We start from the raw sequence: 572,500 nt of genomic DNA, 5'->3' as shown, positions 1-572,500 counted from the left end.
TCGAGACCTGGGGATAAGTCATGGTGAGCCTAGGAGGAGAAGGACTAAACATTCATTCCCCTTGGATATCCAGAACCTGGACTATACTGAAGCCCTGCCAGAAGCCCTATAATGGTGAGCCCCTTGTTTCCCAGGACTCCTGCTCTTGCTCAGAAGGGGCTCTTATAAACGCTGGGCCAAACTCTGATCCAGAGATTGTTAAACTTACCTTCTCCTGAGAGCTTTAGTCATATATCAGTGCTATATGCCTTTCTTTGTTCAACTAATTTTGTGCTTGCTACCTAGTTTAACAATTTACTTAAGGATCATATACAAGTGGGAAACTTAAAAAAAAAAAAGTAATGATTAACACAGGAGTCAAGGGAAAGTTACTTTTTGGTGGGGGGAGGGAGAGCAATGCAATTAGGAAGGGACACACATTGCTTTCATTTTAAGGTTTGGTTAATGTTCTGTTTCTAATCTGGGTGGTTTGTTATTTATTTTATTATTCTTTAAAAGAACATATTTCACATACTCTTCTGTATGATAGTACTAATCTGTTGGTTTTGTTTGTTTTTTTTTGGTAAAATAGATCATCTATACAGACAAGAGCATAATAGCACTTACATAAGATATGTTCCATAATTAAAATTTATTTTTTTAGGGATGCCTGGGTGGCTCAGTTGGCTAAGCGCCTGACTTCGGCTCAGGTCATGATCTCATGGTTAATGGGTTTGAGCCCTGCGTCAGGCTTTGTGCTGAGAGCTCAGAGCCTGGAGCCTGCTTCGGATTCTGTATCTCTCTCTCTCTCTCTCTGCCCCTCCCCTACTTGTTCTCTGTCTCTCAAAAATAAATATTAAAAATTATTTTTTAAAAAATTTATTTATTTATTTTGAAAGAGACAGAGCAAGTGAGCAGGGGAGGGGCAAAGAGAGGGAGAGAGAGAATCCCAAGCAGGCTCTGCACTGTCAGCACAGAGCCTGATACAGGACTCAATCTCATGAACTGTGAGATCATGACCTGAGCCAAAATGAAGAGTCAGACGCTTAACTGAGCCACCCAGGCGCCCCTCATAATTAAAATTTAGAAGAGCCATCTTAGATCATAACTTCTTACAACGTGGTATTATCAATAGTATTTATGCCTAGACTTTCTTACGCCTAGGAGTTTCAACTTGTGAGCTCCTGAAAGGCAGTATTCAAAAGAATATACTTATTCATTCTGCTTTAGTATCACTCATGATGTTAATAAGCAAAGAACAACATTCAATATATACATACATAAATATAATGAAAGTGAATGCTGCAATTTTTGTCTGCCTATGCAACATTCTATAAAAGCTATTCCAAAGCCCGGCATACCTGCAATTTGGGACCTTAGGAATTTAGGATTGGTTGACAGCTTGGGTCCCAACTGAGGTCTATTCTGAAGGCAAAGCATTTGAAAAGGGTTCACAAAAGAAATCCTTCAGCATTTTTCACATACAAATGGGTTTAATAAAGCAGAGATGTAGAGAAATTAGCTGCAATATAATATCAAATATAGAAACCATTTAGAAGCTGCAATTCTAGAAGAGATACAGTATTAGTCATGTAAAAACACCTTTGACCAAAAGTGACATTTGAGGAACATATTCAAATGAAAACAAGTTGCCAGACACCAGATTTCAATACTATACTCTCATACAGTTTCTACTTTTGGGACCAACCTTGTTTTGTTTTGTTTTGTTTTTAAATAAACACTCTTACAAGAATCCTTTGGAAAGACTTTAAAATCTTTTCACCCATCCTCATGTTAAAGGCTTTCTCCACAACACTAAGCCTCACCACTTTCTGTCATCATTTCTCTCACCAAGGTTGGTATCAGAAGGTTCTGAGAAAAGAAGGGGAGCTGGCCATGTACTTCCGGCTGGGCTGCTTGAGGCCACTGCCCCACTGTGGTCCTGTGGGAAGGGAGGGTGCCATGGGCTCCAGGGCTCTCTGAAGAAGCTGGGCAGTGGCACCACTAGCTAGTGGCACCTAGTGAATCTGTCTTGTGGATGTAGGCATACTCCCTCTCCAGTACTCTCCTGAGCACTGGAGAACTGTCTAGAAAAAAAAAACAGCAACAACAAGGGCTTACTCTTTGTTCATTTTAAAGACTTCTAAAGCCCCTTGGGTTGCTCACTTTTTAAACTGTTCACATTTAAGTGGAATAATTCTAAAATTGTTTAACATTAAGTTTCACAGAGAAAAAAAGCTGTCAGATACTTTATTGTCCATACACGTTTGGTTTCCTAGTGTCTCATAATCAGTACCTTACTGGAATAATCCCTTTGTCTTTATGATTTTACTCTCTCTTAGTTCTTTTATCATGGCTCATTCACCTGCACATCAAAAATGCTGATATTAAAGTTCAATTTATCTACTCTTCATAGAACTAAGCCCTACCTGTGATGAAGATCCTTCTCAAGCCTATGATTATCCTACTTCAGAAATGTTCTTGCTTCCTGTCTCCTCCTGTGAAACATCCTCATTGAGCGCTGATACTGTATTAACATTCAGTCAGACCCTTTGTTATAATGTAGCATATAAATAATCCACAAATGCAGTTACACCTTCCAAATAGATAACAGTTCAACTGGAGAAAGTTGAGGAGTCAGACAAACCCAGATTTCCATCCCGATTCCCCCATGTGCTAGCTGTATGCCACAGTTCAATCTCTCAGCCTCTGTCTTGGGTTCCTCATCTGTGGGATGACAACGGTCTAAGGATCTACCGTTCATCCCCCGTAGGGGGTGGAGCAAGGTGATGAAATCAGATATCTAGAAAAAGACTTTCCTATCGTGCCTTAATACTCACTGTATTCTTCTTTTTACAAATTTTATCTCAGAATTTAGACTTCTTTTATTTTTATCATGTCTTTAATTCACAGGTTACTTAAATAACAGATAAAATATTTAAAATGTAGTTTTTTAAAGATCTATGAATAATGTTTTGTAAACATAAATGGAATCTATTAAGTGAATATGGAAAAAAAGAGCCTTAAATGTACTTTCCTTATAGTTTCCAAATAGAATAATTTCAGCATATTTAAGCTTAATCAACAAACAGCTGGTCAGATCGCTTTTTATTTTAAAATTAGAATGTCTTTAACATCTCTTAGGATTCATCATGGCATACTTACTATACTCTTTTAGTGCCTCTCTCTACTCCCAAGACCCCGCTGAAATTACAACTTAGTTATTTAAAAAATTTAAGCAGATGCGTATTCTGAAGAACAAAGAAAACTTGGAGGACAGATATATCGTGAGAGGAGCATTTAATTTCAAACAAGCTTTGGAAAGAGAATGGGGATGGTGGTGTACTAAACTGCCTCAGCATCCCAGAGGCTGCCACATAGAGCCACTAGGAGGTGGCCCCCACATTGCCCACAGGACCCATGAAGTTTAGGGGCGAGAGGCCCCAAGTGCCACAGAAAGTGGCAATGAGGCACAGGGCGGAAAATGAGGGTGGTTCAAAGTCTGTGGACAGAATATCTAGACCCCTGGGGAACTTTTTCCCACCCAAAGTAGAGAACCACTGTTCTAGGCAAGATTTCTTCTCTGAACAGATCCATCAGAAAAGCTGAAAATAGGGGATAAGGTGAGAGTCTATGGGCTGAACAGTGGAATCCCCAGATCTCACTCAGCCCTGCTAGCAGGAGACTAGAAGCCAGGAAAAAGAAGTAAAAAAGCACTGGGTCTTAGAATTATGAGCCCTATTAAAAATACCTGTTGATAAATGAAGCAATTCAAATAACTGCATTCGCCCCTCAGACACCCACTCCAAATGGAAATAGAAAGTTACCTGAAAACGTTATTCAAAATTTCAGACTTCACTTATGTCTTTTCTCTCCCTGGATGAATTTTTTGTCAGCCAGCTGTCAGCTCCTCCTGAAGGAAATCAAAGCTATTCAGAGTTACATAAATACCAATAATTTGTTCCACGCGTCTCTCCCATTTGGAGTCTAGGTTTTTAATTCCTTCTTAAGACAGCCCTACAGTGTTTGTTCAGTTAATTATATTTCAGTGATTAGGAGTCTGTAAAAGTGTCTGGAGTGGATCCCAGGCACCGCCATCCTGCGTGTGCAGGCCGAAGCTTGGCCTGTAAGGGCGCTGGGGTTGAAAGGGCCATAGCATTCACCTGGCCTAGCACCCTATCACCCTGTTCCATACAGATGAGGAAGCCAAGGGAGGCAGGGTGGGACACCTCCCAGTCACTCCTCTTACTCCCCTGCTTACCAGGACTTAATTAGATCTTCCTGTGTCCTTTCTCTTGCTTTCTTATTTCCTTGCTTCTTGGATACCAGCTTCCCATAGAGTAGAGTTGTTTTGAGTACCTGATTTGGGTGGTACCAACCATGGCCAGTACCACATGGGCTGAGGTATTTAAAAAGCCATCTTGCAGATGATAGGCTTGGCCTTCCTTATGGCTCTTTTCCTGCAAGCCACCCCCATTTTCCTTGCATTCAGAGAGAGCTGTTCTTTTCCTTTGAGACTCTTACTCTACCTCCAAATAGGATTGGTGTTCCCGCCCATAAAGGGCAAGGGGGCTGGAAATTAACAAGGGCTTCAAGTTGGATTTTCAGCCCTTCACCCTTGCTCCAGGTTGTCATGTCTTTGTGCTGCCCGCAAGGGGATCAGAGCATGCTCACAAGGGGCAGCAGTCTATGTATTAGAGACTGGGGCTCTGTCTCTTCCCAAGTTATCAACCCTTGGGAAGCTGATCCTCTGAGATTCAGTTTCCTCATCCTAAAATTGAGATAATATCTACAGAAGATGATCATAAGAATTTTAAAAAGATCATTTGTGATTTAGGAATTAAAAAAAAAAAACCAGTTTCTACACATGCATCACTAAATGTATATCCTGGGCTAAGGGGTCTGACAGTGGGAGGCCAAAGTACCTACACCAATGGGGTTTCCACTTTCCATGGGCATAATCACATGGAGAGCTTATTAAAAATAAGATTTCTGGCTCCACTCCCACATATTCAATAGGGGGTGCTTCCTATGTACACTTGGAGAAAATATGTGACAAACTCTTCCTCATCCAGTCCCACTTCCTACTTGTCAGCCCGCCCGCCCCCCTCAGGCTCCTACCAGGCTGTCTCCATCATCTGTCTCCTGGAGGAGGCAAAGGGCAAAGATGACTGCCATAGCCTAGAGACGGATGAAGGAGCCCAGGGGTCTAGAGAAGAGTACAGCCCTGAGTTTGAATGGGCCAGGCGCTGTAGGTCTGCTGTTCTGCCCTTCCCAGACAGGTCTGAAAAATCCAGAAGTGTAGTGGGCAGCCCAAGGCCGGGATGTGGGAGCTAGTGGCCCTTAGACTGAACCAAGTCTGCCTGCCACAAGCAAAACGTGTGTCCTCTTGCCATGCAAGGAAAGGGGCAGAGCCAGAACAAAAGATGCATCTAAGACTGTCCCAGGAAATGTAATGACTTGCCAGGAAAAGTGTTCTTCTCTGGCACCGGCTTGTAGGAAATATTTGGAAACTGCCCAAGGGAAGGAGTAGCTGGTAAGGTTTGCTTTGTTTCCCACACAAAGCCAAAAAGGACTGGTGTCTTCTAGTTACTTGTATGTCCCCTAGGCCTCGGGGCTGGGTCCCCGGGGCAGCTACACTCCCACTTGTCTCCGTAGACACCACTCCCAGAGACAAACACACACAGACACACAAACCTATACCTGCAAGTTTCAGGGAACCAAGGTGATAGGATTTCCAAGCTGTTGAGGATTCTAGCTGTGTCTCCACAGTCCCCGCTGGCTCCGGGAACCAAGCTTGTTCCCTCAGTTTTTCCTGAGAGCGAGAGCGAGCAAGCCTTTGGTGCTGTCAGAGAAGGGCAAAGGAAGGTGACTGGGGCGACAGCGCCGGGGCACCGGTGGGGGCGGAGTGTGCGTTGTGTCGCCTCGTCTCTGAGACAAGACAGGTAGCTGGCGAGCTGAGGTGATCGCCATCCACGTGAAGGGGCTCCTGCCCAGAGCGGCTGCGGAGCGGTCCCCGCAGCGCCAGTCCGGAGGACACGGCCCTCCCTTGGGAAATGGCGCGCGGGAGGGGAGCAGCCATTGCCCCCATCCTGGGGCAGGCGGACCTCTGGATCCCGGACCTCCCGTAAAGGGGTGCGGGGTCCAGGTGCCAAGGCTGTGAGTGCCCGAGATGCGCCGGGACTGGACTGCCCGCCCCCGTGTGGCTCCCATTTGTCAAGCCAGTGGCTGTAAACGGCTCCGCAGCCCCCAGCCCGCCTCCTGCTCCCAGCCAGTACCTCCCGCCTCCCGGCCGCCCGAGGCACCTGCGGAGACGCGCGCCAGTCGGACCCCCAGACCCGCGCGCTCCTGCGGCCTCGCACGCGCCGTTCCCGCTGCGGCGCCAACACGCGCCCGCGAGCCCCTGCCCGGATGCTCCCCGACATCCTGCAGCCGCTGGCTGCCCCTATCCACCCTCCGGCGCTGCAAGGCCGAGAAGGAGGCGAAACCTGTATTTTGCCGGGGTTCAAAACCGAGCCGCTGCAAAGCCCGAGCTGAAAACAGGCAGGGTTTGCGGGAGGCGTGAGAGTGGGCTTGAGTGGAGTCTGGACAGGCTCCTGCCCTCCAGCAGCCTTCCGTCGGCTCCGGGTCTCGGTCCTCGCTCAGGGCATCGCAATGTCAGGTTGCGCGGGAGCTGCTGGCTCCCAGGGCCTGGGCGTACCGGCCGGGGCTCACGGAGGCCGCGGCCCTCGGGTAGCTCCCTCGATGCCCTCCTCCCGGCAGCCAACACGGCGATCCAAAGTTTCTCCAAGTGTAGCCTGCAGAGACCGCGTCGCAAGCTAACCTGGGACGCGCTGTCAAGTCGGCGTCGGCGCCTCCCACCCTCGGCTCTGCGCGGACCCTCAGCGCGGGAGGCTCCAGGGTGCCGTCTGGGCTGGCTTGGCTTCGAAAGCTCCTCGGCGGCTGGAGTCGCGGATTCCGGTAGGTGCTACCCTGTCCCCGCCCCTGTTCTGCCGAGCGAGGAAGGCGGCGGGCCCGAAGCCGCGAAGCGTCGGAGCGGGGGCCGGGAGGCGCGCACCTCGCCAGACGCCCGGGCGGTGCGGCGTTTCCGCTGGGAGTGACGCGCTGGCTCCTCGCTGCACGGCAGGTGGGGGCGGCGGGGCCAAACTCTGCACGGACCCCGGGGCCAAGGTTTGTCTCTGAAGCTCCGCCCTTTGTCCCCACGAGTAGCCCCACCACATACACCCACCTCAACGCAGCCACCGCGCTGTGGCGGGGACGACTTGGCCCAGAGTAGGGGCGGCAGGGTCTTCCCCACTGCGAGGAGATCGCCACCCCTACCGGCCTCTGATTTCCCCTGTCATACCTGCATCTCTCCCTCCAATTCATTATCCACCGGGCTGGTCCGTGTGTCTGTCTCCCGCGGCTCCTTCTTCCCCCTTCCTGTCCCTGGACCCGCTTTGGGTAAAGCCCCGGTCTCACTTCAGGTTGGGGTATTGGTGGGAGCAACCGTTCGTGTTTTGTTTTTATGAGTTTATAACTTTATTACGCTATTATTAAAACAGTAATATAACACTTCAATAAAATTTAACAAAATGTGTCTTTTATATGTCAAACTCTGCTGCAGCGGTTTTAACTCTTCGTTTATCAGGGATCGTCTGGTGGAGAAAAAAACTATGACCATTTTTTGTTGCTGAGTTAATGTCAATCAAAACTAGTTTAGTTTTGAGCCCTCAAAGGGGGAAAGTAAACTTATCTCTGGACAGCCTTCTTTTATTTAGAAAAATAACCCGTTGAAATGGGCCCTTTAGTAATAATATATAAAGCAAGTTCACAGGAGATCTTAACCCAGAGTTGGGCTCTGGGGAGTTGGAATCCTGGATCTGGGTTGCCCTGTACCCCACCCGATTTTGATGGGAGATTGGAGGGTCCCAAGGTGGCAAATTTGGATGAAGGCACAGATCTCCTATCCTCTATTAAAAAAAAAAAAAAGTTTTTATTAAAGTATAGTACATACTAAAAGGTGCACATTACACAAGTTCAATGATTTCGCACAAAATGAAGCATCTTAAAGATCAAGAGACAGAACATTAGCAGCTTCCCAGAATGCTCCCTTATATTCTCTCTTTGGAGGGGGCAGGGTACTGCCTTCACTCAGCATAGATTATTTTTGCTTATATTTGAACTTTACAGCAATTGAATCGTACAGAATGTACTCTGTTGTCTGACTTTCTTTCACTGGACATTGTGTTGAAGATGCTAACTGTCCATGGTCATAGTTTGTTCATTCTTTTTGCTGTATAGTATTCCACCGTGTAAATTTACCTAAATTTATTCATTTTGCTACTGATAATCATTTGGTAATTCTCAGGTTTGAGACTTTATAAATCATGCTGCTAGGAACATTAAAGTCAATGTCTTTGGTGAACATTATATACATTTTTGTTGGGTACATACCTAGGAAACATACATACAGACATACATATATGTTCAGCTTCTATAGATATTATGAAATAGGTTTTCAAAGTAGATGATCTAATTTTCACTGTTTAATTAGTTTCTTTTTGCTGCTTGTAACAAATTACCACAAACATAGTGACTTAAAACAACAGAAATTTTTTATTTTAGAATTTTGGAGGTCAGATGTGCAAATTGAGTTTCCTTTTCCAGTTTCTAGAGGCTGCCTACATTTTTTGGCTGGTGGCCCCTTACTCCAACCTCCAATCTCAATTTCTCTTTCAACTTGGCTGCTGTTGTCACATCTTTTTCTCTCCCTGCTTCCTTCTCTCCCCTAGACCTTCTTGCCTTACCCTTATAAGGACCTTTGTGATTATATTGGGCCCACTCAGATAATCCCATCTGAAGATCCTTAGTTTAATCACATATGCAAAGTTCCTTTTGCCATGTAAGGTAACATATTCATAGATTCCAGAGACAAGAATGTGAACCTTTTTGGGGGCCATTATTCAGCCTACTACACATAGCAGGTTATTGAAACCTGCTATATTGGATGGATAGAGAGAGGCTGGACTGCAACGAAAGAGAGTGAGGGAAAGAGGGAAAGGAAGGAGGGAAGGAGGAAAGAGAGTGAAAGAAAGGAAAGAGGAAAGAAAGAAAGAAAGAAAGAAAGAAAGAAAGAAAGAAAGAAAGAAAGAAAAGAAAGAAAGAAAGAAAGAAAGAAAGAAAGAAAGAAAGAAAGAAAGAAAGAAAGAAAAGGAAGAAAGGAAGAAAAAAGAAAAAAAGAAAGAAAAGAAAGATAAGGAAGAAAAAAGGAAGAAAAAAGAAAAAAGAAACAAAGAAAGAAGAAAAGGAAGGAAGGAAGGAAGGAAGGAAGGAAGAAAGAAAGAAAGAAAGAAAGAAAGAAAGAAAGAAAGAAAGAAAGAAAGAAAGAAAGAAAGAAAGAAAGAAAGAAAGAAAAGGAAGAAAGAAAAAAAGAAAGAAAGATGCAGGGAAGAAGGAAGGGAAAGAAAGGCAGAAAGAAAAAAGGATGATGAAGCCTAGAGATTCAATTCACCTGGAGGATTGGCTCTGTTGCCCTAGGGGCTGTGCCAGGACTCATAAGCAGGAGAGGGAGGCTGATGCTGGAATATTACCTCTGGCCACCACTATCCTAGCATCACCAACATGTCTGGGGCCAACGGCTTTCATTGTAGAGAATGAGAGTCTAGGTCAATTTGGGCCTGGGCACCCTGCCAAGTGAAATGTTTGGGAAGGCAGACTTTTCTCTGTGAGTGTTGGTAGCAGCAAGAAACCAATGGTGAACAGATCACATTATGCACTGTGGGTAAGACCCCATGGTCAGCAGACAGTGCCCCCACCCCACCCATGTTGCTGTCCATCTTCCAGGCTCTGGGGACTGATCTGTTTCAGGGTTGATGGTGGAATTGTGGGGACTGACTTCCCACCGTAGGTGAGGTAAGGTGAGGATGTGATGGGGTGGCAGAGCCTGCCAATCTAGGCAGGCATGCCCATGCCTTCATTGTAATTTGAATGTTAAAGGAAGATGGTTGGCTTTAACTCTCTAGACTTAAGGATCAGGACATATAGTTTCTACCTACTTCTGAATCTAATTTTGGTCCAGCAACCACACCCTCGAAGGAGATAGATGTTATTATCCCCATTGAAGGAGGTAGATGTTATTATCCCTGTTGAAAGAGATTAGATGTTATTATCCCCATTGTACCAATGAGATCACCAGGGCTCCAAGCAGCTTTCTGATTTACTGGAGGAGTCTCAGGAATGGAACCAAGAGCAGAGCAATCCTCATAGCTCTTCTTGCTGCCCTTGGCACTGTCCCACTTCCCTGGTGTGTGAGATCCACTGACACCTGAAGTGATGGGAGCTGAGAGGCAGAGCTGACCCAACATGTGCAAACCAAACTGAACACATCCTACTTTGTTGGTGATTCAGTGGGATTACCTGGTTTAATGCCTTAAAAAATATGTTTTGATGGGGTTTTAGGAACAAGTAATGATAGATGCATGTGTTTGATAGGCATCTTGATCCGAAATCCCTCTACCAACTTTCTGCCTTCCAGAAACGAGCTGAACACTTTGGTCTATTGATGGAACTCCTCCATTTCTCTTCAGAATGGTTGTTTGTACTACAATTCATTTACTACCTCTTTAATTCAGATCTCAAGACAGAGAAGAGATGTATGGTTAGTCTGTCATTTTGAATTAAAAATCCCTTGTTGGGGCACTGGGTGGCTCAGTCAGTTAAGCATCCAACTTCGGCTCAGGTCGCGATCTCACAGTTCATGGGTTCAAGCCCTGGGTCTGGCTCTGTGCTGACAGCTCAGAGCCTGGAGCCTGCTTCGGACTCTGTGTCTCCCTCTCTCTCTGCCCCTCCCCCACTCACGCTCTCTCTGTCTCTCAAAAATGAATAAACGTTAAAAAAAAAAACGTTTTTTTAAAATCCCTTCTTGATCATCCTCCTGGTCATAATCATTATTAATTATTGTTCTCCTGGGGACGCCTGGGTGGTTCAGATGGGGGTTAAGCTCCAACTCTTGATTTTGGCTCAGGTTATGATCTCACAGTTTGTGAATCTGAACCGCGAGTTGGAGTGTGCTTGGGATTCTATCTGCACCCCCTCCCACCCCCGCTCACATGCTCTCTCTTCCAAAAAAAAATTTTTTTTAATTAAAAAATAAAATAATTGCTCCCTTGTGTTAAACAGCTTCCCTCTGTCCCAGCCTCTTTGTCTTTCTTTCTATTCCTCCCCCACCCTCCAACTTAGGTTTCTCTGCCTTGACTGCTTACTTAAGTTCTTCAAGTTCCCAAGGATGGTGTCAAATCTTTGGAATCTCCTTTTACCTCACCCTTTTCAAACTTGGGTCAAGTACTTGCTGGGATCCCACAGCTCTGCTGTGACCCTGGGACCTTTTTCTGTGATTCTCCTGGATGGACCCTATTTTATAGATCCTGTGTCTTTGTCTTCCTTAATTCACTTCCTCTATTTGTTGGTACATCTCTACAGTAACTTCCTAGGAAGGGTATGTGAAAGCTAAATTTTGGAGTCCTTGCATAGCTGAAAAAGTCTTTATTTTACCCTCACACTGTTTGTTTATCTGAGTATAAAATTCTAAGATGAAAATAATTGTCCTTCAGAAATCTGAAGGCGTTCCTCCTCTATCTTCTAGATCCCAGAGTTATGGAGAGAAAATCTGAAGACATTAAGATTCCTTATCTTTTATTTGGGACATGCCCACCCCCACTCCCACTCTGCCTTTTAGAAACAGGTAGGACTTACTTTTTTTCTACTGTGCTCTAAAATTTCACTTTTATTCACCTTGGTCTGGGTTTATTTTTATGTAATCTTTTAGGAATTTAGGAATCCCTTTGCATCTGTAAACTCATGTAGTTTAGTTCTGGGTAATTTTCTTGGAAATCAGTTATTAAATAGTGCAGTAAACAATATATAGACAGAGTGGTATAAAGCACTTGATTTTTAACTTTGAAGACAAAGCACAGAAGACTTCATTATAATCGCAGGAGAGATTAACCTTTTTATCAATCTCACTGATATAGAGATAAAATTATAGATGGCAGGGGGAATGAGTGGTGCAGTTGGTTAAGTGTCTGACTTCGGCTCAGGTCATGATCTCACGGTTCCTGGGTTCGAGCCCTGCGTCAGGGTCTGTGCTGACAGCTCAGAGCCTGGAAACTGCTTTGGATTCTGTGTCTCCCTCTTTCTCTGCCCCTTCCCAGCTCACACTCTGTCTCTGTCTCTGTCTCTCTCTCAAAAATAAATGAACATTAAAAAAAAAGTATACATGGCAGAGCAGGGCGTTAGGAGAAAGGAAGTGAGTGAGGGGAGAGTGGGGTCTTTGATAGCCTCATCTTACAAAGTAGGGGGTGGTGGTGAAAAGGTGCTACCTACATTTAATTGAATAGAAATGACAGATGTTAACTACTAGAGACACTGGAATAGTGACACAGCTATCTCTATGGAGGGAAGCAATGGTGTGGTGAGGCTTTTTTTTTTTTTTTTAATTTTTTTTTAACGTTTATTTATTTTTGAGACAGAGAGAGACAGAGCATGAACGGGGGAGGGTCAGAGAGAGGGAGACACAGAATCCGAAACAGGCTCCGGGCTCTGAGCTGTCAGCACAGGGGCCCGATGCGGGGCTCGAACTCACGGACCGCGAGATCGTGACCTGAGCCGAAGTCGGCGCTCAACCGACTGAGCCACCCAGGCGCCCCTGTGGTGAGGCTTTAATACTAGGGGAGCAAGCCAGGTTTGGGAGAGGGAATGACCTGTGCTGGGAAAGCAGGGAGGGGGTTAGGGTACAGCATTTAAACAGGCAACTTCTCTTGACCAGTTTTTCTGCCCTGTCTCTCATAAACTTCTTCTGACATGTTTTTGAGAGAGAGAGAGCAAGCAGGGGAGGAATAGAGAGAGGGGGACAGAAGATCCAAAGCTGGCTCCACACTGACAGCACAGAGCCCTACACAAGGCTGGAACTCATGAACCATGAGATCATGACCTGAGCTGAAGTCAGAGGTTTAACCAACTGAGCCACCCAGGTGCCCCTGATATATATTTCTAAAGAAAAAAAATTTTGAGGTAAAATTCGCACAACAAAATAAACCCTTTTATATATTTATTTTTTCAAAATAAACCATTTTATTTATTTTTTTATTTTTTTATTTTTTAATATATGAAATTTACTGTCAAATTGGTTTCCATACAACACCCAGTGCTCATCCCAAAAGGTGCCCTCCTCAATACCCATCACCCACCCTGCCCTCCCTCCCACCCCCCATCAACCCTCAGTTTGTTCTCAGCCTTTAACAGTCTCTTATGCTTTGGCTCTCTCCCACTCTGATCTCTTTTTTTTTTCCCTTCCCCTCCCCCATGGGTTTCCGTTACGTTTCTCAGGATCCACATAAGAGTGAAACCATATGGTATCTGTCTTTCTCTGTATGGCTTATTTCACTTAGCATCACACTCTCCAGTTCCATCCACGTTGCTACAAAAGGCCATATTTCATTCTTTCTCATTGCCACGTAGTATTCCATTGTGTATATAAACCACAATTTCTTTATCCATTCATCAGTTGATGGACATTTAGGCTCTTTCCATAATTTGGCGATTGTTGAGAGTGCTGCTATAAACATTGGGGTACAAGTGCCCCTATGCATCAGTACTCCTGTATCCCTTGGATAAATTCCTAGCAGTGCTATTGCTGGGTCATAGGGTAGGTCTCAAAATAAACCATTTTAAAGTTAACAATTCAGAAGTTTCAGAGACAGTATATATATATATATATATATATATATATATATATATATATATATAATTTTTTTTTTCTGAGAGAGAAAGAGTGTGAGTGAGGGAGGGGCAGAGAGAGAATTCCAAGCAGGTTCCCGGCCCCATGTCAAGCAAGACATGGGGCTCTATCCCATGATCCTGAAATCTGGACCTGAGCCGAAATCAAGAGTCAGATGATTAAGTGACTGACCCACCCAGGCACCCCAGCGACAGTTTTTGACAGCCTTAAGTGGTGGGTCCCGGAGCTGGTGTGGCCAAGGGATAACTGTCTCCTCCTTTCCTCCACTGTCAGTGGCCCTTAATCTCCTCATCCATTCAGGAAAATAATTTAGTTTCAGCTCTTGAGATGCAAATACATTTTTCAAGGCCTTTTTCATTTAAGAAAAGATCCAAATACAATGAATATTATCCTTTAGAGAGAGTCCTCTATAGGAGAACCTATAGGCTAAAGGCCATAGGAAAACGTTAAACACTAAGTTCCTTGTCACACTGAGCAAAACAGAGCATATTTTGCTTCCTATATTCATAATTTTCTTCCCCCTGGTTCCTTTCTGGTCATTTCTTTATATCTCCCTCTTTCTCCATACTGTCCTAGCATAAGTAGAAGTCCTGTGGCTGAGCCTTCCCCCAACATTTTTTTTTTTTTTTTGAGAGAGAGAGGGCGCAAGTGAGTGAGGGGGCAGAGAGAGGGAGGCGGGAAGAATCCCACAATCCCCAGCATTTTCTAAACCTTAACATCTTAGAGTGGAGATGGGCTACTTGCTATTTCCAAGCTGCCAGCGTTTTTCTGATTCATCTTTGGGAGAACATTGCTCTCCTGATCTGGGAAGAAAAAAAAAAATGCTTTGATATGCTAGAAAGATGGTAAGTGAGGTTTAACATCTCCATTTAAGAGTCCATGCTTAAAATCTGTCAGCCTTAGACTTGGATGTGCCCAGTCTCCCAAAACTCTTAGCTGTTCACAGAGGTCCCATGCATCAGGCCTTCCTAATAGGAGGAAAGTTGCCATTAAAGAATCGCTTCATAATGGCCTTTAAAAGTTACCAATAAAGGGGTGCCTGGGTGGCTCAGTTGGTTAAGCGTCCGACTTCAGCTCAGGTCACGATCTCACGGTCCGTGAGTTTGAGCCCTGCATCAGGCTCTGGGCTGATGGCTCAGAGCCTGGAGCCTGCTTCCGATTCTGTGTCTCCCTCTCTCTCTGCCCCTCCCCCATTCATGCTCTGTCTCTCTCTGTCTCAAAAATAAATAAACATTAAAAAAAAATTCAAAAGTTACCAATAAAATAATTAGCAATAAAATCTGTTTTATGTTCAACCCTTGGTCCTTAGGCTACAATCCATAGGCCAGGCCATCTTTTCCCTTGGGGGTTGGAGGTAGGCCTCTGTATCTGCTCTGTATCCTAGCAGATGAATATTTAAGTGGTTCTCTTGGATTGGAGACTGAACCCTTCAGAGTTGAGAGGCCAAATTTTTTGGTCCCTCTGCACATTGACTTCTGTGATATTACAAAAAGGCTGGAATTTTCTAAAATTTAGGAGATGCCTAGGATTCTTTTCTTGGACTTTGTAAATGGCTTAACAAATACAACTGCAGGGGCAGCAGTGATACTGGGTTATCCAGTTTTAGGACCGCTTCCTCAGAACCTAAGTGGGTAGATCCAAATCCTTTTGTGGAATTCAGAATTTCAAGACCATGAGGAACTGCTGTGTATTATGATAAGAAAGATGGACTTTGTTGAGGGTAGAGTTGGCATGGGGGCCTGAACATAGAGAAAATAAGTACTGCACTCTGAGAAGACACAGAACAGGCCTAATGGAGAGGCCAGTTGGGATACCCTGACTTACAGACTTACCCTGACTTACAGGGCAGTCAGGACCAGGATCTAGATTTAAGTATCAGCAAAGATGGTTTGGGCCCGGTTCAAGTGTTTTTACTAAATGGGTCTCTCTCTGTAAATGTATGTGTACATATATACATGCATACACACACAAACACACATGTACACACACACACACATGTAGTATCTCTCTCTTTCTCCCCCTGTCTCTCTATTCACATAACAAAGAAATCTGTGTTCACCTCATGGTCACAAAATGGCTGCTTAACTTCCAGGCATCATGTCCACATTCCAAAGCCAAAGAAGGGTAAGGGTTAAAGGGCAAAAGATGTACACTATCTGTATCTCTCCTGTTTTTTGTTTTTTGTTCTTGTTTTTTTTTCTTTTTTTTTTTTTTTTTCAGTAAAACAATAGTTTTCCTTGGTACCTGACTCAATGATTTCCCCTTAAATTCACTGACCTGAACTGGGTCATATGGCTACCTCTGCTTGCCAGGGAAGCATGATTTTTTAGTGAATTCATTGAAATTATAATAAAATCAAGGTTATGTTGGTAAAAAAAGACTAACATAAGTTTTCTCCCTGTGACCCTGGACAATTACTTAACCTCTCGGTTTCCAGGTTTCCTCCTCTGGAAACTGGAAAACTGGTCCATAACTGTGCCTATCTCAGAGGATTATTATGAAGATTAAATGAGTTAATTTTTATAAATCACACAAAATATAACACTATAAAAGTGTCTGTTAAATGCATTGATAAAGGGAAGAGTGTTCACTGGATGGGGATGAGTAGGGCCTCCCATTAAGCATGGCTTTTCTGCATGGTAATTCTCTTCTGCAGTAACAGTCTCTTGACTGTTACAAGCTAATGGTAGCTCTACCTCAGGGATTATGGGGAGGGCTGCTGCCCTCACTTGGCGCAGGCAGTTGGCAGCAGCCTGGAAAAGCATTGCAAGGTGGTCTGTAGAGAGTGAGCCGGGGGCTAAACTCCTTAACGTCACAAGGCACAAGAGTAGTGGCACAGCTGGAGCGGGGATACCGCTACCTTCCCCAGCATCCCTTACAGCTACTGTGACCATGTGACTCGGCTTTTGCCAATAGAGTGAGTGGAAGTGAAATGTGTGGAAAGGAAAACCCCTGGCCTTTGCCTTCTGCTCCTCTCCCATCCAATGACAGTGATGGCCATGCTGGAGCTCCTCTGTGAAACTGCCAGGAAGCCTGTATCCCCGAATGACTGAGTGATACAGGCCCACCGGTTGATCCAGAACACCTACACTGAACTATTATATGAGAAAGAAAGAAATTTCTATTTTTGTTTGAGCCACTGCACTTGGGACTTATTCATTCCAGCCTTTTACCTCAACTAATACAATTACTATCATAATTTAAACTATTTAGGAAACAACAAAGACTACCTATGCAGAGGGGAATTGAGAGGTTGGGGTATAGTGATGGGAGGGAGTTTTGTTTTATTTTTACTCCATCTCTACAGTTGCTGAAATTTGAACCATATAAATGTAATACTCAAAATCTTAAAAAATTTCGGGGGTGCCTGGCTGGCTCAGCAGGTTAAGCATCTGACTTCGGCTGGGGTCACGATCTTGTGGGTTCATGGGTTTGGGCCGGGCGTGGACTCTGTGCTGACAGCTCAGAGCCTGGAGCCTGCTTCGGATTCTGTGTCTCCCTCTCTCTCTGCCCCTCCCCTGCTCACACTCTGTCTCACACTCTCAAAAATCAATAAACATTAAAAAAAAAATTTAATAAAAAAGTAAAAAATTTCAACCCAACTTCAATTGAAACAGCTTAAAAAAACATTTAGTTAACTAGAGATGTCGATCCTTCACCACAGTGGTTTGTCGTTGATTGGCACTCAACCAGCACTTGATTCCCCTATCCATGAATCCTGTGAGCAGGGAGAGGAGAAAGGTGGGGGGGTAAATCTGGCAGAAAGGAGCAGCCAGGTGAATTGGTGAGTGGGAGGCAGACTTGCCTGTCTCCACCCAAGACCTCTCAGCTGGGTGCCGGCGATTGGACTCCTCATCCCCCAGTTGGACTGGGCATCAGCATGAAGGAGGTGATCCCTGCATGCAGATTAATGCCACTTCCATTTCCTGAGCATCCTATGTGCCAAGATGGTATCTTTTAATAGGAGGCACTCCGAGAGGCTTGTCCTGAATTTTTGCTTGGATGAGCAAGGTGATATTTTATACCATTTGAAGGAGCATTCAGTTTTCATCTCTGTGACCTGAGTTGACTTTTCCTGCCTCCTATGTTTTATGTTGGCCTGAAAGAATGGCTTATTATTTTTCCAATTGATGATTTCCAACAAAACTCCCATTTAAGAGACAAAAGGAAAGGGGCAGTATAATATTGAGTGACTTTCTCCTTTGGGACAAAACAGAAGTTTCTTATTTAATGTGGAGCTAGGGAGGGCATTGTGTGATTGATAGTTCAGAATTTTCTCAAAATCTAATGAATATTTGAAATGATCATTTTATTCTTGCTTTTTGTTTTCTTTTACCATACAATGGGTCCTTTTATAAGCACTGCCCCTGGGAAAACACTGATGGCATTTTCCCCTCCTAGGTGCCCTTGAACTCAGTGTATTTTTCCCAGGAGAGTTTCTCAGTTGAAATAGTTGGTAAATTAGTAACAGAAAAAGGAATCAAATACTTTCAGAAATCACTTTTTAATAGTTTGAAAGTTAAAACATTAAAAAACTAATATACTGTTAGTACCAATTTAATGATCTCAGTTTAATCCTCCCCTTTGGTTCTCAGTTGCCCACCAGACTCAGCTTCATGCTGGTCCCTGAGGGTCCCTCATACATCGGCCACAGGCCTTCCTAGCCTTACTACCCGGCATTCCTTGTGGGATTCATCCAGAGCCACAGCCAGACTGGGTGCTGCTGGTTCCTGGGTGCATGCGGCCCACTTCTCTCCCCTCAGATGCCATCTTGTCATGCAGTAACTTTCCCCTTCAACCAGAGGCTGCAACCACACTTTGTGGATTTGGGTTCATGTCACGTGGAGTTAGTGGCACAGGGCTGATCTTAACCATCTTTGCAGTTCTGCAGCCTCTGACCTGGCCCTGGCACATAGTAGATGCTTATGAGTGTGAACCTCACTGAGGGGCTAAAGAAACAACCCAAGGCCAGACACATCTCTGTCAAAAAATGTGCGCTCTGACAGGGCTGACAAACCACAACCCATGGGCCAAGTCTAGCTGCTGCTTTTTTTTTTTTTTTTTTTACAAGGCTCATGAAATAAGAATGCTTTCATATTTTTACATGGTTGAAAACAATCAAAAGAAGTAGAATATTTCATGACATTTGAGAATGACACAAAATTGAAATTTTAGTACTCATAAATCAAGTTTTATTGGAACCCAGCCACACCATTAGTTTACATCTTGGTTGTTTCTGTCTTCCCACTTTCACAGCAGAGTTGAGCCGTTGCAACAGTGATCATATGGCCAACAAAACTTGAAATATTCACTGTCACTTTACAGAAAGTTTGCCAGCCCCTGCTTTATAGGCAGAGGTCTTTGAAATGGAAATGTTTGTTTTTGCTCTCTTCCAAATCTATGGTTGTGCTAGAAGCATAAATGGCTATTATTTCTCTGGTTTTAAAATACTATTTACCATTTCAAAATTTTCTGAGTAACTGCCCTGTGTATAATAAACCAGAAGTATTCATTTCCTGTCACCCTCAAGAACATTCAATAGAGGTACATTCAGTACAGGTGGGAGGTGGCTCTCTGGAGATATGGTGACAAGCAAGATAAACAGAGTCTCTCCCCTTGTGCTGTTGACTCTAATGTGTGGAAAATTCAACAATCCATAATATAAAGTATGATCATTGTTTTGATAGAGAAGTTAGAAGGCACTCAGAAAACAGAAGGCAAGAATACCTTAGCTTGTTTAGGTAGCATCAGGGGAGACTTCTCAGAGGTGACATTTTCAGTGAGACCCGAAGGATAAGTAGGTATCATATCAGTGAAGAGTCTTTTACACGGGGGGGGGGGGGGGGGGGGGGGGGGGGAGAAAAGCTTCAATCTTATTTAAGCTACTGTTATTTGAGGGTCTCTGTTATATGCATGCAAACCTGTATCATAATGAATACATCTTTTTTTTTTTTTAAAGATTTTATTTTTAAGTAATCTCTACACCCAATGTGGGGCTCGAGCTCACCCCAAGACTGAGAGTGGCATGCTCTACTGACGGAGCCGGGCAGGCGCCCCCATTCTTCATACCAGAACAGACACTTCCTTAAGCAGTTGGCAGGACCTGCTTCTCCTGTGGGAAAGGGAGTCAGAGCCCCTGGGTCGCCCAGTGCAGGGAGGAACTTTGCGTTCCAGGATATGGGACTCTGGGATGCTGGCTGCTTATTTCTCTTTAGGGAGGTTTTCTTTGTTTGGCCTCTGAATATCTTAAAAACGTAACAAAAGCAGAAGGCCTCTTATGTGCTGATACCACTGCATTTTGTCAGACAAGTTTCTCTCTGAGTTCACTGTTCATTCTGGAAGACTGTCTCAATCCTTGAGCTCCTTGGCAAAACTGTCTTCCCATCTCTTTTCTACACCGCCCTTCCACATTGGCCGTGGAAGGGGTCCCACCTAATGGCAGCAATCTCGTGGAAGCCTGCTTGCCACTTTGTTTTCAGGGTGGAAGAATTGTTTCTGAGGCTTAATGGATTTACTTTGGAAGGAGGCTGAGAGGACTTAGCTCTAGTGTCTCTGCTGACATTTGTCACCGAAATTTCAGGTCACTCAGCCATCCCAGCTGATCTATAAAGCCAGGACAATGCAACATCTTAGGGAAATTAACACCATCTCTGTGAAGAACTTTAGACCAGGACTAAATGCCAGATATTATTTTTTACTTTAAAAATCAATGACAGTGTGTGCTCAGAATGAAGATGTGCTTGCTTTTTCCTTCCAGTGATTCATTGTTCATTCCAAGTACTCACTTTGTCATCCAGAGGAGCCATGTAAATAGGAAAAGGCAGCTCAATAAATTAGTATCCTGATGAATATTGTTTCATTAACTGGACCAATCACTGATTCACATAAATCAATGAAGTGATCAAATAATGATGGAATAATCTATCAGCTGTAAACCTCTCCAGAACATAATCAACCTCTTACAAATGCCTCCAAGATGTGTTAAATTTATAATCACAAGTGAGAAAAGTGTGTAGTTAACATTTGTCATTTTGGTTGTCCGGCATCCCAAAACTCCTCCTATTTGGGTGAGTGCAAGATAAATGGAGCCCAGGATCAGGTGTACCACTCTGGAAGCTGAAGAGGAGCAGATAATCCTGCTTTCGACTCCCTGGACCTGTGTATAGACATTTGGCCAAGGCTCAGCCAATCAGAGACTCTTCCCAAGACTTTGGCCCTTCAGGGAGTGATAACAAAGCCAGTGATAGTCAAATATCATTCAGAGTGACTGGATGGAATTAAGACTTCAGTGAATGGTGACAAGTATCCAGGGCTGATGGTGCCAGTGCCAGCACCCTATACTGACTGAACCTCTGGTGGGGTATTGACTGAGCCACATCGCCCCGAATTCCTGTTTCCAAGATGAACTGTCCAATCTTCCAGTATCTTTCCAATAAATTTCTTTTTTGCATCAGTTAGCCAACATTGGTTTTATTATTTGCAAAACACTGGCTGTTTCATATGCTATGTGAGAATAATATACATGCCATTATTCTGTACCTGGTCCAGTTCTAGACCAGGAAGAATTAATTTTAAAACAACAGTTACTTTAAGGGTCCAACTGACAGGAAAGCATGTATTTTACAAAGAATGTTGAGTTGTAACATGTTTGTTCAGTGCACTTAATTGCTGCTCACTCTTTGAAAGGACAAAGGACCAATCAGAGACAGGCCACAGTCTCCAAGAGCCTGACAGAATGGCAGTGGTATTTTAGAATTCAAAGGGACCTTTGAAACCATCTCAGCCAAACCCTTCATTTTACAAATAAGAAAATTGAGATTCAGGCTGGCCAAATGATTTACCCCAAATTGCATAGCCAATTATGGAAGAGCAGGGATTGTAATCAGTCACCCACTCCTGGAGAATTGTTTTATTTGGCAGGAAAGACAGGCAGGGTGAAGAAGGGAGTGGCAGAGAGAGGTATCTAGTTTGCAGAACTGGGATCACAAAGTGTGTTTGGTCGCAAGGCCAGGGCAGTCACAGGACCGGATGGTGAGGTCAGAGGGTTCCCACATAGAAAAGCTGGCTGCATGTTGAGATGCCGCTGGAATGCAGGGTTGGCTAACAGCATAGTCTCAGAGCTAGAGCCAAACATGAATCTCTCCTCTCATCCCTGAAATGTGTAGACAAGGAGTCTAAGTGTTTAAACACTTAAAAAAAAAAAAAAAGAAAAGAAAAGAAAAGAAAAGAAAACCCTATTGGAACTTGTCACTTTTTCTGAAACTCTGATGAATATAGCTGTCACTCCTGAAACTTTGATTCCCTCTTTTTTTGGTCTTTATTCTGACATGCCTAGTAGAATCTCATTGCAATTGGACCTGTCACCAGTCGGTGACACTATCTAGTTCTTAGGTAGATTTATCACTTCAGTTTGAGGTGTTTGCTTTACTTGTTGTGGGGCAGATATTAGTTATATGGACACTCCCACTCCCCAAAAGAACTAATAAACCATTTGGGAGGACGGTATTTGACTCATTTAGGCTTGAAAATCAACATGTAAAATAAATGTGCTTTCTCAAGCATCACTGCATGATACAGCATGCTTTCATGTTACGTTATTGACAGATGGGATGTCGATAAAAAAGGTACATCAAAGCACTGATGTACCTCAGGATAACTCATCTCTTCTGTATGCTATAGCCATTTAGAATTGCTTTTTGTTAAAAAAAAAAAGAAAAAAAAAGAATTGCTTTTTGTTTATCATTTGATATATGCCCAATACAGATCTTCTTACTCTGTTTTAAACTTACATTGCTGCATGAGCAAAGGATCTGCAATGAAAAACAAAAAACTGTTTCCAAACCAAGCTGGTGATCCTGCAGGGAATGGGGGTGTTCCAGAACAGAGAAAACTAGAGAATGCATGCAAAACTGGGACAAGCCTTAGTGGGAAAAGTCCAGCCCATGTTATGCCAGGACAAAGGAGAGTTGAAACAAGAACCATTTCTGCAAGGCTGAGGTTGTAGCTCCTAGTTAACAAATATGGAAGGAAGAAAGAAAACTAAGAAGTGATCACCTGGTTAATATATAATATTAAAAAAACTTTTTTTAAACTTTGAAAATATTTGGTGAGCATTTTTACAATGTAAAATAGTAGTGTGGTGAAAATAACCAATTGTTACATTCTGCATTAAAGTAATGTTTAGGTGATAATAACTAATCATGGGACAATAGGATTATTTGATGGTTTGTGGATTTAAGTTAAGGATGTTCTATTTCTTTTTGTTTTTTAATTAAATTTACATTGGGTTGAAGGTAGAAATATGAGGCTCTTTCTTTAAAGTTTATTCATTTTGAGAAAGAGAGAGTGACAGTGTGCATGAACATAGGGCAGAGAGAGAGAGAGAGAGAGAGAGAATCCCAAGCAGGCTCCGTGCTATCAGTGCAGAGCCTGATGTGAGGCTCAATCTCATGAACCGTGAAATCATGACCCGAGCCAAAACCAAGAGTTGGAGGCTTAACTGACTGAGCTCAGTGCTCCAAGGATGTTCTATTTCTTAAAGAATGGGGAGATTAAGAACTAGAAAATTACTAAGAATTAATATCCCTTTCAGTTTTGCTTCCAACTCAAAGGAAATCATTTTAAGGCAGGAAATGTTAAAATGAACTATGAGGCATTCATACCAATGTCATAGAATCCGTATCTTCAAATTCTGTGGAAAAATACCTGTTTGTCAAGGCTCCTTGAAAAAGAATACGTTGTTGTTGTTGTTGTTGTTGTTGTTGTTGTTGTTAGAACCCTTTCTAGTGGCTGAGTTTTAAGTGTTCCTTGACCCCAGTTAAGATTGATTATGTTTGTGACTAGGTAAGAGAGTTCACCCAGAATATTACCAAAGCCATACTTGGTGCAGTTTTCAAGATCTTATGCAAAGTAAGACAGGGATTGAATTCTAATTTTAAAAGAATAGGAAGATGTTTCCAAGATCCTAATAGATTCTGGTTTGCCATCTTGACTAGCATTCTGTAAGGAGTTCCTTAGTGTGGATGCAGTTGCCCCTGGGCAGGTCATTTCTTGGAAACGGACTGGACGCATTCCTTCTTCTAATCCCTTGCTTGCCTATTTTGTCCTTGCCTGCCCCCTCTTCTCCACTCCACATTTCTAAATCTTACAGCTCCTTGGAAACCCAGGGGACCTCCTCCATGGAACCTGTGCTGACCATCTTAACCACTATGGCATACTCCTTTTGTGAGCTCCTATAATATTTGTAAGTAGTAGTCATTTGATCCTTAGTTTGCATGTGGACTACTCTTTATGTGCCTTCTTAGTAAAATGCCAGGCTCTTTAATGTTCAGGGTCATATCTCCCACCTCTCAATTGCCAACAGTGCCACCTCAGTGTAGGCAATGAGCACTGGATGACTGATTGACAGCCCTACTCATCATGGTGGCTTATTTTAAATTCTGCAGAGAGAAAAAAAACCCAGCGTGCAGAGAAAGAGGGCTGCCTTCAGATTTCCAAATCCAAACTCAGCCTGAGGCTCATGTTGGGATTCCCTGTTAGCTTACGTTGACATGAGAAGGCATCTATTACTTGTCTTACAAAGACACGTGGACCTGACAGAACGACATAACGTTCTGGAATGTGGTTGTAAAAGGCAATGTATAACTTCTCAGGTGATCACTGATTTGAACAGGAAGCCTTGGGAGCACTGCAATTGACTAAATGACTCAGAAAGCTTTTACTGAGAGTCTTAAATGTAGGGCAAGGTATGGGAATATAGCAGATGCTTTCAGTACTGATGTCACATCCCCTTGAGCCACCTCTAATTTCAGTCAGGCCCCATAACCTAATAGTGACGTTGAGAATGTATCCTTTAAAGAATTTTCATCCTTTCCTGCTTTATTCTCTCATTTCTGCTTCTTAGGATCACATCCCAAATAAATTACTTGTTTCTAGACCTTGTTTAGGCTTTGTGTTAGGGGGAACTTGAGCTAAGAGAGAGAGATATATAGGATATGGTACTTGCCCTTAGGGATCTTATAAGTTTAGATGGAGTATTTGGACACATATTCTTGGATACAATAACATGAAAATAAAAGGCAGATTTCAATTTAATGACACACAAGTAGTACAGAGTCTAGTCCATTATGACTGATACAGATTTTATGAAATTTAGTAATAATTCTTCCAGCTCTGATAGTTCTAACTAGGAAGACTTGGTTCTTCCAGAATTATTATCTTTTGATATTTTATTAATCTCATATCTTACTAAAGCATTCTGTTCTTAGCTGAATATGAAGACGTGGGATTGGGTACATTTTGTACTATATCCTTGGTGATCTGTAATTATATCCTGTCATTCAAATGCTAGTCTATTCAACTTTACAGAGCTTAAACATCCCTTAACATTTTACTTCTCCTAATACTAAATGGAACACTTAGGTGTTCACAAAATTATCTTGGAACATGTCATGAGAATAAACAAAATGAATTGAAGTTATCATTTTGTACTTGGGGCCAATTATTTTAAAGGAAAAAGACAGGGAACTTAATTTTTTCACTGCAAGACTAATATAGCACTATTTTTAAAAATTGGGAGGTGAATAAATACATCATTGATAGAAATATATATAGAATATATCAAAGCTTGTTATTGTAATTTTGTAAATTTTTATGATTGGCCATATTATAGATACATTTTTAACACAATTGTAGCACTCGTAAATTTTGTATTAAATTCTATATGGAGCCAATTTTGGAGCTTTAAGAAGTCATTTTGAGAAATTTTCTGGTCACATATACTACTCTGGGATTATAGGCTGTCACTATCTACCAGACAGAGTTCGGTCCCCTTTCTTGAGCCACCTATGTTTTCTAGCCTCTTTTAGATAAGGGAATCTTGGTTGCCATGTTTATAAAGGAAGTCATAAAATTTCTTAAGATAATCAAGCTTTTAAAATATTGCAATGATTTTTTTTAAAGCTTTGTTGAAGAGAAATATGTGTCCTGAAAGCAGGGCATTGCTTGGATTTGCATTTCAGAGTCCGGGCAAGACCTTTCTTTCCTGCTAGATTTTAATTTTTTTCCAAGCCTTATGATAATAAGCATTTGTCTTCAGAGATGATGGTAGGCCTTAGTTTTGGTCTTTTACATTTATTTTTCCTATGCTTTCAGTGAATTTTTACTATGAATACTCTTGTCCTTCAATTCTAGGGACTTTCACGATTTCTTTGATACTTTATTTGTTTCCATTTTCTCTATTCTACTTTTTGGATCTTGTATTTTTGGCATATTAATCCTCTTGGATTAATCATGTGTATAATTTCTCTCCTATTATGCAACTTTTTGTCTTTTCTGCTTTTGGCAGGATTTTCTCAGACTTATCTTTGAACTTTATAAGAGATTTCTTTCATTACTAACATCATATTTAAATTTTTTATTTATTAGTTAATTTTTAACAACTGAGACTTACTGAAAATATCAAAAGAAAGCACTTCATACACACAGTTGCCAACAGAAATAGGCAGCTCAGTAGAATAATAAAAAGTGGCTTATCAGGCTGTTTGTTGAATGGAGTATGCCACTAAGGACGCTTAAGTGTAGCCATGATACCTTTTTTGTTGTTGTTGAGAACTAACATATTTTTTAACTTCTGAGAACTCTTTTTTGGCATCTGAATATTCTTTTTCTATAGCATCACTCTTTTATTTCACAGATACATTATCTAGTTTAACCTAAGGCTATTATTAATAAGATCATTTTGAAATTCTCTTCTTTTCATTTTCTCTGAGTTCATATTTTCCACCTCACACTCTCACAACTTTACACTTGATCTTAGCCAAAAGGCCGAGAAGCGATCACACAACTTTAAATCTAATGGAAGAGAGTCTTCAAAAATATAAGCAAAATTCCCAGAGTTTGATTTTATGGCCTCTGATTGGCACAACTTGGGCTACTTGCTCATTATTGAACAAGTTATTGTGTAGGGCAATGCAGCTTTTTTTTAAGTTTATTTATTTATTTTCAGAGAGAGAGAGAGAGAGAGAGAGAGAGCGAGCAGGCTCCCTGCTGCCAGCACTGAGCCCGATGCAGGGCTCAAACCCAGGAACTGTGAGATCATGACTTGAGCTAAAATCAGCAGTCAGTAGCTTAACAGACTGTGCCACTCAGGCAACATTTGGAGATGTCATTTTCATGGTTGGTTGGGAGCGGATCAATGTTCTTCCCCTAGAACTAGACAGAGAGTCAGCTCTGTTACAACTAAAAGTGAGAGATGAGTAATTTTCAAAGAAAACGAGGAGGTTGTTTCTAGGAAGAGAGTCCATGGATATCAGATGGCCAAAAAATAAGACACATTCAGTAAAGCTCCTGGCAGAGGGGTTTCCTCACAACAACTTGGCCCAGAGCTCAAAAAGCCAGTGTCTGAATTCCTGCAGTGACCAGTTACTCACAATTTCAAGGAATCCAGTTAATATCCAGACGATACTACTTTTTAAGGAAGTCTTACATTATGCCAAACCCTAGCTTCCTTCAGCTGTCATCTGTGATGGCTGCACCTTGGAGTTATGTGAAGGCAGCACTTACATTCTCAGGTCTTTCTTTTCAGACTCAGCATCTCATGTTGCTATAGCTCTTCCTCACCTGACAGCATTTTGAATCCTTTTTCTATCTTAGATCTTCTCTTTTTTCCTCTAGTTTTGTGCATTTTGCTGTAGCATGAGCAGTCTAGAGTACAGAGTACCATCAGGCAGTACAATTGATTCAAATTGGTTTCTGAATGTAATCTAAGATCAAGTAAAGAATTTCATTTATTCACTTAATATGTATTGAGCTATCACTATAATGATTCTTAAACCTCTGATGCACACTAGAGCCACTAAAGAAACTTGAAAATCCTTGCAGTGGAGCTCACAGGTCCGCACCCTGCCCTTGCTGCGGTCCCCATCCAGGGCCCTCACTGTCAGAGTAATTTATTGTGGCGCTTGAGGCTACAAGTGTAAGTATCTTAAGCTCAAGAAGAAGTTAGAAGATGATGTCCCCAAATGCCTGGACATCTGCGGCGAGGGGACTCCCCAGACCACATGCTTCTTTGAAGTGATGGTACCAAGGAAGTTGGTTCACTCCAAGAAGAGAGGTGATGGCTACGTGGACAAGGAGAGCAAATTTCTGAAGCTGGTGGCTGCCATGAAAACCAGCTTGGCTCAGGGCTAATGTGCCCTGAAGGCAGAGTCCAGTGCCCTTGGGCCAGCCCCTTGTGGCAGACACTTCAAGATGGGAAGGACTGAAATGTCTTGTGGGTGCATGGTCTCTTTCCCTGATGTCCCTGTGGCTGCTGGGTGGGGGCAGAGACAAACCCTGGTCCTTGTGTGTGTGTGTGTGTGTGTGTGTGTGTGTGTGTCCCTGGGAGTGTAGCTCTGCACCCTCCCTTCCTTGCTTCTTCCTCTCCCTGCTTTTCCCCTTCTCCTGGCATCTCCCAGGCCCTGGCTACTCTCTGGCATTCGGGGTGGTCCTGCTTGGGGCTTCCGTCTCAGGGGGTGGCCAAGAGAGGGATCTGGATGAGTGACTTGCAGATTTCAGCAGTGTTGGCAACAGTTTACTATTCAATAAGCATTGGATGAGTTAAACAAAAAAAAAAAAAAGAGGAGAAGGAGGGGGAGGAGGAAGGGAAGAAGGAAGGAAGGGAGGAGCTTAAAATTCCTGATGCCCAGACCACACACCAGACCAAAATTGGGCTCTCTGGGATGAGGGGATGAGAACTCAAGTATCACTACTTTTTTAAGCTCCCCAGGGGATTGTGATGTGCAGCTAGAGTGGAGAATCACTTCTCTACTATGTGGCAGACCTCCTTAAAAATATAATCTCCATTCTTACGGGTTCCTTTAATGTATGTTTTTCAGAAAATGAATTAAAAAAATTTTTAATGTTTATTTATTTTTGAGACAGAGAGACAGAGCTCGAGTGGGGGAGGGGCAGAGAGAGAGGGAGACACGGAATCCGAAACAGGCTCCAGGCTCTGAGTTGTCAGCAGAGAGCCCGATGTAATGCTGGAACCCCTCGAACCACGAGATCATGACCTGAGCCAAAGTCACATGTTTAACTGACTGAGCCACCCAGGAGCCCCATTTCAGAAAATGAATTTGAGGCTTATTTGCATCATTTGCCTCTAAGCTTATTCACTTTCTGCATGGGACTGTTCATCAAGTCACATCAGGGAAAGCAACCTGGGGCAAGATAAGCCATTCGGCCAATGTGTAATTATTGAGGTTTCTGAAAAAAGTGATTATGTTAATACTAGGTAAAATCTTACTTTTACATAATTTTCTCAGTTTGGCTGATAACTCCTAGAGGATAGTGTCTGAGTTTATTTAATTGACCTCACACTGCATCAAGGGTAACGTTATGTTCTGGTGAAAACTTAAGAGCTTTTGGAATTATTTTCAACCAAAAAAAAAAAAAATGTAGTGAATTAGAAACCATCTGTGAAGCTGCTGAATTTTATAGAAAAGGCTTCATTTAGACTGACATTTATCTTGTAATGTGGCAGTAGAAAAAAATTCTGAAACATTTTCAGAACAAAGGTTAAGGCCAAACTTACTCAGTGTGATGTTTATAAAGCATAAATCTGCACAGAAGAGGGTAGATGTATTATTTATGTTTAAGTACGTGTCTATTGTGTGTTTTAAAATCTCATATTAAATAAAGTAGATTCACTGAGGAAAAAGGGAAAGGAGGGAGGTTGAGAATAGGGAATGAAGCAGGTCTCCTTTCATTTCCTGACTTTAGTTTTATTTATTTATTTATTTATTTAAAAAAAATTTTTTTTTTCAACGTTTTTTATTTATTTTTGGGACAGAGAGAGACAGAGCATGAACGGGGGAGGGGCAGAGAGAGAGGGAGACACAGAATCGGAAGCAGGCTCCAGGCTCTGAGCCATCAGCCCAGAGCCCGTCGCGGGGCTCGAACTCACGGACCGCGAGATCGTGACCTGGCTGAAGTCGGATGCTTAACCGACTGCGCCACCCAGGCGCCCCTTATTTATTTATTTTTAAAGTTCATGTATTTATTATGAGAGAGAGAGACAGCATGAGCAGACAAGCAGCAGAGAGAGAGAATCTCAAGCAGACACTGCATGAAGCCCAATGGCAGGGCTTGAATTCATCATGAACTGTGAGATAACGACCTGATCTGAAATCAAGAGTCGGACGCTTAACTGACTGAGCCACCCAGGTGCCCCACACATTTCCTGACTTTAGAACACTTCTGCCCATTTTTATTTTGAATATTTTCAAACATGTAGAAAAGCTGAAAAGAATATTGCAGTAACATCTGTGTATCCTTATGTATTCCAAAGGCTCGAGAACCAGGAGAGCTGATGGTGTAGCCCTTGTTCAAAGGCCAGCAGCCTTGAGATCCAGGAAGAACCAAAATTTTAGTTCAAGTTCGAAGGCAGGAAGTGAAGCTGATATCTTACTTCGAAGGCAGTCAGGCAGGAAGAATTTTCTCTTAATAATGTGTGGCAAGATCAACCTTTTGTTCTATGAGGCCTTCAACTGAATGGATGAGACCCAGTCATGTAAGTGAGGACAGACTGTCTACCTATTTAAATGTGAATCTCATCCAAAAACACCCTCCCAGAAACTTTCAGAATAATGTTTGACCAAATACATCTGGACACTCTGTGGCCCAGTTAAGTCGACACATAAAATTATTAATTGTATTGGTTTTCTATTGGCGCAAACTTACATCACAAATTTAGCAGCATAAAACAACACCAATTTGTTATCTCACAGTTTCTGTGAGTCAGGATCCTGGGCATGGCTTAGCGGGGTCCTGTTCTTAGGGTCTCACAAGGCTGCACAAGGTGTCCCACAGGGCTGTGTTCTCATCTGAGACTTGACTGGGAAAGGATTTGCTTCTAAGTTCACTCAGGTTGTTGGCAGACTTCAGTTCTTTGAGGGCTCTGATTTCTTGCTGGCTGTCAGCTGGGGGCCATCCTCAGCTCCCAGAGGACACGACAGTTCCTTGCCATGTGGGATCCCCGACATGGCCAGTTACTTCCTCGAAGATAGCAAGCAAGGGAGAGGGGGACTCCACTCAGAAGCCACAGTCTTGCATAATTTAATTACATAATCATGTGGTTAAACATGTACATCCTGTCACCTTTGCCTTTTTTTATTTTGTAGAAGCAAGTCACAGGTCCTGGTCACACTCAAGGATAAGAAGTCACATAAGAGGATGAACACCAGGAGGTGGGGATCGTGGGAGCCACTCTAACTTTGCGTACCCAAGTCTCTATTTAGATATAAGAATTGCTAACATTTTGGGGCTCCTGGGTGGCTCAGTTGGTTAAGCATCCAACTCTTGATTTCAGCTCAGGTCATAATCTTATGGTTCATGAGTTCAAGCCCCTTCTTGGGCTTTGCACCGACAGCCTGCTTGGGATTTTCTCTCTCCATCTCTCTCTCTGTCCCTCTTCCACTTGTGCTCCCTCTCTCTCAAAAAAACTTAGAAAAAAAGAATTAACATTTTGCCACATCTGCCTTCTTTCTCTCTCTCTCCACACACACACAGACACACAGATACCACATATACACACACTCCCACATTTTTGTTGAACTACTTATAAATGTCATGATTAACGTTACCCTCTAAATACTCATTCATCTCCTAAGGGTAGTGCATTTCTACATAACTATGATGGTGTTATCAAGCTATTTTCGCCATTTATTTATTTATTTATTTATTTATTTATTTATTTATTTTTGCCCTCTTTAGCCATTAAATCTCAGCTCAGGTGTCACTGCCTCTGAGAAGCCTTCTTTGACTTCCTCAGCCAAAGTGAAGTTTCCTTTCCCACATCTCCTACTTTACCTGCTATTTTGTGCTTTTGCACACCACTGTTTGCTTACATGTTTGTTTCTCAAATGAACCATGGGTTCCTTGAGATCAGAAACCATGTGTTATTGTCTTTGGATTCCATGTGCTGATGTGACTTACGTAGATGCTTAAGAATTTTTTGATGAAGGAAGGAATCTTAAAATTGAGTCTGCAGTGGGGCTGCAGGTGGGACAGTGGGGGCTGTGTTTTCACAGATAGGATCTTGTTTGATCCTGGACCATCAATTCCATGGGGGCAGATCTGCATCAGTTTTGTTCCCTCCTGTATCCCCATTGCTGAGCACGGTGCCTGGAAAGTGTGCAATAGAAGTGTTTTATATAAAAGCTCAATAAATGATTTTTAAAGTTTATTTATTTATTTTGAGAGAGAGACAGGACGAGCAGGGGAGGGGAGAGAGAGGGAAAGAGAGAATCCCAAGAGGCTCCACACCTCTAGCATGGAGCCCGATGTGGGGCCCAGACCCACTAACCGAGAGATCATGACCTGAGCTGAAACCAAGAGTTGGAGGCTCAACCGCCTGAGCCACCCAGGTGCCCCTCAATAAATCATTTTTGTGTGCATGAGTGATAACTCTGTGGGCTGAGACAGGTGCTGCCATCATAATTTAGTGGAAGAACCAGCATCTTGGGGAGGTCAAATAACCAGCCCACGTGTTTTGGACAAGCCAAGCCTCAGAGTACCTGGCCTGCCACACCCCTTTTAGAGAGGGAGGGAAGACAGCTGCTCAACACACTTGGTTGACCAGGGAGGGAACTTTGTCCCACAAGCAGCCAGTCCTTATTGGGCTGACTTTAAAAGGTAAGTTCAGGGGCACCTGTGTAGCTCAGTCGGTTGAGTGTCCGACTTTGGCTTAGGTCATGATGTCATGGTTTGTGAGTTCGAGCCCCACATCAAGCTCTGTGCTGACAGCTCAGAGCCTGGGGCCTGCTTCAGATTCTGTGTCTCCTTCTCTCTCTGCCCCTCCCCAACTAGTGCTCTGTCTCTCTATGTCTCTCAAAAAATAAATAAGTGTAAAAAAAATTTTTTTTTTTTAAATTTTTTTTTTTTAACGTTTATTTATTTTTGAGCCAGAGAGAGACACAGCATGAACGGGGGAGGGGCAGAGAGAGAGGGAGACACAGAATCGGAAGCAGGCTCCAGGCTCTGAGCCATCAGCCCAGAGCCCGACACGGGGCTCGAACTCGCAGACCGTGAGATCGTGACCTGAGCTGAAGTCGGACGCTCAACCGACTGAGCCACCCAGGTGCCCCAAAAAAATTTTTTTAAAGGTAAGTTCAAACAATCATATTACTGCTTGAGAATCTGAATTAAGTAACAGAAGAGGGGTACCTGGCTGGCTCAGTCAGAGGAGTAGGTGAGTCTTGATCTCAGAGTATTCAGTTCGAGCCCCACATTGGGTGCAGAGATACCTAAAAATAAAATATATTAAAAAAGGAAACAGAGAAGATGAGGACTCAGTAGTAGGAGGTGATAGGCTGGAGTTATGAGGGGCACACAATGCAAATCATACACAGCAGGAAAGAGACCACACCTGGCAACCAGCAGAGCCACCCCCTCCCGCCCCCTTTCCGAGTAGCCTTCACATTCCCATTTCAATGTGTGTATGTCTTTATAGTCAACACTCTGTCCCACCCAATCACCCAAGGTAATTCCAGGAGGGTTACTTATGCCTTGCAACTAAGGTTTTTAATAAATGTTCCTACATGGACCCAGAATTGAAACCCAGGCTTCTGAGTCCAGTGCTCTTTCTACTTTTCCAGGGCTTAGGGACATTATCTTTGTGCAAATTTTAGAAGAGCGCAATGCAAAAATGGTGTATATTAAATGTATTTTAATGACAATGAAAAAAGCTATCTTCGTGACTGTGAGTGGGAGGAAACAGCCATTGAGGCAAACCAAATCCCCTCTCAATTTAAGCTAGACCAGTTCGAGGGTCCCAAGAAACCGAAAACAGGCCTTTAACGGAGTACTTATTTGTTCAAGGCGTCTGCCTTCTCTGGTCTTTCAACACAGATCCCCAGGAGTTCTGGTCGCCCCCTCCCACCACCTGCCACCAGGCTTGCTGGGCAGGTGGGGCCAAAAGAGGAAGACAGGTGGCCACTTGAGCACGTGGCTTCTGCCCTTCAAGTTTCAAGGCTGCCTGCAAAGAATGCCAAGATTTTGGTTTCTATCGATGTGTGGCTTTTGACACGCGAGCTAATGAATATATTCCAGGTGCAAATCGTTCTTTCCCACGAGCTGTTTCTGCGGGTCTCCAGTGAGACAATTACCCGGTTCGACTTAACAGAATGACTCAAGGATGGATCTAAGGGCTGGCTCGTGACAAAGCCTGTATGTTTTCCTGCCCTCTTCCCTGGCTTTAGAAATTGCATTGAAAAGTTAACGTACACAATGTTGCAGCTCCCCTCGTTGTCCCCCACGCAGCTGCTTGTGAGGGCAGCCGGCTCTCCAGTGCTCCCGGCAGGCACTGCTTTTCAAGCGCTGAATGGGTAGGTTCACAACTCCCCGCAATGACAACGGTGGACCCAGAGGGGCTGGCTCACTCCCTCATTTCTCTGCAGAGATGCCTCTACTTAACGATTACCTACCTGGGCGTCACCTTTTGAAACTGACTGAAAAGAGCTTATCTTATAATCAACATTTCCCAGAAATCACTCGCAAGCCACAGGCTATGAAAAGAAACAGATTTTGAGAAATTGCACTTAATGTACGTTGTCAAAAGTCTGCAGAGCTGAAGGCCAGCACTTCGAATATTTTCAGATTTGATTTTCCAAAGAAAGGCTGTTTGAAGCTGCAGATATCTGGAGACGCTGATAAAAAACAAGAGGGAGATGTCCTATTGGAGCTGTATTTTCAGGAGCATGAGGGAGACCATTTTAAAGGTTAGACTTCACCCTTCAGTGGTTTTTTTTTTTATTATTATTAAAATTTATTGTCAAATTGGCTTACGTACAACACCCAGTGCTCATCCCAACATTCACCTTTCAGTTTTAATCTAAGCTTGAAAAATCATTAACTATGGAGAAGGAGACAATTAGGATTCAATTATAAATAAAAAAAACTACCACTAGGGTTGACATTCGGCTTAGACTGAACTACAGATTCTTTAAAAAAAGCATCCTGATAGACCCCCAAATGTGACATTTAGTGCTTAAGAGACCGTTGCCTTTTTTCAAAAAACTTTCTGATGTGAAAAGGAAACAACTCCTAGGAGGCATATAGCACAATATCTTTTTCGGTCACTTTCATTACTGTGAGGGTTTGTTTTCTGTGTTAACTTGGCCAGGCTATAGTACATGGTGATTTAATCAAACACAGATCTAGGTGTTGCTGTGAAGGTATTTTATAGATATAGTCAACACCTACAATCAGTTGACCTTAAGTAAAGGATATCACCCTTGACAACTGGCCTAATCTAATCAAAAGCAAGGCTTTTCCAGAAAAGAAATGGTCTCAAGATTTCAATATCAACTTCTGGCCGAATTTCCAGCCTGCTGGCCTGCCCTCACAACTGCATGAGTCAATTCTCTAAAATTAATCTCTTAGTATGTATTTCTTATTGTTTCTCTAGGGAAAATCCGGACCAATACTCAATGACATGTATGCACTTGATGTAATAGCTGAAGTTTTTAAGCTGGAAATTCAGTACCAATCAATATGGATGAGCCTGCTTTCTGCCCCCCTGAGTCTATACTAAGTGAATTGATAACATTCTTGATTTCAACCCAAATGTCACAAAGTGCTGTAGAGGTAGGAAGTGAGAAAGATGGGTGGTCAGGCTCCCTGGGGATGTACACCAGCGAACTCTGGGTGGCGTGAGGGCCAGCAAGAAGCAGTCACCAGCTGAAGGCCTGTGGGCATCAGACCCCCTTCCCACTCACAGTTAGGAACAAAGACCTTCATGGAGTACATTTTGAGGAGAGAATATAGACAAGTCTGTGCCACTTATGGCCTATTGGGGAAGGACAGGCTTCCTATTCTAGATGGAAAAGCCAAATAAGAATATACCTCTTAACAGAAGAACATTTTTTACTAAATATAATGACATAGGCAATGAGAATATAGGTAATTTAAAAACTAAAATCCAAGCCCAATGTGTAATGTTAAAAAAAGCCTGTAAATAATAAAATTATATACCTGTGCAAAGGGTGGTCTTATTTGTTCCATTCTTGACAAGAGACATTTAGTCTCTGCCCATGAATGAGTCACTTTCCTAAAATAAGGAGTTCTTTTCTAAGACCTGAACCCTGCTTATATTTCTCACAACCATTAAAGAACAATTAGCCTTAATGCCTTTTAGTCTTCTGGGTTCAAACACTTCAGGGAGCCTCACTAGAAGCAAGATGCATTTCCAAACCATCCACCCAAATCTCTTAACCTCAGAACAAAGATTCAAAAAATAGAAAACTCAGAAAGATATATGTACCTCATGTGTATTACATTATTTATAATAGCCAAGATATGGAAGCAACCCAAGCGTCCATCTGTAGACGAATGGATAAACAAGAGTGGTGCACGCACACACACACACACACACACACACACACACAGACGGGGGGGGGGGGAGAGAGATAGAGAGAGAGAGAAATATTACTCAGCCGTAAAAAATGAGATCTTGTCATTTGAGACAACATGGATGGACCTAGAAGCTTTTATGCTAAGTGAAATAAGTAAAAAAACACAAATACTATATGATGTCACTTATATATGGAATCTAAACAAAACAAAATAAATGAATAAATAATAAGCAAAAACAGACCTGTAAATACAGAAAACAAACTGATGGTTGCCAGAGGGGAAGGATGTAGGGGAGTGGGCAAAATGGGTGAAGAAGACTGGGAGATCAGGCTTCCAGTTATGGAATGAGTAAGTCACGGGGATAAAAGGTGCAGCATAGGGAACATAGTCACCGGTATCGTAGTAGCGTTTTATAGTGACAGATGGTAACTACACTTGTGGTGAGCAAAGCATAATATATAAACTTGTGGAATCACTATGTGGTACACCTGGAACTAATGTAACATTGGGTGTCAACTATACTTCAATTAAAAAAAAGGAATTAACTAGATCCTTTACAAGGGAAAAAAGGAAAGAAAGAGAAGAAATAGAAAAAAAGAACAATCAGGAGAAGCAGCAGTTGTGAGTCTGGTATCTGTCTCTTTCCCTTTACAGATGTGGCGGAGTCTGGTGCTAGGTTCACTGAACCTGTTTCCTCTTCCCTCTGGTCCACAGCTAGCCTACATTTTGCAGCCTCCTGGCATTAGGGTGTGATTATGTGACAAAGTTTTGGCCGGAGGACTGTGGGGGAAAGTGGTATGTGTCCCTTCAAAGCTTGCCCTGCCAGACCTCCCACATGTGATCTTCTGTGCTCTTTCCTTTTTAGCAACAACCTTGGAAATCCCTAGTTGAAGATAGAATCTCCAAGGTGGAGGGAGTGTGAATCCCTGAATCTCCACCTGGAGAGCTGCCTACTGGTCAGAAACACCTCTGTTGCACTTTATTTGAGCAAGAAATAAGCTTCCATGGTGTTAAGTCATTGAGATTTGGGGTTTATCTGCTAAGGTAGTAAATCCTTAACCAACACAGTAAGTAGCTAGCATTGCTTTTCACTTTTCATGTACTGTAGGGAAAGCTCACATCAAGTTTGTTTTCGTCTATTGACTGGGAATGTAATTTATAGCCATGTGGCTAATACAATGAAATGCCAAATCAACCCCAAATGCGGATGCCACATAGAATTTATTATAATGAGATTGACTATATGAGAGAAATTAAATGTGACATTTCAATTCCAGATTGCAAGATTCTATCTATCGACATTTTGAAGATGCTAGACATCTTGAGGGGAGACAAAGGTAAGGTAGTTTCTGCCTGGAAACAGCTGGCAGTCTGGCATAGCTGAACGAGCAAACACTATTAATTGTATTCTCATGTTCATCCTCCTTTCTTCCTTGCCAGGAGAACTTTGATTTTGTTGGGGTGGCGGGGAACAAAATGATAGGTGTTGGTCAAGATTCGTTTTAAGGCAGAGATCCTGAATTCTGATGTGCATTAGTAGAATTAGACTCAAGTGCTAGGAGTATGTGGGACAGGTTTTGCTTTCCTGATGAAAGGGAAATATGTGCCTGACATTTCTCACTTCCTCTCTTCCTCCTGCTGTGAACATGGCTTAATTTCTGAAGCAGCAGTAGTCATTTTGAAATCTTGAGGGAAAACCCCAGAGAATCACAGAGCCAGTAAATCCAAATTTGTTTACCCCACTGTTAACTGGACTTGCTGGTACTTGCAGCTGAAGACACTCCTAATTGATAAAAGAGAGATGAGAATAACAAACAGCTGTTAGGCAAGCTGCGGGTAAGTGCTATAACAGAGATAGGTAGCACTGGGTGATTCAGAGGAGGGTGAGAAGGAAGGCTTCATGAAAGAGGGAGCCCTCTGAATTTGGACAGGACTCTGAGGAACACATATGATTTACACTCGACGATACAGGGATGGAGCCATTATACGGAGAGAGAACTGCATAAGGAAGGGGATGTGTGTGGCAAAGCTTGGCTCTATGTGGGGACTTGTGAGGAGCTGGGGGTGGCTTGTGTGTGACATGGAGGGAGTAGAAATTTTAGACAGTAAGTCTGGGAAGATTGGTCATTGCCATCTGGAGAAGGCCATAAAGGCCAAGGTGGAGTTTGGTCTTAGTTGGGTCAGCATGAAGGGGAGACGGTGGCATAATAAGAGGTGCAGTTCAGAGACTATTTGTTGGCCATGTTTATCATAGTTTATTTGGATTGAAAACCACCAATTTAGATTACCCCAACAGTCCAAGTGAGAGCAAATAAAGACCTGAACTAGATATGGTTATGAAAGAGAACAGATTGGCAAAGTGAGGTGAAGCAGGTGAAGTAGGTGCTTGCCGCTGGATGGACCTGGGGCCTGATGACACCTGCCCTTCCTTGGTAAGGCCTTGTGCTGGGTTTTGGAATCTGGAGATGAAGTTTCTTCATGGTTTTTCCTCTGCCGGGAGCATATATCTGACTTCCTCCTGACCGTCAGTCTCCATCTCTCTAGATCCTTCAATACCAAGCTCAAATCCCACTTCAGAAGAGTCCACATGTCTATCAATAGGAAAAAGGATAAACAAATGGTGGTGTGGCCATACAGTGGACACTACAAAGTTATAAAAAGGAACAAACCAGTGACACATGTAACAGCAAGGCTGACTCTCACATAAATGATGCTGAGTGAAATAAGTCAGACATCCTGTATGATTCCATTCATACGAAGTTCAGAAACAGGCAAAAATAATCTAAAATGAGGAAAAAAACCCCAGAATAGCGCTTGCTATTGAAAAGGGGTATGAAGGAGTTTTCCGGGGTGATGGACAGAGGTTTGGGTCATGAAGACACATGGATTTACTAAAACCTGTAAAATGCTACACTTAAGATCTGCATTTCTCCATGTAGATCTTACCCTTCCCCCCAAAAGTAAACAAATTTTGAACTGTAGTTAATGACATACAAGCTTAAGAATCTAAGGATGAAACATCCTGAGATCTAAACTTACTTGGAAATGTATCAAAATATAAGAATGACTGATGGATGGATGGCTGGCTAAATATGTGGTAAAGCAGAGATAGCAGTGTTAACAATGACAGAATCTAGGTGATGGATAAGAATGGGTGCTTAATGTATAATTCAGCTTCTCTGTGTGCTTGAAATAGTTCATAATAAAATACTACGGGGAAAACCCTCGAGCTTAAGATTTGATAATTCACCTATCAAAGAGGACTGGCAATAAAAAAACCTGCGGGCAAACATTGGCCCTTTGCAGGTGCTATGACCAGGGGCTCTAAAAAAGGCGTCATTCAGGATGCCTTCCCAAATAATTTTGTCTAGTAGGTGCAGCAGAAATTCTCTTCTCTATTTTCTACACTTTTTCCTGAGCTCCGGCATCATTAAGTCTTCCCCCCTTACAGACTAACCCTCTATTCCTTCAGGGTTTGTGTGTCCGATGGTCCTGGGGCAAAGAAGTACAGACCACCTAAAACATGTCCTCCAGTACTAAGTTTCACATCTAGTTTAATTACTGACTGCAAAGTTATTTGAAAATACCACACAACAGGGGTGCCTGGGTGGCTCAGTTAGTTGAGCATCGGCTCAGATCATGATCTCAGGGCTCTTGAGATCAAGTCCCACGTCAAGGTTTGTGCTGTCAGCACGGAGTCTACTTGGGATTCCCTCTCTCTCGAAATTATACAAACTTAAAACACACACACACACACACACACACACACACACACACACCACACACACCAGTGTGGTTTGTTCCTTTGTTCCAAGAGTAAAGAGATTTAGAGAATAAAGAAATGTCAATGTACAGACAGAAAAACTTCCCAGTCCCCTTGAGGTCTCCTGGGGAACAGAAAGGGCAGGACCAAATAATTAGAAATGGTCGGCAATGCAATTTCATTTTTGCGCCAGGAAAAGCCCAACTTCACATAGATTGTAGGGCTTCTTTCCTCTGTGTTTAGCCAGAAGCTCTATCCCTTTTATGACCAATACCTTTTCGTTAAGAGTCTCTAATTCTACTCCTGATACTCATTTGATGATGTATTTCTTTTTTGTCCTAACTGGAACATCCTTGTTCACAAGTTTCAATCTTTCAGAAATCACTATTTTTCGGAACCCTTTCGGCAGCTGGCCAGCTGACTTTTCCCTCACAAAGTCATGTTGCCTATAGGTCATTTGCTGCAGTTTTTAGTTTACCAAATACATATAAAGCTTCTTGTTAAAGGGACATCTGTTCCTGTTTACTTACTATGTATCTCTTTGAGCTACTGATGTTACTTTTGTATCTATTTTTATTACATATTTAATGAAAATCTAGTTCTTTTTTTTTTTTTTTTTAATTTTTTTTTCAACGTTTTTTATTTATTTTTGGGACAGAGAGAGACAGAGCATGAACAGGGGAGGTGCAGAGAGAGGGAGACACAGAATCGGAAACAGCCTCCAGGCTCCGAGCCATCAGCCCAGAGCCTGACGCGGGGCTCAAACTCACGGACCGCGAGATCGTGACCTGGCTGAAGTCGGACGCTTAACCGACTGCGCCACCCAGGCGCCCCGAAAATCTAGTTCTTAATATAGATCAGCAACACATCGTTCTAACCTTTACAATTTTACTTTCTCCAATCTCATACATGTTGATTTACAATTTGCTCATTTTTCTATTTTGCTTTATTCAGATGTCCTAGAGATAGGAAATAAAGTTTCAGGGTTTTTTTGTTTTCTTTTTTTCCCCTTGGAGGGCCAGAAGCACTCTAACTCAGTGATTTACATCCTTGGATACGCTTTAGAATCATCTGGGGGTGTTGTTTACTCTGCAGATTCTGGGACCCATCCCTCATACAGGTGTACTAGGGAGGACATTTTGAGAAACATTTATTAGGACATGGGTATGTTACATAATTTCAACCTCACAGAAACATAAAATGGGCTAACCTGAATATTTAGAACATATGTTCATGTTTTATTATTTACATTTTAGCCTCCAATTATCAACACTTGACAGTGCTGTTTTATAAATCAATGTGGAAAAAGGAAGACTTGCATTTGTCTTGAAAATGAACAAACCAGGCACCACGAGAGAAAGCCTGATGGTTTTCTAGCAATCGGTCTTAGGAATTTTGTGTGACCCTTGGCTAATTATGTTTTCTTCTTTACATTTTTAAGCAGACTCTGGGGATAAATTGCCATTAAGAGTCTGAAATTTTACGTGAGGTGTTCGAGTATCAGGAGGTCAGCACTTACAAACTAGCAACTTATTAAGGAAGAATTTTTACTAAATACACGAAAATGGTTAAATAAAATCAAGATCCCTAAAGTTTTGCAGTGAAAACAGTAGTCTCCTGCTCTCTCCCCCCAACCTCAAATGTCCTTTTCATTGGCAAGCATTTTCATCCTCTTAGCTTTTCCTTCTGGTAGTTACGTTCATGTTGGTTTCTTTCCTCCAGTTAACTATTTTGGTCATTTTTCAAATGAATGTATTAAGGTATATTATTTTTAGCCTCTTAAAGTTTATAAAAAACCTGAGCAGTCTCCTGCCCCACACCCTCCCAACTCTCCAGATTAATGGCTCTTAACAGTTTCTTCTGTTGTTTTTTCTCAAATAATTGATTACATCTTGATTTGTTACTTTACATATTAGTGATTTCCTGATATGTCAATGAGGATTTAGCAGTTAGACAGCTATCCCCACTTTTCCTCTCATATTGTCCCCAAATAGTTACCAGACTTAAGTCCTTTAGTCCATTTGGGTTGCTGCTACATTCTTTTGCAAATTTCTAGATAGCAACATAGAAGGATTTCTCTTGGTATTTATCCATGAGTACAAATGTTAGGTCGAAGGGTATGTGCTTCTTCATCCTGAATAAATATTGCCAACAAACATGGTAAAAGGCTGACAATGTCAAGTGTTGGTGAGAATGCCACATCTGAGTATGTGGGATGGTACCTTACTGCAGTTTTAATTTCCATTTCCTCAGTTACTAGTGGGAATATTTATCTTTGAATGTATTTATTGGCTATTTGGGTTTCCTCTTCTCTAGATGGCTTGCTTCTAAGTATCTGAGTCCTAAAAATTCTAGATACCTGTACTAATAGTTTGCTGATTATGTTCCTTGCAGAAAGCTCCACTGTTTTCTTAAGGATTGTAAGTCTCATGCAGGATTGATTCCTTTTCTTGTCTGTGATCTGTTTGGTTGTTTTTTTTTTCCCCCTCTTTGGAAGATTTTAGTAAATTCCTTTATACTCTTGATTTCTATATTCTAATTTTACTGCTCAACATAAGGGGCTCAATTATTATGTTAATTGTTCATGAAATCCAGCACATAATACTTAAAAAAATCTAATTACAATAGGCATACCTAATTCATAAAATAACATGCTCAACTCTGATACTGTCGACAGTTTCAGCATACATTTTCCTACACATACTATATACCATCAGTAAATTTTTTAGGTATGATACACAATTCGCTTCTTTTATTTAACAGTCTTTGGCATTTTTCTGTCAGTACCTCATTCTTTTTAACTGTTACAGACAATATTAAATTCTACAGACATTGGTTGGTTATTTCTTTATTGATTGTCATTTGGGCTGTTTCCAAGTTTTATTTTTTAAGGTTTTTTTTTTTTTAAGTTTATTTATTTTGAGAGAGAGAGTGCACGCGTGTGAGTTGGGAAGGGGAGCAGTGCAGAGGAGAGAGAGAATCTTAAGCAGGCTCTGTGCTGTCGGTGCAGAATCCGATGTGGCTTGATCTCATGAACTGTGAGATCATGACCTGAGTTGAGATCAAGAGTCTGACGCTTACCAGAATGAGCCACCCAGGTAGCCCTGTTTCCAAGTTGAAAAAAATTCTCAGTGCAACAAATTCTCTTGGGTCTATCTCTTTGTTGTTCAGGATTAATATTTAGAAGTAGAAACTCAGCTCTGGGTCCAAACCCAGAATATTTTTAATTTTAATTGATATTGTTAACTTAAACTCTAAAAAAGTTGTATTAATTTACAAGGCAAAAAATGCCCTTTCTTTGGATACCTAACAAATCCAAATCTTTGCTAACATGGTAGGAAAACATGTTTTAATTTTCACTTTTTAATTCAGTGAAGTTTAATTTTGTTTCCAACTTCATAATTTTGGTTTCTTGCATTATCTAGTTTCATTTCACTACCTTTTTAATTTCTAATTTTAGCCATATGCTTGTTTTAAATCACTCTTTTTTGTAAAGAACAACTTTATTCTTCTATCATTGTAACATCCATGGAATCCCACAGAAGATCAGAAGCAGAGTTTTTAGAGGTCTCAGACCTTTTCTTTTAACCTTCAAAAAGACAGTGTCCTACCTGCCTCTTTACTATCCCAATGGAATATACCAGAGTCCCCTCAACTTACTGATTGCCTGAGTGAACAGAACCTTTTTTGAGAAGAGTGAATGAAATGCATGGAGAATTCAAAGTCTCTATTTTGATTTAATTTTCTTTTAATATCTGAGTTCTATCTCTTCTGTTTATAATCCATGTCTGACCTTTGGACAAATCTGCCTAGTTCTATCTCTATAGGTCCTGGTTTCAACTCATGCTCTTGGGGAATTTTTTCAACTTTGGTTTTTGAAAGATATGCTACCGTAGGCAGGTGCTGGTCCTTGATGGGCATCATACAGCTATAGCAAAAAAGGTTTCATAAATGGTTATCTGATATGGAATAGTTAAGACTAATCTTAACTATAGTCTACTTAAGATTAATTTATAAAATCTCATTGCTTACAAATAATTAGCCGTTGACCTAAAGTCACAAAAGTCTTTTTTTCTAATATTAAAAAATATGTAATTGGAGGGGAGGGGGAACAACTAACTTGAAATAAACCAGAAAACACCTTCACATTAATTGTTCTTCTCATATACTTCAAATTTGTACTTAATGCTTTTCTCCTCCTGGATATCAGAAAGAACACCTGGGTATCTGTAAAAGAAAAATATGTGGAATAATTTGTCAATTAAAAAAAAGATATATACTGTGTCAATTAAAAAGAGATAGCTCAGCCAAAAGGCATCAATAAAGTAAATAAAAGTTTCGTCTTCATTTTTTTTTCCACAATGGTAAGTCACGGTGAAACTGGGTATCATACAAATACACTATGGAACAGTGTAGGAAACAGAAAGAAAAACTTGCAAACTGTACAGAAAGTTAGGAAACAAAAAGTGCAATTTATCCTTTCCTTCTGACTCCTAATTCTTCTGTCTCAAACTAGCCACTGTCAGCAGTTTCTCTTTTACCTTTCCACTATCACCCAGCTAGTATGAAATGTAGTAACATTTTGCAAATCTTACACTTGATATCAAATTTCTTACGTGAGCAAATGAAAAACAAGATACAACCTTTAGCTGCTTAGAGTAGAACTGAAGTTATGTGTCCTGTATGGTGAAAGATTCTGCTGTTTAATCAGTGGACACCACGCTGCTCTAATTTCCCAGAGTGTTCCTCACGGCAGTTCTTTTATGGACATCACTGTTTATCTGAAATTTTCTCTCACTTAGATCTGTGTTCCCGCCACCTCCAATTCAAAACCCAAGCCCTCCTTTGCGTATATACCAAGAGGCAGAGTTGCTAGATCATGTGGTAGTTCTATTTTTAATTTTTTTGAGGAGCCTCCATACTGTTTCCACAGTGGCTGCTACCAGTTTGCATTCCCACCAACAGTGCACAAGAGTTTCTCTACATCCTCACCAACACCAACACTTGTTATCTCGTTTTTTGTTTTTGATAACAAATCAGGACCTCAAAGAAATATATATCCTCCCATGTTCACTGCAGCCTAGTTTACAGTAGCTAAGCAACCTAAATGCCCATCAACAGATGAACGATTAAACAAAAGTGCTGTATTTACATACAATGGAATATTGTTCAACTTCAAGAAAGAAGGAAATCCTGCCATATGCAGCAACATGGATGAACCTGGAGGTCATTATGCTAAGTGAAATAAGCCAGTCACAGAAGGACAAATACTGCATTATCTAAAATGGTCAGACTCGGGGCGCCTGGGTGGCGCAGTCGGTTAAGCGTCCGACTTCAGCCAGGTCACGATCTCGCGGTCCGTGAGTTCGAGCCCCGCGTCAGGCTCTGGGCTGATGGCTCGGAGCCTGGAGCCTGCTTCCGATTCTGTGTCTCCCTCTCTCTCTGCCTCTCCCCCGTTCATGCTCTGTCTCTCTCTGTCCCCAAAATAAATAAAAAACGTTGAAAAAAAAATTTTTAAATGGTCAGACTCATAAGAACAGAGAGTAGAAGGGTGGTTGACAGGTGTTGGGGGAAAGGGGAAACACAGTTGTTCAAAGGGAATAAAGTTTGTTGTGTAAGATGATTAAATTCCAGAGATGTGCTGTGCAATGCTGTGTCTACAGTTAACAACACTGAATTGGAAAACTAAAATTTTGTTGAGAGGAGGTCTCATATTGTATTCTTACAATAAAATTTTTTTCCCACTGAAAAACCTACCACCAACAAAAAATCCCCTCAGGTCCTCCACTGAGGACTGTACTGACCACTGAAAAACCCACCACCAACAAAAAATCCCCTCAGGTCCTCCACTGAGGACTGTACTGACCACTCTCGTCTCCAACCCAAATCTTATACTTCCTCAGTATTGTGCGAGCTGCACCCCCATGTGCTCCAGGTGGGGATGAGGAACACCTGCTTTGATCAGACTTGTGTTTGACTCTGGTTCTGTTGTCTTCATCCTTATGAATAATCTGGCCCTGAGTTCATTACATTAAGTGCTCTATAAATGTTATTCTTTAGTATTATGAGTTTCTTTCACCCCGTTTTTTTTTTTTTTAAAGAATTTTTTTCAACGTTTTTTATTTATTTTTGGGACAGAGAGAGACAGAGCATGAATGGGGGAGGGGCAGAGAGAGAGGGAGACACAGAATCGGAAACAGGCTCCAGGCTCCGAGCCATCAGCCCAGAGCCTGACGCGGGGCTCGAACTCACGGACCGTGAGATCGTGACCTGGCTGAAGTCGGACGTCTAACCGACTGCGCCACCCAGGCGCCCCTCACCCCGTATTTTCTAAACTCATTGTAGCAGGGTTAAGATAGGAAAAGATTTAAACCTTTTATGATACCCAGTGCAATGCTGAGTAATAACAGGTATTAACCTTTTGTTGACTAATCAGAGGTATGCCATTTGATAAAAAACATAAACATATAAAGTAACAATAGTATAATAACATATAAAGAAAATAAAATCTATGTTTCTATTTACTAACCATTTCCTGAGCTGTTTCTGTTCAACTGTTTTAGTAGCAATATAGCATTTTTCTTTTTTTAAAGCAGTGATTTTTCGAGGCCAACTTTTAACCATAATTTTAGTTTCTTTGGAATGAGTCACCAAAAAGTAACATTTACATTTTTGTGTGTTTGTAAAATTCTCAAGAGTATCAAGATTCTCAGTTAAAAGATAAAAGCAAAATATCAAAATTATTTCTAAAACCACAAATAATACTTAGAAATACTATGTTATTGGCTGGGTATAGTCAGCAGCCACGGTATTAATGTTAATCTGCTCTGTGAAACTGAAATTCAACTCTGCTTCGGATTAATTTTACTTTTCACAATATTTATATATTCAGTCTATTATTCGTTCAAGAGAGAGAGCATGCCTACACATAGAGAGGGAGGGAGAGAATCCCAAGCAGACTCCATGCCCAGCGCAGAGCCTGACACAGGGCTCAATCTCACCACTGTGAGATCATGACCTGAGCCGAAATCAAGACTCAGACACTTAACTGATTAAGTGACCCAGGTGCCTCCATATTCAGTCTGTTTAATAATGACAGAACTACCCCAACCATCATAATTCCAAACTTTTCTGAAGAGCAAACTGCTTAGGAGCCACATATGAACTCTGAGTTTAAGCCTAACAGGATGTGGAAATGCCTCCTATTTGTTATGAACCACCCAGATAGAGATCCCCCTCTAGAATCTTCAGGCAGTAAGGAATCCAGTAGCTATGAAGAAACATAAGATTCGAACTGACAAAGCATGAGAATACTGAGATGATGTAATGTAAAGTCTAAGAAAGAGGTAAATAGTTATCTCTAAGAAACAACTCACAACTAAATTTAAATGAAGACTATAGCAAGCACAGGCTCAGGAGGAGTCATACAAATAGAATGAATAAGGATCCTGTTGGCTAGTCAGGAACTAATGGGAATAGAAGAGGAACTGTTAGCCCATCAAAAACTTTCTTAAATTTGTCTATTGAAAAGGGGCATCTGTCCCAGCTCTGGAGCCAACTACGGCCTCAAAGGCCTCTTCTGGCCTTTATCCTCTTTGCATAGTTACATGGAACGCTGTTAACTACAAGGAAAAACCTGTTTGGGGCTCATTAAGCAGAAAACTGCTGGTATAAAACATTTAGGCCTGCTGGTTTGGCTGGAGCCTAGTGTGAAATAGTTTGAGATGGGAAAGATTTCTTATAGGTAAGATGAATGAGGGCACAGCCTTAGAGGACAGGCTGGAATGCTGCTGTCAAAAAAAAAAAAAAAAAAAAAAAAAAAGAAAAGAAGAAAAAAAAGAATTATGCAGACAATGACCCATGGGGGAAAAAGGCAGACGCAAAGTAAAACCTAACTTTGTTAAGATTTTTTTTCTGCTTTTAGGTTTCTACCACTTGTGGCTTCACCCACATTCTAATTTTATTCCCTTTGCACTTCACAATAGTCCTCTCATCTTTATTTCATTTTACTAGTGCTTTTATTACCAGGAAGTATGGTGTTAATAAAAGATAACTGTTTGAACTGAAACTTATGTCACTACAAGAGGGCCACTAATAGGGAGAATGGGGGGGGGGGTCTAACCTCTGTGTAGCTGTGGGAAAAGAAAAAGGGGAAGTAGAGAACAATCAGAGCTCATTTCTGGACAGTACGGAGCAATTCTAAGTTCCCCAGTGTACAGACATTTGGAGAGAATGCAGCTCAAGAATTGAGCAACATTACGGATTTTCAGGGACAAAGTATATTCTCTTTGTCTTTCCAGGTTTCTCTTTTTTCTACCTCAGGAAAGACTGACCTACTCCAGATCTCCCCTTAGGGGATTCCCTCCACTCTGCGTTCAGGAGGTTGTTACTATGTTGGTACAACTTCAAAGTAAGACAACCATCAAATGATGTAAGAGGAAAAAAACAAACAAAAAGACTCCATTTTCTTTCATAGCCTTGTCTAGAATGTCCATTTTTGAGCAATTTCCTTGGAATTTGGTTTTGGATAGAAATTTCCTATCTGAAGCTTCCCACTATTAAAATCTTCTAAGACATTTAAAGAACTGGGGAGCCTGGGTGACTCAGTCACTTAAGTATCCGACTCTCGGTTTCGGCTCAGGTCATGATCTCACAGTTCATGGGTTTGAGCACCGCATCGGGCTCTGTGCTCTCAGTGAAGAGCCTGCTTGGGATTCTCTCTCAATCCCTTTTCTGTGCCCTTCCCTCATTCTCTCTCTCTCTTAAAATAAATAAACTTAAAAAAATAAGTAAGAACTAACACCAATCCTTCACAAACTCTTCCAAAAAAATAGAAGAGGAAAGAGACCATTTCCTGACTCATTCTGTGAGGCTGGTACTCTCCTGACACCAAAACAAGGTGAACACATTATTAAAAAATGAAACTACAGACCAATATCCATTATGAATATAAATGCAAAAATCCTCAACAAAATATAAGCAAATTAAATCCAGGAACATATAAAAAGGACTACACATTACTACCAAGTGGATTTATTCCAGAAATGCTAGAATAGTTTAACACGAAAATCACTGAATATAATACACCGTATTTATTAATATTTATTAATATTAGAAGGATGTGTTAAAACCTAGTCTGAAAGCATTGATACGATTAATCTTCTACTTTTACTCTTCACAGCCAATAGCTGAGAAGTACTTAAAAAAACTTTTTTTTAAAGTTGAAGTATGAAAAGTGCTTTTAAACTAAAATGCTGTGAGTTTTCAAAATCAGGCAGTTTCATGCTGAAATCTTAACTCCATCTTTTCTTCCATCACCACCACTGCTATCCAAGTCCCTTGTTCTTTCACCTCAACTCCTGCAGCTAACTGGTCTCCCAGCTTCACTCTTGTCCCTTCTGTTCTCCACAAACAGCTGGAACAATGTCACCCTCTCTTCAAACCCTCTAAACTTGTGTCTGGTCTGACCCCTCTGGCCTCCCCCTTGCTTATAATGCTCAGAGTAGTCAGTCCCTGCTCAGGGTCAGGGAGCACAACCAAGCTTGTTCCTGCCCTCTGGTCTCTACACGAGCTATTTCTCTGGTTTCTGGAATGCTCTTCTCTTTGCATGGTTGGCTTCTTGACATTTAGATCTCAGCGTAGACACCACCTCTTCAGAGAGGACTTCTCAGACAATATGGTATTTACCACATCACAATATTTCAGTTCTCCATATAGCAACTCTCTTAATGTTTACCTTTCATTTACCACTCTCCTTTTCTACTACAAATACTCTAATCTTAGAGAGCAGTGACATCTTGGTAAGCACGGCTTCCCCAGTGCCTAGGACAGTGTCTGATGCTAAGCAGAGACCTCATAGAATGAGCTAATGACTACTCTCTAGATTTCAGTCAAATTATTAAAACTTAAACATCCCAAGTTTGTTAAAGCAGATTTCCCAAAATTCCTAGTTTTTTTTTTTTCATTTTTTAATGTTTATTTATTTTTGAGACAGAGAGAGACAGAGCATGAACGGGGGAGGGGCAGAGAGAGAGGGAGACACAGATTCGGAAGCAGGCTCCATCCAGGCTCTGAGCCATCAGCCCAGAGCCCAATGTGGGGCTCAAACTCACAGACCGCGAGATCGTGACCTGAGCTGAAGTCAGACGCTTAACCGACTGAGCCACCCAGGTGCCCCTCAAAATTCCTAGTTTTTGTCTGCAAAACACATTTCTACTCCAAATTCAATATGAAGAGATATACTGTTTCTCTGATTCTTAAGCAGGAAATCCAAAAGTACTTCAGACAAATTAATAACATTTTACTTACTCTGGGAGAAGTTTATATTTCTCCAAATCAATTTCTGGAAAAAATGTGTCACTTTCAAACTCCTGCATAATCCTTGTCACAAATAGTCTAACGTGGCCTGGCCTGTTCATGGCTTCCTTTGAAAAAACACAAGAGGCATCAATTTCTTTATTTATCTGTCAAAAGAAACAAACTCTTAAGATTTGTTTGTTTTAATTACATAGTCAAGTTTGTATCTGGTATTAAGAGACACGCTCCATAACTTGTCACCTCCAAAGCATGCTATTTAAATATCCTATTATTAAGTTTGGGGTCCTGCAAAGTATGTCTTAGTTATTTTGAGAATGGCACTAATAATTAACACTAATTATGAGAGTGAGTTTAAATATATTCTGGCCGCTAGTTTGCTTACATGAATTCTTATTTCATTTAAGCATTCAGTATTATCTTCTTTCTTTGGTGGTTGTTTAAGAATTAAGAACCCTAGGGGCGCCTGGGTGGCGCAGTCGGTTAAGCGTCCGACTTCAGCCAGGTCACGATCTCGCGGTCTGTGAGTTCGAGCCCCGCGTCAGGCTCTGGGCTGATGGCTCGGAGCCTGGAGCCTGTTTCCGATTCTGTGTCTCCCTCTCTCTCTGCCCCTCCCCCGTTCATGCTCTGTCTCTCTCTGTCCCAAAAATAAATAAAAAACGTTGGAAAAAAAAATTAAAAAAAAAAAAAAAAAGAATTAAGAACCCTAAATTATCTAGTTGCTCTCCACAGAAAAATTTGCATATGTATATATATGGATAAGATAGTATATAATTTTATGAGATTTTGATTACTAAAAATCCCAAGGGCATACTTAATTAGTACATTTACACAGAATTTAATAACGCTTCCATTTCTTAGGAGATAGCTACAATGCTAGCAGGTAATTTACTTTCTTAGCCTCTGTTGCTAATGATTGTATTGGCCTTATATTGTTAATGACTTTTCTAACTATAGCCTATGCTACAGTTGATAGTTTCTATAGAAAAAACTGGGCTTGAATGAATATCTTAAAACTCTAATAAAAAGTCATGAGTCCTAATTGCATCTCCAAGAAAGTAATAACCCTTGATTTTCAAATAACTTATGGAAGAAAAAAATATAAAATTTCAAGTGTGTGTTATCCTTGGAATTCCAAATAAGGGCATAGAACAAATGTTACTTTTTATTTTTGGCTTTTTACTACAGCAAATATAAACTCACTTATTCTCTTGCCCCAATCAAATAAATATCCTACCAATTCTTAATGTTATCAAAAATTAGAAAAACTGAATAGGACGAACCACAGCAGCATCTGAAAGTCTGTATCCAAGGAAATACTATATGGCACAACCTTTTCTGTAAAGGGTCATATGTAAATACTTTAGGCTTTGTGGACCATGTGGTTTCCTTCTTTCCTTTGTGGGCAACAGCAGCTGTAGACAATACTAAACCAATGGGCATGGCTGTGTTCCAATGAAACTGTGTTTACAAAAACAGGCTGGCCCCAGGGAAGATGAGCCTAAAAGTTCTACAAGTTATGGTGATGAGAGGCAGGTGCATAATACAAAATTACCAGTTGGAGATTCTACTTCCTTATGTGAGTTCGAGCCCCACGTCAGGCTCTGTGCTGACAGCTCAGGGCCTGGAGCCTGCTTTGGATTCTGTGTCTCCCTCTCTCTCTGCTCCTCCCCTGCTCACACTTTGTCTCACTGTTTTTCAAAAATAAATAAACGTAAAAAAAAAAAAAAAAATTAAATATTTATAAAAAGTAGATTTTCAAGTGAATGTGGTATTAAATCATTCAAAATGCATATTGAACAAAATAAAGAAATGACTTGTTTTCCTAAAAATTCATGCCTGGCTGAAAGATCAAAGGAAAATGTCCATTTCCTCATAAAACAAATAAAGCAAACCAAAGGTTGTAGAAACAGGTCTGGGATCCTGGTATATCTTTTCTTTTAAAACAAATTCAGTGTATATATGTTATAACAAGACACCAAAGTGTAGGGGCTGGCTTTTTTCCTTCCCATAAACTTTAATTTTTTATTAGTGTTTTAAGAGTCCAAAAATTCTATTTATTATCCTCAAAAATTTTGAAAGCTGAAAGTCATTTGGTATTCAAAAGAAGAAATATTTTGGAGCACCTGGCTGTCTCAGTCTGTGGAATGTGACACTCCTGATGTGAGGGTTGTGGGTTTAAGCCCCATGTTGGGTATAGCGATTACTTAAAAAAATAAAATCTTATGGGGTGCCTGCGTGGCTCAGCCAGTTGAGCATCAGACTTCAGCTCAGGTCATGATCTTGCAATTTTTGAGTTTGAGCCCCGTGTCAGGCTCTGTGCTGACAGCTCGGAGCCTGGAGCTTGCTTCAGATTCTGTCTGTCTGTCTGTCTGTCTCTCTCTCTCTCAAAAGTAAATAAACATTAAAAAATAAAATTAAATTAAATTAAAAAAAAAAAAATACGAAGTTTTCAGCCGGAGCCTCCATCTTCCAGTAATTCACCAAGGGAAAGAGGAGAGGCACCTGCTGAATGTGCTCTAGGTGTTCTAGGAAACATGGAGTTGTTCTGTTGGCTACATACCTGTGAATCTACAAGAAAGTTTTATTTTGGACATCAAGGGAATAGGCACTGTTCAACAAGAAATGTTTCACAAATGTTACCACTGCAAAACTGGAAGAGTCTACAATGTTACCCAGCATGCTACTTGCATTGCTGTAAGCAAACAAGGGCAGATTTTTGCCAGGAGAGTTAATGTATGTATTGAGCAAATGCACTCAAAAGAGCCGAGATAGCTTCCTGAAGTGTGTAAAAGAAAATGATCTGAAAAAGAAGGAAGCCAAAGAGAAAGGTACATGGGTTCAACTGAAAAGCCAGCCTGCTCCACCCAGAGTAGTACATTTTGGGAGAACCAATGGAAAAGAGCCTGAACTGTTGGAACCCCTTCCCTATGAATTCCTGGCATGATAAGTGTAAAAAAAAAAAACAAAACAGACCTCAAGACTGGGAAAAAAAAAAAAAAAGGACTATTTTCTCTTTTACTCGTTTTTTCTATTATTATGAAACATGTAATAGTTTTCCTATGCTTTCATATTATACAAAATTGTTAAGTTTTAACAAATTCGTATACATTTAGTCAGTGTATAGTAACTGAGAGCCCCATTCCTTTCTCAGTAAGGACCTATATATTCTTGGAAAAAGGGGATAATTCAGTATATCAGGGCACATCTAGGGAGTAGAAAACAGTGCAATGCAAGTACAATTCTAAGGGAAGGATTTAGAATGTTTTTATCAATTTTTTTAGTGTTTATTTATCTTGAGAGAGGGAGAGACAGGGTGGGGAAGGGGCAAAGAGAGAGGGAGACACAGAATCTGAAGCAGGCTCCAGGCTCCAGCTGTAGGCAGAGAGCCTGACACAGGGCTTGAACCCATGAACCGTGAGATCATGACCCAGTCCGAAGTTGGTTGCTTAGCCAACTGAGCTACCCAGGAGCCCCTAGAATATTTTTAAATTAGAAACATCAACTATTTGGAATTGAAAATCAACTGGAACAGGCTTAAAAACTCGCTTTTATATTTTTATTTACTTTTCATGATAGTATCTAAAACGAGTAAATCAAATTGACAATGTGTCTAGTTTATAGTAGGGATAATGTACTTCCTTTGCTCATGGCCTAATTTTTTAAAAGGTCAGATGGCAGGGAATCTGAAGGCAAGTGGGGTAGAACATTTCTTTATGATTTTACTTACCTTATAAACAGAACTGCCTCCCACTACCCAAACCATGTCCACTTTGTGTGCTAATTCTGGTTGCTCAGTAAGTTCTAAGGCATCATCCAGACTTTTGGCAAGAAAATGAGCTCCTTGTGGAGGTTCCCTGAATTTAAAAAAATTACAAATAATGTCTATAAAACCCATTCATACCAGTCAAGTAATCTGAATTGGAATAAATAATTATAAAACCAAAATCATCATAAATATGACTTCTTTCAATAATAAACACTTAACATCAATATGGCCTATGACCAAAAATTCAAACCATATTTGTGTATGTACGGTCCACAATGAATCAAAAAACAGAAACACTTCTGGTATCTTGTGATATTTATGGTTGAAAAAAATCAGAAGAGTAGTGGTCTCTGGAGGGATGGGGTAAAGATTCACTGGGAAGAGGCATAAGGGAACTTAGGAGGGGTCATGGTAAAATTCTCCATCTTTGATATGGGGTTACATAGGTGCCTACATTTGTCAAAATTTAGCAAAAGTACATTTAAGACTTGTACATTTCATTGTATGTAATATTTATCTCAAAAGATGGGGCACCTGGGAGGCTCAGTTGGTTAAGCGTCTGACTCTTGATTTCAGCTTATGTCATGATCTCAGGATTCCTGAGATGAAGTCCTGCATTGGGCTCTGCGCTGTCAGCTTGGGATTCTTGCTCTCCCTCTCTCTGCCCCTCCTGAACTTGTGTGTGGGCGTGCTTGTGTGTTTGCTCTCCTTCAAAATAAATAAACTTAAAAAAAAAAATTGTAAAGAAATATTGAACTCTAGTTAATGATATATATGCTGAAGTATTTAAGGGAAAACATAATGACGTTTCCGTGTTACTCTGAAATGCTTAAAAAAAAAAAGACCAGTGGATGCATGGATGGATGGTAAAACAAGCATAATAAATTGTTAATGGTGGAATCTATGTGTTAGGTATACAGGTGTTTAAGGTTCTTTATGTTTGAAAGATTCATAAAAAATGTTGGAGAGAGAGTAGTATGTTTGAATGACTGTAGTTTGGAATGATGTTTGAACTGTTAATATGTGATGAATGGGGAGTAAAAGACTTTTCATGTTTCAAATATAGAAGTGGATGAAGTATTAATAAGCATGTATATTTTTTAAATTAAAATCCAAAGGAGAAAGAATTAATTTCAGTGTTACATCTTCAGTTTAATTTCTCCCTATCTCCACAACTGTTTATTTTTTCCTGGGGGGGGGGGGAGGGGGCGGGTGGAGAGTGATAATTCCCTTTATAATTGAAGAAACATAGAATTTGACTTTCATTGTAATTAGAGAACAGAAATTATAATTCAAAGTCAAGTTCTCATAGTGATGCTTTAAAAAATTATGTAACTGCCTTTGAACTAGTGCTTGTAACAATGATTAATCAACAGCTAATGGAGATTATTAATTCTCTTCACTGCCTCCTCCCTCACCTCCTTCATAGATATTTTACTTATTTCACCCTTTGTCATCTCTAAAGGAGTAAGATAGCACAAAGAATGTATTTTGACTAAAAGCTGAAAAAAGACTCGCACACCAGGGTGAGGTTAAATGAGCCAAGGAAGTCTCTAAGGTGTCAGGGAGGCTGCAGCGAGTAGGCTGGACAAGGCTGTGTAGGGGGAGAACTGAGTCTAGATTTGAGCTTGGGGAGAAGGTAGTCTACCTAAAGTCTAGAATGACAAACAGAGTCCAGGTGGTTTTAGTAACTGAGGATGTTGAAGTCAGAAATGATGACAGGTGTCAGGGAAGAATGAAAAATGGTGGTTTAGGATCTGACATAGTGACTTAGGATCTGACATAAGAGGAGAATTAGAAATTGGTGGGTTGTAGCAAAATAATTTAGAAGGTGGTATAAATGTTTGGTGTGGATTCAAAGAAAGGGGGCAATCATTCTGTGTAGATTGTGGAACAATGGCTTGAAATGCTTCCAGGGCTTAAGGTGAAGACTACTTTTTTGCCCTTTTGTAATGAGTCTGTTAAAGGAAAACAAAGACTAGATTAAGGATTTGTTTCAGATTTTAATTATCATAAAGACATGGAGGAAATGCTTCTGCAAAATGTTATTCCTTAGCAGTTTAGGAATGTTTGAAACACTTGACCCAAGATGGGTATAAAAATATAAGCAAAAAGTTGAGCTAATGTTTCAGCTAATTAGGCCACTGTGTTCACTGTGTAAAAGCACAAATCCTAGGAACACAGTGAATAGTATATAGCAAACACTCAATACTGTGACTTATTTCATTGCCCACTTTACTTCCTCTATTTATCTCAGACTAAGAGAGATTGCATTCCCTGACAAGAGAGTTGGTATGTGGTTCCATATGTAGTCAAGCATGTGGACATCTTTGATATCTTGTTTCAAACTTAGAATCTTAGCTCCTGAAGAGGGCTGGCATGAGGACTAAGAGATAATGCAAAACAGTAGGCACACCAGTGATACTTCCATCCTTCTCCCTTCTCCAGAGAGGCTGCTTTTTACCTGGATAGTTACATTAGAAAGAAAATATCTAACATTTGAGGACCCATTTGCTCTCCGAAGTAGTGGGAACAGGTAGTACTTTATATGCATCAGACTAGCAGTCCTATGTAAGTACTTTTATTCCTTTTTATAGATGATATTGAGGCTGAGGGATTCAGTGGCCAGTGGCTATAGATCTAGGAAATGGTGGACCTGAGATTTCAACTCCAGCAGCCTGACATTGGGAGTCTGTGTGTTACAACTCCCAACATAGACAAGGGATTCAACTGGTGGCCATAGGCTACAAAGGTGTCAAATTCTCGTCCCCTCAGACCTCAGGATGGTGTGGCCTAGTTTAGCAGAGCCTTAAGACCAGTGTCCTCTGGCCTTGAGCAGCCTCATTTGATTACCTCAGGGTACCATATAAACATTATCCTTTCTCACTGTGCCTGATGTGAAAGATGATGTGGCAGATGGAATTCTGGCTCAATTTCCGAGACTGTTGGGAAAGCATTTAAAAAACAAAAAACCCTAGGCTAGAATCATATCTTAACCAGAATTCAAAAATATGTTCAATTTAAGATCTTTCAAACTCAGTCTCTGAAACAGAATTTCCAACTAAAATTAAAATTGGTTCAAGCATGCTCCATCCTCATAATCGAATACTATGTAGCCACTAAAAATATTCATAGAAATTAATCTTTCCATATATCAAATGGGGAAAAAAAGACAGGTTACAAAGTGATATTATGTGGGATCATCCTATTTTTATAAATCACCTAAAGACCATCCATTCTGTAAAAATTTCTGAACCCCTGCTTTGCTAGGGGATATACTAAGTGCTGGGATATACTAAGTGCCACTGTACCAGTGGCAGGCAGAGCTCTATCTCAGCAGTGGCCATAATATGAAAAGGATATGCGATGGGGATGTGTGGAGGATGCCAGGTAGGCAGAGGTGGTACATCATCTGGGTGGGGTGATGAAGGAGAATACTCCTTGGAGAATGATCCCTTAGCTGACAGTCTCAAAGGAGATAAAAACATGTGCAAGACACGGAAGTGATGGATGACCATAGAGGATACTGAGGTTTATACTGAAGTTACAGAAGTTATTTATTTAACACAAGAAAGCTCCAAGAAAGTTGAAGGTAGTAGTATGTAGTGAAGTTTAAAACAGTAAAGGGTAGCACAACAGAGCAAGGTCTTGAGACCAGGAGAAAACGGGAGTTTAGGATAAAGTGGTGGGGGCAGACGGAGGATTCTGGTTGACAGGAGGGGATTTTTGACTCAAGACTGTGGGAAGGAAGAACAAAGTGATAGATTAGGGCAAAAAATGAGATCACAAACCTGCTCATTGTGCTCCCGTTAATATTTTCTATTAGAGACCAAAGGTAATTCTGCCAAAATAGAAAAGCTGGGACAGTAGGATCTGATATTGATAGGGTACTTTCTGTGTGCCATAAATTTAACATAAAAAATTTCAATTAATCCTCAAAATCACCCTAAGAAGTTCTCATTATTAATCCCATTTAGTAGATAAGGAAACTGTCATTCAGCAAGGCATCAAGTTAATAGGTACCAGACCAGGTAGTAGAAGCCAGGTTGGTAACTCTTTGCTGTACCAAGTATGTGAATAGTGAGGACAGAAGAGAGAAAGCTTTAATCACTGTGGAGAATATGACAGACCGTAAAAAATTATTATACTATGAGATATCAAATAGCTTTCATGAGTTGAAGACAATTTACAACAACTTATATCATGAAGGAAATTTTGGATTTACTAAAGATGCTCTCAAAGCTATAGCAATGTGGTAAAATTTATTTAATTTTTGGTTCCAAAGCCTTAAAAAATTACTTTATTGAGCTATAAGTTATATACAATTCAATTTATCCTTGAGGATTCAACTTCTTACATTGGAGGGTGGTGGTGAAAAACTGAGTATTTCTAAAAGCTTGCCTGAGCAATAGCGATTACATGGGTAAATCTCTCCCCTTTAATTCAGAATCTAGCACTGTATGGCATACAGCAGGTGCCCAGGTTATGTGTGTAACTGACCCCCAAGTAGGGAAGCAGAAGGAAGCACAAAAAATAAACTCTAAAATGTTTTCCTAACTGGTATGTTTATTTCCTCAGAATAACTGATAATAAAAACTCTGAAATTTTCTGTCTTAAAAAAAAAACAAGTGAAATATAGCAACAAATGTTATATAAGAAACAACCAAAGCCAATTACATGCACAACAGTGGGGGGGGGGGGGTCATAAAGAAGAAATTAGACTCATCATTTGCAGAGATTTGCTGGCTCAATTGAATATCCCCCCCACTGAGATTTGTTTATATCTGTTGTAGCTCAAGCTAGCCATAAATAAACTTGAGTAGTATTCAAGAAGATGTTATCAAAGAGTCTCTGGGAATGGCTATACAGTCTGTGAATTTGGATTCTACCAAGTAAAAAAGATAATCAGAATATCCTAGCAACCAGAATAAAGAGAACAGTATAAAGACTGAGGCAGATGGCAAGATGCACATCAACTTTTTCCTCATCATCCAAGGCGATCAATGCAAATACTCTGGTATACTTTCTTTCATGTTTTTACCTGTGCCATTCTAGAAGGGATTTGGGAAAAAAATCTATATAAGCCTGAACCCCCTTGGCCTACAGTTGTATAATGTTTTTTTCCTGCTCATAGTGTGATGGTCTTTGATGTGTTCACTGGGCTGGGCTATAGTCCTTGGTTATTGAGACACTAACCTAAGTATTACTGTAAAGGTATTTTGTAGAAGTGATTAAAGTTGATAAATTGACTTCAATCTGGGTAGGCAGGATTGAATCAGTTGAAAGGCCTTAAGAGCAGCTCCTCCAGCTTCCCTGAAGAAAAAATTTCACCTGCAGATAGCAGTTTCAGGCCCTGGTGAAGAGTTCCAGCATGCCCTTTCTGATGGTGTGCCCTACAGAGTTTTGGACTTGCCTAGCCAGCACCACAAATGTGTAGGCCAATTCCTTGTAATAAAGTCCCCAGGGCATTTCCAGGCATCAGGAACTATCTACTCCAATGTTAGATTGGAGGACAGGAAAATTCCTAGCAGAAGGCAACTGGAGACACTTCTCTTTCTTCAGGATCCCTAAGTCAATTCCAATACTTTCATTTTTTTCACCTGTAGACATTGCATAAAGAATACAAGTACCAAATATTATTTGGGTGTTGTGGTAAACTAGGAATAATCGGGCACAAGGTTATGACTGATTTTTAGCCCATCCTAAAATTTCTATCTTACTGTATCCAGGGCAGGGTATGGAGAGGGGATAAACCACTTAATCTTGGTAAACCCCAAAACATATGTGAAACTAGAAAAAAGTTATTAACTGTATTGTATACATGATAATTGAGCCTATTGAGTGACAGTTCAAGGAAACTGGCAAAACTGTTACCCCAGTGAGATTTAATGTAACTTTTCAGAGTGGTGAAATCAATCACTTAAGTAGCAGAGTGAAATTATTGTCATGTGGCATAAATAACTGCTTATTCATTTTCTGTAATCACCTTGATGACATTAAGCAGCGTGATCAATAGTGCTATATTTATACAATTTTGTTTTGTCATACACAGACCTCTACCATAAGAAACGGGACATGATTTTCATGTGGTGAATTTGTGATAATACTTACTTGAGGTCTCTACTGAGAACTATATTAATTCTGTCCTTTAAAGGTCGATTCTTCTCCGGAATAGAGAACCATGTCTTTCTACCCATAATCACCAAATTCTGTTTACCTAGAAAATCACATAAAAATAAGTATATTCTGGGAGTATACATTTATATTTTCATATATTCACTTACATGTGCAGAGATAGGACTGTCACAGTGACACCTAGTGGATCTGCTTTAAAAATTAAAACTTAAAACAGGCTTACAAAATTTACATTTATCACCCATTTCCTAAATATACTATTTTTCTCTTTGGTGTTATCTGATTTATATCCAATGTTTAGTTTTAATCAATTGCAATTATGTATAATAGTGAAGAGCCAAGATTCTGGGGCAAAGTGCTGAAACTGAATGTATTCAGTCATCTACTAGGCAAGTCATGAATCTTCTGTGCCTTATGTTAATGGAGATAACAGTAGTAGTTCCTAGTTCTAGGGTTATTGTGGGGATTGAGATTTAGAACATCTAGTAAGTACTGTTTAACTGTTTGATGTAATAGTATTATTCATTTGTATACTTTGTATTTATATTAGTAGCCATACTTTTAAAGATAGCTGTTTAGTATTCCACTCAATTAAAAAGCCAAAATGCTTTCAATTGTGCCTCTATTTTTTAAGTAAAATGCTTCCATAGAAACTTTATACACATAACTTCCATTTTTCATATAATTACGTGGAAGAAAAATCTTGGGAGTCAGATATCTGGATCAAAGGAATACACACATTTCTATAACTCTGGGTATGTTCTGGCAGGCTATCAAAAGAAGTGCACGTGTCTGTTTTAAAGAATCATCATTAGTTTGAATTTCTTTAAACAAAAATACTAACATTTACAAAATACAAGTACACTATGCATTTTTCTGTATTTTACATCATTACTCATAACCAAATTATCACCTCCAAATGTGGAGACAAATTTTTTTCCTTTAAGAATTAAAACCCCAATAATTCATGATGCCCCCTGTAGAATATGCACTGCATTTTCAAGGACAGAGCTTTAAGTGTTAATAAGGAGATATCAGTGATCAAAAATAACAGAGGCAAAAGGTGAGGAATTCTGATGAGAAATGGTACAGACTTGGCCTAACAACAAAGGTGGAGATGAGTGAAGAGCATAGAAAGACATTGGAAAAAAATTTTAAAAAAAAGAAAGAAAAAGAAAAAAGAACAAAAAGCCAAGTCGACCTTGGTATCCTTTCATCCACTCATCAAAGAAACACTGTGTTTACTGAAAGCAAGTGAATAGGCCAGGTGTTGGATGCTTTTCCTATTACTAGATCATACACTGGATTCTAGAGTGGTTCATGTCAATTCTTTAGCTTCAAGCTCCTGCTATCTTGTCTCTACCGATGACCCAAGTGCAAGATCCAAGGACCTTGTACCTGTCCTGTTAAAGTTATGCTGCATCTGCTTTCTGATTGACTGTTTGTCTTTTACTCTACTATTTCTTCTCCTATGACCAAATACATATCTCTTAGGTTTTCAACGGGCATCTCACCACTATATTCTCTTCCATGGTTGTCCTCTCCAGTGGCTCAATTCACCCACTTTGCTGTACCTGAAATTATCCTGGAGATCCCACAAATTCCTCAAACCTCAAAATTATCATTACACCTGCACACTCTTCACTTCTTTATTCTCCATGTCACCCAGACTCTCAAACTGAAGATCTGAGAGTTCATCCTTGATTCTTTCCTGCATCACCTTCACCCTTTCTCATCTCCACATCGAGTTCATGTAACTGTTTCTTTTTGTTGTTGTTTTTTTACTTTTATCTTCTTCACTGCCTTCCAGGCCCTACCATCGCTGTTAGCAGCTATGCCAAAGGCCTCCTCTGGTCTCCTTCCCTGCTCTTTCCCTAAAGCCTGTACCTAGCTGCTAATTCTGCCCAGTACCTCAATTTACGCGTGCCCACATAAAATTTCAAAGAACTTTTTTTTAAAAAACGTGACAAACCTTGGGAACTGCGTATAAATCACTGGTAAGACAAAAGGTCCCAGATTAACATGGAAAACTTTTTATTTAAGTAAAATTTGCACTGATAAGCTTACTCAAGCAAGATATTTCCCAAACCTCAATCACTTAAAAATCCCACATTACCTTCTACGGATGAGGTTGTGGTCATCCTTTGGAAATACTTGAATTCATTCCTGTAAATTAGACAAACAGTGTTACTCAGAACATTATCTGGTAGGCTCAAGCCGTAACCCTCCCGACAGACGCTGCACTGGGGGTGGGGGGGTGGGGGTGGGGAAAAGTCCTCGCCGGGCAACCGGAGCAGGACGGAAATCGAGAACTTGGCCGGCTGGCTCCAGATGGCGGAAGGAAGCCCTGGTCCAGCTCCTGCCTGCTCAAGTGAAAAGTCCGATCCCATCCTCCCAACCGAGAGTGTCTGTTAGGCCCCGCCCTGGTGCCGCGATCAAAAGCAACCCGCGCCAGTTCTCCCCGTCCCCCAACACCCAATCCAGTTCCGGGCCCGTAGGTACCTGAGCGGCGGCCAGGGCAGGTCCCCGTTCTTGCCGATGCCCATGTTCTGGGACACAGCGACGATACAGTTTAGCGGACGAACCATGACAGCCACTGTGAACACCACACCGCTTGCTCACAACCCTGGGAATCCCGGCCGAGCTTGGCGCGAAATTGCAGCCATCCCGCCCCCTCGGTCCTATTTGTGCAGCCGAGACCCCGCCCCCTGCCCCGGCGCACGGCAGGGTCGTGACGTGCTCGCGCACGCAGACTAGGGGAGCTGCGGTGGCGTGCTCGCGCTCCCGCTTGGGCCCTGCCCCAGTGGCGTCAATCTGTGCCCTGCGATGTCGGGTCGGAAGCCTGCCTCTAGTCGCGCCGCTGCCGCCGGCCCAGCCCCTGCAAGGCAAGAGGTTTTGAGCAGATTCTTCCAGTCTACGGGAAACCTGAAATCCACTACGTCCCCCACGGGTGCAGTCCCGAAGGCCGGCCCTGACTCTGATTCCGCAGCGCCCCTAGCGTCCACTCTCCCGCCTCAGTTGCCGCCACACGTGGTGGGTTCGGTCCAGGACGGGGCGGGGCCAGCGGGGTAGATGGGGCGGGACTAGATGGGCGGGGACGGTGCTTGTGGGTGGAGCAGGAGGAGATGGGAGCAGTACGCGAGAATCGACGAGATGAGCAGACACGATGAGATAGGGGCGGGGCTCAAAAGGGAGAAGGCGGGAAAAGCCCGGCTGGTCTCCTTTAAAAATGTAGTTCAAAGATTGTACTTTCCACTTGGAGTAATAGACTCGAGGCCAAGATCACACAAGTTCTTAATGGCAGAACTGAGAGAGGAACAGAGGGCTCCTGACTTCCATTCTGATTTGCCTGTGGGCAAAGGATACATCTTTTAACCTCTATTCTGCCTCCTTTTCTAAAAAAAAAATCTGGATTGAAAATTGAAGAGGAGCTTTATTTACCTTATTTATATGTACTTGGTTAGGTGACTGGAAGAAAATTGCCACTGAATCTCTAGTTTTTAAGGGTGCAACAGTGGTGCTAATATTCTCAAGCGACTGGGGTATAAAGGCAGTCATATTGTGCAGTTCCTCAGTGACTATACTTCTTATAGGTAAGATTATAAAGTCTGATAGACAATTTGGGTTAAGTTCCTTAAGGTGGTGCAGATGTGAATGGTTAGTCATTGGTTCCTTTCTGTTGCTTGCCACCTTTCAACTGAGTCAAGTAAGTTAAGTTTGCTTTGTTTTTACCAGGGACACTGCCACCAGGGAAAACCTCAGGGTGAGCCCCTCACTGGGTCTCCCTGGTACAGTATTTTTAAACTGAGAATATGGAAAGGGATTGCAGACTGGCTTTAAGCCACCTTCCAAGTTTGTTTTGTTTGGTTGTTTTATTTATTTTGAGAGAGAATGAGAGCAATTGGGAAAGGGGCAGAGACAGAGGGAGACAGAATCCTAAGTAGGCTCTGCACTGCCAGGGCTCGTCAAACTCACAAACCCATTAGATCATAACCTGAGCCCCTCCAATGCGCCTACTGAGCCACCCAGGTGCCCACACCTTCCAAGTTTTAATACGGATGGGATGACAGCTACTTCAAAGTCTTCCTTTCATTTATATTTCTTCCAAAGAGTGATTGCTCCTTTCTTGTCTTTGATTTTTGATGATAGTCTACATTTTCATGAATACACCAAGATTTTATTTTATACCTACCGTTTAGAGGTTATTTGGTGAAGATCTTAATTTTTGACAGGTTTCCTACCAGCACATAGGTCATAATCTTACGGTATTTTTGGTAGTGAACATGAGCCACGTTTGGATATGAAACAGTTACATTACAATTCACAATTCGAAAATGACAGTGTTCTTTTATTAGCTACTTAATTTCACCTTTCCTAAATTGATATTTTTTAAAAGGTATTTTATTTAACATAGGTAAGTAGGATGTTTCAGGTTTTATAATCAGTGATAGGTGAAGGCTGACTGAGTACATAAAGCTATCAGTCTTAGTTCTAATTAATTGTAGCAGGGCTTGAGGTGCTGAGGTTCATGACCTGCCAGTCTTTACATTGTCTTTCATGATGGTAAAGACAGTTCACCCACAGTTCTTTCTAGAGCTGAAAGTATTTGATTCTGTGAAGAATGGAAGGCAAAGACCTTGTCATTCAGAAGTAAGGTTTAAATTATTTTGCATACATCAAGTTTTGAGATTAGACATAACACATCACTTTCCAATATAGGTTGTGGAAATCAGCAGAAGTAAAAAGAGACCACTGGAGAATGATGGGCCTGTTCAAAAGAAAGCAAAGAGAGTCCAAGAAAAGGAAGGAAGGAGTGATTCAGTAATGTCTGGGAATGTTGGTGAGTCTTGGGGTGAGGAGTCTTCATTCTCAGGAGTCATGACACTGACACTGTATTCTCCAAAGAGCAGAGGAGGTTATTGGAGAGTTGTGCCATTTTTTCCCTTTGTGGAAAAAAGATCTCCATTGCGCTTGAGTAGTGTGGCCCCTTCATATGTGGTGGTGTGAGTAGGAGGTTGGGGGAGTGGAGGTAGAGCTGGAATTCTGGAATTTGCTGTGGTTCTTCCCATTTTCTCTTTTATTTCTCCTACCTAATTTTTTGTCCTGATTTTTAAAAATGTTTATTTATTTTGAGAGAAAGAGAGAGAGTGAGCGAGAGAGAATCCCAAGCAGGCTCCATGCCCAGTGCAGAGCCTGATGTGGGACTTGATCCCACGACCATGAGATCATGACCTGAGCTGAAATCAAGAGTTGGATGCTTAATCGACTAAGCCACCCAGGTGCTTCTGTCCTGATTTTAAAAGTTTTATAAAAATTTCAAACATAGAAATGTACAAGGTAGACCATGAAAGGACACTATAGTCACTCCCTTTTAGTGAGGCCTTATGGTAACACATATTTTGTATGTTATGTATATTATATGCTGTATTTTTAGACCAAAGTAAGCCAGAGGAAACAAAATGTTATTAAGAAAATCATAGGAGAAAATATATTGACAGTAGTGTACTGTTATTTATTGAAAAAAATCCCCAGTAAGTGGACCTGTGTAGTTCAAACCATGTTGTTTAAGGGTCAACTGTATTTTATAAATTGTATTATACTGTATGTACTAATTTACAGCTATCATTTTCCACTTAACAGAACACTTCAAACAGTTTTCAATGTCAAGGACATGTAAATCTACCCTGTGCTTTTTTAGCATGGCAGTGTTCTTTCTGTATGCTAAAAGTCTTTGGATAAAACCACCATTCTTGAGCTCGTGTACTTCTGGGGGTGGTGTTGGATTTATAATGGCTGAGCAATGTTTCTTTAGTTTTTGGCCTCAGAGAGCTTGTTATGAGATGACAGAAAATGCTTCTTTCTTTATTATCCCTCAAAATGAGGTAGAGAATGAGACAAAAGAAAAGCCAAAAAAGTCTCATTTTAGTGGGTCAGCATTAAGGTATCTATCCTTCCTCAGAAGGTAAAATTTGGATTTGGGGTCAGCATGAAAGCCTTAGTATGAAATAACTATAGAGATGGGAAGGTATACTTAAAGAGAAAGATAAATCTGATAATACTCTTTCTGTTGTCAGTAAGGCAGTCGACTTAGGATGTTTTGAAATAAGACCTTTGCTACTTGTTAAAAATGGCGCTCAGGAAAAAGGGAAAGGAACATCTACCAGTCAAGCTCTTCCATTTGGTTTCCAGTCTTATTAGACCTTGTGCTTCATTTTCGATCAGTTCTCCTGCTGTGTTTTCAAATTCAGTAATCTTCTGTGGTGTCTAATTTGCCATAAATCTCATTCAGTGAAATGTTCGTTTCAGATATTATACTTTTCACCCTTAGAATTTCTACTTCTTTTAAAAAACACTCCTGTTTGTCTGTGTGAATTATATCTCAGTAGAGCTGTTACCAAAAAAAAAAAAAAAACCCCAACAAAAACAAACAAACAAAAAAACCAAAAAAACCCACAAAACAAAAAACAAATTCAAAGAAACAAAACTTCCCTTTTGTTCTTTATTTTTTTTTATTTATTTTGTTCTTGTTTTTTTTCTTTACTTTTTTGATTATGTGGAATATATTTATAATATCATGTCTCTATATGGTAATTCTGTCATCGCTGTCATTTTTGGGTCTGTAACCCTTGACTGTTATTTCCTTCTTTTTTCATGTCTAGAAATTGTTTGGATCACAGATACTTTGGACTCTCTGTTAATTACATGTTAGGTTTTGTGTTTCTTTAACGAATGTTGGATATTGTTCTTGCAAGCAGTTAAATTCTTCGTGGATTTGTTTGATCTTTTTAAGAATTGCTTTTAAATTTTGGAAGAGAAGATTTAGAGTAGTTCTTAAAGTTTGATTTCCTAGAGTTAGAAAGGAGTGCTCGGTAGCAGTAGCACATTATTGTATAGTATTTCTACTACCGGGAGATGACAGACATTAATAACCTTTAGAACATAGGTAATAGTGAAGGATAGTAACACTTCTAAAAGATGATGAGGTTTGAGTATTTATTATCTTTGTTTTTAATATAATTTAATTGTAAGTTTATATAATCTAATTTGTAATAATGGCTGTGTTTGACAACTGGTTCACAAAATTCTTAAAGATTTAACAGTTGCCTCTAGTAAGTAAGCCAATATCAACTGGCCACATCCAATACACCACTAGTATGTAAGCTAGTTTGAGTTTTCTCATAGCTTGAGTCTCCAAGGATGACCACCCGGAGAGTCAGACAGAAGCTGTATTGATTTTAAGATCTAGCTCCAGAATTTACATAGTGTTGCATCTGCCTTACTGTGTTGGTTGAGTTAGTTACAAAGATCTGTCTTCGTTCAATGGGAGAGAACATATAGATCCTGTCTCTCAGTACAGGAGCATTAGCATCACATTGTAGGAAGAGCGAATGGGATGGGATATATATGTTTGGCCATTTTTGATAAATACAATCTCCTACATTGCTCAAAATTCAGACTTGACATTTTTTGTTATTAATATTCTTATGTGAATTACATAAACATAGAACTCTATCTCAGAAGCATTTTGATAAATACAAATATCTGTTATCTTAATGCTGTATAAATAAATTCACACTTTTATGAATACAATCCAAAGACTTGTAACCCACCCCCATCCTGGGAAAGTTACATTACATCTGTAGAAGGGAAGTCCTTGTATAATATACACACTCATAGTATAGAGTGATTCATGTATACATTTTATTTTTCTATTTATTTATTTATTTACATCCAAGTTAGTTAGCATATAGTGCAATAATTTCAGGAGTAGATTCCATTGATTCATCCCCTACGTATAACATGCAGTGCCCATCCCAACAAGTGTCTTCTTTAATGCCCTTTACCCATTTAGCCCATCCCCCTGCAGCAACCCTCAGTTTGTTCTCTGTATTTAAAACTCCTCCAGCAACCCTCAGTTTGTTCTCTGTATTTAAAAGTTTTGGATGTTTTGTTGCCCTCCTTGTTTTTATATTATTTTTGCTTTCCTTCCCTTATGTTCATCTGTTTATGTCTTAAATTCCTCATATGAGTGAAGTCAACCATATTTGTCTTTCTGTGGCTAATTTGGCTTAACATAATACCCTTTAGTTCTATCCACATAGTTGCAAATGGCAAGATTTCATTCTTTTTTGATTGCTGAGTAATACTGCATGTATATATATATATATATATACATATACATATACATATACATATACATATACATATACATATACATATACATATACATATATACATACATACATACATACATATACACCATATCTTCGTTATCCATTCATCTGTTAGTGGACATTTGGGCTCTTTCCATACTTCAATTATTGTCGATAGCACTGCTATAAACATTGGAGTGCATGTGCCCCTTTGAAACAGGACACCTATATCCCTTGGATAAATACCTAGTAGTGCGACTGCTGGGTCCTAGGTAGTTGTATTTTTAGTTTTTTGAGGGACCTCCATACTGTTTTCCAGACTGGCTGCACCATATTGCATTCTCACCAGCAGTGCAAAAGAGATCCTCTTTCTCTGTATCCTTGCCAACGTCTGTTGTTGCCTGAGTTGTTAATTTTAGCCATTCTGAGGGCGCCTGGGTGGCTCAGTCGGTTAAACGTCCGACTTCAGCTCAGGTCATGATCTCTTGGTTTGTGAGTTCAAGCCCCACGTCAGGCTCTGTGCTGACAGCTCAGAGCCTGGAGCCTCTTTCGGATTCTGTGTCTCCTCCTCTCTCTGCCCCTCCCCTGCTCATGCTCTGTCTCTCTCTGTCTCTTAATAATAAATAAATGTTTAAAAAAAATTTTAGCCATTCTGATAGGTGTGAGGTGGCATCTCATTGTGATTTTGATTTGTATTTCCCTGATGATGAGAGATGTGTCGGCCATCTGGAGTCTTCTTTTGGAGAAGTGTCTATTCATGTCTTTTGCCCATTTCTTCATTGAATTATTATTTTTGGGGGGCATTGAGTTTGGTAAGTTCTTTATAGATTTTGGATGCTAACCCTTTATCTGATATGTCATTTGCAAATATCTTCTCCCATTCCGTTGGTTGCCTTTTAGTTTTGCTGATTGTTTCCTTTGCTGTGCAGAAGCTTTTTATCTTGATGAAGTCCCATTCATTCGTTTTTGCTTTTGTTTCCCTTGACTCCAGAGACCTCTTGACTAAGAAGTTGCTATGGCCAAGGTTAAAGGGTCTTTTGCCTGCTTTCTCCTCTAGGATTTTGATGGCTTCTTGTCTTACATTTAGGTCTTTCATCCATTTTGAGTTTATTTTTGTGCATGGTGTAAGAAAATGGTCCAGGTTCATTCTTCTGCATGTTGCTGTCCAGTTTTCCCAGCACCTCTTGCTGAAGAGACTGTCTTTATTCCGTTGGATATTCTTTTTTGCTTTGTCAAAGATTAGTTGGCCATATGTTTGTGGGTCCATTTCTGGGTTCTCTATCCTGTTCCATTGATCTGAGTGTCTGTTTTTGTGCCAGTACGATACTGTCTTGATGATTACAGCTTTGTAATACAGCTTGAAATCTGGGATTGTGATACCTCCAGCTTTGGTTTTCTTTTTCAGGGTTGCTTTGGCTATTTGGGGTCTTGTCTGGTTCCATACAAATTTTAGGATTGTTTGTTCTACCTCTGTGAAGAATGCTGGTGTTATTTTGATAGAAATTGCATTGAATATGTAGATTTCTTTGAGCTGTATCTACATTTTAACAATATTTTTTCTTCCAATCCAGGAACATAGAATATTTTTCCATTTTTTTTGTCTTCTTTAATTTCTTTCATAAGCTTTCGCTAGTTTTCAGTGTATAGATTTTTCACCTCTTTGGTTAGATTTATTTCTAGATATTTTATGGTTTTTGGTATAATTGTAAATGGGATCGATTTCTTGATTTCTCTTTCCATTGCTTCATTATTGGTGTGTAGGAATGCAACTGATTTCTGTGCATTGATTTTATATCCTGCGACTTTGATGAATTCATGGATAAGTTCTAGAAGTTTTTTCATGGAATCTTTTGGGTTTTCCATATAGAGTATCATGTCTGCGAAGAGTGACTTCCTCCTTGCTGACTTGGATGCCTTTATTCATTTGTGTTGTCTGATTGCTGAGGCTAGGACTTCTTATACTAGGTTGAATAACAGTGGTGAGAGTGGACATCCCTGTTGTGTTTCTGACCTTCGGGGGAAAGCTCTCAGTTTTTCCCCATTGAAGATGATATTAGCGATGAGTCTTTTCTATATGAGTTTTATGATCTTGAGGTATGATCCTTCTATCCTTGCTTTCTTGAGGCTTTTTATCAAGAAATGATACTGTATTTTGTCAAAAGCTTTCTCTGCATCTATTGAGAGAATCATGTGGTTCTTGTCCTTTCTTTTATTGATGTGATGTATCACATTGATTGTTTTGTGGTTATTGAACCATCCCTGCATCCCAGGTATAAATCCCACTTGGCCATGGTGAATAATTATTTTAATGTATTGTTGGATCCGGTTGGCTAGTTGTTGAGGATTTTTGCATCCATGTTCATCAGGGAGATTGGTCTGTAGTTCTCCTTTTTAGTGGGGTATTTAGTTTTGGAATCAAGGTAATGCTGGCTTCATAGAAAGAGTTGAAAGTTTTCCTTCCATTTCTATTTTTTGGAACAGCTTCAAAAAATAGGTGTTAACTCTTCTTTAAACGTTGGTAGAATTTCCTTGGAAAGGCTTCTGGTCCTGGACTTTTGTTTTTTGGGGGATTTTTGATTACTGATTTGATATCTTTACTGGTTATGGATCTGTTCAAATTTTCTATTCTTGTTTCAGTTTTGGTAGTTGAAATGTTTTTGGGAACTTGTCCATTTTTTCCAAATTGCCCAATTTATTGGCATATAATTGCTCATAATATTCTCTTATTTGTATTTCTGCAGTGTTGGTTGTGATCTCTCCTCTTTCATTCTTGCTTCTGTTTATTTAGGTCCTTTTTTTTTTTTTTCTTTTTGATCAAACTCCTAGGGGTTTATCAATTTTGTTAATTCTTTCAAAGAACCAGCTCCTGGCTTCATTGATCTGTTGTACTGTTTGTTGTTGTTGTTGTTGTTGTTGTTGTTGTTGTTGTTTCAATAGCGTTGATTTCTGCTGTTCATTCTTTAATAGGATGTGCTTTTGTCTCCCAAGTATTGATTGTCTTTCCAAATTTTTTCTTGTGGTTGATTTTGAGTTTCATAGTGTTGTGGTCTGAAAATATGCACAGTATGATCTCAATCTTTTTATACTTGTTGAGGTTTGATTTGTGTCCCAGTATGTGATCTATTCTGGAGAGTGTTCCATGTGCACTTGAGAAGAATGTGTATTCTGCTGCTTTAGGATGAAATGTTCTGAATATACCTATTAAGTCCATCTGGTCCAGTGTGTCATTCAAAGCCATTGTTTCCTTGTTGATTTTCTGTTTAGATGATCTGTCCATTGCTGTTAAGTGGGGTGTTGAAGTCCCCTACTATTATAGTATTAGTATCAGTGAGTTTCTTTATATTTGTGATTAATTGATTTATATATTTGGGTGCTTTCACATTTGGAGCATAAATGTTTACAATTGTTATATCTTGGTGGATAGACCCCATAATTATGATGTAATGCCCTTCTTCATCTCTTGTTACAGTCTTTATTTTAAAATCTACATATACGGCTACTCCAGTTTTCTTTTGTCGACCATTAGCATAATAGATGGTTCTCCATCCCCTTACTTTCAATCTGAAGGTGTCTTTAGGTCTAAAATGGGTCTCTTGTAAACAGCTCATAGATGAATCTTATTTTCTTATCCATTCTGTTACCCTCTATCTCTTGATTGGAGCATTTAGTCTATTGATGTTTAGAGTGAGTACTGAAAGTTATGAATTTATTGCCATTATGTTGCCTGTAGAGTTGGAGTTTCTGGTGGTGTTCTCTGGTCCTTTCTAGTCTTTGTTGCTTTTGGTCTTTCTTGTTTGTTTGTTTGTTTCATATTTTCTGCTCTCAGAAAGTCTCTCCTAAAATTTCTCACAGGGCTGGTTTAATGGCCACAAACTCCTTTAGTTTTTGTCTGGGAAACTTTTTCTCTCTCCTTCTGTTTTAAATGACAGCCTTGCTGGATAAAGAATTCTTGGCTGCATATTTTTCCAATTCAGCACATTGAATATATCCTGCCACTCCTTTCTGGCCTGCCAAGTTTCTTTGGATAGGTCTGCTGCAAACCTGATATGTCTTTCCTTGTAGGTTAAGATCTGTTTTTCCCTTGCTGCTTTCATGATTCTTTCCTTGCCTGAGCATTTTGTGAATTTGACTATCATATGGCTTGTTGATGGTTGGTTTTATTGAATCTAATGGGAGTTCTCCATGCTTCCTGGATTTTGAGGTCTGTGTCTTTGCCCAGGTTAGGAAGTTTTCTGCTATGATTTGTTCATATAAACTTTCTACCCCTTTTTCCTCTCTTTTCATCTTCTGGGGCTCCTGTGATTCTGAAGTTATTCCTTTTTAATGAACCACTGATTTCTCTAATTCTTAAGTCATGCTCTTTTGCCTTAGTTTCCCTCTTTTTTCTGCTTCATTATTCTCCATAAGTTTGTCCTCTATATCGGTGATTCGCTGCTCTGCTTCATCAGTCCTTACCGCTGTGGCATCCATTTGAGATTGCATTTCGGTTATAGCATTTTTAATTTCGTCCTGACTAGCTTTTACTTCTTTTATCTCCATATTAAGGGATTCTATGCTTTTTTCAACCCCAGCTCGTATTCTTATTATCATGATTCTAAATTCTTGTTTAGATTTCTTGCTTGCTGTGTCTTTGTTAAGTCCCTGGCTGTCACTTCTTCCTGTTCCTTATTTTGGGGTCAGTTCCTTCGTTTCATCGTTTTGGAGGAGGAAAAAGAATTAATAAAATAAAAAAACATAAAAATTAAAAAATTAGAAACAACACAAAAGAATCAAATAAATGGTACTAGATCCTAGGTGTGTTTTTGTTCTGGTTGTGAAAGAAGCTTGATGGAGTAGTGAAAAAAGGGAGAGAAAAGAAAAGGAAAAAAGGGGGGATAAGGGAAAACGTTTGACGATTAAAAAAAATGAATACAGTAAAATAGAATAAAATGAAAGTAAAATAGAATTTAAAAAACTTACAAGAAAGTAAAAAAAAAGTAAAAAAGAATTAAAAATACTTTTTATAATAACAGAAAATATAAACTTTTTCTTTCTGTATTTAAGAACCAGAAAAGAAAAAGAAAAAAATTTGAGTAGATGGACCAGCAAACAGAATGAAATAAGATGGAAATTACATCCAGTTTCCCCTAGAAGTCAAACTATGAAGCGCTTTATAGTCCATAAACTAAGCAGGCATAGAGACTGGTGGTGTTCCTCTAGAGTGTGGTTGGCCCAGTTGGTGTAACAGCTCCATTCTCCACTAGGTGGTGTTGCTTAGTTTACTGGGGTGGATCATTGTGGTGCTTATAGGCGTGTATACCCAGGAGCGGGAGGAGTGAAAATGGTGTCACCCAGCTAACCAGCCTCTACTATCAGAACTCTGTGCTCTCGCCCATTGGCAATCAAGCACCCTTCCTTTGTCTCCAGCTTCCATCCACTCCCCACTTCTACACTGTCGGTGACCAAGCCAGGTGACTTCCAGGCGGCACCTCCCTCCCAAGTTTTATCTCAGATGGGGCTGTATTTCCAAATCCCGCACTTCTGAGGGCCCTGCAGCTTTGACCTGCTCAGACCCTCTGGGGGAGGGTCTCGCAGATCAATGGCCCATTGCCAACCTGCCCCCAGGAATGTTCCAGAGACCGCGCTGCTGCCGAGGCCCAGAGACTGTGGTGGGGTGCCAGCCTGTCCCAGAAAAAGTTTGCACGATTGTGTAGCAGCAGTGTTTCAGGGATTATGGTAAATCACAACACACATCTGGCTCCAGGCTTTATCCTTAACTTCTTTGTTCTGACACCAGCAAACATGGCTGTTCTCTGGGGTCTGATGAGACCTTTGTATGTGGGGAGGCCCCACAGCCTACCAAATATCCTCCCAGCAGGGGAACTGCCTTTCGCCATGTGGCCCGAGGACCCCTTGGACCTCACTGTCTGCTTCTGGGGATTTTGCCCTTACCACCAGAACTCTGCCAGGTATTGAGCTGCAGAGTTTTAGACTCTGTGCTCCCCCTGTTTATAGAATCTTAATGGTATTTAAACCCTCTCCTTTCTCCTTTCTCCCTTTCTTGTTCATTCCTTTGCAGCTGTTTCCACTCTTCTACTTTCTCTCCAGCTGCTTTCGGGGAGGGGTGCTTTACTCGTACTCTTCCTGTCTCCATCCTCTCTCTGCAAGCAAAAACAGCTCCCTCCCCTCCATGGTTTCTCTCTCCCCCAGTTCACCTCTTCACGCTTAGTACCTGCTGACTTCTCTAGTTCAAGTTGTGCAGATTGTTGTGTTAATCCTCACATCAGTTTTCTAGGTGTGCAAGATGGTTTGGTGTTGATCTAGCTGCATTTCAGGGATGAGAGACACAAAACAAACTTCCATGTTACTCTGCCATCTTGGCCCCTGATTCATGTATACATTTTGAAAAGGGGAGAATAATTTGAAAGATTCAAGTGTACATTATCCTAGTTACAAGATTAGCAGGAGACAAGGTAAAATATACATCTGAAGAGAGCTTTAAATATAAATATAAAATATATGTATATGTATAATTAAATATAAATATGAAAAGTTTTAAACTCTTAGGAATAGGCAAAACACAAGTTTGCCCTCAGAGTGTTTTTGCTTTAATAGGAAAGGTAAGAGATGATATGCAATCCCTTTTTCATCATATTTAGTAGTAGGAAAAATAATGTATTCTGGCATATGGTAGATAGTAGACAGTAAATGATAGTTTTCCTTCTTTTTTATGGGTTGCTTGCCTATGAGTAACTGCTAGGTGGCAGATTGTGGTAAATGCTATGGCGAAATGTGATCTTGTTATAGGGACATGGACAAAAGATGATTTTAAGCTAGGGGAGTTACCAAAGAGTTTCATGGAAAAAGTAGTTTTGAGAGGGATCTTGAAGAATGAGTATGATTTTGACACATAGAAATTGGGGTCAGGGCATTCCAGGGAGAAAGAGTAGCATGAGCAAAGCTGTGCAGGTGGGATAGCAGGTGTGTTGGGAAAGGGTGGTGATCTTCCTTCCTTGGTGAACCCCCTGGTGTTGGTATCTCTAGGTCTTTCCCATTAAGATGATCAGTTCCGATAGACCAGTCTTCCCTGCTCTTGGCCTGGAGTGGGGAGCTCTGGCTGCCTATCTTATGAGAGCTGATGAAGAAGAGGCTGGGGTCTTAGCTTACAGTAAACCCATCTTCTCATTATTCCTCTGGCTTGGACCTATTACTCCATCTTTGCCGTGCCTGTTTTACCTTCTCCAGAGGAACTTTCAGTCTTCTGCCCAGGTGGAGGAAGCACAGCTGCCCTTGAGCTTGGAGTAGGGTAGGGGTTTAGGATCAACTTGCTTTGAGCCAGTCTTTATTTTAGAAACTCCCTTTATTACATATTCTGTTGCCCCGATTCCTGAGCCTTTTAATTTTTTCGTGTTATAAATGGTATTGGTTCTTAGTTTTCTTCACTACTGGTTTTGGATTTAGCTTTCAGGTGTGCTAAATTGGTTATTGTTTATTCATTTTTCCTTCTAGCTTCAGATATTTTATTTGCACCTGTCACCTCTCCTTTTCTCTCTGTCCTTATCTGCTCATATATTAAAAAAAAAAAAAAAAGGCAAAACCCTACTGTAGTTTGTAATGGAGTTTCATGGCCAAGGGAAATTATATGTATGTTTCAGCATGTTATCTTTACCCTGAATCTAAACGTTTCTTTATTTCCTTATCATGTTGTAGTTAGATTTATTGCTTTAATGAGAAGCTCCCTCAAAAATCTTACACTGGTTATGAATTGATATGTGAGAACAAAATACTATTGTTATATTTTCTTCTAATTTGCTAACTAAGAGCCAAAGAAAGGTCTGAGGATGAAGACTGTTTTAAAGTCTCTGGAAAAATTGAAAGAATTCTGCTGCGATTCTGCCCTTCCTCAAAATAGAGTCCAGACAGAGCCTCCTCAGGAGAGATACGCAGTTCTGCCAAAATGTACTGATTTTGACGATATCAGTCGTCTCCGTGCAAAGAATGCAGTTTCTTCTGAAGATTCCAAATCTCAAATTAGTCAAAAGGTATGTGTTATATAGATGAATACCGATTACTCAGATCAATAGGTTCTTTTTTTTTTTTTTTATTAATTTCTTTTCTTTTAAGTTTATATGTTTATCTTGAGCGAGAGATTCCCAAGCACTGTCATTGCCGAGGCTGATGCGGGGCTCCAGCTCATGAGCCCTGAGATCATGACCTGAGCCAAAACCAAGAGTCAGCTGCTTAAATGACTCAGCCACCCAGGTGCCCCAGTAGGTTCTGAGGTGCCATTAGGTTCTCTGAGTTCACACAAGGCAGTTGTTCCCAAACTTGGATAATCACCTGAATTAGCTGAGGCTGCTTTTGCATTTTAGTTTATTTTTTCAGTCCCTGGAGATTCTGATTTACTTTGTCTTAATGAGGGATGAATTGGTTTGTATTAAAATGTAATAAGAGCCAGGTGATTCTAATGTACAGCCTGGATTATGAGCCCCTGACTTGGGGAGCTTCTTGATAATAAATACTAGCACAGTGTTTTATAGTCCTTAGAGTTACCATCATTAGCCTGGAAAATCACAGGCAACATATATTGTTTCTGTGGTTTTTAGTTGAAAGCTTGGTGATATAAATTCAAAGGCAAACTAAATATATATTGATCTTTACTTCCACTGTTATATGATACATTAATGTTTTTTTCATCGTTGCCAAATTAGGAATTTAACTTTTGCTCCATCACTAACATCTCCAATTCAGAACAGTGCTTCTCAGCCCAGCTTTAAATTAGAATCACCTGGAGGACTTTAAAAACAGATAAAAAAAGACTTTTCTTCAGAATCATATTGGTCTTCACTAAGAACCGACTTTGCATGTTGTTTAAAGCTTTCATTTTATTTTATTTTATTTATTTTTTTGAAAGTTTTTATTTTTATTTTTGAAGGAGAGAGAGACAGAGCATGAGTGGGGGAAGAGCAGAGAGAGGGAGACACAGAATCCGAAGCAGGCTCCAGGCTTTGAGCTGTCAGCACAGAGCCTGATATAGGGCTCGAACTCATGAACTGTGAGATCATGACCTGAATTGAAGCTGGACGCTTGACCAACTGAGCCACCCAGATGCCCCTAAAACTTTCGTTTTAATGTGTAGCAATGGTTGAGAGCCAATGAATTAGAGAAATAGTTCCTTTTATTTTTTTGAGTCATTTAAATGAAAAACTATGGATTTTTGAAAAGTTATGGATTGAAAGCTATGGATTCTTTACTCAGAAAAATACTCACACCAACACAGTTTTGTATATATTATTAAGAAGTTTACACTTCTTCCCACCAAGTCCAGATTTATGAGCTCCTCCTTCAACTAAGCTGAGATACATTGACTTATCTTAGGTCATCAGGAAAAAAAAAAGGGTTTTTTGTTTTTGTGGGTTTGTTTGTTTAATTTACACTTTCTTTTAATACTTAGAAGCAGTTCACCTGAGTGTAGTGGTCATAAAGTATAGATATCAAAAAGTTTGTCTATTAAATCTCATTTTATTAATTGGAGAATTTATCCTAGGGCTTCATGAGAGCTTGTTAACTAATTATACATAAAACAACCAGCTTGTTGTTTCTGATTCACTGCACATTAGAAGTCACCAGTTAGAAGGGACACCTAGAAGTAGTACATGGACGTCATTACAGGAGATACCTGACTGTTTGGTGTTATGGAAGGACACACATGAATGGTAAAAAGCTACCAATTGCAGTTAAGTGCCCAGGGTCTACAGCCATTAGTGTGGGGATCATCTGCCCCGTAAGTCTTGGTAGGTTTTAAAATTCCCATTTTATTGCGCTGATCATCCTGTATTGTCAAGACAAAGTTAAATTGAGTTCAGAATGCTGTCCCTGAGAATATAAAAAAGAGTATAGTGTATCATAAGTTTTTCCACCCAAATGATGAAAAACAACTTGCTTAATACTCAAGTATTCAGAGAGACTTGTTGGTATACTATATGGATAAAAGTTTCTGCATGCCTACTCTTCATTCCATATATGAATAAAGTATAAAGAACTTTTTTTTTTCTGTAGGAGATATATTTTCTTAAAGTTTTAAGTTTTACAATATGTAGTATTCCTGGATTTTACATAAAAGATATGGAAACGAAATAGAAAATCCATCAAAATTAAAAGCAGATGACATTCTCTCATCTGATACATTGACCCACTTTTCTGTTGCCACAACTCCCCACACTTCGCCATACCTCACCATCTCATTGCTGATCTTTGGAGATTTGCTTGGCTACACTACTCAGATAAATTACAACTCTACCTACTCTTGCAGCTAAGATGAATTTTTTAAACAGTTAGCAACTGTAGAGTACATGTTCCTGGACTTCCTCTTTGACCAGAGTCCCCTTGCTGGGCCATATAGGACATTTTTCTTTTTCTCTTCTCTTCCCCTGCTGATCACTCTGTTTTCAATACATACATACATATATATATATCTATATCTATATATATATATAGATATATATATATATATACACCTATATATGTATATATATCTATATATATCTATATATGTACATATATAGATACATATAGATAAATATACATATATATTTATTTATAGAGAATGCATGGGAGAGGCAGAGAGAGAGGGAGAGAGAGAGAATCCTAAACAGTCTCCTGCTGACAGTGCTGAGCCCCACACGGGCTCAAACTCACAAACTGTGAGATCGTGACCTGAGTTGAAATCAAGAATCAGATGCTTAACCGACTGAGCCACCCAGGTGCCCCTAGGCTATATTTTTAATTCCAAGTGTAGCTGATAAAATTTTCAGATGATAGCAGTGATACAGTGACAGTTAGTTAGAAGGCAGATTTATGCTACAAATTTGTGTCATTTTACCTTTTATATAAATAAATCCCATAAAAAGGAATTTGCCTTAAGCTCTAAACTGGAATTATGGTTTTCACACATGAAGGTAAGGATAGCAGGAATACTAATGTTGAATTGTGACTTTGTGTTTTGTATTTTCCAAAAGCTCTGTGTCATATTTCTTTACCAAAAAAATCGTGCTTCTTTCTTGGAATCAAGATTAATGGAATATACTTTCAGACTGTGCTTGGAAATTTGAAGCATTAAGTGCAGCTATAACAGATAGCATATGCTTATTGAAAGTGGTTTTACTTACTGTTGAGAGACAGATATTCATGTCTGCTCACTTTTTGTGCCTTATGCATCTGGGAATAAATAAGGAAAAGAAGAATGTTAATTACAGTAGATTTAATGAAATAAAACTTAAAAAGAGGTATATAACTCTTTAAAATATGTAGGTTTTTAAAATTTCCTTAAATAGTTGTACAGAGTTTAGTTTGGCTCATTTTTTAAAAGTCTTTTACTCTGAAAAAATTTCAAACTTGCAAAAATGTTTATCTGAATATACTATGTGCCTCCTACAAACTTTCACTTAGATAAACTATTAGGTTTGTGCTGAATTTGCATTCTCTCTCTTTCTGAAAACGATTACTATGGTTAATACTTTGTAAACTATAAAAATCTTTTTGGTTGCCAGGACAAGACACTTTTCGATCTCAGTCCTTCTGGATCTTCACAAAAGGGTAATGACAATTTACAGACAACTTCTGATCCTAAACCATCTAACAAAAGGACCAAAAGCATCTACACACCTTTAGAATTACAGTACATTGAATTGAAGCAGCAGCAGAAAGATGCAATTTTGTGTGTGGAATGTGGATATAAGTATAGATTCTTTGGGGAAGATGCAGAGGTAAGTTACTTTTGCAAATACTGTTCCATGTTTTCCTTATCCAGCCTTAAGTATTTTGCAATATTTTTGTTTCCATTTCTGACCTTATGAGAGAGCTAACGTAATCAGTTGCCCTTGAAAAATGCTGTCATTTAAAGTAAAAACTATAAATAAACACGGGCAAACTTGGTGGATGCTAGGCTTTTAGGGGAGGAAGTGAGGAACCCCTTTTGGAATGTCGTGTCTGTTCTCCATGGTGCTCACCCAGTACCTTTCATCCATTGCACGGTGATTGGATGAATCACTTAGTGAATGAACCATAATCGTGTGAATATTTACGTTTCCTGATGAAGACTCAAGCAGAAAAAATTTTGAGATGACCCATTTACTCTTAATTTATAAATTTTGATAGCCAGGAACATAGTTCCATGTCAGTGGAAGAGCACATTAACAGCCAGCCATCCACAGAAGGTGTTTGGAGTGTTACAGTGTCTTTGTATGTCCATCATCTTTTTATGCTAGTCTGAGTTGATTTTGTATTTGATTTTGAGGTATTTGATATAGGCCGAAGTTAATGAACATCAGAAGTGAATTTGAGTATTTAGTGGGCAGGCTTAGGGAAAGCATTGCTGGTGACGTCCTGTTGGAGTCATGCGTGATTGTGATCCTTCCACACTTTTAAGTCTCTGGCATCATGCATCATATGTCCTCAGAGAGTGATGAGGTGGAAGTACAGACTTGGCCAACTTTTTTCTTCCAGTTTTTAAAATCCTATTGTGGCACAAAAGTGATGTTCTTTAGTTCAGGTAGCATCATGTGTTTGGTGTCATGAAGTAAAAGTTTGAAATAGCATGTTTTCTGGGGACACAAACAGTTATGTAGTTGTCATTGTATAGGTAAAGGGTGAAAGAAAATGCTGTTTTCTCCCCTTCTCTCCAGGTTGAGTAGTAGATTTAGTCTTACCACCCAGTAAAGGCTGGTGTTTTCTAGCCTTGCAATGAGGAACTACTGTTCAGAGATGGGTGGGGCAGGGAATGAGAATGTTGGGATGAGCATTCCATGGCTCCAGTGGACAGTGTCTGAGCCGTGGTGTTCTCCAGTAGAAAGCGGGGAGTTAGGTGGTGCTGCCTGATTCTGCACTCCTCTCATTTATGCATCTGATTAGCTAACCATACCAGGGGTTTCTCTTCTCACTTCCTCAAAGATGCCCACTGTCTGAATAGCTTCAGAATTTATGTTTTATAGTATCTCCTAATTTTCAGTTAGTTGCATATGCTATGTAGCAAATTCTTACTCTCTTATAGTGTTTTGTTCTGCATTGAATATCATTGTGCAGGCTTTTAGGGGAGGCTCAGCACTTTAAGGTTTTGTTAGATCTAATCAGCATAGAAGACATGGCATATTTTTCCACGACATTGATATTACAGATGTTGGCTCTGAGGTTAGGTCATGGGAACTGCCAAAAAATAGATTAAACTATAGGCTTCTGTATGGGGACTGTCTTTAAAATTTTGTATTGATAGGCCATTCACGTAGAGAAGAAGTGCACAAATCCTAAGTGTATACCTTGATGGATTTTTAGCAAAGGGAGCGAACACCACGTGGGGATTCTTGAAATAGACATTTATTGATACTCTCTTTTTTAATTTTTTAGGTTGCAGCCCGGGAGCTCAATATTTATTGCCATTTAGATCACAACTTTATGACAGCAAGCATACCTACTCACAGACTATTTGTTCATGTACGCCGTCTCGTGGCCAAGGGATATAAGGTCAGCCTTGTCTTTGATTTGAGGGAACAGGGTGATTGGATTCCCTTCCAGAGAGTGAAAGCATGTTTCATAAGATGGTATTATAATGGGAATTTGGCATTTGGGAAACAAAAGTGTGTCACAGTTATTAGCATTATATCTTTGTGAGTTTTTAGCTTATTAGATTTTTAAGGTAATTTTTTTTTAAGTTTACTCATTTATTTTGTGAGATAGAGAGAGAGCACGAGTAGGGAAAGAGCAGGGAGAAAGGGAGAGAGAGAATCCCAAGCAGGCTCTGTGTTGTTAGTGTGGAACTTGATGTGGGGCTCAGTCTCACGAATTGTGGGATCATGACCTGAGCTGAAATCAGTAATTGGGCACTTAACCATTGAGCCACCCAGGGGCCTCTAAAATAAATTTAAAAAAAATGTGTGTGTGTGTGTATATATATATCTATATCTATCTATCTATCTATCTATCTATCTATATAGATATATATATATCTATATATATCTGTGGTAGAGTGTTTCTTAGTGGTTCACTTGAAAGCTCCTTGTAGTGTTTACTTCTTAAGCCCGACATGTGGACATTGTGGACTAAGGTGTTTATTTTTAAATGTTTCAGAATTAACCTTTTAAGTCTTGAAGTGTGTTTCTTTAAAAGAAATTTCCATCAGATTTTATATTCAGTATTTCTTATTTTTGTTGAAGGTGGGAGTCGTGAAGCAGACTGAAACTGCGGCATTAAAGGCCATTGGGGATAACAAAAGTTCACTTTTTTCCCGGAAATTGACTGCTCTTTATACAAAATCTACACTTATTGGAGAAGATATCCTTTTCAAATAGTAATTTTTCTCTTAAATATTACAATGGCTTTGTTTAAATAACATTTTTACTTAACTGTTCTTTGAATGGGTACCTTTTTGGTGAGATAAGGTAATCTAGTTACTTTGACCTTTGATTAGTGCACTACTGAAGAGGGAGGGATTGGGAATGGCTGGAAACAAGCATTTTCAAATGCCATAGTAAAAGGGGAGTTTGTCATACTTTAAGAGCAAAGAAGAGAGCCCGATGAAAGATGATAGCAAGTTAGCAACTGATTTGAATTGCATCTTCCCTACACTGTATGGGTGGTAGTTAGGTGCTTAGGGCCTATAGGCCCCTCGAGATCCTCCCTAAGACAAGACCTAAAAAACAGCTTGTTAACTTCAGAATGTGAAAAGAAAACTACGAAGTTAACACACAGTTAATTGCTTATGAAAGGTAATAGTAGGCCATCCTCATTAATTGTTAGCTTCATAAGAATTTTATTATTTTAAAAAATAGATTGCGGGTGAACCTTTCTCACTTTGTGAGAACCCTCGGTGTGCACAGTGATTGCCCCCAATTTTATAGTCATTCATTAATTTAGTGAATTACTTGAAGCAAAATGATTCTAATAGCACAATCATAAAATTCTATTTTTTAAAAACCCAGTAACTATATATGAAATGGGACAGAGATGCATTTTAAAATGTTTACTGTGGAAAAAAAAAACAAAAAAAAATGTTTACTGTGGGATGGGGTCAGGTCTCAAAAAAAATGTAGAGATAAGGTCTTAAAAGATACAGTGTGAAAACATTTCTTTTATGATTTAATACAAACCTACTTATTTAGAAACCTGCTTCTACCCAAATCAGCAAGACCATTTTGTTCCAATAAGATTACGAATAGGTACAACTCAGAATAGACCCAAAACCATGAACAATTCTGTACTGTTCTAAGCTGATCAGGCTGTAAGAACCTGGTAATTTTATTGTTTCTTTTACCTGAACTTGCGTCTCTTATTAAAGCCTGCTCCTAAAATGGTACACCTCCCTGCTTCTCTTTTGGTGTTGTTATAGCTCTTGCCTGCTGTTGCCTAAGTTGGGTTGTTTCCAGACTGACTTCATCCCAACTCAACACTTATCCCTGAGAATTTAATTAATGGACTCATTAAACACACACACACACAAACATACACATGTACACATACTATGTTTCTGTTTTCTTTTTTGGTTTTCTTTTTCATGTCTTTTAAAACTTCTCTTGCTATTTCTGAAAGCTTTAGGCACTTTAAAGGAGGAAAGTAATTTACATTTTTTTAGTGTATTCATGCTTTGGAATTAAGCATCATGGGATTCAAGTCTCAACGTTATCCAAGTAAAGGAGAGGGTTAATATTTGAGCTTCCCCAAGGGGTATTCTCCTAGGCTCTTTGGGAAGTGAGAACATAATAGCTGTCTATCCTCATGAGTCGCATATCTCAGGGGAGTTAAGACATGTAACTATAATCAGAGTAAATCAGAACAATGAAGCCTGTGTGGAAGATTTTGCATAGAGCAAAAATGTCTGGGACAATGAACCATTGTTTTAAAGGAGAAAGCAGTTAATGGGAATGTAGCATATAATTTTCTTTAATAATTACTACATGTGAATCCTTTAGTCAAGCTGGATGATGCTATAAATGTCGATGAGATAGTGACTGATAATTCTACCAACTTTCTTCTGTGTATCTGTGAAGATCAGGAAAATGTTAAGGACAAAAAAAAGGGGAACATTTTCATTGGAATGGTGGTAAGTACTTTGTAGGTGAAGAATGAATGATAGATGTTCATGGTATCTCTGTGAGTAATCTTGTATGGTTTATAATGAGACTGATCAAGTGTGCCCTCAAGTAACTTACTAGAAAAATATTTTCCTCATAATTTGATATGTTAAATCACTAGTTATAAGTTTTCTCATATGGCTACTTGGCACTTTGTACTATGGAGACATCCAGGTAGTTTTTGTCCATGTGCTCTATGCATTTAGGGTTCAGGATGGACACAGTGACAGGTATAGATATAGGTAAGAAACAGAGCAGAATAAAACACTAAGCCAACACTATGTATGGATAGCAAAGGGTTTTACAAATTTCCTCTAGGGATTTGAAATTAAACGCATGATTTTGTGATTGTTGTATATAGATTTGGAGTAAAGGGGATAGTTAAGGGGAAACAATAGTTGGCCAATGCAAAACTCCACGTTTAATTAACGTTAGGAATACTTACAGTCAGTTTTCTAGAGAAATATAATTTGTGAATCATGGTTTTATTGATTTTACCCTCTGGCAGTTTGTGAGTAAATTTGCCCATTTACAGACCCACATGGACTTGGCTCAAAACCTTAGAATTTTTAGTGCCCTTCAGAACTATTAGATTTTCTTTTTCTCTTGTTGTTAAAGCAAAAGTAGGACTCCTTGCCTAAGTAATAACTAATTCTCTTTGGTTTTTATTTTCTAATTTTTGCAATCAGCTGCAATATCAACACAGTTCTTTTTTTTTCCAGCAAAAATTCTTAACAACCCAAATGTCTCCAAAGTACCTTTTTAAAAAAATTAAAAAAAATTTTTTTTTCAATGTTTATTTATTTTTGAGAGAGAGAGAGAGAGAGAGAGAGAGAGAGAGACATAGAACACGAGTGGGGAAGGGGCAGAGAGAGGAGACACAGAATCTGAAGCAGGCTCCAGGCTCTGAGCCATCAGCACAGAGCCCGATGTGGGGCTCGAACTCTCACAAACTGTGAGATCATGACCTGAGCTGAAGTCGGATGCTCGACCGACTGAGCCACCCAGACGCCCCTAAAAAAAATTTTTTTTAATCAAGTGTTTATTTCTGAGAGAGATAGAAGGGGGTGGCAGAGTGAGAGGGGGGTAGAGGATTCGAAGCAGTCTGTGTGCTGACAGCAGAGAGCCCGATACAGGGCTAGAACCCATGAACCATGAGATTATGACCTGAGCTAAAGTCAGATGCTTAACTGCTGAGCCACTCAGGGGCCCCTCCAAAGTGCCTTCTAATACCTTATTTTGGGGGGATAACTCTCTGCTAACTTGACCTTTGCTTAACCAATAAACTTTCAGAGAGTGTGCATTACTGTTGGGTGGCTCTGAATGATTTTTTTTTTCTAAATTTTTTTTTTATCTTTGAGAAGCACTTTTTATCTAGTCACAGGCAATTGGATTTATTTACAAATAGTAAGGTTATTTGCTTTTAAGCTCTAACATATGTAATTTGCTAATTTATATTTACCTGAAACTCAGCCTAAAGAATAGAGTTGAATGTATATGATTCCTCTTTAGTGCTGAGTGGTTGCCACCAGAATTAACCGTTGTGTATGAACTGTGATGTGAAAAAATGAGAAATGATAGTTTGCCTCGCAAGTGTTTTCTTGGGTCTTGTCCTTGTTCTCAATGACCACTTTTGGGCTGATGACATCCAAAGCTCTGGGTCCAGGCTGCACCTCTCTCCTGACCTCTAGCCTCTTATATCTATCTTTTTGCTGGGCACGGCACTCAGAATTTGTCCTGACTCCTCAAACTCAGTGTGGCTACAATAGATCTGTTCTTTTTTTACCCTCAGTACTATTCTTGTTGGCTTTTGCCCTGTTGTGATGAGTGTCACTACCTAGGAGCTATCTTTTGGGTATTGGCAGTTAGTCTAAAATCAAAGTCTTTAGCATTGATAGTATCACTGCAGTTAGGCCCTCTGCCTTCATTCTGGGCAGTGTATGGTTTTATACAGACTAACTTTGTGTTTCTTAGTGTCACATAGTAATAGATGTTGCAGGCATTATTTTTTTGTTTTGTGGAAATGCATTTCTTTTTTTTTTTATTTTTTTATTTTTTTATTTTTTAATATATGAAATTTACTGTCAAATTGGTTTCCATACAACACCCAGTGCTCATCCCAAAAGGTGCCCTCCTCAACACCCATCACCAACCCTGCCCTCCCTCCCACCCCGCCCTCCCTCCCACCCCCCATCAACCCTCAGTTTGTTCTCAGTTTTTAATAGTCTCTTATGCTTTGGCTCTCTCCCACTCTAACCTCTTTTTTTTTTTTTTTTTTTTTTCCTTCCCCTCCCCCATGGGTTTCTGTTACGTTTCTCAGGATCCACATAAGAGTGAAACCATATGGTATCTGTCTTTCTCTGTATGGCTTATTTCACTTAGCATCACACTCTCCAGTTCCATCCACGTTGCTACAAAAGGGCAGGCATTATAATATAGACCATTTCTCTAATTAAAAAAAAAAAGCAGGGAGCTGGCGCCTGGGTGGTTCAGTCAGTTAAGTGTCTGACTTCAGCCCAGGTCATGATCTCATGGTGCCTGAGTTCAAGCCCCCACATCAGGCTCACTGCTATCAGTGCAGAGCCCACTTGGGATCCTCATTCTCCCTCTCTCTCTATCCCTCCCCTACTCATATTCTTTCAAAAATAAACATTAAAAAAATAGTTAAAAAGGCAGAGGGGAATTTGTCTGATAAATTTGTTACTTGAACTTCTATAAATAGCTTTTGTAAATGCTAGATAGATTGGGAGATACATTTACTTATGTATACTAACATACTTACAGTCCAGCTATCTGGGCACTAGAGAAGGCCTCTCAGCTATCATTAAGGAGGTACTTTGAGTCAAAAATGAGGGACTTCAAAAAATTATAAAATATTCAAAAGAAAAATTAATAAAACAGAGTGCTTAATTCCGGTAATATGAGACAGCGCTCTAGGGGTTAGGAAATATTTCCTCTGGGAAATAGAACATTGCCTTGAGAAGGGCCCCCTTCCTTCAGCAGAGGTTAACTCTAATCCAGACTTGTATGATAATAATTTCCTTGCTTTTAGTTCTAGTTTTACCTCCTTAAACTATATACAAATGTAAACATATTGTGTCTTTTGGAGTCTTGCTTCCTTTGCTTGCAAACTACTCTCGTATAGTATTTGTATATGAGATTTATTTGTGTTACTGTAGTAGTTCTTACATTGTCATTGCCATATTATATTTTATGATTTTCAGTTCATTCATTCTTCTCTTGATGGACATGTGGGTTCTTCTCGGTTTTGGTTGTACAGAGAATGCTGTTATAAACTTTTTTGTGCACGTTTTGTGGTATACCTATGGTATACCCTGAGTATATACCTAGGAAGGATTTGAGTTAGGAGTATGGAGTTTATGACTTTGCTAGGAAATATGACGCTGTTTTCCAAAGAAGCCATGCCAGTTGACCTTCTGTCAGCCATGTTTGAGTATGGGGGTGAGTATAGCTTATACCATCTGTCACTAGTGCCATGCATTTCTTCTTTCTTTTTTTTTTTTAATTTTTAAAAAAATGTTTATTTTGACAGAGAGAGACAGATCATGAGCAGGGGAGAGGCAGAGAGAGAGGGAGACACAAAATCGCAAGCAGGCTACAGACTCTGAGCTGTGAGCACAGAGCCCAATGCGGGGCTTGAACTCACAAACTGTGGGATCATGACCTGAGCCGAAGTCAGATGCTTAACTGATTGAGCCACCCAGGTGCCCCACTTTTTTTTTATGTTTATTTATTTATTTTGAGAGAGAGAGTGCAAATGGGGAAGAGGCAGAGAGAGAGAGGGAGACACAGAGTTCAAAGCAGGCTCCAGGCTCTGAGCTGTCAGCACAGAGCCTGACGCGGGGCGAGAACTCATGAACCGGGAGATCATGACCTGAGCCAAAGTTGGCCACTTAACCGACTGAGTCACCCAAGTGCCCCAGTGCCATGCATTTCTTTTCTCTTTTCTTTCTTTTTAATTTTTATTTATTTCTGAGAGACAGAGGGTGAGCAGGGCAGGGGCAGAGAGAGAGGGAGACACAGAATCCGGAGCACGCTCCAGTCTCTGAGCTGTCAGGACAGAGCCTGATGTGGGGCTCAAACTCACAAACCATGAGATCATGACCTGAGCCGAAATCAGACGCTTAACTGACTGGGCCACCCAGGCGCCCCCATGCATTTATTTACCATCAGCAGAGGACATGAGAGTGGCCTGTGGAGTGAGATCACCTGGATCTTGTTTCCACCACTTTATCACTCTGCAACCTTGGCTAGGTTTCTTACCTTTTTTCTCCTTTCTCAAACCATGAGTTTTTCCAGTTTATCTTTGCTATATTGGCTTGGGATGCTAGGGGGTAGCTTTTAGTTTTTATGGTTATTTCCCTAGATAAACTCTCTACTTGGGATTCATTCAGAGTTTGCTATATTTGTGTTAGTTTTTGGAAAAATTATACTTTTATTGATTAATTTTATAAAATGAAATAGAAATTTACTACTGCTCTGGTGGCCATGTTACTAGGAACTTATTACTGTTTAGTGATGACAACTGTTATTTGTACAGTACTATATAGTTTATAAAGCATTCGTGTTTGTTTTATGATCTGACCATTGCAGCGACCTGAAGATGAAAGTCGGCTGGTTTATTCCCACTTAGAGGAGGAAACTGAGGGTTTGGTGACTTGTCAGAGTCATTCTGTCAGGTTCGTTGGATCCAAAACTTGGCTCAGGCTGTTTCTCGCATAGTGTAGATATTGGTGAATCTGACTTCTTACATAAGAATCTTGGAAAGTACACAGGTTTTCAAACACTTTAGAACTGGACTACACACTAGAGAGTGTATCCTCTTTACTGTTTCCATGTGTGTTTATAATGTGTCAAGGTTATATTTGGGAAAAATATGTTTTCTGTGATGTTGCATTTTTGTTTTCAGGGAGTGCAGCCTGCCACAGGTGAGGTCGTGTTTGATAGTTTCCAGGACTCTGCTTCCCGTTTGGAGCTCGAAACTCGGATATTGTGCCTGCAGCCCGTGGAGCTACTGCTCCCCTCACACTTGTCAGAGCAAACAGAGATGCTTATCCACAGAGCCACAGCTGCTCGGTGAGTTGGCACATCATTGGAAAATACTACTGATTTTGAAACTCAGGTTTAATTCCCAGACTGGGAATTAAACTCATTAAATTTAAACTCAATGAAGTTGTTAACAAGTTTTTACTTACAGAAGTATTTTAACAGTAGTGGTGGAAATTAAAAAAAAAAGAAAGAAAAAGGAAATTACTCATAATATCACCTTAATGTAGGACTGTTAGAGCGGTTTAATGATACTATTCAGTAATTTATCTTCAGTTTTTAGAGGTAATTTAGAGTTCATTTCTTAGAAAGGTTATTTAATTTTAAAAATGCTGAAAGTTTTAATTTGTGGCTGTGTCCAGGAGTTTTATTGATTAGATCTAATGTCATACGTCTTACTTATGCAGCAGTGTACTAGGCACTGTGGCATCCAGAGGAAGAGGATGTGTTTGTTGTCCATGTTTGGCAGAGTTTATAATCCATCAGGAGAGGCAGACGTATACATATCTAACAAGATTCACAAAGCATGATGTTAAGTGACAACATGAAGGCACCTTGTTGGGACCATTCCATACTGCCACCTGGAGGAGTATATGGGGAGAAAAGACACTGGAAAGGCGGGCAATGGCTCCAGGGGACAGGACTATGTACTGAGGAATTTGGACTTTAGACTAAGCAGGAAAGCCCATAAAGATTTTTATTTAGTAGATTGACAAATCAGGAAGTCAAATTGATGGGTAAGTGAAGTTCCAACTATTTTTTTGTTCTTAGAGTTAAGAGTGTCACGTTTTCATTTAAATTGAACTTCTAAGTAGCTTTCATAATAAATATTTTTTATTATAACACTAATCCATGACCATTTAGGAAAAATTGGGAGTTACCAAAAAAATGAAGAGCTAAAAATAAGTCAAATCCTATAACCCGGAGATAGTTATTCTTAAATGTTTTGGTGTGTTAATTCTATGCATAGATACCACATTTTTTTGATTTATGAAGTTGGATTCATGTTGCAAAATCAGTTTTGTGTCCTGTATTTTTACTTAAAATTCCCATAGTTAAAAAAAATTTTTTTTAATCTTTATTTATTTTTGAGAGAGAGAGAGAGAGAGAGAGAGATTGCGACCTGGGGGGGAACAGAGAGAGAGGGAGACACAGAATCCGAAGCAGGCTCCAGGCTCCAAGCTGTCAGCACAGAGCCTGACGTGGGGCTGGAACCCACAAACCTTGAGATCATGACCTGAGCTCAAGTTGGATGCTTAATTGACTGAACCACCCACAGGCACCCTCCATACTTTTTAAAGGGAAATTTATCTTATTTTATTATGGAAAACATATAAAATTATACCGAATAGTGTAGTGAACCACATGAATTCATCAGCCAGCTTCAACATTGCTCAACTCAGACAATTTCATTTCATCTATATCCCTACTCCCTCTCTTCTTAGATTATTTACTTGAAGCAAATTCTAGAGAACATCATTTCATCTGCTGATATTTCAGCAGGTACTCAATGGAAACAAAATGACTGCATCTCATTCAGTCATGTAAATGGATAATTTATCTATTCCCCTTTTGTTATGCTATGTTCATTTTTTTAACTTCCACAAATATTACTGTGATGAGTATCCATGCACAGAAATATTTGTGTGCATTTCTGATTATTTCCTTAAGCTAAATTCCTCCAAGTGGAATTACTGGGTCACAGGGTATAAACATTTATAAAGCTTTAGAATTGGTAATAGCAATTTATACTTCTGTTGCTACAGTACAGGAGAGTTGCTTGAACCTTGCTTACAATGGATCATGTAAACAATCTCTGCCAACTGGATAGGTGAAAAATTCTCTATCAAGTCCCCTTATTTGGTTTATAATCCTTTTCTGACAATGAGTTAAAACCTGAATAATTAAAACTGACACAGTAGACTGATTAATTAAAAAAATTAATAAAATTTCTAAAAATTTTTAAAAGTCTTCTAAAACTTTATTTCCAATATTTTGTGGCTTTAGTTTTGTTCATTTTTCTTTATAACTGTGTATATTCAGTTGACTTAGATATAACAGAGACTAAAGTTGATCAATTAAATGAATACTTCCATTTTTCTGATTTCTAATTTTTAAAAACAAAATAATAAAGGCAAAAATTCAATAAAAGGTGAAAATATTCTACAAAAACATTGCCAAAAATGAGTTTTTTTTGGCTGGCGGCAGCATTGCCTATGATATTGCTAAATGTTTATTCATCAAATGAAATTCAGAAGGCATTTGGCATACTAAAAGATAGTTCTGGTGTCATATGTGGGCTTTCCCAAATTTGATGCTGCCTTTGTTTTGTTTTTATTTGTATTTCTTTAGTTAGCATTGAGAGTGTACAACTTTTCCTATTTTCCTGCGCTCATGTAATTTTTGTTTTATTCGCATTTTAGACTAAGCAAAGTCAAAAGTTAATCCCCGTTTCTGTGAGTGTCTAAAGCTGACTTATATCCATGGACACATGGAGTGCTAGAGATTCACAAGTTGAGCAAATATTGTAGCTCTTGTGATGTAGGGTTTGGGTTGGAAAATTGGCTTTTCACCTTACCGACTTTCAGTACTCACTCAACTGTGTTGTGTTGTCCTTCAGTTTCCTTTCCTTTCCTTTTTTTTTTTTTTTCTTCCTCCTTTTCTTTAATATAGGGATAATAAGAGTGCTTACCTCATAGGATTATTCTGAGTATTAAATAAGTTAATACAAGTAAAATGTTTGCAATAGTGGCTGGCATAGAAAGCCTTCTATAGATTGCAAGCTGTCTGTTAACTGTATGATTATTATTTATTATTATTTGCCATTGTGTTTTTAAATTTTTTTTTTTTTCAACGTTTTTTATTTATTTTTGGGACAGAGAGAGACAGAGCATGAACGGGGGAGGGGCAGAGAGAGAGGGAGACACAGAATTGGAAACAGGCTCCAGGCTCCGAGCCATCGGCCCAGAGCCTGACGCGGGGCTCGAACTCACGGACCGTGAGATCGTGACCTGGCTGAAGTCGGACGCTTAACCGACTGCGCCACCCAGGCGCCCCATCCATTGTGTTTTTAAATATTGCCTCTTCCCTGTTCTTTTCTGGAATGCCTTCTTATTCTGCTCTCTACGCATGGCCCTTTATGGTGTTATCTCCCATCTCCAGCCTTCTTTTAAAATTTTTTAAAAATGTTTTTATTTCTTTTTGAAGGAGAGAGAGAGACAGAGCATGAGCAGGGGAGGGGCAGAGAGAGAGGGAGACACAGAATCCGAAGGAGGCTCCAGGCTCTGAGCTGTCAGCACAGAGCCCGACGTGGGGCTCGAACTCATGAACACTGAGATCATGACCTGAGCCGAAGTCAGATGGTTAATCTACTGAGCCCCCCAGGTGCCCCTCCCACTTCCAGCCTTCTGAAACAAATGTCTCTCCTGTTATTTTTGGCTCTTGGGGATTTCCTCTTTTTTGTTGTTGGTTTTTGACTCTGTTTAAGAAACATTTTTGATTATATTTTAATTCACTGTTTCTATGGGTTTTTAAAATTTTTTTTTTTTAAAGTTTATTTATTTTTGAGACAGAGAGAGACAGAGCATGAACGGGGGGGGGGGAGGGTCAGAGAGAGGGAGACACAGAATCTGAAACAGGCTCCAGGCTCTGAGCTGTCAGCACAGAGCCCGATGCGGGGCTCGAACTCACGGACCGCAGAATCATGACCTGAGTCGAAGTTGGCCGCTTAACCGACTGAGCCACCCAGGTGCCCCTCTATGGGTTGTTTAGTATACTGTCTGGACCAAGTAAGTTTTTCATGCTTACAGTAGCATTCTCTTATTTTTGTACTTGGATCTCTCCCCATTTTGAAACTACTTCAATAATCATCTGTATTTTAGTCCATTTTGATTTTCTTTAAAATTTAATCTAATTTTTAGCATTTAACACTTAATTCACTTTTTTTAATTTTATTTTTACTGTGTCAGGTGTGGTCCTGCCTTAATTTCCCCATGAGTGCTCGTGAGTCCATTTTACATTCATAACTTAGCTTTTATCAATCTGAGATAAAATTCCATCCATATTTTTTTAAGAAAGAACAAAAATCAGCAACAAGAATAGGGAATAGTTTTAATGTATGAACAACATAGCCTGTCAAAATTCTGTTCCATATTTACTACCAGTAAACCATATAGCCTTGAATTTTCAAGAAGAAATTTTTTTTTAATGTTTATATATTTTTTAGAGAGAAATGAGCAGGGGAGGGGAAAAGAGAGAGGGGGCAGAGGGTCCAACGTGGGCTCTGCACTGATAGCACAGACCCCGATGCTGGGCTCCGACTCAAGAACTGTGAGATCATGACCTGAGCTGACCTTGGATGCTTAACCGATTGAACCACCCAGATGCCCATTTTGTTTTTGTTGGACTTTTGCCTGTTTTAAACAGTGATAGGTAGATTCTGGTGTCTCAGACTTAGAATCCACTCTTTTTCTTCTGTAAATCTGAAGGTAAAAATAGCAGTTTTTGTCAGTTACCAGTTAATATATATTGATATTGAAGAACAAATAAAGCTGTGTGAGAAAAGGAAGAATGGCTTGGAATTAATGGAATATGCATTTTAAAGTATTAGCGTTTTTTTATAATCTTTGGCCACAAGGGGTCTCCAAAGGATTTTCTATTCTGTGAATTATCATTTAAAGAGTACCAGAACCTTCACATTTATTTTTATATCTCCAGGTAGACTTAGTTACTTTGTATCACATGGTAATTAAGAATAACTACATATTAGTGAAAGGTGACGCTAAGATAAAATTGTTTCTAAGTAATGATAAATAGATTTTCTTAGGTTATTTTTATTTATGTAAAATATGTTCATGAAGTTTTGGTTTGGATCTTAGGAAATCATTTTTACTATTTTTTGTTACCTTTCCCATTTGTTGTGAGAATATATAGAGAGAAACAAAGGGAGAAGGATGATTTTCAACCCTATATTAGTTGCACTTGAGGTCGCTTTAGCTTAGAGATGTTATATGTCTATAAAACTGGTTGAGAGGAAAACTATCGAAAACAATAGACAAATATTAGGCTGTGTTTAATAGTTCTCAAAGAAAGTGATATTTGAAGCAAATCAGAAGAACAGAGCATATGGTGCCCAATTTTGTGTTCGGAGAGGTGAGGGCTTCCTGGGCCCTGGCACAGCCAAAGAAGGCTTTATGTAGGAGGTGGGCTGGGCTGGCAACATTTGCGGGACGGGAGGCTTTGAATTGGTAGTGGGGAGGAGGGAAGGGTGTGCTGTGTGTGTGCACACGTGTACGTATTCGTAAACAGTATGAGCTCTGAGGCACACAGGCTGGAAATACTAGAGGAGGTGTGAGGACGGAGGTGACACTTTTTCTAATTGGAGGTGAACTTTCATGTTGAGTAATGGGGAAGAAAGCGTTGAGGACCATAAAATCCAGCCACGGCGACTGGAATCTGATGGAAGTCAGTAAGGCTTCTGAGCAAAAGAATGGCATGACAAAAGGGAAGAGGCAAGTCTATTACCTAAATGGGAGAATTGAACTTAAAACGAAACAAAACAAAACAAAACCCGTTTCCCTGAGGGGCAACAAGAATAAGTACAGGGAGTCTGGAGAATGTCATAGCTGGGAGTAGGAGGAAGGAAAATAGAAAGAAATGGAAAGGAAGGGGATAAAAGAGCTGGGTTTAGAGCCAGGGCAAAGCAGGGATATGTGGTCATTATTTATCTGTTGCAAATGATATGGCCAATGGTATGTGTCAATTTTTTAGAGTATTGACTGTTAAAATTTTCTGAAGCTGCATGATATTGACAAAGATAGTTGGTTATAAATTAACCCTAACCAGTTCAGATCACTTATGAAGTATCTATAGAAGAATGACCTTCAGTACTACAGTGATCTAAGCAATTTGGCTTAGGAAATCCATGCTTGAACACATTAGGATTTACTCAAAGGTAGATGTGTATGCTGCCTATTTGAAGAAAACACTCAAATCTTGATGTTGGGGAATAAGAATAACTCCTACTGTGGATACTTCCAGTGTTAGAAAGAGAAATACATTATTATGTTTTTGTGTCCACAGACAGCCTTACATCTTCAAAAGTTTAGTCAAAACCATTATCTGACGTGATTGTTTATAACGGAGATTTGTACCATCTGAGTGTCTTTTATAGATATTTGAAATTGCCATTGCTATGTTTTAATTTTGTGTTTCTCTTTTATTAAATTGTATTGGAGATTAAGTACTACTTTGTCATGCTTTGATTTTCAAATTTTTAATGGAAAATGTTTTATAGTTTCAGTATTAAAGTGAGATTATTACTTTGAGACCATGTGCATAAATTATCAGAACAATTGTTATGTAAATTAGGTATCTGTGTTATGGCTAAAGTCCAACTTCTTGCTAAGGTCATTAGTTGAATTTAGCATTAGTTAAAAAGTATCAAATATTTTTGAAGGATGAGAGGAAAAAAATAGACAGATATTACTGATTAACTTGGTTAAGAGGAAGTGTTCCACACGTATGAAATGTTAAGTGGCTAGTACTTGATGGTCTGAATTTAGTGATTGCACTCTTCTGTTTTGTCAAAGCTTAGTAAGTTTCGTGCCTTGGGCTTATATGAAGTCATTTCAGTATGATTCTTATTAGGAGTTGTTGGGAACCAAGTAAATGTGGCATGTATCAAACACTGGGTGGCAGGCAGATACAAGCCAAAAAGTCCCTAAATTTGGTGGGAAGATGAATCTGGGTAAGGTGAGGGCATTCAAGGGAGTGTGAACACAGGATGGGGTAAGGGAATTGTGAACAGTGAGTTGAATGGGGTGTTGGGTGTGTATGGGCAAAGAGTGGCCTGGGACAGAATCTAGCACTTAACTGCTTAGCGAACATTTGCTATATGCCAGTGTGTTTATGGACAGAGGGGAGGACTGTACCTGTTTCATGGAGGATGCTGGGCACTAGCGGGAAGAATTTGTGCTTTATTTTGATGTTTTATCTACTTTGGCCTACTGACTCCTTTTATTTAGTATTTTGTGTTAGAATTTTCTTCTTGTAAATTTGGCAAATTACTGGGGTAGTACATGTCTTTTGTAAAAGTAAAAATAATCTATTTTTTTAAAGTTTATTTATTTTTTTTAGTAATCTCTATACACAACATTTGGGGCTCAAACTCATGACCCCAAGATCAAGAGTTGGATACTCTACCAACCAAATCAGCCAGGTGCCCCCAAAATACCTGTTGTAAAGAAAACAATTCTTGCTAACCTTCCCACCCAATTTGATTTAAAGTATTTGTGTTAGAATGTGACTTTAATATTTATAAAACTTAGAATTTAGTGCTTTAACTTTATATCTTCTTTTTTTGTAGCAGTAGTCAAAATAAAAGTTGAAATTAAAATCAGGCAAATGTATAAAACTAGTAAACGGAAGTGAACGGTATTTTGGTACAAAGGATGATGTTCTTGTCTGAAAATAAATTGTTCTTCCTAATTTGAGTGGGATGTGTCCCCCATTAAGGACCAGGTTCTTTGCAGTAGTTTATTTTTTCTATACTGTGATGTGCTTTGTAGACTCAGCTTTTTACCACAGTTTTTCTTTTTGAACCACAGTGTAACTTAAGTGATTTGCCCTCTACTTTCATTTGAAGACTGCCTCTTTTTTTTTTTTCTGATTACACCTCAACAACGCAAGTGCTCTTTATTGCTAATGTGATGTTAAGCATAAACAGAAATGCAGGAACTGAAGCATGTGGCAAAATTCATTAAAAAAATTTTTTTTAATGTTTATATTTGAGAGAGAGAGAGAGAGAGACAGACAGAGTGTGAGGGGAGAGAGGGGCAGAGAGAGAGGGAGACACAGAATCTGAAGCGGACTCCAGGCTCTGAGCTGTCAGCACAGAGGCAGGCGCAGGGCAGGGCTTGAGCTCACAAACCGTGAGATCATGGCCTGAGCTGAAGTCAGATGCCTAATTGACTGATCCACCCAGGCGCCCCTTAAAAGGTGGTAATCTAGTTGATTTAGGACAGGTTTGTTTCAAACCAAAGTTCATAAAGTCAGTGTGGTAGGTTGCACCTAACAGTGAAAAAAAATAAAATAGAATTTATCAAAGTGCTTCACATGTAGTAAAGGTTAAGTGTTTCATAAAAGGCTTTCTTTTCAGTTTTATTTGTCTATGCATTATTTCTGTCTATAGGTATGCCTTCTGATCCTCTTTGCAATTCCTATCATGTTTGTAATTCTCCAAGAAGGGGATTAAACTCCTCATATAATATATTAATTAAATGTTATCTTAAATGATCTCATATATACATTCTTATTACCTAAAACTGATCAGATACTACTGAGAAGTATATTTTTAAATAGTACAAATGAGAGGCAGTTAACATTTAAGGACTGTATATTGAAAACTCTAAAGTTGATTTGCATACCATATATTGCCTACATAGAAAATGCAGAAGTGACAGATTTTTAGAAGTAATAAGGGTTCATCAAGATTGTTAAGTGAAATCAGTAAATGAAAATGAATAGTGTCTTAATACAGCAGCAACAAATAGTAAATATCTTAAAAGAAGGTACTACTTGGAATAGAAGCAAAAGCAGTATTATTTAGGACTGTATTCACCAAAAGAAAAATAAGACCTTAAAGAAAGTTTCAAAACTTTACTGAACAAAGAAGAACTAAATCATGGAAGGAGGTGTATTAAAAATGTGTAATTAGTAAAGTAAACCTGTGATTTTACAAATATTTATGGTGTAGAATACAGATTCTTAAGTTGGTATTTGAGTTTAAAAAAATGTGGATTGATTTAACAGAAACTTGGATTGTAGTGGTGATATGCTCATAGATGTGGTAACATCTTAAAAAACTTTGTTTTAATGCTTTTATTTTTATTTTTGAGAGAGAGACAGAGCTTGAGCGGGGAAAGGGCAGAGAGTGAGGGAGACACAGTCTCAGCTGAGCTGTCTCCCTAGTGGTCTAGTGGTTAGGATTCAGTGCTCTCAGCTGAGCTGTGAGCACAGAACCTGATGTGGGGCTCTAACTCAAGAACTGTGAGATCGTGACTTGAGCCGAAGTCGGATGCTTTAACCCACTGAGCTACCCAGATGCCCCTAGATGTGGTAACATTTTTGAAGATGCAGGGGATAACTTAAGTTAGGGAATTGTGCTGGAGCACATAGTAAGGGCAGTGTATGTCATGTTTTTCTGTTTCTTGTCATTTAGATTTTGTATGTGTGTTTGAGCTAAATCTAATATAAATGGGAACATTGCTTGCATGGAAAAAAATTTCAGACCAGAGGTTTAGGGAAGTACAGATGATGATGAATTTGAAGCTTAGGTCACTTAAACTCCATGAAGATGGGTTACTCTCCATTTTTCAAAATAGTTTGCCTTTCTAAGTAAGATACTTTATTCTGCCTTCAAGTTCATGTTATTAATTTAGATAGCAGTAAATTCTAATTGATTATTTTGTTTTAAGTTTATTTTTGAGAGAGAGAGAAAGTACAAATTGGGGAGGAGCAGAGAGAGAGAGGGAGAGAGAGAATCCCAAGGAGAGGCTTGGGAATCCCCCATCAAGGGGCTTTACCTCAAGAACCATGAGATCATGACCTGAGCCAAAATCAAGAGCCAAATGCTTAACTGACTGAGCCAGCCAGGCACCCTGATTATTTTTTTCTTATCACTAAAACTATCCATAATGATAGATATTCCTAGGATATTCTCAATTTATTGATACATCTTCTGAGTTATGCATTATAATACATTCATTTATTCTTAAAAACGTTTATTGGGTGCTTACTGGGTACCAAGTTCATTATTAGATAGTGAAGATGCAAAAATGAATAGGATCCCTATTCTCCCAATTCTTATGGTCTAGGGGATTGGTATTCATGGAAGTAAATAAACAATGATAACAAAAGCACTGATTGTTAAGGTTCCAGAAAGTGACTGGTAGCATGAGGACATCAAGCTTTGCTAGAAGGAGTTAGGTGAGGCTTCCCAGAAGAATAGTCCAGCACTGAGACTAGAAAAATGATAGCCAGGCAGATGGAGGTGTAGGAGAGCATGGTTTTCTTAGGGAACAGAAGCTAGTTTGGTCTGCCCGGGCAGGCATGGCAGCGTGAGACAGGACAGATGTGGGGTTTGGAGAGAAAGGTTGTGTAAAGTGAAAGTGAAAAAGAACCACGAGAGAAAGCAATGTAATGGAGGGGTTGGACAAAAAGTTTCCTGTGAAAAAGATGGAGAAGGAATGACTGGTGGCAAAAACTATATCATAATGATCCTTTGTGTCCCCAGTACCTATTATATATGGCTTGCATATACTAGGTACTTAATAAATGATCAATGAATGATTAAACAAGTGACTTTTGGAATAGGGAAGAAATGGGTATTTCCTATTTGTTTTTCTTAAGAAAAATGATTTAGGTTTTATAAAATGGAGGGATTGTTGTAGTTGGATATTCATACATGCAATATATATGATGATAAAGGTACATTTAAATGGTATAGATGTGGCCAACTCATTTACTTCTTTTGGGAAGACCATATTAATTCCTTATCATTTGGAAATTAAATAAAAACTTAACAAAAAAAATTCCATATCATTTTTGCCTATGGTTTCTAGTCTTTAAAAAAAATAGTGTCACTTTAAATTAATTTATTTAAGCTTCTTGACATTTCCATGGATATTCCCTTACAGTAAATACTAATGGAATCTACGTGGCTAAGTTTTCCTGTACAGGGAATTATATAATTATTTTAAAGATTGATATTGATGGGGAAAACAAGGTCCCAACCTCATTTCTGGTACTTGAAACCTTTCCTGTGTGGTACTCATAGGAAATCTCCCCCCCCCCCCCGCCCCGTGTTTGTTTGTTTTTTTTTTTATCTTCCTCATTTCCTTAATTCTAGAGTAAGAGATAAATATAAAATTAACTCCTTTGTTACTGCATTTCATTGTTTATTTTATGGTAATTTCACTTTACTATTTAGAAAATTCAGAATAAAAAAAGTTGCTCATGATAATGGATTAAATAGCAGAAAAAATCTCATACACAGGAAGGAAATATCTTTAAGAAAACATTTAAAGAAAAAGTCTTCTTAATATAAAAATCTGTTTTATATTGGTTTTTTTAAAAAATATTAATTCCTTTCCTGCTGGAAATGCCATTGTATTTTCAGTAGTTCTTTTTTTTTTTTTCTTTTTAATAACCAAATACAGAAGAAACATTCATAAGATTTTTTCCTTGTGGTCTTAACAAGAAAACAATTGTTTTTGTATTTAAGATTTGTATTGTGTTATTTTTATTGAGGTATAATTGACATAAAACATATTAGATTCAGATGTACAACGTAATGGTTTAATATTTATATTGTGAAATGATCAAAATAAGTTAACATCTAGTTAACATCCATCACCATGCATAGTTACCAATTTTTTTCTTATGATGAAAACTTTTAAGATCTACTCTCTTGGAAACTTTCAATATACAAGACAGTATTATTAACTGTAGTCACCATGCTGTACATTACATCCCCAACTAATAGTTTTTAATATATGTAGTCAGCACTTTTAATGGGTATGCTTAATATATATCAAACGGGCGTGTTCTTATATATGAAAATGCAGATTTTAATGTTCATTTATTTTTGCGAGAGAGGGAGGGAGGGAGGAAGAAAGAGAGAGAGAGAGAGAGAGAGAGAGAGAGAAAAATAATGAGTGGGGGAGGGGCAGAGAGAGAGGGAGACAAGGAACCTGAAGCAGGTTCCCGGCTCTGAGCTGTCAGCACAGAGGTCAGTGCAGGGCTCAAACTCATGAACTGCAAGATCATGACCTGAGAGCTGAAGTTGGATGCTTAACTGACTTGAGCCACCTGGGCGCCCCAAAATCCAGATTTTAAAACATGGTAAATAAATACATGATAGTTACTGTACAACAGTGTTTGCTATAGGGTTTATCTAAATTCTGAGCCCTTGTGTACTTTCATTGAGTATAACTCCTCAGGGGTGTCTTTACTTGGAAAGTATAAATGGAGTGTACATGTAATAGGTTTACTGAGAGCAGCTGAATAGGAAGAAACAGCATTTGAAGAGTCTGGAGGAATGACTTAACTGATTAATACAGAGAACCCCCAAGATGGGGCAAGACTGCTTAAACAGAAGGTTCGAAAAGCATTGCGTGAGGTATACACAATTGTTTTACTGCTTCTGCTTGATTTTTGTAAATACACCTATTCATTTGGGGTTGGACATTTAATTGCATAAAGTCCCCCAATTAAAGCATTTTATTCTGAAGTTACAAGGTCACTGAGGTAGTAAGTGGCAAAGTCCACTAGGACTAGATCCCCAGTCCTAATTGATGCTGGTAAGTCCACTTTTTACTGTCATTAAGATATAACCTAGTGGCAATCTAGAATACAAATATCTCCATAATTGAACTCTTAATATAGGTAGCCATCTGTCTATAATCTCTCTTCAGTTACTTCTTTCTTCCCTTTCCCTCTTCATAGTTCAGGAAGAGATTCCGTCTCCTTTCTTCCCTTGTAGCAAAACTTCCTTTCACTATCTATTTTAAATAAAATCTTGAGGCTAGCTTGATTTGAGAGCTTCTCTGGGCTTGCTTATGGTCTAAGTCTTGTCTAAGCCTATGTCTAAGTGGACTTAGACTTTTCATTTAGTCTTTGCAATGACTCCTACCTGTCAAATCTTCCCACTGAAGAGAGATTTCTAATTTCCTTTATTTTTCTTGATTACTCTGAGATTATTCTCTTATCTCTTGTTTTCAGGCCAGAAATTTCTTCTCTCTCCCATCTTTTTTGGTGGGTTATTTTTAACTGCTAGCCTGAGTTTTGATTTCTAGAGCAATAAAAGTCTGTGAAGTCCTGCTGTGTTTTTTTCCCCTCTACCATTTTGCTTTCCACTCTGTTCCTTCCTTACTCTCTTATCCCTGTTTTTGTCTTCTGTTTGGTGTTTGATTTAATAAATAATTTGACTTAATATACATAATACTGAGGTTGATGATGTTTCTCCAGGTTTACTTGGGAGCTCCTGCACACCCCAACAATTTAGAAAACTCTGACAAGTTCTTGGGACTGTTTCCTTCAGTGTCATCTTGAACTCTTTCTTTTTGTACCTTCAGCTGTGACACACTCTTCTTGGCCAGGCTGAGCTGGGCTCTGCCTCTCATAGGAGTGCTTGTGAATCCTAAACACACAATGTGGTTATACTAGATTGTTTCCAACCCTAATAGGAAGGCTGGGAGAGAGGGGAATGCATGAGTGGATCTGCATTCCTTCCTTGATGGCCTTGTTGGATCATGACCATCCACAGGTTTAGTCTTTACCTGGTAGGAACATTGAGATCAGGGGAGTGTCTTTAGGGTGCTTTGTGTCTAGTCAGGAAGGCCTGCACCTGAGCCATCATGGCAGTGCTTTTTTAACTGTGGTCCCAAGTCATTAATGACTCATGAAAACAATTTTATGGATGGCAATTACCATTTTAAAAAATGCATTAGAATAGTATAGAGTTGAAGATAGATAAGTACATTGTATGTAATAATCTAAGTATTGTTTAATGAAGCTTTTTCCATTTGCTATATATCCTAATCCTGTCTAACCCAAGAAAAAGTTGCTTCAAAGAATGACATATTGACTTCTGGTCATTCCTGTTAATGATGTATATACAATTAACACATTAACTGAATGTTTCCCTTTTCATTCAGCTTCACAAACATTTATTATACAATTGTCATGAATCTCATTGAGATTAGATTACTACCTTTGGGGTGCCTGGGTGGCTCAGTCGGTTAAGTGTCTGACTCTTGGTTTTGGCTCAGGTCATGATCTCATGGTTTGTGAGTTCAGGCTCCTTCTCGGGCTCCGTGCTGACAGTGGAGAGCCTGCTTAGGATTCTCTCTTTGCCTCTCCCCTGCTTGGTCTTTCTGTCTCTCTCTCAAAAATAAATAAACCTAAAAAAATTTTTGAAAAAAAAAAAGGAAATTATTACTTTTGCCCAGTGAGGGCTACTAGTCTATTTGGAGAGCCAGCACATATACTTATTGCTCTGGGTACAAAGCAGGTTAATACAGTGTGATAGGAAAGCAAACTGAATACTAAGAGTACATGAGAAGGAGAGAATGGAGCAGTATTCCTTAGTAGAAATATGATGTCATCCACAAATGCAAGTCACATGTTATTTTGTTTATTTTTAAATGTTTTATTTATTTTTCAGAGAGAGAGACACACACAGTGCCACGGGCAGAGAGAGAGGGAGACACAGAATCCGAAGCAGGCTCTGACATGGGGCCTGAACTCACAAGCTGTGAGATCATGACCTGAGCCGAAGTCAGAGGCTTAACTGACTGAGCCACCCAGGCGCCCCCTTGTTTATTTTTTATTAAAGTATAGTTGACACACAATGTTACATTAGTTTCAGGTGTACCACACAGTGAATGATTCCCCAAGTCTGTACATTATGCCTATGCTCACCACAAGTGTAGTACCTACTATCTGTCACTGTGCAACACTGACTGTTCTTATGATACCATTGAACACATAAGCAATTTTAAATTTTCTGGTAGCCAGGGGTGGTGCCTGAGTGGCTTAGTCGGGTAAGTGTCTGACTCTTTGGTTTTGACTCTGGTCATGATCTCACGGTTTGTGAGATGGAGCCCTGTGTTGGGCTCTGTGCTGACAGCCTGGAGCCTGTTTGGGATTCTGTCTCCCTCTCTCTTTGCCCCTCCCTTACTTGTGTTCTCTCTCTCTCTCTCAGTAAATAAACTAAATTTTCTGGTATCCACAATGAAAAATAAAAGGAAACAAGTGAATTTAATTTTGAGGGTACGTTTAATTTAACATATCCCAAACAATCATTTCAACATGTTCTTCTTTTGCATTCTTTTTTATACACTAATTCTTTACATTCCTTTTTACACACTCAGTTTTTAAAATCCAGTATGTGTTTTACACTTAAAGCACATCTCGGTTCTGACTAGCCACTAGCCACATTTCAAGGGCTCAGTAGCCAGCCACATGTGATGAGTAGCTACTATGTCAGGCAATGGAGTTTTACAGAATGTAGGGAAACTTTATGTAAGAGAGGGCCTGGAATGATAGGTAGCACTTAACTAGACAGGTGCTGGGAAAAGCATTCCACGGTGAGAGAAAAGTTTAAACAGAGATGAAATAAGAATTTGTTAAAAAAAAAAAAAAGTTAATGAAGCTCTTAGTATATACCAGGCATATTCTTTTACTAACATATAAACAACAGTTCTTTGAAGTAGTAACCATGTAATTTATAAACTATACATTTTTATAAATGAGGAAACAGGCTTAAGTAGTCGAGTAGCTCTGCACACAGGTGTGTGTGTGTCTTTCTGTCTGTAGAAGGCAGAAGGATGGCCCTCCAGAGATAGTCACGTCCCAGTTCCTGGAACCTGTGAATACGTCAGATTACATGGTAAGGGGGAATTAAGGTTGCTGCTCAGATGACTTTAAGATGGGGAGATAGTCCTGAATTATCTAGATGGGCCCAGTTAATCACAGGAGTCCTTTAAATGTGGAAGAGGGAAGTAGAGGAGGTCAGAGTGATATGATGTACTTAATTTGACCCACAATGCGGGCTTTGAGGCAGAGAAGACAGCATGAACCAGAGAATGTAGCCTGCCTCTAGAAACTGGAATAAACAAGGTAGGAATCCCCCGGGCCTACACCAATGGGTTAACAAGGCATAAAGAAACACAAAGTCATAAAATGCTCACACCTGAGTTTGGGTAACCAGATTGGCACTCCAAGAATAGGGAGGCACAAAGGTGCCATGAATAGGGAAGTGCAAAGGCACCCCAAAATAGGGAGGGGTTGCTGAACCCCCCCCAAATAAAGGCAAAGGCCTGAAATAGAATTGGCGCAAAGGTGCCCAATACATAGGAATAACAAGACTAGATATTCAGGATGAAAGCATCCCAAGTTTATTTAGCACTATAGCAGAAAGCTGCTTTCATAGGAGAATAGGGCCAGGTCAGGTAAATTGGTGAATTGGACTTTGGACAGCTGAGCTGTAGGCAAAGCAGCTAGGAGCAGAGATGGTTAACAAAAGAAAAGGTGTCTCGTTAGCCCTGAGGTTATTCCCCCTATCTGTCTCATCCCCCTAGGCTGGCAAAGATAAACAGGCACAGCACCTCCTGTCTGCTGTTAACAACTACCTACCCATCTGCCCACCGCCTGGATTTTGTTTTCTATTGACCCAAACCCCAAACACTGTGTATCTTCAAAATCCCCTTTCCCCCCTCACATCCACAAGTTAATGTTCCTAGTTTCTTTGTCTCTTTGTACACGCGCATCACGTTTGCAAGCCTTCTGATGTGAATAAATACAGGGCAAGGACCCTTATGCGGGCTCTTCCCCCCCCCCCCCCCCCCCCCCCGCCCTCCGACATTAGCCATCTCTTGTTTTAATCCTGCATCCACTCTTTTGCTAGACAAAAAGAGAACTTTAGACAAAGTCTATGACAACAAGGAACCCCATTCTCACCTGGAGCATCCAGAAAGGAACATAGCCCTGCCCAGTGAGACCAGTGTCAGACTTCTGACCTAAGTAACTATGATAATAAATGACTGTTGTTTTAAGTTTGTAGTAATTTGTTACAGTGGCAATAGCAGAGTAATACACTCAATATCTGTGGGTTCTGGCTAATGATGTAAAATGTTTTTCTTAACCTTTTGTTCATCAATAGCTATTTACTGGAATTAAGTCAGACCACTGTCTCTCTTTCTTGGATGCTGAGTTTATTCTTACCTCATTTTTCCCAGTAGCTGGAAAATGACAGGTGTTTAATACTGTTTAAGTAGACATAACTTTTCTTGCAAATAGGAATATAAATACTAGCTGTGGTTCTGACTGAAATATTGGGAGTTTGGAAGTACTTGATAAAGTGGTGACTGCCATTTTCAAGTCTGAACAGTTTCTAATTGCTAAGTCAGGGTATCATTTATGTATGAATTACCTTATAGGTAAGTATACTTTACAGTTTTTTATGTAACTCTTATCTATCAGCCCCCAGATGTCACAAAGTTTATCTGTGGGTGATTAAATTGAGTAAGACAAGAGATTGCCCACCCATACATAATGAAATCCTCTTTCTTCTACCTTCCAGAGAACAGTGAGAACAGCTTGGCCTGTGGGTTGATTGTCATATTCTGCTTCCTTCCCACCTACTTTTTGCTACAGAGAGACAGAGCTTAGACTCTCCTCACATTCTGTGAAGAAAGGGCTTCCTTAGGTTAGTTCCATGGCCCTGTGTACAGAGAAGGAGAGAAGCTTCTGTCTTGCTTCCTGCTTGCATATTTCCTTCCACTTTATATTTCCTTCTATGCTAACAGCGCAAAGATTTCACTTCAGAGATATGTATTTTATCCACTCCTATCGTTATCCCATATGCTAAAATACTACCTTTGTCAAAGTGCTGATCTATGACAATGCTGTGCAAACACGTAAATATACGGTGATTTTTTTTAAAAGTACAATTCTAGAGTTAAATGCTGGCTAAATGTAGCAGACAACAGTGGAATTCCTTAGTCCCCTGGGGCTGTGGTGATGTGAAGTGTTTGTGGGTGTCTCTATTCTAACTTCAGAAGTGGAAAATTTTCCTGCTTGCCTGTGCTCCGGGTGCTTATTGTGTGCAGCCTCATCTTCTGGAATTGTCTTTGTGGCTTGGAGAATCTGTATGCTTTTTCCTGCTTTTATTCCCAGAGGCTCTAAGCCATGCTGATTGCTCCTGAGTGACTACAGGTGCTTTTTTACCTTCTAAGCAATCCTTCCACGTAAAAACTGAGAATTAGACATGCAACAGATAAGGAGACGGTGATTTTGTTTTATGGAGAGATTTTCTCTTGCAGACTTCTAGGCATTTTCAGATTCTAATTTGATTTGGTGCATTTAAATAACAAGTCATGCAAGAAGGTTAAATTAATCCACTTTCGAAGAGTTTGATTTGCAAACCCATTATTTGTGTAAGGTAACCTATACCTGAGGCCAGAAGAATGGCACCCTTTCTCCCACCTCGTCTCTTATCCTTGTCCCTGGGCCCTAGCTGCACCAGACTATTGGCATGTTCAGAACATGTCATGTACAGTGAGAAATGGCAAGAACAGTGGTCTGAGTACAGCGTCTAGGGCCAGACACCCTGCGTTTGAATCCTAGCTTCCTCACTTTTTAGCTGTGGATCTTAACATTTTTTGTGGCTCTGTTTTCCTTACTCAAGAACAGGTATGTAATAATACAACTATCTCATGAAATTGTAGTGAGGATTAAGTTAGTTAATACTCGTAAGGGCTTAAAACAGTGCCTAGAACATAGTGAGCACTGAGTAAATATTAGCTCTTATTTTTCTTTCATCATTTATTTTCTATCATTCTTAAGCTATTCTTAGGTTGCACATTGTGTTTTTCCCACATCTATCTTTTAAAATACTCTATATCCTAATAGTCTTATTGCTTTTATGAAGCTGTCCTACACTTTTTAGGTATGATTCCAACCTTGGCTATAATTGGAATCGCATGTGGATATTAAATCCTGATGCTTGCATTTTTGGTCTGTGCCACAGCTGGCTTGTAGAAGCTTTGTGAATGGATTGTTATGTTTCCAGGAGTTTTCTGTCATGTTGTTAATGCAGGGGTAGCTTAAAGTCAGCCATAGCGGGTATGTTTACACACTTGGAATTGGCAGATACCACCATAGCATTCTTCTCAATCTGTTTGGTATTCTAGTGATTTGTTTATAAGCCTCTCTAAATACATGTTCAGCCTGTTGCAGAGTATATTAATTTGCTAGGGCTACTGTAACAAAGTATCACAGATTGGGTGGCTTAAAGACCAGAAATGTATCGTCTCCCAGTTCCGGAGGCCAGGAGTCCCAAGATCAAGGTATCAACAGGGTCGATTCCTTCTAAGGGCAGTGATGGAAGGATCCTTCAGGCTTCTTTCTGTGGCTCACAGAGAGTTATCTCCTTCCTTTATTTCTTTATATTGTCTTCCCTTCTGTGTGGGTCTTTACGTGCATATTTCCCTTTGTCATAAGGGCCCCTGTCATACCGGCCTAGAGCCCACCCTAAGAACCTCACTTTAACATGATTACCTTTGTAAGGACCCTGTCTCCAAATAAAGTCATATTCTGAGATACTGGGGGTTAGGACTTCCACATAATGGTTTTAGGGGGACACAGTTCAACCTATAACACAGGCAGGGACCTTCCTTTTTCTTTTTCTCTGTTTGTTCCTGTAGTATTTACACAGTGAAGATGTGTTGACTTGAATGAAAAAGGAAACACCAGTTAACTGGTGTGTTGTGTATAATTTTTTTAATTGTACTATGAATTTCAGATAGTCAATTTGTTGAATTTTTTTGAAGCATGCATGTCTTTCTGGGCATAATATAAGAGTCAGTATTTATAGAGAAAAGCATTAGTTTAGGAAGATTTGTTATTTTAGGTTGTCTGAGGCAGGTGTGAGCTTGTTAGTCAACTCAAAAGGCATGTGATCAGAGTGAAATAGTCTTGATTTTGTGTCTTGCTGAGAAAATGCTTTTAATCATGCATGAAAAAAATGAGATGAATTTGCAGTGATCTGAGAATGTTTTAATGCTGATAGTCATCTTTAGGATTACATAAGATGATAGTTCTCAAAAAAGTAGGTTTTATTTTCTTCTTTTTCTCAAAGGCAAATATGTCATGTAACGATTTTGTGATACTTGTGATTGAAAAAATATCTTTGGAAGCACAGGAAGCATAAATTATTTTTTAAAAAATTTACCTTGTGTTGAATGATTATATGTATATAAAACAGTGGATAACATTTAAACTGTGATCATCTCAAATTTGGAGCAGACTTTTTGAAGTTAAATATTTTTCTTCAAAATCATACACTTCTCCACACCACTGCTTTTTGCTGAATAAATATTGGAATTAGAACCTTATTCCAAAAATGTACTTGAAATACACATGTGCACAGGAATTTGTGTAATTGTTCAGTTTTTGTTTAATAGAAAAATTTCAGTTATAAATTATATCTCACAAATATCAAAGGCTTTATTTTTAATCTGCTTTAATCAAGTATAATTTACATGCAATAAAATTTCCACATTTTAAATGTATGAATCAAATCAATCTTGACAAATGGGTACATCAGTATAAACAACCCCCCAATTAGGATGTAGAACATTTCCATCTTACCAGAAGGTTCCCTGTGCCTCTTTGCAGCCATTTTCTCCCTGCCTCTGCCTCCTACTCTAAGCAAATACTGGTCTTATTAGACTGTTTTAGAATTTCACATCAATGTAATCATATACTTTTATGTCCAGCTTCTTTTAGCATAATGCCTATGAAATTCACCCATGTTTCTGTGTATCAGTAAGTTTTTTTAAATTGTTTGGTAATACTGCATTGTAGGAATGTACCAAAATGTGTTCATGCATTCACTTGCTGAACATTTGGCTTTTGCCTTTTTTCAGTAAAGCTGCTAAGAACATTTGTATACTAGTTTCTTTTTTTAATGTTTATTTATTTTTGAGAGAGAGAGAGCGAGACAGAGTACAAGTTGGGGAGGGACAGAGAGAGAGGGAGACAAAGAATCTGAAGCAGGCTCCAGGCTCTGAGCTGTCAGCACAGAGCCTGATGCGTGGCCTGAACCCACAAACTGTGAGATCATGACCTGAGCCGAACTCGGACGCTTAACCAACTGAGCCACCCGGGCACCCCCGTATACTAGTTTTTTTTAATGGACATATGTTTTTATTTGGGGTAAATACCTAGGGGTAGTGGAAGTGGAATTGCTGGGTTGGGTAAATATGTACTTAACTGTGTAAGAAACAACCAAACTATTTTTCAAAGTAGTTCCCCTGTTAAATACTCCCACCAGTAGGGTATGAGAGTCGTAGTTGCCCTATGTCTGCATTGCCAGCTCTTGGTATTGCTAGTCTTATAATTTTAGCCCTTACAGTGAGTGTGAAGTGGTGACTCATTTTGGTTTAACTTCCTTTTTGGGGGGTTGGCCAGTGATATTTTCATGTACTTACTGGCTATTTTGGGTTATATTGGGTTACTTGCCTGATTGAGCTATAAGAATTAGAATACTTTCTACCTTCTGAATAAAAATGCTTTGTGAGGTATATGTATTGTGACTATTTCCTCCCAGCCTCTGGCTTGCCTTTTAATTTTCTTGATGACCTTGGAATACCAGAAGGATTTTTTTATTTGTTTGTTTTGTTATTTTTTAGAGAGAGAGAGAGAGAGAGAGAGAGAGAGAGTGAGTGTGTAAATGCAAGCTGGGGAGAGGGAGAGGAAGAGAGAATCTTAAGCAGATTGCACACCCCTTGTGGAACCAGGTACAGGACAGAAGGTTTTGTTTTTGGTGGTTTTGTCGATTTCTTCTTTTATGGTTAGTGCTTTTTGTGACCTAAGAAATCTTTGCCTACTTGAAGGTCATGAAGATTTTTCTCTTATGTTTTCTTCTAGAAGTTTTATAGTTTTAACTTTAACTTTTGGCTCTCTTACATATTTGGATTAAATTTTTTGGGCATAGTAGGAGCATGGGGATTGAAGTTCCTTTTTCTCCATGTAATTACTAGTTGTTTTCACTTTGGTAGTTGAAAAGACGCTTCTAGCCACATTGAATTATGGTTAGGCTTTACTTTGAGCTTAACTTTGAAAAGTAACCTGGATTTTTATGTTCTTCTAGTAGCTATTTTAGACACTGAGTTTCTAGGATGTCATTTTAAAAAGTTTGGTCTCAAATGTTATTTATGTATTAGAAACATAGAGTGAATGGGACAGGAGCTCTAGACGCCCACTGTGCCGATTTGTCCCTACTAGACCCAATTAGAGATGAGTATAAAATCGATGACTGTGTGTGTGTGTGTGTGTGTGTGTGTGTGAAAAATTAAGCTAAAGCGTTGGTGGATCATCCAGGAAAACACAAAAATAAAGACTACACAATAAGTACAGTCTTAAGTAGTCAATTTTAGAGCTTAGCTGCTTTTGTTTTTAATTTTCCTTGTGTTTAAAAAATGATGTTACTATAGGTTAGCCTTTCTATATCTTTTTGTTCTCTAATGTTTTTTTGAAGACTGCTATTTAAGTGACTACTGAGTAACTTTTGTTTCTACTTGTGAAATGAAAATGCTTTGTGTCTGTTTAAGGAGCTTTCAAGTATCAGAAATAGGTGAGATGGTATGGAAGGGGTGCAGTGATTTCTGAAATCACCTGTTAGCTTTTCCTCCCTTCACCCTTGTTCCGTTGGGGTGAAAAAGGTGCTATTGGAGACCTATCTTGGTAGCTACTGGAAATATTCCTTATTGCTGACATGTCTTTTTCCTTTTCCTGTCTCCTCCAGTTACACCTATTCTAAAGCTCTCTCTCTTTTTCCCCTTTTCTTTTGAGTATGTGACTACTTTCTTTTATTCTTAAGTAGTGGTAATAATAGTAATAATAATAGCAATAGCTAACAATATGTTTTAGACACTATTCTAAGTGCTTTCTATTTACTGACAGATTTAATCTTCACAAATACCCTGTGAAAGAGCTACTGTTCTTTTAACACTGATTTTATAGATGAGGCAACTGAGCAGAGAGATGTTGAGTCTAGGGTTGTATAACTGGTAAATGGCAGAACTGGCATTTGGTCCAGACTTCCTGGCTCTGAAGCACATGCTTTCAACCACAATGTTACATGACCTTTCAGGAAAAACACACAAGGAAGTAACCATTCCCTTCCTTCACCTCTGTTTCTGGACTTAAAAAGGAGTAATGTTTTATAGCATAGTTGACCTATTATTTTGGTTAATATTTCATGAAATTTTCATTCCGTTATAATGCATATTACAGTTTGTATTTCTGTCTCTGGCAATAAAGTTTCTAACAAAAAGCATGTGTGCTTAAAACAAGGTAGCTTTATTTCTAAAGCTATTACTTTACAAACCACAGTCCCACGTGTCTAGTAGAAAGCACACGCCTTCCTAGCATGTGGTTCTTCTTCTGGGAAAGCGTCTTAGAGAAGGTGAGTCTTGGCCCAACTTTTAAATAAGAATGTGCACAGAGGTCTGGGGTATGGTCTGTGGAGATTGTAATGGGCAGACAGTTAAGAAAGGATGGAGGCTTTAAAATGTTGTTGAAGAGAATTCATTGTAAGAGATTTCCAGGGTCAGGGAAGAAAAGCTGGAAAGTCATGACCCTGGGCAGAAATGAATGGCTTCTTGAGGCCCTTGGGCTTTTTCTGCCTCCATTTCCTCCCCTTCACGTTTCCCCTTTCCCTTCGGTTTCCCACGTTCGAGTATTGTAATCCTCTTATTTTCCTCACTTCATTGCAGAGAAGTAGTTTCATGTCAGGTTTGCCAAGACAGATTGGAGATTTTTTTAATGTATGTATTTTTAAAATTCATTTTATTTTATCTATTTTTTTAAAGTTCATTTATTCATTTTGAGAGAGAGATCACACCCGAGTAGGGGAAGGGGAGCAAGAGAGAGAGAGAGAGAGAGAGAGAGAGAGAGAGAGAATCCTAAGCAGCTCAGTGCTGAGTGGCTTTCCATCTCATGACCATGAGATGGTGATCATGACCTGACCTGAAATCAAGAGTTGCATGCTCAACTGACTGAGCCACCCAGGCACCCCAGATTGGAGATTTTTTGATGCATCTTTTCCTTAACAACAACAAAATAAGTAGCAATCACTATAGAAGAAGAAAAAGTAAAACCAAAAGTTTAGAGAAAGCTAGAGAAAGTTTTAGAAAGACATGAATTTTCTTAGTACAGACTTCTTACATTAATGTAAAACTTACCTCTTCTTCTTTCAAAGATCACAGCAGCCCTGCATGCTGGCCTTGAATAGTTCCTGGGGTTTGGCCCTCTGTCCTGAGGCCTCATGGAGCTTGCATAGTGAGTGAGGAACTTCTCAGTCCTCCCTTCTATTCCCCATCAGGCCTGTCCTTTGTGGATGGGCCTGGTGTGTTTACTTCCACTCTCTAATCCAGCAGAGGATCTAAATCTGCTTTTAGTTTTTAGTCCCCAGTGGCACCTTGGCTAAGATTCTATCTCCTCCGCTTGGTCAGGAAGGCTGGGAGGAGGGTCCTTCTAGTCTCCAGAATCTCCAGGTACTCTGCCTGCCTGTTGGTTTGATCTAAAGCAGACTTAACCAGCTAAAATCAAACTTTAGGTCTTCCTTGCCTCAGTTCACTGTTGGCCATGTGGACTTGGGTAGAACTTGCCAACTTTCTTAGAAGCTGTGTTATAGTGTCTAACTTCCTTCTCTGAGTAGCAAAAGATTCCGTTTCTCAGTTTGAAATCTCTTATTTTGTAGTGAGTTCTTACCAAAAATTTTTAAAGTTGAATGTGAACATATCAGCACGTATAAGTGAAAAGCTTGAAAGTAGGCTAGAATCAGGCCTGGCTGCATTTAGGAGCTCTTCTCCTTTGTCTCACCTCCTTGTGTTCACCTTCCTCTCATGTTCCACAAGGTGGCAGGATGGCTCCAGCGACTCTGTCCCTGGACTCAGACTCCAGGGTTCAAGTCCAGGGAAGTGGATGAACATCTCCTGGGAGTTTCTGTATAAATTCTGTAATCCATTCTTTCCTTTTCTTTCGCTTTTCTAATCAACAGTTTTATTTTTTGAAGAGGTAGTATATTGTAGTGGCTCAAAAATCTAAAAGAATTTGAAAGATAATGGGGTGAAAAGTCTTTCTTTCATCTCCTTTTTGTCAGTATGGAGCACCTGTCTTTGTCTTATTTAGTGCTTTTTGTCCTGAATTCTGTCTTGCCTGATAATAAAATCTTGTCCCATCTTTTCTTTTTAATTTGCATTTGACTAGTCTATTCATCTAGGCAAGTTTTTTCCGGTGATCCCTTTATTTTTAACCTTTCTGAATTACTTTCTTGTAAGTTTTACTCCTGATTATAGCAGAATTTTTTTTCCCCTTTGTAATCCAATCTGAGATCACTTCTATTTTAATAAGTGAGTTCATCCTATTTACATTTGTTGTTTTGGCAGATATATTTGATATTAGGTTTTTATTCTTTTTTTGTGTATTTTAAAGACTTTCACCATGTGGCCTATTGTCCTTGTTTTTGTGGGATGATTCTGATATTTGTGGTTGTCTTTATAATTTTAATTTCACATAATGCCCTTAGCCTTCCTATAGTTCCCTACTATAAATGGTGATAAGACTAATGAATTTCATACTAATTCTCATACAGAGACATCGTAACTCTGTTACATGGTCTGTTTTATTCATTCTGGATCTGTGTTACATGCTATCCTCAGAGGAGAGAATTAATCATTCAGCCAGGATGCTTGGAACTCCATCAGTATTTTTATTATCAGTAAGAATACTGTCAGTAGAGGCTTTGTGAGTTTTCCTATAACAGATTGTCAGCCTTTAACAAGGCTCTTTTTGTCTATAAAAATTATAGTTTCTAAAGTTAGCATAGATCATAAAATTGGTAAGCTGACATTTGTTTGGTCACAGTTGAACATTAGATCAAGATCTTTGTAGGTGGTCTATTATTCAACACCAGAGAGTCATCAGTTTTATGTTCAAGTTGACATTAAAAGATATTATTGGATCTGAAGTTACTTTTTTTTTTTTTTTTTTTAGTGTGGGTTCCACACTCATTGAGAGTTTTATCACCATTTAATTTTTCAAAAACAATACATTTGGCAACAGAGAGGCATGTTGCATATGAAAAGGATTTTTTTTTTTAATTAGAAATCTTAATTTAAAACAGTCCAGCTTGGCATACCCCATGTAATGACTGAGACTGCTATTTTGACCATAGTCCTCCGATCCAGCATAGAAGGGGAGTCACCACCCTGGGCCCAGGGAGGAGCACAGCCTCTGTTTAGCTTCCTTTCCATTCAGGAGGCTTATGCCCTGGCCACAAACAGCCTCTGTAAAGGATGGGAAAGGGAGAGTGTCTTTATAATTTTTTAGACTCAGGTCAGTTACATGACCATAGTTTATTTCTTTAAAATTTTTTTGGTGGAAGGATACTTACTACCCACCTGTAAAAGAGCAGCTGAAACCTAGACTGTTGTTGGAAAAGATTTACACTTCCTCTTTGTGTTCTAGTCTTGCAGTGACTGCCAGTGTGGCTCATGTAGATGACTGTTTCCAGTCTGCAGATTGCCTGTGAATCATCCTGAAAACTCTGTTGAAAATGAAAATACCCCTTCTCCTCTAACTTCCTGCTGAATTCAGATCCAACACATTTGGAGTATGGGATCTGTGCCTTTAATGTGTGTTGCAGGTGATTCTCATGCAGGTATTCCACAGACTGTAGTTTGAGGACATCCAGATCAAGAGTTCTCTGCTTAATGTAGAAGTTTTACTAAAATCTAGTTTGGCAAAATTCTGGTTGGATATTACTCATTATGTACACAGTGTTTAAAGTAGACATTTGTTTTAAAGATAGTGATTTAAATTTACCATAACTTTCTTCAATTAAGAAATCTGACAAAACAGATTTTATAACTCCAACCAGTTTGTGGAAAAATGTTTGCATGAAGATGTTCAATATACAGATTGCAGAATGATGAATTTAACACTCTTGTAATACTTCCATGAAAGCCTTAAGGATAACTAACAAGTCCATTTTTATCAAATTTAATGGGTTTCTAAATCCTTATCTGCTTATCAAACAAAACGTTAATTAGAACAGTAATTGAGTAACCAGCTGCCTCTTGCGTTCATTCTAGGAATTTGTACAAAATCACTGTGGAGCTCATGTAAGGTCATTCACTGTTTTTTGAGTTCCTAAATAATACCTTTACTACAGGCTTCTAAAAATCCAGGTATTAAGGGAGTCTACAGGAAGATAAAAATTGATAAGAGATTTGTTAAAGTTAGTCTGATACTCTCTATCCAGTGGATTAAGGTGAAAAAAATCCTTCTTCAGCACCACAGATGGGAGAAAATCCTCCCTCTTAGATTTCTTCCTGGATCAGCTTATGCTTGCCTAGTCTTGTAGTAGGCAGAACAGAAAAAGCTTTTGGAGCTAGGTATGCTGGCACAGATTTTCTGGGGGAAAAAAAACCCAGTAAGAAATCAGGTTTATAACTTTACTTAAGTAGCACAGAACATCATGACAAGGATTATTCAGCATTAGAAAATATGAATAATATATTAAGAAATTAAGCGAGATAAGCCATGTGATTATTTTAACACATGTAGAAAGAGCATTAGGTTAAGACTCAATAATCCTTTATGATGAAACATTTTTTCCCAAAACTGGGAAACTTACCAAATCTTAAGCCAATAAGTCATTTATTCAAAAACTTGTAGCAAGTATTGTACTTAAGAGTGAAACTTTAGAAGGATTCCTATTATTGTCAGCAAGAAGACAAAGGATGCCTGTTAGCATTACCTTTGTTCAACACAGCCTGAAGGTCTTAGCCAGTAGTGTAATGCGACAGGAAAAAGAAAAGAAGATTAGAAATTATAAGGGAGAGATTAAAAAAAAAAACGTTTTTTTTCCAGGTGATATTGATGCATACATAGACAATACAAGAAAATAAATTGGAGTATTCAGTAGTTACTATGTACAAAAATTGATAGGTTCTGTATACCATCATAGCTCTCTAGTAAATATGTTTCCCTTCACAGTAGTATTAATCTGTAACATACCTAGGAGCACAACCAAAGAATATAAAACATGGAGAAAATTACATAACATTATTGTTATGTATAAAAGAGATAGAGAAATTGTACTGTCTTTAACAGTGGGATATCTCGATTTGTTAAGATACTTCTAAATTAATTCATTGTGTATCCATTCAAAATCCTAGTAAGGTTTTTGTGAAACTTGGCAAGATGAACCTGAAATTTATAAAGAAAATCAGAGGCCTATGAGTAGTCAAGGCAATCTTGAAAAGCAAGGTCTAGGGGCAGTGCCACAGATACTGATACCACGCCATGGAAATAAAGGTACTGTGGTCCTGATACAGAGATATATTAAAAGAATGGTGGAACAGGATAGAGAAGCCAGTAACAGGGTCACACGTATATAGAAATATGATATTTATTGGATGCAACATTATGAAGTGGTAGAAAAAGACAGAATGCTTTATAAACAGTGCTTTGAACATTAATGAATGATCATATGGAAAATCAAACTGTATTTCTAACTTTATACCATCCCCCCAAATAAATTCAGGTGAACTTAATTTGAAAAGCAAACCTTAAAAATTCACTAGAAAATATAAGAAATAATGGAATACTTAGAAGTAGTTAAAAATTAAGAGAGGTTTATCTGGCTTCATGTATAAATTTTCTAATGCTGAATGTAAAAGCAATTTATAGAAGGATAGGTGAAATAAAGTACCACTTAAGTAAAATTTACCACATGAAATAAAACAACATATTGTATAAAAATGCTAAGGTATATTGCAAAGTCTAAAAACCTATGTGGTACTAATATACACCAAATTAAAGATAGTGTTTACTTTTTCAGATGGTAGTGAGATGAATGTGACTGAGGAGGAGTGTGTGCTGTTTGTTTGCTTATTTATTTAACGTAGTGTTTTCTTATTTTTTTTAAAGTCAAAATGGGTGTTTTATTTATTTATTTATTTATTTATTTATTGGGCTCATGGAATATTTATTTTGTACTTTGGGCTAAAATCTTATAGTACATTATTTATTAAGCTGCTCAAAGATTTCAGCTTTGGCCATTGGTAGTTCTTTCAATTGACTCCTGGTGCCCCTTTGACATACCCATCAATGTGAATTTACATTTTTTTATTACTTAAATTTTTAATTTTATTTTATTATTTTTATTTTTTATTTTTTGTTTTTTTTCTGTTTTATTTCCTATTTTATTTTATTTATTTTTTAATATTTAATTTATTGTCAAATTGGTCTTCATACAACGCCATCCCAACAGGTGCCTTTCTCAATGCCTGTCACCCATTTTCCCCTCTTCCCCACCCCCCATCAACCCTCAGTTCTCAGTATTTAAGAGTCTCCTATGGTTTGCCTCCTTCCCTCTCTGTAACTTTCTTTTTCCCCCTTTCCCCCCCTTCCCCTCCTCCCTGGTCTTCTCTTGAGTTTTCCAGGATCCACATATGAGTGAAAACATAATGGTATCTGTCTCTCTCTGCCTGACTTATTTCACTTAGCATAACACTCTCCAGTTCCATCCACATTGCTGCAAAGAGCCATATTTCATTCTTTCTCATTGCCAAGTAGTATTCCATTGTATATATAAACCACATCTTCTTTATCCATTCATCAGTTGTTGGACATTTAGGCTCTTTCCATCATTTGGCTATTGTTGAAAGTGCTGCTATAAACATTGGGGTACAAATGCCCCTATGCATTAGCACTCCTGTATCTCTTGGGTAAGTTTTTAGCAGTGCTATTGCTGGGTCATAGGATAGATCTACTTTTAATTTTTTGAGGAACCTCCACACTGTTTTCCAGAGCGGCTGCACCATTTTAGATAAAATGTTCTAAAGCAACATGTGACAAATGTTAACATCAAGTGAATATCCAATAATAAAAGAAATCGGTGAATAAGTTATGACTTTTACATACTATGAAGTATTTTTCAGGCATTACAAACAATTAGCTGTTGCTAGGTCACTTTATGTGGAGAAATTTCCAAGAGTTACTGCTTATGAAATAATACACAGAGCTAGTGTGAAGTCATCCCATTTTTATAAAACAAGGACACGTTTGAGTATGAATGTATATGATATATGCTTGTGTTTGAGCATATGAACATGAAATAAAATTAAGTTTCACTCTAGGCTGTTAACATTGGTTGGTAGTGAGGTGACAAGGGAAGGAGGGGAGGAGGGGGGGAATGGGGAGCTCTGTGCCACAGAAGATGAGAAAGAAAATGTACTAGTCAGCTTGGATGATATGGTTTTCTGTACTCACATAATCTTAGACACGCATGCGTGCACAGAATTTTACAGAGACTATAGAAGCACTTTAAATGAAGACAGAGTTGACCTAGGGAGAATTTACTGTGTTTGAATGGTGAGTGTGGTAGAAACAGACTTAGCAAAAAGCCAACCAGACAAAGATGCCATTTCAGAGAAAGAATTACTTGATGATGTATTTAATTGGTAGAGTATTTAAACAAATGGTGCAATTAAATTAAAATGATGCTTTTCCATTTTTCTCCCTTTTGTATTTATTAAAGTAATTGACCTCAAATTCAATGGGTTCTTGATAATCCCAGTGTACTACTTGATATAAAATACCAGTGGTAAAAGTGGTAATTATATTTTATGAAATGAGACCTTTTAACAGGGAAACTTCAGATCTTTCTCTTTTTTTCAACTTAGGAAGGAATAAAGAATGAATTTCTTTTTTTGGTCAGGCCAAGGCCTAAATACAGATAGTTCCAGTTATGAATAATTATCTTTGAAGTTTTCATTTTTTTCTTTCAGTGTGCGGGATGACAGAATTCGAGTAGAAAGGATGGATAACGTGTATTTTGAATACAGCCATGCTTTCCAGGCAGTTACAGAGTTTTATGCAAAAGATGTAGTTGACATCCAAGGTAAATATTGTATATGTGTTAGCCTTAATGTCCTCAAATACAACTGAGTTGAGATTTGGATAAAGGTACGAGTTTGATTTTCAACTTAATGAAAACTAGGCAGTTACCGCTAAATAACTGGCAAGAGTAGAGGCAGGTGTTCACTGTTCTTGCACTCATCAAAACACCCCCTGCAGCTTCTTCCTTTGTAGTTAATGACTGTTTAGTAACTTCATGTTTTTGACAGATTCATTGGAGTGTAAGGTATTACTGATCACTCTTCCTTTTTGCTTCTCTTAAAAAATAGCCCGTTATTTTCCTTGCAGTTTTGCAGAGTATTTGGTTAAATCTCCTGATAAAGGCCAGTGTTTTGTTAGACTGATTGCCAGAATTTAAATACCAGAACATTAATGACAGGGTCTTAATATGTTAAGTAACCATTATTTGTTTAATTCACCTGTCCTCGCCAGGTATCATTGCTTGATTTGGTCTGTACCTCTCCTTTCTGCTAGTCCAACTTCTGTTAAGTTTCATTTTTATATCCTATCACATGCTATAGGACTGTTACCATTAGACCATAGATAGACCAGTCTCCCCTTGGCCCTCCTACAGGCACCAGTGTCTTGTTAGCATTTCTCTGCCCATCTCCTTTAATCTCTTGGTGCCAGATTGAATTGAGTGTCTGTGAGGGTAACCCATTTCTGACACAGTCTGTATTATCACAAGGGATTGTTGTCTTATGCTCAAGTAAAGACAGGACTAAGTCCCAGGCCTACCATAAGCCACTTTTGGCATCAGATTCACTTGGAAGGGTGGGGGAGAGGAAACCCAGCTTGCTAATAGGGCACTTGCTCCTCTTAGTGGGAATAGCCCCGCACAGGGTTTATAGCTGTGCATAGGGTCACTGAGGGCTGAAGTCGTGCTACTGGCCCATCCCTCCGAGTGACAGCTCAGCTGCAGAGGCAGGAGACACTCATCAGGATCTGCCCAGGTTTAGAAGCCTCATACAGTGCCAACTTCAGAGTCAGTATACTCAGAGAGGACCCAAATTGTAGAATCAGTAATTCTTCTTAGTCCAGGTGCCATTTACTGGTTTCAGGCCATTCTTAACTTTCTTTTTATTTTTTTTTTAAATTTTTTTTTTTTTTAACGTTTTATTTATTTTTGAGACAGAGACAGAGCATGAACGGGGGAGGGGCAGAGAGAGAGGGAGACACAGAATCGGAAGCAGGCTCCAGGCTCTGAGCCATCAGCCCAGAGCCCGACGCGGGGCTCGAGCTCACGGACTGCAAGATCGTGACCTGAGCTGAAGTCGGCCGCCTAACCGACTGAGCCACCCAGGCGCCCCTAGGTCATTCTTAACCACATGCAGTGTTACCTCAGAACACACTGGCACGTCATCTAATTTATCAGATATCCTGGGGACTAGAGATAGAAAGTTAAAAGATGAAATTCTCAGAAGGTGGAAGAGTTTCGTTAACTCTTTATTTATACCTTGGTTTTATAAAAAGCCACAATTGGAATTAATGTATTTGGTATTACTGATTTATAGAGGATATTTTGTAATGTTTTTTATTTCTGAAAGTAGCAAATGGCTATTGCAAAAAAAGTCCAAACATAGTTGTGCATAAACAAAAAAGTAAAAGTCCCTCCCCTCAAATCTTTAAGAATTTTTCTATGTACAAATCTACACATATAACTATATGTGCATAATTCTGTATATTTAATCTAACCTGGATTTATTCTTTTAACTAATTTTTATTGATGGCCTATTTTGTGAAGCATCACACATACAATAAGGAATAAAACAGACAAAAATTCCTGCCCTTCTGGAGTTCACATTCTAAGGGCGGATACATACAATAAATTTAGTGTGTTTGAAGGTGGTAAGTGTTAACAAAGAAAATAACGCATGGAGGAGGGTGAACTTGAATAGGGTGATGAAGTAAGGCCTCACTGAGAAAATGACACTTAAAGATTTGAGCAAAGATTGAAGGAGTTTAGGGGTAAAGCCATATGGACATGTGAAGGAACAGTGTTTCAGGCAGAGACAACAGTAAGTACAGCATATCTCAGATACCCGTTATGTTTAAGGAATAAGACGGAGCCTGGGTGCTAGAACAGAGTAACTAAGGAAGAGAATAAAGGAGGTGGAAGGCAAGTTGTGGGGAGTTACTCACCTCCAGACCTCTGTAAGGGGTTGAGCTGCTTCTCTCATGTTGGAGGATTTTTATAAGCAAAGGAGTCTAATGGTCTGCTGTACATTTTAAAAAGGATTCTTTTGGCTACTCTGTTGAGAATAATACCCTGTAAGGCACAGGGATGAAGCTGGGAGACCAGATGGTAAGCAGTATTCCTGCTGAGAGATGAGAATAATTGTACTTTTCCCCCCTTCACTCAGCAATATATTATGGATAGTTTTCTGTGCCTTTATAGATAGTTGTAAGTCACTCTTATTGGTAGATGCATAATAATCTGGACTTACCAAATTTATTTAACTATTACCTTATTGATGTTCAGTTAAGTTGTCTCTAGATTTCACTATTACAAAAGATTTTTCAGCTCACTTCCTTGTAAATACATCTCTGACATGCATTTTAGAGTATTTCTGGGTCAAAGGGGATGGGCATTTTAATATTTTGAAAAAGTTGCTCAATTGCTCAGTTGCTCAGAAAAGGCTTATTTCACTATCAAAATGCCTGTTTTTCCATGACCTAGGTATTTGTAATCTTCTAACATTTTTCCAAAGGGCAGTTTTAGGAAGTATTGTCTAAATTATCATTTCAGTAACCATAAGCTGAATTTCACTTAACTTAAAGTTTATTTCTAACAATGGTGAACAATAATTTTAATGAAAGTCTATATTCTGTTTTTTTTTAGGTTCTCAAAGTTTTTCTGGCATCATTAACTTGGAGAAGACTGTGATTTGCTCTTTGGCTGCTATAATAAGATACCTCAAAGAATTTAACTTGGAAAAGGTGCTTTCCAAACCCAAGTAAGTAATTTTTAAAACAAAACAAAACAAAACAAAAAAACAAAGGGGGTAGAGTTTTATTAAAAACATTTTCTTTAAGAAAAATTCCTTTTTAAAATTCTTTTGGCTTGAAGTTCATGTGGATTCATTTGGAAGTAAGAGCATCTGGGAAGTTTTACATTATTGACTTTTCTTTGATTATTGACTGACGAAAAGTCATCTTCTGTTTTTTCCTGTATGTCGTCATTAAACCATAATACGTCCGGCTTTAGAGTGTGATTCAGTCTCTCCGTATTTCAGTGTATAAAAGTATTTCTTAAATTGAATTTGGTAAGTATGGTACTCAGAGAAGTTTAGCTACTATTGATAGAATATTCTGTTTAGGGGCAAGGATGACCCATATGGGTACTATTGGTGAAACATTTTAATTAATATAAAAATATCCATAAGAATTTTGTCAATTTGTATTCATGTAGCTTTTTAATATACTGAATTCTAAAGCACAGTTAATTGGTAAGTAGTATTAAGTAGAATTAAGAAGTGGTATTAAAAAACATTCATAAAACTTCACTGCCTTTCTTATTCTTAGTTTCAGTTCTCCATAGATCATAAAGTTGGAGATAAAGAGGATAGATACTAACATAGCTTTTTAAAAGAGTGATTAACTTTGTAGAGTTCAGAGATTTAAAAACTGGCAGTTGACATGCTAGGAAGATAATAGTCTAAAAACCAGTGGAATAAAAAAAGGTAGTGGGATCATTTTTTTGCCTTTCTGTATTTCACTTTCAGCAGCCCCTTGTTTTTGGCTTTGTGAAGAATTACCCTTTATCATTTTGACCTTGATAAGTAAGCTTCTTCCTGTTCTGCAGAGGTGGGTGGGCAAATAGGAGCTACCTCAATAAAATGGCCGAGTATGAAGTGGGGTACAAAGAGGTCGTCCTGATTTGGTTGTTGGGGAGGATGGGAGAAAGGTATGTCCCTTGGGAATCTTTTTGTAATGTCTTTTTTGGTGTGTGTTCTACGTAGTATTTAGGATAGAACAGAATATCATTTCTCTGAAAGCGTTTTGTCCTTTTTAAAATCAGTCTAAATGTCCATCAACAGGAGAGTGGATTTATTATGTTAAATCCATGCAGTGTGGTGTTACACAGCAATGAAAATAAATGGACTGGAGTTACACATACCAGTATTCAAAAAATTGTGTTACCATTATATTGAGCCAAAAATCAAATTGCTGAAGGACATATAGTACATACTATTATATGAAGTTAGAAACATGTAAAAAAGTCACAACTGAAGTAGTGCTTAGGAATATTAGTTAAGAATACATGCATGTGTATGGGGGTGCCTGCGTGGCTCAGTTGGTTAAGCATCTGACTTGATTTTGGCTCAGATCACGATCTCACCATTTGTGAGATCGAGCTGCACATCAGGCTTCCTGCTTGGGATTCTCTCTCTCCATGGCTCTCTGCTCCTTCTCTGCTTGTGCACGCACTCATTCCCTCTCAAAAAAAAAAAAAAAAAAAAAAAAAAAAAAAAAAAAAAATTAAAAAGTATACACAGGTATATAGGGAAGGTACAAAGACATACATGGAAGTGATGAACAACAAATTCAGAAGAGTGATTTCTTCTTCTATTGGGGAAGGAGGGGAAGCAATAAAGGTTGGTGGGGGAAATGGCACAGGGGAGTTCTAATTGGTGTTTTATTTTTTAACCTGAGTACTGTATTATTAATCTGTATACCTTTTACTATGGCTGAACTGTTTTGTTAAAGAGTATGAACCTGGTAATAACACCTCATTGGGTTCCACATTAAGCTCAGTGATAGGATTATGGCAGAGATTGATCCATACGGTTGACTGTGCTGGATCCCTGTAATGAAAGGATGGCAAACTACCTACCGTTTGACTTCCTCAAGATAGAGAGCCCCTCTAAATGAGGTAGAATTAGTGACTGATAACTTGCCCATTAAGACTTGTTTCTATTCCTATATCACCAAGCAATGAAGTATTAATTTTGGAATAAAGAAACTGACTTTAAAAACAATTTTTTTTAATGTTTATTATTAATTTTTGAGAGAGAGAGAGAGAGAGACAGAGACAGAGCATGAACAAGGGAGGGGCAGAGAGAGAGGGAGACACAGAATCTGAAGCAGGCTCCAGGCTCTCGGCTGTCAGCACAGAGTCCAACTCAGGGCTCGAACTCAAGAACCGTGAGATCATGACCTGAGCCGAAGTGGGACGCTAAACCGACTGAGCCACTCAGCCACCACCTCCCTGCCTTTCTATTTATTTATTTATTTAAAAAATGTTTTTAATGTTTTTATTTATTTTTGAGACAGAGAGAGACAGATCATGAGCAAGGGAAGGGCAAGAGGGGGAGACACAGAATCTGAAGCGGGCTCCAGGCTCTGAGCTGTCAGCACAGAGCCGGACCTGGGACTCAAACCCACGAACCATAGGATCATGACCTGAGCTGGAGTCGGACGCTTAACCAACTGAGCCACCCGGGCACCCCTCTGTGCCTTTTTAAAATTAAATTAAATTAAATTAAGTCAGGCTCTGATGTATTTAGAAGTAGATATATTTGGGTCTAAAAACATTATCGTGTCCTCTTTAGTTTTAAGTCAAAGTAAAAATAATACTAAATAGTAAAACGTGTTTATTTATATTGAAGTTAAATTAGTTTTTTTTTAAATCATCTAACTTGATAAATTACATGAAGCTGAATTCTTCTCATTTTGTATTTGTTGGTGGTGTTGGGCCTGGGTCAGGAAACTGAATCTGCTGATGACTTAGTATGTGTCTAATCTGGTAGTTGGGTGATCCCCTCCTCTCAATGCCATAGAGCCAAAAACAAGAAGAATGGAGATCCACAATGTTAAGCCCTCATATGGTATATATCACTCAGAATATGCCCAGCACCAATCAGGCAATCAGTAAATACAGGATTAATGGAAGAAAAAGAAAGAAGGAAGGAATTCATCCTGTGAGTGTGGTTTTGATTGGAAATTGCCAAAATGTCATTGGCAAACTGGTACTATTGTTTTGCTTAAATGTGAAATATGAATGATGATGTTATATAGATGGCATGTGATTGAACTTTGAAGATAATTCCAGAAGAGTGATTCCACACTTCTATTTTGGAAAAAGAATGTAACCTCTCAAGGTAATTACTTTGGAAAACATGAATGTTCTTGTGTATTGAGAATTCAGTTATATTACTTTAAAAGTTCAGCAGCATAATGGGGGAGGCCTGGGTGGCTCAGTCAGTTAAGCGTCCGATCCCAGCTCAGGTCATGATCCCACAGTTCATGGGTTCGAGCCCCGGGTTGGGCTCTGTGCTGACAGCTCAGAACCTGGAGCCTGCTTCGGATTCTGTGTTTACCTCTTTCTGTCCCTCCCTCACTCACACTCTCATTCTCTTTCAAAATTAAATAAACATTTACAAAAAATTTAAAAAACAGTTCAGCAGCATAAGATACTATTATATTTACTTCAAGAGCTGTGTTAATGGGGAAGTTTTTATTTTCCTTGTATTGCAAATGCTTTAATAAAAACTGGCATATTTCATAAAAATCTTGATATGCATTTATTTTGTGACTTTACAATAGAAAATTTAGGATATTAGAGAAAATATGTCATTTTAGGTATTCTTAAAATTGGATTAAGTGAGGTTTTATTAGATAGGTTAAATTTGGAGCTTCCCGGGGTGGCTGGGTGGCTCAGTCGGTTGGGTGTCCGGCTTCGGCTTAGGTCATGATGTTGCGGTTTGTGAGTTTGAGCCCACATTGGGCTCTGTGTTGACAGCTTAAAGACTGGAGCCTGCTTCGGATTCTGTGTCTCCCTCTCTCTCCGCCCCTCCCCAACTCACACTGTGTCTCTCTCTCTCAAAAATAAAGAAACATTAAAAAGATTAAAAAAAATTTTTTTTGAGGTTCCAGTTTGTTTTGAGAGTTTAAATAGCTTTGTCCAGAGCAAAATAGTATAATAGAATAAATAGAATATGAGGGATATTAGTCATTATGACAGACTCCCATGTTGGATTCCCAAATTGATGAAATTGTAAAGGAATTGGCATTTTTGTTAATGTTGGAAATGAGTGCTTTTGTCTTTTCAGATGACTTTTATTAAGATTGGTATGGTCAGAACTTCACATGGTTTTTGGAAATTTAGGAAAGAATGAGAAAATCCACCCCAGGTGAACTGTAACAGCTTTTTCTTAGAAAACTTCTTATAACAGAATGGTAATGTAGAGTGTTTACTTTTACTAGTGAAAATGAATTTTACAATTATTTTAATGACCTCTAATGGGTAGAGGCCAGAGATGTGGCTGAATATCCTAAAATGGACAGGATATTCCTCTGTAGAAAATACTTATTTAGCCCTAAATTCAATAGTCCAAAAACCAGATAAAGATACCATAAAAGAAGAAACTATAGACCAACATGAATATGGACATGAAAATCTTCAAAAAAATACAAGCAAATGGAATCCAGCAAAATAAAGGATTATACATCATGACTATGGGATTTATTCTAGGACTATAGGTTTGGTCTAACAAATGGAAAATTAACGTTCTGTACCGTGTCAGTATAATAAGAGATAAAAACTACAGGATCATCTCAACAGACAATTAAAACTCCCCTTCATGAATAGAAACATCCAACAAACTAGAACTAGAAAGGAACTTCCTCAAGCTGAATGAAAAGCTCAGAACCTCATATCATACTTAATGGGAGAAAGAATGAATGCTAACCCCCACCCCGCCCCAAGAACAGGAATAGGAAGAGGCAGTATTTTCTCACTTTTATTGAGTATTGTCCTAGAAAGTGTAGCCATGGCAATTAGACAAGAAAATGAAATAAAAGGCATCCAAATTGTACAGGAAGAAGTAAAACTGTCTGCTATTGCAGTTAACATGAAATTCTGTATAGAAATCCTAAAGAATCCACAAAAAATATTAAAGCGTATAAAATGAGTTCATGAGGTTGCAGGATATGATGATCAATATACCAAAATTAACTGTATACCTGTATAACTGTATATCTGTAACTGTGCAATGAAGAATCTAAAAATGAAGTAATTTCATTTATAATAGCATAAAAAAAGAATAAAATACTTAATGCACTTAACAAATGCATTATGAAATTACATAATGATGATGGTTGCGCAATCTAACTGTTAATATACTTAACCATTCAATTGCATACTCCAAATAAATGGTGTGGTATGTGAATTATATCTCAGTGTAACACATATACACATATATATTTAAATGTTATTAGTACCAAAATTGGGAAATCCTTGTCTGTGTCTATTTTATTCCCACTCCTAAAGCAGTACTCTTCTGAGGCTTCCACCCAGTGCCTCAGGTATTTTGAGGTATTTCCACCCTAGTTGGTCAGAGAGCAAACTATTGTAAGCCCTGTGTAAACCCTGGTCAATGTTTGACCTAGTGTTTTCTTGTGGTTCTTTCCTTGACCTCATGGAGGTCCCCCCACACATTTAAGGATGAGTACTTGGGCAGAGACCTAAGCGGACCCTTTTGCAGATCTTAGGAGCTCTTTCTGTGTGCATCTCTATCATCTCTGGCTTTCTGTCTTACAAATTCTAGTTCTCTTGTTGTCTGCAAAAAGTCACTCATAATGTTTACCTCATTTGTTTTTCTTGTCTCTGGGATCACGGTTCTGTGCTGATGTCTAATAGCTGAAAACAGTCTTTTAAAACTATAAAATTGTCCAGTTTTTTAATTGTTTAAGGTTAAAGGATAATTCTCACGCATTTAATCTTTTTGAATGAAAGCAAAAGTCAGGTGCCATTATTGAACATCACACATTAACGACAGAAGAGGGAGATGTGTGAAATTGCACAGCTATCCTAAACGATTCCTCTGTTCTAAAACTTCCAGAAAAATGATTTCACTTAAAAAATAAAAATAGTGGCGTGCTGGGTGGCTCAATCAGTTAAGTGTCCGATTTCGGCTCAGGTCATGATCTCACAGTTCATGAATTCGAACCCCTTGTTGGGCTCTGCACTGACAGCTGAGAGCCTGGAGCCTGCTTCAGATTCTGTGTCTCCCTCTCTCTCTGTCCCTCCCCCGCTCGTGCTTGGACTCTCTCAAAAATAAACATTAAAAAGATAACCAACTTAAAAATTAAAAATAGAAAAAGAACCGAATTCAAATCTTAAAATGTTTATAATAAGAAACAGAATAAAGAGCCACATAGCATCCTTACAGAAAATGAATGTGTGCCAGAAAGATGCCCACAAATGAAATAAAAACTATAACCTGCTACTTCAAAATACAATGATACTAGATACTAGATAAGAAAATGATACTGGATGTGAAAGAACAAATGAGAAATAGGAAAGCTTTGAAATGAGATGATAGGATTTAAGAATGATCTGTGTATTAAAGAATAAGATCAATTTAGGAGTGAAGAGTAAACTAGAAGGAACACTAAAGTGAATAAACATAACACATATACTTGAAGAGAATTAGAACTTGAAAAGAGAGATGTGCACATAATGGTTAACATAGCAGACCTGATGAGACAACTTGGAAAGACCTACTTGCGAGCTTGACCCTTAACTGGCATCTGGGAAATTTTCCAGCGTTCTCTGATATGAATGGCTCACTCTCCCTAAACTGTGAAAAGAACTTGGTTTATGCTAACTACTTGCTTGTTTCTGGGAGCTGGAATTTTGGTACATGTAAGGGAAAAGATGCCTATGTGACCAGCTTCCAGTGTAAACCCCAGGTGCTGAGTCTCTAATGTGCTTCTCTGGTGGCCATTTCACACATATCATCATAACTCAGTGCTGGGGAAATTAAACACATCCTGTATGACTCCACCAGGAGAAGACTTTTGGAAGCTTGCCCTTAGTTTCCTCCAGACTTTGTCTTATGTGTCTTTAACTTTTTTAAATTTTGCTTTGTGTCCTTTCACTGTTATTATTAATAGCTGTGAATATGGCTATATTCAGTGTCCTCTGTGTATTATCCTAAAGAATCACTTGGGCCCTTTTATATACCTTTCTTATTATTTTCCTCTCTAATGTACTTGGCATCTTTTAGGAATGTAAAGATACTCATTTTGTTAATTACAAATCAACTTGAAGTGATTCTACAATAAAACTGAAGTTTTATAATAAGTAAGTTAATGAAAAGATTAGACACATGGTGAATGTATGAACTATGAAAACTATACATAGAGAACTATTTTCCACTATTCCACCATTTTATAGGTAATGGTAGGGGTTGGTTGTTTTTGTTTGTTTCAAGTTTCAAATTATATTTGAATAGGATCTTTGTAAGGGATTGGGCTTTGAGATAATATGTGTACCTTTAACTTCCTCTAAATCAGAAAGATTGGTTTTCATTTTTTAAAAAACTGGGGTAGGGGTGACACAGAATCTTAAATTACTCTGGCAAATTTTCAGCAAGGACATTTTCCTCCCATTATAAAACTTCAGGGGGAAAGAAGCATCCTTTGTTTTTTTTGTTGTCTGAAATATTAATGAAGTATTTTCCCATGTTACTTACCTGGATTTTTATCCAGGTTCACACAACATGAATTCTAGCCAGACAGTGTTGATGGGGTTCATTTCAAAGCACATAAAATTTGACTTTTTCCAAAAGGATAAATAATTTAGAATTGCTTGTTTATTTCATATTGATGATCATATCGATGATCGATGTTGAATTCCTAAGGATGCTGGTAGATAAAACCCTGAGTTCAAAAATATATATAATTCTAGTGGAAATAGGCACTGACAGGAGGAAATTTCTTTTGTATTTGGAAAGAAGAGCCCCACCTCCAAAATACATTATCAAACAAACATATGGGAAACCCAAAAGCCTATTAGGTTTTTATGTTGCTTAATAATTACTGTTTCATAGGAATCATTCCAATTTAATATTGCCCAGTGGTTGATCTCTTTTATTAGAATAAATACAGACGTGAGTTTCAAATAAACTCCTTGCTTCTCACTGTGTCTACTTTGAAATTTAGGGGACTTGTTCAATAAGGGGAAAAAACTAAAGCAAAACAAAAAACTATGCACAACTCATTAATACTGCCAATTAATAAAAGAACATATACTGTTTCTCTAAAGGTCTGGTTTTGTGAGCTAAATTAAGTTGCTTTAGTTCAGTTTATTGGGTTCATTTTGGTATTATGAGTATCCAGTAATTATATCCAGTAAAAATATAGGTGAGGACTCTAAGCCTCCTCCCCCAGTGCTCTTTGTACTAGGCTGTGTGTTAGTCCAAACCCAATTCTCTCATGCATATAGATACTTTTTAGCAATAGGGCACAAAAGCAGTCCTGTATTGGCGCCTGGGTGGCTCAGTCAGTTAAGCGTCTGACTCTTGGTTTCACCTCAGGTCATGATCTCATGGTTCAGGAAGATTGGGCCCCACGTTAGGCTCCATGCTGAGCATGGAGCCTGCTTGGGATTCTCTCTTTCCCACTCTTTCTGCCCCTCCCCTGCTTACTGTCTCTCTCCCTCAAAATAAATCAGTAAACATTAAAAAAAAAATTTTTTTTAAGCGCTGTAAACTCCTCTGTGAGCTCCATGAAATTCTTTTTTTTTTTTTTTTTTTAAAGGTTCTGACAGTGCCTTGCTTCAGAGGTTCATTGGAGGCATAGTAGGAGTAGGATTTCACTTTTAGTTGGAGTTAGGTGACAAAACTCTCAACTAATTGGTGGAACAGGGATTCTTTCAGAATCCTAAACCTAAGACTTCATTCTTCAGGGTATGGACTGTTGAGTTTACTAGTTTTTGTTGAGGGTGAAGCTAGCTGAACAGTGTTTCTGGACAGTCCACAGATCTTAAATGTCACTTATTTATCTTACAGCTCTGGTGTTCATGGGCGATGAAGACAGCTAGCTGAGATGTTTTAGAAAAGGCTGTTGGATTATGGGTTCTTGATTAGTCTTTCAAACCAGATGAGCATCCCTGTAGTCTGTATTTGATGAAGGTACTCAAGTGTTAATCACTTCTAGTTAATCAACTTGTCAGGAACAGGGGAAGGAAATGACTTCTGTCCAAACACATGGGAACTGGCTAGATATTAACTCAAGTTCAGGCTATCAACTCTTCCAACTTGGATCTTTGACCATGGAGGTGTGTGAACACCTGTCAGCTACCCAGTAAATCACTGCCTAATTGTTTCTTTCTGAAAATAATGTTTTACATTTTATTATTGTCCCTGGGTGTTTTATGGACCTTTGTGAGCTTTATTCAAAGGAAACCAACCAACCAAGCCAAACTGGTTTTCCCATAAGAAAATGGCAGACATTTGTTGAACATCTGTGTTCTGCTAGGCTCAGCAGGTGCTGCAAAATGTATGACATAAATAACTCTTGCCTTCAAGGAACTTAGATCTATTAATGAGGGTAGCAAAAGAACATGTAATTGCTGTAATACAAAGCAAAGTAAGTTAAGTGCTCTAAGAAGGAGTGAAAGAGCTACACACACTTGCTGTCTATCAGTGGTAGAGTTTCTTCCTTCTAAAAATCATTAACAGGTTTTCACAGAAGGTATGTCAAACCTGTCAGAGAAATCATGCTGCTGAAGGACAGTTCTTACTAGGCAATATTCCTAATAAGCAGTAAGGTATTTCCTTTTCAGAGCTCTGGAGCTTTAGTTGGGAGAGTCGTCTACAAGTGAAGGCATCTCTCTGAGCACAGGCTCTGATTTTAGGTTTTAGACTCCTGGATGGAACCTTCTTTCCATAACTGGCTTAGGAACCTGGGTTGTATTTAAATCTTATCACAGCCGTGAGAGGTACAGTAGGTTTATAATGCAAACACTCATGCTTTTCCTCCAAATAGTTCAGTGACTTGCCATTTTTTCTTGCCTTTAAGAATAAGCTCTAAAATCTGGAGTACTGATGCATAGGGGCACTTGTACCCCAATGTTTATAGTGGCACTCTCAACAATAGCCAAATTATGGAAAGAGCCTAAATGTCCATCAACTGATGAATGGATAAAGAAATTGTGGTTTATATACACAATGGAGTTCTACATGGCAATGAGAAAGAATGAAATATGGCCCTTTGTAGCAATGTGGATGGAACTGGAGAGTGTTCTGCTAAGTGAAATAAGCCATACAGAGAAAGAAAGATACCATGTGTTTTCACTCTTATGTGGGTCCTGAGAAACTTAACAGAAACCCATGGGGGAGGGGAAGGAAAAAAGAAAAAAAGAGATCAGAGTGGGAGAGAGCCAAAGCATAAGAGACTCTTAAAAACTGAAAACAAACTGAGGGTTGATGCGGGGTGGGAGGGAGGGGAGGGTGGGTGATGGGTATTGAGGAGGGCACCTTTTGGGATGAGCACTGGGTGTTGTATGGAAACCAATTTGACAATAAATTTCATATATTGAAAAAAAAAGAATAAGCTGTAAAATCTGTAAGTGCTGTTGATAAAAACATAAGGGAATTGAATTACTGTATTAGGAATGCATTGATTAATATACTTTTTAACATGAAAGACTGCTAAGGACAAAATTGGAATTGTGCATACACTTGTTAATCATCACAGCTCAGGGTGCCTGGGTGGCTCAGTTGGTTAAGCATCCAGCTCTTGATTTTGTCTCAGGTCATGATCTCACAGTTCATGAGATTGAGCCACATGTCGGGCTCCATGTTGAGTGCGGAGCCTGCTTGGGATTATTTTCTCTTCCTCTTCTGCCCCTCCCCTGCTTGTGCACACTGTCTCAAAATTAATAAATAAACATTAAAAAAATCATCACAACTCAATACTCAAGTCTATTTGCAAGTTAGTTGAACTTTAAGCTCATTTGGGATAGTTGTACAGACATAAGGAAAATGTTAATTCTTTGAGCTTAAGGAAGTAATTTTTGCCACTTGGTTTTATACTCCACTAAAACATTAGTCCTATTAATTTGTGTTGTTAATTACAGAGTATATGACATTTGTTGCACCTATCAGAATGTTGATTAAAAGCTGTTAAAGGGTTTATCAAGATGACCTCATGCTAAAGAATAAGAGATGTTTTTAAATACTTTCACATATTTTTCTAACTAATTTCATAGCTTTTCCTGAAGATACCACCACATGCTCTGCTGATGATAAAAGACTGTGTTTGGTTTTATTCCTGGAAATGTAAAAAAGAGATGTTAGTACCATTTATTTCCCTGTGCTTGTTTATGGTGTGAGACAACTATCCTTTTGCATCAGTCTGTTTAATGGCACCAGCATCAATGAAAGACAATATCCCAAAGAATACTCGTTTGCTGCTTTTGGTTTGATTTTCTGTCAAAGAGCTCATTTTTGTCATAATGGTATTGGAATTATCTTTAGTGCCTAAATTAGTTTTTCAAACTCCTTTATGCACTTATATCATGGCTCATGTTTCATTCTTTTATAGGAATTTTAAGCAGTTGTCTGGTGAAATGGAATTCATGACAATTAATGGAACAACATTAAGGAATCTTGAAATCCTACAGAATCAGGTCAGGTAAACATAAAGGGTAACTGATTCAAAATCCCTTTGAAAAAAAACTTGGAATAAAGTAGCAGTCTGTTCTTAAGAGTGCAGGTGAGAACAAGAATATTGTGTTCAACTGATTACTCTGCCTGTACTCTTTAGTAGTTGATAACTGCAGCATCCATTTTTTTGAGAATCAGATATATGAACTATTTCCCTAGGGGTTACTCTGAGAGCTATAGAACTTCTTTTTTACTTATTGAAGTGACATGCCCATCCTGATAATTTCTGTATCATACATTTCTTTGGAAAGACATCATCTTTGGAAATTAATATAAAGTGGATATTTTGTCTCCTTGATTATATCTTTTCTATATACCTTAACTTTTCATTGAAATGTTTTGTCTTATTCATTCAGCATTTGAAACAAGTTACTGTGATATTCACTTAGATTGTAAGATGCATAAATTTCATTTCACAAGCTTCTGTCATCATTTATTTGCCCTTTATTGATGAATTATGAAGATAATGGAGACATTAAATTGATTATTTTAATTTATTGAATTACAACTTAGAAATAAGATATTATATAATGTTAACATAAAGTCACAGAAATAAAAGCAATTCCAAATCATTTGATATGTAGTTGTAAAGCTGAATCATCTGAGTTAAATGGTTTAAAGCTCTTCAGAAATATTTATTACTGGGGCACCTGGGTGGCTCTGTTGGTTGAGCACTCAACTCTTGATATCGGCTCAGGTTATGATCTCATGGTTCATTAGTTCGAGCCCCAAGTTGGGTTCTGAGCTGACAGCACAGAACCTGCTGGGGATTCTCTCTCTCCCTCTCTCTCCTGCCCCTCCTCTGCTGTCTCTCTCTCTCAAAATAAGTAAATAAACATTAGAAATGTTTCTTACTATTGTGAATTAAAGTAAATGCTGAATTTATTCTCCTGACTCCTAGATTTATGTATTACTAACTAGTTTCTCTTGTTTAGTTTCTTCATCTTCTAAGGTATCCTTGTATACTAGTCAGTCTTACTTTCATACTGTAACATTTGTTTCTTGTCATTACATTATCCAGAAATTGAGAATTATTCCTGCAAATTTTTTTCATCTACTCTGTATACATTCTCATGATAGCAAATGAGCAGAAGGAAGAAAAGGACATTTCTTGGATGAAGAAGAGCTCAGAGTCAGAGTATTCAGCTGAATACTTTGTTCCAGTCCTGGCATTCCAAACTTTCTTTATTCTGCCACATCCTTCCTATTCAAATTCTGCTGTGGAGTCAGTTCTGAAATTAAATTCCTAAGGGAAAAATCACTTACCATTAAGGTACCCTTATCAGGACTTGGGCCATTATAGAAACAGAGGCTAAGAATTCACATCTTCGACTTGTCTTTGCACTTGACTTTGGCCTCCATTACCATGGAGGTAATGAGGCGGGTAATGAGGAGGGGGCTGGGTATCAGGGAGAGCAAACGAGTAATAGAGCTGTTTCTCTCCCACCCCTCCCTTTCTTGTCTGAGAGGGTTCTTCAGTGATGCAATAAATACTTGGAAAGTTATTCTTGTCCACTTTCCTCTTCCTGGGACCCTTTACTGTACTCAGGCCATTGGGGCTGTTGTTTCAGAAGGAATGGTGCTGTTGTTGATGTGGATTGCCCTGGTTAGTCAGCTCTGTCTGTCCAACTCATTCTCAGGCAGGCCTTCTGTGACCTGTGGCTTTCGTGTGTGCTTTGTTTTAAACTCCTAAGGCCTGGCCGCTTTTGTCATCCCTTTCATAGTTAATTTCTGCCATCATGTGTTAATTATGAGTCATTTCTCCTATACTTGGAAAGAAGTACCCTAAGGGAGGGACTGTATCTTAATACACCTTTGCTGGCCATGCAACTGAGTACATAAGAGGTATTCTGTAAGTACCTGCTTGATGAATTGAAGGAAAAGGAAAAAGTTACAAAAAACTTAGGTGAAAACTGCAATCTTATGTTCCAAATGAGTCTACTGTTAATAGACTTTTTGAAATACCATGTAACCTTGGTTAAAATTAACTATCATCTCTAGTTAATTGTAAATTGTTTTTTTAGTGGTTCAACTTTCAAGTAGCAAAGCATAGATAGATAATTTTTTACTAAGGATTTAATAGAGCAGACTAAAATAAAATCCTTCCAGGGCGAATTCCTAGAGTGCAGTGCATTTTCACTTCGATCTCCAGTACCTTCTGCTTGTTCGGTGTTTTCATGACAGCATCAGTCCTTAGAATGAGAACTCTGAGGTGGTGGAAGATACTGAATTGCTGAAGGAAATTAAATTATTTTCACTGTACTTGCCAAGGGAGAAAAGTATGTATTTTTAAGAAGCTTAGGACAAGCCTGTATTTTAAAAGATTTCTACATTAAAAAAGGGAGAGGGGTGGCGCCTGGGTGGCTCAGTCAACAGGTTAAGTGTCTAACTTTGGCTCAGGTCATGATCTCATGGTTTGTGAGTTTGTGCCCACTTTGGGCTCCCTGAGCCTGCCTCAGATCCTCTGTCCCCCTCTCTCTCTGCCCCTCCCCCACCTCTTTCTATCAAACATAATCATTAAAAAGAATATTTCTGAATATTTTTAGTTAACAAAACTACACAGACTGTCCCTTTTTGTGAAGATATCAATACTTTATATAGTGCATGTGTGTTCATATGTACATGCATTCGTCAAACATTAAACACCTGTTATGAGCTGCACTTTATGATAGGCATGTGTAACATTTAAAATTGAGGTATATGGAGGGGTGCCTGGGTGGCTCAGTTGGTTAAGCATCCGACTTGGGCTCAGGTCATGATCTCATGGTTCGTGAGTTGAGCCCTGCGTTGGGCTCTGTGCTAGAAGCTCAGAGCCTGGACCCTGCTTCGGACTCCGTGTCTCCCTCTCTCTCTGCCCCTCCCCCACTCATGCTCTGTCTATCCGAAACGAATAAATCTTAAAAAAAAATTAAAATTGGGGTATATGGAATAATTAAGGCACATGAACAATTAGCAGTTTGGGTATAAATACAATGTCTAGTTAATAAAACTTTTCTTCTGGTCTTTCTTAGACTGACATGAAAACCAAAGGAAGTTTACTTTGGGTTTTAGACCATACTAAAACCTCATTTGGGAAACGGAAGTTAAAGAAGTGGGTGACCCAGCCACTCCTTAAACTAAGGTAAAGGGAATTCTTTTTTGTGTGTTTAATCTGAAATTGTATAAAGTTGTGAAATTAAGTGTGTCTTAGCTTCCTCAAAACCAAAGTTACCATGGCTTAAAGAACAGAATTTTAGGGGTGCCTGGCTGGCTCAGTCAGAGGAGCATGTGATGCTTGATCTCAGGGTCATGAGTTCAAACCCTATGTTTGATGTAGAGATTACTAAAAAAAATAAATAAACTTAAAAAAAAAAGAACAGGAGAACCTGCATGGCTCAGTTGGTTAAGCGTCCGACTTGGGTTCAGGTCCTGACTTCACAGTTTGTGAGAATGAGTCCTGCTTCAGGCTTTACGTTGACAGCTCAGAGCCTGGAGCCTGCTTCAGATTCTGTGTCTCCCCCCTCTCTCTGCCCCTCCCCTGCTCATGCTCTGTCTCTCTCTGTCTCTCAGTCATAAACAAATGTTAAAAAAAAAAAGAACAGAATTTTAAATTGGGGAAGATTTTATTTTGTATCTGGCCATATGCTGTCTAATATTGTGAGGATCTGTTCCTTGTCCCAAGAATGAGTCCGCTTACAGGGTGAGTCAAAGGAAAGTGGGTTACCCAGTTAATATGGGTCATCAGTAGTATAAGAGAGTTGGGAGGACGGGGCTGAAGAGATGGGGCACTGCCTTTCATAGAAGGCTTTGAAGGCTAGATGGAGTTGGTAGCCAGGGGAAGTTAATCCAGTGATTCTGAGCATGGGATGATAGGATCAGATCTGGGCTTGTTTTGTCCTTAGCAGTCTTTTATGTTAAAAAGTATATTAATCAATGCATTCCTAATACAGTAATTCAATTTCCCTTATGTTTCTATCAACAGCACTTACAGATTTTAAGTGGGGGAGGGAACAAACTTGTGGTGAGGTAAATTGGCAAGTTCACAGGAAGGTTCTGAGGTACCTGAGCTAACGCAGGAACAGTAGGGAATCTGAAAGAGGAGCCAGGTGTGACATATTTGGGAAAGTAAATGAGTAAACTAGGAGCCCCTTCAAGGAAGATCACTGAATCTGATGCTTAAAACACAGCTGTTTCCAAGCTTGTCTGCACCTTGCGGTCACTTGGGAAGCTTCACAGATACTGAGGTCTATGTCCAGACCCCCACAAATTGTGATTTAATTGGTCTCCATTGTGGCCTGAGAGTTGGAGGGTTTGAAAGTTTCCCAGATGATTTCGATATGCAGATAAATTTGGGGACTCTGACCTAGAACAGTGTCTGTCACTTAGTAGGAGCTAAGTAGGAGCTTAGTAGGAACTAACATTCAGTAATGTTTATTGAATGAATGAATGCTGTTATTTATTTCACTTTTACTATGTACCACTATTTAGTACTCAAAATCATCTTCTGAGGTAGGTCCTTGAGCTGAGTAAACAAATTCAGAGCTTCAGTAACTTGTTCAATGATTCATAGCTGGTAGGGCCCAGATTTTAAAAGAGCATTGACTCCAGAGCCGAGCAGGCTCTTAACCATTCTGAACAGCTTCCTGAATACATAGACCAGAACGAGTGTGGTGAGGTGTTAGAACTGCTGTGTATCAGCTCTGTCAACTGAGTGAGTCAGTCTAGGAAGTCCTTGGGTCCCACGTCATGTCCCAGGTGCCCACCTCCCCATGCCATATTCTCACCTTTGAAATGGTAAACTCCCTCCTCACAGGGTTGAGGTAAGGAATACAATGAGACAGTAACCCTAACTACCACATTTGAGCTCTTTATTACATGACAAGTGCTATGCTGGGGCCTTTATATACATGTGCTGCACAGCCGCCTCACTACTGGCTGCATTTTACGTTCAGCTTAGAAAGTAGTCTTCGGTAAAGATATCAGTGCTGGTGATAAGCTTTAGGACACTTACGTTGATAATGGTTACCAAATCACTTCACTTTAATTTTTCTTCTTGAGCATAAAGATTTGCAGATGAGGGAACCTGGGTAAAGAAAACATGCTACGAATGAAAGTAAAGTTGATCCTTGAACAGCACGGCTTTGAACTGTGCAGGTCCACTTATATGTGGATTTTTTCTGATGCAGTACAGTGCTATCAGTGTGTTTTTCTTAACGATTTTCTTAGCATTTTCTTTCCTATAGCTTATTTTATTATGAGAATACAGAATGTGATACATATATGAAATATATGTTAATCAACTATGTTAATAAGGTTTCTGGTCAACAGTAGGCTATTAGTAGTTAAGTTTTTGGGGAGCCAAAAGCTGTACTAGGATTTTTGACTGTGGGAGGGTCATTGCCCCTAATCCCCACATTGTTCAAGGGTCAACTTATCTACTTTGGTTCAGTACTGAAATGAGGTAAGAGTACCTTGTGGAGCAAAAGCAGACCAGATGGCTTTCTGCAGAGAGTGTGGAAAGACATCTACCTGAGCATCCACAGCACTTCTTACATTCTTCTTCGCTTGGTTGAAATATTCAGCAGAAAGAGTCAGTAGCAGACTTTTTCATGTAAATTAAAACTTTTATTTCTGTTGTTAAATTTGTTTTCTATAACCAGGATTAATTTGAGATAAATTCAGCAGACCATGTTGTATGCTCTCTAAGAGCTGAATTATGTATCTCTTGGGAGTCTACTTTCCCAGGAAGCATGAAAGAAAATATGCCATGTGTTGAACACTGATGCTTTCCAAGTATGAACTTTAGACCAGCCTAACACTTACATAGTTGATAACAAACACACAAAACTTTTTCCTTTTAATTTTAGATCACAATTTTAAAACTTTTATCTTTCTAATCTAAAAATAATTTCAAAAATCATTTGTTAAATCCTAGGTGCCCTTTCATCCTGTTCCCAGTACCTAGAGAAAATTGTCAGCTGATTAGTCAGTGGTTCAGCTGTGTATTTATTATTGTTTACACTGACTTAGGTGTCATGCAGATCACAGATCATATCAGTATGATTATCCAGGCTAATATTCTGACTCGGGATGTTGGCAGCCTTTTAAAAGTTCATTCAGATCCTGATTTTCTTCTATAGCGAGATCATAGAACAAGAAATTGGTGACAAGTGTATTTAGCAAGATAAGGAAGGTCTTCCAAAGTTCTCCAGGAGCCCATTGTTTGTCAGTTATCCATGAATTCTCCCTCAAGAACTTCTTCGTATTTTCAGCCCATTTTAGTTCCAGGGCAATCACACAGATCATAAATCCAGGACCAACTGTTTTTTAAGTTTTAGAGGATTTTCCACTCCCATCACCACTTTTTTTTTTTTTTTTTTTGTATGAAATGGCCTCTTCAGTGTAGAATTTTACTAGTGACTTTTAGAAAGTATACATGACTTTTATCCTATACTTACTGTTTCAAAGACTACTTAGATTATTGACACTGGATTATACTTTATTGAAACCAAATTAGCTTCCCCCCCTTTTATTTATTTTTTTCAGAAGCTGAAAGCCATTTTATTTTTTTATAATTTTTTTATTCAGGTATAATTAACATACAGTGTTATATTGATTTCAGGTGTACAATATACTGATTAAACAATTCTATACATTACTCAGTACTCATCATGATAAATCTGTTCTTAATTCCCTTCACCTCTTTCACCCATCCCCCCTCCCACCTCTCCTCTGGCAACCACCAATTTGTTCTCTGTATTTAAGAGTCTGTTTCTTATAAATAGGTTATGCTTTCTTATATGTTGTGACCTATACTTTTTATTAGTTCTCTAAGTTTAGGCAAGAAGATGCTTCATTGTAGTTCTCTGGCTTCTTCTTCTTCTTCTTCTTCTTTTTTTTTGGGGGGGTATTTATTTATTTATTTATTTAAATGTTTATTTATTATGGAGAGACAGAGCATGAGCATGGGAGGGGCAGAGAGAGGGGGAGACACAGAATCTGAAACAGGCTCCAGGCTCTAAGCTGTCAGCACAGAGCCCGACACAGGGGTTGAACTCACAAACCGCAAGATCATGACCTGAGCCGAAGTCCGACGCTTAACCGACTGAGCCACCTGGGCTCCCCTTTTATGTTTATTTTTGAGAGAGAGAGAAAACACAAGCAGAATATGGGCAGAGAGAGAAAGGGAGACACAGAATCCGAAGCAGGCTCCAGGCTCTGAGCTGTCAGCACAGAGCCCGACGTGGGGCTTGAACCCACGAACTGTGAGATCATGACTTGAGCCGAAGTTGGACACTTAACCGACTGAGCCACCCAGGTGGCCCTCTGGCTTCTTCTTATAAATGAATGTCACATTGGCAAGTCATTAGTCCTAAAACCTTTTAATATTAAATTATGTTGAATTCATGTTTTGAGGTTCGATCTCTGAATTTCTTCTGCTTCTTTGAGTTGATACGATCTTGTCAATTTTTTATATATACACCATAGGCACTTGGTTGGTTTTGTCAAAAAACTTTGAAACATAAATTGTTTGTTAATATTGATAGAGAGGGGAAAAGAAAACTTTGGAAAGTATGGGATGAGTCTCTAAAATGTTGTTTTAGGCAAAATATTAATTTTGAAGGCAGATTTGTTCATCTTAAAAGAAGGATTGAAGATTTGGTAGCTTACTGTAAATTTGAACATATTAAACAAAAACAAGTTGTGGATTTCCTTTTTGGATACCTCTTCTGCCTGCACCTTAAATGTTGATGTCACCCAGGGCTCTCTCCTGAGATCTCTTCTTACTTTCAGCCCTGCTTGAGATCTTATCTGGGGTCATCGTTTCTGTAGCTCACATGCTGATGACTTTGTCACATTATTTCCAGCAGCTCCATATTCACACATCTAGGACATCTCTGCCTCAGAAAACATTCAGTTTGAATGCCGAATGAAACAGATTGGAAACAAAGCATTTCCTTCAATGAGACAGTGATTTCCATGAGGCAGAATCTGAGAAATCAGTTCCTTCCCTTCTAGTGGATGGATTATTTTGTTCAACAGTGAAGATACTGGATTTCTGGCAAGTGGTAGTATTATATCATCTTGCCTTTTTGTAAAGTCACTTTTTATGAAAGGCAGTCAGATGAAAGGCTTTTTATGAAAGGCTTTTTGTTTATTGAGGAAACTGAGCATCTCCATGCCTCTGGCCTTGCCCTTCTCTGTTTCTGCTCTGCACTACTGATGGATTACTTTTAAAAGTGCATATCTGATGATGCTGTTCCCTACTGTTTACAGTTCCTACAATACACTGAGGTGTATTTCTGGACCTTTGTACAGTCTTTTTCCTTTTTCTAAAGTGGAAACTTGTACTCATCTTTGTTTCCCTTCTAGTTTGCTGCCTGCTTCTTCAAAGCATCCTTTGCTATTTTCTCATCTTCTAGGTATCATTTCAATGTTGGCGTTTCAGAGGCCTGACCCTTAGGAGCTGAGCTTTCTTCCTTCCCTAAACCTCCTGAACCTAAACCCCTAAACCTCCCCTCACAACCTCTTCTCACTATCTCCTACCCCTACCCCTATGAACATTTCTCTTCCCATGACTGTAATTGTCAAAATGTCAGTGATTCCCAGATTTCTCTCTCTCCTATTCTCCAGGCTTATATATTCAGCTTAGATTCATACACACGTCGGTGCATCACAGAAGCTTAATGTATTCAACCCTGTTCCTCCTCCTGGTTTCTCCATTCCAGGAACCAGCACTTACACTGAATGAGTTACTTAGACCAAAAATGGAAGTTATCCTGGACATTTCCTTTCTGACAGCCATGTCCAATCTAATACTAAGCCCTGTTGCCTTTAGCTCTAAAATATGTCTAGAGTCTGTGTATGTCTTGCCATCTCCACTGCCATCAGCCTGATCTAAAGTATACCAGTTCTCACTTGGACAGCTGCAGTATCCGCCTAACTGATCTCTTTTTCAATATAAAGACGGAATCATGCCACTCCCCTGTTTTAAACTCTTCATTGGCTTTCCACTTGCTTCAAATAAAATTAAAATTCTTTAGGGGCGCATGGGTGACTCGGTTACTTAGGCATCTGGCTCTTGGGTCCAGCTCTGCTCGTCATCTATGGTTCGTGGGATCAAGCCCCATATTGGTCTCCACGCTGACAGCACAGAACCTGCTTGGGATTCTCTCACTTCTTCCCTCTCTCTTTTCTCCTCTCTCTCTCTGTTTCTCTCTCTGTCCGTCTTCTACTTGAACTCTCTCTCAAAATAAACTTAAAAAAAAGTTAAAATTCTTGGGGCACCTGGGTGACTCAGTTGGTTAATGTCCAATGCTTGGTTTTGGCTCAGGTTGTGATCTCACAGTTTCTTGGGTTTGAGACCCCCATCAGGCTCTGTGCTGACAGCACTGGTCCTGCTTGGGATTCTCTTGCTCTTCCTGTCTCTCTGCCCCTTCTTCACTTGCACTGTCTCTGTCTCTTTCAAAATGAATAAACCTAAAAAAAAAATTCTTTAGCATGGCTCTTCCCTGCATTCACACATTCATCATCTTCTGGTCACTCTGGCCTTTTGGTTTCTGAGCTTCTAAAAGTTTTTTCTCATTCTGTGGTCTTTGCATTTGTTGGGCTCTCTACATAGAGTGTTTTTCTTTTTCTCTTTAATCCTCAAATGACTGATTCCTTTTAAGCCTCACCTTTAAAGTGTCATTCTTCACAGGTTTTCTCTGACCACCTAATCTAAATTGTGTTCCCTGTGTCATTCTTCGGTAGCATATAGGACTATGTATCATGGTTGATATTTGTTTTTTCTGTTTATTTAATATCTAGCTCTTACTAAATTGTGTGACAAGCATTTGATAAATATTTATTAAGTGAATTATTAAAATAGTGAGTCATTCAAGACCAAACTCAGCTCCTTTGAAAAGTCCTCCTTTTCCTCCTTTCTTCCTCTGTAGAAAGTTAATTGGTCTCAATTTTGTCCAGCCCCTACCCCTTCATCACTAACTGATACAGAATGCATGGGGGGCTCATAGTGCTTTGAATTTATAGATGATCAAGAAATATGAACAAATGAATCCATTTGAAAATGAATTCATTTGAAAATCATAGGGTGAAAATGTTGTGACATTTTGACAATGTCAAATTCATTTTTTTTTAATATATGAAATTTATTGTCAAATTGGTTTCCATACAACACCCAGTGCTCATCCCAAAAGGTGCCCTCCTCAAAACCCATCACCCACCCTCCCCTCCCTCCCACCCCCCGTCAACCCTCAGTTTGTTCTCAGTTTTTAAGAGTCTCTTATGCTTTGGCTCTCTCCCACTCTAACCTCTTTTTTTTTCTTTTTTCCTTCCCCTCCCCCATGGGTTTCTGTTAAGTTTCTCAGGATCCACATAAGAGTGAAAACATATGGTATCTGTCTTTCTCTGTATGGCTTATTTCACTTAGCATCACACTCTCCAGTTCCATCCACGTTGCTATAAAAGGCCATATTTCATTCTTTCTCATTGCCATGTAGTATTCCATTGTGTATATAAACCACAATTTCTTTATCTATTCATCATTTGATGGACATTTAGGCTCTTTCCATAATTTGGCTATTGTTGAGAGTGCTGCTGTAAACATTGGGGTACAAGTGCCCCTATGCATCAGTACTCCTGTATCCCTTGGATAAATTCCTAGCAGTGCTATTGCTGGTTCATAGGGTAGGTCTATTTTTAATTTTCTGAGGAACCTCCACACTGCTTTCCAGAGCGGCTGCACCAATTTGCATTCCCACCAACAGTGCAAGAGGGTTCCCGTTTCTCCACATCCTCTCCAGCATCTAGAGTCTCCTGATTTGTTCATTTTGGCCACTCTGACTGGCGTGAGGTGATATCTGAGTGTGGTTTTGATTTGTATTTCCCTGATAAGGAGTGACGTTGAACATCTTTTCATGTGCCTGTTGGCCATCTGGATGTCTTCTTTAGAGAAGTGTCTATTCATGTTTTCTGCCCATTTCTTCACTGGGTTATTTGTTTTTCGGGTGTGGAGTTTGGTGAGCTCTTTATAGATTTCGGATACTAGCCCTTTGTCCCATATGTCATTTGCAAATATCTTTCCCCATTCTCTTGGTTGCCTTTTAGTTTTGTTGGTTGTTTCCTTTGCTGTGCAGAAGCAAGGGAATTAAAAACAAAAGTGAATTACTGGGACCTTATGAAGATCAAATTCATTTGAACAAATGAATCCATTTGAAAATCATAGGGTTCTCATTAGACTTTGCAAATAAAGGCACACCTATGTGAGAGAGGTTTCTTTTTCTAAGAAAAACAACTTGATTTTAAAAGAACCTTAGAAGCAGGTTTCCTTCATAGGATTCCCTGTTTTCGTGCAACAATCGCTTAATTAGGTCTGAAAACATTAACACTTAACAGTGGAAAATATGGTTTGCCCACATCTTGCATTCTTGTCAATTGTTAGTGGAATTAGAGTAAATAGAAGTTCCTTGGTGAAAGTCAAGTGACTCAGTAAGGAAGCCAGGTTGGGTGATGGGAAGGGGCCATCTTCCCACCTTTGGCACAGCTGGTTTTAAGTATCGTGTAAAAGGTTTGACTCATAACTCAGACCACGTCTAAATAGGAATTTTTTTGTGTAGAGTTATTTGGGTGCACTCTAATTTTCCTTTGGTTCTTTAAGGCCATACCTGTGGAATTTGAATTCCATAATGGATGATTTAGATAGTGTATTAGTTCGCTAGGGGTAACAAAGTATCACAAAGTGGGTAGCATCAACAACACACATTTGTCTCACAGTTCTTTCTGAGGCCTCTGAAGGAGAAGCTGTTCCATACCTGTGTCCTGGCTTTTGGTGGTTTGCTGGCGATCTTTGGTGTCATTTGGCTTGTAGATGCACCTCTTTTCTGTCTGCCTTCACATTCACAGGGTGTTCTTGCAGCGTGCTTATCTCTTAACATGACATTCTTTCAGTAAGGATGTAATCTTACTGGATTAGGGGCCTACCATATTCCAGTATGACCTCATGTTAACTAATTACATCTACAGTTACCCTATTTCTAACTAAGGTCACATTGCGAGGCACTGGTGATTAGCTCTTCAATGTGTATTTTTTTGTTGACACAATTTAGCCCATTACAGGTAGGCTCAGTAATTTCATATCTTTTCTTCTTTGGGCACAAGCAGATTGAATATATTCATCTCTTGAATGGAAACAAGTGTTTTGATTCTCATTTAAATATATTGCACATGTATTCAACATCTGAAGTGACATTGTAAAGAACCATCGAATTTTGTAAGTTGTGAACATTGTGCACTTTTGTGCCTGCAGTACAGTATTGTGGAAAATCATTCATCTAGCCTATCTTTGAAAAACGTTCTATTCTGCGTCTATCCAGGTGAAGGTATTTACACAAAATGTTAGATTGATTTAGGGATCAGAAAGAGACATTTATATGTGAAAAAAAAATAAGGGAAATGTTTGGGTAGAAAGGAACAGAGGTCCAAATCTAGGGGTTGAGGAGAGAAGGGTAGCCAAGGTGGGAAGGGAGAGAGCTGAGGGCTAAGAGGTAAGATGTGTTACTCTGTCAGGGGGTCTTGTGTGGGAGTGGAAATAAGATGGCAGGGCAGGAAACTTAACGTCTGACTGTGTTGTGTTATTTTAGTCTGTGATATGTCTATTCTTTCAAATAGTTATTCCATCATTTTATAGAGGGGTAAAACTGAGACTCAGGTTAATTATCCAAGATCATCCAGGTAGCACATAGGGCTCATCTAGAATCATACTTCAGGAGTTATTGAGACTTTACCTTCAGTTCTGACGCCCTCACTCAGTTGTGTCACTTTGTACAAGTTATGAATTTTCATATACCTCTGTTTCTTCACCTGTAAAATGGGAATTATAATACCTTCCTCACTCACAGTGTTGTTGTGAGGACCAAATGAGACAGTATATGCAAAGAATTCCTGTGGTTCTTAGCATCAGTTATGTGGTTAAGAAAATAGCTGTTGTCTTTAGAATTGGTTATAATTTATAACCAAAAAACTGGAGGCAACCTAGCTATTAGTAGGGGAATAGAAAAATAAATTGTAACCAGTCTTACATTAGAATAATGATGCAGCGGTTAAAATAAAGACAGTCGTATGATGACCCAGCTGGAGGCTTCCAGGGATGACTGGGCAGAGGCCGTACACTGTTGTCAGCTGTCTAGCATCTGTCTGGTTGGTTCTGTATCTGGTTCTTGCCTGTGTTTTATCTTTTGCTTGTAGCTACAGTCAGGATTGTGAGGAGAGTTTGCAAGGAGCACTGGTGAGTAAGTCGTGTCTTTATCAGTCCCCTCTCAGAATGGTGCCACCATTGGTAATTGAGCTCTTTCATTTTATGTGGCTGGGCTTGGATCACAGCCTTTCTCTTTTACTTAGTGCTCTGAACCTGAGTCCTGGGAACTTAGGAAGCTCAGTCTAATGTTCTGATTGAGTACACGTTAATGTGTTTGTTAACACTAAAGGTAGTACATTGGCTGGAGAAACTAAGTGCTTAACAGCAGCAACAAAAAACACCACACGGTTTGATAGTTCTAATAGTGGAAATTTTTATTATTGTTTTTTTTAATGTTTATTTTTGGAGAGATAGAGACAGAGTGTGAGTGCAGGAAGGGGCAGAGAGAGAAGGAGACGCAGAATCTGAAGCAGGATCCAGGTTCTGAGCTGTCAGCACAGAGCCCGACACAGGGCTTGAATCCATGAACGAACGGCAAGATCATGACCTGAGCCGAAGTCGGACACTTAACCGACTGAGCCACCCAGGCACCCCTAACAGTGGAAACTGGTTTCTTCTTTATCTTTGCATAAACAAACCGTGGCCTTTCCCTGGGTGGGCTCGGTTGAGCGTGGGCTGGAACTCTTTACATAGGCATTTAGGAACTCCACAGCCTATTCAATCTTAAACATGTGATTTCTGAGGTCAACCTGGGTATTGACATCCAGCCAGAGGAAGGGGACAGGGTATGGAGGACATATTTTTGGTTCACCAAGTCTCGCGATGAGTGGTAAATTTCTGCTCACATGTCATTGGGTAGAACTCATTCTAATGGAATCAGAATGATACCCCTTAACTGCAAGGCAAGTTAACAGATGTTTGTCAAGGACAAAGAAGACATGTTTGATGACTGCCTAGCAGTCTATTGCCAGAGATGGGCTATCCTTTTTTTACCTGTGTATAGTTGTGTTTCAACTGTGTAGTACTCTTTTTTAAAAGCATTTTAATGATTAACTTATTTAAATTTCTTTTTTTTTTTCAACTTTTTTTTTTAAATTTTTTTTTATTTTTTTATTTTTGGGACAGAGAGAGACAGAGCATGAACGGGGGAGGGGCAGAGAGAGAGGGAGTCACAGAATCGGAAACAGGCTCCAGGCTCCGAGCCATCAGCCCAGAGCCTGACGCGGAGCTCGAACTCACGGACCGCGAGATCGTGACCTGGCTGAAGTCGGACGCTTAACCGACTGCGCCACCCAGGCGCCCCTAACTTATTTAAATTTCTAAATAGGCAATACCTTCACATAGTTGCAGAGTTTAAAAATGTAAAAAGATAATATAGTGAAGTATTTGTCTTTTATCTCTGCCCCACATCTGTCCAGTTCCTATTGGATAATCATGGTGGTTATTTTCTTGTCTATCTTTCCAGAGACTTTTTGTTTTAAAAGCAAATAAATAAATATGAATATGTATATTCCTGCCTCCCTTTTTCTATGTGGATGGGGGTGTAATATACACAGAACTCTTTGCTTCTTTCCCTTAGTGATATAAGATAGTTATTTTAAATTTTGTGTTAGTCTTTCTCCATTACAAGATGTTGTTCCTACTCTTAAGGAGTTTCTAATCTAATTTGGTCAAGGTCTAATCTAGTGAGGAGGATATGCAGGTAGGGAAAGCTTTTGTACCTAAGATAAAATACTTATCTGATACACACTGTACAGTTCAATGCTATAATTAGAGCAAATGAAGAATCCTTTTTTAATTCGAATTAGATTTTTAGAGAACTTCATAAGAGAATTAAGTGTGCTAAGTTTATTCTTGGCATTTAAATCACATAAACCATTGAAATTAGCAAAACTGAAAATTGTCGGTATTAGGAAATAGGTCTCTGACTATTGGCTACATTTTTGTGTAATTATCGAAAGCACTAAGTACATTCTAGTGATAGTTAATTCTCTTGAATAATTAAATGACTTTTATTTTGGTAAACTCATATGTTTAGAGTATTAACGGTGTTTTTCTAATTCATGGCTCTGGCCTAAGTGACAAAGTAATAAAATGTTATGTATTTCCTTCATTTACCATTTAATTTATATTAACAAAACTAAATGCCATTTTTAAAATGTTTATTCATTTTTATGAGTGATAGAGAGTAGGGGAAGTGGGAGAATGAGAGAGAGAGAGAGAGAGAGAGAGAGAGAGAGAGAGAGAGAGAACAGAGGATGTGATGCAGGCTCTGCACTGACAGCAGAGAGCCTTATGCAGGACTTGAACCCATGAACTGTGAGATCGTGACCTGAACCCAAGCCAGATGTTCAAGTGACTGAGGTACCCAGGCACCCCCAAATACCATTTTAAACTCTCTGGAACTTGTTGCACTGAACTGCATTATGAGGCCCAGTTTATTCTTTGTGATTTCCCATTTTCCATGACCTTGCCTAGGACCTTTCCAGGACCATGCCAGCATTCAGCTTTGGTGACTGTGAATTTCCTCAGCCCAGTGAGACACACAGTACTGCTTATAAATGGAAAGGAAGATTAGTAGGTTGTGCATAGCTGAGAGCTGAGATTGATTGGTGTTGACCCCTGCGTCTTTGCCTTTGCTATGTGACTGTATGAGCAGAAAGTGCTGCTACCAAGAAAAAAGTGACCCCATGTGCCTCTTATCTGAATGTCTGCCCTGACTTAGTGCATATAGAGGAACTAGTGTCTCTTGGGATGCTTATCTTGGGAGCCTGTAGCTGGTCTCTGCTTTGTTGTGTAGTAATAGGCCTCCATGGAAGTCTAAACTGGTTCATGTGACCAGCAGTAAATGGAAGCTTTCATTTGTGCTGAGGAAGAGACGTACAGGAGAGAAGGAGGAGGAAGAATTGGAGACCTTTTCCTTCTTGGCTCTTCCAGCTTTATTTTTCTTTGTGCCTTTACTAGGAGGGATTTTCAGAGTATATCCCCTCAAAATGTTGTGGGAGGACTTCATTTCCTGTGGCTGTAATGTCATAAACATTGTAGAGCTTTTTAAATAATAATACTAACAACAACAACAACAACAACAACAATAATAATAATGGGAAAACCTAAGGGAAGAGATTGAAGAAGGAGCTAGAAATGAAAGTGAGTTGACTTTGTTGCTACCACAAACAACAACAATAATGGGAAAACCTAAGGGATCAGATTGAAGAAGGAGCTAGAAATGGAAGTGAGTTGACTTTGCTGTTGCCATTGTCCCCTAGCCTCTGCAGGTGTTGGTAATCAAAAGGATTGGGTTTTTAAGAGCCTTGTGGGAAACTGCAGGGAAGGCCTTGTGTCAGTCTTAAGTTAGGGAGGCCAGAGTAATGTGAGACCCTCAAAGGATCATAATCTCACTGAAGAGAGGGAACAAAGAAATATGTCTGTCTTGGCCTAGTCTTTACAAAGGGAAAATTTTCCAAGAACTCTTAACCCAGGTCCACCCTCACTCAGGTTTGCTATTCCAATTTGTACGATCTGTGTGGTCTGACAATTTCCAGCTTGTGAAAGTTGTTTTAAATGGTCCCATGCTGGGGCTCTTGAGTGGCTCAGTTGGTTGAGCATCCAACTCTTGATTTCGGCTCAGGTCATGATCCCAACATCATGGGATCAAGCCCCACATTGGTCTTCACATTGAGCATGGAGCCCACTTAAGATTCTTTCTCTCTCTCCCTCTCTCTCTCTGTCTCTCTCTCCCTCTGCCTCTCTTCCTGCTGTCTCTCTCTCTCTCTCTAAAGACAAAAGAAAAAAAAATGATCCCACACCTCAGGTTCCTAGCAGAAGCAAATGTAAAGCTTCCCCGAAGGGATACACTCTCAGTCCAGGCTTCCTAGGAATCCCAAAAAGAAAGCTCTACGATAAGCTCAGAAGCCACAATTACAACAGTCACGGAGAAACAAGTAACCATGGCTGTGAGCAGAAATTATAAACAGCAGAATTAGAATCCAAGATATTCAGATAATGAGATTATGAAAGATAAATATCAAACTACCAAGTTGAAAGAAATACAAAAGAAAATGAAAAATATGAGCACAGAACAAAAATGCCATCAAAGGAGAGTAGGTTGTTTTTTAAGAAGAACCGCATACAACTTTTAGAAACAGCAGATGGGTTAAACAGGAATAGATGCATTTTAGTTAAAATGCAGGGTAGTATCTGAAAAACTTACCTGGCATGTAGCACAGAGAGACAGTATGATAAAATGTACAAGAGATTGAAAGAGAATTAGGTGGTCAAACATAATGCTCATTAGCTTTCCAGAGGAAAATTGGAATAGGGAGAGAGACATTATGCAAAGAGATTGTCCTTTGACAATTCTTTATTAGGATGAGAATTTCTTATATTTCATGCAAGATATAGATGCTTAGGTTTTGAAAGCACATGGACCCAAAGTGCATTTGAGAACACAAAAACCCACATTTCAATAGGTCACACTGAAACTATGACACTAAAATCAAATGTAAAAATATTAGAGCAGAGAGCAAAGAAAGATCACTTGTAATGCCCTAAAAATTATATAACTGATTTGATTTCTAATTCCTGTGCTTCATTTGCTTTCTTTCAGTGATTTCTTTTGGATTTGTTGAATTTTTTTTTTTTTTTTTCATTTATTACCACCCATTCCCTGCCCAAAGCTCCGTGGTTTGTATTGCCTTTTCCTGTTGTCTCTTGTTTCTGTTGATTTTTACTCATTTAGTTGCTTTTTATACTTGATTGTCTTTGTGCACTGGTTCTATTCTTTGAACATTTATTTTAAGAATAATGTGAAGGCTAGGATGAAGGTGGCTTTTCTTCTTCTTTGCTTCTGCCAGGTTCTTGGTGGCATGGCCAGTCTGGGACCATCTTAATTTGAGTTCAGTGTTTGATATGTTCTAGTCCATCCAAATGATGCTAACCGAGGCTGTGAGTTCATCTTTCCTATGAGGCCAGTTGACTTTCTGGCAGAATCTTCTGGTATATCTCTTTAGTACAAAAGTGGCTTTGACTGCTGGATTACTTCTCTGGGTTCTTGTTTTTTTAGATTTTGGTGTAGTTATTCCTTACCATTTTGTTAGTTCTTGGATACTTTTATGAACATGTTTTTTATGTCTCATGTGGCTTTTTAAATTGTCCTCATTAGAAGGATGGTCTGAAAGTACTGGTTCCCACCATTACCAAAAGCAAAAATCATATTATGCTCTTTTCAGAGACTCAAGTTTATGTCTTAAATTGGTAATGGATGTTAGCTGTCAGAGAATTGTTCTGCTTAATATTCTGAAAAGAGTGAACTGTGGTCTGTTACTAAAATGATGCATCATTAGAACAGGAGTAATAAAAATCCTTAAAAGCTTGTTGGGTGATTTATAATTTGCAACAGGGTACATATTCACAATAGCACTTTAGAATGTAATTTCATAAGTAAAATAAAAACTTACTTTCGTGGTGTGTAAGGTTCTGAGCCTGATGTTTGTGGATGACTCATACTCCATCTCTTTACATGTTCCTTCTTCCCTCTCCTTCCCTGCCTTATCTATCACAACTCCTGCTAGTTTGACCTCTTTAATGTCTCTTAAAATATGTGCCTTTTCATCCTTCTATTCTCTACCCAAGTTCAGATCATCAAAATCACTCCCCTGGATTTACTGAAACAGCCCTCCTGCCACCATCCTTATGTCCTTTCACACATTAACCGTTGGCCCTCACTGTTCTCAGGATAAAGTCAAAGCTCCTGTGTGGCCCGTGCCCCTCACATGACCATTCGCTACCCAGCTGCCTGCTGCTGTCACACTCTCACACTGTCACCCTCCATCTTCCTGTACATCTGCCTGTGCTCCTTCTACAATTGACACTTTTGTAAGCACACAGTAATTGTTCATTAAGTGAAGGACTGAATGACGTGTGTGAAGCTAAGGAAATTCAAGTAATCATAAGCCCTCTTACGTTTCTGTTAGAAAGCTGTGTAGGTAGTTGGTTTAGCCATATTGCATGAGTACTATATTAATGTCTGAATTTAATTTATTAATTATATATCATCTGTCTTTAGAGCAAACTTTACAGTGAAAAGTCAAAGCAGAAACAAACAACAAAAAACTACCTCTCTTCAGTAGTTTGTATTTGAGCTTTCCTCCCCCATATAACGTTATGTTAGAATTATAGAGGCTTCTCCACAGAGAGCAACCAGGAGGTAAAAACTTCATCACATGTCCTTACAGTGGCAACAGCTGTAGGTTACACACTGTATTTCTGACTGATGACCACACACAACAGATAATAGCATCATTACCCAGTTCATCTTCAAATGTGAAGGACTCCAGTGCCACTCACTTTTAGTCCTTGGGTCTTTTGTGCTAAAGAAGAATCTTTGTCATCCCCAGGACCTCAAGGGTGTGGTTTTTTGTCACATGGAATGAAATGACTCAGGTGCCTTATTTTATTTTGTTTAGGATGTGTCATGCTGTGAGGTCAAATGTAGACTACTATAGGGCATCTTGAAATAAGCATTTTTATCATCATAGTTGACAGTTACTACTTCCTGTTTTGTTGACTGTCACAATCACTGAATGTTTCTTATTGATTACACCAAAATAATTTTTCTCTCTTTTGGTGATCTCACATATTATTTTATTAGGGTTATTTGGAAAGTCTTGTTACTGCTCCTAATTAAAGAACAGTTCCAAGATATACAGACTCTTTAAAAAACTTGATTAGAAGTCAGTTTATTAATTTGCATTGTGATCTGCATATAGGAGCTAAAAGTAGCTCCCCCAGTGGTGAGAAATTTGTGGTAAACAGTGCCACACACCCTGTCTCCCTCTTCCTGCCTGTTTTAGACACCTGGAAATGGTATGGCATTCTTTCTCAGTATAGCCTAGTAACCAGTCTCAACACAGTATTTCAGGTCCCCACGACCAGTCAGATTTGGCCCTTGAGATCCCAGGGCTAGCTTTTCTTGTGTATTTCTTCCTTGTTCACTTTGCACAGAATATATATTTTTGCATGTTTGCGCCTTATGGCTCTACACACAGTTATTTTCAAACTTACATTTTGGGTGCTGTTTCTTCCTCCTCCATTATGTTCTTTGTGGTACCTACCAAACAAATTGTCTAAGCAAATAAAGATCACTGTAATAACAGTGATGATAACTAATGTGTATTGAGTGTTTACTATGTACCAGGCACTGTACTAAGTGCTTAACATGCATTATTTCATTGTAATCTTGTAACAACTCTGAGTTAGAGACCACTATTCTTCCCATTTTAAAGATGGAGAAACCAGGGCAAGGCTAAATAACTGGTAAATGGCAGAGCCTAGATTTTCACCAAAGTCACCTGCCTTCTCAACCCCAGTTTTTAACCTCTGAGCTGTTACCTCCTTAACCAATGAAGGCTGGGTTAAAACCAGAATGATCATAGTAAATATGCTTTTGTCTGTGCTGTCATTGGGCTAAAATAAAAATTCAGTACCTTTGTATTTTCCCAGATTGCAAACCAACTTAGCACAACATTTTTTGTCTCTTTCTAAGAAATTTATAGTTTTATATCTATTTTTAAAAAAATCTTCTGGAAGATTTCATAAATATGACTTAGGTTTTTATTAACCTCTTTTGCTTTTATCTTTCCATATCTCCAACAACCTTTATAATTTTTGAGAGAGTAGCTATCTTTGTAGGCTGTCTTATACGTTCACAGATGGTATTATTCTATCTGTCCTCATGCCATCTGCAGCATCAACCTAGTCTATTCCAATTGGTGTTATCTTTCATTTATGCAGGAGTGAGTTATTAAAATAAAACTTTATATTTGTATAGCATTTTGGGTAAACGTTAGGGTAAAACATGGATTTATTTTATCACAACAATCTTATGCAAAGAAAATTTAATTTTTTATTTTTTTCACCTCTTCCTGAATTACTTTATATGTAGTCTTTGGAATTGAATTGAATTGAATTCAACAACTATTTATTGAACACATATTATGATCCCAGACCTGTGAGAATGAAGAAATGATCCCTGTTTTCACTGAGCTTATAGTCCAACAGAAAAGACAGAGAAGTAAATATAATTACAATTTCCACTATGGAAAGACTGTAGAGGGTCATGTGGAAAAGGATGGCAAAGGATTAAATTTGGTCTAGTGAGCCCAGAAAGCCCTTTCAGAAGAAGGGTACGTAGGAGTTTGCCAAACCAAGTAGAGCTGGTAGGCAGTAGGGAAGAGGAAGAGAGTCTTCAAGGCAGATTGGGCAGCAAATGAGGAGGCTCCGATGTCAGAGAACTTGGACGAAGATATTGGATCAAGTTCATTCTGACTGAGACTTACAGAGAGAGGAGGAGTGGCAGTGGTCAAGGTGAGACTTGAGAGGTAAGGTAGGCAGGGGTACTGGTTACCACAAGGTAACCAGTTGTCTTGTGGGTCAGTGAAGGAATCTAGATTACTGGCAAGTCATTGATGAGCTGAAAGCAGAGGTAAGACATGAACAGATTTGGGTTTTAGGAAGACTGCTCAGACTTCTCAGTATGGAGAATGGATTGGAAAAAGGGACAGAATTAGATAGATCTGGGGAGGAAAGTTAGGAGGCTCTTTTTGTAGTCTGTGTGAGACATGATTTTTACTTACACGAGGGTAATGGCAGTAGAGATGAAAGAAATAGACCGATTTAAGGGACCACTTCACTGAGAATGGAGGAACCAGTCTGTATGTTTACAAAGCTCTGGCGTGTTCTGTATCATGCTGAACCAAATGCCTGTTCTACATAGTAGAGCATGAGCCAGAGAAAAATGGAACAAAAATGAAACCAAGTTAGTATGCATTTTGTAAATAGGCATGACCTCACAGAGTAGTTTGAAGGGTAATAAGGAGAAAAGAAATTAATTAGCTGCCAAGTAACATACTCAATTTAACAGTCATCTGGGCAGGATTTGATGTAAGGCTTGCCATTCACATCAGCATGTGTGATATCAACAGGATTTTGATAGACAAATGTGTATTCAGTAGCTGATGTTTCCCTTTGCCCCTAAATGTCAGTTCCTTCTTTCATTTGCTTGCTTGCTCATTCTTTTATTCATTCAAAAAAACATTTACTGAGGGCCCACTAAGATACGTTTCTTATCTCAGTCTTTAATACCACATTATGGTGATTGTAACTAGTATAGGCCTTTAGTGTTTATAGGTACTAGATGGGCCACATCTCATTTAGGACACAGTTAGTTAATCAGGTTTCCATTTTAAGTTGACAGTTATGCCATTTCCTCCCAAGCGGCCCACCTGTCACTTAGGGTGCAGCCACTGGTGAAATCCTGCAACGCTGTCTGATATCATTTCTTCTGTATTTTCTGTTGCTGTTCTGAGTCTTTGCTCAGGTTCTGTATGCCTAATCCCATTTTGGTCAAACAGTCAATCAGTTCAGCCACCACCACCAAGTCTTCTATCAAAGTAGTTGGCTGAGTGAGGTGTTTTTTTTGACGGAGGTGATCAGTCGTTACAGTCAGAATGGCAAATTCTCACTTGCCCATTGTAGACTGTTACATTAGTCAAAGGAAAACAAGCGGTTGTGAGAAATGAATCCTCAATCTCGGTGGTTTAAATACTATAAAAGTTTATTTCTTGCTAATGTGAAGTCCAGCTGGTGGCAAATGTGGGAGCAATGGGTTTTCTGCTACAGTAAAGGGACCCAGGCTGAGAGAGTCTTCAGGTGGCTCACAAGATTGTTCTGGTCCCAGCATTCAGCTGGGAAAGAGCAAATGTGGAAGATCACACAGGAGGTTTTTATGAGCCAGAGCTAGCCTTGGCTTAATCCTTCCTGCTTGCAGTTTATTGTCTACAACTTGAGTACTTGGCCATACCTAATTGCAGAGGGAAACTGGGAAATGTCTGTGTGTTTGCCCCGGAGGAATGGAAAACCTAATGAGCCAGGTTCTGCTCCACAGAGCTAATGTCTTTCCTTTTGTGATACTTGCTCTTTTATTCAAATGAAAGGGGCAGGGAAGGGCCAGAGGTGTGGAGGAGGAGTCTCTTTTGTGTTTTCTAAGTAGCTGTTGTCTCAGTGCTTGGACAGGAGAGTGGGAAATGTATCTGTTCTGAATTCCTAATATAACTTATAATTGTTATTACTCTGTTCTCACAGGGAGATAAATGCTCGACTAGATGCTGTATCGGAAGTACTCCATTCAGAATCCAGTGTGTTTGGTCAGATAGAAAATCATCTACGTAAATTGCCTGATATAGAGAGAGGACTCTGTAGCATTTATCACAAAAAAGTAAGTGTGATAGACAGCAGTTCTATTAAAACTGGCAATGTTCTTCAGCATGAGGATCCCAGATATTAAAACATCTCAGAGTTTTATTTTTGTTATTATTTTGTGAAATCTTAGAGATCATGACAGAATTCTTAAGAGAATTAAATTATACAAGTTGAAGGTATTCCAGTTTTTGCATTGTAGAAAATAAAGTTTGCCCATTTCTGTTAACTACAACAACAGATAGAAGCCTTTCTGGTATAATACAGGATGTTCTTATGTTGCATCCTAAAAATGTGGACCATCATCACAATAGGAAATTTCTTAGACTAGTCAGTTTTAAAAAGAGATGCCTTATTTCTTTTGACCCCAGAACAACTTCTTATTTCACTTTTCCAAAGGAAAGATCTGCTATTATGTTTGTGGTGGTATCGCTATACAAATAAGTTTGGGTATGGAAGGTAAGCAAAAAGCATTATTGTGACTTTCATCACTTAAGCTTTACAGTTTGTTATAACAATCAATAACAAAAGAGGTTTTCCCCATGAGGCTAGCAGGAGATTTTTCAACAGAAACCTTGTAAGCCAGAAGGGAGTGGCACGATATATTAAAAGCGCTGAATGGGAAAAATCTGCAGCCAAGAATTTTCTATCCAGCGTGGCTATCATTCAGAATACAAGAAGAGATAGAGTTTCCCCAGACAAACAAAAACTAAAGGAGTTCGTGACCACTCAGCCAACTCTGCAGGAGATATTAAAGGGACTTTGAGTAGAAAGGAGAGACCAAAAGTGAAGTCTAAAGGTAGGAAACCCAAAAGCAATAAAAATGAATATTTCAGTAAAAATCAGTCAAGGAACTCACCCACAAAAAAGGATATAAAATATAATAACATATACCTAAAATGTGGGGAGGAGAGAAAAACGGTTTCAAACTTGAATGACTGTCAACTTAATATACACTGCTACATGCAGATTACATAGTAATCATATATGAAAAACCACTAATAAACTTGTAAAGAATAAAGAGAAAGAAATCTAAATAAATCACTGAAGAAAATCAGCAAAATGAAGTAGAAAGACAAGAAAGGATCAGAGAAAGTCTTCAGAAACTACCACAAAATAAGTAATAAAATGGCAATAAATACATATCTATCAATAGTTACTTTAAATGTAAATGGACTAAACACTCTAATCAAAAGACATAGGGTGACAGAAAGAATAACAAAACAAAACCCATCCATATGCTGCCCACTAGAGACTCATTTTAAACCTAATGACACCTGCTGATTGAAAGTCAGGGGATGGGGAAACATCGACCATGCAAATGGATGTCAAAAGAAAGCCAGAGTAGCAATACTTACATCGGACAAACTAGACTTTTAGGCCAAGACTGTAGCAAGAAGGGCACTATATAATAATAAGGGTGACAATCCAGCAAGATGAAAAAAACAATTGTAAATATTTATGTACTCAAATACATAAACAGTTAATAACAAACATAAATGAACTAATCAATAATAATAATACACAGGACACCATCAAAACCCTAGAGGAGAAAGCAGGAAAAAACCTCTTTGACCTCAGCCGCAGCAATTTCTTACTCGAACATCTCCAAAGGCAAGGGGATTAAAAAACAAAAATGAACTATTGGGACCTCATCAAGATAAAAAGCTTCTGCACTGCCAAGGAAACAATCAACAAAACTAAAAGGCAATCCATGGAATGGGAAAGATATTTGCAAATGACGTAAAGGGTAAAGGGCTAGTATCTAAAATCTATAAAGAACTCACCTAACTCCACACCCGAAAAACAAATAATCCAGTGAAGAAATGGGCAGAAGACATGAATAGACACTTTTCCAAAGAAGACGTCCAGATGGCCAACAGACACATGAAAAGATGCTCAACGTCACTCCTCATCAGGGAAATACAAATCAAAACCACACTGAGATACCACCTCATGCCAGTCAGAGTGGCTAAAATGGACAAATCAGGAGACTATAGATGCTGGAGAGGATGTGGAGAAATGGGAACCCTCTTGCAATGTTGATGGAAATGCAAACTGGTGCAACCGCTCTGGAAAACAGCGTGGAGGTTCCTCAAAAAATTAAAAATAGACCTACCCTATGACCCAGCAGTAGCACTGCTAGGAATTTAGCCAAGGGATACAGGAGTGCTGATGCATAGGGGCACTTGTATCCCAATGTTTACAGCAGCATTTTCAACAATAGCCAAATGATGGAAAGAGCCTAAATGTCCATCAACTGACGAATGGATAAAGAAGATGTGGTTTATATATACAATGGAATACTACTTGGCAATGAGAAGGAATGAAATCTGGCCATTTGCACCAACGTGGATGGAACTGGAGGGTATGCTAAGTGAAATAAGTCAGGCAGAGAAAGACAGATACCATATGTTTTCACTCATATGTGGATCTTGAGAAACTTAACAGAAGACCATGAGGGAGGGGAAGGGGGAAAAATTACAGAGAGGGAGGGAGGCAAACCATGAGAGACTCTTAAGGACTGAGAATAAACTGAGGGTTGATGGGGAGGTGGGGGAGAGGGGAAAGTGGGTGATGGGCATGGAGGAAGGCATTTGTTGGGATGAGCACTGTGTGTTGTATGGAAACCAATTTGACAATAAATTATATTAAAAAATAAAATAAAATAATAGTACAATACCAGTAGGGGACTTTAACACCCCACTTACATCAATGGACAGATCATCTAAACAAAACCCAGCAACGGCTTTGAATGATACACTGGAACAGATGGATTTAATAGATATATTCAGAACATTCCATCCTAAAACAGCACACTACACATTCTTTTCAAGTGTGTACAGAACATTCTCCAGAATAGATCACATATTAGCCTGTAAAACAAACCTCAACAGATTCTAGAAGATCCAAGCCCTCAGCAAAGTAGTATTAGAGGCCACATACCTCAACATAATAGAGGGCAGATATGAAAAACCTACAGCTAACATCATCCTTTTTGTTTAATGTGTATTTATTTTGAGAGGAAGAGAGTGTGTGAGCAGGGGAGGGGCAGAGAGAGGGAGGGAGAAAATCCCAAGTAGGCTCTGCACTGACAGCATGGGGCCTGATGCAGGGCTTGATCTCACAAACTGTAAGATCATGACGTGAGCCAAAATCAGGAGTCAGATGCTTAAACGACTGAGCCATCCAGGCGCCATTAACATCATCCTTACTGGTGAAAAACTAACTTGTTTTGAGTAAGACAAGGATGTCCACTCTCATCACTTTTTTTGTTTTTCTTTTTTTTTTTTTAATGTTTTCATTTATCTTTGAGACAGAGAGAGACAGAGCATGAGCAGGGGAGGGGCAGAGAGAGGGGGAGACACAGAATCCAAAGCAGGCTCCAGGCTCTGAGCTGTCAGCACAGAGCCTGATGCGAGGCTCGAACTCACGGAGTGTGAGATCATGACCTGAGCTGAAGTCGGACGCTCAACCGAATGAGCCACCCAGGCGCCCCTCATCACTTTTTTTCAACATAGTTCTGGAAGTCCTAGACACAGCATTCAGACGACAAAAAGAAATGAAAGACATCCAAAGGGGTAAGGAAGAAGTGTAACTTTCACTATTTGCAGATGGCATGACACTCTGTGTAGAAAACCCTAAACTCTACCAAAAAACTGCTAGAACTGATAAATTCAGTAAAGTCTCAGGATACAAAATCAGAGTACAGAAATCTGTTGCATTTGTATACACCAATAATGAAGCAACAGAAAGAGAAATTAGGAAAACAATCCCATTTACAGTAGCACCAAAAATAATAAGATACATAGTAATAAATGTAACCTGTACTCCGAAACTATAAAGCTCTGATGAAATGTCCATTGACCAATGAACGGATAAAGATATGGTATATGTATATACATTTATATATACACATTTGTATATACACACATATACACAATGGAATATTACTCAGCCATAAAAGGAATGTGAAATCCTGACATTTGCAATGACGTGGATGGAACTAGAGAGTATTATGCTAAGTGAAATAAGTCAGAGAAAGACAAATACTTTGTGATTTCACTCATATGTGAAATTTAAGAAACAAATGAGCATAGGGATAAAAAGAGAGATACTCAGTAAAGCAAGAAACGGACTCTTAAATATAGAGAACAAACTGATGGTCACCAGAGGGGAGGTGGGGGTTGGGTGGGTGGGTGAAATAAATGATGGAGATTAAGGAGTATACTTGTGATGAACACCAGGTATTGTGGGTAAGTGTTGAGTCACTGAATTGTGTACTTGAAGTACACTGGTAGTACACTGTATATTGACTAGCTGGAGTTTAAATAAAAACTTAAAAAAAAAAAGATGAGCTATAGGAATATTACACAATGGAATAATACTCAGCCGTAAAAAGTATGAGATCTTGCCATTTGCAACAACATCGGTGGACCTAGAGGATTTTATGCTATGTGAAATAAGTCAGACTGAGAAAAATAAAATAAATAAACAAAAAAGCATAATCAGACATGTAAATACAGAGAACAAACTGATGGTTGCCAGAAGGAAGGAGGTGGAGAGATGGGCAAAATGGATAAAGGGGAGTGGGAGGTACATGCTTTCTGTTACTGAATAAATAAATCATGAGAATAAAAGGCGCTGTACAGGGAATATAGTCAATGATATTGTAATGACATTGTAAGGTCACTTGTGGGAGCATACTTTTGTTGTGGGAGCAACAAAAACACTGATGAAATTGAAGATGACACAAAAGAAATGGAAAGACATTCCGTGCTCCAGTATTTGGAAGAACAAATATTACTGATACTGCCCAAAGCAATCTACAGCTTTAATGCAATCCCTATCAAAATACCAACAGCTTTTTTCACAAAACTAGAACAAGTAATCCTAAAATTTGTATGGAATCTCAAAAGACACCAAATAGCTAAAGCAGCCTTGAAAAAGAAAAAGCTAGAGGCATCACATTTCCAGACTTCAAGTTATATTACAAAGGGGTAGTAATTAAAGCCATGTGATACTGGCACAAAAATAGACATGTAGATCAATAGAATAGAATAGGAAATCCAGAAGTAACCCATAATTTGGTCAATTAATGTTTGACACAACAGGAAAGAATATCCAATGGGAAAAAGACAATGTCTTCAACAAATGGTGTTGGTTAAACTGGACACTGATGTGCAAAAGAATGAATCTGTACCACTTTCTTACACCATACACGAAAATAAATTCAAAATTGATTAGAGACCTAAATGTGAGACCTGAAACCATAAAAATCCTAGCTACACAGGCAATAACTTCTCTGACATCGGCTGTAGCAGCTTCTTTCTAAATATGTCTCCTAAAGGCAAGGGAGATCAAAGCAAAAATAAACAATTGGGACCATATCAAAATAAAAAGCTTCTGTACGGTGAAGGAAACAATCAACAAAAGTAAAAGGCAGCCAACAGAATGGGAGAAGATATTTGCAAATGACATACTGATAAAGGGCTAGTATCCAAAATATGTAAAGAACTTATACAGCTCAACACCCAAAAAACAAATAATCCAATTCAAAAATGGGCAAAAGACATGAACAGACATTTCTCCAAAGAAGACATCCAGATGGCCAACAGACAAATGAAAAGATGGTCATCATCACTTATCACAACTGAAAACTACAGTAAGATATCACCACACACCTGTCAGAATGGATAAAATCAACAACATAAGAAACAAAAGGTGTTGGTGAGGATGTGGAGAAAAAGAAACCCTCTTGCACTGTTGGTAGCAATGCAAACTACTGTAGCTAGTGTGGGAAAACAGTATGGAGGTTCCTCAAAAAGTTAAAAATAGAATTACCTTATAATCCAGCAATCACACTACTGGGTATTCACCCAAAGAATACAAAAACACTAATTCAAAGGGATACGTGCACCCTTACATTTATAGCAGCATTATTTATAATAGTCCAGATATGGAAGCAGCCCAACTGTCTGTCAATTGATGAATGGATAAAGAGACTGTGGTATAGGGGCTCCTAGGTGGCTCAGTCAGTTAAATGTCCTACTCTTTTTTTTTTAATTTTTTTTTTAACGTTTATTTATTTTTGAGACAGAGAGAGACAGAGCGTGAACGGGGGAGGGTCAGAGAGAGAGGGAAACACAGAATCTGAAATAGGCTCAGGCTCTGAGCAGGTCAGCACAGAGCCCGACGTGGGGCTCAAACTCACAGACCGCGAGATCATGACCTGAGCCGAAGTCGGCCGCCCAACCGACTGAGCCACCCAGGCGCCCCAAATGTCCTACTCTTGATTGCAGTTCAGGTCATGATCTTGAGGTTCAGGAGATAAGACCCACGTCAGGCGAGCCTGCTTGGAATTCCATCCCTGCCCCTCCCCCTTCAAAATAAATAAACATTAAAAAAAAAGATGTGATATATATATATATATATATATGTGTGTGTGTGTGTGTGTGTGTGTGTGTGTGTGTACACATATACATATATAGTGGAATATTATTCAGCCGTAAAAAAGGAATGAAATCTTGCCATTTGCAATGACATGGATAGAGGTAAAGATTATAATGTAAGTGAAATAAGTGAGAAAGACAAATACCATATGATTTCACTCATGTGAAATTTAAGAAACAAAACAAACAAGAAGAGGGAAAAAATAGTTGAGAGAGACAAATAAAGAAACAGACTCTTAACTATAGAGAACAAACTGATGGTTACCAGATGGAAGGTAGGTAGGGGGATGGGTTAAATAAGTGTTGGGGTTTAAGGAGTGCAGTTGTCATCATGAACACCATGTGATGTATTGTTGAATCATTATATTGTACACCTGAAACTAATAGTCTTTTAAATATACTGGCATTAAAACAAAAAATTAATGATAATTAAATGAAATAAATGAGAAATTTTCCACACTTAGGGAAATCATTTACCTTCAAAATATGTTTCAAAATAGTTATATTTATAATTGCTAATAAACTTTCTATAGTGTTTTACCTTTTGTTAAATTAATTCACATACATTAGACCCTTTGTCCCTTGTAAAAACTTTATGAAATTGATGAGGGGACACTGTGTTTTTTACCTTCTTACTAATGGGAGGCTATATATACTGCTATCTCTACGTAATGCTACCACAGCTTGCATTACCTTGTATAAATGATGATTCTGAGAAGAGAGTTAGTAGCGCGTTAGTAAATGACAGCTAGTATTTAAACCAGGGTCCTTGACTGGGTTTTTAGTGGATACACTTTCGGACATTACCATTTTTGATGTAGTAGTTACTACCATTGCATTTTTTTTTTTTTTTGGTTATCCCTACATAAGCCATCTTTATTTTCCGCCCCGATGTAAATCCTTGCCAATGTAATAATTTTTTGTAGGATAATTTTTATGTGCCCACATTTTAGTTGTGACCAATTTTTCATTAGTCTTTACTTTTTTTAGTCCTTTCCCCCACAAAGTTTTACTGGAACGATAAGTGCTGCTTCTGAGAATACTTGCAGTGCCCAAGAGGACTTATGTAACTGTTCCATATGCTTCAGCTAAATTTGAAAACAAAGAACAAACCAGAATTGGGAAATACTAATCCCCAGGAAAAAATGCCCGAGTTGGTTATGGGGTCAGTAGAGTCTGTTGTACCATTACTTGGTACACTTGTGTTGTGGTTTTGCTGACAGTGGCAGAGGTTGTCCCGATACATTACTCCCCCGTTATCCGCCATCAACAGCAGGCCAGAAGCAGATCATCCTTCTGATGTTTCGTCAGTTGTACAGCCTAGCACTATGTCACAGTGCTTCATTTTATCACGTGGGCATTATACCATCTCACACCATGACAAGAAAGGTGAGTGGAGTACGATGTATTTTGACAGAGAGACCATATTCATATAAGTTTTATTACAGTATATTAAAAATGTCTTATTTTATTGTGCATCTCTTACTGTGCCTAATTTATCAATTAAACTTTATCATAGGTATGTACATAGGAAAGACAGTACATATGAGATTAGGTACTTACTATCTGTGGTTTCAGATACCAGTGGGCATCTTGGAACATATCTCTTGTAGATAAGGGGGGAACTACTGTAGTTGAAAATTTTATGGTTGACATTTTGAGGTTACAGTGGATGTCATACCATTTGTTATGTTGTATCATTGGTCCAGTGCCTGACAATCAGAGCATATTACTACCCTTCGTCAAGCAACAGATCTCCAAGCACCTTGCCTTCACTGCTTGAAAGGATTCACTGACAGTTGTTAAAGATTTTTGTTTTTCTCGAGAAAAAATAGGGACAAAGCTGAGAAAATTGTTAATTGCTAATTAAAAGAGCTGAGTCAAGGGGCGCCTGGGTGTCTCCGTCTATTGAGTGTCTGATTCTTGATTTTGGCTAAGCTCATGATCTCAAGTTTGAGTCCCACATGCATCAGGCTCTGCACTGACAGTGGGGAGACTGCTTGGGATTCTCTCCCTCTGTCTGCCCCCCCCCCCAAGTACATAGATAGACTTAAAATAAATATATATATATATATATATAAATATATTATATCATTTTATATATATATATATATATATATATATATATATATATATATATATATGAGCTGAGTCAAAGAATCCATGGCATCAAGACGGAAGCATCTTTCCATGCTACTGTGATTTCTATTCTTTGCTTCCTCTCTTTAAACTTTGATGTTTGCATTTCATGAGGTTTGTGTATTTACAAAAGTTTAAAAAACTCTGATAAAAGTCAGAGTCTAATTCTGTTTTTAAATTGAGATTTAATTAACATAGCATTGTATTACTTTCAGGTTTATCACATTATAAATGGCTTGATATGTGTATATATTGAGAAGTGATCACCACAATAATTCTAACTAACATCCATCACCACTTGTAGTTACAAAGTTGTCTTCTTCTTATGATGAGAACTTTTAAGATATACTCTCTTAGCCACCTTCAAACATACGATACAGTATTATTAACTATAGTTACTGTGTTATACATTACATCTCCAGGACTTAATTTATTTTATAATTGGAAGTTTGTACCTTTTGATCATCTTCACTCATTTCATCAACCTGCCTTCCATGCCCCACCTCTGGCAACCACAGATCTATTTTTTGTATCTATGGATTTGCCTTTTTAAAAAATTTCACATAAAATTATATGGTATCGAATCAAATTCATTTTAAAAGTAACCAAGAATGACTTTTGTTTTAGAGTTTCAAACTAGACTTTAGTGAAGGAACTTATGACTCACTCAGAGGTTGTTCGTTGTTGCTGTTTTAATGTTTGCACAAGAGCGTGCCCAAAGATTGATTTGAAAAGTGAGAATTAGAAATGACTTGGTAACAGACCAACTTTAGTAAGCCTAAATGCTTGAAACCAATTTTTTATAGATTAGTTAGCTGGCTCTTGGAACACACCATCAAACACATGTCTGTTCTTTATCATTAGATTACTCTAAATAAACTTCTGCTGTATGCACCAAATGGTGAGTGATATCCTGGGTACAGACTGTGCCAATTATGTAAAATTCATAAAATGGTTAGGAACACTGTTTGGATGTTGTGGAAGTGGTGAGCCTAGGCCATATGGCTGTGTGGAAAGTGCCATGGAATAGTCACAAATAGGTGTTTTCATATTGATATTAGGGGATACCAAGTGGGCCGGCCCTGAAACAAAATAAACATTTCTTTTGATAGTAAAATTTCAAATCCAAATCTTAGATAATGGTGCTAGTCTTAGAAACCCATATTAACTGTGCTTAAGACCTGTTTTGTAAGAAAATGATACATGACTGCTAAGGTTGGTGAATACATTTAAAGGATTATAGCACTTAGTAAATGTTAGAGGAGAGTGTTTCCAGAATTTTGTAGGCGAGAATGGTTTCTTGGCCAGACTGGTATAAGCCTATAGCCACCTTTCAGTATGGAACTTAGGCTGGAGTTCTTACAGTCTCATGATGACCTGTTTCCACACTTATGATGTGTTCTAAAGCTCTTCCACAGGGAAATTTGCTGCTGGAAATGGGATTGAACATGAGTGACTCCAGGAGCAACTACTTCACTCTTATCCTCAGCTTTCTGGCAGTTCTACTGAGGTGTTTTATTTAAGAACCTGGAGAACGCCTGGGTGGCTCAGTCAGTTAAGCATCGGACTTTGGCCCCAGGTCATGATCTTGTGGTTTGTGAGTTTGAGCCCTGCGTCTGGCCCTGTGCTGACAGCTCAGAGCCTGGAGCCTGCTTTGTGTTCTATGTCTCCCTCTCTCTTTGCCCCTCCCCTGCTCGCATTCTGTCTGTATTTCTTTCTTAAAAATAAACATTAAAAAAATAATAAAAAAGAAACTGGAGAACAACCTGCCTTGGGCACTTAAAACTTGATTGCAAAGTACTTTTGGTTGTCAGTTTGCTTCTGTTGCTGATTTACACTTTATATCTAAGGGTGAAAAATCAATCTCTTCTAGTCTCTCAAATTACAAAAGTTACAAGAGATTATTATTCAAAAATTGTATTGAAAATGTTTACTTTTAGTTCTTCACTTTTGTTAGAATGTATCTATTTAATAATTAACTATAATAGTATTGGCCAGAATACGTCTAGGCTCCACGTTACAAGAATCCAGCTTCCTATGTGTATCTTTCCCATCATACAGTGGCCTATCTGAGGACGAGATGCTTTATGATACACTTTGGATTCAGTTGTTATTCACTTGGGCCTAACTTCTTATTTTTTTGCATAATTTGCCTCATTCCTTTTAGTTTAAAATTCTTTCCAAATATGTTCTGTGCATTAATTCATTTTATGCATATTACCTATTATGTTTACTTATAATTAACCCTAAATCATCCTCTCATCTCAAGATACTTATTTCCATCACATATTTTATTTCATTTTCTTAAACTTTCTGACCTGATTCACCCTAGACTAGTTGCCCTGTATACTAGTTGTATAGCTATAGTTCATTTCCCTTGAATTGAATCTTCTGTTCAGTCTTTCTGTATTCCATGTCTTCCTCTTGGTTTATTGCTTTCTTCTGATGGAGTACATTCTCTAGAAGCATCCTGGAGAAAAGGTATTGGAAATACAGTTGACCCCTGAACAATGAGGGAATTAAGGGCATCAATCCCTGTGCAGTTGAAAATCCATGTGTAACTTTTGACCCTCCCCCAGCACTTAACTACTAATAGCCTACTTTTGATCTGAAGCTTTAATGACATTTGATTAACAGTATGTTTTGTATATGTACATTATATACTGTATTATTACATTGAGGTAAGTTAGAGATGTGAAGAAAATCATAATGTTAAGAAAATTTCTTTTAAGAGAGAAAACACATTTACAGTACTATAGTATTTATCCAAAAGAATTTGTGTAGAAGTAGACCTATATGTTTCCAACCTGTGTTGTTCGAGTTAACAGTAAACGTTTTGAGATATTGATGTCTGGAAATGTCCTTTTTTTTCTACTCACATTTGATTGGTAGTTTTACTGGGTATAAAATTCTAGGCTATACATTACTTGGTGTGATTTTTTTCTCCCCTTCTAAACATTTTCTTTTTTTCTCAAGTGTTATAAAATTTCATGTTGATTTTCCATGATTTAGTTCTATTTTCAACCATTGTATTGAGCCCTTCAATCTGGCAACCAAGTTCTGGGAAATTGTCCTGAATTATTTTTTGGTTCTTTCTTTTTTGCAACTATTTTATTTGAATTGATTGAATTCCATTCTTGGAATGTTCTTTTAAGAAAAAAAAATAGTATCCTGTTCTTGTTTCATGTTTGCATTATTCTCTGATTAACTGAGTGTATTGGTTGTTTTTTTTTTAAAGACATTTTCTTCTATTTATATATGCTGTGTATATCTATGTAAGTAGAAGAAAATGAATGTCTTAAAAAATTTATTTGTTGATTCATTGTTTATTTTTTTTCATTTCACATTAGAATTTTTTATCTGATGTCTGATCATTTTTAAAGAGTGGAGGGCTAAAATGCTGATAGGAAGTGCTCTGTAGTTGAATATGGTTTGCAAAATATGAGGTGAACTGTACAATATACTAGCTGATCCATTTATGGGGAGAACTCCTGCTTTAGTATCTTCAGAGTTTTCGTCTTGGGCTCATGAGATTCTCCAGGGTCTCTTCTAGCCTTCTAAATGGCTAACAGTGTTCTGGGAGCTAGATGGGGACAACTGGGAATCTCAGCATTCAGTTTGCAACTGTTTTCTTAATCCCTTGCTTTTGGTGGTACTGTCATCCTTCCCTGTGCTTGAAGATGGCTCAAATATCCTATGTTTTCCCTTCTCGAGAGGATAAAACTAGTCTTTTGTCGGGTAGGAGAATGGTCGTTGCTCAGTGGTGTGGAGACAAATAGAGTATTGAGGGATAATTGCTTCTTAATTCATTTTCAAACAGTCATTTTCAACCCACCCCCGGCTTCCTCTTCCAAAGATAATTTGTGCCACCAGTTCCTCAGAATTTTAGGATTCTTGGTGTAACTTAAGTTAGGTCCTAGCTTACCTCACATCTACCTTAAGATTCTAGTATCATGAGTCTTCTAAATCAGTGACCACTTGTCCATTTACTTTATAGCTTCTAAGTTGTTGTTGCTGGTGTCTTTTCTTCTAGTTATTTTTGAGGTTTTATGTCTTTTTAAACAACATTTGACTGTGGTTTCAAGATAGAGTGAAATGAGATACACATGTTCATCTTATTCTTTTATCAAAAGCTCCAAAAGTAAAAACTATTCATGTTCATGTTAAAAAATTGTCAGTGTGTACAGGAGTATAAGATAAAGTGTAAAAACTTTTCCTCTACTTTCCCCTGCATACACACTACCCAGGGGTAACTAAAGTAAGTTAACAAGTGTACCCTCCAGAAATTTTTTTGTTTATATTTTTATTTATATAGAATAATGTATGTAGTATAATCAAAAGTGAAATTTTACTGTATAAATACATATGTGGTATATAGTATAAACATATACAATGTTTGTTTAATATGTAGAAATTAGGGAGTTCCATATTGATGTGTACATTAATATGTACAGATGTCTTAATTTTTTAACTGTTTAACAGTATTATATTGTATGAGTTTTTCCTAATAAAATCTCAATTGTTAGGTACTTGTTTCTTATTCATCTTTTTAATATTATTACCAACAGTGCTACTATAAATATTCAGAGCCACATATCTTTTTCACTTCTTGTTATAGTTTTAGTTTAATTGTTAAAAGTGGAATTTAGTCAAACAATCCTCCTCAAAGAGGATATGCCTCTGCTAATGGTATATCAAAGTGTCTTTCTTTATATCCTGTGTGACTCATCTCTTATCAGCCTTTTAAATCTTTGGCATTCTGATAAGTGACAAATACTATCTTGTCATTTTAATATGCTTGTTCTAATTATATGTGAGGTTAATCAAGTGCTTATTGGACATTTCTTTTTTTATGAGCTGCATATTTAGTTCATTTAGCCATTATTGTTTGGATTATTCCTTTTCCAGGTCGATTTGTAAGAGCTTATTATTCTAGGGATAGCTTTGCCCTTTATCATATGTCTTGCAGATATTTCCCCAGGATTGTCCTTTATATTTTTGACATTGTTTACTGTATTTTTGCTATATGGTCAATATATTTTAAAATGAGAAAATATTGAGCAAATATTGGCTTTACTATCCCTGACCCACATTGTTTCCTTGAGAGCTTTAAAATGTTATAAAGTATTTAAACTATTGATTTAACATTTGGAAGGTATCAGCAGTATTTTATTTCAATTAACTAGTTTATAGAGTAAATTAAAATTTTCTTATATTCTAACTTTAAAAAGACTATTAATTAAAAGACCACTAATTAAACATCATGTTCATATATCTTGTATTATTTAGCTAAAAAATATTTCTATTTTCAGTGTTCTACACAAGAGTTCTTCTTGATTGTCAAAACCCTGTATCACCTGAAGTCAGAATTTCAAGCATTAATACCTGCTGTTAATTCCCACGTTCGGTCAGACTTGCTCCAGACATTTATTTTAGAAATTCCTGAACTCCTCAGTCCAGTGGAACGTTTCTTAAAGCTACTTAATGAACAAGCTGCCAAGTAAGTAGTAGATTCGTAGATTATTGTCACTGCTGGAAATAAAGAACTCATGTATTTGCCCTTTGGTGAATGGATTCCTAAGCTTCCTTAGCAGTAATGGTAGGAATTGCCTGTGAAATTAGAAATGTGATTGGATGCTAAAAGCTGTCAATTACAGCTGGAAGTAACCCTCTGCCATCTAAAACTTAGTTCATTATTTAGGACAATACAGTACTTCTCCAGGTATTGGATGATGAAAAGATAAAGTCCAGGCAGAGCAACTGGTAGCATTTATTAATTTAAAATTGGGTGGCAGATGGCATCTTACACTCATTTGCTAGATATCCAGTGGTCTGCCTTATATTTAGAAATTACAGAAGCAAAGTTATTCTTTAAGAGGTAGTCATTTCACAGTTCATCCCACAAAGAACTCTGTATAAAGGGGGGGAAAAGACAGTATTTTCATTTGTGCTTATTTTCTGAATAGGCAAACAACAAAAAATTTCATTTTATCTCTCACACCATGGAAATCATGAACTTGCAAAATGAAAATGTCTTTAGGATAATTTTGTCTATCTTCAAAGAAATTAAGAAACCTACCTGTAAATACTTAGTGGCAGAACTGGGATTAGAGCCTCGTTTCCTGGCTCCCAACCCTTTGGTCTTTTATCATGCTGTGAAAAATAATTGATGATCGGTATAAGTAGTATGCTTCAATATATATATTTGCTTTTTTTTCCCATTTTTTAGAAGTGGGGATAAAACAGAATTATTCAAAGATCTTTCTGACTTCCCTTTAATAAAAAAGAGGAAGGATGAAATTCAAGAAGTTACTCACAGGATCCAAATACATTTGCAAGATATACGAAAAATACTAAAAAATCCTTCCGCACAGTATGTGACAGTATCAGGACAGGAGGTAATGTCAGACATAATTTTATTTTGCATTAGTTTATCTCAAGCAGAAAAGCTACTTTAAAATGTGAACAAAAATCCGAGGACAGGATGAAAGTTTGTTTTGTTTAGTTTTCATATTTTTTCTTTTGTTCCTTGGAAATAAGATGTAATGCCTTGTTTTGATAAGAATGATTTTAGTAACAGTATTTTGTGTGTATTTACTTTAGTCCCTGGTGAAATCATGCAACGTAATGCTACATGTGTTTTAATGTTATTTCTTGAAATGTATTATAGAAAACCATGATTATTGTAAATAGTAATTTAGAGGATTCATTTACCCTAAATCCAGGAGAGAGAAGTTAGTCTTTGATGTCTGGCCAGCAGATAATGAAATGATATGAAGAGAACCACCTGTGTTGATTGGATCATAGTGATTAAAAGGCAGGGTTTCCTTCTGATGTTAGTATAGCTGCTAAAAAACAAAAAGAAAAAAAAAGAAACAAAACTATAGTGAAAACCTACAGTTAGTGAGTCTTCCATAAGATTATGTAAGTGCCGTTTAGAATGTATTTTGGGTTTTTTTTTTTTTTTGGCATGTGTACCACTGTTTAAAGTTTGGTATTATAAATATCTGAGTGAGAACCAGGAAGAAGTATGCCTTTTAAATGTAGTTGTATCCTTCGGTCTTATTCTGAGTCTTAGGGCATGCTACTTCTATATCTTATGTTTAATAGAATATAAAGATTCTGAGGGAATTTGAGAAATCCTACTTTGTTAAGATAGCAAATTAGGAAATGTGTGAATAATTTCCAGAGCATGAACATTTTATTCAGAATTTTTAAAAACAGGTATTTGTCTAGTAGGGAAGACCTTAATTTCAAATAAAATTTTTAAATATTTGCATTCCTTTACATATTTAGTGAGAAGATTGTTGATTTGTATGATCATTTGAAATAAGAAATCCTACAGTAAATTATAATCTTTACTGAAACGTTTATTAATCTTGTGCCATTTAATAGACCATTGATTAAGTCAGCCTGTCTTTTGGACTAAAATTAAATCTTTTGGACTCAGGCAGACATTTTGCAGTATATTCCACATAGAACTCCGTATAACAGAAAAATAATTTGACAATCTTTATACTTGGTTGCCCTCCCATAACCAAATATTTAATTGCATCACTTGGTTTCACTATGCAATCAAGACCTTGCAAAGTAACATATGACCTTACCACCACTATTCTGAGCTATTGTTGAAAATGAGATGATCAAAACTGTTTAATAACATTAATAAAAGATAGGTAGTAGAAAAGTGGTGACCTGGTGTTACAGTGGGGAAAAGCTGTGTGTGTAAGTACCCCTTCCCCCACTTACATGCTCTGTGACCAGAGCAGAATCACCTGTGTCATGAGACTACTTTAAAAACCAGTTGAGTTAAAATACATGAAAAGTGCTTTTTAATCCTAAAGCACTATGTAAATGTTCTTCATATACTACTACTACTACTACTATAGTTACCATTTATCAAGCACTTGTTCAGAATGGTGCTAAGTGCTGTACATGTATTTTTTAACCCTTATAATAACACAAAAAGGGGCTGTTGTCATTTTGCAGCAAAGAAAACTGAGGTTTGGAGTAGTTAGGTAAGTTACCCGAGTCAGAAGCCCAGTCCTGCCTGACTCCAGTCTTTCTACCATGTCCTTATTTCACTTTACTCACAAATATTAACATTTTATTTTATAAAACCAGACATCTTAGGGCTCATAATACACAAACTAAAATAAAGCTGAAGTCTTGGGAGGACAGTCCTGTATCCAGCTGGCGGTTTTACAGTGAAAATGGGGAAAACTGATCAGGAATTCATAAGCAATAGTAGACTAGTGTGTTTTGTTTTGTTTTATTGTTTTTTATATCAGTGTGGTAATGAAGTTTAAGAAAAAGCACAGTATGGAGATGAAGTAATTGGATTACAAATAATTAGGGAGATGAAAATTATCTTATTCTTTACTTAACCTTCAGGTTAAGGTGATGAGTTTGAGGCAAGAAATTTCTTAGTTATTAACTGTGGGATGGATTCTTAATGGTTTTTAAAAAAACGTACAGAATTTTAATAGTACATCAGTACAGAATCACTTTTATAACATTTTTTGAGAATTAGTGATTCTATTCAAACACCAAATGAATTCTAGATTTGCAGCATTGTTATCAAATTCTGTTTTAAAAACTTACAAATTATTCAGAAATACTTAAAGTACAGAGAACCGACTCTGTCAAATATGATTACCTCTGAGAAATGAAAGAGGATAGCAGGAAAGTCCTTAATTTATATATGCTCTTCTTTTATACCCTTCTCTTCTAAAATTTTATTCTGTACATATAACATGTGTAACAATTTTTAAAAAACCTGTTTTAGCAGCCCCATGTAGTACATGGATTTTGTTATTATTGGTAAAAATAAGTAGATTGTCAAGCCAGTATTAACTTTTGAGAACATTCATTTTTCACCTTTGTTTCCAGTTTTTATGTACTTATTAGAATACTGTAAGCCTTACTGACTATTCACATTATTATCTCTGACTCTGATAGTATTTGTAAGAAAATAGTGAAAGCAGAAACTTAGTTCACTGCTTCTATGATAGTCTTTATCATATTTTAGATATACAGAGAATTATCTTTTTTTTAATGTTTATTTATTTATTTGAAAGAGACCAGAGACAGAAACAGAGTGTGCACATGTGTGAGTGGGCGAGGGGCAGAGAGAGAGGGAGAGAGAATCCCAAGCAGGCAGGGCTTGATCCCACAACCATGAGATCATGACCTGAACCAAAATCAAGAGTCAGATAACTGACTGAGCCACCCAGGTGCCCCTAGAGAATTACCTTTTAATCTTGAATCAAATATGGAATGGATATGGGGTGATATTTAGATTTGGAGTAGTACTGGTAAGTATTATTCCTAGGGGAAAGGGAAGAAATATTAGGCAGAAATCTTTAGGAAAAAACATTAGTTCACAACATGCAGCATATCCAGATTCTGCTTGGTATGTTTAAGATATGAAAAGCATTCTCCATTAAATCTTACTTCTGAATAAAAAAAAATATTTGAAGATTCTTGAGGAGAAGAAAGAAAAGGGGGATAGAAGGAATGGGTTAAGTGTGGTATTGAAGAAAACAGAGAGCAGTTTCTGGAGTGAATTAAGCAAACTTAGCCATGATGCCAGCCCAGTGATATGACAGACTGTAGTTGAGTAATGGTATCTGACATTTAAGCAACAAAGAATTGGATCCTAGGAGTATGAGAGAAATTGCTAGAACAAATCATGGCACACTTAGCATCAACACCTAAGAAACAGGGACTGTAGAGCAGGGAGAGTGGTTGTGAGAATACTCTAAGCTTTCTGAAATATTTGTTAATTTCCAATTTTAGTTGGTTTCCATTTTTGTAGCAATAAAATTCTTAAAAGGCCTGTCTGCTCATTCTTAGAATATTTGTGGAAGGAAACAGAGAGAAACTTTCCTATTTCTTAGGTAGTATAGAAGAGAACAAAACCCTGCTAGTCTGTTTTTGGAGAAACCCCAGCTGAGAAGAAGACATATAGGACCAGCACCAACTTGAGGAAGTAATCCCAGGGGTGTAACAAGCAGAAGGTCCATAAGGTCCATGTGGGCTTTTCCACCTCTCACCCTGCTTTCCATCCAGTATTGGCTCTGCATTTGGCTTCTTTGAGGATCTGTAGTCCTTAGAGTAGACCCTTGATACTTACAGATTGAACCATATGGTGCACACTATTCCCAGCATGCTTCAAAGGGCCATGACTAGTAGCAAGGCACAGATATGAATCCGGTGCCCCATGTTGCCCTGTTACGGCAAATTACTTAAGTAAGCCAGCCTCCCTGGCTGCCCAGGGAGACAGTTTTAACTAATTTTCAAAATTTCCGCCTTCCTTTCCTTAGTAATTCCTGTTGAGCTCTGTGTTAGTTATTACAGTTCTAGATGTATTCTTCCCAAGTATTAGTGAGCCACTGTGGTCCTGCATTTTGCAGTTTACCGCAGGCATAGCTCTTCCCAGAATTATTTTATAAAAGGATCAATATACCTTCTTGTTGGGCATTTAAAAATAATACTTAGGCAGTTTTTTTTAGCATAATCTTAAAGTGCTTTTATCTTTCTTGTCAATGATATTTATTTTGTGGGTTTTTTTCCTCAGTTACTTTTTGTAGCCAAAGGCTAGTTTTTAGACTCTTCACTCTTAATTGTTTAACTGGGTGTAGCAGGTTTGAAATTGTATTGTCTCCATATAAGAAGGCCTCATTAGTTGCAAAATTTTTTCTCAGAATGAAAATTCCTAAAATTAACCAATAATTTCTATATTATTTTTTTAAGCAGAATCTTTTTTTTAATGTTTATTTACTTATTTTGAGAGAGAGAGTGTGCACGAGCAAGGGAGAGAGAGAGAAAAGGAGAGAGAGAATCCCAAGCAGGCTGTATGCTGTCAGCACAGAGCCCGATGTGGGGCTTGAACTCATGAACCATGAGAGCATGACCTGAGCTGAAACCAAGAGTCGGACACTAAACTGACTGAACCACCCAGGCACTCCAATAATTTCTGTGTTGTTTCTATGAAATATAATTTCTATGAAAAACTGCACAGAAAAATAAACTCAAAAGATAGGCCAACACTACTAATAATACGCATATTGTGAATACCTAAAATGTTATAAAACTGGTATACGTAAAGAAGTTCCTGCCGCCATCTCAAAATTAGTGGTAGCCACATAGCTTCTGGGTTCCCTCCTGTACAAAATAAATGTTTGTGTGTTTATTCACTTAAATAAAACATTGAATTTCATTGCAATAATACAGGAGAGTAAGCAGGAGGAAGAGATGAGCTACAACTAATGCTAAAAATGAAAGGCATGATAGTAGAAGTTGATTTCACTTGCTTCCTGGCCGATTTCAGAAAAGCTTGCTTGCAGAACGCAGTTGGCTTAATAAAGATATAGTTCATATAAGTGAAAACTTAAAGAAAACACCCTTGGGATAAAATATCTTCTGATAGCTGAAGAAATCTGTGCTTTTTCATGAGGATACTTTTAGATATTGGGCTCTTTGTGTAACAGCCGTGACAATAAATCCTCTTCTGTTCAGAATAAGGGATGGACCATATCTCAAACTGGTATAGCACTTCATAACTGATATTTTAAAATTGTATGTACTTAGAAATTCAATCGTATTACTGAGTAATAGAATTCTTAAGTAAGTGGGTACTAATAAATGAAAGAGACCGTTAAAGAAAAATCACCATTTGTAGTATGCACATGATAATGTTATAAACATTAAGTTGTGAAGTTATATGCTTATTACAAACTTTTGTTGAATGCAAGTTGTACTTTATTGCAAGTATTACAACCTTAATTATTAATATTTGGTTGTATACATGAACATATATTTGGACATACATGAACTTCCCTTTTAACAGTATTGGATATATTTTGAATGTTTAGAATAGTATTTACTAAACTGATAGAAATTTTGAGGAAGCTTTAAAAATATAATGGCTAATCATTTAAATATGTAATTTTTATTTATATTTCTTTTAGTTTATGATTGAAATAAAGAATTCTGCTGTATCTTGTATACCAACTGATTGGGTTAAGGTTGGAAGGTAGGTTTAAAAATACATTTTTTTCTTAATGTGAATTATAATGACACATTATGAGCATGTACACCTGTATGTTTTTGGAATGATAATAACCATATTCATGACATTAAATGTGATTCTTCCCCTTTGGTTTTCTTACGGAACTTTTAACCAAAGAAATAATTATTTTAAACTCTTTCTATCATTGATTTTAAAATATTTGTTCCAAAGAGTATCTTATTTGTATATATTTGTTTTCTTGTTTTATTATTGTTTTATTTTTACACCTTAGAGTACACTTTAAACACATGAAAAAATGTTGGAGGATCTTCAGTTATAAAATTAATTTGGTTGCTTGAATTTTCTGATGAATGCCATACCTGAAATTTCATTTTCTGCTTCACTGAGCTCTCTCTGCATTTCTTTATTGTTGATGCTTTCCATGCCACATAATTATAATAGTTGTTTACATCTTCTTTTTTGTAAGTTGTATCATGAATTGATGAAAACAAATTTAATAAAAAACAAAATTAGAAAACCACATTGAGACTGCCTTTTCTCCTTGGTTAGGCATTAATTCCCAAGAGGGGACTCATTTAAAGAAGTGGTGTTAGAGAAGTATATACTCCTGTGAATCGTATTCTTTGTGAAATATTTATTACTACTGTTATTAATATGTTTGCATGAACTTTAGATGAAAATGTTAGATTTGCCTGAGTAAGCAGAAGAGAGCCTAGTAGCTGGTGATTGTATGAAGGAACTATGTTAAGGATGGGAGAAAATTTTGACATGTATGAACGATTATTATAATTTTAACTTTAATTCAAAAAGAAAATGAGTATCTATTGCCACTATCAAAGAATCCTGAAGGTACAATCATGGGTTTCTTTAGCTTGTTTTTCTTACATGTTACTAGAAGCCATAATTGAGATTTGAGTATTTTGTTTTTAGGGGATGTTTTCTCTCCTTGCAAGTATTCTTTCGTTTTCTGTCCTATACTATAGCTAATGAATCAAAATATGCTTTATGAAGAGAAGTTATTTAAAATTGTGCATCTAATTATCTAAGAAACTGAAATGTTTCACTGAATGAATTTTGTCGGAGGAGAAAGCTATGACAAATAGGTTTGCATAGAAGTCTAGATGACAATTCAGAAGCAATAAGGAAGGCATAAATCAGTGTCAGCATCTTGTGAACATTCAATGATGTAAATTGAAAGAATAAATAAGATAGTTTGGGGGAAGCTCATTGTTATATTTTATATGTTACTTGGCCATCAGAACCTTGACAGGGATAGGTTAGATTATCAGTCAGGTTTTGCATGTGAAAGTCTCACCCCTGTTCCAATAACTTGCCAAATTAAACATACTTGTGACAGGAGTAGGGGAGCAAGCAAAGAACAGAGTGCAGTCTGTCATCACCTGCCTGTCACTTAACTCCAACCTTCTCTTCTCAAGGTTCAAACATAATAACATCAACAGTGGTAATAATCACCACATCCACAAAACAATGCTTAACATTGGGTGCTAATGTCATGGGACATTGGCACCTTGCTAAGCACTATCTTATCCTGTTAACAGTACCTATGACATATATACTGTCATTATCCCCATTTTATAGATGAAGAAAGTGATGTTGAGAGAAGATCAGTTATATTTGCCCAAAGTCACACAGCAAGTAAGTGGCAGGCAGAGTTAGAGCCTTAGGCCAGACTTTTTGACTGGGGACCTGTGGCAGGCCCTCTTGTGCTCTGCAGTTTCTTGATGAAGAAGCAGAGATTATACACAAGCTCAGATGAGGAGCATGTGGTATTTCTTCCCTTCTGGAGCCGCTGTGAATCTACAGTTAGATAACGAAGCATTCTTCTTTGATTGCCTCCTGAATTAATGCATTGCTATTCTTTGTAATTCTTTATAGTTTTCTCTTTTTCACTGAAATACTGTAGTCATACAGAAAAGTATAAAACTTAAAGAATATTATGACCGTCATCAGTGTATCCAGCTTTGTCAGGACTTACTTGCTTCTGATCTTTTTTTTAATAAGCAAGAATTTTCATTTAGTGTAGCTTAAAGAAAAAAGCTTTCTGCTTATGAAATGGAAACTCTAAACTTTGAACTTGTCATATGGGTATAATTTAAAATGCATTTTAGAGCTTCCTGAACAAAGTCCTATGAACTCCAAGTACTTTATTTACAACAGAGATCTTTGGAATCAATAGAATTCAGGACCATAATTAAAGAATGTTCTCTGTTTACAGCTATTTACTTTCAAGGTTCATCAGAGAATAATAAATAACTACTTTAATTTTCTGAAGTGAAGGTATTAGTGGTTTCTTAGTAACCTTGATTTCCTATTTATGTTTCTTCCCCTCTTCTAGCACAAAAGCTGTGAGCCGCTTTCACTCTCCTTTTATTGTAGAAAATTACAGACGTCTGAATCAGCTCCGGGAGCAGCTAGTCCTTGACTGCAGTGCTGAATGGCTTGATTTTCTAGAGTGAGTTTACAATGAAAAATATACTCTGACTTTTTGCTATGAGAAATAGACCGGAAAATCTTTCTATCAAAAAGAAAAGTAGAGATTACTGCTTGTGACCTGCCATAAAATAGTTGAGTACATGTGTTCTCTCATTTTATTTTTAGTCCATTGAAATGTAAGCTCATCTTAGTCCGTAATGAGAGACCTAATATAGTTTATTGTTACTGTACCTACATTTAGTTGCTAAGGATGGTTGGTAGAGTCACGTTTTGAAATTCCACTTTGGACATCATTTACTTATAAAAAAGGCCTAATATTTTCAGAGTTGGACACATATGGGTTAGTTGTTCTGTTTTTATTATCTCCATTTAATTTTTTTTCTTATTTTACATCCTATGTATTTCCTAACTTTTTATTTTAAAGAATTTTAAACATGGGAAAGTTGAAATGAACGCTGACACTCTCTTCACTTACATTTATCAGGTGTTAACATTTTGCCACTTTTTTTTTATATCTCTCATAGACTTTTTTTTCTGAACCATTTGAAAGTACCTTTTAGACATTATAACACTTCACCCCTCCCCCTAAATCTTAATTAAGCATACATCTAAAACTAAGGACTTTATACTATATAATCTTAACACCATTATCACATCTAAAAAATTGATATTAATTTAAGGAATATTGAGTTTCTTTAATTCTGCCCCCTCCCCGATTTTTAAGTGAAAGCTCAAATCAACTTTCACATGTTGCATTTTGTTACTATGTTTCTTTTCTAATTGAATCTAGAATAATCTCCCACATTTTTTTGTTTTTTATGAGATTTTCTTTTGAAGAGCCCTTGCCATTGCCTCAAAGAATGTTTCATAGCTGGATTTATTCATAGCTGTGTGTTCATACGGACAGGGTTAAGTCTGGGGTGTGCTGGTAAATAAATGATAAACAGCCAGCTCTCTGGAAGAATAGTAGTGTTTGTGGTGTTTGTTGATTTCTGTAGTGTAAACACTCCTACCTGGGCTGATTTCAAGCTGCTGCTGGATTGGAGTTGGGAAAAGAGATGTACAGTTGACCTTCATGAGTCCACAGCTATGAACCGCTCATCCAAGCACTTTATTATTCTTCAGATGATATCTTTGAGTGAGATATTATCACCCCCTATTTACAAATGAATTAATTGAGATACAGAAATAAGGAGTAAGTTGCCTACATTGGTTGGAGCCGAGATTCAACTCCGGGTATCTAGTGGTAGGTTGTGCCCTTTACCATCAGGTTGTAGAGGCTGCCTATGGTAAATACGTAGGCATCACTCTGAACAGAAATCTCTCTGGTAGTCTTTGTCTTTAAAACCTTAAACAGTAAGTATTCAGTGAGGTTCTCCAGGAGCTAAGTAACCAGTCTGGTGAGTGAAAAAAAAAAGATTCTGTGTGACAGTTTTTAAAAGGTAGCTGTTTGCCCAGAGGAGTCTTGGATTATAGCATCAGGAAGACATTCCACTTTACTTGTCCTGAATCTCCTGAGGTTATCTTACTCCTAGTTGTGGACCCAGGGATAGAAACTTAGTGGTGTATTCATTTCCTTTTCCACTTCACTTTCAATTTTCCATTTTAAGGGTTTTCAGGGCCTTTGAGTCTCTAGTTCTCCTGTTTTGCCCATAGAAGTATCACTAAGACATGAAAATTAGATTCCTTTCAGGCTTCAGGGACCACATTCTAGGATCCTGCAATTTGGTGAGTTGATACATATTCACTCTATTCACAGTATACACAATTTTATACATCTGGTTTATCTTCTCATTGCTAATATTCTAGGCTAAAGGAAGTTCAGATCTCCCATTGCAAACACTTTGGCTTTATTCTTGATTCTGTCTTCCTTTTTGTCCCTTTATCTGTTATCCTGTTTGTCTTTTTTGCCTTTGAAATGTCTCTTTGATTTGTCCCTTCTTTTGTTCCCTTGTAGCACCCCACCATTTCTGCATACTGTTCTTACTGTTTCAGCCCTCTGCCTGGGCCCTTCTACCAAATTAACCCAGGAGAATTTTACTTTCATCATACCACCACTTTGAGAATTGCTATGAGTAAGCTGACATTAAATACAATATCACAAAGGATATGATATTCATGTTGCATTGCTAAGTGCAGAAAGGATGCAAAACAGTAATGTGTAAATTCATATACACACACGGCATACAAACCTTTTATCTTAAAAGATTAAATATATGTATGCCATTATTATATTATCAATATGCTTATTGGCCATTTATGTATCTTCTTTGAAGAAATGTATTTATATATATCCTCGAGTATTAACTGATTATTTCTGGATGGTGAGGTTACTGGAGATTTTAATTTACTTTGCAAAGACATGATATCAAATGTATCTTTAATGTACTTACATTACTTTCAAAATAAGAAAAATACATTGTATTTTTATCAAAAAAAATATTGGCTCCATTTTAGCTACAGCTTTTGCAACTAGAGCCCCCACTTGAGAACAATATTGTTAAGCACAGTACTTATTAAGGTGCCAGATGGTGTGAATATGATGTCATTTTAAAAAAATGATTAACCTCAATGAACCTGACGTCAGAGGATTGAATACCAGCTATACACGTGTATGTCTCTTATTGAGATACCGTTATGCATTAGTCATACTAGTTTGGATCAAAATATTGCAAGAAATCAAGACTGAAAGAAAGTTCTTTCAAAAGTAAATGGAAACTTCTCTCAAAAAATGTGTCTCTTCTTCTGTATTCTAGAAGATGGGCTGTGGATGTTGAATAATCTTGATTACAGATTTTTAAAAAATTAAGTTATAATGCCTCCTGTACAGTAGTTAAATATTTTAGAAATAAATTTGTAAATAAAAAATAAGATAACTTTCTTTTTGTTAACTTCAGATGTCATTGGGCAACATCTGATGGTAAACTGTCATAACAGCTTTAGAACCCAAGTGTCTTAATCTTTTTCCTGTGGACCTAGCAATATCTTTTGACCAGAGATTAATGGCTTCATTCTTAAATTTGTTGGTGGCTTAGTGATAAAGTTTCATGTTATGTTGTAATCCCAGTCTATCAGATTGTTACTTGAGTTGCCCGTTTTTTAGCTTGTCATTTTTCTAGGTATGGGTAATCTCTTTGAAATTTGGGGAAGTGTAGCAAATGGACAAAGATCAAGAAGTCAAACAAGACTTTGTAAGAGTTATAATGGTGATATTAAAGGTTTATGACGGTTTTTTATTTTATTCACATGTCTTATTTATGTAATTGACATGAGAAACAACATAATAGGCTATATCAAAATAATTCCCTTATCTCTCTCTGCCTTTTCTTTTTTCTTTTTCTTTCTTTCTTTTTTTTTTTTTTAACTGAAATGGTACCCCCTGAGAGCTGTGTCACTCATTTCAATTCCATATACTAGAATATCATCAAGGACAGTTACCCTCAACCGAAGTCTCCTAGATAAGTAGCAAATTAAATTAGGGTCTTGCTGGCCTGGACAAGACCTGAGAAGGAGGGAGTGAGAGTATGAAAAAAATGACTGATGTTTAAAGCTGAAGGTACTTTGATACTCACATCGAGGGAGTTAAGAGCAGAAATATCAAATGTAGCTGCTCTCTGGCAAAACAGAGTGCCAGGATAGGAAGACCAGATGGGTCAGTGATGAGAACAGGGACAGAATAGGACACAGCCCAAGAGGTAAACCAGTGGTTAGATCTAAATTGAAGTTACACCGGGAATAACAAGGCATGATCACTGAGCAGTCACTCAGGAATGTAAGGTCTGTGTACCATGTGACATCTTCAAAACTGAGTCATTTTGTTTGTTTATTTTTTATTTTGAGAAAGACATAGTGTGAGTGGGGGAGGGGCAGAGAGAGAAGGGGAGAGAATCCCAAGGAGGCTCTGCACTGCCAGCACAGAGCCTGATGTGGGGCTCAAACTCATGACCGTGAGATCATGACCTGACCTGAAACCAGAAGTCAGATGCTTAACCAACTGAGCCACCCAGGAGCTTCCATACGGAGTCATTTTTAAGGTGACAACAGAACATTATCTACCTGATGCCAGGGTCCAATCTCCTTTTTGCTTGGGATTTCTTAGCACTGTTAGTGGAATTCTTGCTTGTTTTAATGAACATTAATTCAGTGAGAAATAGGTAAATTATATTTGTTATACTGTGTTCAGACAAAGAGGTATAAAATATACTGTAAATATACTTTTCAGTTCATAAAGTTAACACAAAAGTAAAACTGGATACTTAAAATGTTGCCTCTATTTGGAAAAGTCATGTATATACAATACCTTTATAATATTACTGGAAAAATCATATTACAGATTCTAAAAACTCAATATAGTGATAATATAGGAATAACTGATTACATAGTAGCTTAATCGGGATATCCTTTTCAAGCTAGGAAGTACTCTAAAACTTTTGGATTTAAGAAGTAAACAGATTAAATCTCAAAGTTTCTGAAACACATTGTACAACAGAGAAATCTTTTTTAAGGGAAGCATTCAGCATAATACTCTCATTTTGGGGGGAATCTTCTTTGAAAGGTTGTAAAGGATACCTGTGATATGAGATAATGGAATAATTTAAGTAAAAAAAAAAAAGAAGGAAAACACTTGCATACATTCCTATATATTTTTAAATACATCTTTCAATAACAGTTTTCTAAGCTTTTAATCACCAGCTATTTGGTTAGCCAAAGATTTGAGACAATGATTGTTATCTTTTTAAAAATAAATCTAAAATTTAATTTATATATGCATTTTTAATAATGTAACTGAAGATCACTGAATAAAAGTACTTTTCTTGCTTGCCTTTAACAAAATTTATTATAATGGCTACTGTATACCAAAGTTATGGGCGGTATGTTAGGGCTTGATAATGATAAGCAAATCAGACAGACATGGACTCTACCATCAAGAAGCTTCCAATTCAGCGTGAGAAAAAGATATTGAAACTGTTAATCCTAGTTTGTATGATGCTATCAAGGAGAAGCACAAAGGGAAGCTGACCCATCAGGGTAGTTCATGTTATTTAAGTTGAATGAAAATGATCACATTTGTGTTAACTATATCTAAGTTGACTTGTCATGGTCAAATGAAATGTGTAATATGGTGTTAATAGTACACATCTTTTTATAGAAGTTATTTTAAATATATGTAGTTCTATCCAAATGAAACAAAAGAAGCCTCAGTAATCAAATTATTATATCAAACTGAAAAGTATTTCAGTGTAATTTCCATGTTTCTTAGGTATCCCTGGTTATTTTGTTTATGCTCATCTTAACTAATAAAGTGATTACTTATTGTACAGCTTTTATAGCTCTAAGAAATCAGTGTCCTCACCTTTTTGTTGTTGCTTCTGTAGGGATTTTAGTGAACATTATCACTCCTTGTGTAAAGCAGTACATCACCTAGCAACTGTTGACTGCATTTTCTCCCTGGCCAAGGTCGCTAAGCAAGGAAATTACTGCAGGTAATGTATTTTTTAACACTCCCCCCCCCTTCAGTGCTTTAGATTAGATGGTATTATTCCACTAATTTTAGCATTTTTATTATAAAATATTAAAATATGCAAATATTTTGCACCCTTTGTAAAGCTGAATGTCAACACGTATAGCTTGATTTGAAATTAACACATTCCTTTCTTGCTTGCTCTGTCATTTAGTACAGTGAAAGCAGATGTGACTCCAGAAGTGATTGTTATATATTTCAGTTTTTAAGTTTATGTGGGTGACATTTAAAAAAAATTTTTTTTAGTGTTTATTCATTTTTGAGAGACAGAGGCAGAGTGTGAGTGGGGGAGGGGCAGAGAGAGAGGGGGACACAGAATCCAAAGCAGGCTTCAGGCTCCAGGCTGTCTGCACAGAGCCCGACATGGGGCTCAAACCCACGAATCTGCGAGATCATGACCTTAGCCGAAGTCAGATGCTTAACCAACTGAGCCACCCAGGCGCTCTGGTGACATTTTTTAAAAAGCATAATCCTTTCATTTGTTAGCTTTGACTTAAACACTTTGTAATATGTTTCACTTCATGATTATAAATACCATCTAAATCAGATATGGCCGGGACTCATTGTATGATCCATTTTGAGGAAGTGTTCTCTATTGCTCTCCAAATTGTTCTTCCTTAAATTTAAAACCTTAAGCTTGAGCCAAATCTTTGGTTCAGTGCTGTGCCCTCCAGGCCCACTGGGTGAGGATCCTACCTTCCAGACCCACTGGGGCAACATTTCTGTTCCTGTAGTTTTGCTGGGCAAAGATTGGGCCCCCAGAGCTCCAGGTCATGTTGCCCCTTTGGTGGCTCTATGCCTGGGCCCCACCCCTGAAGTGTTTCTTTGTGATATTCCCATGTCTGCTGGTGCTCTGTGCCTGGCTCCCTCCTGTGGCTCCCCCCAGGCTAGAATTTTGTGCTGGTGGCTCTCTGGGTCTGGAGACCATTGCCCTATTGGGGGCTCTCTGGGCTATCTATTTCATAAAAGCATAGCCCACTCATGAGGGCTCTTACGAACCAATCGCCTTCCAAAGGCCTCACCTCCTAATACCATCGCATTAGGTTTCATATGAATTTTGGGGAGGACACAAACATTCAGTTTGTAGCACAAAGCCTATTTTTTCATATACTTAAGGAAATTTAAGGGAATGTTTACCTCACTGGCTATGGTGAGGAATAAAAAGAAAACATAGATGTCTTACTGCCTGTCAGTGCTTGTGACATACAGAATTCATTGTGTTTGATAGATATGTTTTGCTGTTCATACGTCTTTCGTATCTTGGTTTCTCTTTAGTTTGAGCCAAATAGCTTTTTTTTTGAACATTTCAATGTTCTTTATACCTAGCATAATACCCACAGTGGATGTTAAAAAATTGGTTGTTGTAAAGTATTTATTTATTTATTTATTTATTTATTTATTTATTTAGGGGAGGAGAATTGCAGGAATTGGCTATACCAGTTTTAGATTAAAAATGTACTTTGCTATTTCATTTCATTTTGTTTTGCCATCTATTTATGTGTGGAGACCAACAGTGTTGGGCACAATAGTTTTGTTTAAAATAGGTTATTTGCATTTTCACTATTGCCCAATTTCTTCTCACATCAGAGGGCTTCAAAAATTTTATCCCATTTATCATCCATAAAAATGAGATCTGTAAATTTACTGTAGTTGAATGTAGTTCTGGGAGAATAAGAATCTACTCTCCATTGACTTGATTTCTTCCTTATGTACTATGATCTTAGTAGGACTTCTTTCTTGCTGTACAAGGTTTGTGAAGCTAACTTTTCCTAAAGGATTCTTTTGGTGAATTAAGTAGAGGATCGGCTACAACCTATGCCCTTACTGTGTCTTCCTGCAAAGCTCTTCCCACTGAAAAATACTTGTGCCTGGCTTACCTCTTCTTATACTTCTTCAAGTGGCCTTTTGCCATTTGTTACTGCTGATGCTGCAGCTAGTAAGACCAGAAGAACCATGTCTATGGTATGTGGTTTATATTATACCAAATTTAAATATTTGTATCTGTATGTGTTTATATATCTATTTGTAAACTTAAACATATATATATATATTACACATCGTATATAAGTTTTTTTCTTTCATTTTTTTGTTATGTTCATTTATTTTGAGAAAGAGTGTGCATGCACACAGTGGGGAAGGGCTGAGAGAGTGGGGAAGAAAGAATCTCAAGCAGGCTCTGTACTGTCAGCACATACAGCCTGACGCGGGGCTCGACCGTATAAACTGTGAGATCGTGACCTGAGCTGAAACCAAGAGTCAGACGCTTAACTGACTGAGCCACTCGGGCACCCCAGGAATTCTTTATGGAGATGTAGGTTTGGCAAAATCTCTGAGGAGTGAAAATACATCCCTTATTACATCACTATAAAACTCTGATTAATTTGTAGACTCATCAGAGATTTAACAAACATTTTAAGTATATACACTAGACAGGTTTGGTCCTAGATTTTTCATTTAGGGACTTCTCCTTTTTTTGGCATCTTCTAGTCCATATATCAAGAGACTTCTTGATTTGCATAAGTAAAATTTGAACTCTTTTAAAAAGCATATCTTTCAGAGTGTAGACTTTGGATCAGACAGACATGGTTTTGAATACTTGCTTGGTTATTTAACAGCTGACCTTAAGCAAGTTACTTAACCTCTTTGATCCTCAGGTTCTGCATTGCCATAATACCTACCTCTCAAGAGATGTGCAGATTAAGTGAGGTAAATCTATATTAACTTTTTAAGCAGGACCAGACATGATAAGTACTTAGTAAATAGCAGATAATATTTTTCAAAGATGCTTATTTTAAAAATCAGAAGGATTAAGTATTTTAAAAATTACTTGTCTTTAATAAAAATATGGGGTATGTTAGTATGTTTCATACCCATTCAATTTATTTTTTAAAAATCATTTTTGGTTCTCTATCTTATCTGTCTCTTTGAACATGATAAGCATCGTTATCTTAAAGTCTTTGTCTGATAATTCAAATATCTGGAGTCCTTATGGGTCCTTGTTGCCTTGTTTCTCTTGCCTTGTTTTTGTTCGTTTTTGTTCTTATATCTTTTTGATGCCTGGTTGTTTTGATTATGTTATAGGCATTATATTTGTAGAATCATTATAGAAATAACTTGATGTTATATTTCCTCTGAAAGAGTCACATTTGCTTCTACTAGACACCTCAAGACGCTGAAAATACTCTGGCATCACTTAATCTAAATAATCTGTCATCTTATCTGGGCTTGAGATGACTCAAAGGTTCAAAAGCTGCCATTATTGCTTCAAATGTATTTCTTATGCCTGGTGTGCAGCCTATTGGTGTCTCAGTCCAGAGCCAGGCTATCCCTCATCTTTACCCTCAGCTGTTTCCTCAGGAATCTACACACTCCCTGGGACTCTGTCCTGCCCCAGGTCTTGGCTTGATAATTCCTTGATGTCTTGTTAGTTATCAGGTACCATCAAGTAACTATTTTCTATACTTTATCTAATTTTTCTTTTTGTCCTCAGTAGGATTGTTCCAAATGACATATTCTATCAGGAAAATGAGTTCAGGAAATATTTCATATGCTAAAATACTTTCCAAATTGGATACTATATATTTTGTATTAAGAAAAATTCACTGGGGTGCCTGGATGGCTCAATCGGTTAAGCATCTGACCTTGGTTCAGGTCATGATCTCACAGCTTGTGAGTTTGAGCCCCACCTCAGGCTCTGTGCTGACAGCATGGAGCCGGGAGCCTGCTTCAGATTCTGTGTCTGCCTCTCTCTCTGCCCCTCCCCACCGCTCGCTCACGCTCTCTCTCTCTGTCTCAAAAGTAAATAAACATGTAAAAAAATTTTTTTTTAATTTTTCTTAAAAGAAAAATCCACCTGAATATTTTTAAATGAAAAATCATACCATAAACTTTAGGAAATAAAATCAACTTCTCTTTTTTTAGCAGAAATAAAATTGAGTGTAAATAGCCACCAAATAGGAAACTTTCATCTAAAATGCATTTTAAGCTAGTATTTAAGTATCTGAAGTTTATACTTTTTCCCCCTTAGATTTCCAGCTTGCTCAAAGATATTAGTGCCTTTGAACTATTGATGTTAGTTCAGATTGATTATTGGCTTTATAATCACGATCTTTTTTTTTTTTTTTTCTAAATACTCTTAGGACATTTTATTCACTATAGCCTAACCTTGAGGCAAAAGTTCTTATTCTTTCTAACCAATTTGTATTTTGGATATTATATTGTTTTACTAATTGTATTGTTTCCCTGAGGCATTTAAAGGAGAAAGATGCCGTTTCAAAAATATAAAATAAATTTGTTCAAGTTCAGTGTTTCATTCTTTCCAGGCAGCATCCAGATTTCCTTAGTTCTTCTTAAGTGCCGTGTCATCAACATGTTTTTCATATCCTTCTTGCTCTATCTTAATGTAGTGTATCGTCTCATTTCTCCAAATTATCATTTGCTTCTCATTCTACCAGAAAGTGTTTTGTCTTTGTATAATTTTGATAGTGACAGAGTAAGTCAGTCACTTATTTTCACAGATTTTCGAGCAGAACAAATCATTCGAAATTTTATTCTAAAGTGAAGACCTTCCTCAGAAATCCTATCAGTGTCATGAATAATGATCTATTGATTTCACTTGGGAGAACACCTAGGATTTTATTTTAAAACTGATATTACTTACAGAAGCTTTCATTTTTTTTTAGTAGTAAATTTATAATGCACCTAGGTAAAAATCCTGTCTTTAGAATTGTACTTTGAAATCCAAGAAATGTCCTTTTCCTGTCATTTTAAATGTCTCTTTCCAAAGAATAATTTCAAATTTTTACTCAGAAGATACTGTAGTTACTTTCTTTGAGAAATGTGAGGGTATATACTTGGGGTTTTGTTAGCCAGATATATTTAAGGAAAAGGATTTAAGTATTTAGGAAAGTACTATTTCTTAGTATTATGAGTAAGTTCAGAAATGTGTTTTATGCTAAAGTTCTGAGTCATAGAACTTAATAATCAGTGAGTATAAGTTAACACAATACGAGGACACTGTTCACCCAGCACATTGTCAGAAATTAGAAAATTTGGTAATACCTCCTTTAGGTGAAGTTGTGAAAAAACAAGTCAACTTGCATATCCTGCTGGTGGGAAGATAAACTGATACAGATATTTCTTTTTTTTTTTAAGTGTTTATTTATTTGAAAGAGAGTAAGTGCACACATGTGTGTGTGAATAAGCAAGCGGGAGAAGGGAAGAAAGAGAGGGAAAGAGAGAATCCCAAGCAGGCCCTGTGCTATCAGCATAGAGCCCGATGTGGGCCTCAATCTCATGAACTATGAGATCATGACCTGAGCTGAAATCAAGAGTTGGGCACTTAACTGAGCCACGCAGGCATCTGATATAGATGTTTCTGTATGTTAAAATAAAAAATAAGCAAACTCTATGACTTAGAAAGCATACTTCAGGAATTTACTCTAGCTCAGACAAACACTTGTCTATATGTAATGGGTATGTGAGTGTGTGTGGGTGTGTGTGGGTGTGTATAGTGTGTATATATACATGGTTGTTCATTGCACTGTTGTTTGAAAATCTAAACACAGTCTAAAATATTTAACAACAGAGAACAGCTAACTCATTTATGCGGCAGCTTCCAAAGGATGTTAAAGATATGACAGGAAATTATCCTAAATCTTCAATATACCATACCATCAGTATCCACTGGACCTAATTTCAGCTTTTGAGTTTCTTAAATGTCTTTCCAAGAACAAAGAGAAAATTCATGTTTTTTTAAAAAGAAGAATAAAACTCATTCTGTCTTGCATTTACACTATGGGTCCATTGGACCCTTTTATAAATATGAGATGTATTTTGGATCTTTAATGATTTTATTTTTTCTATATCTGGAATATCTTGCTATTTCATCATCCCAGGAATTACTTAATTATTGTTTATTGATTATTTCTACTAAAAAGTCTAAGAAAACTAGAGAATGGTAATGCAAAGGTGAGATAGAACTCACTATCACACCATCCTTCAGGGTTCTAATTGTGTTGCCTGAAGTGCTGCATCATCCTTCAGGAAGTTACAAGAAGAATGGAGATAACACCATTATAGTTGGCTTCTAACTTTCTTTGAACATAGCTGAGAACTTGCAATTTTTTATTTTTCGCCCATAATAGCAAAAAAAAAGTGACAGAAGACATTTCACAATTATTAATCAAACGATGAATGTGAAGAGAAAGATAGTGCTCTAGATACTAATGATGATAATGAAATTTCTTGTATAAACCCAATCTCAGATTATGAGTGTTCAGATGACAGTATCCTGGATAAATTTTCCCAAACTCAAGAATCATTATGTGAATATATTTTTCTAAGGGCAAAGTGAAATGTGTTCTTTTCCAGTCAGTTATTCCATAGGCAGCACACATCATGCAATATTTGGTGACAAGAACCTGATCCATCCTGTTTTGCCAAAAGGACATGTAGTAGTTTCTTTTGTCTTTTATGAAATTTGTGCCCTGAAGTTTACTTGATACTGTTTGTAGGTGGACAGGTGCTTAAGGTAGAAGACTGAAAGAAAATAGAAGATGTGAAATAAAAATATTGACTTGATTGACTATTCTGATTTGATATTTATAAATATAAAACTGAAAGTTTGTTACAGTTGTGGAGCAAAGAAGATGCCTGGCCTCTCCTCAACAAAACTATAAGCTTTAAAAGATTTCAAAAAATTCAAGTATTACATTTTCGTCCATGCAAGTTGGGGAAGAACCAAAAATAATGATAAGCCAGAACATTTTAGAAACGTATTGAAATCAAAAATTAGTATTTATGAATGTCTGTTGTCCTAGGTACATGCATGATGGTTGGTGAGCAATTAATTACATTGAGAGTGTATTGTCCGTTCCAAGTATATATGCCTTTATGAGCAGGAAAATGTGGAATAAAAATATGAGATTTGCTCTGTTTAAGTTCTTACTAAAATTCCCCCTTCTGCAAATTATTTGTAAAATGACTGTATTTGTAATGACTGTACATTTTGAAATGTACTTTCATTTGTAAAATGAAAGTATTAAAAAAAAAATAGAAGAGTCCATTGGTGAATAGTGAAGCCAACGTTTTTAGTGTATATTGAGTGTTAAGGGGGGAAATGTAGTTGTAGAAATACACATAACAGTATGATCCTGATTTGTTCTGCTTTTTTTTTTTTTAAAAGAAATCGCAAACAAATGCAATGAGTGTATAAAAACCTAAATGCAGAGAAGAAAGTTGGGAAGGATAGATACCACACTGATCTCAGTGGTAATCTCTGGGAAGGAGAATGAGAGTAGGGCAGTGCTCACGGGGGATATGATAAATAGATAAAGCTATAGATAAAAACAAAGTCTAAAAGCTTAAAAAATAAGACCAGCAAGGCAAAAAAATAAGTTTTATATCAAAAAAAAGTGAAAGATACCAATGACCCTAGAAAGATGTTTCAGTTGAATAGAATATAAAAAGTTTAGGTCTCCCAAGTCCAGCACATAATATAATTTCAATTAACGTAATAATTAAATCTGGACTAATTTTCAGGGATAGCCTTTATTATGCGTATTACTAAAAATGATTTAAATAACACTAATCTGAACTGTAACTTTTAGTAATGAAAATATTGGTCTTAGATAATATTAAGAAAATAAAAATTAAAAAAGATCTTGTAAAGTAGACTTCAGCATTAGAGCTACTGTAGGACTCTGCTGAAGTTTGTCCTTCAAACACTGCTACAATAATTGTCCTCCTAATTCTTATAGTTAAAATTTAACTTTAATACTCAAAACCTTATTCCGGATGTGTTCTTAAAGTCTGTTTTGTAAGCGAGAACTTAGAGATTTTTTTAAAAGGCAGTTTTCATGCCTAGTAAGTTGAAACATGCTTCTTTTTGCAGACCAACTCTACAAGAAGAAAGGAAGATCATGATTAAAAATGGCCGGCACCCTGTGATTGACGTGTTGCTGGGAGAACAGGATCAATATGTTCCCAACAGTACGAATTTATCAGTAAGTACCATGTGATGCCAAATGAGTAAAAGATGATAACACGGATCCAAACTTTTAAATACAAAATAAGTATTTTTCTGATTTACACAGATTTTAACTGGTTTTCAGCGTTAAGTGTGGTAATCTTGGGCTCTACTTTTATATTCATCACCACATATGGAATTGGTGACATTTTCAATGAAGGATTATCCTTAAGTGGAAAGATGTAGCAACTAACTGGTTAATCTTAAGTTGTTATCCTAGGTAACTCCTAAAAATATTTTTCAGTTATGAATGCCTAAATATGCTAATAGAGTGGAATCATACCATGGTTTTGCAAATTCCTGTTTGTGTTTATCATTGTATGCTTTGACCTATGTTTCACCATTTTAAAATGTTCTGTGAAAGAATTAGAGATGTTTCAGCTCATTTCAGTGATGAGAACTTTTGTCATATGGGCTAGAGTTCTCTCACAGAACGTTAATGATCCTAAAGATTTCTTCATTTAATACATACTTACTGCATTCCTATTTAGCTTCAGTAGCAAAGCAAGTGTTAGGACAGAGAGTAGTAAGCCAGACAGAGATACACACTGCTCTAAGGGAGCTTGTGACCAAGCCAGAAGGTTGTCCTGCTGTTATAATAGATGATCTAGGAAACCAGGTGGTCCCAGGAGCATGTAGCAGGTCAGCCTAACTTATTATAGGGGGAACATTGAGCAAGGTTTCCCGGGGATGAGATACTAACTGAAGAGGGAGTCAGCATAGGCCAGAGAAGTAGAGAGGAGTATACCAGGTCAAGGAACCAACATGGGAGAGGCCAAGAGTGAGGCAGAGCAGGGTGAATTCAGGGAAGTGAAAGATGTTGAGTAACCTGGAAAAGTGAGTATGAAGAAAGAAGGGTTCAGAAATAAGGAAGAGGCCAGTTTGCTTGCATGTCATATTAAGGAATTTGAATTTATTCCTAAAGGATTTAGAATACTAGCAAGAGAGTGATTAAAACTGGGGAAAAAAAGCAAACTTATGGGAGGGAGGGTGTGCATGTGTGCCTTGCCTTTGTGTGTGTGTTACATAGAGTACACTGTCAAAGGTAAAGCCATACACTAATTAAAGTGGTAAGGGTAGAATCACATTACTGTGATTGCAGTAGGGAAAAGAGGATAGTGTGGACTGAACTCAACTTCAGTTTGTACAGAGATGACTGCGTGTTTTAAAGGGAGAGTGAGGGACTAGGAAAGAGGAATGGGGTGGGTAGTGGAGGGGGTGTCCTGCAGATTAAAGGGAGTAGAAATTGGAACAAGCAGGGAAGGGGATTGGTTAATGTGAAACCTATCTGGGTTTATTAACTGGCAGTTGGAGCTTCTACCCTCATACGTGGAGTGGAAAGAAAGGGAGAGTTGTCTTCTTGAATGTTTGCATTTCAAAGAGATGACTCACCTTGAGAAGACATTTCTAGGTGGTAGAAGATTTACATCTCAAAGGGGCAGAGAATGGATTTCTAACTAAGCTTTCTGAAGGAATTGCTCTCAGAGGAGGTACAGGGGCCTCTCTGCTGGTCATCACCTTTTGGCTGGAAGAAGCAGTAAATTCTCCTGGCAGTCTTGTACTTTTTCAGGTAGGAACTTTAAGAGGGTTGGGGTCATCCTAAGAACATGGCCTTCAGCTGCAAGAAACTGTGCTAGTGTTTATTCTGGTGTCTTAGTGGGGTGAGTAAACAAAATCATTTGTGCTGAAAGTGCGCAATTTTTAGAGGCCATGGTTGAAGCCTAGTGGAGAAGAGGGCCCAGGAGGAGCCTGACTACAAGTTGTTCAAAGTGAGAGTCTTGGTCAGCATAGAGTGAAATAATCTGGTGATGAGATCAGTGAATTACTGTAGGGAAGAGTTCAGTGAGAGAGGTTGTATCAAGGAATGAAATGCCTGACTTTAAGATTTCAGAGATAGTGCTCTTCTGGGAGATGGCAAGCCCTAGGTTTGGCCGTGGAAGGTGGGTAGCAGAAGTGGAGGTCTTTGGAGATGAGATCAAGGAACAGAGTTTGGGAAAAAGTCATCCACATGAGTGTTGAAATCATCTAAGAGAACAGCAGCATTTGTAGGGAAAGCCAAAGGTGTTCCAGGTGCCAAAGATTCCAAGGGATGGAGACTGGTGACAGGGAAGTTTGTAGATGCCTGCAGTGAGGACAAGCAGAGGTGGTCAAGTTCTAAAGAAACACATAAGAACACATAAGGGAGAACCTCTGAACTCTGAGATGTGTGTGGCAGGATGTGGCCGAAAGCGCAGCCTCCAAACGAAGTGAACAACAGCCAGGTTTCAGTTTAAGCCTTTTTGAAGGAGGTATTAAACAAGAAGGTTAGAACCACAGAAGGGCTTGGGAATTTTTCAGAGTTCATTGGGAAAATTGGAATGTAGCAGAGCAGTTAGAAATTAGGTCAGAGAAAGGAAGTCCAGAACAGCAAGGGAGTTGGGAATATAACAGAGTATTCCCTCTTGGGCTGTGAGCAAGGGTGACAGAGATATGCACATGGTGAATTTGGCTGGCCCCAAGTGTGGTAAGTGAAAGGAAATGCTTTGAATTACATTAAGTTTAATATTACAGTTTGATATAACACACAGACTTGTTGGTAGTGTATAATCTGGTCCGCAAAGTCTGTAAACTTGTTCGTTCTCATCAGGGAATTTGTAAATTGCTTAAGTTATCAAGCCAAGTTAATACGTACTGATGCTTTATTGACTTTTAAAAGAAGAATGAACGTAAGAATTTCTTTTTCAGTTCCCATAATACCAGTGGGGGTATAGCTTTTCTTGAGAAAGTAATATAGTTGTAACATTTAATACCTTGGTTTATATTTTACTTATAAATCTCTTAAACATTACTTCCTGTTACTGTCCTCATCCCCCAGCACGCCAGCCAACTCAAACGCAATCCCAAGTATGTTATCTTCGACATTGATTTTTTTTGTTTTTTTCTCTTTTTCATTCTTTTTTTTTTTTCTCTTTCACATTATTTTAAAAGTATTATACTGGGGCACCTGGGTGGCTCAGTCGGTTAAGCGTCTGACTTCAGTTTAGGTCATGATCTCATGGTTTGTGAGTTCGAGCCCTGCATCGGGCTCTGTGCTGACAGCTCAGAGCCTGGAGCCTGCTTCAGATTCTGTGTCTCCCTCTCTCTCTGTCTGTACCCCGCTCACACTCTGTCTCTCTCTCTCAAAAACTGAATAAACGGGAAAAAAATTGTTTTTAATGAATAAAAAATGTATTATACTGTTTAATAAAGCAAGATTTGAGAAACTAAAGTAGCCTTTTACCTAATTACAAAAATGTTTTAAGGAAACATTAAAATTTTATATTTAAATTTTTACAAAATAAATGGAGAGATTTTTTTCCAGTAGGCACTTTAGAATATTCCAGAATATTCATTTCTTTTACATATGCTTTTTCTAACTTGAGTAGGAGTTGATATAGAACTGTTGCTATGGTGAAGTGCATTCTATTTTGCAGGGTATAAATTTATATATAGGGATAGTGTTGAAAAAGAACTTACTATGTAAAACTCAATTTAAAATAATTTATAGGTGTTAATTATAAAATATAGCCTGAAAATAATTTCCTGAAAGTCAAATGACATTGTTGCTTTTGATAATCATGTAATTTTAAGAAATGGTCTTTTGTACATGTGATTATAATATACTTTTCTGGATTCTGTCTTATGTGAACTTATTATAGTTCTTCTGAACAAGCCAACTTTCTGCCTACTTCTCCTCTGCCAGTTTGAAGAATACTCTTTTTTTCACATTTCACAATTTTGCATTTATTTATGAATTTTTATTAGCATTATTTTGTGAATATTTTGTTCTTAGCGATTTTGACGTACTTTGTGTCAGTATTGTGCATGATATCAGGCTTATAAAGAAGAAAGAGACAGACTACCTCCCTAATGTGGTGGGAGACATACTCAATTACATTAACACTAATAGAATATTTAACACAAACCATGAGGGAACTAACAGACTACCTGGTAGGAACATTGGCCCCAAACTTGTACAGGCATTTCAAAGTAAACGGTATCCCAATGGTCATTCAACAGACTATCATTTATTTTCTTGACCTGCTGTATATTAGCTTTTATAGAATACAAAAATATAGCAAAGAATTAAATAGAGAGGAACTGTGACTCTGAGGTGTTTGGGTAACATTGGGTGAAGATCCTAATGTGAAGGTGAATATGAAGACCAAGAGAAAGGTCTGAGCTGGAGTTAGGGATTTTAGGATGATCATGATGTATGCACAGGAGTTTAGATTCTGGATCTCTCAGGGAAATTATGTAACAATGTAAAGAAGGCTGATGAAAAAAAAAGCCCTCTCAGGAGCTAACACTGAAGGAGTAGTTTCACTAAAAGCAGGTTTAAGTGAGGACTTTCTAAGAATCTTTTAAACATATTTCCCCTACCTTACTTTCAGAATTCAGAGTTCTAGTTTAGTCACACTTGCTCCAGTGGTAACCAGATGCTACTGTGTATTTCTTCCTATCCTGTGACACCTATCTCTGCCACATCTTCTAGGAAACCTTGGTTTGACTTCTCCAAGCAGAATTGAAAGGAATACTCTTTTAAATCCTCTTTTTGTTTCCCTTCCCGATTCACTGCATAATCTGAGTGTTTGTGGACTTAGCAGCGCTGGATTTCCCCATGTCCATCTTGCCCATCTCCAGTTCAGTTCTCCATTCTGCAGCTGCAGGGCTTTTCCTAACCTGTCCTGTCACTCTCACACTTAAAATCATGCTTAAAATTCCAGCCATGTAGTTCCCAAGTTACCATGCCTCTGGGACTTGGCAGATGGCATTCCCTCTGCCTAGAATGTCATCTTTCCCCAACACCATCCACTCCTGCCTCACACACACCCACAACCCACCCCATCCCGCCCTCCAGCTCCTGCTGTTCTTGAAGTCTTGTCTTGGATGTCACTTTCTGCACTGAGCCTTTCCTAACCACTGCTGGGTTGGGTATCTCATCACTTGCCCGTTACACTCTTATTTCTCCCCATTTTAGTACTTACCCAGTTAATTATAAGTGCTTTTGTATGTGGTTCCTAGTATACTGTAAGCTTCATGAGAAGGGAATAGGCTTCTCTGGCTAGTTGTAATGCTGCTGTCAGTCACAGTTCTCTGGCATTTAGCGGGCATCTAATCATATTTGTTAAATAAACAAGGATTAGCTATAAGCCTTGAGCAGTCTCCAAATCTCACTCTCAATTTTTGCCCTTTTTTCCCACAAAATGTTATTTTTTAGGATGTTGTATGGGAATATCACAATTTCCTGAATAATTATACTGTAGAACTAGAAGGAATGTTAGGGATCATTTCGTGTAACCACCTCTTCTTACTTAGGAGGAAACCAAAGCCCAGAAAGGGGAAGTTGACTTGCCAGAGGTTACCCAAGTTGAGTACTCTTGAACTATTTCCCAGAACACAAAGTATTGTCAGGCAAGCCAATGCTTTTTAATCTTCTTTACTTTTTCACTGTCTTGAAAATGATAAGGGTATGGTGATAAACTGGAATGAAAGGAAAAGGAAAATGTTGCTCAGAGCCAAAGGACGTTGGCCCAAGGCTCTGGCAACCCCAGCCCCAACTGCCACCTTGAGGATTAGGAGGTCAGCTTCTTAGCATACCTGTGACCCATGAGGCAGACCAAGACATAATGTGCCAAGATAATTCTGCTTGGGAAATGCCACTGCAATCCCGTGCAGTCTCAGCACTGTTTATTTATTAAACCAAATGACTTTCTAATAGATCGATTTTTGACAGCAACTGAAGTTGGAGTTTTAGTTGGTTGTTGGGTTTTTTTTGTTTGTTTGTTTTTAATGTAAGTAATATAAATTCCCCTTATTGGGAGAGGGAAAGGGAAAATTGTGGTTCAGTGTTTCTCAGTTTGTGGAAGGGAAGAAAATGAGTTGAATGTGCAAAGCAGGAAGGTTCCCAGGAAATACTTGAACCCTGTGGATCTCTGTAACCCCAAGGGAAGTCCACAGCCCAGCGGTGGTGGGTGGACACTGAATTCCCAGTGACAATCCCTTCTCCTGAAATCAAGAAGGGGCTTTAAGCACCTCAGCCCCTAGCACTGTGTGGCACATAGTAAGTGCTCACACATTTGTTACATGAATGATGCTTGAAAACAGTAAAGATGAGGGTGTACTGGAGGGGAACAAGATCACCAACTTCCCATTTCCTTCCTTCTCCCAAGATAAATACTTCTAGGTACCCTAGAAATACTTGCTTTGACTATATAAAAGACTGATTATACTAATTTCATAAGCTATTTATTGACTCTTTGTACCTAATTACCAAGCAGAGTAGCAGTAATGCATACCATAAAAATATGTCTGAGCACTAAGCTTAATTTAATTCTGTGCCTGAATTATTCTCATAGATTTTGCTATAAATGTGATTTTTGTATAGTATAATCATGGGATCATACTGTTAAAAAAAGTAAGTAGAGGAAACATTAATGGCACTTGAACGTTTTTTTCTGTTACTTCTCACCCCTGGTACCCATTTCTTCCTGCTTCTGAACCACTGAGTTAAAGAAGGATATTTTATATAACTGATGACTTTTTAATGGGTTCTGACCTGGGCTTCTCTCTTCCTGTCCATAACCCATCTCCATTGATTGAATAAGTACTCATTCCTTATGACCCAAAAGATACTACTGCCTCCTCAGAGCTTTCATCATTACTCTGGTCAGAAATAATCTCTTTTAAAAAACTGAGAACAAACTGAGGGTTGATGGGGGGTGGGAAGGAGGGGAGGGTGGGTGATGGGTATTGAGGAGGGCACCTTTTGGGATGAGCACTGGGTGTTGTATGGAAACCAATTTGACAATAAACTTCATATATTGAAAAAAAAAGAAATAATCTCTTTTATCCAGGCATTTTCTTTGTTTTGTTTTTAAAACTCTTACCACGTACCACTTGTTGGTACATAGAGGTAGTGGGAGAGTGCCTAACAGTGATTGGAGAGGTAAATTCCAGTCCTGTTCTGCCGATGTTTTGCTATCAGCTTGGATAGCTGATAGCAAATGAGGGGATTAGGTTGAGTAACAACTAGCTCTTAGTGGAATATAAATTGGGCAGCATCCAGGCATCAGAAGGATTTGGACCCTTTCCTCAGCATCTCAGCTTATAGTCTGTACTCCTCTCCAGCCTCATTATCCCCTTCTGTTTGTAGTTCACCTTGGGTTAAAAGTGCAAGGATTTGGCTAAGAGTTTGTCTGGAGGAGGCTTTCGCTAGGGAGTCTCTTACTGTAACCTGTTATTGATTGACATTTTCAAGGAATAAAACACTTTGAAACTGCCAAACTTTTTCAGCAGTTTGCAACTATTATAAAAATAGTTCTACCATGAGCCTTTCTTGAAGATAGATGTCGATATCGGTACCTGTCAAGGAAAGAAGGCTTTTTTGTAAAAAGCAGCTAATGCCCAAGTCTTGGAAATTAACATGTGACACTTTTGCTGTTTTATTTATTTAATTTTTTTTGCTATACACCTCCTGACTTTAGCACTGTTCTGACCATCATTTTAGTGTACCCAGTGATGGACCCATGGATGCTGGCCCTGCACCAGAGTAGCCCTTGTCCTGTTTAGCAGTGACTGTGACTCTCTGTCATTGAGTAGGGATCCCCTATGAGACATTTGTCCAGAGATGATCTTTACTTAACATCCCAGTTCTGCTACTTAGTAGCTGCGTGTTACTGGACAAGGTACTTAGAGTCTCCTGGCCTGTGTTTCCTTGCTGTAACATGGAAATACAGTAGTACTATCGTTATCCTGTGAGGCTGTTTGTTGTAAGAGCTAAATGAGATGGTGCACATCAGGTCATCAGCACAGTTATCTGTGGCACTTGTTAGCTGCAGTGTTCTTATGGTACCTTAAAACCTTTTATGTTTTCATCTCTGCTTCGCTTCTCTTTCCACAGAAGACAGAATTCAGTGTGGAAGTTGACTAGTTATCTCAAAACTTACTGGTTTAGATTCAGTGTTTGATTCTTGATATCCACTGCTAGGCTCTTACTGACTGATGCTATCCAGACAGACATCACCAGTACCAAGGTAAAAACTTGAGAGATTGAACTTTAGTCTCCCCAAAGGTTCATCGAGGCAGTAGATGCCATCCAGAAACATAGTCCCCATGGTGGAGTACTTCCGTGTTTGTTTACTGTCTTTTATTCATTCAGCCATCCATCTGTGATTTTCTGAGAGCTTGCTCTGTGTGCAGCATCACGCTCAGTACCTGGCATAGGTCTGGGCACCATCTAGGCTGTCCAGTTTGATGTGTTCTTGGTAACTTCAGTAGGTTCCGAAAAGGGTAAAGAGTTTTTGCCAATTTTCAGCTTCTCGCTATTCTCTTGCAATGTTTCCTCATCCTGACTGGTTTTCCAGATAGATTTAAGGTGTTTTTCATATCTAGGACCTTTTGATGTGTGGACATCAAAGGACATATGATCCTTGCTGAAAGGTAGATGCATAAAATACATGTGTGAGATTTCTTTTTTCTTTTTTTAATATTTATTCATTTTGGGGAGAAGGTAGGGGAAGGGCAAAAAGAGGGATAGAGGACCTGAAGCGGGTTCCCTACTGAGGCTGACAGCCGCGAGCCTGATGTGGGGTTCAAACTCACTAAGCACAAGATCATAACCTGAACCAAAGTCAGACACTCAACCAATTGAGCCACCCTGGTGCTCCAGGTGTGAGATTTCTTGATCATTTCCTCACTAACTAGGTTATCTTGGGAACTGTAGAGGACAGGGAGTTCCATATTCCTGACTAGTTTCCAGAGAGAATGCACATGATTTTTTGATATGTCAGGGTGGTGAATATCCCTGTTGCAGTGCCTTTCACACAATAAATTCATATATTTGACCAGTACTTATTAAGTGCCTTCTTTGTAGCAGGCCATGTTGTATTTATTGGGGATGAGCAAGATAACCTAGTTCCTCTCATGGGAACTAACTTTCTAGCAGTGACGCTGGTAATAAGTAAACAAGAAAATTAAGGAAATTTCAGAGAAGAGTAAAAGATATAAAGAAAATCAAATGGGTGTCATGATAGAGTGTGACAGGGCAGAGGGGCTTAAGTAGATTGAGTGGTCAGAAAAGGTCTCTCCTGGGAGTTGATGTTTGAGTTTGGACTTGAATGACAAAAAGGATCTAATCAGGGAAGAGCACCCCAGATGCAAGGAACTATGGAAAGGCCTGGACAGCTTGGCACCTTCCAGCAGGTGGAAGAAGAGCATAAACCCAGCCTGGCTAGTAGTAAGTGAACGTGTGGAGGGTGGGAGGAGACTGGGCCAGAGAGGCAGGCATGGCCTTTTGGCAGTGGTGTGGAATCCAGGCTTTATTATTAGAACACTGGGGAGCTGTGTGAGGGCTTTTTAGCAGGAGACCAATTCTGTTTTCATTTTTTAATTTTTTTATTCATTTTTGAGAGACAGAAAGACAGAATGTGAGCAGGGCAGGGGCAGAGAGAGAGGGAAACACAGATCCGAAGCAGGCTCCAGGCTCTGAGCTGTGAGATCAGGTGAGATCATGACCTGAGCCGAAGTCGGACGCTTAGCTGACTGAGCCACGCAGGTGCCCCTGTTTTCATTTTTAAGACCATCACTCTGACTGTTATGTGGAGAATGGACTGTGGGCAGAGAAGCAAGAAGACCAGTTGGGATCTACTGCAGTGGTCCACCAGGATGGTGGCAGTAGAGAGGGGACAGGCAGTATTTATGCATCTCAAAGTCCCTCCTGATTCTCCACAGTGTCTTTTTTACATTAGTGTTTACTAGAGTGTGCCCAGTGTATAATTTAGCTCCCATTGGAGGTATAAATATTAGTGCTTATTGGGAAGGCAGCCACTTTGTCACCTAAAAATAGTTAAGTGAGTTGAAAGCATTTCATTCCTTAAAGCCTCCAAGTTAGTTCTCACCTGAAATCTTCAAATCCTGGATAGGCCTGGAAAGTTCACTTTCACAGAAGTGACCGCAAGTCTGGGGCGCCTGGGTGGCTTAGTCAGTTAGTCATCTGACTTCAGCTCAGGTCATGATCTCACGGTTTGTGAGTTTGAGCCCTGCATTGGGCTCTGTGCAGGCAGCTCAGAACCTGGAGCTTCTGATTTTCTGTCTTCCTCTCTCTCTGCCCCTCCCTCTACCCCTCCCCCACTCGCATTCTGCCTCTATCTCAAAAATAAATAAACACGAAAAAAAAAAAAAAGAAGTGACCGCAAGTCTCACTGCGGTCCCTGTGCACCATTTCCCCCAAGCACTTCGGACAAGTGAATTCCAGTTTCCCCTCTTCAGTTGAACACAAAGCCACATCTCCAATGTCATATGCCTGAATTTGGACCTACTATTTTTCAGAGAATCATAGAACTTGAAGGTGAGAGATCATTTAATTCACCCTCATTTAAAAAAAAAATTTTTTTTAACGTTTATTTATTTTTGAGACAGAGAGAGACAGAGCATGAACAGGGGAGGGGCAGAGAGAGAGGGAGACACAGAATCTGAAACAGGCTCCAGGCTCTGAGCTGTCAGCACAGAGCCCGACGCGGGGCTCCAACCCACGGACCGTGAGATCATGACCTGAGCCGAAGTTGGACGCTTAACTGACCAAGCCACCCAGGCGCCCCAAATTCACCCTCATTTTAGACACTAGGGGACTGAGAGCTACACAGTTGCACTGACCTGTCACTACCCTGTCAAATTTTTTATTCTCATTGGATGAGAAAACTGAATCAAGCACTAAGTGTAAATGCTCTTTTCTTTCAAGGCTTTGGAAGGAGTACGGTGTCTACAAATAAAAGGTGTGTAGGAGTACCTGGGTGGCTCAGTTGGTTAAGCGTCTGACTTTGGCTCTGGTCATGATGTCACGGGTTCGTGAGTTTGAGCCCTTCCTTGGTCTCTGAGCTGACAGTGTGGAGCCTGCTTGGGATTCTCTCTCTCCCTCTACCCCTCCCACAGTAGCGCGCTCTCTCTTTCTTTCTCAAAATAAAGAAACAAAAACTTTAAAAAATTACCTTAAAAGTCTTTAAAAAGATAAAAGGTATATATTTTTATTGTTCTTACAGCTTTCCTAAATTATTAAAAGAATTTTTTTTTCTTTTTTTTTTTTTTTTCCTGTGCACGTCCATCAGCCCCCTTCATTGTTCATTGAGTTTGGTAATTGCACTTCAGGCAGCTCCACCAACAATGCCTTCATGGTTCGGGACCTCATCATGGTGCATGTAACCCATCTGTGGGTCATTTCCCTTGTGTTACAGTCTTTTACTTTCTATTATATGTTTCTCTTCTGCTGTTCTATTTTTATGTAACTGTGCTGGAGGTCCAAATAACAAAATGTCATTTGGAAGTTACATAAATTTTTCCTGAATCTATAAATCAGTTTATAAGAGCTATTTGATGATTCATGATGATTATTCATGAAATGAATAATTAAATCTTAAGATTATTCATTTAAATAATTTTTAGCTAATATTTCAAACAAATGAAAAAGTGTAGAAAACAGTATAATAGACACCTGTTTACCTTTCACTCAAATATCATAGAGAATGAACTTTCGTAATATGAACTTGAGATTTATTTAAAGTAAAATGTTACAGATATAGCTAAGGCTTCACATAATTGCTATTTCTTTTTCTCCCCCTTCACCTCCTCTTATTGGTAACCATTATCCTGATGTTATTTATTATCCTTGTGCAAGGTTTGTATTTTTTATATATTTGTATTTTAACTGTATATAATTTTGTGTTTTTAAAATGTACATAAATATGGCACATTGCACCTATCCTGTTGTATACTGTTTTGTAAATGATTGTTTAATAATTGTATAGAATACATCTCATTTTCCTGATGATACATTCTTTCCATTTTTTGTCTATTATGAATACAAACAGTACTAGAGTGAACAGTCATAGAAATATCTTTCTGAGTACTTGTGTATCTTTCTAGGGTAGATTATTAAGAGAGGAATTGCTGGGTCATGTAGACCAGTATACGCAATCTTTAAGCATTTCCAAATTGTTCTCCGTATCCTTGCCAACATTCTGCATAAATAGACTTTTAAGCCTTTTGATGATCTGATGAATGTGAAAGCTGTCTTTTAAAAAATATTCCTTCAAAAATTTTCACCGTTAGTATTTCTTTATTCCTTCATTTGAATGTTAAGAATAGCTTGTAGATCCCTTGAAAAATCCTGCTGATTTCGTTTTCCTTTTCCTGATTAAGAAAAGTTTTCGGCTTTGAGTGTTTCTTTTTCTGTAAATATCCTGTCTGTGTCCTTTGCCCATTTTTTCATTGTTTTGGTGTTATTACTGTGTAGAAGTACTACTTCTTTATGCCTTTTTATTTTGTGTTTGGTGGCTTAATATAATTTTTTTAAAAAGTTGCTTTTCCTATTTCTTTCAGTAAATCATTCTCTATCTTGATGCTATTAAGCTGTTTTTCTATGTTTTCATCTAAAAGTTTAAGGTTTGCTTTTCACAGTTAATTCCCTCATCTAGATTTGATTTGGGGCCACTGTGTGAGTTTCAGGCCTACATCTATTTTTTTTCACATGGGTACCCAGTTGTCCCACCGTTGTTTGTTGAACATAGCATACATTGTTTTTGCTGATTTATAGTCCTATTTCTGACCTATACCAACTCATTTGTATTTTTTTTGTCATTTTCTTTTAAAGTTTTGTTGACAATTTTTCTTGGGGTTGTCTTTCTTTTGATTTGAAGTTTATTTTCTTTATTCTGAGAGAGAGAGAGAGAGAGAGAGAGAGAGAGAGAGAGCATGTGGCAGTGGGGGGCGGGTGGTGAGAGAGAGAGGGAGGGAGGGAGGGAGGGAATCTCAAGCAGGCTCTGCGATGTCTGCACAGAGCCTGAAGCAGGGCTCAATCTCATGAATCGTGAGATCATGAAAACCAAGAGTTGGACACTTAAACACCTGAGCTACCCAGGCACCCCTGATTTGTAGAAGTTCTTTATGTATACTGGATTTGAGTCTTTGGGCAATATATAATCTATACATGTAATCTGTGTTGTAGCTTTTCATTTCCTTAATGGCATCTTTTGGTTAATAGTATTTAGTTTTGTTTTTTCTAATTTTTTTTTACCTTTTATTTACTTTTGAGACAGAGAAAGAGACAGAGCATGAATGGGGGAGGGGCAGAGAGAGAGGGAGACACAGAATCGGAAGCAGGCTCCAGGCTCTGAGCCATCAGCCCAGAGCCTGACGCGGGGCTTGAACTCACGGACTGCGAGATCGTGACCTGAGCTGAACTCAAACGCTCAACCACCTGAGCCACCCAGGTGCCCCTAATAGTATTTAGTTTTAATGTACTCCAATTTTTAAATCTTTCTTTAGAGTTAATTATGATTTATGCCTATTAAAGAAATCTTTCTCTACCCCAAGGTCGTATATTATTGTCCAGTTATTGTATTGTATTGTATTGTATTGTATTGTATTGTATTGTATTGTATTGTTTTTTTGGCTGTCAAAGCTATAATCTACCTGACATTGATTTTTGTTTATGTATGATGGAAGTTAGGAATCAGGATTTCTTATTTTTCTATATGGACATCCTTTTGACCAAACCCCAGTTATTGAAAAGACCATCCTTTGTGTACTTTGTTACAATGTCACTTTTGTCACAAATCAAGTAACTGTGTACGCATCAGTCTGTTTCTGGACTTTGATATATTCCACTGTATGTCTTTGTGCCAGAATCACACTAATTTATTTATTTATTGTAGCATTATAATATTGAGCCTTTCAGTCCATGAACATAGTATATTCTTTCATTTAATTAGGTCTTCCTAAATTTCTCTCAAAAATGATTTATAGTTCGCTGTGTAGAGGTCTTGGTCATTTTGTTAGACTTATTCCTAAGTATTTGATTTCTTTTGATATTGTGGTAAATTGTATCATTAAATTTCTTATTTTCGGGGTGCCTGGGTGGCCCAGTCGGTTAAGCGTCTGTCTTCGGCTCAGGTCATGATTTCACCGTTCGTGAGTTCAAGCCCCACGTCATGCTCTGTGCTGACAGCTCAGAGCCTGGAGCCTGCTTCAGATTCTGTGTCTCCCTCTCTGCCCCTCCCCCGCTCACACTATGTCTGTCTTTCTCTCTCTCACAAGTAAATAAACTTTAAAAAAAATTTAAATTTCTTATTTTCAATTACTTACTGCTGAAATCTAGAGATAAAGTTTTATATTTATTTTATATAAAGATCTTGTTTAATTCATTTATTGACTATAATAATTTTTATAGATTTCTTTAACTTTTCTGGTAACATAATCATGACATATAGGAATAATGAGATTTATTATTTCCTTTCTAATAATTATACTTTTTATTTCCTTTTCCTGCACCTGCCCTTTTTTTAATGAGTAGATACTGAATTTTATCAAATGCTTTGGAGATCGTCATCTGATTTGTCTCCTCTGTTTTCTTAATGTGGTGAATTATATTGATTGGCCTTTGATTATTAAACCAACCTTATACTCCTTAAAAACTCTAAATTGTTTATATAATATAGCTTTGGATTGGTTTAATGTATATTCATCCATATATACATAATAGATGAAATTGGTCTGTAATTTTTCTTTTTTATTATGTTCTTGACAGGTTTTTGGTATCAAGATTGTGTTGGGGGGTGCCTGTGTGGCTGACTCGGTTAAGCATTCGACTCTGATCTTGGCTTAGGTCATGTGAAGCCTGCTTGGGATTCTCTTTCTGTCTCTCTCTGCCCTTCCTTCTCTCTCTCCTTCAAAATAAGTAAATAAACTTAAAAAAAAAAAGATTCTGTTGAACTTTTGGAATGTTTTGGTAAGAGTTACTTTTGTTTGGTTTTGTAGAAGAGTTTTTGTATAAGATTAGTGCTGTTTCTTATATGTTTGCAAGAATTAGTGGGAAAATTATCTGGGTTTGGAGTTTTTTTATGGAAGGGCTTTTAATTACAGATGTAATTTCTTTAATAGATACAAGCTTATTCAGATTGTATTTCTTGTGTTATTTTTGCCAATTTTAAAACAATCAGTTCATTTTATTTAAATTTTTTAAATATTTGGTTATGCCAGATGTTTGGTTATTTATAACAGGTTGATTATTTTTAAGGCTCTGTAAGAGAAATAATTTTATTTTAATCATTATTTTCATCATTCTACTCATGCAAAGTTTCTTTTCTTGTTCTTACTGTGCTAGGCTCTTTCTGTTCCAAGAAACACAGATTCACTCAAGTTCTTTCAAATAATGGAGTTTTATGACACTCATTATAAAACCACATGTAACCATGAGAGAAAGGAATCACAGGAAGAACAAGATCTCTAGTACAGTTTGGCTTTAGCGAGACTGGAAATGTCTGGTTAATTAGGGTATAAGACAGCTTTAGAGATGGAACAGATTTTCTTTTTATCCCCTGAATAGTAAGACTTTATAATATTTTACTTTGAGACTCTCATTATTTGCATGTGCATGAAGTTTCTCAACTCCTTTAGGCTCCTTTGCTTCTTCTTAACCTTTTATTGCTAACTACCCTCTTTACCCCTTGTTCTGTATAATTTTTCTTCATACTTTGTTTCCTCATAAGTTAATACTTATGGTCCCCAGTGCTTTGTGGTCTTGTTCTGTGTTTCTTTTCAACCTCTACTCCAGATACCAACTGATTGAATCTCTCCATGGTTCTCAGTTTAAACTCCCAAGAGATTATATGGTTAGTTTCAGAAGACCATTTATGTGAGGCCATGTCTTGGGCTCTTGGTCAGGTACAGAGTGGCCACTCTTGACCAGGCAGGTATTGCCCAGAGTGGTGGGTTCACATAGCACAGCACATGGATGTCTCGGGCTCACTCTCTCTACAAAGGGCTACAGTTGGACAGTTTCCCTTAGGATGAGTCTATATATGGCAAGTACTATAACTGGTTAATAGAGGCAAATTCTAGAAATTAAATTAGTTCAAGTGTTTGAGCTTTGCTGCCTCCTTTACATCCTCTGGTGAAATGCCAGTGAAAAATGCTGATAAAAATGATATCTAGAATTTGGTATTGTAAATCTCTTTAGTAGTCATCTGTCTATACCTGAAAAAATTCCTGTGCTACCAACCCAAATTAAGGCCTTGGGCAATTAGCTGTATAATACCTGTAAGGTTTTTGTTTTTTTTTTAATGTTTATTTATTTTTGAGAGACGCAGAGAGAGACAGAGCTTGAGCAGGGGAGGAGCAGAGAGAGAGAGGGAGACACAGGATCTAAAACAGGCTCCAGGCTTTAAGCTGTCAGCACAGAGCCCGACCTGGGGCTTGAACCCAAGAACCGGGAAATCATGACCTGAGCTGAAGTCAGACGCTTAACCGACTGAGCCACCCAGGCGCCCTATAAATACCGGTAGTTTTAAGATAGACACATTGATTGGTTTTAAATGTAAGCAATATAAAAAACACACAAAGAGGCAGGTAAATGAATATTTAATGAGAAAGCCATAGTAGTTATCTCATTTAGGTTGCTTCTTGTTTTTTCCTTATTTATACACAGAAACAGTCATGTACATTGCTAAAAATTCACTGTTCTGCAATATCATGGTTCAGGTTTAAGACAAAAAGCCCCTCTTTCCATTTGTAATACTTAATTGGTAACATATTTAAATATCATAAAGCCATCTTTTACTTAAGGCATTCCCACTTATGGAATAAATTATAGCTGTTATGTAAAAGCCCTTTGGGTACAATAAGTGAAATTGCTTTTTAATTTTCTAGGGGGACTCAGAGAGAGTAATGATAATTACTGGACCAAACATGGGTGGAAAGAGCTCCTACATAAAACAAGTTGCATTGATTACTATCATGGCTCAGATTGGCTCCTATGTTCCTGCAGAGGAAGCAACAATTGGAATTGTGGATGGCATTTTCACGAGGTAAAAACATTAGTTCTATTTGAATGTATTTCTGAAAATAAGTCAGGCCCACATTGTCACATGAATTTTCTGTGTACATATTTAGATGAATAGATTTGCTCTTAAAATATTTAGAGCTTAGGAGCTTAAAGAGAGCATTTCATCATGAATATTAATACCAGAGGAGTCCAAGGAGAGCATTTTGTCCACTAGTTTTCAAGTTATTTTTGGTTACTAAGTTCTTACTTTAAAGAAAATCTTATATAAAAGATGAATATTTAAACAGATAAAAGCAGATCTGCTCTGCCTGAGTCAGAGTGGAAGGCTTACAGACTTGACTGGATGGGCTCTGCAGAGTACAGTCTGAAAACCAGCCCACCCTCCTCATTTTATAGGTGGGGAACTGACATGGAGAAGGGCACTGCCCAAGATTATGTATGTATGTATGTATGTATGTATGTATGTATTTTTAATGCTAAGAACATTACCCGTAACTAAGTCTTACCCTTCATTTATAAACCTAAATTGCATGTCATGTTAGGAATAGAAGTGAAATATCCTGGTCTCACTAATAGGAAAATCATAGTTCAATCTATTTATTCAGATTTATCAGTTCCTTATCAGTATAAGAAGTATCTTATACTTCTTAAGAGCATGGGCATTTTTGGAAAAATTAAATATAGTCCATATGTATGTAGTCAGATTATGTGTATAAGTGTCTGATTGGTTGTGCAGCTGCATATTTCTATAACACTTGACTTTGGAATCACATCAGAATATATCACATACTGAGGCGCCTGAGTAGCTCAGTCGGTTGAGCATCTGACTCTTGATTTTGGCTCAGGTCATGATCCCAGAGTTGTGAGATTGAGCCCCACGTCAGGTTTTGTGCTAAGTGTGGAGCCTGCTTGGGATTCTCTCTCTTTATCCCTCTGCCCCTACTCCACCTGTGCGTGTACTTTCTCTCGTGCTCTCTCTCTAAAATAAAAGAAAAAAAAATACACGCTGATATTGATGCATTTAAGTAGACATTAAAATACTTTATCTTAGGGACGCTTGGGTGGCTCAGTCGGTTGAACATCTGACTTCGGCTCAGGTCATGATCTCGCGGTCTGTGAGTTCAAGCCCCGTGTCGGGCTCTGTGCTGACAGCTCAGAGCCTGGAGCTGCTTCAGATTCTGTGTCTCCCTCTCTCTCTGCCCCTCCCCCGCTCATGCTCCCTCCCTCTCTCAAAAATAAATAAACATTAAAAAAAACTTTTAATAAAAAAAATACTTTATCTTAGAGCTTGGTTTTTAACCTGAGAGTAAGCAGGGACACCTAAATTCTGTTTGATACCATATCACCAAACAGATGTTATTTTTTTTTTTTTTAATTTTTTTTTCAACGTTTTTTATTTATTTTTGGGACAGAGAGAGACAGAGCATGAATGGGGGAGGGGCAGAGAGAGAGGGAGACACAGAATCGGAAACAGGCTCCAGGCTCCGAGCCATCAGCCCAGAGCCTGACGCGGGGCTCGAACTCACAGACCGCGAGATCGTGACCTGGCTGAAGTCGGACGCTTAACCGACTGCGCCACCCAGGCGCCCCAAACAGATGTTATTTTGATCTTTATATATTTGTAGATAAATTCAGTATAAGAAATTTAAGGACTCTTTCTTTACTTTTTAAATTGTAATTAGTCTTCTATCTTGTAAAAATAAATATACTAGGTATTTTATTTTGGTTACCTTAGTAGGGAGAGTGACAGAAATTTAACCAAGGGAAAAAAGATTAAAAGGAGAAGAGGGAAAGAGAGAAAGACTTCTTGGGCAAAGTAAGATGGTTTGACTGGAAGAGAATCTTGTTAGTGAGCAGAATATCAGTTATGGATATTTTTAGATATATATGTATTTTAGATATAAGTAATAGAAAAAAAATAAGAGTTTACTTTTCTCATACAATAAGAATGCTTGAGGTGCGCTGTTGTTTCCGCTGTTGTGGTGGTTCTGCAATATTTTTGCCTTTCCCTCATAGCTGCTAGATAGTTGCTGTGACTCCAGGCATCACATTCATGTTCGCATGTGGGAACAGGAAGAGAGAATGCCACAGGCTCCCCGGCCTCTCCACCCGCCCCCCCCCTCCTTCTTTTTTCAGGAAATCAGTGCCTTTTCAGAAGCCTCCCAGAAGACTTCCACATATATTTCATTAACCAGAATTGTGTCTCATGGCCATAATTGCAAGGGAAACAGTAAGAATTTGGTTTTGTCCAGCTTTTCTTATGAAGTTAGGCACATATTTAGGAATGGATTCAGAGATAATCAGAAAATAGTTTTTGCCTATAAGAAATGAATTCAGTGATAATAATAAAAAGTTAAACTTTATAATAGTAATATATTTAAAATACCAGAAATAACATTCTTACCAATGTATAGTGACTGTTTTATGCCCCTTATATTAAATGCTTTTATAAAGTGCATTCAGGGATAGCAAGTATAAGCCTTCTGAAAAAGGACAAACCACACTAATTTCAAGAAATTTAGGTATTTATTCATTTTAATTTATTCTTTTATCCAGCATATATTAGCATCTAATATATAACAAACAGTGGGACTGCCAAACAACCATATTTTCTGTTCTAGTGAAACTTACCTGGTGGAGATGATCAATATTAACCAAAAAAATTACATAAAAAATGTGAAATTGCAGCAGTGACAAACATATAAAGGCTGTGTACAAGATGCTCTGACAGTCTGCGAGCAGGGTATGAGCTGGACAGGGAAGGCTTCCCTTAGCAAGCAACTCTTGAGGCCTATCTGAAGGGTGAGCTGACTAATCAAAGGAAGAAAGACAATTTCAGACGGGGTATGTGTGCAGAGTCTCTTAGCATTAAAAAAAAATCATAGATAAGGGACTGAAGAGTGACTCTCTAGGAGAACATTATTCTAGATGAAGTTGAAGAATAGGTAAGGGCAAGTGACACAGAGTTTAGAGGGTTGGGACTTTTTCCTCAGCCATGAGAAACCATTGAAGAGTTCTAAGCAAGGCTTGGCATGATCACATCTACGTTGGCTATAATGCAGGAAACGTTTGGAGAAAGGACCCAGTAGTAACCTTATCAATAGACTCCTGCAGTGGTCTCGGTGAGAGGTATCAGTACTTTGGATGAGGTTTGTAATGTTAGTTTGAGTGGAAAGGAGTCTCATTTGAAAGGTGTTCAGGAAATAAATCAACAGGGGTTGGTGATAGAAGGGATATGCAGCTGAGATGAATGGAGTGTCAGAGATGACAGTGGTTTATGCATCTGGTTTGGACAGTGCTAACATTTACTGGAAGAGTGTGATTTTCTTTTTGCCATAGATCCTGACTTTTATTTTTATACATAGTAAGGAGAAATACTCAGACATTCTAGGGGAGCTGTCATATAGGCAGTTGGATATAGAGTCCAGAGGAAAAGATGAAAAGTAATGATATAAATTGGCTGTGAGACATCTCTGTATAAGTGGTAAGTGAAGACCTGGGTGTGGCTGAGATCATGTTAGCAGAGAGTATAGTGGAGAAAATAAGGTCCTAAGACTGAGTCTTAGGACTACCAACATGTCATAGGTGAGTAACATGATAAGCTAGAAAAACCAACAAAGGACAAGTAGCCAGAAAGGGAGGACAAAACCAGGATGTTACAGTGTCAGGGAAAGACTCCTCCAAGGAGAAAGTGGCCAGCAGCACAGAGAGGTCAGGTGAAAGGAAGCCTGAAAAGTCAACTTCGATCTTAACAAGGTGGCTGTCACTATTGACCTTAGCAGGAGCTGTTTTGGTGGAATGGTGGGACCATACTCCGGTTAAAAAGGGTTAAAGAGTGAGTGAGAGGTCAAGAAATAGAATGTTAGTACAGGTGTCACCAGGGCAGCTTGGCCAGGGGGAGACGGTGAGAGATCCAGTGAGGGACTTGTTTTGTTTTTGAATGGTAGACTTGAACATGTTCCAGAGGGATATGTTATATCCATAAATTTCTGATTTAAAAAATGCCTTGATTACCTTGGGGAATATTAGAACAAGTTAGTAATGATACTTCTAACAAAAAATCATTAGTCACTTTGTAGAATGAAAATTGAAAAATAGAGAATCAAGCAGCCAGTCTGTCTTTCCACCCAGGTGAGAGAAAGTTTCTCATGATGGAAGTGTTCCAGCTAATAAGCAAAGAAGGAACGACAGAATTAGTGTGTCACCCTTTTTTTGCAACCCCTCCAGGGTGGAGTTTTTCCAGAGAAGTGAATGGAAGGGCAGAGGGAGTTTAAGAGTTGGCCAGTGTATGTTGGGAATGGTGGACCATGGAACTTTAAGAAGAGGGCTGACAGCACCAGGGAAGGCACGTGGTAGGTGGGCTAGAGTCCTGAGAGGTTTCAACAACAGTCATGGTGGAGGTGCTGTGTGAGCTGGAATGGGCAGCTTTTGAGATGAAACAGTTCATGTCTCTGATGAAGTCCAGGATGTGAGTCTGGTGATGGATGGCTGAGATAGAGTAGAGAAGGAGATGGGCAAAGAGGAGATCTAGGATTGAGCTGGATGGTGTTGGCTGGTTTAGCCACGTGGACCTGAAGGGCTACTGGAAGCAATGGTGGGGCTCTTGGTGGAGACAAGATACACGCCAAGTATTAACAGCTTTGATGAATGAAGGGGAGTGATTTGAAACTGAATAGCTGCAGCATGGACAAAAGGAGGATGTTACGGTCTGGTGGTATAACCTCAAAGGAGCTATTTTTATTACAAGAAGGTAGAGCCTGGAAGGAAGAGCGGTGAGCCTGAGAATCCTTGCAGTATCAGGTGAGGCAAGGAAGCGAATAGCTGGTTCTCCTGAGAGGGCTGCAGGGGAGGGACTGGAGAGGAAAAAGGAGGGAGTGCACTTGTGGAGAAGAGAGCAAGGACACAAGAGAGCTGGCTGGTTATTTGGCAGCTATTCCGAAGTACCTAATGTTTAGGTTTAGGAGGTGAGTGAGGCAGAGAGTTGGATAAAACGTGAGAAGTGTAGAGCCATATGGACTTGATGTTGGTGCCAAAAACCACGGAGGAGGACACACAGTGTTCCGACTGATCAAAATAAGGAAAGTAGAAGAATGGGGTCTGGAGACTAGTCTGACCCAGCTTGGGCAGTGATGGATCCACAAGCTGTAGGTGCTACACACTGCAGCCTAACTGGGTCAGCCGACTGTAGCCCTGAAACGAGACACACACTGTGTCCTCTGGACTCAGAAGCTCATCAATCAAACAGGAAAGAAATAGATAAAAACATGTGCGAGGGTCTGATTGCAGTGTCCCCACCAGATATTACTGAGTGCCCTCTTAGCCAGTCATGCATCTTTTAATGCTTTAGGCCTAATCTTGGCACCCATTGCTTACTACAGATTATTGCAGAAACTGGTTCCCTGCTCTCTGAGTCTTCCTTTTTTCCTTCTCCAGTCAGTTTTCAAGCCCCTGTGAGGTCCTTTCAGAACACAGCTATGATCAAATCATTCTGGTGCTAAACTACAAGTCTCTGAACAAATCAGTCAAGAACAACCAGATGAACCCCAATCTTTTCAGTCTTGTTTTCTGTTTCTTTCCCTCACCTACCTATGTGTCAACCCAACTCTTCTTTCTGAATTCTAGGAAGCTAGTATGTATTTTCCCATTTGTCTTTTTTCAGTTTATACTATATCCTGGACAAGATATACCTCTCTTGCTATTTTTCTTGTTAAGATTCCACCTCCTTCACGAAGTCTTCCTGGAGCCCCATAGCCACAGTTAATGTTTCTCATCTCTATACTGTGTGTTTTGCCTTTTTTAAAAAAATGTGTATTTGTGTGTGTGTGTGTGTGTGTGTGAGAGAGAGAGAGAGAGAGAGCACACAAGTTGGGGAGAAGCAGAGAGAGAGAAGGAGACACAGAATCTGAAGCAGGCTCTAAGCTCTGAGCTGTCAGCACAGAGCCCGATGTGGGGCTCAAACTCACAAATGGTTAGATCATGATCTGAGCCAAAGTTGGACGTTTAACTGACTGAGCCACCCAGGCGCCCCTGTTTTGCCTTTTTTTTTTTTAGCCAATAATAATATTCCCATTTATTTATTTATTAATCTACAAAAGGAATTGCTACATTGTATGGTAGTTCTTATTTTGATTTTTTTAAATATGAAATTTATTGTCAAATTGGTTTCCATACAACACCCAGTGCTCATCCCAACAGGTGCCCTCCTCAATGCCCATCACCCACTTTTCCCTCTCCCCCACCCCCCATCAACCCTCAGTTTATTCTCAGTTTTTAAGAGTCTCTTATGGTTTGCCTCTCTCCCTCTCTTTTTTTTTTTTCCTTCCCCTCCCCCATGGTCTTCTGTTAAGTTTCTCAGGATCCACATAAGAGTGAAAACATATGGTATTTGTCTTTCTCTGTATGACTTATTTCACTTAGCATAACAGTCTCCAGTTCCATCCACGTTGCTACAAAAGGCCAGATTTTATTCTTTCTCATTGTCAAGTAGTACTCCATTGTGTATATAAACCACAATTTCTTCATCCATTCATCAGTTGATGGACATTTAGGCTCTTTCCATAATTTGGCTATTGTTGAAAGTGCTGCTATAAATATTGGGGTACAAGTGTTTTGCCTTTTTAAAAAAGTTCTTACCACTTTTTGTTTTATAGTTATTGGTGTAAACCTCTGCCTCTCCTGTTGCGTAGTCCATTCCCAGAAGATGATTTTCATGTTTTGTACATTTCCCTTCCCCCTCCCCGAACCTGGAACTCTGCTTTGTACATATATAACAGACACTCAACAACAGGGCTATCGAATGAACTGATCTTTAGGTCAAGATCAGGCCAATAGAAGCTAATCCCATGGGCAGTGGAGAGTTGTTGAAGACTTATGAGTAGGAAGATGATGTGATCAGAGTTACTTACAGTTGAGGTTTCAGGAAGATTAATTTGGCCACACTTTGAAAGATGGATTATACAAAGGGATGATGTAATGCAGTTATTCTTGGGGAGATCCTGAGCATCTTAATTAGACTGACAGAAATGGAAGTGGACAAGGGACAGAGGAGAGATGTTACAGGGTTAGAACTGACAGGCTTTGGTAACTACAGTGGATGAAGAGTGATAGATAAAGAACTAGAGACAAGAAGGCATCAAACCTCGGTGACCAAGAGAAGTGAATGGTGGTGTTTGTCAGTGACCCTAAGAAATTCAGGAAGGGGATCTGTTTTCAGAAGTGATCTTAACTTGTAACATGCAGCACAACTAGGAGGCTGCGTGATAAGATCGCCATTAAATTTCCGTGTCTTAAGCAGAAACTATAGACTGTTAGGAGACACTGGCTCAATAACAAGATCAAAACTCCAGTGTACTAAACACGCATTTTTCTTAAAACCTTACAGTGTACCTGAGTTTTATGCTAGGCCTTAGGGATACAAAGCCGAATGAGACCACGTTACCTGCCCTCAAGAAACTCAGGTGTGATAAGGACAATCCATGGAGGCACAAGGCATTCCATTGCTGTAAGATCATGCAGTGCTTGAGAGGTGTTTGTATATGTGTATTTATTTGCTTGCTCGTTCATTAATATTTATCCTGCCATCTTCCAGAAAGTAGTTAAGTCAGTTTACAAAAGATTCCAAATAGCGTGAGTAAAAATGAGGGTAAGGGCTTAAGATGGAGCCAGAAATGAAGCTTACAGTATTTATCACATAATGACCAACACTGCTGTGGGGAAGCTGTAGATTTGTCTCAAAGGTTTCCATGAAGGTAAACTTGTTCGGTTAAAATAGTTCATAGTACCTAGAAAAACAAATGAATTGCCTAAGAAAACAGCTTTAAAAAACCTGTGTATTTTGTTAGACAACAATTTTTAGTGAAAAGACCAGCTAGTGGCTGACCTAGAAGGTACTCACATGGACCGTGAGCTTTTTCCTCCATGCTGCTGCTATGATAGCATGCATTTATCTTGTGAGCCAGGAGCAGCCTTGAGGAGCTGGACTGGTTACTAGTCACTGCATAAGGGAGAAACTAAGCTGTAAACCTTGCGAACACCAAAGTCATTGTTTCAGTATAGTGGTTTTCATTCTGAATTAACTTCCTTAAACACACCCATTTTTTTCAGCTACTTGGGAATACATTTTACCATTACCTGGTACTGGTGGGCCCATCCAGAGGTAGTATTACATGAAAGAAAGAATATTCTTGTTACAATAACAAAAAAGAGCTGGTTACAAAACCTGGCATTCTGTTTGATTCCACTTTTGTAGGAGAAATTATATATGTAAATATATGCAGAGAAAATCATCTAAATAGAAGGCTATATTCCAAAATATCATGAGGGAGATGGGATTGTGGTGAATGTTCTTTTCTTCTGCTTATTAATATTTTTAAAATTCTAAAATAAACGTAAGAGAGATACAACCTCAGATTAAAGGCAGTATCAGTCAAAATAAGATGTTTTATAGGAGTCTTGTGAAATGCTTATATGGTCACTGTCTGAGAACACTTTTTTCCAGGGCAAATTTCTCTTCCCTACTCAGTAGCATGGCATTTGGACTTCTAAGCCTGAACATTCCCAGGTACTTCAGCATATCAGAGCTTACTTTTCCAAAAAGTTTCTAACCCAGCCTGTATGTAACCTTATTTCTTCCTCCTTTAGTGATGGTTTTCTTGTCTGGATCAATATAGAAGATTGGTGTCTTTAATTTTCATAACACACATATTATCATTTACACACCGAACATCTAGAAACAGTGAGTTTTAACCCTTAATGTACATTGGACTTTTTTTCAATGGAGCTTTAAAAAATACTGATACTTGGACCCTAAACTCAGTAGTTCTAAGTTGGACTGGGGTCTGGAAGTTGACACTTTTGTAAGTGTCCAGACAACTTTGGAGTGCAGCCGAGAAGCATTTCCACTGCCCTTGCTGGAGAGCTCAGTTGTTTAATTATAAAAATAATAGATCCTATTATGAAAACAATTGAACAGTATGATAGGGTATAAACTAACTTTTACCTTCTCCCCAGGTCAACAACTATTGATGATTCTTTGTATAATTTTCCACCAATTTACAGGTATACATAAATCTTCTCTTATATAAATGGTATTATATTAAACATTATGCTATGCAGCTTGCTTTAATTTCCTAATATGTGGGAGACATATTTCTCGATCACTTCATGCAGATTACTCTCACATGTTTTTTTTAATGTTTTATTTATTTTTTGAGAAAGAGAGAGAGAGAAAGGGAGGGGAGGGGCAGAGAGGGAGACACAGCATCCGAAGCAGGCTCTAGGCTCTGAGCTGTCAGCACAGAGCCTGATGGTGGGCTTGAACCCACGAACTATGAGATCATGACCTGAGCTGAAGACAGACACTTAACCGACTGAGCCACTCAGGTACCCCTCGCATGTTTATTTTTTTTAATGTTTGTTTATTTATTTTAAGAGACAAAGAGCACACACAAATGGGAGAGGCAGAGAGAGAACAGGCTGCATGCTGTTAGCACAGAGCCCTATGTGGCACTCAAACTCACAAACTGTGAGATCATTACCTGAGCCAAAATTAGGAGTTGGACACTCAACCTACTGAGCCACCCAGGTGCCCCAGTCTTGCATGTTTTAATGGCTGCACTGGATATGCTGTGCAGAGATTCCTTGTTTCTTTAACCTCAGAGACCTCCATCTGGGATGCACTGCTTTAGTGTAAGGACCCTGTTCCCTGTCTTTTCTTCTGTTCTTATTCTCTTTCCTGTTATAATTGAAGGAGTCTGCATGGACCACATTCATTTATATCCTAGATCCTTACTAGAATATGGTCTAATATTATGCCGTTACAGTTTTCATTCATTTATTGTGAAATAATTCAGACATAGGACAGTCCCATAGGTAAATACCACCCTAGTAAAGTAATAGAACATTTTGCCAATACTATTGAACCCGTAATCCTCCCTGATTCTTTTCCCCTCACCCCATCTAGAGGAACTGCCCTTTTGTCTTTTTTTTAATGTTTATTTAATTTGAGAGAAAAAGAGAGCACATGCTTTTTTAATGTTTATTTAATTTGAGAGAAAAAGAGAGCGGGGGAGGGGCAGAGAGGTTCAGACCTTGAACCTGAGCCAAAATCAAGAGTTGGGCCCTTAACCAACTGAGTCACCCACGTGCCCTGGAACTACCTTTCTTGACTAGTTTTCATCCCATGCATTTCTCTATATTTTTACTCCCTGGGTATGTTTTTTGAGGAACACTTTCTACGTATCACACCACACTGTATATTCTTTTGCACTTGGCTTCCCCCTCCCATGTTATATTTATGAAATTCACCCATATGGATATGTATAATTCTAGTTTACTCATTTTTCTATAATTATGGTATTCTATTGTATGCATCTACCACAGTTTATCCATTTTCCTTGATTGGTATTTAACATGATTCAAATTTGTTGCAAATGCAAACAATACTGATACTTGTCTTACATGTGTTTTCTGGTGCGTATGAACGAGTTTTCTGAATTGAGGCTATCATTTAGGAGTGGGACTGTGGAGTGTAAGGAATGTGCATCTTTCTTGTTCTTCAAGGGGGCTGGAGCAGTTTAGAATCCTGCTGGCCGTGGGTAAAAGTTTGTACTTGTGCTTTAAAATTAAAGTAGACATACCCATTTGATGATGTTTCTATATAGTCTCCAGAATTGCTCATAAGGAAATTTTCATTTTTATTTACTGACCTTTACGTGGAGTGCCATCTGATAAGTCATTTTTTGTTCATGCTAGGAAATTGTTTTCCCTCCATGTGCATGCTGTGCCTGTTTACAAAAAGACTTGAAGCGATTTATTGGCCTTCTCTGACAAACTGCCAGGCCTCCTGTCATCAGCCAATGGCTGCTTCCTCTTTAATTCCTTTTTGTCTTGCCTGCCAAGAAAGCAAGAGCTAAATTCAAGGCTCAGGTGCAGAAACAAATTTGGTTTAATTTTCCCCCTTCTCTTCTTGCATGGGAGTATTTCTCTAACATGGTTCTTATAACAGCTGCATGAGAACCATAGAGATGCTTGTTTATGATTAATGTTTAAAACTTTCTAAGACCTGTATCAGAGACCTATTAAATTGGAATTGCAAGGATGAGACCGCAAAATTAGCATTTTCAGAGCTCATGCACAAATATGCTGTCTCAAATGTGAGGACCTACTGTATGGCTTAAAATCTTAGTTTCATATTCATTGTAATTCTTCCACCATAAATATGTTGTTATTGTAAATCACTTCAAATTTTTTTTGTACTCAATGTAAGAAATATTGGAAGTCTAGCAGAGTGAGACATATGCATAAAATTTGTCTCCAAATTTTATCTTTAAATTGGTTATTTTCATATTAATGATTGAACATTTACAGCACTGGGTTTAAATTCATTAATTGCATAAATACTCATCGAATGCCTACTATGTGCTGTGCACTGTGCCATGAGAAGAATAAATAAATTTTTGAAAAGCTGCAAACAGACAGGATGCTTTAGGAATATTTTTTCTGAATGTTGTAATCTTGTATAATCCTTACCCTAAGAACATTACTTTTAAAAGTCAAATTATGGGCTCTTTCCATAATTTGGCTATTGTTGTAAGTGCTGCTATAAACATTGGGGTACAAGTGCCCCTATGCATCAGCACTCCTGTATCCCTTGGGTAAATTCCTAGCAGTGCTGTTGCTGGGTCATAGGGTAGGTCTATTTTTAATTTTTTGAGGAACCTCTCCACACTGTTTTCCAGAGAGGCTGCACCAATTTGCATTCCCACCAACAGTGCAAGTGGGTTCCTGTTTCTCCACATCCTCTCCAGCATTTATGTCTCCTGATTTGTTCATCAACTGATGAATGGATAAAGAAATTGTGGTTCATATACACAATGGAATACCACGTGGCAATGAGAAAGAATGAAATATAGCCTTTTGTAACAATAGGGATGGAACTGGAGAGTGTTATGCTAAGTGAAATAAGTCATACAGAGAAAGACAGATACTGTATGTTTTCACTCTTATGTATATCCTGAGAAACTTAACAGAAGACCATGGGGGAGGGGAAGGAAAAAAAAAAGTTAGGGAGGGAGGCAAACCATAAGAGACTCTTAAAAACTGAGAATAAACTGAGGATTGATGGGGAGTGGGAGGGAGGGGAGGGTGGGTGATGGGCATTGAGGAGGGCACCTGTTGGGATGAGCACAGGGTTTTGTATGGAACCAATTTGACAATAAATTTCATATTTAAAAAAAAAAGGTGGAATTTTAGCAAACATATACACTTGGCTCTAATTAGTATTTATGTATTAGTGTTTGTATATATATTTATCAGTGAAATATTTTAGACACTTATTTCTAAGGATCATTAACATCTTTGAGTGCATCCCTGGAATAAGATCTCTTGTTTGTTATCCTGATAAATGTAGGCTTAAACCTTATTCACCTTTTTAGACTCAGTAATTAAGTTTTAGAAAAGCAATGAATTATTAAGTCTGGCTTGAAAAAAAAAAAAGCAAAACACTTGGCTTCTCTCAGCATAATTTATTGCCATTTATGTCACTTAAATTAAATGTTGGTAGAAAGGGATATTTACATTAAGTGGTCCTTGGTTAATAAGTTGCATGCCATGCTACCCATGTAAACCCTCTTATGGCCCCTCAGTTCAGGAATGCTGTGTACTCACCAGTGTGTTTATTTTGAGAGAGAATTAGAGTGTAATAGGCGTTTGAATGCTTAACTTATTTCAGGTATTTGCATTTGTGAGGATGATAACTGATTTGTTTGTCCAGTCGAGTTTAAGTCCACGAATATTGATTGAGCACCTACTGTGGAGTACTTGCACTCTATTAAATATGTATATAATGTATATTTATGTATATTTAATAGATATTTAACATGTATATATATCCTAATGTGTGTGTGTGTCTGTCTGTCCTCCTTAAACAGAAAGAAAACCCCTTGAATCAGTGCATGTCTTCTAGTTGCTAGTAAATACTAGCATTAAAAATCACACGATAAATGATAACAGCCTAAATGAGTAGGCTGTTATGAATTCTATTGGCATCAAAAGTGTTGCCTGTGAGTATCTCTGTGGTTTATTTAGTTCCCGCAGCTGTGTTTGGCAAACAGGAGATGCCTCACTTCATCTTTTTGCTAGGAAGTGGTTGTATGAATTTAATACTTCAGAGTCACCTGAGGATTTGGTTGGTTTGAAATCCATATCCCAGGCAGTTCTCCTAAAGGCAGATCTCCTGGAGATAGTGCTGTAATTAATTGGTATGATGAGGGGGCTCTTAGACAGAGTCTGTCCATACTTAAGAACCTCTGCAAGTGACTCTAAAACATATCCAGATTTAGGAGCCATTGTTCAGTTTACAGAAGGGACAACAGAATCTGAGAGATGGTGATTTGCCTGAGTTCTTAATGTGTATTTAATTATAAGGGGGCATCCTTTGGTTGTGTCAGGTTCCCCTTTATTAATGTTATTAATTAATCTGATTAATCTTACCATGATGACTGATGAATCTTACCTTTCTTTTTATGGCCTTAATCATTTGTGGCTTTCACAGATATGGTTACAGTTGGGAAATAAGATTTTCTCTGTTAATTATTTTGCTCTGAAATTCTTGGGACTTTCCCAAGACTTGAAGATGTGTTAGAGAGTAATTTGTCCAGTCAGCACTTCCTGGGGTCTCTTTGATAGGAAAATGCCTGTGCCCTTCCTAAGTGGCCTGCATGTGTTTGTAGATGTTTTCAGTGAACGTGGTTTCCTGAGAACCAACACAAGTTTGGCATTTTCCTGGATTGCCATCTCGATTCTCAGCAATGTTTCCATTGAAATCGAAAGATTGCTGCAGTGTTCTGTGTTTGGCTATATTTGCAGTTCAGTGTTACAACTTGTATAAATTAATTTTAAATACTATAATGTGAACTGATTGCAACTGTTAGTAGAAACAATTATATTAAATTTTCTTCTTTTATAATAATTTCATTGTTGCTAATAAAGTGATTGCTAAAAGAAAGCTGGTTTTTTAACCTGATAATTACCATCTTTTTGCCTTGTCTCAACATAATGATACAGTAAAGTATTTATCATTATCATTTGTGATTTTTAAAAATAAAATTTGTTTTCTAATTGCACTGTAAAGCTTGTTTGTTGTGCAAAATATAAATATAGAAAAGCTCAAAAATTAGAAATTTAAATCACCTGTAATTCTATTGCGTCGAAATCATTGTTGTTTAGGTATATGGCTTTCCAGACTCTTAAAATGAATCCATGTAGTGATAAAGCATTTGTGATTTCATTCCATTTCTGGGTTAATGTTTATGTTTAAATGTAACACAGATCTGCTTCTTCATATTTTTATGACTTTTAAGAACTACGCAATATCTACACATCTTGTAATAATTGGTATCTTTTTGTAGCTTTTTCCTTGGACTGTATTTTTTTATTTCTACTTCTTATACTGCCCTTCTCAAAAGTTAGAATACTTTGTTATTTAGGAGATTATTTCCCTTTTATAAATTTGCAAAATATGGAAAAAATAAAAGCTTAGACATGTAGACAGTACAGAATTCTGTTAACTCTTTAGCAAAGTGAAGTAAAGAGGAACATCTTCAATTTCAAAAAGAAGGCAAAATAAGCTAACGTAAAAGTCCTCCTCTGTAGAGCACTTAGAAGACAAGTAAGGTATTCCCCTTACATGAGGAAGCTGGAATAGGCAAACTCATAGGGACAAAAGGTAGAATAGAGATTACCACGGGCCTCATGGGAAGGAGAGCATAGGGAGTTTGTTTTTTAATGAGTATAGAATTTCTGTTTTGGGGTATTGAAAAGGATCTGGTAATGGATAGTGGTGATGGCTGCACAACATTCGAATGTGCTTAATGCCACTGACTTGTATACCTGAAAAATGTCAACTGGTTGTGTGTGTGTGTGTGTGTGTGTGTGTGTGTGTGTGCGCGCGCGCATGCATATAACCACAATCTTGGAAGCACTCAAATGTGTCAAAAAGTCCTAATACAATATAGTAATTGTTGCCTCTATGTAATAATTTTGATATTTAAGCTCTAGTACTGATCATTCAATATGAAAAATTCTTTTTCTTTGTTTATTGCAGTACTTCTCCCTTATGCTAGCATTTTCCTTGTGTAAGACCCAGAAATTGTGATTTGAGGGGACAGAGGTCCAGCCCATTAGCTACCATTGAAAAACATCTAGAATGTTATCTCAAAATATCAAGATCTCATAAAAACAAACTCTTGCTCAAATTTTCATGTAAGTGTTCTTTATTTTAGAAACTGATTCAAAAAAGTATTAATTTCTTTTCTCCATTAATGCTTTATTAAGCTTTGTTGACCTATATAAGGGTAATAGGCGAGGAGGGAGTAGGGGATTAGAAAGATTAGTCAGCAGCCACTCCTAAAAATATCAGAGTGATTTTTTTTTTCTTAATCACATAACTGTAACCTGTGTACTTGGAGCAAAATAACTCTAAGATGAAGTCTAAAGAATGTGTTTTCCATTTTTTACTACTTTGAATATATAGACAGAATTATACTAATTGCATGTTCTAGAATTCCTTAAATCTCTAACATATTTTAACATTTGGAGAATTTCAGAATCATTATCCAGTATTATGTTTTGTGAAATGCTTGTTGAATTAATAAAACATTATAAAAACTTCTTTAATTTATACTATCTTCAAAAGTGTATTTTTGGTAATTTACTGGTATATATACAATATAGCAGGATAATAAGAGATAGAATGGTATCTAAAGACACTGGAACCAAGAGAAAATGAGTATAGAAACATAATATAAAGTGCGAGTTGTTATTTGTTATTATAAGGTGTTATTCAGTTATTAGTAATCACGATGAAAAGGAAAATGTGTTTAGTTATAAAATTCTGTGTCCATAAGAATTATATAAAGTCATTATACTGCTGAAATTTATTGGAAAAATAAATGGTATTTCTTAAGGGAAGTTAGCAGAAAATATTTTTATCAGTAAACCTTCCCCATAGTTTTAAACGTACACTTTGCGTGGTAGCCTCAGTTACTGGTTAACAAGCTAGCATTTCTTCAGTGTCTGCTGGGCAGCATTGTTACTTGATCATCATGTGCTGAGGAAAAATAGAATTGTAATAGACAATTTGTTGCCTCCTAAGGCAGTGACTTTCAAACTGTTGTACAGGGTGTTTAGAGTCCCCCAGAGCCCCCTCTGGATGAGGAAAGATGGCCTAATAGTGCTGTGTCTTGACCAAATCAGCACTCCTTTTATCTAATCTGTAGTGAGTTTCTTTGTGAAATTTAATTTGAGCTAGGGATTTAATGGATAAAAAGATATTTGAAAATCACTGGCCTAACAGTAGAGTTAGGACTGTTGCATAATAAAAATACATCTAAGAGCCCCTGAAATCTGGTCTCCTCTCCTTAAGGACAGAAATACCATGAGGCACGCTGGGTAATTCAGCTCCAAGCCAGAAACCTGAAGGCCTGTGTATTTTTTTCTTCTCTGTCACAAATTCACTATGTCACCTTGGGAAAGTCACTTGATATCCGAAGTGTTTTCCCTCATGTGTTAAATGGCGGTGTAAAATGATTACTACCAATTTGGCCAGCAGCACGACTTTTTTGACTCTTGGCTTGCTGATAGGAAATGCTTTGCTATCATACAGGCTATTCCTCTTCTGTCAAAGTGGAAGGGACCATTGGAAAAAGAAGTGGCCCAGTTCTCTGTAGGGAATGTGAACATAAGAAAAAAACATTAGTGGAAAGGAGAGTAAATCTGTCTGTACCAATCTTATTTTGGTGTGTACAGCCCTTCTAGTCAGACTGGTCCCATAGGACAGATTCAGTGAGAGCAAAGGCTTTGGATAAAAGGTGACTGAGAGGTTATCTGGGCCCTGATGCTAAGGTCAATAGAGAACAATTTGTGGTCATCAGTGATAAAATCTGAGAGGGTCAGGATGGAGAATGGGTGATCTGTTAGTTTTGTCAGTTAGAAAGGCCTTGAAGACCTTAGCAAGGGTAAAGGGTAGTTTGGATAAGCACAAAGTAAATAACATTTTAAAAAATTAATCTTCACCAGCATGGCTTGACTTTACCACTAAAAATTTAGCATAGCTTAAGCATTTGTACATCATATAGGTTATAATGAACAGTAAAATTTGGACTTACTCTTGTATTTATTAATTTTCAAATATTTTATTTGGGGGGGAGGGGCAGATAGAGAGTGGGACAGAGGATCCAAAGTGGGCTCTGTGCTGACAGCAATAAGCTCGACGTGGGGCTCAAACTCACGAATTTTGAGATCATGACATGAGCTGAAGTCAGATGCTCAGCTGACTGAGCCACCCAGGTGCCCCTGGAGTTACTGTTTTAAATGCAGTGTTTTAAAATTGAGTGGAAAATACAAGTGAATACTATCAAGATTGTGTGCTAATTTTTAATTACTGGGTACCATATAATTGTAATAAACATTCCATGAAAATATTAGAAGTTAATTTTTTATGTCCTTTAAACACTTATGCTCCTTAGAAGTTGTACATTGTGATGTTAGAATAAACTCTGTGACAATGTGCAAAGATAACCCTAATTTATACTGAAGCACAAAGGAAAACAGATGTTTAAATCCTTTCACTCCTTGAGACTTCTCCCACAAATGGTTAGTCAGCACTTCTCTTTTTTGACTTGAAGTTTAGACATTCACATAATTTGTTTACTCTTGAGTCATTTTGGCTGGGTAAGTTGTGTTACAAGCCTCGGAACAAATAATTTCAGCAGTTGAACATGACTGAGTCAGTTCATGTACAGGATGTATTGAAGATCCTGGTCCAAGACACTATGCTTAGCATTTGAGGGGAATGCAAAAGTAAGTGTAGCTTGTAGAAAACAAGGCCGTCAGTTTGTAGAAAAGAGAAGAGGGAAGATTATTCCAGGCTAAGGAAATAATGAGGGAAAACATTGAGGGATAAAGGTGTGTCGTATCAACTTTCTGAATATATACTAAGCACCACTGAATTATAAATACATTTTAAAGGGTGAGTTTTGTGATGTGTGAATTAAATGTTGATAGAGTTGTTCTGCTTTAAAAGGTATGTGGCATATATCAGGGAGCAAGTATGAATTAAGGTGACAACATGGGGTCTAGGGACAGAAGGAGATGAGATTGGAGAGAGGTGACAGGTTTGGGGCCAGAGTACTCAGAGGCCTTGGAAACCATGCTAGGAATTTAGGGTTTTATTTTCCAGACGTTAGGAAACCATTGTAAGTTTGTTTTCTTAAAAATTTATAAATATTAACTTATTTATTTCTCCTAACCATCATAAGAAGTAGGAAAGCAGGCACTATTGTTGTTACTGTTTACAGATAGGGGAACCGAAGTGTCCTAGCTGGGATTTGTATACTTAGCTATTATCGTCCTGCCGCCTCTTGGATAGTACTGACTCAGTTGGTATGTATGTGAAGCCGTTGTCAGCAATTTACTCAGCAATTAGTAATAAGATTTTTTTTAAAGTACATACGAGCTTTTACAGTCATTCATGTTAACATGAACTCTTAACTAACATTGCATAAAAAGCTCTTGTCCAATTTGAGACACCTTGTTTTTCTTATACATTTCCAAAAATTCTTTTACTGTGGTAAGAACAGTTTGGGGCACCTGGGTGGCTCAGTCAGTTGGCCATATGGCTTCAGCTCAGGTCATGATCTTGCAGTCCAGTCCATGGGTTCAAGCCCCACGTCAGGCAGAGCCTGGAGCCTGCTTTTAGATTCTATGTCTTCCTCCCTCTCTCTCTCTCCCTCTCTCTCTCTCTCTCTCTCTCTCTCTCTCTGCCCCTCCCCCACTTATGCTCTGTCCTCTCTCAAAAATAAATAAACGATAAAAAAATTTTAGGAAAAATAAAAGAAGAGGGTGGGCCCTTAGAGGTTTACTATTCCAACTTACCCGTTTTATGGATGAGGAAGCTAGGACCACACAGAAAAGGTACCTAACTTGGCTAAGATGACACAGTACTTAATGACCAAGCCAGGACAAGAGTGCTGGTCTCTTCACTCAAGGTATTACTCTTCTACCCTATTTAGCTACCTTACATAATTTATAAATTGCATGACTTTTTAAAAGTTTTCACTCCATCTTATAGACTAGAACTTCCTTTTTCAGTATGACAGTTAATTTTTTAATGCCAAGAAACAGATATATAGAAAGTTCAAGTTCAAGGCCTAAGGCCTAAAATAAGAATTCACATATCTCTAGTGACTAAAACTCAGCCTTTCAGAACATCTCCGTTGTGTAAAATGTGATTTGCTTCTTTAAATGTAAATTTAAGTGACCTTATGTATATACATATATCTATATTTATTGACTCTGTATTTTATTTTGAACTGATTCCTAAAGGCACCTCAGTGATAGTAATGAAATGAACACTTACACAGCCATGTTAGGCCAGTATTTCCTACATGTCTTAATCCACTGGAATTGGGAAAGAAGACTTTATTCAATAATCTTTTATTCTCTAGTTTTGTATCAGATGTTTTGCTAGGTGCTTAGAAGAAGAGAAAGGGTCACTAACTGACCAGTAATCCCCCACCCTGAGACAATAACTCTAAACATGTAATAACTTTCTATATTTTATTCTGCACAGGCAGTTTTTAATAAAAATGACCTAATATAACATTATTTTTAAGTTTACTTATTTATTTTGAGAGAAAGAGAGAGAGTGAGCAAGCATGCATGTGTGCAAGCAGAGAGATAGAATCCCAAGCAGGCTCTGCACTGTCGGCATGGAGCCCAATGCAGGGTTCGATCCTACAACCCTGAGATCATGACCTGAGCTGAAATCAAGAGTTGAACGCTTACCCAACGAAGCCACCCAGGTGCCCCATAGTATAACATTTTTTAAAAAGTATAATTACGGGGGCACCTGGGTGGCTCAGTTGGTTGAGTGTCCAACTTCAGCTAAGGTTATGATCTCATTGTGAATTCGAGCCCCATATAGGGCTTGCTGCTGTCAGCACTCATTCTGACCCTCCCCCACCCTCACTCTCTCTTTCTCTCTTTCTCAGAAATAAGTAAATACACGTGTGTGTGTGTGTGTGTGTGTGTGTGTGTGTGTGTGTGTGTATGTATGTAATTGTAGAAGCAATGCCTGTTATGGTAGAAAACAAACAGTACAGAGGGCACACAATTGAAAACTAAAAGGCTCTCCCCCTACTCCCCATCATCTCTGGCACAGAACCCTAGCCCTGTGCAGTAGGCAGTCACTCTGAGGGTTCCTTATTTTGTTCTGCTGGTAGTTAACATTACAATGTCTGTAAAATATTCTTCCCTCTAATTTTAGGTTTATTTACTTTAGACAATATCTGTTGAACTTCTGGCAACAAATACAAAGAAATCATTTATCAATCCAAGACCCTTCCAGTTGTTAAAACTGTTCTTACTTTTACCTTTCCAAAAGGTCCCAACATCTGCCCTGCTGTAATTATCTTGTTCTCTTTCATAGGCTAGTTTACAAATAGAAGGACCCAATAATCAACATTTGTATTATTAGGATTCATGTATATGTTACATCCACATTGACTGGAGAGCTTAAGAAGTATGTAATCCTTAAGGCGTTAGACTATCATAGGGGCTCCTCTTAAGCATCCCTCCTTTAAAGTTCTCATTTCTTCCCAGCTTTTTTCACTTCTGTTATTCCCTATAGTTCATGTTTTTCTCTTGAATGCTATTTTCTCTTCAGAGCAGTTTTGAGCATGAGGACTCTCTCTTTGAGCAGTTTTTTCATGAGGACTCATGGTGGCTACTTTTCTGAGTTCTTCAGAGTCTAAGATAAGCTTTATTTTGTCTTCATATCTGTTTTGGAAGTTTAAATGAATATAAACTTTCAGATTTTAAATGTAAAGGAATTGTTCCCTTCTAGTTTGGCATTCATTGTAGGTAAGGAGTTTGATAGCATCTTATTTTCATCCCTTTGTTAGTAATGTTTTTCTTCTCTTCTCTTCTCTTCTCTTCTCTTCTCTTCTCTTCTCTTCTCTTCTCTTCTCTCTCTCTCTCTCTCTCTCTCTCTCTCTCTCTCTCTCTGTCTCTCTGAAGTGTTCAGGATTTTTAATTTATTTTTATTGGTTTTTTTAAATGTTTACTTATTTATTTTTGAGAGAGAGCACAAGCAGGAGAGGGGCAGAAAGAGAGGAAGACACAGAATCTGAAGCAGGCTGCAGGCTCTCAGCTGTCAGTGCAGAGTATGATGCAGGGCTTAAACCCACAAACTGTGAGATCATGACCTGAGCCAAAGTCCGATGCTTAACCGACTGAGCCACCCAGGTACCCCTGAAGTGTTCGGGATTTTTAAAAAATTCCTGTCGTTTCTTAAATTTTACCAGTGTGTTTCTAGGTTTAAGTCTTTTATTAATCTTATTCAGCATTTTGTGGAAACTTTCCACTTGAAGATGCATGCCTTATTTCAGTTTAGCAGTAATTTCTTCTATGATATTACTACTTTAGTTGTGTCTGCCTTCTGTACTTCCTATTGGGTGGACTTTAAGCCCTTAGGAACTGGCCTCCATGTTAAAATTATTTGTGTGTATTTTTCATTCCTTGATCTATTCACTGTGCTGAGATATTTCTTTGAATTTATCTTTCAGATTAAAATCTTCGTCCTCCACGGTATCTAATTTTAATCCCGCCTATACAGTGAATTTTTTCAGTTGATCATATTTTTAATTTACAAGATTTTTTTGTTCTCCAGCTGTTCCTTTTTTGGTGGGCTGTTTTATTTTAAGGCTGCGGTTTCTTAATCTTTCTGAGGCTACCAAATAGAGGTTTTGTTTGTTTTAATTCTGTTCTTTGAATTGTATTTTTATTCATTTCCTTTGTGGTAGTTGTTTTGTTGGTTGTTCTCAGCCCTCGTCTTTCCTACCATTCGTTTTCTTCAACTGTCCTCAAATTTTTCTTTAATTTTGGATGCTGTCCATCTCTCTGAACGGAACACTGCTTCAGGTGCTGTAAACACTGACGTGGCTCAGCAGTTGGGTAGGTCTCTTTGCCTAGCAGATCCCTCCACGGAATCTAAACACTTTCTGGTGACCTAGTGTTTTCACATATGTTGTGACCATTTTTCAGTGTCTAGTTTCTAAGTGTACCAGTTCTGCTGGTTGCATAGCTTTCCACCCAAGTATTATTGCTCTTTCTCTTTTCCTTAGGCATTTGCTTTTTCCAGTTTTTCACTAGATAACATTAAGAAACATATTTGTACACACATTTTTCATACCTCTGTGATCATTTCCACAGCATTAATTCCTAGAGTGAAATTTATGGGTCATGAAAAACTTCTGACAGACGTTGCTAAATTGTGTTTTGGGAGATTGTAACAACTATCAGTCTCACATAAGAATATCCTTTTCCCTACACTCTTGACAGTGGTAGATGTTATCATTCTTGTTACTCTCTTTGCTAATTGTATATGTAAGACAGCATTTTATTCCTGTTTGAATTTGCATAATATGTGAGTATTTTCATTAGTTGTTGTATGTGTGAATTGACTCTTATCCTTTGCCTATCTCTCTGTTGGAATGTTTACCATTTTGTTTAGCTTTATGAAAGTCATTTTTTTAGGAATATTAACCCTTTGTTATATGTGTTGCAAATATGTTTGTCAGTTTGTGGTGTTTGCTGTACACGTTTTGGTGCTAAGTTTATAACGCCACCTACCTACCTATCCAGAGATTAAATTTCACCTGTATCTGTTGGTATGGTTTCTTTTTTTTTACATTAAACTTTTAAATTCATGTAAATTTATTTTGGAATATGGTTTGAGTAGTGGCATACCTGTTGTTGTTTTTTTTTTTCCTGAAACAACCAGTTAGCTAGCATGTTTTTTATTGACTGATCATTCATTCTTTCCTCCCTTCCTGATTTGAAATCTCTTCCTTATCATATACTAAATGTTTTATGTGTGTATGTGTGTATCTGCCTAAAAATATCTTCCCAAGAGCACCCTATGGTTCATGAAATTTCTAACCAGACCACTCTGTTACCATACTGTTTCTAGAAAGCACTGAAACGTAATACTTAAACTATTACATTACATTTTTTTAATGTTTATTTATTTATTGTTGAGGGAGAAAGGACAGAAGCAGGGGAGGGGCAGAGAGAGAAAAGGAGACACAGAATCTGAAGTGGGCTCCAGGCTCTGAGCTGTCAGCATAGAGCCTGCTGTGGGGCTTGAACTCACAAACCATGAGATCATGAACGAACCTGAAATCAGACGATTAACTGACTCAGCCACCCAGGCACCTCATAAACTATTATATTAAAATCTTATTCAGTGCTTGCCTGTTATTCTAATTCTTGAGAACCGAAGACCTTCCCCCCAATATTTGCCTTATCAGAGCATTTTGTTATCAGTTAAAGATTTATTCTTTTTGTCAGCTTGCAACCTGTCAGGAACAAAAGCAACCATGTTAAATGAGGGTTAAACATGATTCTGAAGAATTCAGAGTGGTTTCAGAGATAGGAAACTTTAATCTTGCTTTTTGGTGGGGAGAAATACCAATAAACATTGACAATTGAGATAAATAACAGTATTTGAACTTTGAGGAAATAGCCAAAATGCTCATAAGTTAGCAACATTTCAGAAATTATGTTTTATAGTTACTGATTTTAAAATGGATAAAATTAAAACAATTTCAGTAAAACTAAATGCCACTAATTTCTAAATTCCACTGATTCCTGGAGCAGTTCTCCTAAGGCTCTACATATCTGTGGGGAAAACATTATACTTCATTCTCCCTGCCCAGAACAAGACTCAAGCCCAGAGATGGGTAAGGCTGGATTTCACCATGAATTTCCCCAGCAAGAAAAGGTACCATTATGCTGCTGTATGTAGGTGACATGTGAACTGCTGTAGCAAAACTACATTGATGAAGGTGTTTTGCTGAGAAAATAGTTACCAGAATTCACAAAGCTGGTTAGCGGGTCAAACACCTGAAATCTAGGTTTTGCTATTAACTGTATGACCTGGAGTGGCTATTGCTTAATGATTCTCCCCCCTTCCCCCACCTTTTTTAAAGAATCCTTTTGGACTAAATAGACATTTTCCCAAATGTGTTCTATAGACCATTGTTGCCACAGTTGCCTTGGGAGTGGTGGGTGTCCACAGTTAAGAGAGTTAGACAAATGCTAAATAGTAGATACTTTTCTAGAAACTGCACAATGTGTGGTAGAATATTAAAGGATCACACAAGTCTTACAGGAAAGAAACTCTTACATCTTTTGCACCCATTTCATGACATCCCTAAGAACTATGTTCCATGAAGTCTACTTTAGGAACCTGTATTAGGTGTCAGAGGTTACTAAACATTTGTGATTCTAATAAAAAGTTTTAGCTTGTATAGATAAATTATTTCAACATGGTACTTCAATTTGTAGTACCAAATCTTCTTGAGATACTAGGAAAAAGTCTTTAATTCTAGTACTCATAGATATTTAAACACAGCAACACGGAGAAGCATTATTTTCCCTTGTGAGTACCAAAATTCTGGTTTGGAGTGACTGCTCAGAAGGTAGGGTCATAGGTTTCCCTATTTTGGGGGACCTCTGTCCAGTACCTCAGACTCTATCCACAGTGCTTCTAAAAGGTGCAGTTTAATGTTAGGCACACAGTGTTTCTAGAAGGTACCATTTGATGTTAGGCACTCTTTTATATCCAACACATGTTTTCTTTTGTTTAGTATGATTTCAGTTATTATTGGCTCAAAGTATATAGACCCTTAGGGATCATTTATGTTTATTGTTCACAAAGTAATACTTGGCTTCCTAAAAATGAAATTCAGAGGAAAAATCAAGGTGTTTTTATTTTATTTGTAGGATGGGTGCTGCAGATAATATATATAAAGGGCAGAGTACCTTTATGGAAGAACTGACTGACACAGCAGAAATAATAAGACAGGCCACATCCCAGTCCTTGGTTATCTTGGATGAATTGGGAAGAGGAACAAGCACCCATGATGGAATCGCCATCGCTTATGCTACACTGGAGCATTTTATTAAAGATGTGAGTATCTTGTACACCTTTTTGTATGTGAATGGTACATAGTATCCAAATTGTTTTTCTGACCTCAGCTTCTAAATATTCAAAGTTATCTTTAATTATTATAATTGACTCTATACCTGTAATTCACCATTAAATCACTATACATTGAATTTAGATAGATTAGCACTGCATAATGTCTGTAATTCTTTGATGTGTCTTCTTTTGCTGAAGCAAAATAAATCTGGTCAGTAGGATAATGGTCTCCTTGGCAATACTTCCACCCAGAACTGTTTCTTATTATCCTTGGCGAACTAAATCAAGAGCAGAGACTCTGCCTGTCCCCCATCCACCTGCAACCCAATCCTTGAAGAAGACAAAAAGGAGATAGAGACATTTTTACCTGTGAAGTAAATTTTTCAGCAATATCCTACAGGATCTTGAGAGAAGGCCTTTGATCTCTTATCTTTGTATCTTTCTGCTTCACTCCTTCAGTCCATGTCTGTGTTTTCCATAGTGCAGTTCTGAGCATCTCAGTGTGAAATTTTGTTTGTGTTGAATTCTCTATCCCTGTCATCTCCCTCAAACCCTCCCCCCACTTTTTTAAGTTTATTTATTTATTTTGAGAGAGAGAGAGAGAGCAGGGGAGGAGGAGAGAAAGAGGGGAAGAGAGACCAAAGCAGGCTCTGAGCTGTGCAGAGCCCAACATAGGACTCAAACTCATGAACCGGGAGATCATGACCTGAGCCGAGATGGATGCTTAACCGACTGAGCCAGCCAGGCACCCCTTCCCTTTATCATTGCTCTCTCTTTCTCTCTCTGTTTGTTTTGGTCTCTCCCTATCTGTCTTCTTTTGACACCTGCCCTGTACCTAGTCTGTTCTAAGATTTTTCTATCTCTGTTTTGTTCTCCACTTTTTAAACACTTTTGTGTCTTTCCTCCATCTTCATCTTTTCCTCTCTTCCTTACATGACCAATACAAGCATATTTTTTATTCCTATTTCTTTGCAAAACATATAATGCAAAAATAAACCCCCCTTTTCTTTAAACTTCTGTGGTCCTCAGTTTTTTGTTTGAACATTCAGTTGGATTACATAATTAATGATGGCATGTTTTCCACTTTAAAATAAGTACTTTTAACTTTTCTTTACAAAAATTCTTTATTTGCAAAAAGAGCTCAAGAACGTTTCTTTAATCATTTTAGAAACTGCATATCACACAGTAAAGTCCTATCATTGTCTCCAAAACACATTTTATTTATTTATTTCTGAAACATTAAAAGAAATTTTTTTTCTTAATGTTTATTTATTTATTTTTGAGAGAGGGCATAAGCAGGGAAGAAGCAGAGAGAGGGAGGGAGACATGGAATCTGAAGCAGGCTACAGGCTCTGGGCTGTCAGCACAGACCCCAATGCGGGGCTTGAACCCACAAAGTGTGAGATCGTGACCTGAGCTGAAGTCAGTCGCTCAACCGACTGAGCCACCCAGGCGCCCCTTATTTTGAAACATATTTTAAACCTTCATTTAAGAGCCTTTAGGAATGAATTATGACAGAGTGGATTTGCCACCTCTGAGTTTCATTGTTCCTGCTGTATGGCTGCATATCAGTTAGTAGGACTATATAACAAATTACCCCAAGACTAAATGCCCTAAAAACAATAATAATCATCTGTTATTTCTCATGATGTCTGGAAGTAAGGAATTTGAGAGTAGGTTAGCTGGGGGGTTATGGCCCAGGGTCTCTCCTGAGGTTGCAGTCAAGTTGTCAGGCAAGGCTGGCATCATCTGAAGGCCTGACTAATGATGGAGGACCTTCTTCCATTGTGGCTCACTCGTTGCTGGCAAACTGGTGCTGGCGGTTCACAAGCGTGAACATTGGGAGGTGAAGAACTTGGTGGCTGTTTTAGGGGCTAACTACCAAAAGCAGTTTGGCAATATCTTAAAGATCCGTTTAAGAACCCTTGGGAACAAATTATGACAGAATTAAATTTGTCACGTCTCTTCTCATTGCTTTTATAGCAATTATTTGACATCTTAAATATTAATGAAGAAAGTGTTATTTTTAGATAAAATTTATGTTAGAGGTAAGTCATTGAAGAGGATTCTTCTGGAGCAAGAATCTCTATGCTTTTTATGGATGAAAATCCTTATTTTCATAGTATCTTTTGATTGCCGACAGTGGGAACAGAGATCAGAGAGGAGGAATTAAGAAGCTGTGTGTTTCGGCTGCAAGCTGAAAACGGCCTTGAGGAGAGCTGTGTTGTGACCCAAACCCTTAAGTCTTCTGGTTAGAAATGCCTATCAGCTCAGGGAATGGACATCCTTGAGACAGCTGGTCTGAAGACCCTTCAGGGCAGATTTTAAGAGCAGTTCATCAAAGAAATGCTGCCTTAATAGATTTTTTCGGGGGTGGGGGTTGTTTTTTTTTGTAATTGTTATAAGAGAGAAGGCACATGTTCTGACTTTTAATGAGGTGATTGGCAGATGAATCAGACCTGGAGTTCTTTGATTTAATTACCCTCTTCTGCTAATATTTAGACCAAGATTTGGTGTTAGCTTCTTTTAAGATTTAAGAACTTTGGGATTTCTAGAATACATAATATGTGTGCTTTAAAATAATGCTTATTAAAAATCCACAAATCCATATTAATACTAACAAAACAAAAGTAAACTTTAAAATGATGGGATTAGGGTGAGGAGAAGGAAAAGCTCCTCATTATAGAATACCAACTAATAAATACAGAGAGAATTTTTTTAAATCAGCATTTACGAGTCACTGCAATAATAACTCATTCAGGCAGTGATGAGCAATGGATGGTAAAACTTTTGGATGAAAGATTGTTGAGGAAAAGAATATTCACACAATCTCAAAGTACTACTCCACAAGTTATTTATTAATTACAAAGGAGAGAGGTGTTAGTATAGTGAAGAAATTTTCTGGGCACTTACTTAAACCAAATAAGCAAATTTATCATCCCCGATAATGGGTCAAATTGACATCATATGCCTCCTGATATGATGTACTGAAAAGAGTACATCACCCACATAAATATGTGTAATATTTCTGGCAGTAAGGTTTAATCTTATTAGGAGGAAACAATCAGCCAAATCCAAATTGAGAGACATTATGCAAAACAACTCCTGGATATTTCAAAAACATTAATGTCATAAAGATGAAAAAGAAAGGCTGGGAACTCTTCTAGATTGATGGAGACTATAGAGACATGACTAAGTGCATGGCATGATCCTTGATTTTTTTTTTTTTAATACAAAGAACATTTATAAAGAATATTACTGGGACAGTTAGGGAAATTTGTGGACTCATGTTAGATAATAATGATATACCTGTGTTAAATTTCTTGATTGTAATAATGCTGATTAAATCAGTAGGAGAATGTTTTTGTTCTTAGAAGACAGAATTCTAAGTACAGTAAAACCTTGTTTGCAAGCATAATTCATTCCAGAAACATGCTTGTAATCCAAAGCACTTGTATATCAAAGTGAATTTCCCATAAGAAATAATGGAAACTCAGATGATTCGTTCCACAACCCAAAAATATTCATATAAAAATGATTATAATACTGTAATATAATATAAAATAATAAAGAAAATACAAAATATAAAGAAAAATAAGCCAATTAACCTGCACTTATCTTTGAAAACAAGAGAGAGGAGGGTTATTGTGTAGGACGACTTTCACTATCACTAACGAATGTTGACTACGGTGCAGTATTAATAAACTCTTATCATATACTATATTTAATGTAACTGGCAATAAGACAACAGAGGAGAGAGTCTATATCTGCAGACAACCTGACCTAGAATGAAGCAGAGCGTTCCTAAGCTTACTCTTATATGGAAAAACAAGAGTGTCCATAGGTGCTTTGAAGTGACAAAAAATAAACTGGTTGTGGGCACTTTCCAGGGTTCTGAAAAATCACTGTGCCAAACACAGTGTCTTGGGACCAAGCATTTGAGCATGGGAGACGATCACCCACAATCATGTAGCAAGAGAGAGAGAGAGAAGATGCACTGGCTCCATGTGATCATGTAACATTGAGTGTCACGTACTACTCATGTTGTAAGGCATGGCTCATTGATCAAGTCAGAATTTATTAGAAATGTTTGCTTGTCTTGCAGAACATGTTACTCGCAGTCCAAGATTTTACTGTATGTAGGTAGGGATGAAGTGTCATGTCTGCAGTTCTCACATGGTTCAGGAAAGAATGTGTGTGTGTGTGTGTGTGTGTGTGTGTGTGTGTGTGTGTGTGTGTGTGTGTTATGGCAAAATATTAACAGGTGGTTGTCTAGCTAAAGAAAAACGAACATTCATTGCAATGTTCATGAAGTTTTGAACTTTTTCAAAACTAAATTGAAGAAAAGTTTGAAATAAAATTTAAAAATAAAATAACATTTATTATGTCTTACTGCTTTAGGTGAAATCCTTAACCTTGTTTGTCACCCATTATCCACCAGTTTGTGAATTAGAAAAAAGTTACTTACAACAGGTGGGAAATTATCACATGGGATTCTTGGTCAATGAGGATGAAAGCAAAGAGGATCCAGGTATGAAATAATGCTTGCAGTAAGTAAAACTGGAATGTTTTTGGTTTTCGTATTTGATAACTCGAAAAGCATATGTACATGAACTTCTTATTAAGTAAAAGCTGTGAATGTTGATTATAAATGACATTTGTCCAAATTCATTTTCTCTAAGCTTCGGGTCAAGGAGAATGTACTTTTATCTTCACAACCTCTGAGTGCTTCTCTGGTCTTTCTTACCTCATTTTACTACAAGAAGAAGATAGGGTCAGGGGCAACGTGTAGGTTTTACTCTTAGATGCATCTCAGGAAAGATACCCTAACCGTCAAGGGTATTAGTCACCTTTAGAAATGTCCATTGTGTTTCCCCAAATACCATCCCCAGTATTCTATACTGGACATATGTTTTATCTTAACTTGACAAGGAAACTGAATCTCAGGTAAAGTGGCCAGCCCCTGTGGGCCACTTGGGTGAACTGAGCCTAGAATCAAAAATCTGCTTGCAGGTTCTTTTCTACTCTGTGAAAATGGTATGTGGGGCCTACAGTATTTTACCTACCCTTTCCACTATGTACTAGTGTCGCACGACTGAGACATTTCATGAAAAAGAACATCATTAGCCAATAGAAATAAATTCAAGTGCTGTTAAGTAATGTAGTCAATTTTAGTATAATTTTATTTTCCTGTTCAGTAGTAATTTTTTTAAGCTCCCAACTTTTGGGCCAGTGATGGTTTACACAGTTGCTGCGCTATAATGGAAAATTCATTATCCAAGACACTCCAGAGTCCAAATTTTATTTTGGAAAAGTAATAAAGATGGACCTGAAAAAGAAATCAGGCAGCTGGCCCAAATAAAACAAAGCCCTCGACCTGAGATAAATGTAATGTTAGGCAATCCTTGCCTTTCACCACTACGCAGCCTTGAAAAACACATCATAAATTCTCTCATGGAAGCAGTTTCATGTCTATTAATCTGCATCCAAAATGACAGGAGGAGCTTATAAGCTAAAACCCAGTGGGATAAATAAGAGTTCACCATCAGGGAAGGGTCATTGATAAGCGTTTATGTGAACAGACTACTAAGCCATAAGTGTTTTGGCATTTTATCCTGTTGATTTAAATGTTTATTCATGAGCATAATTTTAAGCATTAAATAATGCTAAAAGGCTCTGGCTAACAGGCGGTAGACCTCTGCTTCTGGCCTTCACCCATGCCCCCTCCCCATCCATTGCCAAGACTGCTGCTTCCAACTCTTTTTTTCTTTTCTTCCATTTCTCTAAATAATAGGCTGATCTTCCTATCTCTGGGTTCATCACCTTGACACATTACTATTTGGCTTCCCATCATGCTGGATGGGAGTCTGCAGCCTTCCCTGCTTTGACCTTCCACTGTACTCATTCCAGGTGCCTTTGGTCTCATTCCTTTTCATAGTTTTCACTGTTGTTGCCAGTAAGGATTGCTTACTCATGAGCCACGTATGAGGACAAGTGCATTCTCTTTGTCTTGCAGCTTTTTTGTTTTTTGTATTTTTGAAGGTAATAATTGCCTTGTTTTCAGTTCATTCTTCTGTTTGAGTCTGTATCTGACTCTTCCTGAACCGTCCAATAGCTTTGTAAAATGCCTCTCCAGGCACTTTTCCAGATGTCAGAACTATTGGTTCCACCATTCCTCCTGGAGCCCTTTGTCCTGCTCATCTGAACTGTTTGCTCCCTAGCCCTACTGCACAGCTGTTGTTCTGAGACCTGCCTTTACCAGCATCCTAGGAATTCTCTTATCCCACCTTCTGTGCATTTGATTGCCAGTAAAAGAACACTTGGATTCACAAGGGCTCCACTCACAAGAATGTAAATAATCTCACATTACAGGAACTTCAGAGGAAGAGTGGGCTTCAGCTCCTCTTCTTTGCAATTCTCTAGGCTCTGTTTTCCTGCCTTGTTGGCTTTATCATCAGGCTAGTGACAGGGTGGCTGTGGCTCTTTCATGTATCAAACCCAGAACTGACACTGTCCAAATGACAAAAAGGGACCAGCATTTCCTGTGACTCTTAGGAGCAAGAGAACTTTTCTCATATGCTCACTGGCTTCTCATCATTGTCCCATCTCCTTTTCAGAATTGAATCACATGCTCATTCTTAAACCAGTTCCTAGAAGTGAGAATGGCAAGGATGACTTTGATTAGCCTAGATTAACCAGGATCAATTTTTGGAGCTTGGTATGAGGACATTATCCCTTGAATTAATTCCATATAAAATCAGGGTTTTCTTGGGGTTGGAAAAGATTTTGGATGCCCTACTAATAATACAACTTAAGGAGGTAAATGGAGATTTTGCAGGAATGAAAATGTCTTCAGTATCCCTTCATACTTGATTTATTATTTAGCTAGGAATTTGGGGTTGAAAGTAGCTTTCACTCAAAATGTTGAAGCATTACTCCACTGTCTGATTACTTCCAGTGTTGTTCCTGCTACATTTGTGTTTCATCCATTACCTCTAACCTAACCCCTCTGCTGTCTAAATTAGAGGCCATTGCATAGGTCATCAGTCAAGTGCCCCAAAGGCCTTTTGGGTGGCTTCTAAGATACTGTGTTCTAATTTCCCATAGTGAGGTAGATGAAGCAATTAACTGGTAGTAAGAAACGTGTATTTTTATTCCAGTCTATAAATTCTTGGAAAAGTTACCTAACTTCATCCACCTCTAAATTTTATGAATCTGTCCCAAAAGTGACTTCAGAAACTATTTGATCAGCACACATCTCTTTAATAACGGCCTAGAGAAATTTGGCTTTCAAACAAATTTTAAGTTCCCTTGTAATAAGCAGGGACATGAATTATTACTTTCACTGACTCTAAGCAATGTCACATAAACTTCTCATAGTATCCTTTTAGGAAATGGTTATAGCTTATAAGTGAAGTCCCCACCAAGCAGTTTTATCTTTTTGAATTTTTTTTAATATATGAGATTTATTGTCAAAATGGTTTCCATACAACACCCAGTGCTCATCCCAAAAGATGCCCTCTTCAATACCCATCACCCACCCTCCATCAAACTTCAGTTTGTTCTCAGTTTTTAAGAGTCTCTTATGCTTTGGCTCTCTCCCACTCTAACCTCTTTTTTTTTTTTCCCCTTCCCCTCCCCCATGGGTTCCTGTTAAGTTTCTCAGGATCCACATAAGAGTGAAAACATATGGTATCTGTCTTTCTCTGTATGGCTTATTTCACTTAGCATCACACTCTCCAGTTCCATCCACGTTGCTACAAAAAGCTATATTTCATTCTTTCTCATTGCCACGTAGTACTCCATTGTGTATATAAACCACAATTTCTTTATCCATTCATCAGTTGATGGACATTTAGGCTCTTTCCATAGTTTGGCTAATGTTGAGAGTGCTGCTGTAAACATTGGGGTACAAGTGCCCCTATGCATCAGTACTCCTGTATCCCTTGGGTAAATTCCTAGCAGCCAAGCACTTTTATTTTTTGTCTTCTCTCCCATCTAGCTCTCTTGCCTCCATATTGCCATCACACACACACACACACACACACACACACACACACACACACACTCTTTCTCCTTCTCCTAAGAGGCGTGAAGGACAGTATTGATGTACAACATAACTATAAAAACTCCCTAATGTGATTATGGAAGAGTGGTCACATTATTTACCTTGATGGTGTGAAAACTACCATAATGAGTACTACGGTAGAGACCAGTATATGATGACAAATTCAGCACCTATTTGTACTGAGATATGTTAACTTATTTAGAGCAATATAATATTTTATATAATATAGCTATAAAATATATTTTTATTTAAATGTGTTTATATATTTATATATTATTTGTAAATCTTTATCTTATTCTAATTTATATATAAACATTAATATATAATCAATTAATATATAATTAATATTTTATATATTTAATATATATTAATATATAATATAGCTATAAAATGTATAGCTATATTAGATATAAAAAGCATTGTATAGCCATATATATGAAGAAAAAAGCCATCAGCAAAGCAAATTTTAACTATGGGGGTTTTGTGACATTTAGTAGGCTTTCAGGAAAGGATAGGATGGATGGACGGATGGATGGATGGATGGATGGATGGATGGATGGATGGATAATGAATGGACAGACAGATGAATGACAAGGACTAGCATGGAGGCTAGGTTATGGAGTAGAGGCTGGAGGTAGGGACTTTAGTTAGCACTAAGCCAGTGGAAGTGATAAAGACTTTTTTGTCTTAAGGATGAGAAGAGTTTGCTTTTTTGAATGCCTGCTGCTGTTTACTTCACTTGTGGTCATGTGAGCAGTAAAGAGTAACAAAAAAGTACTCAGGTTAGCAGGCACTGGTTTCTTCATGTTTCTTTCCTAGTCTATTTCCACCCACCTCCTCACCTGCTCTTAGTGTTCCTTGAGTTTTATTTGGAGTCAAAAGGTATTCTTAGTGCTTTGTAATGAGAATTTTAGTCTGTATTCCTGAGAGTGCCAGCATTCTTTCCACCTCCCACTTTCAGCCTTAGAACAGTGTTATTTGTTGCTGAATTCTTCCAGGAGGTTAAAGAATATTCCATTATCCTTTTTCTTGGTTATGCTTTTTAGTTGTTAGCTGATAAAAGAATAAAGCATACACATTTCTCAAATGACATAATGTATGAGAAAAAGCTCTTGATAAACTTACAATAAGTTTTACTAAACATAGGGTCTCAGAAATCATTAAAAATCTGGTTCATTTTGGGCATTTTGGCAACACAGTGCAAATTAGATTGAATTTCATAATAAAAGCTGCATAATCTTGAGGTGCTTTAGAGTTATCAAAGATTAAACTGTGCAGCTTTATCTTTATATTATTGTACTTTATTATATCCCAGTTCTTTAGAAGTTTTTAATTTATGTGCATGTATTTGTGTGGTAGACTGGGTTCCTCAGGGAGCAGATTCTGAGATTTCTGTGCCAGGTGTTGATTGGGAGTGCTCTCATGATCAACACCTGAGGGCTGGATTGGGTAGGACCGGGCTGGCTTCAGCCACCCTTATAGAGAGCTGTGAGATGGGATTGGTCCATCAGAGTTACCTCAACCTGGGGAGAGGGAGTGTGACCTTTCTACTCCTTATTAGTTAGCTGTTGTCACGTAACAAACATATTGTCATGGGTTACCCCACAGCATAGCTTAAAACAGTAAACATTTATCATCTGATCATTTCTCTGGGTCAGGAATCCAGGGACAGCTTAGATGGACACTTCAACCTCATGGTTTCTCACAAGACTATTATCAAGGTTGGCTAGGTCACTCATCACTTCAAGGTTTGACTGGGGGAGTTTACTTCCCAGACCTCTTACATGACTGCTGGCAAGCATAGAAAATCTACTTTCAAGTTTACTCATGTGGCTCTTGGTCAGAGACATCAGTTTCTTTCCACGTGGGCTTCTTCATAAGGCAGCCCACCATATGGCAATTGGCTTCTCTCAGAGCAAATAAGCAAGAAACTGAAAGTGCCCAGGACAGAGGCCACACGGTCTTTTGTAATCTAATCTTAGAAATGACAACACATGGGGCGCCTGGGTGGCTCAGTCAGTTAAGCGTCCAACTTTGGCTCAGGTCATGATCTCACAGTTCATGGGTTCGAGCCCCACGTTGGGCTCTGTGCTGATAGCTCGGAGCCTGGAGCCTGCTTTGGATTCTGTGTCTCCCTCTCTGTCTGCCCCTCCCTTGCTCATGCTCTGTGTCTGTCTCTCAATAATAAACAAGAGTTAAAAAAAAAAAAAAGAAATGACAACACATCATTTTTACCATGTTTTGTTCATTAGAAGTAAGTCATTAGGTTCTGCCCACCCTCAAGGGCATAGAATGACACAAGGGCATGAGCACCAGGAGGCAGGGTTCTTTGGTGGCCACCTTAGAAGCTGTCTGCCAACCCCCATAGCTACCTATTGAGGTGCAGGCTACCCTAGAAAGGACATGAGCTCAGGTGAAGCAGGTCTGGGACTGAGCTGAGGTGACTCCCAAAAAGGGGATATAGCTGAAGATTGTGGGCTAACAAGTTCCCTGACAGCTGGGGCAATAAACCCTTTAGTCCTAAGTGTGAGCTGAGTGGTACTGAATAATATTCACTTGAATATAGAACTCTTAGTTAATCCAGTATATTTAATAAACCGGAATTTCTCAGTCTTGTAATTAAACTGTGTAACATGTTGTATTTCTTTATGTGTTTTTTGCTGTTTTGTTTTTAGCATTCTTAGAAATATCTCTTATGTATTTTACTTTGCAGAGTGTATTACATACAAGACCATTTAGCGAGCACATTCTTTTACTGAAAAAACTTTTTTTCGTCTCTTTTAAAGGAGAAATTATATTGTACTATGTATCAGAATTATTCTCTTTCTGATAATAGCAGTAGAGTCAAATTTTTTAGCCAGCAGCGTAAAATGAAATAAATCTTTACCCCAAAGCATTGTTAAAAACCCTTTTAGGTGGGGGCACGTGACTGGCTTAGTTGGTAGAGCATGTGACTCTTGACCTCCAGTTTGTAAACTCGAGACCCATGATGAGTGTAGAGATCACTTAAAAACAAAATCTTAAAAAAAAAAAAAAAAAAAAAAGACAAAAAACAAAAACGCTTTTAGGTGAGCTTTTGGGTGTTTCTTTTTCAGATTGCAAATTTTAATTGAAGTTGTAAGAACTTATAGGTCTTATTTAATCTTCTACTTTCAACTTACAGGCATGGTTTCCTTTATCTCTCTATTTTTTTTTTTTTTTTTTTTAATTTGTAGGTGAAGAACAAGTCCCTGATTTTGTCACATTTCTTTATCAAATAACCAGAGGAATTGCAGCAAGGAGTTATGGACTAAATGTGGCTAAACTAGCAGATGTTCCTGAAGAAATTTTAAAGAAAGCAGCTAGCAAGTCAAAAGAATTAGAAGGATTAGTAAATATGAAAAGGTCAGAATGATTGTGTTACAGTTTTTGGTTCATAAACCTTCCAAATTGTCCAGCAGGAAGAGGATTGTCCTGTAAATGAATATAAGGTTTACCTTTAAACATCTCTTCAAATATTCTGAAACATTTAATTACAATAAAATGAAAACAGATCTTTGAAAAGCTCATGTGAATTTAGTCCGCCTTCTCTGCTCAGATCTTTATCTGTTGAGTTGCTAAATTGGTTTTTCAGTGATTTTTCTAAAGAACTAAGTTAACTCCTTACTGTGTGCCAACATGTTAGTTGCTTAAAACATTCAGTTACACAGCAAATTACTAAAAGAAACGACATTTAAAACCTTTAGAGTACTTCTTCTATTCTTATATTGCATTCAGAAATTAAGAATTCTGTCAGGACATGAATGAAAATAATAGTATCATAGAACTACGTAATTGTAGTCAGTATCCCCATGTCACTTCTTTTGTGACAAGATTTTCATTCTAAACTGCCTTCTTTCTGTCACCTAGACTGTTTATGTGAATGTATTCTACTTTTTACCCTTGATATCCAGCCAGTATATAGTCAGTGTATTAACTAATCTTAATATAAATAAATATACTTTGGAAAGAAGATATTCCTAGGAAAATATCCTATTAAAAATAATAAATTGTACCTTTTTTCCCCCAAATACAAGATTTTGTTATAAAAGGACATAAGCTCTTTCTTCATCCATCTCCTTCCCCAGCCCTGTACTAGGTGGAGAGTCTGATCTGCCCAGGACAAGACATTACTGCCCTGGCATGAGGGAACAGACTGTTGGCCAAATAGAAAATCTTGTCTGGTCACCATACTATAAGAAACATTTTTAGTCCTGGAAATCATAACCAAATTTAAATATTGAAATAGTAATACCTAATATTAGTTAAACAGTTGCCAACTTGTGTACTACAGTGTTGTTGTGCAGCCAACTCCTCCAGGTCCTTTCTCTTGTGGTTCTGCCGTGGCACTCTACGCTTTGCAATGGTAAATGGTGGTTGACCAAGTCCAAAGTGCTGGAATAGTATAAATGACATGCAGCTTCTTCTGTTGACACTCTCTTTTGGATCATTTCCACAATGCCCAATTAGAACAGTAATTATTTATTATGAGAGTTTAAAGATAAGCCCTTAGTTCTCTGCAAAGTCCAAGAAAAATTATTTTATTATCTTTTATTATTTTTTCTTTTTCCCTGGAGAAACTAGAATAAAACTTTACTACAAAGGGATATATATGCAAGGAGGCAATAAAATATGATAGTTTATACTTACTGCTGCTATATATCCTAGATAATAGCAAGAGCAATAAAATTCACAGACTATAATAGTTTAACTCTTCCAACTACTGTGTAATATTTTGAAATCTATAATCTGGACAAGATAGAGAATTGTCAGAAGAGGTTGCATTGGGGTGGAATCATTTATTAGGGTGCATTGGGGGGATCATTTATTAGGACACTATTTTCATTATTTTACCTTTTACTGAAAGTGTTTATCACATCACTTCCATTGGCAAGATCAAAGAAACCAAAGGGAATCTTGTGCATTTGTGTAGCTTTGTTAGAGTAGCTAATATTTATTGAATGCTTGCCATGCACAGAAACAAGTCTAAGCAGTCATTTGCAGCAGCCTAGACACAGTGCCAGTTACTATTCTTACTGCTTTACATACCTTAACTGAATCCTTACGACAGCCTTGTGAGGTAGGTACTGTCATTATTCCCATACGGTAGTTTGGGAAAATGAGGCCAAGCAAGGGTAGGAAATCAACCAGGAAACCAGGGTCCCATAACTATTCAGTGGCGGAGCAGTGACTGGAACTCAGGTACTCTGGCTCCAGACCCTAAACACTTACCTGGTAGTTCTTCTACAGAAAAATTATGTCTGTGTTCTGTTGGCATTCTCTTTTTTTTTTTTTTTTAATTTTTTTTTTTAACGTTTTATTTATTTTTGAGACAGACAGAGACAGAGCATGAACGGGGGAGGGGCAGAGAGAGAGGGAGACACAGAATCGGAAGCAGGCTCCAGGCTCTGAGCCATCAGCCCAGAGCCCGACTCGGGGCTCGAACTCACGGACCGCGAGATCGTGACCTGAGCTGAAGTCGGACGCTTAACCGACTGAGCCAACCAGGCGCCCCGGCATTCTCCTCTTTCAGTAGCTAGCTTTACGTTATAAAATCGGTTTTACTTTTCATCCTGTGAGCATAGCCTGTGGCCTGAGTTAGAACAAGCTGGGCTCTCCCCTCCTTGGAGGCAGTAGTGGCAGTCAGCAGCCTGAGTCCTTGATTATAACAGCGTCACTAGAAGGCTGGCGCTGGCACAACTTCCTAACCCCAGAGCCCTGCCTGGTATTCCAAAGGCATAGACCTTTTATAGCTTGCAGTGAGATGTATTGTCCCCCAACAAGTTCATTTATAAAATAAATCATGTTTTATTTTCTCTCCAGGAAAAGGCTAAAGTGTTTTGCAAAGTTATGGGTGATAAATGATGCAAAAGGCCTGCAAAAGTGGAGAGACGAGTTTGACGTGGAAGAAATTTCAGGCTTCTCATCTTGATGAAAACGAAGACTACACTTGTGAACAAAACATGGAGAGTTAAAAATGCCATCTGTACAAAACAACCGTCCAGTAACAGCCTATCTTTGTGTGATGTGAGCATAAAATCAGAACTATGGTATATTCCCATTGGAAATAGGCCTTTTGTGTAGAAAGTCTGTGCCAGGTTCTTGTCATGCTGTCTTACAAAAGTATAAACAGTTTTGAATATTAAGACTTCTGTTCTATCATTAGAAAACTTCATGAACAGTAAGCTTCGCATAAAATCACACCTCCTAAATGAAACCTAACATGGTAAAATACAGTTCACGAACTTTCAGAGAGTGACATAAAAATTTAATTCATATTTTTCTTTGTTCCAGTTCAGATTAATTTGCAGCTGAGTGAGATGTCTAGCAGAAGTGTACCTTTCCATTTGAACTAAAATAATTTTATAATGCTACCAGTTTATTCACTATGAGCGTAAGAATTTTTGATAAGAAATAGAAAAGATCATCAGGCTTTTAGAAAGTAGAGCACAGAAGGAATAAGATGATATGAAATTTGAAAAGTTAAATACTGTCACAGTTTTAAGCAATTTAGAAATTGTTGGATGAAATTATTTGTCATGCATTCAGGTAATAAACATTTAATGAATACTTGCTATAAATTTTGATTTTTTGTTTGTTGAATTTTGGGGTTCTCCACTGTTTGGCAGTTGGTACTTTTTAGGTTTAGTTACGGAACGAAGGTTGCTTCTCCCACCATATACACAGAACTGAACTTAGTGATTTGGGATCTCTCTGTTAATCAGTATAGAAAGTGTATCATCTCCCCAGAATCAAAGTATTTAGCTTTGTTGATACTTGACAACACTGCCTCTCTGCACGTTTAGGGTGACATGTGTTCGACTGAGTCCCTGAGTTTTTCACTTAACAACCAGGTTCACTTAACAACCTGGCTTCTCATATCCATGTGTTTTTTGTTTCTAAGTATATGATCTTGCACGAAGGCTCTCCGTTCTGTTTCCCACCCATTTATTATTCCTACTTGTTAAATGTCTTCCCCGCATTTGGCAGACATATTTCTAATTCCTTCTTTAGTTTATTTCTTACAGTGGCCCTCACAATGACCCCTGGACCCAGAAGTCATTATAGTCTCCCCAAGCTGAGGAGTGGTTGGTTGCTACACTTTTGAGTCACTCACATTTTAGCCCCCTGGTTCCCAGCCTTTTTGAAGTTAGAATATGATACCATTTGATTGATTCCATAATCCCTTCAGAAATATTAACACAGTGAAATTCTCAAGAATGTCTCAAAACAGAGTTTATTGGAATTTACTATCTAAATTTTAAAAAGAACAATACTTTTTAAATAGTATTTGACTACTCAATAGGATTTTGAATGTTTCATAATTTTTCTAACAAGATTTTCAAGGTAGTGCTATAACCTTACTGGCAGGCCAGCAAGAAAAGGAGATGGATCCAGGAAGATCCCATGCCTGAGGGAGCTGCAGGGACCACCAATCACTGGTAATGTCCAGATGGATATTTCGGGCCATCTCTGGCTTGGCCAGACCAGCATCAGCATTTAAGCAGGTATGGGCTCCAGGAGCAGTGTGTCCCAGGCAGTGGCAGTACACAGGGTCTAGAAGGTGACAATGTGGATTATTGCAAGGTAGATTCTTGATATCAGCTGGCCAGCCAGTTTGCAAGAGGCCTGCTCCAAGTTTGGGAGAAGGCCAGCACTGCTGAACCGCATTTCCAGATGAGGCCCATTCCTAATCAGGTTACTGAAGGGAAAGCTGTGGCAGAGTCCCAGTCATACAGACTGTACAGATGCCATGAAGATTGTCAGGAAAAATGCAATTGATTGGGTACATACTCCAGATACCAGACTTACGGGTACAATTCTAATGTCCTCCAGAAACTAGCTTCATTTCCTTTCGATACATACCCAGCACTAGAATTGCTGGAGCATGTGGTAGTTCTGTTTTTAATTTTTTTTTTTTAAGTTGATTTATTTGCTTTGGGAGAGAGCATGTGAGTGCAGGCTTGAGTGGGGAAGGGGCAGAGAGAGGGGGAGAGAGAGAATCCCAAGCAGACTCTGTACTGTCCGCATGGAGCTGGGCTCAAAATCATGAAGTATGAGATCATGACCTGAGCTGAAATCAAGACTCAGATGCCTAACTGATTGAGTTACCCAGGCGTCCCTCTGTTTTTAATATTTTGAGAAACCTCAGTACTGTTTTGCATAATGGCTGTACCAGCTTATATTCCTACCAATAGTGTACAAGAGTTCACTTTTCCCTACGTCCTCACCAATGCTTGTTATTGCTCATCTTTTTTATAATAACCATTTTAACAGGTATAAAGTGATACCTTATTGTAGTTTTCATTTCTCTTTCCCTGATGATTCCAGTCAATTTTAGAACATTATCATTACTCTAAAAAAGAAACCTGTACCCATTAGCAGTCTCTCTTCTTTCCTCCCCAAAATCCTTAGTTCTAGAGAGCCATTAATCTGCTTTCTGTCACTACAGATTTTCCTCTTTTGGACATTTAATATGAAATGGAATCATACCATATATGGAATCTTTTGTATCTGGCTTTCATTTAGCATATTGTTTTCAACGTTCATTCATGTGGTAGCATGCAACAGTATCTTATTCTTTTTTATTATTGAAAACTGTTTTGCTTTATACTGCATTTTATTTATTCATCACCTGATGCATATTTTGGTCGTTTCCATTCTTTGGCTTTATGAGTAATTCTGCTATGAATGTTCATGTACAGTTTTTATGTAGTAAGACAGAATTTTTTAATGTAATTTTTTTTTTACTTTTTTATTTTTTTTGTAAGAGAGAGAGAGCCCGAAAGCCCATGTAGGCAGGGGAGGAGCAGAAAGGGAGGGAGAATCCCAAGCAAGCTCCATGCTCAGCATAGAGCTCAACACAGGGCTCAGTCCCAGGAACCATGAGATCATGACCTGAGCCGAAATCAGAAGTCGGACACTCAACCTAGTGAGCCACCCAGGTGCCCCAACACAGGATTGTCTTTTTAAAGCACCCCCCCCCCCACCGCCACCAGAAAATTCTCATGTGCAGTCAGGTTGGCGAGCCACTAGTCTCGGTGATTACAGTTGACTAAATGATATTTTTCATTGGATTGACAAGTATATGCTCCCTCTCTCCTTGTGGCATATACTGTAGACTCCCCAATAAGTGTTTGTTGAAAGAGAAGGAAAAACCAAACCCTTCCAGATTAGAAACTCAAGGAAAAGACTCTTTTCACAATCGAGGCACCATTTTACTAAGGGGTCAAGATCCATTAGAAAGTATACTATATCTTAATATCTTAAAAAAAAAAAATTATTCTGGCAGTTCATTTAAGTTTGAGCCTGTTGTCATGGTTGTAGTGGTAATGGGGCTGGTGAAACAGTGCCCACTGCATGAATTCCAGAGTAAAGGCTAGATTGAAATCCAATGTGGTACACAAATTAATGTTGACCTTTACTAAGTTCCGAGATCAATATTAATTACTGCTGGGCTATGTAATTATAAAAGTGCTGTTTGATGTTTCACACCAAGGATATGGGTAGAGAAAGAAAGGAGCTTGAATTAATACCATCTGTGGTTTCTAACTTTATAATTAAGGTGAATTCCTCTTTGGAACATTGTGCAGTTAGTATATATGATTATTGTTAGGTTTATTATGCCCCGAGACATATTACCATTACAAGGATATCCTTTCTGGTTTGGTTCGGACAGTATTGGTCTATACCTTTTTCCTGGCATAGTTATTAAAAGTCTCTTTCACTCAAAAATGTCCTGTTTGGGATAATACGTTATATGGTTATCCTAGTTATAGATCTTGCTTCAGGGGCACACTTACTGACTTGATAGATTTTGATTATCATCTTTAAAAAATCCACTTTTTTCTTACCCATTGTATGAACTGATGTTTTATCCCAAAGGCCCTGCAATTTTTTTTTCTGTTCGTAATAAATGATTTGTATTGTGGCATTTAGAAAATGTGACTGTCTGCTAATTGGCATGTTAGATATTTGTTCCCTAATCTGTTTTGGGACTACATTCCTGAAGATAACTTGTCATCTGCCTTGTGTCCATGAAATCATGGTGAAGAATGTGCACCTACATGACTTCATAAGACACACAGCAGGGCTCTCTTCTTGCAGAAATAATTATTGAGCTTGGAAGGAAGAATCCTTTCTCTGGTTGTTTTGTCCTTTGCTCAGATTCTCCCTTCATTGCCTTTGACTATATTGTTTTTTTCTGGACATTCAGAACAGTTTATTTCTGTATCAGAAATATTACATAACAACCAGTACAACCACTCTGGAAAACAGTATGGAGGTTCCTCAAAAAATTAAAAATTGAACTACCCTATGACCCAGCAATTGCACTAGTGGGTATTTATCCAAGGGATACAGGTATGCTGTTTCCAAGGGACCCCAGTGTTTATGCACCCCAGTATTTATAGCAACATTATCAACAATAGCCAAATTATGGAAAGAGCCCAAATGTCCATCGATGGATGAATGGATAAAGAAGATGTGGTGTGTATATATGTGTGTGTGTGTGTGTGTGTGTGTGTATATATATATATATGTATATATATATATATATATATATATATATATATATATATATATAAAATGGAGTATTACTCAGCAATCAAAAAGAATGAAATCTTGCCATTTGCAACTACGTGGATGGAACTAGAGGGTGTTATGCTAAGCAAAATTAGTCAGAGAAAGACAAATATCATATGATTTCACTCATATGAGGACTTTAAGATACAGATGAACATAAAGGAAGGGAAGCAAAAATAATATAGAAACAGGGAGGGAGACAGAACATAAGAGACTCTTAAATATAGAGAACAAACAGGATTGCTGGATGGGTTGTTGGAGAGGAATGGGCTAAATGGGTAAGGGGCAATAATGAATCTACTCCTGAAATCATTGTTGCACCATGTGGTAACTAACTTGGATATTAATTAAAAAAAATAAATTACAGAAAAAAAAAAAGAAATATTGCATAGTATTTTGCTTCCTTTATCTTAAACCTTCCTTCCCTGAAGCTCCCTCACTGGATCACGGCTGTCCCTCCCTTTATGAGAATCACCTCAGGAACTTTTCAAATGCATATTTCTAGGCTCCACTCTCCTTGTACTGAATCTGAATCTCTAAGGTTGGGACACGGATTGGTCAGTCATTGTTAATTTCCGCCTCCTGTCTTCTCCATTTTCTGTCCCCTTTTCCTTTCTCACCTCTCCCCACACATTAGTAATCTTGTCTCCAAAGCCATTTGCTAAAATTCTTATTCCTTAGATCACAATCCCTTTCCAAGTTTCTGTCTGATTTGGTAGGTGTGGCTTAGGGCCCAGGGAATGTAATTATTTTTTAAATAAACTTTATTTTTTAGAGCAGTTTTAGGCTCACAGCAAAATTGAGCAGATAGTACAGAGTTCCTCTATACTCTGTGCCCCCACACAAGCACTGCCTCCCCCATTATCAACATCCCCCACCAGAATGGCATATGTGTTATAATCGATGACCCTACATTGGCACTTCATTTTCACTTAAACCTCATGTGTATACATTAGGGTTCGCTCTTGGTGTTGTATACTCTGTATGTTTGGACCAATGCATAATGACGTGTATCTAGCATGGTAGTATCATGCACGACAGTTTCACTGCCCTAAAAATCCTCTGTGCTTTGCCTATTCTACCCTTCCTCACCTCCAGTCCCTAGAAACCACTAATCTTTTTACTGTATTTATAAGTTGTGCCTTTCCCAGAATGTTACATAGTTGAGATCATATAGCCTTTACAGATAGGCTTTTCTTAGTAATATGTATTTAAGTTTTTCCATGTTTTTCACAGCTTGACAATTCATTTCTTTTTAGCACCAAATAATATTCCAGTATCTGGGTATGCCATAGTTTTTATCCATTCACCTGCTGAAGGATACCATGTTTCCAAACTTTGCCAACTATGAATAAAGCTGCTATAAACATCCACATCCAGGGTTTTGTGTGGACATAGTTTTAAGTTCATTTGGATAACTACCACAGTGCAATTGCTGGATTGGATGGTAAGAGTATATTTAGTTTCAACTGCCAAACTGTCTTCCAAAGCGGTGGAGCTATTTTGCATTCCTCCCAGAATTGAATTGGAGTTCCTCTTAGTTCCCGTCCTCACTGACAGTTGATGTTGTCACTATTTTGGATCTGGGCTATTCTGATAAGCATTTAGTAGTATCTCATTGGGGTTTTTTTTGTTTGTTTTTAAGTTTATTTTTGAGAGAGAGAGTGCACGCATGAGTTGGGGAGGGGCAGATAGAGAGATGGAGAGAGAGAATCCCAAGCATGGCTCAAACCTGACCTGAGCCAAAATCTGGAGTCTGGGACGCTTAACAGCCTAAACCACCAGATGCCCCTCATTGTTTAATTTGCAGTTTTCCTGATGACAGGATGCTGCTCATCTTTTCGTATGCTTATATGCCACGTGTATATCTTTGGGGAGGTATCTGCTCAGTCCTTCTGCTCATTTTTTAATTGGGTTGTTCGTTTTTTTGTTGAGTTTTAAGTGTTCTTTGCATGTTTTAGATAATAGCCCTTTATCAGATTTGTCTTTTGCAAATACGCTGTCCCAGTCTATGACTTGTCTTCTCGTTCTCTTGATTATGGCTTTTGCAGAGCAGGAGTTTTTAATTTTAATGAAGTCCAGCTTATCAGTTGTTTTTCTCATGGATGGTGCCTTTGGTGTTAGGTCTGAAAAGTCATTGGCATACTAAGATCATCTAGATTTTCTCTTATTTTCTGGCAGATTTATAGCTTTGCCTTTACATCACGTTTATGATCCCTCTGAGTTAATTTTTGTAAAGGGTGTAAGACCTATATCTAGATTCATTTAAAAAACATTTTTTTAATGTTTATTTATTTTTGGGATAGAGCACGTGCAAGTGAGGGAGGGTCAGAGAGAGAGGGAGACACAGAATCCAAAGCAGGCTCCAGGCTTGGAGCTGTCAGCACAGAGCCCAACACGGGGCTCGAACCCACAAACCATGAGATCATGACCTGATCCAAAGTCAGATAATTAACCAACTGAGCCACTCGGGCACCCCTAGATTCATTTTTTTAGATAGACTTTATTTTTAGGCAGTTTTTGTTTCACAGAAAAATTAAGCAGAAAGTACATAGAGAAAACTTTAAAGAAAAAGAATTGAGTTCTGAGAAGCATGGCCATAATGCCTTCAAATTCTTATCAGAAGAAGCCACTTCTGCAGATAACAGTGAACCTTTAATTTCTCCAAACTCTTTGTATTTCTTTTTAACAGACTATCAGGCAAAAGAAGACATTTAAAGTTGTATTTTTGTATTGTGAGACTTAAAAGAATATCTATAAAGAGCATGTGCAATACCTCAAACTGTCCTTAAGCTTTTTGTCATAATGGTATTTTAATAATATTCTAAATATTTTATTCAAATAATAATAACAGTTAATAATATTCTAAATAATCAAACCAATGTATAGCATAATTAGAAAAGGAGATAATGAAAATATTCCCAAGCACCATCTCTGTTTCAAGACCTTGAGCGCTACGGTTTTCCAGCAATCAGTGGCTTTGGTATTAGTACACAAGCTAGGTTCTCAAATGTTCTTTTTTTGCAGGTACAAAAAACCATGATGGCCTTAGTCAGAAATTAACCTAAGAATTAATGGACACTTTTTAAACAACAGATAAACTGGTCCCTATGTGAATTAATGCTGGTCACTTGTTGGCCGTAGTGTAACTTATACTTGCAGTGTTAATGCTCCTAGAACAGTCACTCCTATGTCAGGTAGAGACCTTAGAGTGAGGTCTGAATCAAAAAGTTTTTGAGTTCATGTTCTCTCTCAGTGACAAAACGCAATTCCTTATTTATAGGAAGGAGCAAGTTGAAAATTTTAACTTTAATACAGAGGTAAGTACCAGGGATTGCAAGGCATCTGATTTAAATATAGACATATAAACATATATTTATTAGTGGTAGGTGAGTATAGGTAGCCAATTTTAAAGCACCTCATTATATTCAGGTAATTCAGTTACTAGCACCAAAACAGAAGAAATAAAATGTTACATAAATGCCCAACCACAGTTAAGACCTTTTGAAATTAAAATGATCCCTTCAGAATAGCAGTGTTTCATAGACTTACTGATCTGTGCATAAATGAATAAATGTAATTTAGTTAATAGTGGTAGACTCAAGTTGCAAGAGCAGAAAGACACTTGAGGAAACATTGAAACTGCAACAGAAACAGCGTAACCTGAGCTAACAGAAGATGATAAGTTGGAATAATTTTCAGAACACAGCATATACAGTTCTCTTTTGTTTATCATTTCATCAGCTGTGGGCTTTTGTTTTTCCCTACTTGGCGGCTGTTCCACCATTACAGGGAATCAGCTTCTTTCTGTCTTTGTTTCTGTTACTTTTGACTTCCTTTCTGTTCTGTTTTCTCTCTGTTCCCTGGCCTCTGATTTTCCATCACTTATACTTATTGCCTTCTCTCCAGGGATGTCCTCATTTCTGTCCCCACTACCAATTTCTTCCTTTGTTCTTCAGCTGTCCCAAGGAGGCTGACCTGATTGGCTCAGTTTGTCATGATTATTCCTGTTGGGTAGTTCTTGTCTTGGACCACCTCATAGGCTGCTGACTAGCCTGAAAAGTAGCAACCCTTGGATCAAGCAACTACTCTGTGCAGTCATTTCTGTCTGGGATGGCAGCTTCACTTTACTCAGAAGGAGCTACGAGCTTGGTGGCAACTTTGATGGCAGTACAGGTGATTGATCTGGTTTCATGAAAGTGCTGAAGGTTTGTACAATATATAAATATGTGGGGCTTCCTAGAAATAAAGGACTTTACTGGTTCATCCTAGCTGGAGCAGTATATTCACATGTGCATCTGAATTAGTGAAATACCTGAATTACATACAGAACATTTTTCACAATCTATAGATTCAGTAACATCATAAATTTGAAAGGGAGATTGTTAACTGAAACAAAGATAAAAAATTTGGGTTGGTAAAGAGAAATAAGAGAAGTGCTTTCTCATTACCATGTTATAAACTTGATGAAATCTTAGTGTTTACATGAATAAAGTCTTTCAATGATGAATCCAGAGTTAGTGTTAAAATGTGTATAAAGTGATACGGAAATTTTTACAGTTTTGGGGGAATGAAATAAAACCAGATACTACTGGGGATAAGTATACTAATGATAATGACAGATCCTTATAATCCCAAATCGTTTAGGATTAAATCTGTTGAGTTGTTAAAGAAATCCTGATGGGACACAAATAGGTGAGTCTTTACTCCTTAGCGAATAAAAATTCTCTTAAATCCCACAACTGGGAAAATGTTATAATGGTCCAGTACTTTTTGGTTTTTAGCTGGGTTCTAAATTCCCTTGTTAAAACATAGATGTGCAAGTTGATCTAGAAGATGTGGCATATAGTTTATTTGTTGGCTACATTAAACAGATGGAGCAGATTATCCTTGAACTTTTAACTAAATGTCTAGATGAAAAAGAATATATTCCTGTCGTAGGGATGGAAGCACTTGCTGGTGTTCATATTCCCCCACAGTAAAGAAGTGAGAAGATTTAATCAACTCTGGACGATCACACTTAATGAACCAAGATTCTTGTACACATGGCTGTGTGAATTAATGATTAAAATGTCCATTGAATGTGTCTATCCTTTCTTTCTCCATTTCCTCATGTGTTTCCCTTTTTTCTCTTTTAGCGAATAATTCATAACTACTTAAGTGATGTCCTTTGCTCCTGCCTGTACTTATCACCCTTACATGCCACCTACCATTCCTCTACCTTTTCTTATTATCTCAGATCTGTGATGTTTACTTTCCTAAAATACCTTTCTTCATGGCTTGCCAGTGACTGAACATGCTGAGTGACTTACAGATTTGGGGTTGAAAGGGGATTTTGGAATTCACCCACTGAATCTTGGTTGCCTCGGCGTGTGGTGTGTGTGTTTTATCACTGAGTATCATTTTTGCCAAGAGGAATATCCAAATGGGAACAGAAAGGGCCATCATTGTTCGTGACATCTAGTATTCATTGTAGTAGGAGGAAAGGATAATTGTTCACTCAGCTCAAGATTTCTTGATGCTGCAATGATGATATGCAGAAATAGCACTAAAAAGCCTTCACTTTGGCTCCAAAGGCAATCTTCTAATTATGACTTGCCTGATCATTAATTGAAATATGAATGTGATGTGCATACAATTAAGGCTCCATGGGTCACTTCAAAGAGCACTGGACAGAGTTAACGACTAGTTCTGGTGCTGGCCCTACCATTTAATATCTTTTAAAAAGTCACGTACAATATAAAAATCTCAACAACTCGCAAGAAAAACAAACCTCAATATGGCTCAAGTGTTAGACTTATCAGACAATGACTTTAAAACAGCTATTATAGTCCAGCTTCAAGAAGTAAGAGAGAAGACTCTTGAAATGAATGGAAAGGTAGAAATTCTCTGTAGAGAAATAGAAGCTATAAGAAAGAACCATGGGGGCAGTAGGGAATGGGGAGTTGTTTAATGGGTATAGAGTTTCAGTTTTGCAAGATGAAAAGAGTTCTGAAGATTGATTGCACAACAATGTGAATGTATTTAACACTGCTCACCTGTACACTTAAAAATGCATATTTCTAAGTAAAAATAAAGCATATTTCAGAGGAGAGGGGACCAAATGGATATGTGCAAACTGAAAACTGCAATAATTGTGAAAAAATTCAGTAGATGGGCTCAGTTGTAGAATGGAAATGATAGAGGAAAGAGTCAGTGAACTTAACCAATATCAACATGTATTATCCAATTTGAGCAACAGAGAAAAAAATTATCAGAGTCTCATGTACTTATGGAACAGTATCAAAAGGTATAACATACCTGAGGTCAAAAAATTAAAAACAGAACTATCATGTGCAATCCAGGAATCGCACTACTGGATATTTACCCAAACAATAGGAAAACACTAGTTCAAAGCAATATATGCATCTCTGTGTTTATTGCAGCATTATTTGCAATCGCCAAACTATGGAAACAGTCCAACTGTCCATCAACAGATGAATGGACAAAGTATATGTGGTGTATATATACAATGGAGTATTATTCAGCCATAAAAAAGAATGAAATCTTGCCATTTGCAACAACACGGATGGATCTAGAGAGTATAATGCTAAGTGAAATGAGTCAATCAGAGAAAGACATACCATATGATTTCATTCATGTGGAATTTAAGAAACAAAACCAACAAAGGTGGGGGGAAAAGAACCCCCCAAAAAGACTGAACTATAGAGAACAAACAGATGGTTACCAGAGGGGAGATGGGCTGGCGGGGATGGGTGAAATAGGTGAAGGGAATTAAGAGTATACTTATCCTGATGAGCACTGAGTAATATATAGAACTGTTGAATTACTGTATTGTACACCTGAAACTAATATAACACTGTGTGTTAACTACACTGGAATTTAAAAAAAGAGAAAAAGGTATAACGTACATGTGTTTGGAGTCCCAGAAAGAGAGGAGAAAGAGATTGGTGCAGATAAATATTGTGAGAAATATAGGATGACCTGTCAAAAACATGATTATAAAGATTCAAGAAGTTCCATAAATCCCAAAGAAAGTAAACTGAAATAAACAAAAAACTGTCCAGATGCATCGTAATCAAACTGCTTCAAATTAAAGAAAAACTTGGAAAAAGAAAAATGGCACACTACGTATAGAAGCAAAATGATCAAAATATCATGAGTTGCTCAGCAGAAATCACGGAGATAGAAAGCAATGGAACAACTTAGAAAATGTTTTAAATGCTGAAAGAGAAGAAACATCAACCCTGATTTCTATATTCTGTGAAAATATTCAATGATGAAGGCAAAATAAAGTCTCAGATAAAGGGAAATTAAGAGAATTTATTGCCAATACACCTGCCCTAAAAGAAATGCTAGAGGAAGTTCTTCAGGTCTAAGGGAAATAATACCAGAGGGAAACTTGAAACTTTAGGAGTAAAGGAAGAGCACCAGAAATAAGAAATATATGGGTAAATATAACACTGTACTACTCCTCTTGAGTAGAACTTTAAGTAGTTCTACTCTTGTGTAGTTCTTTAAAATATGTACAACAGTTGGAGCGCCTGAGTGACTCGGTTAAGCATCCGACTTCAGCTCAGGTCATGATCTCACGGTTTGTGAGTTTGAGCCCCACATCAAGCTCTGTGCTGACAGCACTGAGCCTGCATCGTATTCTCTATCTCCCTCTCTATCTCCCTGCTCACGTGGTCTCTCAAATAAATAAATGTTTAAAATATGTATAATGGTTGCAATAAACAATATGACATTAAATGGTAGGATTTTCAGTGTACATAAATGTAATACATTTATGTATAATTACATAATGTAATTATATAATGTAAATAGATAATTACAACATAAAGTGTGTAATGTAGCCTATAAGATTGAAAGTTTCCTAGATTTTATTTAGAATAATAAAATATTAATAAGTGGATTATCAAAGTTAAGTATATTTTAATCCTTAGAGCAATCATTACAAATATTATGCAAAGTATATAGTATAAAAAGCCAAAAGATAAGTTAAAATAGTAAACTAAAAGATACTCAAATAATCCAGAAGAAACCAGAAAAGGAGAAACTGAGATACGAAGAAAAAGGGACAAACTGAAAAAAATAATAAACTGTTAAGTCCAACCATATCAGCAATTACATTAAATGGAAATGTTCTGTAAACACCAGTTAAAATACAGTGTCATTTTAGTTAAAAATAAAGATCCAATTATATGCTATCTGTAAGAAGTCCACTTTGACTAATACAAATAGGTAGAAAGTAGAAGGATGGAAGAAGATACATATGCAAAAACTAATAACCAAAATAAATCTGGAGTGGCCATATTAATTAGACAAAATAGTCTTCAGAACAAGGAAAATGAACAAGTATAAAGAAGTAAATTACATAATAACAAAATTGTCAATTCACTAAGAAGACATAACAATCCTGAACTGTATACAGCTAGCAACAGAGCTTCAAAATATATAAAACAAAAACTGATAGAATTGAAAGGAGAAAATAGATAAATCCACAATTACAAATGGAGACTTCAACATTCTCTTTCAACCATAGCCAAATTATGGAAAGAGCCTAAATGTCCATCAACTGGTGAATGGATAAAGAAATTGTGGTTTATATACACAATGGAATACTATGTGGCAATGAGAAAGAATGAAATATGGCCCTTTGTAGCAACGTGGATGGAACTTGAGAGTGTTATGCTAAGTGAAATAAGTCCTACAGAGAAAGAGAGATGCCATATGTTTTCACTCTTATGTGGATCCTGAGAAACTTAACAGAAGACCATGGGGGAGGGGAAGGGGGAAAAAAAAAGTTAGGAAGGGAGCCAAACGATAAGAGACTCTTAAAAACTGAGAATAAACTGAGGGTTGATGGGGGGGTGGGAGGGAGAAAAGGGTGGGTGATGGGCATTGAGGAGGGCACCTGTTGGGATGAGCACTGGGTGTTGTATGGAAACCAATTTGACAATTTCATATTAAAAAAATAGATTAATAAACTTTAAAAATAATAAAAATAAAAAATAAAACACATTATCAAGTACATCAGTTTACAGATTAATAGACTTAAAACCAGGAAATTCTGAACAGGAGGCAGCATGGATGAACCTTGGGGACATTATGTTAAATGATATAAGCCAGTTCAAAAGAAAAATACTCTATGATTCCACTTACGTGAGTTACCTAAAGCATTCACATTCATAGAGAAGGTAGAATGGTGTTTTGACAGATGGGAGTAATGGCAAATTGATACATTATGTGTGCCCTATTCAAACTCATTTTGAGTTCTTTAGAGAACAAAAAAAGTTTACTAACTTTCAAAAAGGTCATATATGATTTCTTTAAAATATGTTGCCATAGAAGTTTATTAATCACGAAGTAAATTACAGTAAGCTCTAAGTGCAAAAGCTTGCTTTAAATGCTTCTGCAAAGTCGTAGGCAACAATGAAAGCAATGTTTCTTCCCATAATTAATCGCAGAGAAGTCACAGTTACGTAATTGTCCCGTTTTTTATCCTCAAGATACAGGAGTGGAATGTGAAAGAAAGAATGCTCTGAGAGGATTGCTTTGCAAGGACTTTATCAGGCAGGCTGTGTCCTGGAAGGACTAAGGAGAGCTTTAGGTAGGGTTTTCCCCCAGTATAAATGAGCTTCTCAACAACAAAATGTATCCTTTTTTCAACTAGGCCATGAACTATGAAAGATTAGGCTATTGTGCTTGTGTCAGAACTATCCCTTGAGCCAGCCTAATTCTAGATTAGAAAAAGGACATGAGGGGTTGTAAGGCAGTTAAAAATCCTTTCTGTACCCAGAAGGGCTTAGAGCTGAAGGGAAAAGGGGATGGAGCCCAGGAAATGGGATTTTTTATGGCTGTTTTAAGTTGTTTTTAATATGGTTGCATTGTTTATTGAAAAAAATTTTAAGAAGAAAACAGTAAATGCTATTATACATTTCCTGGTTCTTCAGGTGGCTTATCATAGCATAAATGGTAAGATCTGGCTGCTATGCTTTAATGGCAACAGAAAGACTCAAGCAAGTTTTACAAAAGCTTAATGGTGAGTCACGAATGTGCAGGACCATATTGAAGTGAATAATGGCTAAGTGACACATTCATCTTTTTTAAAAAATACTTATTTTTGAGAGAGAGAGAGAGCACACAAGCAGGGAAGGGGCAGAGAGAGACGGGGAGAGAGAATCCCAATCAGGCTCCATGCTGTCAACGTAGAACCTGATGCAGGGCTCCATCCCAGGAACAGTGAGATCATGACCTGAGCCAAAATCAAGAGTTAGACGCTCAACCAACTGAGCCACCCAGGCGCCCCACACATTCATCTTGATAGATTGCATTTTCATTCAAGATATTTGTTGCCCCACCATGAGCTCACCTTCCTGCAGGAGGATAATACACCTGGCTGTTGAACCCAGGCATGGCCAAATGACTTGCTTTAGGCAATAAACTGGGGGTATAAGTGACAGGTATCATTTTGGAGCAAACGTTAAGAACCAGCATCTAGTTCACCATGGTCTTAGTCCTCTGCTGTGAGACCAGCAACATCCCATATAGGAGCTACTCTGTGAGCCTGGGTCTGTGAGTAGAGTTGCAGTGAACCCATTATGGACATGTTAATTGGGCAGGAAATAAACCTCTTTTTACTTGGAGTTGTTTGTTTCTGCAGCATTACTTAGCCTATCCATGCCACAGCAGCATCATAAACATTTATATAGTCTGTATTATATCTCACTTAGACTTCTTATTTACCTACTTACGCTTTCCCAAAGGCCAAGTTTGCACAGTTTCTTCTCCATTCCTTAATAGCAGAATCCCAACTTCACTCTAGCTACACACTGTTGCCCAACTAATAGTCAGCCAATTATAACAACTTGGTTCCTTCTTGAAAGTAATGGCCCAGGAGTGAGCATGTGATGACTAAGTTCTAAACAATTGATTTAAGAGGAATCCACCAGAGAATTCAGGAGAAATGCTTCCTTTCTGATAAGAACAACATAATGCAAAGAAAAAGTATTTGTTTACTTTCCTCCACTTTTAGCTTTGAAAGCTGTAATATAAATATGTCATGCCTGGAACTGTGACCACAAGGATTAACACTAACGCCCTGAGAGGAGTGGACTCAAGCATACAAAGAGCTGGGGCACTGGGGCACCTGGGTGGCTCAGTTAGTTGGGCATCCAACTTTGGCTCAGGTCATGATCTCATGGTTTGTGAGTTCAAGCCCTGCACCTGGCCTGGAGCCTACTTCTCAACCTCTGTTCCCCTCTCTCTCTGTACCTTCCCAACTTGCTGCCTTCTCTCTCTCTCTCTCAAAAATAAATAAACATTTAGAAAGAGTTGGAGTCCTTGGTGACATAACTGAACAACAAAATCAACCTTAGGACTGATTACCTGGACTTCTTAGTGAACTATTAATGTCCTTGTAATTAAGCCATAAGTGTGATTTTTTTTTGTTGTTGCTTGTTGCCAAAATCATCCTAACTGATGCAGCACGTGTAGACAAAGCATTGTTGCTTTGGCCAATTTCACAAGGGGTTCATCTTTATGACTGGCTCCAGATAGGCTTAGATTTACCAGTTCTTAAAAAAAGTACAGTGGAAGTCAAAGGAATTTGGAAACTTTACTGAATTTGGCCACCATAGTAACGGTTCTCACCTTTTAAAAATTTGTTTTAAATGTTTATTTTTGATAGAGAGAGAGACAGACAGAGACAATGAACAGGGGAGGGGCAGAGAGAGTTGGAGACACAGAATCCGAAGCAGGCCCCAGGCTCCTAGCTGTCAGCACAGAGCCTGACACGGGGCTTGAGCTCATGAACCACAAGATCATGACCTGAGCTGAAGTAGGCACTTAACTGACTGAGCCACCCAGGTGCCCCCATACAGTTCTAACCTTGATGAAATCCTCTTTGGTGTATGCGCTGAATGAAGCTCTCTGCTCTCTATGGCCATTTGCTTGGAGTAGGGTCATGTATCTTTAGGCAGGCCTAGAGCTACCTGGACCTCATCTTTTCCCCAATGGGGAAATAAGTCATTTGACCACCAAACCCCAGTATGAGATTTCTCCAGCAAAAGATAGTCAAGCTACAGGGCTGCCAGTGCTATTGTCTTTAGCTCTTTCTGTTATGTTGTATCCTAAAGCTGCAGCATAAATGAGGGCAGAGGGACCTCATGGCTTAAGTCTGAAGGAGTGCTGTGTGTGTGTCCCTCCTGTAAGGCAAGGCTCTTTCCCCACTGGTCCCAGTAGCTGTCATGAGCAGCAGCACCAACACAGAGTAGATCATGGATTTAGGCAAGTAGGCCTGCATCTAAATGCTCAACGTTAAGTTTGATCTTTTCATAATTTCTTGGAACAACATCCACTTTGGCATTCTGTTACCATCCATTATTTCCAGATGTTCCTTGTTTTCCTTTTACTTTTCTATTTCACAAACCAGGTTTTGTTATTTTTAATCTTTGTCTTTTGTCTGTGTTTGTGGATCCCAGAAAAGGTCTCAGAAATGTGATCCTTCTTTGATTTTTCTAGGTATCTTTTTTCTTTGTTGTCATAGCTGAGTGTGGCTTCTGGACGTCATAGAGGAGTGTTACTTCAAGGTTTCTGGAAACATAACAACTTTCTTAATTGTTCTAGGTCTACTTTCCATTTATTTCCATTTTACATGTATTGCCCAGTTGCCAAAAATGTTGTTTTAATAGTTGGTGGCCCTTTTGTATTGTCTATGCTACCATATACTTCTTTTCATCCTGTAAATAAGTGAGAAATATACAAAACTTTTCTAATACAGTTATTTAAATCAATATTGTAACTTTTGGAAAATTCCATTAAGAGCAGTTAAGTTGCTATTAAACTAATATAGTCCCCCCGCTCCCAGTCCTGAATGGTCCAAATTCATATCCGTCAAAATAACTTCCTATTTTAAATTTGTATTATCTTTTTTTTAATGCTTATTTATTTTTGAGACAGAGAGAGACAGAGCATGAACGGGGGAGGGTCAGAGAGAGAGGAAGACACAGAATCTGAAACAGGCCCCAGGCTCTGAGCTGTCAGCACAGAGCCCGACGCGGGGCTCGAACTCACGGATCGCAAGATCATGACCTGAGCCGAAGTTTGACGCTCAACTGACTGAGCCACCCAGGCGCCCCTGTATTATCTTATTTTAATTTGTTTAGTGTAAGGTAGATAATAATTGGCTATATTTGCTATTTTTCTCCACTCTCTATATTCTCCATTTTATACTTAGCCTGCCCTTTGGTCAAGTTTTGTTGCTAGTGGGTGCCTGTGAGTTCTTAGCATTCTTTCTTAGATTTATGCCTTGAATCAAAAAAGCCTTTTTAAGAAATCTGTTTCTGCACGCTGTCTCATAAAATTTTCTTTTTCTTTGGATGGACTGATGTGCCAAGCTCATAAGGAGTTTAATGGCTATCTCGCCTTGTTGATTTATTGTGTATTTTGTTGTTGTTGCTAGAGAACTTCTGTTCTCCCCTCAGCTCGCAGAAACCTTGAAACATCTGTGCTTGGGAGAAGGATGATCACATAGAAGTGAAGACACACATGTAACTGCTTTGTTGCTGCATATCGTGTGGCAGTAAAAATCACAGGTCCTGACGTTCCAGACAGTCAGTGACGTACGAACAGCTTGTGTTCTAACCATCTGTATGTCAGCTGCTTACCTGCAATGCATTTCCCTATGGAAACAAGGTTAAGAGGGGCACTTATGTTTTTAGGTTAGTTCAGAAAAGCCTATTTCACCCAGAATATAGCTGAAATTTTATACATTGCAGTGAATAAGAGCAGAGTATTGTTATAATACTAGTAAGTCTTAAATAGCCAAAAAAGCAATACAACTGAATAAGAAATACCTTTAAAAAACATACAGTGGGTGCCGATAGTGAAGGAAAAAGAAATTTAATCTGATGGGCCTATAGAGGAATATACTTTTAGGAAAATTCCAACAGGGGCAATGGAAGGACAAATGGCACTAGTTTTCTTCCTTCTTTCCTTCCTTTCCTTTCCTTTTCTTTCCTTCCCCACCTCCCTCCCTCCCTTTCTTACTTCCTGAGCATCTCATAGCACAGAAAGCTTTATTCATCCACACTGTACCAGAGAAAGGCAGGCTCACTTTAGCATGCTATCATCCTGGGCTTCTGCCAGTTCTCCCTCATTCCGTTTCTTTTCATCCTTCTTCTCTCTCTCCTCAGCTGCCATCCTCCTTTCCTCTTCTGCCCGAGGTTTCAGTAACTATAGCGCTTGTCTCTGTAGGCCATGCCGAGGAACAGGACGGAGTAGTGGCAGAGCTTGATGAAAGGCCTATACCTGTACCATCGGCCCCATTTTGTCTGTATGACCCTCACACCCACTAGTTTTCTTTATTATGTTTCTCTTTAAAATAAACGCCTTGATATAATTTCAAAATATTCTTCAATAAGCATTACTTTTTATAACCAGATCAAAGGTGCTGAATGTTAATTTAATAAGAAATTTTTAAGAAATGTAAAACATGATGGTTTTCTTCTTATTTGAGACAGTTGTTCCAAAGACAATTTTGATGTAATCAAGTGGTCATAACTTTAATCTCCTTTGGTTGTTCATGACTGTCCAGTGAGTGACAGGCGCTGCTCTAGGCTCTGAGGATACAGTAGCCAACAAGAGAGATGGAAGTCTGCTTGGCTGGTTTATAGAGAGAATGAATAACTTCTGTGTGAGAGATTTTCCAATGGAAATGGGGCAAGGAAGAAAAAGGTGAAGAGGAAGGGAATTACTGATGTAGATGGGAGTTGGAGATTTCTTGAGAAGAAATGAATTCACCTGGGAATAGGAGAGGACAGAGGGAGAAGGTAACTGCAGAATGTTGGACTCACTGGGGAGAAGAAGAGAAAGTATGAAAGAGGGAACCTGATTAGTAATCAGTCCAAGTCATGGGGTGACTTGTCTACCCCAAGACAACTTGTGTGACCCAAGGTGGGAGAGAGAAGTGAAGAAAAGCAGTTTTGGCACAAGCAGAAAGAAGGGGCTGTTTTGCAAGATGGATGTTAGAAACTACAGGAAGTGAATCACAGGAAAAGGGTAGACTGGCAGAGACTTTGCTCAAATATATTCCATGATTTAAAAGAGTAAATCATAAAGAATAATTTGAGAAATTTCCAGAGGTTTCAATTCAGATCTTCTTTTGTTTTAATTTTTTCCTAAATATTGTTTTAATTAATTTCTTAAAGTGTTTAGTTTAATTCCAGTTAGTTAACATACAGTAAGATATTAGCTTCAGGTGTACAATATATTGATTCAACACTTCCATACATCACCATGTGTTCATCCTGACAAGTGCACCTAAATCCCCATCATCTATTTAACCCATCCCCCTACCCACCTCCCCTATGGTAGCCATCAGTTCTCTATAATTAAGAGTTTGTTTCTTGATTTCTCTCTCTCTCTTATTTTTTTCCCTTTGCTTGTTTGTTTTGTTTCTTAAATACCACATAGGAGTGAAATCATATGATGTTTGTCTTTCTTTGATCAACTTATTTCACTTAGCATTACACTTTCTAGATCCATCCATGTGATTGCAAATGGCAAGATTTCATTCTTTTTGATGGCTGAATAATATTCCATTGGATTTATCCAACACGTCTTCTTTATCCATGGACATTTAGGCTGCTTTCATATCTTTCCCTATTGTAAATAACGCTACTATAAACATAGGGGTGCATGTATCCTTTTGAATTAGTGTTTTTGTATTCTTTCGGTAAATGCCCATTAATTAGTATGATTGCTGGATCAGAAGGTCATTATACTTTTAATTCTTTGAGGAGCCTCCATACAGTTTTCCATAGTGGCTATATGTGTTTGTATTCCTACCAACAGTGCACTAGCTTCCTGTTTCTCCACATCCTTGCCAACACCTGTTATTACTAGAGTTGTAAGTTTTAGTCATTCTAACATGTGTAAGGTGATATCTCACTGTAGTTTTTTTCACAATAAAATGCTATTTTATATTTGTTATAATGTGGTAATTTGTGGTTGCAAATTGTCTAGTATATTTGGAGGGACAGAGGTGGAGAGTGCTAGTTAGGTAACTAGGACTCCACAACAGTGAGTACATAAGAAAGTGGCTCCCTTACTTGTGAGTAAGAACGAGCTCACAAACTGTGACTACTTGCTCACCTGGTTTGCAGCTTCATCCAATTGCATTTATTTTTACTGATATTTCCTCATTTTCACTTTAAGGAGTCCTTGACATTTGTTTTAAATGCATTTAAAGCAATGCAGATTCACCCAGTTCCTACACCATTCACCCAGTTTCTACACCCCACCCCACCCCACATAGTTTCCTAAAAGGGTCAGAAGAATACGATGGTTAAGAACATAGACTCTGGAGTCAGAACGTCTCATTTTGAATTGTGACTCTAAGGACACAGTCATTTCCTAGCTGTGTTATGTGACTTTGGGCAAGTTATTTAACTTCTCTGGTCCCCACTTCTTCATATGTAAACTGGTATAATAATAGCACATAGATCATTGGTTACTTTGGAAATTGAATGAGTTAATGTATGGGAAGCTCTTAGAAAAATGCCTGCCTCCAAGTAGTGCTAGTTTTAAAAAGCAAAACAAAACAAATAAAACTAAAAAATAACTACACCAGTTACTCACATTAACTAAAACAATAGCAAATGTTGGTGCATGCATATTAATTTGCATATTAATTTACTAGAAACATTCTAGTAAATACTTGTGATCATGCAAATGGTTAGAAGCTGGCTCAGCTTTTTAGTCTCAGCGCACCCTCAACACTGATGATCAGAAGAACTCTAAGTCTGTGACATCTGAATCTGGGTCACTTCAGTTCCTTGCACAGGCCAAATTTGTTGGTTGTTCTTTGTTACAGCTGTGTTAGGAGCTGCAAATGTAAGTGCTGTCAGTCTTCCTACTCAAAGATGGGGATGATTTTTTATTTGTATGTAGACGTAGCACAATTTCTTTTAAGTGGGTTCGTGAGGGAAAAAACCTTAGAACGTTCCCTTTTGTCTTTGGATGCCCTCCTTCTAGCAGAGCTTCTCTGGAAAACAAAAATAAAAACAAAACTGTCTCTCTCACCAAATCTGGTCCACACGAGCCAGTGATTTAACCAGAATTCATCCTTGGGGAATCTCCACCGTTTTATCCCCCATCCAAGCTTTGTCACAGAGACTCCATAACCACCCTCATCCTCATCTCTGTCTTAAAGAAAACCTATATTTGAACTTGAAACAGGTGAATGTTAGAAGTCAAACATACAGCTCTCTACCTCTGAAAAGCCTGCCTGCCTCTTGCTCTCCTCCCATACTACCTGTGTCTGCATTTAGAGAAAATATGCCACTGATTCCAAAGAGATTTTTGGGAGAAAGGTCACCAGTAAAGAAGTGGACACCAAATAAAATATTTTTCATCATACTTGGAGGAAGGAGGTAAAGGTAGAGAAAAGCAAGAGCAACAAAGTAGTGGGGGAATGAAAACAAGAAAGGAATTCAAGAAAGAGAGGGAAGGTAGAGAAAAATGCTAGCTGCTTTTGTGGTTGGTGTCATGAGGAGGAAGCTGAACAAGGTAGGATTTAGGAGATGGTCCACTAGCCTTATTTAGGAAGTCAGGTAGGGAGAGTTACTAAAAAGCCTTAGTCTTCAGCACATTGAGGTGATAGCATGCTCAGTCAGATTAGGGGTGCAGCAGAGATATTAGGTTAACAGAAGATATGTCCCAAATTGTTGAGGCGGGCTCTGGCTACATAAGTCCTTGTAGCCATTGGGCTGACCTTGGGCAAAGGTCAGCACCATGGATAGTCCCAAAAGGTGATTACTACATGGACCAGAAAGAAGCAAAATGAACCCTAGGTATTCGGAGATAGGCTTAAGTGTGTGATTTTTGTTTTGTTTTTGTTTTTTTTTGGTTTTGCCCCTGTTTAAAAACCTTGTTCTGCCTATATTCAAAAACAATGACAAAATATTTGTTGGGTGCCTACTGTGTGTCTGGAACACTTACTCGTCCCAGAGAATGACAAGGGAATAAGATAAAGTTCTCTGTCCCTAAGAAGTTTCCTACACCCTGGATAAACTAGAGATTCAAGCAACAACAATAATTATAGGTGAAATTTATTGATCAATTACTATGCACCAAACATATAATACTAACTGCCATAGATCAATTATTTTATTCTCTCAACAGCTTTATGTGAGAGGGGTTATTATTATTATTATTATTATTTTAGATGAGGACACTGAGGCACACAAAATTTAAGAAACTTTCTTTATAAGAAATAAAGCCAGAATGTAAACCTAGACATTCTGACTCCAGTGTCCATTACCACACTCTATTGTCGACTCAACATTAATAAATGCCACCTGTGACAGAGATATACATAAAGTACAGGAGGAACATATGAGAGATCCACCTGAATCAAAACTGGGTTTGGGAACAGGGGGCACATTCTGGGAAGTCATCCAGCAGAGTTGGCATCCGACTTAAATTTTGAAGAAGTCAGTCATGGAGAATATATGGGAGAAGGCATGGCATGCTTAATCTTACAGTCACAGGCCTATTGACAGTATGAGGAGCCAATCCATTGTCCCCTCCATTCCTCAATTTCTCAACAGTGGGGGATGGACTCAAGGAACTAAATGAGGACCAAAGTGTGAGGTCTACCTAATTCCTTCCAAAGTACAAGACTCCCTAGTGGAGGTTTGGAAAATACAGAGAACAGAGAGATTGGGAGATGGGCCATTCCTTCTTTGCATCCTTGTACTTCAATCAGAAAAGAATTGAGATTTCAGTATAGATTCTGGACAAGACGGGTCATGAGGTAGAGATTCTGAGTATCTTTTCATGTGCTTATTGGCCATTTATGTAACTCCTTTGGAAAACTGTTGATTCAGATCCTTTGCCTGCTTTGTAATTGAGTTGTTTTATTGTTCAGTTGTAAGTGTTTTTTATATATTCTGAACACTAGACCCTTATCAGGGTCTTAAATAATTTTGTATGATAAAGAATTGTACCGACCTTGGGGCGCCTGGGTGGCGCAGTCGGTGAAGCGTCCGACTTCAACCAGGTCACGATCTCGCGGTCCGTGAGTTCGAGCCCCGCGTCAGGCTCTGGGTTGATGGCTCGGAGCCTGGAGCCTGTTTCCGATTCTGTGTCTCCCTCTCTCTCTGCCCCTTCCCCGTTCATGCTCTGTCTCTCTCTGTCCCAAAAATAAATAAAAAACGTTGAAAAAAAAATTAAAAAAAAAAAAAAAGAATTGTACCGACCTTTGTCTCTAGCTTCTGGGAGGCAACCTCTAGACTCTGGGAGTGTCCCAATGTCTTTATCACTCATGGTGGGCTCCTCAGACCACACCTGACAGTTTGAGTGAATGAGGTGACTCACGGTGCACTCTTTAAAATAATCGGAATCACTTTGATAGAAACCATTGGATCTGATATATCTGTTATTGGCTTAGTGAGTTATTCCTCTTTTGATTACACATTCAAGTTTAGATATATTTAAATGCAGCAATGGTCTGCAATTGGTAAACAAGGGAGGTTCATCACAGCCCGTCAAAGTAATGATAAACTGATTAAACAAGGAGGCCATTAGAATGAGGTGGTTCTAAATACTTAGCAGCTTCCATATGCAAAACAAAACCTAAGTCTATAAATGCCTCAAAAACCTAAGAAATTGAAACCTCAGGACAAGCAGTCACCAAGAGCCAACTGGTCTTTCCCAAATAAGGCAATGCTTAAGCTGTAGACCATCACATAATTCCCTTGCTTTGCTTCCCCATCTTCCCTATAAAAGTCTCTCCCTTGTCTCCTGTCAGTGGAGCCCTCCTAACCACTTCCAGTGTGGCACTGCCAATTAAAATAGACTTTTGCTCAAATAAACTCTTAAAATGTTTAATATGTCTCAGTTTATCTTTTAACAGCCCCCATTTTATGTCTCAGAAGCAGTTTTGGTCACCTCTCAGCCTTCTCAACCCAAGCAAAATAATTCAAACTCTGAAGGCTCTTTCAACTTCTTTAATAATTCTGATGCTTTTTTTGTTCAATGCTTAGATGATCATATCCTGTTAAATTATAAAGATAGGCTCTAAATTCATGTTATGTAGCAATTCCTTAGTATGGTATGTTAGGAGAGAGAAAATATGCCTTTTTTCATAAGGAATATGTCAGTTGGAATATAGGTGCAATCAGGGCACCTGGGTGGTTCAGTCGGTTGAGTGTCCGACTTCAGCTCAGGTCATGATCTCACGGTCTGTGGGTTTGAGCCTCACATCAGGTTCTGGTGCTGACAGCTGGGAGCCTGAAGCCTATTTCTGATTCTGTGTCTCCCTCTCTCTCTGCCCCTCCCCTGCTTGCACTCTGCCTCTCACTCTCTCAAAAATAAATAAACATTAAAAAAAATTTTTTTTAGGTGCAATCAGCCAGTAGAAGAAGTAGAAAACACATGTTCTTTACTTTTTTTTTGGCCTCTTAGACAATATTCAACAGCAGTAAGTTGTCTCTATAAAAAATAAAACCTTTGTTTGCATGGAGAACAGGATGACTTCACTGGGTGTAGAAGGACAGCATTTTCCACTTAACGCTGTCAGTTAGAGTTGTCCTCCTTGCCTGAAGTGTCCCCTTCCTTTTGGGTACCTGAGCAACACAATGATCTATTTTTCTTTAACAATGAGTCTTCTGGGTACAAAGGGAAAAACTGTCAGTTTGGACTGAAGCAGTTTAGACTGAAGATTGCAGTGGATCTTGTGAATTTGCCAGTACTTTGACTTTAATCCTTCTTTTCTCTCAAAACTAATGAAACTAAAGTAAAAATACAGCAACAAAACAGCCGAAGGAAAAGCCAGCCATTCACAGTTAACACTTCTGAGGGACTACACTATAGAACTGTAATAGTGGAGCAGAATTTAAAGTTTTTAAAGATCCTTTATTATTAATCTGGTTATTCCTGGGTTATTAACCAGTTATTCCCAGATAGTGGCTTTTATTCTGTTCATTATATTTGTGGTACTATCTATTTTTGTTTGCTTCTACAACCAATGTCTTCTTTTTTGTTGATTTCTTTATTGTGGTAAAATGTACTGAATATCTAATTAGGAAAATCAAGCTGTTTCCATTTTAGTATAATTGGAACCTGTATCAATGGAAGAATCTTAACTATGATTTGCGTTAAGACAAGTTCATATGAGGCATAATGGAGTAAACATACACATACTACTGATGATGATATAATTTAGTTGCTGTGCCTTTTAAAACATGGGTACAAAATAGTGTTTCGAGTCCTGGCTGAAGTACCTTATGCCCTCTCTCACTCCCCACTAACATTAGCTTCTATGGGTGTGTCAGCTTCCTACTGCAGGAGATGGAACAGCCCTTATTTTGTTGTGAGGTTTATAGCACTCAGTAGGATGCCTGCCATATAGGAGACACTCAAAAAATGGAGCTATTTCATGTTGATTGGAAAGAACAAATGTTTTGTTCATTTATTTATATGGCCTGATACAGAATTTTATCCAACATTTTGGATTCTGGACACCATTTCTTCCTATTTAAAAATTTTTAAAATGTTTTAATTTATTTTTGAGAGAGAGAAAGACAGAGGGTGAGTGGAGGGGCAGGGAGAGAGAGGGAGACACAGAATCCGAAGCAGGCTCCAGGCTCTGAGCTGTCAGCACAGAGCCCAATATGGGGCTCAAACTCACGAACTGTGAGATCATGACCTGAGCCAAAGTTGTATGCTCAACTGACTGAGCCACCCAGACACCCATATTTCTTATTTTTAATGTTTCCTAATGGTCACAACCTTTAGGTTTCCTAGACAACATCTTTTTTTTTCCCTCAAGAGGTTCTTGACAACTGTATTGTAAGGAAAAGAAGATGTAACTTTGATGATTTACAGTGACATATCTAGGTTGTGCATTGGTCCAGTTTGCATAGAGAGAATAGCCTGCAAGTTCCCACATCGCAGCTTGTCTGTCATGGGGCTGCCCAGTGCCTGCGTTTTCCCACTTCTGACTTAGGTTGAAAAGTCTAAGCATTACCAGACCCCAAACTATAACAGGCCTGGAGGGGTGATGGTGCTTGGGCCCCTTTGCTAGAAGGTGAAAAAGGAGGAGACTTTCAACCTGCTGGGAAACAGGTGATGAATAACAGCAGAGTAAAGGGTCAACCCACAAACATCTATTTTATGTAAGGTGCTGGTGCTGGCTGCTTTGGGAACTACAAAAGAAAAAGATAATGTCCTGCCCTTCAAGGAATCAGTCAACAGGATATCAAGGATCAGTTACATGAATTAAATCGAAGCCAGAGTTAAGTCTCAACACTAAAGATCCCAGTAGGCAGCCTCTGAATACAGCTGATTGATGTGGGTACTGCTAGGGGGATCCAGAGGAAAAAGAGAGAACTGTGGGCAGAGGGCTTGGCAAAGGCTTCCCAGAGGGGGTGGAATTGGACAGATGGTGGAGTCCAAACCTGAGGAGAGCAATGGCATGAGAAAAGGGTGCCAAGGAGTGTTTGGGTAAAGATATCAGAAGCTTTGTGGAGGAATCAGTGTGGTAGGAGGCTATAGAGATGCTAGGAGCACTTGGCTTTGTTTGTAAAAGTCAGGGGACCTCAGTTTCCTCATCTTCCTGAGAGGATGGAGCATGTGCTCCTTACAGTTCCGACCTTTTATGATCCTGATCCTGAGTACTGACCTGAGGGCAACAACCTACTTAACAAAAAAGGCGTCTATTGGCTCATGTAGACCAGAAAGATGGGTGTGGATTTAGCAAGGCTTTGCCAGTACTTACTCCCCCGCCTGTCCCTCCTCCTTGAAAGACACAAAGGATGCAGTGGCAAGACTGTGGGCTCCTCCCACACTGCCAGGGCTCACTTGGAACTCTTCCTGTTACTAGCTGCACCTCAGTTTTATTCTGCAACAAATGAGGACAGCAACAGCAGCACCCACCTGTCAGGATTCTTGTGTGGAACTGCTTAGAACAGTGCCTGGTGCATAGAGCAAGGGCTTAATAAATCCTAGATATTAGTCTTATCTCTGCTTGGCTGACTCCCTCTGGCTCCAACTACATAGAGGCTTCTGCTCTACAGAGGAGGGTGTGGCTGCTGACTCCACACCCCATCTTTGTGACCCAGTCTTACAGCTAGGAGGTGAGGACACTAGGATTGGCTGCCCTGGAATCATGAGGGGACCCAGAGAGGAAAGAGCCTGTGGTGGTTCAAAATAGAGTGTTAGGTAGACAAAGAGTGATTCACTACACGCACATCTGATCTCACAATCAAGTGCATGGAGAACCAAAGCACATAATCTACATTTGGGGGTGAAGGAACCAAGGTACAAAAAACTTACGAGGTTCATAGGAAAGTGACAGAGCCAGGAATCCACCCCGGCCTGTAGCTCCACATAAGCAAATCTCAAAATACTTTGTTACCATAAAATAAAGGCTGCCTTCTATTTCCTCTGCCTTTCCTATGGCCTTATTTACAATAAGAATGGAGGTTGCTTCAGCTTCAACACAAGTGTTTACTGAGCACCTACTGCATACAGAGTGCCAAGCACTGGGAGAGAAATCGAAGCAGGAAGATGAGTGAAGCATGGCTCTTAGACATGCAACGTTCCTAAACACAGTGTAGAAGACAGCACACCCAAATGTGCTTGCCTACAGGGTAGCTTGTAAAAAGAACAGATCAGTGGATCCAAAGATTTTTTTTTAATGGAAGTTGGAAAATTGAGGACAGTTTGGTGGTCAGTTCTTTATTTTGCTAAGGATATATATATTTTTTTAAACCTGCTGTCAACAGCCACTATCATTTTATATAAAACGGATGCATAAATTCCTAAAAAAAGAAGGGCAAAATTTTCAGAATTAAATTTTAATAAATACAATTGTATTACAAACTTTCTACATTCTTCTTATTTTTCTCATTCCACAGAGGATCAGTGGAAGTTTTTATAAACCAATGTTTTGAGAATCACGGTCTAAATGAATTCCTAAATGTCATTGGTGCCAGATGACATATGGGCACATTTTGGTATTTTTGAAATAAAAGCCTGCTAGAATATGAGGAAGTGCTATTATTTTATTTCATTGCCCAAGTGGGGCCCTGGCAGTTTTTCTAATGACACTATTCCAGGGGTCCAGACTTCAGTGGGCAATGGCTCTTTGGATGAGCTTGGTATGGTGCCCCTGGTAGAACTGGATATGCTGTATGGAGAGGTTTAGCTGCTTCCTGGTGGGTCAGTCCAGTTAACCAGAGGAAGTGCCTTTGATAAAGGACATTGAAAAATAATATTTTTTCTTTTTCTTCACTGTTGTGACAGTTTAGAATGGAAAACGCTCAAGGGATAATGTTACTATGTCATGTAGATAAGTTACTAATAAAGTTCCAAGGGGGTATAAATGGAAATCCAAAATTCCCAATGGCTCAACATCTATGTTCAACTCTGCCGATCCGAATCAGCAAAACTCTCTTTCCAAATACACTGAAGTCTGCCCTGTGTGTCCCTGTATAAGTAGTTTTTTCCACATCTTGATTTCAAGGCAATTTCAATATTAATTTTTTATTATTAAAAAAAAGCATATTCTTTGCCATTAAGATGATTGAATAGGGGTGCCTGGGTGGCTCAGTCAGTTCAGCGCCCTACTTTGGTTCAGGTCATGATCTCGTGGTTCGTGAGTTCGAGCCACAAGTCAGGCTCTGTGCTGACAGCTCAGAGCCTGGAGCCTGCTTTGGATTCTGTGTCTCCCTCTCTCTCTGCCCCTCCCCCACTCACTCTCTTTCTCTTTCTCCGTCTCTCTCTCTCAAAAATAAACATTAAAAAAAATTAAAAGCAAAGACAATTGAATATACTGTTAAAGTTCCTGTGATCTTTCAAGTTTATTCCTGCAGTAATCTGAGAAGCTATAGTAACAATACAGGAAATTAAACCAAAAGATCATAAGCTGAATTCAGTTCTTTAATTTAAAAAATGTTATTACCAAAGTAAGGGTGGGGGTTATCATCAGATTTGGGGCGATTTCTTAGTTTTCCTCAGATGCCACTTAAAAATGAAGTTTAAAGTATCCCCAGGATACTTTGTCTTCCCTTAAGGCGATCTATAATCCACTTTCCTTGGTCTCTTTCGTGATTACAGCGCTTGCTGTTTGTATTTGAGCTGAAAATAACACAACATAGATGTACTCTAGGAGTGGAAGCCTGGTATGCATACCAACAGGAGCTAATTTTGTCACAAATAATGATCACAGCGGTAGATATCAGCAACTACGCCACCATACAAGTCATAAAAATAATCTCATTGACAGTTAACTTCACACACTCAAGGAAACAAAGGCAAATAAAAGTAATGAAAATGCGTATGTAACACAGTGTAAAAGATCTCAGGCTTGACTTCTGAAGTTATTTCTCTTACTAGCTCAGAGTATATGGATTTTTGAAGTTTTCTTTCTAATGTTTCTGGGTCACGTTGCCTTCTTTTTAAATTGATTTGTTTTTGATTTTTTTAAACACATTTTTTAAAATGTTTTATTTTATTTTCGAGAGAGAGCGTGAGCAGGGGAGGGCAGAGAGAGAGGAAGACACAGAATCAGAAGCAGGCTCCAGACACTGAGCGTGTCTGCACAGAGCCGGATGTGGGGCTCGAACCCACGAACCGTGAGATCATGACCTGAGCCGAAGTCGGACGCCCAGCCAACTGAGCCACCCAGGTGCCCCTGTTTTTGATTTTTTTTTTTTTTAAATTTTTTTTTTCAACGTTTTTTATTTATTTTTGGGACAGAGAGAGACAGAGCATGAACGGGGGAGGGGCAGAGAGAGAGGGAGACACAGAATCGGAAACAGGCTCCAGGCTCCGAGCCATCAGCCCAGAGCCTGACGCGGGGCTCGAACTCACGGACCGCGAGATCGTGACCTGGCTGAAGTCGGACGCTTAACCGACTGCGCCACCCAGGCGCCCTGTTTTTGATTTTTTAAAAGCACCTTTTGAGGTATATGTGACACACCAAAGGCTGTACATTAATTAATGTAACTTGATGAGTTTTGAGATAAGTATACATCCACAGAACCATCACCACAATTTATGCCATGAACATTTCCATCACCTCCAAAAGTTTTCTCTCACTCTCTTTATTAGTTATTATTATTATTATTATTATTATTATTTAGTGATAAGAATGCAACATAATATCTACCCTTTTACCAAAATGTTAAGTATGCAATATGGTATTATTAAGACATCATAGACACTGTGATGTCCAACAGATCTCTAGAACTTATTCATTTTGTATAACTGAAACTTGTGCCTTTTGACCACTATTTACCTATTTCTCCTGCCCCCTCTACCCCTGGAAACCACTTCTACTCTCTGCTTCTGTGAGTTTGTTTTAGTTTCCTCATATAAATGGCATCATCTGGCATTTGTTCATCTGTGTCTATCTTATTTCACTTAGCATAATGTCCTCCAGATTCATCCATGTTGTTCCAAATGGCAAGATTTTCTTTTCTTTTTTCTTTTTTTTTTTTTTTTTTTAAAGCTGAATAATATTCTGTTGTGGGCATGTCCGACATTTTCTTTATCCATTCATCTGTGGATGGGCAATTAGGTTGTTTAGCTGTTGTGAATAATGCTTCAGTGAACATGGGAATGCAGATATTTCTTCAAGATCCTGATTTCCTTTCGATATATACTCTGACTTGTGACTGCTGGATCATGTGGCAGTTCTGTTTTTAATTTTTTGAGGGACTTCCATGCTACTTTATGTAGTGGCACAGGTCATTAGTGAAATATTCAAAACATGTCCCCTAATATCAGGAACAAGGCAAAGATAACCACTCTCCATCTTCTATTCAATATTTTACTGAAGTTTTAGCTGGTATGAACCATGAAGTTTGGACAGAAAGAAAAAATGTCTCTGTTTGCAGGGAACAAGACTATCTTCATAGAAATCCTATGGAATCTGTAGTGCAACTGTGAAAACTAGAAGTGGACTTAGGAATTTTTGAAGATACAGTTTTCACACACATAATTCACTTTAATTTCTATACACAGCAGAAAAAACAACATGTAATTTAAGAAAAACATATTTTAGCTTTTTTTTTTTTTAATTTTTTTTTTCAACGTTTTTTATTTATTTTTGGGACAGAGAGAGACAGAGCATGAACGGGGGAGGGGCAGAGAGAGAGGGAGACACAGAATCGGAAACAGGCTCCAGGCTCCGAGCCATCAGCCCAGAGCCTGACGCGGGGCTTGAACTCACGGACCGCGAGATCGTGACCTGGCTGAAGTCGGACGCTTAACCGACTGCGCCACCCAGGCGCCCCAACATATTTTAGCTTTTTAAAAATCCATACAATAGATATGAATAAATTTAAGAAAAAAATGTGACATAATTGTACGTTGGAAACTACATAATGCTGCTGAAAGCAGTTTTTGTGTGTGTGTGTTACAAATACAACTCTATTTATATACGAAAGTGGTATCCTACCGTACATGCAAATTCATAGCATCCTTTCTCTGAAAATGAATACATTAAGGACACGTGTTGACATTCTTAATTATTATTTTCAAACTGTAAAAAAAAAAAAAAACAACAAAAAAACTCTGGAGCTTGGAAAATTTCAAGCCTGTATAACAAGAAACACAATACCATCATAAACCTTCATGCACCCATCACCCAGATTCAACATTTTGGGTTCATCTGCCACTCTCTTGCCTTCCATGGAGGTATTTTTCTTTTAATGTAGTACAGTTGATATACAATATTCTATTAGTTCCAGGTGTATAACATAGTGATTCAACAATTGTATACATTATGAAATGCTCACCGTGATAAATATAGTTACCATCTGTCACCAAAGTTATTATAATGTTATTGACTATATTCCCTATGCTGTACTTTGCATCCCATTACTTACTAATTTTAGGCGAAACACACCGCCTTCTTTTCAGAAACATTTTTTTTCTTTTATTTTAGAGAGAGAAAGCACGAGTTGGGGAGAGGGGCAGAGAGAGAGAGAGAATCTTCAAAGTGTGGAGCCCGTTGCGGGACTCAATCCCATGACCCTGGGATCATGATCTGAGCCAAAATCAAGAATCAGATGCTCAACCAACTGGGCTACCCAGGTGCGCCAACCCATTGCCATCTTAATAGAAGTATCACAGAATTTTTCAAATGGATCTACACCTAGAGATTGCTGCTACACAGAGACCAGTTTTATAAAAAGAATGTGCATTTCAGGGCTAATTTCACACTTGACTCCAGAAAAGGAGAGCAGAACTGTAATTTGAACAAAATACAACTATTGAATGCTACAAGAGAAAATGAAACATACTCCTATACCAACTGCCAGGCAATGTTCCTGCCTCCAAAGTACAGCCTGGGGCAATGCCAGATGGTCCTTCCCAGGAAATTGAGCTTGTCTTCCACATAGGAAATCTGAATGACTCTATCCCACAGGAAATGGTTTATTATCCATTACCATGAACATTGTGAGAAATTAAAAAAAAAAAAAAAAAAACGAGGACAGCAATAGCTGAAGATTGATCAAAGAAAAAGAGGCTGTTAAATAATTGAGACTTCTGCTGATTTCTTGGCATTTTGGCTAGAACCAGGGGATTGTGACCTTAAAATAATGCGGTAGAATTATTATGGGGGTAGACAGAGCAATAATAGCTAAAAAATGAATCTATACTATGTACCTAACACTGTGCTAAAAGTGCACAAATATTACTCTTTACAACAATTCCCTGAAATTAGTGTCATTATTATTTTTTTTTCAACGTTATTTATTTATTTATTTTTTTGGGGGGGACAGAGAGAGACAGAGCATGAACGGGGGAGGGGCAGAGAGAGAGGGAGACACAGAATCGGAAACAGGCTCCAGGCTCCGAGCCATCAGCCCAGAGCCTGACGCGGGCTCGAACTCACAGACCGCGAGATTGTGACCTGGCTGAAGTAGGACGCTTAACCGACTGCGCCACCCAGGCGCCCCAGTGTCATTATTATTATGATCATCTAGCATCCCCGTTTTTAGATGTGGAGATCAATGAACACATTTCCACTGGATTCTGGGATGCCAGCTCATAGAGTTGCCTAAATTCTTACTTTTGATAAATGGCAGGACCACAGTTTGAACCCTGATCAATTTGACTTTAGAGTCTGAGACTGATATTATGTTTAACAGTGTCATGACCAGGTCCAGCATTTATATAAAATAATACTGCTTCAGACATGCTATTCTTTTGAGTGTTAGGAGGCTCCATTATGCTTTCCCTCGCTCCGGTAACATTTGTTGGGGAGCTTTTCCACCTTGCTCTTTGCTCCCCATACTTTTACTGAGGTGTTTCATCCAGTCTTATCTTCTTCAGTTCAAATTACACATGTTTTGGTCTTTGCTAACAACAGGATTATGTTTATCGATCGTTTTTAAAAATGGCTTCAGTGGTGACCTTTCTCCTCTGCTGAAAGGGCGTTTTAGTTTTCATGCTGCTACAGGTGAGCCACACCTAAGTTTAGGGGAAAACAAAAAACAAAAAAACCTAAAGTAAGCCAAACTCTACAGATTCTAATATTATTTGGACAATTGAATTCCTATATAAATTCTGAGAGATGATAGGCAGGGTCAGACTTATAATATTGCTCAATATAGGGCCTGGAATCTGCAGTAGAGGTGTGAACATGGATTCATTCCAGCCACCTCTGCTTTCCCTTGAAACTTTCCCTAGCAAGGCTCCTCCCCTGCAATGTCCACAGTGCTCTAGAGTTAAATACAAGGATGAGGGGGCGTCTGGGTGGCTCAGTCAGTTAAGCGTCTGCCTTTGGCTCAGGTCATGATCTCACAGTTCGTGGGTTCGAGCCTCTCGTCGGGCTCTGTGCTGACAGCTTATGGCCTGGAGTTTGCTTGGGATTCTGTGTCTCTCTCTCTCTCTCTGCCCCTCCTCTGCGCACGCTCTGTCTTCCTCTCTCTCAAAAATAAATAAACTTAAAAAAAAAAACAAGAATGAAAAGATATCATTAATTATAGCCAACATGCCTACTGCGCTTAGTGTGCCATCTGTAAGTGTAAGTTATCTTTACCCTTTCAAGAAAGTCCTATGATTCTGAGCAGTTGAGTAATTCCTTTGGGTCACAGGCAGCAAGTGACAGAGTTGTGGGATTTAAATTTTGAACCTGAATACAAGTTGAGTTTGTCTGGGTTTGTGTTTATTTCTTTTTTGCCAGAATCCATGTGTCTAAAAGTTATCAAACACTGTCTGCCTGGGCCAAGGCCCTTTGCAACACCTTACAGGGAAGATGGATCAGTCAGTTAGGATCGCTCTTCAGAAAGGTCGCGATCTTAGGCGCGCCTGGGTGGCTCAGTCAGCTAAGCGGCTGACTTCGGCTCAGGTCACGATCTCATGGTTTGTGAGTTCGAGCCCTGCGTCAGGCTCTGTGCTGATGGCTCTGAGGCTGTAGCCTGCTTCGGATTCTGTGTCTCCCTCTCTCTCTACCCCTCCCCATCTAGTGCTCTGTCCCTCTCTCTCAAAAATAATAAATGTAAAAAAAAAAAAAAAGGTCGCAATCTGACTAGCAAGATAAAATATAAGTATATGAAAGTTTATTGACCACAAAAAAGTTAAGTCCTATTTCAAGAGGTGTTTCTTGGAATACAAAATTGGTTGTCAATTATGTCTTACTAATTGCCACTTGGACTTCAGAGGAGGTTGAAGGGTCCCAGGCTCAGGGTACAGGTGGGGTGTAGTCACCTCTGCAGAAAAGATTGGATTTCCCAGAGTTGTCAGATGGTGGGGCTTTCTAGGTGAGAGCAGGGACCTGACCCAGGGGTAGGGTAGGTGAGTACTAGAATTTAATACTGCACTCCACCTCTTTTTCCCCTTCCCCTCTCCAGTTGTTACTGCTTTTGATCCAGGGCTTTCCTGCTGCAGTTTCTCTTATTAAGAAGGAATATAAGCTTAGGGGCACCTGGGTGGCTCACTCTTGATTTCAGCTCAGGTCTTGATCTCAGGGTCATGAGTTCAAGCCCAGCATTGGGCTCCATGCTAAAAAAAAAAAAAAAAAAAAAAAAAAAAAAGGAATACAAGGGGCACCTGCATGGCTCATTCAGTTAGGCATCTGACTTAGGCTCAGGTCATGATCTCAAGATTCTTGAGTTCGAGCCCCCCATCAGGCTCTTTACTGTCAGCACAGAACCCAATTTGGATCTTGTCTCCCTCTCTCTCTGCCCCTCCCCTGCTCATGTGCATTCTCTCTCTCTCTCTCTCAAAAATAAACATTAAAAAAAAGGAATACGAGCTAAGAAATCCATTCATAGAAAGGTGTGTACCCTTAGTAGGAGTATTTGCATTTTTACAAAGTACACAGGGGCACAGTAATGATAAAGTGATGACTCACTCACTGATGGTGGAATTTCTCTTGCTCAGTGTCCCTCAGAGGCCTACCCTGCCCGTGTGCACTGCCACTTCTGGATTTTGTGTTGAACCAGTGAGCGTCACTCTGTCCCTCACAGCATTTTCTGGTTCAGATGTTTTTTCTTAGCCCCTGCCAGGGCTGGAGCACCAAAGTCCACCTCTGGTGGATCAACCCAGAGCGCGTGTTTTGCTAGTGGTGGTGACTGATGTCTTTTTCAAATATTAAGTACACACACATTGTTATTCTTTGTATATTTTTTCAAAACTTTTACCAAATCCTGAGCAAAAAATAATAATCCACATTTTAAAATTATCTTCTCATACTACTTGAGAGCTGAGTAGCAGTTCCAGAATCTCATTTTATTTGCCTCAGGCAAGCATATGCTCCTCTATATGTGTTTTTGACTGACACATTTACTGCTTCAGACTATGACAATTTTACCATTTAAAATAAACTATGGAAATTTAACTGCATAAGGATTTGATGATAACCTCCAGCATGGTAAGCCTTAGGTCATCCGGTAATTGTCACTTCTACCTTCATGTATTCAGATGGACTTGAACTTTAAATGGGCTTGAAACAAATGGGCTTTGTTTTGGGAACAAAGAAGTCAGGCACAGACACCAGGGTTAGGGATATCAAGCATCCCATTTCTTGGGCACTTTGGGGTTTCCCAGGATGGAGGATTTCCAATGCTAAACCCAGGAGAGTCCTGGGCAAACTGGGACAAGGTGGTCACCCTATGAAGACAAGTTGCAGGGCAGAGGTGAGGCTCTGAGTCTCACAGGCAGTGTGCTGTGGTGGGCCAGGCTGCCAGCCACATGGAGAGCAGCTCTCTGCATGTGGAGGTCGATGCCCAGAAGGGAAGTGCCTCTCGGATGGGCTGTCCATGGCTGTGTGAGGTTAGCTTTTTGGCCCACAGAGCTGTGGGTATGGGTGAAATAACCCAATAGAAGGGGTAGAGAAGACGAATAGGAAAAGAGAGGGTGAGGAGTGTGAGCACAGCAGTGGTTATAGGCAACCTGCAGTGGACCCTGGCCAGAGAGGAGAGAAAATGAAGAGGAACACAGCAAGTTGTTCTAATATGTGGGGCCCACATGAGATGAATGGTTTTGTGCAGCTCAGGGAGATGTGCTTCAAAGGCACAGACCAGGACTTCTTAGCCCTAGCCAGCCATTAGAACTACTTGGGCACTTTTGAAAATGCAGATATCTCGGCTATACCCCAGGCTAATTTGAATTAGAATTTCTGGGGGTGGGCACTATCTCTGGTCTTTTTTAAAAGCTCCTACATGATCCCAATATGCAGATAAGATTGAAAACCTTTGATCTTGCATACCTGAGTGTCCCTGTGTGTGTGTTCTGTGTATTAGGGAAGGCATTTTGATTTCAGTCAACCCAAAGGATATCCCTGTGCACTTCCAATGATACCTGGGCCAGTTTACCTAGCTCTGTGTGTGTGTGTGTGTGTGTGTGTGTGTGTGTGTGTGTGTGAGTATATCTAGGCACCAACAGTCAGAGATGGTAAGTAAGGAACATGTCCATTAATATTTAGACTACCTATCATTCTTCCCTGCCCCCATCTGGTTTACTGTAGAAACTTCCCCTCCTTAAAATGTTTCCTTATTATTGCTAGGAGGCCACTCTGAGAGTTCACACAGAGGTCTGCACATGGTGTCTTCCTCCAGCCTCCTCATTGGGTTACCAGCCCAGGCCTTTGGTCTGTTATCCCCGTGAAGCTGAAACCACCTTCTTGCAATTCTGGCCAGTGGGAATGGAGGTTGGCAGGGGCAAGCTCGCCTTTGCCAGTCGATTACAAGCATGGAATAGATCTTTCTGTAGCTTTCCTCAGAACAACAGAGAACTGGAGGTGGGCGGGGGAGAGGAAGCAGAAGACAGAGAATGCAGATGTTAACCTGGAGACTAACTCAGGAGTTCCCTGGTACAGAAGGAGTTTCTCTTTCCTTTCAATCCAAGTTTTCCCTCTCTGGCTGTCATTTCTTATGACATCAACCTCCTCTCAGGATGATTCTGTGGAAGGTAGATTTGCTCTTATTTGTGGAAAAAACCATGTCCTGCCCCAAGGGCTTGCTTTAAGACTCTACTGGGACTTAAAGTCAACATGAGCTATCTGTGGTCTTCAGTGTAAAATAGCACACCTCGGGTAGGTAGGACATCAATACTCCAAGCCACGGTGAGTGCCGGCTGAGCTTGGTATGGCTCCTTTTCAGTCACTTCTACATGAGGGCTAAAGTTCCTACAAAAAAAAAGTTTCCTTTGTAGAAATCCCAGTAACATGAACTCTTCCTCATCTCTGAGCAACTGTCAATTAACTTCTCAAGAGCAAAGACAGAACTTCAACTTCTTACCTTAAACAACTAAAACATAGGACAAAATATACAAAACAGTGGTTTGCAGACATGGGACAATTGGCAGTAAAGGACTGTGATTCTTAAGTGAAGGAAGCAAACGAGACGAGCCCTACAAGTGCCTCACCTTGCAGCCTAGAGAGTAGCCAGGCTACAGCACTGCGAGTGAGAACCCAGAGGAAGCCTGCTGGTCTAAATGACTTGAAGAGACAAGATTTAGAGTTCAGAAAAGCAGCGGCTAGAAAACACTGGACAGACTGCTAGGCGGGAGACAGTTGCTTAAAGAGAGAGCTCTGAATCTGCAGAAGGTTCCCCTCCAGTATTCAGCTGTGTCCTGACTAGTTCATACATGAGAGAATATGACTTGTAAGGGTTAAATTGTAGTGTAGAGCTAATGCTTAGCTTGAAAAATAACAGCTTTGTGTTGACACTGAAGGTTAAGAGATAACAGCCTTGCTTTGCTCTGGTAAACTACGCCTCATACCCTTGTAAATTAGGCTTCACCAATTAAGGAAACAAAAGTTCAAAGAAAAGAGCATCAGAGGCAGGGTCAAGGAGATCCACTGGTTGCAACTTAGAGGCAGAAAGTCTAAAGTAAACACCTCATTAGGCAACTGTTTCTAACTCATCTGGAACCTGTTTCTTTGTTCTGTTCCCAGGTGATGATAAAACGATGTGATCGGTTATAAAAACTCTGTCCCCCGGCTGTTCGGGGCCGCACTCTTATCAAGAGTGTTGGTCCCGATCGGTCAGCCTTGCCTCTCATTGTAATGAACTTTGTTGTGACTGTCACTGGTGCCCGTAGCATTCTGTTTCAGGAGTCGTGTGGATGCAACAGACTAAGGTCAGAAAAAGAACCTCCAGAAAGAAGCAGGAGGAAAAATCCCCAGAGCTTACACCACTTCTTAGAAGTCAGAATGGAAAGGTCTCCTAACTCATGGGGTATGAAGTAGATTGCTCAGATGGGTAGGCCATATTAACCTACACTAAAAGCTGTTCTGGGCCTACCTAAAAAAGCTTAAAAGCAAGTCTCACATGGATCAAACATTTTCAATTTACTTAACTGGGTTCCAGAACAGAGTAAAAAATACTTAAAGGGATATATTATAATACACAAACAAACAAGACCAATAGAACTCAAAAGGTAAAATTCACAATATCTGGCATCTAACCAAAAATGGCAGAGTAGCAGGCAAAAGTGGCTCATAGGAAGGAGAATATGCAAGCAGTAAGAGCAGAGCCAGAAATGACATAAATGACAAAATTAGTAGAGCAGGACATTAAAACAGCTATTATAAACATACCCCATATGCTCAAGAGGTAGAAGAAAGCATGAGAATGATGAAGAGGAAAATGGAAGACAAAAAGACCCAAATCAAACTTTAGAAATGAAATATACAGTGTTTGAGATTTAAAAAATACACTGAATGGGATAAATAGTAGATAATACATCATGATGAAGTAGAGTTTATGCCAGGAATGCAAGGAGATGTTTTAATGTTTATTTAAAAATTTAAAAATCAACTATTTCTTCACCAAAGTGAACTAAAAAAGAAAAACCCTATGAATATCAGAAAAAGCATCTGTCAAAATTCTGCATTCGAACATGGTTTTCTAAAAAAAAAAAAAAAAAACCAAACTCGCAGCAAACCAGGAATCACTGGAAATTTCTTCAGCCTGATTAAGGGCATCTATTAAAAATCTACAGCTAAAATCATACTTAATGGTGAAAAGACTGAATTATTTCCTTCTAAGATCAGGAACCATCAAGGATGTGCACTTTCACTACATCTATTTAACATTGTCTTTTAGAGGCCCTAGCCAGGGCAAAAGACAAGAAATGGAAATTAAAGACATACTGATATAAAAGGGAAAAATTAAACTATGTTTATTAACAGACAGCATTGTCTCTGTAGAAAATCCTAAACTGTGAAAAGGTTACAAAACCTTGTAAGTGAATATAGCAAGGTTGTAGGATATAAGATCAGTATATCGGGGCTCCTGGCTGGCTCAGTCAGAAGACAAGTGACTCTTGATCTCAGGGTCATGAGTTTGAGCCCCACATTGGATGCAGAGATTACTAAAAAAAAAACCAGTATATGAAAATCAATTTTATTTCTATATAACTATCATTGAACAACCAGAAAATAAATTAGAATGTGATTTATTATTTGTTGTGCACTGAATGCTTGTGTCTCCCCAGAATTCATGTGTTGAAATTTAACCTCCAATGGGATGGTATTTGGAGGTGGGGCCTTTGGGAGATTATTAGGTTGTGGAGGTAGAACTCTCATGAATGAGATTTGTGTACTAATAAGGTGATAAAGGGACCAGGGCTGGAGTGCTCTCTCTCTTGCTCTCTCTCTGTGCAATGTGAGGATACAAGAAGTCAGTCAACTGGAATTGGGGAGAGGGCTTTCACCCAACCATGCTGACACCATGACACTGGACTTTTAGCTTCCACAACTGTGAGAAATAAACTTTTTTGTTTGTTGATAAACCACTCAGTTTATGGTATTTTGTTAGAGCAGCCTGAGATAAGACACCATTGCACCAAATAATATGAAATACTTAGAGATAAATTATATGAGTTGTGCAAGGCCCATGTGCTGAAAACTAACAAAACACTGCTGAGAGAAATTAAAGAAGACCTAAACAAAAGGAGATATATACCAAGTTCATGGATTGGAGGGCTCAACATTGTTAAGATAACAGTTCATCCCAACGTGGCCTACAGATTCAACCCAATTCCCATGTAATTCCAGCAAGACTTTTTTTTGTAGAAATGTATAAGCTGAATCTAAAATTTACAAAAAATTACAAAAGATTTAGAATAATCAAAACAATTTTGAAAATTAAGAAACAAGGTGAAAATCCTAAATGACTTGATTTTAAGTTTTTAGAAAGTTAAAATAATCTAAACAGTGTGAGATTGCTGTAAAGATATACATCAATGTAGATTTGTATATATATATAAAGCTATACATCAATGGAACAGGATAGAGTCCAGAAATAGACTCACATATGTATAGCCAATTGATTTTTAACAAGGATGCCAAGGCAATTCCATAGGGAAAGAATATTTTTTTAAGAAATGGTGCTAGAACAGTTGGATAGCCATATGCAAAAATATGAACCACAACTCATACCCTATACCATTGGATTAGGATAGTGTAAACGGATAGGGCTAAATGTAAGAGCTAACACCAGAAAAATTCTAAAAGAAAACACAAGAGAAAATCTTAATGTCCTTGGATTAATCCAAAAGACAACCCAGATGTTCATCTACAGAAAAATGGATAAACAAATGTGTTTACCCACTGTTTATCCCCTCAGTGCTATTATTAAAATACTATTCAGCAATGAAAAGGAACAAGCTATTGATAACACTCATCAAAATAGATGAATCCAAAATCATTCTGCGAAGTGAAAGATGCTAGATAAAAAGAGTACATCAGTACATTTATATAGGCTTCTAGGAAAAGCAAACTGACTCACAGTGACGAAATAACGAGTGGTTGTATGGGGGTAGGAGGGCAAGGAGAAATAGGAGGGGAGGGATTTCAAAGAGGAATGAGGAGACTCCAAAGGGAGATAGAGATGTTTGCTATATTGACTGTGGCCATAGTTCATGGGTATACAAATATGTTAAAACTTATCAAATAGTATTCTTTAAATCTGCGCAGTTAATTGTAAGTCAATCATAATCACAATAAGCCTGGTTTTAAAAAGTACAAAGAACAGTTTGTAGTATAGTGTGCAGTTTAAATCCATGGAGAAGTGTAACAGTCAGGAAATTAACACTAGAAAGTGTAATGAGAAACCCAGTATCTCAGGGATTTAACACCACAAAAGTTTATGTTTTGCTTATGTTATATCATCACTTGGGTTATACTCCCCCTGGCACTCAGCCAGCCAATGACTCCAGGACCTTGGCTCCTTCTGTCTTGTAGCTCTGCTGACTTCAACATGTGGTCTTTACTCTTACCAACTATAAGGAGAAAGAGCAGAGATGATCATGACCAGACCTACAAGGAGGTGCCCTTCAGCTCCTTGCTCAGCATCCCTTAGGCCAAAACCTAAGGGTCTTTTCCATGCTAGGAAGTCTTCTCCATGTTAGGAAGTCTTCACCATGCTAGGAAGAAGGACTAGTGCTTTCATCTATACATCTAGCCAGTTCCTGCCAGAAGAAAAAGAGATGTCAGAGTAGTTATGCACACAATAATGTGTATTACGAAAAAATACTGAGCTTCTGAGCCAAAATACTTGCATTCAGATCCTTTCAGTTTTCTCCCAGAGTGAAAAGGTATTTGCTTTATATTTCTGAACTAAGGGCACCTATTCCAGGAGTTCTCTTGAAGGAACAGTTTCTGCGCCTAAAGAGAATCCAAGTCTCTAACTCCTAGGAGGCAGAAAATTGGTATGGTCTTCACATCACTCCCACAGCCTCCCCTACTCCTTTTCTACTTCTGCCCCCAAGGTATACAGCTTGCGCCTACACCATCTGCAACTATAGCACGTCTAGAATGATGTTACAGAGCTACCAAGAAATTTGCTCAGGGGCTTTTGTGCAGTTCAGCAGGATAAAGGGATTCGTTGCCTAAGGAGTCATTTAGCTTCATTGTGTGACCATTTGGACAGGCAGTAACAATTGCAAGATGTGGACTCAAGGGCTTATACCACCAGTTGTGGGAACTTGACAAGCTCACTCGCTCTTTCCTCAAATACTTTCTTCACTTGGCTTCTGGGACACTACACTCTGCAGGCCCTCCCTCCCTGCCTTCTGTTTGTTCACTTTTTTTTTTTTTTTTTCCTGCTGTCCTCCTCCTCTTCCTAATCTCTGAATGGTAGTTTGCTCCCAGGGCCCTCTCCTGGAGTGTCATCACATGTATGATTTAGGGATTTTGAAAAGCTATAGAATACATTCTACATTTGTGGAAATCAGCTCCCTGCCTCCCAAACTGAATAGTTTTTGGACATCAGATAAAAATTGTCCTCCCTCTTTCCCTTTTTTTGTCAAATTATCTGGATAACTTCTCCCTCTACAAATAATAGAGGAAGGGAACTTATTCCAGATATGGCAGTTAATTGCTAATTTTTTTCTTATACCTTGACTAGAAAAGGCAAAAAAAAAAAAAAGACCCTTTCACTGTTATCAGTGAGAAATGCTTTGTTGCCCTCGAAAATCAACTTAAACTGACCTTTTCGGGGAAAGAGTCCATAAAATGCAAGAGGGAAAAACAATGAATTCACAGAAGAGCTTTGCTCCCACCCACTTGGAACATAGTCCCTTTAGCCAACCTGTTTGATCAGCTGGGGAAAAAGCATCCTCATTTACATAACCTCCTGACCCTTGGTGTTTCAAGATGGCATCATTCCAGGGAAGCAGCTTCCTTATGAATGAAGGAGGCTAAAGGCCCACCAATGCCCATCAGACCCCACAGGATACTTCTTCTCTAGATTGTCCTGGGATTTCTGGTTGTTTCCATTCAGTCTTGCAAAATGATCTAATATTTGCAAATGTGTGTGCCCTCTAACAATTCAGTGGCCAAATAGTATATTAATTTAGGAAATACTTACTGTAATAACTTTTTGTAATAATGACTTGTGTGCCAGGTGCATATAAGCTCTCCTACTGGGTGCTTCTGGGTTTATAGCCCTGTCTTGAAGAAGCAGATAGGCAAGTGAGAAACATCTAAACATTAATTCCTATTCCTAATAGACTGAGCACACCAGGACTAGAGCACTGTCTTTTCTCTGTATCTTCTACATCACCTAAGTTTGAGGACAGAAACAGGTGATCAATCAATCAATTTTTCTCACAGTGAATTTCCATAATTAAAACCAACAAAGATCACGGAGCCAAATTTCAGAGGAAGCCAGAGCTCCCTTCTGTCACTGTCAGGGGGGCCATGACAGCTACAACATCTTACAGGGTAGGAAGTGATGACAGACAAGAGGCTGAGGTGAATACTTCGTGTGGTTCAAATCCAAAGGACATTTGAGTAGAAAGAAAAGATCAGTTAGTACTGAAATTAGCCTCCACACCAGAGACATTGTTTATTAGGGAAAGAGTGTTTCACATCTGGAGAAAAACCACAAGTGGCTAGAAGGTTTGAATACTCATTGCAAATTGTTTTTGTACTGAGTTCACACACTAATGGTTTCCACTCAACAATGGGGCCCATCAGCTACACAGGTATCAACTCATGATTCTCAGACCTGGGACTGGACCACAGAGAAGGAAATAAAAGGCCTCCTGAAGCAATTGCCATCTCCTCCTCATCTAGAATAAATGTCCACGTTTATTTATTGTTTCTGTACTATATCTGCTCTAAAGAACAATGCAAGCTCCCAGCTGGGTGAAACCCAAATTAGCACAGCACTGTCGCTAAGACATTTAAAAATGTGCAAAGAGAAATGACCACTGCTCTCACACTGTAAATTCAAATGGCAATTTCTCTATTGTATAATTTTTAATAGTGAAAGTGTTTTGTTTTTGTTTTTAGGTAAAATGGAAAAAACACTCAGCTGCTCAGTGAGGCAGAGTTAAAATATTCTGCAAAAACAGCACTTATGGAACAGGCAGAACCCCTGGGCCATCAATTTATGAACACACAACTTGTGGCACAAGGCAGGTGTATTGTTGCAGATTCATGGTCTGGAAAAGGATTTTATTTTATTAAAAAAAAATTTAACAATAAACACTTCATGGCAAACTATTTTTATGATAAGTGACTAATGGGGATAAAAAGTATATATAGTAGAATCAAATACTGGCACTCCCTGGGGCTTTCACTAGCTTTCTTCTGCAGCTGCTGGGCACGTTATTTCTTTTCCACTTACATTTTATAATAGGGGTCTCGGTTGTCTGGTCGTACTTGTGAGATTTGTTAATCAAATGCATTCCAGTCCCAGCTAGGGTATCTAGTGAATCTAAGACAGCATGACTTCTGGAGACATTCTGGCAGGGCTCAGCAAGTCTCCCTTGTTTGGGTATTTTTTTCTGGTTGAAAACTCTGCTTAAAATTTAGTTTCTTTCATCTTAATCCTGAGAAATCACAGGCATTGAGAAGGGACCAACAGCATCTAGGAACAGGGGGTCGCCCTCATTAACCTTCTCCTCCGGTTTTAAATACAACAATGCAAGTACAAGAGGAAACGTCAAGGTTGTCCATTATGTAAAGCCACCCTGTGACTCCACCTACGGCTATGGAAATGCATGGATGGCTGAGTGTGAGTGTATGGATGTGCAGGTGAGTTGTGAGTTTGTGTGAATGGGTTTGTGAAAGTGTGAATTTGCACGAATGTATATTTGTATGCTTCTGAGTGTTTGTGTATGAGTATGTTTGCGTATGTTTTTTTGAGTGAATGTGTTTTGAGTTTGCTCCCTGTGTGTATTTGTGTATGATGATATGTGTGTGTATTACTGTGAATGTATGAGTATAAATAAGTTGCGCACGTGTATTTATGTGTAATGCTATGAGTGTGTGTATGTTGAGTGTATATATGTGTAAATGTCCATTTTGTGTGTGAGTTTGGGCGAGTGTGTATATAAGTATATGGTTGGTTTGTGTGGTAAATGCGTGTGTTTGGGTGAGTGTATAAGTGTGTGCACGTATGTAGTTGCCCGGGTAAGTGTCTAATTGCATGCAAGCAAGTTTGTATTTTTGTGTGAAGTGCTCATTGTGGTTGTATTTGTTTTTATATGATTGCATAATTTTCTGTGGAAGTATTGTGTGTGTAGGAGTGTGACTGAGTTTACGACTGTGTATTTGTGTGTATGTGTATTCTTGTTTGTATGACTGTGAACGTCCTGTGAGGGTGTAATTGTGAAAATGCGAGCGTTGTGTTTCGACCTGCACGTTGTGTCAGTGTGTTGTGTGCATGTGAGTGTATATACTCGTCTGGGCGTGCGGGCGCGCGTGTGAGCGGGTGAGTGCTGCCGCCGCGCGCCTGCACCTCCCGGCTTTCCGCCCCATCGCGGCGCGGAAACAGAGGCAGCAGCCGGCCAGCCCGGCGAGGGAGGCACTGCGCGCGCCTGGGCGAGCGGGCTGCGCCGCCGTCACCGCCGCCGCGCCGACTTTGCCCTTTAAATCGGTCTCCAAGCCGATTACAGCTGATCTCCCACGTGACGTTTTACCTTCTGTTTCCCGGAGCCAGTTGCCCGAGGACAGTCCTCCTCGGGCTGCCGCGCGTCGCGCCGCCCCAGACCGCCGCGGGGCTCCGGCTCCCGCAACTTCAGGCGAAGCGGAGACGGGTCCGGGCGCCCTCTCGGGGCCACTTTTCCGCGCGGGCGTCGGGGTCTCCCCGGGCTTCGGTCGGCCAGGAGGGCGGCGGTCGCGGTCGAGAACGTGCCCTGGCCGCAGCCGGGAGCCCCTCGGATCCGCGAGGCGCCACGCCTCGAAGGGCGGCGGGGTGCCCTGCGCTCGGCGTCAGGCAAGGGGGCGCCCTTCGCCAGCCCGGACCGGAGCGGGCGCGCCCTGGGGCGAGTTGGCGGAGAGATGGCTTCGAGGCAGCGGTGAGCCCCCCGCGCCCTCATCATGCAGAAGAGCGTGCGCTACAACGAGGGGCACGCCCTGTACCTGGCCTTCCTGGCCCGAAAGGAGGGCACCAAGCGCGGCTTCCTGAGCAAGAAGGCAGCCGAGGCGAGCCGCTGGCACGAGAAGTGGTTCGCTCTCTACCAGAATGTGCTCTTCTACTTCGAGGGCGAGCAGAGCGGCCGCCCGGCGGGCATGTATCTCCTGGAGGGCTGCAGCTGCGAGCGGACGCCCGCGCCGCCCAGGGCCGGGGTCGGGCCGGCCGGCGCCCGGGACGCGCTGGACAAGCAGGTACCATACGCCCTTCTTCCTCTGTCTCCCTCCCTCCCGCCGTGGAACTCCCTGTTCCAACCCTCGAGGTCTAGGGCTCGACAGAACGCGGGAACCGTGCTCCGAGATCCTAGGTTCCCCTGCGGTGTCGGGGGCAGGACATCTGCACGCGCCTCCCCATCTCCATCCCCTTTTCTCCCCCACCTCCTTGTAATCGGCACTGAGGCCCCGCTTTGTTTCTTTCGCGACCCTGAAAGAGGTCGGCTCTTTGCATTGCGAACCATCCGTTGCTTCGCTAGACCTTGTTCGGAAGGATTTTCTGTGGTGACGTGGGTTGACACCTGTTGGATTTAGATTGGGAAGACGGAACTAACTTATTTGGGAAAGTTTGGTTTCTCCCTTACCCGGCTGGTGCGTGTAGGTCTGTTTTTTTTTTTTTTTTTTTTTTTTTTTGCCTGCACATGTTTGATGGGTGGTTGTGTAAGGAAGAAACGGGGGCTCCCAGGAAAGGACAGGAACTTTCTGTTGGCCGTTTTCAATCTGTTTTTGTGGTTTATGTCCGTTTACCTTGCTAACATTTGACCTGCTGGGTCTAATTATGAAGGTAAATGTGAATCCATTTCCCTCAGGATTAGTATTTGCTAGCCACATTCCTGCTACGTTTAAACATGTGGGCATTTTTAAAGAATGCTTCTCTGTACTTTTAAATGAATGCTTTGAAAATAAATGTGACCTTTTTATTCCGGGTCATAATTTTATTAGTTTTGCTGTGTTCGCACTCGGGGAGGACAAAAGCCCCTCTAGGTTTAGTACCTCCTGCCCTCTCCCCTCCCCCCATTCCTGCAAATACGAAATTTGTATTTTTTTTTCAATCACCATTTGGTTATTAAAGTTAGAGCAGACTAATTTTATGGTCTCAAACGTTCTCACTTCGCTTCTAGATGTCCACCTTGAAAAAAAGAGGCCGATTGTTTTCGCTGTTGCATAAAAATGTTTCGCAGCTGAATTTTCGCAGCAAGTTAGACCGAACAGCTTCTCCCGCAAGAGAGTGGCTGTGGGAGGCGCTAGCGATGGGATGATGAATAAGATGCCTGCATAACCCCTGAGGCTTATAAAACAATGTGTAAAATTAAGAGGAGTTCAAACTAGATTAACCAGGAGGTTTTTTTTTTTTTTCCCCACTTCGGTTTCACTATAAATCATTAACAGACTTATTTGATTAAACTTGTTATAGCGCATATAAATCTGAAATTTAAAAAATATCCTCTTTGGTTTTTGGGGACATGGTTTTTTGAAAAACTGATTTCCTATTTTGTAGATGTAGATACTGGAAATATAAGTTGAAGTTTCAAGTTCTACATTTTTTAATTTAAATTAAGAGAAGGAAAAGGGTTTTGAGGAAACAGATTTGTTTCAGTATCTATTTTTTTTTTCTGTTGGTGAGATTTTTTTTAAAAAAAGGTATGTGTTCCAAGGCCCCACCGGAGCCATAACTAATAGGTTCTTTTTCTTTTTTTTTTTTAATGTTTATTTATTTTTGAGAGAGAGAGAGAGAGAGAGAGAGAGGCACACACAGAGCATGAGTGGGGGAGGGGAAGAGAGAGAGCGTGAGACATAGAATCTAAAGCAGGCTCCAGGCCTTAAACTGTCAGCACAGAGCCCCACAGGGGGCTTGCACCCAGGAACTTCGAGATCATGACCTGAGCCAATGTTGGACGCCTAACCGACTGAGCTACCCTAGATTCTTAAATGTTATTATGTGTGAAAGAAAATACCCTGAATATATCATTAACTTATTCCAAATTAGGACTAATTTGGAATTTATTCCAAATTAGGACTTAATTCCAAATTAGGTTATCTCTTTGTATTTATACTAATATCAGGAGCTAGCCACTACTTTTTTCTTTTTTTGAGTTGGGGGTGGTAAGATGTTACTTGTTGGAACTTGTCTGGCTGGCTGACCAGTTAACATTATATGAAAACCAATATTTTTCTACTTGGAAAATATCTGTACTGTCCTCTTCTGGACAGTTTTCTTTATACCACACTTTAGTAAATAAAGGTAATCTCCAAATAGTTTGACTTTTATGCCACTTTCTAATGGAAATCCTAAGCAAGTCATCCTAGTAAAAAAAAAATTCTGTTGTCATACAAGTTATGAGTATTTCTCACTCATTCTGTACATCTTTAAGAGGATAGAAATGAGAACCTTTGGTCCATGTGAAGACACCTGAGGTACACAGGAGTTGGATTGGGAAATCTGTCAAATTGTGTCTTCTGTTAGCCATGCCTGCCTGACTTAGGTCAGTTTAGCAGGTTGATGCTTTTCTGTAGTACTGCCTGTCTGGCTGTGTTTGAAGAATTAAGAAGAAATTGCAAAGATAGGAAACAAAAAGAAACCTTCTACCTTGAGCTTATAGTTTATGCACTGGGTTCCCTTTCAGTTAATTTATGTTGCTGTGTGCTCCCATCTTCTCAAGCACCTAGACTTGAAACTGGGGAAGTTGAGGCACTGAACAGGGACTGTCTTAAGGTTTGCATCTCCAAATATCCTTCTGGAGCTTTCCGAATAAATGTCTCTGTCAAACGCATAAACATAGTTGAAGATCAGGGCTTGAAATGAAATTTAGGGAGGCAGAGTGGTTTTCCTCCACCATGTTGCTGTGACCTCCGTATGCAAATTTCTTAACAGTTCCTCTGTGGTTTTTTTTTTTTTTTTCTTTCTGTGAATGAAATTTGTTTCTTAATATTTAGAAATTAAGAGTTGGGCTAAGAAGATTTCAAGTTGCCTTTCAATAATGGTATCTCCTGTTTCTAATGTTGTAACAGCAGCGTGAGCTTTTGCTGTGTAGAGGATGTGACAGACTATTTCATAAGATTTAAAGATTACCATTCTCAGTAATAAATACTAAATCTGAGAAGCTAAGGACAAGCACGTGATCAAAGTGGACATTCTAATAGGTTAGCAGATGTGCAAACCAACATCATCGCTAGAACAGAGACATTCTAGGGACGCCTGGGTGGCTCAGTCGGTTAAGCGGCCGACTTCGGCTCAGGTCATGATCTCATAGTCCGTGAGTTCGAGCCCCGTGTCGGGCTCTGTGCTTACAGCTCGGAGCCTGGAGCCTGTTTCGGATTCTGTGTCTCCCTCTCTTTGACCCTCCCCCATTCATGCTCTGTCTCTCTCTGTCTCAAAAATAAATAAACGTTGAAAAAAAAAGAAAAAAAAGAAAAGAACAGAGACATTCTTATTTACATTGGAGGGCGATGTAATGTCATTGACAGTTACTATAGTTAATGCAGTTTTTGCTATAAAATGCCTATAATCATTCTTGTCAGTTTAAATGGTACTTATCCTTCAAATGATTCTTAAATTCTGTTTAATTGTGTTTTAAGGTAAGTCATAAGACGAAAACACTCACTGGTTTGCTTCTAAATAATTCAAAGGAAGTTGGTTGATGAAAGAAAAAATTAAGGTTTTTATTTTAAACCACTGTTAAAGTGTTTTTTTTTAAACTGCTTCCAGTTAAGAAGAAAAAACAAAGGTGTTTTTCACTTTACAAATGTGCCTATGTGGAAGGAATATTTGCCTTGCTCCATTTTTTTCAGGAGTGTCCCAAAGATTTCACTTTGGTAAGTTCTTAGGAGATTGATTGCAAAACTCTCATATCAAGTTCCCTTAGTGGCTACTTTTGTTTTGTTTTATGTTTATTTATTTTTGAGAGATAGAGGGAGAGAGATAGAGACATAGGATGAGCAGGGGAGGGGTAAAGAGAGAGAGGGAGACACAGAACCCAAAGCAGGTTCCAGGCTCTGAGCTGTCACCACAGAGCCCTTTGCAGGGCTCGAACCAAGAACCACGAGATCGTGACCGCGAGATCATGACCTGAGTCATGACACCCAACCGACTAAGCCACCCAGGCGCCCCTCCATAGTGGCTACTTTTTAGGTACTTTTAGTTATGGTGATATAATTAAGATGAATTCAGCCAAAAAAAAAAAATTGCAAATAGTGTTCCTTTTCTTGCAAATGTGTGTTGGTGGTACTTATTTCTTTAAAAAAAAATCTCCATTTATGTAAAATGAAAAACTTTTCGTTCTAGGTAAAGGCGTTCAAGGGGAATGGGAATTTGAGTTTAGTAAGTACCTTCTATGTGCCAGGCTCTGTGTAAGTCTCCATTATCACATCTCATTTGAACCTCACTTCAGCTCTTGGAGATTGGTAATATTTTATTCGTTTTTACCTATGCTAACACTGAGACTTACAGCATTTTTGGGATATAGAGATGATCCAAGACCAGCTCCAGGTATGAAGATTGAATCATCTCGAGGAGTGCCTTAGTAAGGAAACTTTTTAAATAGATTGAGCTTCAAGAAATTTAAAATCTGAGTGGGATGGGGGTTGGGATTGTAGTATGTGAATCACTGTTTTGTTTATTCTTATTTCCCTTTAAAAACTAAAGGGCAGTTGTGATTCTTGAGAAATATAATTGCAGACCATTGCATTTTCAAAGAAAAATGAGATTTATGTTTAAACAAATAATTTTAAATTTTAAACAAACAATTTTGCATGGCATTCATTTCCTTCAATCGGGGATCTGTAAAAATATTTGCACTTAAGTGAAAGTGCATATCCGGTTAGTCTGGTCCATCTAAGTAACTGTATGTGTCTTGCTTATTAGCAGGCAAGACATATAGGAGCAAAGCGGCATTTATTCTTATTTTCCTGGTAATGTTAAGTGTTCCATTCACCCTGATGTCAGTTGTTTTTGGTCTAAAAGATCTCCGTAGTTCTGGAGGTTTAAAGTAGTAGATACTTGTCATATTTGTGCTGAATTAAACATGTTGATTTAATTTTAAAGGGATTAAAGGTTATGTGATTTCCCCTGTCACCTCATTACTAACCAGTCATTTTAGCCTTCCTAACTTGACCACAAGCAGAGGATTTTAATCGTTTTATGGAATTAGGCAGAGCTGTACGCAAGGCCTGAAATACTTGTGGAGGGTGGGGAGTGTGGATGGTGGATTTTAGGTCTAGTTCATGTTGTTTAATTGATGCATAATAACCAGCTCAATATTTTCTTTTCGACCTTTGCTTCTTGAACATAAATGAAGGGAAATGGGATAAAAATATTTACTAAATGTTATAAAAAGTTTTAAAACGTAGTTTAAGGAGGAGAAATGATTTGTTGCTTAAACTTTGTAATCATTCTTTCATTTAAACTTAAATGAAGAAAAATTCTATGGATTAGCAACATGTAGTTATTTTAATTTTGGTTACACTAAACCTTACTATTTATATTATTGTAACATAATTTGATTTCTTTGGGAATTAAAAAATAGAGATATTTTCCTTTCACTGGGTGATGATAAATTGTAGAGCATGTGTAATAACCACGTTTCTGGTTTTAGCAAGCAAATGTTAATAGTTGGTTAAAACAATTGATATTGCTGTGTGTTTAATGCAGATATGTTTAAGGTGATTTTGTCCATATTTTTCAGTAAATATGCATGCTTCGGTCAATGTAATTTTAATTTTGTAGAATAGGAAAACCTAGTCCTTAAGATTATTTTGTAATGAAAGAAGACAGGTTGACAAACAATTTGGCTTTACTTACTAGATCTTAAGTCCCAATTTTTACACTTTTAAACTAGCTTTGTGTTTTCATGCCTGTTCATTTATATTATAAGAAAGGGATATATGTACTTATGTGTGTGTGTTTATTGGGTTTGTTATCTTCTATCATTAAATATGAAACATTTGTTATGCAGTTACATATTTTGGAGTTTACAGATTTTTATTTATATCATTAACATTTTAGGATGTGAATTGTAAATTCAATCTGTCTACAAGTTAAGGAGTTTTATTTTTCAGGACTATATATTCTGTTTCATTAATCACTATATGAATTCCTCTTTGAAATAAGCTTACCTTAATTTAAGACTGTGTATAGTAAAATATTAGTTAATATTTTAAGTGAAACTAGAAAATGATACTTGTTAGGTATCAATATAGTACTGTCGCAAACATTTGTTTATTTTATAATATTTGGTCATTATTCTAAAATTTACCATTATTCCAAAATTATTTGTTATACTTCAGTTGGTATAATTTTCAAATACGAACCGATTGTGAAGTTATAAATACATGATTTTGGCTCCACCAAAGCGTATATTTTAGCTTTTTTGCCCAAAGCGTATATTTTAGCTTTTCTGCCAAACATGATGGTGTGTCTGTTTAGAAAAAAACAGTAGCAGAATTTTCTTTCTTTTTTCTTTTTTTCTTTGAGAAAACATTGGTATCAGTAGGTGGACCAGAGGTGCAGAAAGCACATAATCTCACTTTTCTTTTTTACTGGCACTTGAAAAAATTAATTTTTTTTTGAGCAGCAGGCAAAAGTTTATTAAGAGTATAAGATCAGAAAGGAAGAATGGTATGAAAGCTCTCTTTACAGAGAGGGGGCATTCGAAAGTGAATGCTCGCCGACTACAGACCAGGGACTTAGTTTGTTAGGGTTTTGGTTGACCCTAGGGGTTTAATAGGGGTGGTCTATGGCCAAATGTTCCTTGTGGGTCATACATGGTAAGACTTTTGTCAAATCCCTGAAGGGAACCTGAGGGGGAGTAGGTGGTGTCTGTTACATTCTTAAGAGGAACCTTAAGCCCGAGGGGGTTTGCTATGCTCAGATGCTCCCGGCATTCTTCCAAAGTACGTGCTTTCCCCATCCAGAGACCTCAGGTCCTAACCTTTTCCTTTCTGCCTACTGAATCCTGTCTTTTCCTATCATATTCTCCCCCCCCACCCCTCCGAACATGTGACTCTAACTGCCATTAGGAATTGGGACAAGGACTGATCTTAACTGCTTCCTGCTGAAGGGGGCAGTCAGAGCAGGTTCTAAGGTCAATCCAGAGGTCCGATATAATGGGGAGGTGTTTGGAACATCTGGGCTAGCAAAATTTTCTTGGACGTCTTATTTTTCTTGCATATGCGACGGCTTAGTTAGAAGACATTGATATCTTAGGTGAGCCCCCAAAGAAACGTTGCAGGACTTTTTACCTCAGTATCTGGAGTTCATTGTCTCACAGCTTCAAAGAATGAAGAGGTGGACAGAAAAGGAGCCACAAGCAGAAGTTTATTAAGAGTAGAAGATCAGAAAGGAAGAATAGTAGCAAAACTGTCTTTACCGGCTGAGAGGGGACATTTGAAGGTGAAAAACTTATGATTCAAGGAAAAATAAAGACACAAACCATTTTTCCTAAAACTCCTCACAATAATGCCAAACGCCCCAGATATACTTTTTTTTTTTTAATTTTTTTTTCAACGTTTTTTATTTTTTATTTATTTTTGGGACAGAGAGAGACAGAGCATGAACGGGGGAGGGGCAGAGAGAGAGACACAGAATCGGAAACAGGCTCCAGGCTCCGAGCCATCAGCCCAGAGCCTGATGCGGGGCTCGAACTCACAGACCGCGAGATCGTGACCTGGCTGAAGTCGGACGCTTAACCGACTGCGCCACCCAGGCGCCCCATCGCCAGATATACTTTTAAGGAAAAGGCAGAAAAGCGCACACACACACACACACACACACACACACACACACACAAGTTTGAGTTGATCAGTGTTTATTTCAATCGTGTTTGTTTTCTTTTGAACTATAAAGAAAGACATGAGAAAGTTGGGGAGTCCTATAAAAGTCTACTTTATAGCATCAGAGTAGAGTCAGTTAATGAAAGTTAGAATTCTCGGAAGATCTGAGAAGACACAGACAGATAAAATGACATTAAAACAGCTATGCTTCAAAATAAAATTTATCGATCCTTTAGTGCTGTATTTTTCTTAAATGTAGGCCACAGTTTCTTTTATTAGCTCTTCCCATACTCCCCAATGTGATATTGCATGAGACCCATGATGATACAAACAGCAGGAGTCCGAGGGACTCTGATTGCTGGTACTTTGCATTCTTTTCAGATTCCTGAAATGTTTTATTTTGTCATTGGTCTGATTTAATTTAGACAATGCCTGATTCATTTCCTGAGCTGTATTTATGAGCCCGTGCCATTTGTGTGACTAATGTAAACAGAGGGGTTAGTGCTGTCCAATAGAGGAAAGATTGGAAAGCTAAGAGGTTTCCTGGGAATAGCAATGTAGGAATGTGGAGGTGGTAACCTGGTCTACGGCTCATCATGAAAGTAGCATCCGAATTCCTCACGGAAGCCATGCCGAGACCATGTCAATGATGTGTAGGTATAGGAGGCTGTTCACATCTGATAGGAATTTGCTTTCTTTTAACTTTAGGTTTATCAGTTTCCAAGTCCGATGGTAGTATTATGTATGGCTCAGTTCAAGAGTGAAATTGCCAGGGTTTCTGTCTCAACTTAGCTACTCACCTATATGTGATCTTCAGCAATGTCTCTTTCTAAGCCTGGTCCCTGCCTGAAGACGAGCATCATGACAGTACCTACGTCATCAGGTTGTTGTCAGGCAGTCGTCCACACCAGGCTCTTAACATGGCATGTGAATAGTCTACACATTTGTCAGCTGGTGTTTCCATTAAATTCTTTCTAATGTAATTCCTTGTTGATTTTCTACTTTATTTTATTTTTTATTTTTTTTTAAAGTTTATTTATTTATTTGGAGAGAGACAGAGAGAGCATGAGTGAGGGAGGGGCAGAGAGAGAGGGAGACAGAGAATCTCAAGCAGGTTCTGTGCGGTCAGCACGCAGAGCCTGATTTGGGGCTCAATCCCATGAAACTGTGAGATCATGACCTGAGCTGAAATCAAGAGTCGGACGCTTAATCAACTGAGCCACCCAGGCATCCCACTTTTTGTTTTCATTACTTTGGTCATTTAGGAAGTTTTTTCTTTCCTTCCTCTTTAGAAATGTTTTAAATTTAACACAAAATAGAATAGTTCAGGGAATGCTAATATATCTATCTTCAGTAATCTCCAGCTTTCTTCTTTCTTGTGATCTTTGTTTCCCTCCACACATGCTTCTTTTTCTCCCCCTAGACTATTTTTAAGCAACCTCTACACATTGTATTATTTAACTTATAAATAAGGATTTTTTTTCTTTTTTGCACAAACCTTGTTTGGCACTGAATATTATGCTAAATGTGGCTCTCAAAAGAATGATCTTGGAAAGAGGATGTAACGTGTTTCTGTTTTAATGTGTGTTGTTATAATGGTCCTCATCTTTTTGCTTCTTTGATATCATTATAAAGGAAAAAACTTAAGACAGTAGTTGTGAAGACGTAAAGGTGGTGGAATTAGCTTTTAAATAAATTCCAGTGTGTTAAATCCAAAAGAAAAGAAATTTGAAATCAGTTGTTTAGCTGTGATCATAGTGTAAAAATATTTTCATGATTTGACTTCACTCTAGGGGATATTAAATCATAAGGGATTCTCTTACTGAGGGTTCTTCTTTGCTTTATTGAAGTCCATTTTCCAAACTCTTAAGAGCTGTGTAGTTCGAAGAATCTTGTTTAGAGCAAGAATGAGTGCTTCCTCCTGTGGCATCCTTAATGCTGCTTCTCACGAAGCTCAGCTCGTGAGTGGGGCTGATTGGCTCAGCTCGTATTTGGGGACTAGACTGATCTCTGACCAGTCCATGGGTTGGCTGTTAAACTAGAGGGGTCGTGGGTGAGTTAGTTTTATGGAAAGTTTGGTGGGCATGATAGACATCATTATTGACATGTCTAGTGTACTCATCAAGCTAGTTAATGCTATCTTCATCAAACTAATACTAATTCGTTATGAGCCGCATTCTCTTCCTTCACTAGCAGTTTTATACCCTCACCGTATCAATATGATCTTTCCAATAATATAATTTCTGTCCTCTGGTCTTGATTGACCTCCTGTATTGTTTAGGGATCATGCTCATAATTTTCCCTTACTTTTTAATATTTTAATATTCAAAAATTATTTGAATATTTTTCCTTTAATAATAAATTAAATATAAACTTTTTAAAAAGTATAGCAAATGTAGAGAAAAATGCACGAATTATAAGGATGCCAGTTGATGCATTTGTGCAACGTGACTGTGTGTAAGCAGCACCCAGATCAAACTATTAACATGATCAGCCCTCCAGAAACTAACCTCATGTCTGTTCCTCTTCACTACTCCTAGACATAGAAAGCCACCATCCTTACTAATAGCATTAGGGATTGCTTTTGCCTGTTTTTGAACTTCATCATGGACTCATGCAGTAAGTACTCCTTTGCGCCAGGCTTCTTTCCCTCAATGTCATCTTTGTGAGCTTGATCTGTGTTGTTGGATGTTGTGGTCCATTTGTTTTCATTTCTTGTAGTATTCTACTGGATGAACATACAAGATCTTCCTTGACTTACAGTAGGGTTATATCCTAATAAACCACTGTAAGTTAAACATATCATAAGTCAAGAATGCTTTTAATATACCTAACCTACCAAATGTAGCTTAGCCTAACGTACCTTAAATGTGCTCAGAACACTTATATTAACTTACAGTTGGGCAAATCATCTATCACAAAGCTTATTCTATGTAAAGTGTTGAATATCTCATGTAAATTATTAAATACTGTACTGCAAGCAATAAACAGGATGGGTGTATGAATGCAGAATGGTTATTAGTGCATCAGTTGTTATCACTCATGATCACGTGCGTGGCTGACTGGGAATTGTGGCTCATTGCCACCAGCAAGCATCATGCGAGAGGACCACACTGCATACCAGTAGCCCAGGAAAAGATCACAATTTGGAATTCAAAGTGTGGTTTCTACTGAATGTGTATTCCTTTTGTACCATCAAAAAGTCAAACAAATCATAAGTCAAACCATTCCAAGTTGGGGACTGTCTGTATAACTTTCTTTATCTCGTGTTGATGGACATTTGGATTGTTCCCACTTTGAAGCTATTTTAAATACTAAGGATACAGAAATTACTGTACAGGTCTTCTGGTGCATATACACATATGCATTTCTGTTGGGTATATACTTGGGAATGAAATTGTTGGTTCATAGGACACACATACATTTGGCTTCAGTAATTTTAGCCAATTTTCTGAAATAGTTTTATATTGGTTGATGTTCCCACCAGCACTGTAGAATTCCAGTTGCTCTACATCCTTTCTAACCCCTGGTATTATCGATCTTTTAGATTTAAGCATTCTAATGGGTCTGTAGTAGTATCTCCTTTTGGTTTTCATTTTCATTTCTCTGATAATGAGGTTGAACACCTTTTCTATTATTTATTGACCATTTGATTTTTCTCTGCTTTGAAGTGCTTGTTCAATCTCTTGCCCATTTTTATGAGTTATTTTACTGATCTGTAGGAGTTTTAAATATTAATTTAAACTATATGAATTGCCATTTTTGTACATTAAAATTCTTGAATATCATAATTTCATATTTTTCATTCTAATATATTTGAGGACATGATTCCTTTGTTAATTATATATAGTGCAAATGTTTTTTTACCCTGGCTTGCCTTTCTACTCTCTTAAAGGGCTGTCTTTTGATGAAGAGAAGTTTAAAAATTTAATGTAGTATAAATTACCTTTTATTTATGGCATTTGTCTGCCCATGATATGAATGGGGGTAGGGACAATATCTGGAAGTGCTTTGTGTGGAAGGGGCAGGAGCCGGGGCCCTCCCCTGGTGCTCTGTGGTCAGTGCAATCAAGTGGATCACAAATGATGCAGTAGTAAGTAAAATCGAATGTGCTTGCAGCAGTTTCAAATTGCTATGCCAGGGTGTTTTCCCTTTGGAGGAAGGCTGAAGAGGTAATTCTAAAAGACAAAAAATCATAATGTTCTGTCTTCCATATACTTTTTGAGGTCCGAAATAATTCCTCCCCTACTACACCTATACCTTTCATGTGTAAGGGTCAGGTCCAAGAGGGTTAAGGGAGGGCACTTTTATCAAACTTAACCAGAGTTAAGCTTGAGTCCCTGATGCCCCTTTCAGCTCTGCTGCCTCTTGGAGTATGTATCAACCAGGCTGGCCTGGAGGTGCTGTAGTGAAAAAAAATATATCATATCCACAGTGCTCAAGATGGAATCCTCAGTTTTCAAAACATAAATATATAATGCCCTATAACTCTTTCTACTTTTATTCTCATCATTCCCCAGGAAGTTGCCAAGAAAGAATGGTCTCTTCTCTTTCTTGGAATACCTACTTTCAGAGATCAAACTGCCTTACTAAAGCGTATGAATGGGAGGGAATAAGGAAGAGAGAGGTGGACAATCAATCCATTGTTGACTACGCAGATTCATTTCAAGGGCCACAATGGTGTGGCTGGAAGCAGCTAATCAGTAACCTGAAAATTATGAACAATGGTGAGGCAGCACTTAGTACCCTGAGAGGGGTTCAGAGGTCTAATGTAGCTAATCTGCCAGGAGTGAGAGGAGGTAACACCCCTGTGACATGGCCTCTTCCATTGTGAGACAAACAGGTCAGCTTGTGGCAGGAGTCACACATCTGCCCTGCAGTGGTAGCCTCTGCCTTAGAAACAGAGTCAGGCTCCATCAGCCTTGATGAATCAGCCTACTTGATTCCAGTAGGTTCACAGCCCTTCCTATGGGCATCTACATGAGTGCTCCAGACAGTTCAGTCAGCAGACTTGGTTTGTTCCTAGGTTCATGTTTCCAAAGAAGGGTCTCTTTAATTTTCCTGTCTGCAGTTTTCCAAGTGGTAGACCAAACAACTAACCAATGGCAACAGCCCAAAAGCATGAGTCCTACCCTCTGACCAGAGTAACTACATCTTCTTTTGCTTCTGCATAGCTGGCACTGAGGCTGAATAGCCACAACACCCAGTGAATACCACTGGGTTTCAGCTTAGCCAAACCATCAATGAACCAGGCCCAGACATTTAGGGAATCTTTTGTGTATTGAAGGCCCCCTTGAGTCAATGGCTTTGCTTTAGGTAGCAGAACAGATCAACTTCTCCTCAGAGGGATACTTGCTCCTGAGGCCAGACTAGCTACACTCTTGAACATACCTTTCCATTTGATGAGCAAGGTTTGGGCCCTTGTCTTGTTTGTTCTTGAGTCCAAGTTGATTCATCCTAAAATGAGAATTTCAGGTTGGAAAGTTACAAGGCCTCTGTGGGTAAGTATGGACAAGGAATCAGCAATAAGCTAATAGTTGTCTGCATGCCTTGTAATTTTGTTTGAATTTTGGGCATTGTGTATGAAAAATCAAAGAAATAATTGAAGGCTCTGCATGATATTATTTTCCTTTGGAGAGGATTTACTTTTGTTTTCTTGCAGGCATAAATGTGGGATTTATGTTACATTAATCCATTCTGTGATTGAGCTGGTGAAAGCTAGGTTTCAGGTTTTGTGAGAATATATCCATTTTAAGTTTGCATTAATTTCTGAAGTGTAGCCTTTCCAGGATCTTATCTGGAATCCTGGATGTTTACAGAACTCTTCCCTTCTTGGTCTCCTCCATCCCCATGAGACTACCAGAAACTCAGTGCTGGTTTCCAGCCTCTTATCTGCTGATTTCTGGTTGTCCTCCTAGCCTCTTGCTTTGTACCACTTAGAAACTGGCAAATTCCTTGAGAGGAACAACTTCAAAGACGGTCAGACTCACTAGTTTACTTCCCTTTTCTACTGTGTCTTTACATGTTAGGTCCTGGCTTAAGTCTTGTTATCTCACTGATGCTTTCAAATGGATATTTTTTTTCCTTGTTGTGTCCAGCTTTTCTAATTGTTCTCAGTGTGTGCGTGTTGGGGGGCTGGAGAGTGGGACAGGGTCTATAACAAGCTGCTTGGCCATTACCACTCAGCAATGCGTTTTAATAATGAATCTACAAATCAGTAAAACTCCTTTCAAAACAGTGGAAGAGTTATTTTGTGTGTGTGTGTTTTTCCTGGATATTTGTCTGTTAATTACTTCTTAGTCATTAATAATAAAATACTAAGAACTCAAATCATAATTATACTTATTTTATCAGTTTAATTCTGAACATCTTTGAATATGGTGTTTTTGAAAAAATCAAACGAAAGCGTAATTTTGTAGTCATGAGATTTTTTACAGATGTTTATCTTACTATTTGAGGATACTGAGATGTAAACCCCATTTTATTCCTTACACAGTGGATTTAGTTTTAAACTTTTCTTTTAGATAGTTTTCTCATATCTGATGTCTATCTTTCTCCCTCCCCACCTTCACCTATCTATCTGTATGTCTATTTATCATCTTAGTGTATGAGCACTTAATTTAAAGCAATTGTCTTTCTCCTGGCATAAGTTAAACCTTTCTGCTAAGAAAGTAAACCAAAATACAGTTAGATAATTTCATTTAGGATATTAATTTGTTAGTTATTTATACACAATGTTTTATACAGTTGTAACAGCTACCATTATTGAGTGCTAATTTTGGATTAAAGAGCCAAGCATTCTACATACATTATCTCATTTAATCTTCATAACCATCTTGAGATGACAGTGTCCTCTTTATTTTGCAGATAAGAATACTGAGACCTAGAGTGGTTTACTAATTCACACAGGGAAAAAGTTTACTAAGTGGAAAACTTGGTTAAATAGAACCTAATTTAGTAATTTAGCATTTCTTGAGTTTGGCCCTTAGCTAGGTGCTAGAAACATCTAACCAGGAGGGAAAAGATTTTGTCTTTAGTCTCATTCTTCTCTGTCTTGTTTCATTTGCAGTTTGAGAGGATGTCAGTCTCATCTGGCCACATTTGTAAAACCCATAAAGCAAGTTATTATTTCCTTCCCAGATTGATGAACTTATGTCATCAAAGCAAAGCTATGGTCTCCTATTTACCTAAGGGAAGCATTAGAACCAGTTCACATAACCTCCAATTTCTTATCTGCTTGGCCCTGTGCTGAGGGCCTGAGAGCTGGGTCGTGGTGGAGTAGGATGTTGGGGATCAGGTCAGTCTGTCTCCAGAGCTCCATCTTTCTCCTGTGCTACTGGCTTCCATCACAGGCTTCCTTCTTGGTGTCTGCCCAATACCACGGGGGGCTCAGCACTGCCATTTCAGACCTTGCTTATACTATGGCTCTTGACTGTGAGAAGATTTCTTTATATTTTGATGTGAGTCCACATCCTCAGTGTCTTGATTTATGCTACCACTTTTTGGCCCCTAGGTCTAACAAGGTTGTAGTCTCCCCTGACCCAGAGCAGTGAATACTGTTGGTGACAGGGAGAAAGGGAGAAAGAGAGAATCCCAAGCAGGCTCTGCACTGTCAGAGCAGAGCCCATTGCGGGGCTCAAACCCACGAACCATGAGATCATGACTTGAGTTGATGTCAAGAGTCGGACACTTAACTAACTGAGTGAGCCAACCAGGTGCCTGCCAAAAATAGGGAGAGCAAATTAATTAGGCTAATCTATGTGAACAGTGTTTTGTAAACTAAAATGTTATAAGAATAGTATTAAAAATTTTTCACAATTAAACATTTTCATGTAAATAAGGGCAATTTAAACAGCAAATTAGTTGGAATTTTGATTAGTACTGATGGTATTCTGTTCATTTTATGGTCCATTTTGAGAACCAGATAGATTCTCTGCCTAGTTTGTGAGTACATAGTTTTTCATTTTGATGGGCAATACTTATCCAAGGTTTTATGAAGCCAAGTTTTTTGTTTCTTTTGTTTCTTCTTTTTTGAGAGAGAGAGAGAGAGAATGGGTGTGCATGCACATGAGAGGGGGTGGGGCAGACAGAGAGGGAGAGAATCCTAAGCAGGCTCCATGCCTAGTGCAGAGCCCATCTTGGAGCCAGAGACAGGGCTCGATCTCACTACTGTGAGATTATGACCTGAGCCAAAATCCAGAGTTGGATGCTTAACTGACTGACCCACTTGGGTGCCCTGAGTCCAAGGTAAGATTTTTAATTTCTATGGACAATATTTGGTGAATGATAAATTCCTTGAGAAATAGTTGGACGATTACTAAGTATAGGAGAATATTACCTATAAGGATAGATGACTAAAAAGGTTTTTCTTTGTGATTTAAATCCTTTCTGTTTTATGAATCTTTTCTTTTTTTTTTTTTCATTTTTTTATTTTTTAATATATGAAATTTACTGTCAAATTGGTTTCCATACAACACCCAGTGCTCATCCCAAAAGGTGCCCTCCTCAATACCCATCACCCACCCTGCCCTCCCTCCCACCCCCCATCAACCCTCAGTTTGTTCTCAGTTTTTAACAGTCTCTTATGCTTTGGCTCTCTCCCACTCTAACCTCTTTTTTTTTTTTTTTCCTTCCCCTCCCCCATGGGTTTCTGTTACGTTTCTCAGGATCCACATAAGAGTGAAACCATATAGTATCTGTCTTTCTCTGTATGGCTTATTTCACTTAGCATCACACTCTCCAGTTCCATCCACGTTGCTACAAAAGGCCATATTTCATTTTTTCTCATTGCCACGTAGTATTCCATTGTGTATATAAACCACAATTTCTTTATCCATTCATCAGTTGATGGACATTTAGGCTCTTTCCATAATTTGGCTATTGTTGAGAGTGCTGCTATAAACATTGGGGTACAAGTGCCCCCATGCATCAGCACTCCTGTATCCCTTGGGTAAATTCCTAGTAGTGCAATTGCTGGGTCATAGGGTAGTTCTATTTTTAATTTTTTGAGGAACCTCCACACTCTTTTCCAGAGCAGCTGCATCAGTTTGCATTCCCATCAACATTGCAAGAGGGTTCCCATTTCTCCACATCCTTGCCAGCATCTGTAGTTTCCTGATTTGTTCATTTTAGCCACTCTGACCGGTGTGAGGTGGTATCTCAGTATCTCATGCTTTGATTTGTATTTCCCTGATGATGAGTGACGTTGAGCATCTTTTCATGTGTCTGTTAGCCATCTGGATGTCTTCTTTGGAAAGGTGTCTGTTCATGTCTTCTGCCCATTTCTTCACTGGAGTATTTGTTTTTTGGGTGTTGAGTTTGGTAAGTTCTTTATAGACTTTGGATACTAGCCCTTTATCCAATATGTTATTTGCAAATATCTTTTCCCATTCCGTTGGTTGCCTTTTAGTTTTGTTGACTATTTCCTTTGCAGTGCAGAAGCTTTTTTATCTTGATGAGGCCCCAATAGTTCATTTTTTCTTTTAATTCCCTTGCCTTTGGAGATGTGTCGAGTAAGAAATGGCTGCGGTAAGTTCAAAGAGGTTGTTGCCTGCTTTCTCCTCTTTTGATGGTTTCCTGTATAGACACATTATTAAATTTTAAAGTTTATTTATTTATTTTGAGAGAGAGAATGTGAGCAGGGGAGAGGCAGAGAAAGAAGGAGAGACAGAATCCCAAGCAGGCTCTGTGCTGTTAGTGCAGAACCCAACACTGGGCTCGGTCCCACGAACCATGAAATTGTGATCTGACCTGAAATCAAGAGTTGGATGCTTAACTGACTGAGCCACCCAGGTGCCCCCCAATTTTACATTCACTCTCAGAAAAGGAGTATAATGTTTACTGCGTATAATTTGGAAACCCAAAGTGAATTATAACATAAGAAAATTAAAATATCCTGAAATGTTATCCCTCAGATAAAACTATGTTGTTGGAAGAGTTCCTTCAAGGATTTTTTTTTCTGTGTATGCATGTAAATAATAGACATTTCTAAGGTGGGGCATACTTGGGATCATATTGTATATAGAGTTTTGGATCCTGATTTATTTTTTATTGGGTTATAGTTGACACACAGGATCCTGATTTTTAAAAATTTTTTGAATGTTTATTTCTTTGAGAGAGAGACAGAGACAGAGATGGAGTGTGAGCGGGGGGTGGGGGGGGGCAGAGAGAGAGAGGGAGACACAGAACCCGAAGCAGGCTCCAGGTTCCGAGCTGTCAGCACAGAGCCTGATGTGGGGATTGAACCCATGGGCTGGACTGTGAGATCATGACCTGAGCTGAAGCCATACAGCCAACTAACTGAGCCACCCAGGTGCCCCATCCTTTTTTTTTTTGATTAAACATTTTGTTGTGAGCATTTTGTTTACCAGTAAATATTCTTTGAAAACATCATTTTTAATGATTTTACAACATTCATTCTATCACACAGATAAACATTTCCCTACTGTTGGGTATTTAAGTTGCTTTAATACAAAGTTTTGCTTTGCAATTTTAAGTAACGTTGTAGTGAACAATAGGATTGCACTTGTGAATAAACTTTCAAGGCAGGTGGAGGCACATGCAAGCATGAACAAACAAAAAAGCAAGAAGCGAGAGTCATCCTTTTAACCACCACAGTAAGAGGATTTTCCCCAGTTTCTCCACCTTAATTAAAAATTGTGCTCTCTAGGGGCGCCTGGGTGGCGCAGTCGGTTAAGCGTCCGACTTCAGCCAGGTCACGATCTTGCGGTCTGTGAGTTCGAGCCCCGCGTCAGGCTCTGGGCTGATGGCTCGGAGCCTGGAGCCTGTTTCCGATTCTGTGTCTCCCTCTCTCTCTGCCCCTCCCCCGTTCATGCTCTGTCTCTCTCTGTCCCAAAAATTAAAAAAAAAAAAAAAAAAAAAAAAAAATTGTGCTCTCTAATATATACCCCATTTGGATTTTTTTATGAGTGGTTGAAAACTCAACATAAAACAGATTTCTGGAATGAAACTCAACATAAAAACACGATTTCATCTGTGAATAAAATACAGAAATAAATATGGCCAACTATGATCTTCTAATTTCTAGAAATAAAACTGGACTATGAACGCTTTTTGGTGGAATTTACTCTCCCTAGGGATATTTGCTGTGATTAGAGGGCCTCAGACCATGATCAATGAGCTCCATTTGAATGAGCAAAGTAAAAATGCCCAGAATTACTATGTTCCATTGATTTTAATCATATTTGGATTATAATGTTTTACATTTTTGGAAATTAAGATGTGTTTTCACTCAATGTGCACATTTGATTGATGTGGTAATACTTCTCCTATAAGCTTTTAGTAACTTATGTTGCATTTTACAATACCATCATAGAAACAAACAAAAAAAAAGTGGTAGCTTCCAGACTGAAATACTTGGCATTTATTTATGTTTTCAGAGCTCTTTGCTGTGTGCATATTTGCAAAAACATAGAGGTATATGGATGTCTGTGTTGCATCGTATATTTTGGGCCTTTGACCTTTTGATAATAATCTAATGTAAGTACAGGGAATACCATGACCATGTGAAAAAGAGGAAAATTCAGTGCTTGGCTTTCGAAGTACTTATTTGAAAAATTTACTTGAAGGATGGCAGATGTTAGTACCAACTGATCTTTACCTTGGTTGGTTTTTATCTCTTCCTGCAGCCCCTCTGGGCCACAAGACCTCTGATCAGTAAAATTCTCACAACACACTTCTTCATACAACTACAACATTATTTACATTTTTGGCAGTGGGTTTTCGTTTTTCATATTCTTTCATTGTGGTTAGAGAATGGCAAATTTGACTGTTTGGTAATTTTTACCCATCCTTAAATTTGTGTTACCTTTTGTGATTTAGAAAGACCAAAAACAAAACAAAAGTTAGGATACTCACTCTTTCCTACCTTTAATGTTGCTGACAGCTGCTTTGCCTCCTTGGTCCTATTGTTAACCTTACCCCTGAGAGAGAACATTGTATCCCTGGGGCCCCTGCCCTGCCCTGCCCTATTGTGGCTCTCCCTGTGGCTTTTGATAATGAGAATAATTTTGGCGCACAGACAGAACTCCTGAAAGAATGTTACTGAATTTCTTATGTCCTCCTATTTTAAAATTTAACTCCATTGTGAATTTCAGTAAATGGGCTTTCTAGTTTTAATGGTTAGACAAAACATTTTATTGGAAGATGATTTTAGGGTTCTGGAAGGCAGGTTTGTTTGACTCTCTGTCACTTTGAGTAGAAGAGGAAGGTCCATAGGCTTTTCACTTGGCAGCCTTGTGGGCTAGCAAAATGAGATGCTTGTGAGCCCAGTTCCCAAATCCCTTAGGATTGCTGCTAATGACATCAGAGTAAAATCCAGGCAGGCATTTTCAAGATACTTTATAATCTGTTTTGCACATTTGTCTAAAAGTCACTTAAAGTTTTGGAGCTGTGTATTTATGTATCGATCATGTTACTGTAGTCCCAATATACCAATACTAGTTACACAGTCACTGTGAAGGGAAACCTTCCCATTTAGATTTTACTAAGACTTGCTGTTGTTAATGCTGATACTGTCTGGTTTCTTAGTGCTTGATTGATACCATAGTATGGCTTTCAAGTTTTTTAAGACAATCTTGATTTAAAATATTCTATTTCTACAGTCTTCTAAGAGCATTTGTGTTTTCAGGCCACGAGATTGTGATTTGCTTTGGGAATTATGGTACCTGTACTTCCTGATAGCTTTGAAAAAAAATACACAATGCTAGTTAGACTCTTAAATGGCATTCTCAGCAGTCTGTGTGGTACTGAGCTGGAAAGAGACTTTATTACAGCAAGAGTTGTTTGATGCTGAGGCTTGTGAGTGAGTAGGGGTGTGTGTGTGTGTGTGTGTGTGTGCACACGCATGCATGTATTATGGTGCTTTAGTAACATTCTCTTTAGGAGGTATCCCAGACAGTTCCTTTCTCATACTAGAAAGTGCTTTTTAAAAAGCAAAGCATCTAGTTTCAATGGGAAAATTATGATGCATTAAATTTGTCTTTAGAGAACAATATGTAGAGAATAAAGTGTGTTATAAAGGGAAATAGAAATTTGACCATGAATTAATTCACCAGCAGTGGAGCAATGCAGTGATGTGGCTCATGCCTCAAAATGATAAATCCGCTGGAGATTAGTGTGGCTTTTCTGCATACATACATTCCATTGTGGGTTGTGTAGAGGACCTTGGAGGGACAGGAGTGTGGGGGAGGGAGAAGCAGGAATGTGTTGAAAAGATAATCCTGCATGGTGTTTGGGGAAAATGGAACAAGGAAAGACGGGAACCTGAGAAGGAGCCTAAGAATTTGGGTCTGTGATTAAGGTCTACTGTGTAAAACTTTTCCTGATACCAAACAGGGCTTTACAAAATTAGCCCAAATTTAGTTCAGAGTAGTGCCTCTCAAAGACTGGGATCTTAGGAAGAGAACTGGACTAGCTGGGTTTCAGGTTACAGTGATGGCAGCAGCCCTGCCACCCTTGGGCCAGTCATTCTTTATCTTGAGAATGTCTACTGAGAATGTCTCTGGTTGAGGGCACTTGGGTGCAAAGCTGTTCGCTGCCCCGGATGGGCTACCCAGGCAAGGGGTACAGTACCCTTCATTTTGCCTCTTGGCCTGCAAAACCTAAAATATTTACTATCTCGTCCTTTATAGAACAGGTTTGCTGACCTCTGCTTTTAGTTCTGCACTGTCCATTATGGTAGCCACGAGCCATATGTGGCTTTTGAGCACTTAGAACGTGGGTAATCTGAATTGAGGTGTGCTGCATACTTACATTACACATGCTGGAATTTAAAGACTTGGAACAAAAAAGAGGAACAAAATATCTCAATAAATTTTTATATTTCATTAGATGTTGAAAGGATATTTTGGATGCACCAGGTCAAATTAAATGGTTATTGAAATTTATTTCACCTGTTTGGCTTTACTTTTTTCCCATGCAGCCACTAGCAAATTTAAAATTTCATGCGTAGCTTGCAGTTGTGGTGCACGTTCTGTGTCTCTTGTACGATGCTTTTATATGGCACCCACATTTGTGGGCCACAGAGCTCTTTTTTCAAGGAACCTCTTGAATAAACCTAAATGTCTTCTCTTGGGGTACAAGTTTAGCAAACATGACAGAGCCCTACACATATTCTAGCTTGGGAGTTTGTGTTTTGTTGACAGCTAAGCTATAGTTTATTTATTTATTTATTTATTTTTAAATTTTTAAACATTTATTCAATTTTTTAAGTGTCTATTTTTGAGAGAGAGAGAGGGAGAGAGAGAGAGAGCAAGCAGGAGAGGGGCAGAGACAGAGACAGACACAGAATCCAAAGCTCCAGGCTCTGAGCTGTCAGCACAGAGCCTGACGCGGGGCTTGAACTCATGAACTGTGAGATCATGACCTGAGTCAAAGTCGGACACTTAACCGACTGAGCCACCCAGGGGTCCCTAACGTTTATTCATTTTTGAGATACAGAGAGCACGAGCAGGGCTGGGGCAGAGAGAGAGGGAGGGACAGAATTTGAAGCGGGCTCCAGGCTCTTAGCTGACAGCACAGAGCCCAGTGCGGGGCTCGAACTCACAGACAGTGAGATCATGGCCTGAGCCCAAGTTGGACAGTTAACCGACTGAGCCACTGAGGAGCCCCCAACTGTTATCTTTAAATAAAGAGATATACTTTCTTTTGTATTTTTCAAATAAAGACACACACACGCACACATATATATTTATGTTTTATTTGAATTTGGGTATTCCTTTATTATTATTCTCCTCTGGTATGTTTTAAACAGTCTGTGAGCTATATATTTCCTGTGATGTAAAAATCATGACCTTATGTCTATTGTGATTCAGCAGTTTCACTTGTAGGATTCTGTCTTAGGGAAACAACTGAATGAGTGTGCAGAGATGTGTGCATATATGTATGCTTCTTACAGCACTGCTTTTAATACTGAAAAATTGGCAACAACCCTGATGCCCAACTATGAAGATTAATTCCCTAAATTATGGAATACATATGTAATTATTTTGCCAATATAAGTGATGGCAATGAGTTACTAAAGAGTTTTATAGACACTAAGCATTTTATTTATTTATTTATTTATTTATTTATTTATTTATTTATTTATTTTTCAGTGTATGAAATTTATTGTCAGATTGGTTTCCATACAACACCCAGTGCTCATCCCAAAAGATGCCCTCTTCAATACCCATCACCTACCCTCCCCTCCCTCCCACTCCCCATCAGCCCTCAGTTTGTTCTCAGTTTTTAAGAGTCTCTTATGCTTAGACACTAAGCATTTTAATTTTTTTTTTCAACGTTTTTTTTTTTTTTAATTTATTTTTGGGACAGAGAGAGACAGAGCATGAACGGGGGAGGGGCAGAGAGAGAGGGAGACACAGAATCAGAAACAGGCTCCAGGCTCCGAGCCGTCAGCCCAGAGCCTGACGCGGGGCTCGAACTCACGGACCGCGAGATCGTGACCTGGCTGAAGTCGGACGCTTAACCGACTGCGCCACCCAGGCGCCCCTAGACACTAAGCATTTTAAAGAGAAGTATATGAATTTAGACTGAAAATTCTGAGAAAAAGAAAACTGTTTATGTTGATTCTCTTTGGTTGGGGAATTTGGGGTTATTTTCATTTTCTTCATTCCTGTTTTTATGGTCTGACTTTCCATAATAGACTTGTATATCTTATATAATTAATTAAAATAATTATTTAACCACACTGTAGTGTATGAAATAGCTCCTGGGAAACAGGAAAACTTCGGATTTCTAAGTGAACGTATTTATGTGGTATTGTAATTCACAAAAATAGATTTTATTGTCACATGATGTGGAACATTAGATAAAAAGCATTTTCCTCCAGATTGGTCACATATTGCAAACAAATTTTTCTAGTAATAAGGTAAGTGGTCATTGGTAGGAAGTAAAGAAGTTTGTAGTATCTACAAGGTAAAGTTCTTACTTGAAAACCTGAGATTTATCCTGGGTTCTCCACCTCACCACAAGCATGACGGCCAGTAATTTTTCCACTGAAATAATTTGCTGAAACTTTAAAATGCTTCATGGCTAGTTATTTTTAAGTGACCCAGGACAGGAAGGATATGGAGGGGGTGGAGTACCATTGGAACTCCTGCCTGTTGATGGAAAATTGTTTCAAAGTGGACTAAGGCACGGCAAGTAGTCTGAAGAGATTGCTGTGTAAAAAACTAAGGTTTTTATTGTGGCAGCTAAATACAGAGTGTATGCTTGACCCCAGTAGGTCTTTGGGTTTTTTTGGCACTTTGTTTACTTCCATGGTGAAATTCTAAGAATTGGTTCAACCGCTGAAACTTGGACAAGTAAGAAAATGACTTTAGTCACAGTAGTTGATAGGTGAGCCCAGGCTGGCAAGCAGGACTCTCCACATGGGTTTTACCTTTAACATGCACAACAATAAACAGAATCCATAGAACTCATTAGATGATGTATTCTGATATTATTTAAATATATTAAATGTATAATTAAATATATAATTATATTAAACAATTTACATATAGCTTCAGCTAAGTTAAGGGGAAATGTCACTGGCAATATATATATCATAAAAAATCAGTGATAGGTCCTTTATTTAAATTTTTTTAATGTTTATTTTTGAAAGAGAGAGAGAGAGCAAGTAGGGGAGGGGCAGAGAGAGACACACACACACAGAATCAGAAGCAGGCTTCAGGCTCTGAGCTTTCAGCACAGAGCCCAGTGTAGTGCTTGAACTCAAGGATGGTGATCATGACCTGAACCAAAGTTGAACGTTTAACTGACTGAGCCACCCAGTCACCCTGGTCATAGTTCCTTTAGATTATTAAAACATTAATGGAGTCAGATGTTACCTTCTTCATCCCAATCAGGCACTTTGTAATTCTCCTCTGTGCACTCTCCACCTCATACACATTTCTTACAGCATTGTACAGCATCAGGATAATTATCTATGTATCCATCTGTCTTCTGCTAAACTCTGAGCTCCTTGACTACTACAGCTGTCTTCCTTGCTTTTGTATCCCTAGCTACCAATACAGGACATGTAGTTTTGCCTATAGATGTTTATTGAAAGAAGGAAAGTAGGAGAGAAACATTATGGATGGTAGAATTATTAATTAGTCCCTGTATTCAAAAGGCAGTAGTCTGGATTGCTCCATTTCCAATGTTTTTGGGATCCAGGAAAGTCCAACAATCTTTAACTGGGAGCTTAAGCTGTGTTTTGCAGGGAGAAATCTGTTAGTATGTGTTAAGGTCCATTCTTTTATTCTGCCCAGCACTATTTGAATTCAGACCCTCATCCTACCTCAGTTGAACTTCAAGGGACCTCCATGCCCATTTCCATTCCATCCTCTACGTTGTCATCACACCTGTCTCTCTCAATTAGTATGAGCAGGTTATTCTCCTGCTTAGTGTCTGTTACTGGCTCCCTGTACCTGCTAGATAATGTTGACTTCTTTGCAGGACAGTGGAGCCCTCTGTGGTCTGGCCCCGTCACTCCCATGCTCCCCATATTTGTGCTCCTGTCATACCATACAGGGTAGTCCTCATTTTTTAACAGGCCATGTGCTTTGCTGTTTTCCCTGCTTGAAATGCTCTCCAGCTTCCTATTTCTGCCAGATGACAGCCTCTTCTATAGAAGATTGAGGGGCGCCTGGGTGGCTCAGTCGGTTGAGCGGTCGACTTCGGCTCAGGTCATGACCTCGCGGTCCGTGGGTTCGAGCCCTGCGTCGGGCTCTGGGCTGATGGCTCAGAGCCTGGAGCCTGCTTCGGATTCTGTGTCTCCCTCTCTCTCTGCCCCTCCCCCGTTCATGCTCTGTCTCTCTCTGTCTCAAAAATAAATAAACGTTAAAAAAAATTAAAAAAAAAATAGAAGATCGATCATCTGTCTGACCCTTCCAGGATGTTTGCCTCACCCTTCCTGTGGTGCCTGCCCCGTACTTACCAGCTTTCTGATTTACAATGACCTTATATACTTGTCTTTTTGCTTCTTGACCTCTACTTCTTCAACACCCCATCGCTCAGCTATGATACACAAGAAATGGAAGCTCTCATTTACTGAGTGCTAACTGTATACCAGGCGTTGGGTAGACTTGATTCCTCCTGGATGAAAAAGTACTTGGGGGCAGGAACCATAGCTTATCCTGGGCTGACCATCCAGTTGGCTAGGGGCTCTCTAAATAAAACATATTGGTTGAATGTAACTTTTTTCCATCGTCTTGTAAAATAAATAGGCAAGTAGCCTAAGTCATTTGAATTCAACACTCATTTAGGCTTCACATAAACAATTTTGGAAGTAAGAGGTGGGTGATTATCACTCATTTACTCTGTTAGTTTTAGAGCAAATCATTGCACTTTGGTGGGAGACAGACCAGGGAGGGAACACAGAGGAATGGTTTTCACTTAATACTTAGAAGACTGCTGAGAACGCTGAGATGAAAGGAGAATAAAGCCAGAATAGTGGTAGTGATAAGTGTAAAATGTAGATTCTTGGTTAAAGGAAAACCATGATGAAATAGCTCGTCACATTTTCATATGACTTGAAATATTTTGTGACATACATTCTGTTCTTCAGCTGCCATTCTCCATCTCTCCTGTAACTTTTTGCTTGTTTTCAAGTATGGTGTGAAATTTCCTTACCCCATCACTCTGCCAATCCAGGTGGCATTTCCTTAGAGAGCTGCGTTAGGGATCACCTCTAAAACACTTCCCCTTATGTCTGTAATCTTTGCCTTTATTTCATTCATACCACATGGTCATTTTGACTTAGAAGTAGCTTTGAAATGAATGTATTTTATGTAGAGATTTTTGTCTCTTTAGTCTGCAAAGTCCTTGTAGCCAACGACTGTATCTTATTTTTCTTTTAAATTACCTAGAGTTCTTAGTGCCATTCTATGAAGGTTGTTATTAAATGTTAGAGTCTTGCTGAATTAAGTCATTTTTAAGTGTTTAAAATCTTAGTGGATGGATATATAGTCCAGGCCCTGAAAGATACTGTTTGTATTTATTTGGTAGCAGTTGAGAGAAAAACATGCTGCCTAGCTTCAAATACTGACTTTGCTAGATATTAGTAGTATAACCTTTCTTTTTTGTTTTAGTTTTTTTTTTAATGCTTATTTATTTTTGAGACAGACAGAGAGAGAGAGAGAGAGAGAATGAACGGGGAAGGTAGAGAGACAGGGAGACACAGAATCTGAAGCAAATTCCAGTCTCTGAGCTGTCAGCACAGAGCCCGATGAGGGGCTTGAACTTGTGAACCACGAGATCGTGACCTGAGCCGAAGTTGGATGTTTTTTTTTTTTTTTTTTTTTTTAATTTATTTTTTATTTATTTATTTTTTAATATATGAAATTTACTGTCAAATTGGTTTCCATACAACACCCAGTGCTCATCCCAAAAGGTGCCCTCCTCAATACCCATCACCCACCCTGCCCTCCCTCCCACCCCCCATCAACCCTCAGTTTTTTCTCAGTTTTTAACAGTCTCTTATGCTTTGGCTCTCTCCCACTCTAACCTCTTTTTTTTTTTTTTTTTCCCTTCCCCTCCCCCATGGGTTTCTGTTACGTTTCTCAGGATCCACATAAGAGTGAAACCATATGGTATCTGTCTTTCTCTGTATGGCTTATTTCACTTAGCATCACACTCTCCAGTTCCATCCACGTTGCTACAAAAGGCCATATTTCATTTTTTCTCATTGCCACGTAGTATTCCATTGTGTATATAAACCACAATTTCTTTATCCATTCATCAGTTGATGGACATTTAGGCTCTTTCCATAATTTGGCTATTGTTGAGAGTGCTGCTATAAACATTGGGGTACAAGTGCCCCTATGCATCAGTACTCCTGTATCCCTTGGATAAATTCCTAGCAGTGCTATTGCTGGGTCATAGGGTAGGTCTATTTTTAATTTTCTGAGGAACCTCCACACTGCTTTCCAGAGCGGCTGCACCAATTTGCATTCCCACCAACAGTGCAAGAGGGTTCCCGTCTCTCCACATCCTCTCCAGCATCTATAGTCTCCTGATTTCTTCATTTTGGCCACTCTGACTGGCGTGAGGTGGTATCTGAGTGTGGTTTTGATTTGTATTTCCCTGATGAGGAGCGACGTTGAACATCTTTTCATGTGCCTGTTGGCCATCCGGATGTCTTCTTTAGAGAAGTGTCTATTCATGTTTTCTGCCCATTTCTTCACTGGGTTATTTGTTTTTCGGGTGTGGAGTTTGATGAGCTCTTTATAGATTTTGGATACTAGCCCTTTGTCCGATGTGTCATTTGCAAATATCTTTTCCCATTCCGTTGGTTGCCTTTTAGTTTTGTTGGTTGTTTCCTTTGCTGTGCAGAAGCTTTTTATCTTCATAAGGTCCCAGTAATTCACTTTTGCTTTTAATTCCCTTGCCTTTGGGGATGTGCCGAGTAAGAGATTGCTACGGCTGAGGTCAGAGAGGTCTTTTCCTGCTTTCTCCTCTAAGGTTTTGATGGTTTCCTGTCTCACATTCAGGTCCTTTATCCATTTTGAGTTTATTTTTGTGAATGGTGTGAGAAAGTGGTCTAGTTTCAACCTTCTGCATGTTGCTGTCCAGTTCTCCCAGCACCATTTGTTAAAGAGACTGTCTTTTTTCCATTGGATGTTCTTTCCTGCTTTGTCAAAAATGAGTTGGCCATACGTTTGTGGGTCTAGTTCTGGGGTTTCTATTCGATTCCATTGGTCTATGTGTCTGTTTTTATGCCAATACCATGCTGTCTTGATGGTTACAGCTTTGTAGTAGAGGCTAAAGTCTGGGATTGTGATGCCTCCTGCTTTGGTCTTCTTCTTCAAAATTACTTTGGCTATTCGGGGCCTTTTGTGGTTCCATATGAATTTTAGGATTGCTTGTTCTAGTTTCAAGAAGAATGCTGGTGCAATTTTGATTGGGATTGCATTGAATGTGTAGATAGCTTTGGGTAGTATTGACATTTTGACAATATTTATTCTTCCAATCCATGAGCAGGGAATGTCTTTCCATTTCTTTATATCTTCTTCAATTACCTGCATAAGCTTTCTATAGTTTTCAGCATACAGATCTTTTACATCTTTGGTTAGATTTATTCCTAGGTATTTTATGCTTCTTCGTGCAATTGTGAATGGGATCAGTTTCTTTATTTGTCTTTCTGTTGCTTCATTGTTAGTGTATAAGAATGCAACTGATTTCTGTACATTGATTTTGTATCCTGCAACTTTGCTGAATTCATGTATCAGTTCTAGCAGACTTTTGGTGGAGTCTATCGGATTTTCCATGTATAATATCATGTCATCTGCAAAAAGCGAAAGCTTGACTTCATCTTTGCCAATTTGGATGCCTTTGATTTCCTTTTGTTGTCTGATTGCTGATGCTAGAACTTCCAGCACTATATTAAACAACAGCGGTGAGAGTGGGCATCCCTGTCGTGTTCCTGATCTCAGGGAAAAAGCTCTCAGTTTTTCCCCATTGAGGATGATGTTAGCTGTGGGCTTTTCATAAATGGCTTTTATGATCTTTAAGTATGTTCCTTCTATCCCGACTTTCTCAAGGGTTTTTATTAAGAAAGGGTGCTGGATTTTGTCAAAGGCCTTTTCTGCATCGATTGACAGGATCATATGGTTCTTCTCTTTTTTTTTTGTTAATGTGATGTATCACGTTGATCGATTTGCGAGTGTTGAACCAGCCCTGCATCCCAGGAATGAATCCCACTTGATCATGGTGAATAATTCTTTTTATATGCTGTTGAATTCGATTTGCTAGTATCTTATTGAGAATTTTTGCATCCATATTCATCAGGGATATTGGCCTGTAGTTCTCTTTTTTTACTGGGTCTCTGTCTGGTTTAGGAATCAAAGTAATACTGGCTTCATAGAATGAGTCTGGAAGTTTTCCTTCCCTTTCTATTTCTTGGAATAGCTTGAGAAGGATAGGTATTATCTCTGCTTTAAACGTCTGGTAGAACTCCCCTGGGAAGCCATCTGGTCCTGGACTCTTATTTGTTGGGAGATTTTTGATAACCGATTCAATTTCTTCACTGGTTATGGGTCTGTTCAAGCTTTCTATTTCCTCCTGATTGAGTTTTGGAAGAGTGTGGGTGTTTAGGAATTTGTCCATTTCTTCAAGGTTGTCCAATTTGTTGGCATATAATTTTTCATAGTATTCCCTGATAATTGTTTGTATCTCTGAGGGATTGGTTGTAATAATTCCATTTTCATTCATGATTTTATCTATTTGGGTCATCTCCCTTTTCTTTTTGAGAAGCCTGGCTAGAGGTTTGTCAATTTTGTTTATTTTTTCAAAAAACCAACTCTTGGTTTCGTTGATCTGCTCTACAGTTTTTTTAGATTCTATATTGTTTATTTCTGCTCTGATCTTTATGATTTCTCTTCTTCTGCTGGGTTTAGGCTGTCTTTGCTGTTCTGCTTCTATTTCCTTTAGGTGTGCTGTTAGATTTTGTATTTGGGATTTTTCTTGTTTCTTGAGATAGGCCTGGATTGCGATGTATTTTCCTCTCAGGACTGCCTTCGCTGCGTCCCAAAGAGTTTGGATTGTTGTATTTTCGTTTTCGTTTGTTTCCATATATTTTTTAATTTCTTCTCTAATTGCCTGGTTGACCCACTCATTCGTTAGTAGGGTGTTCTTTAACCTCCATGCTTTTGGAGGTTTTCCAGACTTTTTCCTGTGGTTGATTTCAAGCTTCATAGCATTGTGGTCTGAAAGTATGCATGGTATAATTTCAATTCTTGTAAACTTATGAAGGGCTGTTTTGTGACCCAGTATATGATCTATCTTGGAGAATGTTCCATGTGCACTCGAGAAGAAAGTATATTCTGTTGCTTTGGGATGCAGAGTTCTAAATATATCTGTCAAGTCCATCTGATCCAATGTATCATTCAGGGCCCTTGTTTCTTTATTGACTGTGTGTCTAGATGATCTATCCATTTCTGTAAGTGGGGTGTTAAAGTCCCCTGCAATGACCACATTCTTATCAATAAGGTTGCTTATGTTTATGAGTAACTGTTTTATATATCTGGGGGCTCCGGTATTTGGCGCATAGACATTTATAATTGTTAGCTCTTCCTGATGGATAGACCCTGTAATTATTATATAATGCCCTTCTTCATCTCTTGTTACAGCCTTTAATTTAAAGTCTAGTTTGTCTGATATAAGTATGGCTACTCCAGCTTTCTTTTGGCTTCCAGTAGCATGATAAATAGTTCTCCATCCCCTCACTCTCAATCTAAAGGTGTCCTCAGATCTCAAATGAGTCTCTTGTAGACAGCAAATAGATGGGTCTTGTTTTTTTATCCATTCTGATACCCTATGTCTTTTGGTTGGCGCATTTAATCCATTTACATTCAGTGTTATTATAGAAAGATACGGGTTTAGAGTCATTGTGATGTCTGTATGTTTTATGCTTGTAGTGATGTCTCTGGTACTTTGTCTCACAGGATCCCCCTTAGGATCTCTTGTAGGGCTGGTTTCGTGGTGACAAATTCCTTCAGTTTTTGTTTATTTGGGAAGACCTTTATCTCTCCTTCTATTCTAAATGACAGACTTGCTGGATAAAGGATTCTCGGCTGCATATTTTTTCTGTTTAGCACACTGAAGATATCGTGCCAAGCCTTTCTGGCCTGCCAAGTTTCAAAGGAGAGATCAGTCACGAGTCTTATAGGTCTCCCTTTATATGTGAGGGCACGTTTATCCCTTGCTGATTTCAGAATTTTCTCTTTATCCTTGTATTTTGCCAGTTTCACTATGATATGTCGTGCAGAAGATCGATTCAAGTTACGTCTGAAGGGAGTTCTCTGTGCCTCTTGGATTTCAATGCCTTTTTCCTTCCCCAGTTCAGGGAAGTTTTCAGCTATAATTTCTTCAAGTACCCCTTCAGCACCTTTCCCTCTCTCTTCCTCCTCTGGGATACCAATTATGCGTATATTATTTCTTTTTAGTGTATCACTTAGTTCTCTAATTTTCCCCTCATACTCCTGGATTTTTTTATCTCTCTTTCTTTCAGCTTCCTCTTTCTCCATAACTTTATCTTCTAGTTCACCTATTCTCTCCTCTGCCTCTTCAATCCGAGCCGTGGTGGTTTCCATTTTGTTTTGCATTTCGTTTAAAGCGTTTTTCAGCTCCTCGTGACTGTTCCTTAGTCCCTTGATCTCTGTAGCAAGAGATTCTCTGCTGTCCTGTATACTGTTTTCAAGCCCAGCGATTAATTTTATGACTATTATTCTAAATTCACTTTCTGTTATATTATTTAAATCCTTTTTGATCAGTTCATTAGCTGTTGTTATTTCCTGGAGATTCTTCTGAGGGGAATTCTTCCGTTTGGTCATTTTGGATAGTCCCTGGAGCGGTGAGGACCTGCAGGGCACTTCCCCCGTGCTGTGGTGTATAACTGGAGTTGGTGGGTGGGGCCGCAGTCAGACCTGATGTCTGCCCCCAGCCCACCGCTGGGGCCACAGTCAGACTGGTGAGTGCCTTCTCTTCCCCTCTCCTAGGGGCGGGATTCACTGTGGGGTGGCGTGGCCCGTCTGGGCTACTTGCACACTGCCAGGCTTGTGGTGCTGGGGATCTGGCGTATTAGCTGGGGTGGGTAGGCAAGGTGCACGGGGGCGGGAGGGGCAGGCTTAGCTCGCTTCTCCTTAGGTGATCCACTTCAGGAGGGGCCCTGTGGCAGCGGGAGGGAGTCAGATCCGCTGCCGGAGGTTTGGCTCCGCAGAAGCACAGAGTTGGGTGTTTGCGCGGAGCGAGCAAGTTCCCTGGCAGGAACTGGTTCTCTTTGGGATTTTGGCTGGGGGATGGGCGGGGGAGATGGCGCTGGCGAGCGCCTTTGTTCCCCGCCAAGCTGAGCTCTGCCGTCCGTCCGGGGGCTCAGCAGCTCTCCCTCCCTTTGTCCTCCAGCCTTCCCGCTTTCTGAGCAGAGCTGTTAACTTATGACCTCCCAGACGCTAAGTCGCGCTTGCTGTCAGAACACAGTCCGTCCGGCCCCTCCGCTTTTGCCAGCCCGACTCGGGGGCTCTGCTTGGCCGGCGAGCCGCCCCTCCGCCCCGGCTCCCTCCCGCCAGTCCGTGGAGCGCGCACCGCCTCGCCGCCCTTCCTACCCTCTTCCGTGGGCCTCTCGTCTGCGCTTGGCTCCGGAGACTCCGTTCTGCTAATCCTCTGGCGGTTTTCTGGGTTCTTTAGGCAGGTGTAGGTGGAATCTAAGTGATTAGCAGGACGCGCGGTGAGCCCAGCGTCCTCCTACGCCGCCATCTTCCAGAACTCCCCCGAAGTTGGATGTTTAACCAACTGAGCCACCCAGGTGCCTCTAGCAGTCCAACCTTTCTGTGCTTTAGTTTTTCATCTCTTGGGGCACCTGGATGGCTCAGTCAGTTAAGTGTCCAGCTCTTGGTTTCAACTCAGGTCATGATCTCACTGTTTGTGAGTTTGAGCCCCACATCGGGCTCTGCACTGACAGTGTGGGCCCTGCTTGGGATTCTCTGTCTCCCTCTCTCTTCCTCTCCCCCGCCCCTCAAAAATATATAAATATTAGAAAATTTTTTTTCATCTCTTAATAAGGCCGAAACATCGCTTCATCTACCTCATTGATGCGGGATGTTGGTGTTGTGAGGAGTATGTAAAACACTTGACAATGCCTGGCACATGGTAAATGCTCAGTAAATATTAGCCATTATGTATCGTTTGTGCGTACAAACACAGGGAAACAAAACACGAAATATGTGCAGTTTATGCATACATAATTTACCCCAATTATAAAATTGACTTATTAAATTGCAGGCATTAAAAAAAATTAAGGTGACATCAGTTTTGAATTGGAAAATGGAACGTTGTTACGGATATTTTTTTGAAAGAAGGAACTCCCTTACTGTGTGTTGATGCTCACAATCAGTTTAAGTCTGCTGCATGCAGCCTGGCCTAAAGATACCGGATGTTGAAAGAATTGAGCAAAAAACACACTTATAGAAATGCTTTTCATGATTTTGCTCATTTTTTGCAGCTGTTTTTAGTTTAGATGTTCTACTATTGTAGGGGTTCCTTAAAAACTCCTCTGTGTGAGATTCTGTGTTGGAGTGAACTTTATCATTGCAACAGCTAATAACGTGGTTGTAGTTTGGAGCTATTACTGTAAAGTGGTGAAAAAATGTTTTCATAACGTGCCCCGTGCCCCGTTGTGTTAGCAAATGAGGACTGAGGGATAGACCGTGAGCAGAGCAGTTACCTCACCCCACTCCCGTGCTGCAATAAACAGCTTCAGTTTTGAAGCATGGGCTTTATTATATTCTTGCATTTTGAAATGTATGCCATTGCTGCCAACATCATACAGCATGTAGTTTTACTGTAGTTAATCATGCTATCAATTTATAAAGCTCAGTATCATCATTCACTGTGGTACAGTGAAATTATAATAAGAGTTATAATGAGATCAGAGGAATAGATGGCTCTTCAGGGAGTCGTTCCTTCCTTCTAGAGTGTTCTCTGCCCAGATTGGGCTCTGGGATTCTTGTGCCTGTGTACTCCTCCTTTCTGTTCTTTCCCACCTTAGAGGCTGCCAGAGTGGGGAGGGCAGAAATGGTTTTGTCTAGAAATGTCGCATACAGAAGTATTCCATACTTCTAAGTCATGTATGCTAGGGGTTGAGCAGGAGTTGTGTCCTCTGGAGGGCCATTTTCTTAGCACACAGGTGTCTTCCATTTGCTAATAAGCCCAGTGCCCCATCACCCAAAGGAAAAGCGTTTTGTTACTTTACCTGCCAGAAGCTTTTTTCTTTCTCTGCCCAGCTAGAGTCCCATTTTCTAAATTGCATAAAGGCACAATGTATTGCCTAGTAGTGGCTTGATTCCCAGTTCCATAGGAAGTAGGTGAGCTCCCTCACACCCAGTTTCATGGCCGACTCAGAGCCAATTCTTGGAGCCCTAAGACTACAGACTCCTGAACACTCCACTTCTGTGTTGCCCATAAGAGGGGTGCGGAGAGACCGCTGGCTGGAAGCAGTCAGGACCCCCTTGCCAGGACCTGGAGGTTGTGAGGCTGGGGCTTCTTCCTGTCTGCTGGGGACATTTCCCCTCCTGTGGCTGGCTTACATTAGGAGCTCTTTATGGCAGTTGCCCTGTTTTATTGAGCAGGACTGTTGGTCCAGGTGGAAACCTGGTGGGAGAAGACTTAGGGGTTGTCACAGCCATTGCCTTGTTCCCCGGCCCTGTGCCGCTCATGCAACCAGTCACAGGGCCTGCACCTGTGGCGGTGCTCCCACATCTCTTCTCCACCAGGTTAAGCTCTTGAGTTCCCTGGAATTCTGGGTCCCTATTTGCTGTTGGCTCTTTCCTACCTACTCCCTGGCTAGGGTTTTCTTTCCCATGGGTTGACTTGCTGGCTGGCTGGCTGGCTGACCAATATGCCGCTCATCATAATGGTTTCTAACCTCTGTCCTGTGGGAATTCCTTGGCATGAGTTTCGGAAAGAGCAGAGTTCAGATTGTCACCATACATTAGAAGTGCTAAATCCTAATTTGGGTGAGCTAAGCCTGGGTTAGTGATGGTGTGATGGGTGCTTTTGTGGCTTGCAGGGGTTTGTAAATCAGACAAGAGCAGAAAAATTACCTCCAGAAATAGCAAAACCTCATCTTCACCTTACTATAGATTTCTGAGACCCCTTGTTTCTGTCAGTCCCTCCTAATGTATACGTTCCCTGATAGACGAGCTGAACTTCAGGGACCTTAGAAGAAGGCCTCTCAAACCTTGCAGAGGCCTGCAGATCACCTGGGGCCCTTTCAAACACAGGCTGTGATTCAGTGTGTTGTGGGCAAGGCCTGAGAGTCTGACTTTCTAACAAGCTCAGGACTTTATCAAACTTCTGTCAGTCAGTAGGACTTTTTCACCTCTTTCCAGTTTTACTTGAAAGCCTCCACCTTACACACCCATTTATGTTTTGTTTTGTTTTATTTTGCTAATAGAGCCATTTCTGGTGTAACTGTTTGCTTTATATCACTGAGATCATATGGACATACATTTTAAGAACCTTTTGAACTATTGAGTGTGTTCCCAAGATAGCACATACCAAAGAAAAATAGTACCTTTTATCTTTAAAATGTTTCCCTTTTTAAAAAATGTTTATTTATTTTTGAGAGGGAGAGAGAGACAGACAGAATGTGAGCAGTCGAGGGGAAGAGAGAGAGGGAGACACAATCTGAAGCAGGCTGCAGGCTCTGAGCTGTCAGCACAGAGCCTGATGCAGGGCTTGAACCCACGAACCGTGAGATCATGACCTGAGCCAAAGTCATACGCTTAGCTGACTAAGCCACCCAGGAGCCCCATAAAATGTTTCCCTTTTTAAATTATGGAAACAGGTTCAAGTTTTACAGAAATATTTTGAGAACCTGCAGTTTATATAGCTACTTTACCAGGAAAGGTGTCTTAAAAATTTTTTTTTAACATTTATTTATTTTTGAGAGAGAGGGAGAGAGAGCACGAGCAGGGGAGGGGCAGAGAGAGAGGGAGACACAGAATCTGAAGCAGGCTTCAGGCTCTGAGCTGTCAGCATGGAGCCTGACGTGGGGTTTGAACTCACGAACTGTGAGATCATGACCTGAGTCAGGTCAGACACTCAACCAACTGAGCCACCCAGGCGTCCTGGGAAAGGTGTCTTTTAGTCTAACAACATTGATATGAATTCTGGAGGCAGAAGGCCCTTAGATAAGTGGGTGCTGCTGAGGCAAGTAAATTTAATAGGCAAGCAGGACCTTATAGATAAGGGAATGACTCTTTGAATGGGTTGTCCTGGGAGGAAATTCCCATCAGGATGGTCATGATGCAGATAGTCTTCCATATGAGTACTTGCCACATTGCTTCCCAGCTTTTCCTGGTCCACTCTCATGGTACCTCCCCTAATCCCTATCCTGGACCAGAGAACCCTCAGTGCCTTTAACATGGAGAATAGCCCTCTTTGTGTGTGTGCATGTTCACACACATGCATGTGTATGTGCACACACACACATGTATACCCACACCCAGACTGAGAGACTAAGATCCTCAGAAAGCCAATACCATCCTCGGCAGGGCCCTGCCTCTTAGATCTGAGTGTTTCCTTTGGTGTTGAGGCTGCGGAGGCACCTGCGGCCATGTGCCTATCAGACACTTTCACAGAGAATGGACTTTCTTGAGGGTTTCTGCAAGTTTATCCAATGTAGTCTGGTATCTGTTCCACTCCGCCCCCCCCCCCCATTAATAAAGTGAAAAATTAGTGTTCTAATTTGCAGAAGAGAATAGGAGGCAGATACAGCCAAGGTCTTACCTGTGAAAGGAGAAGAAACTCTTCAAGGAATAGGAAGGAATTGGTTCTAGGATAAGTTATAAATGTTGTCATGTCAGTTCGGGCTTCTTTATGGTTCTAATGGAGTTTTATTTATTTATTCATTTATTCATTTATTTATTTAAAGTTTATTTATTTATTTTGAGAGAGAGCACAGGAGGGGAAAAGAGAAAGAGAAAGAGAATCCCCAGCAGGCTCTGAGCTGTCAGCACAGAGCCGGACGTGTGGCTTGAACTCACGAACTGTGAGATCATGGCCTGAGCCAAAATCAAGATTTGGACCCTGAGCCAACATAGCCACCCAGGCATTCCTACTGATAGGATCCACGATGGCCCAGAGACTAAGGCCCTTAATCTTAAAGGGAATACTATGTAGTGTAGTGAATGTACTGTGTAGTGAATTATATTCTCAGCAACATTCCTCAAGTAGATGGTAGAGTGTTTTGTGAGGCTGTTTTTCAGAAGGTCTTTCGATATAGGTTGATGGCATATGTATACATAATTTAGTGAAGACCTTTCCATAAGAGCCCCCAAATGATGAAGTCTAAATATCCAGCTCTCTGGCTGCCTCCGGGGATAAAATTACATCTGGAGAAATGCATGGGCCCCATATCCTTTATGCAGTCTTTTATGAGGACTGTTTTGCTCCACCGAGCTATATTTTGAAATCTGTTAAGTTAAATTGCTTAAAAAAGGAAGAAAGTGTGTGGCTTAAGTCTTTCTTTAGGAGAATATTATCAACTTCAGTTTCAGGGACAGTATATACAAAATAGATTAAATCCAGTGGCTGCTACTGATTGCTCAATTTCCTAATACGAACAGTGAGAGGATTAAATATATCTTTGCATTCCCTTTTGTCTCCAAAGTCTTCTGTAAGGTCTTGGCAAGTAAGAGTTGATATTCTCAAAGTGGGTAATTGAGGCGACTTCGGCAGACTGTTTACAAAGATGAGGGCAGGGTTTGGGGAACCTGGGCACAGTGCAGTGCCTAGGGCTTGCTAGGGCAGGGAGCCATTACCACATCTAGGCTTGAAGCTTCAAGGGAGGAAGTGTTTACAGAAATTGTAGAGATTAGCTTTAGGGAGCTATTTGAAAAAAGCTGCAGAGGGATTGCCACCAATCCTGGTAGGGAGCTGAGCTGGAAGAATGTCTACCCAACTTTGCTCTTTTCCTCGCCTGTCTCCTGATGGTGGTCCTCATGGTCCAAGCCCAGTAGACAACCAGAGGGTTTCCATACACCTCAGCCTCCAGGGACACATAGCAGGGTGAAGAAGAGTGGAGAGGGTGGAAGGGCAAATGGGAGACACCCAGCGCTTTCCCTAACTTCATGCTCCTAAACAAACACTATATTCTTTCTCAAGGTAAAGAAATTGTCTTCAGGTTAGCTTCTTGTCTCTGCCTTACTACTCAAGCTCCTGGGCTTAACATAGGACAGCTGGCCACAAAGTACACAATAAGAAGGGGCAGTAAGTAAGTGGCAACAATCAAACTCTGCAGTGCTGAAGAAATAAAACAGAAATGGTGAGCCAATGGCTTTGTCATGTTTCTGCATGTGGTTGTTCCTGTCCTTTTGAAATCTATGAGGGAATAGTTTTTAGACTGTAGGACAAAAATAAAACCTTCGTAAAATTTCACCTGCTGCTTCCATCTTTATAGTGTTGGAGAAAACTCTTCATTTCCTGATCCATAAATCTCACAGATGAATGACAAGATGGCACTGTGGCCTTGTCTGTGTGACAGCCTCTATTGTGAAGAACAGCCCTCTTAGGTTGTATTCGTTGACATGATAACTTGAAGCAAAGTTGGCTTTGCCACAAAAATATTATGATTTGCAGTCAAGTATGGGAATATACTCTCTTGAGGGAATTACAGATCTTTCCCCAGTTTCTTAAACAATTAGCACATTTCCCAAGAAGGTCAATTGGAAGATAATTTATATATAATAAACCCCATCCATTCTAAGTATACATTTCTATGAGTTTGGGCACATATAAACAGTTGTGCAATCACCACCACAGTGAAAATACAGAATGTTTTTATCACCCCAAAAACTTGACTGGAGCCACGTTGTGGTCAATCTCCTCCCTGACTCCTGGCCCTGGGCAATCTCTAATCTGAGTTTTGTAACTGTAGCTTTGCCTGGTGTAGAATTTTATATAAATACAATTATATTCACATTTTAGAATCAGCTTTTCAATTTCTACAAAAAGTCTTCTGGGGTTTTATTGTATATTTGTGTGTATATGTTTATACAAGTTAGTAATATTTATTCAAGTATATATACATTATAAAAATGATTTGGGTAGTATAAAACGGTTTAAAATAAAAAGACAAGTTTACCACCCACTCTCTTTCATTTCCATTCCCACTTCTCAGAGCCTACAGCATTTAACTGTCTCTCTCTTCAGTTATTCTGAAGGTTTTAATTAATATACAAGCCACTCTTTCTTGACAGTGTCTATTGACATTGTGCAGTGAGAGGTGATGATTTTGCTCATTACATTACTTACTCTACTCTTCTCCTCCTCTCCCTTCTTCCCAGTAGTTGTTAATTAAATCATCATTTGGAATTCCTGTATTGTTACCTGGGAACCTTAAATGCTAATATTTGATTTTATACCTTAAATTAAACTGGTACTTTGCAGAAGAAAATAATTAAATTATAGTTCTTGGACTAAATAGACTATCCTTTATGTAAAATAGCTACTTAACCATAAATTTCAGGGATGGGGGCCAGACATGTCTAGTTAGGTTACTCTGCCATTCGGGGTGTGTGTGTGTGTGTGTGTGTGTGTGTGTGTGTGTGTGTGTGTTAATTGATACAACCCACTTCGGTTTCAGTTATGTATACATATTACATATCTAAATTAGATATCAGATGTTAAAAACTTAAGTTATATTAACATGACAAAGAAAATTCAGAAGCAAATTGCAGGAGACTTGAAGAGAGCTTTGTTTTACTTCTTTGGTGTACACAGGTTAAGCAAAGCAAACTAAGAAGGAAGTTTTCTCTTTCTAGCAAGAACATGAAATTGAAAGCTTGAGGCATATGAAAAAAATAAGCTAACAATAAAGATTTTACAACTAAGGACTTTTTATATTGGCAACTAGTTGAAACATTAGTTTCATTAAAACATTAGTTTTAACAACTAGTTAAAACATCTTAGCCAAGTTATTTAAAAAAAAACATCTTTAGGGGCGCCTGGGTGGCTCAGTCGGTTAAACATCCGACTTCAGCTCAGGTCACGATCTCACAGTCCGTGAGTTCGAGCCCCGCGTCAGGCTCTGGGCTGACGGCTCAGAGCCTGGAGCCTCTTTTCGATTCTGTGTCTCCCTCTCTCTCTGCCCCTCCCCCGTTCATACTCTCTCTCTGTCCCAAAAATAAATAAACGTTAAAAAAAAAATAAAAAAAAAACACCTTTAAAGTAGTATTTATGAATACAAGCATATTTTCTTTGTACTTCTATAAACATCATCTTTAAGATGTTAGGAGTGGATTCTGATTCTAGGTTTCCTCTAGTATAAGGAGCTGCAGGTGCAGACAGGATGGTTTAGTAATTTACCTTCTCTAAATCTTCTTTGTAAGATGACTTCATCATCTGACATCTGGCATCTTTGTGGGTCAGACTTTTCCATGAACTCTGCAAACTAGAATGTGTTCACCAAGCACAGGGTCTTTTCTGTGCTCAAGGATACTATTGACTCTGAAATACTTGATGACTTCACTTAAATATAGAGAGACTTCTTTTTTTTAAAAATTTTTTTTTTCAACGTTTTTTATTTATTTTTGGGACAGAGAGAGACAGAGCATGAACGGGGGAGGGGCAGAGAGAGAGGGAGACACAGAATCGGAAACAGGCTCCAGGCTCCGAGCCATCAGCCCAGAGCCTGATGCGGGGCTCGAACTCACGGACCGCGAGATCGTGACCTGGCTGAAGTCGGACGCGTAGCCGACTGCGCCACCCAGGCGCCCCAAATATAGAGAGACTTCTTAAAAAATTGAAGTACAATTAACATACAGTGTTATGTTAGTTTTAGGTATATAATAATTCTGTACATTTCTCAGTGCTCATCAAGAGAAGTATACTCTTTTTTTATTAAAAAAAATTTTTTAATTTACATCCAAGTTAGTTAGCATATAGTACAAAAATGATTTCAAGAGTAGATTCCTTAATGCCCCTTACCCATTTAGCCCATCCTCCCTCCCACAACCCCTCCAGCAACCCTCTGTTTGTTCTCCATATTTAAGAGTCTCTTATGTTTTGTTCCTCTCCCTGTTTTTATATTATTTTTGCTTCCCTTCCCTTGTGTTCATCTGTTCTGTGTCTTAAAGTCCTCAATTAGTCAGAGAAAGAGAAATATAGTCTTAATCTCTTTTATATCTTTCACCCACCCCCCCACCCGCCTCCCCTCTGAAAACCACCAGTTTATTCTCTGTACGTGAGTGTGTGTGTGTGTGTGTGTGTGTCTTTTTCTTTGTTCATTTGTTTTCTTAAATTCCACATGACTGACATCACATGGTGTTTGTCTTTCTCCGACTGACTTATTTCACTTAGCATTATACCCTGTAGATTGGTATATGCTGTTGCAAATGGTACAATGGTTCACTGATTTTTATGGTTGGGTAATGTTCCATTATAATGTGTATACCACTACTTTATGTTTATCTAGGAATGGATATTTGGGTTGTTTCCATCCTTGACTATTGTAAATAATGCTGCAATAAATATAGGGGTGCTTGTATCTTTTTGAATTAGTGTTTTCACTTTCTTTGGGTAAATACCTAGTAGTGGACTTACTGGATCATAAGGTAATTCTATTTTCAATTTTTTGAGGAACCTTGATGCTGTTTTCTACATTGACTACACCAAGTTAATTCCCACCAACAGTGCATGAGCATTCCTTTTTCTCCACATCCTTACTAACACTAGTTATTTCTTGTGTTTTTTATTTTAGCCATTCAGACTGGTGTAGGGTGATATCTCATTGTGACTTTAACTTTCATTTCCCTGATGATGAGTGATGTTGAGCATCATTTCATGTGTCTCTGGCCATCTTTATGTCTTCTTTGGAAAAATGTGTATTCAGATCTTCTCATTTTTAAATAGGATTTATTTGTTTCTCTGGTTTTGAGTTGTGTAAGTTTTTTATGTATTTTTGATATTAACTCCTTATTGGATATGTCACTTGCAAATATCTTTTCCCATTCACTAGGTTACCTTTTTTGTTTTGTAGATGATTTCTTTTGCTGTGCAAAACCTTTTTATTTTTGTGTCATCCCAGTAATTTATTCTTGCTTTTGTTTCCCTTGCCTAAGGAGACATATTTAGAAAAAATGTTTCTATGGCTAATGTAAGAGATTGCTTCCTATGTTTTCTTCTAGGAGTTGCATGTTTTCATGTCTCCCATTTAGGTCTGTAATCCATTTTGAGTTTATTTTTGTGTATTGTGTTAGAAACTGGTTCAGTTTCATTCTTTTGCGTATAGCTGTCCAATTTTCCCAGCACCATTTGTTGAAGAGACTCTCTTTTCCCTATTGTATATTCTTCCTCATTTTATATCCTTTGTCATAGATTGATGATACAGGTGTTGGCTTGTTTCTGGACTCTCAATTTTGTTCCATTAAACTATGTGTTTATTTCTGTGCCAATAACTGTTTTGATTACTACAGCTTTGTGGTATATCTTGAAATCTGGGATTGTGATACCTCCAGTTTTGTTCTTCTTTCTCAAGATTGATTTGGTTATTTGGGAGTCTTTTGGGGTTCCATATGGATTTTAGGATTATTAGTTCTAGTTCTGTGAAAAATGTTGTTCGTATTTTGATAGAGATCACATTAAATCTGTAGATTGCTTTGGGTGGTATGGAGATTTTAACAATATTAGTTCTTTCAATCCATATACATGCAATATCTTTCCATTTGTGTCATGCGATGTCTTTCATCAATGTTTTCTAGTTTTTGGAGTACAGGTCTTTCACCTCTTTCGTTAAGCTTATTCCTAGGTATTTTATTATTTTTGTTGCAATTATAAATGGGATTGCTTTTTTAATTTATTTCTGCTACTTCATTACTATTGTATAAAAATGCAACAGATTTCAGATTTCTATATATTAGTATTGTATCCTGCAACTTCACTGAATTCATTTATTCTAGTAATTTTATGATGGAGTTTTTAGGGTTTCCTATGTATAGTATCATGCCATGTGTAAGTAGTGACAGTTTTACCTTTTCTTTACCAATTTGGATGTTGGTTTTTTTTTCTTATCTAATTGCTGTGGTTAGGACTTCATAACCTAAGTACTGTGTTGAATAAAAGTGGTGAGAGTGGATATTCTTGCCTTGTTCCTCATCTTAGAGCAAAACCTCTATTTTTCATCACTGAATGTGATGTTAGGATTTTCATAGATAGCCTTTATTATATTTAGATATGTTCCCTCCTTTTTATCATGGGTGTATGTTGTACTTTGTCAATTGCTTTTTCTGCATCTACTGAGATGATTATATGGTTTTTATCTCTTGTTAATGTGATGTATCACTATTGATTTGTGAATATTGAACCACCCTTGAATAAAATAAATAAATGAATAAAATAAATCTCCCTTGATCATGGTGAGTGATTTCTTTTAATGTATTGTTGAATTTGGTTTACTAATATTTTGTTGAGGATTTTAGCATCTATGTTCACCAGATATATTGACCTGTAGTTCTCTTTTTTGGTAGTGTCTTTGTCTGGTTTTTGTATCAGGGTAATGCTGGCCTTATAGAATGATTCTGGAAGCTTTCCTTCCTCTTCTATTTTTTGGAAATAGTTGGAGAACAGGTATTAATTCTTTAAAAAAAATGTTTTTAATGTTTATTTTTAAGAGAGAGAGAGAGCACAAGCAGGGGAGGGGCAGCAAGAGAGGTAGACACAGAATCTGAAATAGGCTCCAGGCTCTGAGCTGTCAGCACAGAGCCTGACGCAGGGCTTGAACTCTGAATGACGAGATCATGACCTGAACTGAAGTTGGAGGCTAACCAACTGAGCAACCCGGGTGCCCTACTATTAATTCTTCCATTAAATGTTTGGTAGTACTAACGCGTGGAGCCATTTAGTTTTGGATTTGGGGTGGGGGGTGATTTCTGATTCATTTTCATTGGTAGTGATCAGTTTGTTCAAATTTTCTATTCCTTCCTGATTCAGTTTTGAAATATTATATATTTCTAGGAATTAATATACTCTGAAGAGAATTCTTAATTCAAGACCAGACCCCTCTTATAGAAACCACAGTCTCAAGACGTTTGTTTATTTAAATCTAACAACAACAAAAACATATGATCTTCATGAGGCCCAAACAGCCATTTTATTTTCTTGGGGCATTTATATGGGCAAAATAGCTAAAGTGGGAGATCACTGAAATAGTAATAGCTTCATAGTTCATATTATGAAGTTCTTTTGTTTTGTCACAAAATGTAACAATTTCTGTAGCTCATACCAATGTGAGATCCAAAGCATAGAATAAAATTATCAAGTATTTCCCTTTAAAGTTGTCAAAGCTTTGATCTCTTTATTGACAACAGCTGCATCTTTAAAATAGGAAGATGACAGTAGGAGTATAGCATAAGAACTGGTGCTGAAGGAGAGTTTTGAATGACTAGAACAAGAAGACATTATGTTTACTAAGCGATTTGTTCCAGAAACTGAAATGCCCAGGGGAAAATGCTCACATGTTGTGCAAATAAAGCCTGAGGTAACCTTCCCACAGTGGTTACCATATTCCTATTTTATAACTTTTAATAATATTTATAAATTTGTAGTTCTTCTTTCATTAACTTTCAACAGCACCTCTTTATTCTCTACTTTCTGCCCTTACTCCTCCTCTCCTACCCCACCTTTACTGTGAAGTTATTATTGAAAAATACATTCTGAAATTAGTCATCTATGCCTTATATATAGGTTGATTTTTGAAAGACAAAAGCTGAAAGCAGGTTTCATTGCAGCACATAGGGGTATACTGTGGTTAGATTTCTTTCTCCATGGATCCAATGCCATTTTTGTCCTCAAGAAATAATTTTAAATAAATTATTTTTCCAGTGTGCCCACCACATTTGGCCACATTTTAGTGGGTTTCCTATTTGCACTGTGACTTTCTTTTGTATTTTTCCCTCCTTGGAGTTCCTTATTGCCTTTCATTTTTTTCAGTGAGAGACGTGAAATCCCTTCTACTATGTCCCTTTACACCCAGTCTCCACCCTTCTTCACTACACTCTCTGCCTCTATGGATTGTATCAGCAGGCTACCATGCCTGATGGCTTCTAGGTGGGTCTAGCCAATGAGGAGACCAAAATGAGATGAACAGGAGTGGGGAGAATGAGGTCAGTGTATGTATTCTGCTGGAAACTTGATCTGTGGAGTTGCCTCAGCCTGGTTACATACTTCTTCTGAAGGTTCAAACTCACAACCCCAAGATCAAGAGTCACATGCTCTACCGACTGAGCCAGCCAGGTGCCCCTCAAGATAGCATTCTTGTGGATTGTTTTGCCATTTTGATTTGGTTAAATACTTATCCTCTGGTCTCTTTCAGCTTAGAGAGTGGTGACAGTCCCACTCTTGCTAGCTCTCCAGTTTACTGCACACTCTTTTCCTCAGTTTTGTAAATAGACTCCAAATTGTCATAATCTGAGGTGCCACTGGTTTCCTGTTGATCTTAACTGCTACAGTAGGGTTTCAGGAGGAAGCAAGATCTGGAGTTTGAGGTTTCTGCACCTGTTCTGATTTAACATGTTAGAACCAAGAAGGCTGACTGGGCTCTTTCTACACGGTTGGGGAAATCTTCACTTTTTGGTGATCAGACAGGGAGCTCACTGCCACACACTTCATACTACTCTTAAAACCACCTTTCTCTCAAAACCAAAATGGTAGCAGTTTTCATCCTGGGAGCACCCATACATCCTTGTTAGCTGCTTCAGTTATCCTCAGTTCAATTTCTTTAAAGAGGAGCCTTCTATTTGTTGTTGTTGTTGTTGTTGTTGTTGTTGTTCTTTTGTTTTAATTTTTGTTTGGGCCTATAGATAAACTTCTTGAGCTCTGTGCCCTGGGATGGGAAAAGCAGAGAGTGGTTGTTTCATAACAACCTCCCTGCCCAAAACTTAACCAGCATAAAACATCATTTATTTATTATAATCATGGATTCTTTGGGTCAAGAATTCAGAATGGCCAAAGCAGGGATGGCTTTTCTCTGTTCCACCATGTCTGAAGCCTCCACTGGGACCACAGGGGACTGGAACATCTGGTCCTGGAATGGCTGGGGTTGCAACAGCTGGGGTTGGAGGAGAGGAGCCCCTTCTCAGGTGACTTCTTGATTCATATTTCTTAAGCCTGCGCTGGGGTTGCTTAAGGAAGACTTGCTTTTGGAGCCTTGAGCCACCAACATTAAAAATCTCCCTACCCTATGAATGCTACTCTGGAGAGGTTACATGTCCCTGTTTTGCTTGAAAGTTCCAACTGAGCCAAGACCTCAGTTTACACTTTTATCCATTATGGAAAAAGCACAATCCTAGCTTACTTTTGAACAACTTATCTTAAAACAGTAATGTTAGTAAATTAGCCTCTCATATTAAGTCTAGCAATAGTTCATGCTTTTTTCCTAGTAAAAGTTCAAGTATCAAAGACATATCTGGATTTACCCAATACTGGTTTATCCAAGTAATGCAGACAGCTCTGATGGTGTGGGACTGGCATTTGAATACAACAGACTGGTGTTTGTACCAAGCAGTACCTTGGCTTGGTTGTGTTCTATGTAGCTCTGTATGCTAGTGACTCATCAAAGACAGGCTTTCTTCAATATGATAAACAAAACATTGTACAAAAAATTGTAACTTCCTTGAGGGCTGAGAGGAAAAATTTCTCATCCTGAAAGCCAAACAGCACCCAGCATAGTTTGGGCCATGTGGTAGACACTTAGAAATCTGTGTTACACAGAAGGGAGATACGGGCTTCCCCTCTCTGCTGGTTTGAATATGGTATTTGTCTTCTGTGTCCTTTCGAATGCTGACAGAATTGGTGGTCTCTAGGGAATGGGTGGAAGCTGCTCATACATTTCAGTTGGAAATGGGTTCCTCTGACAGTTTATCTATGAAGGGCCATCGCTATGTGGAATTAGATCATTTGGTTACCACTGTAGGTTTTAGCAAATGACTGTACATCAGTAGCCCAGTGGCAAACTACTGTGTATATTCAGTGAAAAGTCTGTTTTTGAAAGGAGTATCCACCAATCTTTCCTTCTTCTGGTTTTGCTTCACTGGAGGAAATAAGGGTGACATTTTTAGCATTTAACTCCCATTTCCATGTATAGAGGGAGCAGTTACCTTAATTTATCAACTTCACATACAGGGCGTTTCTTTCTTTCTTTTTTTTTTTTCCTCCCCTGCAATACATCTAATTATTTATTTGGTTTTCTTTCCTGCATTTGTATTTGTATACTAGGTTTAGTGCTATGTTTTGATCAAAGAATTTACTAAAATAGCTAGATGGCAATTAAAATGCCATTCCTTTGCTGTTTTATTATTTTTTTATTTTTTATTTTCAATATATGAAATTTATTGTCAAATTGATTTCCATACAACACCCAGTGCTCATCCCAAAAGGTGCCCTCCTCCATACCCATCACCCACCCTCCCCTCCCTTCCTCCCACCCCCCATCAACCCTCAGTTTGTTCTCAGTTTTTAAAATATTTTTTTAACGTTTATTTATTTTTGAGACAGAGAGAGACAGAGCATGAACAGGGGAGGAGCAGAGAGAGAGGGAGACACAGAATCTGAAACAGGCTCCAGGCTCTGAGCTGTCAGCACAGAGCCCGACACGGGGCTCGAACTCACGGACCATGAGATCGTGACCTGAGCCGAAGTCGGACGATTAACCGACCAAGCCACCCAGGCGCCCCAGTGTTCTCAGTGTTTAAGAGTCTCTTATGCTTTGGCTCTCTCCCACTCTAACCTCTTTTTTTTTCCCCCTTCCCCTCCCCCATGGGTTCCTGTTAAGTTTCTCAGGATCCACATAAGAGTGAAAACATATGGTATCTGTCTTTCTCTGTATGGCTTATTTCACTTAGCATAACACTCTCCAGTTCCATCCACGTTGCTACAAAAGGCCATATTTCATTCTTTCTCATTGCCACATAGTACTCCATTGTGTATATAAACCACAATTTCTTTGCTAACTGTTTTAAACAATCAAATGATAAGGGGCGCCTGGGTGGCTCAGTCAGTTAAGTGTCAGCTCTTGACTTCAGCTCAGATCGTGATCTCACGGTGTGCGAGTTCGAGCCCCACATCAAGCTGTGTGCTGACAGCAAGCAAAGCCTGCTTGGGGATTCTCTCTCTCCCTCTTGCTCTCTGCCTCTCCTCCACTCATGTGTTCTGTTCGTTGTCAAAATAAATAAACTAAAAAAAAAAAACTTTAATTAAAAAAAGATGGGTGATGAAGAAAAAAAACTGAGGGATAGTTGAGGAGCATCTAGACAGTAACTTATGGTGACCTATCCTTTCTTAATATTTTCAGTGGCTCAGAGGCTCCAATTTTGTCATTGTAAACGAGGGATTCTGTGATATTAAAATGTGGGATTCTATGATTTCTACTGACTAAATTTGTATCTTTGGAAGAAGTAAAAGAAGCCATATCACTTTACCTTTACTTAGTAACAATCTTGATTTTAAAGTGCATTTTGGAATATCGAAGTACTTATAGAATATCAAGACTATGTAAATAAGAGGATACATTGTATAGACCTGGAAATTTTGTAATTAAGCCATTCCCTACCGCCCCCCCCCCCCGAATATTGCAAGATGTTATCTCACTTGACATGGTGAAATGGAATTGATAATAGGATTATCATTTTCCCTGACAATAGATTTTCGGCATTAAGTTACATTTATTATGACAGATTTGTCAAGCAGAATGCCATAACTGGCTTTGGTCATTGGGCTGCTCATGGAAAAAAAGTAGTTTTTTCTATCAAACAGATGGAAACTGTCAATGAGAATCCCTTGAGCTACTTTGTTCAGCGGGCATGGATTTGGTCTAAGTAATTGAGTCCCTGCCAGAGGAAAGTGGCTATCTCAATTTTTAAAATATATCACAAAGAGTTAGACATTTTTTTTTTTAATAAAGGAAAAGTAAGTTGGTTTGGATTTTAGGTTTATTCATGAAAATAATTATTTCAGCTTTGTTGAGTATAATTGACAAATACAATTGTATGAAAAGAATTTGTTTTAATTTCATGTATTAAAGTAGAAATCTCTGTAACATAGGTCAGTGCTGAGGGTGAACTGTAGACCTAAAGAAAAAGAGTATCTACTTTTTCTGAATTGCCTTAGGATAAAGAAGCCTACACTTTCTTCCCCAAACTGGCGAGCCAAGCCTTCTGGCACTTTTACTGTTGCCTTAGGTCTTTGAAGAAAGTCTTGGAGATAACAATTAGGGGGCTTGCCTAGAGAATGCTCATTTAACTTTATTTTCATCAGTGGTGCTAACAAGGGTGCCAGTCAGTTGTACACATGTTCACCCTACTTTAAAAACTCCTTTAAAAATTGCTGCCTGAAAACAGGGTTCTTGCTGCAGAGCTGTTGGTAGCATGAAAACTGGGAGTTGACCTATGTGCCTTGTGTTTGTGTTAATGTTGGCAGGAAGAGCCTAAGAGCATTTGAGGTTCTCTGGAATGATTCGAGGCCTGTGGCCACGATAAAGCTCTCCCTTGCTGCTGAACTTGTTGTACGCACAATGAGCAGTTTCCTGTCATTTAACAGGCAAGGAAAAGTAGCACTCAGCTACTGAGTTTTGGATGCACTTGTAATATAGGTCTCCTCCTTGATGAGAAATACGATAAGGTGTGGCACATTACTTATTGTCCACCCTTTTGTTTCTGGGTAGTGATCACAGAGTGGTTTTTCTTTTCTGTTTTTAAAATTTAATTTCGTTTAAATTCCAACACACTTAACATACGGTGTTATATTAGTTTCAGAGTGGTCTTTCTTTGCTAGTGGGTTCTTAGACTCTGGGTGGGTGAGAAATGGAGCTCACTACGAGGCTCTGTTGGTTGTCTGGCCATGAAGCTGCGTGTCCAAAGCAACCTACCAACTGGCCTGTGAGTGAGAATCACCAGACACCTAATTATGTGGTCAAACCATTTAAAGAAGCTTCATTTATTACCTTCTAGTAATATATTGTTCTTTAAAGGAGGTGGCCCTCTTGGCTGAACCTGGCTTGTTCCACAAAACGGTACACACAATTATTTAAATTGGTCATTTCCTCAGCTGAAATGGTTCTGGAGAATTAACTATCTTAACAGATAGAGGCAGGAGTGCCAGGGCCCGGGTAACGTAACCAGTTCCGGTGAAACAAATGTGGAAAAGATAAGTGCTCTGATTGAAATCATAATCTATGTAGATGGTGGTTTTCTCTGTAATGTGACATCATCAGTATTGTTTACTTGAAATAGAAATGCAACACATGCTGATGAATTTTTGTTATTTGTTTTCAGCTGCACTCATCACCACAAAGAATTTAAGAACATTTTTGTGACATTCAAAAAATAAACCTCTCATCCCTTAGCTATATCATCACCTAACCCCCTAAACTCACCCCCTGCATCCCTAGGCAACTACTAATCTATTTTCTGTCTCTGGAGATTTGCCTCTTCTGGACATTTTATATAAATGGAATCATGTATATGTAGTCCTTTGTGACTGCCTTGTTTCATTTAGCATAGTGTTTCCAGGGCTCATCCATGTATGTATATAGCATGTTATCAGTACCTTCATTCATAAAAGGGAATATTCAGAATATTGTACCGAATAATATTCCATTTTATGGATATGCCACATTGTTTATCCCTTCATCAATTGATATATATTTGAGTTGTCTCCATTTTTTGGCTATTAAAATAATGCCTCTGTGAACATTCATATACAAGTTTTTATATGGACACATATTTTCATTTCTCTTGGGTGTGTACCCAAGAGTGAAGAGACGTTATATTTCACAGTGTTTTTTTCTATCTGGAAATTAAGGGGATGCTTTCCTTGGTGATGTAGACTCAGTATTTGAGATAGCATTGAATAGGAGGCAGGAATTGTGGGTCAGAGTTCCAGGTCTGCCCCTCCTGGCCATTTGTTAGGAAATCCACTCTATTTCCTCAGCTGTTGAATGAGGTCGTTTTTATCAGACAATCTTTAAGGTTGCTTCCAAGTTAAAATATTTTACTGAGTACAATAAAAGACTTTCAAAATATGAAGGAAAATATTTCCAGTGAGTTCTAAATAACAAACCACACCTCACTCAAGTCTCTGGATGGTTTTTTTGTTTCTTTCCTAGTTTGAAAACCACTTGGACTTTAATATTTATTTAGTTAGTTAAATGTTTGTATGTTTTTCAATAAAAATAAATAAATGCTCCTTTAAAAAGCTCTATGAATATAGAACCAAAATTACTCCAATTTGTATTACAGAGACATCCACTTTAACATTTTGTGGTATTTCCTGTCAGTTTTTCTTTCCACTTTAGGTTGTTTTGTTATTTATTGAGGTGTAATCACACTCTGTTCGCAGTCTTTTTGTTGAGATCCTGTTTTGATTACCCTTCAGACTCATCTTGATTTCACTTTGATGCTTTTTATTCTGATTGAAGGACCTTTGAGAGTGGAAAGTCTTTTGACATAAATGGCTTTGGGAAAGCCACAAAAATTTTGAAAGTGAAAAGGTGTTGCCAAAAGTGTGTTTCAGTTAGAGTAGTAAGTAGAAGAATTTGTACATAGCAGACAGACATGAGGCTGTGTATGAGTTAAAATCAGTTTCATGCCACAGGGCAGCTCATCCATTTCCTCTTCCTGCATTTTGACTGATTTAGATGCCATCAAAATCATATGCTTATTCTTTTCCCCATGTAATCTGCTCAAAAAGTTTCTGATTGTATTTCAAATTAACCAAGTCTTCCCAGAAAACATGCTCCCAAGATTCTTTCCTGTGTTGGAAGGAAGGTTGAACTTGAGTTTCCTTTTCCCTATTTGCTGGTTTTCATACTCAGCAACTTAGGAATTTACATTGACCCTTTCTGGCTCTGGAGAGACCATTCACTCTGTACTGTAGAGCAGGCCCTTCTCCTCTGGGGGCCAGATGGTTCACTTTTTTCTGGGACCTTTCTCAAGCTGAGCCCTGAGGCTCCATCCCTATCGGCACCAAGGCTTTCAGAGAGCTCCAGTGTTGGTTTCCAGGGACATCATCACCTCCTGTTGCAGTGGGAGTTAGCTGGGCGTGCAGTCCCTTACTTTTTTCCCACATTAAAAAAAAACCTTTTTTTTTTTTTAACGTTTATTCATTTTTGAAAGACAGAGACAGAGCATGAGTGGAGGAGGGGCAGAGACAGGGAGAGACACAGAATGTGAAGCAGGCTCCAGGCTCTGAGCTGTCAGCACAGAGCTCAATGCAGGACTTGGACCCACAAACCACAAAATCATGACCTGAGCTGAAGTTGGACGCTCAACCCACTGAGCCACCCAGGTGACTCCCATTTTTAAAAAAACTTGTGCCATCAAGCCCAGCTTTCTCACAGTGGTCCTTTTGGTGACAGTAAATATTGTTTTGTGTTTATTCAGTTGACATTGTAGAGCACCTATTATGTGTCAGGCACTGGTAGGCAGTGGGATTCAAGAGATCAGACTCATAGTTTCTGCTTTGATGAAATTCAGTGCTATATACAGAGTCCTTAAAAATCTGGCTGGAAAATGTGGGGAAAAAAGTGATAGTTTTTATTGTTGTTTAAAAAAACACTGGTTTGGATGAATGTAGAGATTTCGTGCAGAAGATTTATATAGCTGTCAGGTTAATCCTTATGAAACACAGCTTTCATTATCTCATGGTTGCAGCTCAAGAAAACATAATAAATCACTATTACCTATAGATTAAAATTTATTTTATTTCCTAGTAATTTCTGTGTCTCTTTAAAATTGGATACATGAGTTGCGACAGGCTTATAGCCCTTCTGTTAGGGGTTTAGATTCCTTTTGTCCTCTAGGGCTTTCACTAATAGACCATGTGTGGAAGAATAGCCAATCAAATGAATAATAAAGGCCATTTAACCTGGGCACACCTCACCCCTCGACTACGTGGAGCTTGACATTTTCTGAAAGAGGAGCCTCCTATTTCCCTGGAGTCTGAAGCTTTGAACCTGTGTGCTCAGGCCCTGCAAATAAAGAGTAAGGCAAATCCCAGTTTGTTACTGAAAACAGCTCCATGTACATAAATCCTTTACTTGTAAGAAGTCATGCAATTCTCACAGTAACTCTGTGAGGTAGCTATGACGATTACCCACAAGTTTAGATGAGAAAGCTGAGGCACGTAGAAATTAAGCAACTGGCACGAGGATATGAAAATAAGGGACATTCATGTGACCCAAACCCAGGGAGGCTGACCGGAGGACCAGCAAAATCGACCGTCAAGATCCATTGCCTCTCCGTGATGACTGCTAGCCTTGCTGTCTTAGTTGTAGGTGTAACACAGGTGGAAGTGGAACCTTATGCCTGCTCTTCAAAGCAGTCACCCCACCCACAGAGGAAGCCTTCCCACCGAATGTAAAGTGCTGAGTAAGCAGGTCACATTGGGCTCCTCATTTGGGAGGGAGTTAATAGGGGATAGAGGCTGGAATCAGAAGAGCAGCAAGAGTGTCCATGTCCCTTGGCAGTGGCAGTAACAGAGAGGTTGTAAAAGGCCTCAACTTTCCCCAGTGCTATCCAGCAAGAGACCTCTGCCTCATCCTTGCCAGTTTGTTCATACTTACTCTTTTCATATTCTAGACCATCTTTCTTGTCTGGGGCTTACTTAGCTTTTGAGAGAGACTCATGTATTTTGATCTGTTTGCACAATGAACTCTTGTGGCATTTATTGTCTTCATCTATGGTAAACGTTTTCTGATAGGACAAGATCTAACAGGCATGGTCTGATATACAGGACCCACTATCTCAAATGTAAAATAATCTGAAAAAATAAACAATGGTAGTTGCTGTTTTCAGACAGCTTATTTTAGCACCTTGACCTATCTTACACTGCTATTTAATCTTTTGTTATTTAATTGCTTTATGAGTGATTTAGATCTTTAGCTAAATTGTAATGTCCTTAAGATGAGCGAGTTAATATCTATATCTGTATCTGTATCCATATCTATCTATATATTATGTTGCATACCAGCAAGGTGGTTGGTAAATATTTAATGGATTTCTTCCTCCATCCTTCTTTGTTTTTTCCCCTTCTTCCCTCTTTTCCTTTTGTAGCACCTCTTGTCTCTTAGGCCATTGATGTAAAGATTGGAAATGAGGATAGAAATGGTTGGGGCAGCAGAGAGGAGCATTATACAATTGAAGGACAGGAGAGAACTCTGTAGTCTTGCTAATTCTTGGAAGTTTATTTTCTGGACATACTTACTGTCTCTCCAGGTTCCAGCCCATCTATTTCTTCCTTCTCATGTGGTCCATCCTTTGGTGGGTCCGCTCAGCAGAGTAGACTTTTGAGTCAGAGTCCTGAGTTTTTGACTTACACAACCTGGTTAGCTTTCCACGTACAAAGCTTTCATGGCAGAAAAAAGGAAACAGAATGTGGGTGGATGGTTGTGAGTTCATTACTACTCCTAAGGCCTACAGCTTAAGGCACATGTTCTAGGTGGATTGGGGGTGACCATCATATGTCTATAAATTTACTTTCTCATCTGTAACATGGGACTAAATCATGGGTCATTGTGAGCATTAAATGAGAGAATGCAGAAGGAATCTTAGTATGATCCCTGGCATATGTTAAGCACTGAATGGATGTTGTTATTATTATGCCTAGCCATGTGAGCATGAATATTCCCATAGGCTGCTCAGGTTAAAGAAGCTCCCCTGAGAGTGTAAGCCCCTAAAGGGTAGGAACTGCTAAGCTACTTGTAATTTCTAGTTATGGTGCCACATATGGGGCCGCTTAGTTGCTGAAATGATGGTGTGAGTGTTGTTCTGTAGAGACTATCAGGCCTGTCAGATGCAGCCTCACATCAACTGTGGCAAACATGTGGAGCAAAGATCCCTAAAGAAAATTTAAAAACAGGTTTAAAAAAAAAGAACTACTCGGGGCACCTGACTGGCATGGTTGGAAGAGCGTGCAACTCTTGATCTTGGAGTCATGAGTTTGAGCCTTATGTTGGGTGTAGAGATTACCAAAAAAAATAAATTAACCCCCCAAACTACTCATATCTTTTGCTTATTCTTGAGACTCTCAATGAATTGATTAATTCTAAATTCAAATAAAAAATTTTATGTACCAAGGTTTATGAGGAATAATTGAAAACCTTCTAAATATTTCAAAAGTAGGCAACTACATTTAGATAAACTGTGGTATATCCTTTCTATACAGGCTTTAGAAATGTTTTCATGTGACATCAGAAACACTAGAATAGCATTGCAGCATGAACTTAACTATATTAAGATGGTTTTAGAAAATAGACTGGATTGAAATACATCAAAATTTAACAGTGGTTATTTTTGAATGATGTTGGGATTAAGGATAAATTCTTCCCACTAATTTTCCTTCTCTATACTTTCTATATTGACATAATATATGTGTATTGTTTTCATGGATAAGAAAAAATAAACTTTTTCATAAGGTGTAAATAATGTACATAGATGGTAGACAAAAGCCATGGTATTTGGCTTGCATTTTCATGATAAAAAACAAATCAAATGCATAAGGCACAGACTGGATTCTTTGTTGTATATTCCTCAGAAAGAAAAAAAAATTAGCATAAGCTAAATTAAAGGCATATACTTTGGAGAGTTTGAGAGAGGTTTAGTTTTTTGAGGATTTTAGAGAGGCAGCAAAAATATAAAGCTCTAGCTAACACACATGTGCGTGAGTCAGTTTTCTTTTCCAGCACTGAAGTTTGGTATTCTTAGCCATTCTGATTATTGGAGATTGGCGACTGTCATTTTCTCTTAAATGTCTGACAGCTGTAAGCTTCCAGCTATCAGAAAATGAAGTGAAAATGTATTTTTGATATTAAAAATTTTCTAGGGAAAGAGACCCAGAAAAACAATCGTTAATAGTTCACATGCAGGCAACATTTTAAGCTCCCTTTCTAATCCTGCTCCTATGGTATTTAATAGCCAGGCATGTTCACCAGATGTGCTTCAAGTCCTTTTATTTACATAAATGTTTCCAGCAATTCACTGTATATTTTTCTACTTATAAATAAATACATACCAAATAGCTTTCTTTTTCGTATGGCTATGCTTCAGCATATTTGTTTGTTTTAAGACAGGAAAATATGTAATAGGCCTTGAGTATGTTTTATGTCATTCCCACACATAGAACTATATTTATGTCTTTAAAATATATATTCTCATTATGGCTAATTTGGAAAATGCATAAAATATATGAATAAGAAGATGAGGTGTTTAGCCGGCTTAGTTGGTAGCATATGACTCTTGGTGTCAGGGTCATGAGTTTGATCCCCACGCTGGGCATAGAGAGCTTACTTTAAAAACAGGAAGAGAATAGTCAAGGGTAACCACTGTTAACATTTTGGTATATTTCCTTCCCCTTATTTTAATAAAGCTTTTTAATAAATGTTACCAATTCTGTATTTTCTAGCTTGCTTTTATTGCCTGTCCTATTCATGTCCTAAAACTCATTGTTTTAAACTACTTATACGTGGGGGTACCTGGGTAGCTCAGTTGGTTGAGCGTCTGACTGGCTCAAGTCATGATCTCATGGCTTGTGAATTCGAGCCCTGCGTCAGGTTCTGTGCTGACAGCTCAGAGCCTACAGCCTAGTTCAGATTCTGTGTCTCCCTCTCTCTCTGCCCCTCCCTACTCACGCTCTGTCTCTCTCTCTCTCGAAAATAAATAAACATTAAAAAATTAAAAAAGATAAACTACTTATGCGTGGTATGCTGTAGTTTACTTAACTAAGGTTTTATTGATAGATATTTAGATTATGTTGCTTTTTTGCTGTTAAACAGTATTGCCATGAATATACTTCTTTGTGCTCTTTGAACACATGAGGAAGTAGATTTACTGGATGATGTGGTTTGCTTTTACATTTTCTGTATTTACTTTGTGTTTTCAGTGTATCTCTTTATCCATTTACAGACATACACATTACATATAAATAGATGTTACATATAGTTATTTTTCTTTGACAGTAAAGGGCTAGTTACATTACTCTTATTGCTCTTAATATCACTTTTTTGACTTATTAGCATAATATTGATCTCTTTGCATGTCATATGTTCAGAAGTAGTCTAGTATTACAGGTGGTCTGAACTTTTGCAGCAGATCCACAGATATCTGGAGATAAGACTATGAATTTTCCTTCTAGAAACCTAACTTTTAAGAAACTTTACATTTTGTTACTATTTTAGACTTTAGTAAAATTGCAAGGTAGTACAAAGAACTCCTTATATGCCCTTTACCCAGATTCACTAGTAATGAACATTTTGCCCCATTTTACTTGCTCTCTCTTTTCTTATGGTGGTATCTTCCAGAGTTGTTTACTATAAAGTTATTCTGTTTTCTGTTATTTCTTTTAAAAGATTTTTTAAAATGTTTATTTATTTTTGAGAAAGAGAGAGAGAGGAAGACGAGCAGGGAAGGAGCAGAGAGGGGGGAGACACAGAATCTGAAGCAGGCTCCAGGCTCCACACTGTTAAGCACAGAGCCCAATGTGGGGCTTGAACTCACAAACCGTGAGATCATAACTTGAGCCAAAGTGGGACGCTTAACCAACTGAGCCAACCAGGCACCCCTGCTTTCTGTTATTTCTAACATTAAGAATTTTTGAGGAGATTCATCCACGTTGATAAAACTCTCAGCAGTTATTTTTTCTTGCTGAGGAGTTTTTCATTGTATTAATATACCACACATTGTTTATCTGTGCACCTGCTGATGGATATTTGGGATTTTGCTAGACATGGAGATACATCAACCTGGTCCTCCTTCAAAGAAGGAGTTGCTGCCCAGCTGTAGATAGTGTAGTCAGCAGATAGCCTGTAGCTGTCATCTCCTTCAGAGTCTACCACAGCTGTAGAGAGCTGCCTTGAAGTTTATGCCTTTCCTGAAGCAGTCACATTCATTCACTTAGTGAGAAGGTGGTATAAGGGTCCAACCATTTCAGCCTGAGGTATACAGTTTACCTCCCTGTCACCCACCACTATTATACCAGCACCCCCTTTCTTAGCTGTCACCTGTGGCTGAATGGGGGATCCTGTACAGCTAGCTGAAGGAGAGGAAAAAAGCCCAAGCTTGGTTATAGATGGGTCAGCAGCTCAAAATGGGGAAATTCTCCCAGTGGGCACACCATCAGGTTATGCACGTAGTCATCTACTTTGTGTAGGAAGAGAAGTGGTCTGAGGCTCACGTTTATACAGACTTATGAAAAGTGATGAATGGCTTGGCTGACATCAAAGGTCTGGAAAGAAAAGGATTAGAAGTTTGAGGACAACAAAGCCTCAGTAGTAGCATGTGGATGGACACATAGAAATGGGCCCAAAACGTGATGATCTCTGCAGCATCCACCAGAGAGTTTCAAAGACTCTGGATTCTATTATTTTCCTCTGAAGAGTATTCATTTCTTAGTTAGCAGGCACTTTATATGACATGAAACAACCAAATCAACAAACTGACCTGGCTACTTTATGTTAGCTAATAGTTGTTATTGGCCACCCCAGTGCTGATACGATGAGTATGTGAACAAAATGACATTGCAAAGATGCAGGCTACACGTCCCAACAGCATAGATTTCTTTTTACCAAGACTGATCTAGATACTGTTGCTGCTAAATGTCCAAACTGACAACAACAGAGATGCACAACTGAGTCTTCATATGTTGCCATTCCTTAAGGAGATCAGTGGGCTTCTCTGTGGGAGATTTATTGCATTTACTCTTCCGTTTGAAACAGCCGTCTCTAATCTTCAGTTATATGAGTCAATTTCTTTTTTATTTTACTTCAGATATAATGGTTTTTAGTTACAAAATTTATATTTGGTCCTTTTTTATAATTTCCATTTCCCTGCTGAGATTCTCCATCTGTGTACTCATTTTTAATATCTTTACCTTTGTACTCATTTTTAATAGCGGCTTTGAGGTCCTGTTTGCTAATTCCAACATCTGTGTCATATTTTCTCATTATTATGGCTCACATTTTCTTGGGTTTTGCTTGTTTTGTATACCTAGTAACATTTTAGTGTATACTGGACATATTGGATGATACATTTTTAAAGTCTTTTTAATATATATAGAGAGAGGCGGAGAGGGAGAGAGAATGGGGAGAGAGAGAGAGAGAGAGAGAGAGAGAGAGAGAGAGAGAGAGAGAGAGAGGCAGAGGCAGAGACAGAATCTTAAGCAGGCTCCATGCTCAGCATGGAGCCCAATGCCGGGCTTGATCCCACAACCCTGAATTATGACCTGAGCCTAGATCAAGAGGTGGATGCTCAACGGACTGAGCGACCCAGGCACCCCTGGATGATACATTTTAAAGACTAGATTGTGTTGTTTTTCTTTGGAGAGTGTTCATTTTTATTCTACCGGGCAGTTTACTTGGCTGACTCAGTCTTGACACTCTGTCTTCCTGTGGTGGGCAGCAGCTAAAATCATTGATCAGTTTTTTCAGTCTTCTAGCTATTGCTTTCCAGTAGGCTCCTTGGAGTCTTTCCTGTGCATGCGCAGTTCAGGGGTCAAAGATACGAGCAAAGCTTTTAATGTAGATTTTGGGACATCTCCTCTGTTGTTTCCACCTTTTCTAGTCTTTTCTTCCATAATTTCTGTTTCTCTGGCACATGTCATTTTTGTCCTTTGACTCCTAAAGTCAGTAAAAATATCGCTGGATTTGTAGCTGTTTTGTACCACTTGGACTGTGGTTCTCATGCAAAAGTTGTATACATGTGAATCTCATGTGATGTAGTTCTCTTCTTTCAAGAATAAAATCCCCTCTTAAATTTTGTTATCAGATAGTTACCAAATATATTTTTGTGTTATAAATATATATGCATATATATGATATATCTTATGTTATATATATATCGATATATATCTATAGACAGATAGATAGATGTAGATATGCTTTATCTCAAATATGCTTATGTGGTCTATGTTATTTCAAATTTAAAATTGTTCTCTGCTGGAGGGTTAGTTTGATAAAAGCTACCCTGCCAATACCAAAACCAGAAAATCATTTACAATTTTAATAGATACTGTCAAACAACTCTTCTAAGTCAGTTTTTATCAATGTTCTCCCACCAGTGTTGTATTGATATTTCCACATCTCCCTATGTTCAATAATATTTATATTGCAAAGCTGTTTTCATAGTACTCTGATGGATAAAAATGTCATTTCAGCGTTTTAATTGGCATTTACCAAAGGTCTAGTGAAGTTGAGAATATTTTCATTCCATTGGAAAGTTTTGTTTTCTATTTTGTAATTTGCCTATTTATAGTTTTGCTTTTTTCCTATGGGTTATTTTCTCTCTATTTTTTTTTAACATGTATTCATTTTTGAGAGACAGAGAGTGCGAGCGGGGGAGGAGCAGAGAGAGAGGGAGACACAGAATCTGATGCAGACTCCAGACTCTGAGCTGTCAGCGCAGAGCCCCATGTGGGGCTCGAACTCACTGAGTGCGAGATCATGACCTGAGCTGAAGTCGGATGCTCAATTGACTGAGCCACCCAGGCGCCCCTCCTATGGGTTATTCTCTTATTGATTATATATATGAATTATAATTGTCAGCTGTTTGCATCAGAACTTCTCATAGTTTATTTTCACCTTTGCTTTCATGTGTCTTTTATCCTACAACAGTATTAAATTTTAATGCAAACTTTATCTTTTATGTCTCTTGTTTTTTTATGCCAGTGCTTTTCTAGGTATAGATATTAATTTTTTTTTTGCAAAATTATTTCATACTAAGTCTCCAAACTGTGTCGTGCCTGTGGCGGGCAGTAACTGAAATGTGCTAGTGTGTTATTTTACTGCCTGCTTTGGCACTTACTATGTAAAATAAGAAATATTCCTAGGAATATTCTTGAAAATCATTCTTAGCAATGATTAAGTAATTGATTGATTGATTAAAGTTTTAAATTATTTCATTTTAGTTCCAGTTAGTTAACATACAGTGTTATATTAGTTTCAAGTATACAATACAGTGATTGAACAGTGCCATACATCACCCAGGGCTCAACACGACAAATGCAACCCTTAATTCCCATCACCTGTTTTACCCACCTCCCCACTCACCTCCCCTCTGGTAAACATCTTTGTTCTCTATAGTTAAGAGTCTGTTTGGGGGCGCCTGGGTGGCTCAGTCGGTTGAGCATCTGACTCCAGCTCAGGTCATGATCTTGCTGTCTGTGAGTTCAGGCCCCGCGTGGGGCTCTGTGCTGACAGCTCAGAGCCTGGAGCCTGCTTCCGATTCTGTGTCTCCCTCTCTGTCCCTCTCCCCCTCACGCTCTCTTTCTCTCAAAAATAAATAAATGTTAAAAAAATTAAAAAGAGAGAGTCTGTTTGTTGGTTTCTCTCTCTCTCTGTCTCTCTCTCCCTCTCTCTCTCCCTGCCCCTCTTTTCCCCCTTACTCATTTGTTTTGTTTTTAAATTCCACATGAGTGAAATCATAATGGCATTTTTCTTTCTCTGACTGACTTACTTTGCTTAGCATTATAATCTGTAGCTCCATCCATGTCATTGCAAATGGCAAGATTTCATTCTTTTTGATGGCTGAATAATATTCCATTGTATATATACACTACTTCTGTACCCACTCATCAGTTGATGGACACTTGGGCTGCTTTCATATCTTGACTATTGTAAATAATGCTGCTATAAACATAAGGGTGCATGTGTCTCTTCAAATTAGTGTTCTTGTATTCTTTAGGTAAATGCCCAGCAGTGTGATTACTGGATTGTAGGGTAGTTGTGTTTTTAACTTTTTGAGGAACCTCCATACTGTTTTCCACAGTGGTCATACCAGTTTGCATTTCTACCAATAATGCAAGTGGGTTCCTTTTTCTCCACATCCTTTCCAACACCTGTTGTGTTTTGTATTATTGATTTTAGCCATTCTGATGGGTGTGAGGTGATATCTCATCATAGTTTTGATTTGTATTTCCCTGACAATGAGTGATGTTGAGCATCTTTTCTTGTGTCTCTTGGCCATCTGTATGTTTTCTTTTGAACAATGTCTATTCATGTCTTCTGTCCATTTTTTAATTGGATTATTTGTTTTTTGGGTGTTGAGTTTCATAAGTTCCTTTTTTTAAGTTCAAAAAAATTATCTTTTAAAAGTTAACATGTGCATAGAAGAAAGCTAAAAAACCAAAGAAGCAAAGAACAAAGTCACCCATAATCACAAGCAGTTTACAGTTTGACTTCTAGGTCCCAGTCTGTATCTGCACAACTAAGCATTTTAATGTAATTAAGATCATACAGTTATGTATTATGCTTTTTTACACACCATGAATATTTATCATATCATGATATGGTATCATATCATACCCAAAGCTATGAGTATTTTGATAACCTCTGAATACACTATACCAACTCAATCTGAAAGGGAATAAATGCAATCCTGCCTTCTTGGCAACAACAGTTTCATAAAAGACAAATATGGCAACAGGCCCCTAGATAAAGATACTGGCAGAATTACAATTAAAATACTTCATTCCCTTAATTTTCAATTAAAAATGATACATAATGTAACAGGGTACACAATGTATAATACTTCTAAAAGAATTCATTATGCAGTCTGTACTCTTCAAATGTTAGCAAGGAGGTATGTTTCCCTTGAATCACTTAATGTATTCCTATAGTACTGCCAAAAGAGATGCATATATTAATAGTTATCATTAAAATTTAAATATGAACACATCCGCACACTCTCTCCCTTCTGCCCCCTCTGCTGCCAATATAATGCTTAAGTTCAGACATACGTTTCTCTTGGATTTCGTATCCAAAATGCTTTCTTCCTACCATTTATAATGAAAAGAAACTTATAAATTGGTTAATTCACTAGCTACACATCTCATCATATTGTCACCTCAGGACATCCACAAAGCTTCTGTGTTACAAAAGAATGAACCTTATCCACTATAAACACAGGTAGTTTACAAAACACACATACAGTCTTACGGTTATAACCTAAAATTACTTTCTAGATGTGGAGATTCTAGCAAAAAGCCCTTTCATTCATGAGTTTTGTTAGTTCTTTATATACTTTGGTTACTAACCCTTTATCAGATATGTCATTTGCAAATATCTTCTCCCATCACATAGGTTGCCTTTTAGTTTTGTTGACTGTTTCATTCACTCTGCAGAGGCTTTTATTTTTCTCAAAATTTTATTTAGATTCTAGTTAGTTAACATACAGTGTAATGTTGTTTTCAGGAGTAGAATTTAGTGATTCATCACTTACATATAATACCCAGTGCTCAACACAAAAAATGTCTTCCTTAATACTCATCACCCATTTAGCCCACCTCCCACCCACTTCCCTCCATCAACCCTCAGTTTGTTCTCTATTGTAAAGAGTCTCTTATGGTTTGTTTCCGTCTTTTTCCCCCCTTCCCATATGTTCATCTATTTTGTTTCTTAAATTCCACACAAGTGAAATCATATGGTATTTGTCTTTCTCTGCCTGACTTATTTCACTTAGCGTAATATACTCTAGCTCCATCCATGTCATTGCCAATGGCAAGTTTTCATTCCTTTTGATGACTCAGTAAGAAAGTATATATATTATATGTATGTATATATATAATATATATACATACATATAATATATACATATAATATATATATACATATAATATATATATATATAATATATGTATATTTATATATATATTACACCACATTTTCTTTATCCATTCATCAATTGATGGACATTTGGCTCTCTCAATTGTTTGCCTATTGTTGATAATGCTGCTACAAACATTGAGGAGCATGTATCCCTTTGAATCTGTATTTTTGTATCCTTTAGGTAAATACCTAGTAGTGCAGTTGCTGGATCATAGGGTAGTTCTGTTTTTAACTTTTTCAGGAACCTCCAAACTGTTTTCCAGAGTGGCTGCACCAGTTTGCATTTCTACCAACCATGCAAGAGGGTTCCCCTTTCTCCACATCCTCACTAACACTTGTTTTTTGTGTTATTGATTTTAGCCATTCTCACAGGTGTGAGGTGGTATTTCATTGTGGTTTTGATTTGTATTTCCCTGATGATGAGTGATGTTGAGCATCTTTTCATGTGTCTGTTAGTCATCTGGATGTCTTTGGAAAAGTGTGTATTCATGTCATCTGCCCATTTCTTCACTGGATTATTTGTTTTTTGGGTGTTGAGTTTGATAAGTTCTTCATAGATTTTGGATACTAACCCTTTATCAGATATGTCACTTGCAAATATCTTCTCTCATTCCATAGGCAGCCTTTTTAGTTTTGTTGTTTCCTTTGCTGTGCAGAAGCTTTTTAAGTTGATGTAGTCTTTAATAGTTTATTTTTGCTTTTGTTTCCCTGCCTTAGGGGACCTATGTAGAAAAAAGTCGTTGCAGCCAATGTCAGAGAAGTTACTGCCTGTGCTCTCCTCTAGGATTTTTATAGTTTCAGGTCTCACATTCATGTCTTTAATCCATTTTGAGTTTACTTTTATATATGGTGTAAGAAAGTGGTCCAGTTTCATTCTTTTGCATATTGCAGTTGTCCAGTCTTCCAAACACCATTTGTTCAAGAAACTTTTTCCCATTGACCATTCTTTCCTGCTTTGTCAAAGATTAATTGACTGTATAATCATTGGTTTATTTCTGGATTTTCTGTTATGTTCTGTTGATCTGTTTATTTTTGGGCCTGTACCATACTGTTTTGATTACTACAACTTTGTAATATAACTTGAAGTCGAGAATTGTGATGCCTCCAGCTTTGTTCTTTTTCAAGATTCTTTGGCTATTCTGGGTCTTTTGTGTTTCCATACAAATTTTAGGATTGTTTGTTCTAGTTCTGTGAAAAAAAGCTTATGGTATTTTGATAGGGATTGCATTAAATATGTGGAATGCTTTGGATAGTAGTGACATTTTAACAATATTTATTCTTCTAATCCATAAACATTGAATGTCTTTCCGTTTATTTGTGTTATCTCTAATTTCTTTCATCAGTGTTTTATAGTTTTCAGACTATTGGTCTTTCACCTCTTTGGTTAGGTTTATTCCTAGGTATCTTATTAGTTCTGGTACAATTGTAAATGGGATTGTTTCTTTTAATTTCTCTTTCTGCTGCTTCATTATTGGTGTATAGAAATGCAACAGATTTCTGTACCTTAGTTTTGTATCCTGAATTCATTTCTTAGTTCCAGCAACTTTTTGGTGGAATCTTTTGGGCTTTATATATATAGTATCTTGTCATTTGCAAATAGTGAAAGTTTTACTTCTTTCTTATCCCTTTGGGTGTCTTTTATTTCTTTTTGTTGTCCGATTGCCATGGAGAGGACTTCCAGTACCATGTTGAATAAAAGTGGTGAGAGTGGACATCCTTGTCTTCTTCCTCACCTAAGGGGGAGCTCTCAGTTTTTTTCCCATTAAGGATGATACTAGCTGTGAGCACATGATTATTAATTTAATTGTTCAGTGTTCGGCTCAAATATTTCATAATTTATTTAATTTGACCTCTCCTGTTGGACATTTTATTATTATTAGTGATGCTGTGAACATTCTTGGACATAAGTCTTTGCATGTTTTTCCAATTATTTCAATCGTATAGATTCCTATATAGAATTGAGAATACTTTAAAGTCTGTGGTACAGATTGCCAATTATCTCCACAAAGATTATAACCATATTTATTTTATTCAGCACATTACACTTCCCAATTCTGGGTTTTATAATTTAAAAAAATTATAATTTAAAAAGAAGGTCTTAATGTACTAATATGCATTTCTTTTTCATATTTTCATATCCTTATATTACTCTTTTGTTTTTGTTTGTAGGTATGTGAATATTCTATTCCTTTGCAAACATCTCTATTAGGGTATTTGACTTTTTCTTATTGGTTTAGAAACGTCTTTACATATTTAGTACATTAACTAATCCTCTTATATTATGTAGTTTTGCTTCAGAAGCATATGCAAGTTTAGATATATACTATAATTTTATCATTATTATTTGATTATTATTATTAGGGCTTTCAGTTTTAAGGTTTGCTCAATGAATTTAATTGCTAATAATTACTAAATAGCACTTAAAATATAAAAAATGAAGTAACAGCTCACATAATTTTTTGTCACTTTTGCAGTGTTATGAACCCAATGCTTCTGATTTAAAACCTTCAGTACAACAGTGGCTCCTTGTTAATTTGATATGTGTAACTGATGATTATCAATATAAACCAGGCACAATATAAAAGACTTTCCCTCTTAAAAGGCTCTGGTTATTTCTTTACTTAGATAAATATTTTCTTTCATTCCCATTTTGGTAAATTTTCATGCAATAAAAATGGAAATGTTGAATAGCAAAGTCAGAGCAGCGGTCTAACCATTGTTTATATGCACCCTCTATTTCACACCTTCATGGTAAAACTGTAGATTATGTTATAGCTACTAAAGGATTTTGGTAATGTGGGATCTTAGAGGCTCTCTGGTTCCATTTCTCAAGGGCAAGAATCCCTTTCTAAACCCCTCTGAGAGATGGCCAGCTCATTGCAGCATCTCTTTCCAGTTTTGGAAAGGTTTCTAAGTCTGTGACTTTAACCTATTATTCCTCTTTGTACCTTCTGGATGCACACAGGGTAGATCTCAAGTCTGTCTCCTTATCCACCTTTCCCCTGCTCATGTTTTGGCATAACCGTGGTCCCTCTTTGACTGTGTACCTCAAGAACTGGCTTGCAGCAGCTTGTAACACTTACCTGTCTCTGTGTCAAAATATTTTCCTTTCTGCCAAGTGGCACTAACTACCCTGGGTATTAACAGCATACATTTTTATTGTATATACTTTCTGCACAGATGGGAATGTAGTTGGCAAAGAAAAAGAAATAAAATCAGTGGTTGAAATGAGAAAGTGATGAAAGTGGTAGGAAGTGAAGGGACTTTGGAGGTTTCATTATTTAGAACTTGTGAAGTTAGGGGTTCCAGATGAGTTCATGAGAGATTGGGATGGAATGGATATTGGCATGGTGATAGAGTTTAGTCACCTTGCTATAAGAGGAGACTATGACCTTGGTGACTGAATTCTCAAGTGTGCTCAGTCAGTAGCTCCAGGCTGGCCAGTTAGATGTCTCTCCCTAAAGATAGTAAGTAAATGGGAATGTTGGAGGTAGGGTGAAGGTAATCACATAGATCAGATGTTGTCTTCAGCAACATCCATCCCTGTCTGAAGTGGCAATACAGAAGAAAGACAGGAAATTGTATGAGACTTTAATGAAACATAGAGAGGAATTGTTGCCGTTCCCTTGCCAGTTGGGGATGATGACTTCAACCGCCATGCATCATGCTTCTCTTTCATGAATTTCAGTATGCTTGGTGATTTATGGGAGCTCAGATCCCTTGGCTGATGAAAAGTTTCTCTGTTCCAATTTTAATGGTGGCCTCTCAAAGATTTGAAAAGCAACCAAATATATCAAGTTCTTTTAGCCATTCTTAAAATGACAGGTTTTCTGGCATCTTGTCTTTGTCACTCGTAAATGGGTACAGTTTAATTTAACTCTGCTCTTCATGAAATTTGGAAGCCAGACACAATGTGTCTTTCCTGTTGTAGAAAATCACAGTAGGAAGCAGTTAAACTCTTGCTGTTTAAGCTGGTTTCTAAGTTAAATTCTTATTCAATTAAAATCTAAAATCTGATTAATAGAGAAATGTATACTGAGTCAGTTTTTAAAAACTGATATTATAACACAGTGTGGATTTTACTGTGTCTTATTCATAGTTTCAAATTCACAATCAGTGTATTGGCTTGTGTTGGGACAAATCATTAAGCAAGTTCTTGCATGTCATCGAAGCTTCAAAATATAACTCCTAAGTCTTTGGGAGAATTAGGAATATTTTCATCATGAACATCAAACAACCACATAAAATTTACGAGAACAAAACAACCAACAACAAACACAGTCTGACCTCTTCTTAATTACCAGGTACCCAGTGTGCTGGTTAATCATTCTAAAACATCCTTTTCTTCTTTTCCCTATGCACTTTTCTCCAAGAAAAACTTTGGGAAAAAAGGAATGAACATTTGAATTACCTAGATTTGTGGATCTGGACCAAGTCCAGTGTCCTACACAGACCTGAGATGAAGGTAAAATCTGGCAATCCCACCCCCCACAGCAGTGACAAGATGTACTCATGCCTCTCAAGGCACTTTTATGTATTATTGCATTTGATCTTTACCTTGGGGTTAGCAGGAGAAGTGGCCTTGTCTTCCTTTCACCTAAGAACAAACTGAGTGCCAGAAGAACTTGGTACATACAGTTCACACTTTGTCTCCAGAGGCAGAAGGAAAAACTTGATGTCCCGCCTTCTAGCCTGGGGCTCTTTCTGCTGAGCTACACTGAGCGCTCAGATGCTGGTGTGAATCTGTGAAGTTGGCTGGTATTGAAGTCAGTATGCCCATGGCAAGGTCTCTGTATCTCCGAGTTAAAAAGGAAGTAAAGCAATAGGGAGAAGAAAAGCCTTCAGCCTTTTAGATCTTTGTGTCTAAGAAGACCTGGAGGAGGTAGTTGGATGATTTGACATATGTTTTAACAACGAAGAGCTTCGACATATAACTGTGATATGAAAAGATGGAGTCTATAAAGTAGTTGAGAAATCAATCTCCTTTAACTTACACAGACTCTTCTTTGGAGCTAAACGTTCCTATGAGACAGAGCTGTGGTAAAGAAATGATCCCAGTAGGTAAAAACATTCTTCTTCAGTTAGTGCCACACCAGCTGGCACCCATGGTGACCAGACGCAGTGGGCAGAGAGGTACCTTGCAAGTCACAATTTTGATGACAGGAAGTACAAAAGAGTGAGAATTTGAGGAGGGGAGTGGTATCAAGAAACATAAAGTGTTTCCCCATTTTTATTTTTTTATTAAAAAAATTTTTTTTAATGTTTATTTATTTTTGAGACAATGTGAGAAATAGAGTGCAAGCAGCAGAGGGACAGACAGAGGGAGACACGGAATCTGAAGCAGGCTCCAGGCTCTGAGCTGTCAGCCCAGAGCCTGACGTGGGGCTCGAACTCATGAACCGTGAGATCATGACCTGAGCCGAAGGCGGATGCTTAACCGACTGAGCCACTCAGGCGCCACCCCCCCGCCTCCACCTTACTGTTATTTTCAGTCTGTCTTCTCTCACTAGGGCAGTGGCAGCACATCAAGTTGATAGTGATCTGCCTGTGCCTCGAGGGCTCAGGGATGAGATACTTTTCTCTTATGAAGGGCCAGTCACATACTGGAAAAACATTAACTGAGGTTCCTGTGAATGTTAAAGATAGCACAGTTGTCAGGCTGAGTGAAGTTGAACTCAAGAGTCAAAAGTAGTATAGTGTAGTATATAGTATATATATATACTATATGTATATAGTATAGTATAGTGTAGAAGTCTAGAGCACAAAGTAGTATAGTATGGTATGGTATGGTAGGGTATGGTATAGTATGGTATGGTATGGTATGGTATAGTAGTATAGAGCACATAAAGCTCAATTTCATCAGTAATTTCATCAGGTGTTTAAAATGTATTCCACTTCCGCTCTACAAGCAGTTATAGAAGGAAAGAGAGAGAGCAGGAGGTAATGAATCACAGGAAGAACAACATGACCACATGCTATATTATCACTTTGGAAATGGACCTAGAGCCCTATACCCAGCTTTATCCATCTCCACTTCCTCAAACACTTGGAGTCTCCTTTTTGACTGGGATGGACGGCCACAGCAACCCATGAGGGTAAATGGGAGAAATCCACTCTGGGCTGCAAAGGGCCACTGAATGGTGTTGTTCACATTCCCAGGGACTCGTAGGCCAAACCTCAAGGCTTGGCGAGGATGGAGAGCTCCACCCTGTGATCCCAGAGGCACTGGCACCCAGGCTGCTGCACTGTCCGGATCCCTGGTCCCCTGGGCCTGAGTCACCCAGCCAGGGACAGTTTGGAGGGCACCCATTTCTTTATCCACCCTATGTTTGACTTGCAGTATCAGGCATCTGGGAGGCCCAGAGGAGAAGAATACCACAGTGGACTCCCGTAGGGTGTCTTCCGTCCCTCCTTCCGGACAGGGACAGTGCGAAGGGGGTGCGAGGAGGATTTTTTAGCTCAGTGATTGAAGACACAGGGTTGACTTTGGCTCTCTTAATCTAAAAGTGAAAATTTTCAAGAGCATATGTAGTAATTTAGAACCCTGCAGTACCATCCAAATGGTAATATGCATGGAGCAGCATGTTTAAAAAGAAATTATTTTTCTGCTGTATACTTTTAAGAAAACCCTATTGCTTTTTTTTCCCTATTGCTTTTTAATCTGCCTTTGAACATCACTAATTTGACCAATGTTATTTATTTTCTCTAGATATATGGGTAGTATTACAAAGATATGAACAGTTTTTAAAATACATGAGTGCACTTATTGTTGACTATATAGTTGTATGTGTCTGTTGTGACTCAAACAATTTATTTTTTTTTTAATTTTTTTTTTCAACGTTTTTTATTTATTTTTGGGACAGAGAGAGACAGACAGAGCATGAACGGGGGAGGGGCAGAGAGAGAGGGAGACACAGAATCTGAAACAGGCTCCAGGCTCTGAGCCATCAGCCCAGAGCCTGACGCGGGGCTCGAACTCACAGACCGCGAGATCGTGACCTGGCTGAAGTCGGACGCTTAACCGACCGCGCCACCCAGGCGCCCCATGACTCAAACAATTTAAAAGTGGAATGAACATATGTTTGTTGGCTGTATAGCTATAGGTGTTTTTGTAAATGATTCAAACAATATAGAAATGTGGAAAGTGGAAGTGGTCTTGTAGGACTGTTCTTTAGCCATTGCCGCTGTCAGCTATAAATTTGTCTCTAACTTGCAGGAGTTTAAGGACCAGAGTTTTAAGTGAGCTTGTGTTTTCATATTGGGTTACGTTTGTTCTCTCTGCAAAAACACATAGCATAAACAGCAGCAAACCCATTATAATAAAACCCAGAAAACTGAAAAATTAAAATTCATACAAAGGTACAGTAGATACCGGAAAGACCCTGAACATTTAAATGTAATAGGCCTGTTCATTATGTTGTCTTTCTGGCAGTTTATGATCATTATAGGTAAGAAATAAGAATCTTTGGTAAATCTGCAAACCTAAAGTATCTGTTCTTACTGCTCTTGTAGGTGTTGGTGAGGTCATCATAATGTTTTGACTTTCCATATTTAGGATAAAAGGGTATATTGGTAGTTTAAGCCAATCCCTTTTAAAATCCTTTCTCTAGATGGCTTCACCTGGATCTGATTATACAGTCATGAGGTTTATCACCACATGTGGCTGTCTGAAGCAAGTTTGTTAATTTAATTATACCTCATGTTCCTTTACTGATAATTATTTATTCATCAAACAGTATTGAGGGCTTTGTGTGTGTCTAGCACAGAGCTAGGATCAATGGTACAAAAGGACCAGGCTGTCAGTGAAGAGACCACGTGTGGACAAGTCTAAGGTGATGTAAGAAGAGGGTCCACAGGATTACTGAAACCCAGAAGACAGAGTGACTCCTTTTGTCAAAGGTGCTGGGGAAGGATTCTTAGAGGAATGACATTTCGGTGACGTGAGTTGTGAAAGTTCAGTAAGAACTTGTAGGTGAAGAGACTGGGGATGTGGCAAGACAAAAATACACTGATAGAGAAGGAAATTAACATTTGTTAAGGGCCTACTGTGTGTCTGGCACTGCATGTCCGCTAATTTGTTCCTGTAAGGTCTACATCATTGTCCTCATTTTGCCTGGGATGAAACTCAGGCTCAGAAAAGTTATGTGGCTTGCCCAAGTTCTTGAGTTACCGCTTGGGGAGTCAGGATTCGCACTCCTGGTACTATCTGTAGCATGAGGCTGAGGAAGGAGCTTGTCTTCTTGGAGGAGCAATACCTTGGTGTGACTGGAGTATGACACACACTGAAGGAAACAGAAACAAGTTTAAAAATGGAGAATGGAACTAATTAGTGTAGGACATTTTTAGCCTGCATAAGATTTGCTTTTAGTGTTTGAGAATACCAGTGAGGCTTTGTAAGTAGACATAGAAGCTTGATTTATCTTTTAGAAAGAGAACTCTGGCCACCAAATTTGGGGTGAGGGAGTTGGATAGGACTGGAGTTGGTGTCACAGATTTATGTTCATTACTAGGTGTGAAAAGAAAATACTTTTCTAAATTTTACCTGATTTTCTCCTTAAGACCCCTTCTCCACTTAGTAAGTGGAGAAAAAAAGAACCTAGATTTAGTTAAGAGTAGGAAACTCAGTCTGCCCCAGTAATGTGGGAAGTCTCTTTTGGAAATTCTTTTTTCCCTCTGTACCTCCCTAAGATGGAGTCTCACGTGTCCTTTAGGGTGTGTGTGTGTGTGTGTGTGTGTGAATGTGTGAGTGTGTGTGTATGTATCAAAGGTTGGGGGAGTCCTTGCTGGTTCTGACTATGGTCTGGTGTTGTTCTGGCTCTGCCTTGGGCATCTTTTGGTGACTGTTGCTGAAGTGTGTGGCTGCTGTAACTTGCAGTCTATTTTCTCCTGGGTCAGCCAGGGCCTGGTTGTCCATATGGCTTACATGGTCCCACTTTGGCTCTTCTAGGCCTGCATAACCCCTACCCCATCCCATGGTAAGTTTTGACAGTGCCCTTCCCTTCTTGGGCCTCCATAGTATACTGTATAATTGCAAATGTCCACACCACTTAAAAGCTAGTCAGGCTCTGGAGAGCCAACTTCAAAACTTAAGCCTTTTTTTTCTTTTCACCTAACTGCTGTGACACCAGTTTTGCTGATTTGCAGTGACCACCCTATGTTGTCGTGAGAGTCGGGGGCAGGACATGAGAACGTTCCATGAGATGACATTCTCTAGATCCCTAAAGGAACAGCGATATAGAAGCTCCTTGGATTTTGGTTTTGTCATCAACCCTTTTAACTCCTCACCCTCCTCTGGGTTTTTAGCCCTGAGTGAGGTGAAGCTGTACCATATGTGTCTCTGTCTCATGATTTCTCTATTTACCTTGACCATTTCTTTCTCCACACTTCTCCTTGTGTTCTAAACTCACCGGGACTTCTTGAGGTCATCCTGTCCTCCTTCAGCAGGGGCCATTAACCTTTTGGCTGTCATAGTGGCCAGGATAACAAGGATAGCAAGGAGGGAGAGGGGTCAGCTGTAAGATAACAAGGAGGGAGAGAGGTCAGCTGTAAGACAATGAGTATCAATTGGTAAGTATTTCAAAGCCGTCATATTTGTCCCCTGATGGTAAAGCTGCTACAGTAGTCTAGGTGAGGGATAATAAAAGCCAGAAGGGAGTCCTATGAAAGAGCTTTGGTGAAACCACATGTGGGGCTGATAAGAGGGGGAAGTCGAAGATGACTTTGGGATTCCCAGTTAGGGTAACCATTGAATAAAGATTCACTTGACAGAGAAAAGACAAGAGTATGAGAGGGAGAGAGGGAAGGTAATGAACTCAGTTTTAGATCTGACTGAAATGCTATGTAATAGGAGAAATATATATGGGGCTGGTGCCTGGGAGAGAATCTGCCTGGAGAAATAGATTGGGGAAACGGGTGGGAATGTCTGGGAGAAGAAGAGAAAGTCGTTGTCACTGCGGATGTTAAATTTAAAGACATAAACAAGGTCATCACTGTTTTAATTCTTCCTTGCACTTCATAATGACCCAGTACTTTGGAATTTCTCCAGGTTCTTACAGTGGGACAGGTCTGAGGTCAAGAGTACTGTCAAGGGAGTCTGTTGCTACCTTTTTTTTTTTTTAATTTTTTTTTTTAACATTTATTTATTTTTGAGACAGAGAGAGAGCATGAACCGGGGAGGGTCAGAGAGAGGGAGACACAGAATCCGAAACAGGCTCCAGGCTTTGAGCTGTCAGCACAGAGCCCGACGCAGGGCTCGAACCCACGGACCGTGAGATCATGACCTGAGCCGAAGTCGGCCGCTTAACCGACTGAGCCACCCAGGTGCCCCTGTTGCTACTTTTGATCCTCAAGGGATCTTTAAAGCCCCAGGTCTGACACATAGATGCATGGTATACTAAGTTCATATCAGAATGAGGCCAGAATATTCTATACAAAGAAAACTTTGATGAAAGGCCAAAAAATAAGTTATAGATGCATGCAGAGGCACTATTTAATTTTTTTAAAAATTTAAATGTTTATTAATTATTGAGAGACAGAGAGAGACAGAGCATGAGTATGGGAGGGGCAGAGAGAGGGGGAGACAGAGAATCTGAAGCAAGTCAGCAAGAGCTGTCAGCCCAGAGCCCGATGCGGGGCTTAAACTCATAAACCGCAGATCATGACCTGAGCCGAAGTCAGACGCTTAACCAACTGAGCCACCCAGGTGCCCTGGCAGTGTTTAATTTTTTGTAGTTGGGCTGAATTTGTTAAGTGAACTTCTGGAAAGGTAACATGTACTTCTCAAAACCATCATTGTTATGCCTGAGACATGGTCTAACCTTTGGATGTACTCTGCTAATACAATTACTTTGCTGTCTCTGAAAGGTGGCTTTTAATTGGGTTTCTTAGTAGCAGCTGCTGTGGAGCCGCCCGTCACAGCCTTTCAATAGATCGGGCTGGTTCATTACATGTTTCCTCTCCCTGGACTGGGCCGCTGGGCTTGGACAATAGCCAGCAGTTACTGAAATGCCATCACTTATAGGATTGACCTTTAAGACACTGATTTGTTATTTTGTTGAGTTTCGACTTTTTTCCTCTCAAATTTAAATGGAGCTTTATTGAATAGAGGGCTAAACTCAATTCTTCTCATTCTCCATGGCCCCTTCATCAGCTTATTTCCCCCTGGTTCATTGCATTTAGTTCTCTGGCTGGACAGGAGGTTTAAGAACTAAAGACAGCTTGTCATTTATGGGGCTCAGGACTGTCCATGGGGAAGTGCGGTGGATTATCACATAGGCAGGTCTCAGAGTCTTCAATGCACTGATGATTTATGCACAGGTAACCTGAGCATAAACTCTTAGTTTTTTTTTTTTTTGGTGTAATTGTGTTGAAAATTCTTTTTCTTCTTAAGTTTTTATTTTAATTTCAGTTAGATAATATACTATGTATATATTAGTTTCAAGTGTACAATATAGTGACTCAACACTTGCATACATTACCCGGTGCTCATCACAAGTGCACTTCTTAATCCCCATCACCTATTTCACCCATACCCCCACTCACCAACCCTCTGGTAACCATCAGTTTGTTCACTATAGTGAAGAGATTATTTCTTGGTTTGCCTCTCTCTTTTTTTCCCCTTGTGCTGGAAATTCTTATTTCTAGGATTATTGTCCTGAAGGCTTTTAGTTCATTTGAAGAAAATGAGTACCTAAGTGTCACACCGAATGAACAAAACTTTGGGAGTAGGTGGGAAGGTGGGACAACAAGAAGAACTCTGTGTTTGGCTTTGGTTCTCCCTTAGAGCAGCTCTGTGGGGCTGGTTCTTTTTATGCCCCATCATGACATCCTGGTGGGTCCAGTGTATTTTCTGAATATTCTCATATAATAAAAAGCTATCTCGTCACATTTCCTTTCCAGACAGTCTCAGTTTGGTAATTAATACGTCCAGCCTCAACTAGACTGGCTTAAAGTGAAAGCTTCTCCCCTGGCTCAGTTCTCAGATTCAAATTCCACCAAAAATAAAAACTATTGATATTTTTATTGGAATGCATTGAAACTATAGATTAGTTGACTTCTTAGAGATGATAAACATATTTTCTTAGAATTGGTCCTGTTTGTATTTGTTATTACAAATGCTTTGTTTTCAAAATTAAGTTTTGTGTTTGTTGATATTATACCAAAGTGCTGTATATTGATTTTATCCCCAACAATTTTGTTTGGTGGTCTTATTCTAGTAGTTTTTCAATGAATTTTTATCAACCCACAGTTCTCTATCTTTAAGAGTCTCTTATGGTGTGTTTCCTCCTCTCTCTCTTTCTGCCTTCCCATATGCTCATCTGTTTTGTTTCTTTTTTTCTTCATTTTTTTAAAAAAAATTTAATTTTAGTTAACATACAGTGCAATATTGGGTTCAGGAGTAGAATTCAGTGATTCATCGCTTAACATCCAGTGCTCATCACAACAGGTGCCCTTCTTAGTACTCGTCACCCATCTAACCTACCTCCCACCCACCTCCATCCATCAACCTAGTTTGTTCTCTGTCATTATGAGTCTCTTATGGTTTGTTTCCCTCTCTTCTCTCCCCCTCTCCTTCCCGTATGTTCATCTGCTTGTTTTCTTAAATTCCACATATGAGTGAAGTCATATGGTATTTGTCTTTCTCTGCCTGACTTATTTCGCTTAGCATAATACATTCTTGCTCCATCCATGTCATTGCAAATGGCAAGATTTCATTCTTTTTGATGGCTGAGTAATATTCCATTGTGTGTGTGTGTGTGTGTGTGTGTATATATATATATATATATATATATATTCCAGTGTGTGTGTGTGTATCATCTTTATCCATTCATCAATTGATGCACATTTTGGCTCTCTCCATAGTTTGGCTACTGTTGTTAATAATGCTGCTATAAACATTTGGGTGCATGTGCCCCTTCAAATCTGCATTTTTGTATCTTTTGGGTAAATACCTAGTAGTGAAATTGCTATATCATAGAGTACTTCTATTTTTAGTTTCTTGAGGAACCTCCATACTGTTCTCCAGAGTGGCTGCACCAGTTTGCATTCCCACCAGCAGTGCAAGAACATTTCCCTTTCTCCACATCCACGCCAACACCTGTTTTTTCTTGTGTTGTTAATTTTAGCCATTTTGACAGGTTTAAGGTGACATCTCAATATGGTTTTGATTTGTATTTCTCTGATGATGTGTGATGTTGAGCATCTTTTCATGTGTCTGTTAGCCCTCTGGATGTCTTCTTCAATTAATTTTTAATATAGACAATTATATCAGCTGTGAAAAATCAGGTTTTCCCTTGCTTTCCATTTCTTGTGCCTTTTTTCCTTTATTTTTCTATATTGCCCACCAGAGAGAATTAGCAAATGTAAGTAGTGATAACTGCCATCTTTTTCTTATATTTGATTTTAGAAAGGTTGCTTGCAGTAGCACACCAATAGGTAGGATGTTTGTAGTAAATTTTTGGTTAGATATCCTTTATTAGGTTTAGAAATGTCAGCAAGGAGTTTTAATCCTGCATGTGTGTAACCTTATCAAATACCTTGTAGCCTTATCAAATATCTATATCGAGTAAGGTGTTGCGGGTTGACTCTTACTGAAGGGCATTAAGATGCAACCTATTGTATCTTCTAGGTGCAAAGTCATTGCCAAGTGGACTGGGAGTGATACTACATTTTGAAATATGATTTACATAAAGCTGATGCATTTTTTACACATACACCCTTTGTAGGAAAATAGTGTATTATGTGGTCAGGCTTGAAAAATAAAACTAAACTTTGTTTGTTTTTCTCTCTAGTATTACTTTACCGTTCTTTTTGGCCATGAAGGTCAGAAACCCCTGGAGTTGCGCTGTGAGGAGGAGCAGGATGGTAAAGAGTGGATGGAGGCCATTCACCAAGCCAGGTATGGGCTCAGATCCTCTGTGTGACACTGGATTGACTGGGTGTCTTGCCTTGGGGTTTTCACTGTTGGCTGTAGTTTTGGAAGAACTTGAAATTCCAAGATGGGTTTCCCCTTGGTACCTCCTCCTTAGTGACATGCGAGATGCTTCTTTGTGCTTTCTACGGCTATATTCTGGCTAAAGATGGAAGGTAATAGATGTAACAATAATAATATCAGGTTACTTTTGTGGATTGTTCCTGTGTGCCAGGCACTCTTCTAAGTGCTTCTCAAGTAAGGCAATTTATTAAACGTATTGAATTGCTTATCCACTCAACAATCTGAGAGTGGGTATTATAATTACCCCTCTTTTACAGAGAAGGGAAGTAAGGCCCAGCCGGTTAGTTTGCTTGCCTCAGGTCACACAGTTGGTAAGTGGCAGAGCCAGGATATGGACTCCACCAAGCCTACATTTATACACTCTGCCCTGGGCAGCCTGGGTATCAAGAAGGGTGATGCTGCCTCTATCTAGGGAGATAGAAGAGTATGATTTTGTTTCCTCCTAAGAAATATCAGGAAGAAAGAATGCACTCAGCCTCAAACAAGAACGAGAAATCTGAAAGAGACTCAGGCAGATCCTTCTCTTTTATTTTTCATCTTCATTTCTGAAGTCCAGTCTGCTTTTGCTTTAGCTGGCTCCCATGCTGTCTGCTTTCCTGCCTGTCTCATCCCTCGTCCAGTCTTTCATCACCCCCCAACTGCCTACTCATATTCCTGGTGTTTTAGGCACAAAATTCCAGCTGGGGCACATCTTCTTTTCCTTCCCCTGACATGCCCCCTGCTTCTCGGAAGTGCCCGTTCCTGCCTCTAACCACCCCTGACCCTGAAACTCCTCGGACAAGTTGCCTTCATAGGCCCCTTCTCCACATGGCTGCGGTGCTTGCAGTAGTACATGTGGAATATCTAACAATTTAGCACAATAGAGGTGGGTTTTTGTTTTTGTTTGTTTGTTTGTTTTTTATTTTTTTTTAAATATTTTTTTTAATTTTTTTTAACGTTTATTTATTTTTGAGACAGAGAGAGACAGAGCATGAACAGGGGAGGGGCAGAGAGAGAGGGAGAAACAGAATCTGAAACAGGCTCCAGGCTCTGAGCTGTCAGCACAGAGCCTGACACGGGGCTCGAACTCACGGACCGTGAGATCATGACCTGAGCCGAAGTCGGACGCTTAACCGACCGAGCCACCTAGGCGCCCCTGTTTTTGTTTTTTTACATATTTTGCACGTGTGCTTTCTGTTTCTTGAGCTGGATTGTGTGCACCTGGAGAGTAAGGAGGAGGATGCTTCATTTCTGAATGAAGCATGTTGCTCATTATGTGGTAGGTGACCAAGAAATATTTTCAGATTGATTGTAAAGAAGATGAGGTATTTGTTCTGGGTTTAGATGCTTCTTTAACCCTTGAGATTTTTTCTCTGAAAGTTCTCTCCGTCTCATCCCCTCCCACTCCTCTTCTTTCTTAAGCTTCTTTATATTAACCACCTACCTCCTCTGTGGCAGGCGGCATGCTAAGTGCTTTACATACTTTGTTTATTCCTCACAACTACCCAGCAGGGTATTATTAGCCCTACTTTGTAGATGAGAAAACAAAGATGCATGATTATTAAGCAGATTGGCCAACATGTAAAACGAAGTTGTTACGCTGCAGAGCTGAGCTTCCCACACATCAGTCTGACTCCAGAACCTTTTACCAGTGTTTTCTATTGTAACTGTCTTTATTATCGTCTCCTTCTCTCTTTACTCTTCCCCTCTTCTGTTTCTTTTTCTCTTTCTCTGTTCACAGATGAAGGTAGATTAGTATGAAGTTAGGGTTGAGAGTAGAAGATGTTATTTGCAAAATATTTCAGTCCCTTTTCTTCCCTCCTCTTCAGAATACTTCTCTGAGATGCCCAGGGTTGGCGACCAAATGCTGCTCACCAAGTGGGCCCTGGGGATAGCTTGCCCACATCGTGATCCTGGCACACTGTTCGGCTGTCTTTTCTCTCACTGTTTCTGTCTGAGGGTTTTGCTCCAGACTGTGCTCTACAGTACAGTGACTTGCTGTAGAAAGAAGGCTGGGTCTTCAAAGGTGAAAGAAGTATCAGGTTGGCAAGGTAGAGCTTGGGTTATTTCTGGACACAATCTCTGTGACTGCTTCTGTTCTCTCCTACCTGGGAATTAAAATGATATAAATAAGTTAAAACGTGTGTATTTGCCCCCCCCTTTTTTTTTCCACTCCAGAAAAGCCAGATACTCGTAGTAGCCTAGAATGCCTCTGTGGTTGCTGAGCAAATACCATGTTGGACCAAATACAGAGTATGGATTCCTTCAAAAATGGTTAGATTTTAAATCTAATTTTTAAAATTATTTTAAATCATTTTTTTAAAATGTTTTATTTAATTTTGAGAGAGACAGAGACAGAGTGTGAACAGGGTAGGGGCAGAGAGAGGGAGACACAGAATCCGAAACAGGCTCCAGGCTCTGAGCTATCAGCCCAGAGCCCGATGCGGGGCTCGAACTCACAAGCCATGAGGTCGTGACCTGAGCCAAAGTCAGACGCTCAACCGACTGAGCCACCCAGGCGCCCCATTTTAAATCATTTTTAAATCACTATTTTTCTATGCTATGGGAACTTTGTCATATACGTGGAAGTGGGTCAGTATTTGGTGTTGATTGACATATGATCGAAACCAGGGCTCGTGTGATCTTGTCAGAAACGTAGACTTTAGAAATCACTTTGGTGATTTAGGAGACCGAATGATAAGAATTCTCTTGTGGATTTGAAGATTTAATTAATAATTGATTTTTTTTTAAAATGTCCTGCCTTTTTGGTCCATTAGATTTGCTTTTCCTTTGATTTGAGGCCCAGGACTGGGGTCTTTGATGATTTCTTTTTAATCAGACTGCTTTATACTTGAGTTCTTACATTTGACTTTTTGCATTGAGATGCTTCTTACATTTTCTGTTTTATAAATCGGGAGGATAACAACGTTTTCATTTAAGTTTCATTAAGTTGAGTTTTTGGTGTGAACTTGGATTTGTGAAATTCATTCTGACTGTTCATACATGTGCAGAGCCAGAAAGTAAATGAAGCTGATTCAGAGAAGGAATTTGTCAGCCAGTTTTGCTTGGCATTGTGCTAATTAAACAACTGATTGGATGACTAAATATTTCACCTTTAGAGCGTTAATTTGGTGCCACTGCCTTTTTAATAGAAAATGGTCAATAATTACATTTTTTTTAAATCCCTCTTTTTAAAAGTCTGAGCTTTTGACTAACTGATGGCTATTTTAGCCTGAGACTAATTTTTTTTGAGCTCCCTGCAGACACTACGTAGAAACAGGGACTGCTCAGAGCCCTTTTCCTCGTCTCTGCTGTTTTACTGGGATGTCTTTTCAGAACTGGCTTGGGCATGCTGTCCTTGTGTGCCACAGATATCACATTCTTGCTGCTGGCTTATTGTACCTCCGAGATGAATCTACTTGCTCCAGTTTGCCTTCAGAGGATCTTTGGGTCCTTTTCTGGGATGTTGAATTGCATGTTTTCTCCCTTAGATCTGGCCCAAGGAAAAATCTTTGTGGAAATTACATTCTCATTCTGAAGCTCTGATGTGGTCCAGAAAACTTGTCTTACTTTTTTTTTTTTTTTTTGAAGTTGGCCAATATTACTTTCTAGAACACTGGCACATTTAAAATATCATTCCATCACATATTATTGGCACCAGTTCATGGGAAGCTGCTAGCAAGACTCAGTCATGTTTTTGTCTGGATGAGCTGAGGCCAGAGCATTTTAATAGCAGTGAAGTCTATGTTTATTCCATAAGTGGTTTGCTAGTTGGGTATGGAATTTTGGACATTCCTAATAATCTGATTTTTGTTGTTGTTGTCTTCTTGGCCGTATCTGTCTATCGTGGTTGGTTTAGTCATTGACATTAGGATGGTCAAAAACATTGACCCAGGTAATTGCGGGTCCTTAGGGCTCACTGACTGAAAAGACAACATACACAGCACTGTGTCTCCACTTTTTATCCTCTGCAACATGGACCAAGCGAAGTCTCGGCAGGTAGAAGGTAGCTATGGCCTGGAAGAGGATCTAGGTGTGCAGAGATACCAAAGCTCTCCCCATGCTGGTCTAAGCATAAGACCTGAAGGACCTGGTCTATGACAGTTAAGAAGAGAGAGCTAGAAAGTATTCCAGAGATGGGGTGGGGGATGACTTCAGAGGACTTTGTGACCACCTGGATGTGGGCAGTATTAGACCAGGATGATATCTAACACATCTCTCAGGGCCCTAGCATGGATAGTGTCACTTACTGGGAGAAGAAATGATGGATGAAAGCAGGTTCGTGGGGCCAAGATGGTGAGCACTGGTCAGGAGGGACCTCTGAGGGGAATTGGAGGGTTTGATTGCCTGGAAGGGGCAGTGAGGAGCCGTGTGATTCTGAGGGGTCTCCTTGCCCTTGCTAGGGAAGATAGGAGAAAATGAGTATCCAAAGCTACTGGAGAAGTAAGGTATGTTCTGAGGGGAAAGCTGGCTTTGAGTTTCTACCAAAGCTGGGGTTAGAGGAAGACTTTTGAAAAGTTGGAGAGGTGGAGAATATTGCGCCTGGTACAGTGAGCCACAGAATGTGCACAGCTTTTCCTTTTTTCCTCCCTGCAAACGTATGGCTTATGCTTTCAGTGGTTGAGACTGTCCCACCGTACCTTTCCCCTGCTTTCTAATTTTTTAACTGAAACTCTGCTCAAACTCCTATCTTGACAGTCTTCCCTCCTCTTGGTGTGTGCATATGGCAGGTGGATCTTAGGCTTTTTTCAGTGGGGAGGGCATTTGTAAGGGAAGAGGAATTCAGTGTGTGCTTCCATTCTATAAAGCTCATGTCAGATTTAGTTTGGCAAGGGTTTGACAGCACCCATTCCCTCATCCTGTCAGTCCTGAACTTGACGAGCATAGAGACTTAATCCTCCAGTTAAGTCTTTCAGTTAAGTCTTATCCTTTTGTCCACTAAAGAAAGCTCTAATCCAGCCTCTTGGGTCTGTTTTTATCTGTAGTCCTTTTGATGACATGTGCCTCAGGCAGTCTGTTGTATGTTCTCTCTCTTTCCCCCTCTATCAATCTGTTCCCCCTTCCCCCACAACATACACCACACACACACACACACACACACACACACACACACACACACACAAAACACACAGCATACACAACCACACACACATACACACACAAGCCATCATGGTAACTGCTCCAGACACCTAGTGCCTGTAACCTCATCCTTTTAATTGGATGGAGGCATAATTTAGAGTGAAGTGTATATTATAAAATCTATCCCAACACTAAAGGCCACTGTGTGTATCATATCATCCCCATAAAATCAGCTCTTTATATAATATATGTGCAGGGAGAAATCATTCACAAATCAAAACAAAGCTGAAAACGCTTTGTGTATCACGGTGAACTGACAGGACTAGAAAATCAGAAATGGACAGTGATGTCATAGCCTAAAGCTATATTTTGTATTCTTCTTGTAATAATAAGACTATCACTACTATTGCTATTTTAAAGCTGAAGATATGGATTTTGTTCATTTGATATATATATTTTTTTAATAAGAAGTTTTGTCAGGCCTTTGCCTCCAGATTGGGCATGATGAAAGAGACGTCAGCACTTTCTTAGAACCTGCAAAGAAAGAGAGAAAAGGGATAATGTGTCTGCCAACTATGAAAGATTTCACTTGATGAGATGGTAGAAATTGTTTTCTACAGGGAAAAGTTGGGCTTGAATTTCTTTATTTTCAGCCTTTGGTTAATACTTTCACCTGCTGGTTCTCTTTCCTGCTCTTCACAGTTTTTTCTTCAGTTTGTTTGCACGGCACCAGGAGCTTGCAGTAGAACAGGCGCTCTGTCTGTTTGCACATGAACCCCAGCCCGCCTGCAGGGGGCGCCCCCCCAACAGGCTCTTGGCTGCCCCAAGAACTAGTGCTGCTTCAAGGCAAATTTCTGCCTTGAGCCTCTTCCCTCTGATTCCCTTGCTCCATCCGTTATTCCCTTTCTTATACATCCCATCTGTTTACCAAGCCGGCTCTGGCTTTTTTCCTGTATTCTTAGATTCTCTTTGAATCTCTCCCACCTTGAAACAAGAAATTAAAATCCCTCCCTTGGCCCCGCATCCTCCTCCAGCTGCCCTCTCTTGCTGCATAGACAGGCTTCCTGAAGAAATACTTGGGTTGTTCTCCTTCCTCATGCAGCTCCTGCTCCTTTTCCAGCCCTTTGTGATGGGTTTCTGTCCCCACCACACAGAAACTGTTGTTACCTGAGTCAACAGCGTCTTTCCAAAGCTTTTCTTTCCTTATATAACTTCAACTTTCCAGTAATATTTATTTTTTAATTACACAAATAGTACATAAATGCAACCTCTCTAATAAAAAAAAAGAAAGAAGGAAAGGAAAGGAAAGGAAAGGAAAGGAAGAAAGAAAGAAAGAAAGAAAGAAAGAAAGAAAGAAAGAAAGAAAGAAAGAAAGAAAGAATCCAAACAATGAAAAGTAGAGAGAGTAAAAAGTTATTCCATTCATATGCTCCTCCTTCCCCTCCCCACATTCCCCAAGCTCACTTATTCCTCAAAGGTATTTACTGGTAACAGTCTCCTGCTTAGTGTTTTCATACATTTGCATATCTGTTAGATAAATAGATAAGATAGGTAATATTACATACTCTTTTACTGACTATTCATATTATTCTCAACCTTCCTTTCACACTAATTTGGAGGTTGTTTTTTATTTTATTATTTTTTTAATGTTTATTTATTTTTGAGAGTGTGAGCAGGAGAGGGGCAGAGAGGGGGAGACAGAGGATCTGAGGTAGGCTCCGTACTGACAGCACAGAGCCCGATGCAAGTGCTGGAACTCATGAATGGCAAGATCATGAACTGAGCTGAAGTTGGGTGCTTAACAAATTGAACCACCCAGATGCCTCCTGAAGAGGTTGTTTGTTTGTTTGTTTGTTTGTTTTAAACATCATTATGTAGAGACCTAAATCTTCTCTTGAAATTCTCTTTCCTTTTGCTTCTAGGACATCACTCCTGATTCTTCTACTCCTTTGATCATTTCTTCTCCTCTTTCACTGTCCCCTGTGTTCTGTCCCTTTCTTTAATGTCACTGCTCTGTGCCCTTGTTCCTTTCTCTCCTCACCAGTCATCCACTGCCAAGGCTTCCCCCAGGTGGATGGAGTCACCCTTTCCCCATGCTTTCGTTAATGCTGGGTACCGTGCTAAGTGCTCCATGTTCCCTTCTCACTGAACAGTCACAACGGCCCATGAAATCGGTGGTTCAATTGAGTCTGAGGTCTTAGAGGATAAAATAACATCCCAAAGATCACCAGTCTACTAAGTGGCAGAGCTGATCCTCAAATCCAGGTCAGGCTAACTCTGAAACCTATGTACTTAATTAGGAAGATGTATTGCCTCTAGTATGTGTAGAACCATCTTTCTATACTGACCTAACTGTATACCCCTCCCCCTGGGTGCTAAACTCAAATTTTTTTCCGCCTCCCCTTCTTCCTACCAGAGTATAGTCCCCTGTACACATATACTCAGTCACTCAAGCCAGCAGGATGCCATCCTGTACCCTCTGCCCTCACTGCTCACGTCCATTCAGCCAGATGTGGATTTGAACCCTGGAACATCTGGTCTCTATTCCTGTGCCGACAGTGGTTGCCTGGCTTACTGCTCAGCCACCTCACCTGTCTCTCTTCTAAGTTTGCCTCCTAATCCATCCTCCACAGGGGACCAGAGTGCCTTTCTGAAAAGAACATACGTGCCTGGTAGAACTCCAGGTTTCGTATTAGTAATTTTGGTTATTATATTCAATTGACTTCTTAGTATAGAAAGTTTTAAACAGAGAGACTCAGCTCTCATTCATCTGCATTACCCTCCCTGGGCCACTTCCTTCCCCTGTAGAAAGGACTGATCATTCCCTTCTTTGGGCCCCTACTGCAACCCTTTATTTCTTTTAAAGTACCTTTGAAATTACTGTATTGATTTGTTTATGTCTGTTGCTCTCTGTCAGTCTGAATTCCTTCAACACAAATCTGTTGCTCACCTCTTATCTCCTGCTTCTGGCACAGTGGCAAATTGCTTTTCAGAAATGTGGGTACCAATTTAATCTCCCTCTGCTAAGACATGAAAAAGCTGGAATCATTTTTTTGAAAAATTTGTATTATATTGATGGGTAAAAAATGGTATCTTGGTGTAATGATAATTTCCTTGATTGTTGGTGAAATTGACTATTTTTTGCCATTGTTAATATTTGTTTATGTTTCCTATATGAATTGGCATCTCATGTCCAATGCTTGTTTTTTCTCTTGGTGTTTTTCTTATCAGTTTGTTTATGAGCTTTTTGTATGAAAAAAAATATCTGTTTGTATTTGTTCTAAATTCCCTTGCACCATTTTTTTTTTTGCCCTGTACTTATTTTTTGCAGAGTTTTGAATTATGACACAGTGCAAATATTGCTTTTGGTGGGGAGGTTGTTCCATTGCTTTAAAAAAATACTTAAAAAGCTGAAATATAATTCATATGCCATAAAACCTACCATTTTAAAGCATACAACTTAATGGATTTTAGTATATTCACAAGGCTGTGTAACCATCCCCACTCTCTGATTCTGGAACATTTTCAACACCCCTCAAAACCCCAATATCTGTTAGCATTCACTCCCTATTTCCTGCTTTCCCTAGCCCTAGCCAACTACTGATCTACCTTCTGTATCTGGATTTGCCCATTGTGGACATTTTGTATAAATGGAATCATACAAGCCTTTTGTGTTTGGCTTCTTTTACTTATAATGTCATCAGAGTTCATCCGTGTTGTAATAGCATAATGAATCCTCTGTTCTTTCTGTGGTGGAATACTATTCCGTTGTATGAGTGTACCACATTTTGTTTACCCATTCATTGGTTGATGAACATTTGGATTGTTTTTACTTTTTGCTATTGTAAACAATGCTGCTGTGAATATTTGTGTACACATTTTTGTGGACATGTTTTGAATTCTCTTGGGTGTACATAGGAGTTGAGTTATTAAGTCATATGTTAACTCTATGTTTAACTTTCTGAGGAACCAACAAACTGTTTTCCATAGTGGCTGCACCATTTTATATTTCCACTAGCTAGCAATTTATGAGAGTTTTAATTTCTCCACATCCTCACCAACACTTGTTTCCATTGCTATTTTATTTGGAGTCCTTGTAGTGGATATTGAATATGAGAATTTGTAAACTCCTTTAATCCATTTGGGCTTAATGAATATAGTTAGATATATGCTCTTGCTAAAGAATTTTTTGTGATCATAAAGAGAATTCTACCAATACTATTCTGCACATTTATTTGTAAAGAAATAAAAGCATCAGTGTTAAGAAAGAGTCATCAATACAATTTTCTTCAGTTTTATAATACAGCACTATAAAATATATTTTTTTTAGAAATAAATGTTCCTTAAAATTTCTCTGCCCCAAAATGATGATTTTACCACTATTGACTTTCTGTTATATTTGCTTACAGCAATATTTTGCTTGTTTTTTATATTAGATTGTGTTTTGGAAAGGATTATTGACAACTTTCCATATGCCCCATAGTTAGTCAAATGTTTAAATAATGAACTACTAACTGTGAACTGGAAAGAAGGAGCAATATTTAGAACAGGGAGTTTTAGTCTTTTTTATTTATTTATTTATTTTTATTTTTTATTTATTTTTTTTAATATATTAAATTTATTGTCAAATTGGTTTCCATACAACACCCAGTGCTCATCCCAAAAGGTGCCCTCCTCAATACCCATCACCCACCCTCCCCTCCCTCCCACCCCCCATCAACCCTCAGTTTGTTCTCAGTTTTTAACAGTCTCTTATGCCTTGGCTCTCTCCCACTCTAACCTCTTTTTTTTTTTTTTTTTTTTTTCCTTCGCCTCCCCCATGGGCTTCTGTTACGTTTCTTAGGATCCACATAAGAGTGAAACCATATGGTATCTGTCTTTCTCTGTATGGCTTATTTCACTTAGCATCACACTCTCCAGTTCCATCCATGTTGCTACAAAAGGCCATATTTCATTCTTTCTCATTGCCACGTAGTACTCCATTGTGTATATAAACCACAATTTCTTTATCCATTCATCAGTTGATGGACATTTAGGCTCTTTCCATAATTTGGCTATTGTTGAGAGTGCTGCTATAAACATTGGGGTACAAGTGCCCCTGTGCATCAGTACTCAGGGAGTTTTAGTCTTTAAATTTTATTCCTCTTTTTAATCTCTTCTAATGGAGATGCTTGTGTTTCCATTCATTGTAAAGGAGGCAAGCTTAGGAGAAAAGAGCCTATCTATCAGTAGAGAGAGAAAAGATTGTTGGGGGTGATATAGGGTTAGAAACTTACCCTAATGTGACAGCTAACAAATACTGATTAACCAGTGGAGTAGAACCATTGATGTAAGAGAATTTGAAAGCCAGAAAAAGTGGATAATAGCAATGCTGAAGTGCCCGTGAGTAAATCTACGGAGGCACAGTCTTGTGTAGATAAGTCGGCTGCTGTCAGTGCACAAATACTGTCTAGATGGGAACTGTACTGCCGTTATCCAGGACTGGTTTTTCCCAATTCCCAAAGACATCATGCTCCCCCTGATATGAAAAATGCTGATTCAAAAGAGTTTTCTCAGTAAAATTGATCATAATCCTGGAGCTGGTGCAAGTTTTTCTTCAGTCACCTATGAGTTTTTAGTTTGGGTTTTATTACAGTTCTCATTATACATATCTCATTAGCATATCTATCTATCTATCTATCTATCTATCTATTTCATTAGCAAATAAGTCTTCAATCAAAGTAAGTAGGATGAGGGTCTGGCTCATCTAACCATTTCTTGTGAAGCTAATATAATTTTTACTCTTCTATAAAAATAATTAAGGCCTATGCTATTATGCTGTACTTCTCTAGACTCTTTAGGATTCTATTGGAATGCTTCCTTTTCTCCCATATGGAATAGTGGTGTTTTGGTTTTGATTATACATATTACACATGAATATTTTACTCTCCTATATATACCTCAGACTTGCCATCTGTTAGTACTGGACACATGAATTTGGCTTTCATCATGTTGATTTATATGGCTTAATTTTATTATTTCACTTGGCAGCGAAGAGACTATTTTCTCCCCTGGTGGAAGTTAAACTAAACAACACACACACGAAATTAAAAACAATCACAAATAATAAATAAATCAGGCAGAAATTCTTAAACTTGAGCAACTGGAAAATTTAATCAGATAGAAGATACATTGGAGATATAGTAAAATAGAAATACCACTGCTCTGAAAATTCCTACATCGAAGGAAGCATTTCCAGTTGATTTGCACAATCCACTTACTAGTGGCATATATAAGGAAAGCCCTGTGGTATAAAGTGAAGTAGACACACCAGTAAGAGTAGTGAACTAGAGAGAACCAATTAAATAAATTGAATGACTTGACAATTATGCAAAATGAAAATTATTATGTGAAGAAAAATACAACGTGCAGAGTAAATTATCTTAGGTAACTATTTTTCATTTAGCAATGACCTTTATGTGAATGCCTGTTTTGTGCCAGGCCCCATGTCAGGTGCTGAGCTAATCTTTAATATCTTTGCCTAGATTATTGTGGAGCCTCCAACTGGTCTTCCTTTTTCTGTCCTCGCACTCCACCCCCCACCTCTGTCTTTTCCCATTACTGCAGCCAGTGTGATCCTGTTCGAATGTCAGATCTTGCCATGCCTCCAATCAAAGCTCTGAATCTCATTCATGGTGAAAACCTGAGACTTTATGTTGGTCCACAGGGCTTTGCATGGTTTAGAATCCTGTTCCCTCTTCTGCCTCTCATCTTACTCCCCTCCAGTAAACCAGCCACTCTGCCTTTCCTCGGGCAGCCCAGGCCTGTTCCCACTACGGGGCTTTCACACATGATATTCCCTCTAACGGGAATGCTTTTCCAACCAGCTAGCCACATGGCTCACAGCTTCAGGTCATGACTCCAATAACATCTTCTCAGGGAGACCCTCTCTCACAGCCTGGTTAACATTATAACCCCCGTCTCCCCCACTTCCTATCCTACTCCCCTGGCCCTGCTTTTTCATTTAAGTACTAATCATCACGTAACATACTATATATTTTGAAAATTTATTTTATTGTCTCTTGCTCCCTACTACAATGTAAATTCCATGAGGGCACAGATTTTTTTTCTTCCTATTTTGTTTACTCCTGTCTCCAATGCTTTGAACAGTTTTGGGTATATAACAACATTCAGTACATACTGAAGAGTGAATTTGGAGTCACAGGAACATATAAAGAAACTACTACATGTTACAGAAGCCCACCTCACAGAGTAAATAACTGCCATTAGGATTTACGTATTTTCTTTTTGCCACTTAATAATGTAGAGATGTTGCAAAATACAGAAAAGCACAAAAGAAGTAATTAAAAATCACCTGTCATTGCTCTAACACATGTACATGTACAAATTATATTTACTTTAATCTTCTGGGGGTTTTTTTGCTAATTTATTAGTGGGTCTTGAGTACGTTCCATTATGTTAACCATTTTTTAAAATATGACTTTAAATGGCTTGTATCATTCCATTGTTTCATCACTTTCATATTATATGCATCTATATTTAGATTCGGTTTTATTACATTTGTTTTAATGAATGAAAATCTTGTTTTTTTATACATATTTGTGCAAGTCACTGTTTATTTTCCTTGGGCTAGATTATTATACTTGAAACGACTATGACAAAGGATGACATTTTAAGCTGTCTTGATACTTACTGTGATGTTGTCTCCTAGACTGTCTCGCTCTGGTACAGAGTACCCCTTTTGTCTTATCTTTGCCGGTACAGAATATTATCATTCCTGAAGCTCTTGACCAATTTTTTTTTTTTTTTAATTTGAGAGAGAGAGCACGCCAGTGGGGGAGAGGGACAGAGGAAGAGAGAGAGAGAGACAGAGAGAGAGAGAGAGAGAGAGAGAGAGAGAGAGAATCTCGAGCAGGCTCCATAGTCAGTGCAGAGCCCAACATGGGGCTCAGTCCCATTTCCCTGAGCTGAAATCAGGAGTCAGATGCTCAACTGACTGAGCCACCCAGGTGTCCCAAACTCTTGACCAAATTTGATAAACAATTTTTACTCTTTGATTAAGTACGTCCTTTTCTCTCTCGCTATTAATTATTCACATATTATATTCCATGATGTCCTTAACTTCTTGATTTAATGACTTTGGGCCCTATTATTGGTTCCCCGCTATAAAGATGAAGAATTTAACACCCTTACAAAACCATTTACCTACTCTCCCTTTGTCCCCTCAGTTTTTGCTACTTACATATTCTTGGCTTTTAAATTGGTTGTTTATGTCTTAAAATAATATAATTAACTCTCTTTATCAACTTTGAGAAGCGTGTAATGAGTCTCTGCTATGAAAGGTAAGTAAATTAAGACATTTAATGTGTCTTTCTTTATTGTTCTCTTCTTTCCACAAACTGAGGTTTTAATACTTTATTATTTACTCTCTATTTATAAACTTTTAAACATTTACCTTCTGTTCCTAAATTTAATTAAGCCTCTGTTGATTCTCAAAATAAAAAACCAATGAAAGAAAACAAAATAAAAAACCATGGTTTTATAAATATTTTCCAAAGTATTAAGACTGGTGTTTGATACCATGGAGAACGAAATATAATCATGCGGTTGAGTCCTTGCTTTTTGAAGGAGAATATTTTAATTTCTTTCTAGCATTTTTTTTTTATTACTTCTGCGGGCTTGTATTCTTGCATTCCATGTTAACTCTTGTCTTTGTATTCTGTTTTGTTTGGTTGGAGAGCCTCCTCATAATTTTTCTCTGATAGTAAATGTGATTGTTAGTAAACTGCTTCTGTCTTGAACTGGCACTTGCCTGGGTGTAGGAATTTGGGTTCAGACTTTTTCTTCAGTTCTCTACTGTGATCTAGTGTCCCAGGTAACTGATTACAAGTATGTCATCTTGATTCTTGCTTTCTTTAGATAAATTGTGATTTCTCTTTGGAGGCTTTTATAATTTTTCCCTATCCTTAGAGCTCTAATATTTTACCAGGATGTATCAGGGTATGAAATTTTTTCATTTATCCTGTCTGGCATTTAGATTATGCTTTCTCTTTGAACTGTGCTGTGTTCAGTTCAGGGAAGTTTTCTTCCATTTCTTGCTTATTTCTTCCCCATCACAATCTCTGTTTTTTCCCATTCTGGAACTCCCATAAGGTAGATATTAGATCTCTTGGATCTATACTCATTTTTGCTCAGGTTTTCTTCCCTATTTCCAATCTCTTTGTGTTTTTCTTCTTGTTGTTCTTGTTCAGTGTTCTTTCTGTCTCCAGCCACCTAGCTTAGTTTTCAATCGTGTCTGCTTTATCACTTAGCGCATTCATTGACCTGTGAAATTTTAATAATCATTTTTTGTTTCCAAGAACTCTTCTTGTTACCTAGTTCCTTCTTTTCCATAGCAGCCCCTTGTTACCTTATGACTCTAATATCCTTCCATATCTCTCTGAAGGTAATATATCTCTGTTGTTTGGATTATCCTGTTTGTTTATTATATTTTCTGTTTGTTCATTTGGGGCTGTATTTATTTATGTATTGTTGCTTAACAACTTACCCCACAGTGCTTAAAACAGCAAACATTTTATTGTCCTCCCACAGTGTTTGTGGGTCAGGAATTAACTGGGCATCTCTGCCTGAAGGTCTCTCATAAGGCAACAGTTTGGAGGTCTTATCTGAAGGCTCAAAGAGGAAGGATCCACATCCAAGTTTGCTCACATGTTTGTTAGCAAGATTCACTTCCTTATCAGTTGTTGCATCGAAGCCTCAGGTCCTGTCCTCATCAGCTATTGGCCAGAGGCCTCTCTCAGTGTCTGCCTATGTGGACCTCTCCATACAGCAGCTCTTAACATGGTGTAGACTTCCTCAGAACAAACCAGTAGGACAATAAGAGAAGGTAAGCAAGAGGGAAGCCAGAGTCTCCTTGTAAACTGATCTTGAAAGTGCCGTTCTATCACTTTTGCCATATTCTAATCCTTGGAAGTGAGTCACCCTGGTCCATCTCACACTGAAGAGAAAGGGGTTACATAGGGTATGAATACCAGAAAGAAGGAATCACTAAGGGCTGTCTTAGGTACTACTGCCAATTGCAGAGGCCTTTCTTTTGGGGGTTGGTTTTTCCAAGTCTCAAGTGATCTTTCCTTCTAAATGAAGGACCTTGTGGGTTATTATAGGTAGCTGGCCTGTGTTTACATCTGTGTCACTTATACAGACTTCGTTTTCAGGTATGTGGGCAGGCACTGGGGAGGCTGGCTAGAATTCCCCCTTGTGTAATTCCAGTACCCTTCAGTGTGTACAGGTGGAACCTGCGATTTGCTATTAGCCATTAGTAAATGACAAACATGCCGAGTGGTCACCCCCTTGATTAGGTTACATTATGTGGCAAAGGAAAAGGGATTTTGCAGACGTAATTATGATCCTAAAAATCTGTTGCTTTGAGTTAATTAAATGGGATTTTCCTGGGTGGGCCTGACTTAATCAGTTGGAAGCCCTCAAGGAGAGACTGGGGTCAGAGATCTTTGGGGTCAGAGATGCTCTCCAAGCTCCATGAGTTTTATACCTTCAGGAAAATGAATTTCCCAACAATCTGAATAAACGTGGAAGTGGGTTCTTCCCTAGTCAAGCCTCCAGGTGAGAATGTACCTTGACTGACACCTCAGTGTTAGGCGTGTCAGTCTCTGAGCTGAGGACCCAGCTAAACTGAGCCTGGACCCCTGATGCACAGATACTGTGAGATAAGAAACACGTGTTGTTTTGAACAAGGGAGCTTGTGGTAATTTGTTCACAATAGAAAAAGAATACATGTATTTCACTCCTGGTCCCTCTTAGTGCTGACCCTTTTCTGGTTCTCTGTCCACAGTGGATGTCTGGTGTAAAGTCAAGCTTTGTTCTTTCTGAGTCTAGCATCCTCATTTGGAGCTTTCTTTAGGACGTGGTCCTTTTCCTACAGAGAGCAGATCCTGGGCTGTGACTTGAGGGCATGTCACTACTGCCAGTTGTGCCTTTTATTTCTTTACTTTGGGAGTCGGGAAGAGGAGGAGTCTAACATGCAGATGTTGTGAAGGCACTTGTTTAATGAAATGATCACCCCTTACTCCATTTCTTTGAATGTTTTGATTCCAACTTTGGAGCTCTGGCCACCTTGGTGGGAAGCGTGCTTATGCGAGGTGTCTCCTTGTGTGGTTTCCTCTGCTCTCAATTTCCCACCACTCGGATTCTACTTGGTTTTCCTCTTCATGGAATTTCTTAAAACTTCTGGTCTGTTGATGGCATATTTTCCTGTTTTATAATGCTGTTATGGTTTCATTCTTTAAACAGAAAATAATTTTCCTAGCACTTCAGTGAGGCCTTGGAAGTGAAGGGAGACAGATGTGGGTAATGAGTCTGCATGAACTCATCCACACAATCTGGACTGGACTTTTTATAAGAGAAAAAAAAAATACTGTTTTGCTACCTAATACCAATTTGATATATTAGTAATAAATTTGGAATATTTCTGATAAAATGATGAAAAGGGCATAATTTTTATTATAATAGCTACTTTTCTCATGTTCTATTACTATTTTCTCCTTTTAAAGTTCCTAAAAGCGTATCTCTCTGAAGACTCTGCTCTTTTTTTTCTTCTTTTTTTAACCTCCTCCCACTCACACAGCCTTTCTTTCTACTCTCTTAGGGTGATTTCTTAGAACAAGTGACTTTAAAATATTGCTGACACTATGTTTTTTTTCTAACACTAATAGCACACATGATGTAAGTGCTGAGGATGTTGAGATCATTGAACTAAAATTGTGATTTTAGAATTGTCCTAAGACTCTTTTAGTTCTAAGTAACACAAACCTATTTCAAACTGGTTGAGGTTGCAGAGAACTTATTAGACAGAAATTTTAATATCTCACTGAACCCAAGAGTAAAAATTATATTCAATTAACATGAGCGTCAGGAACCAGAAACTAGCAAGTTGACAGGAACACAGATAGTCGTTACCTTTCTGTCTCTCTTATGTCTGTTTTCTTGAACATCTTATTTTCTTTCTCAGCAGACTCACTTTGTTTGGCATGATATGGCCAAATACGGCTACCTGGCAATGGTAACCAGAGTTTCCAAGTTTATATCATATCAGTTCGAGCAAACAGATAAGAGATACAGTACCAGACTCCAAGGAGAAAGACTCTAGTTGGTTTAGCTTGGGCCAGTTACCTCTTTTTAGACCAGTGTAATGTAGCCATGAGGGCAGATTTTGTGGTGAAAACATGGCTACTATGACCCAAGTTCTCAACGAAGAGGTAAAAGGTAAGTGAATAGAAGATTGGGCAGTATCTCAGGACATGTCTGCTGCAACATTCTTGTTTATATTCATTGTGATATTCCTTATTAGAGAAACAGTTTAGCTTGTGGTTAAGAACATGGGCTTAGGGTCGGGGCACCTGGGTGGCTCAGTTGGTTAAGCGTCCGACTTCGCACAGGTCATGATCTCGCAGTTCGTGAGTTGGAGCCCTGCATCGGGCTTCGTGCTGACAGCTTGGAGCCTGGAACCTGCTTCAAATTGTGTGTCTCCCTCTCTCTTTGTCCTTCACCCACTCACACTGTCCCTCTCTCTTTCTCTCTCTTTCTCTCTCCCTCTCTCCAAAGTAAATAAACATTAAAAAATGAAACAAAACATGGGCTTAGGGTCAAACATATGTTGATTTGATCCCACCTTGCCACTTACTAGCTGTGTGACCTCTGTGAAGATTAAAATCTTTTTGTGTACAATTGGGATGATAAAGCCTATCTCCTGGGGTTGCTGGGGGGATAAAATGAGAATATATATGGGACATCTGAGGCACTCAATAAATAGTAATTATTAATTATTACAATTATCAGATCATTTGGGAAAGATTACGTGAATGGAGAACATACATTTTACCACCTCAAATAGTGCAACAAGATCTAGAGGCAAAATTCCAGGTGCTACAGAATTGCATAGTCAGTAAAAATCTAAGAGGGAGTTTTGGCTTCCCACACACTTGGCCAAAGAAATGGAAACAGGTGAGGCTGATGGTGTTAGGGCCCAAGAATCTACACTTATTTTTAGAATGAAATTTTGCTCCTGTTGATTTGTGAAAGAAATGTTAATGGTCTCACGAAGCCAAGCAGGGCTGGTAGTCACCGGTATAGTCATCATAGTCCCTTCCAGCCAGTGCCTGTTCTGATGGTTGCTTCACTCATTCTACTTGTGGGCAGGCCTGTTCTGATTGTCTAGAGACTTAGCTAATGAAATATTTTTGAGTATCATCCCTGGGAACCAAGTGTGTACCATCAATTCAAGACCTCAGTTTTTTGTTAAAGGAGAAGCATCTTTTTCTTTATGAAACAATAGATTTCCTTTGCACTTTTCTGACTTATATGGCAAAATTGCTAATGGCAGCCATCATTAAATGACCTCTTAGTGAAGGATATGTAAAATAGCAATGATCCAAATTCTGTATAGTTAAATGAACTCTTAGCTTAGTAAGGGATATGTAAAATGATTCAAATTGTATATTGTTAAATGATACCAAATGCAAGCCCAAAGTTAATATTTACATAAAGCAGAGTTAGCCATCAAACTACATTTATGGTTTCTTTCTAAAATATACTGTATGCTGTTCTATATGAAACTGCCATAGAACAGTATCTCATTGACTAACTGTGTAATTTTCTCTTAAGTTATGCAGACATTTTGATTGAGAGAGAAGTGTTAATGCAGAAGTACATTCATCTAGTTCAGATCGTAGAGACGGAAAAAATTGCAGCTAACCAACTCCGGCATCAACTTGAAGATCAAGATACAGAAATTGAAAGACTTAAATCAGAGGTACTTCCCAGTTACTAGATTCCTCCTCATTGTTATGCATTTATTGCCATCTCCTCAAAATTACATAAGGCCTATCAGGGCAAAATTTTCTTCCCAAACTTGGTTCCTTCGCCATCAGCGAGTACATGGTCAGACCACTAATCTGTGTTAGAATAAATCTAGTCCATGTTAGAATTAGTTAAATACACTATATTAAAATACCAGAGTAATATGCTGCTTTTTAATTATTTTGTGCTCCTGATGTCCTTCATTTGATCAGATATTCAGAAGTTGATTATAAAATGTAACTGTTTTTAGATTGACTATAATAGTAATGATAATTGTGAATCTGTCATAGATTAAACTCCCAAATGATAACTAAGGAAGGACTAGAAATGAAGTCAGGAAGACTTTACTGCTTCTCTATTCTAAGGAGTTCAACTTTCTTCCCCCTAGAATTTTGAAAAACACATTGGAGTTGAAGTATAAGGCATTTCCTCAAGTTGGAATTCCTGTCTCCCTCCATCTCCACCCCCACCCTCTTAGGGTGAACTTCCGAGGCCCTGCACCCCCCGATTGTGAGATTGTCCCAAGTGAGAACAGAGCATGGTCATTGTATCTCCAGCCTCAGTGGTGGTCCTGGATCCACCCATGCTCACAAGTGCCTCTGTCCACATATAGAAACCCAAGTGTACCCGAGTGTTATTTACTACTCGTGGGAAGCGATAACTGAAGACCTGAAGAGGAATGTGGAAAACAAGATTTCCCCCCTCTTTCTGACTAGAGGTGCATTAGCATTTTCTTAGCTTCAAAGAGCAGAATAGGACAGATGAAACCTACTACTAATTGTATCCCATTGACAGAACAATTCAGGATCCTCAGGCCTGAGTTACAAGAAATTTGTAAGTTCTAAGAGCCTCTTCAGCCCTGAGTTACAAGGAAAGTAACTTTCTTGTTACTTTTACAGTCATTGGACAATGATTTCCTCTTTGTTTCCTTATACCTTCCTCCAAGACGCACTGAATCCTGTGAGAGGTTTTCACCTCCTTCTGCCTGTGTACATCACCTCCAGTTTCCAGAGCATGAGTATAAGCTTGATTCCACCTGGGATCTGATTGCTTCTCTGGTGATGAGTTGCAGACCATGTTCACCGTATCATTAGTGTTGTTAACTTCCTGATTCAACCCTGAAATCTCATAGAGTGAAAACAACAACAGAAAACTTAGCAAACCTGCATTTTAAAAGACTATATCAGGCACTATAATTTAAGACAAAATTATTGTGTTCTCTCTTTGCCACAGTAAGCCAGAGCAGATGCTTGTCTGCTAAGTGGCATTTACTCCACAAGAGAAACTCAGCACCAAGCAATGTTCCCCAATATTTATTTGGGCATGCTTATCTGTCTTCACTATGTTCTATTTTAGTCTGAATATAGATTTTGCAGCCCCAAACTGTCAGTAGCAGGTACGTCTTGTGTGGTCACTTGTCAGGAGCCATAATTTATTTTCTACTCCTTTTATTTTCCTACTTCTCTGCCAGAAAATGGCAGAGTGTGTATTTGTTACTGGTGACAAAATGTAAAGACAGGTCAGAGGAAGCAATTATGATTCTTAACTTTTCAAATGCTTGCTGGTAAGGTTGCGTAGGTTCTTACCTTTCTAAGAGCCTGCAATTGAGCAGTAGGCTAGTGATTTTTGTTGCTAAGTGTATTTGGGCAGCCATCTGGTTTTGAATTGCCCCACAGGTCACATAACTACATAACTACATAACTGAGTTGGAGCTATAAGGAGATCCTGGATCATTTCACTCCTTTTTACCTTTTCACCTTTCTTGGTTGTCTTGGATCAACCCCAGGACTCTGAAGTTCCGTTTGCAGTTACCATTTTCCCAAGGAATCCTGTGAGCCTGCTGTACTCTGTGTACCTGTGTGGAAGGCTGCAGGCTGATTATGGGAAGCAAGAGCTCTGGGCTGAATGTCATTGCATTTGGGGACCCCAGGGCATTACAGGCAGCTGCCATTGGGCAAGATTGGCAAGCACTATGTCACTCAGCTCCCCCCGAAGGCCTTGGCCTAGTCATCACTGGCAGTCAGGGCCAAATTTGGGGCTAACGTTTCTCCTAACCCAGATCCCAGTTCACACTTTCCACAGTTGCTTCTTATAAGCACCTTTGTTGGCAACATAACTGAACAGACTTGGTGTGAAGTTCATTCTTTCCTTGACTCAGAACCAGTGGAAGGAAGGATGCATAAAAAGTAAAAGTTTCCTGAGGACCTCCTAAGCTACCTTGTAGGCATTACCTCCTGTGAGTTATGGCTATAAGCTGGTATTTCCCAAATCATGAAATGGGCCAATTTTGTGTTATAGATTATCGCTCTTAATAAAACCAAGGAACGAATGAGGCCTTACCAAAGTAATCAAGAGGATGAGGATCCAGATATCAAGAAGATTAAAAAGGTAGGATGTTGGGCGTTTCTGGCTTTGGAAAAGCATGGTGATCAGTTGTCTGTCCTGTAGTGATGTCTTTGTTCCCCTGTCCCTGAGCTGAGAATCACCTTGGTATATCTGTTCTAATGGCTCTCAGACTTGCCTTTCAGAGTGATACAGGTATGGCTACTTTGGAAAAGTTTCAGCTTGAGATTTTTTTTCCAGTTCTGGGAATCCCCTTATGGACCCTCTGTGGAAAGGATGTCAAAACCAGACATTAAGACAATAGTGTTCTTAAGTTGGGTTAGTAAGTGCTGTAGAACCTCCTGATTTTGTGCTATTTTCATATTTTAGGGGAGTATTTTTTTCATGTTTATTTAGTTTTTTGGGAGAGAGAGTACATGTGTGCAGATGCATGTGAGACAGGGAGGGGCAGAGGGAGAGGAAGAGAGAGAATCCCAAGCAGATGCCACGCTTAGCATGGAGCGTAACATGGAGCTTGATCTCAGGAGCTTGATCATGACCTGAGCTGAAATCAAGAGTGGGCGGCTTGGGGCGCCTGGGTGGCTCAGTTGGTTGAGTGTCCCTTCTTGATTTCAGATTGGGTTGTGATCTCCTGGTTTGTCAGATCGAGCCCTGCTTGGGATTCTCTTTCTCCCTCTCTTTTTGCCCCTCCCCCTGCTTGTGTTATCTCTCTCTCAAAACAAACAAACAAACATTAAAAAAAAAAAGAGTCAGATGTTTAACTGACTGAGCCACCCAGATGCCCCTAGGGGAGTATTTTTTTTAATTTATTTTTTTAAATATGAAATTTACTGTCAAATTGGTTTCCGTTGTCTGTATAGGGGAGTATTTTTAAGTGACATTTTAAAAACATTTCTTTTAGCTTTAGATTTCAGTGCTTATTTAGAAAGGATTTTTTTTGAACATGTGAGACTATTAACTAAATACATCTCAGATTTCTGTTTTATTATCATTATTACTTTCTTGTTTAACATCCACACGATCAACAGATCTTCTTACTAAACTGTCACTTATTCCTGTGTACAACTTAAAAAAAAATTTGTTTTAATGTTCATTTATTTTTGAGAGACAGAGAGATAGAGCATGAGCAGGGGAGGGGCAGAGAGAGAGGAAGACACAGAATCCAAAGCAGGCTCCAGGTTCTGAGCTGTCAGCACAGAGCCTGATGCGGGGCATGACCGCGAGATCATGACCTGAGCCGAAGTTGGCCGCTTAACCGACTGAGCCACCCAGGTGCTCCTGTGTACAACTTTTGCAGTTAAACAGACACTGGTACTCACTCTGGTCTACTGTATTTGATTTATGTCATTTTAGGTTTTGAGTTCTATTATCTTAATTTGCTTGTGTAAATCATCTACTTAGCTTTGTGACCATTATGTGAAAAGCTTCACAGTTATAGAACTTTTTTTTATGGATATATACCTTCAAATCTTTATTTCATCTTAATGTTTTTCTTATTCTTGTCTTTTCTATGCTACATAATTATTCCCCTTTAGTTGTAACAAAACTTGAAACATTGCTCAGAGTTTGATACAGAAATGCTTCTAAGAACTAAATTGAAGTGTTTTCAGTTTTTAAGGAATAAAAAGTGAAATACCATCATTAATTTCTTAGAATTCAAAACATTCTGAATTGAATTGAGTTTATGTTATTGTTACAAGATTAATGCTCTTGCCTTTTAGTAGTATGAAGTTGTCTATAAACAAAGAGATGAGTGAAGTACAGTTTTCAGGATTTTTTTTTTTTTTTTTTTTGTAGAAACTGGTCTGTTAGTATGAAAAGTACACCAGCTCAGCAGGCAACACCTGACTAAGTAAACAGAAAGATTGTGTTTAACACAAAATTTCATTAAGGTGATTTTTGAAAATATTTCTGTTAAATGGAAGAATAGTGATAAAATAAATGCTTTTTACACTTTCTACTTTCCTGTTTCTCAGTAGAAGCAATTAAAAAATATATTTTTGAACTTGTTAAGTAAGCTTTGAAATTAATTCTATTGTGCTTTATAGCCCAGTCATTCTAATGTCTGTGTGGCAAAAAGTGTTTTAAATGAATTAGTTTCTCTATTCTGATTTGGCAAATATCAACATAATTTTTTATCTTCAAGGAACCAAAAATTGAAATTTATTATATGACAAAGAAGGTTTCCATTAGATTTCTCCAGATAATGTGCATATAAATTCCCCCACATAATTCTATTAAAATGTGGCTAATTTTTATTGTTTGAAGCATCACAGCTGTGTGAATGCCTGCATTAACACTGATAGTATGATGACAACATTGGTAGGTAAATGAAAGAATTTTAAACATTGCAACAGAAGAGCAGTTGTTTAAATACATGACAATTTAGTCCATATGGGTGAAATAGTAGGGAAACAATAAGGAGTGTAAGAATATGTTGACTAGATAACAATAATACTAAAAAGAGATTTGGTAGTCATTTAATGCTGTCAATCATATATGGATTTGCAACCTGCTTTGTGGCTGAATCTGCCACTTAGCTATGACACACCCTAATAAATAATCATATAACTGTTTTATATTTAGCAAGCACTTCAGATTTTTTTTGGTCCATTATTTTGTAGGTGAGAAAATAGAGGACTGGAGTTCAAAGTTACCCAGCAGGTTAGTGCTCAGCCTTGGGGTTAAGGATTATGACATGCACCTTTCTGGTTAGCCCCCAGCATTTACCTGGACACTTGAAAGATGTTTAGTAAATATTTGTTGGCTAAAACGTACAGGTTTGTCTGTTATTTTTCAAATCATACCTAGGGAATACAGATCAATTTTAGAGGCTATCATGTTGTCTACAGAATCGATTTTTAATTATATTTCATGTTTCTTTTCACAAAATAATCTCCATTGCAAATCATTCACATGTGTTTTCACCGTGTGGCTGAGGGAGAATCCTTAGAGTTAACAAAAAGCAGGTTAAAGAATGCCAACTCTCATTGCATCGTTCCTTTGTGACTTACCATGAAATTTCGTTTACTCATCTACAAACAGAAGGGGTCGGATGAGCTGATGTCTAACACTTATTTTTTTTTAAGCTTCGTAAAAAAACCCTCAATAACAACAAATCAAATACCCTGATTTAAAAATGGGCAACGGACATTTCTCCAAAGATGAAATAATATACATGTGATCTTTGGAGAAGTCATATACATATGAAAAGCTGCTCAATATCACTAAACATCAGCGAAATAGAAATCAAAACCACAGTGTCACGTCACCACACACCCATTAGGATGACTACCATAAAAAAAAAAAAACTAAGTGTCGATAAGGATGTTGAGAAATTGGAACCTTTGTGCACTGTTGGTAGGATTGTGGAGTGGTTCAACTGCTGTGGAAAGCAGTACGGTCATTCCTCAAAAAATTAAAAATAGAGCTATCACATGATCCAGCATTTCCACTCCTGGGTATAGATCCAAAAGAATTGAAAACAGGATCTGGAAGAGATATTTGCACTCCCATGATCACTGCAGCATTATTCACAATTGCTGAGAGTTGGAAGCAACTCTAATATCTATCAGCAGATGAATGGATAAACAAAATATACATACAATGGAATATTATTCAGCCGTAAGCAGGGAGGAAATCCTAGCACATGGTACAACATGGATGATCCTTGAGGACAGTATACTAAGTGAAATTAACCAGTCACAAAAAGATAGATACTGTGTGATTCTACTTACATGAGCTATCTAAAGTGGTTAAATTCAGGGGCGCCTGGGTGGCGCAGTCGGTTAAGCGTCCGACTTCAGCCAGGTCACGATCTCGCGGTCCGTGAGTTCGAGCCCCGCGTCGGGCTCTGGGCTGATGGCTCGGAGCCTGGAGCCTGTGTCCGATTCTGTGTCTCCCTCTCTCTCTGCCCCTCCCCCGTTCATGCTCTGTCTCTCTCTGTCCCAAAAATAAATAAAAAACGTTGAAAAAAAAATAAATAAAGTGGTTAAATTCACAGCAACAGAAAGTAAAATAGTGGGTAGCAGGGGCTGAGGGAAGGGAAAAGTGGGGAGTTGTTCAGTAGGTATAGAGTATCAGTTTTGCAAGATGAAGTTCTGGAAATCTGTTATGCAACAATGTGAAATATTTAACACTACTGAACTAACTATACACTTAAAAATGGTTAAGATGGTAAATTTTATGTTATGTGCTTTTTTAACACAATTAAAAATTTTTAGTATCCGATTTTATATTGTTAAAGAATAAACCTTCAATGTATTTCTTTATTAACATGTTAATAACTAATTATGTAATATTATCACATTCGGTGTCCATATTGGCAGTCTTTTTTATTTTATTTTATTTTTGTTGTTGTTGTTGTTGTTGTGAACGTTAATATTTTTTTTTCAATATATGAAATTTATTGTCCAATTGGTTTCCATACAACACCCAGTGCTCATCCCAAAAGGTGCCCTCCTCAATACCCATCACCCACCCTCCCCTCCCTCCCACCCCCCATCAACCCTCAGTTTTTTCTCAGTTTTTAACAGTCTCTTATGCTTTGGCTCTCTCCCACTCTAACCTCTTTTTTTTTTTTCCTTCCCCTCCTCCATGGGTTTCTGTTAAGTTTCTCAGGATCCACATAAGAGTGAAAACATATGGAATCTGTCTTTCTCTGTATGGCTTATTTCACTTAGCATCACACTCTCCAGTTCCATCCACGTTGCTACAAAGGGCCATATTTCGTTCTTTCTCATTGCCACATAGTACTCCATTGTGTATATAAACCACAATTTCTTTATCCATTCATCAGTTGATGGACATTTAGGCTCTTTCCATAATTTGGCTATTGTTGAGAGTGCTGCTATAAACATTGGGGTACAGGTGCCCCTATGCATCAGTACTCCTGTATCCCTTGGGTAAATTCCTAGCAGTGCTATTGCTGGGTCATAGGGTAGGTCTATTTTTAATTTTCTGAGGAACCTCCCCACTGCTTTCCAGAGCGGCTGCACCAATTTGCATTCCCACCAACAGTGCAAGAGGGTTCCCGTTCCTCCACATCCTCTCCAGCATCTAGTGTCTCCTGATTTTTTCATTTTGGCCACTCTGACTGGCGTGAGGTGATATCTGAGTGTGGTTTTGATTTGTATTTCCCTGATAAGGAGCGACGTTGAGCATCTTTTCATGTGCCTGTTGGCCACCCGGATGTCTTCTTTAAAGAAGTGTCTATTCATGTTTTCTGCCCATTTCTTCACTGGGTTATTTGTTTTTCGGGTGTGGAGTTTGGTGAGCTCCTTATAGATTTTGGATACTAGCATATTGGCAGTCTTAAAGAGCTTAAGATATGGAAGAAACTTGTGACACTGAGAAAAATGTTATTTTTAAATCCTATTTTTTCTGCTATCTGGAAAAGCCTGCCACAATTTACTCTAGTGATGGGACGATTAGCGCTGTAACAAAAAAGTAGTGTTTTATATGGCGTGGAATGAAAACCCTTACTGACAGCCTTATTCAAAGACAGCCTCACACCTCCCTGAGATTCTTTCTGTTGTTGTTCTGTAGGTTCAGAGCTTCATGAGAGGATGGTTGTGTAGAAGGAAATGGAAGACCATTGTGCAGGATTACATTTGTTCTCCTCATGCTGAAAGCATGAGGAAGAGAAACCAGATTGTGTTCACCATGGTTGAAGCTGAGTCGGAGTATGTTCACCAGCTCTACATCCTGGTCAATGGCTTCCTCCGGCCCCTGCGAATGGCGGCCAGCTCCAAGAAGCCTCCCATCAGCCATGATGATGTCAGCAGCATTTTTCTCAACAGGTTTGTCTTGGTGTAAATCAAAGAGTCATGTGAAAAACCCATTTCTATTTCTTAAAAGAATTTTTACTTTACTCTTAAAAGAATAGGAATCATAAGTTCACCTTTATGAGCTTATGATATTAAAAATAAGAAAGCTATCATTTGTGTTTCATTATTTGTGTGAGTTTACATGTCTTTATCTTGAATCATGGCATTTAGTTTTCTGCGTCTTTTCTTTGTGTGACATATGTTTTCTTGTCATTGTGTAGGCGTGTGTGTGTTGGGAAAGATAATCTTCATAAGCTGAGGGAGATGGAGTGAGTAATGGGTCTTTACATGTAATTTATACAGACATACTTTAGGAAGAAGAAAAACTAACAGGGGGCCTGAGAATCTCTAGCAAATTTATTTGCTCAATAAATATTTATAGTGTCCTTCCTGCTGAGTGTTCATCAGTGAACAAAGAAGAAATCCTTGCATTCATGTAACTTAAATTTTGATGTGGGAAGACAATGAATAGTAAATAAGTGAAATATGTAGTATATTATATGGTGATGAGCACTATGGAAAAAATAAACAAGGGAAGAGGAGAAGGGGAGAAAGGGAGTGCCTGGGTGCTTTACTTAAAAATTATTTATTTTTTAATTCATCTGTTTACTTATTTATTTATTTTGAATACATTTATTTGTTTTTAAAGAAATTTACATGCTTCAAAAGTAAAAACAACATGAAAACATCAAAAACTGTCAAATATCATCAAATATTACAAAGTCATAGAAAGGGATGACTTTGTGTCATCGGAGGGAGTGTGGATGGCCCTGGAACCTGTCGCGCTTCTTGAAACACGTTAGACTAAGAAAAACAAATACACATATGATTGCAGTCATTAGTGGGATCTAAAAATAAATAAATAAACAAAAAGCAGAATTGGACCCATAAATACAGAGAATAAACTGGTGGTTGCCAGATGAGGGTTGAGGAGTTGGGCAAGATGGGTGAAGGGGAGAGAGGGAGATACAGGCCTCCAGTTATGGGATGAAGAAGTCATGGGAATAAAAGGCAGAGCATAAGGAATACAGTCACTTGTATTGTAATAATGATGTAATGGGACATACTGTAGTTATACTTGTGGTGAGCATAGTATAAGGTATAAACTTGTTAGATCACTAAGTTGTACACCTGAAGGTAATGTAATACTATGTATCAACTCTAGTCAAACAAATTTTTTTTAAAAGAAAAAGAACAAAAAGTTACTGCAATATATTTTAATTTGGCTTTTTAAAGAATTAGGCTTTTTAATGCATTTATTTTTTTTTACTTTGTTTTATTTTATTTTATTATTGAAGTTTAGTTGACATACAGTGCTATATTAGTTTCAGATGTGCAGTGTAATGACTCAATAATTCTGTACATCATTCAGTGCTCAACACAAGAAGTGTGCTCTTAATCTCCTTTATTTCGTCCACCTCCCAGCCTGCATTTAAGGACATTTTAAGGACAAAGGACGTTTAAGGACAAAATTACTGTGTAATTTTCTCTTAAGTTATGCAGACATTTTCACTGCTTATACAATTCTTTGGAAGAGCTGGAAGAGCAAAGCCAGGGAGCTGCTCCCCTGGAGCTTTGAGTTCAAGAGCACAGCACTGTAGATGTGATTCAGAAGTTAGGAAACTACAGCCACTGCCATTGCCACCATATCTGCCTCTCAGGTCTAGGAAGCTGTTGCCTAGAAACTAGAACACCGAAGCTGGGTGCTGAAATTGCCCCTGAAACACTCACATCTTCATGACTGATTTTCAGCAATAGGCAGATGGCCTCTCCTACTTTCCATGTCTTACCAGGTGCACCTATTGGTGCAACTGGTGGAACTGAATTTACATTCAGAGCCTCATTTGCAAGGCAGTCTGGGAAGTTTAGCTGTAGCTCTCCATCATGTCCACTTAAAAGGAGAATAGAAAGGAGGTTGAAAGACTAACATACAGTATCTACCAAACTAAGGGCGCCTGGTGGCTCAGTCGGTTGAGTGTCAGACTTTGGCTCAGGTCATGATCTCACAGTTTGTGGGCTCGAGTCTCTTGTCAGGCTCTGTGCTGACAGCTCAGAGCTGGAGCCTGCTTCAGATTCTGTGTCTCCCTCTCTGTCTGCCCTTACCCCACTAGTGTTCCATCTCTTTCTGTCTCTCAAAAATAAATAAAAATGTTAAAAAATAAAAAAATACTAAAAAACCCCCAATATCTGCCAAACTAGATTTGGTTGAAATCCTTGAACAACAAACACTGCTTAGTTAAAATTGCTATAAATGAAAAACAAATTATCATCTTCAAGCCATATGTATTTTGTTTCATGGACCATTTGGAAAAAGTTAAGGATTTCCCATTGATGTTTATTGTAATTGAATTTGACTTACAACAAACCAGAATATCTCCCTTACATGAATAATTATGTATTTGATTGTGTAGGATGTGCTAGTTCAGAAAAGGCTTTAGAGGCTCAATCCAATGAATTAATTGTAATGAGGAGAAAGCAAAAGTTACTTTGGTAGCTGCTCTTCTTGAACCTTGTAGAGATTTGGATCTCTATGCATAGTTCTCCTTATAGCATCTCTGTGTAGGTTTAGTCCTTTTTAGAGGATTCTTTTACATTTCCATCTTGGGCGTCTTAGGAGTGGTTATGGTAGATTTCTGCCAAATCTTTGCTGTGGATTCTTTTCCCCTCTTTCCTGTCAAAACTCATTTTAGTGAAAGAGGGAGTCTTTTCCCTTAGTTATCATCTAGAATCAAACTGAAGAGAAAAAGGATCATAACTAATTTTTTGATTATCAGTTGAAGTGTTAGATCCTAACAGTAGAAAGATGTTGCTATCAAACATAATGAAGAGGGTTATATGCCAGTGATTTGGTGTTTACTGTCTTCCAGTAGTTGAAGCCTAGCTCAGAATTTTCGAGATCGTTTGAAAGACAAATTGGTTTATGAGGGCTAGTATAATCCATGTTATTATTGTGTATACAATTTGGAGGCCCTGGGAGGCATGTAAATCATGTATTTATTAAGGCTTTAAGGACTCAGTGGACTTCTTTGACAAAGAAGTGACTAGATTATATTATTTTTCAATTTTTTATAGTGAAACAATTATGTTTCTTCATGAAATATTTCATCAAGGACTGAAGGCAAGGATAGCAAACTGGCCTACCTTAATTTTAGGTAAGTGCATGCTTTAGAGATAAAAGATTTTCTCTTAATATGTCTACAATTAAAGCAAAATAACTTCAACATTAGTCAGCCTAACCTGTCTGAATTTCCCTCTTGACCTGGGAGCTTCCTTAGGCACTGGGAATCCGTTTTATTGCCCTCTCAGCCCTTTCTCCTGGCCTGTCATTGTTCATTTGGGGCTAGAGTTGGGCTCTGTGCACCCCCTTCCCCCTGCCCCCATGCATTCTACCAAATCAGTCATTCAAGCATCTGGATGGGGGCCCTGTGCACGTGTGACACATGATGCTGGGAGCCACTCTGTGCCATTTCCACTGAGTGAACACAGTCTCTCCTTGTTTTAGATAACTTACCAAGGACCAAGAAAAACTGCCATGTTTACTTCTTTTTTACAGCTGATCTGTTTGATATTTTGCTCCCCATGTTGAACATTTATCAAGAATTTGTGCGTAATCACCAGTACAGCCTCCAAGTGCTTGCCAATTGTAAGCAAAACCGAGATTTCGACAAACTCTTAAAACAGTACGAAGCCAACCCCGCGTGTGAGGGGAGGATGCTGGAAACATTCTTGACCTATCCAATGTTCCAGGTAAGTCATCTGGGATGCATTTTATAAGTCATCGGTTCCAGTTTGGTGGTACTGAAACATAGGGTGACGTGAGTGACAAGTTTAAGTATGCCCCATGTGGAATTATGGCAAATGTGCATCAACTGTCCTGAGCTTGACCCTGAGAGAAACAAATTTATGCCACACATTTTCCCTCTGTGTAGCATATGGGAGAAAAGCAGGCATTTTTTTTTTTAAACCAGGCATTTTTGAAGCAATTAAATCAGGAATGGTTTTTGAAAAGTAGCACAGTTTTCTCTTTACAGAAAGATTCCACACAGACTTCTTCCATGGAGTCTCCTCCTCCAGCATGTTTAAAAATATTATCAGGTTTACAGAAATAGGATGCTGTGCAAACGTTCCAGTATATGCTGGTGGCATAAAAGGCTCCTGAGGGGTGGAGTGACTGCTGGGAAAGTCTTTGTTTTCCTTCCCATCCTCCCCTCCCTGTTACAATTGCTGTTGAAGTTGGTCTTGAGTTTGTCTGGAGCTCCGGATAGCAAAAAGAGGACATTCTGGGTCACAGAGGCTATGAAAATATAGGGTCTGGAGGCACTGGCTAGACCTGGGGACTCTTGGCCCCTAGTCAGGTTGCTGAATTGAGGCTGGGGCTTGTCATGACATTTACTTTTGGGAGTTAGAGCACCCGGAGGGATCAAACATACTTGTGTTCTTACCTGTATCTAGAGCTTTACCGTTAAGAGTCCTTGAGTGAGAACAGAGGAGGCCCAAATGTGAATTGAATCTCTTGTTCCTTTGAAAAGTGTTGATTCTGCTCTTTTGGAAAGGCAATGAGTGTTCTTATTGTGGAATTTATGGGGCTTCTGGCCAGGCCTCCAGATTGTCATGTGGTAAACCGATTCTCCTAATCATGTGTGTTAGGGCTTCTGCAGAGAGTTTTGTCCCCCTGCGCAGGCATTGCTGACCCTGGCTGACCATTTTGTAGCCTGAGAAAGAAATGTTGCTCTGGTTCATAATTGTTTGTCCTAAAGTTTGTCAATCCTTTTTGAAATCATGGAAGTCACCACAGAGGTTTAGCAAGATTTTTTAAAAACCAAAAGGATGTATTTGAAACAACTTAAATATAGTGAAACTTTATAATGGTGTTGTGTTTTTTTTCATGGAACTGAATTGTTTGAACTTTTTGCCTCTCTGAAGAAATATTTTACAAGAAAAACTTCAAAGCAAAAACAAAAAGTTGCTTTTTTTAACCTTATAAAAATTATAATTTAAGCTTTTATTTATAGTGAAACAAGTTTTATATAATGCAGTGTTCTGAGATTCTGTCTGTGTCTTTGGCAGTTACCTCCAGATTATGATTACAATCCCTAAACTGTGTCTTTTCAGCAACTCGATTTCAGGTGCATATTCAAAGAAATGATTGTGAAAGACACATGGAACATTCTGGGAGGCACCTAGCTCCCTTTCTGACAGTGCACTAATGCCTTCCCACGGGCTATTTAATTTCCCTTTGGTGTCATTTTCTCAGGGTTTTAAAGCAACAGACAGAACCGCACTTGATCTGTAGGGGAGGTGTCCAAACACAGTCGAATGTAGGGCCTTGGAAAACCCTTTGGATTTCTTGAAAATGCTGAGATGCACTTCTGTCACCCTCTCTCCTTTTCCCTGGAGTTTAAGCCCAATAATAATGGCTTGGCATTTTGATTGACCCCAAGGAATTCCTACAATGTCAGGAAAGGACCATCGGACTACGAATCTTGAGGAGACCTGGATGTCTTGCTCACTCTTCAGTCATAGCATTCAGGAAAATAATTGAACCAATCTAAATCTCTGTTTCTTACTCTTAAAATTGAGGACCTGATCTCCAGTTGTCTCCCAGAGCTCTAGCTATCTGGCTGTGATCCTGGGGGGATCACACAATGGTGGTGCAAGGAGCCTGGTGTTTGTCTAGGAACCCACATCCTGAGACTGGTGGCCCGAAACCCTACAATTTAGCTGAAGGGTCAAATGTTGAGGTTCTCTGGCTTTTTACAGACCAGGGTAACCAAAGGTCTCAGCTTAGGAGAGCCATTTTTCTAGGAGAAGCCTCAGAGTTGAAGAATTTAGCCAAAATTGGTCCAAACTGCAAGCTGTGTAAACTGAAAGAACAGCTCTTAATCTCTTTGCTGCCCTGTCACTATTCTGGATAGATCAAGAGAGGAAGCTATCAGAGTGTGCTACCTAAGAGCCTCATTCTCCTTGGTGCCTCTTCTTTGTCTTGTTTGCTTGGTGTCTCTTCCTTCTGCCTTCTCCCTAGGAGTGACCCTATGGACCACTGAAGGGGAAATTGCACTTTCTAGAAGCTTGGAGGTTTTCTCTTACTGAGTTCATTCTATCCCTCTTGTTCCCTCTTGGTTCTTTCAAAAATGAGGTGACATAGTCGTGAAAACATTTGCTTCCTTGGAGGGTCTAGCTGTTTCTACTTCCCTCTGCATGCTAGTTCATGCTACCAAGGGACCTCTGACCAGACTTTTTCTTGAGTCTAGATATGGGGGCAGGGGTTAGGCACAGAGGAGGAGAGGTGATTGGAGCTTTTAGCCTGTGTATGTGTAGACCTTTTACTGGGCCCTTTGTCAAGTAAGTCATTTGCTGCTGTTGATATTCTATGTTGAGCTATGGAAACATAGAGGAATTGTTGAATTTGGATGATGCAGTTAATTTATCCCCAATTTAACCATCAGACAAATAGTCCAAGTGTTGCCAAGAAATTTGTTGTGGAAAATAATGTAGTCATTAATGTAATTTTTAATTAGCAAAGGCAGTGGCTCGACTGGTACTGTTTAAATTGGCTTCAGCTGCTCATAAGTCCATAGGTAAGCCAATCATGAAATCTGCCCCTGACAAGAACAGTGCTGTTAGATGTTCTCCGGAAAGTAGCCTTTTGCGGCTCTAGCCACCTATTTACTGTAATTGGCAAGCCGGCTAATTAATGTCTATAAAGTGACAAGTATTGTTCCATAGTTGAGAAGAGCATTATGATTCATCTAGACAGTACTTACTGTGATTCTTGGGTTTGGGGGGGACAGATTTATAATCAGCTCTTGAATATACACACGAGCTCTTTGGAGAGCCATCCACTTCTCTGCAGAATGTCCTTTCCCTGCTTTTTGGCAGTTTCAGGCTTGTTTGTTCCTATACCAGAAAGTAGAAAGGACCGGCTTCTGAATTTCAGATCTATCTACTTGAACCTTAGCCAAGGAGCTCTCTAAAATAGATTTAATTAATGGGGGAGGATCCTGAAGCTATTGACTAAACTTAGTTTTGTGGGTTTTCAGTGCATGCATTATAAGCGTCAGGCTCTCCCACTCCTACCTTCTTTGTTATGAAAAATTTAGTACATTAGCTGTTGATTGCCTTGATTTTCTTATAGAACTACTGACTTAGAGGCAAACTGTTATCCATCTTGGCACTGTGCAGAAGGGATATTTGAAAGTGTATGTATCCCAAGAGCCTTTACCAGGAGAAGTTTATGGAATGGAGAGGCAGAAAGTGCCCTCCATGTGTCTTACAGGGGAGGGGTCTCCCTCCTATCAGGAGTCTGTCTGAAGTTCCAAAACCTTAATATGATGACATTCCTTAGGACCTGATCTCAGAATATCAGCTGCAGAGCCGTGTGTGTGCTGTGGCACTGCCCTTTGTGCTCATGCCGAAACATGGGCCCTCAGTAAACATCAGTAAGTAACCCGGTGAAGGCCACCACATGCACAAGAGCAACAGCAGATCCGTGGGCAGAGCTGCCAGCACCTCAGGACTGGACGGAAGGAGCTAGCCATAGTACCCTGGGAGGCTGTTTCACTTTCTTCATTCTTAGAAGGCCTTTCAAGGGCCTAGAGAGACCTCAGGCCCCAGAGAAGAGACCCCGTGGGTTCCTGCATTGGTCAGAGCCACCATGATCATGGCTGGCTCCGTCATTTGCTGTGACACCACCTTGGGCAAGTTACCAGACCTCTTCACACTTTGTTTCCTTATCTGTGTAAAATGGGCAAATTCCCCTTTTGTTGCTGGAGGTTTAGGTGTACGTGCAAACCTTGAGCTTCAATCTGACCCATAGCAGGTGGGGTTATGGTGCCTGTTGTTCATGTGTGTTGGTATTATAATTAAGCCCACTGCCCCAGCTTTCTAAAAGATTTTAGTTTGTAAGCCAGTAAAAAACAAATATGTAGAGGGGTACCTAGGTGGCTGAGTCAGTTAGGCATATGACTTCGGCTCAGGTCATGATCTCATGGTTTGTGGGTTCGAGCCCCGCTTCAGGCTCTGTGCTGACAGCTCAGCCTGCTTTGGGTTCTGGACAGCTGACAGCTGGAGCCTGCTTCAGATTCTGTGTTTCCCCTGTCTCTCTACCCTTCCCCCACTCGTGCTCTGTCTCTCTCATGATCTCAAAAATAAATAAAAATTAAAATAAATAAATAGGTAGAATCACTATAACTTTAATTAAAACTCTACTATGTTCTATTAACATCTTCATAGGCCTGGTGGAGTTTCTGCCTTTGACAGAATTCAGATAGTTTATCTATAAGCAAAACTACAAGTAAATAATCTAATTAAACAATACTTTTTATTGCTAGAAGAATGAATTAAGGTAAAGTAGGATGAGAATGTAATAAAGGTGAACATATCTTCTCCTCCCAAGTTTTAATTCTTAAACAGAATATTGCAGTAGGATTCCAAATTTAAAAAAAATTTGTGAACAAATATACCTAAAATACAGATTCTTGTGATTTGATTATAGCTTTATGAACCAATTTTCATGAACCAATTTTCAAAAGTTGTGATTAAGAAATATATGATTATATTAAAAAACCTAAAGAAACAATTGTTTCTCTGGAACATAATATTTTGTTACTCTTTTTTTGTGCTCTTGGTGAAGTGTGTGTGTGTGTGTGTGTGTGTGTGTGTGTGTGTGTGGTTTGAAGTATACTTTGTTTCAAAACTGTAAAGGTAGAGATGAGTTTCTCAGACATGATGATGGCACAGTAGAGAGTGTCCCAGTGTTGTTCATCCTGACCTCTTGCTCATGCTGGCCTTTGCATTTAGATCCCCAGGTATATCATCACACTTCACGAACTCCTAGCTCATACACCCCATGAGCATGTGGAAAGGAAAAGTCTGGAGTTTGCTAAGTCAAAACTAGAGGAACTGTCCAGGTATGTGGAGAACTCATAATAAAGGCTTGATTAGAGAAAGCAGCAAGTTAGTCTCTGTGGAAACCTAATATATATGTCCAGGTAACAAGAAGCAAGACACAGACCAGCTTCTCAGATTCACCTGAATATTAAATGCTAGCTCTTCAGATGGCACTGAATCAGAATACATGTTAATTTTAACCAAGAAAAATATATATTGTTGAAAATGTTTTTATAGCATGTGAATTTATATAATTGAGATTATAGCTGTATTTGGGTTTATGTTTCTTTCAGGATAATAGGAAAACGACCTTTATTGGAATCCTTGTGTTCATATTTGGCAAGAAGCTAGAGAATGTATATTTTGCATTTTTCAGTGACTTTTCAGTGTTTCAAGGAATTATTTACATCTGTGTTCCTTTAGCTTATATGGAATAAATGGTATAAGGTCCTCTAATTTGCTCTACCTCTAACAAATGGCATCCTAATTTCAATGAAGGTTGCTGTTCATAAAATAATACTTTGCTTTCCTGTTGCATTCCCCAGGGTATTCATTGGTTTGTGACCCGCTTGTCATTTAGAATCATGTACACTGGCTTTGGTTTGGGTCATGGCTTGTTGAGGCCTGGAAGTCTGCTCTCCCCACAGTCTCTTTTATACTGATGCAAGTCAAAACTGAACTTCCCAGAGGGAGCTATTCTTTGCATACCTGCTAGGGCTACAGAAAATATCTCTTACTGTGATCTGTCTGTGCTGTGTCTATAGGATAATGCATGATGAAGTGAGTGACACTGAAAACATAAGGAAGAACCTTGCCATAGAAAGAATGATCGTAGAGGGTTGTGATATTTTGCTGGACACCAGCCAAACTTTTATCCGCCAAGGTAAGTCCTTGTTTGGTAGACCCACTGTCTTAGTCATCTCTGCGACTTACACATTATCATTGCCAGATCCCGGAAACCATTTTGGAGCAGCTCTGATGTAGCTGTGTGATTGATACTGTTCATGCAGGACACCTCCGTGGCCTTGACCGAGGCTGTGGTTGAGGCCCACCTTTGTGCTGTTTCTTTTCAGGGGCCATGAAAAACAGCAACACAATAATAGTAAAGCACGAGTGGGACAGTAAGTTACATTCTGACTGGACTCTCCTCCTCAGTGGACCAGACATTCTCTACAGCTCCAAGGAGGACAGATCGGTCTGGCCGATGAGAGTGGCAGTGCCAGGTGGCGACGATATACAGGCAAAGGCCCAAGAGAAACTTGCACTGCTCAAAGCCCTTTCACATAGTGGTGGGGACAATGTCCGAAGTGAAAACAGCTGTCTCTTGTTCCCATTCTTCATCAGCACTTCTGGATCAGCCCCCCATGATATGATTTGATTCAGTTGGCAACTCCAGTTGTCAAACGAAATGTCTGTTGACCCCTGACACGCTTTGGTAATGGTGCATGTATCTTGTTTGTGGGATGTGTGCTTTCCGAGCATCACCCAGTATATTAAGCTTTTGAAGTGTTGAAGATATTTGTGCCAGAAGCTTTGGAGAAGCAACAGCCTAACAGTGTCCCTCCCTCCAGGGCCCTCATTGCAGAGTGCACGGAGTAAACCTCATCCAGAGTTCTTTTTTTAAGTGCTTAAGTGTTCTGAGGGAAGGGACCATGCCCCACGGAATTGATTTGAGACAATGCATGGCACACATTTATGATTTTGAACTTGGTGAGCAGTGACACATAGATTTTGGAACTAGGATTAACCTTTAATGTAGTTTTTGTTCAGAATGTGCCAATAACATTTGAAGATATTTGCATTTCCGTTGCCTGCCAAAATGTGCTGCTTAAAATTTTTTTTTACCTCATCAAATAAGACGTTACTTGTGCTGTGCACATAAATTTTTGCACGGAATACTTAAAAAAGTTTAACACGTGCTGTTCTATTTTCCATTATTTATTTATAAAGAGAGAAAGTACACATATGTTAAAGTTTGGAAGTTTATTTTAAGAAATGATAACTTTTCTCAGTTTTTGGCTTCTGATACTAATTTTCCTTTAAATATAGTGGAATATAATGCTAACAACATCAGGCCTTCCTAATTCCCCCTGTATTCCTCCGCAGAGACTGTGTTCCCATATTGGCTTTCTGCCTTCCTGGCACTTGCCTGCCTGTGTGCCTTCACGTGTGCTTTCCCCAGCCTGGGGCCTGGGAATGCCCTTTTCCATCCCTTCCGTGCCTATCGAAGGTCTGCTTGGCCTTCCAGGCTCAGGTCAGACACCTCTTAGAGAGCCTTTTACAATGTTTCCCTCATCTTTCTCTCCCCTTCCCTCCAGTTAGAATGGATTTACCTTCCTCCTGGTTTCGTGCCCCTTGCTCCCGATGCATGTATTTCGTCCTCTTGTGTATTGTAGGTACATGTTTGCACGCCTGTCTCTGCCAGTAATTGTAACTCTGAAGGGCAGTGTTTACGAATTCTCTCCTGCCTTATCTGTTGTTTTCCATTATAGATACCTGAAAGATGGGCATTGGATTAAATTGAATTACTTGTTGAATTGCAGTTTTGATTGTTAGATGTCTTATTTTGTATTTTTCTTGCATTTGGAATTCACTGAAAAAATACTAATTGACTGGAGCTTTTTAATATGCGAGAATGCAAATAAATGTTTCTGTAACTAGTATTCTATTTCTGAAAGGGCTTTTGATTGAAAAGTATGATACATCGTAATTTATTTCTATAAACTGAGACTGCTCTTATCTAAGTTTGAAAAAAACATCTATAATGAAAAACGCTAGAAGGTTGAAGATATTGAATAAGTCATTTTTTTCAGTGCACCCGGAGGAAAAATACTCAGGAGCCACCTCTGCCTTTGATTCATGTCCAGATGTTATTTATTGCTTTTTCTTTGCCACATGTTTAAAGCACTTCTGTTAGCTATTAATACAGCTGATGTTATTATTGTATTGATGTTGATATAATGATTTGCCTTTACAGTATTTTTTTTTGTATTTTTGGTTGTTAGTGTGTTTAGGAATTATTCAATAAAGTTGGCTTTAAAAAAACAGACCTTAATCCAAAAGTAGAAAGTAATCCAATTACATATAATTTGGGAAGTTTCCATTGTTTTGCTTTGGTTGCTCCTATTATCATTTTTACTACATACCCTTAACAGACTTTTAAACCCATCGAGGTGGGTTTTTTATCCTTTTAAACTTTGATGGATTCCATTTCCTATGAAATGGACTACAAATTATCTCTAATTGTCTGCTAGTATTTGTGTTATTTACTTTTAGGGATAGTATGAGGTATGTTGCAGTGTGTCTGTATTTGTGTGTGTACATGTGTGCATATGCACAAATATATGTGTGGTTTCAACCTTAAATGAATGTTTATTCTGAGGACTAGAAAAAATAAGTCGCCCAGGACGTCGGAAAAGCCTCCTTAGAATAGGGGCATCAGATAATCTTGAATGTCAATCTATGGGAATTTAGTGATTAAAGTAACAGAGGTTTTATTGTAAATTGATGCTAATCATTAAACAGTTGATGAGCAGGATGCAAAGGACTGTATCGCAATGTAGTCTGATAATGTCATTTATGTTCCAAAATCTACTCAAAGTTTGTTGAACTAAAGTGTAAGAGTCTGAAACAGTAATAGGAAGACAGTATAGCCATGTCGCTGGAGGTCAAATTTTGCCTCCACCATCTCCTTGCTGTAGGATATTGAGCAATTTATTTAACTTTTCTTTGTCCCAGTTTCCTCTCCTTAAGTTGGAGTTAATAGCACCTAGATTTTAGGGTCGTGGTGAAAATTTAATGAGCTGATACCCACAAAAGCATTTAAACCAGTGCCTGTGAGAGTATGACATAAATTTAAAAACCAAGATCTAAATTTTGGAATGAGTTTCTGTTTTTCAATAACATGAAATATATATGAACATTTAGTAGAAGATGAGGCACTCTAAATTGACATTTTGCCGAAAACCCATTATGCATAGCCAATGTCTTGTGGAAATGTGAACCAGGATAATTAAGTGAAGGTTACTGAATTCAGAGTGAAATGCATTGAGAATGAGTCTCGGACCTCTGTGATACCTTAACTATTCCCCGACTCACAGTCATGTCCTTTTAGGGTAGCAGTGTTCTTTGGAGTTGTAACATGGGGTCCACAAATATTTGTACTTTCTCAAATGCCTAACCCAGTAACCTGGAAGTTGCTCATCATTCCTTTTCACACTGGGTGGAATGAAGAATAAGGGCATTAGTCCTGAATGCCATTCTTTGGGAATTTAGTGATTGAAATAACACAAGTTTTGTTGTAAATTGACCCCAATTATTGTGAGAGAGACACAAGGAACTGTGTCATAGCAATGGTCTGATATTGAGGAATTACTAATACAAACTATTCCTTTAATTTTTACTAACTAGAGAGGAATCTTCAAGTCTTAGAGTTGTATTGAAACACCAGGTCAAAGATAAAATGAAATATAAAAAAAGTCCACTTAACATGTTTTTCCCAATATGATTATTTTATAAACCGAAAATAGTGTTGAAATCCCTCACTTTTAATTCTGACATATAGACTTCTGTGTAGGCTGAATATACAGGATGAACGGTTATCGATTAAACATATTAGTGTATCGTTCACAAGGAAATGTTTATTTTTTTTTACCTCAAAGTTTTAATCCACAGTATTACTAATATATGAGCAAACATGTATTCTGTAATTTCTGATCTGCAAAATCATTAAATGCTAGAACACTTAACGACACATTATATTGAATCTTCATAAACTTGGTTATAACCTTTCTGAAAATGACTCCTGAACCTGTTTATCCACCAGGACATTTATTTGTCTTCAGCTCCAGTCTTTCACTCTGCCCTAGCTGATCTCACGACCCCCCATGGCAAAGCTACAACGGACTGTCTTTTCCTATCCGATCCCTTTCCAGGTGTCATTGTTTATGTTGCTGAATCCACTGCCATCTCTTGGCAGCGTGGCTCACTCAGGTGACGGCTGCTCAGCCCCTCAGGCCTCAGTTTTCCCTTCTGTGAAATCAGGGGCTAACCAGGTCCTCCGAAAGAGCTCCTCTGGCTTTGATTCTGCCCCGTGAGCCCCATGAGTGCAGTCCTTCTGCTGTTACTCATTTACTTATCTAGGCAGTCTGCCTTTTGCTCTCCCCACCCCTCCTCTGCTCTTCAAATTTAATTACTTGCTGCCCGCGCTCTCTGACAGCTTGCTCCCACCTGCCTCACCTCCTTCCTTCGCTCTCCCCTTGCCCGTTCCCTTTGGTGGAGTCAAGCCTTCTCCTACCCTTTGTTCCCAGGGCCCACAGCCTTCCCCAGGACTACTTCCATGCTGTTCTGTAGGCCCCCAAATAGCTGCCTACTGTGCCTCTGTCTAGCAGTCCCACCTAAACACTCACCTGAGGAGATGGAATCTGCACACGGAGGTTTGCTCCTCATCTACCCACCTCCCCACCTTCAGCTCTGTTAAAAAGTAGATGCTGTTTGGAGTATTCATATGCTAACGTGAACATTTTGTGACCCACAGTCATAGTTTTACCATTTTACGTATACGAACAACTTTAGTGGGGCTTTCCCCACTTATCAAAGGAATCTGTGACCATTAAAAAAAAAAATGAGGAAATGCAGAAAATGTATGAAGAGGAAATGAGGTTGCCTGCAGTCTCATTTTTTAGTGCTGACCCCTGTTAATATTTAAGGGTTGAATATGCAGTTAACGGTTCTTATGAGACTGATATGTGTCTTTGTAAGGCTGCATTTTGAGTAGTGGTAGATTGAACAAATCGTAGTAATATCGCTGACTCAGTAATATCACTATTTCAGAAGTCAAGGTATTGACAAGAATCTTTCCTAGTGTTTGTTTTGGTTTGCTGTCTAACTTAGATTGGAATTTTATTTTGTGGGGAGGTCATTATTAGGATGAACTTGTATAAAATCTATGTAGAGATTCTCACATTGAATAGAAGACTGTTTTGTTCACGGGAATGTTCTGGGTATAGACTTTATGAGTTCTTTTCCATTTAAATTCCACAAAATTTTTATCACACATAATTTAAATATAATCTGAAATAGCTGCCCTTTAAAAATTAACTAAGTTGCATTGAATTGTTTAATTTGTTTATTTTTATAATATACATGCAGTGTAAATTTTATTTTTGTATTATGTTATTTGTCTACCTACAGTGCCTCAGGAAGAATAAATTCTATCTTCTTTTCACTATGTTATTTTATTACTATATGCAATTATACAGTATATATCTTGTTCTTTTTTTAATTTCTTTAAAAAATTTTTTAAAATATTTTTTATTTGTTTTTGAGAGAGAAGGACAGAGAGACAGAGCACAAGCAGGAGAGGGGCAGAGAGAGAGGGAGACACAGAACCCCAAGCAGGCTCCAGGCTCTCAGCTGTCAGCACAGAGCGTGACACTGGCCTCGAACTTGCGAACCATGAGATCATGACCTGAGCCGAAGTCAGACGCTTAACGGGCTGAGCCATCCAGGCACCCCATGTATCTTATTCTTAAATTGATTGAGATAAGATCACCGAGGGACAGATGACACAAGTGCCTTGTTCTCTGAATTCAGTTTGGCTTTCTTTCAAATTTATTTTACAGTTTATTAGTAAATAATCAAGTCTGAAATGTTTTATAAAAATAGTAGGAATTAGGGGTGACTGAGCGGCTCAGTTGGTTAAGCATCCAACTCTTGATATGAGCTCAGGTCATGATCTCACAGCCCATGGGATCGAGCCTCGAGTTGGGCTCTGGGTAGACAGTGTGGAACCTGCTTGGGATTCTCTCTCTCCCTCTCTCTGCTGCTCTGCTGCTTGCTCTCTCTCCCTCTCCCTTTCTCTCTCTGAAATCAATAAATCAAAAAATAGTGAGAATTAGTTAGGCCCTTAAAACACAATACATTCTCTCTTCTGCTCAGAGTGTAGAGGATTTACTTCCAATGGCGCATCAAATAAATCCTTGGTATCTTGGGAAACAGGTCCTAGAGTTTATTGCATCAAGAATAGCTCTCACTTGAAAAAATTTTAATTGCTGTGTATTCTTCACTTTTGTGATCACCAGGTTCTCTTATTCAAGTACCTTCTGTTGAGAGGGGGAAACTTAGTAAAGTTCGCCTGGGTTCACTGTCTTTGAAAAAGGAAGGAGAAAGACAGTGCTTCTTATTTACAAAACACTTTTTAATTTGTACAAGAAGTTCAGGAGGAAAGCTGCATCTGCTCAAGGTATGGGTTTTATGTGACTATTCCATTTATGTTCCATGCACTTAAGAGGGATTGAGATTGATTTAATTATGGCTTTCCCATATCCAGTATCATAAAACCCAGATTGTCACAATTGCATAGTGAGGTAATGTACAGTTGTTAAGCCTGGCATGTACTTTGTTGTTAATCGAATCCAAAAAATAGAAATTTCAGTGTCCATTTCCATAAAGAAGTGCAATTAAAATCATAACCTAGAAAAAATTACTAGTTGATGACTACTGAGCTACAAAAATCTTATTAAATCACTGCAGTATATTGATAGAATATTTGCTAAATCCTATTTTATCTTGCTCTATACCAAGAGTCAGCAAACCATGGCCCACAGCCTGCTGCCTGTTAATAAAGTTTTATTGGAACAGAGCCATGCTCATTTGTTTATATATTGTCTGGCTGCTTTCATGCTTTTAAAATGGCAGATTTGAATAGTTGCGATAGAGATATGGCTTGTAAAGCCTAAATGATTTACTGTCTGGCCCTTTATAGAAAAAGTACCTATCTATACCTTTTGTTATTAGTACCTAACAACTATTATCCAACACCAGGATGATGGCTTTCTGCTGCTTAAAGCACTTCCTGGTTGGTGGGTCTAGCTGCATTCACTCTCAAGGTGCCATCTAGTCTCCTGTAGGCTGACTTGCTAAATTTATAAACCCTGGGAGTGAGAGGCAGTTGGTGCAGAAGAATCATGAAATTCAGTGTGTTTAATTACTTTTATACAGCTAACTGTAGTTTTGGAATCTATGAAAAATTATTTGTGATGCAGAATTGCTATGCTTTCTTCTGTGACAATTTGAATATAAGGTTTATGTATCTGAGCTTCCCAACTTATGCAAGACTGTCAGCCTCTTAATGAAAAATTGGTTTGTTTCCAGACAGGTGGGGTTCTCTCTCTAATAGAATGTACTTTGATTGAGGAGCCCGATGCAAGTGATGATGACTGTAAGTCACATTCTATCTCTTAGAATTATGGTAGAATAAAAGGGTCTTATAGTTTTTATTTACTTATAGCTAAGGCGAGCTGCTTAAGGAGGCAGGAGAGATGCTGAGAATAAACTCCCTGAAGTCGTTTATATATGAAAAGTTCTGTTGAATCATTTAACCTGTGAGCTTCGTTAAAACCATCTTTGGGAATTCACATTTTATTGAATTTGTCTCACGATAGTGACTTTTCAGTGGAAGGCAGAAAAGGAATTAAATTAGAGAGTTGTTGGAATTCTGTAGATTATGGCAATTTCAAAAAAAGAAAAGAGGAAATGAGTAGGAGGCAGAGATCCTAGTCCTGAGTAACCTGCTGACCTCAGCTTTTTTGTCTACTTATGAGCTTAGTAAAGGCTTCCCCTTGCCTAAGAAGTGCCATGTTGCTGAAATAAGATTCTGGACTTCAACGGACATCCATCGTATTACCAGAAGTCTGTGAAAGTAGCTATCACACATATTTTTATATTCACATCTAATTGGTTGGTTTGCATGTGTTGAAGCCAAAGGTTCTGGACAAGTGTTTGGACATCTAGATTTTAAAATAGTAGTGGAGCCTCCTGATGCTGCCCCATTCACTGTAGTCCTGTTGGCACCTTCACGTCAGGAGAAAGCTGCCTGGACGAGTGACATAAGTCAGGTAAGCGAGTGGCATTTGCCATAAATTGTGATTTTGTTTGTTTGTGTATGTGTGTGTTTATTTCACACCATAAATTTTGGGGGAAGGCTTTTAGTTATTTTATTTTTGTTAAAAAAATACATCTAGTTGCTGTGGACACTGCCATCACCACTGTGTATCTTGCTAGCTGGGATCATTTGTTGTTGTTTGTTTGTCTTTCTTTATAAGGCTAAAATTTACCTGAATTGTGGTACTTGCATTTTAGTTCCTAGGCATTCTTGTACAGGCTGTGAATGTAATCACGTGTATTGAACGGTGTTAAAATTGCCCTGTTAGTAATAAATTCTCCAGCGACCTCCACTAGCTTATCTTTTGCTTATTTGTGTCTGAGGTAGGAGAATTGTGAGAGATGCAAAAACAGCTAACAAGGGCTCTGATGAGAAATCACAAATTAAAGAATCACATCAAAGAAGAGAAACTGTCTATAGTATGAAATATGAAAATGAGCTTTCCTGTATTTTATATTGAAAAAACTAGGAAACAGATCTGCTTACTTTTCCTTGATCCACAATGCCCAGTTAAGGGATTCCTGCATTTATTCAGAAATTGGAAATATATCAAAACTAGTCGTGATTGGGCTTGTACATTCCTAAATACAAGCTCCACATGATGTTTACTCCATTAGCCAATTTGGAGACAAATGTTCATGTAAGGATAATATTAACAGAAGACTTGGTAATTATCTTCTAAGTTGTTAACTCAAGGAAGACTGGGGCAAATGGAAAAAGCATATACTATAGATTCAATTGCCTTCTATTTTTCTTTTTTTTAGAAGTTTATTTATTTATTTGGAGAGAGAGAGAGACAGACAGAGCACACGAGCAGGGGAGAGGGGGAGAGAGAATCCCAGCAGTCTCTACACTGCCAGCGCAGAGCCCAGTGTGGGGCTTGAACCTACAAACTGTGAGATCGTGACCTGAGCTGAAGTCAAGAGATTGACACTTAACTGACTGAACCACCCAGGCACCCCACCTTATCCTTTTCTGAAGAGCTCATAGTAGTTTGTATATAAAACTTAGGTAAAAATATGAGCTATGTCTTAGTTCTTCAGAGACTTAATTTTTTTCTGAGTGACTGAAAACTGAGGGAAAACAGACAAGGAAAGGAAAAATTAATTATTTTGATATGTCAAAGAGCTTTTTACAGACTTAATCTAATTTGATCTTTATAGGAGTATTCGGAAGGTAAACAGAAATATCAGTTCCATTTCACAGGTGAGAAATCTAAGGTTTGGAAGGCTAAGTATTTGTCCAAAGTTACACAACTGGGTTGAGTCATAAGTCATATCTAATCCATGTCTTTTATTGGCATTCTAAACAAACTTACAAGAGTGCTAGATTTTTACTTATATATCCCCAGGACTCCTTTGATGGTGAATAAATAGCTTGAAGTGAAGGTGCTTCTTTTATGGCCAAAAAAGGAATGAAAACATGGGCTCCTCTATATTTGCATAATTATATCCTTGTGATTTATTAATACTTTCATTAGCTCTGTGCCGTATGAATTAATACTTTAGACTCTGTAATGCATCTCTTACCTAATGAAATTCTGAATCATTCACTGATTCTATGACTATTTCTGCCAGGTATCTTGTAGGTATCAGGGATATGGTGATGGTCTCTGGTCTCAATGAGATAGGCAGGCCAGTAGGGAAGAAAGGAAAAGTAGACAGCTTAATGCAACACAGTTTTATAGGTGTTGGGAAGCCAAGATGAGTAGGAAGACTGGAGAGAATATGAGGAGGCAAAGGTTTTTTTCCAGCTGCTTCTAGCTTCTACCTTATGATGTAATTGAGGCTCCTAAGGTACAGAATTGATAAAAGCTCTAAATAACCTTACCTAGCGCGCCTGGTGAGGCATTGCTAAAGAAAGAAAGACCCTTGGGTGCATGGATGATCCTATGATTGTTTTTTTTTAAAGAAAGGATACAATGCTTTGCCATAAGCATCCAAGTGAGTCTTTCTGTTAAACTACATCTTGAGGCAGAAGTACACAACTTATTGATATTTTTCCAAGTCTCTATGGCTAATATGTTAAGTCCTACTAGATGGTATCTATAAATGAATTGGAGAATAAAGCTAACAGAAAGTTATATCTTTTTGAGTGACAATGATATAATTCATGAAATTACTATGTTTAATGGAACCTGTTGTTGTATGACTTTAACACATGTTATTTCATGTATTCAGCAAATATATTTTTGCAGTGGTACTATATGCCAGGCACTGCTTAGGCACCTGTGATATGTCATGAACAAAAGAGACAACAACAATAGAAATTCACTAACCTTATGTAGCTTACATTCTAGTGTGAGGAAGATTGAAAATAAACAATAAATGTACTAAATAAGTACATACTGTTTTATGTTAGAAGGTGATAGGACAGAGTAGGAAGGATTGCGTTACTGGGGGTAGGTGTGGGTCAGTACAGTTTTAAAATGGTGGTCACCTCAGGCTGCAGGAGACATCTAAACAATGACTGTAGCAGGTGATGGAAATACCATTGTAAATATATGATAAAGGGGAAGTCATTTCAAACAGGGGGAAGAGCCATTGCAAAGACTAAAGTAGGAGGACACTGCATATTTTGAAGAATAGCATGAAGTCAGTGTGGTTGAAATGGATTGTGCGAGAGGGACAACAGGAGAAGAGGAAGTCAGAGAGGTAACAGAAGTCCAACCAGGGAAGGCCTCCTAAACCAATGAAAGGGCTTTAGCTTGGATTCTGAGTCCAGTGAAAAGCTCTTAAAAGGTTTGATGAAGGAATTCCATCATCTGACTTCAGTTTTAAAAGGATCTCTTTACCTGCTGTTTTACCTGCATAGACTGGGAGCAGAGGGCAAGAGTGGAAGTGGGGAGCTGAACGAGAAGGAGCTGAACAGGATTATCTCACCTGTGATAAACCAGGTGAGAAGTCTTGAAGGCTCAGACCAATGGTAGGAATGGAGTTGGAGATAAAAGTTTTGATTCTGGACTCATTTTTAAGGTCAAACCAACAGGGTTTTATTATGGCTTATATTTGGGGTGTGAGAGAGAAAGAAGATTTAAGGATGTCTTCAGAGTTTTTGGCCTGAGCAATGGGAAGAATGGAGTTGTCATTAACAGGATGGGAAAATCTTCTGGGACAGGGAGATTTTGTGGTGAATTATCAGAAGCTTACTCTGGATATGTTCAGTTTCAGAAGGCTGTTAGACATTTGCATGGAGTTGTTAAGTAAGCAGCAGTCCAGCATTTAGGAGAGAGGTCTGGGTGGGAGAGTCTGTGTCAGTTAGGTGGTATTTAAATCTGTGAGAGTATTGAGACCACCCAGAGAGTAAGTACAGATAGAAATGAGAAAAAGGCCATGGACTGACTGAGGAGTCATGGAGAACAGCAAGAGGACTGAGAAGGTTCCACTAGTGTGGTAGGACAGCCAAGAGGGTGTGGTGTCCTGGAAGTCAAGTGAGGAAAGTGTAGCAAGGAGGGAGTGGTCACGTGTCAGCTGCTATTAAAGGCTGAGTAGAACGGTGAACGCTCTGAGATACTTAGTGATTTTGCCGATGCAAGGTTTGATTGGTGGATGGTAGGGACAGAGTGCTCCACTGTTGATTGAGCCTAGGTTGCTGCCAAGCAGCACATCTCAACTGGCTTTCTTCTCTGCTTGGAGCAGTTTCATTTTATGGAGGAAATTATGTGCTACACATACATTGATGCTATTTGTCAGTCTCCCAATATGTCTCTGGACAGATTCATTATTAATAAGACGAGCCCACTGAAAGCTTGAAAATGTACTATTTAATATTTTATTATGGATATGTAAAAATATGGACATAAAAAGGAACTAAAAATATTCTCAACACTCAGCACATTAAATTAATGTTTATCAAAGTATTTCCACAGATAACTATAGTAGAGTTGCCTGAGGATTTTTGTAAACTTGCAGATTCCTGAGTCTACATTCCAGGCACCCCTACCCTTCCCTGGGTTAACAACTCCACAGATCACTTTTGCACAATTAAATGGAAAAGCTCCACCCTGAAAATTAATGGTTTCCATCTCTAAACCCCCTAGAATCCTGTCATACAGAAATAATTTTACAGTTTGGCTCTCAGCGTATGTATATACATAATTTTCACATTTTACCTCATTTACATCTTTATTCCTGCAGATTCTTCATATTGGTGTCTTCTAATAGCCACACACACACACACACACACACACACTACCACATTAACATACCATTTTTCCAGCTTTTCCTAAATAAATGGATATATCCCAGATTTTAGCATTAATATGTGATGTCATGCTAAACATTGTTTTACAGGGAGTTTCTTCCCCTATCAAAGTCCTTGTTGGCATATCTTCCCCACAGAGGGTAAGGTTGGTACAAAGGGTCTGATCACTTCCGTGATTTCATGATTCATGACTTGACAGGTTGCCAAAATGCATCATCTCACTACATCATTGGCAAGATACCAGTGTAACTTTTTTCTAAGTTCTGTGCCAAGGTTGAGTTTTATCATATTTATCACATCTTCCTATTTAATGGAAAAGTGGTATGATTCTCTAGTGGTTTTAATTTACATTTCTATATTTATCAATGAGATTAACATTTTCTGCCATTTCTGTCTCTTGTCTGTTTATGCCAAATAGACATTTATTCATTGGAGCTATCCTTACAGACTAGGGAAATAAACATCTTTCAATTCAAATTTTGAATATGTTCCCCATTATTTTGTCATTTTATTTTTGTCACTTTTTATTTTGGTGGATCTTAATTTTTTCATGACTTGATTTAAAGCCACATTGCTAAGCTATTATACCATGTTACGCTAATCACATATAGCTCTTATTTAAGATAATAAAGTAGTTCCTGAGAATTGATACATTCCCAGTTTCACATAAAGAACTCTTTACAAAAATTAAGACTATTGATTTTGCCAGGCCTCTTTCTCTGAAGCTGTAATTTTTAGAAGTAACAATTGCTTGAATGATTAATTACACCTTTAGTTACACCAGTAAGCCCATAATTAACTGTTGGCACCTCCAACAAAATGAACAAATGGCTAATGGTCTTGACCAATAATTCTTTTCCTTTTCATCTATTTATAGGGAAAAATTTGAGGCTGAGGATTTGACCATTCATTTCAATATAGTGCATTCATTTATGCTTGTCTTCCTGTCATACATAATGGTATATTAAACAGATTTGTCTATAATTATGGATATTAACTAAAATGCAGAATTAAAATTCACCTCTGAGCTTGGTTTGGGCAGATGTGTCAAAATGTATACCTTGTGTAGACAAATCCATAGCACTCTCACATGCTTTCTCCCTTAAAATAGCTTCTCTGGAATCAATAGGGAATTTTTTACTTCAACATAAAAAGGTGAATTAAAAGAGAAAAATTGAATCTAACCTTTCTTCTCAGAAGAAAAAAGCATGGTGACACAGTAGACTACTGACCTTTGAGCAGGTATTGGCTTAAGCAAGATCCTCAAAAGACCTTGCTGGAGAAGTCATTTTCAACAATTGTCCAGGGACCAGTTGCATCAAAACTACCTGGGGCTATTGTGAACATAAAAGTTACTCTATTAACCCTATTAATTTCAAGGTTCACTGTAATTCGTATAAATTTGATACATCCTTAAAGATATGTGACACCTTGCTTATCACGATTCTTCTTGAATGAGTGAAGTATATTCATTTTCCCAGGGCTCAAGTCACTTTTCCCCAGCACAATTAAAAGACAGGCTTATATGGTCATGAATAATACCATGCCTTCCAATATAAATATATTCATACACATACTCATATTTATAAATTCTATTATAGTCTTAACTTTTTATGGAAGAGAACCCGTTCTTCAGTGCAGCATTATTGAAAGTCCCAAATGCAAGCAAGATAAAGACAGGATACTCTCGTTGAAATAGAGCTGGTGGACCCAGAGCCCCTGAGAGTTCTGTTTGTTCACACTCATGTTGTCACTGCACCCTGTCTATGGAGCCTCTAGGAAATGAGGATTTTTATTACATGGTCTTCTGAGTTGCGGTTCAGACTACATGTATGTTTTGTTCTCCTGAAACTTGAGTGTAAGTGAAATTTTCCTTTTTTTCTATTGAAAATAATTGTAATGCCTCACACAGTAAATCAGAAAGATTTATGAATGAGGTATGACACTGGATAATGAGATGGTCAAAAGTTATCACATAAATCTCTTTTGGGTCTAAAATATTTATCTCAGGTTCCAATTCTGACTGTGTGGAGGACTGAGCTGATTTAGATCCTCTCTAGATATAAAAACAGAAGTGCTTAACATATAAAATCGAATAAAAGGGCTCCTGGCTGGCTCAGTCAGTAGAGTGTTCAGCTCTTGACTTGGGGTTGTGAGTTCAAGCTACATGGGTTGAGAGATTACTTAAATAAATAAATAAATCTTTAAAATCAGTATAAAAGAAAAAAATTAATACATTGGTGATATTTATAGGAATAAAAGGTAATCTCTGGTTATCAGAAATACCAAAGAAACTTAAAATTAGAGTAGAAAGCTTATAAGCTGAAGACATAGAGGCCTGAGAATGATTTTAGATTGAGTATTGGTCTCAAGCCCAAGGGGTTTTAATAAAGGGAATGAGAGGCAGCCTTGGGCCCCTTAAAGGAATTAAGCTCCCTGTTTAAAGCCTAGATTTTGGAAGAGTATCACAACTGTGAAATAAGAACTCAAAACCTCTTCCTGTTAGCCCAGAAAATAATTAAGGAAGTTTGTCTTTGTTTTGGGTTCTGAGTTTAAAAAAAAATCTCCTTTGAAAAAAAATGAGTGTGTTTCCAACCTATAGATTTGAAATTTAAATGTATCGTATTCACATGGTATGAAAAATCCAAACTGAGGAATTAATGTTAAAGCGGTTTTTGAGACTCTTGAAATCCTAAGACTTCTTGGTAGAAGCATACACAAAGTCACTCCGTTAGCAACACTTCTACAATTCAGGGCTCATTACAGTGTGCTCAGAATCAGAAATCACAAGTCTTGTGAGTAAATTATCTATTTTGAGAGAGTCAGAAGCACAGTGAATGATAGAATTAACACTGCTGGTGACAACTTGGAAAAGACTGTAAAATAAGAATGTTTAAAATATAATAAAGAGAGAGAGAGGGAGGGAGGGAGGAAGGAAGGAAGGAAGGAAGGAAGGATGAGAGAAAGAAAGAGAGAAAGAAAGAAAGAAAGAAAGAAAGAAAGAAAGAAAGGGAAGAAAGAAAGGAAGGAAGGAAGGAAGGAAGGAAGGAAGGAAGGAAGGGAGGAAGGAAAGAAAGAAAGAAAAAGATTACTATGTAAAACGGACCAGGTTGATCAAAGAACCAAACAAAAATTTAAACATGGAAAATATAATCCTAAATCATCCTAAAGCTGTTGTTTGTGTAACTGTGCCATTTGCTTAGAATGTTAAAGGAAACTGAAGTAACATTGTTCATTTTCCACAGTTTTCATCAAACACCATCTCTGTCCTCTTGTTTCCTGTGTTGGTTACCCAAGCGGCAGCCTCACTGTGCTTTAGAGATATTAAAAATGAAAAGAAGGCCAGTGGGGTAAAGGATCACTTACCTCATCTCTCCCCTCCCTGTCTGTGTGTGAGCCCTGTCCTCCAACAGCACTCTTTCCCATCCCCTCCCCCACAATACCAATCAACATCTTCACGCCATTTAACTACAATCATAAATCACTATATGGTAACCTAGTAACTAGAAATATTTTCTGATTTTAAAAATTGCTTAAATCTTTTTTCATTTTCTATTTTGTTCGAAAGGAATATATGTAATTCAAAATAAATCCTTCTCTAACCCTTCTCTAATTGCAAAGGGAAATTTTAAATTGATAAGGCATAAGTAAACAAGACAGAGGAAATTAACAAAATTTCCTGAGTTTTCCTCCTGGAAAGAAAAGAGTAAAAGATAAACAGGGCTGTATGCATTCCAGAGCGGGAGAAATTACACAACGCATCCTCATCAAATCAACATGGTGCCAATAGAAACTGCTAGAGACACTAGTAAAATGGGGGAATTTGTTGGCAAAAAAACCACCTGAGATGCAGGCACAGAGCTTGCTAGTGAGACAGAAGGTGAATTTCATCCAAGAAAGCCATTATTTTTACTCAGCCTGCCCCAGACCACCCTCAGGCAGAGAATGAATATCGCAGAGGCTGTTACTGTCGGAAGGTACAGACCTCTCAACTAGTACAGCTACTGACAGAGAATAGTGATGATGTGACATCGTGGCCAGTGTCCTTAGGAAATACATTCCAGGAGAAAAAAAAGCCCCTATCTCTATCCTCAGGTATTTGCCAAGTGCACAGTTCTGGTAACTGGGTATTGAATCTGCTCATCAGTGTACAGTGTTTACCTGTTGCTGTGTGTGTGTGCACAGATGAAATAAGAAACTAAATTGTTTTCATGGCTATAAACAATTTGGAGAATATATGCTCTGCCTAGGTTTTCATGTGGGTTGTAATTGTTTATTTTTTAATTTCACAGTGTGTGGACAATATACGGTGTAATGGTTTAATGACTATAGTATTTGAAGAGAATTCCAAAGTTACTGTGCCACATATGATTAAGTAAGTGTGATAATCCTTTCCCTTACATTTTAATCAAGATCAAATTGGTAGAGAACATAAAGCCCTGCAAAAATATTGCTTCCATAGGATTCTCTACATTTTGTGAATATGTTTCTTGGCAGTAATGCAATAATTCATGATATGCTATTATAAATAATATGACTATCACAATGGGTTTTCAAATTCATAGTTTATTGATTCATAGCATAGAAAAATGTTTTTTATACTGTTACATATGCTTTCATTCAGGAAAAAAACCTATTGAGATTTTCAAGCACAATATAAAAAGTTGTGACAGCCAGATGTGTCCAAGGGTCAGAGGCCGGATCAAAGTATGGCAGATCCTTTTGGCATCTTCCCAGCTGGGTATGAATCATATTACTCAGATTTGATTGTGGAGATATGTTTAGATTCACCTGACATGAATCAACTGGCCTTTCCATGGTACCATCTGCCTGTTCCTTATATATGGATTTGCCCAGGGCTGTCATCATGCTATTTGGTCAACAAAATATATCGTATAATTTAAGGTGATCAATAGGGAAATGGTAGTTTAAAATGAGAAATTATATCGCTGACTATGTGCCATTGTTCTCTGTATTAATGCTTTTGTCTCTACATACTTTTTTGTTTCCAAATTCAGAAATTGTTTCAGGAGTATTTTGAAGCTGACCAAATTGTTCCCTGTTCTCATTGTTTTGGTTGTTTGAGGTCCAAATTCCTGTTATATCTTTCAACAAAAGTTACATGAAACTAAGGAAATATTTGTGCTCTACGCATTTTTAATGTGGGTTTGTTGTTGTTGTTTTTTTTTTTTTTTAGGTCTGAGCCGTTTGTCCTAAGGCAATAAATAACATTAATTTTCCTCTTCTAATAGGTAATAAGTGTAATTAGTACCATCCCCAGAGTACAACTTTTAGAACTTACCAATTATTATATTAGATGAAGGCAGAGTACATTATACTAATGCCATAATTACTACAGAAAAATATAAATTATAAAAGAATGATAATATTTTAAATTACTGGTCAAATTTAGAAACATTTTAGGTAGGATCATTTTAAAGCTCTAGGGTGAAGATTCTTTTAAGCGTTCAGTTTTATAAGGTTTTGATTTAGTATAGTTTCCTAAAACCATATTTGTTAAAAATGTGTGATGCTAAGATAGAAACAAAGGGTGCAGTATTAAATCAAGAGGTCCAAATTGTGACTTAATTTTTATTTTTTATAACTTCTTTTAATATTTATTCATTTTTGAGAGAGAGAGAGAGAGAGAGGCAGAGAGAGAGGCAGAGGATCTGAAGCTCGCTCTGTGTTCACAGAAGCAAGCCTGATACAGGGTTCAAACTCATGAACCCCAAGATCAGGACATGAGCCGAAGTTGGATGGTCAACCATCTGAGTCACCCAGGAACTCCGTGATTTAATTTTTAAATTCACATCATTGGGTTAGAGTTATTTTAATTTTCTACCACAGGATTCTTATATTAATATTTCACAAAATAGTGTATGTTCCTTTTATCCATTTTTAAAAGTACTTTCTTGAAGGTTAGACAGCCATGAAAGTCCCACCTGCTTTAGAATGAGAATATGTAAGTTGGACATTGCAGCCAAGTCATAAGCTCCTAAAGCCCTAGAGCTACTTCACACGTGCTATACGTACAGTTTGTTGACTTTTGAAATGAATACAGATACAAACTTTAGTTTTGTGCCTGACTGGTTATGGCACAAACACATATTCTGTCCCCTGTGATGTCCGTTTGAGCTTGGTAGACACATACACAGAGTCACTCCATTAGCACCCATGTCCAACCTCATATGTGTAACTACTTCACGCACAGACCAGGACTTCCCTGCTTTTGGGCGCACAGAGTGACACTTGAATGAGCAGGAATTGCTCTCCTGCTAGAAGAGAAACCTGGATCTCGGGCTGTAAGGATTTTCTATTAGAATCACAGATGTTTTGATGACCATCTGTACTATTCTAGATGTATTCCCAAGGCAGAGTAATGTCTCATCTATTTATTCCTTACTTCTCATCTATTTATTCCTTCCATTGAGCCTGGTTCTCCTCAGTCAGAGGAAAGAGGATAATTTTGCAACCTCCGTTCCTTCTGATAGTTCTGTCTGGGGCCCTGTTCTACCCTAAATTCTGTATTGGTGTCTCCCAAGTGCATACTATGAAAAAAAAAGACATTTTTTTGAGTTAAAAGAAAAACTATCTTAATTGTGTCTTGTTACTGACATGGCATCACTTTGCCGGCACCCACTTCCTTTTAAAACCTAAGTAATTATAATAGGTGATTTGGGTTTGGTGTCTCAAGATTGCATTTTTAAGTGTTTACCAAAATGGAGTTGTTATTATCACAGGAGGCTTAAGTAATGCATTATATCTTTCTTGAGAGTCCCTTAGGAAATAAACATTGTGTTCAGTGTAATAAAGGAAAATTAAATAATTTCATAATATTTAATTTATTTTCTTTTCTTAAAATGAAAATGTAATCATAATTTTGAAGGACAGTGGTATAATTAGTTTTACTTTAATTTTGTATTGTCACAACATACTTTTTTCTCCCAGTGTTTTTGTTGCTGTTTTTAAGTAGGCTCTATTTCCAACATGAGGCTCTAACTCACGACCCTGAGATCAAGATTTGCAACGCTCTACTGACTGACCCAGCCAGGTGCCCCATTTATTCCAGTGTTTTGAGTAAAGTAATTATGGTTAAAAGATGCAAAGCTCAAAACTAGTATTAGAATGCAAAATTATGACATTTATTGGGTGAAAATAGCCCTGTAAGTGGTGCTTTACATTTTAGGGTAGGGTAGGGTAAGGCTTGCTTCCTTTTAATAATAGTTGACCTCACCTTTCTTAGAAAATAGAGATTTTTAGTGGGAAAACGGTAGGAGGAGAAAGTGATTACCTTGATCAGCCATCTTCTGGACAGATTGACTTATTTAGTAAAGGTCTAAGGTCTTTTTACTAATGAGAAAATTAAGAACCATAAAAGTAAAGTTGATAAAGGGTCACATAGTAAGTGGAAAAAAGAGCCCCACGCTATTTTCAAGAATCTCAAAAAAAGCACTTTTGTTTTTTCGAGATCAGTTATGTGGCTAAAACAAACAGACCACCTTTACTTCCTCAGCAGGGGTAGGCTGCTCATTTAAAATGCTCTTTCAAGCCTGCAAATGAAGTACTTTTGCATGCATCCAGCGTACATTGGAGTGGGCAATTTCCAAAAGCAAGCTAAGAAAGTTATTGATTCCATTTTATTTGAAAGAAAATAAATATATAATTTAAAATCCCTCCAAGTGCTGAAGGGGCTAATTAAGGGCACTCACAACAAGCGAACTGATTCTCAGCAAGCACTTGCCTCACTGAACGTTCCTGACCCTGCAGCATGTCCTTTAATCAAGTGGTGAAATCCAGGACTTCACCGATTCACTGATTTTCCGAGATGTGGCAGTGGTGGGAAACAAGGAGTTCCAGAAGGGAATGTGAGGGCTCTGGGCAGTCCTAGCAAAGGGGTGCATTTCTTTGAGCCCCACTTGGATTCAGCCTCTGCTTCCAAGCATGTCCTCTTACAAGCATGTCTTCTCTGTTGGCTTCTTTTGCCCTTTCTAACAAATGTGTACCACGGGCTGAGGGCCCTGAGCACAGCCAAGGATTGTGAGGGCTGCTGTGTGCATCTTCCCCCTAGTGTGCTCATCCACCTGGAGAGGCTGCTCAGGCATCCAGGAAATCTGGTAGGCTTAAAGAACAGCCAGATGGGAGGTTTTATAGAATAAGAAAAAAAAATAAAAAGCAGAGCACTGCAGGGGGCAATGGTGGATACTGTTCATGGAGAATCTCTCCCATTACTTTTTTTTTTTAATGAAGACACTTTTAACACTGCAAAATATTGCAAAATAATGAAGACATAACGATTCACACAATTTATGGATCAAACTGTACTCGTAAAATGGATAGCCTTAAATGCATTAATAAGCCAGGAAGAATGAAATGAATTAAGCATTCAGTTCAGGAAGTTACAAAAAAAAAAGAAAAGAAAAAATAAGCTGTTAAGAAGGTGTGGGAAGAAAATAATTAAGAACAGACACAAGTACATTAAAATATAGAAAAACAGTAGAACTGGTCAAAAAGCCAGTTCTAAAGGGAAAAATACCTAATAATGTAATCTGTTGGTCAGTTTAGTTAAGAAAAATGGGGGGAAGCACAAATGCACAAAATTAGAAGTGAGGAAAAAAATAACCACAGATATAGCAGTGTTATCTGTGTCTCCCTCCCCCCTTCTATCGGTTTGTGGGAAGAACGTCCCCCATGACTTAGTTTTCAGCACACTTCTGATATTCTGATTTAAGGGTATAAGCAATGCTCCTCCTATATAGGGCTTTTGGCTTCATTTCTCTAATAAAACTTGATTGAACTAGGGAGAAAGGTGAAAGCAGAATATACCACCCCAAAACATGCTACTTGGGCATATTGACTGAGCTGTACACTTGAAAAATAGCAAATGCAGGGAACTCTGACCTCTTCTTATTTGCGTAAAGACAGATCCTCCAAAAGGCACTCAATTGTCGTAAATCCCCTCCCTGAGAATTTCATCAACCAGGGAGGATTGACTTTTATTATAGGGGAGGAGACAAGGAGTCAATATCACACCTAGATGAACTGTCCCCAACTATCCTACCTCCCATCTAGTCTCCTAAGGGCCCATTCATCTTTCCTAAAAATCATTTACTCTCCCCTAAGAGGCCTACACCATCTCTCCCCCACCCCACCCCCCAACCTTTTCCCTATTAAGACGGTATTTAAACCTGAATTCTAAGCCACCTCTGGAGTTGCTCATTTTTTCCCGGTATCTCCCATGTGTACGTGAGGTATGCATGTTAATAAACTTCTGTTTGTTTTTCTCTTGCTAACTTGTGTTTTATTACAAGTGGTTCAGCCAAGAACTCAGAAAGGTTGAGGAAAAAATATTTTTCTTCCCCTGCAGAAGCAGTCCACAGAGTGAAATGAGTTATTATTACCTTCTCCACAATTAATTCTGACCTTTCTAAATTATAATGGCATATTTGATGTTTTTATAGCCCTGCCTATGTAATAAGTCACATCAACGTATTTTATCAACTACAACGGGAAGCCCACATACGTGTGTGTGTTTCCGAATACGGAAATACTCAGTGGCTGAGAGGAAGCCATGTCCTGTTTTTGTTCTTATGTTCCTGCTTTGTGTGTAGGTCTGATGCCCGTCTTCATAAAGATGACACCGACATTTGCTTTAGTAAAACACTCAACTCCTGCAAAGTGCCCCAGATCCGCTATGCCAGCGTGGAGCGCCTTCTGGAGCGGCTGACAGACTTGCGGTTTCTTAGTATTGATTTCCTCAATACCTTTCTGCACACCTATCGTATTTTCACTACGGCAGCTGTGGTGCTGGCGAAACTTTCCGACATATACAAGAGGCCTTTTACCTCCATCCCCGTCAGGTAGGCCCAGGATTTGCCTGTCCTGAAAGTTTGCCCCCTGGTCCCTGGATCTCCGTGCAGATGAGCAGTTGCTCTGCAGAGCAGGATTGTCTTGCCTGGGAACTTACATGCCCCACCTGTAGCAGGGGTGGGTGGAGGTCACAGAGAGTTCTCCAGGGACGAAGTTGAGAACCCTAAATTCCCTGTCATCTTTGCCGGCTCTGTGATTACTTGGAAGCTAACTCCATTGTTTTAGGCTTTCCTATTTTTTTAATTTTTTTTTTTAACAGTCGTGCTTTTCAAACTTTAATATGCATAAGAATCACCCAGGGGTCTTATTAAACTGCAGGCTGTGAGTTAGCATGTCTAGAGCAGAGCCTGAGTTCTGCATTTCTAACAAGCTCCCCAGAGATACCAGTGCTACTTATCTTTGGACCACAGTTTGGTAGCAAGGGATTAGTCAAGGCCTAAAAAAGTGTCTGTCTTCCTTTGCCAAATGTGTGGTATATAGGTAGTGTTAAATGAAGACAACAGAAGTGCCATGATGTTGTGGCCTTTTAATGTAGAGAGTATGTTCTTAAATAACATCAGGGGAATCATTTTCACTTGGCTACAATCTGTTAATAGCTTCTGCTCTTATTTTTAGGTCATTAGAATTGTTTTTCGCTACCAGCCAGAACAGTAGAGGTGAACATTTGGTAGATGGCAAATCCCCACGCCTGTGTCGCAAATTCTCTTCCCCACCACCACTGGCTGTGTCCAGGACGTCCTCCCCAGTGAGGGCCAGAAAGCTGTCCTTGACTTCTCCATTGAACTCAAGGATAGGAGCATTGGACCTGACCACCTGCTCAGCGTCCAGCAGCCCTACCACCACCCACAGCCCTGCTGCATCCCCACCGCCGCACACTGGTAAAGTACCGTTGGATCTTAGCAGAGGCCTTCCTTCTCCAGAACAAAGCCCGGGATCTGTAGAAGAGCATGTAGATAATCCCCGCGTGGATCTGTGTAACAAGCTAAAACGAAGTATTCAAAGAGGTATTATCCAGCTGCCACACCCCGTGTTTGCTGGCCACCTGCTCCCCCACCATTCCTTCTGGAACCCTAGATCCCTTTCTTTTTAGCCCTCCCACCTCCCTGTAGAAAGTAGAATGAATACAATGGCTAGTTAGAAGAGAAATTCCTGTAAGTCACTCTAGCCTGTATGGAAAAGAGAGCAACTTAAGCTGTCCTGAGATCTTCTACAGTAAAAGGCTAATTATAGTCAGTTGTGTATAGAAGAACACCGTTATCTGAATGGTGTTATTGGAACATTCTTCATGGAATTTGGTTAAGGCTGGTTGGATAAAGAGCCTAACATGATACTCTGTGTAGAGGTGAATGGTGGGCACTCTGTTCTTTGAGCTTGGGCCTTCCAGAGCCTTCTGCTCCAGTGTCTGCCTTGAATATCTGTACAGCTTCCAGCCTCCCCTGCTAAGGATGACCCAGCCTGGAAACATTAAGATGGCTTCTTTGGTTTAGTTATCAAGGCAGTGCTTCATATTACAATAGGGATATAGGGAGAGAAATAAAATATGAGACAGTGTTCACGGTCCATGATAGCCAAAATGTGTGTGTGTTGTTTTTTAAAGTGAATTAGATATGTTTTCCTGATTAAATTCTCTAATGATTTTCTGTGGTACTTAGATTAAAGTACATTCTCCCTCACAAGGCCTCCAGATCCTATGAGACTTGGATCGTCTCTCTCTCCAACCCCTGTTCCTATAATGCTCCCTCATCTACTAGGATATAGTCACATGGATTTTCTTTTTGTGTCTCAGTAACACATCAATCATCTCTGCCTCAGGGACTTTGCACATGATTTTCCCTCTGCCTGGACAGTCTTTCTCCATGTAAGCTCCATAAGATCAGCAAGTTGTCTGTCTTGTTCATCTCTGTACTCTCAGTGCCTTGGCCAGTGCCTAGCTGGTAGTAAATTTTTGTTAAATGAATGAACCAAGCAAAACATTCGGTGAACTAAGAGTCCTGTGTTATGTCACCTTACCTTCTGCAGCTTGGTACATGTAGGGGTCAGAGGAAGTGATCCTTGTTGCTTTTAGTGTTTCTGTGATGAAAATAAAAAAGGTTTCATAGCCAATTAGCAAACAGCTTTTTGTTTTCTGAATGATAACTTATTTCTTTACTGATAACTTTAAAAAAATTGGGCATTTAATCTAAGATCACAAATTTCAAGGAGGATCACCCAGATGGAAGCATAAACCCTTGCTTTTCAACCAGCTTAAAGCTTCCAAGTACTTCTTAGCTCAGATAATTTAAAAATAAGCTTCCCGAGTGAAGTACTTAATGGAATTTTAACTGGATGGTTGTCATCATCAAAAGTAACACCCTCTTAAACAAGAAATTCTTTAAATTGACAAGTTAGCAACTAAGGAGGAGGAAAGAAGGAAGATAATTAAAAAGTCATTAGAACAACAAGCTTTGGTAGAATCATGATGGATTCTTCTCAGGAATAATGAGGCAGCGCATAAACTGACAAGTGCATCTGGGGTTTGATCCAGCCTCAGTGCTTGGGAACCTCTGTGGAGAGTGTGACTGAAGGAAATTTATCACAGACCTGGGCAGGGTGCCCTGGGAAGTACAGGAGTTTTCCAGAATATGGGAAGTTCTGTTCCTTCCTTTATTGGATTGCAGTAAATAGGAGAGGAGAAGTTTGGGGCTAAGTCTGGATTCTTGTGTTATTTTGAGTGAGGAGAGCTTTAGGAATAAGCATGTTAGTGTCAGACATTCATGGATCTGAGGCTGATCTAAATACGTGCCATTGTTCTAGAGGTCTTCAGTCAAGCTGCCCGCTGCCTGCTGTGGTTAATCCTTCCAGTTTAACTTGTTGCCCACAGACTGTGACATTGTTCCCCAACTTCCCTATTCTGGTCTTCAGAGCCCAAGCCCAGGGTGTGTAGTGATGGTCCAGTGTCATACAAAACCTGTTTGCCCTACTGTCTAGGATGGAAGTGTGGTTACTGGTAGGAATTAGCAGTTTTTCCCCTGGATCCAGTTAGACTCAGGGAGACCAAGATAAATGAGAAAGAACTGGATCAAGTTCCTGAGGAAGGACACTGACAAAGTCTGCAGAGGCTGGTCAGTGCAGATGTTGGACCAAGGTACGATCATTGTTGACACAGCTAGTGGCAGCTGGAGAGCTTGTCATGTGGCAGCAATGATCATTTATGACCAGTGGCCGAAAGTGGAGGACGCCTATGAAGAATGGTGTGGTAAAAACATTAGGTTCTTTCCCACATTAGAAAAATAGCTGAGGGCTTAATGCCCCTATTTTCACTGGATTTTCCCCAAATGATTTGTAGTTAGATTTTTCAGGAGTTAGTTTATCCACGTGGTTTGTGAGTTAGAAATGTCTCATTGTTAAGTGCAGAGCTGCTCTCTGGGTGGTGGGGAGGTTCCAGGACTGCATCACGTGGGGCCCATAGCACTTGATGAAGTGCCCTGCAGCCAGCCTCTCCTCCAGAGAAGTCAGCTCCTCTCCCCTCTGTGTTTCTTGCTCACATCCGCTACTTGTGCACCCCCTTATCACTCTGATCGCCCTCCATTCCTTTCACGCCACTTCTTTACATCTTTATTTCTTTTCCCTTTCTGTAGCTGTCTTCTGATTACTCTTAATGTATTTACTTCCTATGTTGTTCCCACTTGTTCCTAGTAAGTAGTTAGGGTGGTAGTTCAAACAGGAACATGGTACAGCTGGATTAAAAATAAAATGGGTAGGAAAATCAAGCAATGAAGAAAATTGGATGAAGCCAAGGGTATGGTTGTTGAACAGTGAACACAACACTGTGGTCTTCTGCAGTTCCTAGAGTTGCTCTGGTTTTGGTTCTGAAAGTAATCAATTACGTGATTCATATTGAAACCTAAGAATAGACTGTGTACAGGCACATTTTTTCTTGCTACTGGGACTGGAGAACAGTGTATCCTGTGCATTCCCATAAAGGAAACACTGTGAGTAGAAAGCTCAGAATTAACACTGGAGGCCAGGCAGCTCTGTGGCATTTTTCTGAAGAGGTGAAACAAAAGAATCATAGACTTAGATTTTTCTTTTATTTTGTATTGGTAAGTGGGCAATATTGGCCATGAATAGCCCCAAGAAAGTCATGGATAAAATGCTTTACTTCAGAGGCACCTGGGTGGCTCAGTTGGTTAAGGGACTCTTGATTTTGGATCAGGTCATGATCTCACGGTTCACGGAATCGAACCCCAAATCGGGCTCCGTGCTCACATAGTGGAGCCTGCTTGACATTCTCTGTCTCCCTCTCTCTCTGCCCCTCCCTTCCTCAAAATAAATAAGTTTAAAAATGCTTTACTTCAGCATCAGTCTGACACGTTCTGTGTGTGTGTGTTTTGTGTGTGTGTGTGTGTGTGTGTGTGTATAGGATGTCTTTAGAAGCCAAGAATGCTGCTGTGTTAACTCCGCTGTCTAGTCTTGAAAATTCTAATTGGCAAAGAAAAGGGAGACACTGATCTGTCTTTAATTTGAAAGATGTTTGCATGTGCTCTGCATAATGTTAACACTTAAAACAGTTGGCAAACTTGAATAAGAATCTCATGCCAACAGTTTATACATTTTTGGCTTTTCACTTCAGGATACAACTCCATACAACCTCATTCCGTAATACAGCTTCCTCCATTAGGTCCCTACTGAGGCCATAGGTCTCTCACTAGATCAGCTAGACAGTTTTGGGGTATACCGCTTGAAAAATGCAAGTGACTTTTGTCTGGTTTTATTGCCATTGCAATGATAATGCCAACCTCACAGTATTTCCTGGCAAGAGAACTTCAAATGACATGAAGGGAAAGAAGAGAAATAGGAACTGTCCTTCAAAGTGAGCAAGACGATGAACTCCAGAGGGAAAAATAATGCACTTTATTTTCCCCCCAACCCAGTCCTCAGATCTGTTCCAGGCTCACTTATTACCCGTTAGTGCCCTCCTTTCTTCCTATCAGGCAGTCCCCACCATATTCTACCCTCGCTTTTTCTACAAAGTGCATATATTAGCCCAACTCACATCTGTATTCCGCTTGATGGTGGGATCTCAACAAAAATCGGAGCAGGGGCAGGCGCCGAGGGAAAGGTCACAGGACTGCTCACTGTGTTTGGGATTCTTACCCACCAGCGTGCACTTGGGTCACGGCTGTGCAACCTAGTGTCGACGTTTGCGGAGCAGTCCGCATCGCTAGTGTCTGTTTCTGTGTTCTTAGCTTGAAAATTGCCTGCCTGTGGGCTGAAAGTGCTCCCAATTTTAGCATTTGTTTTGAGCCCACATCTGCCTACTCGTCTTGAAAGCAAAGCTGTTTGCATGGAACTTGATTGAAAGTGAACATGCCAGAAGGAAATGCTTCTTTCCCCCACCCTGCTGGCATGGATTCTTCTCTCTGTAGCTGCCTGTTTGCTTACAGTGTTATTCTTTGCTTTCCTGCTCTTTCAGGGCATAGTCGAAGCCTAACCATCTCTCTCACTGGGAAGTTTTTTGGGTTCAGTATAGCTGACTAAATGATTTTTTCATTTGCCTCAGAGGAGTGAATGGTTGAATCAGACCAAGGACACGTATTTGATATTCTGCTTGCTCTTGCAAAACAGATGCCTTCCATTACTGAATTTTGAGGGAGTTATTTAGAAAATAATAAAACTCACAGCTAAGCACTGATTTTTTGTCTGTATCCTGCATCATTGCCAGCTTTACTGTAATTATGTCATTCAGGGAAAGAGCCTAAGCATTTCCCTTCCCTGGCCCCTTTCTATTTCAAAAGAACAGAACTGTGGCCGTATTTCCAAAGAAGTAAATCACGTGCAAGAAGTCGTTAGGGATTTTAGAAGGGTTTATTGAGTGAAATCTTGAATGGAATGGCAGAGGGAGCTGAGTTGAGAACAGTCCTGCTGATGGGGGGGGGGGGGAGGGGGGATGATATGAAGTTAGTGGAGGTGACACAGCTCTTAGTGGTTACCGAAAAGCCCAAGGAAGCAGAAATACAGAAGTTGCTGGAAATTTTTGTAGTGCTTTTCCATGAAAGAACATCCACAAAGTTGTAGTTTTACCTGGTTAATAAGCCAGTGGGAGGGATACAGAAACATCATCAGTAATAGCCTAATGTGACCCTAGAATGATGTGCCTTTTATTCAGAGGATCTTAGCTGCAGTGAAAAGGCTCAAATGATCTTTAACTCTCCCCACAGTTCATTCTAAAAATTTCCACTTGCCTCCTGTTGACCACTAGGTTTAGATTGGGGGTATCCAATGGAACTTTCTGGGGGGACAGAAATGCTCTATATCTATGTCATCCAGTACCATAGCCACCAGCCACATGTACTGAGCACTTAGAGTATGGCTGGTGCAAGTAAGGAGCTGAAATAGTAATGTAACTTCAGTTAATTTTGATTTAAATTTACCCAGACACACTTAGCTAGTGCTAACATATTGGACAGTGCAGCTCTCAATCCTTAGGAGTCCCCAGAGCTTCTTGGGAGCCACATTGGTAGAGATTCAGATTTTAGTTGGCTTAAGGGGGCAACCCAACCAAAGAATTAGATGAAGTCCCAATTTTGATCCCAGTCTGATACACAATCTGGAAAAGTCCCTCTTCCCCCACTCTTCTGGAAGGCAGGGAACCCACAAGATATCCTCCATTTTTTAATGTCTACTTTTATTTATTTATTTATTTATTTATTTAATTTATTTTATTTTTGAGAGAGGGGGAGACAGAGGATCCCAAACATGCTCTTCACTAACAGTGGGGCTTGAACTTACAAACTGAGAGATCATGACCTGAGCTGAAGTCAGACACTTAACCCACTGAGCCTCCCAGGTGTCCTTCCCCTGATCTTTTTAACATCCACTGTTGTGTTGGATAGAAAGGACTGGGTAGGGTCAGCCAGGTTCAGCAGGGTCAGCAAGACAGGGATAGAGAAGACACTGCATTTAGATTTAGTGACATTAGCACTCTGCCAGGAGGAATGACTTGATTTCATATTAAAGCCCTTTTAAAATGTAGACTAATCCAAAAGGCTGTTCTCCATAACGAACCTTTGTGTTTCTGTGCATAACCCTGACAAGGAGGTCTTGAATTCACGGCCTTCTTGTTAACATTCATGCTATTTTCAAGCAGCTGTCCTAGAGTCTGCACCAGTGGACCGAGCAGGAGTGGAAAGCTCCCCGGTGGCGGACAGCTCAGAACTTTCACCTTGCCGGTCACCCTCAACTCCTCAGCACCTCCGCTATCGTCAGCCTGTAGGTGAGCTCAGAAAGGGGGCTTGGAAATATAAAAGTGAAAGATGATTTCTAGCTTCTAACTTTTTCTTTCGCCGTACTGTTTCACTCCCAAAATATTTTTTTAGTTTCAGTTATGAAAATTCATTGGAAGCAAACAATGTCAGTGTCAAGTAGTGGAGTAATAGATAATTAGAGAATATGTCATTAGTATAACTAATACTGACTTGACCCCATTATGGCATTGCACTGTGTCTGGAGTAACATGAATCAAGAGGCTTATCCTTAGGTGATAGCTGGTTGAAGAGTCTCCATGTTGGTTTTATCAAAATGTTCCCAGAACCCTGATACCTTGTCATAAATCCCAGTGTACTCTAGATTAAATAGGCTCACCTGGGGCACCACAATTCGTGGGAGACCTTATTAAGGTCCAGTTGCATGGGACCCTAATTATCATTATTATTCACGTGGTAGAACCTGGTATATTTTCTATAGTTACAAAAATTATAAAGCGTCTCCCATAATTTGTTTTAGAACATACCAAATGTCCTCTAATTGGAAGACAAACTGTCAGACCAAAAGGTAGAAATCTTTTCTCTCTCCATTGTTTAAATAAAAAAATTCAAAAAATAGTGGATTTTTGAAACGCTTTGCAGTGGCTTGCCATTAGGGTATGCATTCAAATAATGTTTTCCTATTAAGAGTTACAAACTTTACACACGTTTTAAACCTTAGAAATACTTAAAAACAAATTAAGTATATGTTAATCCTTACATTTTTCTTTACTAATAAAAGAAAACAACAGTTGTTTTTGAAATGCTTCCTTCTTTCTCCTCAAGTCAGTTATTTCAAGCTGGAAGAGAAAACTATTCAGTTATGGAACAAGATTCACCCCAAGTAATCCAAGTAAAATGTAGACATTTTTTGACTTTCATACTTCTGCATATGCTCCAAATGGCCATTTCATTTGTAACCTTGGCCATGGGGTAGAAGCTGTGGTCATTGCCATCGGATCTAAGAGAGGCTAACCTGGGTCAGGCTGTTGTCAGAAGACTTGCCCAGAAGGATACCAGCCCTTGGGGAGTGGACTGATTTCAGACTTCTGATCATTCATGGGTTACCCTGGCATTTGAGTGGTTCTGGTAAATGAAGGTGGCAAGCAAGACTTCCCTGGTCTACTATGGAGTTAGCCAAATCTCTTTACTACTCTTAGAGCTTTGGTCAGTCCAGGCCTTGGCAACTTTGTTGCTACATGGGACAGACCCCCTTTTGAGTTCATGGTAACCTGGAAGAGTTTGGGGTCAAAGCCCGTGGAAGCAAAATTCTACCAAGGCAAGAGATAAATGCTCTTCACCTGGTCACTATTATCAGGGCTCTATTTTGTAGTCCCTTTTTACATATTTATTTTTGTATATAAGGTTTTGTAATTTATATAAGCAGTATTTGTAAATCCTATCTTGACTTAAACTGTCTTTTCTTTCTTCTCTGATATGACTAAATTTCACAGACATAGGACCATAGGAAGGAAGCTGAAATCTGTGATAAAATAGAAGATCCAAATAGGGACAGTATCACACATTTTCTTAGTGTGTAGCTGAAATTTTGCCTGTTCATCTGTCCTCTTGCCACCTTACTCTACAAATATTTAAAGTCTACTGCTAAAGGAGTGGGTAGAGCTGTTCTTTCTCCTTGGCTGTATTAAGCAGCTCTTTTCTTCTCTTATTTATTTATTTTAAGCATGGGTACATCACTTTAGGGACAAACTAATAAAAACCCTTCAAGTCAGAATCACAGGGAACTATTTTCACTAAAAGCCTGAATGAGGAAGAACAGTGAGGTTGGCATGAGCATGATCAGATCCTGTGTGTAAAATATCTAAGGAGGGAAGGGACTGCAAACAGGTGCTCAGAGCATCCTCTGATTTTAGAATTCATCCTAACTTTACAGGTGTTTTGAGAAGAAAACTCTACTGGTAATATGATGTAGGACATTTTTAAAAAATATTTTTATATTGAGGTATAATTCACATACCACAAAGTTCACCCTTTTAAAGTATACAGTAAAGTGGTTTTTATTTATCCACAAGATGGGGGTGGCCATCACCACTGTCTCGCTCCAGAGCATTTGTATCACCCCAAAAAGAAACCCTGTACCCATTAGCAGTCTCTCCCCACTCCCATCTCCCCCTAGCCTCTGGCAACCACTAATCTACTTTCTGTCTCTATGGATTTACCTATTCCAAACATTTCATATGGATAGAATCATAGAAGACATGACTTTTTGTGATTGACTTCTTTCACTTAGTATAATGTTTTCATGGACCATTCATGTTGTAATATGCATCAGAACTTCATTCCTTTTTGTAGCCCAGTAATATTCCCTTGTATTGATATAGCACATTTGGTTTATCCATTTGATGGTTGATGGACATTTGGGTATTTGTACTTTTGGGCTATTAAGAATAATGCTGCTGGGGATATTCATGTATAAGTTTTTGTTTGGATATGTTTTCACTTCTCTTGGGTATATATCTAGAGTGGAATGACCAATGTAAAATCTTGTTATTTTCCTATTAACAAGGACAGTACAGAGCATTTGGCTCAAGCCTTCATCCAGTGCAGGAATGAAAATGAGAATTTTTATTATCGAATATGATCTATCTGCCTCACCGTGCCATTTCCATTCTTTTAAATAACCAGGACAGACGGCTGACAACTCTCACTGCTCGGTTTCGCCTGCTTCTGCTTTTGCAATTGCCACAGCGGCTGCAGGACACGGGAGTCCACCAGGTGAGTAGGGGCGAGCAGCCAGGTACACACTCACAGCAATGTGTATTAAATCACTGGTCTTTTCCTGCCAGTGTGTTGGTGATACACTGGGCAGCTCATCGAGAATGCAGATTCCCAGCTCCCATTCTCAGTGCATCAGACTGTCTTTTATGTATTTATTATTTATTTACTTATTTTTAACTTTCTTGTTTGTAGTTGACACACAATGTTATACTAGTTTCAGGTGTACAACCTAGCGATTCAACATCTATACGTTATGCTGTGCTCACCATAAGTGTAGCTACCATATTATTGACTGTATTCCCTATGCTGCGCCTTTTATTCTCATGACTTACTCATTTCATAGCCGAAACTTAAATCTCCCTCTCCCCTTCGCCCACAGAGTATCTTGTAAATAAGCACCGTCGGGGCGCCTGGGTAGCTCAGTCGGTTGGGCGTCCGATTTCGGCTCAGGTCATGATCTCATGGTCCGTGGGTTCGAGCCCCGCCTCGGGCTCTGTGCTGACAGCTCAGAGCCTGGAGCCTGCTTCGGATTCTGTGTCTCCCTCTCTCTCTGCTCCTCCCCTGTTCACGCTCTGTCTCTCTCTGTCTCAAAAATAAATAAACGTTAAAAAAAAATTAAAAAAAAAAAAAAATAAGCACCATCAGGTGAGTCTCACACAGGTGGTGTGGGGGGATACTATAAAGAACTGTATCACAGAAGGATGTGTTATTTCTCCCATGTTGCTTTCTGGAGTTCTCTAACCTTTTTAGCCAAATTACCAGGCACAAGTGTTTCCTTTTTAATTGAGTACAATGCTAAAAGCATATGCAAGGTGGGAGGGAAGGCTTGTGGAGGGAAGGAAGATGGAGGGGCTATTGCTTTAGCTGACTCATAATTCACTTCCAGTAGCTTTACGATGCTTTCTGAATTCTCTTGGTTAATTTTCCAGGTAATGAAGTAGTACTTAAAATGAAGGCACAGTATTTTAATAGATGAAAATTATAATTCATTATCTCTGTCTTCTTCTCTCATGTGCAAGAAGGACATTGTGTTAAAACAAATCTTTATGTGGTTTCAACAGCCTTGTTGCTGTATCTTCATCTAAACTAACCCCGTGGGTTCTAATCATCATGCTTTGTAGAACCATGAGTGAGGGTGTATTTTGTTAATTAGCCATTGTTCACCTACCCCAAAAGAGTCCATTTCTAAAGCCTATGAACCTGTATTCAACAATAGTAACTAGTAGGTACTATCTGTGTGACTTCTTTCTAAATTGAAAAACAGAGAGAGATGTTCTATAATGAACATGAAGTGTATATATATATGTGTATATATATATCTCATCGAGAATGCAGCTCATATGTATATATATATGTATATATATATATATATATATATATACATACATATATATGTATATATATAATACATCATATATATATATATAAAATACATTATATATATATAATGGAAATCTTTGCAGATTAACCACATTCTGCCTCCAATATTTTGCCACACATGCTGCATTTGATGTGGTATGGAAAATTAGGGTGTTTTTTGCTCTGTTCTCAAAACTTTCTCCCAAAAGTCCCATCAACATAACACGAGACAGCCTGTAATGGTAATAGCACTGATATCTTGTCAATCCAGTTGACTTCTGTTGTTGACTCCATTCTGTAATAATGAACATTTTTTGGTGAAGTTATAAAGGAATCTTCATTATGCTCTCAGCAGAATTGCTTATCAACTGTGATTCGTTGAGACTTTCTCTTCTGTCTTTCATTATCACAAGCTAGTCTATCTTTGGAAAGAGCCTTCTCATAGGTTTCATAATTTCATGAAGGTTCATGAAGGAAAATAGTTTTTATGTTAATTTACAATGACCCTATTTCTGCATCTGCTGGAGGCTGGGTAGGGGAAGGTTTTTCTTTTTCACCTGGGATTGCAGCAAAAGTTCTAATGAGCTTTCAAAAATGGCTTTCTGACTTTGACTTGTCTGTGCATAATGGGCCAGAGTGTAAAGTAACCAAAACAACAAAGTCTTCCTCACCATTTGAACACTGCAGTTTCTGCTGCCCTTCTTCTTACTTCTCCCCTGGAACTGAAATAGCTTTAGGAAGAAAACTCTCTTCAGTGAGCCAGCTGAGGAGGGATGGATGGTGACTGACCACAGCCAGTGTGGCTAAGGGCAGGGTAGCCTGACCCTGAGTGAGCAAACTGCTTTTTTTATTATGGTGCTGCTGATGTTGCCTGTAATGTGATGGTGCCCCATAATTCAATTTTAGAAGTAAAGGAATTAAAGATTGGATTTGGCACTGTCTGTGGCCCTACTGTAAGGGTAGCACGTTGCACATGGGTCAGTTGCAATGGCTAATGGTGGTAAGAAAGGGGGTTTCTTCTGGAATGGAGGCCAGTATATTCCTGGGGCTTAGCCATTCCATGGATCCCCATAGGGGATTCCTGGAGAACTCGACAGAAGGGCTGGTTGCACAGGTGGCTGGGGAAGGTGGACTGGGAGCAGAAACAGGGAGGTGTGAAGGCAAAGATCTAGACTTACTGACAAGCCAGGGAGAGTATTAACTGCCCTGTGAAGGGCTAGACCCAGATGTTCAGGTGTTCACGGGAAGGGAGTGTTAGATAGTGGTTAACTCCCAAACCAGACTTTGTGCCCACCCTCTGATTCAGGAATCACCATCCCAGATTCACTCTAGAACCTAAGGAGTCACCAAGGCAAGCAGAAGGAGAGATTGTGTAAGTGAACACTGTGCTTGCATCAGCCTTTACAGGCTCCTGTCTGCTTGTATACTATAATGTGGGCCCACCTGACGGTGCAGGTCTGCTGTGTCCCAGCCCATGGTAGGAAACAAGGTTCCGCCCAGTTAGGCCATGTGGTCTGCAGATTGGGCTTCCATGTTTCAGGCTGTCTTCAGGCTCCCTCCTTCTTTAATCCTCTCCCACATTCACACCCCCATCCCTACCCCCAACTCTGGGTTAGACCTGCCAATTAATGATTATGTTTTCAAATATTCACTCCAGGCATTTGCAGATTAAGCTGTTTCTCTTTAATTATTGCTTGGAAGGTTTTGCTACTTCATTAAAAGAAATTTCAAATTTAGCAAGAAAGTGGACAGAAATTTTTCTTTGTAAAGACACCAGACAAGCTGCACGTGCTTGGCCCTAAAGGCAGAGAAAGATAATTTTATTTGTGGAAGATGGTCTGGGATCCACTCCCTGGGGTCTGAGCCTGCCTAATTTCCACATACAATGGGAAAAGCATGGATTTTACCCACTGCTTTATTTTAGTACCTAGAGTCCTACCCTCTCCAAAGATAGATAAGTCTCTCCTTCCGTGTCATACACTCTTTGCTTCTATTGGAGGTTCCTCATTGGAGATGAATGGCCCATTCTGTGGGCGTGATTGCAACCCTAAATCAATCCTTGTTAACTTCATATTATGAAGACTTAACAGCTTATTTAGCTCTTGCCTTCTGATTGGCAGCCAAGTTACATTGGGCCCACTTACGGCAGGATCTAGAATTTTGGGGCCTAACACTTATACAATTTATCTCAAGGAAAAGAATATAAAATCACAAGTACCAACCTTTAGGGCACCTCCCAGGGCTTTGGAAGAAAGCTCAGAAGCTTAAGCGTCATCGGCTTCCTGGTAAATCTGCTTATGGGTCCGCTCCAGGTCATTCTTGGAATTACAGCAGCTATAGGAAATTTTGCTCATTGGGGAGAGGGAATTGGGGGTAGGGGACCAGTCATCCTCAATCAGTCAAATGAGTGCCCTGTCCTGGAGTGGAGCTTTAACTTTGTACAAGATCAAGACGAAGGGCAATCGACAAGGTCTTGTGAGCCACTACACTGGTTGCAATATGTATTTTAAGCATCTGCTCAAATTTAGAAGCTCTGCATTAAAGTAGAAACTAAACTGTGTGCATTTCAGATGGATGCTGATACAGGGAATCTGCAGGTGCAGTTTGGATATAGTGAAGATATGAATAGAAATGCAAATCCAATGAATACACATATCAAGGCACGTCACTGTGCTTACTACACACCTGAAGCTCTAGGGTTAATTATAGAGTTTATGAAATGTCTCAAATAACATATGGAAGTGTGAGGTGGGTTCTTTTTATGAGACTAGAAGTAATGGCAGTGGAGTTACCACAAGCAACTCTTGATTATCCAGGAGCAGATTATATGTTTTACCATTCTAGGCAAGTCAAGGTAAATTAACAAAATAGAGGAATGGTTGAATGTACTTGGAGAAAAATTAATGGCACAGTTACAATTGCTTAGGGAAATAGTGAGGTCTTTACTGGTGATTACTTGGTGCTTGTAAAGTAGATTATTCATAATCTGTTTTCTCTTCTGTCAGACCACTCAAGCCGGTGTAGTCAATAGTAGATAGTAGCAGGGAACTGCTGGAGTGTAGGAGGTGTGTTTGTTCCTTCTCTGGTTACAGCATTCCCAATTTATTTCACCGAAGCTCTGACCCCTCTAGACTATGTTATTTTCTCCTTATTTTTTAAATGTTTATTTATTTGTTTTTGAGAGAGAGCACAAGCAAGGGAGAGGCAGAGAGAGAGGGGGACAGGGGATCCGAAGCGGGCCTTGTGCTGATAGCAGAGAGCCCCCACGTGGGGCTCGAACTCACAAATTGGGAGATCATGACCCTAGCTGAGATCAAGAGTTAGACGCTTAACCTACTGAGCCACTCAGGTGCCCCCGTTATTTTCTCCTTAGATAAGACAGGAGGTGGGAGGGATACTCTTCCCCAAGCTGGGCAAGGCTTAGACAGTCTTTTTCCCTGGAGAGTAGATCTTTGTTACAGAGAAGGCTCTGGGCATATTTCACAACGGTGCTCTTCCCTCTTACCTACAAGAGCCAGAAGTAATATGTGGGCCCCTCAGAATGTAGTCCCCAGCAGTTCTACTCTTAGGCTGGTCCACATTCAGCCTCTAGCCGTTGAGCAAAATGACCATTTGCTGTTGCTGCCAGTTCATGGCTTTAGCGACTTCTACACCAGATAAGCAGATATCAGCGATATCTCTCGGGATGTACCTGTCCCTCCAGATTTGAGAGTGGTCATTTGTCCTACAGCCTCAATTTTCTGATGTGGCCAAGAAAAGTCATTGATTTTCAGTTTTGCCAGCTTTTCTTCTTATAAGGACAGGTGTGTTAGCTTCTAAGTTCTTTACATGTCAGAGCTGAAATTGAAAGTCTCACTTGAAATTTTTATAGTGATTCTATTGATTCTGTAGGTCCATTTGGGGAGAATTGTCAATCTTAACAATATTTAGTCTTTTAATCTATGAATATGGAATGTCTTTTTATTTATTTAGATCTGTTCTCATTTCAGCATTGTTTTTTAATTTTTCAGCATATGTCTTGCATTTGTTTTGTTGCATTTATTCCTAAATATAAATGACTCTTTTTTTGTTTGTTAGTAACCCCCTGCCCTGCCCCATAGGAGGTATCATAGTTTGGGACATATTTTCCATTGTTTTGTGTTTTTCCAAAATATTTTAAAAAACATTTTTTCATTATTTCACCAAAGATAGATAGCTATTTGAAGTTTAGGGGTTAGAATGTATCTAATTTATATTCTTAAGTAAAACATTATTATCACTATTATTAATGAAAAGTAAAGAGCTTTGGCAAACCAAATTTAAATTAACCGTGATTCCAAGTCTAATTTTTAAAAAAAATTTTTTTTAACGTTTATTTTTGAGACAGAGAGAGACAGAGCATGAACGGGGGAGGGGCAGACAGAGAGGGAGACACAGAATCGGAAGCAGGCTCCAGGCTCTGAGCCATCAGCCCAGAGCCCGACGCGGCTCGAACTCACGGTCTGTGAGATCATGACCTGAGCTGAAGTCAGACACTTAACCGACCGAGCCACCCAGGCGCCCCTCCAAGTCTTATTTTTAAACACACACATTGCAGTGAGAGTTTTGAAACTGTGAAGTTGCATCTTTAACTGTACCAGGCTGAAGAGCAGCTAGGAAGGCTCCTGTCAGGTGGTCACTGCATTCTTTTCCTGGAAAGATTCCCTACAGTAAGCTAGGTCACATGGAACACCTCCTCTGCTCATCATATGTCTTTGATACTCTTTCAAGCAGACCCAGATTCTTATTCCAGCTGGCCTGGGCACCCTCTTTCCTGACTGTGTCACATTGCCAAGTTTACACTCTTTGTCCTGCCCTTTCCCGGGCTCCATGCAGACCATTCTCCTCTATTACTGTCTCTCCACTGCACAAGTACAATACAGTTGATTGTGCTTGTTCTCTTCTTTAAATCACTCACATTGCTTAATTGCCACTTGATTGCATTACGGTTTCATCCATTTTAGGGCCAGGCAGGTAACGGAAGGACGGGCTGGAGAGCTGATGCCATGAGTAGGGGGGACAGCCACCGCTCAGCTCCCCCCGATTTTGCCATGAGAGTACACAGACTAGGGCTGTCATATCTGTTTTCTTTCTCAAAGAAAAGCCAGAAATCTGGATATTTATGTGAAATCTGTTTTTAAACGCTAGAAGTGAATTCATACTTTAAAAATACTGTCCAGGTCAAACAAAGTACTTCTGAGGACCATATTTGGCTGGGAACCACCAGTGTGTGACCTCAGATTTCCTGTAATCACTTACATCTGGAGTGTAGATTGACGGAGATAAGATTTCCTGAGACATGTCTACATACTAGCAATGGATTCCTGATCTTCTTAAGGACCCTCTCCCTGACCGTTTCCTATTCCTTTGGCCCAGCTGCTCTACAGGAAGTCCATCTCTTCTCCTCCACTTGACCACTTTGGCTTTTACTGGGTAATCTTATCTCGAAGATCTGAAGGATGCCTCATCATCACCCCCTCACCATAGAAGTAATAGCAGGTACCATTTTTCTCCATCTAGTTTTATAGATTTTAAAGTAAGTGTGAGACCCAGCGTGGTAGAGGGCTTGGCCCTGGTACTTGCACTTACTGAGAATGAGGCTCATTCAGATCTGTTCACTGTCAAGTTCCAGCTTTCCTTGTCCTTACGGTTCCTCTAGTCCCACATCACATCTCCTTCAGAAAGAACAAGATCTTGGGAAACTTGAATTAATTAATGTTGTTACTGACTCTCCCTCCTGTCTTTGTCTGCAACACACCTGTTTCATCTTCCCACTGATAGGTGTGCTTGGCCCTCACCTGACAGGTTCAGCAGCTCGTGACTCCAGACAGATGAGCTCTGGTGACATTAGTCATCCATGGGTCAATTCTGACTTGGCCAGCCGTGGGCATTGAGGATCTGTGATTTCCTTCACAGGACTGCAGAAGCGAGGGCCTTAGTACAGTGATAGCATCTAGTCGGGGGAAGCGTTTATCTCTGAATTGAGAAGTGGATTAAATTTTCCAAAGATGTTGATTACCATGAATTAACCGAATGTCACATACATACCCTGCTATCTGTAGTCTGGTTCAGGATTTGTGAGAACACTCAGCTCTGTTTAAGTAGCTTATCTATTTATTGAGTGATCTTATAAGAAAGGCACAGGATGTGGGCTTTTTCCAGTGTCTGTTTTACAAGCTAAAACTGTAAATGCAGGCAGAAATCACAAATTGATTTCCTGTTTCTAACTCAGAAAGCTAATATCATGTAGATATTTCATTGCAGTGATTCTCAATGGGATGTGGGTAGGGTGGAATGAGAACAGTTAGGGACTTCTTTAAAATACCTTTATCCCCCTGAGGATTCTGATCGGCGTCCTCCCAGAAGCAGGCACTCCAAAACAGATATTATTGATGGAAATGGGCTGCAATGTGAATTGTGTGAAAACTGAAATAAGGCTAAGAATAACTGCTCTTCTATTTGCCATCCTTGGAAAGACTGTGCTCACTTTCTTGATCTGATTCTCAGTCTCCCAGTGTCCTGTGTCCTGGTAATCAGGGCATCGAAGGAAACAGGCTGTCTATCTAACCCAAGTTAGCAACGGCATTCAGAAATCTAAGGTCAGAATGCTGGCTGCATATAGTGTTTCTCATTTGGGGCTCTCCCCATCTTTTCATTTTCTGTGCAACACACCTTGTCAAAGTTCTTATTTATCTCCTCCTTTCCCTATTGTCCAATTGTCTTTTTTCTTTGGTATGTTCTCATCTCTTGGAGTTCTGCACTATTTCAAGGAGGTATGTTCTATTGCCAAGGCTGGCTAAATACTTTGTAGGGGCCAGTGCAATAAGAAAGTGCTGGTCCCCTTGTTTAAAAAACTATAAAGAATTTTAAGACAGTGATAGTTAAGCATTAAACCAAGTGTGGGCCCTTCTAAGCTTAGGGCACAATGCATTCCAGGTTTCAAACCATGAAGCCAGCCAGACTTGCATCCTGTAGGCTTGTCAGGAGTCTGATAGAATCTTAATGCTCAGGATATGCCCTTTAGTGCATTTCTAGGGTTATATCCTGGTTCTGTAGAGCTTCTCCACAGTGAAAAAGATACTAATAGTAAAGCAATCCTGTTTGTTTTGAAGGTGAAAAATCTTAGGCTGGAGGAGACTAATTAGAAAGAGACAAAAAAAAATCTAAACCCAGGACTCCTGAATCTTTGAAGATTACAGATTAAAAAAAATTAACATACACTACAGTACTTTTAATAATGAGAGAATGTAATCTCTGATGAGTCAGAAATAATTTCACTAATGATGACTCAGTGATCATAAAACAAAAATAATCCTCATATAAAACTAAAACATTTTCTGGCTTCCTGGACTTTTTGGTTTTTTTTTAACTTTTGTAATAAATGCAAGAAGGCAAATAATCAGTAATAGGCATGTCGACACTACAAAAAATTGGAAATCATTACTCTGTAAAGTTAAGAGTAGCAGTCCCAACAATATGTAATGAAAAGTGAAAATTTTCAGTGAACTTTCCTTTTTTTAATGTTTATTGCTATTTTTTGAGAGAGAGAGAGAGAGAGAGAGAGAGAGAGAAAGAGCATGAGTGAGTGAAGGGTGAAGAGAGAGGGGGAGACAGAATCTGAAGCAGCCTCCAACTCATGCAGGGCTTGAACTCCCAGACTTCAGGATCATGATCTGAGCCAAAGTCAGATGCTTAACCGAACAAGCCACCCAGGTGCCCCAGTGACTTTTCTACTGGGAGAAATAAGCAGTGATACTACTGTGGTTATGTAATATTGCATCAGCTCCATACATTAAGAAGGATGAGATAAGCTTTTAGTTACAACTTTTTTCAAAGTAGTATATCAGAGATTAAGTGTGGCAGTAGAAGTAACATATAGAAATGTCTGTTTGTGCACAGTTAATGGTGCAAGTCAGCACAGGTGAACTGAATCTTAAAGCTTCTAAAGTCTATGGTAAGAGAGGAATGGGCTTTTCATCTACCAGGAATATCCCCTGAGAGCACAGGTCCTGCACGTGTCCTAACCTTATGCAGCCCAAAGTGTCTGGTTCAGGTTGTTTCTCTTACCAGCATTTGTGGCCTCGAGCCTTACAATTGGTGGGAAGACCTGAAGAAGCAACTTGTTAGCATGTAATTAGTCTGTTTTATTGATTGTGAATCATTGTAATTGTGGATGGCTTTTGCAGAGCGTTCCCAAAGTCATACCCACATCTTGTAAACCCCTGTCTTAGGCTGCCCTCTTGGGCATTTCTATATACAAATTGAGTCAACATGACAGTAACAGCAACAATAAGGTTACATCATTCTATAGGGTATATATACGAAGCACTATTTTAAGCTTTACGGATATTAACTATATGTGAAATAGTTACTGGCATTATATTTTCTTGTCAATGGAGGAAATTAAGATACAGAGAGTTAAGCAAATTATCTAAGGTCACGTAGGTATTAAGTGACTGCTTTGAATCCTGTCATCTGGGGAATGAACAGAGGATGTACAGCATCAATTATCAATCCCAACCTCTGCCTTGAGTATATAGAGCAGGGCTGGAACTTCATTCTTTGGGTTTCTCCAGTGCCACCATTTTGTTTGGAGAAGGACATGAACATTTCTGTTGAGTGGTCTGGTGGTTTTAAAAATATGCCCCCCAGTTCTTTCAATACTGCTTCCTTCAAGAGGTGGAGTTTAATTTCTTCAACTTTTTATATGGGTAGCACTCAGTCACTTGCTTTTAACAAATAAAATTAAGCAGAAGTGATCATGTTTGAATTTGACACCTAAATCCTCAAAGGCACACTGACCTCTCTCTTGGTCATTCTCACTTAGATTGCTTGTTTGGGGGTGGCCGGGGTGGGGTGCAGGTAACCATCTTCCATGTCATGAGGAGAGGCCCATGAGGCTAGCAAGAAACTAGAAAGTAGGCCTCTGGCCAACAGCTGCATGAGTGGGCATGGACATAGATTTTCTAGCTCCTGTCGAGCCTTTAGATGACTATAATCCTGGTGGTCATCTGGATGCAACCTCATGAGAAACCATGAGCCAGACTCACCCCTCTGAGCCATTTCTAAAACCTCATCCTGAGGAACCTATGTGACCATAAATGTGTTTGGAGTCTCTAAGTTATAGGGTAAGTTGTTGTGCAGCAATAGATAACTACAGGTAGTGTCATGGCCAGGTTATTCATAATCAAATTGAGTTTAAGGTGCATATTTTTATTGTGGAAAGAGAAGCATGTCTGGGCTATTCCCTGTGAGACGGAGCGCCCTGGGCGTATTCCCTACCAAATATTTTGAGATTGAAGAATATATCTAAAGTTAACATGTAGCTTAAATCTACTTTATATTTCAAGATCTCTAAATAGTCTTTCTCTTCTCCCTTCACCTGTAGTGCTCTGAACTGAATAGACTGATTTTTCAACTGAGAGCTGAGAGCAGTTTGATTTTAACAACTGTTGCTTAGCAATAGGAAGGAATCTAATGGCTCTTCTGCAAACTGAAAGGAGCCTCCCTGTGTAGCTATTGTTTGTCTGTAATGCTGAATTTAAAATTGTAATTACCATTTCGAGATGAAATTGAAGCTGGCCTTTGTGACACATTACACTTACCCTAGCATCTCAGCTACCCAGGGAATTGTACTGCCCCAGTTTAAGGCCCTTCTGCAGAAGTGCTGGTCTCTTGGAATTATGGAGCATTTTAGAAGTGTCAGACAAAGCTCTGAATCAGAAGCTAGTAAACTCTGCACTGGTAGGTGGTTTGTATTCTCTATATACTGACTTTGTGATTCTAGGACCAAAAACTTGGCTCTTGAAATGTTGTGACTAGAAACCAGGCCAATGATATTAGGGGAGGGGACTATGGAGGGATGGGGTTTCCAGACAAATTTTGGGGAGTAGGAGAGGGTGGGAAGTCTAGCTGCCATGTTTTTACTACCCAGCTCTGGTGGAAAGGCTCTTAGAAATGTCAGCTGCTTTGAATTTTTAAACAAAAGGTCTGAATCTAGTTGTTCATCAGAGAGGTTGGTATCGAGATTCAGAAATCTCTGCCTGGCTTGAAAATATTATTCTTTCCTGCTCTTTGGATTAAATGATGCACAAGTTTATTTGATTTTATTTAATCTTGTTAGTTCTCTAGATCTTTGTGTGTACGCTCTGTGCCATTCCAGGTACTATGGAAAGATAAAAATGAAGTATGAGGCATTTTTTCTACTTTCTAAATACTGACGATCCAGTTGAGGAGATTAGATGAATAGGCGTGAAATAAATCTCAAATGATCAAGATGGAAATGCCAGGTAACTGATAATAATCAGTATAATTATCTGCCATGTTGTAAAACTTTGGACTTGGAAACCAAGAGAAAATGTCACAGTAGCAAAATAACAAGGCTTCAATGCATGACCCTGAAAGAGGAGGTTAATATAGTTTCAGAGTATTTCATACATCCTTCAAATTAGTTAGATCTCTATGAAAATAGTTGTGTTTTTTTTAACTTGGAGACAGTTTTTTCCTCTGGATCTGCAATTATTCTTTATGGGCACAGGCTCCCTGGTGTGTGTGATAGTCTTAGGAATTTAGCTGGGATTAGATTAAGTGAAGGCAGCATCTGTCATATTTGACTAAATTAATATTGCCACAATTTCTCCACGGGCATCATAATGAGAAGTGGTGAAAGACCTACACTGAAGCAAATTATATTTAAGTGGCTTCAAAAATCAGGTGCCATAAACTTACAGAAGACCCCAAATAGACTAGTAGAAATAGAGTAAAATAATAGTATTGGTGTGTGTGTGTGTGTGTGTGTGTGTGTGTGCATTTTAAATAAATGTAACAGATAGTTGTGGGGGGCTAAATGTCTCCTTGTTCGGATATTACTGGATCATCAGCTGTAAGGAGTCTGAGGGTAGGTATTTAAAGATAGTTTAGCATTTGAGTGGCAACATTGCCTATAATCCTCCTTCTCTTCAGAGTTTTCTTTGTCTTGCATCTAATTTTCAAGATCTTGTACACAATTCAGAACTAATTCAAAATAGTGGTAGAGCATTTGGGATAAACCTTCATCTGGCAAATAATGTTATGTCATATCCCTTGGTTGCTGTGGATCGTGCTGTGGATCATGCATAACACAAACCACAGTCCCCTCAAGAGGCAGGCGCCCAAAAGCAAATCGTTTTAGCAAAGGCTGGTATCTGCTGCCTCCACGAATTTACCTTCCTCAATGCAGTGTTAAAGATTTGTCAGTGATGTCCTCACTTCCTTTTTTCTATCCTAGCATTATGGGTTTAGAAAGACAGTCCTATACCTTACGATTCCAAAGCCCTTTCATAAGTAATGACATGTGTGTCCACCACAGCAAGTCTGGGAAGGGGGAAGGCAGATACAAATTCCTCTTCTGTGTATAATGAAACAGGCTGAACAAGGTAAAGTGACTTACTCATAGGCAGTTATAAATTCCGGAAATAGGACTCGAGTCCAGTTCTCTGGACTCCTAGTCCAGTGCTCATTCTATTAAACCTGGTTGCTTTTGTAAAGTATTTCAGAACCATGTACCTCTGATATTTTCAAGAGACAGTTAAACATTGATAGGCAGTTCACTTGTATGCAATTAATTAATTAGTTACCAGTGGTTTTTAATTTCTAACCATCTTCAAATATGAATCTCAGTTTCCTTCCCTCCCAGACTGAGTCATTTTCTGTACATTTGGAGGTTTCAGAGACTCTTTTATTCCTGATGTCCTGTGTGTGTTTCATTGTTTGTGTTTAATTTCCCAGCAGGGCTAAGGACTTAGCACCAAAGTATTCCTGAGGAGGGGTACTTGGATACCGATTGGCACACAGGAAGACATTTCGGGCAGTTTGAACATTATTTCTTTGTTTTCCGAAACATTTCTTCAGGTAAACATCAAGGCCAGTAGAATAAACCCCTGACTTCACCAACCAAATTTTACTTATTTACTCTGTCATTTTAAAATCCACCTACCATGCACTTCCTTAAAATATATTCTGCCATTCACCTCCCCTTGATGGTGACTTACAGATAGCCTCTCATGTTCAAAGATGGGCTGGCTTCCCTGCTGTTTTGAAATTTTTAAACAGCTGTATTGAGATATATTTCATATACCCTACGACTCACCCATTTAACGCATAGCTTTAGTACCACCCAGCCATCCTTAGTGCACGTCCAGGCTTGGTTTTGAAAACACTCAGGCTGCCAACTGCAGAAGACAGTTCGGTCAAGATCTGTGATGGACTCAGAGTGTCTGTTCTTCCTCTTGGCACCATGGGGTGTGTGGAGGATACAGTGAAGAAGCCCCTTGCCCTCTCAGGAGTTAATGGCTCATCCTGAGGATTTGACCTTCCGTTGTTACTTTGTTGAGGATGGGAAAGAGAGGCTGTGTGCCTTTTCTCAAGGACAGTGCTCTCTGGAAAAATAGCCTCTGATTCCCGGTATCTGGTGCTCTGGCAGTGGAACAAGAAGTTCTTCAAGGAAGAGGGGCCATGAGGGCCCTAAAGAGAAGGGATACCAGTTAGAGCAGTGAAGAATGTGTCTCTAAGGAGTCAGTAGTGAAAAGTGTTCAGGAGAATGGGTTTTGGTGTCACATAAACCTCTAAGTTCTGCTGCTTGTCTAGCTGTATGATCTAGGGCAGCCTCTCTAAGTCTTATTGTTTTCATTTTAAAGTGAGGATAATGATTGTATCTTCCTCACAAAGTTGTCAGGAGGATTAAATGAGATGATTCATGGCAGTTCTCCCCGCCCAGAATTTGGAACCAGCTAAGTGCTCAGTGAATATTTCCGGCCATTGCTACTAGCTGTTTTCGTCCGTATGATTTAATTTTTTTTAATGTTTGTTTATTTTTGAGAGAGAGAGAGATACAGAGACAGAGACAGAGTGGGGGAGGGGCAGAGAGAGGGAGACACAGAATCCAAAGCAGGCTCCAGGCTCTGAGCTGTCAGCACAGAGCCTGATGCGTGGCTTGAACCCACGAACTATGAGATCATGACCTGAGCTGAAGTCTGATGCCCACCTGAGCCACCCAGGCGCCCCTTGTCCACGTGATTTATAAGGTTCTTAAGAATAGGGAGTGTTGTGTTTACCATTAGATCTCCAGCCCCTATCGTCATAATGGACCAGTGTTCAACTGGAATGAATGCATTCCCCTGTCGCCCACTTATTCCCTCTAATCTCTTCCTGCCTCACTTATTGCACTCGTGTGTGTGCATATGCACACACACATATGTGCAAACTGCACCCCCTACTGATTGTTATATGGGCAAGAATTAGTAAAATAATTGCAAAGATATCAATTGTTTGTCATCCTGTGGTCATCCCATGAAAGGAGTGTCATTTCTCGGTACAATCAAGAGAATTAGAAATAACCATGTTAAACGAATTCGTGGTATATAGTGGTATTCATTGCAATACATTCTTGTGTATAATGACAGGTAATTGGGGACAGAGGAGGTGAGAGTCTTGCCAGTATGTTTTTATGGTAGTAATGGTAGGACTTGCACTGGGACTGTTCTGGAAGGGGAAGGAGTCTAAGAATAATGTTAGTGTAGGCATTCTTGATGGATGGTATATAGGAGATGATAAAAAAGAAAAAAGCAATGCAGATGATTCAATTGTGAGTCTAATGCCTGAAAAACAAGTTAGTAATACGATAATGATCTCAATTCACAATTAGCTAAGTGTTAGATGTCAACAAGAAATCTAAGTGGGAAGAACCAGAGAAGGGACTAGATGTACTTCCTAGATGAGCTTGTGCAGCCTCTTTCATTCACCCTTGGAGAGGCATCCCCTGAGGTTGTTTAATTACACCTTATTTCATTTTGGAAAGGGCTTGAGGCAGATCCCTGGCTATACTGTGAGTTAGAAAACATTGCCTGTATTCCACTCTGGATAGGGTGCAAGGGAGATTGAGTTTGGGGTCCATAAGGAACTAGTATCTTAATAATACTAATTATGTTTGCTGCCTTCTATTTTGAAACTGTCACACATGCCAGTGTAAATTGTTGCCATTGTCGAAGACAGGGTCATCTGATGTGGCTTTTGCTGTCATGAATTTCAGTGGATCAAGAGACAGGTGCTCTCACTGCCTGTGTGTATAGCCTTGAATTCTGAGTTAAGTCACTGACTTGCTCAAATTTTGGACATCAGTTTCCTCATAACCAAAAAAGGAATAATTATGTCTAATTTATTGGAGATTTTGAGAATTAACTTTGTTTTCCCCTAGCATAGTGATAATCAGAAGGAAAGGTGCTGTTATATGAATTTGTAGTGTGAGTTGCAGGATGGAAAATGGATTAAGCCCCATGTTTTGGTGCCTGGGACTAATTTATGCTTCCTGTTCATTGACACTTTCATACTGTCTGGTTGGCCTATGCCCCAAAAAGATGGCTCTGTTGGATATAGAGAATGCTGAGAATGGAGAGGCAGAAGTTTGAAACACAGGAGAACATCTCTAAGATGTCTGAATAGCTTCCAGTCACTTTATTGTACCTACTATGGTCACGCGGGATTTTCTTACACAAGAGTTCCTTGAGGCTTCCCCCTGTACTGCCCCAGCCATGCTAGTATATCACCAGTCCAGCTGCTGAGACTGACATTCCTGTGGATGATTTTTATAGGCAGTATCTTGGACCATATCCAGGGCTGGACTCAGCTATACTGGCGCTGTGATTATGCATGTGCTCCAGAATAGTTTCCAATGTGGTTTAACTCAATTTGTGATGTTTTTAAGTCCTGATTAAATTTTATGCATAATGATTATACTTTATTCGGGTATGTTTATAGTATCGGACACACTAGGTTTTTTTCATTAGTCAGAAGGATCATGAGAAGCAGTACTAATAACTCTGTGGAACAAAGGTATTTTTGTTCAAATTCAGATAAAAATTAAAGGTACTAAACTCAGCCTTTGGACAATTATTGCTAATAATATGAGGCTGTTGCGAATCACCTCACTACTCTTCTTGTCAACTTATGAAATGATGTAACATATCTAAATGGAGAAAAGGGCATCCAAAGTTAGGTTATCTTTTTTTTTTAAATTTTTTTTTTTTCAACATTTTTTATTTATTTTTGGGACAGAGAGAGACAGAGCATGAACAGGGGAGGGGCAGAGAGAGAGGGAGACACAGAATCGGAAACAGGCTCCAGGCTCCGAGCCATCGGCCCAGAGCCTGACGCGGGGCTCGAACTCACGGACCGCGAGATCGTGACCTGGCTGAAGTCGGACGCTTAACCGACTGCGCCACCCAGGCGCCCCAGGTTATCTTTTTTTTTTTAAATGTAGTTAGGTTTTTAGGGGGTGTATGACTCTCTTTCCACTACAAAGCTATCAAATTCAGAAACTGGGTGACTTTATCTACTTCAGATAAAGGTTCTGTGGTGTAAGATTTGCTAAAAATTTACATGCTTAAAAAAACATGAGAATGGTGGTATGAAGAGGTTGGTAGATTCTCTGCCCAAAAAGCAAGGATAAAATTGGACATAATTATCAAAACCATTATTTTATGGACTCCTAAAATCAACCACAGCCATACAAAAAACTGGGATGCTTTTATTAAAGGAAAACTACCGAACCACAGGTAAGAACAGTGGAAGTTTATGGCAATTCAGCCTGGGGATGCTCTCATTCCATCCTTCCCATTTCCTTTGGTATGGGGCAAGCTATGAAAACCAGCAGCTTTATTGCTGGAAGGTGATGACCTGATTTGGAACATAGGAGACTGTGGAAAAAATCCTTGATGTTGGGTGTTGTCAGAAATATTAGCTATCTCAGCGGCAAACAAACGGAGTACCAACATTGCAGGTAGCCTGAAGTTGAGATCCTGGCTGAGGGCATGAAAGTCAAAAAAGAAAAAAAAATGGAATCAGAATGTAAATGGTATATTATAAAAGATTTATTTAACACAAAGGATGAATAAGGAACAAAAATAAGGCATTAGACATTGTGGTAGGAAGAATAATGGCTTCCAAGCATGTCCACACCTTAGTTAATGTAATCTGTGAGTATGTTATTTTACATGGAAAAGGAAATTAAGATTGAAGTTGGAACTAAGGTTGCTAATCAGAAAGATTATCCTGAATTATTCGGGTAGGCCCAATATAATGAGAAGGATCTGTAAAAGTGGAAGAGGGAGACTAAAGAGTCAGTGTCAGAGTGATCAGAGCAAAGAAAACCTCAGGCAGCCATAGCTGGCTTTGAAGATGTGAGAGGGCCGCGAGTCAAGGAGCACAGGCAGACTCTAAAAGCAAGAAAAGTCCAGAAAATTCATTCTTCTTTAGAATTTCCAGAAAGGAATGCAATTTTGCCAATACCGTGTTTTTTTTTTAAATGTTTATTTATTTTGAGAGTGTGTGTGTGTGTGTGTGTGTGTGTGTGGTCAGGGGACGGGGGGAGAGGGAAACCAAAGCAGGCTCCACATTGTTAGTGCAGAGCCTGATGTGGGACTTGGGTCCACAAACCATGAGATCATGACCTGAGCTGAAATCAAGAGCCACCCAGGTTCTCCGATAACACTTTGCTTTTTGACCCGTGAGACCCATGTCAGAACTAGGATAATTAATTTATGTGGTTTTAAGCCTCTAAATTGGTAACTTGTTACAGCAGCAACAAAATGCTAATACAGAATAAATAAAAAACAAACAGCAAAATGGCAGATGTAAATTCAAGATCTAGCCATATGCTATATATGAGACATATTTTAGATTAAAAGACACAAATATGTTGAAAGTAAAAGAATGGAAAAGTATTTCATTCAGAGAGTAATTATAAGAGACTGGGTGGCTCGCTCTACCAATATCAGGCAAAATAGAATATAAGACCAAAACAATGTTACTAAAGGCAAAGCCGGGGTGGGGGGGCACCTGGGTGACTCGGTCAGTTGAGCATCAGACTTCAGCTCAGATCATTATCTCACGGTTCATGAGTCTCACGGTTCGTGAGTTCAGGCCCTGTGTAAGTTGCAGCCTGTTTTGGATTTGGTTTCTTCCTGTATCTGTCTGCCCCTCATCCACTCCCTCTCCCTCTCCCTCTCCCTCTCCCTCTCCCTCTCCCTCTCCCTCTCCCTCTCCCTCTCCCTCTCCCTCTCCCTCTCCCTCCCTCCCTCTTTCTCTCTCAAAAATAAATATTTTAAAAACTTGTAAAAAAAGAAATAGAAAATCTGAACAAATCAGTAACAGATATTGAATTAGTAATTAAAAGTCTTCCCGAAAAGAAAATCCCAGACCAAATGCATTCACAAGTGATTTCTACCAAACATTTAAGGAATAAATAACGTCAACTATTCATAAAATCTTTAGAAAATGGAGGAGGAAATCCTTTCCAACTCATTTTATAAAGCCAGTGTTAATGTGAGACCAAGACAAGACAAAGACATATGAAGACAAAACTACAGACTATTATCTCTCATGAATATAAATTCAGAAATTCTCAATAAGATATTAGCAAACTAAATCCAAGTATTTATGAAAAAGATTAAATACCATGACCAAGGGGGCTTTATCCCAGAAATGCAAGATTGGTTTCACATCAGAAAGCAATTAATATAATACATTATATAAATATAATAAAGAATAAAAATAATATGATTATCCCCATAGAAACAGATTTCATTTCATAGAATCCAATTTCATTTCATAGAATCCAATACCCATCCAAGAAATTAGAAATAAGAGTAATTCCTTAGCCTGATAAAAGGCATCTATGAAAAATCTGCAGCTAACATACCTAATGGTGAAAGAATGAATATTTCTGGTAATCTCAAGAACAATATCCAGATGTTCATTCTTACCACTTCTATGCAGCATTGCAGTGGTGTATCTTCAGTGCAATAAGAGAGAGAAAAAAAGATAATATAGAGTCATCTTGATTGGAAGAAAGGAAGTAAACTGATAGATTCAACACAATTCCTTTCAAAATACCAATAGGCTTGTTTGCAGAAATTGACAAACTGATCCTGAAAAAAGTATGTAACTTTAAATGTATATATTAGAAATCTCAGCAAGGTTTTTGTTTTTGTTTTGTTTTGTTTTTGTTTTTAGTACTATGCCAGCATTCCTATGAAAATGCAAAGAACTCAGTATAGCCAAGACATTTTGAAAAATGAGAACTAAGTTGGAAGACTTCCTGATTTCAAAACTGAATAGAAGACTACAATTAGTAAGATACTTTGGCACTGGCATAGGATAGTTACATATATCAATGGAACAGGGGCAGGAGTCTAGAAATAAATCCTGACCTGAATGGTCCAATGATTTTCTATAAAGGTACCAAAGCAATTCAATGGAGAAAGGATAGTCTTTTCAACAAATGGTGCTGGAAATAATTAGGTGGCTATAAACAAACAGATTAATACCAAACGTAAGGGCTAAAATTATGGACTTCAATAAAAAACAGCAGAAGTCTGAGTGCATTAATTGGACTAAGAAATTTTAGATACAACATCAAAAGCAAGATCCATAGGTGAAGAAAAAGGATCAATTGGACTTCACTGAAAGTGAAAACTTTTGTGCTTAAAAGGATACCATCAAGAAAGTGAAAACACCCATAGAAAAAAATGGAAACACCCATAGAAAATGAATACACCCATAGAAAGTGAAAACACCTATAAAAAATATTCACAAATCATATATTTGATAAAGGACTTCTATCCAGAATATATAAAGCACTCTTACAACTCAATAATAAGACAAACAAGAAGAGTAAAAACGTGTGGAAGATTGAATAGATGTCTCTCCAAAGAAGATGAACAAATCGCTAAAAAGCACATGAAAAGAGGGGCGCCTGGGTGGCGCAGTCGGTTGGGCGTCCAACTTCAGCTGGGTCACGATCTCGCGGTCCGTGAGTTCGAGCCCCGCGTCAGGCTCTGGGCTGATGGCTCGGAGCCTGGAGCCTGTTTCCGATTCTGTTCTGTGTCTCCCTCTCTCTCTGCCCCTCTCCCGTTCATGCTCTCTCTGTCCCAAAAATAAATTAAAAAAAAAAAAAAAAAAAAGCACATGAAAAGATGTTCATTACTCATTAGAGGAAATACAGACTAAAGCCACAATGAGATGTGACTTCATATCCATTACAATAGCTGTAATAAAATTCACAGAAAATAGCAAGGAGCAGTGAGAATGTGGAGAAACAGGAATCCTTATACATTGCTAGTGGGAATTTAAATAGTAGAATCACTTTGGAAAACAGCTTGCCAGTTTCTTAAAAACTTCAAAATAAGATTACCACAGGATCCAGCAATTCCATTCCTGGGTACTAGATATCTATGCAAGAGAAATGAAGCTTTATGGTCACATAAAGACTTGTAGATGAGTGTTTATAGCCGCATTATTCCCAGTAGTCCTAAATTAGAAACAATTCAGGTATCCATTAACAAGTGAATGAATAACAAAATGCAGTGAATTAATAGAATAGAATATTACTCTGCAATAAAAAGGAATGTCTGATACATGCTAAACATGAATCAATATCAAAAATATGCTGAGTCAGGAGTAAGCAATTTTGGTTTTTTTTTAATGTTTATTTTTGAGAGAGCACAAGTGAGGGAGGAGCAAAGAGAGGGAGACAGAGGATCTGAAGCAGGTTCTGCACCTACTCACCATCCTTGAGATCATGGTCTGAGCCAGTTGGAGGCTCAACGGACTGAGCCACCCAGAAGCCCCATGAGTCAGCAGTTTGTTTGTTTTTTTTTAAGGGTTAGATAGTAAATATTTTAGGCTTGCAGACCACCTGGTCTCGGTTGCCACTTCCTAACTCTACCTTTATGGTTCTAAAGCAGCAAGGGATGATATGCAAATGAATAATGGATGTGACTGTGTTCCAATAAAACTTTATTTACAAAACAGGCAGCAGGTAGTGTGCTAACTTGTGTGTTGATTGAAAGAAGCCAGATGCAAAAGACCGCACATAGCAGGATTCCATTTATATGAAATTTCCAGAAAAAGTACATCTATAAATCTATAAAAAGTAAAGTTAAGGAAGCAGATTCCCAGTCCTGGCTGGGGGGGGGGGGGGGCGGGGGGGAAGGGATTGACTGTGTAGGAGTGCTGACAAGACTGACTCCATCTTTTGGCCATCCATCTTGTTCATGTATGCTCCATAATCTGGGTCCCTTGGAGATTAATATACATACTTTAGAAATGCCCACCAAGGCTGGAATGTGGAGAGGCTTGCTTTGAACTTCCGTAAATTTCTTAAAGATAACATAACACAGTTTCTCCCATTCCTAATGTACGAATGGCACCACAAGACTAATTAAAGGTTAGCTGTCAATTAGGTGTACGTGAACACTTTGATTCTCACTACAGTGCCCTTCTGTGCATCCTCTCACTCTGAAAAATCTAGACTAAGGTCTGGACTTTGAGGAGAATAACTGTGCAGCCGTGAATTATCTCATCTGCCCAATCCTGTCTGTCAGGAAGTTACCCTGATAAAACTCTGTGTGTAAACTATATGGAATTGCATGCTTTGTTTTTTGGTCTCAAAGTGCCTTCTCAGTTTGGAGGATACTTTACAGTCCTCATCCACCTTCTAACAGATGGCAAATTGGCACCAGGGGTGATGGAAATGTTCTATAGTTGGATTGTGATTAGGGTTTCACAACCCTCTTAAGTTTACTAAATATCAGCTAATTATACACTTAAACTTGATAAACTTCATGGCATGTAAATTATATCTGAGAAACCCATTAAAATAATATGTCCTTTCATTTATCCGTGTTTTAGTGTCCTAGCCATTATATCCATTACTGTTATCTTCAGTGAAAAGCTTATTAGTGACTCTAGTGGTCAGGCTTAGAGCAGTGCTTGGGGAGTTCTACAAGTGCCTTGGAACTTTGAACTCTTCCCTCTAGAGCAAAAGTTGATAAGAGTTAAGTGGGTTCTTTTGAACTCTCTCCCAGGGATCTTATTATAAGGAAAACCCTAGTTAGAACTCTGAAAGAAGATTTATGACTTCATCAATGCTGCAGTTCCTTGAACCAAAAGTCAGGGGCTGTGGTTTTGGAGATGGATAAGAAAGGAGCTTTTAATTGTATGTATTTTATTCCTGCCTTCTTTTAAAATTCTTATAATAGCTAACTTAGAACAGAGTAGGTTAATTCATCTGATGCTTAAGGAATTTTCCATGTCTTTTGATAATTATTGTATGCTAAAAAGAGAGCATTTACATGTGCCAGTTGTCTACTGTGATCATTGCATTCCCATTATGTGATCAAGTTTCAGATGGGTCAAGGATTCAATTCACCATTCAATTCACCATTGGTAATTGCATAATTTCCCCCTGCATCTTACCAAAAGGGTAAGTTCATAAATTGTGGAACCAGTGACATTTCTGATACATAGGCGAGTTCTCATAGAGCTGAAAATTATCTTGCTGGTGACAGAATTGGTCATACTGAAAAAAACAGAGCCACGTGACGGCTGGAGCAATAGTCTGCTGATTGGGTTTTATTCCTTCATCAGAGAGTATTTGTGAGATGTGATCTTGAAAGAAAACAGCCTTTTCTCTGGGCTGTTTGTGTGTAATAAGCTCTAATAAATGACCTCACTGTATGATTGAGATTCTGTTAAGTCCTTGCCCTTAGACCTGAGTATACGAGCCAGTTCTTAGAATCTTCAGGAGCCAGAGGTGAAAATGTATCTTCTTAAGAGGACGCTCTAGGTATTAGTCATAGAGCTTTTTTTTTTTTTTTTAAGTTTATTTATTTGTTTTGAGAGAGGGAGAGAGAGATAAAAAAGGTGAGCAGGGCAGGAGCTGGATCCCACGAGATCACGGCTTGAGCCGAAATCAAGAGTTGGGCGCTCAACCAACTGAGCTACCCAGGTGCCCCAGAGCTCTTCTAAGCTTAGTGAAATTCGGTAGCTGGAGAGGATCTCTTAGACCAAATACAAATAATGTTTTGTGCTTAATGTGGCTTCTCTCCATCTTGTATACAGGGAGTCCTATTTATGAATTGTAATGTGCAGATGATGCCTTATTTAAATCCTTGTAATGAACATATTGCTTGTTCATTGCAAATCCTTGTAATGAACTTATTGGCACCAGTGAGTTTTTTGACTGTATGTTAGTCTGATATGGACTATCATCTTATACTTGAATTCTTTCATTTTGTCAGTCATCCGTTTTGTCTGAATCTATAGAATAATCCTGTGTAGTGGTTTGGTTCTCATTTGAATGAGAGGCCAGATTCTGGCAGGCAGACATAGACTGAGACAGGCTTTTTAGAATTCTTACAGGCTAACTGTCTTCTAAAGATAGATCAAGAGAGCCTAATGGACCCAGGACTGTCTTCAGGGTCGAGAAAGAAACTCCTCTGTGAAGTCTCCTTACCTCTGCTGAGATTTTTGTTCTTTTTCCTTTGTCTTTTTTTCTTCTGCTTTAAAATTTTTTAGTAGAGGCAGTGGTGGGAAATCAACTGTGAGAAACATGGGTATTTATGTAGAAAGTATACAGGTCTGTTAGAAAATGGGCTTCAGCTCAGCAAAACTGAAGAGCCTCTAGGGATAGTACCTTTGAGTGTGAAATGTGCTGTTTTAATGGAATGTCAAGACTTGCTCAGACACTGTCCCCCTCTCTGACATCTGCCAGGAAAGATATCTCCTGGTTTCTGGTTGCAAATATTGAGCATCATAGGCAGATTCCTGGACATTTATCACTGGGCAGTTGCTATCTGTTATCTCTTAAAGTTTGGTTGTGGGAACCAAGTTAGCTGTTTTCTTTCTTTCTTTCTTTCTTTCTTTCTTTCTTTCTTTCTTTCTTTCTTTCTTTCTTTCTTTCTTTCTTTCTAATTTATTCATTCTGAGAGAGAGGGAGGGAGAGCATGTGAGTTGGGGAGAGGCAGAGAAAGAGGGAGAGAGAGAATCCCAAGCAGGCTCCATGCTGCTAGTGCAGAGCCCCACATAGGGCTCAATTCCACAAACCACTAGATCATGATCTGAGTAAAAATCAAGAGTCGAACACTTAACCCACTGAGCCACCCAGGTGCCCCAAGGTAGCTATTTTCTTTGGGAAGAGATTTATTACAGGGAACTGGGTACATAGGCAAGGCTGGAGGAGTAGGTTCCAGGCTGACCTTCCAGGAATCACTTCTGGAATGCCATGTAGAACTGACCACCGAGGGGACTGCTGCCTCTGCCGTCCCGGGACGGTGGACAAGCAGGAGATTGCTGCAGAAAGCACTGAACTGAGAAGACATAGATTTGGCTGCATCGGTGACTAGGAAACTGCTGCTGCATCTGCGGGCTGAGGCAGTGCAGTGCCGCTGAGGGAGAGTCCTGGCCTCCATGGCCATGCTGCCAGCAGAAATAGCTGCAGCAGCAGCAGAAAGCACCCTCCATCTCACTGCCACCTTCCTTCCAGGCCCTGAACAGATGCTTTAATTTGCATCGAGGACCTGAGTTGCTAGAAATCCTGGAAATTTTTAGTTTTGAGCCTTCAAGCCTCAGAGTACAGGAAGGAACACCCCTCCATCTTATCCCTTTACATGTAATCAGTTATGCTTAAAAGAACATGTGCATTTTTAACCATCTTAATTCAAATAAATATATGAATATATTGGAAGAATATGCAAAAATATGATAGTCAAATAGGCACATAAAGTACTTTCAGAAATTTAAATGCACCTCTATTGACTCCCAAACTGCCTAATTTAAAATATCTTCAAGCAAAGCAATTTCTGTGCAATATGTCTAGCTACAAGAAAAAAAAAACATGCAATTAGAGGGCTCTTGTGGGTTCCCTGTTTATGTGCATATGAGTATACAACAAGTCCTGTGCTTAGAATAAGTGACTCTTTTTTTTCTGACCTGGGGAGAGTAGAGATGTGTTGTGTGTCCCAGCATGTGATGCTGTGTAATCAGAGAGCTAGGCTGGCTGGCTGCACCAGGAGGTTTTTCTCATTCAAGAACTTTTGTAAGATGGGGAAATTAGAACCTATAACTGCTGTAGTCACTTTTTAGTTGATATGAATGGTACTTGATGACATTGTGCAATGCAAAAACTCTGCTACCTCAGGAGGTTATTGTGGAGGGGTAAATAAGTTAATATGTGTAAGGTGTTCAGGGTGCTTGGCATATAATAAATACTGCGTAAGCGATTGCTATTATTATTATATCATTATTATTTTCTAAAAAATGGAGATAACCCGGGGCACCTGGGTAGCTCAGTCAGTTAAGCATCCAGCATCGGCTCAGGTCATGATCTTGTGGTCCATGAGTTTGAGCTGCGCGTCAGGTCTTCCAGTAGAACCCCAATTCCAAGATGTTAGTTTACTTTTAGAAAATTGTTTTTCTAACCAAAATGACTTTCTACCACACGTATTCAGTATTCACTGTGTGAATTAAGGTCCCTGGCCTTTAAATTGGGGAAAGTTTGATGAAAACAGTAGGTCGACCTTAATGAAGCTTAGGAATCCATATGAAGCTTAGGAATTCATTAATTCACATTTACATCAACAAAATACTTTGATCTGATCTGGTAGAAAACATTTTTTTACATGTATTTGGTAGACTGTTGAATCATTTCTAGACTGTTGAATCATTTCTTGGGAGTTAAATAGAAAATACTTTCAGATTTTGTGGTTTTAAGAAAGGACTTTCTCTAGCCTGATGAATAGTGACAGTAACACAGACTTAGGGAATGGAATTCTTGGGGAAGCTTCTGGTACCTTTTCACAGTTGCATACCCATTAGTAAGTGTTGTCCTGATGAGCAAAGCATAGATTCTGGAGAGCAGAATGATGAAATTCCTATATGAGAGTTAAAGTTCTTTGTGATTGAGATGAGGTGTCTGGGCAGTGCAAGGAGGAACTTTGAAGGTCTCAAACACGTTTGAAGAATTGTCAGTAATCTATCTGAAAGTTTTCAGCATTGAGCAGTGAGCAGCCATATTCCATTGAAATGATATAAACAGACTTTGCTTGAAACACTCTGCAGAGACATGGAAGTCAGGCGGGGCCGATCCCCAGCTAGGGTGGAGGGTGGGCTGAGGATGGGGCCCAGGATGACCCTGCCCTTGTATGCAGGGTGTTTTCTTGGGGCTGAAGTTTCCACAGCTGTGTACAAGCCTGTCTTCTCAGTCTTCAGCTGCTAAACTGAAAGTACTTTAACGATACCTCAAGTCTTGTGGTTACAGACCCTGGGGAGGGCGGGATGGGAGGAGAAGTGTGGTAAATTCCAAGGCAGGGAGGTTCAGGAACCTCCTGACTCAGGAAATACCAAGGTCTTCCAATAAACGGAACCAGCCTGTGTTGGTATATTTATCCACAAATGATAAAGTGAATAAAAAATCTTGGATTTTATAAAATAAGGGTAATTGAACAGATTGACTGAGTACCCACTGTGCATAAGACCCATTGCATGACAAGAGATGTGAACCCAGCCCAGTGTCCCAGGCCTCCAGTGTGGGACCCCAGAGTGAGGCCCAATTTCTTCTGATACTTGAATTACAATAAAGTAAGAATCGCTTCCCCCACTTTGCATCTAATATGGATCATCACTGGAAAGTCCATCTTTCAAAGAGTTCCTTGGAAATATGTCCAAGAATTCTTAGTGCTGCCTTTTCCTGTCCCTGCTTGCCTGCTGGTGCTCTTCTAGGCCAGCTGTCCCATCCTAACCACGTCAGAGCCTCACCTGTTGGTCCCAAGTGTCTCTGCTGCTGATGCGGAAGCTTCGGCCAATCTACAGAGATGCTCCTATGAAGCCCGCTCTCTTCACCGCCACCCCTGGGGCTTGTGTCTGTTAACTAGCCTGGATCACATGGCTTCCGTCTTCCCTAAGCCCTGGCACTGATTCTGGGGCACCAGTTCCAGCTCAGACTCCTCTTTGCTTCTAGTGACATGACTCTTAGGAGCCCCTTTCATCCTTTCCTACAGTCTGATCTGGTTCTGTCTGTGCCACATGGGGCTACACGGTGCACCCCGGCCATTGTACCTCCAAAAAAAGAGATGGGGTTGTGGTCTCTTTCCACAAAGGAGGCTTTATGGAAATGCACGGGTGCAATCAGATGTATGGAATTGGTGTTACCCAGCTTTCCCAAGAAGCACTGAGGACTAGAACACCAGAGGATTACTGGGGCAAGGGCTACACTTTATTCCTTCTGCTGAAAGCCCTTGCCTGCTTAAAAATACTCTAGAGATACCTAAGATAAGCAAGAAAGACACAGCCTCCTTTGTCACATATGAGGGAGTGACAGCGTTGAGGAAAGGCCTCTGTAAGCAGAGGGGAGGCATCCTTGGAGATTGAGGTGCTAGGAGGAAAGATGGGGGAATGGTGGGGGGGGGCAGGTAATTCATGATGCCAGGGAAGTAAGGCTGTCCAGTGCATGGTGGGACACCTGAGCTTTGTCCAAGGAGACACAGAGGAAGGGACCCTGGAGGCATCTAAATAAGCAAGCACCTTGTGTTACCAAAGAGGAAAATGAGAACCTGAGAGACAAAGAGATCTTCCAAGGCTTCTCAGTGAGATAAGCCCATTAAACGGTTGTTTCTGCCATCACATCATGCTGCTCTCTCCATGGGTGAAGGAGGAGAATAAGGATGGAATTGCGGAGAGATTTTAAAAGAAAGGAGACTTGTGTCCTGATCTCCCTCATGAGGTGGCTGCAGTCTTCAAGTCACAGGTGATGTGGCGATGTCTGTGGAGAGTAAAGGACGGGTGAGCCTGGCAGTGTGCACTTAGAGTACTGCCATTTGTGCTGCTAGCAGCATTGAGGCTTTTGCCCTCGGTGGGGAAGGTGATGGATCCAAAGCTATTGCATAAGGGACCTGTGGCGATCATTGATCAGTCAGCATTGTTAAACTAATCACTAGAGTAGAATTATACTGTAGGCTGCTCAGAATCTGTCTGAAATCCTTGGAGGGTCTTTAAACTGCACACTTCAGTACACAGTTGGATGGCAGTCATATTCTCCTCACTGCACTTTCTGTAAGATTCAAAGCAGGCACAGAATTTAAAACAAAAGACCACAAGAGCAGCTGCGGACACGAATGTCTGCATTCTGACCCTCCACCTCTCTGCGGCTGCCTCCAGGGCACATGAGGAAAAACAGAAGCCTTGCCTGGCAAGTTCTGATGGAATGATCCCAGACAGGGAGTATGGAGCAGCTAAGACTGTAACTGAACGTGATGGAATCAGACGAATTTGGTATTCAGCCATTTTCTGCAGACTCCCAGAGTTGTGCTGCCTTGACTCACTTTCCAACTTCAGATCTCAAATGAGCTTTCCACACTGCCAGCAAATCCTCATGTCGCTATTTTCCTACACTCTGGGATGACCATTTCATGCCTTCTCTCTTTAGATCTCCACACTCCTCTCCATTCTTGGTTGATGGTCCTATCTCTTATTTCACAGTGAAAAAGAAATACCTCAAAGATAACCTCTTTCCTCCACTAATTTCATAAGCCCACCACACGTGGACTCTTGATCTACTCTCTCCCTGTGGCACTGGAAGAATCATCCCTGCACTGCCTTTAGGTCATCCCCTCCACTTTACCCCCACCTCACCCCTTGTCTCCTCCTCAAGAACTCTTATCATGCAGTTACCCTATTCTCCCTGAGCACCAGATTCTCCCACTATTCGTCATAGCCATCAGCATGCCAACCAGTCTTCAATTCACCCATTTTATCTACTGCTCCATTTTGCTGCCTGTTTGCAAAGCAAAATGTCTTAAAAGAGTTATCCACACTTAATGTCTCCAGTTCATCACCTCCTTTTTTTCCTCTTTTCAGATTTTTACTTTGCCAATCCTGAAATGACTTGTATCTAGATCACCAATGACCTACATCTTGCCAAAGCCAAAGCCCTCATTGTAGTCAACCTCTTGCCAGCATTTGACGGAGATGATCACTTCCTGCTTGTTGAAACGCTTCTCTTCTTTGCCTCCCAGAGTCCTCATGTACCTGATTTTCCTTTGATTTTGCTCTCCAACCCCCTTTTGGTCTCCTTCTCTGGCTCCTCTTCTGCCAAATCTCTACTGGTTGTGGGGCCACAGGGCTCTTTCTGACCTTTTCCCCTGACTAAAAACCGTCCACGTAAGTAAGCTCATCCAGTGGCAGGATTTTAAGTCCAATTTAAATGTTTAATACTGTCTGATTTACATTTCCAGTCTGAACATTTCTACTTGAGTTTCAGGCTGTTAATGTATAATAGCCCTATTGATTCTGCCACTTAGATATCTATAAGAGACAGCTTTCAATTTAAAACCAAAGTCTTGATTTTCTTCCTCAAACCTATCCCTTTCCCATTTCAGGAAATGGCATCATTATCTACCCAGCTGCGGAGGCCCCAAACAGCGGTACTATTCTTGATTCCTCATTTTCCCTGAGACTTTGTATTAATTTCAATCCACACTTCACAAGGCAGCCAGAGTAACTTGTCCAACAAGTAAATCAGATTATTATTCCTGTCAGACACCCCCTGGTGGCTTCCCAGTACCAGAGAACAAAATCCAGCTCTTTAACTTGGCTTAAGAGGTGCCTGGTAATCTTGTCTGCTCTCCACCTTCATCACCCTCCCCCTGGCCCTCATGTTCACCAGGCTGCAACCACATGGAATGCTTTCTGTCCCTCTAGGCATGCTGAGCTTCTAGGTCTTTCCATTTGCTGTTCTACTTGAAACACCGTTCGCCCAGGACTTCATGCAACCTTCCTTTTCGATGTTCAAATCCTAACTCATGAGTCCCCTCCTTAGAAAGGGCTTCCCAGCCCTCCTAGCAGATATGCTGTCTCTCTCATAAGCCTCATTATGCTCCACATAGCTCTTCTTTTCAATACCTGATTTACCTTATTTATTTGGTCATAGATGTACTATGAGCTCTCCAATAGATCATGGGTTCTGTGAGCAGCCATTTGATTCTCTGTGTCCACTGCTATACCCCAGCTCCTAAAAAGAGACTGCCACAAGATGCTCAATAAATATTTTGGGTCTGACTAAAATGGACTACCTTTTGTGTTTTGTGGCTTCTGCCCTCCCTCAAAAGGTGTGTTTCATTTTCGAATAGTAAAATCCACCATTTTTATGCATTAAAATTTTATGCATTTATGCATATAAATTCTTATATGTTAACAGTCACCAACAATCAAGAGGGAGAAGATGTCCTGTTTACACACCTCCTCCCCAACTATCTCTAAATATTTCTGCTTCGGATTCTTCAGAATATCTCAACTAACTTTGTGGATACCCCTCCCTGTCCCCTACATACATACATGGGTACATGCTCATTCACGACTTTGTACACACTTTATACACACCCTCCCCAGATAAGCCAGCATTCATTCCTCACTCCCATGGAAAAGCACTTCTTGAGTGTGTATAGAATTCTGTAGAAAGAAATATAGAAGGGTTTTTACAATTATTATTTTCGTTTGAGGGGGAAATTGACTTGATGGTAAAGGGTATAAATATTGTTCCACATTAGTGTCCTCTGTCACATCTTAATCCAAAATAGGTAACAAATGCCTATTGGGGAGTTGAAACTAATGTACGGAAATATCATCTTCCCCTCCTTTTTCAGATAGTTAGTTACAAAGTTCCTCAGAAAAGAAAATGATAAGCAAATTTAAAGTTTGTTTCTTTCTCTCTCTCTCTCTCCCTCTCTCTCTCTTTTGGTATTTTGTATGTTAACCATTTCTAGTGCATTCACTGTATTTTCTTGTTTTATTTTAATTCCAGCACACACAGTATTATATTAGTGTGAGGTACACAATATAGTGATTCAACAATTCTATACCTTCCTCAGTGCTCATCATAAGTTTACTTTTGTTTTAAATTTTTTAACATTTACTCATCTTTGAGAGGCAGACAGAGCACAAGTGAGGGAGGGGCAGAGAGAGAGGGAGACACAGAATCTGAAGCAGTCTCCAGGCCTGAGCTGCCAGTACAGAGCCTGACATGGGGCTTGAACCTACGAACTGTGAGATCATGACCTGAGCTGAAGTCAGATGCTCAACAGACTGAGCCACCCAGGCACCCCTATGATAAGTGTACTCTTAATCCCCTTCGCCTCTTTTACCCATTCCCTCCTCACCTTCTCTCTGGTAACCATCAGTTTGTTTTTCAAGAGTCTATTTTTTGGTTTATCTCTTTTTTTTCTTTTTTCTTTTATTTTGTTTCTTAAATTCCACATATCAGTGATATCATATGGTATCTGTCTTTCTCTAACTTATTTCACTTAGCATTATACTCTTGAGATCCATCCATGTTGCTGCAAATGGCAAGATTTCATCCTTTTGATGGCAGAATAATATTCTGTTGTATATATATATACTGCATGTTCTTTATCCATTCATCCATTGGTGGACACTGGGCTTCTTGTCTTTTAGTTTTGTTGATTGATTCCTTTGCTGTGCAGAAGATTTTTATTTTGATGTAGTCCAAATCATCTATTTGTGCTTTTGTTTCCCTTGCCTCAGGAGATATATCTAGAAAAATGTTGCTATAGCAAATTAATTATAGAAAAGTTACTGCCTATGTTCTAAGATTTTTATGGTTTCAGGTCTCACATTTAGGTCTTTCATCCATTTTGAGTTTATTTTTTGCATGATGTAAGAATACTTACAGCATGTGGCTGTCCAGTTTTCCCAACACCATTTGTTGAAGAGACTGTTTTTCTCCTTGCGTATTCTTGCCTCTGTTGTTGAAGATTAATTGACCACATAATTGCGGGTTTATTTCTTGTATTTCTGTTCTGTTCCATTGATCTATGTTTTTGTCCCGGTGCCATACTGTTTTTATTACTACAGCTTTATGGTATATCTTGAAAGTTAAGATTGTGATACCACCAGTTTTGTTCTTTTTCAAAATTCTTTGGCTATTTCGGGTCTTTAGTGGTTTCATACAAATTTTAGGATTATCTGTTCCAGTTTTGTGAAAAATGCTGTTGGTATTTTGATGGGGACTACATTAAATCTGTAAATGCTTTGGGTGGTATTGACATTTTTTTTTAAGTTTACTTAAGTTTATTTGAGAGAGAGAGAGACAGAGAGAGGGTCAGAGAGAGAGGGAGACAGAGAATCCCTAGCAGACTCTGTGCCATCCACACAGAGCCTGACAGGGAGCTCAATCTCATGAAGTGTGAGATCATGACCTGAGCTGAATCAAGAGTCGGACACTTAACTGACTGAGCCACTCAGGTGCCTGTGGTATGGACATTTTAACATTTGTTCTTTCAATCCATGAGCATAGAGTAGCTTTCCATTTGTTCATCTTCACTTTCTTTCATTGATGTTTTAGTTTTCAAAGTGCAGATCTTTTCACCTCTTAGTTGAGTTTATTCCTAGGTATTTTATTATTTTTGGTGCAATTATAAATGGGATTGTTTTCTTAATTTCTCTTCCTGCTACTTCATTATTAGTGTATAAAAATGCAATAAATTTCTGTATACTGATTTTGTATACTGTGAACTTACTGAATTCATTTGGCAGTTCTAGTGGTTTTGTGGTAGAGTCTTTAAGGTTTTCTATATACAGTATTCTGTAATTCAAATAGTAAAAGTTTTACTTCTTCTTTACCAATTTGGATGTCTTTTATTTCTTTTTATTATCTGAGTGCTGTGGCTAGGACTTCCAGTACTATGATGAGTACAAGTGGTGAGAGTGGATATCCTTGTCTTGTTCCTGATCTTAGAGGAAAAGCTCTCAGTTTTTCACCATTGATATGATGTTAGTTGTGGGCTTTTCCTATATGGACTTTATTATGTTGAGGTATGTTCTTTCTAAACCTACTTTGTTGAGGGTTTTTATCATGAATGGATGTTGTACTTTGTCAAATGCTTCTTCTGCATCTATTGAAATGATCACTTGACTTTCATCCTTCTCTTGTTGATGTCATGTATCACACTGATTTGCAAATGTTGAATCACCCTTGCATCCCAGGAATAAATCCCACTTGATTGTGGTGAATAGTTTTTTTTTTAATGTATTGTTGGAATTCATTAGCTAATATTTTGTTAAAGATTTTTGCATCTATGTTCATCAGAGATATTGTCCTGTGGTTCTCAGTGCCTTTATCTGGTTTTGGTATCAGGGTAATGCTGGCCTCATAGAGTAAGATTTGAAGCTTTTCTTCCTCTTCTATTTTTTTGGAATAGTTTGAGAAGAATAGGTTTTAACTCTTCTTTAAATGTTTGGTAGAATTCTTACGAAGCCATCTGGTCCTGGACTTTTGCTTGTTGCAAGTTTTTTGATTACTGATTTAATTTCATTGCTGGTAATCAGTCCATTCAAGTTTTCTATTTCTTCCTGATTCAGTTTTGGAAAGTTATATGCTTCTAGGAATTTCTAGGTTGTCCAATTTGTTGCCATATAATTTTTCATAATTTCTTATAATCGTTTTGTATTTCTGTGGTGTTGGTTGTTATCTCTCCTCTTTAATTTCTGATTTTGTTTGAGATGTCTCTCTCTTTTTTTTTCTTTGATGAGCCTGTCTATCAATTTTGTTTACTTTGTTGATCTTTTCAAAGAACCAGCTCCTGGTTTCATTGTATTGTTTTTTTTTAAATTCTATTTCATTTATTTATGCTCCAATTTTTATTTTTTCCTTCCTCCTGCTAGTTTTGGTGTTTTTTTTTTTCTTTTTCTATCTCCTTTAAGTGTAAGGTTAGATTGTTTACTTGAGATTTTTCTTACTTCTTGAGTTAGGCCTGTATTGCTATAAACTTCCCTCTTAGAACAGCTTTTGTGTTCTAAGATGTAGGAGCTGGATGATTTTGTGTTTTGATGTATGAGCCTGGGTGGCTCAGTCAGTTGAGTGTCTGACTCTTGATATCGGCTTAGGTCATGATCTCACAGTTGTGGGATCAAGCCCCTTGTCAGGCTCTGTGCTGAATGTGAAGCCTGCTTGGGATTCTCTCTCTGCCCCTCTTCTGCTCATGTGCGCTCCCTCTCACTCTCTTTCTCTCAAAATAAATAAATAAATTTAAAAAATAGAAAAGAACAACTTTTGCAGACTGCCTGGATGGCTCACTCACTTAAGCATCTGACTCTGATTTCACCTCAGGTCATGATCTCATGGTTCATGAGATCAAGTCCACATCAGACTCTGCACTGACAGTGTGGAGCCTGCTTGCATTCTTTCTCTTCCTCTCTCCCCTCCCTCTCAGAATAAATAAATAAACTTTAAAAACTATGTTTAGGGCACCTGGGTGACTCAATTAGTTAAGCATCTGACTTTGGCTTAGGTCATGATCTCACGGCTCGTGGGTTCAAGCCCCACCTTGGGCTCTGTGCTGACAGCTCAGAGCCTGGATTCTGATTCAGATTCTATGTCTCCCTCTCTCTATGCCCCTCCCCCACTCATGCTCTGCCTCTCTCTCTCTCTCAAAAATAAACATTAAAAAATATGTTAAAAAAATAAAAAGAACAGATTTTGCTGCATCCCAAAGATTTTGGACCATTGTGTTTTCATTTTCATTTGTCTCTCTGTATTTTTTTACTTCCTCTTTGATTTCTTGGTTGCCCCTTTCCTGTTTAGTGCCATGTTATTCAACCACTATGTATTTGGTTCTTTCTACATGTTTTTCTTGTGGTTCATTTCTAATTTCATCGCTTTGTGGTCAGAGAAGATGCAGAGTATGGCTTCAGCCTTTTTGAATTTGTTGAGACTTATTTTGTGGCCTACTATGTGATCTTTGCTGGAGAATATTCCATGTGCACTTGAAAAGAGTGCGTATTCTGCTTTTTTAGGATAGAATGTTCTGAATATATCTGTTAGATCCATCTGGTCCTATGTGTCATTCAGAGCTGCTGTTTATTGATTTTCTATTTGGATGATCTATCTATTGATATAGTGGTGTGTCACCCGCTCTTATTTTATTACTATCAATCACTTCCTTTATGTTTGTTATTAGCTGATTTATGTATTTTCGTGTTTCCATGTTAGCATAAATATTTACAGTTGTTATATCTTGCTGGATTTTTTCCTTTTGATTATATAGTGTCATTCTTTGTCTCTTGTTACAGTCTTTGTTTTAAAGTCTGTTTTGTCTGATATAAAAATTGCTACCCTGGCTTTCTTTTTCACTTCTATTTCACTGATAAATGCCTTTCCATCCCTTCCCTTTTCATCTACATGTGTCTTTAGGTCTGAAATGAGTCCCTTGTAGGCAGCATATAGATGGATCTTGCCTTTTTATCCATTCTGTCACCCTATGTCTTTTTACTGGGGTGTTTAGTTCATTTACACTCCCAAGTAATTAATGACAAGTATGTACTTATTGCCATTTTATTACTTGTTTTATAGTTGTTTTTGTAGTTCTTATCTCTTACTTTCTTATCGTTCTGTCTTCTCTCATAGTTTGCTGGCTTTCTTTAGTTATATACTTGGATTCCTTTCTCTTTATTTTTTGCATGTGTATTACTGGTTTTCGATTTGTGGTTACCATTAGGTTTATATCTAGCATCTTATGCATCTAGCAGTCTATATTAAGTTAATGGTCATGTAAGTTTGAACCCATTCTTTACTCTTCTCCCCTCCTCCATGTTTTAGATATATGGTGTCATATTTTACATCCTTTTGTGAATCTTTTGTCTGATTTTTAATAGATATACTAAATTTTACTCTGTGTGCATCCTACTTTTCTTACTTCTGCTAATGGTTTTTTCTTTTCACTCCAAGAGTCCCCTTTAACATTTCTTGAAGGGCTGGTTTAGTGGTCATGAACTTCCTTAACTTTTGCTTCTCTAGGAAACTCATTATCTCTCCTTCTATTTTGAATGATAGCCTTGCTGAATAGAGTATTCTTGGCTGTAGGTTTTTCCAGTCAGCCCTTTGAGTATTATCATGCCACTTCCCCTTATTTTCTGCTGAGAAATCAGATGATAGCCTTATGGGGTTTCCCTTATATGTAACTATTTACTTTCTTCTTGCTGCCTTAAAATTCCCTCTTTATCCCTACTGTTTGCCATTTTAATTACTATGTTTCTTGGTGTGGACATCCTTGGGTTGATTTTATTGGGGGCTTATGTGCCTCCTGGATCTGGATTTCTGTTTCCTGGATTTGACAGTTTTCAGCTGTTATTTCTTCAAATAAATTTTCTGCCCCCTTTTCTCTCTCTCTTCTCCTGGGATTCCTATAATGCAAATGTTATTATGTTTGATGTTGTCTCTGAGTTCCCTAGGTCTATTATAATTTTTTATTATTCTTTTTCCTCTCCAGTTCAGCTTGATTGGTTTCCATTATTCTGCCCTCCATGTTGCTGATCTGATCTTCTGTTTCCTCTATTCTACTATTAATTCCCTCTACTGTATTTTTAATTTCAGTTATTCAGTTCTTCATCTATGATTGGTTCTTTTTTATGTTCTGTCTCTTTATTGAAGGTCTCACTGAGATCCTCCATTCTCTCAAGTCCAGTGAGTTTCTTTATGACCATTACTTTGAATTCTCTATGAGGTATATTATTTGTCTCCATTTCATTTACCTCTCTTGCTGTGATTTTTCCTATTCTTTCATTTGGGACATATTCCTTTGTCTCCTCATTTTGTTAAACTCTATGTGTCTGTGTCTCTGTGTTAGGAAAGAGAGCCACATCTCTGCTCTTGAAAGTTGTGGTCTTATGAAAAAGAGGTCCTATAGTGCCCTGCAACACAATGTCCCATGTTCACCAGAACCTGCACTTGAGGGGTGTCTCCTATGTGTGTTTCATGTGCCCTTCTATTGTCGCTGAGCCACATTTGCCTTCAGTCCAACTGACTTCAATGGCTCTCTTTGCCTGTTTTGGGCAGAATAGTCTCTTGTGTTGTTACTGAGCCAATCTGGGGCCATTTTGGGCTTGAGTTGAGTCAGAATAGGCATTTTCCAGAGCTACAGTAGCACTGAACTGGGGTGTGCCTCCCCTGTGTTGTCCCCTGAGAAGCTTTTGATGGTGAGCATGGCCTACAGTCAGTCCAGATGTCTTCCCCTAGCCCCCCTGCTGGGACCATAGTTGGACTGGTGGGTGTGGTTATATTCCCCTCTTCCTAGGGCAAGAGTCATTTGAGAGCAGTGCTGGCCCTTGTTGGGGCTGCTTGTACATTGCCAGGTTTGTGGCACCACTTGGGATGGGCTCTGGCCAAGAGTGTACTGGGGTGGGGGTGGGGAGGGGCAGGTCTGTAGAACACAGGGGCAGGGCATGTGGTGTTAACAAGATTTGCACTTGGGAATGCAAGCTGATACAGCCACTCTGGAAAGCAGTATGGAGGTTCCTCAAAAAATTAAAAATAGAACTACCCTACGACCCAGCAATTGCACTACTAGGCATTTATCCAGGGGATACAGGTGTGCTGTTTCAAAGGGACACATGCACCCCCATGTTTATAGCAGCACTATCAACAATAGCCAAAGTATGGAAAGAGCCTGAATGTCCCTCGATGGATGAATGAATAAAGAAAATGTGGTATACATATACAGTGGAGTATTACTCGGTGATCATAAAGAATGAAATCTTGCCATTTGCAACTACGTGGATGGAACTGGAGGGTTTTATGCTAAGTGAAATTAGTCAGAGAAAGACAAAAATCATATGACTTCACTCATGAGGACTTTAAGAGACAACACAGATGAACATAAGGGAAGGGAAACAAAAATAATATGAAAACAAGGAAGGGGACAAAACAGAAGAGACTCACAAATTTGCAGAACAAACTGAGGGTTATGGGAGGGGTTGTGGGAGGGAGGATGGGCTAAATGGATAAGGTGAACTAAGGAATCTACTCCTGAAATCATTCTCGCACTATAGGCTAACTAATTTGGATGTAAATTTAAAACAATAAAAAATAAAATTAAAAAAAAATCAATATGGAAAAAAAAAAGATTTGTGCTGGTCTGCTCTGTGAGGAGACCTAGTACTGAGGGAGCATGTCCACAGGAGAACACAGGCAGCAGGGCCTACTTTTAGCAACTTAGGTGTAGGGAGTGTTGGTGTTGCATTGGTTCCCACAGGTGTCCATGTGTCTAGGCTGTGGGGCAGTGGAGGGAATGGCATCCATCAGCTCCTTTGTCCCTGGAGAAGTCTCCCAAGGATCTCTGCCCCTCCAGCATGGGCTTTGAGATAGGTAAAGAAATTTCCCTTCTGTTTACCCCAGGCATTTTTCAAACTGCTACTTCTATGCTTTGTGTCCGAGGGGCTGCTTGTTGTGCTGTCTCTTTAAGGGCATGGACTCTGTTTCCTGCTGCCTTCCAGCTCTCCCAGAGTTGAGCCCACTGATTTTTAAAGTTCCAGGTGTTAAGCCCCACTGGCTGTAAGAACTCATGAAATTATGCCCTTCTGGCTTTCAAAGCCAAATGTCATGCGTATTTGTCTTCCCCATGCAGGTTCCCCATGGCAGGGGTGGCTGGTGTGAGTGTTTTGTTTCTTTCCCCTCTCCACACCCACAGTATCCCTCCCTCCATGGACAGTCCATGGGTTTGTTTAACTTCTGACTGAGTCTCTGCCCTTCCTATCCTCTTTGATGTTGCCTCTTCTATACATTTAGCTGTGGAGAGCATGTTCTGCAAGTCTTTGGGTTGTTTTCTAGGCTATTTAGACTCTTGTGGGTGTTATCTAGTTGTATCTGTGGGATGAGGTCAGCTTCGGGTCCTCCTACTCCACCATCTTCCACAGTAGTCATTGCATTCACTGTATTTTCAAAGGCCTCTTGGGTAATACTGGTTGTATTGTCAAGAAACTCTGACACAAAGTATTCTATCTTAATTTGTGTTTTTTTTAAATTGCTGTATTTTAGTTTTCAAACTGGTTCAACTTATTATTTCCAGTGAGCCTGTGTTACCTCTCAGTCTGCAGGCTGTTTCTTTCCTTCTTGCCTCTGCAGTAATCTTGAAAATCATTTTGGTTACGTGGTGGCTTCACTTCCCCACTGACTCCTCAAATGCCTTCATTCTGCTTCGGCAGAAGTTACCATCACCCTGTTCACTGGCAGTATGTTCTTTCGCATTCCTGTGCCAGCACAGAAGCTGGTGACAGCAGCAGTGGGAGGGCTGCAGGTTACACAGCAATAAACAGGAGCACCTTGCATTCCTTGGGACCAGGCACTCAGGTAGCGTGTTTTAGTGGGAAGAACCTGGGTTTTAGAATTGGATCATCTGGCCAAAAGTTCTGTCTCTACTTTTACTCTCTGTGACCTTAGGTGGCTGTTGGGCTTTCCTCATCTGTAAGGCTGCTGGACCTTTTCCTCATCTGTAAAAGCAAGGGATATGTTTTCTGGAATTGTGAGAACAGATATAATATACAAACATTCTCATAAGTTTTATTGAAAGTTCAGGATGTAATCATTCCTCTATGAATCTCGACAGCACACATTTTTAAAAATCCATAAAAACAATTCAGCTGACAGTTTTAGTTACTAATTTCCTTGAAAAATGAAAACAAATGTAAGATATTGATTTTGCCATTCTTCATGTATTTTTTATCACAGACAGTAATAAACCTGCTGAGCTTCTTTTCCCCAGTCTAGAAAAAATATGGGTTTTTTTTCATTGTAATAGTTAATTGCACTCAGAGAAAATCTCAGGTTAATGTGAGTAAGGAGAAGAACTTAAAAACAGAAAGATAAGAACACACTTAAGAATAGGTAAAAGACGGGGGCGCCTGGGTGGCGCAGTCGGTTAAGCGTCCGACTTCAGCCAGGTCACGATCTCGCGGTCCGTGAGTTCGAGCCCCGCGTCAGGCTCTGGGCTGATGGCTCGGAGCCTGGAGCCTGTTTCTGATTCTGTGTCTCCCTCTCTCTCTGCCCCTCCCCCGTTCATGCTCTGTCTCTCTCTGTCCCAAAAATAAAAAACAAAAAACGTTGAAAAAAAAAATGAAAAAAAAAATGAAAAAAAAAAAAAAAAAAAAGAATAGGTAAAAGACAAAAAACAGAAACCACTATGCCGCGTTTGTTCATTGTCTCATGCATGTCTTGCCAATAGAACCTTTGAGAAACTGCCCTTTCACACTCCTGGCTATGTACTTTGAGTGGGAGCTTACATCCCTGCCACACACACACACACACACACACACACACACACCTGCACATCTCCCAGTCATCCCAGCCCTCTATCCTTCATCACCACAGTGATGAGTTCAAGGAAGGCATAGATCCACTTTGGGCCAGTGAAATACAAGGATTTGTTTGGGGCTTCTGGGATAGAAATTTCTCTCTCTCTTCAGTGAAAGTTACTAGAAAGCATGCCCTCTCATTCCCTGGATGGTGTGATAGGAGGTTGTAAGACTGGCAGGACCTTACCCATGTTTGCTACTTGCAAATGAAAAGGGAATGTAAGGCACTGAAGAGAAATAGACAGGGGCCAGGCTGACATCATGTGTCCCTGAACTAAATGAATCTAGAACTATCTCCAGATACAAACAATAATTACTTTTTTAATCTAGGCGACTTCAGTTTAGGTGTTCTGTCCCTTTTGCAAACAAAAGATTGCTAACTAATATTCCATTAAAATGGAAGCAACTGAACATACAAATAGATTACTACGCCATCTGTCCTACTCTATACAGACTAAAGTTTAATTTCTGTAATCATAGCTGTTTTTCTAGATAATCTCTCAAGAATGAAACTGTCAGTTCATAGACTCAGTGAACACTGTTAGCATGATGTTCAGCGTAGTGTATGTGCAAATCCCCTACTTGTCTGCATTTACCTCTTTTTTTCACTATACTAGCTAAGTGATTTTGAGCAAGTAACTAATCCTCTTCATGTCTAGGAAAATATTTTACATTTGGTTCAGTGTGCCATGGGGAGACATTAGAAGTACTTGTGCTGGAACAGTAACAAGTGAAAGTGATATTTCAGCTGATTTTTGAAGAGAAAGGCAACTTGCTTATTTGCAGGGTTTCAATTTAGATATTTTGGTGTTTTACTTGTTTTGAGGCTGTCTTCCCCATTTACAGAACAAACTTCTTGAGATCAGGGACCACATCTCTTGTTCACTGAGCACCTGCCCGGTATCTGGAACACAGTAGATGCTCTGTAGCTATTGATTAATTGATTTAGAGATGGAAGAAGAATAGAAAGACAGAATGAAAGAAGGAGGAATGTCTAGGAGATAGTAACTATTACACATGTGTAAAGAATCCAGATTTAGGATTGTGGCAGAATAGTGGAGTTACAGGGATAAATTTGACAGATGCTGTTGAAAAGTTAACAGTATTTGTTGACAGAATGGGAAAAGCAAAGGAGAGACAGAGAAGAGTGAGGTTTCCCACCTGAGAAGCTGAACCCGTGGTGATCTCATTAACTCAACGGGAAAGTTAACATGGGGAGGAGCTTGAGAGCAAGAAACATACATTTAATTCTTGGATGTATTTCTTATGAGGGTAGAATGTGTGATTACTGTGGGAATATTTCATAAGGAGCTTGAAATGAGGGATTTGGGGGACATGTTGGACCTGGACATGTCAGGTTGGAGTACACAGAAAAACCATGACATAGAGTTATGTCCATGAGGGAGTGAGAACTGAATGGAGTCAGCTGGAGAACAGACCGAGAACTGAGAATGAGATAGTGGTAGACAAACTGGAGAACTGGGCGTGGAGTGGGGAGAGTATTTCATGACAGAAGCAAAAGGGGGACAGGAAGAGAAGAAATATCCTCTGCTTGTTCCTTCAGACATGGTTCAGATAAAGAACATAGTCATCCAGGATTTCTAGACAATTCCTTCAGATAGTTTAAACATAGTCTGATAATCAGATTGTCTAGATCAGTCACTTTCAGACTTTTTTACTGCAACCTATTCTAAGAAATACATTTTGCGTTTTGACTCAGGACACACACACACACACACGCACACGCACACAACTGATACAAAAGTTTCCCTCAAGAATACTCATTCTCACTGTGCACAATCTCTTCAGTTAGTTTTCATCTGTTTCACTTTTTTTAATGCTAGTAACAGCCCACCAAACTGATTTCACTCCCCATTAATAAGTCATGACCAGAAGTTTAAAAAGCAGTAGTCTATATAATGGTCACCTAGGAAAGAAACAATGAATTTGGGGAAAGAACACATTTTGAGAACATTTTACTTCTAATTAGATAAAGGTTTTTGTTTACTATCCATTACAATATGAAACATATATTTCTATAATGGGGCCATTCTGTCAGCACTCCTCAAAATTTAAAAGAAAGAACAGGAATGTGCTTACTTTGCTAGCGTCTTCTGTTATAGTTTTAAGTGTTGGTTTACCACCTTGCAAGAAAAACTTAAAAGTCTAAACTTTGGATCTAATGAGTTGCAATTAAAAGCACTCTGGGTTTGGAAACGGACAGACCTGGGCTCAAATTCTGATTCTGCTGCTTAATAACTATGACCTTTGCCAAGTTTCCCAACCTCTTGTATGTTCTGTTTCTTTATCCCCGAATGAGGATAACATTTACCCCATTTGGTTGCTGTTGTTATTGAAGAAGCCACATTATTCATGGTACTTTACCTAGTACTTGGGGGCACGCATTAAATGGTAATTATTATTATTGTCTTTGGTTGTGAAGGTTAAATTATAGGCCACTTGTAAAGCTCCTAGTACAGTACCTGGCACAAAGCAGCAATACAGTTATAATCCAAGAGCACAGAAATGTACAAACCAATTATATGACATGCTTTTTAGAATATTTGCTGGAGGGGCACCTGGGTGGCACAGATGGTTAAGCGTCCTACTCTTGATCTCGGTTCAGGTCATGATTTCACAGTTCCTGAGTTCAAGCCCCGCATTGGGCTCTGCACTGATGGTGCGGAGCCTGCTTGGGATTCTGTCTCTCTTTCTTTCTGACCCACTCCCGCTTGTGCGCTCGCTTTGTCTCTCTCTCTCTCAAGATAAATAAATAAACTTAAAAAGTATTGAAAAGAATGATATTTGCTGGGTAAGGCAAAGCACATCGATAACATTGATGTTATTGGGGAGATTGAGTCCCATTTGTTTAAAGTGAAAAAAGATGCATCACTGATACACTTTTCTTAATTCCCTCACTAATGTAACCATTAAAGTGATTAGAGTGCGTTTATTCAACAAGTCTAAATATATTAAGACCTACAATGTCAGGTCCTGGAGATAAAAACCCAACAAGAAACAGTTCCTAGATATATGATGAAGTAACCAATAGTGTTTACTTTTTCTCCCAGGCAGCCCTCCACCGTAGACCACTGATAGCAATATTATTTCTGTGCCTTTTGGCTCTTTCTGATTCTACTCTGGCTTGCTTCACTAATTCAGAAGGATGGCTTAAAGATGCTTCGTTGGAATTAATAAGAGCTCTGTGGTCCAGTTCTTGGTGATCTACTTTTGATGCTAAAATACTTCACCATGCTCAAGAATTCTTTTTCTTTTATAGTGTGTCCTCAGTATCCTCAGGGTAGTTCTAACTGGCCTAGCTCATCATCAACCTATGTGTAATCTCACCATTATTTTACTTGCCTCTTAAAAAGTAGGCTGTGAAGTTGGCTGAGTATCATATCATTTGAAGAATAAAATGAAACTGTCCTTTTTTCCCCTATTTTCAATGTCCTTGCCTCCCTCCCCACTACTTTATTGTATGTTCTGCTTGTGATGGATATCGAATACGTGATCATCACGGTAATATGGTGAAAGCGTGCCCTTAGTTCAGATATATAGCACTTGCAGACACTTTCAGTTTCCATAGGGAGTGATGCAATTTTTATTAAGAAAAATAACTTCTGAGTGCCGGTGTGCAAAGCTGAAGGGCCTACAAAGATGCTGGAGATGAAATCCCTTCACCAAGGAGTATATAGTTTAATAAGAGAGATGTCACATCTACCAGTTGCTATACAGGATGGCATGACTCATGAGGCATCTGGGGGAAGGACCATAAAGTTGAATCTCATTCTGTATAGTGATTCTGCATAGTGATTTGGCTTTTATCACTTTTCCAGATGACTTTTGTTGCCCAAATTAGCCATTCTGACCAGTGTTTACAATTGAAAAAGAATATGCAAAAATTGGAAAGACAGCAATCTTGGGGTGATACTATTCTAGATATGTGTATTGGTAAAAGAAACTCTCCTGGTGTGCGTGGTTTCATTGTGCTATCACTCTTGACAATTGAAAGATGTGTGAAGCCCTGCAAAGATATGCTATTTCCTATTGCAAAAAATGCACAAGAACTCCTCGGGGGTAGATCTTTGATTCTAGGACAGAATGGCTTCCACATGGATGTTACCACCACTTAGTTGTGTATGTAGTTCATACTTAAATTCAGAAATATATTGCCCAAGCAGCTCCCGATTTATATGGTGGCTTGTGATAAGGAGAAAATCTGAACAGTTGTGGAAGATTGTTGTTCTGATCACATAGCTTCAAAGTCTGTGAAGATGGGGAGACAGGCATATCTGATGACATGAGAACACATTAGAGCCCAGTTAAGGCATTAATTTCAGTTAATGAATAAACAGCAGTCCTTTTATAAAACTTGATCTATCAGGATTTGCTACAGGTATGCCCCTCAGAAGGATGGTTCATGTATCTGGTTTAGGGAATTTCTAAGTTGTTGCTGGCTTAAATCGAAGTAAGAGAGTATTTTTCTAAAAAATCAATGACCTCGAGCAGTGAAAAAAGTTCTTCAGGAAGGAAGTAAGTTGATGTTCATCAAATCCTTACCGCTTTCACATACACTTACAACTAGCTTTCTGTTATAAGTATTTTGTGAGGAACCACAATGAGATACCGCCTCACACCCATTAGAATGGCTAAAATTAACAACTCAGGATACAACAGGTGTTGGCGAGGATGTGGAGAAAGGGGAGCCCTTTTGCACTGCTGGTGTGGTGGGAATGCAAACTGGTGCAGCCACTCTGGAAAACAGTATGGAGGTTCCTCAAAAAATTGAAAATAGAACTACCCTATGAACCAGCAATTGCACTGTTAGCAACTTAACCAGAGGATACAAAATGCTGATTTGAAGGGGCACATGTACCCCAGTGTTTATAGCAGTGCTATCAACAGTAGCCAAATTATAGAAAAAGCCCAAGGGTGCCTGGGTGGCTCAGTAGGTTAAGCTTCTGACTCTTGGTTTTGGCTCAGGTCACCATCTTGTGTTTTCATGAGTTTGAGCCCTGCCCTCGGCTCTGTGCTGACATGTGAAGGCCTGATTGGGATTCTGTCTCTCTGCCCCTCCCCTGCTCATGCTGTTTCTGTATCTCTCAAAATAAATACAAAAAATACAGAATAATATTAAATAAATACAATAAATACAAAAAATAAATTAAAAAAAAAGAAAGAGCCCAAATGTCCATCAACTGATGAATGGAGTAAGAAGATGTGGTACATATATATACAATGGAATACTACTCAGTATGAAAATGAATGAAATTTTCCCATTTGCAACAATGTGGATGGAAGTGGAGGGTATTATGCTAAGCAAAATAAGTCATAGAAAGACAGATACCATTTGATTTCACTCATGTGGAATTTCAGAAACTAAACAGATGAACATATGGGAAGGGAAGGAAAAATAAGATAAAAACAGAAAGAGAGGCAAACCATAAGAGACTCTTAAAAATTAGAGAGCAAACTGAGGGTTGCTGCAGGTAGAGGGGTGAGGAGGGTGGGGAAAATGGGTGATGGGCATTAAGGAGGGCACTTTTCAGGATGAGCAATGGGTGTCATATGTAAGAGATAAATCACTGGGTTTACTCCTAAAGCCAAGGCTACACTGTGTGTTAAGTAACTTGAATATAATTTTTTTAAAAAAGATTAAAAAAATAAGTGTTTTGTGAGGGACATTGGATCAAGGGGATGGATGGATGAAGCCAGCTATAGGTGAGAACATAATTATAATATTATTTCGTTGAGTGCCCTGTTTTACAAGAAGTATTTAATTTTTTTAAATTAGAGAGAGAGTACATGAGTGGGGAAGAGAGGGGGAGAGAGAGAGAGAATTGAGAGAGAATCTTAAGCAGGTTCCACACTCAATGCAGAGCCTAATGCAGGGCTTGATCCCACAACCCTGAGGTCATGACCTGAGCTGAAACCAAGAGTCCGTTGCTCAAAAAATCTGAGCCATGCTGGTGTCACAATTATTTAATTTTTTAAGTTTATTTTTATTTATTTTGAGAGAGAGCACGGGAGGGGCAGAAGGAGAGAGAGACTGAGACTCCTAAGCAAGCTCTGCACTGTCAGTGCAGAGCCTGACACGGGGTTCCATCCCACAGCTGTGAGATCATGACTTGAGCCAAAACCAGGAGTTGGATGCTTAACCATTTGAGCCACCCAGGTGCCCCAAATTATTTAATTTTTAAAACGACTCTATGTGGTTTCTTCTGCTCATTTTATAAGTTAGGAAACTGAGCCACAAACAGGTTGAGTAATTTGCCCCGGACTTTACTTCTTGTCCATCCTGGACCATATTAGGGATGGCCTGCCCTGTGAAGGCTGTAGTAGAATGTGTGTCTTTGGAGCCTTCCCTCCCTCACTGGTTCTCAGAATTCCTGCAGCACCTGGAAGGGTGGTCCTGCCTGCAGCTGGTCCTTCCATCCTAGTCATCTTTACTACTAGCTGTGGATTGTTCCAGCTGCACTGACTGAATACACGTTGTTGAAGATTGCTTACGGGAGTACCTGGTTGCTTTCCAAGAGACTGTTGAGTACTGCAAGTGGCAGCAGGTAATGAGCTCTGAGCAGCGGAGACAATGAGAACGTACCTAGCTGTGATCTCCATAGAAAAGATAAATAACATGATTATTAGAAGGAGTTACGAAGAACATACAAGCAGTATAATCAAATCCTAACCTAACTGATGATAGAGGTTGAGATTTGAATTTATGGAAATATTGGAAATTTGATAAAGAAAATCCCTTAAGTGGCCTTTTAATGTATGACACTAAATAACTTGGAGAGCAGAAGAATGTTCCTTGCCTTTCTTGTCTATCTTCAACATAGACTACCGTGTCCACCCACACCTGACACAGACGCAAAGAGACCAGTAGGGATAGACGTTTTTTCCAAAATACATTAAGGTAGTAGCAACTCTGTTAAAATGGCTTGTCTTGGGGCGCCTGGGTGGCTCAGTCAGTTAAGCGTCCGACTTCGGCTCAGGTCATGATCTCGCGGTCCGTGAGTTCGAGCCCCGCGTCGGGCTCTGTGCTGACAGCTCAGAGCCTGGAGCCTGTTTCAGATTCTGTGTGTCCCTCTCTCTCTGACCCTCCCCTGTTCATGCTCTGTCTCTCTCTGTCTCAAAAATAAATAAACGTTAAAAAAAAAAATTTTTAAAAAATGGCTTGTCTTTCTTAACATTTCACCTTGATTTTTATCTTCGTGTCCCGCCCTTGCTCTTATCTTTCACCCATTCTTTTCAGATCTCACTGATTGACCATCCTTATACCTATATATGCAGGTGAGGGACTCTGCCTCATCACCCTTTTTCAGTGTTCAAAGAACTTTTGACTTTCATCCTCCAGCATGATAGTGCCTTATGATTTCCCAGCTCTCACTCTAGTTGAATTCTCTGTTTTAGTTACTTAGAGCCTTCTCATCAACTTTCCTCATTCCCCATACCATTTCCTATCCTTTTCATCTGACTTTTCTTTACAAATAACATATATATCCTCAGCAGTTGCTTCAAAGTTATCTTTGTCTTAGAGTTCCATCATTTTTCATTATTTCTGGTGTGGTTTTCATTGTATTTATCCTGCTTTGGGATTCATTGCAATTCCTGAACCTGAGGATTCATGTCTTCCAACAAGTCTGAAAAATTCTTTTCCTGTATTATCCTTCTGATTTTTTGCTGGAACTTCTAATTCTTTCCTCCATGTCTTTTAACAACTCTTTTCTGTTTTCTCTCTTTAACTCTTTGTACTGCATTTGAATAATTTTCTGAGACCTGTTTTTAAATCTTTTTCCAGTTTATTCTTTGCTTATTTAGTGGGGTCTGTCTAATCAGTGTTTTTCTATCCTTTGAGTTTTCAATTTCAACTCATCTATTTTTCAACAATAATTAAAAGAATAATTCTATTAACTTGAAGTTTTATGTGGTTCTTGTAAAATCTGACTTAAAAATTTTTTTTCTGACTTTAAAATTTTTTATTCTTTTATCATGTTTTCAGTTCCTACTTTTGTTTTTTTTTAATATTTATTTATTTTTGAGAGAGAGAGAGAGAGGGAAAGAGAGAGAATGAGCAGGGGAGGGGCAGAGAGAGAGGGAGACACAGAATCTGAAGCAGGCTCCAGGCTCTGAGCTGTCCACACAGAGCCCGACACGGGGCTCAAACTCATGAACTATGAGATCATGACCTGAGCCAAAGTCAGTCGCTCAAATGACTGAGCCACCCAGGTGCCCCTCAGTTCCTACTTGTGTATCTTTAGTCTTTGTAAACACTTTAATTTTAGGATGTTTAAACTGGATCTGTGTAATAGTTCTGGTACCTGGAATTCTTGGTAGTGGTGGACGGGTAGGGTGGGATCTACTGATCCTTGTTCATGGTAGATGGTTTGAGTGTTTTGTAATTTTGGACTGTGAGTTTCTTTTCAGGGATTTGGTTAGTGGTGATCCATTACAGGCTGAGCTTGAGTTTCTGTCCCTCCAGAAAAGTTGTGTGTATACTTTTGTCAAGGGTCCCAGGATTAGCACTAGCCTGGGCCACTTTTTAATTTCTCATTTAGAGGGACAGACCACCCAATGGTGGCTGAATCTGAGCTTCATATCTCCGTGAAGTGGGCCTGTGGCTATCAGTTCTCAGGGAGGCTGTTTTTTCCCACACCCCCACTGAGATCCAGGCTGAGGCAGGTAAGTTTCTTAACTGTCTCCTTGTGCACTTGGAGCACTTTTCCCCATAGTCCACTCATTCACAGAGGGGCTGGTCTTTGGGGAGTTCCAGCTTTATGTGGGGTCTCAGTTCCCATTCTCTCACCCATACTTCATGAAGGCCCTGAGGCTTCTCCTGAACCACATGGGATTTACAGTCCAAATCCTGTGTTACCAAGATTGGTAAACTGCTTTCGTCTTAGGGAAGCTAGCATCAGTTCAGAGGCTTGGTTCTTGATCTTGGTTTTTTAGATCTCTGTGTGTTTGACTCTAGAAAATTCCTTATTAATAACTCAGCTATGCATTTTAAAAGATATTTGTTATATTTTACCCAGAATTTATAAGCTTTTAATAGCAAACAATTTTTTTAAATATATCTTTTCTGCCAAGAGCACATCATCATCATCATCCTCTGACAGTGTCTGCTGTAGGGTTGAAAATGCCTGTCTACATCCAAAGAGCAGTATCGAAAAGGGGCCTCTGCCCTTGAGAAGTTCATAGATTTTTTTAGTCTAACTCATTTGTAAGCTCTGAGGAGTATTCATTTAGTTTTTCACTCACTATTCTTTATATGCAAATCATATTCAATAAATACTGACTAAGTCCTCACTTTCCAGGCTTTCATTCATTTATTCAGCAAATACACATTGTGTACAGCATGGCTATGTGACAGATATGTGCTCATCATGCTCAGCAAAAATACACCCAATCCCTGACTTCATGGAAGACACCAGTATTGATCAGATAAACTCATAAATAAATGTAAAATTGCAACTGTAACAAGTGCCAGAAAGTCAACGTGCTTGGTGCTGTGGGATGTGTAATGTTGATTTGTTCAGCTCAGGCCAGGACAGGCTTAATTGGGGAAGTGAAATAAACAAGAGTAGCTTTCACTGAGTACAAAGGAGAGCAATAATTGTGACAGATCCAGAGCAGTATGTGCAAAGCACCGTGAAGATGAAGGACTAAAAGAAGGGTGGTGAGAAAGAAAGGGAAAAGTGAGAAAATATGGTTCCAGAAAAGGCTGAGAGGGAGCTAGGAGTCAAATCACGGAAAACCTGGTGGGCTATGTTAACTTTTTCTACTTATCATAGGAGCCATGGAAATGCTTTAAACGGGGGTGACCCATCTAATTTGGCCTTTGAAAAGATCTTTCTGACTTTAGACAAGAGAACAGATTTGAGGAAGCAAGCATGACAAAGGAGATCAGTTGTCAGTAGACCATTGTCAGTAGACCAGATTGAGAGTTGCTTGGTGCTGAACTTCAATTTTGACTTTGTAGGAAAGAAAATGTGGAAAGATTTGAGATTTACTTAGCAGGTAAAATTACCAGGAAGAAGCAAAGAGATGGGCCAGGAATGATTACAAAGTTTCTGGTGTATACATCTGGATGGCTGTTGATGTTCCTTTAATGGAATAGGGAACACTAGATAAGGACAAGGTTTGTTGGAAAGGCCATGGCTTTTTCTTTTATACCTATTGGGTCTGAGGTTTTTGAAACATCTAAGGGAAAAATATCAAGAAGCAGCTGGATAAATTGATCCAGAGATGAGAGAAGAGATCTGGGGATATAAATACATTAGTGATTTGCTTATTGGTGTTCATCAGGTGAGCCTTCCAACGGAGAGATGATGGATATCCCTTGGATATAGAGACGTGTAGGTTACTGGCAACCTTAACAGGAGCTGTTTTGGTGGTCATATGGGGTGAGAGGCTTGGAGGGGGATGTAGAGAATGTAGAAGAGGAGGAAATGGAATGAGTAAGTTAGACAACTTTCAAGAAGTTTGCCAGTGAAGTTTTATAAGGCTTTCATCCATTTTTAAAGGAAACATGTCAGTTAATTATGATTGGAAAGCAAAATCTTTTAAAACGTAGAGTCAGTAGGAAAAAATGTAAATGATTTCTTGATAGTGAGAAGGTGGCCAAGACAGGGACATAGGCTGGCACAAAGGGGAACCAAAGACATTCAACCAACATTGGATTGTAGTAACAGCTGATATTTATTGACCTTCCAGTATTGTTTCAGGTGCCATTCTAAATGTTTAACATGTATTAACTAACTTAATCTCCAGAACAACTCTGTGGTGTGGGTACACTTATTAGCCCATGCAGGACATGAGGAAACAGGTCACCAGAGAGGTGCTGTAACTTACCAGGGTAACACAACAGGGATTTGAACTCCCAGTCTGGCTGTGAAGTTCATGTTCTTAACCTCTATGCTGTCGTGCTTCTCAATACATGGGTGCAAAATAAGCTATTTGTATCATCTATGAGCTAAGGTGTGGGCTAATTCATCTACAAATACTGAAAATGTTATTGGTTATATAATGACTTTTGGGCAAAAGTATAAGTTAATGTTTTCTTAAATGCTTTGTTAAAATTTCCTTGGCTTTATGTTCTAGACCAAGGCAGGCATAAGTGGAAATGTCATTAGATCAGCATTAGTTTTAATCAGTGGCCTTTAATAAGTGTGTGCACATTATTCATTTAATTGCACCTGTAAAGATGTGGTAGCCTCATAACTGCAGTTATAGTAGGTAAGTAAGTGGAATCCATAACAGTCTGAAGCTGCTTGTACCTGTCTGCGAAGATGTGCCATTTGTGAGTTTCCACTAACCAATGTCACCAAATAAGTGACCTTCCCCAGATTCCTGGGGATTGGCTTTAACCACATGTGTGTGTTTATTCTCCTCCTAAGGATTCAACAACACTGAGAGAACATGCGACAAAGAGTTTATTATTCGGAGAACAGCCACCAATCGAGTACTGAATGTCCTCCGTCACTGGGTCTCAAAGCACGCGCAGGTAATTTAATGGCATCATTCATTACTTTCAAGGATTTTTCTAAACCAACTTTTTAAATTGTTACATATGTAAACTGCTTTCTGAGTCTTTGGAGTTAGGGTCTGAAATGTTGGAATTAGAGCCAAAGGAAAGAAATAGGAGGATATACACACAGATCAAAGCGAACACATGCAGATTTGCCAAACGCGCACTGTCTCAGATCTGGCGTGACACAGGAGGCGAAGCAGGGCTCTACGCTTTCCTCATCTTTTCAGGCCACAGCACCCACCTGTGGGCACTCGAGCCACTGTCCTGTGCCACCCAGGGAGTGCCGTTCATGGGGCCCTCACCGTAGGCTGAGCTGTGCCGCCTGCACCCGGTACCCCTGGAGGTTAAGCATCACTCTGGTACCACATACTCTGGTATCTGGTCGGGGAGTATTTTCTCGGCCTGATTTAGGAGATATTTTGCCCCACGACTTTGATTTTTTGGGTCCTAGTATTCTGTTTTTAAATTGCATCATCTGACAGGACACCTACTTGTTATTTGTGTGTTTTCATTACACATTTGTAGAATTGATACCCATTTCGCAATTTCACAAAATAAAGCAAGGGCCTCCTTTGCTTCATTGGCATGAAACACGCATTGTGCTTTTCTTCCCCACTGCCAAATAATGGGAGGCCTTGCTGGACACGTGCTTGGCTAGTGCCCTGCAAGGAGAATTTTGAAAAGACAAAAGGGGGCCCTGTGTGGCTCAGATCGGAGCACGTTAAACATATAAAATGTGAATAAAGTGCTAATGAATAAAGAAAAAGAGAAGAGAGGAGCCCCCACTTCATATATTCCCTGAGGCTGTCCTGGGTCTGCCACATAGCCTTTGGTAATGACAGACCGTGAGATAGGGTCACGAGAGAGCCAGACTCCTGGAATCCCTGTGGTGAGAGAATTCGCTAATTGGGAAAAGTGGGATTTGGGCCTCACCATCAGTTAGCCCATGACAATTCTTAAATGTTAATTGAAATAAAAATGAAGGTAGCACATTCAATATAGCATGTAAAAATTTTACTTAACACATCTTAAATAAATAAAAATGGATCCCATATCGCTCAAATTCTGAGAACTGCCCTTAGCCCATTGAAATGTTTAGTCTCTTCCTCATAATCTGAGCGAGCTATTTGTACGTCCCATTTGCCTCATTGCAGATACAGGATAATGAGGTTTCTCCTGTGTCTGACATCCATTCCATTCACTCCTCTCTGGTTTTGGACTCGGGGTCCTGACTTCTGATTCCCTGGGCTGTGGTGGCTTCAGAGATGCAGAGTAGCTTTGGTACACAAGGCTTAGCAGATGCTGCTGGGTTGTCTTCCCTGCTGTGAGTGAAAGCCCAGGTTTACCTGGGTTCAGCTCCCTCCTGTCTGCAAATCTCTCCAAAACCTCTAATCTTGCTTGCCTCTCAGTCTCACCTCCTTTCTGTCAATCCCCAGTGCCCTCTTTTTCTCCTGACCTGAAATGGAAATCCCTCACAATCCACAGAGGACTCTTATAGTAGCTAGAAAAGAGCCACAAAGCAGTTTACAGTATACTGGGTTTACTTTACTTTGGGTGAAGAGAACTCAGAAGGGGGAGATGGGTGTATTGAATCCCTTGCTTGTAATAAAGAGATTTGGAGGAAGGTGTGATCATCTGGCTTGAGAGCTGCATTGTATTTGCATAAATACATATATGTACACACAGGCAATATTAGATTGAACAGCACCAAGTCACTGGAACGGAAAATGGATTGATGTGAAAGCAAGGGTCTCTTTATTCAGGTTGTGTCCTGGGGCCTTTATCTAATCCAAAAAGCACCCTGTTAGCTGTTGTTTGGAGAGTTCAGATACTTCACAGCCTATTATTACTTAAGATGTGCTTGTATGTGGGAAAGCATTTGTGATCAGTTCCATTTAGGGTGGGCCACACTGGGAATCCCAGCTTTGTAGACCCTCTACACTGGGGGCATATGTGGGTGGTACAGATTGCTCAAGTATTCAGTCTTTTGTCCTGACATGATTATTGTATAACATGTGGACCCCGATGTGCCAGAGGAAGTTCTTCCCATCCACTCATTTCTCTTTTCTTACCTTCCCTGAATGTGTGAGTGGGTTTTAAGGATCTGTGGTTGGTTTCCAATTATCCTGCTATAACTTTAGCATGTGTACATCCTGTACCTTCCTCATTCAAGTGAGTTTTCCATCACTCTCTCTGTGTAAGCACATGATGTTGAGGACATTTCTGGAACATCTCTGCTTATCTAATTGCTTTAGAGCTTTATTTATTTTATTATTTTATTTTTTTGGCTTCGGTGTCCAGGTTTCTCTTACTCCCTTTACTGATTTTGGCTGACTGGTGCTCATTCAGGCTTCACAGAGGGTAGTTTGAGAAAGACAGGTGGTCCTGGAGGCCACACTGTGTGCCCACCACCTCCTCTCACCTTTGGTAGCATGATCTGAGTCAGTTGAATTCAGAGGAGGTATGGAGGATAATCTAGAGAATTGGGTCTGCTACAGAATATTAGATGTCATGTATTTGTTTCTCATTTCTCACCAAAAGTGGCTAATATTAGCAGATACTACCCTTCACTTAATTCAGGAGAAATAAAGAGTCACAGAATTATGAGTGTTGGTTCTCCAGAGAAATAAAATTGCTTTCAACTCCTTCCCTGCAATGTGTGCTAGAATGCCATTCTGGAATCTTTTAGCCTTTCCTTTCATAAGTGTTTAGTAAGGCTAGGTTGCTTCTTTTTTTTTTTCCTGATTCTAAAAATTTTCCTCTGTTACACATTCTGTGCTACTTTCTTCTCATTTTGTTGTGCTTTTTCACTCACCTGCTGCCTTTCATGTTGAAAGTGAAGCCAGAAGGCCACTCTGGATTTCTCCCACATGCCTTATCTATGGGTTAGCAGAAGTAGCAGCACAGAGTCAGGGGTATGTGTATTCTTCTTCCAGCTCTGCCACCGAATCTTCTGTGGGGGCAGAATTGGTCACTCAGCCTCACTGGGTGTTAGTATCTTCTTCTTCTTCTTCTTCTTTTTTTTTTTTTTTTAAGTTTTACATTGTTTATTTGAGAGAGACAGAGACAGTGTGAATGGATGAGGGGCAGAGAGAGGGAGAGAGAGAGAATCCCAAGCAGGCTCTATGCCACCAGCGCAGAGCCCAATGCAGGGCTTGAACTCAGGAAACCATGAGTCATGACCTGAGCCGAAACCAAGAGTCAGTTGCTTAACCGACTGAGGCACCCCAATATCATCTTCTGAAAATGAGGACAGCCACCCATCTTTTACCTCCCCCAAGGATCTGGTGAGGATTAAAGGTGACGTTGAATGAAGAAGCATGAAAGACATAAAGTACACTGTAGGTGGGTGTGACCAAATCCCTTCCAGTTAAGGACAGGAGATGCACATTTCATCCCCCTCCAAGGAGCTTGTAGTTCCCTGCAGATAGGACTGTCTCGTTCATCCTGGCATCTCCCTCCTCAGGGCTCTGCAGCTCTGGGCACGTGGGAGATGCCTAGGAATAGTTGTCAAATCGAGTTTGCATTTTAATGTTGCTGTTGTTCATTCTGTCCAGGAAGGTATTCTTGAATGTTTAAAATTTTCAAAGTCAGTCAAGACGGAGACTAAGGGATGGGAAATCAGAGAGAAAAACTGAGATAAAGGAGGCACCTGGGTGGCTCAGTCAGTTGAGCATCTGGCTCTTGGTTTCTGCTTAGGTCATGATCTCACAATTTGAGTTTGAGCCCCACATCAGGCTCCATGCTGACGGTGCAGACCCTGCTTGGGATTCTCTCTTTTCCTCTCTTTCTGCTTCTTCCCTTCTCCCTGTCTCTCTCTCAAAATAAATAAATAAACTTTTAAAAAAAGAGAGAAAATCTGAGAGAAAGAGGTGTTTTCATTAAGCGTCCACATACTTCTCAAACAGCTCCTGCTAGGCGGCCTTAACGTGTCATTTGCACAATTCCAAGGTATCTGCAGGTTCCAGGGCTGTAGTGCTTTTAAACACATGCTTGTGTGACTGCTTTGTCTTCTGTGCACAGGAGAGGGAGGGACTTCTAGGCTGGCACTCCAGTGCCTGTCAAAGGCCTGACCTTGTTTGTATAATGTATAGCAATTTTGGTTTTCCTAAACTGTCTTAGTGATCCACTGATTCTGGAAAGATACTCTGTCCAGTTGTTTGAGGAATTTTACAGACCATGGAATGGCATTAATAAAGGAGCCTGCAACAACATCCATAGGTTACAACCCGCTCCATCAGACTCTGGGTACCGTCTGAGTGACAAGTGGCCAAGAATCAAACAGTCACTCATTTTCTTAACTTAAAGGGAATATTTTAAAAGTGTGAGATCAGATGAAATGACTTACTTACCTAAAAATTTCCTTCCCAAAGGAGTTTATGGAGGGAACGTAGCTACTGTCTTTCTGATTCCTCACCTCCTTTATTCATTCACTAACAAGAATTGAGACCTGGGGTGTGCTGGACACGGAGTAAATGTGAGTGTTGGAGGATCCAGACGTTACCTGAGTCAGGGGAGCTGGCCTTAAATCTCCAGTGGAGAGGTCTCCAAAAGTCCCACCAAGTGCCCCATGAGAGGAAGAGTTAGCTACTGTCCACCTGCCGTATCCAGAGGGAGCCTGGGCCAGGCTCCCCCTGCCCCAGCACGTCAGTCTGCGTGCGTTTCCCTGGAGGTCAGAAGTGAAAGCAAGAAGTGGAGAGCTGGTAGTGGGAAAGTACAGGAGGCCTCCTAAATAGGCTTCCAGGCTCAGGACAGGCTAGATTAGGACAGGAAGGAAATGTCTTATTCTGGACCGAACCACAACTTTAATATATTGGACTGGACATTTTTTTTTAAATTTTTTTTCAACGTTTTTTATTTATTTTTGGGACAGAGAGAGACAGAGCATGAACGGGGGAGGGGCAGAGAGAGAGGGAGACACAGAATCGGAAACAGGCTCCAGGCTCCGAGCCATCAGCCCGGAGCCTGACACGGGGCTCGAACTCACGGACCGCGAGATCATGACCTGGCTGAAGTCAGACGCTTAACCGACTGCGCCACTCAGGCGCCCCATGGACTGGACATTTTTGATTGAAGACTTGTTCTTATAACTAAAGGTCCCTGAAGACATTGGTCCCTGCCCAAAACTACACGCAGGGTGGGGAAGGATGGTCTACAGAGCAGTTTAATATGATCAGTGACAAGCAGTACTGCTGCTTGATGATTTCATCATTGTTTATGGTACAGGAAGTGTAAGTCACCTCTGCAGAGCAGTTTCACGGAGTATATCCAAGTGACACAGCTGTTATGTTTCAGTCCTCTTACATTCATTGTGTGAGGGGCAAAGAGAGCACATTTAGCTGATGATGAAGAACTCTTCAGCTTATATTTCAGTTTATATGCTTTGTAGCAACTTATTGAGATATTACATTCTCCACATAAAGGGCACTAAACCTATGAGTGTGGCTCAGTGACATTTTACCTTTGTACACACCTTGTAGCACTACCATTCTGAGCACCGAGAGCCCCCTCCCAGTACATGCCCCTCTTCCTGGGCATTGCCAAATCTTCTGTTAGTTTTAGTACTGTTCTTCTTGATACTAGGTACTTTTTTCTGTACTAAGGGTAAAACCTTTAATCTGCCAATTACACTGATTTCCCCCAGTTTGCTCCTTTCCTTCTTATTTTCCTTTTTTTTTTTTTTTTTTTTTTTTAAGTAAGCTTCATGCCCAGCATGGAGCCCAATGCGGGGCTTGAACTCACAGCCCTGAGATCAAGACCTGAGCTGAGGTCAAGAGTTGGATGCTTAACCGACTGTGCCACCCAGGGGCCCCTCTTTTACTTTTAACAATGTGTATGATACTTTTTACATACGTACTCGCTCCCCCCCCCCCCCCGCCCCGGCCCCCCCATAAGAGGGCTTTATATATACTTTATCATGTAAAAATACTCACATACACAGATACTATGAATCCTTTTGTTAAAATATATGTTCTGTTACACTTCCTGAACACACTTAACAAATAAATGTAGTTTGGGCTGTAAGACAAGAATTAGCAGCTCTCACTCCTCCACTTTGTAGTCACTCATAGCAGCTGAGGTGAAACTGTTAGGCCTCCAAATATCCTAGGAGGAGCTGAGCCCGGGGCCGGTGTGTCCATGGAGCATGGATGCCGGAGCAGAGGGGCCTTCAGAAGCCTGCTGGAGAAGCAGGGGGGATGGTGAGGAGCACGGGCTTCAGGGTCAAAGTTATCTGGATTGAAATCCCCGCCCTACCGTTCATTAGCTATGTGGCCCAGCTAACTATTCAGCTCCTCCAGGCCTCCATTTCTCCTTCTGCGTAAGTGAGCATGGTATCACCTATTTCTTCTGGTGATTGTGAGGATCATGTGAGGTAATACCTGTTAGAGCATCTGTTATATATGCATGCTCAGAACGTTGCAAATGGCTGCTTCCTGGCAGAGCCCCGGGAGGGTCTAAACCCAGGCAAAGGTTGTTACCCCTATTTGACCAGTGAAGCAATTAAGTCACAGAGAGGTTTGATCAGTGCTGCCCAGGTGACCTTCTTATAATGGTGGACACATTCTGTGTCTGTAGTGCCAACTACAGTAGTTTGGAGCCACATGAGGCTGACTGAGCCTTGAAATGCAGCCAGGGTGGCTGAAAAATTGCAGTTTTAACATTTAATTTAATTTAATTTAACTTAATATAACTTAATATAAGTAAAAACACGTGACTAATGGCTATGGTATAATTGCACAGTTCTGGACCGCTCAGAAGTACAGCAGCAAGCCAGACCCAGCTCTCTAATTCCTTCCTCTCTCTTGCAGTGCCCCATTCCTCCAAAACAGGAACCTGTGGATCATCCCCACTCGGCCCCAGCAGTAGGCCTGCCAGAGAGGGGCACATCTCCATTGGGTTTACGTAGACAAAGCAAAACCTTTGTGTAACATTGGTGTTGGGGCTATAAATATCAAAGAAGGTGATGGCTCCTTCCCAGTAAGGGAATGTACCAATGAGCATACTTGCATTTGGGTTTCAAGCCTGCAGCTTCAGGTCAGTGTTCCGGTGGAAACATGCCCTGTGGACCAACTGAGGTGGGAAACTGATTGCTGCTGGCATGGCAGGGACTTCGTGTGTTCAAAGACCTCAGGGATCAGGGTGTCCTAAAATGAGAGTTTATGTAGTTCGTCTCTTCTGTTAGTTATTCTGACAGATGACAGGGGCCCCTTTTTAAATTTTTAATTTTTTTGGCATTGCTTAGTAAGACACTAAATCTAGCATCAAATTAGAGCACTAAGTTCAGATTTACTCTTTATTCCAAATCTGAAACTGAGGTTGGGCCAAGGATGAGCATAGTGCAGACTTTCCATGTGGGCGGGAGAATGAAACGTGTAAGAAAGAGCCAGCTACTAAATAGGCAGCTCCTGTCACCCCAGCTGATAGCACTGAGCCTGCTTCCAGCCCCATCCTGCCCTCGGGCTCAGCTCCTCACTGTTGTCCATTCCTGCTCCTGCCAGTCCCATGGGGGACTTCCCCTTCCACACTTGAGGCTCAGTCTCTGCTCCTGAGCTGTGGACCTTCTTTTCCACTTACAAGGCCATCTTCAGAGGACAGATGTCTGATCTCTAAGCTCTGTGCTGGAGAAAGAACGCTTCCTGGGCTGCGCCACCCTCTGCATTACATGGGTGCTTCCTGTCCTCATGCTCCTGAAGATGCCCAGGAGTTTACAAGAGCCCTTGCCTAGATCCTTACCATAGCTTGATCAGATTTCCCAATGTCCGCTCCCAGGGAAGATGTGTCGCTGGTGCTGAGCTAGGACAACACAAGCCGTTGCATTCCATAGAAATGATTTTTGAGCCAGCCTGAGGTCTGAGGCTTAGTTATGGTGCATGGTCTTTTATAGGCAACTTGAAACCATAACCCCTGACTGAGAAGACTGTTTCCTCTACGAGGGTGAATTCTGAATGACACGACTCCCAATGTTTTAACTATTTAACAAATACTGTATTGCCTACTATTGGGTCAGGCTCTCCTCTAAGCAGTTATTTTCAAATAGTAAGTCATTTACCGTTCACCTCAACCTTTTAAGGGAGGCAAGGTAGATATTGTTATTATCCCAGCTTTCCAGATGGGGAAATTGAAGCCTAGGGAGATGAGATAATTTGCCTGTGATGACACAGATAGCAGGTGGCAGAGTGAGGGTGCACGCCCAGGCTGCTGGCTGCCCAGCACATCCTCTAGCCCCTGATCTCACTGGCCAACTTTTGGGGTGCAGACAGCTTGAAATGCAAAACGTACATAGCCATTCCTGACTCAAAACAGTGGGAATATCATATGCTAATACTGACCATGCTTTTTCTATTTCTAAATCGTTCCTTGGAAAAGTTACTTTTGTCCCAGAGTCTATTCTGTAAAGGATTTGTATGGTTTTATGGGGCAGAGGGCTGCCTCCGTGCTGACAACCAAAACAGCACCTCTTGTGTGGAGATGGTGATTTATATGCTCCTGTGCCAGCCTCCCCATTGCTGGCCGTGGCTGAAACCAGAGCTAGTGCTATCTGTGGTTAAGGGTCAGGAGACCACAGGCTTCCCACCTAACCGTGGATTAGATGCTGCCCCCCTGCCCAGCAGCCCCAAAGTACAGTGAGGCTCCTGCGGCCTGTCTCCTGCCAGTGGGTGCTGATGGGGATGCCTGGAATAAAAAGAGAAAATTTAGTTGCTATGTGAGAAGCTGGCAGCTATGAACTATTTCTGTTTAAATTTTTTTTTTAATCTTTATTTATTTTTGAGAGAGAGAGAGACAGAGTGTGAGTGAGAGAGGGGCAGAGAGAGAGAGGGAGACACAGAATGTGAAGCAGGCTCCAGGCTCTGATCTGTCAGCACAGAGCCTGACATGGGGCTGGAACTCACAAACCGTGAGATCATGGCCTGAGCCGAAGTTGGACGCTTAACCGACTGAGCCACCCAGACACCCTGAACTATTTGTTTAAATGACAAATTCGTTGTCTCCTGCTTCAACCTTGCAAATAGCTTTATAAAGCCACTAAATGGGAAGATAATCAATGGACCACACACTTTTTTATGTTAGTCTCATCTTTACTAATTTGTGCTCCTTTGTGTCTAGTTATCCACACCACTGCCCTTTGACCTCTGCATATCCAAGCTAAGAAATCCCAAACGTCCACCAGGTACAAACCAGTGTTTGTTCACAAACTCATATTTCCCATGAAGGCAGCCAAAGTGAAACAGAGAATGCTCTAATTAGGCCAGCCACTTAAGTTCCCTTTGGCTCCTCCTGTTTTCCGGGCATGTAGGCTGGTACTTATTTTCATCACTGTAGTTTCCAATCCTGCCCATATTGTTTTATCAAAATGTGTCCTTCTCCCTCATAACAAACTGTCTTCGCATCACATTTCACTTTAGTTGCTGGGTCAGGAAGGACTCATGTGAGGAGAGAAACCTGGAAACCTGAATTCTCATTTAGATTCCCATGCCAGCTTGCTGTCTTCCTCATTCATAAAACTGGCAAAATGATCTTTAAAGGGTTATTATGCACAAATGAATTATTTGTCAGAGTGCCCTAGAAAATATAACATGTAAGAAACTATGATCTGATAACTATGGTTTTTCTTTTTTCTTTTCTTCTTTTTTTTAAGACCTGAAGATAGATTTTCATTTTCTGACTCTCTTTCTGTGATCCAGGCAAACAACCAAGCAAGATCCTACTTCCTTCAACTACTTACCAAAGTTTTTTTTTTATCTTTTATACATCCCTGTTGTTATCCTTTAAACTCTCCTTAAGCTTTCTACTATACTTGTCTTAAAAACAGAAAAGAAAAGAAAACTTGGTGAGAAATTAACAACAGGATTTATTTAAGTCTGTGTGAAATGTAATTAAGAGGTTAATAAACCACTGTTTTAGGGGCATCTGGTTGGCTCAGTTGGTTAAGCATCTGACTTTGTTTGGCTCAGGTCATGATCTCGTGGTCCGTGGGTTCGAGGCCTGGGTTGGGCTCTGTGCTGACAGCTCAGAGCCTGGAGCCTGCTTGATATTCTTTGTCTCCCTCTCTCTCTGCCCTTCCCCCGCTCACGCTCTGTCTCTGTCAAAAATAAATAATCAGTTAAAAAAAAAAAAGAAACCACTGTCTTAAATGGAACCTATTTTCTGTTCCCATTAGTTGCCAAGACAGAAATTTAGCTTTCTCTGTAAATCCAGTGGGATTCTTTAACCTTCCGTGGATGGGTTTCATGGGCAGAAAACACGGAGGAACACTGTCTGGGACTTTACGTACATCAACAGCTTCTTACTGCCCTCCCAGTTTGCATTCTACATGGATAGAATCACTCGTGGTCCTAGGAGGCATTTCTGGAGACCGTGGCACACAGGACTGAGCTCTCGGTTCCTTTTCTGGACCAGCACCCCTTCATCATTTTAGGACTCTATCCCCCAGGACTCCGAGGAGCCAGTGTGGCAGTAGGGCATCAACTGGTTTGTTCAGGCCTGAAGGTGTTGCCTCCATGTTGCCCTTTGTGCTTCCTCTTCTGCCCAGTCTGCTCCCAGATGCCAACCACCTGTATCTCCTGATCTTTTTGCGTAGTTTCTTCCTGGCTGGATGTCAAAGGCTCTGCTTCTGCTACATTCCTGACTCTGGGTCTGTCTTCTCTATGGGGAAAGGAATGAGGTACAGCTTGCCTACCAGCTTTCTTTATTGGTCTTTTCCCCTCTTATGGGTCAGAGGGCACGGAGAACAAAGTATAACTTACAGACCACTCTCTACTAAGACTTATTCTTGACTTAAAGTCAATGATAATTTTGTTGACATGTGGCATTAATTAACAATGGAAGTTTAAAAATCAAGATTAAAAGCAGGCCTTTCCAAACTTTTTTTTCCCCTCTAATTTTTGTCATTGTCTTGGAAGGTACAGTCTATCAATTAACCACCTATCTAGAAAAATTCTCTTTCCTCTGATAAATGCTTTTTAAACTGACTGATTGTCTTTGGAGAGGTAAAGCTAGAAGCCTGGGAGTTACGTGATTTCAAGGTTGTGGGCAGTATTTAAAATTCTTATGAGCACAGCTGTTCAGGTCTAGAGGCTGCATTTTAGCAAGCTATTCAGATGAGGAATCATTTGTTAGAAAATGGCCAAATAAATTATTTTTTGCATGATTTCCTCCTTCTCACTCAGTCTGTGTCATTCATTGCCATTTGCCTCTTCCCAGTTATTTTTGTCCCGACAAATCTTCCACATTTTGCACTGTGCCTTCCTCTAGTAGCCTCCCACCTCACATCTGCTAAAATAATTTCCCCAAACGCCAGTTTAAGAAGAATTAGGTAACATATTACCACATGTCTCAAAGTCAAGTATCTTCCCTAGAACTTTTGTCCACTCATTCAACAAACATTTGGGCCCCCACCAGGAGCACCTGGGCCTACCAAATTTGGGGCTTACTTACTATCTGGGTTTTACCACCTTTTCCTGGTGCATAAGCTCCTACATGATGGTCAGTTACACATTCCTATATATTCTGTTCCTCCTTGGAGATTCTAAAACCTTATGAGTAAGTGTTGAACAGGTATTGGAAAGTTTGGAATTACTACGGCATTGCTTTGGAAGATTTTATTCCAAACTTAATGCTCTTCCTTGTGTGTTTTTGAGTAGGTTATTCCTTTTGTATGGCAAACAAAGAGGCTTTTAAAATATTTTTGTAGTTAGTTGATGGGAAATGCTGGAAAACCCTGCCTTTCACTTTTCCAGTGCGTAACTGTGATTCACAGTCAAGGTTGCCCAGAGGTAGCAAGAAGGCAGGCAGACCAAGGGTGGTGTCAGGTAGACGAGGCCAAACAGGTACTGTGCAGGGTCTCCTGTGCCAGCTTTTAGCCAGCACAATCTCCTCTGGGATCACGTTTCAATATTTAAATTCTGAATGAAGTTCCCACTCCCCTTAAAAGAACTGAAAACCACACTGGTTTAGAGGCTTGTTATCTCTAGTTCATTAAAATGAGGAATCCAGAAAAGCATATCCTCAGCCTATCAAAGTTGATTTGCATAGATCTTGGGAAGATCACTCAGCATCTTTGCCTCAGTTTCCCAGTTGACCAGATGGCCCAGATCTAACCTAAACGTACACTACAATGTAAATTAAATTCTTCATCTTCTCTAGTAAAAGAAGACAGAAACAGCATGCTTTTCATTTTCTTGAAAATCATTGTCAAATCGCAGGCTTTTATTTTTGAGCCTAACACATCCTAAGCCCCTTCTTTATGAGCCCATTTCCCCAGGTTTTAAAATTTTTTGTGTGGTTTTACTCCATTCTGCAGCATTGACACTTTCCTTTTAAAAACTCTGGCCACTGTTAGGAATACACTGTACTGATTATAGTAAGAAAATTACTCTCATAATTCTCTTTATTGTCAAACTGTGTTTATCAAATCAGATTTTCTTGATGTCCTAGAGTTCCCATGGCCATACATTGTGTATTAGTAATTATTACCCTGGTCTCCTGAAAGAATGAACGTAATTGCCAACATACCTAAGCTGTGAGCAGGGGATTTTGTTTCAGCGTGCTGGGGAATCTGATTTATTGTGTCTTGTATTATTTTTCTGTTATATGATCCAGTCTTATTAATACAAACCTGAGTTTCAAGATCTCTATCTCAAATGGTTGCTAGTATAGGTGGGAAATAGTTCCAGACTCAGTAAGGCAACCACCTGTTGGATGTGTCTTTTCAGTCCAAGCCACCAGCACTAATTCACTGATAGCCATGTGTTTTTGGACAGTCTGTGGTGTGCAGTTAAAAACCCAGGTTTCAGCTAACACTGCCTAGGGTCGAGTCCTGAGTCTGCCACTTGCTACTGGTGTGACTTTGGGCAAAATAACTTAGCTTCTCTGTACCTTGACTTCCTTGTATGTAAAATGGGAATAGTAATGATTGTAACTGTGTTGCTATCAAGGGTTAAATTGGATCATAAAGTGATTAAAATGTCATCTAGCGTGTGGCATACTCTCACAAAGTCTTAGTTATGATAATGACCTGAGGAATTGCTCAGTAACCAAAGGGAAATGCTGACTTCCTAGTCATTGATGAATGTGTTTGAGCGGAGTCAGTGAGATATTGGTAAAATACCCTCATCTCCCAACAGCTTAACCACTTGAGGAAGATTCTGACATCATTTGTTGGTAACCTTTTGTCCCTAAGCATTTGCTGTATTTCCTGATAGTCTGCTTGAGCTATCACCTCTTTTCAGGGGTTCTCGGGAGCTACATTTCCAGGCCTAGAACCACTCCTCAGACTCAGAGGGGCTGCCCCCTCCCCCCCGGACCCCCGGGTTTCTGGGGTTAATGTTTCCTTCTTCTGTCCGTCACCCAGCCTGCTGTTCTTTGCTCTACCTTTCCCCCACTGCGAGTGTAGACTGAAATGTAAAAGTCTCGTATTTTCTGGGCTCTCCACCTGTGGAAGCAGGGTCGTTTCTGTTTTCTGATTTTCCGTCTCTTCATCTCTCCTTCAAAAATTGGGAAACAAAAACCAACCTACATGAGCTGTTGCTGTGGTAGCTGCGGTGACTGCCTCAGGTCCTCCTGGGTGCCGCAGGGTTCCCTGATCCAGGGCATGAGATAACCGACAGCAGGCAGCTTCTCCCTGCAGGGAGGGCCCTGCTCCCCGAGAGCCAGTCCGGCCAGGTCGCAGCACAAAGGCGGTGGTGAGGTAGCCAGACGACCCTGGCGCGCCATCTTGTGGGCGCCCTTGATTGCTGCCTCTGAGAAGCAGACCGTGTTCTCCCTCCCACCTAGTTAGTATTCTCATTTCCCATTTCCAGGGCCTGGGGAAATGTGACAAAAAATTAGATTCCAGATAATTTTAAAATGGCTGTTAGGCAGACTTATTATGAATAATCCACCTCTGGATTTAATTAGGGCAAGTGCCTTTTAGCTGCTCCAGATTTCTCTCGAAGTAGTAGCTACTGTTTTTAACAGGGACTTTTGAGTGGCCAATTCTGCATTTTACGTGCATCGTTAAAAAAGAAAACTTTACATTCTAGGTAGTACATCAGAGGATTCAGATAGTTTTTTAGTTAGTTTTTGAGGAGTTGTTGTTTGAGTGAATTAAAAAAAAAGTGGCAAAGTGTTGCTACTGAAAGTGTAATCAGCATCACCCAGGAGCTCATTAGAAAAGTAGAATGTTCCAGACCTACTGCATTAGAATCTGCGGTGATTTGTGGGCATATTGACAGATAGAAGCACAGGTGTAAGCGCGGGTTACCAGAGTCAGATGGAAGACTTGTGTTTTTGTCTTCACGCTGGCACCTCCTTACATGTCTCCTGTCAGCCATATGATCACATCCCTTCAGCCTCAGTGGCCCGTGTATGACACAAGATTATAGGTTTCTGCCTTGTCTGCTCCTGGGTCAGCTGAGGGAGAAATGAAATTATGCATAGCAGTTCAGTTCGAACATGGTAAAAACCTGTGCAAATGTCAGGGGAAACTGTGAGTGAGAATTTTTCCATTTTGTACTCAGCCATCATTAGTTAACCTGTTTTACATCAGCTACATCATCAGCAGAACAAATATTCACCTATAACCTTCATCATGCTCCGAATAGTGTCTGGGCAAATTCCACCAAGTTTTCAGAGCTCTCTCTCAGGCTAGTCTTCCTAGAGCTCAGAATAATAAAATTACATTTTATTTTCCTTAACAAGACCTTTCATACAACTTGCTTTCCTCGGGTCTCAGAACTGTTTCCCCTGTTGAGCCCAGGGTGGGGCACAGTAGGTACCCGCTGGTTGATGAAATTGCTAATTAGCCCTTAGCAAGGTCCAAACACTGGCCTGATGTCCTTCACACTAATCCATTTATGATAATCAGATTATGTGCATCATTAGAGACTGACATAGCTACAGGAGGACTCCCATCATCTCACTGATGAATATCAAATATTCATTAAGGAAACAGACTCCTGATGGCTGAGAAATCTTTTGGTAGTGTGCAGGGATTGAAGTAAGTGAGGTCATTAACTGTTTACAAACATTCCCTTCACCTTGAAACAGGAGAGGAGGTAGGACAAAGAAAACATAGTAGCAAGATACTACTCTCTTCTCCTAGCATACATGTTAAAACAAAAACCAATAGCCAAGAAGCTGTTGGACAATAAGTAGAGGAAATTTTAGGAAGACATACCAGCTAAAGGCCTAAGAATGGTAAGAGATAATAACCTCTGTGTTGCCTGAGGCCCCAGTGGTTCCTGTTCTGAAGAAATGGTACTGATTGTGAAGCATTAAAAACAAAATATTGAGACAAATTTGTTACATAGTCCTCCACCAAACTGAGGCACAAAAATATTCCACTCAAATTAGGGCAGACTATTGCATTGTCTACAGTTTGTGAAATTACGGACATTTTTGCCCTGAATTTACTAAATATAGGTAAAGCGTGCTGTTTTTCTTTTTACTGGATTCATTCCAATTAGCAATGTTTTCTCTAATTATTTAAAAGAATTCAGAATGTCAGTGCTTCAAAATTACTTTCCTGAAAGTTAAAACGTAGTTCTAGAGAGTAACTTTATATAGGAGGGAAAATACACATTCACTTCTGCTCATGGGAATATAGTCCGTCAGAGTCAGGTCCTTGAAAGCAGGACTTAGAAGGTGTACAGTTCACCTCCGATAACCTGACAGTCGCAGTGTGCTTCCTGCAGGTGTATTTTAAGATAGCACTAGGGGCGCCTGGGTGGCTCAGTCAGTTAAGCGTCCAACTTCGGCTCAGGTCATGGTTTCATGGTCCGCGAGTTCGAGCCCTGCTGACAGCTCTGTGCCGACAGCTCAGAGCCTGGAGCCTGCTTTGGATTCTGTGTCTCCCTCTCTCCCCCGCCCCTCCCCCACTCATGCTTTGACTCTCTCTTTCTCTCTCTCAAAAATGAATACATGTTAAAGAAAAAATTTTTAAAAAGAATGCAAGAATTTTTAAAAAGTGCAAGTGGAGTGCCTGGCTGGCTCAGCCGGTTAAGCATCGACTTCCGCTCAGGTCATGATTTCATAGTTTGTGGGTTCGAGCCCCGTTTCAGGCTGTCTGCTGTCAGCACAGAGGCTGCTTTGGATCCTCTGCCTCCCTCTCTCTCTGCGCCTCCCGTGCTCATGCTCTCCCTCTCTCAAAAATAAACATTAAAAAAATTAAAAAGGGCAAGAAACACATCTTTACCTTATTACTTCTTTCTTTAACTTTTTACCTTGAAAATTTTCAAATCAAGAGAAAAATGCCAGGATAAAACAAACACTAATACACATCTACAGTCACTAATAATAGTTAACATGTTTACCACATTTGTGTTCTCTCTCTCTCTCTGTCTGTCTCTCTCCCTCCCTCCTTCCTCCCTGTCTTTGCAAAACAGGAGCCTGCTCTTAGCCTCAGTGAACTGATCAAATTTAGGGCAATCTAACATTGATGATGTTCTCAACCAGGACAAAGTCCTGACTTGACTTTTGCCAGTTGTCCCAGTGATGCCCTTTAGAGCATTTCCCCCTCGATCCCAGGGTTATATGCTGCATGTAGCCATGGTCCGTTTGGTGTCCTTTAAAGTAAAACAGTTCCAGTTCTTATTTGTCTTTCATATTACGTTAACATTTTTGAAGAGCACAGTGTGCCTCACAATGCCCATGTGAGATTCTGCATCTTTGGAAAAAATAATAACTGATGATTTTCACAGAGCATTACATTAGTAGGTACATGATGTTGGTTTGTTCCATTACTAGTGATGGTAATTCTGATCACTTTGTCTGTCTCTCTTCGTAATAAATCATTTCTGGCAGGGGTATGTGGGTACTTGGACATTATTAATTCTCTTTCCCAGTTAATTTCAGCATCCATTCAGCTGCCTGATCCATTATTACTGCTTTGGACAAAATGGTGATTTTTATAAAGCTCTTTTGTTTCTTTGCACTTGCTAATTGGAATTCTACTCTGAAGAAAAGTTCCTCTTCCACCTTCTCTATGTATTTACCTACTTAGGTCTCTGTGAGCATCACTGGTTGTTGTGATTCAGTTGTTTATTATTTATCACTATCATTATTCATTCTGATGCTCACGTGTTCTACCTTTTGCCCAGTGGGCGCCCTTCAGTTTCACTCCTGGGTTTGTTTGGTGCAGCCCCATTGGTTTGTGAGTGTCCTTTATTTAACCCTTGGCACATCTGTACTGAAGTTCTTAATTCAAGTCACTGCCCAAATGACAGATTTTATTCTTGCAACCAATCTTTTTTTTTTTTTTTTTTTTTTTTTTTTTTTTTTTTTTTTTTTTTTGTGAGCCATTGCTCTGCCCCAGTTACCGATCTTACACACAGTCCAGTGGGAAAACAGATGATTATTTCGGCCTGTACAGTGCAGTAGGTAATGCTAGGGGGAACCTTGAGAGCATCGAAACAAAGCCCTTTGCCCCACTAGATTGGCAAAGGAAGGCTCCTGGGAGAAAGTATATCACCTCCTAGACATGGAAGGTGAATAGATGTAAACATGGGGAGGAGGTGCTGTGTGGTCCAGGCTAAGGGAAGCACCTATCTCTTTGAGGAATTTCCAGCCCCTGGGGAGCCTGTCAGAAATACTAACAATAGGACCCCATCCCAAACCAATTAACTCAGGATCTCTGGTGGGGAGAGCAGTCCTAGGGTCCATACTTTTTAATTTCCTATATATCACTTCAAGAGAATTTATCATGAGAAATGGTGCCATGTGTCCTGGAGCTAAAACATCCACAACTAAACTTTTAAAAGATCCATTTTATTTTATAGGATTTTGAGCTCAACAACGAACTAAAAATGAATGTCCTAAATTTGCTAGAAGAAGTTTTGCGAGACCCAGACCTTCTTCCCCAAGAAAGGAAAGCCACGGCGAATATTCTGAGGTAAGTGCAGTTTTCAGGTGCCTCCTGATTACGTTGGTTGGTTTGTGCTGTGTTCCAGAAAATAAGATCCTATCGAATCAGAAAGATGTATCTGAGACTCCTGGGGGCAGCGGGGGTTCTGGTAGGCAGGGGCAAGGTACTACGTATCGTCTCTTTTCTGGGGGCAGATTGGCGCACGCTGCCTCAGGAACACTGGGACTGGGCGACGTGACTTGTGTGGGGCCCAGGAGTGCAGCTGCTCCTGTTTGTGTGGGCAGAGCGTGGTTTGCTGCAGGACCAAAAGCGGAGAAGAGGATGCCTTGAGGATCCTCTCCTGTGACTCCAGCAGGAATTGCAGAGAGATGATGTTTTCCTGCCGTCGGTTCTAGTTGTTTGCTGTAAGCTCATGTTGATGAGCTGGTGGTGGCATTTCGGTGATAGTCTTGTGCTCCTGGCTTGTGGATGTGCCACCAGATAGTAGTTGTGTATTTTCTTCAGCTCGTGTCGCAAGTCCTAGACCAGCTTTACTGACTTCTTCTCAGGTTGGGATTCCCACATCATACAGGTTGTATAACTTTGGACATCTGCATGATAAAAGCTTGAACTTTGGGTTTCCTACAAGAGACTGTCTGTGTCTGTCATTACACCCAGCATCCAAAGAGGTCACAGACTTTCTTACAGCTTCTTGAACTGGTGGGTGGAGTTCTTTTCTAGTACGCTCTACAGCAGGAGGACAGCCATCAGGGGTTTCATGCAGACATTTCGGTTATAGCTTTCCTGACTCATGGCTATATCGTCTGTCCCTGCTTGGGGGTGGGAAGCCCAGCATCTATCTGCTAGAGCCTGGTACCCCTTTACCATTTTGACTTCTAGTTCTGTCTTCATTTACAGTCTCTGGAAAGAGGCCTTTCTTTCTTCTAACCTCGAATATATTGTTTCCTTGTTATCCAGCTTTCTGAGAGGAGTCCATCTTAGTTCAGTCTACTATGTTTTTGGAAGTCCCTCTCTAACGCAGCAATGCCAGATTTTGGTCTGCAGCCTTTTAGCAATTGGCTCATAAGTCATTCTTACTACCATTAGCTCAAGATCCCGTCACCAGACACTCCTTTGGTCTAGGGGCTCTTGTGGGTGGAATGTGTCTGCTCTACAGCAGGTATGTTGAAGTTCTAACCCTGAGTACCACAAAATGTGATTTGGAAATAGGGCCAATGCAGATGTAATTAATTAAGAGGAAGTCCTACTGGAATAGGGTGGACCCCTAATCCAATATGACTGGTGTCCTCATAAGAAGATGACCATGTGAAGACAGAGCAAGACACAGAGAGAATGCCGTGTGAAGATGATGCAAAGGTGAGAGTGAGGCAGCTGCAAGGCCAGAAATGCCGATTACTGGCAAACCACTAAAAGTTAGAACGAGTCGGGTGCCTGGGTGGCTCAGTCGTTTGAGCATCTGACTTCGGCTCAGGTCATGATCTCACCATTCATGAGTTTGAGCCCTGTGTCAGCTCCAGGCTGTCAGCGCAAAGCCTACTTCATCTCCTCTGGCCCCCTCTCTTGCTGCCCCTCCCCCCTTGTGCGCGCGCTCTCTCTCTCTTTCTCTCTCTCTCAAAAGCGGTAAGTAAACATTAAAAAAAAGAAGAAGAAGTCTAGAAAGAGGCAAGAGAGGATTCCTCTACAGGATTCAGAGGGAACGTGGCTCTGCCGACATGTTGGTCTTGGGCTTCTGGCCTGCAGAACTCTAAGGCAATGAATTTCTATTGTTTTAATATGCCCAGTTTGTGGTACTTTATTAGGGCAACTCTAGGAATCTATTAAAGGCCCTCTTCACTTTTTCCATGCTATGAAAACACCTAAAGAAGCTTAGGGGCTCTGTTACTATGTTTATTTTCAGATTTAAATTGTAAATACATTTTCAGATAAAGCCTGGTTTCAGTGAATGTGTGGTTATATCTGTGAATGATTACTATTCCTTTCTTCTTTACGTACACAGGTTATTATGCTCTTTGTATTTAAAACACTAACATTTTGAAACCACTTTCTGGAAGTTTGTGCACCCAGGGACATTTGACTGGACAGCTGGCAGGGAAATGAGGTGTTCAGACAGGATTGGTGAATGTGCAAACCCATGTTGCCCATTCTCTCACAACATCCACACCAGACATTACTAATCAATCCTGAGGGCTTTCTGCCTGCACCAAGGGGTGAGCTTAGAACTCCACTGACCAGCACGCCATTAATTGGAGTTGGCATTTAAGATGAATCCTGTTTACCATCCCAAGTCTTTATTATTCATCAGGCTTAAGATGTGCAAATTCTTTTTGTTAAATAAATGGCCTGAGAATTAGAGGTGTGAAATGAATAAGAAATAGAAATGTTAGTAGATGGTACAGCCTGGGAGCATGACACGGAGCAGAGTCTGATTCTTATTTTCACAGGGTTCACGGGTATAATCTTGGTTCAGCCACTTAAAGCTGTCCAGTTTCTTAACCAGTCTAAACCTCAGTTCCCTCAATTATAAAATGAGGCCAATAGTACCTACTATTGAATGGTTATAAAGATTACATGGTATCATATGTTTAAAGAGGTTAACACAATGCCTGAAACATAGCACTTGTATTACTGCTGCACTTATTATTATTATTATTACTATTATTATTAGCACCGACCGTAGCTCTTAGGAAAAATAGTTTCTTCCATCAAGGAAATATGGCCCAAGTAGGAGCTGGCTAGGTCTTAGTCAAACTCGACTTTCCTTGGGCTTCATCATTTTATCTATACAAAAGAGATTATAATAACATTGAAACCCAATTTCATATTGCACAATGATGTGAATGTAATACAAAAATCATTCAAATGTACACTCCAAGTAGATGAATCATTTGATATGGGAATTATATCTCAATATAGTTGTTCCCAAAAAACCATAGTTATAACCCACTTGCTATTTTGTAAACGAGAAGAAAAAAAGAAGTAAAAAGCAAAGCAAAAAGGCAGTTCTGATGATGGGATGGCCCCAGCTGCCCACCCACAATTCTGATCCCTCGCAGAGTCTTCCCCAAATATTCCAAAAGCCCCAAGAAATGTGTGCTCAGGAACAAACCCAGTCATTTTTGTGCCTCAGCATCTTTTTAAAAAAATTTTAAATGTTTATTTTATTTTGAGAGAGAGAGAGAGGGAGGAAATCTCAAGCAGGCTTCGTTCTTTTGGCACAGAGCCCAATCTGGGGCTCGAACACACAAACCATGAAAGCATGACCTGAGCCAAAATCAAGAGTTGGACACTCAACCTAGTGAGCCACCCAGACTCCCCTCTGCCTCAGCATCTTTATTCAAGTTCACTGACCCAAGACCATTTGAGGGAGAGACCTTATCAGTGCCATCACTGTCTCTGTCTAGCATGCTGCCTGACCGTCTTCTGAAGCCACCATTTCCCTATCAAAAAGCTGGCAAAGATGCCACCTGCCCCATTCCTGAGCCACATGGGCCCCAGAGCATGCCTCACTCAACCTAGAGTCTCAGGCTCTTGTGAAAATAGCTCCTTTAGTTCCTGGTACGACAATTTGTCACCGTTCCACAGGTACTCACAGAGCCAAGCAGAGAATAGATATTATGCCATCCATTCTTCTTCCTTTGACCATCTTTATTCCCATGAGGCCAAGTGAAACAAAACACCTTTGTTTAGCCCTGAGCATATCAACTAAAGCAGACGGATACCATTGGGATCACTAGCCCATTAACTGAGCAGACAACCAGACCCCAAGTTCCAGTTGGGTCAGCTGGTTCTCTGAGACACCTTCCTAGGAAGCTAGGTGGTGCCAGAAAACTACTGATCATTGATTGAAGTTCCCCTGTCAAGTAAGTCATTCCACCGGCACTAAGCTTAAGGGTCCCTGCCCCAGCACACAAGATTGTGATTATAAGAGGAATAAATGATACATTCATTTGTTAGAGTTTCTGATAACTTACCGAATCAGATACTTATGTTTATATGTATGATACTTATATATTTATAGTTTTATTTCTTCTTTTTAATTTATTTTTGAGAAAAGTGCGAGCCGGGGAGGGGCAAAGAGAGAGGGAGAATCTCAAGCAGGCTCCACATGGTCAGCACAGAGCCTGACATGGAGCTCGAAGTCAAGAAACTGTGAGATCATGACCTGAGCCAAAATCAAGAGTTGGACGCTTAACCGACTGAGCCACCCAGGCGCCCTTATATTTATATTTTTACAATCATGTCAAAATGATTAGAGGGTGAAGTAGGAAGTAACACCTAGATATAACCATCCCTGATGGGATGCCATCATTCATGAAATCTCTTTGTGAAAAGAAGCCATCATGGAGTATATGAGAAAGAAACAGAAATCAGAAGGATTATTTAGTAACCCTGAAAATTACAAAGATGTTCCTGTTAATTCATTTCTTAATGTGGAAACAAACGGAATTATTTCCAACCAAGCCATGAGATTTCAGTACTGAAAGTTTCCATGCATTTCTAAGATATGCCAGAGCAAGGATAGCAATGGGCTCAAGAGAGCCTAGAAGGAAGTAAAGCCATGTCTAAGAAAGCAAAGGAAGGAAGAGGTGGTCTGGTAGGTCCCAGAAGGGAAGCAACAAGTGATTAAACCTCACAAAGTGAGGAGGAGCAGAGACTGGGGCAGGCAGGTCATGCCAGGAGCACAAGCCAGCCAGTCTTAGTCACAGCAGGCAGCCCAGAGAGTGTGGACCAGTCTGAGGACAGAGGGCAGTTGCTCTTAGCTCAGTTTTTAAGACTATCTGATTTCTACTGTTGAAGGAGCACTTTTCCAGTCATAGAACTTGAATAATCCCATTTCCTTTAAAATTTTTTATCTGGAGCATCCGACTTCGGCTCAGGTCATGATCTCACAGTTTGTGGGTTCAAGCCCTACATCGAGCTGTATGGTGACAGCTTGCAGTCTGGAGCTTACTTTGGATTCTGTGTCTCCCTGTCTCTCTGCCCCTCCCCTAATCATGCTCTGTCTGTCTCACCAAAAATAAATAAAATGTTTAAAAACTTTTTTAAATAAAAAAATCAAATTAGATAAATAAAATTTACCTGGTGTTGTTATTATAAACGCACAAATATTAAACAGATCATGCTGACTGGGAGATGTGAGAGAAACCCAGTATCCTGGAGTGGGCATCAAAGCGCTAAAGCTGTCAGGAGACTAGAAGCAAATCCATCCAGTATTGGAGCTGGACCAGAGTTTTCACATCTAAGGGAAAATATGTGAACATACCTCCCAGTGGATACAAGTTGTGGTTGCGAGAGATAAAGACATATCGCACTGTAGTTAGAGGTAGCCCAGACATGAGATATTTATATGCAATCAAGCTGTGTAACAGTGAGATGTAAACATGAAATGTATTTAAACATATATTACCTTTATACAGTAAACTGGATGCTTCCAGTGATGAACCATCTCTGCCCCACACGGTCTCACAGGGATTACTTTATGAGGAAGAAACTTAATTGGCATACATAGTTTGTTGTCTTCTTTGTGAATAAAACCCTTGGCTCGAGACTTTTCTATTTCTAAATATTGCTCCCCCTGTGACATTGTATGGACTTGCTGTTCTGAATCTATGTGGCAGAGAGTTTTTGGTAGACAACTAACATGCCATGAAAGGAAAAGAAACAAAGACTGGCTTCATAGGTAGTCAGCTGGAATGGGTTCAGGTCATGAAAAGGTGACCCACAAACCTCACAAAGCCCCGAGCAGCATCAATAGGCACTTGTGAGAGGAGAAAATGTTAGATAATTTAACCAGACCAGATGTATCTTGGAACATTAACGTGAGATCACTGAGGAAAGGAACATTTGATAGACGCTAACTACTTTCTTGACCACTTCTTTCCAAGGAAAGAATATTACCCAGCCTCATTAAAAAATATCTTTTCCATGGGTACACATAGTTATGTGGCCACCGATCTCTCTCCAGGAACCCAGACTACCCTGGAAAGAATGACATGAGCTTTGGGAAATAGTCACTTTTATCCCGTGTGTGTAATCCTTAGGTAGGATTTAATAATCTTTGGAGAAAGACTTGTGTTTGCTTATTTTTTCCTCACCTCAATCTGCCTTTTATCGTATTATGAATATTTCTTTTTGATTGCAAATGATATGGCTCATTGCTAAGAAGAGGACCACCACTCCTAGAATCTAGAAGGAATCTTCTCCTTGGTAAACAGTCCTTTGCTCCTCTGCTAAACAGCCAAGAGCTTTTGTAAGAGGAAAAGAGAGGAAAGAGACTGGACATTTCTGGATGTGTGTTCTACGCTGGAGCCTTGAAGAGGTGTCTTTATAAGTGTGCCTAAGATAAGCAAGAGCAACAGGACAGCACAGCTGACCAAATCCTGGGCAAGTTAGTCAGTTCCCTTGAGCTTTGGTTTCCTTATCTGTAAAATGGGCCTCATAATGCTTACCTCAAAGGGATCTCATATGACACAAGAGAGAGTGTTTGTCAGATGGTTAACGCACGGCTGGCGTGTAGCGTGTATATGGTACCCTATCTCTGTTGCTTTTGTATTTTTGAGGGTTGTAGTTCTGTTTTCATCAATTCAGAACACAACAGAACATCACATCATTATTTATTTTAGTTTTTAAGTTTATTTATTTATTTTGCGAGAGAGAGAGCGAAAGAGAGTGCAAGCATGTGCAAGCAGGGGAGGGGCAGAGAGGGAGAGGGATAATCTCAAGCAGGCTCCACACGGTCAGCACAGAGCCTGACATGGAGCTCGAAGTCATGAAACTTGAGATCATGACCTGAGCCAAGATCAAGAGTCAGACGCTTAAGCAGCTGAGCTACTGAGGTGCCCCCATTATTTCTTTTAAAACTACCTTCCTACAGCAGACAGGCTACATGGTTTGGGACTGTTTAAATATTTCAGTATTTTTAATATGTGATTGTGTCTTCATTTTGGAAGGCTTAAAATGCTTGGCCCAGATGGTAAGTTATGTAATCAGTATAATTCTCCTGGACTCTGAACTTCTGTTGGACATGAAATGTCACTCCCACTCTGAAACCCGCACCCACTTCAGGATTCATTAACTTATGTATTTATTCAGTCATTCATCACTGAAAAAAAATACTGAGAGCTGAATAACTCTGTGTTTGGGGATATAGCACCAAATGCATCTTGGGAAAGTCCATCTGGGAATCAAGGGAAAAGAGTTTACCTGCTGGCTTCTGCTTTGCACTGTTCAAATTCTTGCCAACCAGGAACTTCTCTGAGCTTCTGTCTACATGTTCATGGGGAGGGGGTCCTCTGCCTCTTCTGCCTCAGCATCAGCATGGAAGGGCCAGGGTGGGAGCTAGAGGAGTGTTGGTGAGGCACTCAGGCCCGTTGGAATCTCTGACTGATGGGATCGCAGGATACTTGAACTCACAGTCTGGATCCTCTCGGTAGTGCAGAGCACACCAGCTCACGCTCGGGTTCACCTTGATTATGGATTTTTTTTTAACATTTTTTTTTTTTTTATTTTTGAGACAGAGAGAGGGACAGAGCATGAACGGGGGAGGGTCAGAGAGAGAGGGAGACACAGAATCTGAAACAGGCTCCAGGCTCTGAGCTGTCAGCACAGAGCCCGACGCGGGGCTCGAACTCACGGACCGTGAGATCGTGACCTGAGCCGAAGTCGGACGCTCAACCGACTGAGCCACCCAGGCGCCCCGATTATGGATGTTTTATTTACAACCTTGTGTGTAACAAGTTGGCTCCTTGATATAAGCCAGCTCTCTCTATGATCTTCCTGTGCCTCTAATGTGTGTGTTTTTCTGTTTCCTTGACTTTCTGTCTCCAGCTTATGTCTCTGCAGGCTCCAGCTGGCAGCACAGCCTCATGGACCCGAACCCCTCAGCTTCCCACCCAGGGAGAACCAAATGCATGTTGTCATTTTGCTCCTGGCATGTTTCTTTCCATGGATGATACTTTGATTTCATTTTTTAGGGCCCTTTCACAAGATGATCAAGATGACATCCACCTAAAATTAGAGGATATAATTCAACTGGTAAGTCCAGCCATGGTCTTATTCAGCATGATTATTTTCAGACTGCTTCTCAGAGGCAAACAACTTGCCCATAACTGATACCTGGATGCTCAACCGTAGTTCTACCAATGAAGCACTGTGAGATGAACTAAATTCGACTTGGGGTTTAGCTGTTGGTCCATGATATTAATGTTGGCTGATGTTTCTGAGCTTTTTGCCATTTTCTTTGTAGCCCCAATCTGTGATGACCTTTGTTCTTGAGCAGCTGCCTTGAGCTGCTGGGCACCTCGCTCTCAGTGTGTTTCATTCCCACCTTCCTCTCTTGCAGACAGACTGTCCGAAGGCTGAGTGCTTTGAGACCTTGTCAGCCATGGAGCTGGCTGAGCAGATCACCCTCCTGGACCACATCATTTTCAGAAGCATTCCCTACGAGTGAGTGTGGCCCTCACGGCTGCAGGCCCCCTCAGGCAGGACTTGTGGGCTTAGAGTCGCCATTATTCCTAAGGCAGATGTGTGTGCACAGAGGTGTGAGTCTTAATCTTACAATGGTTTGGTCCCACTTGAATGCCTTTTGGTCACAGTTTATTCTAGAAATACTGATTTGGCAACACTGAGGACTATCAAGATGTTCACTCTTGTGTTTCTCTATGTTCTGTAGTTCCCGTGGAATGTGAATTTCTTCGTATTCTCACATCCTCGCATTATAGAAACCTCAATTTGGCTGTAACAGTGGTTCTCAAACTTCATGGTGTCTAAAATCATTTGGGAAGCTTGTTAAAAATGTACATTCCTAGATACCTCCTTCTGAGATTTGTGATTCTAGGAGGTTTGAGGCCCAGGAAACTGCATTTTCAGTGGGAATCCCAGACAATATTGCGTGATCTAAGACAGTACGTTGAGAAGCACCGATGTTGGGTGAAGCTATACATTTTGCTACAACTATTCACCCACTTCCACGAGCCAACAAGTATTGCTGAGCTTTGAGATGCTGTAGCAGCGTAGATTCCCGAGACAGCTTTGCACGGGGTGCATGTGGAGCGTAGACGTGCTGCATGAGCTGCCAAGTAACGAGCATCAGTATCACTGCTGCCCTTTAATCTTCCCATGTAGCGGATGAAGAGGGCCTTTAGACCCCTTCAAGCTGTAACAACCCGTAGCTCCACAAACAAGGCCTTTGTCCGGACAAATGACAACTGTTGGCACATGTCCTCTGTGAAATAGCTAAGTTGCCGGTAAAGCAGGGGCTGGGCATGAGATAGGAACGGTGACCCATGTTGTATGTAGAAAAGAGGACATCGTGATGATGGAGAGTCAGGTAGGGCGATGGGTGGTCAGAGCTGCAGCTGTGTCAGAGAGGCATAAGGGGCGAGGCCAGGAGATGCCCCTGCAGACTTTTCTTTTATGCGTTTTATCTTCTTCCCCTCCCCCTCTCTCTACCCATGAACAAGCGGGGCAGGGGATGGAGGGAAGGAATGTGGCCTGTTGGCTCTACAAATGAACCCAGTGACTACTGGAGTGAAGACTTGAGTTAGAAACCACAGTGCCTCTCCCCACCTCCTGACTCCTCTCTAGTGCAGTGGGGATTTGGTGGGGAGATGAACATGACCTCTGTGGAGGAAGAGAAAGAAAAGGCTGAACACCCATGGGTGGTCTCTTCCTGGGACCCTTCCTCTCTTCTCCTCTCTGTCCCCACCCTGCTGATGGGAACATCTACCAATTATTTTTGTCTGTGGAACTAGCACACCTTTATGTCCAACAGCCTTGCAGGAACATGAAGGAACAAAAAACCCTTTGCAGGGACTCAGCCAACATTTCTGGATTAAGACTGTGTCAGAGTAATTACATTTCAGGTTATTTTTTGTAATGCCTATACAAAATAATCCCTGTATGCTCCAGCTTGATTGTCCCTTGCTTGCTGTGATCTGGTGGCCTGCTCATGGGTGAAGTGAAGGAGCAGGGATGTTATTCTGAAGACAAAACTTCCACCAGGCTGAGCTCCCACCCCTGTAACTGCCTTCACTACATGAAGTGGTAACAACAGTGTTTGTTTATTCAGCCTTTACCATGTGTACCGTTCTGGGCTCTGGGGAGAATAAAGGAAAATCCCTGCCCGTAGAATTGACATTGTCCTGGAGAATATCAGAGCAAAGTGGAGGAAGACATGTTGTTTTTGGTTAACGTTTTTGGTGGTGATGGATTTTTTTGGACCTTCTGCTAAGGCATAAGATTATTTATTTATTTATTTATTTATTTATTTATTTATTTATTAATGTTTATTTATTTTTGAGAGAGAGAGAGAGACAGAGCTTGAGTGGGGAGGAACAGAGGGAGAGGGAGACAGAATATGAAACAGGCTCCAGGCTCTGAGCTGTCAGCACAGAGACCTTTGTGGGGCTCAAAGTCATGAACTGTGAGATCATTACCTGAGCTGAAGTTAGATGCTTAACTTGACAGAGCCACCTAGGCTCCCCAAGGCTTAAGATTTTTTAAAGCTGATCCAGTGAAAATAGTCTTGGTTTCTGAATTAGTACTTTATTCCTTCTGTGTTGGCCATTGTTTACCACTTTCAGAGAAGTTTTTATAATGATCGTAATCCTTACAAAGTTCAAACTCTTGGGGCGCCTGGGTGGCGCAGTCGGTTAAGCGTCCGACTTCAGCCAGGTCACGATCTCGCGGTCCGTGAGTTTGAGCCCCGCGTCGGGCTCTGGGCTGACAGCTCAGAGCCTGGAGCCTGCTTCTGATTCTGTGTCTCCCTCTCTCTCTGCCCCTCCCCCGTTCATGCTCTGTCTCTCTCTGTCCCAAAAATAAATTAAAAAAAAAAAAAACGTTGAAAAAAAAAAAACAAAGTTCAAACTCTTCTAAGAAAAAGGTGGAAATTGAAAAATCTCTTTCTTTTGACATCTAGTAAAATGCTAGAGATGAGCAAAAATTCATTTGAGTTGGTCAGGAGCACTAGATGCTGGGCAATGTCAAAGTTAATGTATATAATAATCATACTCATTGTTCAGGATCATAGCCACCATTTAAGAAACTAAATTGGTCTTGTGTTCTGTTTTGAACTTACAGAGAATTTCTTGGGCAGGGGTGGATGAAGCTGGATAAAAATGAAAGAACACCTTACATTATGAAAACCAGCCAGCACTTCAATGATGTGAGTAGCCATAAAAATAAAATGTGGGCATGTTGTAGGAAGATGAGTCAGGGTCTTAAGACTCCTTCTCTAAAACAGAACTGATGAAATGTTAAAAAAAAAAAAAAAAAAAAAAAGCTTATGTCTTCTCTAAGAGCTCCAAGTGTAATAAGTTCCATTTAACTTCCAGACATGAGGTTCACTTTTGGTGGTACCTAAGTCTGGCAAGTGCTCAATAATGCATAGGTCGCTGCTATTATTTTAGCATAATCATCATTACTTCACGGTCATACACTGACTAGTTCTAACAGCACATGTGTCACTGGTTCCCAGGGGTGCTCATGACAGTAAGGTTGGGTTAGTACAGATCACCCTCATTATTACTGAACATTCAGCACATATGCATTCCAGGCTTGGAAGGGACCCCTTTGAGCATAATTACAGTGTTGCCGTAGCTGTGCACACTGCTGACCAGCTGTCAGTCCATCTCCCGGCTGTGCTTTTCTCCAGCAGTAAGATGGCCTTGCTGTTAAACCCACCAACTCCTAACTCCTAACTGGTTCTGTTCTAATCATCTCAGTCCTTTTGCAGAACCACATATGTGGGAGTATCTTCAGGCTTATCTAGGCAAAGGGAAGGCTCCCTTTCCAGTTCTACTAGATTACAGTAAAAGGAATAATGATGATGTTAAAAAAAAAAAAGAAGAAGAAGACTATCAGGATCCCTGTAGGTAAATTAATAAGTCATCCAGAATCAAAATACAAAACAACAACAAATTCCCGAGATGGTATTTTGCACAGAGTACATGCAGACTGCATATACGCTGAGTGAATGTTATCTCATGATGAGCATCCGTGGCCCCGGTGCCTAAAGGACAGGACACATGGCCCCTGTAGGCTACTGTCTGGGAAGCAGAGCCCCTGCTGTAGAAAACAAGCCTGTATTGTCTGTGCCTACATACACTTGGGATATAACGAACAATCAAATCAGAAGTTCATTCCCAGGCTCCAGACTCTCATGTGTCTACCAGGATGGCCACTCATTTTGTGCCTTCAACAGATTGCAAATGGAATTTATCATTCATTGGTACCTCCCAGACCTGCCAAGCCTACTTCTACATCTTATGCTTTATTCTTAGTCTTGGGTAGTGGCCAAGACCACATGCTCACTCATCCAAGCATAGAATCTAGAGGTCATCTTTGACTCCTTCTCTGCTACCCATCCCATCTTGCTCCCCAACATATTAGTGAACCCTAAATCTACATATTTCCCAGACCCTTCTTTTCCCCTTCTTTCCCACTGCCATGACCTTGATTTGATTTTTCATCATTTTCTTCAGGAGCTCCTAACTCACTATCACCCCTGCCATCTCCTTGTCCCCCAAATCCCTTCTTCATACAGTGTCACAGAAGTTACCTTTCTGGAAGACCAATCTAATTATACCATTTGCATAACAAAATTCTGCCAGTGGCTTCCTCTCACCTTCAGCATACAGTCCCAGCTGCTCAACCAGGCCTACAGGAGCCCTGCTTACCTGGCGTCTCTGCCTCTCATGGCTTCCTTGTGCTCCTCAGATGCCTGCAAGATCCTCTGTTACACCGTGCCTTCTACCTCTGTCCCTTTCCAAATGCTCTTCTCCTTTGAAGGAAAGCAGTGGCTAACTCCTGGTCAGCCTTTAGGATTCTGTGCAGGCATGACCTCTTTCTTTCCAGAAAGAAAGAATGCCTCCTCTGTACTTGGCCAAATGCCCCATGCTACCTCCATGTTCTCAAACCCCTCCATGCAGACCTAGCTTTGCATTTCACTATGTGATATTTACTTGTTTATGTCTGTCTCCCTTCACCTTGCTGCCTAACTAGGCTCAGTGCCTTGAGATCAGGTATTCTCATTTATTTGGTCCTGTTTTGAGAACCTAAAAGAATGCCTTGTCTAGGAGCTCAGTACAAAAATTTTTTTAATGAATATATACAATGATAATTCTGAGGCACTGTGAGATCTAACATACCTATGGAATGGTCAAAGAATGGGTATACCCACTAGATTAAGTGTATGGATGTAAGATTACATATCCTATGTTCTCTGTTAGTCATCAGTCCTAAGCTGTTCTTTTCCTTTCCATATTCTAAATATTGAGCTGCTTCAGCTGCTGCCTCTTTTTCTCTTGGTTTCAATTAATAGAATTACAGTACTTAGCCTTGAAACTGTAAGTCCTATTAACTCTGATGGAAAAAAGTCCAGCGAGATAAAAAGGAATAAATGTTCTCTCTTCCCCTCTCCCTAAATGTGTCTGGCTTCAAACTGTATTGGGTTAGAATTTGATTTGATTGGGGGTAAATGTGTTTTCTTTCCCATGATAACTGGGGCTTCCTGGTCCCCACATGTTGGGGGCGAAGGAGCATGTGGAGAGCACCCTCCCCCCAAAAGTGAAACCCGTAATCAGCAAAGATTGCCATTCCTCAAGGGTCAGCTTATTCCATTTCATTTCCTCAATTACTGGAAATAACTCCTTCATCAAAATTACTGATTAAAAAAGTGATCCTTTCCTCCCAACATGTTGATTCCAAACAACCCCTCCTGTTCACTCTGAGGATGAACAGGTTCCCATTAGTTTCTTGTTGTTATTATTACTATACACTTCAGTCTTTTCAGAAGATTGGTATCTAAATACGGACTGTGATCTCCCTGTCCCTCAGCACCCTGCTTTCCTGACATTTCCGTGGGTAAATTAGGCACTTTGCCTGAATGCATTCCTTTGACTCTCGGCTGGTCTCTCTTGGCTTTTCCACTGTCTCAGATGAGCAACCTGGTGGCCTCCCAGATAATGAATTATGCTGATATCAGCTCCCGTGCCAACGCAATAGAGAAGTGGGTGGCAGTGGCGGACATTTGCCGATGCCTGCACAACTACAATGGCGTGCTGGAGATCACCTCGGCCTTAAACCGAAGTGCCATCTATAGGCTGAAGAAAACCTGGGCCAAGGTGTCCAAGCAGGTGAGCACCAGCGTGTGGCACATCCCGCTGCCAAGAGGAGAGGCCAGGAGACAAGAGCCAAGAGAAATATTACTAATGAGGAAATAATTAACTGAATCGAGCAGCTCAGTTGCCAAAGAAAGGTGCCAGTGCGGGTAATTACTGCGTTCTTACCACTTAATTGATTCCACTCATGTGCACTTCTAATTGGTTAATTTAGAAAAGCAAATACAACCCAAAACATTCATTATAACATATTTGGGACAACTTCAAACAGTGTAGTTGACTGGAGTTGTTTCCAAAATTATTTGGAGAACGTATGTTGATTCCAAGTGAACACAGAGATGTCCTGCAGATCCATTCTTTCTCCCCAAAGCAAGGGTATGAGTGCCTTAGGACCTCAATGTTCACTTTTTTTGGTTTGTCCTTTGTATAGTAAAGTTTTGGCATAATAACTCAGATGTACAGAAAACCCTCTTAATTTTCTTTTAACTGGATTCAGTTTGTTCATTTTCATTCAATATTTTCAATGTGCAAATGAAATCAGTTTCTTCTGTGCCCTTTCTCCTGGCTTTCTCCCTGGGTATTGGTGGGTGTTGGGAAGGGCTCCTCCGGGCTTGAGGGAGGCTGTGTGCACCCACCTATTGTAGCCTTCTGCTAGCCGGTCACTGGGTGCGGGCTGCCTCGAATTGCCTATGTCAGGTATATGTATGGTCTGCCTGATCTGCCCATCAAAGGGGTGCAGCGATTGAGGGCTTAGCTGAGCTCACCTGCCCTTCAGCTCTCACTGGCTCTGCTGGTCCTCTGAAATTGGGTGTGTCCTTCCTTTCCTACAGGGTTCCCTGCCCTTGGTGATCCGTGGTGGGCAGGCTTACTCCTTTATTAGCAGACAGCTACCTTGGGCCTCTCAAAGGGCGTTGGCAGAATTTTCCAGACTCCTCCACATCCTACTGGTGCCAGAGGCAAATTCTTTTTCTGTCAACAAAGCCTGGACCTTGCAAATAAAAGCCACAGCTTCTATAAGTACTGTTTTTAAACAAACACTTTATATGTTGAGATCATTGTAGGTTCACATACAGTTTGTAAAAGATAATGGAAATCCCCTACACCCTACACCAGTTGCCCCCCAATGTAAACTCTTGTGTAAGTATAAACATATCCCACCCACAAGGTTCGCATTGGAAACGTCCACTCACCTCATTCAAACCATCAGTTTTACATACACTCATTTGTGTCTGTGTGTATTTACATTTATGCCCTTTTATTACCACAGTAGTGAAGATCAACACAGTTTTGGTACCAGGATCCCCCCTGCCACCCTTTTATAGCCATAGCCGCTTTCTCCCTGCCCCTCCCTAACTCCTGGCGACCAAAAATCTGTTTTCCATCTCTATAAAATTTCGTCATTTCAAGAACATTACATAAGTGGAATCATACAGTATATGACATTTTGAGATTGCCTTTCTAAAAACTCCCGTGAGATCCATTCATGGTGTTACATGTATCAGTATTTAGTTTCTTTTTAATGCTAAGTGGTACTCATGGTATAAATACAGGACGTTTTAGCCATTCACCCCTTGAAGAACATCTGGATTGTTTTCGGGTTGGGGCTATTACAAATAAAACTGCTGTGCACATTCATGTATAGGTTTTGTGTGACTATAACTTTTTGTTTCTCTGGGATAAATGCCTAAGAGTGCAGTTGCTGGATCATATGGTTATTGTGCGTTTAGTTTTATAAGACACTGTCAAATTCTTTTCCAGAGTGGCTGTGCCACTTTATACTTCTATCGGCCAAGTATGAGTGAGCTAGTTTCTCCAAATTCTTGCCCACATTTGGTGTTATCACAGTTTTTTTATTTTAGCCCTTTTGATATCTCATTATTGTTTTAATTTGCATTTTCCTAATGGCTAATGTTGTTAAACATCTTTTCATATGCTAGTTTACCATCTGTTTATTCTCTTCAATGAAATGTCTGCAGCTTATTTTTTAATTGGATTTTTTTCTCACCTTTGAGATCTGAGAGTTCTTTCTCTATTCCTCCCACTTTATCCTTCCGTTTCAAAATTATTTTAGCTACGCTAGGTGCTATGACTTTCCATATAAATTTTAGTAAAAAAAATTATGTCTAAAAAAACTGTATTGAGATTTTTTAATGTTTATTTATTTTGAGAGAGAAAGAGTGAGATCAAGTATGGGAGGGGCAGAGAGAGAGGGAGGGAAAGAATCCCAAGCAGGCTCCGCCCTGTCTGCACAGAGCCCAGTTCGTGAACCGTGAGATCGTGATCTGAGCCAAAATCAAGAGTCAGACACTTAATCACCTGTGCCACCCAGTGCCCCTTTATTGACATTTTTATTGAAATTTCATTAAACCAATGTTGAGTCTTATTACTATGTTGAATTTTCCAGTCCACAAACACAGTATGTTTCTCCATTTCTTAGGCTTTCTTAAACCAGCATTTTGAAATTTTCAGCATGCAAGTCCTGTATATGTTTTGTTAGATTTATACCTAAATATTTCATTTTCTGTGGGGAAATTTTAAATATTACTGGGGTTTTATTTTTGGTTTCCACATGTTCATTGTTAGTATATACAAATGTGATTTTTTTTTTTTTTTTTTTTTTTTTTTTTTATGTTGGTGATGTATCTGCAACCTTGCTAAACTCACTAATTAGTCTTAGGAGCTTTTTTGTAGATGCCTTCGGATTTTCTATATAGACAATTGTCACTTGTAAATAGGATCTGTCTTCTTTCTTTCTTTCTAATTCATATGCCTTTTATTTCCTTTTCTTGCCTTATTGCTCTGGCTAAACTTCCAATACTATGTTGAATTAGGGTGGTGAGAAAAGACATACTTTCCTTGTCTTCATCCTTGAAGGGAAAACATTCAGTTTTTCACCATTATGGATAATGCTAGCTGTAGGTGTTTTGTAAATGCTTTTTATAAAATTGAGGAAACTATCCTCTCTTCCTAGTTTTTTTGAGAGATTTCTGTTATGATGGGTGTTGAAATACTGTTTTTAAAACGGGTTTCAGACAGCTGTATCAGAATCGAAAAGCTGGACACTGATGCCCTTGTTGTGGCTAGCTTTTGCCTCCCCCTAAGACAATGTTGGTCTCAGCCATTGGGCATTAGACACAAAGAGCGTATTATCCTGTCACACACATTGTCACATTTCCTTGAGGTCAGTAAGTCACTCCTCTGCCTTCTCTTTCATTCACTTTCCCCTATTTATTTTTCATCTGAAGTTGGTACCAAGGGATTCTTAAATCTTCTTTAAGAAAACATTAGGCCTATGATTCAGCAATGGCCCTACTAGGTATTTACCCAAAGGATACAAAAATACTGCTTCGGAGGGATACATACACTCTGATGTTTATGGCAGCATTATCTACAATAGCCAAATTATGGAAAGAGCCCAAATGTCCATCAACTGATGAATAGAAAAAGAAGATGTGGTATATTTGTATATAATAGAATATTAGCCATAGAAAAGAATGGAATGTTGCCATTTGCAAGACACGGGTGGAGCTAGAGAGTATTATGCCAAGCAAAATAAGTCAGTCAGAGAAAGACAAATACTGAATGATTTCACTCATATGTGGAATTTAAGAAACAAAACAGATGAATATGGGGAGGGGGCGGGAAGAGAAAGGCAAAGAGAAAACAGACTAAACTACAGAAAACAAACCGAGAGGGTTACTGGAGAGAAGGTGGGCGGGGTGGGGGTGGGTTAAACGGGTGATGGGTATTAAGGAGGGCACTTGTGATGAGCACTGGGTGTTGTGTATAAGTGATGAATCACTGAATTCTACCTCTGAAACTGATATTATACTTTACGTTAACTAACTGGAATTTAAAAACTTGAGAGAAAAAGAAGGAAACGCTAGGCCTTCCCCATAGTTGACTTAAGTGATATTTATGTGTTTGACAGGATGCAGCTTCAGGGATAATGGACTAAGGAATAGGGGTGATAAGACTAATATTAAAATCTTTTTTTTTTTTTTTTTCAAATTTGAATGTACTACCTGTAGGGGCATTAAATAGGCATAATAGATTAAATACCATTTCAATCACATATATATGTATCATCTAAAAGGGCTTTAGGATGGGTGATGGACTATCCTCTGGGGCCCAGGACCTCAGTCTAGTCACAACAGGTAGTGCCTGGTTGCGGATATGCCCTGCTCCAGATGCTGTCATCATACTGTCTGCTCTGTAGCTGTCTCTTCTTCAGATCTGAGTCCAGTCTGGGCGACATTCAGAAGGCCTGGTAAATGTGCACTATGAAGCCCACTGAATCTGGTCTGTGGCTATAGGACAGACTATATTTCTGTAGCTTCTTTCACCCAAGGCCAGCTCTGGGCCAGGCAGGAGGCCTGCCCAGCCCAGCCCAGCCCCCTCCTATCCTTCCACCCCTGCCCAGACCTTGCTGGCTGTCCTCTTTCAGAGTCCTCAGGAAGCAGGATGAGGAAGGCAGCCCTTTGAGTCATTCTGAAAGCTCTCCTGAAGCGTGCAGCTCCTCCCCAGACTGAGGCAGAGTCATCTGAGGAGTCCCACCCTGGGCATTCCAAGTGTCCCTGCTCCCTTGCCTGGGCATGGGTGTTACCAGGGGTGGGTCATCACCCCCAAGGGCCACCCTACCATTCTCCCATGTCCGTGGAAGAGACTCCAGATCGATGTCGACAACAGTTTTATTTCTTGGCAAACATCAGTTATACTTCTCTAACAAGTTGATGACTATGATCACAAAACAAGGGGTTTGTAGTAGAAGATAGCCAAGCAACCAAGTCTGTGTTTTGATAATTTGGAAATTAACACGCAGAAAGATTCACCCTGAAAACCACCTGACATGAGACCTCTCCTTTAAGGTTCCCTAATTCAACAGTGCTTTGTCAATTCTTTAAATCCCTGTTTCTTGTGCCATTGCAATTTTTTTCTATGAATTTTCCTCTTTTTGGCTAAATGAGCAGTGTAGTCACTTTCTCTTCTCCACATGTTATTTTTTTAACATGAAATTTAACCATAATGCCCCATGTCTGTCACATGACAACAGTCTGACAAAGGTGTCAGCCCCAGCCACTGTAGAAGGGAATTGAGCATCTTTTGGTAACCCTACCTGTCTTGTCAAAACATAGGAAAATTTTCATGACATACTAATTTATTTGCTTCTTTCTAGACAAAAGCTCTAATGGACAAACTTCAGAAGACTGTTTCATCTGAAGGAAGATTTAAAAATCTCAGAGAAACCCTTAAAAAGTATGTTTACTTTAATTATTAAGTTATTCATAATGCAAAAATATATTTAAATAATGTTTACAATATACACATAGTGGCCTGCCTCCTACTTTGCTTTGAAAAGAAAAACAAATGGGAAATAACTTCCATCATCTAGGTATTTTCCTAATTTTTCTTTTCATTTGAAATACTATGCATACAGTGTCTTGTGGATATACTCATGGCATGTAGACTGTCCCAAGCAAGAAGAAAACATCGCCAGCTTTTACTATAAAATCAAACATGTTTTACTATAAGAAGTTTCTTGGTCTGATATTTATTAATCTAAGCACAGCACATGATTTCTTGTGACTTTTCAAAAATATTCTAGGACCTATTAATTATTGTTATGTATTTGTGGCCTTTTATTGCCGGGTCATTACTGTCTCCTGAGACAGACCGAGAGAGAGAGAGAGAATAGAACCTGTTCTCCTGCAGCTGGTTGTCTTATGATCTACTGCACATACTTGACTTGCTCTGGAAAACGTTAGTCCTGTGATGCCATGAGCAAGCAGAAGACTTGTAGGAACAACAACAGCAGTAGAAGAACTACACCAGATCCTTACTCCATGACAGACGCCATGCATAGTGCTCCATGTGTCTTATTTAAGCCTGACAGTGAACTAAAGAGATAAGTTTTATTGTCTCCATTTTACAGATGAGGAGACTGTGGTTCATAGAGGTTGACCAGCATCACTCAGTACGTGGTCATACTGGGACTCAGACCCAGTTGTCTCTGGTCCAAAAGTCCATAGCCTCACTCTTGACTCTGAAAAGACCAAGTGCACCCCCCTCAAAAACCAAACACAAGGCATCTATGTAGTATGCGGTCGTGATATTAATTAAGTCTATACCTTCCAAAACACTGAAATACTAACTAAATCAGAACGCAAGCTTTACAAGCTCTAATCACATTGATTTTTATACCCAGTTCTTTAAAGTTTCCTGTTTACACTCTAAGGAGGTGAGGGCTCAGGGGGTTCCTACATGCTCATACGGCTAGTTTCCAAGTACTGCCAGCACCTGTTTTGTATTTGTCTGTAAGGCATCCTGTTGTTTGAACGCGCCATTGTCTCAAACACATTGTAAAGTATGGGCTGTAATTTTCTATTATAGTCTATTGTGAGATGTATTTAAAACTCTTAATATCAGGAGACTGCTTCTGAAGATGGGATTAAAAGACTTTATTCTTCAGGATTGAAGCAGTATACTACATCCTGTTAAACAGGGGAGGGAATTCGATATTTCTGTGAATGAGCTTGAGAACAGTGTTCCTTGGTTTTGCAGCTGTAACCCCCCAGCTGTTCCTTATCTGGGGATGTACCTGACAGACCTAGCATTTATTGAAGAAGGAACACCAAACTTTACTGAGGAAGGCCTTGTCAATTTCTCCAAAATGAGAATGGTAGGTAGTAATTTCATAATCAGCCTATTTTGATGACTTCAATGGCTTATAGAGAAGAGGGAGGCTAAGTCATGGAGGTTACTGTTTGCATTTTCATTTTGAGGTGAAAGAGTTGGGGGCCATCAGGTTTAATACATGCTGTGGCTGATTGTCAGCAGGGGTGTTGCAGCTTGCATTCTGGGCAAAGGGGTGGGGAATAACTCCAGGGATGACTCTCTAAGATGGAGCAGTGATAGGTGCTGAAAGCTTTGTGCTGGACAACCAGGTTCTGAGCACCAAGTTAGAAGCAAGGAGCCCAGGAAAATAACACCCAGAGTTTACCACCTGAGGTAAACCACCTGCTGAACCTGAGGTCACCCGGTGCTACCTGTTCTTCTGATTGTGAATGCAATATCTTCTTGCTGTTTACATTTCATGTGACTCTTTGAAGGGCAAGAAACCCCTGGGCATAGAGAATGATAGGGCACGGCTCCAACACTTCACTGGAGAAAATGCCTGACTGCTTGTGGATAGGGCCCAGAAGAATGTGATGCAATCCTTTTGCTTTGCTTTTGTTGTTATTGTTTCTTTATTAGATATCACACATCATCAGAGAGATACGCCAGTTCCAGCAGACTTGCTATCGAATAGACCATCAGTCAAAGGTAATATTGTGTGGTTGTTAAGGGAATTAATAAATAGAAAGGCGGAAATTAATGAATTAGAAACAGTGGTAAAGTTGATCAATAATACCAAAAGCTGACTCACAGGAAAGACCAATAAAACAGACAAATCTTTGGCAACTCTGAGAAAGAAGAAGGAAGGAAGGATAGAAAGAGGAAAAGAGAGAGACAGAGAAAGAAAGCAGGCAAAAAGAACACCCAATTTATCAAGTTCTAGCAATTTTATATTTTATATTTCTCATTAATGTGTCTACACCACCACCCTGGTCCAAGCTACCAATATCTGTTACTTGGTCTACTTGCATTCACTCTAGGATGTAAAGTCCATTCTACAAATTACAGTCAGATAGAACTCTCTGAAACACAAGGTAAAAATATGTTTGTCCCTTGCATAAAATATTTTATAGGTTTTTCATTGCTCTTAGGATAAAGAAAGAAAAGGTCTAGATGTGTCCAAGAAGTGTTACATTACATGGCCCCTATTCATCTTTCAAGACCCGTCTCACTTTATAGACCCGCTTTCTTTCTCTATCCCAGCCACAGCTGGTCTTCCCTTCCCTTTCCTTTTTTCATTTTTAATAGATATTATTTTTTAGAATCATTTTAGCTTTACAGAAAAATAGTACAGAAGATTCCCATATAACTCAAAGCCAGTTTTTCCTTATTATTTTATAGAACTTGACAGACTTAATCCTGAAACCCATAAGGAAGCTTAGGAAAAAAAAAAAAACAGACAAGGATTTTTTGAAAAATAAGAAGAATAAGAAAGAGCTTTCCCTACCAGATACAGACACATGTCTTAAAACTATAGTGAATAGAACAGGACTATATTGGTGCAGGAATACAAATTCAGTGGAGTGGGATACAGTCAAGATGGAGATTTGTCTCTATGAAAATCTAATATGGAATAAAGGAGGCATTTACAGAAAGTGCCGGAAAGAAATTGACCATTCAAGTAAATGGAATAGGAATTTTGGCTCTTCATCTGCTACCATTCACACACACACAAAATCCAGATGAGCTCATTATCTAAATGTAAAAAGAAATATTAAATTATGTGAATAAAATATAGGACAAAATATTCATGACCTGTAGATTAGAAACACCTTCTTAAGCATTGAATGTAAGAGCTGCAAAAGACAAGATTGCTTAAGCTTGCTGCATCAAAATTAAAAACTTCTATGTGACAAAAGGAAATTATTTTAAAAAGCAAAAATAAAACCAGTAGAGGAGGAGATGATATTTTATAACAGGTAAAAGAGACAGAATAAAAGTATTCTTATTCGTCTGTAAGAAAAGTATAAACAACTCAGTAGAAAGATAGGCAAAGCTATGAACAGGTGAGGTAACTCACAGAATAAGAACAAAAATGGCCAGTAAATATTTGAAAAATGTTCGGCTTCACTGGTGAGAAGGAAGAGAAATGCAAATTATACTGAGGCATCATTTTCACAAATTTTAGAATATTGGTAATATCAAACATTAGTTACAGTGTGTGATACCAGGTACTCTCATATACTATAGGTACAGCAATTTGAGAGGTTAGTTTACATCATCTTTTAAAATTAAAAATTGACGGACTGAGCAACCAGACTTCTCCTACGTTGCCGGTGAGAAGAACATGGTTCATCTACTTTGGAAAACTGTGTTGTGTGGATATTTCTTAAAACATTAAATATGCATCTACGTTAGGACCCAGGAATTCCTCTCCTAGGCGTTTATCCAAATGAAAACATGCTCATTGAAAGTCTTGTATAAGGTGTTCGTAGCATTTCTTAATAATAGCCAAAAATTGGAAATAGCCCAGGTGTCCACAAACAGATGAACTGCTAAACGAACGTGGTGTGTCTACACCATGCAGCACTGCTCAGCAGTGACAGGACAGACTAATGATACACGCCACAGCATGGATGGACCTCAAAACACTATGCTGAGTGAAAGGAGCTGGACACCAAGCACACACTTACCTCAAATTCTACAGTCAACAAAACTAATACCTGGTAACAGAAGTCCTAGCGGTGGCTGCTTCTGGGAGCAGATTGACTGGGAAGCTGAAAGAGGGAACTTCGTGGGGTAGCGGGGGTGTCCTGTATTGTGATATATATGCTAGAACCAATCAGACTATTAATTTTACTTAATGTAAGTCATATCAGTAAAATTAAAGAAATATTTCCATGGAAATACTCCAGGCCCCAACATTTTTATCTTAGTGTCATTTCATTTTGTCTGTCCCAAAGGAACATTCCTGAGTGAGCACAGGAAACGTGCTAAGGAGGATTTCACTGTATTTCACTGTCACATTGGGTAACAGTGGGATACTGACAGCAGCTAAACACCCATCAATAAGAGATCATTAAATAACCTCTGATCACAGGTTAATACTGTATAGCAGTTAACATTCTGTGTACTGACATTCTGTGTAATCAGGGCTCTCCCGGACTTACAGTGAAGAGATGAAACCAGAAGAAGATGTACAGTAGGATACCACTAATAAGAGAAAAAAGATTTCTATTAAGTACATTGAATATCTAGAAAGGACCCTCTGGAGGATACAAACCACATGATAGCAGTGGTGCCTGCGGTTAGCTGGGAGAGGACTGGAAATGTGTGGTTGTTTTTGGGTTTTTTTTTACAATGAGAAAATATTCATGATTCTTAAGAAGTTACATAACATTTTTTAAGTGTCTAAGAGAAAATGTTTAATTGTGTCAGATTCCATTCAGAAAATGTGAGTAGTGGAGTTCTGTAAGAACCAAAAGCTCGGATTTCCCTGTTCCTCCAGGTGACTCAGTACCTGCTTGACAAAGCCCTCATCATAGATGAAGATACGCTGTATGAACTGTCACTAAAAATTGAACCTCGGCTCCCTGCTTGAAGATCTGGCCTTGCCCCTGACTCCGTAGAATTCTCATGGAAAGTGGGACGGACAGAACTGAGCCATGCATGCCATGCCTCCCACCGTGCAGTGTGGACCAGGTGATAGAGACAAAGCCAGTCTCCTTTGTCCACTGAAGAAGATGGAACCCAACTGGAATTCTGTCTCCAGCCAGGGAAGCCCAGCTGTTTGGGGTCAAAGACAGATGCTTCAGACTTGGGTGGGAAGGTGAAAAGACTGATCCTTAGCAAAGCTGATGGTACATTTTTCATAAGGGAATGTAATATAGGAGATGCTGGTAGCCATTGTAATGAAGCAGGTAAGAAGGTAGATTTCAAAGTTTGCCCGTGTTCCGTTAGAACTCGGGGACAAAGATCTGTGGAAAAAGGCCTGAGCTGCTTGTCTGGCACTTTACTGGCTTGGGTACAACTACCAACTTTCTCCTAGGGTTTAACTGCTTCTGTTATGTTTTCTTTGTTATAAGCTTCCAGAAAAGCTGAGGCTTCCTCTTCAGGGATGGACCACCACACGAGCAATTTCAGTGTACAAGCATGTGCATGGTTTTCAGTGCATTCTAAATATTTACATTGGAGGGATGGCATGTTCTGAAACTGCTTTTTTGGTTTTTAGGCAACAGGATAGGAAAGACGTGATGAAAGTCAAGTGAATGCAACTTAAAAAAAAACAAAACCAAAAAACAACTCAATAGGCTTTGCCCGTGGCTCCTGCCTGGCAGCTGACTTCAGGTGGGGCGGGGCTTCCTCCTGGGGCTGTGGTGCCCAAGAAGCCAGTGCCCTCAGAGAGGCAGGTGCGGAGTTTGCAAAAAGGTGCCTGCACACCTCCCCAAGAACGCTGTGGGATAGGACAGAGGGCCACCAAGCGCTGTGGGGGTTTTAGGCTGAGCGATCAGATATCCTTGAAAATTATCACCTTGCTGTGCTTGTTCCCCACCACCCTCCCCGCAGTAATGTGGGGACTTTTTCTGATTTATACAAACCATTTTTTGGCTCACTATGAATACTGGCTGTGTTTTTAAAACGTTGTTTAATGGGATCTTCTTTTTAAAACCCACACTTCTGTGTGCTGTTGGTAGAAGTTCTTCCCCGGTCATCTTTGTTTTTAACTTTAGGGATATTTATGACTGAAAGTACTGGAAGTGTATGGGAAATGGGACCAACCACTCAACAGCTCTTATATCAGAAAACTAAGGGCAGGACTTAGTTCTTCTGTCGTGTGCTGGGGAAGTGACCTTACTCTTCCCAGGATTGTTGGTTGTTGAAGAAATAGGGCTATCTCATGTTTACCTCCCTCTTCTCTTCTCAGGGAGATCTCTGCTTTAAAAGAAGAAAAGAGAAAAAGATACAGAGTTATTGTTACCTGAGCCTATTGCACCTGACATTTTCTCTTAGAGGCATGAAGTATGTTAATGCTGACCATGAAAAAACTGATCTATCTAGCTGCTTTCCTTCCTTCTTTGCACTTTAATTATGTTGTTATAACTGATGGCTGACTAATAAATTCAACTTGCTGGCTCATAAGACCCAGTGGAAATTCTAGCCTTCATAATGTACCATAGAGGTGGAGAATGTATATTTTTCCTGCATGGTAAGCGCCATCTCTGTACATAGCTCTATAGTGAAATACCAAGTAAGCAAAAGAAAATATTTATAATATTTGAAGACCATTCCAAAAATATTTTCAATAGTTCATATTAGCCAACAGTGTAGCACTAAACCCAAGGAGGGTTATTTATGGATGCTTTATTTTTCTTTTTTTGAAAAGCTGCTTGTCTGTTCTCTTTAGTTTCAAATAAGAGGTTGATGCACCTTGATGCATGATAAGCATGGGTTGTTTGGATCCTAACAATGCATATCTTGCAATTTATTTCTCAGTGTTCAAAAACTGAGCATTCGAACTAATACATGTCAATTGCACCAAGCACCTCAAAGTCTTGCAGAAGAAAAGGAAAATAAAGGTTAACTTTCTTGGCTCAAAACCAGTCTTGGAAGGTGGACTAAACCAGGAAAAATCCGTGACAGGACCACACGCATAGTAGTTTCAGGCAAAACAACATGTGGAAACATCCATGCGGTCTGCTTTGAGGTCCCCAGAGTCTTCCAGAGGGGAAGAGGTCACTCTGTGTGCACTTCCCCGGGGAAGTTTGGACCCTTATTTCCCTGACCCAGATGTTCCTGAGGCACTGCAGCCAATCTTACTAAAGAAAAATGGGAGCTAGAGGAATTTCCAAAGGCTCCTCCCCTTTGGGAGAGCTGTGGTTTCATCAACGAATGACAAAGCTTTCTCGCCTATTTCCTGCAGAATGTTGGAAGCGCCCCCTAGTGGTCATCCATGGGCACTGTCAACTGCTATGGTGACCCTTAGCGTTTTACTGAGTTATGCGTCCTTCCTGCTTTCTGGAGTCTGAAGCCTTTGCTGGAGCTGCGAAAGTGAGGACTCCACCTCCAAGGAGCTCCTTTTCATGACCTGTACCATTTCTGGACCATCTGGGAAAAGAACGTGCATTTTAAAAACCTCACTTTGGTCACGTTTAAAATCCCCAAGAGCAGTTTGCAGTGCTTTTTCCGATTGTTAAAGCACTCATCCTCTTCTGCCTTGCAAGCTTTGTATTTATTGTTAGAGTGTGCACTCCCAGCTGTGTCTGCCTATATTCCATTATATGAGACCCATTTCTAAGAGTAGAAGGCAGGTCAGCCTCTCACAACCAAATAGCAAACCCTTGAATTGTTACCAAATTAACCTAGAAAATCAGAAGTAAAAGCCAATTTCATGCTTTCAGATGAATACCCACATTTTGTACTGTCTATGAAATTATCTTGGGGCTTTTAGGGGATGCCTTCGGTTATTAACTAAGACATCCACTTTTGCTGCAGGGACAAATCTCTTACTTAAGCCAGTATATTATGTGACAGACTTAGGCATGAAGTAGAACGTTGTCACTTGTCCTTAGTGTTTCTCTGAAGGAATTTAAAGGGAGAATTTTAAACTACTGTTGCAATAGTTTTGAGTGGCTCTCACACAAAGCCCCCATTACTTTGTTAGATTTCATACATGTTAAAGTACTGCTTAAAAACAAATGAAACTCATAGATACTGAATAACTTGGAAGAGAAAAATCCATCACATTCCAATTTGGAGTATATGATGAGGGACCAGTTCCTCTTCTCTCACAAAACTTTGGGTTGGTAATGACCGGGCCACTTTTAAATTCTTAACTGAAAAGAGTAATACAATAGAGGGGTTATTCCACCCCCCTGCCAAATCAATGTTTATTTTAAAATAAAGGATTTTATTTAGATTTCTTTTCAAAGTTTGATTTTATCCCCCCTGAAAAAATGATTCTCTTTGCTTTAAATATTTTTTTAATCTAACCTGTGAAGTTTCCCATTTTTACTACTTTTGAAATGGGGTATATTATATATGGGATATATATTATGTGGGATAAATAATACATTATTTATGACTAAAGAATAGAGCCAGAACAGAGCCAGGCTAATGCCCACAGCCAGAAGGAATAAATGAACAAGATTCATTTTCATTTCAATAAGATACCAGACTGTAAGTTTAGATAATGACTGATTACAGATGCCACTACATGAATCCTGATAAGACTTGGGTCAATGAAATCTAATCATAGTGTCATTTTTCCATGGCTGTGAGTAACTTAAAATTAAGGCAGGGCAAAGCTAAAGTAGAGAACCATTTTGTTGTACGTATAAACACATGGATGATTCAGAAAAGTATTCATCTTGGCTACCACACAGCATGACATTAACATTAGGTTGATTGTACTTGACCTCATCTGCTCAAGAAAAAGAATAGTTCTACTTGATATTGAACCAGTGTCTTTTGCACAGCCCATTTTGTCTACCCCTAGAAAGTCAGTAGTAAAAGAGCTGGACGAGGTGCCCTGGCCCTGAGTCCTAGGCCCAGATCTACATCTGCAAGCTGGGCGACCTTAGGCCAGCGCCGAAGCCTTCTTGAGCCTCAGTTTCCTCATCTGCAAAATGAGCTAAGAGTGAATCCTGTGCTGCCTACCTCACAGGGCTGTCATCAGGACAAAATGGGTTCGACTGTAATCTGTAAAGTGCTGTCCAAATGTGAGGCAACATGATTACCATCCTTATCTCTCTTTGGCAAAGAATTATTTAAATGTATTTCTTTCTTATTTGTGTGTGCAAGCGTGATGGACAGACCCATGTGTTACTTTGAGAAGTGTATTGTTTGTGTCCAGTAACTTTGCAAATCTGCTGCCGTTTGTGATTCTAACAGAGGGGTTTGTGATGTGTCCTAACACTTGCCAGGTGGGGTGTGGGTTACACCTATATGCAAATTAAATTTCGCCTTTCTTGATTCTCAAAAATCTCATGAGTCTCTTCATTTGATTCTTTTTGCATTTTTCTACCTAGTCTTCTTTGTAGCAATGTGCTTCTTCAGATATTCTTTTACTTCTAAAGTTCAGGAGAAAATAAAGTTTGGAAGAAGCCCATGTTGTAGGCACTAAAATATTGGAGAATTAAAGGGAACCTCAGAAAAAATATCAAGGGCCATCGGGCCCCATTGTCTTTCCAGTGCTTGAAGCTTTCCTGTGATACCCACAGCTCATGTTTGACCACCTTTGTCCATCCCCAGACACAAAGAACTCATTACTTGCCAAACAGCTCTGTTCATTTAACGGCAACTCAACGTTCATGAACAGACTGGGTGTTCAGGTGGACCTAGCCCAGCCATCACTAGCTCCATCTGAGGCTAAGTGCCTCACCTATAAAACAAGATGCTTATCTGCCCTTAGAATTACTGTAATGGCTACATGGAACAGTATATTCAAAACTACTCTAACTTGGGGCACCTGGGTGGCTTAGTCAGTTAAGCACTCTTGATTTTGGCTCAGGTCATGATCTCATGCTTCATGAGATCGAGCCCCACATCAGTCTGTGCACTGACAGCACAGATCAGTGCTTGGGATCTCTCTCTCCCTCTCTCTCTGCCCCTCCCCGTCTGAAATATATAAATATTAAAAAAATAAAAATACTCTTATCTTTTGTCAAGTACGTAAAGTTGTGCTAATATTTGGAGCTGAAGAAAGCATGGTGCAGCTGTTGCACACAAGTGAGAACTGAGGTAAGGAAGAATTTGGGTTTCTCCTATTTCACTGGCTTCCTTTTCCAATTCTGAAATGAGCAATCCAGCTGGTGCGGACTCATGAGCACAGGTTCTTCTCATTTTATTATTCGGCCATCCCACACAGCATTACCTTCACCTGCAACCACATCCCAGCCTTGGGATTCAGGAATGGAAAAGAGAATGATCCCAGGACAGATTTCCTCTAAAGCAAGTTGCAAGCCTCACTTCAGTTTCTGTCCATATGGCAAGAGTCCGCCAAGTGGCCATACTGGCTAGTAGGTATGGGTAGAGCCCCCGAACTTTGAAGGGAGTTGGCAGAGATGAGAAAGGGAGAAATGGCATATGAGAGGGATCATATTTGAAGGATTTTTGGAACTGTGGGATTTCTGTTGAGTCTGTGTAGATGTTGCCCCCCCTCGCCCTGTCATAAACTTGAAGATGACCATGTCCCCAAAAACAAAAGTGGCACCCCCTTTTCTTATCAATGTGCCCACTTGTCCTCTTCAGACCTTACTAACTCATGTAGAATTACCCTGTAAAAGATGAAGTGTTGAGGTAAGGGGTGGTGGTGCTGGGAAGTGGGGGGGGGGGGGCACTAAACACCCATTAGTAAGGAATTGGGGAAAAAAGAAGAGTGGTTTCTCATTGTAACTGTCTTTCTTTAAACTCTATATTTCCATAAGCCTCATCATTTTTTGGATCTGGGATCTAGCTATTTCAGGGCCACTGGATTTATTTCAGTTGGTGTCTGAACTGACTGGAAACTGTGTGCCCACAAAAGAACTATTTTAGGAAGAAATAAGCCTGGGCTCCCCCTGTCCCGCCCCCACACCTTACCCCTCATCTCAACTCACAGAGCTCACTGCCTGTTCTGCTGGGGGGAAGCGGGGGGGGGGGGGCTCCCAGGGGCAAGAGAGGCCACGGTCCATTATGTCAGAACGTGCAAACCAGAAACTCTGACTCTTTAGATCGTGCAATCACTTTTGACGGTCCCAATCTGCAGTTGTTTTAATGAAATAACATAGAAGAGCCTAGAAAATATTTGAGTAGATTGTAGAAAGCCTAAGTATTACTTTGTAAAATTTTTATTCCGGGGCACCTGGGTGGCTCAGTCAGTTAAGCATCTGACTCTTAATTTTGGCTCTGGTCATGATCTCATGGTTCGTGAGTTCAAGCCCTACATGGGGCACTCACTGACTGTTGCAGAGCCTGCTTAGCATTGTTGCTTTCTCTGAAAATAAATCAATAAACATTTTTAAAAACTTTCGATTCAGTGTAAGCCTGGTCATGATGATAGCATATATTTTAACTGAGGTATGAGCAATACAGAGTAAAGTGCTTGAATCTTATGTGAACAGCTTGAGGAATTTTTACACATGTGTGCACCCACACAATCACCCCCCAAATCAAGAAACTTTCCAGACCCCCGAAGGTCCCCTCATGTACCCTCCCCTCATTTGCCCTCCTCAGTAACCCCATGCAAAGGTAAAATACTTATTTTTTGCCTGGTTTAGAATTAAAAGAAGCGGAAACTCTGAAAGGGAACCACTCCAGGTAGGAGGTTATTTCTGGGCTCCACCCCCTGCTCCGGGTTGGATCCTGATTAAAAAGGGAAAGGAACCAGCTGGTGGTGGTGTGCCCCTGGCGTAGAAGCTGGGTACGTGACAGTCGCCAGAGACTTAGGCAGCTCCCTCTGAAAGGTCAGGGCTGCTGCCAAAGTCCTCGTGGGTCACAGCTATTTACAGTCAACCTTTCCGGTTTGGGGCACAAGTCCCAAGGAGGGCTATTTTTAAGCAGGGATGTGGCCTGCAGGGCCTTCTGGGCGATATATTAAACTGGTAACGATTGAAAGTGAAATTGTCTAGCAGTCTACCTCAGATTGCCTGATCTAAAAGAGAAACGTGATTGTTGTCCCCGAACCCAGGCCCTAGACAACAAGTTGGAAGATCGTCTGGTCCCTGTTAATCGCCCAGAGCCTGACTAGCAGCTCGAGAGGGAACTTTAGACGTAGTCCTCTCAGGCCTCAGCTGGTGGGCGGGGGGAGGGCGTAGGGAGTCATTCTCCACAGCTAGCCGGGGCCCCAGAGATGGCGCTGGTGAGGGAAGGAGGAAACAAATCCCCGAACAGGTGAGGCAGTCTCCCTGCCCGCGCGCTTCCACGCCAAAGCCCGGTGCTGCATGGCTGGGCGGCCAGTCAGCCAGGTTGCAGGCCCAGGAACCTGGAAGAGCCCTGGGAGAGGTCGCCTCCAGCACCGGACTTGGGGGAGGGCAACGCTTGAGAGAAAGGGCAGGTGCTAGAGACAGCCCAGTGGGAGAGTCCCGGGCCAGCGTTCAAGGGCACCGCTGTGGGATCCAGCGCGTCCTGACCTCCGACGGGAGAGACGGGATTGGCGGAGGCGCGCCCCAGCCCCGCCCAGCCTGGGAGCCTTTTCAAGGCCAAGGCCCGCCAGCTTCCGGTACATTTCTCAGCTGTTTGCGGGCAGCGGGACGCGGGAGACTCCGGCTCCAAGGTCAGTGAGCCCACGAAGCCAGGCTTCATTCCTGCAAAGCGGGGGCATTGCTACAGCTAGTGTGAGGGGTCATGTGTGCAGTGGGCCGAGGGCTGCGGGCGGGACCCCGTAGTCCGGCGATAACAGTTCGTTCTTGTGGGCACTGCTCCCCGGTGAGGAATTGGTGGTGCCTGTCTGAAGAAGCCTTCAGACTGTGGGCCCTAGCCGCAGCCTCCTCCCTTTCCCGCACACAGGCGCAGGTGACCGTTCTCTGAACAGCCCTGCAGTGAGGTGCTGGCCTCCGCACCTTGTTTGTCTCCTCGTTTTTGTCGGCAAATCAGGAATTTTTCTTGATGGGAAATCTACATGTCTCTGAATTTGGGACCTTACTCTTCAACGAATCCAATGTTTGCTGGGATTGGTTTTCAACCTCAGTGGCATCAAAGTGCAAATCGGTGACTTGGGATAAGTAGGTGGAAAATGAACGTTTTGAGGCCCTCGAAAGGAGCTAATTGCTAATTAACCCAACAGCTGGACCCAATTTAAACTAGTTTACACTATTACTAGAGATTCATTTTTTAAATCGCTAATCCATTAATAACGAGCCAAGTAATTGTTTTGCCCCCAGTGGAAGTAAAAATGCTGCACAATTGGCCTAAACGTGTTTCATCTTATTTGCTCGGTTGGCTCGCAGGGGGTTAGTGTCAACCCTGCTTTTGTCCCTTGAGTGGACGACATCTCTGCCTTCAAATGCTGTGGTGGGTTTGGAGAGTGATGTGCCGGGACAAACCTAGATTCTTCAGATCTCCTCAGTGCTGCCCTTTAGACCTTCCTTCGAGCGTTGCCCTGGCTCTGCGACCCCGCAGAGGGTCAGCTGGAATCCCGTGAGGTGGGTTTAGTGCCCTCGTGACTAGGCTTTGCCCGTTCAGCTGCTGCCCTGTTTCCAGAAGTGCCACTTTCCCTGTCTGCAACTCCCACACTTTCTCTGTTTCCGAACCCCTGTCATTGGTCTGTTTCCTCTCTGCTCAAGGAGAACAGACCCACCCTCAGAACTTCCCAAGGGGGCTTCCTGGCCAGGCAGGCTCTTAGAGAGTATATGGGTGTCGATAGCTGTGTGCCCAGCCCACTTCCTCCTCTCCATTTGTAGGTGCTTTTCCCCAAAACTTCAGCCTTTAGAGTTAAGCCTTCTCTGGGTTAAGGCTCCATTTCAGCAAAGGGCACAAGTGCCATCTACACCCGTGGACTCTGCCAGTTGCATGATCAAATCCTATCCGTAGAGATTGGACCAGAGGCCAGGTCAGTTTTCTTGACCTGGGAGGTTCAGAAAATCATGGGTTAGGAGGTGAGGTGCGGAATGGGGAGTCCTGGGCATTCAGAGGCGGGAGGAGGGTTGGTTCTGAGACAGACTTTGCCTCGGCTGAGAGCCCCTGGGTCTCCACATCTGCTACAGCTTGGAGGAGCCATTTGTCTTCTTGGGTCTCACTGCAGGGAGCCAGGCCTGAAGGTGACAGTTAGAGGTCATACCCACCTTTGCCTGGAAGCCACAGAAGATCCTATCCCTGGCCAGGGAAGGAGGCCACTCCTTTATAGCATTTTAAAGGACTAGATGGTTCCTAACTTAATCTTTTCTTGAAAACAATTTAACTATGAGAGGCGAGTCTGGTAATAGTCCCATGTCTTCATTATCAGGAGGCCTACGAAAGGCCTCTGGTTTACAGGGAAAGACTGTAAATATCTCCTGCTTATGACTTGCTACTTGCTGAATAGAACAGAAATGACCAAGGGTGCCCATTAGAGTGACTGTATATCCAGTGGTGGGGAAGTAGCTTGACCCCTGTGCTCTCTGGGAGAATTGGGAGGGGACAGCCATTTTCTGCTGGCCTAGTAGACCGGCATCATGGGAACTTGTTGAGAGTGGTCTGTGGAGCTGGTCCAACCCCAAGGATGTGCTCTGTTTTGGGGTGGCTCTGTGGAACGAGAGCTGACACGTGGTCCTCCCCTTGGCCTTCCACTGCCCTCCAGCCCCAAGGAGTTCAAACACATGGACACCATGTACAGCTGGATTAGAAATAACTCTGAGTCAGCAGAAAGGCACCCATGGCATCTCTATCCAGGAATCTCAGGCTTGAGGCAGTGACAGAATCTAAGGCCTCCACATTCCAGGATGTGACAGAACTGGACAAAACTCTTAGACCAGACCCCAGACTCTGAGTCTAGCCTAGGACGGAGAGCTATACAGCTCTTAGGCACTCTGACCAAAGGACTTACTATGGTGTGGTTCTTATTTTTTAATGGAAGGGGCAAGTAGCAACAAACATGATATTAAGGCCTTTTGCTGTGATCTTGCACCCCAGAGAGAAACCTCCCTGGCTTGGAGCCCTGGAATTCTGCCAGATTTTAGCCACGATGGTGTAAACAATGGTTTTCAAATCTAGAGTCATAGAGGTGTTCCAGGTTAGGGAAACAGGCTGACAGCTTCTATGGAGTGAGGGCCATAGACGACCTCCCTCCTCTCTTCTGCAATCCCTACTTCTGCATAAGGGAGGAGAGAGGAAGGAAGGAGACTAGCTCTACCTCCTTAAGAAAAAGGCAGGTGGGGGCGCCTGGGTGGCTCAGTCGGTTAAGCATTTGACTTCGGCTCAGGTCATGATCTCACAGTTCGTGAGTTTGAGCCCCGTGTCAGGCTCTGTGCTGACAGCTCAGAGCCTAGAGACTGCTTTGGATTCTCTGTCTCTGTCTCTGCCCCTGCCCCACTGTCTGTCTTTCTCTCTCTCTCAAAAATAAAAAATTTAAAAATTTAAAAAAAGAAAAAGGGAGGCTGGCTCAGTGTCCCCTACATGGCTGGCACGCACATTGGGCACCTAGTGTGTGAGTGGAGAACACTGACATCTGGGCCACTTCAGGAGTGTGAGGACAAAGAAGGAGAATGGCTTATAATATTCTGGGACTCTGGGGAGTCACACGCTTTGAGGTAATGTTCCTGTGCCCAGGAGCTGTCATGATAAAAGGAAAGACACACCTGGGTTCAAATCCCAGCTCAGTCAACATGCTGTGAGACCTGGAGCAGGTCACCTAATCTCTCTTGAGCCTGTTTCCCCATTTCCAAAATAATGCTTACTTGGCAGGATTGTTGCAAAGACTAAAGACAATTTGTATATGTGCTGCCGAAGCGAGCACGACTAAAGACAATTTGTAAGACTCCTTGCATGGTGGTGTCTTATGGTAGGAGCTCAATAAATGTTTAAAAAAAAAAAAAAAAAAGACAGGTTTGACTGGGCACGCAGGGATGGCGGCAAGGACATCCCAGGTGGAAAGGTAGAGCAGAGGGTTAGAAGTGGGTGAAGCCTGAAGGTTGTAGTAGGTAGGTGAGGGGTTGTCAGCTAGGAGTAAGATCCCCTGATAACAGGTGTCAGAGAACTTAACAGCCCCACTGGTTACATCCATTTACTGAACTCAGATGTTGGTTTTCAGAGCATGATCAGTGGATCTGAAAGTATGCACTGGGCTCCTTCTAGAATGTAGTCTTGCTCTCAGATTACAAATAAAACGATTGAATGAAACATTTTAAATGCTAAAAATGTAAGCTAAAATTAACCAACATTCAGAGAAGGGGCAGACCAGTGCCGGTCGAGATAATCAGGGGTGGCTTTGAGGAGAGAGTGGTAAGTGTCCCATAACCTTAGGGTCCTTAGGGAGAAGGGACTCAAATATATTCAGTGCTTGCTGCAGCCTGTCACTTAATCCTTACAACATATGGGGAGAGGTTTCGTTGAGCCTGTTATATAGATGGAGTTGCTCACACTCAGGTTCCCAGACCCAGTGAGGTTTGGGAATCACCTGTGAAGCTCTTTTTTTTTTTTTTTTTTTTTTTTTAAATTTTTTTTCAACGTTTTTTTATTTATTTTTGGGACAGAGAGAGACAGAGCATGAACGGGGGAGGGTCAGAGATAGAGGGAGACACAGAATCGGAAGCAGGCTCCAGGCTCCGAGCCATCAGCCCAGAGCCTGACGCGGGGCTCGAACTCACGGACCGCGAGATCGTGACCTGGCTGAAGTCGGACGCCCAACCGACTGCGCCACCCAGGCGCCCCACCTGTGAAGCTCTTTGACAGACACGTGTGATGGCTCCATTCTTGCACAAACTCATTCAAAAGATAGAGCCTAGAAATTTGGATTTTTAGCACACTTCAGAGTTGATTTACTTTTTAGCTTTTTACCTTTTTCAATCACGAAGTTAGATATGCTGTTTTTACAAGTGACACAATACAGAGTTTTATGAAGAAAAATTAGTAGTCTGCTTCCCCCCAGTCTGTTGCTCTGAAGTAACCCTTTTAGCAGTTTGAATAACTACTGTGAATAACCTTCAATACTTATGTTCACTTAAATGTATGCAAATGCATATATATTTATATTGTTATAAAACTGGAACCATTCCTAGTCATTATTAAGCAAGTAGTTTTTCCTTTGGACCTAAAAATATGGCATAAATGTTTATCCAGGTTAAGTGGAGGTGGTTTTAACTAATTCTTGAATAGCTGAGGAATATTCCACTGTCTGAATGTGCCACACTTACTACAACTCTTCTGATGGGTGGGTGACCTCCAGGTTTTGTTTATTTGTTTGCCACTACAAACAGTCCTCCCTCATCCTGGGAGTCTCTTCTTATGTACTGGCAGCCGTATTGCTGCAGGATGGATTCCCAAAGTGTGATGCCGGGCCAGTGGGTATGCGCATGTTCATAGATGTTTCTCGGTTCACTTTCCAAAATGGTTGTAGGGGCTCACTGAGCAGTCCAGGTGATTCTGTTCACAGCAGATGAGGGGAGGGCCCTGCAGAGCCACACCCTGTGTCAACTCCTGCCTCCCTAACCCTCTTGCAGGAGTCTTTTAAGACCTAAAGAAAGCCTCTCCTTGTCCTTTGCATGGGCCTGTATTTACTGCTTCCCTGCAGCTTTATTGCAGTGAAATTGACATATGACAGTGTATAATTTTAAAGTACACAGTTAGGTACATGTTTCTATTGTCCAGTGATTGCCAGCATAGCACTGCTAACACCTTGATAGAATCCCATAATTACCATTTCTATTTTGTGGTGAGAACATTTAAGATCTACCCTCTGAGCAACTTTTGAGGATATAATACAGTGTTAATAATTATACTCATTATAGTATACATTAGATACTCAGGTTTTTAGTTTTGTAACTGGAAATGTGTACCTTGGACCAACATCTGTCCACGTCCTCCATTCCCCATCCCTAGTAACCACCACTGTACTCTGTTTCTAGGAGTTCATTTTTTAGGTCCCATATAAGTGAATCATACAGTATTCCTTGTTTGACTTAAGTATAAATATAAATATAAATACATATACGGACCACATCTTCTGTATCCATTCATCCTTTGGCAGACCCTGGGTTGTTTCCATATTGTGACTGTTGTGAAAAATGCTCTAATGGACACAAAGATGCAGATGGCTCTTTGAGATACTGACTGCATTTCCTTTGAACATATAACCAGCAGTGGGAATGCTGATCATATCGTAGTTCTATTTAGTTTTTGAGTTATCTACATACTGTTTTCCATAGGGGCTATACCAATCCGTTTACCTTCCCACCAACAGTGCACAAAGGTTCCCTTTTTTCCACATCCTCACAAATAGTTACATCTTGATTTTATTTTATCTTTTTTACTGAAGTATAATTAACATACAGTGTTATATCAGTTTCCGGTGTACAAGATGATTCAACAATTCAGTACATTGCTCTGTGGTCATCACAATAAGCGTAGTCGCCACCTGTCACTAAACAATGTTATTAGTATTATTGACTATATTCCCTATGCCGTACTTTTCATCTCTGTAACTTATTTCATAACTGAAATTTTGTACCTCTTAATCCCCATCATGTATTTCATCCATCCCCCACCCATCTCCCTTCTGGCAACTACCAGTTTGTTCTCTGTATTTAAGAGTCTATTTGTTTTTGTCTCTTTTTTCTTGGTTCGGTTGTTTTATTTCTTCAGTTCCACATATAAGTGAAATCGTGTGGTATTTTTCTTTTTCTCCCTTACTTATTTTGCTTCACATTATTAGGTCCACCCATGTTGTTGCAGATGGCAAGATCTCCTGCTTTTTTATGACTAGGTAATATTCACGCGCGCACGCGTGTGTGTATGTGTGTGTGTATGTATACACACCTCTCTTCTTTATCCATTCACCTATTCCTGGGCAGTTGGGTTGTTTCCATATCTTAGCTATTGTAAATAATGTTGCAATAAACATGGAACTACACATATCTCTTTGAATTATTACTTGTTTTCTTTGGGTAAATACCCAGTAGTAAAATTACTGGGTTCTGTGGTATTTCTATTATCAGTCTTTTGAGGAACTCCCATACTATTTTCCACAGTGGCTGTGCCAATTTGCATTCCCACCAACAGTGCACCAAGGGTTCCTTTTTCTCTACATATTTACCAACACTTGTTATTTCTTGTCTTTTTGATTATAGCCACTCTGATACATATAAGGTGCTATCTCATTGTGGTTTTGATTTGCATTTCCCTTATGATTAGTGATAGAACATCTTTTCATGTGTCTGTGGGCCATCTGCATAGCATGGATCTTTATTTAGTGGTCTCCACAGAAACAAAATTTCGGATTTGGAGTAGCTAAGTGTAATCATCCTGTAGAAAAGGTCCTGCTCTCCAGCCTCGGGGTGCCCTGGGCAAGCAGCAGACCTACGAAGTCCCTGTAGATGGGGCCGAGAAGGAGAAGATATCAGGTCAGGGCTGAAGAAAATGAGTGTGCCTGGGAGGAAACTACAGTTACCAGAAGGGTTGCAGTCTGGAGGGCAGAAACAGTGCATCCCTGAAGGACCAGGCATCCTTGGGACAGTGAGGAGCCTAGGGACAAGGCTCATTCTTGGCTGTGCAAACCCAGGAAAACCCTAGAAGACAGCCTGACCCAGAAAGTGGCCTGAGAAAGCACCCTGGGAAGAACCTTATGTGGCTCCAGGCAGGCTCCACAATCATCCCCTTGGCCTTCCCAGGTCACTGGTGGGTGCTTTCTGTGTGTTCAGTTGGTAACCCTGTCAGTCGTAAGGAGTGAAGAAGCCCTCAGACCACTTCCCTGGGACAAAGCTGGGCTGTTTGCTGAGGTGAAGGGACAATGTTCTCAAACACAGTGGCAGCAGGTAGGGGTAACCTCTCAAAAGTAGCACAAAGTAATATTAACAAAAGTGGATACATGTTCAGCCCTTAGTAAGTGCCAGATACTGTTGTCCAGGTTGCACATGGACTTCCTTTTGAATCCTTTCTCATTTTTATTATTATTTTCATTTTGTATTTGAGAAAAGCAAGACTTGGAAAGCAAAGTAAACCTTTCTCAAGGCAGTAGAGAATTGTAAGTGGCAGAGCTGGATATAAATCCAGGATTCTGGCTTCAGAGCCTCCAATCACGATACTACACCTGTGTCTGTTGTCACTAGTTCCCTGTCACTCTCTGGTGTCCAAACAGGGCCTGGGTGAGCACCCAGGAAGGCTGAATGAGAGGATTTGAAACAGGGTGGATAGCTGGACAATTGCCATCCTTTCCAGACTAGACCTCTCTTATAAGCCCTCAATCACATTGAAGGACATTCCCTCTAGGGGTGCCTGGCTGGCTCAGTTGGTAGAGCATGCAACTCTTGATCTTGAGGTTGTGTGTTCAAGCCCCATGTTGGGGGTAGAGCTTACTTTAAAGAAAGGAAAGAAAGAAAAGAAAGACATTCCTTCAAGAATACATCACAGACCGCTTCTGTTCAACCTGATGGTCCTGTCTTTGCCTGACCCCAAGGCTGCTCCCCAGCCAAGATTCCCAGTCAAGTGAAATTCTCAAGTCAGAAGAAATTCTCAGTCCACACCTGATTGGTCAAAAAAGCCCTGTGGTCCCACGCACTAAGTATCTTGGAAATTCTGCCATCTATCTCCATGAAACCTTCCCCACCACCATGGGGAGAAGCCTGGAGAATCTCCTGCTTAGTTTATTCCAGGACACTAGGACATCATTTCCCTGCCTCTAGACCCCTTTCCCTTCCTCACCAATTTAGTAACATCAGCCACAAGAACTTTTTTTTTAAGTTTATTTATTTATTTTGAGAAAGAGATGAGCAGGAGAGGGTCAGAGGGAGAGGGAGAGTCCAAAGCAGGGCTCAAACCCATGAACTGTGAAATCATGATCTGAACCGAAGTCAAGAGTCAGGTGCTCAACCAACTGAGCCACCCAGGCACCCTGAGCCAGAAGAACAACTAATGCCTTTATGTCAGTATTTGTGCTAAGGGCTCATTTAATCCTCACAAAACCTCTATGAGTAGGGCCTATGATTAGCCTTATTGTACAGGTGAGGAAACTGAGCAACACTTCTCAAACAATTTGTGGCAAAAGCTCTTATTAATATCTAATCCATATTACACCAATACATTTGTAAAACACAATAAGGCACAATTACTAGAAAAATAAAAGACCCACAAAATACCAGCTTGAATTTTCTTCATTAAAATTTCTCTATCAATGTGTCATAAGTGTTCTAAATGCTTACTCTCAGTTTCTATACTTCTCTCATCATGAAATGGTTTAACAGTCCACAGACCACACCTTGGCAGCGTTAGTCTGGAGCCAACCTTCCATAAATCTAGTAAAATTATTCCTCTGCGAAAAACCCTGTCCTTTGACCATCTCAGAATCAAGTTCCAGGTTTCACAGTGACGTTCTTCTTGTTCTGGCTTCTACAGCTCTCTCTGCAGTCTCTACCCCTGCCTTTGACCTCCCTGGCTGCCCACTGCCCTCATGACTCCCTGCCTCTGCATGTTCTCCTCTGTCTGCCGTGTCCTCCTGGCAAAGTTACATCCCCAGAGGTTTTTCACCTTCTCCAGAAAAATCATCCTGATCCTCCAGCAGACTTGGGTCTTCTCCCCTGTTAATTCTCTTTGCTCATGTCACTTGTGATTATAATCTGTTTTTACAATGATCTCTCACTCTGTCTCTCTTACCAGACCATGAGCTTCGGGAGGGCAGCCCCAGTATCTGACACAAGAATTGATTCTCTAATGTTGTTCAATGGATGGATAGTCAGACAGGTGGACAAACGGGTGGATGAATAAATGAGATTCAAGGCTAGCTCTCAGGCTGCAGTGTGACCCTCTCCACTGCATTCACACTTTGCATTGGTCACTCACTGAGGGGTTGGCCTTGACCTCATTTGGATGTGTCCCTCAAAGCTACAGGTGTTCTAGAATGTAGAATCAGTCAAGTTGTCCCTAAATCATGGGGTTTTCCTTGGACCTTTGGGGATAGGCAGCCACCACAAATCCTAGGCAGACTGAGTCCCAGTTTAATTCAACTCTAGAAATTTTAGGGCAGTTATTTTCCATAGAGTCCCTCCAAAGCCCAATTTAGGTTAGTGATATTGGCCCAGGATGCTGGGTCTTCATCCTGATGATTCTGGACCCAGGCAGAGAACAGGGGTATAGTTAGCCTTGATTCCTGTCTCCCTTTCTACAACATTCAAAGGTAGATTAAGTCTCATGTGTACTAAGGGCAATGGCCATTCTCTCCCACTTGGAAGATGCCTGGAAAGCAGCTGGCCAGAAAGAGACAATGCATGCAGGCATCCACCGCCGTGTTTATGCACGTGGGTGTGCAGTGTTGGTCATTGTTTTTGTTCTGATCCTTTGTGGTTTGTGACCTGGTACCAGTCACAGGGCAGGCAAGGGCAAGAAATACCTTGGTCTGAATAACACAAGACAAGTACATTGTAGCTGAATGGTGTGGTCCCAAATCAGACTGTGGTCTCCCAGGAGCTCCCAAGGGGCTCTGGCTTCCCTGGTAGAACACCTCTCCCATGACTTATAGTGGCCCAGGAATGGTGCTGCTTAAGAGCATAGACTGTGAGAACAAACTGCTGGCCTTGAATTCCAGGAGCAAGTTATGTTACCTTTCTTTACCTCCATTTGCCCATCTGTAAAGTGGGGATAATAAGAACATCAACCGGAGCACCTGGGTGGCTCAGTTGTTTGAGCTTCTGACTTCAGGTTAGGTCATGATCTGGAGGTTCATGAGTTTGAGCCCATACCATCAACATGGAGCCCCAAGCACAGATTATTATCCCCCAAGCAGAGATATATTCTCTCTCTCTCTCTCTCTCTCTCTCTCTCTCTTTCTCTCTGCCCCTCCCTCTAAACAAACAAACTTAAAAAAAAAAAAAAAAGAGCATCAACCTCATGAGTCTGTTGTGAGGATTGAATGGGTTAATAGCCATAAAGCCCAGCACATGAGTGCTACATAGGAGTTTTCTCCTCAGACTCTGAGCTCTGTAAAACCTGTCCCGTAAGAAACACTTAAATATTTATCAAACAAAATAAATAAAAAGATACCTACCATTACCACCTCATCATCCTGTCTTCCCTCTCCCTTCATCGCTGCTCACTGTGACTTCTCTCCACCTGAAGCACGTCAGTGTCATTCACAGTGACTTTGACCCACACCACCGGACTACTTCTGGGAGTTCGCTGTCAAGATGTTCCTGGAGGGTGGAAGAAGCATTGAGCGTACACCCTTTGGTTCTGCTTTCCCTCAGGGGTGCCCAGAATGATGCCTGTGTGTTGGTTGGCAATTTGGCCGTGAGCTCCCTGTGGAAACCCTGACTGAGAGAAACCATTCAGTGTCCCTAAGAAACCATGAAGGACCAACGCAGCTGGAACTGACTAGCAGCTACATTCCTTGGGAGACCAGAGGTTGGCTCCATCCAAACGTACTGTAGTTTTGATTATTAAATCTTATAAGTAAAAACACGATCTTCATTTAAATGAGTGCCTACTAAAACTCTATATGTACTTTACCTTCATCTGTGTGACCTTGAGCTGTTTGTTAACCTCTGTCTTTGAGTTCCCTCATCTGTGACATGGGGCAAGATATTTGGTCCTCAAGGCTGTTGTGGAGAAAGTACCTGGCCCTTAGACATACTCCCTAATTTTGATTTGCCCCCCTTATTAAGACATGGGAAAATTTTCAGTAATTATGTAACAGTGAAATGGGTTGCTCTGGGAAGTGGTGAGATGCCCTGCTCTGCTGGTGTTGAAAGAAGGCTGAGGGGAAGGGGGTGCCTGCACTCCGGCCAACTACTGAAGTCCCTTTGACTCTGAGTCTCCATGTTCATTCTCTCACTTAGCATTTATGGCAAACCTTCATGCACAGGCCAGTGGGCTTGAGAAGCAAGAAGAATTGTGACCTCGTCCTATGGTCATTGGGTCTTGTCTCTATGAAGTGTGGGATCAGTTCTGAGGGATGTCCACCCTTGGCTGGAGCCCTGCTGAGCTGCTGACGCAGTACTCCCCCACCCATAGGAAGGGGAGAAAACAAAATTATTGCTTCCTAGTGAAAAAAAGGGAAAGAGCCCCTCCCCTTTTCTTAGAGCATTTTCTTTAGAAAACTTGTAAGTTCTTTCTCTGTCCCTTTGAGATATATATAAATCTTATTAAGAGTAAGCAAGGATCCATCCAGTTTTACAACCTAGAAATGTTTTTCTTGAGGGCCTGGGAGCATTTCTTTGAAATGTATACATCAAGAAGGATAGGCCCCTACCTCCCAGTCTCAAGATGCCAGGCTTCAAGTTGTAAAACTACCTGCTGTCATAGCAACAAGAGAAGCTTATTTTTCTTTTGGATAGAGGCAATTAGCTAACACAAATGGCCACCCCAGTTTGAGATGAATTTAGAATAAGCTCTGTGTGACAAATAATGCTGTTATGTCCTCTTACTTGAGTTACCTCGAGAGCATGTATGTAACGGCCGTATCTGCATGGCTCAATAAAAGGGTGAGATTTGGTTCTGTTTTTGCAACGTCTTTTAGGAGACTGCTTGTGATATGTATCACAGTCTGGCTTAGTGCATAGTCAGCAATAAATTTCTTCTCTTTCTTTCCTATAATTTGTGGAGAGGCATTTCTGGATGACAGATTTTAGTTAAATTTCCCCAACACCCAGCACTGGCTCCTCCTCTGCTGTCTCCTTCCCCACCTGCCTGCTCAGTCAGAGAATTCCTGCTGGAAGGAAGAGAATGTATGTTAGGCTTCTTGCTCTGCTGGGAGGCTTTGCCTGTTGTCTGTGGGACAGCCTCTACTGGATCTCCCTTGGAAACAGCTGAAGTCAGGCTCAATTGGCTCTGAGAGCTCAGTCGGTTATGGCAGAGAGATCAGAGGCCTGCACTGGGCTCCTCTCCTCATGGGCAGCTTGTAGAGACCAGGAACTTGAGCAAGGAAATGCTGAAATCCAGCCTACTCGTCTCGCTTGGTTGCTTTTATGATAGGATTTCAAAAGCAATGGCTGAAATGGATGTGTTTCATATAAGTAGACTTTTTTTTTTTTCCTTAAGTTTTGACCCAGGAAGCTAGCTTACAAAATTGATTCTAAGTTGGCTTGGATACCAGGCCTGGGGCTTCATAGCAAATTAAAAGTGCAAATTACTTGGGAACAAAGGAGCCAGGCAAGAGGGGTAAAGTGCCTTTGGGAACAGCCCAAGGTAAAGGGTCCATTCCCTTAGAACTACATGCATTGTCTGAAAGGACATAAGCAGGAGGCTGGTAAGATTTCCTCCTCCTGGAAATCAGGCAAAGCACTGCTCACAAATAATTAAGTCAGAGAAGAAATGTTTATTGAGCAGCTATTATGTTTAAGGATCCCATCATTAAGGATTTTGGCCATCAGCTGGGAAGGCATTGCTAACATAGTAAGCAGTTCCTTAACATGCCAGGAGATTTATGACAGTTGAGTTCACTAACAGGTGTCAAAAAACTATGTAGCATACGTGCAGATGAATGAGCAGCCCACGAGGGCTTTGGAAATTCAGAGAGAAAGCAGTCACCTTGGGCTAAAGGGGCACAGAGAAGTTTTGTGCAGACTGAGGCACCAGGCTATGGTTCAGTCAGGAGAAAGATGGACAGTAAAGTCCAAATTAGAGGGGCAGTAAGAAACAATACTTTAACCAAACAGTAATGATTTTACAAAAACAAATTTGTGTAGTTTATTGCATTATCACAAAACCACATATAAGTAAACTGATATTTTAAAATATATCTTATTTTATATTATATATATATAGACACTAGAATATTAGATATATGGTATAATATTATATCTATATTACAGAGATTGGTACTGAGATCTACAGCTCTCAACCTGAAAGTCAGGCTGGGGCACTGTGTGTGGTGTTTGGGGCACCCATGACAGTCCCTGACTGTGTGTGTATGTGTGCCACGTGAGCTGTCCCAAAATTCCTAATGAGTTTATTTAGTTGACATTTGTGCCTCTCCCCCCAAATAAGTCAGGATTCCTCTCCCAGGGAACACTGGCCACTGAATATCATAACGCTGAGGGAAGGTGGCTTCTAAACTTCTGTTGCCTGTGTTCCTGTGCCCATCTGCTCAGCTTTCTGGCCTCGCATCCCCCACTCTATCCACTTAGTTGACGCCCGCATTCTCATGTGGATCCCAGCAGCCTCCGAGTGGCTTCCTACCCCAGCAAGAAGCTTACAATTCATTTATGAAATAATGCTACTGGGAGCCTACCAAGTGCCAGGTGCTGTGCTAAGCAATGGTGATGCAACCGTGAGCAAAGGAACCAAGTTCCTTCCTTTGGGGGTTTATAATTTATTTGGGGGAGATGGTCAATAAAAAAGAAAACAGATAAAATAATTATAGGTGGGGATGAGTGCCAAGATGGAAACAGACAGGGTATTATTCAGAGAAACTGGGAATGATGCCGAATTTCAAGCAAGCTGTCAGGCAAAAAGAAGAGCAAAAACCAAAACCTTAAAGTGGATCCCTCTCTCCCTGTGGTGAGGGTGTCTGGATGCGGAGGCCTTTGTCCCTGGAGAAGCACCACAGCTGCTCTGGCCCCTCATCTCCTGTCTCCAGCCATCTCTTCACAGAGCAGTTCAGTATGTTACACTAATGCTTGGGGCATGGAGAGAACCAAAAAAATTAAAAAGCTTTGCAAGGAAGCCTCAGATTTTTTTACATGTCAAACTTTTGTCCTGATGGTGTCACAAGATATACTGACTTATAAAATCACCATGTTCAGAAACTAGGCAAAGCCAAATAGCGACCACTTTGGTGGACATGGATTATCTCTTATATACCTTTTTCCAGCTCATTTATGCCACATGTTACCTACCATCTTACCATCTGTGTAGGTAACAAATCCAGCCTCTTCTAAGTAGAGGCTTCAGCTGTAGATAGTGCTTATGCAATATTTGGGGCCTTCTGGGTAAAGTAAAGCAATGTTCTTCCTGTGTAGCTTTAAAAAAATTTTTTTTCAATGTTTATTTATTTTTGAGAGACAGAGACAGAGCATGAGCTGGGGAGGGGCAGAGAGAGAGAGAGAGAGAGAGAGAGAGAGAGAGAGAGAGAGAGAGAGAGAGAATGAATGAATGAATCCCAAGCAGGCTCCGCCCTGTTAGCACAGAACCTGACGCAGGGCCCGACCTCACAAACCGCCAGATCAGGACTTGAGCTGAAATCAAGAGTCGGATGCTTAACCGACTGAGCCACCCAGGCGTCCTGAGGGAAAAATGGTTTTAATGCAAGCCTGGCTCTGGCTCTTTGGGGAGCAGCTGTACCCAGGGTCCCCAGGCTATTCAATGAGACCCTTGGCTCAGTCTCACTCCCAAGTGTATCAATTGGGACCTCAACCGTGAAATTCATTGTTCCTGCGTGTCTTGAAGAGTGAACGACATAGAGTCAATGATGTACGAATCTTCACTAAAACTTTGTGTCAGAATCACAGAAAGAGCACTGAGGACTTTGAGCTCCAGGATTGCTTTGCTTGCCGCACCCAAAGCCTCCGCAGGATTACTGGCAGGGATCCTACGCCATTGCTCGGACAGGAGTACGATGTTGGAACTCTTGGATGTAAATTAACGTTATTTCCAAAACCAGAATCTAGATACGATGACATTTCAAACATTAATATTCTGAGTCAGACACCCTCCTACACCTCATCCTCACAGTCAGGCCTTTGAAGACCACTGGTTGTCAGTTGGCTACACACAGACACCATTCCCTCCCCTTCCTCCTGACTCTGCTCAAGATTTATCTTCTCAGGGCGCCTGGGTGGCTCAGTCGGTTGAGTGTCTGACTTCGGCTCAGGTCATCGTCTCATGGTTCATGAGTTCCAGCCCCGCGTCAGGCTCTCTGCTGCCTGCACAGAGCCTGCTTGTCCCCTCTCTCTCCGCCCCTCCCCTACTTGTGCTCTTTCTCTCTCTCAAAAATAAATACACATTAAAAAAAAACTGACCTTCTCAAACAGACTCTGATGTGAATGCATATTTGTGTAAAAGCAAATTAAGGAAAGAAAAATAAAGATGACATTTGAGTCAACCTCAGAAACAGATGCATTTCTTTGTTTGTCTGAACTGTCCTAGCTTATTTTTTGGCCCATATATTGCTTGAAAAGCATTTGGACAAAGCTTCTTTTACTTTGACGAATTCTCTGATAAATCTCAGAGATGACAGCATTGCCTTTCTGCTCAGGGAGTAGACTGGAGGGTGTGGACAAAGGTGAAACAGACCCTAAAGATGGAGGTTAGTGTTGCCTGCCACACCCGAGGGTCAGGAAGTATCAGTGCAGTTCTTGGAGAAGCCCTCACCTACTCTTGGATAGAGACCAATAGTAATAGCCCAGGTTGTGTGATGGGATTAATGTTGGGCCATTACAAATCCCTAGGACATCTTGAAGAATGGCCCATTTCTCTTGCCTATTGATTAATAAAGTAATTGCTGTTGTCTTTAAGATTTAGGGAATTGTTTTGAGGCATTAGCATAGAGGAAAGGCTGATTTCCTGGACAAAAAAAAAAAAAAAGTCCTCACTTTTTTCAAGGACTTTGGTGCCTTTTGTTGAGACGTTCAAGTTTCCCTATAGTATTGCTTAAAATGATGTTAAATAGAGACTTCCAGGTGGAGACCCTGGAAGCATTAAAAGTTCAGACTGATCCCAGTTCCCAAAATGCAAGCGTGGAAGAGAGTGGATCTCCAAAGCGAATTGTGTTTAAGCCATGTCACCCTGACCTTATTAAAAGTCTGTCTTCCATTGGGTGGCCCAGGGTTTCAGCCACAGCCATACAGTGGGCTCTCTGCACCATCCAACCCAGCCAAGCTTGGAGGATCTTGAAACAGAGTCTCTGGAACCTTCTCAATTTTAGGGAAAAAAATTCGCACTACATGTATGTGGACATCCTAGAGATCAGTATAATGCAAGAGTACTTAGAGTGACCTGCTCTATTGCTCTCTCTACTCAACAACGCATATTAAAAAGCTCCCAGCTGGGTGATGATGGATTAACTGGTCATTCTGATCTCTGGGCAATAGCACACACAGCAGGGTATCTGTTTGGGCATGTGCTTATCCTGATTTTTATTCTTTGTTGATATCATGTAATTACTTGTTTAGATGTATATATGTTTTCTCCATTTTGTCTGTATCTCAGGCTGTCCTTCTATTGTCTGCTTTTCTATTTCCTAAAGTATGTATTTTAGTGGCTCCTTTGTTATTGATCTATGCTTTCTTTTCATTCTCATTTTTGAAAGATAGTTTGATTCTGTTGGCTCCTAATTCCTCTTTGTGTGCTTGATCTTTGAGGGCTTGTTGCTTGATCTTCATCTATCTGTAGGAACCCAGAGCCTACACTGAGTATACTTTCCTGATTATGCTCTGCTGGAAGCCAGGGAAGGGGGGGGGGGGGTGCGGTTGCTGACCTTGGACCACTTTAGCTCCTCTCAAGGGTCCTAATTCACTAGGGGAGTCACAGATGGAGCTCTCCAACTCACTGCTGGTATCCCAACCTTAGTGCGTAGATGGACAACCGTCCTCAAGATAACCCAAACCTCCTGGCTTGTTACTTGGAGCTGTGACACCATCTCATTTGGGGTGACTGGAGTAGGAGGGTAGTCCTCAGAGATGTATTCTTCCAAGCCCAGGAACCTGTCTTATGCAGGCTGTCCTCAGTGTGCAATGGCAGGGTCTGACGGAGCACCTGGTGTGTCAAATAGCCAGAAACAGAAACTCTGTTCTTTCTTTTTTTCTGTATTATTACCGGAGAAAATGGCACGGACTTGAGGCAGTTTGACATTCACAGTGTCTAAAACTACCCAGATTTCCCCAACCAGTGTGAAGGGGTGTGGGCAAGAAGGAAGAAAGAGAAACACAAAGCAAACCAAAAGAGAGGTGATGGCTCCTGAAGTTCTTTCTCTTGCCTGGTGGTCTCTGTGCTATGGTAAGTGTCTATCCCGTGAGGCTGTCTGATCCCATGTCTCTGCTTCCAGTCACTCATCCAAGAGGAAGGATGGCCAGTGTCTTCTCTAAGCTGCTAACTGGCCGCAATGCTTCTCTGTTACTTGCTACCGTGGGCACCGGTGCCCTGACCACCGGCTACCTGGTGAACCGGCAGAACCTGTGTGCTGAGGCCCGGGGGCAGCACAGGCTGTTCCCACCAAGGTAAGTCCTTTGGATTTAAAAAAAACTCCAAGTGTCAGCCAGAAATATGCTTTCCCCTGCTGGAAACTGTCAGCAAGAGTCCCTCTTTTTGCTTTTGAGAATGATTAAATCAGACTAACAGTTTTAAGACTCACTAAGCACAGTGACCTGTGGTGAACTCAAGGAAGTACAGTGTCTTCATTCCTGCCCACAACTTGTGGTCTAGTTCAACAGCAATAATAGTAATAATTAACCTTTACTGAGCATCTTTGTGTGTTAAACACTACATATGGAGTATCTACTTTATTCATCTTTGCATCCCTTTGTAATAAAGTGGAGGCTTAGAAAAATTAAACAGTGCCCAAGTTCATTCACACAGCTCGTGTGGCCGAGTGCAAATCCGATGACCCCGAGTCTAGATCTATCCATCATCCACTGCTGTCCCACCTTCTGGAAAATGAGGCTCTAGTACTTATATGAAGCATCAGCTTTAAAGGACACCGCACAGGGAAAGTGGGGAGAGAGGCATGAAGACGGACATGTTTTTTTGGCCCTTGGAACCTTGCCATGAATGACACTGCACACACGGCATAGAGCTGGCGTGCAGTGGTGACCTGAAGAGGCTCCGCGTGGGCAGGTATGGAGGAGAGAGACAAGGAAGACCCGATGTTTCGCTCAGAGACATTCACTGGCTCTTGTGGGAATCAGAATCTCTGAGGGAGTCATCATCACCCACCATGTACTTCAGGAATTCCCGAAGGCGATTCCTTGTGTTTGAGCCCGTGATAGTCCGGAATCCCCTATCTTCAACCAGTACACATCCAACAAAAGATTTTATTTCACATCATTTCTTTCTGTGTACTCTTCCAACAGATACGTTCTGAATGCCTATTTCGGTAGCCAGGCACTGTTCTCAGCAACACAGGAGTGTCTGCTGTCCCGGAGCTTGCGTCGTAGGTAGAGGACAGATAAATTACTGAATGTTTATGTAGCTCCATCTGCAGGTTTCTAACCTCTCTACCACAGACCGAAGGGACCAAAATGTGGCTGTTGTGTTTTAACAAAACTTTTGAGTTAAAAAAAAAAAAAAAAAAAGTTCGCATAGGATTTCCACTTATTTTGTCATTTTCACTCTGCTCTTTTTTTTTTTTTTTTTTTTTTTTTTTTTTTTTTTAGTATATGTGCTGCCGAAGCGAGCACTTCACTCTGCTCTTTACACGAACCTAAGGCAGAATTCTGTGGGCTCCTGCAGCCGGCATCTTGGAATCCTTAAGCGGGGCCAGGTCCCTTTGTCTGGCTGTTCAGGGGACTGTGTTTTCCCTTTTTTATCTGTCTTACTTAAGTCTTGACTCCTGGTTAAAGAGAGCCTGGGGGAAGGATGGCCAGAAACAAAGCACTTTCCTAGGCCGCTTCCCTCAGGCGCTGCTCACTGAAAGCCTCTCTCGTCTGCGTGCAGTGCGGACTACCCTGATCTGCGCAAGCACAACAACTGTATGGCCGAGTGCCTCACCCCAGCCATCTACGCCAAGCTCCGCAACAAGGTGACCCCCAATGGCTACACCCTGGACCAGTGTATCCAGACTGGAGTGGACAACCCAGGCCATCCCTTCATAAAGACTGTGGGCATGGTGGCTGGTGACGAGGAGTCCTATGAGGTAAAACTATTCGCTGCTGATTCGAAAGTGGGGGAGATGCTCTGGGTCCCAGAGTTCTCCTCTTCTCTGTGGGTTCCTGTTCTGCCTGCTCAGGAAAGGTCCCATAAAGGGCAGCCAGCGTCAGCAGAACAGCTGGAATGTTCTGGACAAGGAGGTCTGTAGCTTCCCAGGGACAAGGCTTTTTTTGCTGCCACTCTAGTATCCCACCCCTTGGAGGAATGAGTTGCATGACAGCGTGCTCAGAGACTGTCAAGGGGATGAACTGGTACAGAAAAAAAAAATCTTGTAATTGGTGATGTACATTTACCAGTATAACATTGGGGAATCGTGTGTTTGTGGCTAGACTTTATTGAGGAAGGAGGATGGTCTCTGTCTTTAGTTTTGGAGTTACTGATTGCACAGCCACTGGAGTCTCGGCTATCGAGTTCACCAAGTCTCTCTGAGAAATCCCACCGTCCCAGTGTCCTCATCCCTGAGGCAGAAGCGTAGAACGGCCTGCTGCTAGTGCAGCTCAGCCACCACGCAGCCCTCTTCACAGAGCAGCCTCTCTGTCGCAGCAAATTGCAGGGAGACTTCTTTGTGTCCTTCTGTTGCAGGGAGCTGAAGGCAGTCCCCTGGGAAAACAGCTATCAAGAGGAGGGAGGGCATCTTCCTAAATAAACCAGACAGGTAGCTCACTCACATACAGCACTGCACTACTCTGGGCTCCCAGAGTTTCAGACTGGAGCTGGCTCCCTGGACCTAGCATGCTTCCCCACCCCTGGCCTGCCCACTTCCCATAGTTCCCAAATATGGCAGGAACCCTATTAGGACTTCTCTTAATGTTATTTTCTTAAAGGATATATCTGAAGTTTTTATTAAAAAAAAAAAAAAAAAAGAAAGAAAGAAAAAAAGATTTGGCACCAGATAGTTTGGGCTGGGGATGGACTTCATAGGGTGAGCGCTCCCAGATTTTCCCTGACTTTTGCTTGTAGTGCAGCTAGCTTTCCATGAATTTATTATGTTGCTTACACTCTAGAAACTGATCATCCCTTTGGACCACAAAACTGCTTGTGTCAGCTTCTTTGATCTCACAGAGGCAAGAACTTGAGGAAAACCCTCAAATTTTAAACACAAGATTTTCTTGCTTAGTCTCATGGCAGTGAGTTTGGCAGAATCACTGGGAGGTGGTATAAGCCTATTATTATTATTGATAACCATCAATCCACTCACGCCCATTTCCTGCATGGTAGCCCTGAGAATTACAAAGGAGGGCATCAACTTTGGCTCTGAAGGTAGAAAGGGGTAAATGAAAGGAATGACCTTGCAATAGATGAACAAATTAAAGAGGAAACAGGTGCATCTTCCCTCCTGCAGGTGTTTGCTGACCTTTTTGATCCTGTCATCAAACTAAGGCACAATGGCTATGACCCCAGGGTGATGAAGCACCCCACAGATCTGGATGCATCCAAGGTAGGTTGCAGCCCCCTGTGTACTTTGCCGGGAAGCTGGCCTGCCAGAGCCTGAAGTGAGGAGCACCTGACAGGAGGGTGGTGTTGATCACTGAGAATTGTAAGCCTTTCCTAAAGGGTTTTTTTGTTTTGTTTTGTTTTGTTTTAAATCCCAAAGCTAGTGCGGTAAAGGATTCCAGATGGCATTGCATAAAGTAGCTCTGCCCCTTGTGTATAAGGCTCCGCCCCCATAATTCCAAAATGTGCTCAGCATGTCCTGCACCGTGCCTGAGGGCCCCCTGTAGGGGACCCTGAAGGTCAGAGGGTTGGAACCCACAGTGGTTGTGGCAGGACGGTAGTCCGCAGCTGGCTGTGGTAACCCTGCGCTCTGCTTGGCAGATCACACAGGGGCAGTTTGATGAGCGCTACGTGCTGTCATCTCGGGTGCGTACAGGCCGCAGCATCCGCGGGCTGAGTCTGCCACCTGCCTGCACCCGGGCTGAGCGGAGGGAGGTAGAGAATGTGGCCATCACAGCCCTGGAGGGCCTCAAAGGGGACCTGGCAGGCCGCTACTACAAGCTGTCTGAGATGACGGAGCAGGACCAGCAACGGCTCATAGACGTGAGTGGCCCTTGAACCACCTGACCCTGCCTGGGGTGGGGATGCGCCCTGAGCTCTAGTTGGTACAGTGAGGCCTCACAGGAAGCCAGCTGGGACTTCATCTTGTTTAGTATAAGGAAAGAAGAGGAGGCCTTAAAACTGGAGATCAAGGGGCCCCTGGGTGGCTCAGTGGGTCGAGCATCTGACTTCTGCTCAGGTCATGATCTCATGGTTCATGGGCTCAAGCCTTGAGCTGGGCTTTGTGCTGACAGCTCAGAGCCTGGAGGCTGCTTCAGGTTCTGTGTCTGTCTCCCTCTCTCTCTGCCCCTCCCCTGTACCCGCTTTGTCTCTCTCCCCCAAAAATAAACAAACATTAAAAAAAAATAAAAAATAAACTGGAGACCAAGCCACAAAAGTAGTCTGTGGTTACAATCTGCAGAGAAAACTCCAATAAGGAATTGGTGGGTTGGGGAGCCATGGGTGGGGGTTAATAGAGGATCGCCTTGCTTGTTGATAAATAGGAACAATTAAGTGTGGAAATCCTGTGTGTACCTGGAGGATGGTCTCCATTGACACACCCAAATAAAGTCCTGGAAAGTAAGAAAATCTGGAAAGGAAATTAGCCCTGACTCCCATTGGAGCCAGCTCTGAGATTCCTGCCACCTCCATGAGTCCTCTAAAGCTTCACTCTAACACTGGGGAAGACAAAACCCAAGTCCTTATTTTCCCTTATTTTTTTTTAGCACAGCTGAAAAAGGATGGCAATTTCAAAAGTAACTTTTTTTAAAGTCTATTTATTGAGTGAGTGCGGCAGGGGGGGACATGAGCCAGGGAGGTGCAGAGAGAGGGAGAGAGAGAGAATCCCAAGCGGACAGTGCAGAGCCTGATGCAGGGTTCAATCCCATGAATCATGAGATGATGACCTGAGCCAAAATCAAGAGTCAGACACTCAACTAGACCGAGCCATCCAGGTGCCCTTCAAGAGTAACTTTTAATTAAACTCTAAGGAAAAGCAGAAACCAGTATCTGCCATTTCAGGACATGCAATGCCACAAAATAAGTCCCACCGCCAAACCAGATGAACTAGCGTGCTTGTCTCTACAGACCACAGTCTCTTGGTCTCTGTAGCCATCAGGCCAACCCTCTGCTTGCTCTGTTAAGACAAGCCCAACTCTGCCTCAAGTAGCCACTTGAGGTTTCCAGCATCAGGTCACCAAGCCTGTTCTAATGTCTCCTACCCCTTTCACTCACAGATTATAAAGGGATTTCCCTCTCCATATTGTCTTTATTTCTTACTTCAATGTAATCATATTTGAATATTCATGTTCTTACTGTATACACACACTAAGAAAAATGCCAGTCTCTTGACACTGATTTTGATATGAAGAGTAGTATACTGTTGTTAAAGGCACAAACTTGGAAGTCCTACAGGTCAAGTTTGAATCTAGGCTCTTTCACTTCCTAGCTGCCTAATAGTAGGTAGGTTGTTTTTTTACTCTGAATCAGTTTTCCTCACTCATAAAATGATTATACTTGCCTCATAGTGTTGTGAGGATTGAAGAAAATTAAAAGCATATTAATTAATATGCAAGCACAGACTTGCACATAGTGACCACTAAATCAATGATACCTATTTTTATTTACAAATTATTTTACATCTCTAATACTTTGTAGTAGAAGGAATGACAATAAAAGAACCAGGAATGCCAGACACATAGAGAGAATGGTGGCTGTGGGTAACAGACTTTTCAAGATAGTGTCCCTCACTCATGGCCTACTCTGTCAGGGCATAGCATTGGTGCTGGTGGGTAAACATAATCTATAGTGATTAAGTATTTCTGTCTGGGCTAAGCTAACGGTTTTCGGCCTTAGCTGTACACTAGAACCATCTGATGAGCTTTTAAAAATCCCACTGTTCAGGCCGCACCCCATAACAATTAAGACAGTCTCTGGGGGAGGGCAGGAACTGGGTATTAGTATTTTTTACAAAGCACCCACATTATTCCAGTGGACAGCCAAGCCTGAGAACCACTGCCTGACAGACCTCAACCAAGTTGAAATTTGGCCGCGTAGCACTTGTCCTTGTGTCTGATCTCATCCATTTCTCCTTTCTGCTTTGTCCCTTTTGGCCTGCAGGACCACTTTCTATTTGATAAGCCAGTATCCCCTTTATTAACATGTGCTGGGATGGCCCGTGACTGGCCAGATGCCAGGGGAATCTGGTATGGACATAGCATTTTCACATTTGCAATGTGTGCAGAGGATTTCCTTCAGATCACCTGCTTGTCCTAACCTGCAGTTGACAGCATGCCTGGCTTGAGCTAAATGAAGAGAGTCTTTAGAAATTGTGTCTCTGTATAATACCAAAGTATTGTAATGTTTCTAACATGTGTAAGAATGTATGCTGGTTTATATGAATTATGCATGAGAAAAAGACTATTTTTAAGAAAAATTAGCTTCCTATTATTTGACCTCACAGAGAATCTGTTTCATGACATTAAAACAAAAGAGCAGAAAATGAAATATATTGAGGATTTAAGCAAAACCCTACAAGGAAGAATGGATATCGAGTATACACGTATTTTATCTTGGCCAACAGTCCTCAGTCCACTTTGATTCCTGTACTTTGGTAGGTTGTTATGATACTACCCAAAGGAGCGAAGTGTTCATGAGCACTTGCTCAGTGTGTGGGGACAGTAAGAATCTATGCAGCAAACATATGTGAAATCTTCTATACCCCAAACATCTTGGGCTGTAGATAAAAAAAAAAAAAAAAATTAAGCAGCACAAGATTTTGGTTGAACTTATTAGGAGAATTAGTGTCAAAACCAAACGTTATTCATATTTGAATTAGTGTCATCCATTATAATCTTGTTGGGCAAAAATATATCTTTAAGGGTTAGAGTGGGTATTATTCTTCATTATGTCAAGGTAACATCATTTTGTACTACTTGTTCAGGCACAGTGGAAGAATTAGGGCCTTCTAGGAAATGAGGAAGGTGAAATGAAGCAATCAAGCTACAGAAGTAAAGGGAATTTTCATGTGTTGAAACAAATGTAGTTAATGTGCAACACCATATTTCTCTCTTCATTAGGCATAATTATGACAAGACATTTCTCATCTGGATTAATGAGGAAGACCATACCAGAGTAATCTCTATGGAAAAAGGAGGCAATATGAAAAGAGTATTTGAACGATTCTGTCGTGGACTAAAAGAAGTAAGATGTTATCAGAGATTTCTGAATATTCATTAAAATAAAATCACATTTTCATTCTTGAAAGAAGACACTATGATGAATTCCAAAATGGGGCTAATATTTTCTAGGAATCATGGCATTCTTTGGGGGTAGGATTACCGGCTAGTGCTTCAAAAAATAGGTGACTGTTTTTTTGTTACCAGTAAGTTCCTATGCTTCCCTCCCCAGTCCAGCATGTTTTAGGGAAAAGTCTGTGGATCTTAATTATTTTCCAATTTTTTTAACAGTGTTCTTGTCTATTCTAAGCATAGAGACAGTATAGGATGTAACTATGTTCATAAGTAAACTGACCACCACCTTACCTGCTGAGAAATCCTATATTCTCCTATTCTCACATGAAAAATAGTAACAGCAACTGACATTTATTGAATATTTAGTTTGTGCTAGATACTGTATTCAATGCTTTACATGGTCATCTAATTTAATTCGATTGGACCATTTTAATATTTTAATATTTTAAATAGTATTTAAATACTATTAATATTTTAATACTATTTTAATAATAGTAATATCATTTTCTATTAAGGAAGTAATACAAATTTACGTAAATTTCATTCATGGCAAACATACAGTACACAAGTCTCTTCCTGGTGTTTGGGATGTAGTGAGTAGATGGATATTTAAGAGTTCCATTTGTTCATTGTTGTAGGTAGAACGCCTAATCCAAGAGCGAGGCTGGGAATTCATGTGGAATGAGCGACTAGGCTACATCCTGACCTGCCCTTCAAACCTTGGCACAGGATTACGGGCTGGTGTCCATGTTAGGATCCCCAAGCTCAGCAAGGTAATGTCATGTAGCCAATAGCCCTGTTGTGTTCCGTCAGGATAAGCTCAGGCATGCCTTCTTTGTGGAGGAAGAAATGGTCACTGATCATTCCTTAACCGTTACTTTCTGCACCTACAATAGAAAACAACAACAAAAAGTTAAGTTTACTTCAAAAGACACTTGTATCAGTTAGGACCAAAGGTTAAATGCTGTAAGAAAGAGATGTGGCTTCAAGAACACAGAGTTTAAATTCTCCTTCATGTTACAAGTCAGGATGGGCAGGCAGGCTGCTCTGCCCAGCCCCTTGGAGTTCCTTCCATCTCTGTCTCTCCTGGTATAGGGGTTTTCACACTTGACCCTGCAGACTCAAGGCTGGAGACTTGTAAAAACAGATAGCTTGGCTCACATGCAATATTTGCATTTTTAATAAGTTTCCAGGTGATGCTATGCTGCTGGTCATGGAATGGTACCTTGAGGACCACTGTCTTAGTGTCCCCTTTGCATGGTCACAGTCAGGCTCATGTTCCAGCTTGTGCAAAGGGGAGAGAGGATGTGTGTCCATGTAAAGATTTAAAGTCTAGGCCTAGAAGTGTGCACATCACTTGTGTTCATTCCACTAGTAAGAACTTAGCTAGTGGTTATTTCCTCAGCTCCATGTGTGTATTAGTAAGAAAAAGGATTCTGGTAGGCAAATACTACTAGCAAAACACATACTTTAAAACAATTTAAGAAAATGAGCTTTGTACCAAAAACAGAATGAAAATTATTCCAGTGTTAAGAAAGTTATTTGATGTGATTTAACTTCATGATTTTAATTATACAGTGAAAACTATTATACAGATGAATAATCAACTCACCAAAGCTGGCATCCAAATGTCAGAAGTGATACAGACGTTAGTAACAGCTCTGCTACCTTCTGCGTGACTTTGATTAAGTTAATTCCTTTGAGCCTTGGTTTCCTCATCTGTGAAATGAGAATTAAAGCAATACCTACTTCATGGTATAAAGGTTTTAGCATAGTGGCCTGCCACATAGTAAGTATGAGCTTAATAAATACTGTTACTGTCTCTTACAGTACATCTTTTCTAAATGAATGTGCCAATGCTGGTGAATCTGTTGTGCTTCTTATGA

General features: G+C 39.6%; 5 protein-coding genes, 1 long non-coding RNA gene and 1 pseudogene across 13 annotated transcripts in view; 4 read left to right on the top strand and 3 right to left on the bottom strand.

Moving 5' to 3' along the window:
• ANKRD34B (ankyrin repeat domain 34B) overlaps positions 1-6,903 on the bottom strand; it is a 15,845-nt gene extending 8,942 nt beyond the window's left edge. The window contains exons 1-4 of one of the 3 annotated variants that reach the window (XM_058728391.1): positions 6,803-6,903; positions 5,683-5,824; positions 3,807-3,892; positions 1,831-2,066 (exon numbers count right to left, since the gene is read on the bottom strand). The gene's annotated coding sequence lies outside the window, so the exon portion shown is untranslated. Of the gene's footprint in view, positions 1-1,830; positions 2,067-3,806; positions 3,893-5,682; positions 6,192-6,802 lie in introns of those variants that run through there. The other 2 variants (XM_058728399.1, XM_058728409.1) reach the window with 2 other exon arrangements.
• Positions 6,904-27,625: 20,722 nt separating this feature from the next.
• Positions 27,626-27,986, top strand: LOC131489095 (selenoprotein W-like; annotated as a pseudogene).
• A 10,396-nt stretch (positions 27,987-38,382) lies between these two features.
• On the bottom strand, positions 38,383-62,845 carry DHFR (dihydrofolate reductase). Of its 5 annotated transcripts, none has more exons than XM_058728419.1 (6): positions 62,635-62,845; positions 62,249-62,298; positions 60,109-60,214; positions 53,959-54,085; positions 50,223-50,377; positions 38,383-38,742 (listed from the first exon to the last, which is right to left on the bottom strand). In XM_058728419.1, exons 1-6 carry the CDS (start codon positions 62,718-62,720, stop codon positions 38,628-38,630), a joined length of 639 nt encoding a protein of 212 aa, XP_058584402.1. In that variant the 5' UTR covers positions 62,721-62,845; the 3' UTR covers positions 38,383-38,627. The 5 variants fall into 5 exon arrangements, with proteins under 5 accessions (XP_058584402.1, XP_058584419.1, XP_058584411.1 ...); XM_058728436.1 differs by having other exon boundaries at positions 50,223-50,338; XM_058728428.1 differs by lacking the exon at positions 38,383-38,742 and adding an exon at positions 42,587-44,141.
• A 113-nt stretch (positions 62,846-62,958) lies between these two features.
• Positions 62,959-251,102, top strand: MSH3 (mutS homolog 3). Its single transcript, XM_058728381.1, has 24 exons — positions 62,959-63,165; positions 64,852-64,972; positions 76,086-76,306; positions 79,814-80,029; positions 81,663-81,779; positions 82,469-82,588; positions 84,208-84,351; positions 89,313-89,479; positions 119,884-119,996; positions 122,856-122,970; positions 134,354-134,438; positions 137,487-137,596; positions 157,790-157,922; positions 171,807-171,994; positions 172,724-172,892; positions 178,470-178,534; positions 180,888-181,004; positions 186,361-186,468; positions 194,401-194,512; positions 211,252-211,409; positions 236,237-236,423; positions 240,837-240,966; positions 247,719-247,887; positions 250,345-251,102. The coding sequence occupies exons 1-24, from the start codon at positions 62,959-62,961 to the stop codon at positions 250,451-250,453; spliced, it is 3,381 nt and encodes a 1,126-aa protein (XP_058584364.1). The 3' UTR covers positions 250,454-251,102.
• A 46,316-nt stretch (positions 251,103-297,418) lies between these two features.
• RASGRF2 (Ras protein specific guanine nucleotide releasing factor 2) lies at positions 297,419-542,914 on the top strand. 2 transcript variants are annotated; one of them, XM_058728352.1, is made up of 27 exons: positions 297,419-297,706; positions 375,206-375,312; positions 394,144-394,291; positions 396,637-396,726; positions 402,229-402,482; positions 405,582-405,661; positions 406,063-406,256; positions 411,309-411,418; positions 412,163-412,281; positions 418,481-418,641; positions 419,553-419,619; positions 420,159-420,295; positions 428,838-428,920; positions 434,157-434,405; positions 435,031-435,293; positions 441,545-441,670; positions 444,345-444,434; positions 496,223-496,329; positions 514,113-514,225; positions 522,172-522,232; positions 522,540-522,643; positions 525,278-525,362; positions 528,136-528,333; positions 533,495-533,574; positions 534,880-534,997; positions 535,573-535,641; positions 538,442-542,914. In XM_058728352.1, exons 1-27 carry the CDS (start codon positions 297,419-297,421, stop codon positions 538,532-538,534), a joined length of 3,594 nt encoding a protein of 1,197 aa, XP_058584335.1. In that variant the 3' UTR covers positions 538,535-542,914. The 2 variants fall into 2 exon arrangements, with proteins under 2 accessions (XP_058584335.1, XP_058584326.1); XM_058728343.1 differs by having other exon boundaries at positions 435,031-435,419.
• A 3,145-nt stretch (positions 542,915-546,059) lies between these two features.
• The window catches only part of CKMT2 (creatine kinase, mitochondrial 2), a 36,879-nt gene continuing 10,438 nt past the window's right edge, over positions 546,060-572,500 (top strand). Inside the window, exons 1-8 of the mRNA XM_058728313.1 lie at positions 546,060-546,184; positions 563,510-563,681; positions 565,117-565,315; positions 566,672-566,767; positions 567,145-567,366; positions 569,482-569,567; positions 570,441-570,564; positions 571,253-571,387. Coding sequence (XP_058584296.1) covers positions 563,530-563,681; positions 565,117-565,315; positions 566,672-566,767; positions 567,145-567,366; positions 569,482-569,567; positions 570,441-570,564; positions 571,253-571,387 — 1,014 coding nt within the window. The 5' untranslated portion in view covers positions 546,060-546,184; positions 563,510-563,529. The remainder of the gene's footprint in view (positions 546,185-563,509; positions 563,682-565,116; positions 565,316-566,671; positions 566,768-567,144; positions 567,367-569,481; positions 569,568-570,440; positions 570,565-571,252; positions 571,388-572,500) is intronic.
• LOC131510790 (uncharacterized) overlaps positions 568,318-572,500 on the bottom strand; it is a 39,782-nt gene continuing 35,599 nt past the window's right edge. Inside the window, exon 3 of the long non-coding RNA XR_009261188.1 lies at positions 568,318-571,501. This is a non-coding gene — a long non-coding RNA (uncharacterized LOC131510790). The remainder of the gene's footprint in view (positions 571,502-572,500) is intronic.

The sequence above is a fragment of the Neofelis nebulosa genome, chromosome 1, assembly GCF_028018385.1.
Source record: "Neofelis nebulosa isolate mNeoNeb1 chromosome 1, mNeoNeb1.pri, whole genome shotgun sequence".
Lineage (NCBI taxonomy): Eukaryota > Metazoa > Chordata > Mammalia > Carnivora > Felidae > Neofelis > Neofelis nebulosa.
This window is presented reverse-complemented; position numbering and strand designations above follow the sequence as displayed.

Coding starts and splice junctions, on each gene's coding strand:
- MSH3 (XM_058728381.1), top strand. CDS start 62,959: ATGTCGGGTCGGAAGCCTGCCTCTAGTCGCGCCGCTGCCGCCGGCCCA. Junction 172,893..178,469: donor TGACAGTATCAGGACAGGAG/GTAATGTCAGAC, acceptor TATTTCTTTTAG/TTTATGATTGAAATAAAGAA. Junction 178,535..180,887: donor GATTGGGTTAAGGTTGGAAG/GTAGGTTTAAAA, acceptor CCCCTCTTCTAG/CACAAAAGCTGTGAGCCGCT.
- RASGRF2 (XM_058728343.1), top strand. CDS start 297,419: ATGCAGAAGAGCGTGCGCTACAACGAGGGGCACGCCCTGTACCTGGCC. Junction 419,620..420,158: donor CGATGCAAGTGATGATGACT/GTAAGTCACATT, acceptor CATGTGTTGAAG/CCAAAGGTTCTGGACAAGTG. Junction 496,330..514,112: donor GGGTCTCAAAGCACGCGCAG/GTAATTTAATGG, acceptor TTTATTTTATAG/GATTTTGAGCTCAACAACGA.
- DHFR (XM_058728419.1), bottom strand. CDS start 62,720: ATGGTTCGTCCGCTAAACTGTATCGTCGCTGTGTCCCAGAACATGGGC. Junction 60,215..62,248: donor CACAACCTCATCCGTAGAAG/GTAATGTGGGAT, acceptor GTGATTTTCTAG/GTAAACAGAATTTGGTGATT. Junction 38,743..50,222: donor AAATATAAACTTCTCCCAGA/GTAAGTAAAATG, acceptor TCCTATTGATAG/ACATGTGGACTCTTCTGAAG.